General features: G+C 42.1%; 1 protein-coding gene and 1 non-coding gene across 2 annotated transcripts; both read right to left on the reverse strand.

Annotated features, from left to right (window-relative positions):
* Positions 1-23,096: 23,096 nt before the first annotated feature.
* LOC126474961 (uncharacterized) lies at positions 23,097-465,923 on the reverse strand. Its single transcript, XM_050102486.1, has 7 exons — positions 465,564-465,923; positions 307,380-307,491; positions 282,877-283,034; positions 177,456-177,675; positions 104,732-104,897; positions 32,545-32,681; positions 23,097-23,343 (listed from the first exon to the last, which is right to left on the reverse strand). The coding sequence occupies exons 2-7, from the start codon at positions 307,450-307,452 to the stop codon at positions 23,243-23,245; spliced, it is 855 nt and encodes a 284-aa protein (XP_049958443.1). The 5' UTR covers positions 307,453-307,491; positions 465,564-465,923; the 3' UTR covers positions 23,097-23,242.
* Positions 465,924-490,385: 24,462 nt separating this feature from the next.
* Positions 490,386-490,460, reverse strand: Trnas-cga (transfer RNA serine (anticodon CGA)). Its single transcript has one exon. It is a non-coding gene; the product is annotated as a tRNA-Ser (tRNA).
* Positions 490,461-576,716: the final 86,256 nt, after the last annotated feature.

Genomic DNA, 576,716 nt, shown 5'->3' on the forward strand with positions numbered 1-576,716 from the left:
TTCGCCTAACACAGCTCTAAGTGACGTGAAGTGTTATACCACAAACACCTTAACTGAACATTACCATACCTGTGCCCAATATTTCCATGGCTGTGGCACATGTTTATTGAAACTCCATTATTTAAATTAGCATATTTTCAGTTTATTTATTTATTTATGCATATGGCTAGGGCCCCCCATCGTGCAGACCATTCGCCGGATGCCGGTCTTTCAAATTGACGCCACTTCGGCGACCTGCAGTCGATGAGAATGATAGGATGATGATGAGGACAGCACAACACCTAGTCCCTGGGTGGAGAAAATTCCTCAGCCCAGCCGAAAATCAAACCCGGTCCCAGAGGATTGACAATCCGTCACGTTGACCATTCAGCTACCGGGGGCGGACATATTTTCACTACTTTCAGCTTAAAAACAATATCAATCTTATAGATGCAGAATGGTATGAGAGTATGGTGTTGAGTACGCCAGCTACCCCTGCAGGGACACATCTTGTTGTGTACATAGTTCCGCGTAGTCAGCGTGTACATAACTTTCCCACTAGAGCGCCCCCCGCTAAACACAACAGCGCAGGCGCAGAGCTCGTCCGCCTCCTCACTACGAGATGGTGCCGCCTTAGAGACGGACCAAATTCTGCTTCCGCCGATCCGCGTATTAATATGTAAGGCAGCCAATGAGATTGCTGCTAATGTAGAACCTTTTCTCCTCGGGGATCACACTCGCGCAGTGATACCTGAATGCGCGAGGTATTATGACGAATGTACAGACCTCCGATTAGTCAGTCTGCATTTGTCTGCACCAATCTGTACCAGTCTACATTAGTCTGTACCAGTCTATAGTCAAGTTTCAATCTGCGCCTAATAAGATTATCATATTCCTGTACATAACCAAGAAGATAAATGTATAGACACTTTGTCAAGTATCAGAGATATGTGAGAATAAGATTAACGTACCAAGACCAACGGAACTTCAGATTGTCAATTGTAAACAGCATCCAGAAACAAGTTACGTAATGTCAATGCTTTTTATTATTTTAATAAATGTGTGTGAAAATTAATCAAGTTCTGTTTAAAGTTGGTCACCGTCAATCTGCTACTCTAAGCGTGCAAGTGGCATTTCTATCGTCTGACCTAACGGCAGAAGAGAAACACGCCACGATAAGACCACGAGACATATTGCTGACACTCGCCTGCTTTGTTAGAGCGACAAGTCAAATAATCTGATGGTGTGTGTACCGAAGGTCTTACAGTAGCACACCACACATCTCTTCCAGCTTCACTGTGTTTGGGGTTGCCTGTCACACGCCTGCAACACAGCGATCAGCCCCAGTCCGACGAATACTAGGCAGCTACTTTTGCCACACCTCCCACAGTCCTCAGTCCGAGACTACGATGACATTATACGGTGGGTGGGGAAAGCCAACTGCAGACGATCTCACTACCTTCGAAGGATTGGGGGGGGGGGGGGGGGCAGTCGCGTGACTCCGCTGTATTCATCAGCGCGGTGTTGTAACTCGCGACCGAGGGCTGCACAGGCAGTATCATCACGAGTGTAATTCCCGAATTGTACCACGCAGTCGCAACCAGAAGTTCTTCAGTTATTTTGGATCAATCCTACAACACACTGTAGTTCTGTCAGACTCGTTATTGTAACCAACACAGCCATATACTGTGTTGTTACTGGGAGATTTTAATACTGGGAGTACTATTTAAATTGTGCACAGAATTCGTATAAAGAGATTTGTGAATTATGATTAACAAGGCTTCACGGACCCGGGTTAATTTATCCTGTGGTGGTTTCACAATTCTATAATGGCTCAGTCGTTCAGAGTGGCGTACCCCATCAGCACTCAGTGCACGTCGCAGCACATGTTAACGATGTATCGCTCACACCTACACGGGGAAAACAGTGATCAGAGTTTACAAAGTTTATTCACCAAGGAAAGAAATTCTGCTTCGAGTATAATAAGAAAATCGCAATTACAGTGTCTCACAAGTATGAAGACTTGAGAGTATTGAGCCGTGCTGAGGCTTGCGTTGGTGCTGTTTGTAGGTTTCTGTCCTCTCTTGGAGGCCAGACGGTATCGTTTAGTAAGCATGGTTGCGGTTGTTTGTCTTCTTCTCGTGTTGACTGGCGCCACTCGGTTTCGCAAGCGTGTCCTGTCCGCTAGTGGGAGCAGCGGCGGTTATCGGGTTGTAGTAACTGTTGCCCTATCTTTGGAGCGACGTCGTTGTTTTTGCGGGTCGGGTGAGTGTGCGAGTTCGGTTGGGGACTCAGGAAGAGCCAGGCCTGCGCAGTGCAGGAACACGCTGGGACCGCTGACGGTACTCATGAACTGCCGGATAGAAGGGCTGTGGTCACGAGGGTGCACGACCCCGTCGTAAACCGGATCCAGCAAGCTTTAAGACGAGTGCATTTCAATCCAAGTAGAGAAACCTCCACCATTGTGACATCTCGCGATTCTCCAGTGACTTGGGTTCGTGTTGCTGCTCGTAGTGTCGCCGAGGCGAAGAGCAGCGAGTGGAGTGCTTGGGGAAGGCGGATCTAATTAGCTTTCCTCGACTTCTTATCACTATTGACTGTGTTCAATTCGTTACAATTTGTTCAACCAGCGGTAATTTTTCTTGCCTGGTGGCCGCTAACGCCTCAGTTACCTGTCATGGGGTAAGTGTTTGTAACAGAAGTGCAGAAGTGTACGTTTCCTAGCCTTGCCGCTGCTGTCCGGTAAGGCGTGTAGTTTTGACAGCTTTCTTGATTGCAGGCAGGTTGGTGATTCTTCTACTCTGATGGTAGTGGGCACTCTGAGCATGATATTTGGGGAACGTAGTGCAGACTGCCGGTTCCGGCTTTGGCGTATTGTTCCGTTGTTGCATTTGGTTCATCGGACGTCAAGCAGCTTCAGCAAGATTATCTAAAGTCATTCGTTAGACTGCCACTAGTCTGAGTTACCATCTTGTGCAGTGAATGCAACTCTTGGCTGTCTATGTCATCCCTCGCGAAAGTGTTTCTTGCTGGACCTTCTGTGGCCTCTTGGTTCTTGTAAGACATGTGTGTTCTAAAAGGAGGTCTGATGGCCAGTAGTTCAGTGCAAAGCTCCTTCAGCCCACGCCTTCTGCGGGTATAATCTGCCTCAGTACCCTTTAAGGAACTTATCTACTGGTCCTTGTGTTTTATTATTGTATTTTTTATTACAGTACACTGTAATGCCGACATTAAAGATAATATATGTCCAGTTAATAGTTATGGTCGCCTTCTGGAATAAATCTAGCAGTGTAGTGTTCATTCGATGTTAAGGGTTGTGTTACAAAGTTTACCATCATCTTATTTCACCCGTTTGGTGATTAGTAGCTTTTTTTAAAATTAACCTTTGCTATTGCATTTGCTGTTTCACATCTGGTTTCTAAATTTTTTTTATATTATTGCCGTTCCTGGCGTGTAAAGCCTTAAAATTCTAATTTGGTATATCTACTTACGTAGTAAGCCTTTAAAACCTTATTACTGCCATTCGTGGCGTCTGATGCCTTCTGCTGTATTTGTGGCCACTTTCCTTTAATATTTCAATACCTGTAATTTCTAAGTTGCAGCGAGTTTTAAACAATTCTTAATTTATTGCCCTTCCTGGCGTGTAAGGCCTTCTGCCCAGATCACAGTAGCTTTCTTTTAAAACATTATCTGCTCTATCTGTATGTAATGATGATTTGCTAAATTGTAACTCACTGAAAACACTATTCTTTACACAGTTGTATATTCCTTCATTAAGAACGTGTGGTATTTTTTTATTTTTTGTTGAGCCTGGTTTAAAATAAATTGTGTGTAACTCTAAAAGGTAAGCGACAGTAACTGATTACGGCCCCATCCACAATCGCAACAGAATCCTGCCTTCCCTTAACTACCAGGTTTCAAGAATGGTGATTCCAGAGTCCGACAAAGTAACACAATCAGGATATTCATAGACAAATAAACTTGTACGGAAAATATTCTTAGTCCGATGAAACTGTCCTGAATAATGTCAGCAAAGGAACAGAAACGTTTATCCTGGACACAGTTTGATTGTACCAAGGGAAACAACGACGAATGCTGAATACAGTGGCACCGTTCCCTACAATGGTCTTTGAGTGTGCGTCCTAAGACGCTGGGGAATCTAGCATCCTCATGGAGGGCAGGAAATGCTCTCGAAGGCGTAAGATCTGACCCGTGCAGCTGTGGCGCCGACCTCTATAGCGGCCAGCGGCGCGACACTATTTTCTGGTCACGTGTGTGGCGGACGTGAGAAGATTTCCTGTCTGTCGACGCTCTGAGGTAGGCCGACGGTGGACGGCGCCGCGGCTACGATGGCACCTGAGTGAGCACCTGATTAACGAAGAACGTAAGCTTTCGGATCCTGACCCAGGCGGCTTCCTAACCTCGGTGAGGGGCAACATAGGACGCCAACTCTAGGATAGATCGTGGACTATTTCCAGCCATGTGTTGTGTGGGAGAAATTAGGACTGTGTTCACCATGATCTCTTGGGGCGCAGTTAAGGCCGCCTGGTGGCCGCCGATGAGAGTCTGCGGTCGCAGGAAGACCGGCAAAGCTGACACCTGGTAGGTAGGGGGTCCGCTTTATAGGTCTTTTCAATGGGTGGCCGGCCTCGCAGGCGCTTGGCCTAGACACATTAGGGTTTAACCCTTTCACTGCTCCAGACGTAAATATACGCTAACCGTTTCAGTGCTCCAGACGTATATATACTATTTGCTATAAAAAATACTTACAGCGGTTCCCTGCAACAGTCGTATAGTTACGTATAACGCCGACAATCGGGCCAGTGAGTAGGTGGTAATTGTTGCGCAAGTATGGAGTTTAATTGTTGGAATACTAGGAGATACCTGAACGACTATTGAATGCTGAATTCTCTTTTTGCCGAGTTCATTCGTATCGCTATATTACCTAGTTTGTGTGCGACCGCTTCCGCGTTACCGAATAAAATGACGCGACGTTACCGTCCGTTTACAGACGATGAGCTGCTGAGTATTCTAAACCAAAGTGACGACGAGGACATCATCAGGCCCAATCCAGCTGACTATGGGTGGACAGATAATGACGACGACGAGCTGGCAGATGAATCTGTCACCACAAATGTAAAAAAATATTTGTGAACCAACAAACCTTGAACCAGTAACTACAGATCCAGATTTTGGTGTTACCGTCGATTCTTTCTCAGATTCCGAAGAAGAGCCTGAGCGTATTCCTGAAAAATCTCCTAAGAGACACAAAACAGTTGATTTTAGATGGAAAGACTCTGATTTGGACCCTAAAGTGTATAATTTCGATAACAGTGGTTCCGGTTGACAAATCGTCAATTTAGATGATTTATGTACTGTATACGACGGCTTCCAAGTTTTTTTTAGCCAAGAAATTGTGAGCTACATAGCTGAGCAATGTAATTTATATTATGAACACCTTTGCAATGATGCTAGTGAAAAATCAAGACTGTGACGTTGGAAAAACACAAACAGTGACGAAGTTTACTGTTTCCTTGCTGCAAAATTTCTGATGGCTCAAGTGAGAAAAAATGGAATAAACAGTTGTTGGACCAATGATCAGTTACTATCTGCTCCAATGTTTGCGCAAATCATGCTGAGAGATAGATATCTTCTGTTGCTTACAGCGTTACATTTTGCTGATAACAGTAAGGACCCTGGAGATGACAAAATCTGGAAATTACGTAGAATTGTGGATCACTTAAGAAAAGTATTTCCAGGTGCTTTCTATCGTTTTAAAAATTTGTGCATGGACGAAAGTTGCGTTCTCTTCAAAGGTCGTGTCTTCTTCAAGCAGTACATTCCTTCCAAATACCATAGATTTGGTGTAACTTTTTGTGTTATGTGATTGTCAAACTGGTTATATTCTTGACTTTATTATTTATGTGGGTGCAGCAACAAACGTAAAAAAAGAAACTGACTTTGGTGTAAATTTTGGAATACCTGGAAGTATTGTTATCACTTTACTTGAACGTTACCTTGGTAAAGGTCACACATTATATGTCGACAATTGGTACACTAGCCCAACGTTATTTTCTTATTTGCATGACAGAGTGACTAATGCCTGTGGAACTGTGAGAACAAACCGCAAAGGCATGCCTGCTTTATCAAAAAAACTTAGAGAAGGCGAGATCGAGTTTATGTCAACAGATAAACTTCTTGCTCTGAAGTGGCAGGACAAGCAGGAAGTGAGGATGCTTTCAACTCTTCATACAAGCGAAATTACAGCGACTGACAAATTTGACAGAACCACGAATGGACCAAAAACAAAACCGGCTTGCATCGTAAGCTACACTGAAAATATGGGGGCCTCGAAAGGAGCGACATGATCCTAAGTTCAGTAGAATGTGTACGAAAAACTGTAAAATGGTATTTAAAAGTATTTTTTCAGTTGGTGGATCTGTCTCTGCTCAATGCGCATGCAGTATACAAAGCTCAAACGGGACGAAATATTTCAGTATCTGATTTTCAGCAGAAACTTATCAAGGGGATCCTAGAGATTCACCACCAACCGCAAACAGAGGGACGTCGTGGAAGGATATCGGCTGATGCTGACAAACCCTTACGCCTAACCGAGCGCCACTTTATCTCGCTAATCCCAGGAACTTCAAAGAAGAAGGCTGGATAGAGAAGGTGTATTGTATGTGCAAAACATGATAAACGAAATGACACAAGATACATTAGTGTAAAATGTAATGTGCCGTTATGTTTGAATTTTTGTTTCGAGAGATATCACACTTTGAAGTATTACTAATGTAATATGTTTCGTATGTTTTTCTCGTAGTAAAGTACATTTTTTGAAGAAAATAAGACTTTCTGGACAAAGATTTAAAAAAAGGAAACGATTTACACCGACAATACTAGATTTTGCGTCTCATTTTTACCTTAGTAATAACGGTAGTCTGCTACAGTTGTATATATACGCACCGGGTGAAAATAACGCGCACAGGGCGGGAGCCGCTGAGGGTAAATGCGCAGTGAAAGCGTTAACATACTTCTGACATACTGGCTAGCATTCAGTCTATGTTCAACAATCACTGAATGCAGTATGAAATTTTCCCTCTGCAGCGGAGTGTGCGCTGACCTGAAACTCCCTGGGAGATTAAAACTATGTGCGGGACCGAGATTCGAAATCGGGAACTTTGCCTTTCGTGGGCAAGTGTTCTACTGCCTGAGATATCCACGCACTACTCACGATCCGTCCTCACAGCTTTGCTTCCGCCAGTACCTCATCACCTACCTTCTAAACTTTAGAGAAGCTCTCCCGTTAAACTTGCCGTACTAGCACTTCCGTAAGAAAAGATATTGCGGAGACGTGGCTTAGCCACATCCTGATGTTCCCAGAATGAAATTTTCATTCTGCAAGGGAGTGTGCCCTGATACGAAGCTTCCTGCAGATTAAAACTGCCTGCAGGACCGACACTCGGACTTCAGTATCGAGTTCGAATCTCGGTGCGGCATACAATTTTAAAACGCCAGGAAATTTCAACTGCACAGACTCTGCTAGCACGCCTTCCGTCATACCCAAATACTCAACCTATCGACACGTTTACTAATGTAGTGACACCCATTATCCTGATTACTCGCGGAATTTCGCCATTCTGGCGGATGCACACCACACTCCAACTCTTACAGGAATTGTTGAAACGCCACGAATAATGATGGTAACGGACAAGGGACACTACATCAGTAGTATGTTGACAGGTTGAGAATTTGTGTCAAGCTGAAGGTGTGCTTGGGTATTTCGGTCAGTTGCGATGGCCACTGCATCCAGGTGCCTTGATGGTCAGAGCAGCCGGCACGGTAGCTCAGCGTGTTTGGTCAGAGGGCTGCTCGCTCTCTGTGATGAAAAACTGAGTATAGGTGTCAACGATCACCTTGAACGGATGTCTTGTGACGTCTGCCCAGACCAAACGCAAAGAACAATACGGAACAAAAATGAAAAAAAAGAGCATCAGCCTAGTATGTGGGAGACCCGGGTTCGAATCTCGATCTTACACAAATTTTCAACTTTTCCCATTGATTTAAATCATGCCCACTTCTAGTCAGTGTCTGTAATTCATTTGTGTCTTAATTCATAGTGCCTGCTAGATCTAAATTGCGTCTGTTGCTTCAGACATATCCGAAAGGATAGACGCAACGTATATATTGGTAATATGTTGTGTTTTTGATATTTCCATGTTTTTTGTCCACACACTGTACATCTGTGTACCGCTCACTGAATGAGAATACAGTACACATAAAAAGTCTATATCACACAAGCGTAAGTTAAAACAGGTATTACACAGTAATTGTAAACTTGGTGTTTTTGACAAAACGGAACCTTGGTTTTGAAAAGTCCTTTAGTTTACCAAACCCATACCAGGCGGTTTCTGTTCAATTCTTGTTTGCAACTATCATAATTTTAAAAGATGCAACTGTTAACTTTAATTATTATCTCTTCCTTTAATTGGTTATAGCTTAATTGTATCTCATTGATTTACAGGCCAACTTCCAAACTTTCTCTGTAAAGTCCTTTGATTACTATTTGAAGTTTGTCTCCACTAGAGGAAAGTCGTACATGTTAGCACGAAGAGGAAGGTATTTCTTTCTTATTCTGTTAACACATGTTACTTCTTCGCTGTTCTACTTTAAGAACCTGAAAAATTTCCCTCAAGAAAGCTGAGTATAATTTGGTGTTATGGAGTCAACTATCGTGACTCCTCCTTAATTTCAAAATTTCTCACTAACACAGAAACTCTAATTATTGGTCTGATGTAATTACATTTTCCTAGAGACATACTGAGCCTGAACTTTTCTTCTATAAGAATAGAAGCTGAAGTAATGAACTAAAATTTGTGCCACTGCGAGACCTGGGTTTAAGTCCTAGCCTTCATTACTTCTATCGTTATAGAAGAATTAACATTGTCATCCACATTGTTCACTCTACTTACATAGGTTAAATCTATATTTTGGTTCGCATGGCCTGGTTGTAAAGAACTGTTGAAGCTGAGTCAACGGACTTCTCAGGATCCCATTATTCCTAGACGAAATTGTTACTCTTTACACTGTCCTACAATTTCCTTCATCACTTGCAAATAGTCCATTATGCTACATGCTTGAACCGTGAATTTGCTTTCAAATTTGCTCTTCTAAAGAGAGTGTGTTCCCTTTCATGATGACGATATAACGCTTATTCTAATGCACATATTCGGAATTTGTGTGAACATTTTATACGTTATGGATAGGCAGCTAGTAGGTTTATAATTATTCATGTCTTGATTGTCTCCTTTCCTGTAAAGTAGAATAATTACACTGTTGTCCAAGTTTTGAAGAATTATTTCCCTTTTAGACATTCTTTTAAAGTTTTGAAAGTTACTTTAGTATTTCCCCTTTACTTTACTTTATTATTCCCTTGAGACAAGCGCAATGTTGTCAGTACAGCCCCACAATTCCGTATGTGGTCTGCTATGGAGAACGGATAATTTGAAAGGAGTATCGGCGACCATTTTAATGGGAAACTTATGCTCCTTTCTTTATAACAGATCTTCCTTTGAGTTATGTTGAAAAGATAAAGTCTAATTTAACTAAGTAACTACAAGGCAGCAATTTAATTTGTGAACAAACGCAACCAGTCACTGTTTACTCATTTCTTACGTACGAGAAGAAATTTTCCGTAACTGTTTGTTCACAACTAAATGCAACTCATTTCGTTAACATAAATCCAAATTGTCGCATTTCGCTGGTTAGTGCTCCAAATTATTAAGTGAAACGTGTTTAGATCACTTTTTTTTCAGTATCCGGTACGCTACATTATTACTGTTTCGTGCCATATGCCGTACGCAGGCGAATCCTGATACCTGACTGTAGAGTTTTCGCCAGCATCTGAGCTATTTCACGGCATCACAAAATGAAACGTTTTGAGCCACATGTCCATCTGTGCTATCAAAAATGGCAGCTACTGTTAAACAAGATATGTTAAGTCAGTTATGCCTATTGAAAATATAAGTGCTATGACTGAAAGTCGCTAATATAAAACATCTAAACATATCGACGTAACTGTGAAAGGTGTTATTGGTTCCTTTCACGAGTTTATTCGTTCAATTAAGCGCTGCACAATTCTTCAACATTTTATTTTCACGTTCACTGGAATTTGTAGACAGTAAAATTACCAAATACTGTATGTAAGCCCCAGTGAATGTACAATGTTCCTCGCAGGCCACAATACGCTTCAACTTACCGGACTCTTACCACCGCAATGGCGTTCAACTGTGTCTTCAAAGTATCCCGCTCCTGCAACGCCCTGGTGAGTGAGTGTTCTTTTTAGAAAGGTATTTGGTTCTCAGGCAGTCTGTGATGACAGTGTGTAGCTACTTATTACCACTAGGTGATGATTGGCACGTCGGTAACATGCGGTGGCAGCACTTGGGAGTCAGCAGGTATTCCTGGACTGCTGCCTGTAGACGAATAGCGATGCGTGCCTTGCGGCTGAGGCCACAGCTCAACTTGATAGGACTCTCGCTGGTGCTCGTCCACAAGCAAAGTCTTGAGCAAGCTACCAAGCTACCAACCAAACAGCGAAGAGTATTCCTGAAGGCTAAATCTAAGTGCCACATTTAAGTCGCCCACACAAAGCGTTCTGTAAAGATTTCTATAAAAAACGAAATGATGGTATTCCGTTATTACCCGGTAGATTTGTTCTGGGGTTGTTCGGCCGCCTAATGCAATTGTTCTTATTTGACGCCACTTAAGAGACTTGCACGTAGATGATGTTGAAATGATAATGAGGACACCACCCAGTTTCCGAGTGGAGAAAATCTTCGACCCGGCTGGGAATGGAACGCAGAGTTTTGTATAGGAATGTCCACACATTTGATTAACCAGATCAGTTTCTTGATACCACCGATCAAGTTATTTCGCAGCTACTTTTTTAGCTGTTGCACGAGACCTTCTTTTTCCACCTACCCGCCCTCCCACCCAGACACACACGAGCGCACGCGCGTGCACACGCACACACACACACACACACACACACACACACACACACACACACACACACACACACAAATCAATAAAGATTCCTTCGAACATTTTGAAGTCGTTATCATTAGATACTCAATTTTTCTAGGATTAGTAGCTCCATGTCCCATTAATGTTGGCCATTTGACAGCTCTGCTTGACTGGCCATTACAAAGTATATTTCTGGGTCCTGAAACAATAACTATATGGGTTCACATTTCCCTGGTAAGAGAATAGTATCTGGAGGCCGTACACGGGCATGTTTCCCTGTCTTGGCAATAGTCTCTAGCCCCTCTGTTCACTGGAGAACAACCTGTTCACCAACAATGACCAAAGTCCTAGAATGTCGGACAGATCTCTTGATGGGAAAGTGGTTAATATGGAACTAAATACAGCAAAACAAACAAATATGTTATTAATCTAAATGTATAAAACTGTCAGTGCAAATCGCATTAATTTTGTTATTAACGTTAGTCACCGGTTCTGGATCTATATCAACCGCCATCACACCTTTTACGGATCCATATGACATGCCAGTGGCAGTAGTGATGAGCTGTCAACAGTCGTCTGCTTCGCTGACTCCACTCAGGAATGAGCACAGTGGCTCTCTACACTGGCTCCTCAAGTGGATCTGAATTCGTCTTGTGTTTCTCCTGGCGTATACAGCTTTCAAATAACTCCCGGGAATTCAGCCAGGTAACACTTTCAGCGACCGGGGAGGAAATGTATCAGTGTTTACGTAAAATGGATAAACTACGTAGCTGTCGAGTTAGACTGCAATGTGCTTTGTCGTTTTTATTGAGTTGTCATGAAGAAAATCGTGTCCCAATATTTGCCAAGGTTATGCACCATATTAATTCTCCTGCCGCCAATCGCATCAAGCAACCTGCTGGCTTGGCTCTTGTTCGTGAAAGGATTCGTTTTACTCGTCGACGTTTGGATTCTGTTTCCAAAGAATTGTTCCGTTTTCATTTAATGGTTGCATCGGAATTGTCTGATTTCACTCGGGATTGCTTGGACTGTGCCTCATGGACTTAAGCTAACTGGAAATACAATGCCTTTACTGGCCGCCATTTGGAAAAGTTTGAACGTTTTCATCGCGCGGAGTCGGATGTTATATCTCGACGTTCTGAGATAAATCTCAGAGAGAAATCTTTTGACGATGCAACCTTATCCGTGCTCGGGAAGGGTTTAAATATTGCACCCACCACGAAGAGTTTTCCGGTAGTTGATTTTATTAGTTCAATTGAACAGGCAGTTTGCAAACTACCCCCTGACGCTGCAGAGGAGGTTGAGAGGGAGGAATTCCGTGTGTTGACTAGGGCTCATCCACCCAAGAGTGCCAGCCGCGGTGGCCGAGCGGTTCTGGGCATTCCCGTCCGGAACCGCGCGACTGCTGCGGTCGCACGTTCGAATCCGGCCTCGGGCATGGATGTGTGTGATATCCTTAGTTAGATTAATGTAGTTCTAAGTTCTAGGGGACTGATGACCTCGGATGTTAACTCCCATAGTGCCCAGATCCCTATGAACCATTTGAACCACCCAAGAGTAATGTAACAGCAGCAGAGAGGGCTGCTTTAAGCTCTCTCAATGTTGATCCTGATATTGTTATTTTACCTGCGGACAAGGCCAATGCCACCGTTGTTTTAAATAAACAGGATTATGTACAAAAGAGGCAACGTTTACTATCTGATTCAGCGTATCGCAGAATCGATGCTGACCCCACAAAAAGTCTTGAGAGAAAGACCATCAGCCTCCTGAAGAAAAGTGGTTTGTCGCAGGACACTATCGTGAGTCTTAACACCTATAGTGCTGTTCCCCCTAGATTATATGGCCTTCCGAAGGTTCACAAGGAAGGGGTTCCTTTCCGTCCTACAGTGAGTAATATCGGTGCTCCGACATATCGAGTAGCCCAGCATCTTGCTTCTCTGTTGAGTCCACAAGTAGGTCGGTGTGAACGTCATATCAGGAACTCAGCTGATTTTTTACGTCGTTTGGAGGGACTGCTGTTGAATGACTCTGATATTTTAGTGAGTTTCGATGTGGTCTCTCTCTCTCCACTCGTGTTCCCCTGTCTGAGTCGTTGCGGTTAATTGAGGCTATGTTTGGTGCAGAGTTAACTAATTTCTTTCGGCATGTGTTGACATCCACTTACTTTTTATTCAATGACCACTATAACGAGCTGACGATGGAGTTGCAATGGGTAATCCGTTGTCTCCTGTGATCGCAAATTTGTATATGGAAGACTTTGAGGAACGTGCATTTCAGTCGGCGCCTTTGAAATCCACCTGTTTCATTAGATATGTCGACGATATCTTTGTTGTTTGGCCTCATGGAAGGGAGAATTTGAATACCTTTCTAGAACATCTGAACTCGATCCACCTGAACATTCGTTTTACGATAGAGGTAGAAGGCGATGGTTGCCTTCCCTTTGTTGACATGTTGGTTAGGGGGAAGGTTCAAATGGTTCAAATGGCTCTGAGCACTATGGGACTCTACATCTGAGGTCATCAGTCCCCTAGAACTTAGAACTACTTAAACCTAACTAACCTAAGGACATCACACACATCCATGCCCGAGGCAGGATTCGAACCTGCGACCGTAGCAGTCATACGGTTCCGGACTGAAGTGCCTAGAACCGCATGGACACCGCGGCCGGCTAGGGGGAAGGATGATGGATCATTGGGACATGCAGTCTACAGGAAATGTACTCACACCGACTTGTATTTACAGGCTATTGGTTGTTAGCATCCGGCTCAGCGTGAAGGGATACTTTGTGCCTTGGTACAAAGGGCACATGTCGTTTCCGACGCTGAGACTTTGCCAGCTGAGCTGTCTCATCTTGAAGTTACGTTTCGTCAAAATGGTTATAGTGATAGACAGATTGAACGTGCGTTGCGCTATCGACCAACTGTATATCGGGTGATTGATGATAATTCTGAGTCGACACTTAAGTCTACTTCGGGAGGACAACGGTTCAATCCCGCGTCCGGCCACCCTGACAATGACAATGGTAGTAATAAAAAATCAGTAATCAAAGATGTTTACTGCAGCACAGGCAATTGTTAAGGATTAACAAAATAACCAAGAAAGACAGAGTGTTTAATTGTCGCACTGCATTGGTCTTCTTACAAATTTGTTACTGAAATCTGTTCTGGTTGTTCGCAGAGAGAAAAGAAAGAACCCTGTAGCCATACATATCGCTAGTACAACGAGATACTAGCTATCAACTATCCTTGCTTTACATCACGAGACGAACATGGAGTCAGCGGCTGATATTTGAATTACATTTCTGTTTTCTCTCTCTGTCTCTCTCTCTCTCTCTCTTTATTTTTCTTTTCATTTTCTGAGGAAGGCATCGAGAAGCGCGATTAATAATCAAGTAGGCATATAATCTATTTACAGTTCTTTTCATCGGGATACATAATGCAAAAATACACATTTTATGTTTATTATTGCGTAATTCCAATTATTGATAGTCTATTCGTGAGCTTGCTCGCATTCAATGGGGTGAAACCTGTCACAGAAGCAAGCAAAACACAAATATTTCTTGCATCATGCGCAGTGCACAAACGAAAGAGAAGACGGCAATGGCATGCAAGTGATGCAGGCAATAATACCCAACTATTTCTATCGACTTAACACCATAACGACAGACAAATTGGCGTCTCAGTGTATTTTGATTATAATTCGTTAGCCTTCTTGGGACCTCGTTGTAATACCTCGTGGGAGCAGGCATAATGTATTGCTTTTGAACACCGAGCAATAACACACAAAGATAGTAGATGGAAGGATACAAAGAAACAATCAGACTCATGGGTGTGGATCCAGTTCATCATTAGAAGACGAAGCAAGAGGGAAACATTATGAAAGCAATGCATACGCTGATTAGTATACATTATTTGTATAGATCTGAAGATGGAAAAGCGCAGATCTGCACAGTGCCCACATCTGCACTTTAGTTTCTGTCCACACCCATGAGTCTGATTGTTTCTTTGTATCCTCCTATCTACTAATATTAGTCTTGAGAGCAACGTTAGCTACAGCATTCGAAGTAGGAACAGTATAGTTCAATGATTTCGTTCCTTTTCCCAAGACTGCAATCTTCTCTAGGTCTCCTCCAAAGGTAAGTATGTGGGTCCGAATCCTGATCCAGTACAAAAATATTCATAATTTCATTTCAAGCCCTGTCACGTGCATACCAAGCTGCTAGTGAAAACTAACGTGCATTTTTAATGTCTGTTAATGTGTTGCCAACAATCGCAATAGGTGTCGTTATTTCTGGTCAAACATGCCCACATCTTACTGTTGGTGAGTAAGCAAATGTTACTTAAGCTATGTTCGTAGATGATAAAGAAGGACGGTAGGAGTGCGGTTCGATTGTCGCTCCGGCACAAAAATTTTTGTACCCTTATTTTACATTCAAACATCTAGCAGCTGGTAAGAAAAACCGATACGTAACATTTGCTTTTATTTAGTTAACAATCAGATTGCGTGTTGGGTTCGTATCTCCGTCACAGAACTTCACATCATGTGCTTCATCTTTAAATGCTTGAACACTTTGTTACCTCTGAATGGAGGTATATCACACATCTTTCGTGGTTAGTTAACATGGACGAAAGGGTCTTTATAAGAGTCCCGGTTTATTACAAAAACTGTCGCCTTTTATTTTCAAGTTTAGATTTGGTTACTGATATTGGCGAAAATTTCTGTAAGTCATGCCTCTTCATGACTAGTCAGCAATATGATATGATTAGATTATATTAGATTAATACTTGTTCCACAGATCATGAATACGACATTTCGTAATTATGTGGAACGTGTCATTTTAATGAAACATATCTTTACATACCATGATTCAGTTTTTTTGCAACAATTTTTTACTCTCTCTATCTCATTCTTTATTATTTTGATCTCTCTCTCTCTCTCTCTCTCTCTCTCTCTCTCTCTCTCTCACACACACACACACACACACACACACACAAACACACACATTCTTTTTTATTTTCATTTGTTTGTTGTGCGAGGCACGAAAACGTCCGTCAATGAGTTTCTTAGTTTTGAGTGCACTTACGAAAGAAATATAAAAACAACTATGAGAGTTACTGATTTATGAAGCTTAGTTTGCAGTCAGTTCTGAGTATTAGTAACTACGCTCCAGTCCCTAAACCCAGTTACAGCAATGTGAATCAGACAGATTAAGTATTCCACGCCATAGCAGCCGCGACTTTGAGACGTCAGCTATGGTCACTTCCCAGCCCACTGTAGGATCACATCGGTTCGTCTTCTTCCTGCTGATAATGTAACTGAGATTTGGCAACAAGGCAAGGTATGTTTGGCAACTCTGTGATCGACGAGTTACTTCATGATGTGCACGGAATTAAGCCTCACATTTCACTTGAGTTTTCCTGTCATTTCCATTGAATAATCTGAATTATTATCGCTTGAGCTGTAACAAAAGATAGTAAATTTACGGTTTTCAGCCCAGGAAAGTCTTTGCACGTGAAAATCGCATCTAATCTCTTCCTTTAAATAGCGGTTTACGAGTTCTAGCCGCTATTGGCCTCGTAAGAGGAAACCTAGACGTATACCTCTTCCCTGGCTCTGTGGAAACGTGCTAACTTCTGAAAAAGCGTTTGTTATGGTTTGCGGTTCCAGTGTTGCTGACTGTATCGTTTTTATCCCTTCTGTGAAAGAGCTACAAGCAGTCGGATCATACATCGATAAGGAAATTGCAAGAAAATACTTTCGGATCATAGTGAAATGGTGAAAAACTTACAATGCTGCACAACAGGTAACGTCTCTTTCCGCTGCTGACAAACAAATTTTGGGTTTCTAGGAATACATAACTTTATTTATGAAATGCCACATTTGCACACCACTTGAGTATGACATAGCATACCACTCAAACACAGACTCAAACGAAATCTAAATGATTAGTATTTTACTATTTCATGCCGATAGAGGCACGCTTGTGTACAGATACTCAGTTTTATTGAAACAGGCTTTCGTCGTAAGGTTATCGTGGGTAGTTTTATTTCATTTCTTATAATGCAGTGCACAATTTTCGTAAGGTTCTTTTAATGTTGTTAAAACATTAGTTAACATGGGAGAGAAATTAATCATCAACGATATTTGCGAATTCTCTGATGTCATCTATAACAGTCTGACAATGCACATGCAATTTATTGATTACAAGCATGTAGAGAATTTGTTCTGAGGTAAATCTGTCAAACAAGGTTTGATGAAGAATAAAATGCAACTGCCACACCACAGATAATGTAGAAAATACTTTTATGACGTATTTTGGCATGATGCGCTTTCCCCATACATAATACAAAAGTTTAGAGATGCATCTGCAGCCTGGCCATCTATTAAACCTGAAAAGAACAAAATGTCGCAGAAGTTAGCTATTTTTCCACATGCAACTATTTTGGGTTCAGAAGTGAAGGGCATTATGTTCAAAGTTCCATTAGCTCGATAACTTCAGCAGACAGAGTATTGCGTTTTAAAAAATGTAGCAGTGAATGTAGCCGAACTCGCGATGTCTTACCAACAGTGCACAACGCTTACCATTACGCTGCTAGCTGACACATAGGTGCAACATCTCCAGAAGTCAACAACAAATCCTCCAGAACTTCCGCACTGCGCAGTGCTGTGAAATAATGCATTTGGTCGGATCTAGACTTCTGAGAGACAGACAGTTATAGCCATTCTTTCGCACAGCACGATGTTCTCAATAAGCAGATAGCGCAATAGAGTAGCTTAAGTCGAAAGAAACACTTCCTATTTAAATTTCTGCATCCTACACTGTTGGCAGTTCTGTGTAGGTGTCAGTTACGTGGTTTTATTTTGGTGATTACAAAACAGAGCCGAATGTATGCACTGGGTAGCTGAGGCGGATAGTTAATGGCGGTTCGGTCAACCTAGTAACTGAATGTACTGAACATGCTGCAAATCACTACAGGGAACCTGTGTGTCAGAATTCTCATCCAGTGTGGCGCAACGTTATTATGAATGAGTGATAGAGAAGAGAATTTGGTGGTCTCTTGGACTGATGCTAGGTTCATATAATTATGGTGTGGGTTCGATTTCAATTTCTGCTGATGATTTTTGATAAGGAGAGACAGATTCTGTTCTCTTCTGGCTACGCCAAGTGAAGAAGGTATAATAGCATTGTGGTTTGACATTATTCTTTAAACATGATATTCCTTCTCTACCAAGTAGACGTTAGGTTGAACCACAATAAAGTCAGGAGTCGCGCCACGTAGAAACTCTATCAGCAGTATACTAGTTATTTATTTCTAGTCCGAAACAAACGCTATGTAGCGTCACAGGACACTTATTCCATCTTTTCTTTGAGCTTCTGTATGTCTATAAAATTGGTTCTGAGCTGGGAATGCAACTCAGACCGCCCTTAACGCGGAATTTGATCCCTTCGTGACAATACAGCTCGACTGCAATTTGTTGTTTGTTCAAAAATGCAGATTCCTCAATATCTCCATATATTGCACGTGAATGGGTTCGAATCCTGGCCCGGCACTAAAGCTTTCATTATTTATTATCAAGCTCTAGCATGAGAACACCTATCTGCTGGTGGATAATAATTTTGATTTTTAATGAATTTTCATTCGTTGTCAACACTAACGATATCTGACGTTTTTGAGTCTCAGTGAGACACAGAACTGTTTGCGAGATCACTGTAAGTTCAAGGATGTTATTCCGAGCAGCTGGTGGAGAAAAATTCGGTATCTGACGTCTCATTGTATGCAGTCAACAACGATATGTGTGGGATTCGATTCCCAGTCAGCACTGAACTCTTCCTCATATTATTTCTAGTTCAAACATGCTCACATGTCGCTGCTGGTGTAACAAACCCATTTTTAACGTTCGTTTTCTCTAGAATATAACAGCGATAGGTGCCAGGTTGGAGTCCTGGGAAAGAAAAAATTAATGTTTCGTCTCGTCATTTCAGTTAAAGCATCTAGCTACTGCCGAGAAAATCCGAAATGTCACAGTTGATTGTGCTTCGATGACAATCCAATTAGGTTCTGGGTTCGAATCGCTGTCCAACACAAAGCTTTACCTCATGGCATTCCAAGTATGTTACTTGTGAAGAAGCAATATTTAACATCTCTCGTAGTTTGTTAACAAGGACAATAGTTGCTGGGTAGGAATTCGCGTCCGTTAAAGATGCTTAAGTTATGTAATTTAAAGTTGATATTTGATAACTGATAGTGTCTAAAATCGAGGTATATCACTCTCTGTATGCCTAGTCAGGAATGACTGTTAGTTTCCGTCAGTCACGAAGTCTTTGCTTAGTCTGCATGACTTGGGTCTGAATCCATATGCAGAACGAGAGTGTTCGTCGTGTCATTTGAAGTTCATACATATTCTCAACTAGCTGCTCGTGAATAACTTAAATTTTTAATGTCATTTTGTGTTAAATAATAAGTACGGTATGTTACTTTGAAGAGGAAATCATGAATACGACGAACTTGGTATGTGAATTACGTATCTGGCGTAATAGTGAGAATGGTAACATTTCAGGTATGTCATTTATTGTAATAAATGTGAGCTTACAAACCTTAAGGACCGTCTTATCTGTGATAAGATGTTCCCTGATACTTGTAGTACCTTGGTATTACTTTACATCTTGAGTTATCGCGATACAGAGCAGTGTTTTCTAGTGGTGACTTGTTGGAACCATTTTTAATAGTCAAACGACTGTACCGAGGAGCGATTAGAGGACGTGCTAGACAGCTGCGCTATGTGGGTTGCATTCGAATCAGGCGAAATGCAATTCAGGTCGTTCGGATACTTTTGAGTACGACTGTACGTCGCCTGTCCGTTGCAATTTGCCTTGAAAATGGCGGAGTATTCTCCCTCCGAAATATCAGCAGTCGCTGTGTTACCTGGCTGAATTCCCGGAAGTTATTTGAATTGGTCTGTTGATATCGGAATTCAGGTTAGGCACAATAAAACTGGCCTTGAATTTAATTACACTAAGACAGACGTGGGAATAATCCATGTTAATGAATGTCACAGAAGTTGCTGGAGACTGCCACCGTTGACATCAACGTGGCGCTGTACTCAATTTATCAAACCATCAGACACGCATAACAGCTTCGTCTGAGGGACAACAGCAACAGCGTTTTCAAGTTCTTCTCTAACTCTGTTAGACTTTGATGACTTTTTGAGTACAATTGACGCTTCAATTTGCTCCACAGGTAAAATAACATGAATTTATGGAATCTTGACAGATTTGCTTCTATGTATCCTTTTGTTCGTCTGATTACTGCAAACGATAATTGGGTAGTGGTGTTTAATATAGAAACTTTTCCGAGTAAAATCCGTATATTTTTCCTTTCAAATTCTCGATTCCTCCAATATTCTTGCTATATCTACGGTGCTTACTTCATGTTGACTTTATACTTGCTGTTAGTTTACCCGACTATAACACATCATCTATAATTTTCTTTCCGCTTTCAAAACGTTTGACTCAGTGTAAGTATATTTTATGTTCACAGTATTCATTTCAAATGTTTCGTACGCTTATATGCCGTATTTAGCTTTGTTTTGAAAAGTCTTACACAACAAATAATTTTACTTCACTGAACTGCCTGTTGACAACGCGAGGGATGGCAGGTAGCCGCGAAAACTGCCATTTGCGATTAATTCGTTGTGCTTGTCTGTCCATGCCTAACACATGCACGCTGGTTTAGGATTTAGACAAATTAAGTATAGTTCTGGTTATTGGCTCTTGTAATATCTCACGATTAATCAACGATATCTACAAAAACTGTATGAATGTAATAAACTTCAAAACTGACGAAGACAAATTGATGTTAAGCGTTGTGTAAGGCAAGGTGGCAGACGATTTCCTCTCCTAATCCACATGTACGTTGAAGGAGTAATGGAGGAAGTAAAATAAAATCTCGGAACAAGAATAATGCAAGGGGTGCAGATAGTATTGCTACAGCTAGTAGAGCATGTAGTCCTTCTGCTTCATGTGAGAAAAGCTAAGAAGAGATGCTAAAAGGAATCTGCGTCATACGTAGTGTAGAACATAGCTTAAAGTTAGATTTATATATAAAAAGACGAAAACGTGTAATATTAGTAGAGAGAAGAATGGCAACTAAATTGGGAACAGCATAGTACTGTAAGAAGTGAAAGGGTCACCCTACCTATGAAGGAAGATTACTCTGGAAGACGATGCAGAGATGGTATTAGAAATTGATTGGCGAAGAGAAAAAAGCTTTCTTCAATAAAAAAAGTCTACCAGTAAGAAAATATTTCTTAAAAAAAAATCAAGTCTGCCTCGCAGTATTGTAGTATTGTATGGGAGCAAAAGACAGGTCTTCCGAAACCGTGATAAGATGAAATCGAAACCGTCGATGAATCATGCCAATCTTGTGCACAGATGAAACAGGAAGACGTACTAAAAAGAATACTTGAGGGAAGAAGTATGTGGAAGGCACTTACCATAAATAATTAACATTGCTCTAGAAGCAACTGTCGACGGAGGATGCACTAGCTGCAGAAGTCGTTTAGAATCTGCAAAAGAGATCACTGTGGGAGCTGGATATAGTAACTAGGGTTACTACATGATAGGAAAAGAGCGAATCCAGAAACAAAGTAACGAATATTGTATTTCTGACGGTGTAAACAAGCTTCAGCTGTAGTTTGTTGCATACAAATTGTATGTGAATGTCGAGAGTATCAGCGAAGTACACTTACGTCACATACACTTGCAGTTGTTAGGAAAATACCGTAGTCCAAACGCTTTGATGTTGGAAATGAAACCAAGCGCATCACAGGTTCAGTATTAAAAAAGAATAAACAATCAATACCGTTTATCATTCTGCTTGGAAACATTCATTTTACGACTCTGTAGAAGTAGATATCAAGTGTGTTACTTCCTTCCCCTTTATTTGTGTACCTACAGCAGCTATATGGACGATTTCGAGTCTACAATCATTAGATAACAATTTCATTAGAATATTTATTCAGGCACACATGTATAACGTTATAATGTTTTTCCATGTACAAAACTACTGGATGGAAACATTCCGAAATCTGTGAGAAGGTGCTAGCCTAGAAAACAGTGAGCACAAAAGTAAGAAAAAGAAAATGCTCACCCGAACATGTCTGGAAACCACGGATGTGGTGAAATGGTTAGCGGCCTGATACCGCTCTAGCAAGGAGAGGAGTACATAGTTCATTTGGTCAGCCAGATATGTCTTTCGCGTGTACCTCAAATGTGTTACTTGGACTGAGATCCTTCCTTTGTGTTTAATCTTTAATTACTTCGTCGCCGAAGGGCGGCAAACTGATGCAGTATTTCTCCACCTTTTTGATTTAGATATCCTATGCTTCAGTACTAGCAGAACACTGTTTTTGCTTTAACTTAATTAATTTATTTAATTTATTAGCTTATTGACTGGAGTAAACAGAATAGGAAAGTGTGCAGCAGACTTACGTTTCGATGACACGCTTTTTTCGAAGCGAGACTTCTGAATCATTGTGGACGAAGTCAGCACTTAGATCTATTAGCCTACACAAACTTTAACTTGAGGCGGTATTGCAGAATGGAAGTTAGGAAGGACAGTAACTCTTTTTATTTCATTGATATTTAGAATAGATGAATAGAGACCAGATGAACTGGAAATTATTTCTTGAAGCAAGAATCAGCATGGCAGCGACAAACTGAAATTTAGAGGTAATTTATGAATATAATACAAAATATCACGTTTATTAATAAACATTATACATCGTAGATCATATTTCAAGACCCAATTATTGAAATGAACACTTTTTAGCCACCGTACTGCCTTCAGCTGAATAACGTGTACTCTTCTTCATGAATTAACATAGCAACCATGTAGCAGATGTACCAAAGGATTTGACGTTTTCCTTCCACTGCAGTAAACACCGTTCATTCCCCAGAATGCTGTAGCCAAGCAGACCATTCCCGACTTTCTTCACTGATGACTTATGATCCCAGTGACAGCAGCACGTTTCAGATTTGGAATCGAATCTGAACGACAGATGCACTGTGTACTCTGGTCCAATAGCAGCCACCTTCCCTGCAACCCACGCCTATAAACAACTGAGCGCCGTCCACAGTATCCCATGACACAATCGAGGCCGGCAGCAGTAGTTGCGTGGCGCGGTATTTATCGAGAACGCCGCCTTCTTCGGCCGCGACTGGAGCGGCCGGTCCTTAGCTGCAGATGCCCAGGACCAAAGCCAGCAGTAGCAGCAGACCACCACCAGTGGAGACTCGCTGGCTGTGACCCAGGTGAAGCTCCGCCGGCCGCTCTCCTGTGGAGAAGGAGACTAGATAAAGCCAACGGTAGCAGCTGTGGAAGCCAGGGCTGTGACATTGGAGGACAGTACAGCTGCAAGTTGTAACTACAGTGCTTTTGCTCAGTAAATTTTCAGACAGGATTTCGGTGGCTGACAACGTCTTCTGGAAAGAAACAGTCTACAACTACAGTGTTCAAATAACGCAAGGGAATGCAACCGGGTCACGTCGTCGACGACCGTCAATATTTTGACAGGTGACCAACAGCGCATTTAGTGAGTGATGATAATACCGAACTGGCACTAAGGTCTTCGACCTTTCTCCTTTACGCAGGGAGCATTACAACAACACTGGTCGTATTTTGCGCAAATATGATTTGAAATGTGTTTTCAAATCTCCATCTAAGATTAGGATCGTTTTAGGTTCTTGATTTGGCTAAGGAGGATGTCTAGTACCTACCGCATTCCTTGCAGTTGTGGCAAATCACATATTGGTAAGACTATCAGAACCATGGAAGACTGTTGTACTGAGCATAAGCGTCGTATTTACTTACAATAGCCGAGCAAATCGGCTGCTGGGGGACATTGTCTCGGCACCGGTAATCCTATGGAATATAACAACAAGAAATTCTGACACGCATTCCAGCTATTGCGATAGTGCTGTTAAGGAAGCAGCTACAATTATAGTATCAAGTAACCTTGGAAAGAAAGGAGGAGGTATTTCCTCACATTTTGCATGGAATTCTGCTCTGTACCTTGTTAATAAACAATGGAACAGAGTTAAAGCTACATCACCAGTTGTTCAGTAATTTTTGCGATCGATAACTTGCGGCGCGGTTGTTTTTTGTTTGTGGTGACCCTAGCGTCTACAGCGTGTGTGTGTGTGTGTGTGTGTGTGTGTGTGTGTGTGTGTGTGTGTGCTTTTTATATTACCGGAATTGCTGTACAGCCCTTACATGCTGCAGTTTTGCCTTGAAAATGATAGGGTGGTCACTTATCGATATATCACCGATTGTCGATGACGTTACTCGGCTGCCTTCCCGTAAGATACTCAAATATCGTATACACTTGGAGAAACTCAGGTCTCACAACTACAACGTTTCTATTTTCTTTAATTATTTCGTTCTCGCTGTGACGTTGCCCCAGTACGTAGCTATCAATCGTGCCATAAGACAAAACGTCACGCTTGGGCCCGACATCACCATTGGTCATAGCCACATTTCAAATCTAGCGTGTAAACACCACATGATTCTTTTGAAGTATGTGGAGTTTATACAGGGTGTCATTTTGTAAAATCGTGGCACTCCGCATAATCCCTTATGGAGTACAGTGTTTCTACCTTGCCAGAAAAAGAAACAATGAAGAACTCAGGAAGCAGAAATGAAGTATCTACGCTAGAACTGAGGCTAGATAATATTTTAAACAAAAAAAGAATTTAAAGCAGCCGGTTGACAGAGGAAAAACAGGTACCAGATGTTTTTTAGACCCGTTTGTTCTATCCCTTACTGCGCATTTCGGGCTCTGCCCATCTTCAGATGACCTGACTAGCTCTTCACACAGGCGAAGTGCTGAGTGCTATTAACAAGGGATTTCAAACTGATTCCGTATTTCTGGAATTCCGGATGCTTTTGAAACTGTACCACACAAGCGGATTGTAGTGAAATTGCGTGTTTAAAGAATATCGTCTCAGTTACGTGACTGTATTCCTGATTTACTGTCAGCAAGGTGATAGTTCGTAGTAACTGACGGAAAGTCATCGAGTAAAACAGAAATGATTTCTGGCGTTCCCCAAGGTAGTGTTAGAGGCCCTGTTCCTTATCTGTATAAAGGATATGGGAGACAATCTGAGCAGGTGTCTTAGGTTGTTTTCAGATGACGCTGTCGTTTATCGACTAATAAAGTCATCAGAAGATCAAAACAAATTGTGACACGATTAGAAAAGATATCTCTATGGTGCGAATCGGCAATTGATCCTAAATAATGAAAAGTGTGAGGTGATCCACGTGAGTGCTAAAAGGAATCCACTAAACTTCTGTTGCACGATAAATCAGTCAAATCTAAAGGCTGTAAATTCAACTAAATACCTAGAAATCACAATTACGAACAACTTCAATTGGAAGGAACACATAGGAAATGTTGTGGGGAAGGCTAACCAAAGACTACGTTTCATTGGCAGGACTCTTAGAAAATGTGACAGATTTGTAAGGAGACATCCTACACTACGATTGTCCTTCCTCTTTTAGAATACTGCTCCGCGGTGTGGTATCCGTCCCAGATAGGTTCGACGGAGTACATCGAAAATGTTCAAAGAAAGGCAGCACATTTTGTATTATCGTGAAACAAAGGGGAGAGAGTTACTGAAATGATACAGGACTTGTGGTGGATATCATTAAAACAAAGGCGTTTTTCGCTGCGGCGGAATCTTCTCACGAAATTGCAATCACCAACTTTCTCCTCCGAATACGAAAATATTTTGTTGACACCGACCTACATAGGAAAAAACGATCACCATGATAAAATAAGGGAAATCAAAGCTCGTACGGAAAGATACAGGTGTTCGTTCCTTCCGCGTGCTATACGAGATTGGAATAATAGAGAATTGTGTTGTTTCGACGAACCATCTGCCTGCCACTTAAATGTGGTTTGCAGAATATCCATTTAGATGTAGGTGTAGATGTAGACAAAAATGCAGTAGCAATTATAAAGTTACACGACGTACATAAAAGACAGCTATCAAAAATGAGCATTGTAGTTGCAACATATCTGCACAATAAACATTTTTGAGGGACCAATAGACACCATTTTAAATAAGTGTTAAATATAACTTTGACAAGTAACTCTAAAATCGTCAGGAGAACTATGGCGCTAAACAAAATTGCAAAAGACAAAAAAGCAAATGATAAAGAAATTAATACAAATATTCATAGAGTTTGCTGAAACTGCAATCAGGAACTTGGGGAAAAATATTTACAAAAGTAGAAAGAGACGCAACTGAAAATAAAGTAGCGGCGAAACATATTTTACTGTCATTCACTGGACATATTTCAGAAAAAATAACAGAGGCCTTTAAAATATTTAGGATTCAGGACGCTTTTCGAAAAAAATAACTAACTAGGGAAGTTATTACTTTAAAGTACAGATATGACACATGATAAATCTTGTAACGTAGGTGTCTGTAAAACGAAATTTGGATTTTTCGATAAATTCTGCATTGGCCAAACTGGAAGAGCAAGATAAGATTTAGAGAACACAGCTATGCGATTAGCAAGAGTGCGTTGTGTTGTTGTTTGAAAGACCAAAGCCACCAGCTCACCACAACAGAGAATTGCGTTTCCTTACTACACTCTGAAACATGTCAGTATTTTAGATATTTTCAAGGAACTTGAAATCTACCATCAGTCGGCTAGCTCTAAATCCTATAATTAATGAGCACACCTCTAGATGTCGGAAGTGTTTTTTTGGTGTGTTTGACGGACTGCTTATGAATAAAAGAGAAGTAGGTAAATAAGTTTCGATATTGAACTTCTACTGTTCCAAGTCTCCATGTACTCCTCCTCACTTACATATTTCACTCTCTTGTTCTTGTGGGTTTGTTAGAAATTATAATTACAAAGAAATACTCGTCCTATCATTTTCTATCAATAAAATTATGTGTAGTTTTTCCTGTTACCCACTGTATAAGAACAAATTAAGCTGTGTGTGTAAAAAATAATAAAGTCCTTCTAGATATAATTTTTTTCCTAACAGGTTGGAAAAAGAAACTCTTAAAATTCATAAATAAATGTATTTTCATATAACATTTTAACATGAAATTTGTTGAGGACAAATATTTAACTGGTGATAACGCTGTAATTATCTCGTAAAGCCGGCCGGGGTGGCCGAGCGGTTCTGGGCGCTACAGTCTGGAACTGCTTGACCACTACGATAGCAGGATCGGATCCTGCCTCGGGCATGGATGTGTGTAATGTCCTTAGGTTGGTTAGGTTTAAGTAGTTCTAAGTTCTAGGGGACTGATGATCTCAGACGTTAAGTCCCACAGTGCTCAGAGCCATTTGAACCATCTAGTAAAGCAGCCTCACTATAGTCACGCCATCTTTTGATACATTGTTTTCATAGCTGGAGCAAGAAGCCGTTTCTATCACTCCACTGTAAGTTTTGTCCATTTTAGATCTTCGTATGTAGTTACTGCCGAAATTTTTTTTTAACTACATAGTTTTCCAGACGATTTTTTACTTACTTGTCAAAGTTATATTTAACGCTTATTTAAAATGGTATGGGTTCAGAATGAATGGTATGTGTTCGTCTATCAAAAATGATTCTTCTGCAGATATGTTGCAGCTTCATTGATTATTTAGGTCACCAGTGTTTTATGTACATCATGTAACTTTGTACTTGTCTCTGTGTTTTTATCAGGTCATTTGAAAATGGGCAGAGATCGAAAAGCGTAATGAGGTATGAAATGAACTCATCTAGAAACATCTAGTACCCATTTCGCCGCAGTCATCTAGCTTTCATAAATTACTTGTAGTTTTATGATCATGAAGGTCGCATACCTCTTACAAGATTTCCAGTCACAATTGTGATGAATGAGAGCTAATCGCATCGCAAGTGGCTTACATTCTAAAGAGTTTAATACGAAGAACTGAAACACATTAGATAAAATGGTTTAATAACATTAAAGAATGGTCTACAACAGATACCTAAAAATAATGTTCAGCTACAAAGGAAATGGGAAAAGTAGCAGAAAAGATAGTTCACAAGTAAGAGGTGTAACAAGCTGCGCGTAAGTAGGAAGGTAGACCAATTATTGAATCATTACACGATTGCAGAGCAATATGGAAGTAGTCCATTGAATATCTAGGATTATGATCAGACAGTGATTTTAACCGCAGATAGGGCTGACACGAAACTGAGGAACATTGGACGTATCCTCATGAAGTGTAGTCGACCAACCAATGTGCTGTTTTACTAACGTCTTGTTCGACCTATCCTTCAATACTGCTCAACAGTACTGTAGGTTTGATGGAGGAAATAGAGACGATACGAAGAAGACCGAATCTCGATCTGTGCATTGTAGGTTTTATGGAGGAAATAGAGAAGATACGAAGAAGCGAGTATGCTCAGCCAGTGTTTGTGGCAGGCGCAATAAGAAACGCATCCAGCTTCACTATGTGCTTTACTGTTAAAATTTCGGTAGTTTAGGCCTATATTCTTAGAAGAAATAATGAGTAAATTGCTTCCCCTTACGTGTACCTCGTGAAAAAACCGTGAAGGTAAAATTAGAGAGAGATCACACAGACGCTTATCAGCAATCGTTCTTAATGTGGACAATTCTCAACTGAAACAGGAAAGGGCTGGTGACGAGGGGGGGGGGGGGGGGGGGGAGGAGGAGGAGGAAATGGCAGTGATATTCACAAAGTGCCCTTCGTCAAACACTGTAAAGAAAAACTCTTGGAGATTGGTCCCTCTTTGCAGGTAAATAGAGAGCTATTTGGTTTTGGAAATACCTATTTCGCTTCTTTTTACTTAGGAAAGGCATATAAAAGTAGAAAAATGAGAACTATAACGTGAATTGATAGATTTGAATGTAAATTTCGATGAAAAAGTTGTTTCGAAGGTCTCGTAGCTGGGAATCATGAAAAAACCAGTTCCGAATGGTAATGTCAATGAAAGTTGTCAAAACACAGAAGAAAACTATAGTACCGAAATAAGAAATTAGTAGCCCATTGTAAGAGGACGAAGACAGCTGGTGTACATCTGCCATTGCAAATGGAGGCTACAGGTCTTCCTTGGAAGCCCACAGATGCCTTTGGGACTGACTAGATTTTGTTCCAAGTGAACGAATTTCAGAATTGGAGATCAATGCGTTTCAAAAATGCTCTGAAGTTAAAGAAAACCGTCGGTATTCTGTTCTTTATTCTAAAGTTGTTCCATCCATCAAAGTTCTGCGCACCTGAGACATTCGACTACTGATAGGCTGCGCATAAAATATAACACAAGGCAGGCTCTACTTCATAGACAAATGTTCTGATGCGAAGAATAAACTAAGCCACATCTCTGCAGCAGCTTGAAAAGTGAAGTGTATTACTCCATGAGGTTGTGTGCACGTCAGATGATATATTTGCCTTTAGTTTGCACAGTTTTTCACGAGCAATATTCATCAGTATTTTATATGATTTGAAGTTTCGGTTACTCTAGTTACTCTTTTTATACCTTTATGCTTAGCAATTCCAGTATATTGAATAAAATGTTTTACAAATTACAGTTTGTCCATACAAAAAACTAATAGTGTGCTCACATCGAGCACTATATTCTCCACTGCTATTTACGTTTTTGCGTCTTAGCATCAGCCAAAGATCTGGTAAACAGTAGTGAACCTGTGAAATTTGTTTGATACATATGAGCCTGTGTAACAAGCATGAACAAGGGGAAAATGCAAGCATTGTCGACATAATTTGAAAATAAAGTATATGATAACTTTGCAAACGGTAGAGCACTCGTCTTTTTGTTTCCCCAAGTACTTTTAATTTATAAATTGTATGAACATTAAAAAGTTACTATTTTACAATAATTAATCAAACAATTAAGTTTGCTCAACCATGTCTACTCATTTTTTATTATGAAGAGTATTTAAAAAATTATTAGAAAATTTCGCTTTTTCATGAGGGTTTTGGGTAGATAATTTGTGGCTTTTCAAATGCATTTGTTTTATGACATCCATGAATTATATACAGCCTGTAACTTGATTCATATCTGACGTTCCAAAGATAGACTTTACATTTCTATACATGAGACAGAATTGTTATTATGAAAATCATGAAGGACTGCATACATACATACGAGTACATACTAAGGTGATAACTTGTAGCCTTGCAGGTTGATTTTTATAGTAGCATGATAAAGAGACTGATTTAGCACCTACCAGTGCCTGTTCGAAAAAGACTATTGTAATTTATGTATGATGTTCAGAATTATCAATGTATAATGATGCTTCAGTATTGAAATTAATTTACTTCACACTGATTGTGTATTTTACTTGCAATCAGAAGGAACAAAGGTGATTATTAATGAAGTTTTTATAAGTACCATAGACAGTAAAAAATGCTGATGAGAACAGAAAGCAGTTACATTAAAATTTGACTAACTAAAATCAAGATGGAATGTCTTTATTAAAGTAATGAAGAATCATACATGCTAAGTTCTTGTTTTCAGGGCCACATTTGAGATCTATGGGATACTAAGCTGGAAGTGTAGTACAGACCACATCAAGGGAGATTTGGTGATAAATAACAACCAAAATAAGATTTTAGAAGAATTTTCGAATGATTTATGCAGCATCTAAGGTTTCTTATCAACTAATACAGTAGCAATGCATTTTCTATAACGCGTATTACCAAGGGTGGGGGAGGGGGGGAGTACTTTCATCAACCAAAAAAGTAAAGAAAACCTTTTTCGTTAATCGTTGTTAAATATTGTTAAGGGTATTGATATGTAGGTTGGCTCGACAACCCGAAAATATCATTTAGCACATTCTTAAACACATTGTTCATAACTTGTACTACCAAGGATGGGATACTTTATGACGACCACAAAAAATTAAACAACATGCAAGTTTCTTTAACTGTCGTTAACTTTTATTCACACCATACTTTTTAAAGACATACTGATGCTTAAGGAGGTTTCTGAGCCTGAAAATATGAATATGACATCTGAATATGACATATGAATATGACACTGTCTTTCGGAGTTAGTTATAGAATTTCAAACTTAAGTACTTTGCATCTTATGTGTTGATGTCAGTCATGAGCATGGAAGATTTACACTGAAGAGCCAAAGAAATTGTTAGGCCTGCCTAATATCGTGCAGGGCCACTGTGAGCATGCAGAAGTGCCACAACACGATGTGGCATGCACTCGACTAATGTCTGAAGTAGTGTTGGAGGAAACTGATACCATGAATCCTGCAAGGCTGTCTATAAATCTGTAAGAGTACGAGGGGACAGAGATCCCTTCTGAAAAGCACGTTGCAAGGCATCCCAGATATGGTCAATAATGTTCATTCTGGGATGTTTGGTGGCCTGTGGAAGCGTTTAAACTCGGAGCCACTGTATAGCAGTTCTGGGCATAAAGGGTGTCGCATTGTCCTGCCTTGAATTGCCCAAGTCCATCAGAATGCAGAATTGACACGAATGGTTGCAGGTGATCAGGCAGGGTGATTACGTGTCATCTGTTAGGCATATCTAGACTTATCAAGGGCCCCATATCCCTCCAGCTGCACACTCACCACATTATTAGAGTCTCCTGCTCACATGCAGGGTCCATGGAGTCATGAGGTTGTCTCCATACCATTATACGTCGATCTGCTCGATACAATTTGGAACGAGACTCGTCCAACCGGGCAACATGTTTACAATAATTAACAGTCCAATGTCAGTGTTGATGGGCCCAGGCCAAGCGTAAATCTTTGTATCCTGCTGTCATCCAGGGTACATGAGTGGGCCTTCGCATCTGAAAGCTCATATTGATGATGTTTCATTGAATGTTTCACACGCTGACACTTCTTGATAGCTCAGCATTGAAATCTGCAGCAATTTGTGGAAGGGTAAGTTTGGGTTAAGTTTTACTGAAAAAACTAAAATAGTTACGGGATGTGGTAGAAGAAATCATTAAAAGGAATAAACATATTTCCAGAATTTTAAAATGTGAAGTACCTGCTTAGATTACTCTATTTTCAAATTGTGGGCACAAAGCATTTCTATTGTTAAATTTTATTAAACACCGTTATACAGTCTATACTGTAGGGAATTTGTGAGATAAAAAAATCAAAATAATTTAAATCATTGAGGTATTCACCATTATTTATTGATATCACTGTAAACAACAAGATTCTTTTAAATAAAAAAGGAGAAGCTGAGGTTGTTGTCCATGCAACAGTCATTATTTCATATACGAAAATGAGATATTGTAACTGTTAGCATACATACTCATTAGTCAAATGAAAGTTAAAAACATGAATGTATCAATCAAGCAAATTTTACCTATATTAAATTCTAATACGTACATGCAAAATGATAGTCTTCTTGGTCCCAACTGTCGTCAAATTAAATTTGTTCCCTGTCATCCTTACTTTCCAACACGACTTCTCTAAAAAGTGCTAGAGTTATAAAGCTTCAACTACCGAAAATTTTTCTAATACAGAAGTCACTGTGGACGTACTCACCGTCGAGCACATGCACGGTGACAGTGGCGAACTCTGACGGCGAGACGGCACACGTGTAGTTCCCAGCGTCTCCGCTACTGACTCGCGCCACCAGCAGAGAGCTGTGGGCGCCCGCTGGCGTCAGGTCTGTCCGCACGCTGCACGGAAACACACACAACTAATGCACCATCTACACATGAGATCCAGAGCAGTGCCATCAACGAAAAAGAATGTTAAGTGAAAGATATGCAATTAAACATTTCGCTTATGAAAGTTAAAAAGATGCGTCTCATACACTACTGGCCATTAAAATTGCTACACCAAGAAGAAATGCAGATGATAAACGGGTACTCATTGGACAAACATGATATACTACAACTGACATGCGATTACATTTTCACGCAATGTGGGTGTATAGACCCCGAGAAATCAGTACCCAGAACAACCACCTCTGGCCGTAATAACGGCCTTCATACGCCTGGGCATTGAGTCAAACAGAGCTTGGATGGCGTGTACAGGTACAGCTGCCCATGCACCTTCAACACGATACCACAGTTCATCAAGAGTAGTGACTGGCGTATTGTGACGAGCCCGTTGCTCGGTCACCGTTGACCAGAAGTTTTCAATTGGTGAGAGATCTGGAGAATGTGCTGGCCAGGACAGCAGTCGAACATTTTCTGTATCCAGAAAGGCCCGTACAGGACCTGCAACATGCGGTCGTACATTATTCGGCGGAAATGTAGGGTTTTGCAGGGATTGAATGAAGGGTAGAGCCACGGATCGTAACACATATGAAATGTCACGTCCACTGTTCAAAGTGCCGGCAATGCGAACAAGAGGTGAACGAGACGTGTAACCAATGGCACTCCTTACTATCATGCCGGGTGACACGCCAGTATGGCGATGACGAATACACACTTCCAATGTGCGTTCACCGCAATGTCGCCAAACACGGATGTGACCATCCTGATGCTGTAAACAGAACCTGGATTCATCCGAAAATATGACGTTTTGCCATTCGTGCGCCCAGGTGCGTCGTTGAGTACACCGTCGGAGGCGCTCCTGCCTGTGATGCAGCGTCAAGGGTAACCGCAGCCATGGTTTCGAAGCTGATAGTCCACGCTGCTGCAAACGTCGTCGAACTGTTCGTGCAGTTGGTTGTCTTGCAAACGACCCATCTGTTGGCTCAGGGATCGAGACGTGGCTGCGCAATCCGTTACAGCCATGGGGATAAGATACCTGTCATCTCGACTGCTGGTGATACGAGGCCGTTGGAATCCAGCACGGCATTCCGTATTACCCTCCTGAATCCACCGATTCCATATTCTGCTAACAGTCATTGGATCTCGACCAACGCGAGCAGCAATATCGCTATACGATAAACTGCAATCGCGATAGGCTACAATCCGACCTTAATCGAACTCGGAAACGTGATGGTACGCATTTCTCCTCCTTACACGAGGCATCACAACAACGTTTCACCAGGCAACGCCGGTTAACTGCTGTTTGTGTATGAGAAATCGGTTGGAAACTTTGCTCATGTCAACACTTTGTAGTTGTCGCCACCGGCGCCAACCTTGTGTGAATGATCTGAAATGCTAATCATTTGCAAATCACAGCACCTTCTTGCTGTCGGTTAAATTTCGCGTCTGTAGCACGTGATCTTCGTGGTGTAGCAATTTTAATGGCCAGTAGTGTAATTCATTTTATGAACCCGTAGAGTCAGATTCGTGGCTTCTGTGATCAAATCACACTGAGGTGACAAAAGACATGGGATTGTGATATGCACGTCCACAAATGGCAGTAGCATCGCAGACACAAGTTATAAAAGGATAGTCCATTGGCGGAGCTGTCATTTGCACTCTGTTGATTCATTTGAAAGGGTTCCCGGTATTGTTAGGGTCACAGGAATTAACAGACATTGAACGCGGAATGATAGTTGGAGCCAGACGCATGGGATAATCCATACAGAAATTGTTATGGACAATATTTCGCCATCCACAGAGGCAACCGTTTGTTGAATGTGCCACATTTCAGGCCTTACCTGTCACCACAGACCACACAGTGCCCCCACGGCCGTCAGTTAATGATCGAGAGCAGCGACGTTTGCGCAGAGCCGTCAGTGTTAATAGACAAGCAACACTGAGTGAAATAACAGCAGAAATCAATGTGGGCGTACGGCGGCCGTATCTGTCAGGACAATGCTGTGAAATTTGGCGTTATTGGGCTGTGGCGACACACGTCTGACGCTAGTGTCTTTGCTAACAGGACGACATTGCCTGCAGCACCTCTCCTGGGCTCTTGACTATGGACCCTAAATGACTGGAAAACTGTTGCCTGCTCAGATGAGTCCCGATTTCAGAGGTGATGGGAGCGTTGAGTGCAGCGCAGATCCGACGAAGTCACGGACCCAAGTTGTCAACAAGGTACTGAACAAGATGATGGGGGCTCCATGATGGTATGGGTTGTGCTTATGTGGTGTGAATTGAGTCCTCTGGTCCATCTGAACCGATCATTGGTTAGGAATGGTTATGTTCATTTACTTGGAGACCATTTGCAGCCCTTCATGGACTTCATGTTTCCAAACAACGATGGGTTTTCGTGGAAGACAACGCATCATCTCAGAACATTCTGGACAATTCGAGTGAACGATTTGGCCACCCCGACGGCCCAACATAAATCTCATCGAACGTTTTTGGGAAATAATCAAGAGGTCAGTTCGTGCACGAAAACCCGCACCGGTAGTACTTTCGCAATCATGGACGGCTACGTAGGCAGCAGGGCTGAGTACTTCTGCAGGGTACTTCCAACGACTTGTTAGGTCCATGCCACGTCGAGTTACTGCACTACGCCAGGCAAAAGGAGGTCTGACCTACTATAGGAGGTATTCCATGACTTTTGTCTCCTGAGTGTACACGTCTAAAGAGAGCGAAATTTGGCACTAAGAGTGTCAGTTGTCACGTGTTTGGTTATTCAACCAGTCATATTGCCCGTAACGTTTTGACAACATTTTCCATAACGTATGAAGCGGGGGTGAAATTATGAATCTTGAGTGCTTACAAAATGGCTCTGAGCACTATGGGACTTAACTGCTGAGGTCATCAGTCCCCTACAACTTAGAACTACTTAAACCTAACTAACCTAAGGACATCACACACATCCATGCCCGAGGCAGGATTCGAACCTGCGACCGTAGCGGTCGCGCGGTTCCAGACTGTAGTACCTAGGACCGCTCGGCCACTGGGGCCTGCTTGAGTGCTTACAGGATGGCAGTATCAACTATAGCAGTTTAAGGACCTGAGATGTGCTTGACACGTGGTACAGTAAGTTCAGTTACTTTCGGTATGAAACAGAGTAAAAAACTAGCATTTTAAAGTGATGACATTATGTGAACAATTTATCAACGAATGCTACGCGTACTCTCCATACGTGAGCTGCGGCATGTGAAAATGGGATGGCGTGCTAGGAGTTCATTAGCAATCACTAAGCAGCAAAAAATGTAGCCAGTGGGCTCCAGGGCAGTGCGGTAACGTCATGTTGGATGCAGTGAATGAGTTTACATTTTGCTACCGTTATTTTTCTGCTGTATAACAAGAAGTCAGTTCTTCTACGGATACGACGAAATTTTTAAATTACAGACGAGTTACAGTATCAGAAAACAAACCGACATAAACATGGTCTGCTTAATTTGTGATTCTTTGATGGTTATTTCATTCTAGAAATCTAAGAGGGCATAAAATATAGAGAATTAAGTGACATCTATGCAGCGAATTTTCATAACGAAATAAGCGACGAAACAATAGATATGTTTCCGTAACACAGTGAGCTTCTTTTGGGTCTCTCGATAGTCAGTGACGTTTATATCGACAGTAAGACTGACTACTCCACATGTTTGGCACGTCCAGCTATTATCCACTATAGAAGACATTTTTCGTTACTTTTGGTTGAATAGTAGTTATTCTCATAGTTTGGAGGGGTGTGTGTGTGAAGGAAATGGATCAAAATGTGACATCTAAGTTCCCTATCAAATTCAAATTGTTATAGTATGACTTCATGACAGACTAGAAAATTAGCTAAATAAATGTAACTATAAAGAGAAGTAATTTATATTTCAATAAAACTCTAGTTCGTATCGAAAATTTAACTGTAAACACTTCCTTCTTACACGGGAATTACGTGCACAATGGGTTATATTTTTTTTCTTTCTTTTGCTTAAAAGATCTAATATACGTTTTTCACCGATGAGTTTTCTATTGTCCATCTCACTGAAGTGACTCACACGGTTCTCCCTTGATGTTGGTGTTGGGTGGTTCTAATTAATGTGCAGTGACTCACAGAGGTCCAATGTGGACTTTAATTACCGTATGACAGCGAAACTTGGTAGATATTCTATAGCGTTAAAGCGGAACTGATTAACGACTGAGAAAATATAGTTCAAATTGTGGCCGAAAGGTGCAAATATGACGCTGCACAACATTTCGTCGACGTCTCCGGTCCTCATATTAAACAAAGTGCGCAAGCGGCGGTTAATAATAACATCGACGTCATGCCTTTCTCTCTTGTTTGACCTTTCCTACCAGCGACCCGTTTCTAGTCCATTACATATGGCAACATTTCTATACGTCTTTCTTGCATTCGTCGTGTCAGATTTGCACGTGATGGCTAAAATTGGAACTAATTTTCTCCAGTGTAAATAGTTTCCATGAACGCGTAGAATATATACCTAGCTTCGCTGCCACACGATAATTACAGCTCAGACTGGACGTTTATGAGTAACTGCACTTTAATTGTACTCACCCGATATTCCAGCGACCATGACACCCCAAGTATTGAGCATGCATGAAATATTATATCAGTTCTGAGTAAAACTTCTCAAAATTTACTACAGAAGGAAATATATATAGTATTTAACATTCTTCTCAACGACATCAACGTTAAAGATATTTCGCTAGTATTCTTGCAAAGCCCTAAATAGATAACCTACATTTTCAATAAGTTCTAAATCCATTCGATAGTCGATGAGTTCGGTGAGCGAGTGTCAATCATCAAAGACGATTGGTTACTCTCGTCGCACTAGATGGCAGATTCTGCTGGTGGACGCCAGTCGACTCTCCAATTACTGCTCAGACTGAACGTGTATCATAACTGCACTTTAATTACACCCATCCTATATTCTAGCGACCATGACACCTCCTGTACTCAGCATCATCCTCGTGCGGATCTTAACAGAGGTGTCTTAAATCTACGAACAGAGTGGAGTTTTCAACACTTGCATGCTTTGCTTTCTGCTTTATTATCGGTGACGTTGTACTTTACTCGCGGTTGACTTGGGTAACTCATCGTTGGGCTAGGCAGCCCCCTAAATACACGAAGGCAGTAGAATATCAAGCAAAGCTTTAGTTCTGCATATGTGACCGTACATCAAAGTAATGTGGTAAACGACAGCACTGTGCAGGCAACCGGCAGACTCTGCTGTAACGCATAGAGATACAGTAATAGCGTTTTTGCATCATTCTGATGCCTCGAATAAATATCTTCAATTTAGATCCGCGTGTGAATTCAAAATTAGCTTCAAGTGTCGCTAGAAATAATGATGCTTTACAGATCATAAACTACAGAATAAATCCAAAATTGGATTCAACGAAGGCGGATATGACCACATTGAGGAATGAAGGCTAATCAAGTTACTGTTAATAAAAGTGTACACGAAAAGATAGAACAGTACAAACAGATTTTTTGTTTCGATCTAAATAAAGTAATGAATAATGTAATCAGCAGCCTAAAGGCTGACACTGGTGTAGTGCAGAAAGTCTGACTAGAAAGTTGCGAGGTTTTTGAAAAGCAGGTGGAAAGAAAAGTAGGTAGGGTGTCCAAAATTTGTCGACAAACATATCGGAGTGAAATACAAAATATGAGAGCTTCACGCTGTAAGTAGAGAATTTACTATTCGGTACACGCAGATTTATGGTGAAACAGCTCGGCAATCCGAGGCGAGAGAATTTGATCCTGATATTAATGTACAACTGGGATCTGTGGGGATTAATGTTATAACGCTAAACAGTAAAGTAAACAGAAAACAGCAAGTGGCAGGGACAGTAATATTGCCAATACTACAGTAGAGCCCAAGAAATCTGCATTCATTAGATGCAGGCAGTTTCAGCGTTTTAATGCTGGTGTCATGTACATCCTGAGGAATGGTGAAATGATGATGAACATGTATTGCGTAGAGGGTGCGATGAAAGGGCAAAATTTTCTACGTCAAAACTGACTTGCCAAGAGAGGAACTGCGATGATTAGCAGAAGTAATGATGAAATGCGAAACTATGATTGCATTGATCTTTTATCCAGAATCTGTGAGTCAAACAGGACAGTTGGGAGGGGTTCGGAGGGGTTCGGAGGTTTGATAGGTGGAGAAGAGAACCAGGGCAAGAATTTATATAGGATTTCTCGAGAAAATTGTTTCCTAAATGATCCTATTTGAGAAATAAATTGGAACCGCGAGCCCGAGGTTGTAGTGATGGGATTAGAGAGCAAGTTGCCCGTCTACCGACGTAAGAGGCTTACTTCAGCGCCTCGTGACAGTCTGACAAGTTCATTCAGTACTTGGAGTCTGTGGAAAGATTTTCTAGGGAAGAGGAAGTGCAGAACACTCGCGTGACAACGTAAACGTGAGGCAGCTGCGTGTTCACGATGAGACAGAATCAAGCAGGCGAAGCCGTGATCCTCATTTTAGAACTCTGCCGATCGAAACAGATCGTGTGGTTAGGCGGAATGTGAATAGATTTGCCAACACGGAAAGTATAGCATCGATTGAAGTGCGTAGGGAGGTTGCACTACTTTCGTTAGTACATCGTGCGGCAGCCATGCGTAAACGATTTTGAAGTAAATTACGAAATGAACAATGTATGTACTAGTGAATGCACACTTACAGAGAGAGGCAGGAGGTTTGACTTTCACATATTATCGATATGTTTATTTGTTGTTCTTTGCTACTTTGGGACGTATTTTGCATGGGTAAAGTACAGGGTGATTCAAAAAGAATACCACAACTTTAAAAATGTGTGTTTAATGAAAGAAACATAATATAACCTTCTGTTATACATCATTACAAAGAGTATTTAAAAAGGTTTTTTTTCACTCGAAAACAAGTTCAGAGATGTTCAATAAGGCCCCCTCCAGACACTCGAGCAATATCAACCCGATACTCCAACTCGTTCCACACTCTCTGTAGCATATCAGGCGTAACAGTTTGGATAGCTGCTGTTATTTCTCGTTTCAAATCATCAATGGTGGCTGGGAGAGGTGGCCGAAACACCATATCCTTAAGATACCCCCATAAGAAAAAATCGCAGGGGGTAAGGTCAGGGCTTCTTGGAGGCCAGTGATGAAGTGCTCTGTCACGGGCTGCCTGGCGGCCGATCCATCGCCTCGGGTAGTTGACGTTCAGGTAGTTACAGACAGATAAGCGCCAATGTGGTGGCGCTCCATCCTGCTGAGATATGAATTGTTGTGCTTCTTGTTCGAGCTGAGGGAACAGCCAATTCCTGGGCTGCGAACAAATGCTTGCTGGATGCGTGCTACATTTTCATCACTCGTTCTCGGCCGTCCAGAACTTTTCCCTTTGCACAAACACCCATTCTCCGTAAACTGTTTATACCAACGTTTAATACACCACCTATCAGGAGGTTTAACACCATACTTCGTTCGAAATGCACGCTGAACAACTGTCGTCGATTCACTTCTGCCGTACTCAATAACACAAAAAGCTTTCTGTTGAGTGGTCGTCATCTTAGCATCAACTGACGCTGACGCCTAGTCAACAGCGCCTCAAGCGAACAAATTTACAACAAAATGAAACTTTATAGCTCCCTTAATTCGCCGACAGATAGTGCTTAGCTCTGCCTTTTGTCGTTGCAGAGTTTTAAATTCCTAAAGTTGTGGTATTCTTTTTGAATCACCCTGTATACTGATTCACACCACATCAAATGTCTAATTGTAATTGCAGGTACGTGATTATTTTTCCTCATGTTTGTTACCAGAAGGTCGTGATTCATTCTATCCACTAGTGAGCCGTTGTGATGCTTTTATTCTTGGTGATGGCAAGGAGAAATACATTTGAGTTTTTTTCTGATTTTGGAATACTTATTTTGGTTGATTCATTTATGTAGAAATCGTAAATCAACGGTTTCTTCGCTCGGTTGCACACTAAAGGCAAACATATAATAATGTCTCCTGTTAAGTAGGAGTGTTCTATACAAGTGGTTGGAGGTACGTGTTGTGATGTGGTACGTTTATTTTAGTCTTGTTGGAGCCATCAGTGACGTGTAGTACAATATGCTGATTATAAGTGGGTACTTGTGATAGTGACAGAGGTTGGTAGGAAATAGCTTTTTATCCAGAGTGAATATGGAACCAAAAGAAGGTTGCCACTGAGGTAGTGTGCGTGCACTTTAGTCCGTACGGGCGAAGAGGCTCTAGAGATCACTTGTTCTGAATTTGAGAAAGGAGCACCGAAGAGCGCACGATATCGCTTGTGAGGGATAACACAGAAAACGATGCTTTTATATTACACTACTGGCCATTAAAATTGCTACACCAAGAAGAAATGCAGAGGATAAACGGGTATTCATTAGACAAATATATTACACGAGAACTGACATGTGATTACATTTTCACGCGGTTTGGGTGCATAGATCATGAGAAATCAGTACGCAGAACAACCCCTTCTGGCCGTAATACCGGCCTTGATACGCCTGGGCATTGAGTCAAACAGAGCTTGGATGGCGTGTACAGGTACAGCTGCCCATGCACCTTCAACACGATACCACAATTCATCAAGAGTAGTGACTGGCGTATTGTGACGAGACAGTTGCTCGTCCACCATTGACCAGACGTTTTCAATTGGTGAGAGATCTGGAGAATGTGCTGGCCAGGGCAGCAGTCGAACATTTTCTGTATCCAGAAAGGCCCGTACAGGACCAGTGACATGCTGTCGTGCATTATCCTGCTGAAATGTAGGGTTTCGCAGGGATCCACTGAAGGGTAGAGCCACGTGTCGTAACACATCTGAAATGTAGGCCTAACGTCCACTATTCAAAGCGCCGTCAATGCGAACAAGAGGTGACCGAGACGTGTAACCAATGGCACCCCATACCATCACGCCGGGTGATACGCCAGTATGGCGATGACGAATACACACTTCGAATGTGCGTTCACCGCGATGTCGCCAAACACGGATGCGACCATCATGATGCTGTAAAGGGAACCTGGATTCATCCGAAAAACTGACGTTTTGCCATACGTGCACCTAGGTTCGTCGTTGAGTACACCATCGCAGGTGCTCCTGTCTGTGATGCAGCGTCAGGAGTAACCGCAGCCATGGTCTCCGAGCTGATAGTCCATTCTGCTGTAAACGTCGTCGAACTGTTCGCGCAGATGGTTGTTGTCTTGCAAACGTCCCCATCTGTTGACTCAGGGATCTAGACGTGGCTGCACGATCCGTTACAGCTATTCGGATAAGATACCTGTCATCTCGAGTGCTAGTAATACGTGGCCGTTGGGATCCAGCACGGCGTTCCGTATTACCCTCCTGAACCCAGCGATTCCATATTGTGCTAACAGTCATTGGATCTCGACCAACGTGAGCAGCAATGTCGCGATACGATAAACAGAAATCGCGATAGGCTACAATCCGACCTTTATCAGAGTCGGAAACATGATGGTACGCATTCCTCTTCCTTAGACGAGGCATCACAACAACGTTTCACCAGGCAAGTCCGGTCAACTGCTGTTTGTGTATGAGAAATCGGTCGGAATCTTTCCTCATGTCAGCACGTTGTAGGTGTCGCCACCGGAGCCAACCTTGTGTGAATGCTCTGAAAAGCTAATCATTTGCATATAACAGCATCTTCATCCTGTTGGTTAAATTTCGCGTCTGTAGCACGTCATCTTCGTGGTGTAGCAATTTTAATGGCCAGTAGTGTACATGTACGTAACAGTGCACACTGAGATGACAAAAATAATGTTATAGTGGAATGCTCATATACAGATGCCGATTTTATCGCGTATAAAGGTACGCACTTAACGGCAGTGCTGTCATTTGTACACGTATAAAGATTCCGACGAGATTATGGCCACACGACAAGAATTAACAAACTCTTATGGCGGAATGCTAGTTGGAGCTAGACGCATGGGGACATTTCATTTCGCAAGTCGTTAGGGAACTTAGTATGTCGAAATCCACAGTGCCAAGAATGAGCCGAGAACACCAAATTTTACGCATTACTTCTGAGTGCGGACAATGCGGCGGCCGATGGAATTCACTATAGGGAAACGCCGCTGCTCTCTGTCGTTGTCAATGTCAACAGACACGCAACACTACAGTACGTGAAAAACAACGCGGAAATCAATGTGGGATGTACGTTCTTTGTACGTCCCACTGTGCGGTGAAATGTGGCGTTAATGAGCTACAGCAGCAGACAACCTTCGCGAGTACCTTTGCTAACAGCACAACACGGCTTACAGCGCCTCTCCTAGGCTCGTAACCATATCGGTTGACCCTAGACTACTGGAAAACCATGGCCTATTCAGTTGGCAAGAGATGACTTTAGTGCTAGGGTACGGTGCAGACTCCATGAAGCCATGGGCCCAAGTTGTCAAAAAGGCTGTGCAAGCTGGTGGTGGCGCCGTAATGGTGTGGGCTGTGTTTACATGGAATGGACTGGGTCTCTCGTCCAGCCGAACCGATCGTTGACTGTAAATGAGTAGGCTATGTCTGGTTGCTTGGAGACCATTTGCAGCCATTCGTGGACTTCGTGTTCCCAAACAACGATGTTATGTAACGGGCCACAATTGTTCGAGATTGGTTATAAGAACATTCTGGACAATTCGAGCAAACGCTTTGGCCACTGGGAGCAATCTGGACATTTGGGGCGAATGATTAGGCCATCCATATCGCCCGACATGAATCCTATCGGACAATCATGGGACTTAATCGAGATGTCAGTTAGTGCACAACATCCTACAGCGGTAACACTCGCAACTGTGGACGGCTGTAGAGGCAGCAGGGCTCAATATTTCTTCAGGGGACTTCCAAAGTGTTGTTGCGTCCGTGGCACGTCGAGTTGCTGCGCTACGCCAGCAATACGAGGTCCGACACGATATTGGGAAGTATCCCATGACTTACTATCTCAGTCTATGGTAAGGAGTTTATCATTTGAATATGCATGAAGTTGTGCCACATAATTACAATTAAATTATTTTGTGTACTTAAAGTCAAAATTGCTGAAGTACGTAAGACGCATGTACCTGTTTCGTGGGCGTAATCCGTACATAAAATGTATTTTAATGTAACTTCAATCGAATCTTAATTCGCTGATTTTGTAAGAGTATTTTTGTGAAAATTTCTAATTTCATGGTCCATTATTAGAGGAAGAGCTTGTCCTCTTTATTATTTCCGACATTGTCAGGTTGGAGATAAGTGACCCATTAACGTTACAAGTATCCGCCCGCGGTAGCTGAGTGGTCAGCGTGGCAGAATGTCAATCCTAAAGACCCGGTTTCGATTCTCGGCTGGGTCCGAGATTTTCTCCACTGAGAGACTTGGTGTTGTGTTGTCCCAATCATCATTTCATCCCCATCGACGCGCAAGTCGCCGAAGTGGTGTCAAACCGAAAGACTTGCACCAGGCGAACGGTCTACCCGACGGGAGATCCTAGTCACACGACATTTACAACTTTAAAAGTTAGAAATTTTTAAAAATAATCCTTTATGAGTTAGGATCGCAAAAATTATTTCCAGTCATGATAATTAGTTTTGCTATAATACCTAGCCTTCTCCACACATGACATTTTATAAAAAATTACACATGAAGGAGAGTAGTGTGATGCAGACTGTCGATATGACTATTCTAACTCAGTACACATAAAATAACATAAAAATTGCTGTGTATGATCACCAGCACGGCAGGAGACTGATTGTCATCGATAAATTACGTACTTGAGCTTAACACCGTTCATAACCCAACCTTTTTGTACATGTACAACTCGGTGAACATTTATGTGAGTAGCACCTACAAATATAACATCCGGATTGGAAATACGACTCAATGTGTCATTATAACATTGCACGGTTGAAACCACATAATTCTTATTCAAATCTGTGAGACCGTCGTACTCATTGTGCAATGATATTGTATCAGCTAGTGTTCACATATGAAAAGTGCTTATCACAAATTGGCGAACTAATTTCCCTCTTTAACGTGACACTATTAAACAACAGAGTAATATGCCCATGTCTGGTCAGGCAGAACACTAATGATGTTACGCGGTGGGGCTTACAGGAAAACGACTCGCAACCAGGTGGAATTGTAGTTTCAGTATATTAACTGAAGCACAAAGATAACTGTACTAACTATTGTATGACGTATACAGGGTATACTAATAATAACTGTAATTAAGTAAGTATATAAGTCGCATACAAAAGCAAACCGGATAATGGTGACTGATATTCACATTTAAAAGTGAAAAAGCCACTAGATTTAAGAAAATTTTTTGAAAATTAACCAGTATGAGAAATTACTGATCAGGAAAGGTATCCTACTTTAAACTGAATAGGTTTGACTTTTCGCGCTGTTATATAGACATCAGATTACTATTCATGAGACAAATCCATATTTTGTTCATACTTCTGGCATTAATTCTTAAATATATACAATTAAAATGTGATGGTGTTCTATAACAAATTCTTTGTTGTACCTAGGTTGAGCTTGTTTCTTGATCTTGTCGACTTTCTTTGTTGTACCTAGGTTGAGCTTGTTTCTTGATCTCGTCGACTATCTCTTCGTTCATTTACTTTTGAGTTAGGATGCACGCCATGTTATTGCTATCTTCACTTGAATAGGCCGTTTTCCTATCAGATATCTTTATATATATATATATATATATATATATATATATATATGTATGTATATGCTTGCTATATACTAATATATGATATGTTATGACTTCTGTAGATTATGCTAGGACATGCCGTACTTGCATTGTAATATCTACTGGTTTCTGTGCTGTGTTGACTTATAACGATTAATCGGTTGCTATTACGAATGCTAGGACATAATCCATCCATATGCTTCCGAATCGCATATGTCATCTTACATTCTGAGGTAAAACATGTGGGTCTCCAGTACGTTCCTCACTAATGTAATAATTTTTATCTCCTTGGGTACTCCAGCGTTTCACGTTGGTTACACCTGACTGCTTGGTATCACCAATAAGAAAATTTTCTTATTAATGCTCTGAATTACATTGTATAAAAAATTAAGTGTCACCTAGCGGCACTTTATCACTTCGTAATATGAATGAAAGTTACCATTACGCTGTTTGTTTTAATCTGGAATTCGTCTACATGTATGGTTACAATTATTATTATTATTATTATTACATTCGGTATGCATCATATATTATTTGGTATAATTATCTTCTGCTTCAATTAATTTATTGTGACTGCAGTGTCATCAGATGGCGTGTCGTTTTCCTGTAAGCCCCATCACGCAGCATGTAGTAACTGGTCTGCCTGCTCTGATACTGGCGTATTACTCTGTTGTTCACTGGTTCTACGTGAAAGAGGCAGATTAGTTCGCTGCTTTGTGATAAGCACTCTTCAAATGGTTCAAATGGCTCTGAGAACTATGGGACTTAACATCTATGGTCATCAGTCCCCTAGAACTTAGAACTACTTAAACCTAACTAACCTAAGGACAGCACACAACACCCAGCCATCACGAGGCAGAGAAAATCCATGACCCTGCCGGGAATCGAACCCGGGAACCTGGGCGTGGGAAGCGAGAACGCTACCGCACGACCACGAGATGCGGGCAAGCACTCTTCACATGTAGTTATTAGTGATACCATGTTACTGTTCATGTGTTCAACGAACTCGCACATTCATCCTCGCAGTTATATAATGGCACACTACTCATATTTCCTAGTCGGACTGTTTATGTTTAAGGTGGTACTTACATGAGCAGTACGTGTAAGAGGAGATTTGGCTACGAATGCTGTTAAGTACAAGCACAGTCACTGCCCAGGTGATTAGAGACAGCAATGTTGGTCGTCATTGGTACACACTGTTTGTGTTGCGCTGCTCTGCCTCATATGTAATGTTGTGTGAAATTTTATAGCTGAAGATGGTTAGCTGTTTTACTTGTAACTACGTATCATAATTATACAGGGTGTTCGAAAATTCTCGTTACAAACTTCTAGAGCCTGCCGTAGTGGCCGAGAGGTTCTAGGTGCTTCAGTCTGGAACCGCGCTTCTGCTACGGTCGCAGGCTCGAATCCCGCCTCGGGCATGGATGAGTGTGATGTCCTTAAGTTAGTTGGGTTTAAGTAGTTTCAAGTCTAGGGAGCTGATGACCTCAGATGTTAAGTCCCATAGAGCTCGGAGCCATTTTAGAACAAACTTCTAGAACTTGTAGAGGGAAGTGAGTACATAATATTTTGAATGGAAACCCATATCCGGAAATGTGCCGATTCAGTGCTACCGCCTTTCGTATACATGTCTGCTATGTAGGTTTGCAACAGGGGTGGTGCTTAAGTCGGAATGACTGATGTCATAACTCTCTCACCCGGGTCGAGCATTATGCACGTGTCTGTCAGTGTAACATGTTGTATGGAGTATTGGAGGTGTTATGGGTGTAGTTGTTGGTCATCCACAATATACCAGACGGTGTTGGGATCAACATCCACTGCACGCACAGTTGCTCGTGTACTCGTTGAAGGGATCTCTTCATGGTGATGCAGTCCGGCCTCTTCCAGTTCAGATGTTCAGGGTCTCAGTGGAGCACGACAGTCGCACCTACCGACGCTAAAGCAACCCTTTTTCGAAACCGTTGCAAAATTGCGGCGGAAATGCAGGCAGACATTGTGGATAACGATCTTGATTAAGACGGCGAGCAGCTCTTCCATTATCGTAAGCTTATCGATACAAAAGAGTCATACTGGTGTTTTCTACAAACGTATACTCAATCATGTTGCTTTAACACTCAGATACATGAATGAGTTTCGAACCAGGTCAGAGAGAAAGAACGACATCAAATGATACCCTCCCCCATTTCCGCTATGACCATGCTTTTGCACACCTACGTAACAAACATGTTTTCAAACGGCTGTAGCACGGGAACGGTACATTTCTGGATATGGGATCCTCTTAAAAATATTATGTACTCACTCCCCTCTACAAGCTCTAGAAGTTTGTAACGGGAATTTCCGAACACCCTGTATGCTATGTTTGTAGTCTTGACTTATAAATGATTATTTATAAGTACCTATAACTTTTATTATCATTATTTATAAGACTATAGGGCCTCGTGGCGAAAATATTGAATAAAATGTTCTCCAATTTCCAGCCATACCAAGTGGTTACAATGCCACCAACTTTAGACCAGGCATTCCTTAACCATTGACAAGTAGAATGACTGCTAATGGACCGCTCGTACGCCCTTATATAATCCAGCTGTCGGCTTTGGCATTCCTGGTGCTCATGGTATAGCCAGATAGCCGGTCGGAGTGGCCGAGCAATTCTTGGCGCTGCAGTCCGGAACCGCGCGACCGCTACGGTCGTCGGTTCTAATCCTGCCCCGGGTATGGATGTGTGTGATGTCCTTAGATTAGTTAGGTTTAAGTAGTTCTAAGTTCTATGGGACTGATGAACTCAGAAGTTAAGTCCCATAGTGCTCAGAGACATTTGAACCATATAGCCAGATACTGGCATAGTGCTCAGAGACATTTGAACCATATAGCCAGATACTGGCATACATCGACTCCGTATTCGTTGCACCCGCTTCAACCGCACGATCGTCGGATCTCACGCTTTGCTGATCTGCGGGTCACAGTCTCTTGTAAAAGGAGTTATCGGTGAATTTTATTTCGACGGCTTCTTTGATTTCACAGATCAAAAGCCATTAGTGCAAGCGGCGACAGAGTTTCCATCAAATTTGTTCCGGTGACCGTTTTCAGTGCATCCTCAGCTAAAGCCAAATATTCGGGGTAGCATAGGCGACGAAACCTCTCATCCTCCTTTCTGTGTTGTTATACAGGGAGCACTATTTGTCCGCCTTAAGATGTTGTACAGCGTGCAACTGTCCACACTTGCAAGGTATCTTGTAGACTTCGGTGTTCTGAGACATGCTGCAACTTTAGCTGGTCTCACAAACTGCCGGATTTTTGTCGTAGGCATGAAGGTTGATTACATTCTGTGAAAATGTTTATCAATGGTTCTGTCAACAGTTGCAATATTTATTAGGTAGCAATATTTGTTAGGAAATCAGTTTCGAACCTTACAGGTTCATTTTCAAGACTGGTCTATTTAGGCTGCACCGACAATGCCTGATCTTAATAAAAAGCGTTGAGTGGCTACACATGCTCTATTTTGACTTGGTAACAGGCATTTATAGATCACGTGTTGCCATTCAACGTTTTTTATTGAGATCAGGCGCTATCAGTGCAATCTCAGTAGGCCAGGCTTGAAAATGAACGTGTAAGCTTAGAAGCTTAGAACTAATCGCCTAATAAATACTGCAACAGTTGACACAATCATTACTAAACGCTTCAAGGAATTTAAATAAAATTCCTGTTCCCTGTCAATGAAATGTTGAAACTGACGAATTGTGACATTTCGGCAGGGCTGATCTTCCCGAGACGGAGCAAGAGAACTACAAAAAGGCAAGTTTTTCTACTCCTCGTCGGTGGACTTATTGTGGTTTTTAAGGTCGCCTCATTTATTTGGTGAACGCTGTTGCCGTTGTTCCTGAAGACCTAGCGTAGGTAGCTTAGCTCAAGGGGCAGATTATCGACGTCTGATATCGTTCTCGCATCATGTACCACTGTTTGTATCAATGTTGATAATGGTTGATGGTTGCGAATACGGGTCGGTGTTCGTTGATTTCCTGTGGACGCTGTATCGAAAGTACCCACTTCTTTAGTGAACTGGATGTTACTGTCAATGGTGTTGAGATGTTCTATGAATTCGTATAGTTTTTCACGCCCGTGGGGCCAAATGACAAACGGGTCGTCAGCACATCGAAAGAAACACCTACGGTTTAGTGAGACCATGTACATAATGTTATTCATATTTTAATTTGTTTTACTGATAAAGTTATCTTGCCCAGCACAGCAAAAATTTGAATGTTAGACGCAGTAGATTTGGCAATGTATTTTGATTTCAAGCGAGCACCTGAACAGTTTGCAGGGATAACAGAATTATAAAATGGTGGGTAACATGGAAACGTATTTCCTGTATATGAAGCTTCCATGTGGTAGCGGCAAACCCAGATAAGGACACACCGCAAGTGATTTCCATACACCATGATTTTGAGGTACTATGGCAATGGACATTGTTGAGACAAAAGAAATTGTACTCTACTTTATTCCTAATGCCGTCAGTGACGTGTGAAAGACGATCATCTCATCGGTTTATCACTTCCTCTGACAGATAATGCGATGGAAATCATTTTGTAATTTCTTATTTTCTTATGTTTGATGTGGATGTACCACTTGAAAGTAAAAGGTAGCATGGATAGCACTAATTAATTATTTTTATAATGCCTAATAATTTTTTTAGGTTTTTTTTACTACTTTATAGTCATTTGTAACGAGAAACGACTGCAATGATATTACGAACAATATGTTTCGTAAAGTTTCCATTCGTCCTTAAGTTTCGAATTTCAAATCTCATACATTTATTTTCGCTTGTTATATAAAAAGTGTAGTGGACTTTGGTTTTCATGTTTGATAGAAACTACTTTTGTTTTCTTTGAGATATCAGCAAAGAGGCAGTGTCTTGTTGAAACACCTAGAACAAATTTGATTTTATAAATGTATATATTTTCTCGTATGACAAATGGTTCAGATAGCTCTGAGCACAATGCGACTTAACTCTTGAGGTCATCAGTCGCCTAGAACTTAGAACTAATTAAACCTAACTAACCTAAGGACATCACACACATCCATGCCCGAGGCAGGATTCGAACCTGCCACCGTAGCGGTCGCTCGGCTTCAGACTGTAGCACCTAGAACCGTATGACAAATGCTTATACTTCTAATTTTGATATCGTATATTTTATATAAGCGAGAAGAGACGACCCAGAACAATGTAAATTTATACATTCATCTCATGATTAAAAAAGATTTTCTTAACTCATGTTCCTCCTTTCAGGTGTAACTTAATTTTTCTAAAGAGATTTTAGCTGTGAGCTGGTATTGCTCTGAGAACAAGCACTTCGAAACTGAGATTGAGATTTTGTATGTGCATACAAAGTTTGAAATAATCTCGGCTTTCTCTAGACTCAGTTTGAAGATTAGCTTTGCTTACTTTTGCATGCCCATATGATGGCAAATTTAAAGAACGTTTCAGTTAGTTGTTTTCCTTCTTTCAGCATGTAAAGTGTTTGCTTAATGGGTGGCATTCTGTTCAACCTGCAGTCAAGTGGACTGAATACAATGGAAGGCAAGGTTGCGAGGTGTGGTGGCCGTATGTTCAGAGTGATCTGTCACCGTAGCTAAGCAGCGACCTAGTACACATATCCTAAAATATTTTCTGGTTACCGAAACTGCATTCAGTTTGATCACGATGCTATACTGAGGACGTATAAATAATCCCGGAGCCGCAATTTATTGTGAACAGTAATCCGGCAGATATTAATTTTTCATCGAAATTTGATTTAAATCTAGAACGGCTCTGGATTAAAGCTAGGAACACCGAATTTGGTATTAGTGTCCAGACAGACGTTATGTTCATGATGTTAGTGCGATTTTGTGATCGGAGTAGTAATGTTTGACTTATTACTCTGTTTGCGTTTTTGATCGAATCACTATACATTATTTAGTGCTAATTTTAGGCAGGGTCATATTTATTAATGCAGTATAAGCGGTGGAGGTTGAGGCAAGGATTCAGTTGACAGTAAAGCTACACCGAACCCAAGTGTTACGTTTATCTGATCCGCATAAACTTGTAAGGTTACAGTGCGGTGCGAACTGAGGCGGTGAAACTTAACTTTCACGTGGACTTTGATTCTGAACAGTTACATCGAGTCTGAGTTTTATATAATTTTGATTAGACGTATTCAAGTGTGGTACTCTGAACATTGCATTCCGTATATAAAAACCGTGTGGCAGCACAAATGGATTACTAGCGTTTGTGAGCGTTGCTGTCGTAAGGCGAGCATACATTTTATGAACTTTTACTATTTTTCGTTTTTCAGCTGATGGAATTTTTTCATTTCGATAAAGTATGATGGTTGGCTGTGCTGAATAAGAACATGAATTTTGCAAATGATTATGCCTTGTTGAACCACTGTATCGAAGACTGTGTTTACCATTGTAACCCTTGCTCATTATCTACATCCAAAATAAATTTTGGTACAAGTGTGGATACTGTGGTGAGACACAGCGTTTTGCTGTTTCCTCCCACGCACTTAGGCAGTGTAAATCCCAACGAGAAGTTGAAAATGAACTGTGAAACTAATAACGAGTCCATATTCTCTCGTAATTCTGTATTCTATTCATATCACTGATACAGCGTTCCAATAACTCATGATTATTAGATTATCATCGTCATTCACGTACTGAATTACACATTCAGTGTTCTCATACACTTTATCTCTTCATTATTTGCTTGGGCGTCAGTATGTACATCTGAACCAATGTTATAGGCGTCGTTTTGTTGTTTACAACATAAATGGCAGATCAGTACTGTCAAAGAGGGCATTATTCGCCAAAAAAATCCACTGATCTGAAAAATCAGCCTTAATTTGAAGATTTTTTTCTGATAACGTACGTTTGGAACACAGTATGAAATGAATCTCTCGTAAACCCTCGTCGCCAGTTTTGTAAAAGCTTCGTCGCTACTGCTGTTGAGGCCGAGTTGCCACTGTAGTTGCGGTAGGCCCAGCTTCTGGGTTCGGTTCAAAAATGGCTCTAAGCACTATGGGACTTAACATCTGAAGTCATCAGTACCCTAGACTTAGAACTACTTAAACCTAACATATTTTTAAAAACTGACAAGAAGAAAGGACAGTCTGATAGGATATGTATTAAGACATCAGGAGATAACGTTCTTGTTACAAGACGCAGCTAGAAAAGGTAAAAGCTTAGGAGCAGCCATAGATTGGAGTACATCCAACAAATGATTGAGAACTTGTGTGTGAGCACTTCTTTAAGGTCAAGAGGTTGTCACGGGAAAGGAAATTGTGACGGGATGTACCTAACCTTTCAGAAGATTGATGACAGATCCCTCCCCCCTCCACCCCCTCCCCGCCTCCCCCCCCCCCTCACCCCACCCCACCGAGGACCTATAAAAAATGATATATCCCTTGGACGATAGTTTTATTTCTAGTACACTATCTTTCCAGTCTGCCTTTCCTGAAACTAAATATTCACGTTCCTAGAAAAGAATCGCATCGTTTGTATATATCGAGCTACTTTATACAGGATGTTCCACGAGGAATGTCCAGTATTCAGGGCTATGACAGGAAGAATCATTCGAAGCAAAGAAGTCTAGTAAACATGGTAAACATGGATTCTTAAAGAACTATGAACACTTTTTCACCTTCGCTACTGTGAAACACATCTCTTTCCATGAACACGTGCTACTAGCTCTTAAGCTATGCATTTTAGAGCCGGTGTTCAAGAAATAACTTTTTTCCTGTTTTGATCCGTACTTTTTTTTTGGTCATCAGTCTACTGACTGGTTTGATGCGGCCCGCTACGAATTCCTTTCCTGTGCTAACCTCTTCATCTCAGAGTAGCACTTGCAACCTATGTTCTCAATTATTTGCTTGACGTATTCCAATCTCTGTCTTCCTCTACAGTTTTTGCCCTCTACAGCTCCCTGTAGTACCATGGAAGTCATTCCCTCATGCCTTAGCAGATGTCCTATCATCCTGTCCCTTTTCCTTATCAGTGTTTTCCACATATTCCTTTCCTCTCCGATTCTGCGTAGAACCTCCTCATTCCTTACCTTATCAGTCCACCTAATTTTCAACATTCGTCTATAGCACCACATCACAAATGCTTCGAATCTCTTCTGTTCCGGATTTCCCACAGTCCATGTTTCACTACCATACAATGCTGTACTCCAGACGTACATCCTCAGAAATTTCTTCCTCAAATTAAGGCCGGTATTTGATATTAGTAGACTTCTCTTGGCCAGAAATGCCTTTTTTGCCATAGCGAGTCTGCTTTTGATGTCCTCCTTGCTCCATCCGTCATTGGTTATTTTACTGCCTAGGTAGCAGAATTCCTTAACTTCATTGACTTCGTGACCATCAATCCTGATGTTAAGTTTCTCGCTGTTCTCATTCCAACTACTTCTCATTACCTTCGTCTTTCTCCGATTTACTCTCAAACCGTACTGTGTACTCATTAGACTGTTCATTACGTTCAGCAGATCATTTAATTCTTCTTCACTTTCACTCAGGATAGCAATGTCATCAGCGAATCGTATCATTGATATCCTTTCACCTTGTATTTTAATTCCAGTCCTGAACCTTTCTTTTATTTCCATCATTGCTTCCTCGATGTACAGATTGAAGAGTAAGGGCGAAAGGCTACAGCCTTGTCTTACACCCTTCTTAATACGAGCACTTCGTTCTTGATCGTCCACTCTTATTATTCCCTCTTGGTTGTTGTACATACTATATATGACCTGTCTCTCCCTATAGCTTACCCCAACTTTTTTCAGAATCTCGAACAGCTTGCACCATTTTATATTGTCGAACGCTTTTTCCAGGTCGACAAATCCTATGAAAGTGTCTTGATTTTTCTTTAGCCTTGCTTCCATTATTAGCCGTAACGTCAGAATTGCCTCTCTCGTCCCTTTACTTTTCCTAAAGCCAAACTGATCGTCACCTAGCGCATTCTCAATTTTCTTTTCCATTCTTCTGTATATTATTCTTGTAAGCAGCTTCGATGCATGAGCTGATTGTGCGATAATTCTCGCACTTGTCAGCTCTTGCCGTCTTCGGAATTGTGTGGATGATGCTTTTCCGAAAGTCAGATGGTATATCGCCAGACTCATATATTCTACACACCAACGTGGTCGTTTTGTTGCCACTTCCCCCAATGATTTTAGAAATTCTGATGGAATGTTATCTATCCCTTCTGCCTTATTTGACCGTAAGTCCTCCAAAGCTCTTTTAAATTCCGATTCTAATACTGGATCCCCTATCTCTTCTAAATCGACTCCTGTTTCTTCTTCTACCACATCAGACAAATCTTCACCCTCATAGAGGCTTTCAATGTATTCTTTCTACCTATCTGCTCTCTCCTCAGCATTTAACAGTGGAATTCCCGTTGCACTCTTAATGTTACCACCGTTGCTTTTAATGTCACCAAAGGTTGTTTTGACTTTCCTGTATGCTGAGTCTGTCCTTCCGACAATCATATCTTTTTCGATGTCTTCACATTTTTCCTGCAGCCATTTCGTCTTAGCTTCCCTGCACTTCCTATTTATTTCATTCCTCAGCGACTTGTATTTTTGTATTCCTGATTTTCTTGGAACGTGTTTGTACTTCCTCCTTTCATCAATCAACTGAAGTATTTCTTCTGTTACCCATGGTTTCTTCGCAGCTACCTTCTTTGTACCTATGATTTCCTTCCCAACTTCTGTGATGGCCCTTTTTAGAGATGTCCATTCCTCTTCAACTGTACTGCCTACTGCACTATTCCTTATTGCTGTATCTATAGCGTTAGAGAACTTCAAACGTATCTCGTCATTCCTTAGTACTTCCGTATCTCACTTCTTTGCGTATTGATACTTCCTAACTAATGTCTTGAACTTCAGCCTACTCTTCATCACTACTATATTGTGATCTGAGTCTATATCTGCTCCTGGGTGCGCCTTACAATCCAGTATCTGATTTCGGAATCTGTCTGACCATGATGTAATCTAATTGAAATCTTCCCGTATCACCCGGCCTTTTTCATGTATACCTCCTCCTCTTGTGATTCTTGAACATGGTATTCACTATTACTAGCTGAAACTTGTTACAGAACTCAATTAGTCTTTCTCCTCTTTCATTCCTTGTCCCAAGCCCATATTCTCCTGTAACCTTTTCTTCTACTTCTTCCCCTACAACTGCATTCCAGTCGCCCATGACTATTAGATTTTCGTCCCGCTTTACATACTGCGTTACCCTTTCAATATCCTCATACACTTTCTCTATCTGTTCATCTTCAGCTTACGACGTCGGCATGTATACCTGAACTATCGTTGTCGGTGTTGGTCTGCTGTCGATTCTGATTAGAACAACCCGGTCACTGAACTGTTCACAGTAACACACCCTCTGCCCTACCTTCCTATTCATAGCGAATCCTACACCTGTTATACCATTTTATGCTGCTGTTGATATTACCCGATACTCATCTGACCAGAAATCTTTGTCTTCCTTCCACTTCACTTCACTGACTCGCAGTGGAAGAGATCTGTTTCACAGTATCGAAGATGAAGTGCTCATAGCTCTTAGTTTATGCACTTTAGAGTCCATTTTTACTAGAATTCTTTTGCTTCGAATCAGCGTTCCTGTCATATCTCTATATGTTGACCATTCTTCCTGAGACTCCCTGTATTTTTGTGCCGAACAAAAGCTACATAATATTAGAAGAAAAATTTCATACATGTTCCATTTCGTTTGATTCGACAGGTTATTAACTGAAATTGCTTGAATGTCTCGATAATGCCGGCAACTAACAACTTTACATTTAGCCTTAGGTAATTTTGAGGTACTTGGATGTATTTGCTAGTTTTTTGTTATAAAAGATCTTAGATGACAAATATTGCCAATTTAGTGGAATGTGTTGAAGAACTTTAGCCAAGAATTATTAATTCTCCACTAAAAATAAGAAAGTGAAGTTGGTTGAGCCAGTGAAATGTTTTGGACGAGTTTTTTATTGCAATAATATATACCGTCAAAGGAAACGTGCTCATTGCTCTCATCCGTCAGCAACGTGGATAACATGAATAGTCTCCACGCTGTATCTTCTAGTGGACAGTCAAACGCTGATTTGGGGCAGGGAATGGTCACTCCGTCTAGTACGTTACGCTCTGTTTCACTGGGGACATGACAAAACGGAAAGAAATGTTCCACGTAGTTGCAAAAAATGCGCAAATCGTCGACGTTTTCCGGGAAAGTTGTCGAACAGTTTGAAACCACTGTAGACCTGCATCGCTACCATCAATTCGCTGCAGAATATGTAACACGTCTTATGCTAGCGTATTAGGACTTTCATCAATACCCACAATGTGAGAATCAATATGATTTCCTCACACGCTGTTCGTATACGAGACTGAGAGGGTCGTAGAGAGCAGCGACCAAGTTTATCGCCGTATTTAATAAGGCGTTTAATAAGGCGTTTGGTGCTGTTGTTCACTGTCGCCTAAAGGACGAAATGCGATCGTGCGGAATATTAGACTAGCGTTCTGATTGGATTTAATATTTCCTAGCAAACAGAAGACACCGCTTCGTTTTTAGCGGAGGGAAATCATTAGACGTAAAAATAACTTCGGACGTTATATCAAGGGAGCATTATTGGGCAGTTAATGTTGTCAAAAGATGTAAATAAACTAGTGGATGAGACTGCTCGGGGATAATGGTACTGTAAACGTCCTAAGTCCTTATGTAATGTAGCATATATATACAAGTTTAATTCTTTTCTAGTTCAGCCGCGCGGAAGGGCCGCGCGGTTAGAGGCGCCATGTCACGGATTGCGCGTTCCCTCCCGTCGGAGGTTCGAGTCCTCCCTCGGTCATGGATGTGTTTGTTGTTCTTAGCATACGTTAGTTTAAGTAATACGTAAATCTAGGGACCGATGACCTCAGCGGTTTGGTGCCTTAGGAATCCACACGCAGTTGAACATTTTTTCTAGTTCAGGGAATATACTACACATACTGTGCCATATACTTTACACCATGCATACTCCCAGTAGGTGACAGCATCTGCTTGAAGAAAGTTGTTTGTCATACTGTCAGCATTTCTTAGAGAAATGAAGTTAATTTCTGCTTGTTTTAAGTAATTCTAGACTTGACTGTTTTTAGGATATGGTGTAAAATGCTAATATACCCTACTGTATTGAACGATTATTTCATCACAACAATACAGTGATGTAATTCTTTCGATATAGCACTGGGTCAACTTTTGGCAATGACGTGCTTCTCGTATTCCGTTGGCAGATTTTAGTTCTCTGACGTTATGTTTTCTGAACATTGCTTTTACACTCATGCTCATAAATTAAGGATAAGTGCAGAATGTGGTGCCACACAACAAAGCACTACACAAATCTGGCGCTAATAGCATAGGCACATAGGGAACACACACGACACGTATCTGTAAGTCCACGGTATTGGTGATAAGTTGAGAAAACCGCCCCCGCAACACATGTGCTACAAAACGCCAATGTTTCGTGCGCATGTACCCCGACATCAATATGGGATATGATCACCATACACACGTACACAGGCCGCACAACGGGTTGGCATACTCTGGTTCAGGTGGTCGAGCAGATGCTGGTGTATAGCCTCCCATTCTTGCACCAGTGCCTGTCGGAGCTCCTGAAGTGTCCTAGGGGTTTGCAGACGTGCAGCGATACGTCGACCGAGAGCATCCCAGACATGCTCTATGTAGGTCTGGAGAACAGGCAGGCCACTCCATTCGTCTGATATCTTCTGTTTCAAGGTACTCCTCCACGATGGCAGCCTGGTGGGGCAGTTCGTTATCATCCATCAGGAGGAAGGTGGGGCCCATTGTACCCCTGAAAATGGACATACTGGTGCAACATGACGTCCAGATACACCTGACCCGTTACAGTTCCTCTGTCAAAGACATGCAGGGGTGTACGTGCACCAGTCATAATCCCACACCACATCAACAAACCACGACCTCCACAAAGGTCCCTTTCAAAGGTGTTGGTATCAGGTTCCTTGTTCACGCTAGATGAAAACCCGGCGAGAATCACTGCCCAGACTATAGCTGGACTCGTCTGTGAACATAAACTGGGACCACTGTTCGAGAGACCATGTACTGTGTTCTTGACACCAGGCTTTACGCGCTCTCCTGTGACCAGAGGTCAGTGGAATGCACCCTGCAGGTCTCCGGACGAATAAACCGTGTCTGTTCAGTCGTCTGTAGACTGTGTATCTGGAGATAACTGTTCCAGTGGCTGCTGTAACGTCCCGAGCAAGGCTACCTGCAGTACTCCGTGGCGGTCTGCGGGCACTGATGCTGAGATATCGGCCTTCTTGTGGTGTTGTACACTGTGGACGTCCCGTACTGTAGCGGCTCGACATGTTTCCTGTCCGCTGTAATCGTTGCTATAATCACACTTTGGCCACACGGAGGGCTCCTTGCTACGACCTGCTGTGTTAGACCAGCCTCCAGTCGCCCTAGTATTCTACCCCAAATAACGTCATCAATATGTGTTCTTTGAGCCATTTTCAACACATAGTCACCATTAGCACGTCTGAAAACGTCTGCATACGTACTCGCTGCACTGTACTCTGACATGAACCAACACACCTTTGCGTATGTGGACTGCTACCAGCGCCACCGTGCGACGACTGCAGGTCAAATGCACCGCATGGTCATACCCCGAGGTGATTTAAGCACGCAGACCGCCCACCAGAGCGTTGTTTCACCATGTATCAGCATTATTCCAAGTTGACGAGCATGAGTGTACTTCATTAATTTTCTAACAAAACAAGTTTTCGCTTTGAACAAGTCCTAAAAAGCAGGTGAAGCACACCAAATTTGTAAATTGGTCTTATTTTGTCCAATAACAGTGCATTATTCACTAATATATACTTCCTATTCACAAACTCTAACATCAGGTCTGGTGAGGATATACAGAAGTAGAAGCACTGGGAAATTGTTGCGAACTTGTGGGAGACCTGCAGAGGATCAGGACTCGGTGCAGTGATTGGAGGTTTGCCCTCTACATAAACATCAACATTCCGTCTCTCATAGCTGAAAGCTGGTGACCCATCGAACAATCCTCTTAACAGTCTGCTTTCGTTTTTCCCAGTCTTCTGCATCTCGGAGTAGCTGGCCCCAATTCTGATGTGTCTTCCCTTTTGTTCGGTCTATCCATTGTCTCGGTAGTCTTTCCTGCAAAATATTCCCTTCGTATTTGCCTTGGATGATCATCTGTTCTTAGTTTTTCGGCGAATTATGTGATCAAAGAACTGCAGGGTTCGCTGGAAACAAACAATGGACAACCTCTTCTCCAACCTGAGTTCTTGAAGGATTGATTTAGTCGTCCGTTTGTTCATTCATGGTATCCTCAGCAACCTTTTATATGTCCACATCTCAAAGAATCAATTCTTTTGATGTCACCTTCAGCTATTGTCCATGTGTCAGCGGCATAAAGAAAAAGTAAGTACACCATAGATTTCAGCACTCTCAATTATTATGTGTGGCTAGGGCTTGGTCTATACAAATCGCTGTTTCTTTTGATGCAGCATCCCTACCCAGAACAATCCTACGTCGTATTTCCTGTGAAGAGCCACCATCTTTCTGAACCACTGAGCCCAGCTAGACGAGGTGATTGACTTAATCATAGTCTCACAGTACATCAGTAGCTGGTAATGATTGACCTTTGCCAATTATCATGATCTTGGTCTTTTTCTTTTCAATTGGCAATCGAAATTCCTCACTTTCTCTCTGTTTCCAGAAGTTACTTCATTTCCACTTGTGATTCTGCGCACAGTGTCGCGTTATCAGTAAATCTCAAATTACTGATTCTTCGCTCGCTGATTCGGATTTTTCTCATAACATATTCACCATCGATGTTAAATTGAACCGGCGATAGAATTTATTCTTGTTAACTTCTGTCATGATTTAAAGGGGCTTCAAATAGTTCATCTACTCTGATTATTACCGTATTGTTAGAGCAGATATTTTTGATAGGGGTAAAAAAATCACCAGTAACGCCCATTTCTGTTAGTACGCTCCACAGTACTTTCCATCGAATATAATCGAAAGTCTTGCTATAGTCGAAGAAAATGGCTCAAATGGCTCTGAGCACTATGGGACTCAACTGCTGTGGTCATCATTCCCCTAGAACTTAGAACTAATTAAACCTAACTAACCTTACGACATCACACACAACCATGCCCGAGGCAGGATTCGAACCTGCGACCGTAGCAGCAGCGCGGCTCCGGACTGGAGCGCCTAGAACCGCACGACCACCGCGGCCGGCTATAGTCGAAGAAACAAAGAACTAATTGAGTATTGTATTTTTCAGTTAGCTGTCTGACATTGAGAACCCCCTCTAGTGTTCCTTTATTATGCACAATCCCAGCATGCTTTAGCGGCATTTCTTTATCTAAGTAGGTTCTTGGGCGTTCATGGATAACACTGAGAAGCATCTTTCTGGCATGAAATCAATTGAATGGTTGTGTAGTTCTCACAACGATACCCGTTTTATTTCTTATGAAGAGGAATAATATTCCAACATGGACCAGTTTCTATCCATGTCCCATTATTCCATGTGTTGTTATATATTTCATGCATGATTTTCGAGCCAAAATCTCCAGATGCTTTGATCATCTGAGCAGTAATAAGGTCAGGTCCCAGTGATTCGTTATTTTTCAATTGAGATACAGCTTTTCGGGTTTCTTCTTTTAAAATATTAGGTTCGTTCTCTGCCGTAATGTTTGCACTACGAGGTTTTCCAGTTTTGTCTTTGTCAAACTTGTTTCAGTATGTTCTCTACCTATCAATAGCTAGTTCCATGTTGGTTAGAGGTGTGCCATCTTCTTCTTCTATCATTCATGTCCTTGGTTTGAACGATCTCGTTAGTTTCTTTATTTCATTGAACATGCATCTGGTCTCATTGTAATCCCGGAGTTTCCCAATTCTGTCACATGTTTCGTTGATGTAATTATTTTTGTCTCTTCGGCAGTGGTACTATTGAGTTCCCTGTAATCCTCTAATCTTCACTACCTATCTGTCCCCAATAATTCGTTTGGTTTCATATTTTTTATTTATGAGACATCCACAGCTGTTCTGCAACATGTTCATGGTAAAAAAATCCGTCACAGCTGTAAAGAATTTTATTGACCGATGTCTTGCACGACAGCAGTCGCTATACCCACCACGGTTTCGGTGTCTTAGCCCCATTATCAGGTGTACCTGGAATCTAGCAGTAGTAGAACGTCATGTCCATCCCCTGACAACTGATAGGCAAACATCTGCCTTAGGTGGACCGTCAAATAACAGTCACAATTTGGGACCTTATTTATCGATCCAACTACGGTGGATGTTTAGCTATTAGTTGTTAGGGTGTGGATATGACTTCCTCCTACTGCTGGATTTCAGTTACACGTGATGATGGGGCTAAGACCGGGAAACCGTGGTAGTGTGTAGCCACTTGTGTCGTGCGAGACTTCTGTCAGTAAAGTATTTTACAACTGTGCCGGATTTCTTTACCATGAACAGGTTGTATATTTTAGTTAGTAAGCCAGTTATTTTTATTCTTCACTTTTTGCTATACTTAATTACTTACACTGCTGTTGTAACTATTGTCTCCCTCAACAAATTATATTTATCTGCAGATTATGTACTAACCGACTGATCGTTCGAAAGTGTTTCTTGGACTCGATTCCTAAAAATTTCAATTTCAGCTTTTGCTCTAATCTTCTTGCTTTTAGGGGTGTCTCTTCAATTTAGTCAGTTTCATTCTCAGTTTAAGACATAAATGCTGAGGATCAGAACCGCAATCGTCACCAGAAAGAGTCTTAAAGCTTTTAACCGACGATCTCTATCTGATACCAAACAAAGAACAGTCTGTCTTATTACGATATGTTCTATTTCGTGAGACCCAGGTGCAAAGTCTTGGTGGATTACGTTGGAATCAGGAGCTGGTTATAACAAACATGTTTTCCTGACAGTACTGAATCAGTCGATCTCAATGATCACTTCTTTCGCCTAAACCGTGATAGCTTCATTCCCTTCCGACCTTAGCATTAAAATCTCCTTGCACTAGTCACTTCCTTTACGGGTGTCGACTCTTGTCAGTTGGAATTTACTCATAAAATTCTTCTTTCATCGTTAGTTGTTGAATATTGTACATATGCCTTTATTAAATTTAGCTTGCAAGGTCTAGTGCTGAACAAGACTAATATTATTCGATTACTGACACGCTAGTATTCAATACTGCGGCATTCCATCCCTTGTGCACTAACAAGGTATCGCCATTGATCGAGTTATCTGATCTAGCAGACAATTATATTGTAATTCCATTAGCTGTTTTGAAGTTCCCTGTGCCTTTCCAGCGAGTCTCTACTAATTCTAATATCCCGATTTTAGTTCGCTGGTATTCCCTTTCCACACTCCGTAATTTTTCAATTTGGCATAATCCTTGTACATTCCAAGTCGAATTCTTGTATATATTCCTTTGGATGTTGGCAGTTTTGCTTGCGGCCGTTGTCTGCCCCGCTCCCCCCCCCCCCCCCCCCCCCCCCCCGCACTCCCCCGGGACTGGTTTGGGGGACTGTTCATATCTTAGCGCTGTTTGTGTCAGCAAATGCGTATGGCTTATCTTGGGACCAAAGATAGGTCATAGTTCATCCTGGACAAGGAGGTAGGACGAACGAAGAGCTCGCGTCGGCAGGATCACTAAATTTATGAAATAGTACTGTCAGTTATTGGGACTGTGGAGGGGTTCCTACCCGCTACTCACAATGTGAGCGTAAAAATGACTAAGCACTATGAAACTTAACATCTGAGGTCATCAGTCCCCTAGACGTAGAACTACTTAAACCTAACTAACCTAAGGACATCACACATATCCATGCCCGAGGCAGAAATCGAACCTGCGACCGTAGTAGCAGCGGTGTTCCGGACTGAAGCGCCTAGAACCGCTCGGTCACAGCGGCCGGAAAACTGAGTTTAAACAGGCTGAAATACCTCTGACTACTTGGTTGCATGTTTATCGAACATTCACTGGAAACTATCAAATCCATTAAATATTCAAGAGTGTATGCACCGACCTTAGTAAAATGAAAAGATCACATAAAATTAATCAAATGAAAGCCAGAGGCCAGACATATTAACTGCACGAATCCTCAGGAAATGTCACGCCATTCACGAAGGTAGTAGATTACAATTGTTCCTCAATCCGGGGTCCTTACGAGGTGTGACTAACAGTCGAAATGGAGAAGATTCGAAGAAGATCTACGTTTTTAGTAACGGGTTGCTGGGTCACAGAGATTCCTATCTAAGTGCAGTGGCATATGCAATAACAGAGATGTCGTGCATTTGAATGTGATTTAATGCTAAAATTCCGGGGACCTACGATGCCGGAAAACTCAGATTACCCATTGCTTCCTTCTATCTATATATTTTCAGAAATACTTGTTCTTCTTCGATTCAAGGAGTAGACTTATAGCCCGTTCCGTCTACACGAAAGCCATATTTTCCTTGGTCATCCTGTATCTCCTTTTCCTTTAGGTCTATAGTCCATTGAATGTGTGACTATTTTTTCTGCCACCATTCTTTCAATATGCTTCTTCCGTTTAGTTGCCCCGGACTTTCAACCACGATAAGTATAATTCTTACCATATTTCAGAATTGTTTGATCTCTGAGTATATCCTTTTAATTCCCTGAAAAGTTTCATTTCAGCTGACTACATCCTTCTTTCGTCGTGATCAGAGGTGTTCCAGTTACTTTGTACAAGTTTGTATTTATGTCTTTGCGTATCATTTGAAACTTAACTTACTGGAGATGTAATTGCCATATTCATAACTTATATGACAACGTACTAACACAAAGTGGGACATGTGAACTATAAATTTCCATTTAGCATTATTTTAGAAGATATTGTGTACTCCTTTAAAAAACATAAATTGGGTTTTATTTATTTTCTGATATTCTTAAATTATAGAGTTTGCTTATCAAGTACAAGCGATGTAGAGCAAATTGTAAATAATTATCTGTCGTAAATAAAAATTTGTTTTCCATATTTAACTTTCAATTTTACATCTGGGTTAACTTCTTGTTTCCATTGTCCAACAGTGTCGCCAGTAAATATATTAAATAAAGTGGATGGGAGAATGCACCCTTGCCATACTCCTCTGTTAACTGCTGTTGATTCTGTCGTCTCTTTGCCTCTATTAATTAAAGTTTCGTTATTTAAATACAGACGTTTTATCACTTGTATTAAATGTTAAGGACAACTTCGTTTGTACATTATACTCAACAGCACATACCTATTCACTCTGTGGCAGAAATACTGTGGAGGTGTAATTTGGAGAAGTATGAGCGCTGGTTGATGGTTATTAACAGTCGTTTCATTTCCGCACTATTCGCTACTGAAACAGGAAGGGGACGCAAGTTACAGAGGTGCACAAAGGCAGCACACAGATATAGATGTGGGGCGCCTTGCAACCGCCACACCCCTTTTTCTTTTTGCCAGTATGGCCGCCCACCACCTGCCGCGCTCGAAGCCTGCCCCCCCGGGGGCAGAAGCGTTCAGGAGTTCGGACATAACAGCGCTGTCAGGGCAGGGAAGATGAATGGTCCTTCATTGTGCGGGATGTATGTAAGAAGGGCCGCCGCTGCCGCGTGCAAAATACCGCGTTCGTAGCAAGCACACAAGAGCGCCTGCCACTAAGTTTTACATGAATCATGACACTGATTTCCGTTTCCACGATAGAATACAGCTTTGTTAGATTTGACTATAGATAATGAGCGACAAATATGATCCAAGTCTCGGAAGTCTAAGCGAAGTAGTTATACATGTAGTTTTCGTGAGTTATTTTCTTCCCCTCCTGATTCGAATGTAAAGCGTAAAAAGAACCTGAATTGTTCTTAGATACAGCCTGAACGTAAGCCAGAGGCGAAAACCAGATAGTATAAAAACAAAGCAGGCTCGTTGTAGGCGTGATGTTGTAACGTAGTAAACACTTGATACACCACGGCACAATTGTAGATGTTTCTTTTTTTCCAACTGTTTTTCTTGCGCAGCACCACCAGCCGGGCTTATCTAACTGAACTGGTTAAGGGTGATGTTTACTTATTCGCATTGAAGTTGCGTCTTGTGGGGCTTGGAGTCGCTTTCAGACCTCTGGCGTTGGTGTTAGCTTTCCTGGGGAGGAGGCCACTAAGTGGTTCCTTTGACTAAGGTCCTACTGACAATGTATGAGAGCTTAGTCGTATTCCGTATCTGAAATCTTCAAGCAGGGAAGCGGTACCGGGTATCGATCTCAGTTACGGTGTGTAGCCTGTGACTCTGAGGGGGTGTCCCTTCTGGTATATACTCCTCGCTGAATCTTTGAGGAAGTCCGTCAGGAACGATATTCCGGTTGCTTCATGAAGAGTAATAATCCATGTTAGCAGATGCACCCGTAAACTCCAACGAAGGACCTTGTTTTGAATCCTTTTGGAGCGTCTTCTTTCTTGTGACGCTGAACATTTCCCTTGTGGTGCACCTGTACATGCCTGACAGGCATGCAACTGAGCGATAAAGACCCAACTTAGTGTCAGAGCTGTGGCCCATGCTACTGAAGAACGGGTACAAGGCCATCGCTACATACTCAGCGTACCGACGGAACAAGAGTTTGTAGTCCAATTTAACCCCAAAATTTTTTGTGAACAGCGATCAAGGTATTCTGATGCTCTTGACGGTAACGTTATTGCGAATGATCGATTTCTTCTTTGTAAAATACATCGCCCTCTTTTTTTTTTGTATTTATTACAGTTTTGCTTAGCCTGGAACACTTGATCTTTTTATCGACTTGGCTGTGGAGACGGCTAATTAGCTCCTCTGTACTGCGCACTTGAGTGAACAGAGCCGTATCATCTGCTTATTGAGCTAATGGGTATTGTGGCTCCAAGAGTAAATCGTTTAAGTAGGTGTTAAAATAATATGAGCGACAGAATTGAGTCTTGTGGCGTGCAAGACGAGGGGGACTGTGTGCTGGAGCACTGGTCGTGTTGTGCGGCCGCAGAAATCTTGTTTTGGAGAAAGTCAGCGATGAGATGAACGTAGATATCCGTAACTGTGGTTTGCGTTACCAGTTTGTAGACCAGGTTTTGCCGCCAAACCTTATTAAATGGCCGAGCGAGGTGGCGCAGTGGTTAGCACACTGGCCTCGCATTCGGGAGGACAACGATTTAATCCCGCGTCCGGCCATCCTGATTTAGGTTTTCCGTGATTTCCCTCAATCACTACCGAGCGAGGTGGCGCAGTGGTTTGCACACTGGACTCGCATTCGGGAGGACGACGGTTCAATCCCGTCTCCGGCCATCCTGATTTAGGTTTTCCGTGATTTCCCTAAATCGTTTCAGGCGAATGCACGGCCGATTTCCTTCCCAATCCTTCCCTAACCCGAGCTTGCGCTCCGTCTCTAATGACCTCGTTGTCGACGGGACTTTAAACACTGACCACCACCACCTCAATCACTCCAGGCAAATGCCGGGACGGTTCCTTTGAAAGGGCACGGCCGACTTCCTTCCCCGTCCTTCCCTAATCCTATGAGGCCGATGACATCGCTGTTTGGTCTCTTCCCACAAACAACCCAACCCAACCCTTATTGAAGGCATTCTGTAGACGGATAAGGACAGCCGATGTGGACATAACGCAATTGAATCCCTGGTGATTTGCTCGGCCAGGCAAATTACTTGCATTTCTGCGAACAGGTGTGAATTAAAGCTGAATTTTTGATGTCACATAGTCTTACTAGTGGTGATATTCATTGCAGGAGAAGTATGTTCAGCACCGAGGACATCGTGTTAAGAAGGCTGATTCGACAGTTATTCCTTGGTATTGTCGAGTCGTTGCTGTGTTTTTGTATGGCAGCTAACATCGCCTCTTTCCATTGCGACGAAAAGTGCCGGCAAGAAGGCAACGGTTTAGGAACCGCATCAGCAAAACCAAGGGCAGGCGTGGAAGATATCAAAGGTGGATACTCGTGATGCCGTCCAAGCTACGGGCAGACTTTTTTTTTACATCGAAGAACGTTCCGGACCGCCACTGGAGTGATAAGTCGTGGTTGAGGGAGAGGTGGTGTATTCTAGAAAGCATCGATCGCTTTGGGGATACACCGTCCCCTCTGCAATGCGTGGCGTAAGGGTTCAATGCGACGACTCGAGTTTGGGCCTCTCAAATTTATCGACCATTTGGTGCTGTAAGTGAGGTCCATTGCCGTTCTGAGAGAGCGTCCTTGGCTTGTTGCATCACAGAACGTTCACTAGAGCCCAGTCCGATTTGGTTTGAAGCCGAAAGAGGTGCATTCTGTCTTTCCACTTATCATTTTTCCACTCGACAAGGAGACGTTGTAGTTCCCGTTGGAGGCGGCGCATGCCGATGCTATCTGTGGCTATGCCGGCCCTACCTTTTGTCGACAGCAACCAGCATCTCTACATCGCCTGTGCATTCGACGCCATCGATAGGCGAAGACCCTAAAGAGTGATTCGAGGCTCACAGTGAGGTCAACAGCCACCACAATTTTTCATCCCTTGCGTGTTGCGCGTGTGGCACATAAGAAGTTATGCTTGTACACGTCTTTGTGTCCTTGGTGGTTGGGTGGAGTTAAACACGTTAACCCGGATTACTACTATTGCAGACTTTCTCTGGTGTTGATGTCTGATCAAGAAAACTATAATTTTGTGTGATACTAACACATACCTTGTGTTGAGCGTTTCGGGCTCATTCGATATGTTTGTGTTTCGGCCGATCAACTGTTAGGGTATAAATATAAACATTCGCTTATGTCGCTGTGTTGGCGATGAATTAAATTCGGACCAAATCACTATTGTCGGGTTGTCATTTGTAATCTTTTTTCCTGCTAGTATTAGTAACCGCGCAGGAGTTGAGAATCTGAACTGTAACCGAGTATTTGTAACGACCTTTCTGTTATGGTATTAGTAGCCATAAGCAATAGGCTTAGGAAAAATGTATAAAGTTGAATTGTCATAATACGTTGAATTGTTCTAAGGAAAGCTGGTAGGTACCAAATAGTATGGTACAGGAGCTGAACTGTGACTGTGTAACACGTATTATAATATTTTTCAATTGATGCGTAAAGTTGTTAAATTCTAGTGACTCTTGTTTTCTAAGAGGGAAAACGTGTGACTAATGCCTCATTCGTATTCCGGATATGCATTGAGGTTATGTATTTTGATTCTTAATTTTAAATTATTGCAACTTTTCGGATTTGATGTTCTAAGAATAAAAACAATGTGATTGCATTGTAACATTAAATACAGTAATTTATTTCCTGAATACTTGCTTGCTTTTTCGATGGATACCGGCAACGGTTTTCTCTTAATAATTCCCCATCGAAGACATCTGAGGCAAAACGCTCATGACGTGAGCGCTATTACGATATTATACTGTTCTAATTTCTTCAAACAGACCATTTTAAACAGATTTACAACACAAGTTTTGGACACTTTTGTTCACTGTCATGTCTATTTTGGAATACAGATTACGGGAGTGGAAACATTTTGCCGGCCGGGATCGCCGAGCGGTTCTAGGCGCTACAGTCTGGAACCGCGGGACCGCTACGGTCGCAGGTTCGAATCCTACCTCGGGCATTGATGTGTGTGATATCCTTAGGTTAGTTAGGTTTAAGTAGTCTTACGTTCTAGGGGACCTCAGAAGTTAAGTCCCATAGTGCTCAGAGCCATTTGAACCATTTTTTTGAAAACATTGTATAAAATTTATGAAAGCATACCTCAGTGGTGATCTGCTGCTCACTGGACACGCCAACCGGATAAAATCCCAATGAAAACAAACAGAAAACACAAGTGTTTCAAATAAGTATCTTTGTTACTGAAAGTGGAACAAAGCAAACAGGAAACAAGAAATTTGCATGTGTCCCTCGAGAGGAGCGAGTCATGACCGAAAATCTCGTCGCCTGGGAATGAAAGGGCCTTACAAGTGATTAAAATTAGGAGGGAAAAAAAAAGAATTGTGAATGGGAGTATGGTGGCTCGTGAAGTGATTCTACCTCCTCCATACTAGTAAATAAAGCAATTCGTGAGGGCTGTGCATCCAACATTTGGATAACTTGCACATCTAACTCACAAATTCTCTCTTCTTCAAGGTAAAAAGATAAAACAAGTTATGTTTCTGGACCCGAAAATCAAGGAAAAAATCTTCTGAAGCGCACTTAACTTGGAAACAAAAGATAACATAGGTATACTTTATGAAGATAAGGGAATTTCCTTGGAAGAAGAAAGAACTAACAGGTACAGAGCTATGGTGAATAAGTTGAGTGAATCCTATAAATGAGTGGAATGCAATTTAGAAAGGTACATCTGGAATACTGTACGGAGAATGATGTATTCTAAGCATATATTTTTAACTTGAAAAATTTGTCTATGGGGAGCTGACTCTTCTTGTATTATTATTATTATTATTATTATTCAAGTGCGCTTCGAACAATAAAGGCGCTAGGTACAAAAGAAAAAAAGTAACATTGATTATCTTTTGTTCGTTCATTTTTCTTCTATTGTCAATAAACGTATATTTATAAAGAGTGCTACAAAAGTGTATGCCACTTGGTTCACTCGATTCGTTAGTAACATCACAAACTCCTTTTAATACCAAGTTCATGCTCTAACTAAACAAGTTGCGTCGTTAAGGTATCTAGGTTGCTATGCAAATAAGTTACACAATGACAAAAGATGTTAATAAGTTAGTTGCTGTAGATCTCCATTAGATACGAATATTGGAATGAACAGATGTTATTTTTCTCGTCGCAGTCTGTTATATAATCATGTGAAAACACTAATGTAATTGAAAACTCTCTACAAATTACTAATTCAAAATAATCCTTAAGGGTATTATTACTATTTCTTGGCTACTCATACTTTATCTGGGATAGTTACAATGTCAAAAATAAATGTAACCTACTGTCCATTTCCAAGGGAAGATAATGCTATGTTCGTCACTTATGTCCATCTGGTGAGTATGTGTACTAAAACTGCTTGTTTGGCCGTATATTAGGTGTAAAATTAGATATCACACACTAAAATCCACGTTATAATACACATTGTACAAACATGTGTATCACGATCGTTTCTACGTCTTATAGTGCTATTGTGCTAAGTACGCCTGTTCGTTTCTGCAGAAAAAAAATCTGTTTGGAATGCCAATGAAGATAATGTATGGTGCTATACGGTGATTATCTTCACTAAGAGACTCTCGTACAACACAAAAATGTGAGGAATGAGATGCATAGCTATGCGGTTAGGGAGTAAGGCTCCGCTCATTTAGCTGTCTACATTCTGTTCCTCATTATCACGCACTTAAAAAGCACAAAATCTGCATTAACGAAAACAACACAAAGCTTTGGGACATTAATTTATCGTCTACCTTTAACATTAGCAACACTAACTGTCTGTTTTGCCTTTTCATACTACCACTTGTTCACCGAGATGCTCTTTTTCTATATTAATGACACTAACGTCACACCAGCTGCCGTCCTGTACACAGGCTTTCTCTGTAAGCAGGCATACTCCTCCAGATGACGGCACTGAACGACGAGCCGTTCACTGCATTCTAGAGAACAACATTGTTAAAAGTTATCTATGCAAACTGCTAACATATATCGCATTGCTGCTAAATTCATAAAAGATCCATGAGCCCACTGAAGAAACCGTTATTGGTTTCTCCAGTTTGTGCGTTAAAGGCAACGGTCAATCGCTGGTTGCAGTGCAAGAAAAGTTAATACCCGAGCAAGGTACCACTAAAATGTCTGGCTGAATTTAAAGAGTAGTTATAAGTGTCTAGATAAAAGACAGCACCCTTTGTTTTTTACCTATACGAATGTGTGTTATGAAACTTCCACTGTGTGGCAGCTTAAACCAGCTATCGCCAAGTGTACCTTAACTATTACTTTGGATCAGTAATGCCAATAAGAGAGCCACATGAATTTTGTACTGTTGTAGAAAAACAATATTCTGGATTCTTTAGAGTAATATTTTATTTGGATGCAGAGATAGACTTTTCGTCCGTGATCAGAGATCAATCTTTCCTCTATAAGAAACATTGCCCTACGTAGTGCAAGTAGTACACATAAGAGGATGTGAAATGTCTTTGACAGACAAAAAAATGGCTCTGAGCACTATGGGACTTAACTTCTGAGATCATCAGTCCCCTAGAACTTAGAACTACTTAAACCTAACTAACCTAGAGACATCACACACATCCCAGCCCGAGGCAGGATTCGAACCTGAGACCGTAGCGGTCGCGCAGCTCCAGACTGTAGCGCCTAGAACTGCTCGGCCACTCCGGCCGGCCTTTGACAAACAGAGCAGACCCTTTGTTCATCGAAGTGTTTATGAAGCTGACATATACTGTTTGATATTTTCTTATTCATACTTCTGTATTACGGAAGTACGCAGTGTAAGTGATATTCTGCATTGTAGATATTTCAAAAACACATGATTTTTAGTAAGCTTTCTTTACGTGTAGGCAAATGTGATGTCGGTGGATAATTGTGCTATAGATATTGGTATTAGCAACTGATCATGGGAAGCAAAGGAGATACAGAGTATTAACTTTCTAGTGAGTTTTGGTACCATAAATATTATCGGTAAAAATCGCAGCTTTCCTCGAAATTTCGTTTCTGTAGTACCAGTAGTAGCCTACATACGTCAAGTAGCCCCAAGGTGAAAAGTAGTGCTATGGAACAGATTATTTAGATGTGAAGGGAACGAGAATTCACAGTCGTATTTCTGGCACCAAGTGTGCGTTAACCACAAACGTACACCAGTAATGTCAGCATCTTTACTTATTTTGATAAATAATACGAACGGTTTACAGGTGGAAATAATATTCTGATACTTCAGTGAGCACAATTTGTGCATATTAAAATCTAAGTTACACCACCAGTATCAATATCTTTACACATTTTCGTAAATAATACTGGCAATTTAGATGTGGAAATAACAAGAGTCCACAGTAATGTTTTAGGTATCAGGTACATCTTAACCCGTTAATTACACCGGTAGCGTCCATATCTATACGTATTGAGATAAATAATACAGACAGTTTAGACACGGAAATACACTCCTGGAAATGGAAAAAAGAACACATTGACACCGGTGTGTCAGACCCACCATACTTGCTCCGGACACTGCGAGAGGGCTGTACAAGCAATGATCACACGCACGGCACAGCGGACACACCAGGAACCACGGTGTTGGCCGTCGAATGGCGCTAGCTGCGCAGCATTTGTGCACCGCCGCCGTCAGTGTCAGCCAGTTTGGCGTGGCATACGGAGCTCCATCGCAGTCTTTAACACTGGTAGCATGCCGCGACAGCGTGGACGTGAACCGTATGTGCAGTTGACGGACTTTGAGCGAGGGCGTATAGTGGGCATGCGGGAGGCCGGGTGGACGTACCGCCGAATTGCTCAACACGTGGGGCGTGAGGTCTCCACAGTACATCGATGTTGTCGCCAGTGGTCGGCGGAAGGTGCACGTGCCCGTCGACCTGGGACCAGACCGCAGCGACGCACGGATGCACGCCAAGACCGTAGGATCCTACGCAGTGCCGTAGGGGACCGCACCGCCACTTCCCAGCAAATTAGGGACACTGTTGCTCCTGGGGTATCGGCGAGGACCCTTCGCAACCGTCTCCATGAAGCTGGGCTACGGTCCCGCACACCGTTAGGCCGTCTTCCGCTCACGCCCCAACATCGTTCAGCCCGCCTCCAGTGGTGTCGCGACAGGCGTGAATGGAGGGACGAATGGAGACGTGTCGTCTTCAGCGATGAGAGTCGCTTCTGCCTTGGTGCCAATGATGGTCGTATGCGTGTTTGGCGCCGTGCAGGTGAGCGCCACAATCAGGACTGCATACGACCGAGGCACACAGGTCCAACACCCGGCATCATGGTGTGGGGAGCGATCTCCTACACTGGCCGTAAACCACTGGTGATCGTCGAGGGGACACTGAATAGTGCACGGTACATCCAAACCGTCATCGAACCCATCGTTCTACCATTCCTAGACCGGCAAGGGAACTTGCTGTTCCAACAGGACAATGCACGTCCGCATGTATCCCGTGCCACCCAACGTGCTCTAGAAGGTGTAAGTCAACTACCCTGGCCAGCAAGATCTCCGGATCTGTCCCCCATTGAGCATGTTTGGGACTGGATGAAGCGTCGTCTCACGCGGTCTGCACGTCCAGCACGAACGCTGGTCCAACTGAGGCGCCAGGTGGAAATGGCATGGCAAGCCGTTCCACAGGACTACATCCAGCATCTCTACGATCGTCTCCATGGGAGAATAGCAGCCTGCATTGCTGCGAAAGGTGGATATACACTGTATTAGTGCCGACATTGTGCATGCTCTGTTGCCTGTGTCTATGTGCCTGTGGTTCTGTCAGTGTGATCATGTGATGTATCTGACCCCAGGAATGTGTCAATAAAGTTTCCCCTTCCTGGGACAATGAATTCACGGTGTTCTTATTTCAATTTCCAGGAGTGTACATTCGCATCTTTCATTTAAGGGGCCACTGTGATTTGTAGTAAATGAGGTATAAACATCACACTTTAACGGCTGATATATGGGGTACATGAAACATCATGGTTAGTTTGGGGTTTCAGATTGGTTGGCTGTTTCGTTTTAATGGCTGGTAAAATGCTGAATTGTGATTGGGGGAGCAATATAAATGTGTACTTTGGTTTAGAAGCTTTCTGACTGGCTTATTTCCAAGAAATGGATTTCACTTAAGAGAGGGAGGGGTTGGAACGAGGGATAGCTTAGGAGAGGGAGCGGGAAATTTATAGGGAAGGACCGGCAGGTGAAAAGGCGAAGGGTGTGATGCCGAACATTTGCCCCTGCCCCTACTTGTACGCAAGCCGACACTACAAGACCAGAAGTATCACTGCATTCCTTCTGCGATGTACACGATAAGTGATATTTCTATTAGAACGCTGCTATATTGAACTTATTTTTGAGTCATCAATCTTCTGACGGGTTTGATGTGGCCGGCCACGAATACCTCTTCTGTGCGAATCACTTCATCTCAGAGTATATCCTATAACCGACGTCCTCAATTATTTGCCACATGTATCCCAAATTTTGTCTTCCTGAACACTTTTTACTCACTACAGCTCACTTTAATACTGAGGAAGTTATTCCCTAATGTGTTAAAAGATCGACTATCATCGTGTACCCTTTTCTTGTCGCTGTTTTCCATACATTCCTTTCCTCTCCAATTCTCCAGAGAACCTACTCATTCCATACCTTATCACTCTACCTAATTTTCAATTTTCTTCTGTGACACCACATCTGAGATACTTCTGTTCTCTTCTGTTACGGTTTTCCCAACAGTCCATGTCTCACTGCCATACAATGCTGTGTCCAAGCGGACATTCTGAGAAAATTTCTACTGAAAATAAGGTCCGTGTTTTGATAGAAGTAGACTTCTCTTAGCCATTAATGACATTTTTGCCATTGTTAGACTGCTTTCTACGTACTTCTTGCTCCAACCGTCATGTGTTATTTGTACCTAAATAGCAAAATTCCTTATCTTCATCTACTTCGTGATCGCCAGTTATGATGATAATGTTTTCGTTGTTTTCATTTCTACTACTTCTCATTACTTTCATCTTTCCAGGATTTACTCTCAGTATATGTTCTGTACCCAACAGACTGTTCTTTTCATTCATAAGGTCCCGTAATTATTCTTCAGTTTAACTGAGGATAGCAATGTCAACAGTGAATCTTGACACTGATATTCTTCCACCTTTAATTTTAATCCCACATCTGAAACTTTCTTTTATTTCCGTTATTGTTTCTTCTACGTACAGACTGAACTGCAGCGTGAAAGACTATGTTATTGATTTACACCCTTTTTAATCCGTGAACTTCGTTGTTTGTCCTACATTCTTATTGTTTTCTCTTGGTTCATGTACATATTATATATTACCCGCCATTGCGTATAGCTAATTCAAATATATCTCAGGATTTCAAACATTTTGCACCAATTTATATTGTCGAACGCTTTTTCCTGGTCGACAAACCCTGTGAACGTATCTTGATTTTTCTTCAGGTTTGCTTGCATTATCAACCGCAACGTTGCAACTGCATCTCTGTTGCCTTTACTTTTCTAAAGCCAGACCAATCCCCATCTAACAGATACCCATTTTTCTTTTCCATTTTTCTGTATGTTATTCTTGTGAGCAACTTGGTACATGAGCTGTTAAGTTGACTGCGCGATACTTCTCGCCCTTGTCGTCTCTTGCAATGTTGGGAATAGTGTCGAAGACGTTTTCTCCGAAATCCTGGTGCTATATTGCCAGTCGCTTAAATTCTACACAAACGTGAATAATTGTTTCGTTGCCACTTCCCCCAGTGATTTTAGAAATTCCGATCGAGTGTTATCTATCTCTTCTGCTTTATGTGATTTGAAGTCTTTCAAAGCCCTTGTAATTCTGATTCTAATACTGCAATCCCTAACTCCTCCTATCGTCCTCTTTCTTCTTCTGTCTATCTTCAGATATGTCGTCTCAGTCATACAGGCCCTCAATTTACTCAACCTATGCGCTCTCTCCTCTGCATGTGACACTGTAATTCCTATTGCATTCTTAATGTTACCGAATTTGCTTTTAATTTCACCGAAGATTTTTTGACTTATGTGTGTTCTGTGTCTGTCCTTTCGCACTTCTTCGATTTCTTCACATATTTCAAGTAACTATTTCGCCTTAGCTTTCCTGCACTTTCTATTTATTTCATTCCTAAGTGGCTTGTATTTCTGTATTTTTGAATTTCCCTGAACACTTTTGTATTTTCTTTTATGTCGGTTAGCTGAAGAAATTCTTCTGTTACCCATGGTTTATTCGCAATTACCTTCCTTACTCCTACGATTTTCTCTCCAGCTTCTGTGATTGCCCTTTTTAGAGATGCCGATTCCTTTTTAACTGAACTGCCTGGTACGCTATTCATTATCCCATTGTCTGTAACCTCAGAGAACTTCAAGCGTATCTCTTTATTTCTTAGTGCTTCCATATCCGACTCCTTTGCGCACTGATTCTTCCTGACTAATCTCTAACTTCGGCCTAGTCTTTATCATTGCCAAGTTGTGATCTGAGTCTATTAAACACTACGTATTTGTTTCTATGTCACTAAGAACAAAACTGGCAGTACCATTGTTCCATTGCGTCCCAATAAATTTGCAGTTACGTTAGAACATAGCTGCGTTAAACAATACAAATTACTGTTTATTCTATATATAATTCGAAATGCAACTAAACTGGCAGCACCATTGGTTCCATTACGTCCCATTACATTTGCAGTGAGTGATAACTTATTTCTTTTGTTTTACGCATTTGTTTATTGAAACTGATCCGACATATGGAATTTTTGCGTCAGTATTTAACTTATGTGCAAATATTAGTGACGCCATGCACCCCTCTGCTCTAATATACCCCACAACTAACCACTACCAGCCACCTATTTCCACGTGTGTGCATCTATGTTGGCATGTTTCTTTCACTAGGCTTCAGAGAGTTGCCTTGGAATGGATTTGGATGTTACGGAGTCTAAAACCGCTTGAAGTCATCTCACTTTCACTACTACGATATACAATTAGTGTCGATGTATTTTTCGAGCTGAATTTTTTGAAATTGATTGATTTCATTTGGCATGTTCATGAATATTCTGGAAAATTCAGCGATGTTCTAGTGTGTTCCCGAATACTTCAGAAAGCTAAAAGAAAACTCATTAACTGAATTAAAAGTTTGATCATTGACGAGTCCCGCTTCGGACTGAGACGCGGCGATCAGCCAAGAAATATATGGAGACTCCCTCGACAACGGTCGGATACCAACCTGACTATCGCCTTATCATATAGTGCGACTACCACGAGTGATGGTCTGGAGTGATATCTCTTTTCATTCGCAGTACCCTTACAGCTCTGAGGTACGTTAATGGTGTTCTTCGTCCTGTTTGGTTGTCCTTGATGGCAAGCCATCCTGGGCTTACATTTCAGGAAGATAACGCCCGCCCGCACACTGCTAGTATTTCTACTGATTGTCTTCGTGTTTGTCAGACCCTATCCTGGCCAGCAAGGATACCGGATCTCTCTCTAATTGAGAAATTTTGGAAGATTCAGGGTGGGGCCGTCCAACCATCTCGGGAGTTTGACGATCTAAGGCGCCAAATGAACACAATTTTTCTCGATATCTCGCAGAAGAACATCCAGCAACTTTATGAGTTAATGACAAGGCGAATAACTGCTTGAACAAGCGGAAGAGGTGGACCCACGCGTTGTTGACTTGCTCAATTTGTGAAGCTCGTTGTGTTAAGTATATCATTCGATTTTTCTGAAATTGTAATTATTTGCTTGTCCGTACATGTACATCACAACTACCGATTTCCGTCGCATTCGAATAATTCCTACACGTTGCGTCTTTCTTTTATCTTAGAACATATTTTAGAACGATCTTGAGTATTCTTGAATTATTTCCAATCTAATCATAGCATGTAAGCTTTCACGGCCGGCGTCTTCATTAATTAAAACTTCCGGGCTACATTGCCGTGGTCCATATATAAAACTTCTTCTCCTTCCTGTCGTTTCGTTGCCGGCTGCGGGCAACATCTTCTGAGCTGAGTCGGCGACTGGCTGTTAGGCGCTGGTGGTCCCACTTATATAGAGCGCTTGAACAGCGAACAGCTTTCAAGAGAAATGGGTAGACTGACAAGGAAATAGATCGAGCACTCCACCCTAGAAGAAAAGTGTCCGAAAATACATGACAACAGCAACCGTCGGCTGGAAAAGTTTTTCTTCCATTTATTCATAACATCACGGACCATGTTGGTAAAGTTTTGGCCAAGTTTCAAGTGGAGACAATCTTTCGACCTACCAAGAAAATTAGTGAAACCTTAAGATCGGTGAAAGACACACGACACCCCTTAGCTACCCCAGGTGTGCATAAAATTCCGTGTAGCTGTGGCATGGTTTACGATGGAACAACTAAAAGGAGTGTTAATTCTAGCCTAACGGAACACAAAAGGAACTGTAGATTGGGACAGATTGAGAAATCAGCTGTAGCGGAACACGTTTTCAAAGACGGTGATCACGAAATAAAATTTAGTGAGACAAACGTGATAGCCAGGACCTCACATTATTACACTCGCATGTATAGAGAAGCTATAGAGATCTACAAGCACGGAAATAATTTTAATAGAAAAGAAGAAGGATTATAACTAGACAAGAAATGGCGTTCGACTTTGTACCAACGAAGTGACAATCGATTACCTATAATCGAGAGAGATGGCACTAGACAGAGATAGTTTTAATGTCGAAAGCACGTGACGAGTGGTGGCGCCATCTAAGCTCTCGATATAAGAGGGACCACCAGCGCCTAGCAACCAGTCGCCGACTCACCTCAGAAGATGTTGCCCGCAGCCGGCAACGAAACGTCAGGAAGGAGAAGAAGTTTTATATATGGACCACGGCAATTTAGCCCGGAAGTTTTAATTAATAGTATTTCCAATCTCCCAAAACTAGGATTACTCAATGCTGTGTTCCATAAGTTCCGGCCTCAGAGACTTATACGGGTGTCTGACAAAATTATGTTAGTTACAGCTGCAGTCCGGAACCGCGGGACTGCTACGGTCGCAGGTTCGAATCGTGCCTCGGGCATGGGTGTGTGTGATGTCCTTAGGTTATTTAGGTTTAAGTAGTTCTAAGTTCTAGGGGACTTATGACCTAAGATGTTGAGTCCCATGGTGCTCAGAGCCATTTGAACCATTTTTTTTTGTTAGTTACAAGCGGAAAAAATGAATGCCCCTGGATGTACAAGGCATCACGAAGAAGCAAAATCAAATGTTTCGATCAATAAAACTAGATAAAGAGAACGTATGCTCGATTACGTTAGTAAAAAAGAAAAGCTCATAGAGAGTATATAAGGGAGAATTTTGAAACTGATATTTAAGATGTAAGAGATATTCACTGTTCGATGCCTAAACCCAAGGGAAAGCATGAACAGGCAAGGCAGCAAGAATATACGTGAAATAACTTGGTTAGAACGAAAATATTATCGACCAAGATAAGCGTTTCTGAAGAAGAGAAATTTGTTAACATCGAGTATAGATTTGTCAGGAAGTCTTTTCTAAAAGTATTTGTATGGAGTTTAACCATGTATGGGTGTGAAACATGGACGATTAATAGTTTAGACAAGAAGAGAATAAAAGCTTTCGAAATGTGGTGCTACAGAAAATGCTGAAGATTAGATGGGTAGATCACGTAACTAATGAGAAGGTATTGAATAGAATCGGGAGAAGGGAAAGTTGTGACACAACGTGACTAGAAGAAGGGATCGGTTAGTCGGACACGTTCTGCGGCATCAAGGGGTCATCAGTTTAGTGATGGACGGAAGAGTGGAGGGTGAAAATCGTAGAGGGAGACGAAGAGATGAATACACTAAGCAGATTCAGAAGGCTGTAGGTTGCAGTAGTTATTCGGAGATGAAGAAGCTTGCACAGGATAGAGTAGCATGGAGAGCTGCATCAAACCAGTCTCTGGACTGAAGACCAGAACAACAACAACAATAACAAAGAAATTCATATTAAAAAGGAAAATTTGGTATAGTTACGTCTCTTTATTAAAGGCAGATGTGCGACAAAAGTTTTATATCCGTGCACACACATAAAAGTGTGATTTAGCAAATATCTTTCCATGCATTGCAGAAGTGGAATGAATTCAGAAAATTTACACATACACATTAAAGAGAAAGAATTCATGTAAAATCGTAACTAATAATGATATGGAAGGCTTACAAGGAAACGTTATGGCATAGGACGTTCCAAGGAACAGTGCTGCTAGTATACATGATAACCATATACTGATTTGATATTAGTGAAAGGCTGATGACGAAGGAAAATAATCATTTGTGATAGGGTAGGGAGTGTGTTCTATATCAAAATTGGAAAAGCAGTGGCTGCTTCAATGGTGACACCGTTAGCTGTCCTCGGAAGCCGAAAATGTCAATCATTTCTTTAAGATCATTACGGGAACTATTTCAAGGTCGGGTTCCTGCTGTTTAACGAAGGCGGTCTGGGTGAATGAGTAGGTAGAGCTGCCACTAACACAGTGGATTCACATTCGGGAGAACTCCAGTACGAATCCTTGGTTTCCTTAAACCGCTTTAAGCAATGTGAGGAAGGTTCCTCAGGAAAAAGCGCAGCCGATACCCTTTCCCGCTCTGTCCAAAATACAAAATTATGTCGCGTTTTTAATCACATAATCGTTGAACATACATTGAAACCTAATCGTCCTCCATATCATCCTCATCAGAAAAGAACGGAAAAGTACAAGTACACTACTGGCCATTAAAATTGCTGGACCAAGAAGAAATGCAGATGATAAATGGGTATTCATTGGACAATTATATTATGCTAGAACCGACATTTTCACGCAGTGTGTGTGCATAGATCCTGAGAAATCAGTACCCAGAACAACCACCTCTGGCCGTAATAACGGCCTTCATACGCCTGGACATTGAGTAAAACAGAGCTTGGATGGCGTACACAGGTACAGCTGCCCATGCAGCTTCAACACGATACCACAGTTCATCAAGAGTAGTGACTGGCGTATTGTGACGAGCCTGTTACTCGGCCACCATTGTCCAGACGTTTTCAATTGGTGAGAGATCTGGAGAATGTGCTGCCCAGGGCAGCAATCGAACATTTTTTGTATCCAGAAAGGCCCGTACAGGACCTGCAACATGCGGTCGTGCATTATCCTCCTGAAATGTAGGGTTTCGCAGGGATCGAATGAAGGGTAGAGCCACGGGTCGTAACACATCTGAAATGTAACATCCACTGTTTAAAGTGCCGTCAATGCGAACAAGAGGTGATCGAGACGTGTAACCAATGGCACCCCATACCACCACGCCAGGTGATACACAAGTAAGGCGATGACGAATACACGCTTCGAATGTGCGTTCACCGCTATGTCACCAAACACGGATGTGACCATCATGATGCTGTAAACAGAACCTGGATTCATCCGAGAAAATGACGTTTTGCCATTCATGCACCCAGGTTCGTCGTTGAGTTCACCATCGCAGGCGCTCCTGTCTGCGATGCAGCGTCAAGGGTAACCGCAGCCATGGTCTCCAAGCTGATAGTCCGTGCTGCTGCAAACGTCGTCAAGCTGTTCGTGCAGATGGTTGTTGTTTTGCGAACGTCCCCATCTGTTGACTCAGGCATCGAGACGTGGCTGCACGATCCGTTACAGCCATTCGGATAAGATGCCTGTCATCTCGACTGCTAGTGATACGAGGCCGTTGGGATGCAACACGGCGTTCCGTATTACCCTCCGGAACCCACCGATTCCATATTCTGCTAACAGTCATTGGATCTCGACCAACGCAAGCAGCAATGTCGCGATACGATAAACCACAATCGCGAAAGGCTGCAATCCGATGTAAGTCGGAAATGTGATGGTACGTATTTGGCCTCCTTACACGAGGCATCACAACAACGTTTCACCAGGGAACGCCGGTCAAGTGCTGTTTGTGTATGAGAAATCGTTTGGAAACTTTGCTCATGTCAGCACGTTGTAGTTGTCGCCACCGGCGCCAACCTTGTGTGAATGCTCTGAAATGCTAATCATTTGCATATCACAGCATCTTCTTCCTGTCGGTTAAATTTCGCGTCTGTAGCACGTCATCTTCGTGGTGTAGCGGTTTTAATAGCCAGTAGTGTACAATCAAATCTAATCGTCCTCATCAAAAAAGAATGGAAAAGTACATTGTAGTAACAGTAAGCGGTGATGGCTCAGGATATAGAGTACTACTGTCCAATTGGGAGTGTTCGGAAGCTGTCTCCAAGATCCAGCTTCAGACTCGTAAGAGCCTGCGCGTGTCCTCACCAGACGCAGGCTGTGATTCCTCCTGCCGATGGCCTACGTTCGCTCCACCGTGCGCAGCTCTCTGTCTGCCCCACTGTGGGAGCTGCCGCCGTATTGTCGGTTAATGCCGTTAGCAGCGCCTACCGCCGCTCGCTCCGAAACAAATTGCTCGGCCCTTTTGTTGCCAGAGAACGACAATCTTCCCCGCCATTAGCGCTGAATACAACCAGGACGCACTCGCATTTCCCGTCGGTAAATTGCGTTTTGTCGCTTCGCTACAACCCCTCTGCGGGTATGAAACTCTCTAAGTGAGCTTCTCACAGCCGCTCTTAAATCGCGTGGGTTGATATACAAGTTTTTCGTGAGAACTGTGAGCCGTGACGTATTGCTGGCGCGCCAGCATATTTGCAAGTACCTCGCCTTCGCGCTCTTACCTTTGCTTGTGACGCGTACTGACAAGGCCACGACGTTTGGAACGCGGATTTTCTTCAAACTTTGTACACTCGTAGTACTCCATTAGACAACAAAATGTGGAAGCAGTAGCAAGGACTTCTCAAGCATTATTGAGAAAATCGCAAGATAATTTCGGTCGTCATATACAGGCTGTTACAAAAAGATACGGCCAAACTTTCAGGAAACATTCCTCACACACAAATAAAGGAAAGATGTTATATGGACATGTGTCCGGGAACGCTTAATTTCCATGTTAGAGCTCATTTTAGTTTCGTCGGTATGTACTGTACTTCCTCGATCCACCGCCAGTTGGCAAAATTGAAGGAAGGTAATGTTGACTTCGGTGCTTGTGTTGACATGCGACTCATTGCCCTACTGTACTAGCGTCAAGCACATCAGTACGTAGCATCGACAGGTTAGTTTTCATCACGAACGTGGTTTTGCAGTCAGTCCAATGTTTACAAATGCGGAGTTGCCAGATGCCCATTTGATGTATGGACTAGCACGGGGCAGTAGCCGTGGCGAGGTACGTTTGTATCGAGACAGATTTTCAGAACGAAGGTGTCCCGACAAGAAGACGTTCGAAGCAATTGATCAGCGTCTTAGGGAGCACGGAACATTCCAGCCTATGACTCGCGGCTGGGGAAGACCTAGAACGACGAGGACATCTGCAATGGACGAGGCAATTCTTCGTGCAGTTGACGATAACCCTAATGTCAGCGTCAGAGAAGTTGCTGCTGTACAAGGTAACGTTGACCACGTCACTGTATGGAGAGTGCTACGGGAGAACCAGTTGTTTCCGTACCATATACAGCGTGTGCAGGCACTATCAGCGGCTGATTGGCCTCCACGGGTACACTTCTGCGAATGGTTCATCCAACAATGTGTCAATCCTCATTTCAGTGCAAATGTTCTCTTTACGGATGAGGCTTCATTCCAACGTGATCGAATTGTAAATTTTCACAATCAACATGTGTGGGCTGACGAGAATCTGCACGAAATTGTGCAATCACGTCATCAACACAGATTTTCTGTGAACGTTTGGGCAGGCGTCGTTGGTGATGGCTTGATTGGGCCCCATGTTCTTCCATCTACGCTCAATGGAGCACGTTATCATGATTTCACACGCGATACTCTACCTGTGCTGCTAGAACATGTGCCTTTACAAGTACGACACAACTTGTGGTTCACACGCGATGGAGCTCCTGACCATTTCAGTCGAAGTGTTCGTACGCTTCTTAACAACAGCTTCGGTGACCGATAGATTGGTAGAGGCGGACCAATTCCATGGCATCCACGCTCTCCTGACCTCAACCCTCTTGACTTTCATTTATGGGGGCATTTGAAAGCTCTTGTCTACGCAACCCCGGTACCAAATGTAGAGACTCTTCGTGCTCGTATTGTGGACGGCTGTGATACAATACGCCCTTCTCCAGGGCTGCATCAGCGCATCAAGGATTCCATGCGATGGAGGGTGGATGCATGTATCCTCGCTAACGGAGGACATTTTGAACATTTCCTGTAACAAAGTGTTTGAAGTCACGCTGGTACGTTCTGTTGCTGTGTGTTTCCCTTCCATGAATAATGTGATTTGAAAAGAAGTAATAAAATGAGCTCTAACATGGAAAGTGAGCGTTTCCGGACACGTGTCCACGTAACATACACTCCTGGAAATGGAAAAAAGAACACATTGACACCGGTGTGTCAGACCCACCATACTTGCTCCGGACACTGCGAGAGGGCTGTACAAGCAATGATCACACGCACGGCACAGCGGACACACCAGGAACCGCGGTGTTGGCCGTCGAATGGCGCTAGCTGCGCAGCATTTGTGCACCGCCGCCGTCAGTGTCAGCCAGTTTGCCGTGGCATACGGAGCTCCATCGCAGTCTTTAACACTGGTAGCATGCCGCGACAGCGTGGACGTGAACCGTATGTGCAGTTGACGGACTTTGAGCGAGGGCGTATAGTGGGCATGCGGGAGGCCGGGTGGACGTACCGCCGAATTGCTCAACACGTGGGGCGTGAGGTCTCCACAGTACATCGATGTTGTCGCCAGTGGTCGGCGGAAGGTGCACGTGCCCGTCGACCTGGGACCAGACCGCAGCGACGCACGGATGCACGCCAAGACCGTAGGATCCTACGCAGTGCCGTAGGGGACCGCACCGCCACTTCCCAGCAAATTAGGGACACTGTTGCTCCTGGGGTATCGGCGAGGACCCTTCGCAACCGTCTCCATGAAGCTGGGCTACGGTCCCGCACACCGTTAGGCCGTCTTCCGCTCACGCCCCAACATCGTTCAGCCCGCCTCCAGTGGTGTCGCGACAGGCGTGAATGGAGGGACGAATGGAGACGTGTCGTCTTCAGCGATGAGAGTCGCTTCTGCCTTGGTGCCAATGATGGTCGTATGCGTGTTTGGCGCCGTGCAGGTGAGCGCCACAATCAGGACTGCATACGACCGAGGCACACAGGTCCAACACCCGGCATCATGGTGTGGGGAGCGATCTCCTACACTGGCCGTAAACCACTGGTGATCGTCGAGGGGACACTGAATAGTGCACGGTACATCCAAACCGTCATCGAACCCATCGTTCTACCATTCCTAGACCGGCAAGGGAACTTGCTGTTCCAACAGGACATTGCACGTCCGCATGTATCCCGTGCCACCCAACGTGCTCTAGAAGGTGTAAGTCAACTACCCTGGCCAGCAAGATCTCCGGATCTGTCCCCCATTGAGCATGTTTGGGACTGGATGACGCGTCGTCTCACGCGGTCTGCACGTCCAGCACGAACGCTGGTCCAACTGAGGCGCCAGGTGGAAATGGCATGGCAAGCCGTTCCACAGGACTACATCCAGCATCTCTACGATCGTCTCCATGGGAGAATAGCAGCCTGCATTGCTGCGAAAGGTGGATATACACTGTACTAGTGCCGACATTGTGCATGCTCTGTTGCCTGTGTCTATGTGCCTGTGGTTCTGTCAGTGTGATCATGTGATGTATCTGACCCCAGGAATGTGTCAATAAAGTTTCCCCTTCCTGGGACAATGAATTCACGGTGTTCTTATTTCAATTTCCAGGAGTGTATTTTCTTTCTTTGTGTGTGAGGAATGTATCCTGAAAGTTTGTCCGTATCTTTTTGTAACACCCTGTATATACTTGTGCGTGGCCGTTTTTACCAGGAAGCGGCGGCAACCGAGTGGGTAGCGTTCAAGCCCCGTAATCGCTCGATTGCTGGATCGTGTTCCGTTCGTCAGTTTTTTTTAATTTTTAACATAGTCATTTTATTTGCTATTTATATTACAATTAATATAATGGGAAAAATACGTGTAATGGAATGAACTTTTATTAAATTCACAATGCTATTTGGCAGTTTACAAATTTTTATTATCACAAATAATATAATATTCATAACTATCGACTAGTAAACGACCAAACGCATAAAGTGATACTGAAAATGTATGCTTGTCGTTGATTTGAGAAATCCCTTATACCTGGAAGGAGCCCGAAACTACTTGTTACGTCCAAGTTTTGACCGGCACATACGGCTTTCAAAAGATGTACAAATAATCGTCGCTTTCGACATTACGAGTACAATGGCAAGATGGTATTTTTCGTAAAAACATGGAAAACATAATGTTAAACGGCACCAGCTGCATTGAATAAATGCTGTTTCCGCATACGCAAGGTCTTTTGAGGTTTTCCGTGGAAAAACAAACCTCGTTAACATTTTCAAAAACCTCTCTTTTAGCCGATAATTTGGAATCAAACCATTTATATCGCAGCATTTCCTCAAATATCGGTGCCGATAATTGATCGTATAGTATCGAGTGTATTTTAATAGCGTCTTCACGAGAAGCAATTTCTCGTTCTTTTTCAATTAAATGAGAACAATTTTGAAGACACGGACAAGCATACATTTTCAGTATCACTCTATGCGTTTGGTCCTTTACTAGTCGACAGTTATAAATATTATATTATTTGTGATAATAAAAATTTGTAGACTGTCAAATACCATTGTAAATTTAATAAATGTTCATCCGGTTACACGTATTTTTCCCATTATATCAATTGGAATATAAATAGTAAAGAAAATGACTGTGTTACAATAAAAAAAAAACACTGGCGAACGGGATTCGATACAACGATCCAGCGATTACGAGGCTTGAACGCTACCCACTTTTTTTTCAATTCTTTGTTAATCTCATTTTGTTCTATTTTATTCGTTGTATATTTCCGGGGCGGGCGTCTCATGACACCCGTTCAGGTTGTTCGTTGAACCGTTCACTCAGTTTTTTTATTTATTTTTATTACAGAGGGTAGCCAACCCTCTGACAGAACACGCTGAGCTACTGTGCCGGCGTCCACTCTGCTGCCACCGCTTCATGGCAAAAACAGCCACACGCAGGAATATATTTGACGTCCGAAATTATCTTGCCATTTTTCTCAGTAACTCTTGAGAAGAACGCGCTACTGCTTACACATTTTGTTGTCCACATGGAGTAATACGAGAGTACGAAGTTTGAAGTAAATCCGCGTTCCAAACGTCGTGGCCTCACCTTGTGGGTCTTGGCTGCCTGAAGTTGCCGGAGGAATTAACTGGAGGCTCTCGCCAAGGACGTGGGGAGTTGGCGTTCGATGTTACCTGAGGCCGGAGTGCGCTTGTAGTGGAGCGGGAACCGACCACGTGTATGGGGCAGCTTGGTGAAGAGCCTGTGAGGCGGCTTGTTGCTGCCTTGGGTCGCGTGCTGATAGTTCCGGACACGGCTGTGTACGGTCGTTGGCTGCCTTATTGCCGCCTGCTGTACCCGACGCAAGCCATATCGTACGTCCAACGAAAAGTTAAGTGAGATTGTACTTAGGGCATGTGTGTGTGAAGGTGTTGAGGGCTGCTACCTCACTTCTGGTAACTGTAAGCGCATGGGTGTTGCCATGGAAGTAAAGGTTTGCCTATGAAGAGTATATTTAAGATAGGTGTTAAATATTATATAATGCAGGAGCGTGCCTCTTCCAGCTCGTGGGAAATGTTTATTTGATGTAATACGTAGTGAGCTGCAAGGCCGTAGTTTGTTTATCAAGTATACTGCACCCGAGTGTTTGGTAGCCTTCGCGCTGTGAGCCCCAGTAAAGCTTATAGCGAAATTTTCACACTTGTGCTCGTTACGGTTATCACTGAACAGTGGGGTAGAAGAGTTCACGTAACTTGATTGTGACTAAGTTTGGAGTGCCCGCTGGCCTTGCCAGTAATTGTAGTTTTTTTTAATATCTTAATAGCTGGCAATTTCCTTAAGGTTATTAACAAGATTTGCGCTGTTGGTTGTACCTTGCCTGTGTAGTTCATTCGTAGTGGGCAAAGGCAGTGTGCCGTTTTATTAGTGAATAATTTAACCTGTTATTTAATATCTTTTGGTGGTTGTTTACATTTGCCCTGCGGACCTGTTCTGTGCGCTTGTTAAATGTTACAGCTGGCTGGCTGGTGTTTTGGAGTAAGCACTACCTTTCCACCTACGGTTACCGGAGCTGTGAAATCCTGGGTAGCGGGCGGTGGTTTAGGGTCGAAGCTCGAGAAGTGGGTCTTGTACGAACTGCCGCCTTCCGCCTTTCGCCTTGGCTTCTCCAAGTTCTGCCTTCAAGCGACCTGGCGTCACTCCTCGCTTGTTAATTATGACGCTAATTATATTTACTTGGGTATTTATTAAACCTTGTCTCAAGAGCAACATACTACTGTGAAAGCCTGCTGTGCTACTCTTACTAAGGCTTTGCGCTGACTAATTGTTTTACTGGGCCTTGGAGCCGAAGTTTGAAACCTTAGTTAACCTTACTGATATTGATTGACTCTTAAGTGTGAAGCAAGTGCCTTTGTTAGATTAGATTAGATTAGATTAGATTAGTTTTTCGTTCCATAGATCCGTGCTGAGGAGATCCTCGTGGATGTGGAACATGTCAAATTTTTTTTAAGCTGACATAACAATACTAATAGTATGAATATATACAATACATCATTTGTTTCTATTAAAAAATTCGTCAATGGAGTAGAAGGAGTTGGCCGCTAGTAAGTCTTTCAGGCTCCTTTTAAACTGATCTTTATTTGTAACTAAATTTTTTATGTTTACTGGCAAATTATTGAAGATGAGTGTTTCTGAGCAGTGGACCCCTTTTTGAACTAAAGTAAGCGCTTTTAAGTCCTTGTGCAGATCATTTTTGTTCCTGGTATTGTATGTATGAACTGAGCTGTTTGTTGGAAAAAGAGATATATTATTTAGGACAAATTTCATTAATGAGTAAATATACTGAGAGGCAGTAGTTAGTATACCCAGTTCTTTGAAGTGGTTTCTACAGGACGTCCGTGAATTTACTCCACAAATAATACGTATTACACGCTTTTGGACTCTGAAAACTTTTGTTTCACTTGAAGAGTTACCCCAAAATATTGTACCATATGACATTATGGAATGAAAGTAGGCAAAGTATGCAAGATTTTTCATTTTTATGTCGCCTATGTCTGCTAACACTCGAATTGCAAATACAGGTTTCTGCAGGACGTCCGTGAATTTACTCAACAAATAATACGTATTACACGCTTTTGGACTCTGAAAACTTTTATTTCACTTGAAGAGTTACCTCAAAATATTGTACCATATGACATTGTGGAATGAAAGTAGGCAAAGTATGCAAGCTTTTTCATTTTTATGTCGCCTATGTCTGCTAACACTCGAATTGCAAATACAGATTTGTTAAGGCGTTTCTGCAGTTCTGTGGTGTGCTCTTCCCAACTGAATTTATTATCAAGTTGTAATCCCAGCAATTTAAGACTGTCAACCTCTTCTATCTGTTCTTCTTCGTATTTTATGCATATGCTGGGTGGAAACCTCTTACAGGTTCTGAATTGCATATAGTGAGTCATTTCGAAGTTTAATGTCAGTGAGTTGGCTTTAAACCATTTTTTAATATCCATGAAAATATCATTAGCAGATCTTTCTAGAACTACACTTGACATACTATTTATTGAAATACTTGTGTCATCTGCAAACAAAACGAACTCTACTTCTGGCAGTGTAACTGATGAGAGATCATTAATTTACACAAGAAAAAGCGATGGCCCTAAGATGGATCCTTGTGGGACACCACATGTAATTTCTTCCCATTCTGATGATGACACCCTTTGTTTCCTGTTAGTGAGATATGACTTGAACCATTTTGCAGCACTGCCCATGACACCATAGAATTCTAATTTACTTAAAAGGATGTTGTGGTTCACACAATCAAATGCCTTTGACAAATCACAGAAAATACCTGCTGCTTGTAATTTGTTATTTAATGAATTAAGTACATTTTCACTGTTGGTGTAAATAGCCTTCTCGATATCAGAACCCTTCAGAAATCCAAACTGTGTTCTTGATAATATGTTATTTATGGTCAGATGGTTGACCAGCTGCCTGTACATTACTTTTTCTAAAATTTTTGAAAATGCTGGCAAAAGTGAAATCAGTCTGTAGTTTGATGGTATCTCTTTATCCCCTTTCTTGAATAGAGGCTTAACATCTGCATATTGTAGCCAGTCAGGAAATGTCCCAGTTACAATTGACTGGTTACACAAGTAACTTAGAATTGTACTAAACTCACAAGAACATGCCTTTATTAACTTTGTTGATATTTCATTGTACCCACTAGAATGCTTTGTTTTTAAAGATTTTATTATGGAAGTTATTTCTTTTGGTGAAGTGAGTGATATATTCATGTACTTGAAGCTATTTGTGAAGGCTAGTTTCAGATATTCAAGGGCATTATTTACTGATCCTGAAAGTCCCATTCTATCAGTAACGAATATACTTGTTAAATAGATTTGCCACACTATGCCCATCAGTTACTAATGTGTCATCTACCCTTAGTGCTATTTGCTCCTGTTCCTTTCTGGTTCTACCAGTCTGCTCTTTCACTATATCTCATATTGTTTTTATTTTGTTCCCTGACATTGCTATCTTCTTCTCGTAGTGCATTTGTTTAGACGTCTGAATTACTTTTTTAATGTTTTACAGTATTCCTTGTATTTAGCTAAATCATCAGCATTGGAGCTATTCTTGGTCGACAGATACATTTTCCTTTTTGTCTTACAGGAAATCTTTATTCCTTGTGTAATCCATGGTTTTATTATAGACTTCTGTTTAATTTGAGTAACTTTTAGAGGAAAACAGTTTTCAAACATGGTACTGTCATTGTTCATGAATGTGTTATATTTTTCATTCATGTCATGAGCACTATAAACATCTTTCCAGTTCATATCTTTGAGCAGTTTTCTAAAACACTCAATTTTTGGTTGATTGACTACTCTCCTGTACTCAGATTTAGGAGTCTTGATAATCTGCTTAGAATTTACATCTAAAACAAGGAGCTGCATGTCGTGATCTGATAGTCCATTTATAACAGGTTTTATGATATGATATTGTTCCTTTGATTTGTCTATAAAAATGTTATCAATGGCTGTCCTTGAGGATTTAGTGATCCTAGTTGGAAAGTTTACAGTGTGAGTTAGATTGAAAGACAACATTACTAACTGCAGTGAATGTTTACTGGAAGATTGCATTAGAAAATCTGTATTAAAGTCACCAGCAATCAAAACTTCTTTGTTTCTTCCTGTTAAATAACCCAAAAGAGCTTCTAGATGATCTAAGAATAGATTATAATTTCCTGCAGGTGCTCGGTAAATAGTTATAATTATGTAGGATCTGTTATGGAACTCTACTTCTGTTGCACATGTTGTATTAACTTCATCATGCTATTTATTGGGTGCATCTCTCGCAGGTTGTTATTTAGGTAAATGTTTTTGAGAACATCAGTTCTCAGTGTCCGAAGACTAGTAAGAAATATTGTTTGTCTTAATTTAAGCCATCAGGCGCATAATTGTCAGTGGTTTTAAAATTTTCTTATATGTGAAATAGACTTTGTTTCATAAGAAGACATTAGTAACAGATTCACTAAATTTTTGTGAGTTAATGTTCTTATTACCTAAAGTAATCAGGATTAAGATATTATTGTTTTAAAGGCATTTGTTGATACAATTGTTAAATAAAACGAGTGATAACAAAAGGGGTCCAGTCCTTGCTATTGTTTCCCAATTCCATAGTAGAAGAACGTTTCAAACTGATCTATACATAAATTTTGGGGTAGTGAATGTGCATATACATAGAGATAAATGCCAATGGTCTTCATCATTTACAGATGAGTACATTTAGGTGATGCAGATTTGTCTGTCAGGCTGAAGCAAATAATGAATATCTAACCGTCCTCCAATACTTATCGAAGAGGGGGAAAGATTCTAAAATTCCTTTCTTGCTATAGCTGATACTATGACTTTGAGAATAAGTTATGACCGATAGGAAGTACACAAATCTCATTGTATCTCAAAGATTTGACTGTTACCAACTCAATATATTTTTGAAAACAATCTTCATACCTAAAAGTAATCATATTTTTATTAGCATCAGAAAAGCACGTGTTTTGAATATAATTAAATCAAAAGATTTAAAATAAGCTCGAAAATATTCACAAAACGAACTTGCATTCATGTATCAATAGGTTGGTACTGAAAATTTAAAATTTAAAATAGAAAAAAAAGCTGATCCATTGAAGAAGTCCCATTCGATTTCTGCAGAAACAACGAACAAAAAATTAGCTCTTTTGATTCTCCCCTATGTGGAGAAACAGAAAGTAAACTTATCAAAGAAACGCGTGTCCTGCTATGTACCTTCCTTTCTTGCTTACAAAATTTGTATCTGCTAGCGTCAAAGGATTTACTTCACTATTTTCATGACTGCTTTATTTATATTTTTATTAAATAAAGCTATATTTATTAGGGTTGTTTGGGTGTAGTGTAACCCTGGTCCAACACTCGACAAGATGAAATGAGAAACTACCTAAAACAACCCTTGCATCGTCCGGTAGGAGAACCTAGGACTCAACCAATAGAATCCTCGTCTCCTCAATCTCATACGTAGTTCTGCAGTCATATCGAAAGGACTGCACTTTTGCTAACACGTTGCTTGTACGTAACACTGTATTAGAAATATTGCTGACTGTATTTCTGCGATGTTCTCAATAGGTGCGATTCCGTCAAGACAAATAACCTACCTGGAAACCACAGCCGCGACGAGGATACATTACAATATATCGTGAATATCCTAATAACCAAACGAATCAAACTAAGTAGTGCTTGCTCATGCCATTTTTTGCTCGTTTCACTTGGCACTGCTAAATATGGGGTTTAGAACTATCACGGACAGCCACAATCAGGATAATAATTCTGTAAAGAATGATGTGTCTTACATTCCAGGAGGGGCAAGTGACCCCCCCCCCCCTCCCTGTTACCTCCCGGCCCCTTCTGCTCCCCACTCTACCCTCACCCACCCTCCCTTGAGGAAGACTATGCATGAGCCCTACGTTTTGTTACAAATAACGGAAGTATCTGGAAAAGAGGCCACGAGCGAAAAACGTATTTAATCACGATTGATACCATGAGCTTCTGTAGTGGTGGGCAAACCTTAAGGAGGAAATTAACTTTCTCATGTGTCGCTTCCAAATAACGTAACTCTACGAAACTTGGACCATACATAGAAAGAACTGCTAGTATAGTGCGGAAGATAACTGAAAGGAATGCTCAATAAGACAAACAGAAATGACACTTTTATTCAAAGAAAAATATTTAAATCACCGCAGTTCGTGATGGTCTCCTGGACATTACACGACGTTGAAGACGATTCTTAACAGGGTGCGTGTTCACCATCAACGGGAGTTTATTTAGTTTAGTTATGTCATCTTCCGTAGATCATTTTCCCGATTATTCTATCGATATGATGTGGAACAAGTCACATTACAAGATATATATACACACCTGGTAATATTAATATTACCGAAATTTTTACTTCTACACATGCAGTTCTGAAATAGAAACTCGTCCATAGAATGGAATGAGTCGACCAAAAGAAATGATTTTAAGCTAGATTTAAAACTTGAGCTGCTACATGCCAGACATTTTATGTTGTTGGGCAAATGATCAAACATTTTTGTTGCTGAATGGTGTACTCCTTTTTGAGCAACTGACAGCTTCCATAACGGATAGGAAAGGTCATTTTTCTCTCTAGTGTTGTACTAATGAACATCACTGTTCTTCTCAAATTGAGATGGATTATTTGCAACAAATTTCATTAGCGAATATATGTATTCTGATGGTGGCGTTAAAATACCTAACTTCTTGAAAAGCTGCCTTCATGACGTCCTTGGATGAACACCACAAATTATTCTCACTGCTCTCTTTTGTGCAAACAATACTTTCTGTCTAAGTGGAGAGTTACCCCAGGAAACTATTCCATACGACAGTATTGAGTGAAAATATGCAAAGTACGTCAGGAGGCTGATGTGCTTATTACAAAGACTAGCGATTATTCGAGGAGCGAAAGCAGCTGAATTTAATTGTTTGAAAAGCACAGTAATAGGCTTCTTCCAGTTCAAGTTGACACCAATGTGAACACCCTAAAATATGGAGAAATCTACCCTGTTAACTGAGCCCCGTTCATGTGCTACATCAATTCTCGGTATGAATCTATTCGGTGTACAGAACTGGATATAGTGATTTTTTTCAAAATTAAGGAAGCGTCCGTTTTCTGAAAACCACTTAATGATTCTTTGAAAGACATCCTTAACAATGTCTTCAGCTGCTTTTTCTGGAATGGTATTTACACTCCTGGAAATTGAAATAAGAACACCGTGAATTCATTGTCCCAGGAAGGGGAAACTTTATTGACACATTCCTGGGGTCAGATACATCACATGATCACACTGACAGAACCACAGGCACATAGACACAGGCAACAGAGCATGCACAATGTCGGCACTAGTACAGTGTATATCCACCTTTCGCAGCAATGCAGGCTGCTATTCTCCCATGGAGACGATCGTAGAGATGCTGGATGTAGTCCTGTGGAACGGCTTGCCATGCCATTTCCACATGGCGCCTCAGTTGGACCAGCGTTCGTGCTGGACGTGCAGACCGCGTGAGACGACGCTTCATCCAGTTCCAAACATGCTCAATGGGGGACAGATCCGGAGATCTTGCTGGACAGGGTAGTTGACTTACACCTTCTAGAGCACGTTGGGTGGCACGGGATACATGCGGTCGTGCATTGTCCTGTTGGAACAGCAAGTTCCCTTGCCGGTCTAGGAATGGTAGAACGATGGGTTCGATGACGGTTTGGATGTACCGTGCACTATTCAGTGTCCCCTCGACGATCACCAGTGGTGTACGGCCAGTGTAGGAGATCGCTCCCCACATCATGATGCCGGGTGTTGGCCCTGTGTGCCTCGGTCGTATGCAGTCCTGATTGTGGCGCTCACCTGCACGGCGCCAAACACGCATACGACCATCATTGGCACCAAGGCAGAAGCGACTCTCATCGCTGAAGACGACACGTCTCCATTGATCCCTCCATTCACGCCTGTCGCGACACCACTGGAGGCGGGGTGCACGATGTTGGGGCGTGAGCGGAAGACGGCCTAACGGTGTGCGGGACCGCAGCCCAGCTTCATGGAGATGGTTGCGAATGGTCCTCGCCGATACCCCAGGAGCAACAGTGTCCCTAATTTGCTGGGAAGTGGCGGTGCGGTCCCCTACGGCACTGCGTAGGATCCTACGGTCTTGGCGTGCATCCGTGCGTCGCTGCGGTCCGGTCCCAGGTCGACGGGCACGTGCACCTTCCGCCGACCACTGGCGACAACATCGATGTACTGTGGAGACCTCACGCCCCACGTGTTGAGCAATTCGGCGGTACGTCCACCCGGCCTCCCGCATGCCCACTATACGCCCTCGCTGAAAGTCCGTCAACTGCACATACGGTTCACGTCCACGCTGTCGCGGCATGCTACCAGTGTTAAAGACTGCGATGGAGCTCCGTATGCCACGGCAAACTGGCTGACACTGACGGCAGCGGTGCACAAATGCTGCGCAGCTAGCGCCATTCGACGGCCAACACCGCGGTTCCTGGTGTGTCCGCTGTGCCGTGCGTGTGATCATTGCTTGTACAGCCCTCTCGCATTGTCCGGAGCAAGTATGGTGGGTCTGACACACCGGTGTCAATGTGTTCTTTTTTCCATTTCCAGGAGTGTATTATAACACTCGTGTCATCTGCAAAATGTACTAGTTCCGCTTGCTGAATGTTAAGTGAGGGGTCATTCACATGAATATGAAACAGCAGAGGACCTAAAATTGATCACTGTGGGACTCCCTTTGTGATAACTCTCAATTCACTAGAATTTATCACCCTCCCAGCATTATTTGTGCTATTCGGCGCAACATTTTGCTTTCTGTTCATTAAGTATGATTCAACCCAGCCTTCAGTTCCATAAAACCTGAGTGATTACTTTGCAAGGTGCTCCGACGCTAGCCACTTAAGTTGGTTGTGGGAGAGAGTCCTACTCTTCACCACCGTGGTTGACAGCTGCTGGATGATAGCTGGTGCACGCGGAGGTGCTGAAGTACGTTTTCTCGACGCGTCCCACACCCTTGCGATTCGACTAAAATCGGGGAAAGGGAAGGTCAGTATGTTCGACAAATATTCTCTCAGTGCAAGCGCTCTTCCGTCAGTGCAGATCTATGCGGTCGCGTATTGTTATCCATAGAAAATGGTTCATACTGTTTTACCCCATTTCTGTGTCATTGCCAACGAATGCATCGATTTTGGATCATTTTAGAGTTCTGAACTTTTAAGGACGTAGTGGCATTTGGGCTCGTCAACTGTGAGCTATATTACGAATCATCTATGTATTTTAAAGTTTTAGGGTTGGCAACATTCTGCACTTACCATTGCAGGCTACGACCAGTGTTGATTCAAGGAAAGTGATCTGCTCTCACAAGAGACAATTTATCAATTTGTCAGCGCCGAGTGCACCATTGAAAAGATTCACATAGGGAAGGAATTCAGTGTCACAATAATACTGACCAGTGAGTGTACTGTGTTCAGTGCTACGCCTGCCAGCACCGTAACGCCTGGACAACCAAGCGATCATGTTCGACGTACTCCCACATGGCGAGAGGTAGAAATACGTAAGGCACCCACGATCATTGTCGGACAGAGTCGTTTCGTTGGTCCAGGTCTTGCGATATGGAAAAGCATGATGTTACGTGGGCGTACTGACTTCCAAGTCTTTGAACACAATAGGCCTACACTCACGGGCACTGTACTCCAACCAATCGCATCTTTTCAGTGTTGCATTCGGCGCTGACTTCATTTTGGGGGATGACAATGTGCCCTTAGAACGAGAGGACATTTAGTGAATGAACTGGCCTGCCCGTTCTCCTTCTTAAATCCCAACGAGCACGTACCAGATGAGTTTGGGTAGATGTATTGTAGCAGCACGTCCTCATGCACCAGACTATTTAGCAACTGTCAACGGAGGAATGGTCACAAGAACTATTTTTACATCTTTAACAAAATGATTCAACAGCTTAAAATATGCCGAAATGTCTTATTTATCCATGGCATAGGCAGCAAACAAATGCATTAGCTTTCCAGTTTTTGTTAGATTTTTAGGTTTATATGAGTTTCTATGATTTACATCTCTCGCTATGTTTGCTTGAACTGTCTGTAGCCAGTCCCGTATCCTGCTTAAGTACTGTCGACTTGGCCTGAAAGCAAACGGATATATGTCTCAGGCGTCAAAGACATCAACTACGTTCAACCATTCATCTCCTATGCTTTTATAGCAATTCATTGCAAGAAATATTTTGCGAAGTGATTCTCCCTATCGTCTCCCACACTAGGAGGATTCCTCCATTAACGTCCTGAGAAAAAATACCTATGCTCTGATCCTCCTGTCTGGTTGGTCGAATTATTTATCAGCAACTTTCATATCTGTTCCCCAACACCCTCATTACACTGGCTTAAAGAACCCCCCCCCCACTCCCCCCCCCCCCCCCCCCCCACACACACACAAACAAGCTTCAACAACATTCCTCACTGAATGTATGGAAGCATTATTTGTAAATACACTTAGTTTCTCTGTGTTTTGGTTTTGTGTAATTGGTAGCTCTCTTCGAGTGCTGCGTTTACTTTGCAAATATCTGCAGCTGTGCACCGAGCCAACAACATACATTGTGTGCACATTTGGCCCATATGGTAAAAAAAAGTATATTGCAACATTTCCTCCTACCTATCCTTCATGATCCATCTCAGTAAATCGAAATGTCGTGTGACTAGGGCCTCCCGTCAGGTTGACCGTTCGCCGGGTGCAAGTCTTTTGATTTGACGCCACTTCGGCGACTTGCTCGTCGATGGGGATAAAATGATGATGATTAGGACAACACCCAGCCCCTGAGCGGAGAAAATCTCCGACCCAGCCCATTCTGTCGCACTGACCACACAGCTAATGGGGGCGGACATCCATCTCAGTACAAATGCACTAATCCTCAAATCCTGCCAAGTCACGAGAATTTGGGAAGGGCTACATTCGAGGAGTCCAGCTCCACACTTGAACGATTGCTATGTCTGACCGCAGTGTGGAGGATCTGTTTTCAGTTCCTGGGATGATCAACGTTTTGACCTATGTGGAGTGACTACCATTCATCTCTTTATGCTTTGGTTGGTGAAGGCGGATCAAAGCTGCACTGTTATAATTGCTGGAGTCTCATCCGAAATGTTCTTCTGCAGTTCTTGAAGACGGTGCCACTGAGAGATCAGGTGACCTGGGTGGCCGGCCAGGGCGACAGCCGGACTGCAGGCCATGTCGAGCATTCGTCCACGTGATCGACGTTATTTGCATGGCTCTTGCCTCAGGCGTCGGGTTTATTTGGTAGGACTCTGAAGAATTCTCTGATGATCTGCAACCACGTTTCAGATTGTCTTTGACTTATTCGAAACAGATCCTGTCTGACGCTATTTCCGGACTAAGTGTTGCACGGCCCTCTTTGCTGGCACTTTGACGCTATTAAACTTTTTAGGGAACGGCTGACCTTATCGTTTCCGCGACTTTGGTGTCACGTACCTTTTCACAACGAACACCTGCTGCTCCACTGTGTGTACCATCATCCCCTTTGCAATGCTCCACTCACACTGATACAGGTCGCTTTACGCCCTGAACCGGTGCGAATCACGTTGCTGGCGCACACGTGGTGTGCGCGTCATGGGTTGTGGTTCTATGCATGCATTCACGTTCAATAGCATCTGCTCATTCAAGCCACTTTTATTTGCCCCTCCCTATATAAAAAAATGGTATAACAGCCTATAAATTCGCCGCTGAGGAAAGTTATCGAGTGGAACTGGAGTAACAATTTCACATTCAGTTACTAACATTACGTTCCACATTGTCTCCAACTGAGCAGATGGTTCACTTCCAGTTATTTCATTTCTCATGAGATTTTCATCTAATGTTTTCCTCATTCCATCAATAGCACTGTCTCAATGAAACTGAAATCTACAGGTCAACACTACGTACGAACATTAGTGATTAAATGTGTTATAAATAAGATCTCACTGAAAAAAAACAACGTAAGGACAATTCAGATGCTGTTACTGTGGCGAACATTTTTCGTCTCATGAAATTAACATGTATTTATTCAAGGGTACTATAGACTGATAAGTATATGTGATTTCAATACAGTGTTCATTCACGATTTATTTTATTCCTTCTAAATGATAATACTAAAATTAGACATTAATATTTAAATGTACCTGGTAACTTGTCAATGTATTTTGTTCAATATTAACTTTAATTATCTTATGTAAATGAAGTTCTATGCCCTACAGGCAGTATGTTAAAGAAAGATCTAGTGTATGTAATGAGGATGGGTGAAGTATTTTGAAACTATAACATAAGGAGGAGAGGGAGAAAAAGATGCTGTAATGAGAATAAATTAAAGTGAAGCTGTTTTGGATAAACTGCATACATATTAAAGAATGTTATCAGACATAGAGTAATGGCGTCTTGACGGAACACGCTCGCGATCCTGTAGTCGAACATCATGCACGTAAGTATTCAGAAATCGTGAGACCGGTCAAGAAAACTAGCATGCCTACTAACAGAAGAAGAAAAAGACGTAATTTTCGGGTAAAGAGTTGAAGAGGAGAAGAGAAGGGAAGAAATCAATAGCTGTTGTATGGCAGATAAGAAGCACACAGTGTTAACTGGATTGAAATTTGTCTGTCAGGAGAAGTGTACAGGTATGAACTGTGTTTACGAAGCGTTAAGTTACGAGAAGCGCTGTTGAATGAGGTGGAAGATGAATTTGGACTATATAGCCCAGAAGGAATGTTACATAAAAAGTAACTGTGTGTGAGAATCTGTAAATGACATATGCATTTTCATCTGTAACAAACTGTTCAGCTCTATGTAGATTTAACTGTGAAAGGATAACACATGTGCTAGTGGAAGTTTAAATAAAAGTAAACTTTACCCGTCAAACATTTCTATTGGCCAGTGTATTTTTGTCATAAACAGTTTGTGTTTAATCTGTATGCAGCATCTGAATTCCATCTAGAAGTTGTTCCCTCGAGAAATTACAACATTTCTGTTCGCTAAATTGGTTTATGGAACTGTGCGTTATACAATAGACTTTTCAGTTAATCTATTAAATACCTTATTTTACGGTTTGTAAGATGGTAAGGACTATGAAACGCGCCTTAATCTTTAAGCATTTTTAAATTAATATTTCTACGTTTTTCACTATTAGAGTTCAAAGCAACACTAAAAATCTTCTTAGTTTCTAAAAACGAACTGACCTTTAAAATCCCTGAAAGTTGTACTTAGCTGGCTGGTGTGGCCGTGCGGCTCTAGGCGCTTCAGTCTGGAACCGCGCGACCACTACGGTCGCAGGTTCGAATCCTGCCTCGGGCATGGATATGTGTGATGTCCTTAGGTTAGTTAGATTTAAGTAGTACTAAGTTCTAGGGGACTAATGACCGCAGATGTTAAGTCCCATAGAGCTCAGAGCCAAAGTCGTACTTTCTTCTTCTTCTTCTTCTTCTTCTTCCTCTTCGTCGTCGCAGTCATTGTTGTCCGCTTCGTATAAAAGATGTCTTCGCTGCCACAGAGAGCGTTACTTACGCCACACTTCTTGAAAGATTTAGCAATAATAACCTTGACCATGATTGTTTCATCCATTTACACACTTGTTTGAGTGTGTCCCGTTAAAGCTCCCTTCAGCGTTAATTCATGATGGCTTTCATCCATCATCCATTTGTTCCATTCCCCTCTTACACATACTTTAAATGGTTTATTTATAGAGACATCAAGAGACTGCAATTGTAAAGTAACTTCTTCTGAAATAACAACAAGCTCAGTGTTTCCCTTTCTCAGTTCCCGTTTCACAGAATTTTGTAAATGACTACTAAGCTAATATAGCACAAGAAGAGAACTAGTCTTCAACAAAGCACCTTTAATTCTCTTCCACACTCTCTTCATCCATAATTTCATACAGGACTCGTCCATCCACGCCTTGTCATGTACGTGAACAAGAACACCTGGCGGTATTTCAGAAGGTTTTGACATTGTTTCGCACTTGAAAATGATCACTGGATTAAGTTCAGCACCGTCAGCACAGCATGAAAGGACAACAACGTAGTGCATAATGAGATTTTCACTCTGCAGTGGAGTGTGCGCTGATGTGAAACTTCCTGGCAGATTAAAACTGTGTGCCCGACCGAGACTCGAGCTCGGGACCTACGCCTTTCGCGGGCAAGTGCTCTACCATCTGAGCTACCGAAGCACGACTCACGCCGGGTACTGACAGCTTTACTTCTACCAGTACCTCGTCTACAACCTTCCAAACTTTACAGAAGCTCTCCTGCGAAACTTGCAGAACTAGCACTCCTGAAAGAAAGGATATTGCGGAGACATGGCTTAGCCACAGCCTGGGGGATACTTCGGTAGCTCAGATGGTAGAGCACTTGCCCGCGAAAGGCATAGGTCCCGAGCTCGAGTCTCGGTCGGGCACACAGTTTTAATCTGCCAGGAAGTTTCATATCAGCGCACACTCCGCTGCAGAGTGAAAATCTCATTCTGGAAACGTCCCCCAGGCCGTGGCTAAGCCATGTCTCCGCAATATCCTTTCTTTCCGGAATGCTAGTTCTGCAAGTTTCGCAGGAGAATTTCTGTAAAGTTTGGAAGGTTGGAGACGAGGTACTGGCAGAAGTAAAGCTTTGAGTACCGGGCGTGAGTCGTGCTTCGGTAGCTCAGATGGTAGAGCACTTTCCCGCGAAAGGCATAGGTCCCGAGCTCGAGTCTCGGTCGGGCACACAGTTTTAATCTGCCAGGAAGTTTCATATCAGCGCACACTCCGCTGCAGAGTGAAAATCTCATTCTGGAAACATCCCCCAGGCTGTGGCTAAGCCATGTCTCCGCAATATCCTTTCTTTCAGGAGTGCTAGTTCTGCAAGTTTCGCAGAAGAGCTTCTGTGAAGTTTGGAAGGTTGGAGACGAGGTACTGGCAGAAGTAAAGCTGTGAGTACCGGGCGTGAGTCGTGCTTCGGTAGCTCAGATGGTAGAGCACTTGCCCGCGAAAGGCATAGGTCCCGAGTTCGAGTCTCAGTCGAGCACACAGTTTTAATCTGCCAGGAAGTTTCATATCAGCGCACACTCCGCAGCAGAGTGAAAATCTCATTCTGGAATAAAGTTTTAACTAGTAGCCTGCTACGGAAACCTTGGAAAGTAAATTCAAGTCATCTACAAACAACACAACTAACACTGTCTATACAGCAGCAGTAATCTTTCTCGTAGGTATTTGAGATATGGCTTCTGTATATGTACACTCAGGTACACGTTCGTCGCATGTGAAGTTTTAGGCGATCTATCACTGTTTTCACATTGTGCCTAGAGGTACAGGGATTAACGTAATGATGCGAATGTTTCATAGTTCTAATGAAAAATGAAAGAGATACACTGCCAAGTAATTGAGAATAATTTCATCAATTGCATAGCTAATTATTATGAGCACATGGTAATCGATTCCGTCATATACGAGGGGCGTTTGAAAAGTCCGTGCAAAAATAAAAACTTTTTTCGTGTTAGGGGTAAACCTTTTTTATTTGCGACATAGACTGCTTTTAGACTTTTACACTTCGTCCAACGCTGTTCTAGTTTGTTGATCCATTCCGAATAATAGAAATTGTCCAAGTTTGCAAAATAGCTGTTAGTTGCTGCTATCACATCCTCGTTTGAATAAAATATTTGTCCCGCCAGCAATTTCTTCAAATTGGGGAACAAATAGTAGTCCGAGGGAGCCAGGTGTGGACAATAGGGGGGATGTGAAACGAGATGGGATCCTATTTCCATTAATTTAGCGACCACAACTGCTGAGGTGTGTGCTGGTGCATTGTCTTGATGGAAAAGGACTATTTTGCGGTCCTATCGCCGGCTTTTTTCTTGCACCTCGGTTTTCAAACGGTCCAGTAACGATGAATAATATGTACCTGTAATAGTTTTACACTTTTCTAGATAGTCGATGAGGATTATCCCTTCCGAATCCCAAAAGACAGTCGCCATAGCCTTTCCGACAAAAGGAATGGTCTTCGCCTTGTTTGGTGCAGATTCTCCCTTGGTAACCCCTTGTTTGATTGTCCTTTGCTCTCAGGAGTATAGTAATGTATCCATGTTTCATCCACAGTGACGAAACGTCGCCTAAAGTCCTGCGGATTCTTCCTGAACGGTTGCAAACCATCCTTGCAACACTTCACACGATTTCGTTTTTGGTCAAGCGTGAGCAATCGTGGAACCCACCCTGCGGATAGCTTTCTCATGTCCAAATGTTTATGCAAAATATTATGTACCCGTTCATTCGAGATGCCCATAGCACTAGCAATCTCAGGTACCCTAACTCTTCTGTCATCCATCACCATATCATGGATTTTATCTAAGATTTCTGGAGTCATAACCTCTACAGGGCGTCCAGAACGTTCAGCAGCACTTGTGCCCATATGGCCACTCCGAAAACCACCTATAAACGGTTCTAATCGAAGGTGCAGAGTCACCGTAATGTTTATCAAGCTTCTCTTTAGGCTCCTGAGGCGTTTTGCCTTTCATAAAGTAATGTTTGATCACCTCACGAAATTCCTTTTCGTCCATTTTTTGACAACCACTCGACTTCCTTGATTCACACGAATGCCAAACACAAAGAAATTGACCAATATGGCTGAAACTTCGTGTGCGTTCTTTCCATAGATGCTACTAACTAAACATGTGCTCGACATGAGCCGTTGGTGCCACCTCTCAGAAATTGCACGGACTTTTCCAACGCCCCTCGTACTGCGAAGAGATAGTGAGGACTTGAGAGTAGTTTCTGTTTATTTGATAAAAAGGTAGAAGGTGCAAGAACGTTCAGTCAAGTCATTAGAGAATAATTAGCGGCGTTTTAGCAAATCCATTGATTATACTCTGCATACCGTGTGTCCAGCACAGTTACGATACACCTTGTCCCGAGGCCCACGAAAAAAACAGTCTGCGGCGCGAACGTCACAACACGTGACACTGCAGGTCTTACTAGTGCAGGCAGCCGTCTCCGGCGGGGATCGAGTGACTATTTTAGACGAGTTTAATAATTCCCAACTGCTTGTTTAAACGCATGCAAGTTCTCAATAGCACACGACAAAATTAAAACCTTTAGTGGGTACATTTTCAGCTAAATATTGATTTTCCAAGGGCCTTGCACGGAGCCGAGCGTTCGCCTAGGAGCCGACTAGTGTGACGTCACATGTTCGTTGCAGGACCCGTATTTCTCTTTGGCACCGCCTTCTCCAAATATTCGCGAAATTAACAAAAAGAACTGCCAACACGAATCTTTACGTTGTTGGCACAGTTTAGACACAGACGTAGGACAAGAGTATCACTATGACGCCGTGCACAACACTCACCTGATGCCTCCCCTCGAGGTTCCGTAGTTTAGAGTGACGTCACCGTGCCTCCAGGTAACAGCCTGTCTGCGGCGCGCTACGCACGACAGCTGGATGGTGCTGTTGGGCTCGTAGTACTTGTCGCTCAGCGGTCGGCCGCGCTCGTCCACGATCTCCACCTCGGGTGCTGCCAACAGCAGTACAGAAACACGTTTAGCACGCTTCAGATTCTTCCGAGTTCACTTTGTTGTAAATGTTTACCTCCACCTTCCAGGTTCACCTTGCAAGACAACGTTTAGCTCCGTTATACGTCATATCGAATCTAGCAACTAAAATGTACAATCACGAAATAATAAATTCCGATTACACTCAAATGATTATTGCCAAATCACTCGGAATTTGACATTTTCGCCCGCATCTCGTGGTCGTGCGGTAGCGTTCTCGCTTCCCACGCCAGGGTTCCCGGGCTCGATTCCCGGCGGGGTCAGGGATTTTCTCTGCCTCGTGATGGCTGGGTGTTGTGTGATGTCCTTAGGTTAGTTAGGTTTAAGTAGTTCTTAGTTCTAGGGGACTGATGACCTAAGATGTTAAGTCCCATAGTGCTCAGAGCCATTTGAACCATTTTTTTTGGCATTTTCACATCCGTATAACTGAATATATAGTTCTCCTTTTTATAAAAGTCTTAATACCTTTACAACGGAATAAAGGGAGTGTTGGCAGTAGCTGTAATGATGCCCTTCAGGCTAACATTATTTGATATATGGAAATTAATTCTCAGAGTTTTAAGGGACAAGGAAATGTGAAAGAAATGGAATGAAATGAGCGAATGACATCGTTGGCCGGTAGGCCCCTAGTCGGGGAAGTTCGGCCGCCATTGCAAGTCTTATTTTATTCAACGCCACATTGGGCGACTTGCATGCCGGTGATGAGGATGAAACGATGATGAGGACAACAACCAGTCCCCGAGCGGAAAAAATCTCCAACCCGACCGCGAATCGAACCCGGGCCCGCTTGCATGTGAGGCGAACACGTTACCACATTTTTTTTTTTTTTAGTAATCTCATTTTGCTAGTTTTTATTCGTTGTATCTGCTCGGAGCGGACGTCGCTAGCCACCCGTTTCAGTTCGTCGTTGATCCATTAATTCAGTTTTTTTTATTACAGAGGGCAGCTAACCCTCTGACCGAACACGCTGAGTTACCGTGCCGGCACCACCCAGCTAAGCAGGCAGACTGAGAAATGGAAGAAAAATGAAATGTGAAACTGCCTCCTAAGACATTGTTGATTGTGTTGTGAAGTGAAAATGCCTCTTCCGCTTATGACAGAGGGTGTAACGCGTAATCTGTGATGCGAGGGTAACTAACATACAAAACCTACGTAAGAGGTATGGGAAAAAATGTAATGGTGGGACGGTTGCGTGATTCGACAATGAGCTGAGGTGCTTCCCTGGAGCCCTTGTGCATCGACTTCGAAGGAAGTAGGACTGGTAGATGTCACAACAGAGCTTTGGATTAGCGCTGCTAACCTGTTACAGTAGTCTTCCTATAAAATACACAGTATATGAAAATGAGTGTGGGTGGGTAAAGCTTTTTATAAGCAAGACAGCGGCTCAGGTGTGTGGGAGTAATGAAGGTACACCGTGGTTTGGCTTCTTGTGTCTTGAGAAGATTTATATTTTTGAGGGACATCAAAAGCATTAGATTGTAACGGCCTTGCCGCAGTGGATACGCCGGTTCCCGTCAGATCACCGAAGTTAAGAGCTGTCGGACGTGGCCGGCATGCGCTGTTGCCATTTTTCGGGGTACACTCAGCCTCGTGATGCCAATTGAGGAGCTATTCGACTAAATAGTAGCGGCTCCAGTCAAAGAAAAGCATAGTAACGACCGGGAGAGCGGTGTGCTGACCACACGCCTCTCCTGTCTGCATCCTTATCTGAGGATAACACGGCTGTCGGATGGTCCCCATGGGCCACTTGTGGTCTGAAGACGGAGTGCTGAGTGCAAGCATTTTGATAAGACCGTAGTATGAGGCAGTTAAAGTATGCTATACGTTTTTTTAGGAGATGTAAATATTGAAATATTAGGCAGTGGATGCTATGGCTACTGTCTGAACTGTGATAGGATTTTTATGTTTTGCTACTGGTATCAAAATTAAAGTCCTAAGTTAGTGGTAACCATAGGACGGTATGAAAGAGCGAGCGAAGATTGAGGAAGAATACAGGAGAAGATGAGTGGAAGAACATTGCGTGCAGTATGGTGATACCAGTTTTAATTAACGAAAAATTTTCGAGTGGTAAATCTAGTTGAAAATTGACAGATATTTGTCTGGGATCAGGTACGCCATCCGCTTAAAAAACGAACATCAAGACAGCTGAGTGAATGATTTGTGATGATCGTTGTGCTGGAGCTGATGTTATTGGGTATGAGCTGAACGTTATCCACGGTTCAGAATCTGAAATCCTACATGAATATTTAAACTATCGCAAAGTTTAAGCTCGTTAAGCAGCAAATCAAGCAAAACACATACACCAAGTGGAACGTTTAGAAATACCGAAAATGCATTTGAAGTTTTTTGAAACGGAAGGAGAAGACTGTCTCAGTTACGTAACCACCGATAAGACGTGGGTCCATCACTACGGGTCTGTCACTAGGAAATGACAAGAGTATGCTGTGAAACAATACATCTTCGCTCACAGTAAAAAATTCCAAACAACGCTTTTACAAGAAAGTTATTATTAATAGTGTTTTGGGTTGCGAAATGTCCACATCTGTTTCATCACGCTTCCAATGATCAAACATTGCACAATGACATCTACAGTGGAGTGCTAAGAGATGCCAGGAGTAATACCTTTATTTGCATCAACACAAATGTTTCCCTTTTTAAGTCAATATTAAGGCAACTATATTTAATACATAGTAAAGTATTAAAACGACGGTCCCTGTACAACTAAACTAGTAGTATGTGTTAGGAGAGTTTATACTGCAGTTGATGGTATATGTAAACATTTTATAGATTAAGCTTTCCATGTTTATCGTGTGTCTATTAATAATCGATATACTTGCCCTAAAAACTAATGTCGTAGGTCCGATGAGGGATACATTACAGCAAATTGTTTCCAAACGGGCTTGTGCGTCTGTACGCACAGTAGATTAGGGCTGAAACTGGTTTGGTGTTCATCAATTTTCTGTTCATGTTGTGGCCGTGATCTTTGGAGGAGATAAACTGAGAAACAATGAATGCACTGGGTGAATATACACTGCCTGACTGAAAAAGTTCTGCACTCAGAACGGGAGGAAGAAACGAAATGATATGGTATTGACGTTATTTCAGTAATTAAAAAATCTAGATAATGTACAAAGAACTTGGCTGTGTGAGGCCACACATCAGTATGACGTTGCAACCCCTTTGGTGTGGCTGCATGCGCTAATTCGGTTGGGCAGGGTGTCATTAGGCAAATGGAACCTGAAACAAGCTGGCCTACAACTTTGAATAACTACTTTTTGACATTCCAGATTGACGTCTGAACTGGTCCAATACATGTTCTATAGCGGGACTCATACATGTTCTATGGATCTTGATACCATAGGGAGTACCTCAACATCATGAATACATCATACGTTTGTTTGCATGATCATCTTCCGCAGCAGCTGTTAAAATCAGTTACTATTCCTTATCCATCTTGAGCTTACTGCAGTTTAATTAAAGAGAATTACACCAGATGCGTTTCGCTTTTATTTGTAAAGCATCTTCCGTGGTTATTCTTCTAATTGGATACATGCATTTGTTCATTTTGGTTGTTTTAGGCTGAAACCAGCGTTTTGTGTATAAAGCTGGTGTGCAAGTTATTTACGGTATTTCTTGACATATTCTACTTATACCATATTTGCTAGCAGAGGTTTGCGTCGAAGGACTTCGCTTCATATATGCACTTGGAAGTTTTTGCCATTCTGCACTATTTATTGCGCTGGATTCACTTCAGTTTTACAAACTGTTTTTCACTCTTTACATCAACAGTTTTTATGTCTGTTCGTTTGTTTCGTTCACATTGTTTTTGTGAGTGTTGCCAACCTTTGAAACTACTTTTGTGTGTGTGTGTGTGTGTGTGTGTGTGTGTGTGTGTGTGTGTGTGTAAATGGGTGACATTGTCTTGTACGTTAGGTAGAGATGTAATGAGAGGAGGGGGTTGAGGTTGTTTGCAATTATTTTTTTTTTTGGGGGGGGGGGGTTATTGCCTGGATGGTGATTTCTGTGGTGATGTTAACGGCAGCCTACGCCTGAGACGGGGATTCTTTAATCTGGCTGCCGATTGTCGTAGAATGTTGCAGGAAGTCCATTACGTCAGCTTGGATGGCAGGAGCAGATGTGAAGGTGTCACGATGTGCTTGCTACACAATACAGCTGCCATCACTTGTTTTGATAAGGCATAGTCGACCGAAACCTTGAGGATGAGTACACCTGCCCTCTTTAATCACATGGGGCGAATGCATCATAAATTTGCATATTGTACGATTCGACCAACCGATTAAATGGAGAGACACAATGAGGCCCCTTTCAAACTTTAGATACTGACAACGCTGTTTCTCACGAGTACGTGACCACTCCGTGTTCTTGATAGTTGTCAGTAGACGTCTGATTCTGCTCGCGTCCATTACATTAATATAGCCTACCAAGAGTGGTAATAACACTAAATATGAACAACACTAACGAACTCTGGTGGCCAATCTGTCACAGAGAACAGATCTCTAATCACTTACATACTCTCCCTGTACTACCTTACATTGACTTCCGATCATGCATTTCGGGTGCGTCACTTTTTCTCTCAGACGGTATAATTTTTTAAGATTAAACTTTGCAATAAAAAGAGACTAGTTTACAAGAAAGATATGATAGCGATGTTAAGTTTGCCGAAGTTCGTAATGTGAATGGCACGACAAACCAAGCAATCTAACATACGATATAATTTGATGACTCTTATCTTACCAGATCCGAGTTCTCTTCCGGTAGAACATTATTGACTGATTTCACGTTATTATTTTTAGTTCATCTGCAAATCCTTTTAAACTTCTCAGTTACAATATCATCTCACATTTGTCTCGTATTCTAGTATTTACTAACTTACTGCCGTTTTACGATCAGCTGATAGGAAGGAACGAGAAGTCTTGTTTTAATTTTTTAAAATTTAGTGCAGATCACTGTTTTCTCAACATGCTCTACCACTCTTGGCAGTCGTAGGATGTTTTACCTTATGAACAGCTATTACTTCAGGTACCTTTCGCGCTGCCACACAGGGCAGTCACCTCTCCTTGAAACAGTAGTGTGGTGCCTGTGCTACGTGTCACGCCCAGCTATCGATCGGAGGGCCGCTATAGCCGCCGTGGAATGCCGCACAAAAGCTACGCATTCTTCCCTACGGATTACCAAAGCCTCCAAGTCCTGCAAGAATCCTTTGTCTCACGCTCTGCCAAGGGCTTCTGGAACTGCAGGCTGGCTCTTGGGTGTCCGCTGTAGTATAAAAACGTATTCGCGAATGTAGAAAATTCATTGTACCATTGGTCTCTCATAAACGTCGTTTGGCTAGCGTACTTTTTTTATCAATATACCTCGTGCGTAAGGAGTTACTACTGCTAATACTACATCAAGTTATAGTTTCACTGGTGGATTACTATTTCTGCTAATGTAGAGCACATACACTTTCTGGACATTAATATGCGAAGTGTTCATCCTTGGCGGCTAGAAGTCTGTTGTTCGACTATTGCATGTATTAAACCGGAGGCCTAGAAACGACAGAGAGGCTTCGTCCCGCCATAGACCTCAGTGCTTCTCAGCCCCAAAACAGGCCACCCAGTACCCCCCGCCCCGGGAAACGTCTCATACCAGGCGAGTTTAACCCTAAATGTGGTAGATTAATGTTGGTGTACACGTAAGTGGAAATGGTATTCGTGCAGCAGTCGCTGACACAGTGTAACTGAGCCGGAATAAGGCGAACCAGCCCGCATTCGCCGAGGTAGATGGAAAACCGTCTTAAAAACCATCCACAGGCTGCCTGGTATACCGGACCTCGACAGTAATCCGCCAGGAGGATTCGTGCAGGGAACCGGCACGCCTTCCCACTCGGGAAACTGCTGATGCATAGTAGTTGTGCTAACTGGACTGCTAGTACAATTTCGGAACTCAGGAGTGATGTCTTCTGCTGATTTCGTGCGATTTATTGCGAGTTTCTGCTTCACAGCCATATTACCAACAGTCGACTTGGGCAGCTTTAGAAGGGTTGAAATGTCCCTGGTGGACAGTGACTAGTGACCGAAATGTTATGAAGTTACTGCTTCTCTCCTGACATCACCACACACCCTATTTTCTTTTATACTAAGGGGTTCGCGTCCTGTGACATTTGCAGATGAATTCCGCATTACATAAGGGTGTCTGCATACTTTTGAACACGTGGTATAAGATTGCTTTCAATTAGGCTTCAACATAGTGCACAAGAGCTAGCAGATATCATCATTCGATGTACTAATTCATCAGGAAACAAAGGACGATATTGCCTTACCGTTGTCCCGAAATGAACCCCTTACAGGTCTTACTGAATTACTACAGCTCGCCATTTGCAAAATGTTCGTTCACTGACAGAAACGAAAGTGCTACTCGATGAACCAGCAGTATGATGTTTATTAAACTTTGTGGACATGCTCATCATACAACGGTTTTTAGGTGATTAAATTTTCATTCTAGTCACAATTGATGTCCATTAGCAACAGAAGTATGATTTGTGATTTCGACATGACATTAAAAAGCTCTTCCAGTTGTTGTGGCATGGTTGGAAACAGACTGCCAATGCCATCTTTGCGTTTTTCTTCTCGTACTTGGAACACATATTGTGTTCGTTCACGAATATTGCCAGCTGCTATCAAAGCAATTAGGGGAAAGGCCAGGCCAGTCACTATAGTGTTAGGTCTTGTGTTATCCTTCCAGAAAATGCCATTTGGTACCCTGATCATGACTTTGACAACAAGGTTAACGATTCTTCTCATATGCTGGCGAGCGTTCAGCCATCAAATGAGTCCTGTTGTCATGTCCAATGTTCCAATAAGTAATAGAACAAAGTTCATTTCATTGCAGTCTTCGCTTTTGCCAAATTCATTCAAGATGGCAGCTATTCTTAGGTGGTCCCCCGCCCCACCTCCTTTCTATGGAGGGGGAGGTAGATGTGGCGACATCACATTGTTGACATCACTACCTGAACCCCTCCCTCCTCCCTCAATTCCCCTCCCCTCGAAAACTTCCCCCCCCCCACCCCCACTTAGGAATTGGCGAAAAAAATAAACAATCTGCGCTGAGCAGTTGGAGAGGAAGGCCGTAAAGTATTATCTCTATTTATTTTATTTATTTATTTTTTATGAGAAATGTGTTCAATTGATGGAATGTTTGTGTTGGACAGAGAGAAGTTTAATAAGTGTATTACCTGGAAGCATACGGTTGAGGACTGCGCCCATATCCCCCTATATTGGGAATGGAAGGATGTGATAACTGACGAGTGGAGGGGAAATAGTTTCAGCAAGTAATGATGGTGCAATTGGATCGAGTGAAAATGCATTTTACACCCCAGAGAGACTACTGCCTGTGCTGGGATTGTTCGTGTTTTTTGAAATGGCCAGTCAGTACACAGTGCAGAAAGCAACTGTGTCGTATTCCACTACCCAGTACCGCTGACTGAATGAGCCAGATGTGCTTGCTTTGGTGTACGGGGCTTGACTGTGCTAGTTCACAGAGGACACATGAAACAGATTTTGTTCCACCTGGAGCCAATAGTAATGTGACATTCCCCCCTTCCCCTCCCCCACTTGTGAACTGCTGGGAGAAGCTCAGTACGCATTGAGGCGTTGGTGAGGAAGGTGTATGTGTGTGTGTGTGTGTGTGTGTGTGTGTGTGTATGTATGTGTGTGTGTGTGTGTGTGTGTGTGTGTGTGTGTGTGTGTGTGCGCGTGCACAATGTGTGCAATTGATGAGATACGGGCATCAAGCAGAGAGGAGTTTAATAACCATATTACATGTAAACTTCAAGTCAAATTTGTCACCATAAATTGACACTTAATAATAGAGGAGCGTAAAAATAATATTTTTCGCCAAATGCCTTCTCTGAAATGGCTAGTCAACTTGCCTCTTCCACTGCACAAGAGGCGATTGCCACCAATCCAGCGGGTATGTAATAACATTCAGATTTGCTACATTTCTGCAGTGGGCAGGACACCAACATTTGTAATATACTGGACTAATAATGAGTCTCAATGCAGCCAAATGGTCAGGTCTGCAGCGGTCTGTCCTCTTCCACAGCCCCAGACCGATTGGCCTAGTTGACAATGCCGCTACCAGAGCGTGCTCGAGATTGTGACATGAATGGTGAAAAGCTGGTGGGAACAAATGGCAATGCCGCATACGTTCACTTGATCATGACGTCAGGGGAATACAAGACATATGCCGTCTCAGTCGAAGCACCATGAGGTGTCAACAGCAACCGAGGTCATCAGACTGATCGAACCATGTGGCACTGAAGTACAGTGGAACCTCGCTAATCCGTCCGCTACGGGACCGGAAGCATAATCGGAACCCAAAAGATGTCTGAGTGTCAGAGGAACACTTTGATTGACCGATAAAATCGGAATATAGTGCAATACAACTTTAATTTTCAACTGTGAATACTATCTCAAATATTGTTCCATGTAACAAAAGTAATAAAACGAAACGAAAACGTTCATATCTTAAAAACCTTACATCAAAATGTGATGTACAGTAGTGCCTGTACTGTAAAGTACCTATGTATCGTGCGGTAATATATTGTTACTATGGGTGAAAATTTAGCATATGTATATACTTTACCACAGGATTGCATTGAAACGAAGCTGGTTTACATTTAACTCTTTAAAACTCGACAAATAATGACGTAGGAAATGTTCTGTTCTTAAGCAAGACGAAAAAAGTCTGTAATGTTATTTTGCTTAGCAGACGACAACCTTGATATCGACCCGAGGCTTCGCCATTTCCTAATCCGCACGACGTCTTTTGGGGTAAATATAGAGCTTTGATCAATGTATTGAAGGGAAATATCAAATGCATTTGTACCATCTGTATGTGATACTCGAGCCGCAGAGTCCTTGTCTTCGTTGTGGGCATCATTTTTCTCGTCCTAATCGGTTGTTCAAGTTGCAGCGTCAGTGAGTTGGTCGTCGGTTAGTTCTGCTTCCGTTATGAACTCAATACTAGCTGTACTGATCCTGTTACATACGTCACTTGTTTCAACGTCCGGTTGTAAAGACAGCGTCACATGTTTACGTTTCGTTGGTACAATAATTTAGTTTTTTACACGCTTTAGAATGTAAGAGAAACACTGTCACTAATTTATGAAACAAGTGCGTTCACAATAACACCCATTGATTCAGTCAGAAACAAACAATTTCGTACTAAAACTAATCAAACTCTCGCACATGGCAATGATCAACTGCCTACCGACCCACATCGCTGACGATGAGTCATGGACAAGTCCAGATCTAACTGTAGCAAAGGCCCATGTGCGTAAACAAAAACACCGAAAGTAGGCTGGTGAAACTTGGCGGAACGTCGGACCATCCGAGATCGGAATAGCGAGGTTCTACTGTACACCAGTGTTGCGGGGAACTATGAGTGAGAGGTCAGACTGGATAAAACTACGCAGTTATGGGTGACTGCGACCTACTAACATTTAGGCAAACTAAGATATTTTATTTATGAAATATTAATTACTAATCTACTTTCGCCGTAAAAGAATGCTAGGGGGAGACTAGGTATTTGAATCTTTGCTGCTACTGTGCCACTGTGGACTGAACTGTTTATGTACGGAAACAATTGACAATTATTACTCTGCTGACAACATATGAGTAGCTCTGATGTTACACGAAGTATATTAAATGTTTCTGTTGCACGACGACCAAGTCAGTAGGCGTTAGGATGTAACCGAGAGCTGTTCTCTGTGTTGCCATTGCTTTCTTGTTTCAGTATTTTTTTTGAAGCCATATGTATCAAATTGTGTCACTGTGAATTATTTTACAGTGTTTGTCAATCAATGCAGCGTAATGATATTCGGGAATTTATTTAAAGTAGATTGTTGTTGTTGTTGTGGTCTTCAGTCCTGAGACTGGTTTGATGCAGCTCTCCATGCTACTCTATCCTGTGCAAGTTCCTTCACCTCCCAGTACCTACTGCAACCTACATCCTTCTGAATCTGCTTAGCGTATTCATCTCTTGGTCTCCCTCTACGATTTTTACCCTCCACGCTGCCTTCCAATACTAAAATCGTGATCCCTTGATGCCTCAGAATATGTCCTATCAACCGATCCCTTCTTCTAGTCAAGTTGTGCCACAAACTTCTCTTCTCCCCAATCCTATTCAATACTTCCTCATTAGTTATGTGATCTACCCATCTAATCTTCAGCATTCTTCTGTAGCACCACATTTCGAAATCTTCTATTCTCTTCTTGTCCATACTATTTATCGTCCATGTTTCACTTCCATACATGGCTACACTCCATACAAATATTTTCAGAAACGATTTCCTGACACTTAAATCAATACTCGATGTTAATAAATTTCTCTTCCTTAGAAATGCTTTCCTTGCCATTGCCAGTCTACATTTTATATCCTCTCTACTTCGACCATCATCAGTTATTTTGCTCCCAAATAGCAAAACTCCCTTACTACTTTAAGTGTCTCATTTCTTAATCTAATTCTCTCAGCATCGCCTAACTTAATTCGACTATATTCCATTATCCTCGTTTTGCTTTTGTTGATGTTCATCTTATATCCTCCTGTCCATTCCGTTCAACTGCTCTTCCAAGTCCTTTGGTGTGTCTGACAGAATTACAATGTCATCGGCAAACCTCAAAGTTTTTATTTCTTTTCCATAGATTTTAATACCTACTCCGAATTTTTCTTTTGTTTCTTTCACTGCTTGCTCAATATAGAGATTGAATAACATCGGGGACAGGCTACAACCGTGTCTCACTCCCTTTCCCAACCACTGCTGCCCTTTGATGCCCCTGACTCTTATAACTGCCATCTGGTATCTGTACAAATTGTAAATAGCTTTTCCCTCCCTGTATTTTACCCCTGCCACCTTCAGAATTTGAATGAGAATATTCCAGTCAACATTGTCAAAAACTGTCTCTAAGTCTATAAATGCTAGAAACGTAGGTTTGCCTTTCCTTAATCTAGCTTCTAAGATAAGTCGTAGGGTCAGTATTGCCTCACGTGTTCCGATATTTCTACGGAATCCAAACTGATGTTCCCTGGGGTCGGCTTCTACTAGTTTTTCCATTCGTCTGTAAAGAATTCGCGTTAGTATTTTGCAGCCGTGACTTATTCAACTGATAGTTCGGTAATTTTCACAACTGTCAACACCTGCTTTCTTTGGAATTGGAATTATTATATTCTTCTTAAAATCTGAGGGTATTTCGCCTGTTCATACATCTTGCTCACCAGATGGTAGAGTTTTGTCAGGACTGGCTCTCCCAAGGCTGTCAGTAGCTCTAATGGAATGTTGTCTACTCCCGGGGCTTTGTCTCCACTCAGGTCTTTCAGTGCTCTGTCAAACTCTTCACGCAGTATCATATCTCCCATTTCATCCTCATCTACATCCTCTTCCATCTCCAAATTATTGTCCTCAAGCACATCGCCCTTGTATAGACCCTCTATGTACTCCTTCCACCTTTCTGCTTTCCCTTCTTTGCTTAGAACTGGGTTTCCATCTGAGCTCTTGATATTCATACAAGTGGTTCTCTTTTCTCCAAAGGTCTCTTTAATTTTCCTGTAGGCAGTACCTATCTTACCCCTAGTGAGATAAGCCTCTACATCCTTACATTTGTCCTCTAGCCATCCCTGCTTAGCCATTTTGCACTTCCTGTCGATCTCATTTTTGAGACGTTTGTATTCCTTTTTGCCTGCTTCATTTACTGGATTTTCATATTTTCTCGTTTCATCAATTAAATTCAATATTTCTTCTGTTACCCAAGGATTTCGATTAGCCCTTGTCTTTTTACCTACTTGATCCTCTGCTGCCTTCACTACTTCATCCCTCAAAGCTACACATTCTTCTTCTACTGTATTTCTTTCCCCCATTCCTGTCAATTGTTCCCTTATGCTCTCCCTGAAACTCTCTACAACCTCTGGTTCTTTCAGTTTATGCAGGTCCCATTTCCTTAAATTCCCACTTTTTTTTAGATTAAGTACCTGAAATTTAATCCACAGCCACATTCTTCTCTGCATCTGTGAATGAATCCAGCACGTTACCATGAGTGGTGTTGCACTTTGCGGCACATTTTGAAAATTGTATGTTGGAGTATGTAGCAGTTGATACGTAAGTAAGGCATTGCTTCTTTACAGATACTATTCTTTAATCAACCTCTATAGCTCTTCAATCTGCTATGCTCAAACGTAGTTTGTGCCTGTTAGACTTCCGTAAAGTGGTTCCCCTGCAATTTTTCCACTGTAGCGGAAATGGGTGCATCAATTTCTCACTGCCATCTGACAAATGAGACTGTCATTTCACTTCCAGAGAGCATTCGGTTAGAGTCTGACAGCTAGCGGTAGACTTTGCATTGCTTTACAATATCTACGCTCTGCTTCTTTTTTTTAAATTTTTGTGAATAATTTTGTAATTTATCATAAAATTACAGTCACGGAAGCACCAGGTTCTGTGATTTAAATTTTTGGTAAGTAAACGTATTTATTCTTTAGCTTATTTCAAAACATTTGTCACCAATACGAAATTTTTGCGTCTACGTTCTGATGGATGGCAGCCATTTGGTTTTGAAAACCCCTGTTGTGGTAATATTGGTTTGAAATTAGTAGGCCAAAACCGTTTAGTACCCGATTTTACCTCACACCATATTTTCGGTACAAAAAGATCTGCTTTGCTTATTACTGTCACAGGATTGCCGTGGATTGCGAAACTTTATTTCTGTCTTGCAGAATATGGTGGTTACTCGACGGAAACAGGAAAGGAGACTGTGCTTCAACTTTTTTTCATTTGTTGAAAATGAAAAATCATTGTTTCATTTTTTCCATTCGCATCTGCAACAAATAACTTCCATACTTCGAGGTAAACTGTTTTGTAGAAGAATCTACGAGCTGCGATTACGGCTGACAACTCTCACAAGCCATGCGCTTCGTAGCTGGGAGCCAGTATTCGAATGGCGCGAATGTACCACGTATATTTTACATTGTTTTTAATACTGGCGCGCTGGTAATTATGTGTAACAGATGAAAACGTGTTTTCCCCAAGACATGAGCTGTTGGATGCTCATGTAGTCCATACGAATTGTTTTTCTCACTACGTAACTTAGGATTAAAACTTTTAAATTATTATCATTATTATTATTATTACTTTCTTATGACATTCACTGTAATTTCAGCTTTAAAATGCCCTGCATTTAAAAGCGAAAGAGTACAAAACAAATATGGCGAACACAAGACATGGTTCTGGCGATCAGCGATGTATTAGATGGGTCTAAGGGTTATTAAAAAAAAAAAAAAAAAAAAAAAAAAAAAAAAAAAAAAAAAAAAAAAAAAAAAAAAAGTATTTTACAATCGAGCAGAAAAATGACCTGAAAGAATACGTGCTGATAATGTTTGGTCTCACCTTGAGTTATTTATAGGGACTGGCCTTTGAGAGAGCAGAGGAAAACGGGATTAATCACCCATTCAATATAGAAAAGTAAAGGACAGAGAAGGACTGGCTATATGATTGGTAAATAGGCGTAAGTAAATCTCCATCTGCAGACCTCAGCCAACTTCACTGGCTCATGCAAAGGAATTCAACCAAACACCCGTTCAAACTTTTTATAATCTAAAGATTAGCACAAATTACTGTTACCAGTCGCATTTTTTATGATCTGCTTCAAACTCTAACGAGAAACAGAAAGTTCCTCCAAAAGCCATTTATGATGTTAATGAAATGGGAACTTCAACTGTCCTCCATGCGCTCTCAAGAGTACTGATCTTGTAGAGGAGCAACAAGTCGGTTCACTTTTATTAACAGAAAGAGACACATTGATCACTGTTGAAATCTACATGAAAGCTGTAGGTAATTTTTATGCCACTTATGTTTATTTCTCCTCACAAAATGTCGAACATGGTGGATAAACAAGGAAAGCTTGATTCACTGATTCGATAAATTTGCTGAATCCTCTAATCCAACGTCATAAAAAGCAGTTCTATGGTTCTCGATGTCCATGATTCTCATACCAAAAGCATTGAGCTGATTCGTCGAGAAAGAAAAACGTCATTCTCTTGTGTTTCCCTCCATACTCTATGCCAAGATTGCAACCACTGGACGCTACTGTCATGTCTCCTCTCTCTCTTACTAAGAGCATGGGCTAGAAAATGAATGATCGGCCACCCTGGGACAAAGGTAACTATTTATCAAGTGACAAAACTCTTTGGGAGCTCATTTGGTAGAGCAGGTGGGATGGAAACGGCCATCAAAGATTTTAAAAGAACCGAAATTTTTTCATTCTACCAATATGCTATCGCAGACCATTTACACGCGACTGCCTAAACAACAAAACGCCTAGGTCTAAACATCCACAAGTGTCTGCAGCAACGGTATCATACCAGATCCCACCCTCAACGACAGAGACAGACGGGTCTGGTGATTAACTTTCAACATTCTGAGAACTCTCAACACCACCAACAGGCCCATGTATTCCTTCAGCAGATGGCGGCCTCAGAATTAACTTCGTCACTGTTTTTAGAATATTTCCAGTGGTACTGCAACCATACCCATGCGAAGAGGAAAGTAAAAAGAAAGAGAGGTGAAACAGTGACTCTTACAGCAACAACTTAAAAAGAAATTGAATAAGAAGAAACTCTCGAGATGTAGGAAATAGCATGAAAAATCCTTGAGCCATCAACTGTTTCTAAAATTAAAAGAGAGGAAAATAACCAGAAGAAAAAGTAACAGGAGGCGAGTTCTCCGTCTGAATGAAGGAGATTTCACTATATATCTTGAACGTATTGCCTGAGAAAGTCGGATACAGTGCAGCGAGTGCATCCAAAGGGTACACGAAGATTGCGATGTGTCTGAGTGTAAAGGACAGTTTGAACGCGAATTTTGAGTAATATCACTGCAAACATAAAAATGATAGACTGGAGGAAATTAGATTGTAAAGCAGAGTGTTGGCTCTGAGCACTATGGGACTCAACTGCTGAGGTCATTAGTCCCCTAGAACTTAGAACTAGTTAAACCTAACTAACCTAAGGACATCACAAACATCCATGCCCGAGGCAGGATTCGAACCTGCGACCGTAGCGGTCTTGCGGTTCCAGACTGCAGCGCCTTTAACCGCACGGCCACTTCGGCCGGCAAAGCAGAGTGTCTCACTTTTGATAATTTGTTTTATATACTAGCGTAGCACCCGTTGCTTCGCTATTGTTTAATTGAATTTTTACGTTGTTAACAACTTTTAACGCTGGTTAAGTTAAAAGAAGCATGGTCGTTTTCGAATGTACTTCTGAACAAAATGCGATTCTAGTAGCAGGAGTCCACTGTTTTTGTTCATCAATTCTTTTCTTTCTTGTGGAAGCACTTCCATAGAAACTTGCGTCTCGTAACTTACATTCCTTCATATCTAACCGAGAAGTGAAATATAAAATATATAAATAAATATTTTCTTAAAAATTTTAATTCTCTATTTCACCCCCTTAAGGGTTCCATTTCCGAAAGCAGCGAAACTTTTTTTGTTTCTAACAGAGAAGCCAAATACAATTTTTTATATATTTTGCTCCGAAACTGTTTTTTTTTTTTTTTTTTCATCTCACCGAGAAGCCAAATACCAGTCTTCATAGTTATAGCTTCAAATATACTTTGGAGTTCTTTAACAATGGTTTAGTCAAGGAAAAAATCTTTCACTCGCTGTTTCACCCTCAGAGGGCTTAAATTTCCAACCATTCTGAAACATGTATTTATTTACTTCTGACAAACCAAATACCAGTCTTCGTAGACCTACCTTCAAAAGTGCCTTAATAGCGACACATTTTCAAAAACTATTTCACCCCACATTTCACCCCGTTAAATGAATTCCTTCTTGTATATGAAGTCTTCACCGGTTGTCAGCCGAGTAGCATCGTCGTCTCGTAGCAACGTTTCGATGGAATGCGTCTCCATCATCTTCGCCTGAAGATGATGGAGACGCATTTCATCGAAACGTTGCTACTCGGATGACAACCCGTGAAGACTTCATATATGAAATTCGCCGAGAAAACCTGCACTCGCATATTCTTTCTTTTGTCTCAATTCCAAAAATTTCCTCCTGGAACGACGCCTACAGTATAAGATCAACACCCTCTCACCCTCTGCACATTTCAAGTTTCTATTCTTAGTGGTTTGGGCTGGACGATGATGATTCAGTGAGTGAGTGAGTCAGTCGGTCGGGACATTGTCCTTTACATACGGATACAGCACTTTACTTTAACATACTCATTCAAGAAATAATTAATAAACTGACAAGAGAAACTGAAAATTGTTGATTTTTTTTTCAACTATCCGATTTTGCCCAACCACTTTTCAGAATGAAAATTTTGCCGTACTCTACAGTTTGTTCTTTTGAGCGTATACGTTAATTTACGGAAATGGATTACATTTTGGTTGCCAACATATGTCTAAAGAGAATAGTTGCTAAACTGATAGTTTTATAATGCCCAGACTTTCGAAAATTTTAAAAAAGCTACTTTAGCCAGTTTTGCCTGATCTCCCCTCACTGTTGCCATGTACGTCAAGTTTATTACATTTGCTTATGTTAATGTATCTTGCATCAACATGTCTCGTGTAATATTAAAGACTTCTTGTGGAATAATGGAGAACTGATTACGCTCAAATTCTGCTTCACTTTCTTCAAGTTGATTTCATATTCAAGGCAAGTTAACGTCAGTGTTGTTTCCCGGGTTGAAAAGTACCTTAGCAGTTAACGATGTAGCGATACAGTAGTTGTGCGTTATCATAGAGACCTCTACCGCTGCACCATGTGTGATATTGTATATAGTAAACCTAATGAGCTGCATACTGTTTCGTTTGTTTTTACTTGTTACATATACGTCGCTGATGTCTGGCGAATGCTGACACCTATAATTTGTGCAGCAGGGGTTTAGCATGTCGCCCGATACAGTACGCAGTTCATTGACGGTAGTCTGCCGCAACAAGACGTCACAAGCTGTACCACACATGCTGTGGCGATTATGACCTTACAACGAAATAACTGAACGAAACGTCCCCCTAGAAAAAATATGAATTACTGTGCTGGTAAACTTCTGCGCTATTTGATACAAAGACAGCTGAGTAAAACTGAACGTTCTCACACAGTTCTCTCTTTGCTTATTCTGATCATCACTAAACTGGCACACAATATTTTTTTTAGCGCAACGAAATCTGACTTTCAATAGTTCCTACAAAAGGATGGCCCTAGTCAGGGCCTATACCTTCCATGAATCACTTACCTCACAAAAATCTGCGTTACTCAAACTACTCCAATACAGCGAGTGCCAATACTGCCAGCTAAATAAAAGATTCTAACTACTGAAGGCATTAACTACTGATGGGCATAGCAAATGAAAGATTTTGGTAGAGAACAAACAATGTATTTACCTTAATAATGTTCAAATGTCATATATACACTCCTGGAAATGGAAAAAAGAACACATTGACACCGGTGTGTCAGACCCACCATACTTGCTCCGGACACTGCGAGAGGGCTGTACAAGCAATGACCACACGCACGGCACAGCGGACACACCAGGAACCGCGGTGTTGGCCGTCGAATGGCGCTAGCTGCGCAGCATTTGTGCACCGCCGCCGTCAGTGTCAGCCAGTTTGCCGTGTCATACGGAGCTCTATCGCAGTCTTTAACACTGGTAGCATGCCGCGACAGCGTGGACGTGAACCGTATGTGCAGTTGACGGACTTTGAGCGAGGGCGTATAGTGGGCATGCGGGAGGCCGGGTGGACGTAACGCCGAATTGCTCAACACGTGGGGCGTGAGGTCTCCACAGTACATCGATGTTGTCGCCAGTGGTCGGCGGAAGGTGCACGTGCCCGTCGACCTGGGACCGGACCGCAGCGACGCACGGATGCACGCCAAGACCGTAGGAACCTACGCAGTGCCGTAGGGGACCGCACCGCCACTTCCCAGCAAATTAGGGACACTGTTGCTCCTGGGGTATCGGCGAGGACCATTCGCAACCGTCTCCATGAAGCTGGGCCACTGTCCCGCACACCGTTAGGCCGTCTTCCGCTCACGCCCCAATATCGTGCAGCCCGCCTCCAGTGGTGTCGCGACAGGCGTGAATGGAGGGACGAATGGAGACGTGTCGTCTTCAGCGATGAGAGTCGCTTCTGCCTTGGTGCCAATGATGGTCGTATGCGTGTTTGGCGCCGTGCAGGTGAGCGCCACAATCAGGACTGCATACGACCGAGGCACACAGGGCCAACACCCGGCATCATGGTGTGGGGAGCGATCTCCTACACTGGCCGTACACCACTGGTGATCGTCGAGGGGACACTGAATAGTGCACGGTACATCCAAACCGTCATCGAACCCATCGTTCTACCATTCCTAGACCGGCAAGGGAACTTGCTGTTCCAACAGGACAATGCGCGTCCGCATGTATCCCGTGCCACCCAACGTGCTCTAGAAGGTGTAAGTCAACTACCCTGGCCAGCAAGATCTCCGGATCTGTCCCCCATTGAGCATGTTTGGGACTGGATGAAGCGTCGTCTCACGCGGTCTGCACGTCCAGCACGAACGCTGGTCCAACTGAGGCGCCAGGTGGAAATGGTATGGCAAGCCGTTCCACAGGACTACATCCAGCATCTCTACGATCGTCTCCATGGGAGAATAGCAGCCTGCATTGCTGCGAAAGGTGGATATACACTGTACTAGTGCCGACATTGTGCATGCTCTGTTGCCTGTGTCTATGTGCCTGTGGTTCTGTCAGTGTGATCATGTGATGTATCTGACCCCAGGAATGTGTCAATAAAGTTTCTCCTTCCTGGGACAATGAATTCACGGTGTTCTTATTTCAATTTCCAGGAGTGTATATTACAAGCTATTCCACATATCCTGTTGCGATTATGACCTTATAACGAAATAACTGAACGAATAATGTATGATATGAATGTAGTTGTGTTATGTAAATCCATAGTCATTGACAAATCAAGTTCATTTTCACGGAATGAGCTAAGATCTTTAATCACGGGTCCTACCACTGTACATCGTAGGTTGAACCCAGGGTCAACGTTTTATGAGGAAACAACTAACACTTACTGAATGATACAGAGTAGCTTAGACGCCCAAGAAGAATGTTGTTTTATGCCTATTATTAAAATTTAATAGGCTGGTTAGATTCATCAGAAAAAGTTATTTAATTCTGAAAAGTGCTAGTAGTCAGAATTATAGTTTCGTTTTTCTAATGCGTCTCCTACATGTATTTATAAAAGAATATGTTGAAGTTTCACGGACCGTTTACCTAATACGAAGGTATATTAATGTTACAAAACATCATTTCCAATTGTAAATGCTAACGCAGAAACCAACTGTTCCCGAGTTCCGTTGAGTGTGTGGTTAAGGAACATTGATGGTTGTCTAGGCAATAGAAAACAATCACTAACTGAATTTTATGACAATTTCTAGATAATTTTCCATTCTTTACCTGACTCTTCCTCCAGTGAGACGAATCTGCAGATACTCAGAAAACCAACGACTTACAGCTAAATTCTGTCAAGTATCAGATAAAGTTGTGGTCATAAAGGGACAGTACACGGTCGCAACATGATAAGCTATATTCCCTATCGTTGTTTCATATTCGTAAAACGGCCCGTGTCACTTTTATTTCATTTAATTTATTGGAAATTTAAAGAACTGTTGCCTAATATTTTTTCAAGTCTTCGAATTACACATTCCGCAAAAAAAAAAAAAGTAAAATAAAAAGTCATGGACTCCAGTTACTAATTGACCCGGTTATGTATGCATCATTGTATTTGGTTCCCTATGCTTGGAGTGCATAAGGGCATTAATGACACCTCGAGACTGCTCGAATAAATAAAACAACGTGCGAAAACAGTTTTAGAAACAGGTCGTACATTTTACAGATAACTACAGTGATCACGAGACAATGACGCTTGTTGGTACTTTTTGTCTTCCACAGCCTCAACGCCGCTCATTAAAGAGTAGCTAACGAGCGGCCACTAATGAGTGAGATAAAGAAAGTCTTCACAAAGTATCGAGACTCAAGTTAACAATTAGATATCGTTTCCCGAGTAACTTTTTTTAAAGATTTCGTTTGACTGCGTCACTGTAACAGCCTCCAGTTAATTTTGTCCTCCTTTCCAGCAGAGTAATTTTCCTTGTCTTCAAGCTGCCAGAATTTCATTTCCTTCTTCTTTAAGTAAAAACGTCTCTCTCTTTTTCGCAAAGGGAAAAAGTCCATCAGCTCTTTAACTAAGAATTGGTCTCCTCTAATACACTGGAATACACAGATTTCATCTATCTTCATCAAAATGTTATTATATCTTTTCCTTGTAGAGCAGTATATTTTAAACCTTACATTGTATTACAACATGTGACAACTTTCTCTTCTAAGTTTAATAACAGAGGTTAAATCCTTCATATCTGGAATTATCTTCAGCGGACACTATCTACAATATGTTTAGGAAAGCTGTAGTCGTGTAATTCATTAACTGATGTATTGTTTTCACATTGCGTGTTTAGCTTTACGCAAAAGAGTATTAGAAATTATATTTAGTTGCAAAATTTACATGACTAATTTCATAGTTTATCTTATGATCGTAACAGAAACGGGTTTCGCTACTGAATGTGTTACACGAAGCCCTTTCAGGAAGCCTGATACGTATTCTATTCATATTAGAATCCTAACACTGACGACTGAACAGGTAGTTCGTCATTATCAAGAGGGGTTTCTACAGGATAATCAACTATACATCAAACTCCTATTTTTAGGCAAAAATAAGGCAAGCATATGTTCACCAGATGCACTCTGGTAACAATTAAAGATTACTTCAAAGGGTATGACACTGTACAAAGGCTGGACCTGCATAATGCGCTAAGAGAATGTGTTGCTCAAACCAAGTTAGGGCGGGTGGTACGAACGAAACAGTAGAGATATCAGTGTAGGTGAAATACCACGGACCTCCATGAAGTTAGTAATCACTTACGTTCACAAAGGGGACTGCTGTCTCTCTAATACTCATATACATGGCAAAACTTTCCTAGATTTTTTTATGTTTTTGTCTTCATAGGTTCTATTACGTCCACACAGATTTGGTACAAGGTTAGGTTATCGCTCTCATACTGCTGAACTGTCCGAGATAAACATTTCACTAAAGGACACCAACAAGAAATGTGCAGAAATGTGCCACTCTGTATGGATGAACTCATTTTCAGGTATACGTGATGACACTGCAGTCCTGGCAGAGACTAAAGCTGAGATGGGGAAGACGGAGAAGGAATTCGGAGAAGATGGTGTGATGGTTCAAAAGGAGAAGTGCAGTGTGTGCCATTACGAGCTGGAGACTGGAGTTAATCTACGGCAGAAAACTTTTAATAAATATAACGGGGTGTGAAATGTCGGAAAATTGAACGTAGTAAGAAATTTAGAAAATCTGGAAGGGAATAAGTTAATGCTCACTCTGAGTATAGTAGGGTCAGTGCAGTGAACTGGATTTCTAATCAGACGAATATGGGGTAATATTAATAGCAGCATAAAACGGTAGAACGAGAGTATGGTTCGTTATGCATAGGAAGTTACGACAGAGAGTGAGTTACTATGAACAGCACAGTGATAAGGTTGTTCTCATCAGAATCGACAGCAAACCAACAACGATAAGATCAGCTATACATCCCAAAGTCAGAAGCACAAGATGAAAAAACACAGAAAGTATATCAGGATGTGGAAGGAGTAATTCAGTACATCAAGGGAGATCAATGTCTAATAGTCATGGGGAATTGGAACGTGGTTGTATCCGAAGAAGCAGAAGGAAGGGTTACGAGACAATATGGACATGAGAGAGGAGAAGGTGCGATTAAGAAATAAATTTCAGCTGGTAATAGTGAATGTTCGTGAATCACAAGACGTGGAGTTACACTTGGAAAAGGCTGAGAGATACGGGAAGATTACAGTTACACTACATCATGCTCAGGCAGAGATTCCGAAATCGGGTAATGGATTGTAAGGCGGACCCAGGACCAACTACAGAGTCAGATCGCAATTTGGTAATGTTGAAAAGTAGGCTGAAGCTTAAGATAACAGTCATGAAGGACCAATGTGCAAAGAAGTGGGATACGGAAATAATAACGAATGGAAAGAGATGAAGGAATTTCTCTGTTGGCAGATACTACGAAAATGAATAGCTCAGTTCACGATTCTGCTGTGGAACGGATATCTCTAAAAGTCATGGAAGTTGAAAAGGGAAACAAAGATACAAGGAAGGTTGCTGCGAGGAAACCTTAGGTAACAGAAGAAATGTCTCAGCTGATCAACGAAAGAGGGAGGTACAAAATTGTTCAGGGAAATTCTGAAATACAGAGGTACAAGTCACTGAGGAATGCAGGGAGACTAAGGTGAAATGGCTGTATATGAATAGGAAGAAATCGATAAAGAAATCATTGTCGGAAAGGGGGAGTCAGTGTATAGTGAACTCAAGACAGCCTTCGATGAAATTAATAGCAAGGGTGGTAACATTAAGAGTGTAATGGGAATTCCACTGTTAGATACAGAGCAGATAGCGGATAGGCGGAAAAAGTACATTGAAGGTGTCTATGAGGGGACTTGTCTGATAAGGTGACAGAAGAAGAAAAGAAGAGACAAAAATCGATAGGGAAGAGGTATGGTATCCAGTAATAGTCACAATGTAATAGAGCTTTGGACGACCTAAGATCAAATAAGGCAGGAGGGATTCATAACGATTCATGAGAATTTCTAAAATCATTGGGGGAAGTGGCAACAAAACGATTGTTAATGTTGGAATGTAGAATGTATGACACTGGCGATATACCAACAGATTACCGGAAAGACATCTTCCACACAATTCCAAGGATAGCAAGAGTCGACTAGTGCGAGAATTATCGCACAATCAGCTTAAATTTCATGCATCCATGTTGCTAACAAGAATAATATACATAAGAATAAAAAAGGAAATTGACGACATGTTACATGACGATGAGTTTGGTTTTGGGAATGTCAAGGCACCAGAGCAGCAGTTGTGACTTTTCAGTTGATAATGGAAGCAAGACCATATAAAAATCGAGACAGTATCATAGGATTTGTTGACCTGGAAAAAGCTTTAGACAATGTCAAATGGCGCTATCTGTTCGACAGCCTGAAAAAATATGGGTAAGGCACAGGCAGAGAAGTGCAACTGATAGTATACACAAGGACCAAGAGGAAATAATAAGAAAGGAAGACAAAGAACAAAGTTAAAAAGAACTTAAGACGGGTATGTAATCTTTGGTCCCCGCTGTAGAATCTGGAAGAAGGAATGACGAAAACAAAAGAAAGGTCCAAGAGTGGGAATAAAATACAACGTCGGAATGATATCAATGTTAAGATTCACTGATGACATTGCTATCTGGATTTAAAGCGAAGAAGAATTACATCATCTGTTGAATCGAATGGACCGTCTAACAAATTCAGAATATGGATTGACAGTAAACAGAAGAAAGACTAAAGTAATGAGAATCGGCGAGGAACTCAACACGAGAGTTGGTCATTACGAAGTGGGAGAAATTAACTAATTATGCCACATAGGCAGCAAAAAACCCATAATGGACGGAACAAGAATCTAAAATACAGACTAGCACCGACAAAAAGGGCTTTTCTGGCCAAGACACTGTGGGAAAACCAAAACAGAAGAGAATCGAAGCATTTGAAATGTGGTGCTACAGACGAATTTTGAAAATTACGTGCACTGATAAGGCAAGACATGAAGAGGTTTTACGGTTTTCCGCAGATCGGCGAGGAGAGGAATGTATGGAAAACACTAGAAGTGACAGAATGGTAAGACATCTGTCAAGATATCACAGAATAATGTCCATGGTGCTAGTCGCTAAAAACTGCAGAGAAAGACAAAGGTTGAAATAGATCCAGCAATAGTTCATGTTAGGCCGCATTAAACCAGTCAGAAGACTGATGAAAAGTATCCATACCGATCGTGCGACGATGTCTGGAGCACCATGGATCTTGATCATGGCGATCACAGGTGAGATCTCCTTAGCCATGGCAGCAGGGAAACGCTTGCGAACAGTTATGGACTAAAAACACTACACTGGACACAGGCGTGCACGTTGCCACTTGAGTTAAGCGCTGGTTCTGTGTAAGCAAGTATCTGTGTGTGTGTTTTCGACGTTCCAATGCAAGAGTAATAACAGATTGCATTCACCATTGCCGTATAGTTCCAACACCTTGAGCTAAGTACGAGATGCCGTAGAGTACACAGCAGCCGCTCTGCTCTGCGCCCGCCGACTTGTTGGGATGGCACCCTGGGCCACGGGGTGTACAAGAAGAAAACGCACACCGACCTGTATTTGCATGCGGATAGCTGCCACCCCCCTGTGCAGAGGAATGGGGTGCTAAAAACACTGGTGCACAGGGCGCGCATCATCTTTGACACAGAGAGTCTGTTCCAAGAGCTGGAACACCTCAAGACTTTATTCCGGAATAATGGGTTCTCGGAATGGCAGATCAGAAGCGTTCTCCGCCCCACCTCTACACTACAGCGTGTGAACACGGAAGAGGTCACGGCGAAAGAGTTAGCCACTGCCTATATATCGTACACTGGCGCACCATCGGGGAAAATAGGACGAATACTGAGGAAACACCGGGTAGGAAATGTCTTTTGCCCACCATATAGGTCCGCAGCTCGTGGTCGTGCGGTAGCGTTCTCGCTTCCCATGCCCGGGTTCCCGGGTTCGATTCCCAGCGGGGTCAGGGATTTTCTCTGCCTCGTGATCACTGGGTGTTGTGTGATGTCCTTAGGTTAGTTAGGTTTAAGTAGTTCTAAGTTCTAGGGGACTGATGACCGCAGATGTTAAGTCCCATAGTGCTCAGAACTATTTGAACCAACCCACCATATAAAACATAAGCAATATTGGGAAGTATCAAAGACGATCTCGGTTTGTGGAAGGCCGGCATATACCAGATTCCGTGTCAATGGGAAGACTTATATTGGATAGACAGTGCGCACCCCCGAAGATCGTTGCCGAGAACATCAGAGGCACAATCGACTTGGGTACCCCAACAAGTCGGCGATCGCTGAGCACTGTTTGTCCGAAAATCATTACATGGACTACCAACATACCAGAGTCTTGGCACAGACATCTAAATACTGGAACAGCATCGAAATTCGTACCAGGGACGGACTCATCAAGGAAGGTGCGGCTACAACCTCAGCAGGGCACGGGAACCAGCATTGAGTCTAATTAAAAAGACGCTCAGCAAAGGAAACGAACGGGCGACTAGGGCGGACGGAGCAATTACATCGACACCACCACAGACGCCGACGCCAGCGTCTCAGCGACCGCTGATGCGCGGGCGCGGACCGCAGAGAGAACGCCTCGCGAGGGGAGGGGATTTCAGACGGCCGCCCGCCATCAGGAGCTCAGTTCGTCAGCGCACCTGACGATGGCGACGTGTCTGATAGCCGAAATATTGTGTCCGTTGGACACTATGGACACCTGTGGACCGTCCGAGCAAGAAATACGCCGGGAGAAACTGAAGAATCAAAAAATAACAAGTGACAGACGTAGCAATAAGGATTTAACACGGAGAATAGCACAGGCAAAGGGTACATTTCTGGTCAAATATCAGCCTCAGTTTGACGAAGGAATTCATGAGATTATACTTTTAGAGCACTGTATTGTATGGTAGCGAATTATAGGCTATGGGAAAACTGAAAAAAAGGGAGATGGGTTCTATAGGAGGATAATGAAAGTTAGATGGCCTGATCAGAATGAGAGAGATTCTGCCCAGTATTTTCTAGCAGAGGAAAATGTGGAAAACATTCGGAAGAGGGGTCAGGATGATGGAACTTGTATTATGTTAATTACATAATTTCCAAGTTGCTTGAAGGGGCCATAGAAGGTAAAACTGCAGAGGAGGGGTGACACTGAAATACGTACAACAAATAATTGAGGAATATACCGACTTAATAATTGAGGACGTTGCTTGCAATTAATACTTGCGATGAGGAGGTTCTCACAGGACTACAATTCGCTTCTGGTCGTGTCAAACCAGTCACAAGACAACGACACCAACTCAGAAAAGGTCTATATAAATGAAAATATAGTTCTTCAACCCAGAGCAACTGTGGACAGTTGAGGAAAGAATGTCTGGCTTTTAAAAGATTTAATGCGTCAATCAAACATTGTCCAAATAATGAAGCCGAGAATACTTCGGTGGGGCATAACATGTGTCTCACGTTCCTGGAAGCAGTTGAGTCACAACAGTGGAGTGTGAGTGGGCTAAAACCGTGTGGTCTTCGCTAGGACGTGGTGCGAGAGAGAGAGAGAGAGAGAGAGAGAGAGAGAGAGAGAGAGACCGTCAGAAGACGAGTTAAGTCCGTATAGATCGTGCTAAAATCTTATGAAGGGTTCAACAACAACAAAAACAGTAGCAGAATCACGTCGAAATACGTGTCCCGAAACAAAAAGAACTTTTATGTGCTAGAGCTTCTGTTTACGTGAAATTCTGTAGAAAGAGGGACGTGAATACGTGTTAGTCGTATTTTAGTTCTGTTCTGTAGATGTGCTGATGATTAGTTTGCTAGCGGTAATGTGAATGTCAGAGATGTAGTTTGGTAGGGGTGTAATACTCTGGTGAATAAGTACATGTAATTTTTTGGTTTTTTACTGTTGTGGTTACGTGGACGATTTGCTATTGAGTCAACCGTGTTTGGCCGCTGTTTATTCTGGGGATGACCACATAGGTTTTTGAGTGTGAATTTATTGTTGTAGGCAGTATGTCCAGAATAATGAAGGGAAGAGATCAAAGTATTTAAATATGATATTCTTCCAGGTTTTACTAATTTCACGAAGAGTATGAATAAGCATTAATGACCTGCAACTTCTCACTAGTATCAGAAAGACTTACATAACTTGCTGAGTGAAATGAACGGGATACTGAGCAGAGAGTACTGGTTAAGAGTACACCAAAGAAAGACGAGAGGTTTGGGTAGCATCATAAGTGAGATTAGTGAAAAACTTAATGAAAATTGAGGACCACCTATTAGATGAAGTGAAGGAATTTTGCTGCCGTGGAAGCTAAATAACACATTCACGGTAGAAGCAAAGAGGGCATAAGAGGAGGATTAGCACAGCCAGAGAAAGTTTAGCGTTGGAATCACTCATATACCTTAATTTAAGAAATAATTTTATGAGAAAGTACGTCTGTAGTACACAGTTGTATAGAGGTTAATTAAGGAATATCGGGAAACAAAAAAATGAGTCGTCTGAGAGCCAGTGATATAGTGATTGGAAATGAGGACGTGTTGTCCTTAATCAGAGAGGAAAAGATGCTATGGAAAAAAAAGCTACCTAGAAGAAGGGACGGCTTGACAGGACATCGTAGAATAATTTCAAGGGTTCTAGAGTGAGCTACTGAGAATAATTGCGGGGGAAAATGGAGCCTTGGATATTTATAACAACTAACTGAGGATGTTGGGCACAAGCGCTAGTGTGAGCTGAAGGGATTCGAACAGGAGAGGGAAGCTTGGCAGTCCACATCAAATCAGTTGCAAGAGTGGGAGAAAAAGTTCCTTGGTTAACGCAGTTGTTTGGCTGCATTACAAATTCCGGCATAATAGTTTTCTACACATAGCTTAATGCCACATTAGTATGAAATAGAAAACAGGAGTGTTGAAACACCCAAGTGTGTGTGGAAACTAGTTTAATTTTAAGATAAAATAACGACCAAGTGATCGACTTTACTTTGTTAGATGAATGAACAAAGAGAAGACCTATGGGGAACTGCATATCACGAACGCTCGAAAATATATTTTTAGACGATACTGAAATCAAGTTTTTCGAGAGGAGCGATGACTTGTCTCAGAACGACATATACTGTCGCCATTATGTAGATGGTACACTATTCTTGTTCGTTGATGCACTCAACGAAGCTAATAGATGTTACTGACGATGTAATAAGTGCGCGGCCCCTCCCGCCGGAGGTTAGAGTCCTTCCTCGGGCATGGGTGTATGTCTTGTTCTTAGTATAAGTTAATTTAAGTAGTGTGCAAGACTAGGGATCGATGACCTCAGCAGTTTGGTCCCTTAGGAATTCACACACATTTGAACATTTAATTAGCTACACTATGGAACATGAAGGTAACTGGCATATTAATTTTTTGGTGCTACAGGTTTGAGGGGAAGAAGATACCCTACTTTGCAACATATTCCAGCTCAGTACACCTGTCTGCGTAATTCACAGCAGCTCTTGCACTACACGATCCCACAAAGACACAAATTTCCGCTCAGAGATTGACAGTCTAATCAAATACCCTTTTAACAAAACGAATATTAATGCTCAATTACGTACACTGTAAAAGACAGCAACTAACAATTGCTACGGCCCAAAACTAGTTATGAAGTTATAAACAAGAAAACGGAAATAACAATTTGAGAATAAAAATCTGATCACATTACAAAAGAGCGAACAAGTACAAAAGGATATGTTGATAACCTTACCATAGTGGGGCTGCATTTCAGATAAAGTAAGTCATTTGTTTGGAAAAATGTAGAATGGAAATTGGCTTCAGAACAGAGACTAATGTAAGATCACGTATTATACACAACATAGATGAGAGCCATCATCATCATCATCATCATCATCATCATTTAAGACTGATTATGCCTTTCAGCGTTCAGTCTGGAGAATAGCCCCCCTTATAAAATTCCTCCATGATCCTCTATTCAGTGTGGTGCCTCTTCTGATGTTAAACCCATTACCTCAAAATCATTCTTAACCGAATCCAGGTACCTTCTCCTTGGTCTGCCCCGACTCCTCCTACCCTCTACTGCTGAATCCATGAGTCTCTTGGGTAACCTTGCTTCTCCCATGCGTGTAACATGACCCCACCATCTAAGCCTGTTCACCCTGACTGCTACGTCTATAGAGTTCATTCCCAGTTTTTCTTTGATTTCCTCATTGTGGACACCCTCCTGCCATTGTTCCCATCTACTAGTACCTGCAATCATCCTAGCTACTTTCATATCCGTAACCTCAACCTTATTGATAAGATAACCTGAATCCACCCAGCTTTCGCTCCCATACAACAAAGTTGGTCGAAAGATTGAACGGTGCACAGATAACTTAGTCTTGGTACTGACTTCCTTCTTGCAGAAGAGAGTAGATCGTAGCTGAGCGCTCACTGTATTAGCCTTGCTACACCTCGCTTCCAGTTCTTTCACTATGTTGCCATCCTGTGAGAATATGCATCCTAAGTACTTGAAACCGTCCACCTGTTCTAACTTTGTTCCTCCTATTTGGCACTCAATCCGTTTATATTTCTTTCCCACTGACATTACTTTCGTTTTGGAGATGCTAATCTTCATACCACAGTCCTTACATTTCTGATCTAGCTCTGAAATATTACTCTGCAAACTTTCAAGCGAATCTGCCATCACAACTAAGTCATCCGCATATGCAAGACTGCTTATTTTGTGTTCACATATCTTAATCTCACCCAGCCAGTCTATTGTTTTCAACGTATGATCCATAAATAATACGAACAACAGTGGAGACAGGTTGCAGCCTTGTCTTACCCCTGAAACTACTCTGAACCATGAACTCAGTTTACCGTCAACTCTAACTGCTGCTTGACTATCCATGTAAAGACCTTTAATTGCTTGCAAAAGTTTGCCTCCTATTCCATAATCTCGTAGAACAGACAATAACTTCCTCCTAGGAACCCGGTCATATGCCTTTTCTAGATCTATAAAGCATAGATACAATTCCCTGTTCCACTCATAACACTTCTCCATTATTTGTCGTAAGCTAAAGATCTGGTCCTGACAACCTCTAAGAGGCCTAAATCCACACTGATTTTCATACTATTGCTCCTCAACTAATACTCGCACTTTCCTTTCAACAATACCTGAGAAGATTTTACCCACAACGCTGATTAAAGAGATACCTCTGTAGTTGTTACAATCTTTTCTGTTTCCATGTTTAAAGATTGGTGTGATTACTGCTTTTGTCCAGTCTGATGGAACCTGTCCCGACTCCCAGGCCATTTCAATTATCCTGTGTAGCCATTTAAGATCTGACATTCCACTGTACTTGATGAGTTCCGGCTTAATTTCATCCACCCCAGCTGCTTTATTGCACTGCAATCTATTGACCCTTTTCTCCACTTCCTCAAACGTGATCCTATTTCCATCATCATTCCTATCCCATTCTACCTCGAAATCTGAAACATTACTGATCGTATTTTCACCTACATTGAGTAACTCTTCAAAATATTCCCTCCATCTGCCCAAGGCATCCACAGGATTCACCAGCAGTTTTCCTGACCTGTCCAAAATACTTGTCATTTCTTTCTTACCTCCCCTTCGAAGACTGCTAATTACACTCCAGAATGGTTTTCCAGCAGCTTGACCCAATGTCTCCAACCTGTTTCCAAAGTCTTCCCAAGATTTCTTCTTGGATGCTGCAATTATCTGTTTGGCTTTGTTTCTTTCTTCAACGTAACTTTCTCTGTCTACCTGAGTTCTAGTATGTAGCCATTTTTATACGCCTTCTTTTTCCTTTTACAGGCTGCCTTGACTGTGTCATTCCACCAAGCTGTTTGCTTCCTCCTACTTTTACACACTACTGTTCCAAGACATTCTTTAGCCACTTCTAGTACTGTGTCCCTGTACCTTGTCCATTCCTTTTCCAATGACTGTAATTGACTACATTCAACTAACTGGTACCTTTCTGAGATCGCTGTTATGTACTTGTGCCTGATTTCCTTATCCTGAAGTTCCTCCACTCTTATCCTCCTACATATGGACCTGACCTCCTGCACTTTCGGCCTCGCAATCCCAATTTCACTGCAGATTAAATAATGATCAGTGTCATCAAAGAATCCCCTGAATACACGTGTGTCCCTCACAGCCTTCCTGAATTCCTGATCTGTTATTATATAGTCAATGACAGATCTGGTTCCCCTGCTTTCCCAAGTATACCGGTGAATGTTCTTATGTTTAAAAAAGGAGTTTGTGATTACTAAGCCCATACTGGCACAGAAATCCAAGAGTTGCTGCCCATTCCTGTTGGCCTCCATATCCTCTCCAAAGCATATAAAATGTTTGGAGTATATAAAATAACGTATATCAAATGTGATAAATTGAATGTTGCGTGAAGTGGGAGAAACAAGATTTAGAGAACATATTAATGCTAGTGCAGCCGAACTCCTCAGTACTCGTTTAAGAGAGTACAAGCGTTCTGCTGATATCAATTCACTCAACTGATATTAATTCGCTATTCTTCACAATGCAGAAAAGGTACAAAACATTCTAATTCAAATTGCTATATACACTCATATGACGGAACATCCCAACAACATGCTTAATAAATAAACAGAATAACGGAATAATATGTATACGCAAAACTCTAACGGTGTTTTAACCTATTATGTTTGTTTTGAGGTCTCTCTGTTTCCTGGATGAAAAAACATCTAATTTGACATGAAATGTTGGATTATGTTTGGATCTAAGTCGGAATTAACAAAGTCGTGATATTTCCTGAGTTAAGGCCAACTTCGTCATGATTAACACCACGTTTTATCTAATTTGTACGTATTTTTACAATTATATACTTTTTGTTTATTATTGTCTTATGTTCTAAGTATCGAAACATGATATTTTATATTTTTAAATGGATGTAGTAGATAAATATAGACATGACTCAAAAACAAGAAATATCATGTAATACTCTCTCCTTGGTCTATCTTTCAGTTCCAAATTTATATTATATTACATTTATGTCAAATTTGATCAAGAAATGTGACTACCTAAGAACTGAGGGATGTAACGTACATGGCAGTCTCTGTACTGTGAGGAAGAACAGATTTCGTAATGTAACATATTAACATAGAGACGGCTGTAATTGCATCTATGTGTCCGTACAACTATTTGATTTCTAGATGAGCTTCAAGTTGACCATCATAAAGAATTTATAACTGACACAAATGTTAGTGCTATAGAGATACATAATGTAAGTATGCATACGTGTCTCAGTTATGAATTCAACTGTTATTTTACAGAAATCAATAAACATAGAATTGTTTGTTATCGTCTTTATCAGATGCCACGGACGATGGGCTATACAACCGAATACCAGTTTGAAGAATAAACGTTTAGAGTGCAGCTCTTGGTGTTTAGAAGATGCCCTTTAACAAATATATACAAACTGCAGAACAAGTATTTAAGATTTTTGCAAAAAGACACTAAACCCTCATAGTTTCGTTTTGAATTTATTTTCCAACGAAGAAGAAAAGGTAAAAAAGGTACAGTCCGTCGATTACCACTTTCGATAAAGTTTTCCGTTATGTTTGGTTCGCCTTTGGTGTAGGGCAAATGGATTAGTCGCCCACTCAAAAAAAAAAAAAAAAAAGTGTTGCTCAAGAAAAGCACCAAGCTCTACAATAGGAGAATTCTCGATGAAATGTAATGAATGGTATTAAAGAAAATACAGTCACTGAGACGTGGAACTCAGGGAAGGGCAGATTTGGGTGTGGACAGGGCCTTACTCAGTTATCGTTGGTTGCTCAGCTTTTTTTTTTTTTTTTTTTTTTAAAGTCGCGTACACATTATTTGGAACCAACTGCATATAAGTTTGACAATAAGGAACAATTATCAAATTTGTTTGTTAAGATACTATCTAATTAAAGACCTGGGAAAGTCACTTAACTTCATAAACGTCAAGAGTTGTATTGACTTAACCGGATGGCAACTCAAACTAGTGACAGTTTAAACGCTGACCAACATTCTTGCAACATCTACCGAACATCTGATAACCAACACAACGATGGAATAAACCAGGCAAGGCAGAACCAGCGGACAGCACTGCGTCTTCTCAATCTGGTGTCTAGAACATCCAGAAGCAGGAGGACCCACTACGACCAAAGTAGTCCAAAAGAAACAAATCTCCAAACCACAAGCAAGGAGGCTGTCGAGCTACACGCCTTACCGGACAGCAGCGAAAAGGCAAGGAAAGGTACACTGCCGCGAAAGTACGCTAACCTCCAGGGCAGGTGACTGGGGCGTTAGCGGCCACTAGGCAGAAAAATACCTATGGTTGACCTTCATCAATAAACACAAGGAATTCAATGATTAGTAATAAAAGGTGGAGGATGGCTGATTAATTTTGACAACTCCAAACACTCCACTCGCTGCTCTTCATCTCAGCAACCCTGTGAACAGTAATGCGCGAACAAACGGTGTGATCTCAAAATAGTGAAGGTTTCACTACAGAGTTAATGTTCATTCATCTCAAAAGTCCTGGGTCCGCTGGAGAACGAGGCTGTGGCCCTCGCAACCACAGCCCCTCGATCTGGCAGTGCCTGTGTGCCGCCAGTGGTCCCGGTATCTATTTTCACTGTCGGACCTCACTGCTGCTCTGTCCCAACCGAACTGGCCGACCCGCTCGGACCCGGAAAACACTTGACGTCCCTCGAAAGATAGTACCACCGTACTAGATATCGATAACCGCTGCTGCTGCCACTCGCAGACAAACAGTGCTAGCAACTGTAGTGGCGCCAATAAACCCAAGAAAAAGGAGGCGCCACTATACTTATTACACGACGCCAACATATCAACGCGAGTCGCAAAACGGCTCAGACACATGAAAAACAACAAGCTTTGCACAGTTCATTAATACCTGCACGACAAGAGGTAACTCTAAAACTGTCTGGCTATTATGCAGTTATCCTAAACTCGACACTTTTATCGAGCAGTGATTTTTGCGCAGTTTTACACTGCGACGACATGACAGCACCATCCTCCTCTTATGTGAGGCTACAGTTTTGAAGCTCATTTTTCACGCGGCCTGTCAGCGAGTGTGCCGGAGCGGAAACGAATGTTGTCGGCAAGTGGCCGCTCGGAGGCGCCCTGGAGCCGCTCCCTCTGTTGCTCTGTGCGGCTGCCTCCTCCTAGACCTCTGCGAGGCGGGCGTTGATTGATCACTCGCGCCGCTGACTGGTCTCTTCCTCGCGCACGCACAGCGCTTTGTGAGATGAAAACAACTGATTGATTTACTGCGAACTCAGCTTTCGTCTGAAGATCTGATCTTCTGTTGATCACATTGTGTCCGTGGATGCGTAAATAAACGTATAAATCCCTAGCATATTTTCCGATATATTCTCGAAGAATCAGAACCCTCAAGATACAAAATACTACAGTTCAAGGCTTTATACTTGCCTGCAATTTTTATTATGGAAATTGCAGTCTTGTTTAACAACTAAAAATGCACAAGAGGACGACGATTCTCTTTGAAATGTTTTCAATGTAATTTAGATATTTCGAAATGTTCCTGTTTATGTTTGTCTGTCAGCTGACGTGGTACCGAACGAAAGCAAACTTTGCGACAGCTCAGAAATTCGTAAATATTCAGCTGAGATAGTCACAGGCTGAAAGTTCCTGGCAGATTAAAACTGTGTGCTGGATCGAGACTCGAAATCGGGACCTTTGCCTTTTGCGGGCAAGTGTTCTACCATCTGAGCTACTCAAGCACGACTCACGCCCCGTCCTCACAGCTTTACTTCAGCCAATATCTCGTCTCCTACCTTACAAACTTTACAGAAGCTCTCCTGCGAACCTTACAGAACCAGCACTCCTGAAAGAAAGGATATTGTGGAGACGTGGCTTAGCGACAGCCTTGGGAATGTTTCCAGAATAAGATTTTCACTCTGCAGCGGAGTATGCGCTGATATGAAACTTCGTGGCAGATTAAAACTGTGTGTCGGACCGAGATTCGAACTCAGGACCTTTGCCTTTCGCCGGCAAGTGCTCTACCAGGAGACGAGATACTGGCAGAAGTAAAGCTGTGAAGAGGGGGCGTGAGTTGTGCTTGGATAGCTCAGATGGTAAAGCTCTAGCCCACGAAAGGCAAAGGTCCCGAGTTCGAGTATCCGTCCGGCACACAGTTTTAATCTACCAGGAAGTTTCAAATCAGCGCACACTCCGCTGCAGAGTGAAAATCTCATTCTATCACAGGTTCTTTCGAAAAGAATATACATGTTACAACGTATTCAGTTGTCAAAACTATCGATCGCTGCGACACGCCTCGATTATTGAAGAAACGTATACATTGTGTAATTTATATTCATTATCGCTAGATGTCGTTTATCTTCTGTTTGCTTGGTTACTGTCACATGTTGCTAAATGGCCAGTACCGAGTTACAACAGCCTACAAAAACAAACTGGTGTATTTTGAGACGTCGATTGGTTACGAAGGCATGCAAGTTACAGCTGTTACAAGCTCTACATCATGACAAACGCAAATGTGTGACATTTTATGATGAGCTTCAGCAAGCTGTTGACAGTGATAACACTTTCGCACGAAGCATCATGTTCAGTGACGAAGCGTCATTCCATTTTAATGGGAAAGAAAACATAGGCAATATTCGAATTTGGGGCTTACAGAACACACTGCCCATTCATCTTTGATGGAGGCGCTGGTAACGGACAGCAGTGTCTTGCTATGTTACATGCCTCGTTCCTTCCGAGACCGGAAGAGGACAACATTTTTCAATAAGACCGAACACCCCCACACTGAAGTCGCCAAGCGCGTGAATATCTGAATGAAACTCTACCCAGCCCCTAGATTAGTCGTCAAACAGGCGACGACGGCACGTCTCAGTTGTTCTCCACGGTCGCCAGGTTTGACACCTTCTGTTTTCTTCCTGTGGGGTTTCATTAAAGACAACGTTTATGCACCATGGAACATAGATGGGTTGAAGAACCCAAACCGTATTGCCACAACATCAGTGACGATGGACATGCTCACCTGAATTTGGGAGGAATTCGAGTATCGCTGCTGGAGGACACACTGGACGTCTGTAATCTACACTTGAGATATTCGTATGTATGTGTCCCAAGTTTCATAGTTCGTGTCTTACAGTTTAATAAATACATGTGTTCGAAATACATGAAATGCCTGGGCTAGCAGGACAGAGCGGATTAAGTCGTGGAAAGTGGCCAAAATAAGTTGCTGCCGGTTGCACTCAACATACAAACTTTATTCTTCAACACATAGTATTACAACAAGGATGCAAAACACTCAGAACTTTAATCGACCTCCTTGAGTAACTACAGATCGGCTGAAGGCCACACTCAAAATCCAAGACACAAAGCCTAAGCAAGAAATTGAAATACAAGTTTCTTCTGGAGGTTTCACCCAAGAATATTTTCTAAATCTTCAATCTAAACGGTCTGAAGGCCTTAGCAATTTAATTTTAATGGAACTTGGCTGGAGGCCGCATATTAAGCAATAAGAAGAGTTTCAATCAAAAAGCGAAGGCCGTATTTTAAAACATTTCATATAAAATTCGGCTGACGGCCCTCATACAAAAGAAAAACAATCTCATGCCTTAAGGGAAAGACAAGAACACTAATTTAAGAAATACTGATACTCGGCTAAAGGCCACACGTCAACCTAATAACTAAAACCCAAACAGGGAAATTACTATGCAACACACAAGGGACGGCGCTCAGAAGTTTCCAAGGGTCTGCCTGGGATTGTAACACAAACGCCCGTTTAGGTGAGACAGGCAGCCTGTTCAACGACTTCTTAATCTGAAAGCAACCCAACCGACAGACAGTCGACCGACCAATCAACAAAGTCAGTTCCGCTCCACGCAACCAGCAAAACGACCATAAGATTTCAATACAACGACACACAAAATATTGGCCCCATCGCTGTGCAACTTCAATAACAGGGAATAAACTAAATTAAGTTAAACTCCACAAGAAGACGACTGGACTATGGCCAACTTGAACACACACACACGTCGTTGCTCGCGTGAATGTCCCAAAAGCGACAACCATCATCAAACGAAGAAATGTAAACAGTTGAGGCTCGGTAGTAGGTTAAGTGAAGACTCAACTTTCATGTCCAAGATCGGTGGGTGACGAACTTTGTAGCACTCGCAAGCAGCACCTCACACTCCAACCGCATGTGCACACCGCCAACGGTCCTGGCCAGAGTACGCGCGAAGGAGACTTCCTTGCTGCTCCACGCCAACCGACCGACTGCCCAGGCCCTGAAACGGTGAAAGGACCAAATATACGTCGGCCGATGAGACGACCAACCGGACGAGCAAGCAATCTCCCTCCGTCGGACAGTCTATGTGTGTCGCCAGCGGTCGGCGAGCACTGGCTGTCCTCGCCTCACCGGCGCTCCGTCCCCGACTTCACTGCTGCTGCGTCCCGACTGCACTGCTGGTCCGTCTCTAACTGACTGCCAGACACACGGCGACCCGGAAATACTATCGGTCGCTCCAGAGATGGTACAACAGTGCACTTATCGATACGCGCTGCTGCTGCCGCTCACGGGCAAGTAAGGCAGGAAGTTAGTGACGCCAGTAAAGGGAATAAGAAATGGCTCTGAGCACTATGCGACTTAACTTCTGAGGTCATCAGTCACCTAACTAGCCTGAGGACATCACACACATCCATGCCCGAGGCAGGATTCGAACCTGCGACCGTAGCGGTCGCTCGGTTTCAGACTGTAGCGCCTAGAACCGCACGGCCACTCCGGCCGGCGGGAATAAGAAAACGAGGCCGCAGAGCAATAATAGAAGGTGACAAACAATAAATGGCATGAACACGAGCCGTGAACGGCTCACTACGTACATTCCTTTTGAAACACCCGTTATATGGTAAACTCGAGTTCTTGTTCTTCTCAGGTGAAAATGTCATGTTTTGGCGCAACTGTTATCACGAGCAATCACAAATCCTTCGCTCGACTGCCTCAATATACCTAACATTTTTGAAGTTGATAGGCTACCCGCTCTTTGTTGCGACGGTATTTCCATTCGCTTTACTTGAACACAAACAATAGTTACAAGTTCTGTAGAAGTGAGGAGTTGAGTGCGCTACGAAATCTTCTTGCTTGGTGTGGCTACACAATGGATGAACGCTATGGAAAGCTGGGAGACCTTGCGTGAAGCCCAACACCGACGTAATGCTACGAGGAATACATCCACAGACAAACACCAAACGCAGTCTTATTCCGATATAGCAGTATAAGTCGTCCGTTAACAGAATGTTATACGCATATCTGCATGATAAGCATGCAGAGACGAATACTGAACCGACCTGAGGACGCCGCCTACTCGCCATCACCAACTTACTTCTCATTTATGGTATATGCAGGGCTTGATCAGAAATAAAAATGACGGAGGCGTAAGCCTCAGGCAGCCAAGCGTTCAAGGACAAATAAATAATTTACGTCATTAATACTGCAGAGAAATTGAAAAAGTGCTAACTACATTTCATTTATTAACATTTTAATAAAAGGTATGAAAAGAAAATGGCAAAGGAAAATTCGGGATTGTAAATAAATTTCCAAGAAAAGATTGTACTCACATCGTCCACAAGAACTCTGCAAGTAACTTTCTAAGAAGTAATTGGAACTAGAGCTAAAAGGACTTCGTATTCCATCAGTTTGATTTTGATTTTCAAGGAGCCCTTGGCAACTAATGCAACCGTACGATTCCTATCTTTATCGTCAGGAAAAGAATGTGTTCAAGAAGCTTTAAACCTGCTTTAGCTTGTAGAGAGAGAAAAAGAAATCACACCTTGAGAAGACTATACCAAAATACATTCCATTGCACATCACCAATTATCCTCATCAATATTTTTTCATGTGCTGCGTTTCACTTGGTTTGCTCAAACTGTGGGTTTTGAGAGAAGCTTTAATGAATGTAAGCAAAGTTTGTTTTATAAAAGACATCATATTTACGCCAGTGACTCTAACACTTCCTTTATTTCACGATTGCAATTTCGGTCTTATGCCATTGTCAAGTGAAGATGTTATGGCTATTAGGCCATGTCAAACTAAAACGAGCTGACACATTTATATGTCAGCTCATTTATGAGTCAGCTCATTTTAGGTTGACGTCGCCTAATAGCTATAACATCTTCACTTGATGATGCCCTAAGGCCGTAATTGCAATTGTGAAATAAAGAAATCGTTATAGTAACTGGCGTAAATATGCTTTATAAAGTTCTGCATGACTGTGAATCCCAAATTTAAAAAGTTAAAGTTTGTTTTCCTACAGAAACGTTAAAACAACTATTTAATTGTAGAAATGTGGCGTTTATAACTTCTGCAAGATAACGTGAAAATTACTGCTTCCCTTGTTGTTACGATGATTATAACCCCAAAGCATGTAAATCATCAACTGTAAAACAATAAAGTGTGTAATTTTAAATACAAGGTTTGAAGCACGCTTTGCAATATCTTCCCGGAAAGTTACTTGGAATCCCACATGCTCCTTTGCCTTTTCTTTTCGTGATTTTTTATAAAAATTCGGATTGTTTGCAGTGTAAGTAACGTAAAATCTGAATATTAATAAAGTTTCCACATACAGGCATTTTAACAATATATGTTTTATTTAGAATTTATAACAGAATTACGGTTCAAACGTTACGAAGTTACGAGGTTATAAAGTTGTAAATTACGCAGCATTTACGAGGCCTGTTCAGAAAGTAAGCTCTGATTGATTGCCAAATTGAAACCACAGTGAACATCAGAAATGTTTTACTTGTAACAATTAGCTACACCTTTCAGCTACTTCTCTACGTAGTCGCCGTTCTGACTTAGACTTTTGTCATAGCGTTGTACCAACTTTTCAATAGCTTCATCATAGAAGGCAGCCGCCAGTGCTTTCCGCCAATTCTCCACGCTGGCCTACACCTCGTTGTCTGTGTCAAAATGTTGTCTTCAAAGACAGCGGTTCATGTGACCAGAGATGAAACTCAGGGGGAGACAATTGCGGACTGTATTGTGGGTAATCTAACATTTCCATTTGAAAACGATGCAGGAGCATCTTCATTGCCCCTGCAGAATGCGGCTGAGAATTGTTGTGAAGACGAAACAGCACGACAGTTATGTAATGTTAGCTGCATAGCTTCAGGCGAAATTTCTCACCAGGCCCTCGTACTTGGCGGCAGACACTATTTTCTAGACATCTTTACGCACTCACTGCGAGCTCAGAAATGAGAAGAGCGACGTGATGCTAACTGGGGTTATACTAGAGACACTACCCAACACATCTGTGCAAAGCTTTATCGGATTTTCATAGTCGTTTCCATTTCGCGACCGATCGGAGCTTACTTTCTGAACGCCCCTCGTACCACCTCTTCTATATATATTTATTACTTACTTTTATTTTCATAGCCATTTTTGCTTATATTGTAAATCACTCAGAACGTGACAGGCAAGCAATAACTTTTAGTTTGCATTTGAACTAAATATATTCATACATACTATATGAAATGAAAATGATTTTGTCTGCGTTATACTACGAATATGATAGATTTATTGCTTTCACTTTGAGCAATATGGTTAGCTATTTGATCAGCCTGTATTATGCAATTAGAGAACAAGGTAAACATAAAATTAGCAAAAATTCACGTAATTAGCAAAGAAAACAACCACGAAAATGGAAAACAAAACAGAGGAATAAAGAGATATGGTGCAATTTGACGTACATTTTTAAAAGTCAGCAGGGAACAATAATGATTTGCTGTTCCTTACACGGAAACAAGAAACTGCGTGATATGAAATTTGCAGACAAAATGTAAATAAAACACAATAAGATGCAAAAGTAATGAAGATTCAGTTCCACGACCCTCTGATTGTGATTTTGTACGCTTTCCATCGCACCAACCGCTACCTGGAACTGCGCTAACATATATGGCTCATGCCTAGCCCAAAACGTGCCGCAGAAGGAGCCGCCGCTTGCGCTGAGAAGTCAGTTCCGGCGAGATCATGTACCAGCGCTCTCACCTGAAGATGGCGGCCAGTTGGACCGCGGAAATTTTGTGTCAAGATGACGTGATGATCCTGCTGCACACCCGAGAAGAATATTATCAATTATTACGCCGCAAAAGCCTTCGTAATGTAAATTCATTTCAATCCAATATGGCGGACGTGGGGAAAAGTGCAGCACAAAGTGTCTAACATGTATGTCACGCCAGTACTCAGTTTTCCCTGACGTCATAAGGCAAGTGGGTTATAGCCCAGTTCTCCTAAGATTCAAAGATTGTACCCATCTTTATGACGTCACAGTTCACTGACGCATATTGCTTGTTTAAACTATTTTCCAAAGCCAGGCTCGCCAATGTTTAAATCTATGTACTGCAAATGTGTAGCAGTATGGGATTTGCATCGTTATCGAAACAAAAGCGGAATGCACGGCAGAGAGCCACTAGCGCTGCCACCCTGACATCACATGCTCTGTCTGTTGCTCACGCTAAGTCTGCAGCTGGAGGATCGCACACCTCATCTCGGAAAGCCATGTCAATGTTGGCTCCTGAGAGTTCTTAATTCAGGGTTACTGAGTGACATCGAACACATGCTGTCAACTCGACTACATGACGAAGTGCCGACCGTGATCGGCAGTCTCCCACATCACCACCACAGAGGAGACTTTGCTAAGCTTAAAACTGCAGGGAAACTTCAAATGCAAGTTGTTAGTTCTAATTTACACCACAAGTACGTCGTCTGAGGTGGCAATGCAGTTATAACACACACGAGATCAGTCAAAATGGAAAATTCAAAATCCAAGATGGAGGATCTAGCTGATCTGTCCTAAGTACTGAATCCAAAATGGCGGAGTTGATGACAGACTCTGTGACATCAGAGTTCAAGATGGTGACGCAAAATGCCGGACCTGAAGATAGTGGTGCACCTTCTCAGATGGTAGATTCCAAGAAGGCATTCCAAAATGGCGGACTTGTGTGTAAGTATAGAATCCTGTCCAATATGTAGAAGGATGGTAAATTCAAAACTTATTCGTTTTCACCACTAATATGGCGTTATCTGCTTATAGTAAGCAGCGTGGATGTGTCCAGGTCTGTCTGCTAGTAGTGTTAAATTGCCTCTGCCACCACAGAAACCATTTAAGATTGTAACACCTGCTGTGACAGAAGGTTGATTATATATACTCTGTAAGTACCCAGTAACATATGAGATGGCAGTTGCTATAATGCGTCACCGTATCACATGTGTCGAACAGACTGGAATAAAAGTATGTACAAGTGAACAATGACTGTGGGATGGAAGCTGTGCTCTCCAGATTCCTTCCTAAGAATCTACCTGGGGAGGATAGTACGAGGACAGGACATTACCTCGATGGGACAGTCTGGCTTGATGGTACCTGAATGGGATATTATGGTGTGATGGCAACCAGATGGGTTAGTATAACAGAGTTCCCAGATGGGACAGTGTAGTGTAGAACCCGGTTGGGTTGTACAGCATGATGCAATAGCCAGATTATGTGATATGGAGTGGGATGGGACTTGAGGAGGACAGCCATTCTCCTACAAACATCTTGTATGGTTCACCTGTACATACTTCAATTCCAATCTGTTGGATACTCGTACATGTAATTCCAGTTAAGTATGCATGTAATTTGCCTTATTATGTTGTATAAATCACATATTGGATGTTTATACGTAGAACCTGCTATGTAACTTGATTTCTTATGCTGTTCTACTGTATCTGACAATGGATAATCTACTTGAGGAAGTTGTTGCACCGAGGGAGAAGTAGAAGAAAACTTGTGTATGCCTACAAATCAAATTAACAACAATAATAAAAATTCAAACAGAAGAATGGCTTACTAGAGAAATTCATGCTGAAACCTTCAGCTGTCACTTATTTCGCACAATTCGCTACTAGTCACTGACCGAAACTAGCAGCAAATTGAGCAAAATAAATGACAGCTAAATGTTTCACCTTGAATTTTAACAGAGATAATTTTTTTTCCTTTCATCATTTTGTGGATGGTTGTCAGCGAGAAAAATTTTCGTAAGGATTTGAAATTACGTATAAAGTTTGTTTCAAGTCAGTAAGTGCTTTGATTCGTTCGCACGTCGCGGGAAACAGTGTTTTTCATCCCCACCGCCACCTCCCATTTGATACGATAATGTTGCTTACCCCCACAGTGATGATTTCAGACAGTAAGTCGTATGTGTACCAGGTTTAGGTGAAATCGGTCCAGTGGTAATCCTAACAAAATGTCAGCTCCTGACTTCATCTGCATGCGCAACAACAAAAGAATGGTGCATACAGCAATTTTAATTAGAACAAATATCATGTAATTTGTAGACAGGTACCTGATGGTGACAGGATACTACTGTAACGCATCGTCTCATCCTAAATGACTAAATTAAAACGTCACTTAATCAGAAAAAGAAGTATTTATAAAATTCATTAGACAGTCCCAAATTAAGTTTCATACAACGCCGATGAATGTAAGTTAAGCGTGATGAATTTGTTGCATTCGTCTGCAGCATTACCATATACACCCTAATCAAGTGAAACTTGGATACACGCAGTGCGTCATTTCCTTTTCACTGAATGTGAACGTTCACTGCGACAAGGCGGTGGCCGCATTGCGTATCTGCTTGTTTGGTTGCCTGCCAAACATTTTGCGCGGAATTGCGCTCCGTTTGCTGGCATCCAACCAGTACACAATACAAAACGAGTCTCCCCTAACTATATTTTGTTGCTCCAGTCCCGAAAGAAAGCATCGATGCTTCATCAGTACCCTAGAATTCGTATAGACAAAAACGCATTTATTCTCTGCAGGAAATAACGGGTACCAAACATACACGAATGAGGAGCCTAAATGTTGCAACCGCTTGCTTAATAAAGTGCTGGCTCACCTGTGGAACGCAATGAAATAGCGATTCTGTGTGGCATTGACTCGACAAGTCCTTGGTGGGTATTCGGCACCAGCTGTCTACATAGAGGTAATACAGTTCCAGTAAACCATAGGCCGATGATTTTGTGGGCACGCAGCGGTGTCCATTAGCGAGCCACAAGCGTTCCAGCGGGTTCAGGTCTGGAAAAATGCCTATTTGTGGGCAAGACATCAACGTGAGATCACTATCTCTCATCTCAAACCACTGTAGAACTCTTGTGCCCTTGTGACGTGAGGTATGAAGGGATGCTAGTGGTCCGCAATAATATTTACGTAGTCTACGGCTTTCGGAACCCTCTGATTACTACGACAGGTCCCATCGATGTCCAAACCAAGCAGGGTAGCGCAATGGTTACCACACTGAATTCACGACCGGAAGGACGATGGTTCAGACCCGTGTCCGACCATCCTGATTTAGGATTTCGGTGATGCTGGAGTGCTTCCTTCGACAGCGTACGTCCGCTTTCCTTCTCCATCCCTCCCCAATCCGAGCTGGTGCTCTGTCTCTAATGATCTCGTTGTCGACGGGACGTTATACCCTAACCACCTCCTCCTCGAAATCCAGCCCCCTAGCATAACACTGCCTTCCATGGCCTGCATCAGTGGCGTGGTGCATAGTTCGAGCAGCCTTTAGCCTAGATGACGGTGTGTCCGAAGGAGACCTTCGACCTGTTAACTAGAACCGTGATTCAACCGACCAGGTAACATATTTCCATCGATACACGATCCAATCACGATTATCACGTGCAACGTCCTTGGAACACCATGGAAACACGTTAGCGTCGTCTGCTGCAGAGCCGCATGTCAACAATGTGCGCTGAACTGTGTGCTCCGAAACGCTTGCGCATGCACCACCATTGTGCTCTATCACCAGGTCTGCCAAGCATCGCCGTCTGTCGTGACTCACGTAGTGGGAAAGCCACCGGCCACCACGTTCTGTGGAGAGGCGAGGGTGCACAACAGCTCGTCGTTCACTCGTGATTTCATCCTACATCAACAGCTTTTCACAGAGGATCACGGCAGTGATGTCCAGACAGCCGACTTCCTTCTCCGTTTCTCATGTACCGTTCTCCAGGCACCAAGGCTAAACAAAATGTCTTTTAGAATGAGATTTTCACTCTGCAGCGGATTGTGCGCTGATATGAAACTTCTTGGCAGGTTAAAACTGTGTGCCGCACAGAGACTCGAACTCGGGACCTCTTCCTTTCGCGGGCAAGTGCTCTACCATCTAAGCTACCCAAGCACGACTCATGCCCCGCCCTCACAGCATTACTTCTGCCAGTACTTTGCCTCCTACCTTCCAAACTTTACAGAAGCTCTCCTGCGAACCTTGCAGAACTAGCACTCCTGAAAGAAAGGGTATTGCGGAGACATGGCTTTGCCACAGCCTGGGGGATGTTTCCAGAATGAGATTTTCACTCGGCAGCGGAGTGTGCGCTGATATGAAACTTCCTGGCAGATTTTAAACTTTGTGCCGGACCGAGATTCGAACTCGGGACCTTTGCCTTTCGCGGGCAAGTGCTATACCACTCGATAGAGCAATTGCCCGCGAAATGTAAAGGTCTCGAGTTCGAGTCTCGGTCCGGCACACAGTTTTAATCTGCCAGGAAGTTTTAACATGACTTTTGTCAAAGTAGCTGATTCAGTTGACTTGGCATTAACGGCCTGTATCGTCACTGATCACTGCTTAGCTTATGTAGGCTGCAGCCCTAGGCACGTCACATACCGAGAACGGTGCCTGGAGGCATTCAGTCGTGCCGTGGGCACTGGTAATACTGTTTGGGCTTATCTGTGAATAAATTTGAGTTTGGGCCTATAGGTTAAAATTATAAAATTGAAAAAAAAACTAAAACTAGGAAAATTAATTACCAACGAGAAAATACTTGAGTTGATTGTTAAGATGGGTACAAGAATGGGAAAATGATTTTTAAAAAGAAAAATTCAGTCTCATCGTAGTCTTCTGGGGTATGCATCTAGTCCAAAGAGAGTGCTAGTCTTTTATAGCTATTATGAATGGGATTTCCTTCCAGTTTAAGTTAATGCTCCGGTGTAACAGAAATGTTTGTTTAATACTAAGGAAATATCTCCTGTTGAAACGCTTTTCTTGAAATTAAAGAAATGTGTGTATGTTCGGAAGAATACCATTCTGAGACTTCCAGTGAGATCGGGACTGTATATCGGACCACAGTTCGAACGACAATACTTTGCTACTAACTGCATTATACAAATTTGCTCGTACAATGAACCTGTGAAGCATGCTCGTATGTAGTGTTAGCTATGTTGGTCTGCGGAAGACAATGTTCCGAATTCGCATCTCAGAAAGGGATACAGCTTTAATCTTTTAGGAAGATTCACAACGGCATGAACGCTGCAGCGTAAAATATGCATTTTGGGAACTACTGGGTAGAGTGGGTCGTATAAATCCGTGTGGAGAGAAATTCATTCTTCCAGAGTTTCGGAGAGTGAGTGCGATGTTACTTCTCGTCTGGTGGTGTGGGAGGCATCAGTGTGATTTGAGGTAACGGCTGGTAGTGAGTGAAGGAACTTCGACGGCACGGCAGTACGTTTCAGACTTCCTGCGTCTTAGTGTGTAACCTCTTACGCAACAGTAGGGTGACGCCATTTTCCAAGAATAAAGTGCTCGTCCAAACAAGACACGTGCCTCTGTGAACAGTCTGCTTCATGCTGAGACACTCCCACTCCCGGCAAGATGCTCAGATCTGTCCACGACAGAATATGTGTGTCTAACTACCTCGTATGTCAACTCTAGCTTAGTGACAATATCCAGGATGTTAAAAGCCAGTCACAACAATGGTGGGTGAGAGTGTCTCAGGAGAAAATACAACGGCTTGGTGACACCCTTTACAACCGAAACAGAGCGACCATGCTCGTCAAAAGGAGTGCAACATCGTTTTTATAAATGGCCTCATACCGCCAAGTTATTTACAAATGTGTGAAATCACTGAAATAACAACACATATCTGCACAACCCATGAAGTTTCATTTCTTTCCTTCCTCCCCTTTTGGGGGTTTCACTTTTTTCTGTTAGGCAATGTACTTTACAAATACGAGGGGCATTCAATAATTGATGCAATACATTCCTTTTCTGCAAGCAAGTTGCTTTTATTCACCATTCCAATACAACATATTATTGCCTACTCCTTTGGCTACAAAACCCTATTTTTCAGCATAATCTACATTCAATGTGACGGTCTTACGCCATGTTACTGAGAGGGTCTGTTACAATGGAGCCAAGGTAGCCCCTGAGTGCCAGCAACCCATATAACACCACAGAGGACCAGGTTATCTATACCCAAAAGCACCATGGTAAACACCGGCTATTTACACACAAGATAATGGAATCAGACATTCGAGCACTACTTCCTGTAAGGGGAGCTCGAGCCACAGCCTGCAGGATGTATCACTACGCCGAAATCTGAATGGCTGGAGACAGCTATTTAGGTGCTAGAACCACTCCCGATGTGCAGCCCACGCCAGATGCCTACCTCGTGTACTGCAACCGTCTAAGATTACGTCTTCGTCTCGGAATTGGACTTTTACTTGTGTGTGAGTGTGTTACCACGGACCTTTGTGGAAAATAAGAAGTGAACTTTTGTTTGCCTCAATTAGGAGACTTTTTTCATTTCTGTTACCTTTCGTTTGTATGTTCAGTCATCAACCTTGTGGACGTACATCAATAAAAGTTGTGTAGTGAAAGATTTCGAATTGTCAGTCACAACAGGGTCTGTATGGTCATATGGTACCACTGCACTAGTCGACGACGAAGCTAACGTCTTCCTGCATCAACAATCTCCCTATCATCCACATACTGCTTCCCGTGAAGTGCACCCTTCATTGGGCCAAACAGATGGAAGTCGGAAGGTCGGAGGAGAGGTGGTGTGACGCCATTCCATTTGCTGCCGTTCTGTTCGAAGTGATGAAATCGTGTTTCAACGCCTGTGACGACATTGACAAAAACTTGTTTCGATCATCCTCGTAAGGTGCAAGCAAATCTGCGTATACGGCCCTTCGTTGCTCTTGACGGTCCTCTGTTAGGCGGCGAGGAACGCAGCGGCCACAAACCTCTGAGTACCCCATCTGGTGGACGAGTATGTCAGCACTAGCAACACAGACGTCCAACTGGAAAAGCGAATGAGAGCGTCTATGCGTTCCAATATTGCAGTGTGCGGCCGGCCGGTATGCAGGAATTTGGACAGGTTCCAGCGACCTCGTTGTAATGATGACAGACGCTTCGCCCACCGACTCACCGTGCTTTTGTTCATTGTATTCTTCGTCCGCCCCCGGTAACTGAGTGGTCAGCGCGACAGAATGTCAGTCCTAAGGGACCGGGATCGATCCCCAGCTGGGTCGGAGATTTTCTTCGCTCAGGGACTGGGTGTTGTGTTGTCCTAATCATCATCATTTGATCCCCAGTGACGCGCAAGTCGCCGAGATGGCGTGAAATCGAAAGACTTGCACCTGGCGAACGGTGTACCCGAAGGGAGGTCCTAGTCACACGACACTTTTCTTATTGCATTCTTACAGCTCTCTGCTTTGGACGCCTCCATTGCAGACGTCATTTTGAAGGCTACGTATAGCGCCTCACCAATAGGAACCTCATGAAACTATGGCGGCTGAAACGCGAATATCCCACGACAGAAAGTACCGCGTATTTTGAAGCAAAACTGGCCGTTAATAGTAAAGTGCTGCATGACTTATTGAATATAGTTGTAGAATTTTGGAACACGTATTATGTTCGAGTATAATGACTTTTCTGGAGACTAGAAATCTACTCTGTAGGGATCAGCATGGGCTTAGAGAAAGACGATCGTGTGAAACCTAGCTCGCGCTTTTCTTCCACGAGGGTCAGAGGGCCATAGACACGGGTTCCCATGTAGATGCCGTGTTTCTTGACTTCCGCAAGGAGTTTGATACAGTTCCCCACAATCGTTTAATGAACAAAGCAAAACCATATGGACTATAAGACCAATTGTGTGATGGTATTAAAGAGTTCCTAGATAGCAGAACGCAGCATGTCATTCTTAATGGAGAGAAGTCTTCCGAAGTAGGAGTGATTTCAGGTGCGCCGCAGGGGTGTGTCGTAGGACCGTTGCTATTCACAATATATACATAGATATGACTTTGTGGTTAACATCAGAAGTTCACTGAGGCTTTTTGCGGATAATGCTGTAGTATATCTAGAGGTTGTAACAATGGAAAATTGTACTGAAATGCAGGAGGATCTGAAACGAATTGACGCATGGTGCAGGGAATGTCAATTGAATCTCAGTGTAGACAAGTGTAATGTACTGCGAATACACAGGAAGAAAGATCCTTTATCATTTAGCTACACTATAGCGCGTCAGCTACTGGAAGCAGTTAATTCCATAAATTATCTGGTAGTAGACAACAGGAGTGATTTAAAATCGCTAGATGATCATTTAGTAATCGCGAAAGCGTTACGGAGTTGATAGATAAACTCCAGTGGAAGGCTCTGCAATGGAGACACTCAGTAGCTCGATGAGACTTTTGTTGAGGTTTCGAGACCATACCTTCACCGAGGAGTCTAGCAGTATATTGCTCCCTCCTGGGTATATCTGGCGAAGAGACCATGAGGATTAAATGAGAGAGATTAGAGCGCACACAGAGGCATACCGACAATCTTTCTTTCCACGAACAATACGATACTGGAATAGAAAGAAGAACCGATAGTTACTCAAGGTACTCTCCGCCACACACCGTCAGGTGGCTTGCGGAGTATGGATGTAGATGTAGAACGCCCCCCGTAAATCCTCTCTTTCATGTTATTCATTTTGATAACTGCTTATCATCAATATACTCGTAGTTAACAAAATAACTGAATATTTATCGTCAGAAAATGGTAAGAAATTTACAGTTTTCCACAGTCAATACGAAAATTAAAACCTTTTCACACACTATTATCAGGTGGCATTGGTTGTTAATTTTATGCCACACTGTCGCATATACTGTTATGTTTCAAAGTAAAATTGTGTGTTAACGGCTCGAACTTAAGTCATTACAAATTCAAATCTTTGTACTGCAGCATCATTCTGCGACACCAGCGCCGCTATGAAAAAACCACGGGTGGGGCGGGTGGTGGGAAGTTAATGAGGGTTCAGGGGCAGATTCAGTGTTACCACGGAGGCAGGCGGGGCCAATGTGAGAGAATGGGGCGATCCCGCATCGGAAAGTAATCCGGGTCACACGTAGGGCGGCCACGGGCTTCTCCTGCCTTATTGATTCCGGCGTGAGTACCGGCGATAGCGCACAGTGAGATGTGTCCATCCGCAGCGACGCCAGGAGTGAAGTGCGCGGCGCGGCGCGGCGCGCTGCAGGCTTAGATCTGCCAGGGGGGCTCAGAGCCTAATGGAATCCGCCCTGGCTGGCTGCCCGAGAGGTTCGCAATTTCATTTCCTCCAGCGAAGCGCAGCGAAGACATCACTAAATGCAGATTTATTTATTTTACTGCAGAACTGCCTCTAATCAGACTGTAATTCCGAATCAGCTCGGAGAGCAGTGAACGCAAAAACTATACTTGCGTCCTCGGCGTAATCGTATTTAACAAGCACTCGCCAAATATTACATCTTCTTAATCATACCACGTTACCGAGTGTTTGTCACTGAGTGTTTGTCACTGACGAAATTCGAGGATTAAGTCGTTCTAGCTTGGTTTCGTTGTTCCTGAGGCAAGCGTGAGAACATATGTATGCTTTTCCGCTAGTCCACAGGGATGTTATATTAGCGTATTTGTTAAAAAATTATTGACAAAATGACCTGGCCGAATGCGATTCGTATAGTTCCAACCAAACCTTTTCTAAACAATGAGTCAACTATTTAGCACATTAACTCATTTGCAATCAGACTTTTGAATCTGTTTTATACACGGCAGCCCTATTCTTCAAAGAATCAGGGGTGGCCCCCACTCCTCCCAAAGACTGTGTAAAGAATGTATATTTTGTGTATAAAACATCTAACTTCTGGTTTTAACAAAAGGTAATTTTCCACATATCTCAATTTTTGTGACGTCGTATCTCCTGAATTCTGTACCATAAAAATGATATAATTTTGCAGCTACTTTCAATTGTATATGTGAATACTGTCTGGAAAATGTGTTGCATGCAGAGTTACTACTAAGGAAGTAATAATTTAGAACGTCAAGCCTGACACTCAACTGTTACTACATGGATAATGTAAAATTAGTAAGCAATAAACGTTTTTCCTTTCATTATTTTGAATGTGTGTGTGTGTGTGTGTGTGTGTGTGTGTGTGTGTGGGAGGAAGGGGAGGGTAATTTTATAAGCGAGAAAGTTTCTAAAAACTTCAAAATTTAAAGTTTGTTGGAAGTCGCTGGATACTGGGATAAATAAAGCTAGACTACGTTGTGACCCGGAAATTACGCTTCCTCAAGACTTAGACACAGCTTCTAACTTCAATTCTTAGCTTATTGTGTTCAGCCTCCAACATGAGATTACATTTTTTAATGATTACACTTTCAAAGCGTTTAAAATTTTTAAATTCGGTCAGTAATCACACGAAATACAGAAAATCGATTTTTTTAACCCTGGAAGCCGTTGTATACAACAACCTGAAACTCAGACTACATGACACGATAACCATTTTAGACATTCAGTATTATAAATTTTGAGTGCATACATAGCTTTAGGTAGGTATCGTCTGTTCACGAGGTCCACATTTTCTTCAATTTTTGATGGATCTTCCACCCTTTTGGGTTGGAATGAAGCAGATAATTCCAAGTAACGGTTTCCTTCTATTCAGTTGACATGATTTTCTATCATTGACTCTTATCTATATTTTCTTCTTTGGCATCAATTACATTGTAAATGGTAGTAAAACACTAAGTACGCACTTCGCCACAGTAGGTACACAGATCTGTCATGATTTATTGTCAGTCAAGGGAAAACTGTTTGCCTTGTATTATGTCACCGCTGTCTTCGATGCAAATACTGCTTTGACACGACTATTCTGTGCCACCACCAACATCCATTTACAACCCCTTGGAGAACTGTCGGAGAAAGTTTTCCACTGCTTGTATCTCTGCGAGTATTGTTGGCCCGAGATTCAAGACAAGCAAGAAATAGTAATAATAATAATAATAATAATAATAATAATAACAATAAAGCCTCTGGAAACTTTTAAAAAATTCTGTGGAATACGATATGAGAAACATGGAGATCCATGTGATACATTTTTGCAAAAAAAAGGTAGAACAAGTTCTCGTTAGAGTGAAGAAAAAGTCACCCAAATTAGAAAACACCCTTCAAGGTTCGTGCCAAGGATTTGACTACTGAGGACTCTTACGGAGCTAATTACTTACCGATTTATATTTCAGTAGTCCTATTTTCAAATGTAAATGAGTAAAGTTATACCTGGAGCTTTTCTTGTAAAATGCTAAGTGATGTTTCAGAACTGTCTATACACTCTGACCGGAGTAGGTCACTCAACTGTTGAAATCATAGCTTGGTTTCAGCTGTTAAAGAGAAAAATTACAGCTTCAGTTCTGTTTCACGTACAGCATGAGACTAAGCTTTATTCCACCCGACACGCAAGAAATACTTGCGGGCTGCAATGAATAGTACATCTTTTCTGAAAGCAGGTAGTTTTTATGCCGTATTATTCCCTACTCTTTTGGCTATAAAACGCTAGTTTTCAACAAAATCTTTATTCAGTACAACGGCCTTACACCACTTACTGGGAGAGCCGGTATGCTCGAATGGTACCACTTAACTGGTTTACGTCGTAGCCAAAGTCTTGCTGCATCACTAACCTCCCAATCAGCTTTGCAACGCCCATGCAACTCCGCACAGATGGACCTTCGTTGCTGTTTATAGCTTTTGTTAGGCTGCGAGGAATCCAGCTGGTGGACGATGTGTCAGCGCTACCAAAAGAGGTATCCAGTTGACCAGTGAGGTGTCTGATCCGTCGATCACCTCGAATGAGAAGTCATAGATGTGTGCGGCCAGCCTGCACGCAGGAGATCGGACAGGTCTGCACGATCTTGTTTCGATTATGACAGAAGCCTTGCCCACCAACTCTCCGTGCCTTTGTTCACTGTTAGGTCTCTGCAGTCACTCTGCAAGCGCCTGTGAATATCTGCGATGCTCTGGTTTTCCGCCAAAAGAAAATGACAGCTCTCTCATTAGAACGCACTTCTCTTGCAGAAGCCATTTTGAAGGCTACGTATAGCACCGCTACCCATGAAATTGTAAGCGCCGAAACGGGAATATTCCACAATGTCCCACAGCATATTCCTCACTCTCCAGATGAAACTGGCCGGGAAAAGAGAAGTGTTACATTACTAAGTTGTGTGTTGTTTTCGAATCATGCCATGCGCCATGACGTCACAGACTTGAAGCCGACGTCCGCTATTTTAACTGTCCCATACATTGGCGTCGGATGAAAGTGTTTTCTTCAAAAATAGCAGCTTTCTTTATGGGTCTACTGATCATTTTACTGTGATATGAAGTGTCTTTGAATCACATTCATATCAAGCTATATTTTCATTCATAAACACGAGTTTTCTTTGCGCTCTACATTTACTATAATGGTTTTATTTTTATCATTTGACGTTACAAATCCTACCATTCCTGCCTGAAATTCTCTCTGTATGGACGCTTTGAGAAGGAAAGATTGGAAACCAATCACACACTCACCGTTTGCGAGAAAACACAGACCGAATATCAGTTCTATTAGTCCGTATTGAGGAAAATGCCGAATTACGAAAGCAACTTTTTCGTATCATATATGTCTCTTCTCACTCATTCGACACGTGTAACAAAAAGAAAGTTACATTAATGAATCGAGTTTTTTCATATTACTGGATCAGATCTGTGTCTACTGCCTGAGAAACGTCTGAAAACCGCTTCCTGACTATGTGTTATTCACAACAGCACTGTAACATTTTCTGTTTAAAACAACTCTGTTGCGAGTACGTGAAATTATGAACAAGAAGCAATCGTAAACAGTAGTCTGCTAATATTCTGAAGTGTCCAGCATGGCGGTACCTTTTTCTAAGTAATGTGCACTGTAGACCTATAGCGCCAAATCCCCTTATTATAAGCCCATGATAAACGATCTGTATGTATCTATGGTCTAAGAAGGGAGGGAGATGGTGCTATAGACTTAACGCTGGACGATATTTTGAAGTCAGAGTGGGCCTGGTCTGCTGCCATCTTAAATAGCCCAAAACATTATCGGACAGCTGTTTACGATTCCTTCTTTCTCATTATTTCCGTCTTGTGCACGCAACGACCGTTTTACATGACAAAAATTACACTGCTTCCATGAATATTATGCTGTTAGAAAGGTAATTTCTACCGTTTTTTCTGTTTTTCAATGCTTGTTTTCTCTATCAATGCGACACATTTGGCCTCGTTAATGTAACTTGTTTTTGTTGACACATTTCGAATAACCAAGAGGAGAAGGAAGTGATATGAAAAGCATACTTTCTTAATCCACTTCATTCCTCCTTTATTGTATTTGTATCTACAGCAAATGAAGCTGGAACCCCGAAACCAATGCTTGTTTTCATACTGGTAATACTTCTTGTTCGTTACATTTTCAGCTGTCACCTCTTATGCACAACATTCTTAATTTTCACGTTTCCAAAAAGCTGACATACGTGTATTTTACTATTCCATAATGTGTGCAATGAGGAAAGAAGCAAAGCAGGCTATCATATTTTGTGCATGTCAATAAAGTGAGCGATTACTGAAATGTGGAAATAACAGAACGGTGTAGAGAGATACATCCCCATCAAGAACGTAGCTAAAAGACTGAAGATCCAGACCTCGCCTGTCACCTAAATGAAAACGCACACGACTTATTTGCCGTGTAGAGAAATTGAAAGATATTTTGATTTCCAGTCATACGACTAAAATGGATAGGTGCTGTCGATAACCGAGAAGGCCATGGATAGATCTGGATTATCGATAGCACTATCAGCTATCCCCCAAACGTATTTTACCCAAAAAGTACCACGTCTCCTACCTTACAAACTTCACAGAAGCTGCGAGGAAGGAGTCGTGCTTGGGTACTTCTGTCGGTAGACTACTTTCCCGCGAAAGCCAAAGGTCCTGAATTCGAGTCTCGGTCCGGAACATAGTTTTAATCTGCCAGGAAGTTTCATATCAGTTCACAATCTGCTGCAGAGTTAAAATTTCATTCTGGATACTTCAGCCAATACCAACTGCTGCCCAGTATTGTTGGCTTGTTAATCAGTTCGTTTCTTATTTGCAGTTGAATGTAATGTAGGTTTTGCCGTTTACTGATATTGATCTGTGTGCTCCTGTGGTAGTTTATATTAACTGGTAAAATTATAACGAGAAAGAAGAGGGAAAGACAGCGTTTTATTGGCAGAATACTTCGAAAATGTAACAGATCTACTAAAGAGACTCCCTATACTACGCTGGTCATACTCTTTGGGAGTACTACAGCGCCGTATGGGATCCTTATCAGACATGATTAACGGAGTACATCGAGAAAGTTCAAAGAAGAGCAGCACGTTTTGTACTATCGCGGAATAGGGGAGACAGTGTCACGGGTATGATACAGGAATTGGGATAGTCACCATCAAAACAAAGGCGTTTTTCGTTGCAGCGGAATCTTCACACGAAATTTCAATCACTAACTCTGTCTAGACTGCAACGAGGAGACGAGGTACTCGCGGAATTAAAGCTGTGAGGACGGGGCGTGAGTCGTGCTTGGGTAGCTCCGTTGGTAGAGCACTTGCCCGCGAAAAGCAAAGGTCCCGAGATCCAATCTCGGTCCGGCACACAGTTTTAATCTGCCAGGAAGTTTCACTAACTCTGTCCTCCGGAAGCGAAAATATTTCGTTGAACGACCTACTTAGGGAGAAACGATCATCATAAAAAAATAAGGGAAATCAGAGTTCGCACGGAAAGATACAGGTGTTAGTTTCCTTCGCGTGCTGTTCGAGATTGGAATAACAGAGAATTATTGGGAAGGCGGTTCCATGAATCCTCTGCCAGGCATTTAAGTGTGATTTGCAAAGTATCCATGTTTCGTCCACTATCGTTATGATAAGGTATAAACAGGTACGCGCGATTGTAGTAGTCTCATTACTTATCTATAGCAATTTAATGTTAGTACTGGAATCGTTAACTGGAGACTGGTAGAACTTGGGGCTTGCAATATTTCAGTGTTTCACAAGGCAACGGAGCGGTAAACATAACTACAAATAACATTAAATTAAAATCAGTGGTTAAAATTACACTTGAATTTGTCTGTGTTGCCCAAAAATCGAGTTGGTCAAGAAAAATACCGCCCAAACAGTGACCGTTGGATTTATTTAAAAACAAAAATTGCTCGTAGTTCTATCAATGGTGGGCCATAAGGGAAAATAACGCGCAATAAGGTCATCCAGGCGGTATTCAATTATGAAAACCAATTCCGATACTGGACGACTTGGAGGGATTTGTGGAGAGCATAATGGGTATGTGATGATATCACATTCTATAATTCGTTCTTTTCTGAAAGATTTTTTTCAGCGCCCTTCTTGAATTCTTCCAAGCCGACTCACTCTGCGTCGCCGCCCTCGCCGCCCTCTTTCAGCCATAATCTATTTACTCCCTTGTATCACTATAGTAACTGAAGCGGTCTCAGATGTTCTGTAATTATCTCCAAACTGTAATCTTTCAATTTGTAGAAACAATTATAAAAAAATAATTTTTTGGTTAATTTTCTAACAGTGCTTATCTTGGGTTGGGAATACTTCTTTCTTGGGTAGACTGTATTTAATTCTAATGTTGGTTTGCGTAAGATCACGAGAATATACGTAGTTCAACGATATTTACGTTGGAAGGGAGCTAGCGATCCCATTTTGTTCTGTCTGTCTGTGGATAAAGTCACTAGCGAAACCGCTATACACTATGTATTCAAGTCTTACTGCAAGAACAATGTTCTACTGTGAAATGTCTCACTCGTAATATCGTCGGAACAGTGAGTCCAAACGTCATATTTCTAACCTGTTTGTAAGTAAATGTCATATAGGACATAACGTATGTTGTACATCACAGAGGAATTCGCTAGGATATTATCATGGATAAACGCAAACTCATTTGTGACGTCGCATATCCTATGCAACAAAGTCTAGTTGAATTCAATCCGTGACTCAGTGTTAAGATCCCAAAACATTAGCTCACAGCTTCTGTGTAACTCGATTTGTTTTATAAATCAATTTGGCTGTTATACTTTTGAGTGTTAAGATAATAATTTCAAAAGATCTTCATCACTTAAGGAAATTGAAGAATTTTCATGCAGTGGAACACACTTAAAGTGAGACTGAATTGAAGAACTTTGAATGCTTTGATATGCTGAACGTATTGTGACGTGGTTTCAGAGAAGTTATTTAACCCACCTTTAAGATTCTTCTGCTCTGTGATACTTGAACTTGTTTTATTAGCAAAGAGGCAATGCATTAAACACTAAGGTGACAAAAGTCATAGGACAGCGATATGACATATCCAGATAGCGGTAGTATCACGTACACAAGGTACAGGAGGAAAGTTCGTCGGCGAATCTGTCATTTATACTTATATACCGCTGAGAATATATGCAATACATACTTAAGAAAAGTTTTTTGGCTTAATTATATGGCTTCCTGAACGCAAATTATGTACATAAAATTAAACAAGGCATAAATTTGTTTTCAGAATAAATTAAAATGTGAACCTATTAAATGTCCCTAACAAATCTAGACCTCCTCCCCCCCCCCCCCCCCCCCCTCCTTTTGACGAAGTCCTGGCTACGTCATTGGCTCCCTGTGGAGTGGAGTTCTTGTTATATTATATTGTCACTGCATTAGTTCCGCTGTATTTTACACAGCTTCTTATTTTTAGATCTTACCTATCATGTTTCATTCAATGTAGGACCAATAACAGCAAATTACTGGTTAAAAGAACGATACAACTTTTTTAAACATGTTCCAAAATTGTGTTGTATTATAAATGTGATTAAGGGAATGGTCCAACCGCTTTGACTCAGGAAACGGATATTTTGCTCCAACATACCAATATATATGTAAGTCATTATTGTTAGTAATGTTGGCCTGACCTATGTACGAGGGTCACTCCAAAAGAAATGCACACTATTTTTTTAATCCATCTATTATTCTACATGTTTGAAAGTTTTACAGTGTGTAGATACATCCTTTAGGAACAATATTATCATTTCTCCACATAATTTCCATCCGTCTCAAGTGCCTTACGCCATCTTGGAACCAGCGCCTGTATACCCGCATGGTAAAATTCTGGACGAAACTGTTAGAGCCACTGCCTGTGAACAAGGGTGTCATTATCTTCAAACCTTGTTCCACGAAGAGTGTCACATTGAGCGATATCAGGACAGCAAGCCGGGTGTTTCAGTGTAGTCCATCCGGGTTTTGTGATCGCTTCCATGGTTTTTTGACTGACATGTGGCCGTGCATTTTCGTGCAACAGCAAAACATCCTGCTTTTGTCGATGTGGTCGAACACGACTCAGTCGAGCTTGAAGTTTCTTCAGTGTCATCGCATATGCATCGGAATTCATGGTGGTTCCACTTGGCATGATGTCACACAAGCAAGAGTCATTCGGAATCGAAAAGCATCGTAGCCACAAATTGTCCAGCAGAAGCTGTGCTTTTGGATATTTTTTCCTTGGGTGAATTTGCATGGTGCTACTCCATTGACTGACTCTTCGTCTCTGGTGAAAAATGATGGAGCCATGTTTCATCACCTGTCACAATTCTTCCAAGAAATTCATTTTCACCATTGTCGTACTGTTCCAAAAGTTCGCTGCATACCGTTTTCCTTGTTTCTTTCTGAGCTACTGTCAACAACCTGGGAATCCACCTGGCACAAACCTTTTTGACGCCAAAACTTCCAGTATTCTGCAAACACTTCATTCCCCTATCCCAACGTAGTGTGACAATTCGTTCACTGTGATGCGTCTGTCAGCAGTCACCAATTCGCTAACCATCTGCACATTGTCTGGAGTGTGTGCAGTACGAGGCTTGCCGCTGCGAGGACAACCCTCAATATTGCCATGCCCGCTTTCATCACGTAACCTGCTTGCCCACCGACTAACTGTACTGCGATCGACAGCAGCATCTCCATACACATTTTTCAACCTCTTGTGGATGTTTCCCGCTGTCTCGTTTTCACAGCACAGGAATTCTATGATAGCACGTTGATTCTGACGAACGTCAAGTGTAGCAGCCATCTCGAAGACATGCTGTGACGGCGCCACTCACGGGAACAGTTTGAACTGAGTTTTAACACAACCAGGAAGGATGTATCTACACGCTGTAAAACTTTCACACATGCAGAATGAAAACTGTATTTTTACAGAAATAGTGTGCTTTTCTTTTGGAGTGACCCTCGTAACATATAGGCCTACCTTTCCAACAGTAGCCTATTTGCTACATTTTTCGGAATATTTCTTGTCAGTAACTCTGTCAGTTTTTCTGGAATAGCCAGATACACCAAAAGTGGAATGTACGTCTAGTTTGATCATCTGCTTCATTTTGCTTTTGAATTTCATTTTGATGTTTTCAGTGTTTATAAGACTTTGTGATAGACTTGTAATTAGTTAATTTCATGTTCCATGTATAATCTGCACGACATATCATAATGATGCGGCAAGGCGTTTTATATTAACATCAATTTTTTGTAAATATGCCTCCATGCCGATAATTCATTGGTTTCTTCGTTTTTTAATTAAAGTTTTTAGTAATTTGTAACCATTATGATTTACACATAACAATAGTACATTACCTTTCGCGGAATAAGAGTTGCCAAAAAGAAAAGTTTTCAGTTTAGTTTCAAATTTTATTTAGCTGTCTGTCACGTGTTTTAAATCACTGGATAACTGATCAAAACTTTCGGCTCAGCATTGTGAACCCCTGTTCGTGCTACAGACAGCCTTAAAGTGGCGTAATGAATATTCTTTTTCTGCCGTTATTGTAATTTTGTACATTGTTTTTGTTGAAGTGCAGTGGATTATTTGCAACAAACTTCATGAGGGAATAGCTATACTGTGAAGCGGATAGGTTGCTATTCACACGTCGAACAGCAGGCAGCCATGACGGAAAGGTGTTCACATAAGTTTTCGGTGAAAGCCTTCTTCAGAAAGAAAGCAAAGCACACAAATTTCCATACAATCATATACACAAAACTAACTCTCTCTCTCTCTCTCTCTTTCACACACACACACGCACACACACACACACACACACACACACACGCACGATTGCTGTCTCCTGCTGTTCTAGCCAGAACAGCTTGGAAGGCAATGTAAAACACAGGAAAGAAAGAAAGTAAACAGTGGAACAATAATTCATGTATAAAAAAGGATATATTGCTTAAACGGCTCCACTTACGAATGAAATGTGATTCCTTTAAACTTAGTTTAAGATCTGATTGATTAGTGCACCCTTAACCGATGCTGTCTGTCATTTTTGGTGAAACAACTCCATGTAATGCACCAAATACTATTTGGCATACGCTAACAGAAGTCGATAGATATCCCCAACGGTCAGAACTGGGCGCGGACACCTCTGAATGACATCACGGCGAAATATCACCACTGTGAACCATAGAGGCATAAATGCAGTGAACCTAATGTTTTGTGCTGTGTAAGGTGGCTGACGTCAGCTTCAAACTTGTGACCTAATGACAATTCCTTTATAATATCTCGGTAACAAGTGCCGTTACCACGCACTGCCGAGTGTGTAACACATACCTCTATTAAAGTTCTTGGCATTCAGTCACCCTGATGACTGTGTTTCACATTTTTTTAGCGTTGGCCACAGTCTATCTTTACTCAAATTCTTGTGCTTATGAATACGGCTGTGTACGGTAGCATTGTGCCGGCCGCGGTGGCCGAGCGGTTCTAGGCGCATCAGTCCGGAACCGCGCGACTGCTACGGTCGCAGTTTCGAATCCTGCCTCGGGCATGGATGTGAGTGATGTTCTTAGGTTAGTTAGGTTTAAGTAGTTCTAAGTTCTAGAGGACTGATGACCTCCGCTGTTAAGTCCCATAGTGCTCAGAGGCATTTGAACTATTTGTACGGTAGCATAAGATTTTTTTCTAGGTTATTGTACTGGATTTATCACTGATGTTCCGTTCAGAACTGGGAAAGAATTGAAACAGACTGTCCCGCACACCTCCTGCGACACAGTCTGCAATATCGCAAACACCTTTTACTGGTGACAATACGTCTTTGAGTAGCTCACAATATTTGACGAATTATTCTTTCTCAAGCCCCCTACTGGCTACACACATCTGATACACATAAGGCACTTCGAGGGAGAAACGACCTGGGTGGACGAAAAATCTACCTCACCAAAAGACAAAAAATAAATAAATACCGTTAGAAAAAATCGAAATTGCCATGACTAAATCTGGTTGGACGACCTGAATGTATGATCAGTTTCATCTCTATCATCCTATCTTCATTGTCGGTGGATGTTTCCGGAACTAAAGTTTTAGCAAGTTTTGTGCTCATACTCTTGACTTGATAAGCTAAGCGCATAGCGCTTCAGTAGACATTATCGATGAAACCCGTAGGTGAACAATATTTGTTGAGATTGATCATGATTAAGGCGTACAAACGTTTTTGTCTGATCAAAATACATAACAAATGGAAATTTGTATCGCTCGTTCAAGGTCACATATATTGTGAATACTCTCGTGAGAAATATCACACATCGGAAATTTAAATTGGCCTCAGTTTTACGAAGTATACCGGCCATGACAATATGGTATGGGCCTCCTCTCCTCCCTCCTTTTATCACGCCCTACAGGTCACTCCACTGGCCTCTTGAATCCGCTTACCCTGCCCCCACCCGCATTCTCTACAACTTACAAAATTCTGCTCCCTCCTCTTCCATCTTGAAGACCTCCGAATATTCTGCGTTATTCGTAAACCCGACACTACTCAGCTCCTGCTCACTGCTCCTGGTACTCTGCCGCGCCTCTAACACCACAGTCCTCAAACGCTACACCTCCACTCCACATTCTCTCCCAAAGTAACTTTAATAGCCTTCACTTAAAATCTGAAGGAGCCCACACCGCCTTCTCCGATTAGGTCTCCTTTCCTCTCCTCTCCTCTCCATCAACATCCTAAGGCTCGGTCTGGAACAGCACCCCTCTTCTCTCTTCCGAATTCCTCCCCGAACATCCGCCCACGCAGACACCCTCTTTCGCACTACCCCAACTGCTACGTTCCCATGATGCCTCTCTTCCTGGCAGTCTAGGCCCACTCATCACTTCACTCACCTATATCTGTATCTAAATCAGTCAGCCCACCGGCTTTTTTACTTTTTTAACTCATTCATCTGTATGCTTGTGTCTTTTATCTTCGTGAAACATTAATTTGCCATTTCATTTGTGTCTGTCTTTTAATTACTCAAGAAATCCTCCTTTTTATATTTTAAATTATGCAACTGACTGTCTTTTTATTGTGTCGAACATTCATTCCTTTTGTGTACCGCAGTATCCAGTTTTATGTTTTCAAATTTTTACTTTCATAATGCAGAAGTGCGACGATCGGTCTCCACTGACAGCTGACCTCCCTTCCATATGGGGCGAGGGGAATCAAATAAGAATAATGGGAAAAAAAATCTATGTACGGGACTCAGCCAGCTGGAGTGAGAACCGGAAGATCGAAATAGCTGCAGAACATCCATCACTAAGTGATAATAAACCCTGAACGTCTTATCATTTCTCACCTGCCGTTATTGGCAAACCATTAAAATTCAGGTAATTTTCATGACTTCAGAATCTCTACAGGATCGGATGTTTCTTCAATATTCCAAAGGCTTGAGAATGATGTTGCTAAAACAGTCATCTACCTTATGATTATTCACGACATCATCAAGAATTCAGAAGGAGTCAGTATCAATGGTAATGAAGTATTTTACACCGTACTCAAATATTAATGGGAGGATGTGGATATATCACGCACAAATGGTGGAACAGGAATACCTCTCCGCGCCGTCTGAGAAGGACAGCAAAAGAAAGGATCCCGTGGAACTGTGAATCATTCAAAGACTGCCTTCGCTTCTTTTTCGAAAGTAACTGCAAACTACTCACCAAAAGTAGGAATTACAGTTTCGCTTGGCCAACGAACTTAATTTGAAAATGTTTAGGTAGCAGACCCCTTTTTAATAAATGTGGGCTCCAAATCTCTAGAGTCAAAACTACACAGGCGGTAGAAGTTCTTGAATATTTTGTGACAATGGACCAATGGACGAACAGTGTTAATTCTGTAAGTATGTGGTCTTCAATGAACAATACGTGCGAGGCACGTATATGTAAGCTGCTCTGCGGAGATGTTAGCGGCACTAATACGAAGAAAAACCTGATAATCGTCTGTCATGCACACACGACTGATATTTTTTTTCCTGTGGGGATACATGAAAACGGTGATACATGAAACCCCAGCAGAAACCGAAAATGAACTGACTGTACAAGGTTAACACACGTAACGAGGGCAGTGAGACTGCCAGTCAACACTTTGAACAGGTGTGTAGCGTAACTTGCGTTTGTCCATAAAATTTGGTGTTACATAAGAATGTTGGACGGGCTCAGGTGGCACAGGTATCTGACGTTCTTAAGCGATAGTCATAATCCTCGTGATGAAGAGCGCAAAAGGTTACTAGCGCAGATGGCACAAGTAATGAATAGTCTCTGAATCTAAACGAGGAAAGAAGGAAGCTGTGGCCAAATTTAAACAAGTGATAGGTTTATTGGCCACCTTTCAAGTCTCTCGCAGTTCTGGATTAAATGTCAGTGAACTGTTTCTTACGAGGTGTTTTCAAAACTACTTAACAAAAACAAATGGCCCTGAGCAATATGGGACTTAACATCTGAAGTCATCAGTCCACTAGAACTTAGAACTACTTAAACCTAACTAACCTAAGGGCATCACACACATCCATGCCCGAGGCAGGATTCGAACCTGCGGCCGTAGCGGTCGCGCGGTTCCAGACTGTAGCGCCTACCGAGCAAGGTGGCGCAGTAGTTAGCACACTGGACTCGCATTCGGGAGGACGACTGTTCAATTCCGTGTCCGGCCATCCTGATTTAGGTTTTCCGTGATTTCCCTAAATCGCTCCAGGCAAATGCTGGGATAGTTCCTTTGAAAGGGCACGGCCGACTTCCTTTCCCATCCTTCCCTGATCCGATGAGACCGATGACCTCGCTGTTTGGTCTCTTCCCCCAAACAACCTAACCAACCTAACCTGTAGCGCCTAAAACCGCTCGGCCACTTCGGCCGGCCAAGCACTTAACAGATTTCCAACTTCATATGCTGGGTGTTCCCCAATTCATGTTATAAACTTCTACATGTTGTAGAAGGGGACTTAGTACAATAAGTTTTACATAGGAAGCCGTAACCGGAAACGTGATCCAACGACGCCATAGAGAGTCAAATTTATAGGCGTCAGCACCTGTAGAAGTCTAGTAAACATGGGCTCTAAAATACATTCCTGACGGGCTATGTGCACTGGTTCATCTTCGTTAATGTGAAACACATCTCTATTGAACAAGTGGACATAGAGCTTAAGGTATGCATTTTAGACTCTTTCCTTGCTTTGGTCCATACTACCAGCTTTGAAAGTTGCCTACCCTACAATATTAGCAACGACCATACCGGTACACGTATTCCACTGTCAGAGGTATCAGACTGGTTTTCGCATATAACTTTCGACTCGTTCGTTTCCGGTGGAAGGACCCTTACCTGAAACTGATAAACTTACCCGCCTCCATCATTGTTGATTGTTTGTAACATCATCACGCTATCATACATTTACATGCACTGGCGCCTCTAACCTTGACGGCCTGTTCGTCGTTGGAAGACGTTTCCGGACGTGAGTTCCTATGTACACTCCTGGAAATGGAAAAAAGAACACATTGACACCGGTGTGTCAGACCCACCATACTTGCTCCGGACACTGCGAGAGGGCTGTACAAGCAATGATCACACGCACGGCACAGCGGACACACCAGGAACCGCGGTGTTGGCCGTCGAATGGCGCTAGCTGCGCAGCATTTGTGCACCGCCGCCGTCAGTGGCAGCCAGTTTGCCGTGGCATACGGAGCTCCATCGCAGTCTTTAACACTGGTAGCATGCCGCGACAGCGTGGACGTGAACCGTATGTGCAGTTGACTGACTTTGAGCGAGGGCGTATAGTGGGCATGCGGGAGGCCGGGTGGACGTACCGCCGAATTGCTCAACACGTGGGGCGTGAGGTCTCCACAGTACATCGATGTTGTCGCCAGTGGTCGGCGGAAGGTGCACGTGCCCGTCGACCTGGGACCGGACCGCAGCGACGCACGGATGCACGCCAAGACCGTAGGATCCTACGCAGTGCCGTAGGGGACCGCACCGCCACTTCCCAGCAAATTAGGGACACTGTTGCTCCTGGGGTATCGGCGAGGACCATACGCAACCGTCTCCATGAAGCTGGGCTACGGTCCCGCACACCGTTAGGCCATCTTCCGCTCACGCCCCAACATCGTGCAGCCCGCCTCCAGTGGTGTCGCGACAGGCGTGAATGGAGGGACGAATGGAGACGTGTCGTCTTCAGCGATGAGAGTCGCTTCTGCCTTGGTGCCAATGATGGTCGTATGCGTGTTTGGCGCCGTGCAGGTGAGCGCCACAATCAGGACTGCATACGACCGAGGCACACAGGGCCAACACCCGGCATCATGTAGTGGGGAGCGATCTCCTACACTGGCCGTACACCACTGGTGATCGTCGAGAAAACATTGAATAGTGCACGGTACATCCAAACCGTCATCGAACCCATCGTTCTGCCATTCCTAGACCGGCAAGGGAACTTGCTGTTCCAACAGGACAATGCACGTCCGCATGTATCCCGTGCCACCCAACGTGCTCTAGAAGGTGTAAGTCAACTACCCTGGCCAGCAAGATCTCCGGATCTGTCCCCCATTGAGCATGTTTGGGACTGGATGAAGCGTCGTCTCACGCGGTCTGCACGTCCAGCACGAACGCTGGTCCAACTGAGGCGCCAGGTGGAAATGGCATGGCAAGCCGTTCCACAGGACTACATCCAGCATCTCTACGATCGTCTCCATGGGAGAATAGCAGCCTGCATTGCTGCGAAAGGTGGATATACACTGTACTAGTGCCGACATTGTGCATGCTCTGTTGCCTGTGTCTATGTGCCTGTGGTTCTGTCAGTGTGATCATGTGATGTATCTGACCCCAGGAATGTGTCAATAAAGTTTCCCCTTCCTGGGACAATGAATTCACGGTGTTCTTATTTCAATTTCCAGGAGTGTAGAACTTGATTTACTGCGTTGCCTCTGAAACCTCTATGAGTGCGTAATATGCATTGTGAGACAACCTGTAGATGTATTCATATGACCAACAGATACAGATTTAGTGTCTTTTATTGCAAAGCGCCGCAAATGTTTCGCTTAAGGAGATTAAATGTGACATCCATTGCTTATGTGGGACACATCCCATCTAAAGTCCATTTCTTGAGAATGCTAGCGTAACTTGTTAAAGTGCGGCGTATATTCCTGCTCTGAGCTCTGCTAGAGTATCCGGTAACGGTAATGCAAACATTGTATCCTATATGAAACCGTACAAGGAAAATTCAACAGATGTCATGTTCCAGTGAACGCGGAGCAATGGAAGCGGCCTACCTCGACCAGTCCCTTTACGTGGAAAGCTGCTATGGAGGAAATCACAGACATCGGTTAGTGCGGCGGAGCGTCAACTTGCATGAAGAGTACGCTGCGGTCTTGTCCAGCTTCCTCAATCAGTGAGATTAAAAAGTTTTCAATCATATCTAAGTACACTGTTCCGTTGATTGTTTTCTCGACGAAAAAGAAATGGCTGAAAATGTTACACGTGCTCAGTGCACAAGAGATGATAACTTTTAAGCTGCCATGAACATGTTCCAACTGCGCGGAATTTCACTGTTCCAGAACCTACAGTTCCATTAATTAACTTTACCACGTAAGTGAAAAGTCGACTTAGCACTGGAGATATCACTGAAAATAATGTTTCCAATGAAATCTTCGTTCACATCCAGTCGATATAATATTTGACCACTAAACTCCACTGTTAATTTGTGCAGGACTGATTCAGCATACAGAAAACCGAAAACAGACTTGGATGAAATTAAAAGGAAGGGCTGCTATATTAAGAGCGTAATGGACATACTACTGTTAAATGCAGAAGAGAGAGAGGATAGAGAGCTTATAGGACGCCCAGCTTACAAGAAGCACGTCGCGTCGATTTTACATGACCGTTCACAAAGCTTTGCTTCGCGAGATCGCCAGAAACACACAGTGGTCCCGGCGTTTTTTTATGGTATAAAGAGCATGGGGAATTGGAGTACAGTTGCAGGGGAAGAAGTAGAGGAAAGGGTTAGGGGAGAAAATGGGCTTGCTACTAGGAACGAGAGAGGAGAAGAGACTAATTGAATTATGCAATACATTTCAGATGGTAATGGTGAATACCCTGTTAAAGAATCACAAGAGGAGCAGGTATACTCGGAAAAGGCTCAGAGATAGATTTCATGTGGACTACATCACATTCGGGCAGAGATCACGGAATCAGATATTGGGTTGGCTATCTTTCAGAGACCAGTCAAGAAGAATCAGTGCGCAAATAAGAGGAATACGGAAGTACTATTGAATAAAGAGATACGCTTGAAGTTCTGTGAGGCTATAAATAAATGATAATGAATAGCCCAGTAGGCAGTTCAGTTGAAGAGGAACGGACATCTCAAAAAGGCCAGTCACTGAAGTTGGAGAGAGAAACGTAGCTACAAGGAAGGTAACGATAAAGAAATAATGATAGTAGAAGAAATAATTCAGTTGATCGATGAAAAATGGAAGTACAAAAATGTTCAGGGACATTCCGGGATTCAGACTAGAAATGACTTAATAATGAAAAAAAAAAAAAAAAACAGGAGGTACATGGAAGCTAAGACGAAATGGCAGCCCAAAGAATGTGAAAAAATCTAAAAAGTAATTATTGTCGCAAGGACTGATTCAGCATACAGAAAACCTAAAACAAACTTGGATGAAATTAAAAGGAAGGGCTGCTACATTAAGAGCGTAATGGACATACTACTGTTAAATGCAGAAGAGAGAGCGGATGGATGAAAGGAGTACATTGAGGGTCTCTATGATAGCGAGGACTTATCTGATGACGTGATGGAAGAAGAAACTGGAGTCCATACGGAAGAAAAAAGGGATCCAACAATAGAATAAGAATTCATAAGAGCTCTGGAAGATTTAAAATTAAATAAGCAGGAGGGATAGATAACATTCCATCAAAATTCCTAAAACCATTAAGGTGAAGTAGCAACAAAACGATTATTCGCGTTGATGCGTAGACTATATGAGATTGGCGATATACCATCTGACTTGCGGCAAAACATCGTCCACTCAATGCGAAACATTGCAGGGGCCGACAGGTGCGAGAATGATCGCACAATCACATTAACAACTCATGTATCCACGTTGCTGACGAGAAAAATATACAGAAGAATGGGAACGAAAATTGAGGATCTGTTAGACGACGATCAGTTTGGATTTAGCAAACCAGAGAGACAGTTCTGACGTTGCGGTTAAAAATAAAAGCAAGACATAAGAAAAATAAAGACACGTTTACAGCATCTGTCGACTTGGAAGAAGCGTTCGATAATGTAAAATGGAGCAAAATGTACGAAATACTGGGAAAAATAGGGGCAAGCTAGGGGGAAAGACGGGTGATATACAATATGTACAAGAACCAAGTGGGAAAAATAAGAGTGGAAGACCAACAACGAGTTGCTCGGATTAAAAAGAGTGTAAGACGGGACGTAGTCTTTCGCCAGCGCTGCTCAATGCATACGTCGTAGAAGCAAGACGGAAATAAAGGAAAGGTTTAAGATTGAGATTAAAATTCAAGGTAAAAGGAATTCAATGTTAAGATTCACTGATGAACTTGCTATCTTCAGTGAAAGTGAGGAAGAATTAGAGAATGTGCTGAATGAAATGAACGGTCTATTGAGTACAGAATATGATTTGGGAGTAAATCGAAGAAAGACTAAAGTAATGATGAGTAGGAGAAATGAGTACAGCGAGAAACTTAGAATTGGTGATCACGAAGTAGATGAAGTTAAAGAATTCTTCTATCTAGTCATCGAAATAACCCATGACGGACGGAGCAAGGAACACTTAAAAAGCAGATTAGCACTGGCAATTAGTGCATTTCTGGAAAAGACAGGTTTACTAGTATCAAACATAGCCCTTAATTTGGGAAAGAAATTTCTGAGAATGTACGTTTGGAGTTGTTGTGCACATAGTTCCCCGTAGTCAGCGCGTACACAACTTTCCCAATAGAGCGCGCCCCGCTAAGCACAACAGCACAGGCGCAGCGCTCGTCCGTCTCCGTACTACGAGATGGCGTTGCCGTACAGACGGACCAAATTCTGCTTCCGCCGATCCGCGTATTAATATGTAACGCAGCCAATGAGATTGCTGCTGTAGAACCTTTTCTCCACGCGGATCACACTCGCGCAGTGATACTGACCGCGCGAGGTACTATAACGAGTGTACAGACCTCCGATGACTCAGTCTGCATTTGTCTGCAACGGTCTATAGTCAAGTTTCAGTCTGCGCTTAATAAGATTACCATATTCCTGTACATAGCCATGAAGATCAATGAATAGACACTTTGTTAAGTATCAGAGTTATGTGAGAATAAGATCAACGTACGAAGACCAAAGGAACTTCAGATTGCCAATTGTAAACAGCATCCAGAATCAAGTTACGTAATGTCTACGCTTTTTATTATTTTAATAAATGCGGGTGAAAGTTAATCAAGTTCTGTTTAAAGTTGGTCACCGTCAATCAGCTACTCTAAGCGTGCAAGTGGCATTTCTATCGTCTGACCTAACGGCAGAAGATAAACACGCCACGATAAGACCACGAGACATATTGCTGACACTCGCCTACTTCGTTAGAGCGACAAGTCAAATAATCTGATGGTGTGTGTACCGAAGGTCTTACAGTACGCACACCACAGGAGTACAGCATTATGAGGCGGAGAGACATGGGGGAAAACCGGAAGAAAATCCAAGTATCTGAGATGTGCTGCTAGAGAAGAATGTTGAAAATTATGCGGACTGACAAGGTGAGGAATAAGGTAGTTCTCCGCAGAATCGACGATGAAAGGATTATATGAAAAACACTGACAGGATGATAGGGCATCTGTTAAGACATTAGAGAATAACTTCCTTGGTAAAGACATTATGGAATAACTTCTGTGGTCCTAGAAGGAGCTGTAGAGGGTAAAAACTGTAGTTGAAGACGGAGACTGTAATACATCCAGTAAATAACTGATAATGTTGGTTTTGAAAGTGTTAAGCAGAAGACCGATGACTCAAAAAAAAAAAAAAAAAAAAAAAAAAAAAAAAAAAAAAAAAAAAAAAAAAAAAAAAAAAAAAAAGCCAGTCAACAAAAAACACTCATGCCACTGATAACTGCTAGACCTACTACTCTACGGGAATGTTTACAGCAATAGGTAGGAAAACTGTGTTGCACAGTTGTCGCAGGCCGTGATTCTTCGAATCAAAACACATGTCTAACTTTGCTACCACCCTCGCTAGAACTTACAGTGGGTTCACTCACACTGGCGTACTGCGTGAGGCAAAGCTTGATCCATTTATCTACGTATTTGGGCCAGAGTAGATTTGCAAGTTTTGTGAATAAGTTTGCTTGAATATTCAGAGTTGTAAGGTCCATACAAGAAAACACTCTATATCGACAAGGACCTCAGCCCAGACATTTTAACTGAGCTAAACATTGGCCATTACACGTTATATTGTGTTATTAAAAGACTTCTTCCAGAATTAAATCAAATAGTGAAAATATGTGGCAATTAAACGACATATTTGTAATTTTCTCCATTTTCTCTTGTTTTAATAAGACTACTTATTTTAGAGAAAATATAATAGTCTGAATATAAATATGTTATTTGTGATGAATAAAAACCACTTGTATTTGCGACATGAAGTCATAAAACGTAAGGTCTGGACTAGTGGATTTAGAAAATCTTATCGTTGCAAAACGACATTCGTCTTTTGTCTGACATACTTTTCATTTGTTACTTCTCTCTTCACCTTTCCTCCACCTAGCTGCGATCTGTTTAGATGTATGTAGAAATGTAAGTTTCTTTAACTGAGAGCAACTCGCATTTTTGCTTAACCCTTGTGTCATTTTATTTTATTTTGTACAGTTGAAGCCTTGGTATGTTACTGACAGGTTTAACAGCGAGTCTAGTTCTACGAAAGCAAATAACCGGTTTGCACGATATCTCTTTAACCACCATTACGGCTATCTAACTGAGATCGTTACGAGTCATAGTAATTACTCAGAACTTGTCTGCTGCTTAATTTATGAAGACCGACTTGCTAGTTCGAACAATATTGGCGCACTTGAGAGATTCTAAGCTGATATGGTAAGGAAAATAAGAAGCCAGTTGTTCCCCCAACATACAATATTTACTGCAAAATTAACTTTTCCGTTCATCGTCGGTTTAACTCTCTAGCTATAAGTGTTAAAAATCTGTCTTCACAGTAATTTATTTGCTTGCTCTATCAACCGTAAAATTGTAGGATAGAAAACTATTGTTGGGGACCATGGGTAGATAAACAGAACGTTGAATGCGGCCGCATAACATCGAAGAAATTTTGCAGTAAATTACGTTGGCAGTGACAAAATATAATCTGCAATAGTGTAATGTCAATCAACAGCTCCGCTATTGCACCAGTGATGCAAGTGAAGCAGCAAGACGAAGAAATTGCTGTGATCTACAGAGGCAACCACAAGGAAGGAAACCAGCAGAAGACATCACTGATTTCGATTTCTAGCCATACACTGCCCCCCCTCCTTGCCCCCCAAATGCCACACCAGCATCTACAGTAAAAAACAATGCAGAATGAGTTCTAGATTAATCCAGTTTAACACCGTTTATTTTTAAGTAACATTTCTCTGTATTTATGTATAAACGCCTGTTGATGAACAGAACATGTTCCAAACGCATTGCGCCGGCCGGGGTGGCCGAGAGGTTCTAGGCACTACAGTCTGGAACCGCGCGACTGCTACGGTCGCAGATTCGAATCCTGCCTCGGGCATGGATGTGTGTGATGTCCTTAGGTTAGTTAGGTGTAAGTAGTTCTAAGTTATAGAGGACTGATGAACTCTGCAGTTGAGTGCCATGGTGTTCAGAACCATTTGAACCATTTGATTTGAAACGCATTGCATTATGACAGATTAAGCATAAAATAAAAAGTGACTGGTAGCAGAAACTTGAAATAAATAATTATTTCACACAGTCACGGTGCACAAACATAACAATTATGGCTCAAAAAAATACGCACACAAAGTTGTCACTCCGGGAAGAGTCAGCAGCTCGTTGTGTTGTGCTCTGCGCATCTAAGTTTCGATCACCGGGCACCCGTTCGCTTCCCAGCTCGGTCTAGTATTTTCTCTTTTTGGGTCTGTGTTGTCCTCATCATCATCGACGCGAGTAGCCGAAGTGTTGCCTAATAAAAGGACTCGCACTAGGTGGCCAAACGGCCTCGATGGAGTTTCCCGGCCAAAACTGCCGCGCTATGGAAAGAAAAAAGTGGAAACTGCGAGCAATGAGGCAGGCTTACCTGTGACGAGTAGGCTGTAGCGCAGGGTGCGGGGTGGGTGCGTGGACACCTGGCACTCGTAGTCGCCCTGGTCGGCGGGCCGCGCGTCGCTCACGGTGAGCCTCCAGTTGTCCGGGTACTGGAAGCTGACGGCGTACCGCTCGTCCCCAGAGTACGTCTGCCGGCCCACCGTCAGCAGCTGCAGCTCCTCAGAGCCGGGCCGCCGCCGCACCCATGACACCTGCGTCATTCAAAACAGAAGCACTTCACATAACCATTGCCAGCGCATAGGGGCAAGACTCATGAGCGGAGGTCTGATTTATCAGCATCCCTCTGGTTTAACGTGGCCCGCCGCGAATTCCTCATCTGTGACAACCTCTTCCTCTCAGAATAGCGCTTGCAGCCGAAATCGTCAATTATACGATGGGCGTTCAGTTAGTAATGTAACACTTTTTTTTTTGTCTCAGGCAGTTTCGGTTTAAAAATGCAGAATTTGGGAAATATAGAAATATTCCTGCTTCGGCCCTGTAGTTCCATGAAGATCCTATAGGATGCGGCAGTATGCGTAGCCTTCAAAATGGCGTCTGCAACGGAGGTGCCTTCCAAGCAGCGAGCTGTCATTTAGTTTCTCTTGCTGAAAATCAGAGCATTGCAGATGTTCATAGGCGCTTGCAGAACGTCTACGGAGACCTGGAAGTGAACAAAAGGGCGGGGACTAATTTGGTGAGGCGTCTGTCAACATCGCACACAAGGTCAGACAAACCTGTCCGATCTCCCGCTTGCCACACACAGGTGGAATGTTGGAACGTGCGGACACTCTCAATCGATGGACGGATCGCAATCAAACGCATCGCTGCAGAAGTGGACATGTCTGTTGGTAGTGTTGATGCAGGCATCCATCTATTGGTGTGTCAAAGCTGTGTGCCCGGTGATTTCGTCACTAGTTAACAGAAATTATAAAGAGCAACGAAAGACCATGTGTGCAGAATTTCTTGCACGTTACGATGCTGATCGTGACAATTTTTTGTCCGACAGCGTTTCAGGCGATGAAATAAGGGTTCACCATTTCGAACAGGAAACCAAACGGTAATCCATAGAATGACTCCAAATCCCCTCTCCTCTTCAGCGCAGTAAATGTAAGACATTAAAAATACTTGTTTAGACTTATAGTCCCATCTGGACAATTACTATTACAGATTGAGTTCACATTGAGGCTGCTGTTTACCGTAACAACACAGCTGTCTTCAGTGTACCTTAGGGATATCATGTTATTGGCGAGTAACACCGTCTCTAGTCTCCGACGAGGAAAGGAGGCGGCACGTTTCTTCAGGTGTGCCATTAATTAGACCCGTAGAGTCATGAAGTTGGCCTATTTCAATTGTTAGGTTGTTCCAGATAATCCCAGAAACATTCTGCGACGTTGAAAGCGGGTGATTTTGATGTACGGTATACAAGGGGCGCGCCTAAGTTCGGAAGTTAGCAGGTTTATGCCAGTCTAGGAGGTCAAACAATGAATTGAAATGTACAACAGGAGGAGAAGCGGTTCATGTTAACTTAGGCTGGTGGCCGGTCGTGGAAAGCAGAGGCAGAGGCTCTGCCTTCCGAAAAGACGTCTATTCTGCTCGAGGTCTGGATTACAAGAGAGAGAGAGGCAACTGTGTTCCGCACCGTAGATCACTCTAGCGTCCACACACGTGACCTGTATCCCACGCACGCTATTGGCTAAAACAAATGGCGTGAATTCTCTAGCAGTTTCAGCAGAGGTCTCAGTGTGTCTCTTGTCAGCAGCGCAAACTGGACAGAACTGCCTCGGTTTTGCAAGACAGGCAACTTGTGTCACATAGGTACAACGTAAGATACGCTGGGAGAAAACTTGTAAAGATTTCACTGGGCCTTTTTTAAACAAATTCTCTAAAATATCCCTTGATTGGCTGCCACCATGTACAGCCTACATTGGACTCGTGACCATATCGGTTGGACCCTAGACGACTGGAACGCCGTGGCCTGGTCAGATGGCACCTCATTTCAGGCAGTAAGAATGATGGCGGGGTTCGAGTGTGGCACAGACCTCACGAAGCCATGGACTCAAGTTGTCAAAAAGGCACTGTGCAAGCTGTTGGTGACTGCATAATGGTGTGGTATGTGTTTACATAGCGTGGACTGAACCGATCACTGCCTGCAAACTGCTATGTTTGGCTACTTAAACATCAATTCCAGTCATTCATGGACTTCATGTTCCCGTGGTAATGCGCCTTGCCACTGGGCAAAGATTGATTCAAACAATATTCTGGACAATTTGAGTGACCGAGCGGTTCTAGGCGGTACAGTCTGGAACCGCACGATCGTTATGGTCGCAGGTTGGAACGCTGCCTCGGGCATGGGTGTGTGTGATGTCCTTAGGTTAGTTAGGTTTAAGTAGTTCTAAGTTCTAGGGGACTGATGACCTCAGAAGTTAAGTCCCATAGTGCCAAGAGCCATTTTTTTTGGAAAATTTGAGCAGCCGGCCGCTGTGGTGGGCTCGACATAATCGAGAAGTCAGTTCGTGCACAAAATCCTTTACCGGAAACACTTTCTCAACTATGGACGGCTGTAGAAGCAGCAAGGCTCAATATTTCTGCAGGGGACTTCCAACGACTTGTTGAATCCAGTACACGTCGAGTTTCTGCACTGCGCCAGGAAAACGAAGGGCCGATATGCTATTAGGAAGTATTCCTTGAGTTTTGTCACCTCGGTGGGTAATTTCAAATAGTTTTAGTGAACTTTTCCATTAGACTGCGTTACGTAATTACATCACTTCATTGTTCAGGATGACAACAGAAACAAACGCGAAACCAGTTCAGTTCAATTCACTTTAGTTCGCGTCAACAAAACCAGCAATATAAAAGATGAACCACTATGTATATTTGAGCCTTCTGGGTGGTGATTATGCCCTGTAAGCTGCCTATTTTTCAAGATGACAACAGCCAGTTCATAGTGCTGCACGCATACGCCCCTCGTTTGACGAACACGCAGGCACAGTATCGCATCTCAAATTGCCTGCTAAATTATCCGCTTTCAACGTCGCAGAGTGTTTCTGGGACTATCTGGAACAACCTAACAATTGAAATAGGCCAACTTTATGACTCTACGGGTCTAATTAATGGCACACCAGAAGAAACTTGCGGCCTCTTTTCCTCGTCGGAGACTAGAGACGGTGTTACTCGCCAATAACATGATATCCCTAACATACACTGAAGACAGCTGTGTTGTTACGGTAAACAGCAGCCTCAATGTGAACTCAATCTGTAATATTAATTGTCCAAATGGGACTATAAGTCTAAACAAGTATTTTTAATGTCTTACATTTACTGCGCTGAAGAGGAGAGGGGATATGGAGTCATGCTATGGATTACCGTTTGGTTTCCTGTTCGAAATGGTGAACACTTATTTCATCGCCTGAAACGCTGTCGGACAAAAAATTGTCACGATCAGCATTGTAACGCGCAAGAAATTCCGCACACATGGTCTTTCGTTGCTCTTTATAATTTCTGTTAACTAGTGACGAAATCACCGGGCACACAGCTTTGACACACCAATAGACGTATGCCTGCATCAACACTACCAACGAAACTCATTGAAACGTTGCGACAAGACGACACCGCCACTCGGCTGATAACCCGACAAGAATTCATCAGTGGAATACGTCGAGAAAGACTCACTAGCTTACTTCTCACAGAATGATACTAGCAATGACAACGCTAATGACAACCAGAGATAACATTCCTTGCACTCAGAACCTCTGTGATGTAACACATTGACTGTTGAAAACTTCTGTTTCAAAAATATCCAGTGTAAAAATGTGAAGTATGAGACATCGAATAAAAGTACAGCTAATAACACTTATCACTTTTACTGAATACCAGAAATGAGCTAGGAACCTTAAAATCTTCAATGCGATAAAAATCAGTGAGTACACGTTCTGGTATGAAAAACACCCCCTAATAATTTCAGAACCACCTCACACCTGAACAACACTTTGCACACACAGCGTATCAGATGTCACAAGGGGCCGTCAGTGCTCTCGACGAATCGCATCATTTGGAAACAGATAAATTCGCATCTCGTCTGACCAAGCTACACGCCAAAAATCCTAATTTCCAGTTCCCGCGTTGTTTGGTTTATTGAACAGCAAGGAGGTTTGAACAAAAAGGACGTGGCGTTATTTATGCCGAGCACTGACGTCAGTTAAGGCCTGTCCGCCACTTGGCGGGTCTTAGAAGTCTGTTGCTTCCTTAAAACCTGAAACGTCCCCTTTCAACAACTATACAGGACTGTGCTTAACCTGACACACAATATTTTTAGCGCAACGCAATCTGACTTTCAAAATTCCCTACAAAAGAATGGCCCTGACTAACATTAAACTACACCTTTCACAAACCACTTACCTCACAAAAATCTTCGCTGCTCAAGCTACTGCAATACAGCGAGCGCCACTACTGCCAGCTAAATAAAAGATTCAAACTATGGAAGGCACTAACTACTGATAGGGATAGTTAGCAAATGAAAGATATTAAGAGAGGACCAACAATGTATTTACCTTGATATCATCATATATAAATATAGCAGTTCATGACAAATTTCAAAACTCCGCCATCTCTCTCCCCACATCCACCACTGCTGGCGGCTCACCTCCAACTGCACAACGCTACGCGCTGTTCACAGCCAGCTGCCTAACACTACAATGGCGAGTATTACAACAATGCAAAGCAGCCACAGACTGCACACAGCACAACCAGTGATTTTCATACAGAGGTGGCGTTACCAATAAAAAAAACCTAAACAGCCTACTTACATAGCCCCCATGCTCCCCACAAAAATTTTTACAAATTGGATTGGGCAGTGGCCAATACAGATTTGAAAAAAATTTTTCATAATTACAATAACAAAGAAATCAAATGCACACACTTATTGATACAATGTTGGTCAAAAGCTAAAAATTTCTCACAGTCCATAAAGACAGTCCACATTGTTCATCACAGTAAAATGCAGAGTTTTTCTCAAAGTCTGAGCAGTAAAAGAAAATGCACACGGAAGTAGTGGATTTCCATGCAGTCTTGAAGAAGTAGTGTTGTCCTTCCAACGGAAAGACAGTGCTGACTCTTGACATGCAGACAGGTAATGGGCCACAACATAGCAAACCCACAGCAGAGTCATTCGACGTTTTGAAGAATATTGCTAGGTAGGTCATCACAGAACAGACCCACTGTAGTCCTGGTAGAGATTACGGTATTGGTGGGCCACCAGAGGTGCAGACCCACTGCAGTCCTTGTAGAAATAATGGTATTGGTGGGCCATCAAAGATGTAGACCCACTGTAGTCCTGGTAGAGATGACGGTATTGGTGGGCCATCGAAGGTGCAGACCCACTGTAGTCCTTGTAGAGATGGCCAGCAGCCATCTGTTGCGATCTGTTGCGACTGTGCAGGTGTACAATCACCATCGAAGAGTCTTGCGGAGAATATAGCAAGTCCATAAACCACCACTTGTGCACTCACAAAGTGTTTGGAATTGTCCTTAGAACCAGCAATGCTGTTATCCAGTCCCTTGCTGAATTATTAACACACGTGCAAACACTATCAGTCCCTACTTCTCACGTATTGTCCATGTACTATGACCAACAGAAACGTGTACAGTGAAATGTTACTTAATTTGAAGAACTGGTAACAATTACAATTTGGTAACATAAAAATACAATAACAAAGGTACAAAATACATCATTAAAGAACATAATAATACAGATAACATTTGTAGTACAGGCTTTACAAAAGAATCGAAATAACATATACGTCAGTGTTCCAGGAATTATGACATGAGTACATACATAAAAGATCAGAATAACTTTCGAAACACCAACTTCACACATGAGCATTAACACAAAACAGAATAAATAATGTCTAAACATCTTTACAAAGTAAATAACATATTATTAATGCCAATTATATTCGAGGATAACAGTATTCCTCATCATAGTGAATGTAGCTTAATATTAAAAGAAGAAAAAATTCTATGAAACTACACAGAGACAGGAAGAAAACAAATACACAAGGGTACACAAACACATAGTGGGATAACACCAATAGGAAAGGACAGGGTTCGTTTTCAGTGTAACATTTGGTACTGCAGTCCAACCCAAAACTTCATATATCTTTCCTCTTATTTCATCCTTTGTTTCCACCAAAAAAAATTCTATCTAAGCATGCTTTCTGTATTTATATGTTCACACATTTCTTACCTCAACATTTATTTCCAAGAAAATCCTACCTAAACCTGTTTTCTCAATGCATTTCTTCCAATTCATCGCAACTCATTCTCTTAGAGGCTACCCCCTCTTAAGCTAACTTAAATCTACTGAGCTCAGATGCTAAACTAAGGGACGAGGCAATGCAGCAGCACAAAATAAGTAACACAAACAACAATGACAAAAAAAAATGGAAAATTGCAAAGCAAGCTACAGTAAATCTAAATTACCAAGCAATGCAACATTACAACTAATATGAGCCAATGTGCAGCAACAATAAAAATAAATGAGTAGTAAAATTGGCTTAGCAGAGTAACACAAAGTCAAATTCAGTAACACTACGCCTGGCAAACAGCAGTAACTTATACCTAAACATGACATAGCTCAAGCAGAAAAAATATTACAGTAAAAACAACAATGCAGATAAGGGAAATGTATATTCACATCTTAATATCTATGTAATTAAAGTGGTGCACCACAACAACTGATTGTAAAAAGAAATATTACCATGTACTTGAAAAGAAAATTATGTGTTACTGTTACTAGTTCCTTCTTATTGTTCTTTCCTTTCCAAGTGCTCCTTTTTTAAAGAATGTGGATCATAAAATAATTATTTAATAGATCTGTTGACAGAAAGTGTTCACATTAGCAAATGCATTTCATTTTATAAAAGCAATGCTGCAACACAGCTGGAAACCAGATATCAAATGAAATAAGCAACTATGAAAAGCAAAGCTTAAAAATATCATTCAATAGTCATGTGACATTTCATAAGTTAGTAGAAACTCTCTCAACTCTCGTAGAAAGAAGCTTGTCATAATCAGGTGTGCAGATGTAAAAATATTTCTCGTCATTTCATTAGGTATTTCCGTAAATATCATAAATTACGAGCTCCACAGTATGCTTTCAACAAGGAAATGTCAATAGCAAGGTTAATGGAAGTAATGAGGGTGTCGCATTTGCAATATTTTCTCTAAAGGACTGTCAATGGCGAGGATAAAGGCCTGCCTTTTTTTTTTTTACCTGTGCTTCCGGAAAGGCAAACCTTAATGGCTTGTTCTCCAGGTGTTTGACACAGCTGTGTGCCCACGACGCATTACGTGCAGGTGGTCACTTAACTTTCTTACGGAAATATTTACGACAGCAGTTTCCGCTACAGTGACAGTCTCACATAAAAATATTTCACAGGTCAAGAATTAGCGTTGCAAATCTGTAGAAACAAAATCCTATAAATGTAAGTGTCCAAAAAAATTTTCGCCAGCATTGTGATACAGTCACGCATTTACACACACATTTCATAACTCTTAAAGTACGATTCTCGGTTTCCAACATTCTTTTTCACAAGTCAGCGTCCCTAACCACTATTCATTACCCCTTACCTTATTCGTCGACACTTCTTCAATATTGCATCATAACAGATAAGTATCATAATCAAATAACTCATATAGCATCAGCCTATTAATCATAAACATACCTCAGCAGCATAATACACATCGTCGTCGTAAAAATAACATCATAACACCTCAGTCAAATCTCAAAATCGTCGTAGCTTCCTCCAATAATTAAAAAAATTCTCTGCTCATGTCAAAAGTGTCATCTGCCTCAAACGTACTTTAAAAATCATGAATCCATACCAAATACATCATTCAAAGCTCTCATAGTATCACAATGGTTCCAAAAAAAAAAATATGAACGGTTCACACAGTACAGACAAAATACAATTTCGTAAGTGTGAAGTAATCCAACTCTGTAATTGCGTAAACATATGTCACTGATGTAATAAAAAAGTTTATCTCTCAGTTACATGATCAGATAGCTGTGTAATTTGTGTGTTAGAGAAATATGGTACCGATGTGTAAAGTTGTATAAGCAAATACCATATTAGCTAGGGTTCCTTGTGGTTGCCACACACATGGTACACAAAGTAAGCGTGTACCCCCCTGAGGATAAATGTAATTATACTCCCAGGTGTTACAAATTACAGCAATGGAATGAAATGTATCACGGAAAACTTTCTTTGTAATTAAAAAAATATTTAAAAATAAGTGTTTTAAGTATAAGATTGATCACTCAAATGCGTGTACTGTAGCGCTAAACTGTGCATCTTGTCGCAACATAATCTCTGTGGAAGTGTCGTAGTTATCGTCCTCCGAAAGCTAAGTTCTGCAGAAGTCAATGTACTTACCACATGATGAACAAAAGTGAAATGCTTTGCGTATAGATATCGTAGTTATTATGCTTATTGGCGTGATGAAGAGAGTACTGTACAGTAACGTATTGTTATGCCACGAAAAAGGCTGTCTCATTGTTGCTATACCACAAAAGTTACTACTAAAACATGTTTTTCTTCCTAGAAGAATTCAGAAAACTGTGCAGATATAAAACAGATACACTGCAAAAGCAACATTGTAAATTGTCACTCATTAGTAGCGTCGTGATAACATCGTGTAGCTGTCACATAAACTAACCATTGTGTCCTCTGGTATCTCACAGAAAGTACTTTAAACCCAGAATGTATTTTCAAGTAAACCAAAATGTTGCATTAAAATCTCATTAGCAGTACCAGTATGTGTCCTAAGTATGTAAGCCTGATAGTCGTTACATAATCGTGCAACTAACAAGCAAGAATGTACAACTAACAACACTGTGTCGTCTGTTCATTATAACAATGCATTCGTAATTTCTGTTTAAATAAGTTCTCTTGGTTCTTGACTGGATATTTCACTTCAAACATTGTTACATGTTAATAGATTCTAAATCTGACAAAGCATACTAGAAATGTGAAGTGAAAAGTTTTATGGCAAAGACAAAGTTAAAAAGCAGATTATCTTTCAATAAACGGTTTTACATGTGAAATGTGTTGTAAACCTTTACTCTTCCTAGTACGCAGAGTTTCAACTTCAACGCAATTATCATGTGGTATACGTCGGATTCTGTATGGTCCATTGTAAACTAGAAAGAATTTGTGACTCAAGTGTTTCTTCTTATGTGACAATGAATGAGCTTTAATGAGAACTTTCTGACCAATATACAATTTCTTTGCATTTGCTTTACCGTGTAGTTTTCTCCTTTTGTCTGCTGCAGATTTTATATTTTTAGGAGCCAAATCAATTATGTCTTTGTGTCGAAGTTTATGTGTATTCGGGAAAGGTACAAGCTCTCTGATTCTGTTCGGTGGTTCTTCATTCTTCAGTACAAGAGTAGGTGGTAAAGCAGTGGAATCATGAGGCATTTCATTCAGCACATTTTGAAATAATTGTAGATATCTGTCCCAATGCTGATGCTTTCTGTGACAATAAAGTCTGCAAAGCTTATTGATTTCTTTCATAATCCGTTCAGACGGGTTGCAATGTGGTGAGTACAATGAAATAAAAACAGGTTTGATTTTATGGTTGCGAAGCATGCGTGGCCAAACAGCAGATCTGAATTGCGGTCCGTTATCTGAAATGACTTTAGCAACGTGGCCAACTTCACGTAAGAAATTTTTAACAAAGGCGTTGGATACAGATCGTCCAGTGGCTTTACGTAACGGAGTGAAAGAAACAAATTTTGAAGTAAGTTCAACAGCGACTAGAACGTACGAAAATCCATTGGATGTTCTGACAAGCGGTCCCAAGAGATCAACAGCAGCAAATTCTTTTAATTTAGAAGGAATAATAGGAAACAACGGAGCACGATGTGAGACAGTAGATGGTTTCGCCTTTTGACAAAGTTTACAAATAGACAAGACTCTTCGAATTCTTTTTTCCATATTGTTAAAATAACAAGTCGTTCGAAGAATATGATAACATTTTCGTGGACCAAAATGTGCGTAGCTGAAATGAATGTACCAAATGAGCTTATTAACAAAATCGTCAGGAATGCAAAGTACCCATAGCTTGTCATCAACAGTGCAGCGTTTGAACAGTATGTTGTTTCTAACCAGATAATAATGCCGAATCTGTGTGTGTGTCTTTTCATGCCATTTGCTCTTGATGTCTTTCCAAATCGGATCTTTATCTTGTTCATGAGCAATGTCCTTTAAAGATGTGGTGATGAAGTTTTCAAAGGCGACTTTCTGAATGTAAAGAATACTGAAATTTTTCTCGAGGTTGCCTTCTGTGGTACTTTTCTCAAGCCCAGCCGGTGCGCGAGACAGTGCGTCCGCAACAATGTTCTCCTTGCCGGGAATGTAGACTATTGTGAAGCGGAATTCTTGCAGAAACAATGCCCAACGTTTTAACCTGTCATGATTTAATTTTGAAGACATAAGAAATTGTAATGCACGATGATCACTGTATACTTTTACGCGCTTACCAGAAAGAAAGAAACGGAATTTGTTAAATGCCCAAACGATAGCTAAAGCTTCTAATTCAGTAACGGAATAATTTTTTTCAGATTTTGTTAGCACTCGGCTAGCAAAAGCAATGGTTTTCTGAATGGTAGTGTCATTTTCTATGGCTTCTTGAAATAAATGGGCACCAAGACCGACTTTAGAAGAATCCGTGCTAAGGCAGAAATCTTGTGACAGATCTGGATGAGCTAAGATTGGCGCGTGAAGTAACGCTTCTTTCAAAGAATTGAATTCCATTTGTGCTTGTTCGTCCCAGTTCCAAATAGTATTTTTTCCAGTGAGAGAACAAAGTTTTGGTGTAACAAGAATTTGCATATTCAGAAAACGACGGTAAAAATTTATGAGACCTAGAAAACTGCGGACTTGTCTTTTTGTGGATGGAACTGGAATGGCTCTGATTGCTTCTAACTTTTCAGGATCCGGCTGAATGCCTTCAGAAGAAATAATATGTCCCAAAAACTTCACCTTTGTCCTACCGAATTCAGACTTTTCCAAGTTAACTGTAATTCCAGATTCTGCAAAAATACGTAACAAACTGTTGAGGATGCAATTATGTAGTTCCCATGAAGCTTCTGCTATTAGAATATCGTCCACATATAAGGTGATGTGACGTTTTAAGAACTCAGGTAATATGGAATTTAGCCCGCGAATGAATGCTGCTGAAGAAATGTTCAAACCAAAGGGAAGTTTCCGAAACTGATAACAAACGCCGAAACAAAGGAAAGCTGTGTATTTTCTACATTCTGGATGAAGTTCGATCTGATAAAAGCTGGATCTGAGATCAATGGAAGACAACACTTTTACACCATTAAAATTTTGAAGAAGTTCTTCCAACGTTTGCGGCCTGTCTGTTTCAGGAATAATGATCGTATTGATTTGTCTCGAATCTAAGACAAGCCTGATCGATCCATTTTTCTTCTCAACAACATGTAATGGATTGTTGTATGAGCTTACTGCAGGCTCAATAATGCCCTCGTCAAGCATAGATTGTATTTCTGTTCTAACACGGTCCCTATAATGTGCTGGAATTACATATGGTCTAACACAAAATTTAGTATGCTCACGAACACGAAATTGGTATTGAAATCCCTTGATTGTTCCTGTTTTATGAGTAAAAACTGTGGAATGTTCTTGTAAAATCTCAAAAAGGTCCTGCCTATCAGTGTCATTACAATTCTCAATTGTTTGAATTTTATTCTGAATTAACTCATTAGTATCAAATGCGCCGTCGATATCACCCCTGTCAGTACTTGCAGAGTGATTGTTAGTGTCAAGTTCCGTCGAAAATTCCGAACTGTTGTCTAACAGAAGGTAAAGCCGATTAATTTCCTCGTCATGGTTTGAGAGCCAATCTTCAAATTTCAAAGCTACTGACTTACCTTCTTTTTCTAAACTTATTTCAGCATCGTGAAAGCTTAAGATTGCTTTGTATTCATTTAAAAAGTCTACTCCCAGTATAATTTCCGTCGACAATAATGGAACAATAAGAAAGTTCATAGAGAAGCTGTGGCTTTGACAAAAGAATTCTAAGTTGGTTTGTTGGCGTACATCTACACTTTTTCCAAAGATTGCACCTTGCAATTTAATCTTACGTAACGGAAGTGTGGGGCAATCGTTCGATTTGTTGCATTTGCTAAAGGCTGTTTCACTGATTACTGAAATCGGACTGCCAGAGTCAAGTACTGCCGTAAATTTTACATCATTTACTGTAATGTGAATCACAGGATATGCAATGTTGTTATGTTTTACGTCGTGTTCCTGGAGTAAGATGTCCCTAATGTCTTCCATTTTTACGTAATTACTAGCTACGGCAGCTGCGTCGTCAGTTTCATAAGTATGTTTTGTGGCTGCCAGCGGTGTGAGTCATTGCCTATTGTCTCTTTGTTGGCGCGCGTCGTTATTGGGGTTTGGAGACCTAACTTCTACAAATTCACCGTGACGAGAGGGCCCTGCTCTGTTTGAATCCCGCCAGTTCTGATGCAATTCAGGTCTGTCGTTACGATCACATCGTCTGTCGTCATGTCGGTAGTTCCTGTAGTTTCTTTCTCGTCGGTTAAGTGGTGGAGAATTTCTCCCTGAATCGTAACTGCGCGCTGGACCGTTGCGTCTCAAGTTATTCTGTCTCCCGTAATAATAATTGTTTTGGTTCCCATATAGTCTGTTTCTCTGATTGTCTCTGTGATAGTCATTACCGCGGAGAGGTGATCTTTCCCTGTAATTATTACTACTCTGCCAACGGTTGTCATACGGGTGGTGTCTGTTTTGGTCACGATTTGTGTTGTGGGAATAGCCTTGTCGCGTCCAGTTATTATCGAGGAATTGTGACGGATGTGACCCGTAATTGTTGTGTTCCTGTTTCCGCATTCCGCGATTGTCAGTGTCAATTTCCAATTCTTGTAACAGTCCCTGAAAAGCTTCAATGTCGTCTTTGCAACGTCCTGCCAAAATAATGTGTCGTAAATGTTCAGGCAATTTGATTAAGCAAATGCGGATAAGTTCTGAGGGGCTGTATGGGTTTGAAAGATACTGATTCTTATGCAACATGTCTTCAAAATATTTCATAAGACTGGAAAATTCAGATTGTTCGAAACGTTTCATCATTATGATGCTTTGTTTTACTCGGTCTTGTGTGGCCTGAGACCAATATGCTGAGAGGAAGGCATGGTAAAACTCTCCTTCACTGTGGCAATCGTGAATGACCGACCGCATTCTTACAGCTGGTTCATTCTCTAAGTAGCCACACATAAATTCTAATCTGTGTTCCAATGACCAGTTGGGAGGGAAACAATGAGAGAATTGATGGAGCCACGCTTGTGGATGAATGTCGTTGGCAGAATTCTTAAACGTTTTGAATTTACGTGTAGAAATGAACAGCTTATAGTCAAAATCATCGTGTCGGCGAGTAGCATATCGGTCATTGTTACGTCGTGTCGGCGGTTCCATCTCAAAATTTGGTGTACCTTGCCAATTTCTTTCATAATTACCGAAATGCCCTGTGTTATTATTTTGTGGCTTTTCCGTATTTCTAAGTTCCTCTTCCCGTGTTGGAGCGCGAGTGTCCTCTGAAATATGTAATTCTTGTATTACTTGTGTCAGCTGATCTTGTACTTCCCGGATTTCTCTTTGGTGTTGCGTATTAATTTGATTCAGATTTTGTTTCAGTTTCCTAATTTGTTCGCACTCTTCTGTGTCATTAAAGACTACCGGTTTTGTGTCATTCAGATTATCATCTACCTTCGCAGATAAATTATTTAGCTGATCCGAAAGTTCAACTACTTTCTCTGATAATGAACTAATTTCCTCCATGTGTCTTTCTGAACCAATTTTTAGAGTATCTACTGTGTCCTTTAAGTTTTCCTGAGTTTTTGCAAGTTGCGTAACCGAATCGGTAGATGCAACTGAGTCAAATTTAGCTTGCAAGGTCTCATGATTTTCATGAACAATAATTTGCAGTTCTTTTATGGCTGCTTCGTGATTCTGTAATGCCTTTTCATGCCGCGAAAAAATAGGTTGAAAATGCTCACAAATTTGAGTTTTTACGTCATTACAGACTTTTTGACATTTCGATTCAATGTTATGTAACTCAGTAGTTAAATCTTCACGCGTTTGTTCAAGAGTTTGTTCCAATGAGTCTAACTTTTGAAGCTGTTGCTGTGTTTGTCTCTGATTTTGTTCCAGTGTGTCTAACTGTTGCTGTGTTTGTCTCTGATTTTGTTCCATTGTGCCTAACTTTTTAAGATTTTGTTCCACTGTGTCTAACTTTTTGAGATTTTGCTCCACTGTGTCTAACTTTTGAAGCTTTTGCTGTGTTTGTCCCATTTGTTCTATTAATTGTAATAACAATGCATTGGTGTCTGAAACATGTTCCTCAGTGCTTTTCGGCAGTGAATTTACACCGGAAACATTACATTTTGACAAGCAGAAAATGTGTCTTGACTTATTTGAGAAAACGGTGAGGATCCAAAACCTGAATCTACAGTATTTGCGAGATCGTGTCGTGTCATTTCGGCTTCCTGAGGCGAGCTGTTGCCGACCGATCGATCGATAATGCTTCCCTCTTCACTAATTGTTTCACTGTCCACGCCATTGTTTGACGCCCGCTCCATTTCCCTGTGCACAGTTACCAAATTACTACTTTGAACATTAGTTAATTCATTACTCGGTGGCGCTAACATACTGCTTTCGTCTTCACTGTCATTTCTCAGTTTACTTTGGAGCCTAGTATTACGTTTTTCACACGCCATAATTGTCACAATATTTCACACGATAACACAGAAAAGCACAATTTGAAGAGCAAAATAAAATAACATAGCAATGGAAATAATGTCTACTTAATTGCCAGCGCAGCTGCGAAATACTTGGTGCAAATCTACATGCATGCCACAACTGTTTTACTGTACAACAATGAAAAACTACAACTACAAAGGAAATTCTCTCTATAATTACGCGCTAGCAATAAACAATAGCTACACCAATTACACAAACTACAACAAAAAATCAGAAGATTCCAGTGAGGTATCCTTGGCTAAGGGTCGACATATGAAACGTCCCCTTTCAACAACTATACAGGACTGTGCTTAACCTGACACACAATATTTTTAGCGCAACGCAATCTGACTTTCAAAATTCCCTACAAAAGAATGGCCCTGACTAACATTAAACTATACCTTTCACAAACCACTTACCTCACAAAAATCTTCGCTGCTCAAGCTACTGCAATACAGCGAGCGCCACTACTGCCAGCTAAATAAAAGATTCAAACTATGGAAGGCACTAACTACTGATAGGGATAGTTAGCAAATGAAAGATATTAAGAGAGGACCAACAATGTATTTACCTTGATATCATCATATATAAATATAGCAGTTCATGACAAATTTCAAAACTCCGCCATCTCTCTCCCCACATCCACCACTGCTGGCGGCTCACCTCCAACTGCACAACGCTACGCGCTGTTCACAGCCAGCTGCCTAACACTACAATGGCGAGTATTACAACAATGCAAAGCAGCCACAGACTGCACACAGCACAACCAGTGATTTTCATACAGAGGTGGCGTTACCAATAAAAAAAACCTAAACAGCCTACTTACAAACCTTCTGTTAAACATACCCTATTGGCACTGATGCATTGAACTGACAGTCAGTTTTGAGTAAGTAATTTGAAACAATGTACTTTTGTGGATGAGTACTCACATCAGACAGTTGAAAAAAAAATTTTAAGCCATTTCTCAGTCGTGGAGCGTGGTGTTCATCGTAACAAAACAGCTGATCGTTTCTTCCTGTTTTAAGTGAGATCGAAGAGCAGCTCTGCAACACGAACACTCCGCTAAGACGCAGCAGTATGGCGGCGACAGGATCTACTTTTTCGGCGTAAGACCGTCTTCCTTAATTTTAATCTCCATGTTGAAGACATGCAGTTCTACTGTGGGCAACGGGTTTTTGTGAAGTACCCGAATCCTCATGTCCACTTCATACTGTTTCTCTCGCTCTCTTCTCTTGGAAAACGATGGTGATGGTCTTGCATTCACAACGAGCAGAAACTGGAAAAGGCTGACATTGACGTGGCGGACACTCATCTCGAGCCCCTGTCGGATGCGATCTCTTTAGTACCACTGATAATACGTCGTGTTGCGTGTCTGCGAGTTGTTCACTATTCGTTATAGACATATTGGAAAACGTGCGTCGATACACAAACAAATGTGAGGAGTTTGAAAATAATACGAGAGCTAGAAAATCTGTAGAGGGCAATGCAAAAGCTCATTCTAGATATAGAGGCGATCAGTGAAGTGATGTGGAAGTAAGATAAGGATTTCTGGTCACATCGATCAATATTAGGTAATAGCGACAGCAAATGAGATATCGGGATAATAATTCATTACGAATAACAAATTATGGTAGAGGCTGAGCCACTGTAAGCGATTCAGTGATAGGGTTGTTCTCATTAAATTCGACAGCAAACAGACGCCAACAAAGATCGGAAGAGGAAGAGAGAGAGAGAGAGAGAGAGAGAGAGAGAGAGAGAGAGAGAGAGAGAGAGAGAGAATACTGAACGTTATATGAGTTGGCTCTGAGCACTATGGGACTTAACATCTATGGTCATCAGTCCAGTTATATGAGTATCTGACAGGAGATGAAAATTAATAATCGTGGCAGACTGAAACGTGGTTGCAGTGAACCGAAGAGAGGAAAGAGCTCTGGGAGAAAACGGGCTAGGCATTAGAATGAGAGAGTATAAAGACTTATTGAGTTCTGTATTAAGACGGTAACTACAAATTCTCTCTTCAAGAATCACAAGAGGAGGACGTATACTCGGAGTAGACCCGGAAACACGGGTAGATTCCAGTTTGATTATACCATGGTCTGACTAAGATTCAGGAATCAGATACTGGACTGTAAGCCGTACCCATGAACAGACTCGGATTATAATTTAGTAATGATGAATGGCAGACTGGCGTTTAAGAGGGTTGTATGAAATAATCAGTGTGGAAGGCAGTGGGATACTGAAGTGCTGAAGAATGATGAGGTTGTTGATACTGCTATAAGAACATCACGGTCGACATCTCTAAAAACGACGATCTGCAATGTTGGACTGTCAGAAAAGGTAACTCCAATCCTTGGATAACAGGTCGACGAGATAAGAGACTAAGAAAATGTTCAGTGAAAGACAGGAGTACAGCAATACAAGTCCTTCAGGAACGAAATAAATAAGAAGTGCAGGTCATCTAAGGCGAAATGGCTGCAGCAAAATTGTGAAGAAATCGAAAAAGAAATTATTGTCAGAAGAAATGACTCAGAGTATAGAAAAGCCAAAACAACATTCCGTCGTATTAAAAGCAAGGGTAGTAATATTAAGAGTGTTATGGAAATTTTATTGTTAAACGCAGAGAAATGATCGAACGGGTGTAGAGAGTAGATTGAAGACCTGTATGAGGGGGAGGACGTGTCTGATGACTTGAGAGAAGAAGCAACTGTAGTCGATAAGTTGGGGATCCAGTATTGTTGCTACATCCTTCTGATTCTGCTTAGTGTATTCATCTCTTGGTCTCCCCTAGGATTTTTACCCTCCATGCTGCCCTCCAATGCTAAATTTGTGATCACTTGATGCCTCAGAACATGTCCTACCAACCGGTCTCTTCTTCTAGTCAAGTTGTGCCACAAATTTCTCTTTTCCACAATTCTATTCAATACCTCCTCATTAGTTATGTGATCTACACATCTAATCTTCAGCATTCTTCTGTAGCACCACATTTCGAAAGCTTCTATTCTCTTCTTGTCCTAACTATTTATCGTCCATATTTCACTTTCATACATGGCTACACTCCATACAAATACTTTCAGAAACGACTTCCTGACACTTAAATCTATTCTCGATGTTAACAAATTTCTCTTCTTCAGAAACGCCTTCCTTGCCATTGCCAGTCTATATTTTATATCCTCTCTACTTCGACTATCATCAATTATTTTGCTCTCCAAATAGCAAAACTCATCTATTACTTTAAGTGTCTCATTTCCTAAACTAATTCCCTCACCCGACTTAATGCGACTGCATTCCATTATCCTCGGTTTGCTTTTGTTGATCTTATACCCTCCTTTCAAGACACTGTCCATTCCGTTCAACTGCTCTTCCAGGTACTTTGCTGTCTCTGACAGAATTACAGTGTCATCGGCGAATGTCAATGATTTTATTACTTCTCCATGGATTTTAATTCCAATTCCGAATTTTTCTTTTGTTTCCCTTACTGCTTGCTGAATATACAGATTGAATAACATCAGGGATAGGCTACAACGACGGCTGTGCCACTCCCTTCTCACCCACTGCTTCCCTTACATGCCCGTCGACTCTTATAACTGCCATCTGGTTTCTGTACAAATTGTAAATAGCCTTTCGCTCCCTCTATTTTACCCCTGCCGCGTTCAGAATTTGAAAGAGAATATTCCAGTCAACATTGTCAAAAGCTTTCTCTGTCTACAAAAGCTAGAAACGTAGGTTTGCCTTGCCTTACTCTAAGATAAATCGTAGGGTCAGTATTGCCTCACGTGTTCTTTGTTCCAACATTTCTACGGAATCCAAACGGATCTTCCCCGAGGTCGCCTTCTACCAGTTTTTCCATTCGTCTATAAAGCATTGGCGTTAGTATTTTTCAGCCGTGACTTATTAAACTGATAGTTCGGTAGTTTTCACATGTGTCAACACCTGATTTCTTTAAAATTGGTATTGTTATATTGTTCTTGAAGTATGAGGGTATTTCGCCTGTCTCATACATCTTGCGCACCAGAAGGTAGAGTTTTGTCAGGGCTGACTCTCCCAAAGCTTTCAGTAGTGCTAATGGGGCCTTGTTCCCAATCAGGTCTTTCAGTGTTCTGTCAAATTCTTCACGCAGTATCATATCTCCCATCTCATTTTCATCTACATCCTCTTCCATTTCCATAAAATTGTCCTCAAGTTCGTCGCCCTTGTATAGACCCTCAATGTACACCTTCCACCTTTCTGCTTTCCCTTCTTCCCTTCTTTGCTTAGAACCGGGTTTCCACCTCAGCTCTTGATATTCAAACAAGTGGTTCTCTTTTCTCCAAAGGTTAATTTTCCTGTACGCAGTATCTTACTCCTAGTGAGATATGCCTCTACATCCTTACATGCATTGGTCACAATTTAGAAGAGTACTTGATGACTAGAGATCAAACAAGGCAGAAAAGATTGATAAATTTCCATCGTAATTTCTATACTCGCTGGTGAAATGGCAACCAAACAAGTATTACAGTTGTTGTGTAGAATCTATTGGACTGTCGACGTACTTTCCGAAAAATATCATTCACCCAATATTCAAGAGAGTAGTGGCAGATAAGCGCATAAGCGCGAAAAGTTTTGTGTATTTTTTTTTCATCAGTCTTCTGATGAGTTGGATGCTACCCTACACGAATTCCTCTCCTGTGCTAACCTCTTCATCTCAGAATAGCACTTGTAATCTTCTTCCTCAATTATTTGCTGGATGTATTCCAAATTCTGTTCCTCTACAATTTTTTCCCTTTACAGCTCCCTCTAGTACATGGAAAGTCATTCCCTCATGTCTTAACAAATGTCCTATCACCCTGTCCCTTCTCCTTTTCAATGCTTTCCACATATTCCTATCCTCCCTGATTCCGCGCAGAACCTCCTCATTGCTTACCTTATCAGTTCACCTAATTTTCAACATTCTTCTGTAGTACCACATCTCAAAATGCTTCGATTCTCTTCTATTCTGGTTTTCTCACAGTCCAAGTTTCACTACCAACAATGATGTACTCCAGACGTAAATTCTTAGAAATTTCTTCCTCAAATTAAGACCGATATTTCATATTAGTAGACTTCTCTTGGCCAGGAATGCCCTTTTTGCCATTGCTAGTCTGCTTTTGATGTCCTCCTTGCTCCGTCCGTCATTGGTTATGTTATTGCCTAGATAACAGAATTACTTAACATCATCTACTTCGTGACCATCAATCCTGATGTTAAGTTTCTCGCTGTTTTCATTTCTAACACTGTCATTAGCTTCGTCTTCTTTCTATTTAATCTCAATCGATACTGTATTCTCATTAGACTATTCATTCCGTTCAGCAGATAACGTAATTCTTCTACACTTTCACTCAAGAGGACAATGTCATCAGTGAATCGTATCATTGATATCCTTACACCTTGAATTTTAATTCCACTCCTGAACCTTTTTATTTTATTTCCATCATTGCTTTCTCGATGTATAGTTTGAAAAGTAGGGGCGATGGGCTATATCCTTGTCTTACACCCTTTTTAATACAAGTACTTCGTTCTTGGTCGTCCACTCTTGTTAATCCCTCTTGGCTGTTGTACATTTTGTGTATTACACGTCTCTCCCTATAACTTACCCCTACTTTTTCCAGAATTTCGAACATCTTGCACCATTCTACATTGTCGAACGCTTTTTTCAGGTAGACAAATCCTATGAACGTGATTTTTCATTAGTCTTGCTTCCATAACGAACCGCAACATCAGAATTGCCTCTCTCGTGCCTTTACCTTTCCTAAAGCCAAACTGATCGTCTTCTAGCGCATTATCAATTTTCTTTTCCATTCTTCTGTATATTATTCTTGTAAGCAACTTGGATGCATAAGCTGTTAAGCTGATTGTGTGATTATTCTCTCACTTGACATTTCTTGCCAGCTTCGGAATTTTGTGGATAATGCTTTGCCGACAATCAGATGGTACGTCCACAGACTTATACATTCTACACGCCAACGCGAATAATCCTTTTGTTGCCACTTCCCCCAATGATTTTAGAAATTCTGATGGAATGTTATCTATTCCTTCTGCCTTATTTGGTCTTAAGTCCTCCAAAACTCTTTTACATTCTAATACTGGATCCCCTATCTCTTCTAAATCGAGTCCTGTATCTTCTTTTATCACTTTAAACAAATTTTACCTTTCATATATGCTTTCCGTTTATTCTTTCCACCTATCTGCTCTCTTCTCTGCATTTAACAGTGGAATTTCCGTTGCACTCTTAATGTTATCATCCTTGCTTTTAAAGTCACCGAAGGTGATTTTGACTTTTTGGTACGCTGTGTCTGTCCTTCCGACAATCATTTCTTTTTCGATGTCTTCTCATTTTTCCTGCAGCCATTTCGTCTTAGCTTCCCTGTACTTCCTATTTATTTCATTCCTCTGCGACTTGTATTTCTGTATTCCTGTGTTTCCCGGAATGTTTTTGTACTTCCTCCTTTCATCGATCAATTGAAGTATTTCTTCTGTTACCCATGATTTCTTCGCAGTTACCTTCATTGTACCTATGTTTTCCTTCCCAACTTTTGTTGTGGCCCTTTTTAGAGATGTCCATTCCTCTTCAGCTGTACTGTCTACTCACCTATTCCTTACTGCTATATCTATAGCGTTAGAAAACTTCATCCGTATCTCGTCATTCCTTATTACTTCGGTATCCCACTTATTTGCGTATTGATTGTTCCTGCCTAATGTCTTAAACTTCAGCCTACTCTTCATCACTACTATATTGTGATCTGAGTCTGTATGTGCTCCTGGGTAATGAGCTTAAAATCCATGGATCCCACCTGCTGAAAAGAATATTAAACAGAAGAATGGAAAAGAAAGGATCCCACCTGTTGAAAAGACTATTAAACAGAAGAATGGAAAAGAAAGGTGAGGAACTTATGTGACGTTTAGTTTGCCTTTGGGAAATATAAAGGAACCAGAGATGCGGTTCTGATTTCCGCTCGAGAATGATAGGAAGGATAAATAAAAACCAAGATACGCTCATAGGATCTGTAGATTTAGAAAAACCATGGATAATATGAAATGAGGCAAGGTCAAATTCTCAGATAAATAGGATGAGCTACATGAAAAGACGCGTTGTTTTCAATTCGTACAAGCACCAAGAGAGAGCATGTAACACTATAGCTCTAATACTGTACTGATTTATTTTGCTTTTTATTTTATTTAATGTTACATCGTTGAGCTTCTGTAAATTTATTTGATTGAATAGATAACACAAAATTGTATACTCCTTTCTTTGTAAAAAACTTTGATGGCATGAATTTATTCTATGCAATGTAGTGTATCTGTCATTTAAATTCTTTGTCCCATTCGGAGGAAGAAAAAACTTACTGTATATATTTGGAATTTGTTTAAATAATGTTTATAGAAATGTCAATATGTGCAAAGGTTCTGTTTTATTTAAAATGTTTGGCTGTTGTTGTGTAATTGCTAACCGTCACTTCTTAGTTACGTTATATGTAAAAGGTGTGGTAGTTCCCCTCGGGAACTGAACTGTGTAGCGCGCGCAAGTTGTGGTTGGCCTAGGTAGAAGAGGTGGAGCAAGAGTCAGTCGGGGACGAGCTACCAAACTGTGCACTGCCCATGTAAATGTTGTATATTATGCTGGTTCCGAGAGAGGCTTTTCCTGTCGCTTACCAATGCCTCGGATGGATGGATAAATAGCTGGAACTATTCTGGAAATGGTGTCTATCATCTCCACCAATAAGGGACAGAGTCGAGCAATTCTGCCTGCAAATCCACCTACCAACATGCAGTTGCCACCAAATTACGCAATCACTGTAACGCAATACTATAATAATGTACAGTGAAGGATCAGCTTATTGGATGTTTTAGTGTGCACAAATATAAGATAATTTATAACTGAATTTATGTACCTACCTTGATTTTTTCCCTATCACAACACCTCTCAGGTTCCTCTCCATTCGAACTATGATTACCGAGTGTCCTAGTTTGTGGAAAAAATGAAAGCCTCAAGGCCAAATAGTTGTTTGCTAAGTGTTTGACTCTCTTGTGTATTGGAAGTGCATAGTAATAGCATAACAGGATCCACAGTTTGTCTATTGTGCTAATGCTAGGTAACAAGTAACGGGAAGACCACTATTTATGAAAACAATAATTTCTTTATTCAAAAGACAGTGAGAAGTAACCTGTTAGTGAATTCCAATTAACTTTCATTTTAAATAGTAAAGTATTTAACTGAGAGAGACTTAACCTGTGACCAGCTCATAATTTTTCAGTGAACTACATTTATAATTCTATGTCAACTAGGAAAGTGTTTGAAAGATAATACTTAACCTATGTCCAATTTACGATTCTGTTGTGAATATTAATAGTAATGTTATAAAACTTATTCGGTTTGAGTAAGCCCTGAAAGTAATAGTGTGTTTCGTCATCTGTTATATTTATGCAAATAGTTTGTTCTGCTCTGTCAGCTCAAATCTCACCGTGAACATATGCAGGTGTCAGAGTTCATTGCACTCGCGTTTAGCAAAATATAGGTTGTGTTTGTCCGTTGAAGTTACTCATACCTATTTTATTAAACAAGAATGTTAATCATTCTCTTGCCTAATTAGGCTGGCGACCGTTTTCTTTATTCTTTAAAGAGTGTAGAGAGGCAAAAATATTGTTTGTTACTGTTCGAATATTTACGTAATTCTGACTTTTATTTCTGATAAGTCACCTCCGTTAGGTACAACACGGTCAACATAACAAAATTCCTCTCAGAGGGTAACACTGCTCTGTTACTTTATACCATAATTACTCTAACGAAATCGTTCTATTTTACAAACTGCCTCCAACTTTGAGGTTATGGTATAGAAGTAGCGGACGGTAGTGCTATACTTGGCTTTTCCGTGACAGGACTACTTTTACTGTTGGGGTATAGTACGTAATAAACAAAATTTGGTTTACACAAGCTACGTAAATACAATTGCAGTGTTATAAACAATATGATTAAAGATCAATGGATAAGTGCTCTAATTAAGAATGGTGTAACACAAAAATGCAGTCGTTAGCACCTACCGCTAAATCTATACATTGAAGAAGCAATGGCGGAAATAAAACGAAGGTGGTGGTGGTTAGTGTTTAACGTCCCGTCGACAACGAGGTCATTAGAGACGGAGCGCAAGCTCGGGTTAGGGGAGGATGGGGAAGGAAATCGGCCGTGCCCTTTCAAAGGAACCATCCCGGCATTTGCCTGAAGCGATTTAGGGAAATCACGGAAAACCTAAATCAGGATGGCTGGAGACGGGATTGAACCGTCGTCCTCCCGAATGCAATAAAATGAAGGTTCAAGAGTGGGATTAAAATTCAGAATGAAAGGATATTAGTGATAAGATTCGTTGATGACATTGCTATTTTCGATGAAAATGAACAATAATTAAAGGATATGTTGGATGGGAGAAACAGTCCATTGAGTGCAGAATATTGATTGAGAGTAAATCAGAAAAAGACAAAAGCAATGAGAAACAGAAGAAATGAGGAAAGCCAGGAACTTAACATCCAAAAAGTAGGTCATAAGATAGATTAAGGTTAGGAATTCTGCTACCCTTGGAGTAAAATAGCGCATGATAGACTAAGCAAGAAGGACAGAGTAGCACTGGTAAAAGGGGCATTCCTAGTCAAGAGGAGCCAGTAACGTCTAACATATGATAAAGAAATTCTGAGACTGTGCGTCTGGAGCACAGTATTGTATGGTAGTGGATCATGGACAGTGGGAAAACCGGAACAAAATAGAATCAAAGCGTTTGAGTTGTAGTGCTAAAGGAGAATGTTGAAAATTAGGCGGTCTGATAAGGTAAGGAATGAGCTGATTTCCGCAGAATCATCGAGGAAAGGAACATATGGAAAACTCTGACAAGAAGAAGGAACAGGTCAAACGGACATGTGCTAAGGCATCAGGGATTAACTTCCATCGTGCCAGGAGAGATGTACAGGGTAGAAACTTAGAGAACGTTGGAGATCGGAGTACATCCAGCAAGTTACTGAGAACCTAGGGTGCAATTGATAACCTGAAATAAAGAGTTCTGCGTAGGAGAGAAATTCGTGGCGGGCCACTTGGAAGTAATCAGATAACTTCCCTTTCCGTTTGGCAAATTATTTTTCAATCGAATGCATGTCAGTCTTACTTATTTGCTACATGCCTTTTGCTATTTTGCTGCGTTACAGAGTTTTAGTTCCAAAAAGGCTACTTTTTGGACTCAGCCATAAAAACTACGCACGTCATATAAACTACACTCTATCAGTTAGTTACGTTGTAGGTAGGTACGTATTACAAAGTGATTATACTAACGTATTTTTATATTAAGAAACACAGTTTTGGAATAGTCTTCAATTTCATTTTACAAGACTGTGTTTTGTTTTGTTTCACCACTTCCACTTTCACGAAACTAGCATGATCTGTCCCTTCCTCCAGCTCAGTATTATCTTGAATTACCAACGAATTATTCACAGGATTACGTAACTATCTCTTGTAGGTGAAAACCAGGATCTGTTTATTTATGTTGAAGTCACTTTCATGTAATATCCTCACTGGCAATCAGTGAACAGAGAAAATGAAAAATTATTAATACGCGGTGTGCGCTGTTTCGGATGAATGGGGTATAATGACCCACTACAGCTGCTTTTGCAACGTACATTGTTTTTCTAAAACCACTACACGGTACTTTCTTTGCATTATTAAAATTTGGCGGAGGTGCTTACATTCGTATACGCCGTTTTAGCAAACTTCAAAGCAGACGCTATACAGCAAAGCACAGTAACCACGAAAAGCAGGCAACATGAGAGTGACGCCTCTCATGGAAGCACAAAGAAACGGGAAACAGAGGGTATTCCGTGAGCTGTTCCCATCTGTGGTGCTCATATCTCTACAGCACACTGCCGGTCGTAGACAGAGCAAACCGGCCTCTGGAACTGACGCTCAGGCAAGCACGAAACTGCTACTGCCAACAACAAAGAAAGATTAGGGCACTGCAGTCTGCTGGGATTCCTTACAGTTCCTGCAAACTCTGAGGCATCTTAAAAAAACGACGCCTGAGATTTCTATAGACTGCACTTTCCTTCGCCTTTGTGCTGTCATGAAATACGTTAAAAAAATTCGTAGTCTCTCATAGGCATGCCTCCAACTTCATAAGCACGCTTCATTAATAATTGCCGCATTACAAAAACTTCCCTAAGGTAATCTTTGTACGAAAAGATAAACCACTCACCACATGACTGAGGTAACCTCTTGGAAGCAGGTTTGCCAATTCATAGCAATGCGTAATGCTTCTTCCACCACATATTTATATATTTTTCATCAGTCTCTTGTTTGCTAGGAGCAGCCACTCCTTGTGCCTATGGCACATACACTTGTCCTCCCTCATTATTAGTTGTACATGTTTTAGTCTCTGTCTTCTCCTACATTTTCTTTTCCTTTATGGCTTCCTGTAGCACGACTAAAGTTGTTGCTTGATATCTCAACAAACGTCTTACCAACCTGTTTCTTCTTTAGTTAATGTTTTACACATAATCTTTCCTTTTTATCTTATCAGTCCATTTAATGTTCATCATCCTGTAACACCAAATCTCAAACTCATCGATATTCCTGATTTTCGATTTTCCCACAATCATAATAGTCACTTCCATACAAGGATACTCTCTAGACGCACGTTCTAAGAAATTTCATTCATGTTTTTCTAAAGGAGAATTTTTACAAGGAATGCAATATTTGACTGCGTTACACTGGTTTTAGGATTCTGGTCCTCAGGGATAAAAGAGGAACCCTTATAGAATCTCGGGAGAGTGACGGTTCAATCCCGCGTCCGGCCATCCTGAGTTAGGTTTTCCGTGATTTCCCTAAATCGCTCCAGGCAAATGCCGGGATGGTTCCTTTGAAAGGGCATGGCCAACTTCCTTCCCCGTGCTTCCCTAATCCGATGAGACCGATGACCTCACTGTTTGGTCTCTTCCCCCAAAACAACCTAATCCCCCCCCCCCCCCCCCTTATAGGATCGCATTTTTGTCTGTCTGTCAGACTGTTAAGAACCATTTTTCTCGGGTACGGATAACGTAGCAAGTTCAAATTTGTGTCACGTTTTAAGTTCTATGATCCCATGGCATTGCAAAAATTTTAAACTTGTAAGTCAATTCAAGCAAAAGAAATCTATGTCACGTATCTTGATACTCGCAAATTCAATGAAACTTTATAGGGTACTTTATTTTGATCTAGACTCATGAAATATGGTAGCAGTAAGGTTTTACAAGTAAAGGAAAAAGATTCGAAAATTCTTAATTTTTAATTATATAACACGAAAAAATATTTTTCATTCGTCTGTTTGTTTGTTGGTCTTTTAAGACTTTTTCTCTTGGAAAATGTTAAGATCATATGTCAGTGCAATCAAAAGATGTGGCGATTTGTGTCACATATTTTGGTATTCGAAAGCAACCCACAAAGATCTAAAATCATGAAATTTGATAACACGCTAGATTTCACAATACAAGTAAATGAAAAATATCCGAAAATTGTTAATTTGTAATTACACTGGCCAAAAAAGTTAATACATCTTTTTAGAGGCTTCCATTCACGTAAGATTTATTGTTGCAACCGTGTACATGGAGTACATGAAATAATTACATCAAATGATCAATAGCACTAGTGGTTCTGATGTACCAGTTATCGACCGACGCTGAACGACCGACACTAGCACGTGGCATAGCCTCCTCTGGAAGCAATATAGGCGCTAATTATGGTACCATGCCGCAAACACTAGCCTGGGATACCTTATGCCACTCCTGCTCGACCTGTTCACGTAGTCCTGTAAGATCTGTTGGCTAGCGAGTCGCATGAATAATTTCTGGTCCCATAAAAATCCCAGACGTGCTTGATCCGAGACCGGAGATTGTGCTGACCACACAGTTGGTGTACGTCTCGCAAAACACGTTGAATTTCACGTGCAGTGTGTGGGCAAACGTTATCCTGTTGGAACAATACATTACCTTACTGCAGCACGAATGGCAAAAGAAGAGGTTGAACATCATTCTGCAGATACCGAGGGCTGGTTAGTGATTCTGCAGATACCGAGGGCTCGTTAGTGTCCCCTCCAGAAACACAAAAGATGAAATTGAGGTGTACCTTGTCGCATCCCAGACTATAAGGCATGGGGTGTGGTTTGGACGAATTGCAATTGCGTGAGGGCAGAATGCGCTTTCCTTGCCGAAAACCACAGCGAGCCATTCCATCATCCAAGAAATTCTCTCATGGCACAAATCGAACTGTGCACGTCGATGGTGGCGTGAGTGGAAGACAGGCTACAGGTGTGCGTGCCCGTAGTACCACTGGTAATAATCACTCCTCAACAGAGCGTGATGACACATCTGGGCTCGTAAGACCTCTTATCTATGGTAGCTGTACGATCTGCCACTGCTGCGCTTACAATACGACTATCCTGGCAGGCTTCGGTGTTGCGTGGATGTCCGGAATATCTACGGATTTGAGAATGTTCACATGACCTCTGTTCCCAGCATCGTTGCACAACTGACGCAGCACGTCCAAGTTATGCAGCAATTCACTGAAAGGACCATCCTGCCACCCCATAGGCCACAATTTGCCCATTTCAAATTCCCCCATTTGGCTATAGAAAGAACTAGTACGTCACTGTGGCATGATTGCCTGATTGCTTCATATGTTTGCAACATACTGAGCCTTCTCGCTGCGAGTATTCCCTATTAAAGGGTAGACTCAGATTGTGCTCTGGTAGCTATGCCACTACATTATCTGTTAGCGGGCGACGTTGAAACTATTATCAGTACATCTACTATCAGCCACGTGTCATTTGTCATCATTTCATCAAAATCGAAGTCATCTTTCCAGGTGTTCTACTTTTTTCCGGTTGTACGTATAACAGAAAACAAGTTTTATGTCATATTTATCCGCCTGTTTGTTTGTCTGTCTGTTAAGGCCCATTTTTCTCTTGAACAGACTGAAGCACCAAATTCAAATTTGCGTCACATACTAAGATCTGTAGTCCCTTGACGGTGTAGAAATTTTAAGCCTGTAGGTCAATGCAGTGTAAAGATACTGCCATTTGTATCACACGTTATGATACTCGAAAACCCGCTCATGAAATTCTGTAGGGTACATCTCGTTGACCTAGAATCAGGAAACTTGCAAGGACGAGCAGTTTCACACTCAAAGTGAAGGAAAAATACCCGAAATAATTAATTTGTAATTATGTCGCATGAAAAGAGTATTTTCAATCATTTTTAGGGTTGCAGGTGTCAATCTGTAAAAAATAGAACCCTTATGCGACCGCTTTATTTTCCGTGTCTCTGTTTGTCTATCCTTTTTTTCAGGAATAGATAGCTAGATGTGGTAAGTTTAAACTTATGTCCCATGTTACGGTCTGTGGTCTGTGTTAAGCTTCGAAAGTCACTTAGATCAAAAGATATGGACAGCTATGTTACACATTTTGATAGTCACAAATTCACTCATCAGAACCTGTAATGTGCTTCCAGTTGACTTAGAATCATGAAATTTGGCGTGAAGCAAGGTTTCAAAGTACAGGGAAAGGAAAAAATCCTAAAATTGTTAATTTATAATTACATCAAACACACAAAAAATTCTGTCATATTTTATGCGTCCTTCTGACCGTCTTTCAAGACCGGTTTATCTCTGGAACTGGTTGGCGAATAAAGTTGGAATTTATGTCACATAGTAAAATCTATGCTCACTGCAGTGTAAAAAATTTAAGATTCCAGGTTAATACAATCAAAAGATTCGTTCGTTAGTGTCACATATTTTGATACTCGCAAACTCACAAATAATCACATATAGGGAACTTCCCATTGACCTAGAATCATAAAATACCACATGAAGGAATACTTCACAGAACAAGTAACGTGAAAAATCTGAAAATTGTTAAATTGTAATTAAATCACATAAGAAATATCTTTTGCCATTTGAACATACATTTCATTCATTATCCATCAAAAGTAAATAGACGAAAATTACTGCACACAAAAATAAAATGTAAGTTGCAGTCGTGTTTTAGCAAGTGAATAAAAATGTTTTATCAAATCTACTCTCTCTGCATACAGAAGAAGAAGCCCCTGCTCGCTTCTTTTTGTATGCCCGTACAAGTCTGAGGAAATGTAGAGATTCTGGTATGATCTTAGAACTGCCAGGAACAATATCTCACCAGTGTCGAAATTGATAACAGGAAAAATCCACTGAGATTCCCGATTCCCAGAATGGATGAGAAAAACATAGTTTGTACAATTTGTATGGAACCCTCAGTGAGCGAGTCACACTTACCCAATTTTCTTATTTATGTCCTCTTTGCTTCGTTCATCATGTATAATTTGCCTTTGATTTATCACGATTTCTGCACTCTCTCAGGAGTGGAATTAAAATTCAAGGTGAAGGGATATCAGTGATACTATTCGCTGATGACGCTGCTATCCTGACTGCAAGTGAAGAAGAAATATATGTTCTGCTGAGTGTAATGAACAGTCTAATGAGTACAGAATATGGATTGAGAGTAAATCGAATAAAGACAAAAATAATGAAAAGTAGCAGAAATGAGATCAACGATAAACTTATCATGAGGATTGAAGGTCACGAAGTAGATGAAATTAACGGATTCTGCTACCTTGGCACCTAAACAACCAATGACGGACGGAACAAGGTGTACATCAAAAGAGAACTAGCACTGGAAAAAAGAGCATTTCTGCCCAAGAGAAATCTGATACTATCAAATGTAGACATTAATTTGAGGAAGAAATTTCTGTGAATGTATATTTGGATCACAGCATTGTATGGTGGTAGAACATGGGCTGTGGGAAAACCGGAACAGAAGAGAATCGAAGAATTAGAGATGTGATGCTACAGGCGAATGTTGAAAATTACGTGGACTGATAAGGTAAGCAATGAGGGGGTTCTGCGCAGAATCGGAGAGGAATATGTGGAAAACACTGATAAGGAGGAGGGACAGAGTGATACGACATTTGTTAAGACATGAGAGAATGACTTTCACGGTAGCAGAGGGAGCTGTAGAGGGCAAAAATTGTAGAGGAACACAGAGATTGGAAAACATGCAGCAAATAACTGCAATTGCTACCCTGAGATGAAGAGGTTGGCACAGAAAGGAATTCGTGGTGGGCCAGTCAGAAGACTGATCAGAATTGCGTTCATTCCATTCAGTGCGTCTTGTTACCCTTTGTCTCTTTCACAGAGGTTAGCAGTATCATCAACGGATCCTGTTATTGATATCCTTTCAGATTAAAGATTAAATCCCATTTCTGAATCCTTCCCTCATTTTCTACGTTGCAACAGACTTGTTGAAAAGCAGAGAGGAAGAATTGAAAAACTGCCTTTCTATGTGTATCCTTTATAATCCGACTCATTTTCTCTTTATTTTCCTGTCTAATTGTTCCCTCTAGGTTTGTGTACATTGTTTATTTATGTTATTGCCTCGGGCATGGGTGTGTGTGATGTCCTTAGGTTAGTTAGGTTTAAGTAGTTCTAAGTTCTAGGGGACTGATGACCTCAGATGTTAAGTCTCATAGTTCTCAGAGCCACTTGAACCATTTATGTTATTCGTCTTTCCTGATACAACATATTTAAAAATTTAAAGGCATTTCATCAGTTTACTTCGTGAAAAATTTATTCCATGCTGAAAAATCCTGTAGAATGATTAACTTAAAAACTTGTACTGTCAACTTAAAATCCATTCATAGCCTTCGAGAAACACTGACTAATTCTCAAGGCACTATAATGAAGCTGGAGCTGGTTTAGTGATTGTTTCTTTGCACTAAACAATTCCGAATATCCAGAATGAGATTTTCACTCTGCAGCGGAGTGTGCGCTGATATGAAACTTCCTGGAAGATTAAAACTGTGTGCCCGACCGAGACTCGAACTCGGGACCTTTGCCTTTCGCGGGCAAGTGCTCTACCATCTGAGCTACCGAAGCACGACTCACGCCCGGTACTCACAGCTTTACTTCTGCCAGTACCTCGTCTCCTACCTTCCAAACTTTACAGAAGCTCTCCTGCGAAACTTGCAGAACTAGCACTCCTGAAAGAAAGGATATTGCGGAGACATGGCTTAGCCACAGCCTGGGGGAAGTTTCCAGAATGAGATTTTCACTCTGTAGCGGAGTGTGCGCTGATATGAAACTTCCTGGCAGATTAAAACTGTGTGCCCGACCGAGACTCGAACTCGGGACCTTTGCCTTTCGCGGGCAAGTGCTCTACCATCTGAGCTACCGAAGTACGACTCACTACTCCCGCAGGAGAGCTTCTGTAAAGTTTGGAAGGTAGGAGACGAGGTACTGGCAGAAGTAAAGCTGTGAGTACCGGGCGTGAGTCGTGCTTCGGTAGCTCAGATGGTAGAGCACTTGCCCGCGAAAGGCAAAGGTCCCGAGTTCGAGTCTCGGTCGGGCACACAGTTTTAATCTGCCAGGAAGTTTCAATTCCGAATATGTTGTCCACATTAGCAACCAACACTTGTTGTAGTGAAACACTGTGAAATCTCCAGTTTCACTCAATGGTACGTACAAAAAAAAAAAAAAAAAAAAAACCTGAGTAGCTGACGATTTCTTACCATATTAGTTTTGAATATTGTGTCGATACAAGTCTCCGTTGTGCTGTCAAATATAAGTTACAGACTCAATGGTCACATTTTGCTGTGCGTTCAGCTCTGTGTAGTTGACAATTGAAACCACTTCACTTATGACGTATAATGTGTACCAACAGGGCATGGGGCCTACAATTGAAAAGAAGGTCATCATGATCTCTCCAGTGTGAAAAAAATTGAGTAAATGAGCCATTAGGATCTCCAGGTGACTATGAAAGGGAAGGTTACCAGGAGACAAAGAGTGAATAACTAATGAATGTGTGTCATTCTGAGAATCGAAGTGCGAAATTTTGGAAGTCTGAGTTAGGCAAGAAAGCCAGAAGACCCGAAAGAAAATGCAAAATTTCAGTCAGAATGTAGTGTGGTTAAGTGAAGAGAAATGGAAATAACATAGGGGATAATGTCAGCAGCAGCATTCGTAATGAATACGAAGATAGGACAGAGCATGAGTTAGTGTATAAAGCTATCGGAGGGACATTCTATCAGTGATGTCCCTCCGATAGCTCAGTGGTCAACATGACGGATTGCCGTCCTACGGGCCCGAGTTCGATTTCCGGCTGGGTCGGGGATTTTCTCCGCCCAGGGACTGGGTGTTGTGTTCTCTTCATCATCATTTCATCCCCATTCGGCGTGCAGGTGGCCCAATGTCATAAGACCTGCACCAAGGCGGCCGGACCTACCCCGTAAGGGGCCCCTCAGCCAATGACGCGAAACGCTCGTTTCCATTTCAGTGATAAAATTATTCTCATCAGAATTGCAAGCAAGCCAGCACGAATGACAATAGTTCAAACAGATATGCCGCTGTCGTAGGCAGACTATGAAGAGATACAGAAAGTATTTCAATATGTTGCACGTGTAGTTCAGTACGTGAAAGGAGATGAAAATCTATAAATGTGACTGGAATGCTATACTACGAAAAGGAATAAGATGGTAGAATCCGATTATTGAAAGGAAAAATCAGTTGTTTCTTTTTATGCATGACAAATCTATCGAGCAGCATTGCACAGAGCTGCGCCAGAAAAATTTCTTATAGGAGCAGATATATACGCGTTATCCAGCGACCTTATTGGGGTAAGAATTTTCAATTTATTCAGAATGATCTTTCAGGGCCATGACGCAGCGCTGCTGACGTCCAAAATTCACCAGTTTAAATTAACAGTCAATTATTGAAAGGTTATAAGTGAGTCGTAATTTTATTGAGAGATTAGTCGCATTTTATTATTGATATGTTACGCAATTTATCTGTTAGTACGTTACACTAAATGTCAATGCTATACATATTTTCACTGTTGGGTAGTTACGCTAAATGAGAATATTATTTATATTATTTTTTGCTGTTGGGAGGTTACGGAATAAATCTATTGGAAGCTTACACTAAATGTGAATGATATAAATAATTATTGTTTTTACTGTTGGGAGGTTACGGAATTTATTTTGTGGGGAGGTTACACTTGTCGACAACCGGCCAGGATCGTATTTTCTTTGTGAATTTCTGAGTAGTAGTCAGATATATATCTGCTCTTATTTACCTAATATTAAATGTAGTTTACATCTGTCGCAACGCATTTACTAACTTGTCACTCTTTCTTTCACAGATCATCGGCAATTTATTGCTCTTTATTGTTATTGCATTTGTTCCATTTTTGCTTTGTCCTTGTTTTATTTTGTGCTTAACTTTGATTTGTGAAAATGCCGCGAAGAACTGCTAACAGTACATCGCGATGTGCAATGAGTGGAAAAGCCGACTCGAATAATTTGACCGATAATACTAGCGACACTCAGTGTAATAGCGATAATCCTCTAATTACTGATTAACAGTGCGTGCCGATCACTAGTAATGATTTTGATTTTAATGATGAACAAACAAATTCAATTATGTCCACAGTAAATGTAACAATTGATGACGCGGCACGTTCCGTTACAATGAACGCTGTCCAGTTTGACACGCCTGATTTGCAAAATTTACGTAGCGAACAGATAATTGTTTCTAACGAAGGTGACCAATATACACAAAACACGTCAGATTTATTTGATTCCGATGTAGTGGCCAACAGTGCACATCCGATTAGCGAACCTTTTCGTGAATCAGACAATGACCAAACGGTTATTCAAAACGCGTCACATGCAGATACATCATCACACATCATAGAAAACAGAGTCGCTACTTTTGGCTTGGATCAATTTATGGCAGTGTTGCTACAACTTGATGAAAAACTCAGACAGTCGAATGAAAAACAAAACAACAATTACAAACAACTTAATGAAAAACTAGACAACAATTCCAAACAGTCGAATGATAAACAAGACAACAATTTCAAACAACTTAGTGAACAGATTTCAGCCGTTGCCGTGCAATGTCATGATACTGAAGAACAATTATGTGAGGAAATTAAGGCTTGTGCTAGGAACAGTAGTGAAGAAATTATATCTGTGGCACAAGAATTAAGTAATACACATGCAGCCACAACTAAATTACTTAGAGATGAAATTAGTGCAGTCGCTAAACAATGTTCTGAAAACGCAACACAGTTACGCGACGAGTTTAAATTAATGTCATCAGAACTTTCACGCACACTGGATGCGAAAGTAGATACGAAATTTGAACAACAAAACAGCCAAATTGACGAACGTTTTAATCATCATGCAATTCAGTGTTCAACTGTTTGATAGTATTAATTTCGTCTGATACTGATGCAATGTTGGTGTCTACGTATGTTTTTGCTTTCGTAAATAACTTACGCTTGTCTTCCTGTCTCGGTGCTGTAACTGTTTCCATGAATTGCTTCTTTACTTTGTTCTGTTCCTGTATGAATTTACGGTAACGCGTTTCACTGTTTTGTAGGTGGTGATTAAAACGTTCGTCAATTTGGCTGTTTTCTTGTTCGTCAAACGTGCCGCAGAGCGCCGGAGAAGACAGCAAAAACAGGTTTGTACACGCCGTGACTTTCACATAGGGCAGAAGATATTGGTACGTACACATTATTTATCCAACAGAAGAAAGAATAGATGCAGTAAATTTGAGCTTCTATACGCAAGTCCATACAGAATTCGCAGCATTCCTGACCCCAATGTAGTACATGTTGAAACTTTGAGAACCAGAAAAAGCAAAGGCAATCACCATGTCTCCAATATTAAACCCTTTATTGAATGAACATAATTTCTGATTTATCACATTGTAATGCCTTTTCCAGTTATTGATATGAACACTTACTGATGATTATCATATTTTTTCCTGGCAAGTTCCCGGCAAGGTAAGGTTAGCAGGTCGCTTTTCTTGTCGTTATATATCAGACCGTGCACATTTTCGATTTTTTGGGTATGTATGATTGTTTTCCTATCGAAAGTAGAATTTTTGTCTCTATGCACTATGAAATGTTTTAGATGTAACAAACACCAGTTGACATTGACATTTTGCCTTATGACATCTCAACATCTTGACTATTCTACATTTTTTGCTACTACATTATGATACTGTGTGTACATTTTATGCACTTGAAAACTGTCTATGTTTTTGACCTAATACGTTTTCTGTCATACTATGCTGTATGCTTAATTATATCACTAGAAACAAGTTTTCTTTTAATGAGCATGTGATTTAAATGCAAAATACTAATCCTTATTTATCATTTTCAGAAAGCAATAACGTGTACCAGAAATAAATTAAACAAACCACAGTGGTTTGCTCTGAAATGGAAATTTCACCATCGGATTGAACGAAAGAAAATGCAATACCGTGTCATGAAGAGTAAATGGATGAGAATTAACAAGCATTAACAGGAATATACTACGCAGATCGTATGATAGCAGTCTTGACTAATTATTTTTCTTTCAGAATACGAGGCGATTATTGCAGGCTGTCAGACAGAACTACACATGTTAATTTTAGTGATGAAATATGCTAGAGGTAAGGAACTCTATACTGTGAACAGTTGTATGAAGTAAATGGTAATATGAATAATGAATAATGAAGTGTCTATTTCTTTGCAGATGATGATAATGATGAAGTTATGGTAATATGAATAATGAAGTTTTTCTTTGCAGACGATGATAATGATGAAGTTTATATATTTTCCATTAGTTAAGAGATGCTGTGTAGTTATTTAAGTATTTGTTGCAGTTCCTTTTGGCAGTATGTCTTATGTCGCATACTATAATTACTGAATGTCTTGGGAAAGGCAGCTAGAGTACATACATATTAAGTACACGTTTCATTAGCTGTTAATTTGAAGTTTGCTACTTTTCAGCATAATATATCTTTTTTCTTTCAGGTCAATAATCCATTTTGTATCTTTTCGAGGAGAAGCTTTTCATGATTTTAATATGCTATAAGCACTTAGTTATGAAACCTATTCTAATACTTGCATTTTTTTTTACCCAGTTACGTGTGTCATTCATGAATGTGATCACATATACTCTACTTGTTTGATAACCTTGGTACAGGTGACTCATGACGAATGACGTTATTAATCCTTATTTCCAGCAATAAATCAAAAGCAAATATTTTCATGCTCCAGCAATTAATTATCGATCGCAACGCAATGCATTGCTAGAAAAAAAAATATTTTATTACCAGTCCCAGCTATTACCAGTATACAACCAAATAATGCTACCAGCTTAAGATATATTTCTAGTCCTAAATGTAATGCAAATTTCTCTGATGTATTTTATCCATTATATCTATGTATTATTGGACTACAGACCTTGAGTAATAGATACAATGTACTACATTTTAAATATGTCTTATGCCACTTGCATGATATCATATATAAAGACTAACAGCTTGATGCTACACACAATAACTCTTGTTTTGAATGATGACTTCTGAGTAATACTGAATGATGTTTTGTAATAATGCATAAATGCTATACCAATGATTACTGTTATAAGATGACTTATGCATAAATGCAATGTCAATGATTACTGTAGTGAGATGACATGATGCGAATAATTACCGTAATGATATGTCTTATGATGCCAATGATTACTGTAACGAGTGGAGGGCGATTGCTTCATCTCTTTAGAAAAATGTCAAAAGTCTGCAACAAGTTCTTTTATTTCCTTAAGTGCAAAATAAAACTTGCCACCAGCCCATATTTAATTAACGAATAATATCACTGTCCCCAGGTCACAGTTCAGACAACCCAAGACACACAAGGGCATCCAGGAATACACTTAAGTCCAACCCGAATTATTACGTGATTTACAGTCATTATTCTGATACAATATACGAGTTTCACTTTCTGAATTTCATATTACGATAAATGAAAAGTAGTTAACGTTTTTTAGTTATGAAAATCTAAATAAATTGTTCTGCCATTTTGTGAACTTCAGTAATGATTCCAAATGATACTAAAACACAAACTGTTATGAATCCAAACTGACTTTAATCTTACAAGTGTCGGTTTGGGGTGTTTTAGGTAATTTTCCCAACTCCGAAAGTATGACAGCTAGGAAGCTGAGATTTTTACACACTCTTCTTTTTAATAACAAAGGGCAGTATATTGACTTTTAACTAAATTGAATAATATTTAATATAGTTTATTTAGATTCTTAGGGGCTTGAATATTCTGTCGCTCGAATTGACACAAGCCCACGGCTAGGCTAGCGACAGGTGCGAATGAGTCTCGCTAAGGCTGTTTCTATCACCGCCAACGGCTCCAATGCTACGAACCGTACTGCAAAGTAGTCCAGTAGATGCTATTGCGTATTGACTCGCGACATCACAGAATGTAGCCACTGTTCATGGTTGCTGAAATTGGTGGTCATGGGAAGGTACGGTCGAAAAAGAGCGGGCTCTGGACGGCAACGTGGCATCAACGAGAGAGAAGACCATCGCTTTCGATGTATGGCTCCGGCACATCGTAATGCATCTGCAGCTGCAAATTGGAGAAGCAGTTGTCACCGCAATGGCACAACGAACTGTTTGAAATCGTTTACTTCAAGGCCAGCTCTAAGCCAGACGTCCTGTAGTGTGCATTCCACTGACTCCAACGCCATTTGCGACTTCAGTGGTGTCAAGCGAGAAAAAATATGGATCTAAGCACTATGGGACTTAACATATGAGGTCATCAGTCCCACGGACTTAGAACTACTTGAACCTAAGTAACCTAAGGACATCACACACATCCATGCCCGAGACAGGAATCGAACCTGCGACTATAGCAGCAACGTAGTTCCGGATTGAAGTATCTAGAACCGCTTGAGGGTCTGCATGGTAGACACACTGGACCTACACCTGGAGTTATGGTAATGAATGCGATATCGTATGACAGCAGGAGCATTCTTGTAGCTATCCCATCCACCCTTGACTGCAAATCTCTGCGTCAGTCTGGTGATCCGATCAGTTACGCTTGCCATCCATCAACAGCACTCTAAGGGGTGTTTGTCAACAGGATAACGCTCGTCCAAATTCCGATGTTGTAACCCAACATGCTCCATAGAGTGTCGACATGTTGCCCTGACCTGCTCAGTCACCATGTCTGTCCGTCTGTACATATGGAACATCATCGAATGACAACTCCAGCGTCATCCGGAAACAGCATTAACCATCTCTGTACTAACCAATCAAGTACAACAGGCATGGAGCTCCATCCCACAGACTGACCTCCGGCATCTGTACAGAACAATGAATGCACGTTTGCATGCTTGCGTACAACTTTCTGGCGGTTACGTCGGTTCTTACTGCACCAGAACGTCACATTTGCAACTGCTTATATCGCGCTTATGTTGACCTGTGATAATGCAATTCTACGCACTTAAATACGTTACCATGACAAATGTATTCCCGAAATTTCATTAATCTACTGTAATTTTCCGTCAAAAAAATGTTCAAATGTGTGTGAATTCCTAAGAGACCAAACTGCTGAGGTCATCGGCCCCTACACTTACATACTACGTAAACTAACTTATACTAAGAACAACACACACAGCCATGCCCGAGGGAGGACTCGAACCTCCGACGGGAGAGGCCGCGCAATCCGTGACATGGCGCCTTTAATCGCGCGGCCATTCCGCGCTACTTTTTCCCTGCGTTTACATACAAAGCTGTTTGTTTATTTTGATTTTCGCCGGACTAATATCGGGCTACCAGCCCTTCTTCAATGTCCTACAGATGATACACTATAAATCAATGCGTAATGCTATACGCCTTATCTCGTTGAGAAGTAATAAAAAAAAAAAAAGAATGAGTGCTAAACGTCGATGAGATATTTAATTACTGACTAGCTGTAGAATATTAGACAAGCACAGAGGAAACAGGAACGGGTGAAGCCAAAGGCATAGTTTCAGCTAGTTTTGTATTTTTATCTCGTAGTTAACAATCTTAAATTATACCTCTGCCTAAATAACACACGTATTTGTTCCACGGTAATCGAGAGTCATAAACCACCCCGACGCGAAACACAGAGATTAAAAACAACATAGCGGGTAGTGCCGGGAGAATTTTGTGATGAAGCACCTGTCATTTATTTCAGTTTATCGTTGACACTGAGGAACGAGGCCACATTAGTGTTCCGTTAGGAGGAGGTAGTATCACGCTCGTCCATAATAACCAACTATGTAGAATGTACAGCGGTACAGATAGAGGACTAAAAGCAAATCTCCACAGACTGGTCCCCGATGGGTCATTCAGTAGCAACCAGCCAGATAGGCTAGTGGTGTTCTGCAGTAAACGGTACAATATAAGCCTAGATTATTACCATGTGCTGTTCAGAGCTAATTTTAGCGTCTGCTGTAAAAATGGAAATGATAGATCACATACATGGTTGGTATTAAGTCAAGAAACATGACAAACGTAATTGTATGGACTAGACGAGTATTTTAAAACAAAGAATTGTCTAAGAGAAAGAGGCAAATGCCATTAGGACTTGCCCTCTGCGGATTTCATACCATCTTAACTACGTATATATGTACCGTAATAATAACAATTTCATGTGGCTTGTTGGCCTGGTGCAAGTACTTATATTGGAAGTTACAACGGCGACATGGGTGTCAGAAACCTTCCCCAGGTATACGGTCGCGAAAGGAGACTGTAATCTTACACTCCCACACATCACCAGTAAATTTTCAGTGTCTTCAATAGTTTAAAAAGCTTCAAGAGGCGTAAGATGTAGGCCTACAAGAATTTTTTTTACTTATATTCATTTTCACGTTGTTGGCTGCAGTACTTCTAGGGGTAGATTCTTGAGGCTGCAATTTTGACTTTGTGGGTTATAGTTGACATAACAACTGATGAAGTACTTCGCGTTTCTATGACTTTTTTTATTTTATCCCACTGACTTCCCAACCTCCATTTTCATAAAACCAAAAATTACATTATTAGTGTCAAAATTAAAAACTCGTCCGTTTCCATCATAGGCATGTCTGCTACACCTAACGCATTCTTTGGTACCAACACATACCAAAGAGTTTACAAATCAAAACAGTTTACAAACTAACTTAGGAGTTACTATCCGGAACGATCTGAAGTGGAATGATCACATAAAACAAATAGTGGGAAAAGCAGGCGCCAGGTTGAGATTCATAGGAAGAATTCTAAGAAAAGTAGCTTACAAAACGCTTGTTCGCCCGATTCTTGAGTATTGCTCATCAGTATGGGACCCTTACCAGGTTGGATTAATAGAAGAGATAGACATGATCCAGCGAAAAGCAGCGCGATTCGTCATGGGGACATTTAGTCAGCGCGAGAGCGTTACGGAGATGCTGAACAAGCTCCAGTGGCGGACACTTCAAGAAAGGCGTTACGCAATACGGAGAGGTTTATTATCGAAATTACGAGAGAGCACATTCCGGGAAGAGATGGGCAACATATTACTACCGCCCACATATATCTCGCGTAATGATCACAACGAAAAGATCCGAGAAATTAGAGCAAATACGGAGACTTACAAGCAGTCGTTCTTCCCACGCACAATTCGTGAATGGAACAGGGAAGGGGGGATCAGATAGTGGTACAATAAGTGCCCTCCGCCACACACCGTAAGGTGGCTCGCGGAGTATAGATGTAGATGTAGATGTAGATCATGGCAATAGAAGAATCGTTAACAAGTTATATCATTATTTTGTAAATGAATCCAGAAATAAATTTAATAATTAGCATTAGATTGTGCAGTTAATAACATGAATTTTAAGTAGGTCAGATATTTCGTAATTTCCAATATTTCGAACAGAAGAATTATTTCAGCTATACAAACAGAGCTAGTCAATATCAATTTTAACAAATTTATTTATTTTTATACAGTTTAGCCTGAAATACAACACATCTTATACAAAATCATTTGATGTTCTTATAGTTAAACAGCTGAGATAATGTTCACCCATACAAGATTAGAAAATATTCCTGGTATAGGCTATTTCTATTAAAGAAAAGTATTGTTAGAGAAGGTTGTCCTATTACAAGACCTACAATTAGACGTGGTATCAAAATCGTGCGTTGTCTCTGGTGACTCCCCACGTCGTTGGGAGGAGGAGGCAAGGGAAAACTGAGGGCGAAACATCCCTTGTCCGACCGCCATTCGATCGGACAGCCTACCGGTTTCCAGACATGCGCTTTACCGTTAAACCACAAGCTCCGCCATATACGATTCGTAGATAGTAAAACTACATGTTTTGACGAGTGAGTTTGCAAGTATCAAAATAGGTGACACATATGGTCGTATCATTTGAATGTACTGACTTAGAAGCTTTGAAAAATAAAGAAATAAATAAAATAAGATAAAAAAATTGCAATGCAGTAACCAACTAACAGTTTTTGAATTCGTGATTCTAGGTCAAGAGGAAGTACCCTATAGGTTGCCTGCCCGGCTAGCCCCACGGTCTAACGCGCTGCTTCCCGAGCGGGAAGGTGTGCCGGTGCCCGGCACGTATCCGCCCGGCGGATCAGTGTCGAGGTCCGGTGTGCTGGCTAGCCTGTGGATGGTTTTAAAGGCGGTTTTCCGTCTGCCTCGGCGAATACGGGTTGGTTCGCTATTCCGCCTCGGTTACACTATGTCGGCTATTGCAGCGCAAACGCTGTCTCCACGTACGCGTACACCATAATTACTGTACCACACAGACATAGGGGCTACACTCGTCTGATATGAGACGTTCCCGGGGCGGGGGTCCACCGGGGGATGAACCGCACAATAACCTAGGGTTCGGTGTGGGATGGCGGTGGGGTAAGTGGACTGCTGTAGCCTGTTGTGGGGTTGCGAACTACTGAGGGCTATGACGGGGACGAAGCCTCTCCGTCGTTTCTAGGTTCCCGGCTTAATACACAATACACACACCCAATTGGTTTTGATGAGTGAGCTTGGTAGCATCGAAATAGGTAAGTGACGTAGATGGACATATCCTTTGATTGCGCTGACTTAACAGCGTAAATTACTTACACTGTAAAAGTGCAGTAGACCTTAGTACTTGACATAAATTTAAACTTGATATTTATACCCGTTCCTGCGAAAATTTGTCTTAACAGACGGACGCAGAGACAGAATGACAACAAAAAGGAAAAAAGTGAGATATACTTACCATTTGGCGATTTTTGAATTTTTTCGTTACTTTGATTGTGAAACTTGGCTTCTTGTCGAATTTCATGTTTCTAAGTCAAGGAGAAGTTTCGATGAGTGAATTTGCTGATGTCTAAAGAGTACGTGACATATAGGGTCATATCTTTTGATTACATTGACTTATAATTTAAATATTTTTACATTGTAAGGGACTGTACAAGTCAGTAGCTGACAACTTGATATCAATACCTGTTCTTGAGAGATAGGGGTCTTGGCAGACGGACAGACAGACAGACGGACAAAAAAATGGCAAAAAATGTATTTTTAAGTGATATAATTAGAAATTAACTATGATTCTAGGTCACCGGAAAATTGGCTATAGGTTTCATGAGTGAGTAAAGCTAGTAGACAAGGGGTGTTGGGTTCCATGTTCCAAGGTACTTAACTCTTATGATGTTAGAACCTTTTACACTAATTACTATGATTTTGAAAAGTTCTTTAAAATTTGTTCGTATTAAAGGGTATTTTAGGACCTGTAACAGATATATGATTCACTGACACGCCAGGTTAGCCGAGAGCGCTAATGCGCTGCTTCGTGGACTCAGGTAGGCGCGCCGACCCCAGATTGAATCCGCCCAGCGGCTTAACGACGGAGGCCGGGGTGCAGGCCAGCCTGGATGTGGTTTTTAGGCGGTTTTCCACATCCCACTAGGTGAATACTGGGCCTCAGTTACACAGCTCGCAGACATCTGAACACATTTGCACTGTTCCATGGATTACAATAGACACAGACAGTTGGCGTACACTAATTCCGTACCAGGGGGTACGGGGTGGCGGCAGGAAGGGCATCCAGCCACGCCTTAAATTAACCTTGCCACATCTGTTTAACCATGATGACCCTGGGTCATCGCGGGAACAAGGCACAAGCAAAAGAAAGAAACAAAGAACAGATATATGATTCACTGTTACGTGGATGTCCCCTTAGGACGTGGTTCTTAGTGGTACAAAAACAATTGTGAGGCGTCAAATCGAAAGACTTGCACCAGGCGAGCGGTCTACCCGACGGGGGGCCCTAGCCACACGACATTGTTACTATTATCTGATAATAAAAAGATTAAATACAGCGAAAGCGGCCTCTTAATCCCCAAGTTAATTTGGTGAATGAGTTTGCGAGTATCGAAATATGTGATTTAAATGGCCGTAGCTTTTGATTACATTGATTTAGAAGTTTATGTTTTTCACCTTGCCAAGAAGCTGTAGATATTAGTACGTGACATAAATTTAGGATTGATACCTACACCCGTTCTTGAGAAATAAAGGGGGCTTAACAGTCGGTCAGATGGACAGACGACAGGCAGACAATATAAAGATTCCGTTTTTACTGACTGAGTTATGGAAGCCCAAAATTGAAGAAATCTGGAAAGAAACCGAAAATGGATGGTGCCAATATGGATGGGAATGGTTAGGAGCAAATATTTTTAACCGTCTCAGATCTAAATCATGAGGATATATTGATGAGAAATATGAGTAAAACACTGACATAACGATAGAAGTACTTACAAATGGGGAACTGTATACGTATTTTTTTTTTCTTGAAATCTAAGAGACTTGCTTCCAAGAGACGGAATGAAGTTTAGAATTTTGAGTTCAGTCGATATTGAGGTCACTAATAAAATCATGCTACCTCAGCCTCACAGGAATGAGAAAGAGTGATTGTGTTCAGTGTATAATTCTGTTACTTACCTGTTTGATGCAATGTGCTACCATTTTCTCTCCGGTACCAATCTCTTCACTTTAGAACACGACTTAAATCACTTACATATTTGTCGATTTACTGTTAGCCTTAGATGTACTATATACATTTGCATAGTAGCTCGTGATTCAATCAACATATTGTTTTTCATTTGTTACCTATAATTGATGACATAGATGTGCTTCAGTATAGCAATAGTTATAATGTTAAATGATAATACACTACTGGCCATTAAAATTGCTACACCAAGAAGAAATGCAGATGATAAACGGGTTTCATTGGACAAATCTATTATACTAGAACTGACAAGTAATTACATTTTCACGCAATTTTGGTGCATAGATCTTGTGAAATCAGTACCCAGCACAACCACCTCTGGCCGTAATAAAGGCCTTGATACGCCTGGGCATTGAGTCAAACAGAGCTTGGATGGCGTGTACAGGTACAGCTGCCAATGCAGCTTCAACACGATACCACAGTTCATCAAGAGTAGTGACTGGTGTATTGTGACGAGCCAGTTGCTCGGCCACCATTGACCAGACGATTTCAATTGGTGAGAGATCTGGAGAATGTGCTAGCCAGAGCAGCACTCGAACATTTTCTGTATCCAGAAAGGCCCGTACAGGACCTGCAACATGCGATCGTGCATTATCCTGCTGAAATTTAGGGTTGCGCAGGGATAGAGTGAAGGATAGAGGCCGGCCGAATTGGCCGAGCGGTTCTGGGCGCTACAGTCTGGAACCACTCGACCGCTACGGTAGGAGGTTCAAGTCCTGAATCGGGCATGGATGTATGTGATGTCCTTAAGTTAGTTAGGTTTAAGTACTTTTAAGTTCTAGGGGACTGATGACCACAGCAGTTAAGTCCCATAGTGCTCAGAGCCATTTGAACCATTTGATTCCATATTCTGCTAACAGTCATTTGATCTCGACCAACGCGAGGAGCAATGTCGCGATACAATAAACCGCAATCGCGATAGGCTACAATCCGATCTTTATCAAAGTCGGAAACGTGATGGACGCATTTCTACTCCTTACACGAGGCATCACAACGTTTCACCAAGCAACGCCAGTCAACTGCTGTTTTTGTATGAGAAATCGGTTGAATACTTTCCTCATGTCAACACGTTGTAGGTGTCGCCACCGGCGCCAACCTTGTGTGAATGCTCTGAAAAACTAATCATCTGCATATCACAGCATCTTCTTCCTGTCGTTTAAATTTCGCGTCTGTAGCACGTCATCTTCGTGGTGTAGCAATTTTAATGGCCAGTAGTGTAAGTTGTAATATAGAATAATGATATTAAATGATAATAAAAATAACAATAATGATTAATTATACTTAACAATAGGATTGGTGCCGGCCAGCGTGGTCGTGCGGTTCTAGGAGCTACAGTCTGGAACCGAGCGACCGCTACGGTTAAGGAATTCTGATACATAGACAGCAAAACAATCCACAACGGTTGGTGCAAGGAGGATATAAAAGCAGACTAGCACTGGCAAAAAGGGCATTCCTGGCCAAGACAGGTCTACTATTATCCATTACTATTTGAGGAAGAAATTTTTGAGAATGTACGTTTGGAAAAGAGCACTGTATGGTACTGAAACAAAGATTGTGCCAAAACTGGAAAAGAAGAGAATTAAAGCATATGACATGTGATGCTACTGAAGAGCGTTGGAAATGAAGTGGACCGACAAGCTAAGGAATGAGGAGGTTCTCCAGAGAATATATATGGAAAACACAAACAGAAGAAGGGATAACAATTGTATTGTGTTAAAGGGATCTGTGGAGAGTTGAAACTGTAGAGGAAAACTGGAATACATCCAGCAAATAATTGAGCACGTAGGCTGTAAATGCTGCTCTGAGATGGAGAGATTGGAACAGGAGAGGAATACGTGGCAGGCTGCATCGAACCCGTCAGAAGACTGATGGAAAAAAATAAAGTAATAAAAAAATCCATACGGACTGTGCGATGCCGTCAGGAGCACAGCGCACTCTCAGCGTGGCGATCACACTAGAGGTCCCCCTAGACACTACAGCAGAGAAAGGTGTGTCAACAAACAGTACTAAAGTAGACGCACGCTGAATAGGGTAGCTCGTTAATTCGCCGCTTCCAAGATGGAGTGAGGCGCGGCGACCCGGATTCGATCTGCGTGGGGGCTTAAGGACGACGACCGGTGTGCCGGCCTGCCAGGGTGTGGTTTTTACGTGATTTCCCACATCCGACTACAAGAATACCGGCCCACCTCTCATCTCACACGGTTTGCAAACCATTAGGAACCGTTCACACAGTTTCACAGGGGATAACATTAGACGCAATCATTTGGGGTAAAGTATTACGTGCCGGGAGAGGGGATTGGGAAGGGGGAGGGGTTAGGATGGCGGCAGCAAGGGCATCCGACCACTCCCTGTCGCTAACATGGCCGAATCCAATAATTTATTTGTCAACCACATAAAAATACCGCATAAACTCCAGGAGGAAGAAGAAAGAACAGCTAAAAAGTAAAACATGTTCTGTACTTGACGAAAAATTGTCGGAGATGTACACTAAGGTGACAAAACTCATCGTGTAGCGATACACACGTACACAGATGGCGCTGTTAACTCTTACACAAGACATAAAAGGGCAGTGCATTGGCAGAGATATTATTTTTACTGTGGTGATTTGTGTGGAAGGTATTTTGACGTGATTATGGCCGCACGACGTGAATTTTGACAGACTTTGGACGCCGAACGGTACATGCTAGACGCATGGGATAATCCATATGGAAAATCGTTAGGGAAATCGATATCCAGATACCTACAGCGTCAAGATTGTGCCGATGATACAAAATTCCAGACATTATCTCTCGCCGCAGACAACGCAGTGGCCGACGGTCTTCACTTAACACCCTAGAGCAGAGGCGTTTGCATATAGTTGTCCGCCTCGCGGAGTAGCTCTGAGGTTTAGGGCGCCATGTAACGGATTGCGAGGCCCCACCTGTCGGAGGTTCGAGTCCTCCGTCGGGAACGGGTGTGTGTGTTGTTCTTAGCATAAGCTAGTTTAAGTAGTGTGTAAGTCTAGGGACCGATGACCTCAGCAGTTTGGTCCCTTAGGAATTCACACACATTTGATCATTTTTTTGTAGAGTTGTCAGTGCTAACAGGAAAGTAACAGTGTGGTACATACGACGAACTTATCTGGCAGTGAGCGAAATTTTGCGTTCATGGGAAATGGGAGCAGGCGGCCGACGCGAGTGCCGTTTCTAACAATGCGACATCGCCAGCAGCCCTCTACTAGGCTCGTGACCGTATCTGTTGGACCCTAGACGACTGGAAAACCGTGGCCTGGTAAGATGAGTCCCAATTCCAGTTGATAAGAGTTGATGGTAGGACTCGAATGTGGCGCAGACCCCACGAGGACTCGGACCCACGTCGTCAACAAGCTACTGTCGAAGCTGGTGGTGCCTCCATACTGGTGTGCGCTGTATTTACATGGAATGGACTGGATCCTGGTTATGTTCGGCTACCTGGAGACCATTTTCAGCATTCATGGACTTCACGTTCCGAAACAACGATGGAATTTTAGTGGATGATAAGACAATATGTCACTGGGAGAGAAGTGTTCGCGATTGGTTTGAAGAACAGTCTGGACATTCGAGCGATTGTTTTGGCCTCCCAGATCGATCGACATGAATAACGTCGAACATTTATGGTACGTAATCTGGAGGTCAGGTCGTTAATAATATCGTGCACCGCAATACTTTTGCAATTATGGACGGCTGTAGAGGCAGCATGGCTGATATTACTGCAAGAGATTTCCAGCGATTTGTTGAGTACATGCCAATTAGAACTGCTGCCCCATGCCGGACAAAAGGAGTTCCGTCGCGATACTTGGTGTTATCCTACGACTTTTTTATCTCATTGTATATGTGAAGGCAAAAAATGAGGTATATGAAAGTTTTAAACAAAAATTGGGTACAGGACACGTCAACTTAAATACTAACAGCAATTGTAAACATGATTAAATGAGAGTGGTAGGGGCAGAGAGGCGTAGCTAATTTTAGTATCAACACCTCGATGCCGAAACTGACAAATGTGACGGAGACAACAAATGCCTGAAATGAATACTGACTGAGAACGTAGTGTCGAGCATGTTGTTGGAAATGATTGTGAGGTTAACAGTCTTGAATGTGTTTCAGTCCTTTGTTCTTCTGATCAGTGTTAAAATGCATGTTCAAGATGAGCGCCGTTAGCGTGAACGTAGTGCCTTTCTCGACATACCATGGCGTCAAAGGTTTGAAGAAAAATGTGTGACGTTTTCTGTAGGCGTGTGGGTGCTATAACAATTCTTGAAACTAATTTGTCCTCGGAATCCAAAGGGTTTTCACGTAGCCCTCGCATTATTGCACATGGCTTCGACTCGCATTCGGGAGGACGACGGTTCAATCCCGCGTCCGGCCATCCTGATTTAGGTTTTCCGTGATTTCCCTAAATCGCTCCAGGCAAATGCCGGGATGGCTCCTTTCAAAGGGCACGGCCGACTTCCTTCCTTAATCCGATGAGACCGATGACCTCACTGTCTGGTCTCCTTCCCCAACACAACCAACCAACCAACCAACCACATGGCTTCACAAGTAAATGGAGCCTCATAAGTAAGCAGAACATGAAATAGGTCTTCGTTAGTGATGGCTCTCGATCTTCAAAATGGGGTAGCAAATATGAGGTAACCAAGGAGATGGAGACGTGGGTTCTACAATGCCGAGACTGCTTGGTAGCTACAACAGGAAAACACAATTAATTGACAGGAGTACAAAATAATAAAGTATTTATTACTTGACTTTGTTGTAATCCATGACCTGTTGGTTGATAACTATAGAAGACGCGACTACGCTAAGCGTCTGTAGAATGACATAATTTACAAGTCAGAAATCTTGCAGCGACGAATTAATCTCATGTAATCTTGAATGTCGAATCTGGTGAATTTGAAGACTAATTTGGACCTGGGTTACAAAGATTTGATAGCAGCAACGACTGAGCTGCAGAAGACGAGTGACTAACACCGGTGTTGGCTGACCACTGAGCGTGGCTACGAACTGAAGACTGGCACAACTGCGCTACACTCCTGCTACACATGAAGTGGCCTAGCGGTGCATCGCGGCGAGCATAAGTACTGCCACTGGCTGTGTACTCTTTGGCTAGCACAGCCGTTCTTCTCTTCCGTTTATCAAGAGAATTGCATCCGGTGGATCGATCTCTCAGGCGGCGGTGGGGTCGTATGACTGACGACATCACAGCTTATTGAAGAAAAGAGTGAACAAACTCAATCCGAGATAGATAATCATCTGTTCACACGGCCTATACACTGATACCGAAAAGAAAGAAGCAACTAATCATGGCAGTCATTCAATATTATGATGAACACTAAACTAAGCTGCAATTGTAGGTGTACTTGCCTTGGGGCCACTATCAAAGCGTAACATAGCGTCTTCCTTAATGGGAGGTGCATGCAGCGTCTATGCTCTGCTCCCAGTTGGCCTGCATACCTTTAATGTGACGGTAATTCCCAGACGAATGTGGTGCAAATGGCTCTGAGCACTATGGGACTTAACTTCTGTGGTCATCAGTCCCCTGGAACTTAGAACTACTTAAACCTAACTAACCTAAGGACATCACACACATCCATGCCCGAGGCAGGATTCGAACCTGCGACCGTAGCAGTTCCGCGGTTCCGGACTGCGCGCCTAGAACCACTAGACCACCGCGGCAGGCCAGACGAATGTGGACTGCAGTAAATATCTGATAATGAGGAATCTTCACGCACTGTAACGATCGCAGCACATTCACTGAACCACCGCCTTCAGCTGCTCCGCAAGCAAAGTGCGTGTCTCGCAGTTCCCTTCGTGTATGGAGGCCAAATAATGTACTGGGACTGTCAAGTAGGCACAAGACCGTTACATGCCGTTTAATTGTTCAGTGCGAACGTCACAACGTCAGCAAAACACTACGTACCTTAAAACAATTGAGGTGTAAAGTAGGTCGAGGAAGGTCCGTTTTATCTCCTTCGACACGAGAGCACTAATGCATGCTTTGTGTTCGCTCAATAGGCGTTTTTCGACGTATGATTGCTTAACGAATTATACTCGTATATTTTTTTGCCGGCTCCACCGTAATATCTGCCAGTTTAGGCACAATTCATCAACATTATGTACACACAGGCTCAAAAGTATCCGAACGACCTGAATTGCATTTCACCTGATTCGAATGCAACCCACATAGCGCAGGTGTCTAGCAGGTCCTCTAATCGCCCCTCGGTACCGTCGTTTCACTATTGAAAATGGTTCCAACAAGTCACCACTAGAAAACACTGCTGTGCATCGCAATAACTCAAAATGTAAAGTAATACCAAGGTACTACAAATATCAGGGAACACTTTATCATAGATAACAAGGTTTCTTCAGGCTTGTAAGCTCACATTTATTACAATAAATGACATACATGAAATATTACCACTCTCATTATTACGTCGGATAGGTAATTCACGTAGTAAGTTTGTCGTATTCATTATTTCCTCTTCAAAATAACATACCGTACTTATTATTTAACACAAAATGACATTAAAAATTTAATTTATTCACGAGCAGCTAGTTGAGAATATGTATGAACTTCAAATGACACGACCAACCGTCTAGTTCTGCATATGGATTCAAACCCAGGTCATGCAGACCACGCAAGGACTTCGTGACTGACGGAAACTAACAGTCATTCCTGACTAGGCATACAGAGAGTGATATACCTCGATTTTAGACAGTATCAGTTAGCAAATATCAACTTTAAATTACATAGCGTAAACATTGTTAACGGACGCGAATTCCTACCCAGCATCTATTGTCCTTGTTAACGAACTACGAGAGATGTTAAAAGTTGCTTTTTCACAAGTAACTTACTTGAAATGCCGTGAGGTAAAGCTTTGTGTTGGATAGGGATTCGAACCCAGAACCTAATTGGATTATCATCGAAGCACAATCAACTGTGACGTATCGGATTTTCTCGGCAGTAGCTAAGTGTTTTAACTGAAATGGGGAGACGAAACATTAATTTTTTCTTTCCCAGGACTCCAACCTGGCACCTATCGCTGTTACATTCTAGAGAAAACGAACGTTAAAAATGGGTTGGTTACACCAGCAGCGACGTGTGAGCATGTTTGAACTAGAAATAATATGACAAAGAGTTCAGTGCTGACTGGGGATCGAGCCCCACACATATCGTTATTGAATGCACACAAAGAGACGTCAGCTACCGAATTTTTCTCCACCAGCAGCTCGGAATAACATCCTTGAATTTCAGTACTTTAAACATAGCTGCGCTACAGCAACGGTTCCACGTAAATCAGACTAAGAGCAGCCGACCAGTTGCAAAGGATAAAGTAATCTTTACCTAGGTTTCAATAGATATAAATCTATCTTCTTCAGAAGACGGCAGTATTATAACAACATGAAGTGATATGTCCTTATCGTTTAGGCAAACATCTGCATAGTTACATTAATCATATAAAATATAGCCCTGTTTTCAGGGCTATATTTTATATGATTAATGTAACTATGCAGATGTTTGCCTAAACGATAAGGACATATCACTTCATGTTGTTATAATACTGCCGTCTTCTGAAGAAGATAGATTTATATCTATTGAAACCTAGGTAAAGATTACTTTATCCTTTGCAACTGGTCGGCTGCTCTTAGTCTGATCCTTGAATTTACAATGATTTCGCAAACAGTTCTGTATCTCACTGGGACTCAAAAACGTCAGATACCGTTAGTGTTGACAAAGAATGAAAATACATTAAAAATCAAAATTATTACCCACCAGCAGATAGGTGTTCTCATGCTAGAGCTTCATAACACATAATGAAAGCTTTAGTGCCAGGCAAGGATTCGAACCCTTTCACACGCAATATGTGGAGATATTGAGGAATCTGCAGTTTTGAACAAACAACAAATTGCAGTCGAGCTGTATTGTCACGAAGGGATAAAATTCCTCGTTAAGGGCGGTATAAGTTGCATTCCCAGATCAGAACCAATTTTATCGACTTACAGAAGCTCAAATAAAAGACGGAATAAGTGTCCTGTGACCCTACATAGCGTTTGTTTCGTCACTAGAAATAAATAACTAGTATAAGAAAGGTTACTGTTGATAGAGTTTCTACGTGTCGCAACTGCTGACTTTATTGTGGTTCAACCTAAAGTCTACTTGGTAGAGAAGGAATATCATGTTTAACATGAATGTCAGACCACAATGCCATTATACCTTCTTCACTTCGCGTAGCCAGAAGAGAACAGAATCTGTCTCTCCTTATCAAAAATTATCAGCAGAAGCTGGAATCGAACCGAAACCATAAGTATATGAACCTAGCATCAATCCAAGAGACCACCAAATTATATTCCCTCTCGCTCATTTTTCTATTATAACGATGTTGCGCCACATTGGATGAGTATTCTGACACACAGACTCCCTGTAGTGGTTTCCAGCAAATTCTGTACAGTCATTTACTTGGTTGACCGAATCGCCATGAACTAGCTGCCTCGGCTACCCAGTGCATACATTCGACTCTATTTTGTAATCACCGAAATAAAATCAAGTAACTGACACCTACACAGAACTGCCAACAGTGTAGGATGCAGAAATTTAAACAGGAAGTGTTCCTTTCGACTTGAGCTACTCATTGCGCAATCTGTTTGTTAAAAACGTCGTGCAGTGCAAAAGAAAAGCTGTAACTGTCTGTCTCTCAGAAGTCTAGATCCGGCCATATGCATTATCTCACAGCACTGTGGAATGCGCAAATTCTGGAGGAATTGTTGTTGAGTTCTGTAGATGCTATAGCTATGTGTCAGCCAGTAGCGTAACGGTAAGCGTATTTCATTGTTGATAAGACGTCGTGAGTTTGGGTACATTTTCTGCTACATTTTTTAAATCGCCATACTGCTTTCTGCTGAATTATCGATGTAATGGAACTTTGAACATAATTCCCTTCACTTCTCAACCCAAAATAGTCGAATGTGGAAAAAGGGCTAACTTCTGCGACATTTTGTTCTTTTCGGGTTTAATAGATGGCCAGGCTGCAGATGCATCACGAAAATTTTGTATTATGTATGGGGAGAGCGCATCGTGCCAAAATACGAGAGAAAAGTATTTTCTTCATTAGCTGTCGTGTGGCAGTGGCATTTTATTCTTCATAAAACCTTGTTTGACAGCTTTAGCTCAGAACAAGTTTTCTACATGCATGTAATCAATAAACTGCATGTGCATTGTTAGACTGTTATAGGTAACATCAGAGAATTCGCATATATCGTTGATGATTAATTTCTCTCTCATGGTAACTAATGTTTTAACAACACTGAAAGAAACGGTACGAAAATTGTGCACTGTATAATAAGAAATGAAGTAAAACTACCCACGATAACCTTACGACGAAAGTCTGTTTCAATAGAACTGAGTATCCGTACACAAGCGTGCCTCTATCGGCACGAATTAGTAAAATACTAATCACTTAGATTTCGATTGGGTCTGTGTTTGATTGGTATGCTGTGTCATACTCAAGTGGTATGCAAATGTGGCATTTCATAAATAAAGTTATGTATTCCTAGAAACAAAAAATTTGTTTGTCAGCAGCGGAAAGAGGCGTTACCTGTTGTGCAGCATTGTAAGTTTTTCACCATTGTACTATGAGCCTAAAGTATTTTCTTGCGATTTCCTTATCGATGTGTGCTCTGACTACTTGTAGCTCTTTCACAGAAGGGATAAAAACGTTACAGTCAGCAAGACTGGAACCGCAAACCATAACAGACGCTTTCTCTGATGTTAGCACGTTTCCACCAGTAGTGGCTAGAACTCGTAAACCGCTACTTAAAAGACGAGACTAGATGCGATTTTCTCGTGGAACGACTTTCCTGGGCAGAAAACCGTAAATTTACAATCTTTTGTTACAGCTCAAGCGTTAATAATAACTCAGATCATTCAATGGAAATGACAGGAAAAATCAAGTGAACTTTGAGGCTTAATTCCGTGCACACCAGGGAGGAACTCGTCGATCACAGAGTTGCCAAATATACCTTGCCTTGTTGCCAAATCGTAGTTACATTACCAGCAGGAAGAAGACGAACCGATGTGATCCTACAGTGGGCTGGGAAGTGACCATAGATGACGTCTCAAAGACGTGGCTGCTACGGCCTGGAATGCGTAATCCGTCCGATTCACATTTCTGTAACTGGGTTTACGGACTGTAGCGTAGTTACTAATAATACTCAGAACTGACTGCAAACTAAGCTTCATAAATAAGTAACTCTCATAGTTGTTTTTATATACCTTTCGTAAGTGTACTCAAAACTGAGAAAATCATTGACGAACGTTATTGTGCCTCGCCGATAGTCGAGCACAACAAACAAATAAAAATAAAAAAGACTGTGTGCGTGTGTGTGTGTGTGTGTGTGTGTGTGTGTGTGTGTGAGTGTGTGTGTGTGTGTGTGTGTGTGTGTGTGTGTGCGTGTGTGTGTATGTGTGTGTGTGTGTGTGTGTGTGTGAGAGAGAGAGAGAGAGAGAGAGAGAGAGAGAGAGAGAGAGAGAAAATAGAGAGAGAGTGAGGGAGAGATAAAACTAAAAAAGAATGAGAGAGAGAGAGAGAGAGAGTAAAAAATTGTCGCAAAGAAACTGATTTATGGTATGTAAAGAAATCTGTCATTAAAATGACACGTTCTACATCATTACGATATGTCGTGTTCATGATCTATAGAACAAGTATTAATCTAATCTAATCATATTGCAGATTAGTCATGAAGAGGCATGAATTACAGAAATTTTCGCCAATATCAGTAACCAAATCTAAACTTGAAAAAGAAAAGACGACAGTTTTCTAATAAAGCGGGACTCCTGTAAAGACCCTTTCGTCCCTGTTAACTAACCACGAAAGATGTGTGATATACCTCCATTCAGAAAGAACAAAAGTGTTCATGCATTAAAAGATGAACCGCATGATGTGAAGTTCTGTGACGGAGATACGAGCCCAGCACGCAATCGGATTGTTAACTATGTAAAATCAAATGATACGTATCGGTTTTTCTTACCAACTGCTAGATGTTTGAATCTAAAATAAGTATGCAAATTATTGTGCCTGAGCGACAATCGAACCACACACCTACCGTCCTTCTTCGTCATCCACGAACATAGCTTAAGTAACACTTGCTTACTCACCAACAGTAAGATGTGTGCGTGTTTGACCAGAAATAACGACACCTATTGCGATTGTTGGCAACACATGAACAGACATTAAAAATGCACGTTAAGTTTCATTAGCAGACTGGTATGCACCTGACAGGGCTTGAAATGAAATTATGAATATTTTTGTACTGGATCCGGATTCGGACCCACATACTTACCTTTGGAGGAGACCTAGAGAAGATTGCAGTGTTGGGAATGGGAACGAAATGATTGAACTATACTGTTCCGAGAGATTCAGATCTTCGAAAGATGAGATATGAATTCGAATCACAGTCCAGCACAAAATTTTTCAACGTCTCTAATTCAATCAAGTACAAGAAAAATAAGAGCCCTGTTCCTTTAAATGGCTATCGTTTCATCAAATAAAATAAAATTTTCTAATGTAAGTAAGTTTACTGGAGACAGAATTTCTGTGTATCATGACTTCCGCCTATGTCATTTCCCAACGTAAACCGGCTCTGCCCAATTGGTAATGAAGCAACCTGATGTTTAATGCGGATTCTGGATTATAACGTCTTTCTCTTGAGGTTGCCTGAGGTAAAGTAAATCTGTTTGTGCCTCTTAAAAGTAAATGCCTGAACCCACGCATTGCACCTGTGATAGTTCGTTCCACCAGACTATTGTGGCGAAATTTCCCAGCCCCAGGAGTGTGCGCTAAAGAATGATGTGCTTAGCTTACAAAATTAGTCACGGTGGAAAAAATGCGAGTCTTTTAAATGGTTAAGTAGAAACAATCTTCTGACGTGGGGATTATGCTATGCTCACGTCAGCACGATGTAAAGACTCTTCTAGGCATCATAGCCTCGATGTAAAGCCATTTTCAAATATTCACTAATACAGCAAATTTCTTAGTTCGAGAAAATCCACTGTGAAGTGTGAAGTTACAAGATAACTCGATTATCACCGTCATTCTTACTATCATTTTCTTCATACCGTTGCTGGAACACATGTGCTTGAAGATCATTTAATGCCTTTTGGTCATTATAGAAGTAGTTGCCCAAGAAGAAGTTCTTTCCATGTCCACGGAGTCCTATTCATGTTAATATCAAACATCAGCAATTACTCGCAGATTACATTAAAACTAAAGTAATTGATAAAGACGTTACTTGATAAAAAATAACGCGCTGCCTTTCTTAATTTACTTGCGCCTAGAAATGGCTGTCGAATACTGCCAAACCAAAAGCCAAGGGATCTTACTGCCTTCCGTTATACGTCGCAGTCAGTTCTTCCACAAGATTTGGTCGACGTGACCTGTTTCAAGTTGTGTATGGCAGAGAATGTTTTAGAAAATCAATTGTTTTCCTTTGCAATAAACAGATTTTCATTGTAAGCTATCCAAGTTCAAAATTTTCGCATTATTAGTTCAGATTTAATATTCACTTCTATAATGTAGGAAAGTATTTCACAGTTGCAAAACCCACATCCGACTCATTGACCTTATACTTAGTCGCTGACCATAAATTCTAGCTCAGAGTGACACCAGTTCAAGTAACCTAATGTAGCGAAGACTGTTTGCCACTGCTCTTTTTCACCGGAAAATATGCAATTCACTCATTGGGCTCCAATAGTACACTGTAGCAGTAATTTCTGTGTGTATGGAATGCATGCGGATTGTTGAATTTAGTGATGCTCTCTCTACCACTTCTGTATACAACTTGCCTGACCTGAACGGCCCTTTACCATTACAGGCCCTGGCCAGTGCAACATCATTCTGACAACAGTAATGTGCTTATACTGACAGCCTCACTGTTCGTTTTAACTGATTTTGTAATCATCTAAATAGAACAACATGACCTTCCAGTGGGAGATATTTCGTCCCCCTTTTCGTTGTGTGAAATTTGTCAGTAAGCTTTTTGCCTTCCAACCAACGAAATGCGGCAGAGTACAGCCAGCATACGATTTACATAACACTATTTAGTGCCGTTAAGACGATTTCTTTAAACATTGTCGTAGCTGAAGGAGTTTAGTTTCTTCTTAAATCGTGAATTACCTATCTGACGTAATAATGAGAGTGGTAACATTTCATGTATGTCATTTATTGTAATAAATGTGAGCTTATAAGCCTGAAGAACCGTGCTATCTGTGATAAAATGTTCCCTGATATTTGTTGTACCTTGGTATTACTTTACATCTTTTGTTATTGCGATGCACAGCAGTGTTTTCTAGTGGTGACTTGTTGGAACCATTTTCAATAGTCAAACGACTGTACCGAGGGGCGATTAGAGGACCTGCTAGACAGCTGCGATATGTGGGTTGCATTCGAATCAGGCGAAATGCAATTCAGGTCGTTCGGATACTTTTGAGCACGACTGTACATACTGTGAACAGTGACGTCCCTGTAACACTCCAAAAACACGCTTCGCCCTATTAAGAACATGTTGAGTGCCACCACCTATGATGAATGGAGTGATACTGTTTTTCCACTGTTCCGTAAGCTCGTATTTTGTTCGCTAAACAGCTGTGGTGAGCTATATCGAAGACCTTACGCAAGAGACGCAACATACGCGCTGGTACAATTCACGACCGCCGTATGGACTCATGGACAAACAACTGCACGTAACTCTCAGAAGTTCTCAATTTAATGAATCTGTGGTGAAATATTAATTCATTCATTTTTGCAATGAATTGCGGTAAAGCGCTGCTGGAAGAAGAGCACTTCGTCGCACATAAAGTGCGTTATAGTGTTCATGAGTGAAGGAACAAAGACGGTAGAAAATCATGCCCCAAGTAATAAGACCAAATGATATGCGTAATAGGTAGAAAAATAGAGTGCAGTAACACTTTTTGTTAAGACACGAGTTCCACTAAATGGCCCTGGTTGATATGATAGTCTTGAAGCCTTGGTCGGTGGTGAGCACTAGAGGAATGGACGCAGTCCTTGGGACTGTACGTGGAGTGAGGGTAAGGTATTCGAGGAAGGACGTAGTCCATGAAATCAGCAGTGAAATACACCTCGTTGGCTCTGCGATGTGAACTTCTATTGATGATCTGCAAGGCACAGCCAACACTAATTCCGGGGTGTGAATTGGCTGCAGAGTGACTGGGCGGCAAACTAAGATACTCGCCATGTTGTAGCATACCGGCGGATGCATGTGACATCTGAAGTGAAGTAGGACCATGTTGGCAGCGCCGTTTACAGTTATGCTTATGCCTCTGGCCGAGAGGCTTGTGCCACATCTTAGTGTGGAAGTTCGATTGAAAACAACCCAGAGAGTGTTTGTTGATGCGGACTGTTTTCGTCTCATCTCCAGATAAGTGTCGTTAGCGGGCCGGAAATGTGACAAACCAAAGTACACGACTGTACTAGTGATGGTCTTGTGACATAGCGGTAGCAGGGGAGACAACATGTGAATGTATATTCGTGCTAGTATATCACTAGACATAGCTGTAATTACTATATCAAGTTCTTTACTATTTTTCTGTTAGAACACTGATAAAATACAGTTCACCACAGAAACACTTAAGACAGGGGTTCCCAATAAAATTTTCTCGAGGACCCCCTCGTAGAGCATGATTGGTACCTCGTCATATCACACAGTACCTAAAAAAGCCAAATTAAGAGTCTTTTATACCTTTTCTATTTTTGGTCCTTAGTGTGCTAGTGTCAGTTGGCTCTAGGAAGACGCCAGACGCAGAAGTTAGCGTTCGCTAAAGCTCTGCTCACGCAGGAAGCGGCAAAAACAAAAATCTGTTATCACACTAAATATATTTAATATGTTTTTTATTCTAATAGCATCTTGCGGACCCCTCTGGCATAGCTCGCGGACCCCTCTGGGTCCGCGGACCACCTGTTGCGAACCACTGACTTAAAATATTTACTTCAGTTTTTAAAGCTGTTTACTTTGCACAGGTAAAGCAATAATGTAAATAACATCATCAGACTGGCCGGCCGGAGTGGCTTAGCGATTCTTCAGTCTGGAACCACGTGACCGCTACGGTCGCAGGTTCGAATCCTGCATCCGGCATTGATACGTGTGATGTCCTTAGGTTAGTTAGGTTTAAGTAGTTCTAAGTTCTAGGGGACTGATGACCTCAGATATTAAGTCCCACAGTGCTCAGAGCCATTTGAACCATTTTCATCAGACTGAATATTTGTCAGCCCTTTAAAAGTGCACACTGGTCGCTTTAGAGTGGTGTATACTGAAGTGACAAGTCTTGGGATACCAATACGCACATATTCAGATGGCGGTAGTATCACGTACGTGAAATATTGCATTGCCAGAATTGTCATTTGTAGTCTGGTGTTTCATGGGAATAGGTTTCCGACGTGATTATGGCCACACGAAGGGAACGAACAGACTCTGAACGCGGAATGGTAGTTGGAGCTAGGAGCATGGGACCTTCCATTTCGAAATTCGTTAGGGAATTCAATATTCCGAGATCCACAGTGTCAAGAATGTGCCGAGGATACAAAATTACAGGCATTATTTCTCACCACGGACAACGCAGTGAGCGACGGCCATCACTTAATAACCGACAGCAGGGGCGTCTGGGAAGAATTGTCAGTGCTAACAGACAAATAACACTGCATGGAATAACCTCAGAAATAAATATAGGACGTACGATAAACGCATTTGGTAGTGCTGCGAAATTTGGCGTTAATGGGCTGTGCAGCAAACGGCGAACCGGGCGTCTTTGATAAAAGCACGGCATAGACTGCAGCTCCTCTCCTGGGCTCGTGAACATATCTGTTGGACCGTAGATGAGTGGAAAACCGTGGGCCGGTCAGATGAGTACCGATTTCACTTGATAAGACCTGATGGCAGATTTCGAACGTGGCGCGGACCCTACGAAACCATGGACCTAAATTGCCAACAAGACACTGCGGAAACTCCGTAATAGTGTGTGCAGTGTTTACAGAGAACACACTGGGTCCTCTTATCCAACTGAACAGATCATTGACTGGAAATGATCATGTTCGTCCATTCTTGGACTTCGTGTTCTCATACAACCACGGAATAATGTGGATGACTGTGTGCCATGTTACTGGTCTACAGTCGTTCGCGGTTTGAAGAATATTGTGGACAGTTTGAACGAACGATTTGGCCACACATATCGCTCGGCATGAATCCCGTCGAATACTTATGAGACATGCGCCGGAATGAGGGAAGGAAGACTGAGTTTAACGTCTCGTCGATATAGAATTCAAGGCAACGGCCTTGCAGCTGCGAATACACCGGTTCCCGTGAGATCACCGAGGTTAAGCGCTCTTGGACGTGGCGGCCACTTGGATTGGTGACCATCCAAGCCTCCATGCGCTGTTTCCTTTTTTTCGGGGTGCGCTCAGCCTCGTGATGCCAACTGAGGAGCTACTATACCGAATAGTTGCGTCTCCGGTTAAAGAAAACCATCATAACGACCGGGAGAGCAGAGTGCTGACCTCACGCTCCTGCTATTCACATCCTCACCTAAGGATGACACGGCGGTCACATGGTTCCGATGGGCCACTTGTGGCCTGAAGACGGAGTGCGACATAGAGTTCATTAGAGACGGAGAAAAAGCTCGGATTGTGTGAAGAATAGGGAAGGAAATTGGATATGCCCTTTTCAAAGGAACGCTCCCAGTATTCCTGCATCGGTAGCACTTTCTCAGTTATGGACTTCTATAGAGACAGCAAGGCTCAGTATTTCTGCAAGGGACTTCCGACGACGTATTGAGTCCATGCCACATCGTGATGTGGTACTATGGGCAAAAGGAGGGCTCACACCGTATTAGGAGGTGTCCCATGACTTTGGTGTAAGTATACAGGGGTATAGTGTAGAAATGGAAGAAGACGTTAATGTGACTCTCCACCATTGCCACGTGTTCTGATACATGTTATCTCCTGGGCTAATCGACAAGTGATTTTATTAATTTCCCCATGTCACTATTCAGAACAACAGTCTTATTTCTTCCAATATCGTAATTCCTTACATAGCAGCTTGCATGAAATCAGTAACGTGCCGCCTTTGGAGCAATTTGAGGCGATTCCTTCCTTCTTTTCCTCCACACCGGGAACAAGGGAAATTCACTGGCCTTCTTCAGACACGACTAGTATTTCGATTGGTGCGGGAGAGATCGCACGAAGAAGCTTCTAGAAGGTACTGGAAAATCATGTCCTCAAGGCTCTGAGACCGTTAGCATCCCGCGTTGTTGATTGGCTTAGCTTCCCGGGCAGTGTACTGGACGGAAGAGATTGGCTGAGACCGCCCCCAATACAAGATTTTTGCCCTGAACTCAGCGGCCAGTGAGGGATGTTAAGTTCAGAGGTAAGACTGCAGTGCCAAGCTTCGGTGAATACAGATTTTTGTGCTAAAACGTAGTTATAAGTGGAAACTTTGGATGAAGCTTACGTCAGCTCGAGTGTTGTGAAGAAGAAGACAGCCTTTTCTCTTCCGTCCCTGACGTTACCTGTTATCGGGGGTCTGGCTTTGTTCTGAACCCTCCTTGAGAGCATAAGTTATTGGTAATGTGTTAGTCTTCCAAATAATCGCAGCAAAGCAGACCATTAGCGCTCATGTGGACAGGTGTGTCACGAAGTCTTCGCTGCAAGTTTTGACATTTGTACTCCAAACAAAGTATACCAGTTTATACACAGTTCAAATTCCTATCTAAAATACATCTTCACAACTGAAATGACTGCTGAGATAAGCTTAAATTTGAAATCTCTCTTTTTTGTAATATCTAAGCAAACATTCAGTCTTTTGTAGAGACTTTTCTGACAGACTAGCACATGTGCTGCAGGAATGGCTTTCTGTGTATTATACTCTGTTGGGAAAACATTACCTATGGTGCGACAATATTTCTTTGTGTAATCACCAGCTTCCTTTGCTCATCCAACCCGTATCACCGAGTAAGCTCTACAAATATGAACTTGTTGGTGTACTTTTTCGAATCCGTTGGAAGCAGAGACTCTCTTGTGTTGTCTATTGGACTGTGCCATCTTTGATAAGCTTCTACAGAGAGGACTAGCAAAGTAACACTTGCGAGTCAAACCTTTCCCTTTGGGTTCTTCCCGAAATACTGTCAATGAGGACCACTCTCTTTTTGCTAAAAAGATTGGATTCGTGACAGTATTGGTGGCTACTGGCGTTGGATGGCCTTCTTGGACGACTGACCAAGTTTAATTCTTTGCGAGTCACACCGCCACCGCCTCTTCAATCTCCGAATGCCTCTATTAAAATACAGCGTGTTCCTATGGCAACAGCCTCTGGCCGGCGCCACGCGATCTTTGTTCTTGGTCCAGACGCTGATGTAAGCATGACGTTCTTCGTTTCATGTTTTGGTACATCTTTGAGTTTCGGTAAGCGAGGATAGATTCTCGTTTCAGTTAGGAAACTGCCTACTGTTTCAATAATCTCTCTGGAAAGTTTTTCGTTTTTAATCTTGCAGTTATGTTTGTTAAATTCTCATGGGTGGTGTTTGAGTTAGATTTCTCTCTTTGTTTATACCGAAGTGGACACGTGCTGCCAGCGCTGTTGGTACTTCGCTTGATGAACAATTCGAATATCTTTAAATACGGTGATTTTATAAATTTGCAAGCAAAAAGATGTTGCTATAAACTTGTATCCTTGGTACAAGCAGGTTAATGATTTAGAGTATTGAACAGAACCACATTAAAGTTGGCATTTCTTCGGTCAGAGTTATTGCCTTCAGTGATTGGCTCCTAATCTCGAAATGAGTAGCATGTATCTATCGCGAGATTTGAATTTTGTTCCTTTGGTAATGGAGTTGTTCGACAACAAGATGTGCACAAAGCACGTGCGTAGGACTTATTAACGAGTGTGGTAAACGATTTCATGCAGAATGAACCCCAGTTTATACAATGATTTTCAAATGTCACAGAAATTACGGAATTTATTATATTTGGTGTGAAAACTTTGGCTTTCATTGAAGCTCCTTTTTAGCATCACATCTGGCTGCCGTGTGATTCAAGGAGGTTCTATTCTTATGTGTAAGTATGTTGTGTTTGTCTATTTTAATATTAATGCAGGATTATTCTACATTTTGCTTAGATTCCCAATATTCATGTCGTTACCTATGAGGTCATCCACATCGGTGCTTTATTGTAACTTCATTTAATCTTGACTTCTACAAGTGAGCAAAATCCTTTATGTCCCATTCCATAGCTGAGCCACTTCCTGGAAATCGCGCAGGCAACTAAAAAACTCTCGAGCTCCAGAAGACAGGTAATGACACACCTGTTAAAACAACGATAACGATTACCATTGTCCCTATACGCACTCTTTGCCCTCTTACATCCTTCCACCCAACCAAATCTTCCTCTTTTCCCAATATTCGTAACTGGCACATTCTTAAATTTCCTTAGTTCAGTATTCGCGATATCTGAAAACATCTATCTTGTAGACCAATAAATTCTTTCTGTATCTAACATTTCATTATTGTTATTATTGTCATTATTACTGTCATTATTATTAGAATTACCACTATTAGCGGCTGGAGCTGCAGTAGTACAAATACTGCCAGCAGTAACTTTATTAGTCGTAATCTGTATTATTTACTCACACTGCCACTACAGACAGTTATATCATTTCAATACTACTTCTCATGTTAAAATTGCTATTTCTTAGGAAACTCTGACTTGAAAAAAGGACTGTATGTGTGGCACGCTGATCCGATTTAAGGAAATGCCTGATGACAGTAATCAGATCAGGCTACGTAAATAAAATAAAATAAATAAATAAATTTTGTCGTTAACCTAAGGATTCTTAATAAGAGTGGCCTCTCCAATGTCATTTGACTGGGGCCTATGGTTAGACCGTTCGACGGGTACAATTCTTTCGATTTGACGCCGCTTCGGCGACTTGCGGGTGGAAGGGGATGAAATGATGATGATTAAAACAACAAAACACCCAGTCCTTGAGGAGAGAAAATCTCCGACCCAGCCGCGAATCGAACTCAGATCCTTAGGATTGATATTCTGTAGCGCTGACCACTCAGCTACCGTGATCGGACGCCTCTCCAACATTTCCCCTAGCCAAGTACTCGCATATCCTCTAAATGTCCCTCAACGCTTAAGATGTTGTGTCTACGCAATATTCATCGAACAAATGAGTAACTCCCTAACACTAACAATAGTTTCATTTCCCTGCATCAGTGGTTGCCTTCTATGTATATGTCTGTTTAATTATTGAATGGCCTTCGTGTTATTTATAACTGGAGTTATTTACTAAGCGAACTGTAAGTATAAAACTCATGAAAAGTAATAGCTAATGGCAGTTTAATGAAATGGTACTTGAAGGTCCTTTCGTAATTACATTCGGAGACGCAGCACCTCCGGAAACAATGTGTCTGGGGCTGGGAGCCAGTATTCGCAGACCGTAATGGCGACTCCCTATTGCTGTCCATTCATCACAGCCGTCTCCTCGCCTTCCTATAATTACAGTGGCAATGTGTTGGCTGACCGGAGGTTCGTCGTTAAACTCGGTGATGGGAGGGAAGGGTATTGAACTCTACGGTTCTGGCAAGCGATATAAGGCAGTAATACACAGGGTTGATTTCTAACCTTTCTACCTGTCACTGTCATGTGCTTGAATATTTCTCATAGTATCGATCTTACCTCTGTTGCCTTGTAGAGTGTTAACTTTTTTTACTAGCTTTTGCGAAGCGATGAAGCACAAAATGGGAGTCTATATGGAATGCACAGAAGTTCTAATATTAGAATCAGAGTTTAACAGAGCAGTGGAAGACTTTCAATCAATTAAGGTGGAGGCGTAGAGAGCATTCCCGTGAAATTTGTGATGTCACCAGGGGAAGAGGCAGCCAGATGATTGTTCAAGATTGTGAGTAGAAACTGTGAATCTGGGAACGTACTGGGTGGTTATAATTAACGTGCTGTTTCTCACGTTGGCCAAGTGTTGGTTGTAGTTATCGTACGGCAGCGAAACTTGGCAGATAAGCTAACGCACTGATGCGGAACCGTTTTACTGTGGAAAAAAATTCGTCAAATTTCGGCTACCAGGTGCAAATCTGGCACTGAACACTGTTTGTATGAAGGTATGACATTTACACTGTTATTTGACAAACCATTAAACGAGTGAACAATATGGCTACCGTGAAGAGGGGCAGTGCGCTGTTAATGAAACTGTTTTATCTGAAAGCCAGCAGTTACAATGCTGCATTGAGAGAGCATCGTCGAATGAAAAGTCTGAGAACAGGATCAATGTCATTAAATACACTCCTGGAAATGGAAAAAAGAACACATTGACACCGGTGTGTCACACCCACCATACTTGCTCCGGACACTGCGAGAGGGCTGTACAAGCAATGATCACACGCACGGCACAGCGGACACACCAGGAACCGCGGTGTTGGCCGTCGAATGGCGCTAGCTGCGCAGCATTTGTGCACCGCCGCCGTCAGTGTCAGCCAGTTTGCCGTGGCATACGGAGCTCCATCGCTGTCTTTAACACTGGTAGCATGCCGCGACAGCGTGGACGTGAACCGTATGTGCGGTTGACGGACTTTGAGCGAGGGCGTATAGTGGGCATGCGGGAGGCCGGGTGGACGTACCGCCGAATTGCTCAACACGTGGGGCGTGAGGTCTCCACAGTACATCGATGTTGTCGCCAGTGGTCGGCGGAAGGTGCACGTGCCCGTCGACCTGGGACCGGACCGCAGCGACGCACAGATGCACGCCAAGACCGTAGGATCCTACGCAGTGCCGTAGGGGACCGCACCGCCACTTCCCAGCAAATTAGGGACACTGTTGCTCCGGGGGTATCGGCGAGGACCATTCGCAACCGTCTCCATGAAGCTGGGCTACGGTCCCGCACACCATTAGGCCGTCTTCCGCTGACGCCCCAACATCGTGCAGCCCGCCTCCAGTGGTGTCGCGACAGGCGTGAATGGAGGGACGAATGGAGACGTGTCGTCTTCAGCGATGAGAGTCGCTTCTGCCTTGGTGCCAATGATGGTCGTATGCGTGTTTGGCGCCGTGCAGGTGAGCGCCACAATCAGGACTGCATACGACCGAGGCACACAGGGCCAACACCCGGCATCATGGTGTGGGGAGCGATCTCCTACACTGGCCGTACACCACTGGTGATCGTCGAGGGGACACTGAATAGTGCACGGTACATGCAAACCGTCATCGAACCCATCGTTCTACCATTCCTAGACCGGCAAGGGAACTTGCTGTTCCCACAGGACAATGCACGTCCGCGTTTATCCCGTGCCACCCAACGTGCTCTAGAAGGTGTACGTCAACTACCCTGGCCAGCAAGATCTCCGGATCTGTCCCCCATTGAGCATGTTTGGGACTGGATGAAGCGTCGTCTGACGCGGTCTGCACGTCCAGCACGAACGCTGGTCCAACTGAGGCGCCAGGTGGAAATGGCATGGCAAGCCGTTCCACAGGACTACATCCAGCATCTCTACGATCGTCTCCATGGGAGAATAGCAGCCTGCATTGCTGCGAAAGGTGGATATACACTGTACTAGTGCCGACATTGTGTATGCTCTGTTGCCTATGTCTATGTGCCTGTGGTTCTGTCAGTGTGATCATGTGATGTATCTGACCCCAGGTATGTGTCAATAAAGTTTCCCCTTCCTGGGACAATGAATACACGGTGTTCTTATTTCAATTTCCAGGAGTGTATTTTTGAAAAGGATAGTGAGATTCTAAACTACGGGTGAGCTTGGTATGGCACGTGGAAGAGAAAGGCATCCTATCCCGGTGGGAGTTACTGAAGAGGTTGCTGCTGTTGCTGTAGCTGCCTATGCAGCAAGTGCCCCAGCTAGTGTCAGTGCTAGTGCTGCGCGACGAGAATTGTTCGTCCCTTGCTCAACGGTACTGAAAGTTTTGCTGTCTATATTTGCTGTCTGTATTACACTGGTACCCGCACAAGATCGAGAAGATGCAGCAGTTAAAACTTCGTACTCCGCGGCAACGACCGGAATTTGCTCTTCGGTTTCTGACATGCGATCTAAAAAATGTCTCAAAATTGTGCTGCAAGTGAGCTTCAACTTCATGTATTTTCTATCAAATCGTCCCTACACACAATAAAACGTATACAAATGGGTTTAAATCCTCTCTAATGGATATACGGAAGAATTACAGCCCTTTGTGTAGAATGAATGGCTTTTACTGGGCGTGTACCACAAATCATGTTCGTTAAAGTTTCACCCCTACTTTGTTTCAACGATTTAATTCATCCGTTTCGTTGACCCTTCAACATACAAGTAAAACAAACGTAGCGAATAGCTGTAAATTTTTCTTGTTCTTACATATACTGTATTTTTGTAGATGTTGTGGAATACACAGTCATCTATGCCCTGAATTTTGGTCGTACTGAAGATTTCACTCCATCTTATGTCACCGAAACCTTTCCCTATATTCGTAAGTACAATAAAAACACTCATCAGTCAGCATCTTCCTTGTTTCTACTGCTAAGCGAAAGCTTAAAATTATTCCTTAGATTCTTGTTTGCCATCCCTTCAACTTTTGTTTCTATTCTTCATCTCATTATATGTATGTAATAAGGGTATTGATATGAAACAGTTGGCCTTATAACGATGGCGATATTTCAACTATGTAACCATACTGAACTCTTTGGGACGTAAAGGTAAGTTCAGGACATCATGTTGGCTGAAAGAGAGGTTTATCAACATTCTATTACAGATGTCGTCCACTTACTTTAGTTACTATAATTCATTGATTCCTTATTACTTTTGTAACCTGATATTTCTCAGATCTCTTTCAAATAATTAAGTCATTTTTCATAACTTGTCTTATCTACTAATCATATCTTCCTTTCTGTAAAGTTTGGAGACAATTCTTCTACCTTGTTTTTCTGATCTATTTATTACGTGTAGTCACTCTTAAGTCAAAAGAACCATCACTTATTCTCCTCCTAGGTTAATACCCCTAAATTCCTCATTGCTCTAACTACATTTGGCCTTACTTTTAAATAGAAACAGTTTCCCTTACGGCCATGTCAGCATCTTTATCCACCACGATTTATTTTAGTTTCACATATTTTGTTCTTTTCTTATCTATCAGAAAAACTGTGCTATCGTCTCATGTAAACCTTTCAAGATTAATATTTCTTTAATCAATTACAAGGAGTGCTTATTTATTCTTGTATAGCCTTTACTACTTCTACATTTTCTGTACGAGTAATGTTCTGCAAAGTCTAAGTCTTTTTGTCTGCTAATTCTACTCGTCTGTTATTGAACTGTTACCAATGCGCTCAGAGATATTTCCCTTCCACTTATCGCTGGCTAATTTGTCAGACTTTTGAAAAATTAGAACTTTCATTGCTCTTCTTAGTTTTACTTCATGATTTACCAATACTGCCACAGGATGGAAATTCATAATATCTTATGGATACGAATTGTGGTCCTATAGTAGTTCTAGGATATTTATCGAAGCGTGATGTAGTGTAGATGACAAGGATTTCAGCACCTTTTAATACAACAATTCATTCTTAATCTTGCATTCTTATTTGACCATTTTGATCCTTATATATATTATATTTAACGAACATTTATCTATTGCTTACATTTGCTTGCCAAAGAATTAGAACATCCTTGTTATGAACTGCAATTGCGTCAGAAATTAATATCACATTAATTAATTTATGTTTATTATTGACGCCTGGTTTAGACAGTTGAAACATCATCTAATCTGTAACATAATAGTAGACTTTCATTTATCCAAAAATATTGGTTATAAATCATGTTCCATTACGAGTTTATCACTAATTTCTTGATATCGTTATGGTGGAAAATATACAGTGCTTTATAGACACGTCTATCAAAAGTAAAAGCATACTCAGATAAAAAGAACCTTGTGCAGATAGAAATGTTCACACACATGGCTCTCCATTGAGGCTTGTTAGTGCTTACAATGCATGATATGTAGTAACAATGCATTTTCGTACAGATGTTTAAGTTTACATGACATGTTGCATAGACCAAGATACATCTCAGTCGAAGTATACAGTGCAACTGGATTACAGTGAGGCATATGTGAGGCACGCAGATAGTTGTAGAGACTAGATGGTTTTACATAGGTATCTTAAAACAATAAAGTTATTTTCTTTCAAAATTTAAAATTACAGATTTTAGATGAATAGTCCCTAAACTTTATAACATTTGAAAAACTGTATTTTTCTATATGGGAATTATTTCTACATTTTCTCAATATACTTCAGAATTTCTTATAACAACATGCTTTAGAGGTAGGCTTTTGGTAATTATTCCGTCACGGTATATCTCAATTTCATTGTAATGAGTCTTGAAAGAAGGGTGGAAGAGACGGCTGGTTGGGAGGGAGAGGGTGGGAGGACTTATATGTGACATGATTACAGAAAAATAGAAATTTATGTGTATGGATTCAGCAAGGAGGGGATGGGGAGGTGGGGAGAAATAGCAAAAACCTACCTGTAAAGCATGTTGTAATAAGAACTTTTGAAGTGTACTGAGGAAACATAATAATATTTCCCTATAAGGAAACAGTACAGTATTTCAAACGTTTTATAATTCACAAAAAATTGTAATGCTAAAAGTTGAAAGAGAATAATTTATGTTCTGGTTTTAATGCACCTACAAAAGAGCCATCTAGTGGCTGCAACTATCTACTCGCATTATCTTTGCCTCGTTGTCAAGCAGTTGCACCATATACTTCGACTGAGATGTATCCCTGAAGTATACACCATGTTATGTAAAAGTAAACTTTTTATAAACTTGCATTTTTACTCTGTATTGTGTATTGTAAAACCTAACAAGCCTCAGTGGAGAGATGTGTGTGAACACGCCCATTTACTGAAATAGATTTCTATCTGTATACGGTTTTTCCTTTGACAAACGTATCAAGAATGAAACTGATATAGAAACACGATATATAAATAAAATTTTTGTAGTTATGAAAATGTAAAATATCCATTTCCTTAATCTTGATATCAAACAAGAAAATTAATCACATACCAAGAATGTAGATGTTTCTATGTAAATACATTACGTTGCACATAAGAAGATGGCAGTTTCAACTATCTAAACCGGTTGTTAATAACAAATATTAATCAATGCGATCTTGGCTACAAAAAGTTTTTTCAAATTAAATACACATTGAAGAGCCAAAGAAACTGGCACACCTGCTTAATATGCCTAATATCGTGTAGTGCCACCGCGAGCATGCAGAAGTGCCCCTAAACGACACCGAGCGAGGTGGCGCAATGGTTAGCACACTGCACTCGCATTCGGCAGGACGACGGTTCAATTCCGTCTCCAGCCATCCTGATTTAGGTTTTCCGTGATTTCCCTAAATCGTTTCAGGCAAATGCCGGGATGGTTCCTTTGAAAGGGCACGGCCAATTTCCTTCCCAATCCTTCCCTAACCCGAGCTTGCGCTCCGTCTCTAATGACCTCGTTGTCGACGGGACGTTAAACACTAACCACCACCACCACCCTAAACGACGTGGCATGGACTCAATCAATGTCTGAAGTAGTGCTGTAGGTAGTTGAGATCATGAAACCTGCATGGCTGTCGATAAATCGGTAGGAGTACGAGGAGCTGGAGATCTCTTCTGAAAAGCATGTTGCAAGGCATCCGAAATACGCTGAATAATTTTCATGTCTGGGGAGTTTGGTGGCCAACGGAAGTGTTTAAGCTCGGAAGAGTGTTACAGGAGCTACTCTGTAGCAATTCCGGACGTGTGGGGTGTCGTATTGTCCTGCTGGAATTGCCCATGTCCGTCGGAATGCACAATCGACATGAATGGATGGAGGTGATCGGACAAGATGCTTACGTACGTGTCACCTGTCAATGTCGTACCTAGACGTGTCAGGGGTCCCATATCACTTCGTCTCGTCACGCTCCACACCATTACAGAACCTCCACCCCCTTGAACAGGCCCGTAGTGACGTGAAGGTTCCATGGATTGTCTCCATCCGCTAGATACAATTTGAAACGAGACTCGTTCGACCAGGCGACATGTTTATAATCATCAGCAGTCCAATGTCAGTGTTGACTGGTCCAGGCAACGTGTAAAGCTTTGTGTCGTTCATTCATCACGAGTACACGAGTGGGGCTTCGGTTCCGAAAGCCCATATCGATGATATTTCGTTGAATGGTTTGCACGCTGACACTTGTTGATGGCCCAGCATTGAAATCTGCAGCAACCTGCGGAAGGGTTGCACTTCCGTCACTTCGAACAATTCTCCTGAGTCTTCGTTGGTCCCGTTCTTGCAGTATCTTTTTCCGGCCGCGACTATGTCAGAGATTTGATGTTTTAACGGGTTCCTGATATTCACGTTACACTGCTGAAATGGTCGTCCGGGAAAATCACCACTTCGTCGTTACCTTGGAGATGCTGTGTCCCATCGCTCCTGTGCCGACCATCGCACTACGTTATAACTCACTTAAATCTTGATAACGTGCCATTGTAGCAGCAATAGCCGATCTAACAACTGCAACAAACACTTTTCGTATATAGGCGTTGCTGACCGCAGCGCCTTATTCTGACTGGCATTTATATACGCATGCCTATATGAGTTTCTTTGGCGCTTCAGTCTAGATTGTTCCTTCCATTTTCTCAATATGAGAAACTCCAATCTTTATTATTGAATGCACAAACAAACTTACATCATATCTGGCAAATCGTCGTACAAAGCTGGACACACAACTTCCCAAAACGTATGCAAACTAAAGTCAAGAAATACTTTCCAAGACGTCGTAAGTAATGTAATGATGACAGCGATCTAAGAGTATTCGTTGACAAGGAAATCCTTGCTGGCTCTTCCAAAGCAGTCGGCCACTGATTGGCTGGCGGAATTTGACCGAGAACATACTGAGCTACACGCACGCCACCAGTGTCAGGGCAGCTGGCTGTTCTTCTCGGGTCTCTCTGCATCCTTTGGTGGGCTACAAGCGTAGCATCCTTGGTGGGCGTCACTTTTGATTTCGTGTGGGGTGCGATGTTGAGCTCGGTGGCCCTGTTCTCCATAATGGCGTCTCTGTCGGATGCAGCAGTCTTGCATCATTTTACAATGTCGAACGATTTTTATTGGTAGATAAAACCTACAAACATGTAAATTTCCTTAAGTGTTTCTCCCATTATCAAGCGCAACTTCAGAAAAGTCTCCCTGGATTCTTTAAACTGATCATCATCTAACAGATATTAAATTTTCTTTCCGTTCATCCACATACTATTCTTGTTGCAACTTCGATGCGTGAACTTTTAAGGTAATTGTGCGGTAGTTGTCGCACTTATCTGTCCTTGGTATCTTCGGAATTGTGTGGATGACATTTTTCCAAAACTCAAATGGCATGGCTCCACATTGTTATATTCAAAAAATGTACGTGACTAGTCGTGTCTATGTCACTTCCCAAAATGATTTTAGAATTCCTTCCCAAAGGAATATTTTCAGTTTCTTCTGCCCTATTTTAATCACAATCTTCCAGATCTCTGTTAAAATCTCACTCTAATACTGGATCTCCTATGTTTTGCACATCGACTGCTATTTTTTCTGCATCATGTCATCACACAATGCTTTTGCTTCGTGGAAACCTTCAATGTAAACTTTTAACCTACCCACATTCTCTTCTGTTTAACAACGCTATTCCTCTTGCACTGTTATTGTTCTCATCTTTGCTTTTAATTTCTACATAGGTTGTCCTGACTTTTCCATAGACTGAATAAGTCCTTTCGACAACCATTCCTTTATCGATGTCTTCCCATTTTCGTGCAGCTTTCTCGCCATGGCTTCCCTGTACTTCGTATTTATTTCATTTTTAAGCTACGTATATTGCTGTATTGTATTTTCCTGATTTTGTAGTTAATTCTTCCGTCGAAATGCTGAAGTATTTAATTTGTTATCCAAAGTCTCTTTGCACTTACCTGCCTTGTACATCCTAAATCGTCATGCAAATCCAGTCATTGTACCGTGCAAGCAGACTAGAAGCACTGTGGGATGTGTTAAATGGTCTTTGTTTCTAATAAATTGATGTTTTAAATTTCTATCCCTACTTACTTCTCAGTTGTCCTTATGCGTTATTTCAAGAAAGAGATGACTTCCGGTTTAATTTATTTTGCATCATCTTTTCCTTAAACTTACTGACGTAGAGTAAAAACACATGTAAGGTTTTTGTGATCGTATCGCGACCTCCCACTTTTATACTGCTTTAGTATAACTGCTACGCACGTTTTCTTGATTGTCTCTAAATAAGGTATTTGCTGCCTGACCGAGTATTTACTTACATGCCACAACTGTCGAACAGGTACAGAACATGGACCAAGAGTAAGTCGAAGAAAGACGAAAGTAATGAGAAGTAGCAGAAATAAGAACGGCGAGAAACTTAACATCAGAACTGTGATCACGTAGCAGATGATCTAAAGGAATTCTGTTAACTAGTCAGCAAAATAATCAACGACGGACTGAGCAAGGAGGACATAAAAAGCAGCCTAGCACTGCCAGAAAGGGCATTCCTAGCCAAGAGAAGTCCACTAGTATCAAACATTTACCTTAATTTTAGGAAGAAATTTCTGAGAATGTGCGTTTGGAGTGTAGCATTGTCTGGAAGTGAAACATTGACTATGGGTAAACAGGAACAGAAGGAATCGAAGCGTTGGAATGTAGTTCTATTAAGGAATACCGAACATTAAGTGGACTGATAAAGTAAGAAATGAAGATGTTATCTGCAGAATCGGAGAGAAAACGAATATATTTAAGACACTGACAAGAATAAAGGATGGGATTATAGGACATCTGTTACGACATCAGGGAATAAATTCCATAGTACTAGAGCAAGCTGTAGAGGGTAAGAAGACTAGAGGAAGTGCAGTCATACTATGAAATGAAAAGGCTGATGCACGGGAGGGGACTGGGGAAGAAATCGAGGTGGGACACACAAAATTAGTCATAAGACCTATGAAATATATGTGTCAGTCTACAGCGCACCATCAAAATATACCGAAACATTATGGCTACTGACCATCGATAGACCAAATACCGTCCTGTTAAGTTGCAGACATTTGGTGTGGAAAGGGGAATCTATAAAGCGGATCAGAGACGAATAGGGATTCAATCTATGTATGGGCCACAAATGGGGAAGTACACTGACATAAGCGTCTGTGGCAAAGGGGAAACTGCTGTGGCCAGCACCTGGAAATAGTCATCTTCGAAACTACGAAGCTAATCAGCTGTAGCACCTACTGAAACTGCTCGAAGGACGATGAAACAACGTGTAGCACACAATGTGATCGACCCCCAAGCCTCATCCAAAAACGTGAAGGAACGAGGCATTGCCCGCTGTTTAGGACAAGGATCTAATTCAAAATGGTCGAAAATTCGATTTTTACTGAATTTTTTGAAAGGTTGGAACGAAAAGGTTTTTTAATCCGTGCGTGAAAAAAGTTTTTACAGCTGTGGAACGCTCTCAGCTGGAGACGTCCAGCTCAGGTAGAAAACTTTGCCGTAACGCAAGTTCACAAAATGATTTATACTGAAGCATGTATGCAAACATATACGCCGAAAAAGCCGACGAAAATCTTCTGCAGACATCCGAACGCAGCATATGCAGCTCAGCCAGAGCGGCTTTCCTCGCCAAGAAGAAAGAGGGAATTGTTTTCCAGAAACAGTTTGAGTTAGAGGAATGGTTGGTATGCGATCCTGGAGTTACAGACTAAACGTAGATAACTAAAACATTTTTTTGTCAAATTTTGGTCAAAATTGGTCAAAACATAATTTTTGGTCTGCCATATTGCATTAGCCATTTTCGATTTCGAAAATCTGGTTTCATATGTGTGCTCAGCGATGTAGAAAATACATAATAACATGCAAGTTTTATGCAAATTGAACTAATAATGCAAATTTATTAGTGAAATTTGATGTGCTATCTCTGTTTACACTAGTTCCCCTGGAAGAGTCCATTAGTTTGATTAGTGAAAAACTGTATGAAGGGTTGGTAAAGCTTTGTCGTCATGTGGTGACACCCGCGTATTTTTTATTTAAAGGCGACATTTCTGAACAGAATGACGGAGTGGTTATGGGTGGTCCTTTATTGCTCATAGTCGCCAGTTAATGTATGGAGGACTTCGAGGATATGGCACTGATGACTTCGGCTTTGCAACCAACGTGCTGTTGGAGATATGTAGATGATACCTTATTCGTCTGGCTACAAGGACACGATGCTCTTAGCAGATTTTTGGACCACTTCAACTTTCTTCATCCCAACATTAAATTTACCATGGAGGCTAAAAGTGATAGGATGCTTCCATTTTCGGACATTATGGTTTACAAAAACCAGACGGTGCTTTGGGACATAGTGTTTACCGAAAGCCGACACATACTGGTCGGTGTCATCCACCACACCAACGCAGTGGCGTCCTTAGTACTTTGGCAAGCAGAGAATATGCGATTTCCGACGCGGACTGCTTAACCCAAGAACTTGCACATTTGGTGGCTGTTTTTAAGGAAAATGGATACTCTAACAAGCAGATTCGCCGGGTTATGGAGTTTGGAGCATCACCGGAGGCGCATGAAGAGGAACATAGGTCTGTGGCCTTTATTCCTTATGCTGGCGGCATATCGTTCAATGTTGGAGCACATTTAAGGAATTTTAATATTAAGAGTTTGCTCCGTACAGCTTTCAACATTAGGGCACTACTCGGCTCTGTGAAAAATGATTCGGAACTTAGGGAACCCGAGGTATGCAAAATTCCGTGTCAATGTAGGAAGGCTAGTATCGATTCGCACAGTTCATGACAGGTGTGTGGAACATTGCCGTCAAAAGAGGCTACAACAGACGGAGAAATCGGCAGTAGCTCAACATTGCTTAAAGGAGGGAACCGGTAGGAAATTTGACGAGGCTGTGACACTTGTAAACACTTTCGGTTTTTGGAACAATTAAAATTAGGTTAGTCGATAATTTAATTAATGTAGACAATGGGTTTCCTCGCATCAGAACGTGGAATCCTATACTGTCTCGCATCAAAACAGTTCGTTGCCGCCGTTGTTCTACTAAGGGCGGCGCCACCTGCACCGTCTTGGAGGGCAGCAACCGTGATGGGCGGCGCATACCCCGAGTACGGTACGGTGGCCTATATAGGACATCGATTTGCAGCCTGGCGTCAGTTCTCAGCAGGACTCATCAGCAGAAGTAGCATTCTCCTGAAGATGGCGAACAGTTGGATTGCCGAAATATTGAATCGAGTTTATCTTAGGATCCAGCAGCAAAACCGAAGAAACTTTCAAGTCACAATAAAAGATTTCTCGAGAAATGATTTTTCAAAACCACCCGCAGCATTAAATAAAAACAATTGAAGCTATTAACTTCTACGTTTGGCCCCCGAAAATAAAACACATTTCTTCGGAGTTTATAATATCTGAAATTTGTTAATATTAACTATTTTTTAAAAACCATAAAGAGTGAAACAAACACCCAAAAATCGAATTCAGAGTTCTAGTTAGCAACATAACGTTAAATTTAACGTTATTTAATAGTGGTTACGTATAAGCTTCCTAAATTTAACATAGTGTCGACTCATGTTGTCCATTTTTGATTTCAGACAACTCCTGATGGGCTAAACTACACGCAGTCTTCTTACTTCAAACTCTCAGGCCTTTGATCAAACCATAATTATAGGTGCCATTCGGTTTTCTGTTCGTTTTGTACTGAAAATCTAAAATAAAGTTCAAAGTATGATCATTCATAATCATCAAACAGATCCTTTGTATGTTTTTTCATTGTCTCAAAAAATAGTCCAAACTTTGACTACTTGTTGCTCATTTAAATGAGAAAATGGCCTTAAAGCAAGATAGACGGTGATGTCTTGCAGGGACAAATATTTTGAAGCTGATCTTTCAACCCAATTTGCTGAACACGAAATAGCAGCAGGCCACGCCTACGTCTGTCCATGTTCACCTACCGAAATGGTCAATTACGATTGTAGTGCACGTACGATTATCGTGGATCAATGCTCAAGTGTCTCATAGTATGATGAATCACGTTTCTTGCTGAACCAGGTCGAGGGCCCTGTACAGATAAACCGTCATTCAGGCAAACGGCTGAACGAAACATGCACCACACCACGGTCGCAGGTAGACGGAGACAGAATTTTGCTATGGTGACGTGACCTCGGTTTCCATGAGACCTGTAGCGGTAATCGTGACTCATGAAGGCTGTGTACTAGGTGGATCATTATTGCTGACTGTGGTGTCACCGCCAGACACCACACTTGCTAGGTGGTAGCTTAAATCGGCCGCGGTCCATTTAGTACATGTCGGACCCGCGTGTCGCCACTGTGATCGCAGACCTAGCGCCACCACCAAGGCAGGTCTCGTGATACGATAGTGGACTCGCCCCAGTTGTACGAGAACCTAGCTACCGCCCAGTTGTACGAGAACCTAGCTACCGCCCAGTTGTACGAGAACCTAGCTACCGACCAGATGTACGAAGCCTTTCTCTCTCATTAGCCGAGAGACAGAATAGCCATCAGCTAAGTTAAGGGCTACGAACTAGCAAGGCGCCATTTGTATCAGTGCCTATAGCTTACGAGTATTCAAGAGAGATGTATTCCAAGGACTAATAAAAAGATAAGTAATAAGCATCTACATACTTTTCTTCTTATTCATTTATAAGTTCTCATGTTCCAGACTTCACGCCCGTCTACTGTAGCCGTGCGTGCCCTATCGGCTACAGCGTTAGTCTAGAGTTCATTTTCAGCCATCTCAACTTCACGGTGTCGGCCCAGCTACCGACACAACATTTATTGGCGACGAGCAAAAGAGTTTGTATTAATTCGTTTGCAACATTGGCGACGATTTAAAGTGTTCTGATTGCTTACATTTAATTGTGTCATGGCTTCGCCACATTCTCCAGATGTACTGTCCGAATTTTATCGCTTGCAGAATCAGCAGACGCAGGCGTTACTGGATGCCCTTGGACAGCTCGTCCAGGGTCAACGTACCATTCAAACCGATGCGGCCGCCGCCGCTTCTTCGCTACCGCTGCCACTAAACGCTGTTGCACCTCCCTTTCGACCATACGTGGCAGCCGATGAGACCTGGCACGAGTGGTCTCGCCAGTTCAACTTCCACCTCGCTGCCTACAGAATTCAAGGTAATGAGCGGCAGCCGTTTTTGCTTTCTTGTGTCGGTGTGTCCACATACCGTGTGATAGTGAAATTGTTTCCCCGACGAGACGTAGCAACTCTGTCCTACGAGGAAAATTTGTCTGCATTAGATGCCTATTTCAAAGAAACAGTTAATGTGGTTGCAAAACGGTATACGTTCTTTCGTACAAAACGTACGGCCGGTCAAACTAATAGGGAGTGGGTAGCAACATTGCAAGGACTTACGAGGGACTGTGCTTTTGAATGTGACTGTGGTCTTTCTTATTCCGATACAATGGTGCGTGATGCAATTGCACAGAACGTTTCTGATGTTCGCATACGGGAGCAAATTTTGAAACTAGTTAATCCCTCCCTTCAACAAGTGATAGACATATTGGATAGACAGGACACACTTGACTGTGCTCAGGAATCTTTTGAAACTTCGCCAGCCGTGTGTAACATTAACCGGCCCGCTGGACGCGCTGCGCGGCCCGGTAACCGGGCCTTGCGCACGTCGACACAGCGACCGCCGCGTGCTAAGCCAGGTGTGCCGCGCCAGCACACAAATGCAGTGAAATCATGCCCGCGGTGTGCTACTAGACATTCGCGTGAACATTGCCCGTCACGCCAAGCTATTTGCTTTTTCTGCAATAAGAAAGGACATGTTCAAAGTGTTTGCCAGAAAAAGCTCAGATCAGACAATCACAATCATTCCAGGCCCTTTGCTTCGCGCCGGAATCGAACCAAGGACACTCAGGCTCGTGGACCTTCGCCTCTGGACATTCATGTCGTTAATTCCGCTTCGTCCAGTGACACTTTCTCTAACAGTGACTGTGATCGTCCCACAAAAACTGTGCGTCGACGTCGCCGGAAATCACGTCAATTAGCAAGTGATTCTGTACCAGTGTCTACTCAAATTGCACAACACAGTCGCTCTTGTCGTCAGCAGAACAATAAACTTTTTGTGGACTTAGACTTTGAAGGCAAAGTGATACCATTCCAGCTCGATACCGGAGCTGCAGTTTCATTGCTCAATCATGACACGTACAAACAACTGGGCAAACCTCCGTTGCGTTCCGCAAATGTTAAGCTAACTACATATTCCGGACAGAAAATTCCTGTGTTAGGACAGTGCAGCCTTCTTGCAACATACAAGGGACAAACAAAACTTGTGTCATTTTACGTTCTTCGTTCTTCTTCTGCTGTGAACTTGTTTGGTCTCGATTCATTTCAGTTGTTTAACATGTCTATTGTAAATCAGGTGCTATCAGTGAATCAGACTGTGCCTACAGACAGTGTTTCTCGGCTGTGTGACGAATTTGCAGACATTTTTGCACCGGGCTTAGGTTGCGCTAAAAACTATGAAGCACATTTGGAACTGGAAGGAAACGCGCAACCGAAATTTTTCAGAGCGCGCAGTGTTCCCCACGCATTGCGTCAGGAGGTCGCAAGAACATTGCACAATGTAGAATCACAAGGTGTGAGTGAATGTGCGCAATGCCTCTTCTCTTTCAGCTCCGCTTCATCGCGTACGCCGTACAGGTGTTCCGTTCGTGTGGACGACGGAATGCGAACGCGCCTTTCGCCAGTTGCAATCGGCGTTGCTTTCTAATACTTGCCTCACGCCTTTCGATCCCCGGAAACCCCTTTTGTTGATGGTAGATGCCTCGGATTTCGGGATCGGTGCTGTGCTTGCGCACAAAGTTGGCTCGCATGATCGCCCTATTGCCTTTGCGCCCAAATTGCTCTCGCCTGCGCAAAGAAATTATTCACAGATAGAGAAAGAAGCTTTGGCTCTCGTGTTTGGTGTTACTAAGTTCCATGATTTCTTGTATGGTCGTCACTTTACCATCATCACAGACCACAAACCTTTGACATCGCTTTTTCATCCGACCAAGCCTGTACCTCCACGTACAGCGCAGAAATTCATTCGCTGGTCTATTTTCCTCTCGCAGTACCGCTACGATATCTTGTATCGGTCCACTGCTAAGCACGGAAACGCCGATGCGTTGTCCCGTTTGCCTGTTGCTGAGGATAAAGCATTCGATTCTTCCGAACTTGCTTGCATGTTCATTGATTCGGAAACCGATGAAGTGGTCGAATCGTTTCCGATTGATTTTCGTCGTGTCGCTACAGCCACAGCTGCTGACCCTGTCCTTGCTACTGTTTTACGTTTTGTTGCTACGCAATGGCCTTTGTCAAAGTCTCGGATCGAGGATCCGTTGGTTCGCCGATTTTTTGCTCACAAGGAGAGACATTTTGTTCGACGTGGTGTTTGTTGTTGCGTTCTGATAATGATCAGTCCAGAGTCGTGGTCCCACGTTCGTTACAATCCTCTGTTTTACGGCTTCTTCACCAAGGACATTGGGGTATAGTGCGAACGAAACAACTTGCTCGTCAGCACTGTACTTGGTTCGGGATCGATGCTGCGATTACGAATATGTGTTCTTCGTGCCCGGCGTGTGCCGAACAACAGTCCGCACCGCCGCGGAAAGTCTTTGCGTGGCCACAAGCCACTTCCCCTTGGCAACGCTTGCACATTGATTTTGCTGGTCCATTCTGGAATGCTCGATGGTTGGTTCTGGTCGATGCCTTCAGTAATTTTCCTTTTGTTGTCCGGATGTCTTCCACGACGTCCTCCGCCACCATCCAAGCGTTGTCTGCTATCTTTTGCATTGAAGGTCTTCCGCAGACTATTGTTTCCGACAATGGCCCACAATTCATGTCCGCAGAATTTCAGTCATTCTGCCAGGCCAATGGTATTCAACATCTGACATCCGCGCCGTTTTCGCCTCAGTCCAACGGTGCCGCTGAACGATTGGTCCGGACTTTCAAGTCACAGATGTTGAAATTGAAAGAGTCGCATTCTCGGGAGGACGCATTGTTGCTCTTTTTGTCTTCGTATCGCTCTCAGCCCCGAGATGGTCGCTCGCCGGCTGAGTTGCTCCACGGTCGTCCTCATCGCACCTTGATGTCTTTGCTGCATCCGCCGCATCCGGTTCCTGTGCAGCGGCAGACTCCTGCTTTTGCTCCAGGCGACGTTGTATTTTATCGCAACTATCGAGGTTCACGGCGTTGGCTCGCAGGGCGCATTCTTCGCTGCCTCGGCCGCGCGATGTATTTGGTTTTGGGGGCCTCTGGTGAGGTGCGTCGGCATCTCAATCAGCTGCGCCTCTGTCGTCGCTCGGGTTCTGCCGCTCCCCGTCTGCTTTCAGCGACGGTGCCGTCCGGTCAGCGCCCTGGGGACCCATCTACTGGCTCGCCTCATCCCCAGGTGTTACCGACGGTGCCTTCCATTTTGCCCCATGGCGACGCGCCGCCGCCGCCGCAGCAGCAGCAGGCGCCGCCGCTTATTCTCCCGCCGGCGCCGCCCGCATTCGACGCTTCGTTGCAGCCGCCAAGCGCCTCCCAGGGTCACGCGCCGCCGATCGCTTCCCGTGACCAGCTGTCCTCCGCCATGGAACTCCCGCCCGCTCCGGACCACATGACGTCATCGCGCGTCGGCTACCCCGACGCAATGGAAATTGATCCTTCGGTCACTCCTGTCTCTTTACGGGCGCATACACCGCATGTTGACGTGCACCCTGGACTAGTTTTTCCGGCGTTTCCTAGCTCCCCTCGGACCGAATGGCCGGGTGCGGGTGGCACAGCCTCGCCTGTTGTTAGGCTCCCCACCTCATCGCATACGTCAACATGTGGTCCTCCCCACGGCGGGCGGAAGCCTTATCTCACGACCGTTCGCCGATTTGCGGGGGAGGAATGTGGTGTCACCGCCAGACACCACACTTGCTAGGTGGTAGCTTAAATCGGCCGCGGTCCATTTAGTACATGTCGGACCCGCGTGTCGCCACTGTGATCGCAGACCTAGCGCCACCACCAAGGCAGGTCTCGTGATACGAGAGTGGACTCGCCCCAGTTGTACGAGAACCTAGCTACCGCCCAGTTGTACGAGAACCTAGCTACCGCCCAGTTGTACGAGAACCTAGCTACCGACCAGATGTACGAAGCCTTTCTCTCTCATTAGCCGAGAGACAGAATAGCCATCAGCTAAGTTAAGGGCTACGAACTAGCAAGGCGCCATTTGTATCAGTGCCTATAGCTTACGAGTATTCAAGAGAGATGTATTCCAAGGACTAATAAAAAGATAAGTAATAAGCATCTACATACTTTTCTTCTTATTCATTTATAAGTTCTCATGTTCCAGACTTCACGCCCGTCTACTGTAGCCGTGCGTGCCCTATCGGCTACAGCGTTAGTCTAGAGTTCATTTTCAGCCATCTCAACTTCACGGTGTCGGCCCAGCTACCGACACAACACTGACCACTTGAATCCCTTTGATGTCTTCCTCGACGGAAACGGCATTTTCCAGCAGGACAACTGTCCATGTTATAAGGCTAGGACCGTGCTACCGTGGTTTGAGAAGCATGATACCGAAATCACGTTGACGTCTTTGCCACTAAATTCGTTTGATCTGTACCCGACGGAATACATCTCGAATGCTATCGCACGCCAGCTCTGCGCTCGCAAACGACCTACCCATAATACATGGAAAATTTGTGACCAGCACCTAGTCATCTAAGGCCATACGTGCCACCAGAAATCTGTCAAGAACCTGTTGAGCACATTCCACACAAAACTGGACTTGTCGAACTCATGTCGCGGAGAATCAGTCCTACACTGCGTTCCCTCAAACTCTTAAGCACATGGCTTTTTGTTTCGGCTCTTCAGTGATTGTTCCATCCTACTGAAAATCCTTATCCACAAGATCTGTGACATATCATATTTGTTAATGTGAGTTAGTTTTCACGATCTCAGGATCTTCTGCACATTGTGAGGGAAAGCGCCGTGCATGTTAAGACCGCTCCGTTACGGGGCGTTTCAACCCCTTAACTTATAGAAAGCAATAGCCTTGTGTGAAACTATTTCTATGTAAACAATATACTTCGTAAAATACTGCTGTCATTTGATATAAACTAACAAAAAATACTTTATTAACAATAAGCCTAAACATGTTAATTTTACCAAGTTTACACTGAAACTGGTAATATTTGTATAAAAACCTGTGTAAAGTAAATTTAAATAATTTCGTCGCCAGCTATGTAAATGCTTAGGTTCTTTAATTACAACTATAGTATCTTTGTTATTCTATGTCGAGATTGGCAGAAAAGATGTTGCACTAGTCAGTCTTTCGGAGTCTGTGGAAGTAAACAGATACATCTGGACTGTGTTGATGGTAACAGACGTGTTTGGACTGTTGTGAGAGAGAGACATGGTTGTGCAACCGTAAAAAGCTATACAGCGTGTTACAAAAAGGTACGGCCAAACTTTCAGGAAACATTCCTCACACACAAAGAAAGAAAATATGTTATGTGGACATGTGTCTGGAAACGCTTACTTTCCATGTTAGAGCTCATTTTATTACTTCTCTTCAAATCACATTAATCATGGAATGGAAACACATAGCAACGGAACGTACCAGCGTGATTTCAAACACTTTGTTACAGGAAATGTTCAAAATGTCCTCCGTTAGCCAGGATACATGCATCCACCCTCCGTCGCATCGAATCCCTGATGCGCTGATGCAGCCCTGGAGAATGGCGTATTGTATCACAGTCGTCCACAACACGAGCACGAAGAGTCTCTACATTTGGTACCGGGGTTGCGTAGACAAGAGCTTTCAAATGCCCCCATAAACGAAAGTCAAGAGGGTTGAGGTCAGGAGAGCGTGGAAGCCATGTAATTAGTCCACCTCTACCAATCCATCGGTCACCGAATCTGTTGTTGAGAAGCGTACGAACACTTCGACTGAAATGTGCAGGAGCTCCATCGTGCATGAACCACATGTTGTGTCGTACTTGTAAAGGCACATGTTCTAGCAGCACAGGTAGAGTATCCCGTATGAAATCTGGATAACGTGCTCCATTGAGCGTAGGTGGATGAAACTAAAATGAGCTCTAACATGGAAATTAAGCGTTTCCGGACACATGTCCACATAACATATTTTCTTTCTTTGTGTGTGAGGAATGTTTCCTGAAAGTTCGGCCGTACCTTTTTGTAGCACCCTGTACTTCTGTTAAAGTTATATATCAAACAGTATATGTGTGTGTGTGTGTGTGTGTGTGTGTGTGTGTGTGTGTGTGTGTGTGTGTATGTGTGTACGTGCTTGCGTGTAACGTGTGCAAAGTAAGAGATGTGTCCAGTGTGTGTTTGTCTAGTATAAGCAGTGACCGGAGAAGCAATATGGAGAAATAATGTACCTTTACTTTCCTTAGATTATTGATTATATTGTTCATTAATACGAAATGACTAAACAGCATTGTACGTAACAAATAAGTATTTGTAAGCTAAACGTGCCTGTATGTATGAAATGACGTTGTTTTGATTTTTATCTCTCCATCACGCTATTTCTCCAAATGTCAGTACATAAATAAATGTACATGAATGAACACTAAATAACTGAACGTCTCGGGTGTTAAGAACTGTACCTATAGAAAGACTGATTGTTGTTAGGCATTTCTCTAGAATACGACAATCAGTCCTCCAGTAACGTGGGCACAAGTTCTCCACCCGGCTCCTGAAAATACTGTTGGGAAGTTGAAGAAAAATTTTCTACGATATTGCAGTATTCATTCTGTTTCTTCTCCAAATTGAAACGGCTTTTGACCACAAACGTAAAACTTTCTACATTGTGATAGGTAGTACGTAAGATACAAAACAACGCCCTTCCGAAGAGTTACTGCAACCTGGAGCTGTATTTGTCGTGTTAGGGGCGTGCGTTCCATTCTATAGACGAGAGGACGTTTGTCTTGGTCACAGACTTTTTTACGCGGGCGCAGAAGCGGCAAACTATAGGTCACAAATGCCGGTCCCACTTTTCCAGTGCAGGAGAAAAGGGGAAATCGCCGGGGGAAGGTCAGAGTAAGCGAGCGGCAGTTTGTATGCGGGACACGCCGCTGTTTCACTGGCTGAACTGAGGTCCAACTTAATTGCAGCGCCAGCGAATTCTGTTAGAGTAACTCTGTAACGGAAGGAATAAACAACCCTTTTCCCTTTCTCTATAACGGAAACTTGTTTTGTTGATTTGTTTTGCTCTCTTAACGACGGAATACACTTTTGGAGTGACTGTATATACAGCCGCAGGGGAATGAGCTTCTGTGGTTGACATTCCGCTCTTGCAGATGCCTTCTGCACCAGACGCGTCCACAGTGCAGTTATTCTCAGATAGAATTATAGTTCATACTGTCTCAAGGAACTATTTGATACATACTGGAACCGCTCGTAATGTATCCCAAGTGTATGAACAAAGATTATTTTGCAAAACTGAATCATAGTACTTTTTCCTGTGTTCCTTTTAACACATTTTGTGCGGCTGGCTCACAGGAGCTAAGTCATGTTTCATCACAGCCAAAAGCTGCTGATTAATAATTCATTATTAATTACCGATTTCGATCATTTGCTCACTTTCAGATATCACAATGTACGTCTGTGTGGCAAAGTTCTTAATGTAGCATAAATACTAAAATAAGAAACGTTTATCCGATGCTGCCGTCAGAGTAAAGTGCATTATACAATCGACACTAAAAGGCATCAGTACTACAGTGATCAAATACCTAATCACTGAATATTATTATTGAATGTTGAAAAGTAAAAGGCATTTAAAATATGAAGATTGGTGAACTACATCAGTGTATTTCACAGATCACTGGATAAAGTATTTTACTGCTTACAGTAGTGAGGCAGGGTATTTTAATTTTAACTAATGACATAATAAGAATTTTTCCATTTCTGGCTGTTGTAAATAAGTTATTGCAATGCCTATGTTGTTAAAAAGAACTACGTAATGTTCTTCTGCACATAAATCAGCGTTCCAGGCCGAATCTGTCACAAAGTTTCACTGTCGTCATTCCCTTATAAAGCTAATAGTTGTTCGTATTCGCAGCTGCGAATGCATTTTACGGTTTTAATAACATTGTGATACTTGAAGATGATAAGATGACTTTGTCATTTCGAAATACGACTTTCTGCAAATTCATTTGACATGAAATATTTTGTCACATTTCTATATTTGGCATTAAATTCAAATATTTAGCGGTTACGGATCTCTACACAAACACAATTATTTACATTCTCAGTTTTCCTGTTTTGTTCATTCTTCTCGTGTCGCGTATACTCAGGTAACCGCATTTGTCTCGTTTGTGAATAGATGTTGTCACCGTTGGGGGCCATTTGCTAGAAAACCCCATGTCGCAAAACACATCAAAATACACATGGAAACGTTGAAATGAGGAGTCCTATTCCGGCCGCCTATTCTCCCTACGTTGCTCTATCGATCAGTGGCATACAGTCTTGCTGACCAGCACTTCCGATCATATGAAAAAGTGCAAAATTGAATCGATTCATGGGTAACCACAAAATACGCCCAGTTCTTCCGCCACAGGATTCGTATGCTACCCGAGAGATGGGAGAAAGTAATGGCCAGCGATAGGATTTTTTTTACTTTTTTGACAATAAAGCTCCGAACTTTGAGGAAAAACGGTGGAAGCAGAGTTGTAGACCTAGTATTTTTACAAAAGTATTTTTACGTTTCACACTTGGTCATTTGGCTAAAACGTCAACTGGTAGTAGTTTATATAACAGTGTTTTTACCATTTTAGCTACGTCTCTCGTCTGTTTATTGTTTGTCACTCGCTCTTGTATGACTATTTCCTTGATTTCTTTGTAATTAATCATGTCTGCAGTCAAATGTATGTAAAGAGTCTAAATAAAAATAAAATTTCTTCTGAGTGCTTATGCAGAGCCACTGGCCACCGCGCAATCTGGTGGGTGGAACTGTTAATTTTAATGTGTGTCGATGGTTTTCCTGTTTACTTGGAACTAGCACCTTACAATTGTAATTTTGTGCTTAACATGAAGACTGTCTTCAAATTATTTCATTAACTTTGTTACGTTTAACTTTGTTACGTTTAACTTTGTTACGTGGTATGTATCACTTTTACTATCTACACTGTAGTGTGTGACGTGTTTCGTATTGCGTCTTGACCTGGATTGCCATATTCTTATTACTGTTTTATAAAATATTTTTTGACAGACCATCCTATGATGGGCTATGCCCGAAACGGGCAATGAAGTTCAAGTAGTCTGTTGACTGATATTAGCGACCTACCACCACTGGTTATAATTTTCATATATCTGTACTATTGCTTAAACGTGAGGACTTCGTGGTGAACTGCGCTGAAGTATGGTTGGCAAATTGACCTCACGACTGCCACAGCGCGAATAGAAAATCCATAATTACTGTCACAAATTGCAAGAGTTTCACCATAGCAGGTGACTGATTTTCAAATTAGTCAGGAATATCTCCAGTGACAATTCGTTGATCTGGATTTTGTAATACAGCGTCTACCGTTCCTGAAGTCCCATATTCAACAATTAGTTCACAGAATCGCAATCATCCCAAATGATTTGATGACAAATACACCACATTCACCGATATCTGTGAAGTGTAACAGTGTTGACACTTCTATATTGCATCGATCTAGTTGAAGGGTAAAGGATGTGTGTAACACTGGTTCTCACGCCAGGCTTGCTGGTTCCATAGTGGGAGCATCACCCAATCTAGCCATATTGTGATTGCAATTAGTTGACTTATTTTTCTTTTACAGCATACAACGGTGATTCAGTGGCCACGTCCAGTTAGCGCGGGGGGTTGGCAGGGTGCAGGGCGTCGAACCCACGGTCCTCAGCGGCAAGAATGTGTTGTATCGTCACTAGTGGCCGGCAGAGCTCTGCGTGACTGGAGGGCATGCTCGGCCAACCGCTGAGGAACGTCAGCTGTTGTGTTGCGGAGTAGAACGATCGTACGGCAAGAGTTGGTTTCTGGTAAGAGAAACAACTAAAATGTGGAAAGAAAACCCCGAAGACTGGCGAAGTTTTACACAGGTTCGAAATGCAGCGCGAAATACAACGCAGGATGCTTTCAATAGTTCCCAGAATAAACTCTGTCTCGAAATCCGGCAGAGAAACCAAAGATATTCTGGCCATATAGAAAGTACGCGAGTGGAAAGACGCGATCATCAGCTTCAAGCAGAATTACTAAACCCGGTTTTCCGAAACTCCTTTACCTAAGAAGATGAAGTAAATACTCCAGAATTCGAATCTAGAGCAACTGCCAATATGAAGTAGATATCGATTGTGTAGCGAAACAGCTTAAATCACTTAATAAAAGTAAGGCCTCTGGTACAGATTGTATACCAGTCAATTTCCTTAATAACGAACATCAAAACCGATACAGGGATTAGTGAACACAGGGTTGTCGTAGCGAGATTGAATATTATAATCCCCAAATCCTCCAAAAATAAGCAAAAACTATACCTATTCAAAAAATCAGATAAAAATTCCTGAGAGACAATCTCCACTCATTCCAAATTAATAATATAAATGTAGACCAGATGTAGCTTGAATTCAAAGAAATAGTATCGTCAGCAATCGAGAGATTTATACCAAATAAATTAACAAACAACGGAGCTGATCCTCCTTGGTACACAAATGGGTTAGAACACTGTTGCAGAAACACCGAAACAAACATGAAAAATTTAAACATACGTATCGGCAGCAGCTGAGAGACTTACACCAAATAAATTAACAAACAACGGAGCTTATCCTCCTTGGTACACAAAACGGGTTAGAACACTTGCAGAAACAACGAAACAAACATGCCAAATTTAAACAGTTGCAAAATCCACAAGATTGAAGATCTTTTACAGAAGCTCGAAATTTAGAGCGGAGTTCAATGCGAGATGCTTATAACAGTTTCCACAACGAAATTTTGTCTCGAAACCTGGCAGAAAATCCAAAGAGATTCTGGTCTTATGTGAAGTATGTCAGCGGCAAGAAACAATCAATGCTTTCTCTGAGCGACAGCAATGGAGATACTATCGAAGACAGTGCTGCCAAGGCAAGGTTACTAAACACAGCCTTCTGAAATGCCTTCACAAAAAAAGACGAAGTAAATATTCCAGAATTCGAGTCGAGAACAGCTGCCAAAATGAGCAACGTAGAAGTAAATATCCTCGGAGTTGTGAAGGAACTTAAATAACGTAACAAAAGCAAGTCTTCTGGCCCAGACTGTATACCAATTATGTTCCTTTCGGGGCATGCTGATGAATTATCTCCATACTTAAAAATCATATACAACCGTTCGCTCGACGAAAGATCCGTACCCAAAGACTGGAAAGTTCCACATGTTACACAAATATTCAAGAAAAGTAGTAGGAGTAGTCCACTTAATTACGGGCCCATATCGTAGACGTCGATATGCAGCAAGATTTTGGAACATATATTGTGTTCAAACATTATGAATTATCTCGAAGAAAACTGTCTTTTGACACACAGTCAACATGGGTTTAGAAAACACCCCTCCTGTGAAAAACAACTACCTCTTTATTCATATGAAGTGTTGAGTGCTATTGACAAGGCATTTCAGATCGATTCCATATTTCTGGATTACGAGATTGGAACAATAGAGAATTGTGAAAGTGGTTCGATGAACTGTCTGCCAGGCACTTAAATGTGATTTGCAGAGTATCCATGTAGATGTAGATTTAGATGTAAACTGATGCAATAGCTCCATAGTTAGCAATCATATGCAACCGCACGCTCGACCATGGATCGTACGAAAAGACAATAAAGCGGCACATGTCACAAAGATACGCAAGAAACGAAACAGTAGTAATCCGCTGAAATACAGACTCATTTCACCAAAGTCCATTTGCAATATTATTTTGGAACATATACTGTGTTGGAACATTATGAACTACCTCAAAGAAAACCATTTATTGGCAAATAAGGAACATGGGTTCAGAAAATATCGTTCTTGTGAAACACCACTAGCTCTTTTTTTCTCACGAAGTAATGAGTACTATCGACAAGTGACGTCAAACTGATTCCATATTTCTAGATTACCAGAAGGGTTCCTCACAAGTAACTTTTAATCAAACAGCTTGCCTATGGAGTATCGCTTCAGTAGTGCAACTGGGTTCCTGAGTTCCTGTGAGAAAGGTCCCAGTTGGTAGTAAGTGACAGGAAATCATCGAGTGAAACAGATGGAATATCTGGTGTTCCCCAAGAAATAGATAGACGCCCTCTGCCGTTCCTGATGTGCATAAAAGAAGTAGGAGACAATCTGAGCAGCCCTCTTAGATTGATTTCAAATGATACTGTCATTTTCCGTCTTGTAAAGTGATCACATGATCAAAAACAATCGCAAAACTATTTAGACATGTTATCTGTAGGGTGTGAAAAGTCTCAGTTCATTCAAAATAGTGAAAACGTGAAGTCATCCTCATTATTACTAAAATATATCCTCAGAATTTTGGTTACACGATAAATCACACGGATCTAACGGCTTTAAATTCACGTAAATACTTAGGAATTACGATTATGAATAACTTTAACTGGAACGAGCACAAAGATGATGATGTGGGGAAAGCAAACCGAAGACAGTGATTTATTGGCAGAACACTTAGAAATCACAGCGGGTCTACTAAAATGACAGCTTACACCATGTTTGTCCTCCCTCTTCTGGAGTACTGCGGTGCAGTGTGGGATCTACACCAGATGGGACTGGCGGAGGACATCGGAAAAGTTCATTGAAGAGCAGCTCGTTTTGTACTACCGCGAAATAGCCGAGCGAGCGCAGCGGACATGGTACGTGAACTGGGGTGGCAGTCAGTGAAACAAAGGCGGTTTTGGTTGCGGGAAGATCTTTTCGTGAAATTTCAATCTCCAATTTTCTCCCTCGATTGCGAAAATATTGTGTTGGTGCCCACCTACGTATGGAGGAATGGTCATCATAACAAAATAAGGGAAACCAGAGCTCTCACAGAAAGATTTACGTTCTTGTTTTTTCCGCGGGCTCTTCGTGAGAGGAAGGCAGAGAAATAACTTGGAGGTGATTCCATGAATCCTCAGCTACACACTTTATTGTTAATTGCAGAGGAATCACGTAGATGTAGATGTAGATGGGAAGCGAGCCTTCACCGAGCGACGGTATTAGGTGTGTGTGTGTGTGTGTGTGTGTGTGTGTGTGTGTTTGTGTGTGTTAGTGGCTATGTGGGCCATAGTTCGACTCAAGGTCCATTGGAGCTGCTGTTGAGTAGTGCGACGAGAGGTTCCATAGAATGACTTTGATGATTGCTCCAGTCGACAATGGTAGAAGGACGATCATTTACCACGCCCTGCGGAGGTAGCCCACTGCACAGTGGTCGCTGACTCAGTACCCTGGGCGGCAGTATTGTACGGGTCCAGGGTGCGACGTGTTGAATTGCCGTTAACGCAGGCGTCACGTAATCCTCCTGTCGTAAAACTGCAGGTGCGTCCCTGATTCCTGTAACGCCGCTGGTTGGGGTCCCTGATGGCGAAATGCTTCGACGACAGCTTGCTGCAGCCATCATTGTTACGCCAGTGGTGATTTTCACCGGCCAGCACGGTTACATCAGAAATAAAGTATTCAGCTCTTCACTTACACTACAGAACCCAGCTTGAGATATGTACGACGGGCACTTCACATGTAAGGTTGGATTTCTCTTATTTTACCACCGGCGTGTTTCACAAGATGTATGTGAGACAAAATGATAAGCACGATTACATATACGACACTGCAGTGCCTGTGTTATTCTGGTCAGAAGCATTTGAAAACTATGAAAGTGACAGTAATGATGTGAATGAAATAATTAACATTTCCTTGCTCTAATATTTTGAAACATAACGAATCATGATAAGTTTGCAAGGAAAGAGGACTGGAATTGAAAACACCTTCACACAATGGTCTGGCATGTAAAAGTTATTGAAGTGTAACAAATGTGCTACAGAAGTTTCGTTTTCTGACAGTATTCCTCGTAACAGTGGAAAGAAGATGTACGATATAAACGTTAGGCTAGGGTATGGCTTGCGTTTCATTGGTAAGGGCAGGGCTGCAGGGACAATGTTATGTGGAATTATGAACTTTCCAAAACCACCAACCAACTTTAGATTTTATAATGAATTGGAGGCATCTTCTGCTGAAGATATTGCTCAAGCAACAATGAAGAAAGCAGTTGAAGCAGCTGTGACAGATAATGGGAATTATAGAGATAACTGTTGCTTTAGATGGATCATGGCAACGTAGAGGTCATAAATCTGTAAATGGAGTTGTCACAGTTACCAGTGGAGGCAGTTGCAAAGTAATTGATGTTGCTATTCTCCAAAAACATTGTAGATATAAGGGTAATACCAAGGACGAACATAGTGAAAGTTGTGAAGCAAATTTTCACTGCACGATTGGAGCGATGGAAGTAGAGGGAGTGAAAGAAATTTTTTCCAGATCACAGGAGTGGTATAATGTACGATACAATAATTATCTAGGAGATGGTGATTCTAAGGGATATAAAGCTGTAGAGGAACTCAAACTTTATGGCAATGAAACTCACATTAAAAAACAGGTGTGCATCGGGCATGTGCAGAAGCCCATGGGGGCTCGCTTGCGCAAACTAAAGCAGATATTAGGATCCCAGAAGCTTAGTGATGGTAAGACCCTTGGAGGAACAGGAAGATTGACAGATGAAGCAATTGATAGATTTCAGAATTATTATGGGTGTGCAATTAGGCAAAATACAAGAAGCACTGAGCACATGAGTAGAGCTGTATGGGCACTATTTTTTCATACTGCATCAACGAATGAGCATTGTGACCCACAGGTGATGACTCATGGTGTAAGTAGCAATCAGGAAAGAAATATTCAGAGATTTATCACAGCCAAGTTTATTGGAGAAGTGTTTACATGGGAAAACACAAAATCCAAATGAAAGTGTAAATAATTTAATTTGGATTAGGTTTCCAAAAAGAGTGTTTGTGCAGATAAAAACATTCCATTTTGGAGTGGATGATGCAGTGGCAAAATACAATGAAGGAATCATTATCAAAGGTGATGTGCTGAAACGTTTAGGTTTCCACCCAGGACACAACACCATTTCCACAATGTACCTAATTGATGAAGAAAGACTAGGAGATCCAGGAAGAAGAGACAAAAGCCTACAACATGCAGCAAAAGGGAATAAAAGACCAATGAAAAGGAAACTAACACTGGAAAAAGAAGAGGATGCTGATTATCCATCATATGGGGCCGGAATCTATTAAAAAACTTTGGAAGCCATTTCCTGTAACTTTAAAATTTTCATCTTGGAGCAACATTTTCTCAAAAACTGCTAACACTATATTACTGAAATTTATACACAATATTGTTTACTTCTTTTCCTTCATTCTTATAACAAATTGAAAAAAATATTCTATAATTCAAGAGTTATAGAAGAAAAAGAGCAAAATTTTAGAGAAAAAAGCATCTATTTAAAAAAAATTGTAAAACAAAAACTAATAAATGTTTCTTAACATGGAATTATAAATTTGTAGAGAAATATTCACTGGCCATGTAGTCCAAATTTCACGGCAATATGCTTAATGGTTCTAGAAAAAAGTGTTCCTTGTATTTGCTAAAATTAACATGGAAGAGATGGATCGTTCCGGCTCCGCTTAATGCCCTTGCCTCAGTTACGTGGGATTGGCGAGCGGAACCGCAACACTCTCGCGTTTACTAATTAAACGCGAGATGTGTCGCTCTTGTTTGGTTGTCCGCTCTCTGTTGTATTACAAGGATATGAGACTGACTAGCAATACACAGAAATCGGCACATATATGATTTTATACTCTATTTATTTCGTTTGCCAAATACATTCCCTCGATAGTTTATCAATAAGTCTTATATAATTTTTATGATCAACTGAGAGTTGACGGAAAATGGAGCTTTGTGGCTCCAGAATAGGTTGAAATTGAGGAGGAAATCGGTATAGAACTAAAATATAGAAAAACTTCCAAAATGAGGTTTTATAGCCCAGGTCGCAGCTGTTACATATTCTGATTGCTAGCTTGAGCAGAGTTATATTTTCATCTTCATATCATCGGATAGTATAAAGTCCCTATGTATGGCACACTTTCACCTGGGCATCGAAAAACTGGTGATGTACTCAGAGAGAAAACACTCCTATGCAACACTAACTACACTAAAATGAAAGCCATGTATCGGCAAGGCACAGAGGTGTCAGCTGCCAGATGATTGTATGCTAATAACCTCCTCCGTAGGGTAGTGGGTGTGCTCCATCGGATGTATTTGACACGTCTATGACTCCTGATACAGTTATGGCATTTATTTTAGTGTACTTATTGTTGGATGCGAGCGTCTTTTCCAACAATTACTTTCATGTGGTGGTTTGAATTTAAATCGCTTCGGCCGAGCGCTGCTTCCAGTGATTGGAACACCCTTTATCACTGAAGAGCAATTCTTCTTCCGGCCTATTAATGCCCTACACGCTAGATTGTTTATAATGAAGGTAAATTGCCAGTCCTTGTACTGAGGGTCGATGAGCTGCATGTCCTTGTACGTTGCGACTTTCCGATAGACAGTCTCATACGCAACTGACCTTATGGTGCTTCTGACGATATCATCAAGTTTATCCCAACAGCTCTATACCACTATATCGTCGTACATCTTGTCGATGCGAGCGGTGATGCCATTATAGTTGATTTCCTACACCGTCATGACTTATATCAGTATGTGAAGCGCTAATTTCCTCAGTGAAACAATTTTGTAAGAGATAATTCAGTATTTCGACCTTCTGCGAATCGTCCTACGTTTCGGTAAAAATGTATTCAGTGAGATGCTTAAGAGGTAATGTGATGAATTTGTCGACCTTACTTAACCCAACTATCGTCAGATCGGTAGTTCTTTCCAGTTACGCACCTTACTCCCACAACACAGTCGTGCAGCTTAAGTTTGTCAATTTTACTTTAATATGTAGTGACGTTCTCTTCGCTGGTTTTGCGCTTCTGGTAGTTCTTTCATCGTCATGGTTCCGATCTCACCAGTGGACATGTGACTGTTGAGAAGGCGTACGATACAGTACCTCAGAAGAACATGTTTGAAGTCCTGATATGGTGTGGGCTTGAAAAGATATGTTGTAGAATTATAAGCAGCCTGTATGTGTCTTAGAGCTTTTTAGTATACGGTAAAAGTATAGTCATGTGTATCCAATGTGAAATTTGCTGGGCGTTAGTTATTGTGGAAGAAACTTGTTAAAATCGTGAGTTGATGTTTCACTGGGGTAACTGCAGCGGGAAAGCCAGTAGGGTATCCGATGAAACTCTCCTATGGAGTTGTGGAATGTGTTATGGGCAAAAAGGAATCGTGAGATAGGAAGGAAAGTTTACGCCCTTCACTCAAAACAAGAGATGATGTACTTTGAATTAGGTAGGTTGCATGGGGAAAGAGACAGTAGCAGCAGGAAAAAGCGGACAAGTAATAAGTAAAAGGAGAGAACCTCAGAAAACACATCTCAGATTCCGGTTAGCAAGTATTTTAAATTGATATCTGAAGTAGGAGAAGAGCTACAACCAGTTTTTGAGAAAAGTAGGGTGTAGAAGACTTGTAGAACCGACTTTAAGGCTAGGTCACCTCCAGAGTGAACTAGAAAGAAAAATGTGTTGCCCCTACGCAGTAATCACGGGAGGAATCTAGGACAAATGCTACAGGAAAAGCTAACCTTAGAATACCAGGTCACAAGAATCGTAAACTGTAGTGCCTCGCTTAGCCAGGCGACAGAGAACTTCGAAATCTTGTTCAGAGATTTTAGTGAAGAGGATCAGGTGCTTATAACAGGAGGAGAAGGAAACAGTCTGGCGAGCAACTGATCAATCAGTGTTAAAGGTGATCTGGAGAAAGTAGGTGCAGCAGCACACATTTACGTAGGGTTTTTGGAGGTTTTGCAACGACATGGCCGGCCCTGGGTTACCACGACTGTTAACTGTGTAAACATGGAGGTGAGTGGGTTGATATAGAAAGAAACAAAGTCTCATGTTGTTCTGTATCTGTTGCTGCGATACAAAAATCCTGACATGGACCTGAATATGAGGGGAAAAGGCAGATTATCGAAGCATGTTACAGAAAGTGTCAGGTAGAATACAAGTCAGTTTACAGAAAGACAACCTTGACAGAAATTATGGCAAAATGGTTCAAATGGCTCTGAGCACTATGGGACTTAACATCTGAGGTAATCAGTCCCCTAGAACTCAGAACTACTTAAACCTAACTAACCTAAGGCCATCACACACATCCATGCCCGAGGCAGGACTCGAACCTGCGATCGTAACGGCCGCGCGGTTCGAGACTAATTATGACAGAACAGGACCATGATATACATAGTAGTTTCCAGAAGAGTAAGAATAATTTGTTTCACCAGAACATTATTGGGCTAAGAACAATATAATTGAGGTTCTTGTACGTCTAGAATATGTGAAAAATTATGATGTTCTATGCTTCTCTGAACACCATATATCCACATAGATAGAAACAATAAATATGAGGTATTATAAACTAGCATAATTTTCGTAAACAGCGAACATGGATAAAGACATAGCTGAAGTATATATAAAGTTAGATTCAAAGTATATATATATATATATATATATATATATATATATATATATATATATATATATATATATAAGCAGTATTTTGCACATCCGAATCTAGAAGTGTGTGTTTGTCAGTTGTTACTGGAGAATATTCCTTTTGTAACTGTAACAGTCTACAGATTCCATCCTGGAAGCTTTCAGCTGTTTGCGGCGAATCTAGATTCACTATTGAGCCCTACAGTTTGACGTTTGAATCGAATTTCAGTAGTTAAGATTCCAGCCCATTCGCAGCAAGATAGTGGGGCCCCGATAGATAACATATTGATAAACAATACTCTGGAATTAATGTGATGCACAGCTAAGGACAATAAACAATACAGCATCTTACAGCTCTGATGTGGATTCATTCAAAGTAGTGAGGTTTGTTAATGAGAACGGGATACAGTGCTTTAAGGATAAGTTAAAGCAGATGGAATGGGATGCAGTTTACATAGAAACAGATACTAATGACAAATTCAATTAATTCCATAGTGAATTTGTGAATTTATCCGTATAATCAACTACAAAAAGCAAGTAAGCCATGAATAATTAAGCGAATTACAGTGCAATATGACGTTACATGCACACTACAAAAAATACTCTAGTGTTTTATGGAAAGTCATTAAGATGTTCAGAATTGTAATGTCCTGAAAAAAATAAATAATGCATATAACAAGATTAAAACAATATGGGATATTGTCAAATGGGAGATAGCATAGGCAGTCAGTAAGAGAGATGCTTTAATTCGCAAGTTGTGAGACCTTCTAACAATCACTCTCTTAATGTAACAGCAAAAATACGATTAAGTGGTTCACTTGAAGATTCAAGTTAATATATTAAAAACGTCTTTCAACAGAATTTTAAGCAGTTTGGTTGAGCACCAACATTTTCCGCTGAAAGTAACAGAAATACAAAAATTAAAAAGAAGCTCATATGGCGCTCATAGAATTTCAAGCAGAATTTTGGAAAGTTTATCCAACAAAATAATTAATGCCCTAAGTTATATATGTAATGCATCATTGTCACAGGAAATTTTTCCAGAAAAATTAAAATATATAATTGTTAACCAAATTTCCAAGAAAAATAATAAGAAGGAATTAAATAATTATCGTCTGAATTCCTTACAGGCCTCCTATTCCTAAACATACAAATAAATTTACATACTAAAGGGTAGTCTCATATTTAAATAGACAATTTAGTTAGTCTGTATTTTTTTTAATTTATTTAGCATATCACAGTTTGGATTCAAGAAGGGTTGCTCGACGTCTTATGCTATTTATGCGGTCACTTACCAAATACTGCAAGCCCTAAAAGATCATGATACAGCTCATGTTATACACCTAGAAATATTTAAGCTATATGGAATTGATGGCTTTATACACAATAGATTTAAACAATACGTAACAAACGAATACAAAAAGTTGTCCTCAATGATTCAAACAATGTAGGAAAGTTAGAATATTTTAGTGACTAGGAAGATATCGCAAAACGAGTTTCACAGGAATGAAGTTTTGGTTCTTTTCCGACTCCTTATTTGAGTAAATGACCTTTCGCTTAACGCTAAACAAGCGGCATTCGCAGTTTGAGCAGTCGAGACTAGCATGATAATAAATCAATTAGACAGAAAACAACGTAAGAGATTTTTATTGATGATTTTCGAAGTATTATTAAATGGCTCTCTGACAACAGACTCTCTATGATCTTGAGAAAACACACTACATCCAGTTCTGTGCAGCAAACAGAGTCGTATCAGTAGCTGATGCAGCACATGAAACTGAGTGAGTCAATGGTGTAGAATGCTCTAAATTTTTGGCTGTACATATTGATGAAAACTTGAAATGGAAGAAGCCTCTCAAACAATGATGTTCCACTATTTTCGTTATTTGTGTAATTGCTAGCCGGAGAAACAAACGAATCAACCTCATGGTACATTTAGTTAACTTTCACTCAGTAATGTCTTATGAAATAATTTGCTGGGGTAACTCATCACTTAGAAGGAAAATATTGATTGGACCAAAACGAGCAGTAAGGATAACATGTGGTGTTCAGCTGCAATGGTCATGGTACGTGTCCAAGAAATTAGGTATTTTAGCTGTACCAACACAATACATGTATTCAGTAGCAAAATTCATCTTAAATAAACTATCACAAGTTGAAAAGAATAGTGTTGTCCACACCTAAAACCCTAGGGGAAAGCTGTCAGTGGCTCACAAAGGAGTTCAATATGCAGCAACAAGAAACTTAGATCTTTTCCCCAAGGGCATAAATGTATAACAATTGGCTAAGCAAGTTTTAGGTGTAACCTAAAATCGTTATCGAGGATAACTCCTTCTATTTCACAGACGAATTTCGATGTATGCGTAGTCTGTAAACTGACTCGTTCCACATAATTTACGTAAAAGAATGATCTGTGGATGGCGTAACTAATTAAGAAACCTGATATCAGAAAAACAAACAAAAATTAATCACACGCACTGGTATTATCCTTTTATGAAGGAATTTAGCGCATCTGAGTGGTAAATATGAATAGGCAACACAACATAACCTAGTGAACACATGGTAGAACACTGACGGACACACGATGTATGAAACCAGACTATTTAGTGACAAAAACCACACCTTAATGAAAAAGTCACACGAGTTCTAGACAGTCATTGAAACTGCGAACACTTGTGAAACACTAAGCAAACAAAGAACATCGAACCCATCACGCCGGCCGGAGTGGCCGAGCGGTTCTAGGCGCTACAGTCTGGAACCGCGAGACCGTTACGGTCGCAGGATTGAATCCCGCCTCGAGCATGGATGTGTGTGATGTCCTTAGGTTAGTTAGGTTTAAGTAGTTCTAAGTTCTAGCGGACTGATGACCTCAGAAGTTCAGTCCCATAGTGTTCAGAGCCATTTGAATCATTTGAACCCATCACAGTATCACACGACAACGTGGCTGAAACAAAGACCCAATTATAAAGAAGTTTGCTAAAAATCGGGAATTTTAGAATCTCAAAATCGCGTTGAGCGAAAATAGGCACCTCTAATTTTTCTAATGAACTGCGAATGAAACAACTTAGTAAAATATCTAACTAATCTTGCTTCCTTTGTCTTACCGTCCCACATGATAATTAGACGATCTCTGGACAAAGTACTATTAATGTAAAAATAAGGAACACTCGCTCACATACGTACTTATGATCAAAACAAACAACGTACCTTTTCTCGTAACGTTATAAGACTGAAAACTCACTGTCAAACAAAAATGTGCCAAAACCATTTAGATACTTGTACACACATAGCGGAGTGTCTATGAGATACACGACCTGACGTACCAAGAGCCCGGTGATTTGACTAAGTAGTGTGTAAGCTTAGAGACCGATGACCTTAGCAGTTTGGCCCCATAGGACATACCATAAATTTCCAATTTTCCTGGGATTTGGGAAACAGAGGTATCCGGTTCGTCTTGGATTAAGATATCGTCATTGGATTTATTGTACAGGTTACTATAAACATTCTCAATACATTCTAGTATTTCTTTCTTATCTGTCATTCGGCCTTGGCCTGTGTTTAACGCTATAAACTGATTCTCTCCAGTCGTCACCTTCCGCTTGGTTATTTTTAAACTAGGTTTAATTTTAAGACTAGCTTTTAGCGTATCTTCTTCATGATTCTTGATGGTATTAATTAATATTAATAAGTGAGACTAATTCAAACACCAAACACACTGAACATAGTTGAAGGAAGACCAAAACAATTAAATAATGTCCTAATAACGTTTCCGATTTTCTTCATGGAAGGATGACAGTTCCTCTCTCTCCTTAATGATTCGAAGAAATCCAAACCAAACACGTAACGTGACTGATCATGGCGCCAACGTAGGGTTCTTTCACCCTGCAACACTACGAAAAGCACTCGGTCTGTAGTCAGTCATCCAAGTAGCAACATTCCCATGTGTAGAGCACAGAGGGTACCTACCACTGCCTACCCGAATGTGGTGCGTAAGAAATCCACATGCGAGATCATCTTAATTTATTTCCAACTCTCGGATCCTGATGAGAACAACGTGATACGTTCCAGGATTCGAGATGCGGGTTTGAATCGTGCTTCTGTTCCACGAGCAAGAGTAACTGCATTCGCTATTTTTGTCAATCGTACGAAGGAACACAGGGTGGTCTCTGAATGCAGACGGTAGATATTGTTTGTGAGAACATGAGCTACAATTTGCAACGATATGTATGTAGTGCTCTCAGTAAGTGTTACCCTCCTTCATATCTCATACGATGACTCCTAGCGATCATACGCAGCGCATACCACCCTTCCCTCGGTACCTACCAGCTATTTTCCAGAGAAGCTTCGTAACTCACCTAACGTTGGAGTACTCGAGGACCAGCACACTCTCCCTCTGTACTTGTCCTTCCAGGAAGATCGGCCCCAGTCACAACAGACGAGGCGTCCAGTGCAGGTTACGATTTACTCTCAGTAATAAGCACCGAGGTAGCTGGTGCAGAGTTAAAACACGCTTGTCGTATTATAGACGACGGCGATTCAAGTCTCCGTCTGAATACGTAGGTGTAGGTTTACTACGATTCTCCGAAATCATATGTCGCAAATGCCTTGATGGTTACTTCTTAAGGAACTCGACTATTTTCCTTCCCTATTCTTCCAAATTATGAGCTTTTGCTCCATCTCTGATGATCATGTCCTCACCAGGCGGTTATGCCCTGGTCTTCCTTCAACTATGTGCAGTGTCTCCCATCTCTTCTTGACCGTTCACTCATCACCAACTTATGACTGTCGCCAAATGTTCCGTAACGCTTGCAAAGTACACTGTCCAACCTCAGGTAAGGATAAACTGGTGTCGGCTTGTGTGGCCGAGCGGTTCTAGGCGCTTCAGTCTGGAACCGCGCGACCGCTACGGATGCAGGTTCGAATCCTGCCTCGGGCAGGGATGTGTGTGATGTCCTCAGGTCAGTTAGGTTTAAGTAGTTCTAAGTTCTAGGGGACCATGACCTCAGATGTTAAGTCCCATAGTGCTCAGAGCCATTTGAACCATTTTTGATAAACTGGTCAGGACATGTTTGAGCCGTGCGTGGCTCGTGTTCCCGCCATCTTGTATTTTACATCTTGTTTTTAACATACTTCCATCTCACTATGTTAATTTAAATTACTACTGTTACTAAGTTGCTGCCTTGCCTGACCGTGAGCGGCGTTAGCAGCGCGTATCGATATATCCCCTCTCATAGTATCTTCGCTCGAGTGCTATTGTCACTTGTAAGGAATTGGTCGCAGTTGGGATCGCCTATTCGGGTAGAGAGTTCTGATTGGCAGTTCGTGTTGGTTGCAGTTCGGATAGCGAGTTCGGGCTGACAGTCAGTTGGAACGCGTCTGAAGCGCAGTCCGGACCTGTCAGTGGTAGTTGCAATGCGGCACTAGTGTAGTCAGGCTGGAGCAGCAGTGAAGTCTGCGTCGACATGGCTCGCCCGACCATTGCCGTCACGCATCACTTGAGCTGGGCCACGGTGGATCGTCAGTCGGTCGTCCTACCGGACGATGCGTCTTGGCTCGCCGGTCGTTCATGAGTCGGCTGTGTGTGTGTGTGTGTGTGTGTGTGTGTGTGTGTGTGTGTGTGTGTGTGCATCGATTCCCGATTTGTCTTCATGCGTGCTTAGTTACTGTTGTGTATCTTTCAGGTCGTCGTGCAATGTTTGTGGCTGTCCCTTGGTTGGGGTTCGACGGATCAAGTAGGCTATAGTCTGGCTCACCACTTGTCTCACCTAAGTGAACGAGGGCAGATCGACCTCCCTGGAGGCCTTCTGAGTGCCACCGGTGTTTAGTTGTCTGTTGTCAGCTATTTTAAATTTTAGGCTTATGGTTATTTATTTGTTTTCTTAAAATTTTGCAAAATTAATATTTAAATTTATCTTTCAAGCTTAGACACTGCAGTCTTCTGCCTTTAAGGATTATCGTAATCTATATTTTGAAATTTTGAAGTTTGATTGTGGCCCTCAGCCATTGGTATTGCACCTTGCATAAGTTGCTTCTTTAAATTATTTTACTGCTATCTTAATTGAATGAAGTTTTGAAATTTAATTGTGGGCCTCAGCCATTTGCGTTGCACCTTGCATATATTGCCTTTTCTGTTTTAAATTATTTCATTGCTTTCAAACTGAATTTTTCATTTTTTAAGATTTGTTGTTGGCCTTCTGCCTTTAAAGGTGTATGGTAATTTATTCTGGAAATTAATTGTGGCCCTCAGCCATTTGTATTACACTTTCCGTATGTTGTTTCTCGAAATATTTTATTGCTATCTTAATTAGATTTTTATTTTGTTAAGATTTCTTGTTGGAGGTCTTCAGCCGTGAAAGAGTTGCTAAATTACAATAAATCACAATTAGAAGCAGAAACTGACTTCAACCCTTGGCCCTTTCCATAATCCTATTACCCGTATTGCCCAGCGGGTTTAGCGGGCAGTACGTTAAAAACAAGGTGTAAAATTCATGATGGCGGGAACACGAGCCACGCACGGCTTAATGCGATTCGGTGGTCATAATGTAGTAAGATTCCTCAGGTGATGTCGAAGTCTTAAGGGCAGCCATTGACATCGCTGTAGTTGGCCCACTCTTGAATGGACAACAACCTCAGAGCGTCTGGATGTTCCCAGATTGCTTCCATTCCCTAGTATACAGGTACGCAACGACTACAGTCTGTACCCTAAATCTGTATAATAGAAAGAAAGGAGGTAGTGAAATGTAAATGTGGTATGTAATAGCTGGGATACGCCACGGGATTTGCTTCAGTGATATTTCGGAAAGGGCGTTCTCCGTGCACGTTGACCCTTTTCTTGCGGATATGAGAGAATTGTGACGCATGACTATTTGTACCGTGTTGGTTGATTTAATGTATGTATGTAGAGTGCAGTGTTTTGATTATGTTACATGATTATGATGACGATAATGGGAGAGAATGAGACACAGTGGTGGCACATTTCCTACTTCTCTCAAAATGCACTAACGGGGCCGCCGATTTTAACGTCTCTAACCGACGATCGGATAACCATCAACAGTGTCACATGTCCTCATCTCGTGAGACACTGCCGATAATACAGGACTTGGCGCAGAGAATGACGTTTATGCACTTCACGCCACCATTTCTCCTCGACTTCACTGCCAAATACAGGCAGTAAAAATTTCATCCATTCGATTTGAACCGGGCTGCTTCAGAGTTCAGCCCACTGCAAAGGCGTGCGGTAACGACCCCCCCCCCCCCCCACACACACACACTGTTTTTCTTCCTTTTTTCCGTCAGATTTGGTCTGGACGGACGCCACATGACACCCTTTCAAGTTCATCGTTGAATATTTCACTCAGTTGTTTTTCTTTTTTCTTCTTTTCTTTAATTACAGAATGCAGCCCTCTCTCTGAACAACCACGCTGAGATACCGTGCTGGCGATATCTCGGTTACGGAGGAGTTCTTAAACAGGTACTAAATGAAGACTACAGTGTGGCAACTGTAATAAGTGAACAAAGTTCACGTCTGTGGCACTGCAGGTGGCGGTAAAGTACGCTTCTAGAAGTACCACTACAAATAACGAAACGAACAACAACTTGAAAAACATCTCTATTGTATTTCAGATAAAGATAACATTAACTGAACTTTTTCAGAAGAGCAAATACGCAAGTTCCGGAACGAGCAATGAATGGAGCACAACCCATGCAGACTAGAGTGTCAGTACTGAACGATACTTGTATCTCAGAGAAACAATATGATCAAGTGAAGAAAATGCATTGCGCAGAAGACTGACGCCGCCAGGTGTTATCTAGACTACCAACAGCATTACAGACAATGTACAGGACTGACCGTTTTGTCGTGTAGCAGCTGCACGCGGCAGTCGAGGGTGGCCGTCTGCCCGATCCGTACGCTGACGTTGCCCGCCTCCGAGCTCTCCACGTGGGGCCCCCAGTCGTGTTGGTGGTGGTGGTGGTGGTGGTGCAGCTGCTGGGGCCACGTCGTGGGGTCTGCACACACAGCACACAGGTTCTACGGATCACATTTGTGTCTACACTGCTGGTGAATAAGATGGCAGGACTTGGAAGGAGAGAATACATAAGTAAATTTGTAGATAATTTAGGGATATTATACACAGCTGTTACCTCTGGCAGCGACAATGCCTCCAATCCAGTGAACATCGTGACTAACAATAAGTAAGCTTGGATGACAGAAGTGGATGTGGCATTCCCTTCTGCTTCAGCTCATTGCCACAGGTGATCAATAGTACCGATGCCGATTGAGGGACGTATGAGTACCTCGACAACGGTTGATCAGTTGTTTACAATGCATGAGAGATCAGCAGAACGTGCTTCCCCGGCTAACAATTGTACAATGTCCATATCAAGATACATCAGATCATTCCTGCCACAGTTACTGGACGTAACATATAAGAATCTTAATGGCTCCTGCCCTAATTATTAGTTGTGTGATTCAACAATGTTCGTATTGCGTACACAACGGTTCTCCTCACCATGACTCCAGCTACTGGACTTGTATGACGATTATGAATGCCGTCTGGCAACGTGTGTTCTAATTGAAATTTGTGTACTCGATATGTCCACACAGATGCTCGACGCACAACTGAGACTCATCTGAAAAGGCCTCGTGTTGCGTCCAGTGTAGTCATGGTGACACAACGGCACGCACGCCTCCCTTTGATTCCACCACAAAGGTAGCCGCAAACAAGACCGCTGTGGTGACAGTTCATGGCGCTTCAGGTGTCGCTGGACTGGCCGTGTGGATCAGCAGTAAATTATTTGGGGGAGGGGGTAGGGATGGGGAGGAAATCAATAGACAGGGTATAGATTACAAGGGGTCTACATGTGAGACTCCCTTCAAAATAATTGAAAAAATGTGGACCTATATTTCCTCACTGTTCTCAATGGAAACAATACATCAGCTTCTTGCATACTGTTAGTGACAATGAAAATCATTGAATCGGCTTTTACCACGAAATGGTGAAAAATTTCGAAACGGCAATAGCACTAATTTCTTTCCGTATATGGAATCTTCATTTATGCAAAATTTCGACTCATTCGGTTGAGTGAAGCAGTAACAGATGAAGAAATCTATATTTTTCAATAATTTATTAGTCTGATCATTAAAACCAGTCATAAAGTGAAAATATACTCCTGGAAATTGAAATAAGAACACCGTGAATTCATTGTCGGAGGAAGGGGAAACTTTATTGACATATTCCTGGGGTCAGATACATCACATGATCACACTGACAGAACCACAGGCACATAGACACAGGCAACAGAGCATGCACAATGTCGGCACTAGTACAGTGTATATCCACCTTTCGCAGCAATGCAGGCTGCTATTCTCCCTCGGAGACGATCGTAGAGATGCTGGATGTAGTCCTGTGGAACGGCTTGCCATGCCATTTCCACCTAGCGCCTCAGTTGGACCAGCGTTCGTGCTGGACGTGCAGACCGCGTGAGACGACGCTTCATCCAGTCCCAAACATGCTCAATGGGGGACAGATCCGGAGATCTTGCTGGCCAGGGTAGTTGACTTACACCTTCTAGAGCACGTTGGGTGGCACGGGATACATGCGGACGTGCATTGTCCTGTTGGAACAACAAGTTCCCTTGCCGGTCTAGGAATGGTAGAACGATGGGTTCGATGACGGTTTGGATGTACCGTGCACTATTCAGTGTCCCCTCGACGATCACCAGTGGTGTACGGCCAGTGTAGGAGATCGCTCCCCACACCATGATGCCGGGTGTTGGCCCTGTGTACCTCGGTCGTATGCAGTCCTGATTGTGGCGCTCACCTGCACGGCGCCAAACACGCGTACGACCATCATTGGCACCAAGGCAGAAGCGACCCTCATCGCTGAAGACGACACGTCTCCATTCGTCCCTCCATTCACGCCTGTCGCGACACCACTGGAGGCGGGCTGCACAATGTTGGGGTGTGAGCGAAAGACGGCCTAACGGTGTGCGGGACCGTAGCCCAGCTTCATGGAGACGGTTGCGAATGGTCCTCGCCGATACCCCAGGAGCAACAGTGTCCCTAATTTGCTGGGAAGTGGCGGTGCGGTCCCCTACGGCACTGCGTAGGATCCTACGGTCTTGGCGTGCATCCATGCGTCCCTGCGGTCCGGTCCCAGGTCGACGGGCACGTGCACCTTCCGCCGACCACTGGCGACAACATCGATGTACTGTGGAGACCTCACGCCCCACGTGTTGAGCAATTCGGCTGTACGTCCACCCGGCCTCCCGCATGCCCACTATACGCCCTCGCTCAAAGTCCGTCAACTGCACATACGGTTCACGTCCACGCTGTCGCGGCATGCTACCAGTGTTAAAGACTGCGATGGAGCTCCGTATGCCACGGCAAACTGGCTGATACTGACGGCGGCGGTGCACAAATGCTGCGCAGCTAGCGCCATTCGACGGCCAACACCGCGGTACCTGGTGTGTCCGCTGTGCCGTGCGTGTGATCATTGCTTGTACAGCCCTCTCGCAGTGTCCGGAGCAAGTATGGTGGGTCTGACACACCGGTGTCAATGTGTTCTTTTTTCCATTTCCAGGAGTGTAATCTTGCAGAAAACAAGATGTCTTTCGTAGTTTACGATACTGATCTACGCATTTAAAACGCGAAGAACTTGGAAAAATTATTGGTTTACAAGAAAGCCCTTCCAAAACTTGTACTGCATAGTTTCCTTTTCCTGGTAACGCAGGAGAAGCTGTGACGGATAAATTGCTTGTTTATTATTGACTTTCTTGTGGGGAAGGATCAAGGGAAAATAATATGTATGGAATATAATCGGCTATATGCTCTATGTTGATCTGTTTAAAAAGCTACTGATGAACTCGTAGGACCACGCTTAGTAGCCGCGTGGTGTTAGGCGTCTTGTCACGGTCCTCGATGCCACCCTACCGTCGGAGGTTCAAGTCCTCCCTCGGGCATGGGTGAGTGTGTTGTCTTTAGCGTAAGTTAGTTTAAGTTGTGCGTAAGCTTAGGGACCGATGGCCTCAACAGTTTGGTCCCATAAGACCTTACCACGTATTTCCAATTGATCAACTCGTATAAACTAGGTATTCTACTACACTTTTGTTGTAAAACTAAGTAAACTGGAATACACTTTGTAATAAATATTTACTTACCATTCCTTTACTTTGTTAACTCTCTTCATAGCAACTCCTCTTAACATATGCACTGACTATAAATATGATTACAATACCAACCGAACTGTAAGATATCGTCGCGTGGTGTTCGATTGTTAGCCGTTTGTCCCCTTGACATCCCTTTACAAACTTGCAACAAAACCAAGCAGATTCCTGGTTATCTAACCTACTCCTTTATCACTCATAGTCGTACCAACATAATTCATTAAATCTTGAAATACAGTCTTGTTAGCAAGTAACATAAGTTTATTAATGCTTACTGCACAACAGCTTTTACTATGCGTACTTGGTTAAGTTTGAATGTAATCGTTCGCCGGCCGGAGTGGCCGTGCGGTTCTAGGCGCTACAGTCTGGAGCCGAGCGACCGCTACGGTCGCGGGTTCGAATCCTGCCTCGGGCATGGATGTGTGTGATGTCCTTAGGTTAGTTAGGTTTAATTAGTTCTAAGTTTTAGGCCACTGATGGCCTCAGATGTTAAGTCCCATAGTGTTCAGAGCCATTTGAACCATTTTTTTGTAATCGTTCAACTGTGTCACTTTGTGTCGTCTAAGAATATAAAAATTGAAATTGCTTTTCAAAAAATATTGTATGGGGGGGGGGGGGGGGGGACGGGAAGAGGTCACATCCCTCTCACCACCCGGCAGTGACACCCATGGTTAACTATTTGCTTCAAAGAAAATTCGTTATATGATCCGACACAGCCGATCGAACTATTTATCTCTGGTACTAGTTGTATAGAGCCGGTAACATCCTGCATTAAGTACACTATGGCCATCCCGAACCCATCGACAAAATATCTGTATGACATTCTTCGTGTACTCTTACGATTTTGTCTAAGTAATTTAAGTAAGAAGCCAGCTTCCTACTTTCTGAAATGCACTTAAGCCATAAGCACTAATTTTATGATACACTAGATTCATTCTGTGCACCCATTGGTCTAGTGGCGTCTTTGTCTAGTAATAGAAACGTCCTCGACTGAGTTCGATCAGAGCCACAGTTTACATTCGGAATAAAAATTAACTGCAATATAGCCTATGACTTCAGTCATAAGAAGTTACCCTTGTTCTTCCAATGGCAGTCTCAAAGAGGACGGGAGTAGCATCAGAAATTCAGGTCACTCTCTTGCCTTTCGTGTAGGAAACTACCCCTAAAAGGCGAATGATTCAGCAATGACCAGTAGCATGAGAAAGGCAATTGAAACCACTGAATGAAAGACACATATTTTGTGTCTATAGAACGTGTGGACTGCAATTGCAACGATCTCTCCACTGGCAAAATATTCCCGTCTAGTCCCCCACTTGGAACTCCGTTGGGGGCTGCCAAGGGAGGGGGGACCATGAGAAAAAGATTAAATAACCGACGAAAGGATAACTTTCTACGAATCGGAGTGTATAATGTCTCATGTTCGAAAGTCGTGGGGGAAATGGTAAGGCTCGATCTAGATGTAGTGCGCGTTAGTGAAGTGAAATGGGATGAAAGTAATTTCTGGTCAGACGATTACAGGGCAACATCAACAGCAGCAGAAAATGGTATAACGGGAGTAGGATTCTGTATTAACTGTAAGGCAGGGAAGGTTGTCATCATAAGAATAGACAGGACAGAATTGTCAGTGCATGTGCTTCGGTAGCTGTAACTGCCGAAGTGATCAGGAATACCACTCAATCCATGATAAGAAGATTGGAGCACTGCATTGATACCAGTGGTCATCACTTCTAACACCTTCTGTAAATGGACGTTCATGCCACCTTTTTGACATTCGTTGACCTTCAAAGACCTTACTGTTACACATCATTGGATTGGTCTCGATAACCGCTATCAGAAAATAAGTACTAAACAGTAGCATCGCATAAAAAAAAAGAGTTGACCTTTATATCTCTGACGCGACCCAACCTAGCAAGAAAAAATCAAGATGTTGTGGCCCCGTCGTCCCATGCAACATTTGTCTCACAAACTTTTCAGCTACTATCGTACCTTTGAAATTTGGCAATAGTTAGTGATTCACTCTGTATATTTCCCGTCTTTCCCTGTAGCTTACTCCTATTTTCTCATGATTTCGAACATCTTGCACCATTTTACAATGCCGAACGCTTTTTTCAGGTCGACAAATCGAATGAACGTGTCTTGCTTTTCCTCCAGTCTTGATTCCATTATCAGGTGCAAAAGTCCGATATCCTTTATCATCCATCACTTTATATTGAGAACAAGCTGTCTCACGAATCTTATCATCATAATGGAATATTTGTTCACTAGCTGTATTTATGTGAGCAGTCATGGTCCATATGCATGTACAGTGTGTCTGTGCAGCACGGGAATGTGTTGCAAATGAAGCACTCCGGAAATATTGTAATGTATTCTTCAGTCTATAGAATTACAAATTCGTGGCTTGTAGAGGGTCCATAGGCTTAGTTCACCTATGAAGAAGACTGAATACTATTTCTTTGGTATATTTGGCAATACTGTGTCCATTAAAAACAGTTTGTTGCAATATTTCTAGACATTTTGTGACATTATGTGTAATCCCACACTGCCACACAGTGGAACAAATGAGTGTAAAGGGCATTGCACCAGCTTTTGGATTCAGTTCTGGCTGACAGAACCAAAGACCTCGTTCTGAACAGGCGTTAGGGTCAAATGTAGAGGCATATCGAGGAACTGTTGTACAGCTGCTGACATTCATAAGCTACGTGTACGTCAGGTGAACCAGAACTCCTCCGACAAGGGTTCTAAGAACGTTCAGTGGTATGTTCCGAATATTTTTGTATAAGGTACCTGTGTTCTCATGTATCTCGCCACAGAGTAATAACGTAACTTTGATTTATTCTGTTTGTTACACCAGTTCCCTTTGTGTCTGCCAAAACAGTGAATTTGAGTGCTTCAAATCAATGTTCCACTCGTCTAGCCTATATATTTCGTATCACAATAGTGGCGCGATACCTCGAGAACTTACGAGCGTTCATACTTGTTATCATTCTTTTGTTCTTTATTTATTATTTGTGTTTTAATGTTATTTGCAGTTATGAAGGCAATTTCCATAATGTTTTTCGAAATGTCGATTTTACCAGGCGTCCGAACTACCTATCTCATGAGGTTGAAATTTACTCTCTTGTTACTTTCTGTTCTTTGTCGCAATTCGGTTGCCTATACGATCCTCTACTTTCGCTCATTTCCACGTTAGTTAAATTTTTTGTTAGAATCCGAGTAGTCCGGTGGCAGCACGTCATCTGTACATCTTCTTCATAACGAAAAGTTAACTTCGTGGATATTCGACGCGTTAACACTTGAACAAATCATGGGTTTTAGGAGTCGGCAGAAGAAGTCCTACATGCAACAGCTCACGGTATTGCGACCCCTGTCAAGTGCGCTCATATCTCGTGTTTCCTCCATCATTAGCACAGTTGTGGTACACGTTATATTTACCAGATGCTAACATTTTCGTGGTCGTAGGTTACAGCACCAAAGGGACATAATGGAAGTGGATGGTACGAAAAAAGAAAACTAGTACAACTGATGTTTTCAACCTTCATTGTTTTCTAACATCTACGTTGAGGAAACAATAATACAGCAGAAACACAGCAGAAGAGAAGTAAAAGTGAAAGTAGAACGGGTAGCATTCGGAAAAGTAGAACAGCTGCCATTCATAACGACTGAAAGGTCTGGACAGGAGACAGAGAATATGGTTTAAGCAAAAATAAGGAGAGATTAGATCAATGAAAAGAAGTACAACAGAGAATATCGACATACTTAACATCAGAATTGAGAATAAGGCTGTAGTGAATGAGCGAGTTTTGATTCCAGCTCGATTTTCGGAGGACGTTGATGGCACCAATCAGCCTGTTTACAATTTGGCGCCACTCATACTTGGCGCATTACTATTATTCGGACACTGAATGTTGGGTCTTCTGTTGATCCCCACATTTGGGTCTCATATGACGTGATTTATATTCCTATCTCAAGAAGTGACTTTAAGCTACGAAACCGGCTGTGGTTTCAAATAAAGGACCTTACAGATAGCAGTTTGCGGTTTTCATTCCGCACAATATCCGCTCCCGCTAGCTGAGTGACCAGCGCGACGGAATGTCAATCCTAAGGGCCCGGGTTCGATTCGCGACTGGGTCGGAGATTTTCTTCGCTGAGGGACTGGGTGTTGTGTTGTCCTAATAATCATTATCTCATCCCCATCGATGCGTAAGTCGCCGAAGTCTCGTCAAATCGAAAGACGGGCACCGGCGAACGGTCTACCCGACGTGAGGCCCTAGTGACCCGACAGTATTTTCCGCACAATGAAAGAAATCTATCGATGAAAATTGGTCATGAGAGAAAACGAAATATGGGAAGTAGATGGCACAGGCGTAGAAACCTATCGCTCAACGTTATACAGACGAGAAAGAAGCTGCTGTAAGTATATGTCTAGAATACAGCACGCTAAGTTAATGAAATGTGCACCATCTGCAACTGGAGCACTGAGAAGCTGGAAGCTGGTGATACTTGGTGCTATCTAAAAGCGTTAAAAATTAAAAGTAATAAAGTACGAATGAAGGAGTATTAACTGAAGGTGGAGAAACAGGTATACGGAAACTTCTTATTAGTCGAAGGGACACGTTAGTGAGACACCTGCTATGGAACGGAAGAAGAGATTGGAGCTGGGAGCACCAGCAGGGGAAACACAATCCTTGGGCCTTACAAAATTATAGGATATAGAACACATAGCAAAGAGTGTCGTAGTTTCGTAGAGATGGGAAGACTAATACAAGATTAGAAACGGTGGAAGGCGGCATCACACCAGAAAAGAAGCAGAAGAATTAAGAAATTGTATAAAAAACTGATCCACAGAGCGATGGTAAAGAAATTAGTTCACCATCTTAAAAGTAATATTATTTCAAGTAATCACCGTTTTAAATTTGCCAAATGTTACACTTCGTGCTACTATACATGTATTTTTTTGCTGTGTTGAGAGGTAGTTTACCCCTACAGCACACGTAGCACTAACTACGGACGTCGCGCTGTCTGGGGCCCCGATCTCACGAGACGGACTGTCAAGTCAGCGTGTGATACGACAGGTAGCTGTAAGTTCCGCTTGCCGATAATTTTAACGACAATAAAAGAAAACCTGCAATAAGCCGGTGAATAAACTTTTCCTTGGTGCTATTACACTTATAATTAGTGTAAGTGAACATGACGATTCTCTCTAGCCGTTAGGAGAAAAAAGCTATATGTCATGAGTAACTTGTGACGTACATATAATCAGACCATATTTTGTACATAAGTCATTCTGTATGTATTTTTCTTAGGAAGGTGACTAAATTTACTGGTGGATGCATGAGTAATTATTTTATTTTGAAATCTTTTTTGGGTCCTTTTGTTGTATGAACTATAAGAGATTCGGAAACACTTAAGAAACCCACCAGTGCCCGATGAGTGTGGGCAACCGCCAGAAAACCACACAAAGGCTGACCAACAAAATGGTTCAAAAGGCTCTGAGCACTATGGGACTTAACAGCTGAGGTCTTCAGTTTCCTAGGCTTAGAACTACTTAAACCTGACTAACGTAAGGACATCACACACATCCATGCCCGAGGCATGATTCGAACCTGCGACAGTAGCAGCAATTCGGTTCCGGACTGAAGCGCTTAGAACCGCTCGGCCACAATGGCAGGGCAAATAAACGATATCGGTGAGACCTGGGGTCGAATCGAGGTGGGACTCGCTTTAGGAGCAGTCTTCACACACGTTACTGCATGGTCAACTTGCTGCTTAAGAACCTCCTTATCTGGAAGTAGGTGACAGTCGACTGTGTGCATCACTATGTCTGATATTTTCTTCGTTACGTGAATGAAGCCAGCAAAATTAGACAGTGGCAGGAGAGAGGTATTATGTGTATTATGTCGGTTAGATAATTCTTCAGATCTTAACGTGCATAGTATACGTTAGTGCTTAAGCGAAGTAAAATTTAATGGCATATTAACTTCACGTATTTTATGGAAGTAAAATAATACGATATACGTATTGCTGAACAGGGACCGAGGGTGAAATGAAAGCAGTCATGATTTTAATGAGGCACACGCCTACCTGAATCAATGTTCCAAAGCAAGTGGAATCATATACAGTGCTTGCTGAGCATCCTTCGAGGGCGTGGCTGGAAGGCACACATGTCGCGCTTCAGAGCTTCATCCTGCGCCATAATCCTTCCCTTCAGCACTGGGGACGCTCGTAACCACATTACGCCAACGTTTCAAGCACCGTATTTATAGGTACTCTTCTGCGCCGTGTGGGACATGCTGGCATAAAGCACAACTATTTACTGTATCATTCTGGGTAGCGTAAAACGTTATAGCTTTCTTCGTCATTTTATTACGAGCACTACGTAATCACAATAGCTAGAGGTGTGTAACGATGATAATGATGTTGGCTACGACTGTTACCATATCATCAACACCGTATTATAGGTAAGTAGATAGCGATCTAGCTTGTCCAATACATCAAAAATACACATTTGTTCTATATTGTTTTGTTTCTTTGATATTTGGAAAAGAAGCACATACATTTTAATAAACGCTAGCCATAGAGCAGCAGTGCGTCCCCCTTATAGCTTGTACATTTTTAGCTACAAAGGATTTTTTTCTTTATTGTTATTTCACTCCCCAAAGTGGAGCGGGCTAGCAGCGGCACAAAACGCCCTTTTCGGCCAAGAGAGTTACAGAAAAAAACATAGTCAAATGAGAAAAGAACACATAATGGTATAAAGTGATGAATAAACAAGAACAAAACATCAGTATGAATGGTAGATTTAAAACACAACATAGACGAGAGCCACACACACACATGCCGAGAATGAACACTGTGAGTCGACACGAAAACAAAAAAACACCACAGTGGGAACACAAATGCATGACGCTGGCGACACTAATGGTGCTGGTGGAACGTAGCACTGCACACGGCACACCTACGGAGGAATAGGCAAACTACTTAACTGACGTAGCCAGTAGTACGACTAGCGCGAAACAGGAATACGTCCTTCTTACGTAATTTATTATTTGTACTAACATATTGATCAATTAACTATGTAAACTATTTTGTAACATACCGGAAGTAAAATAATTTTTGGGTATCTCGACGATAATAGAGGAAAATACAGATAATATTTTTCATCATGTCTAATGCAGACAACCCTATATAATTAGGAACTGACCGCTAGATGTCACTAAATTCGGACCTGCCGGTATAAAAGCAGGCGGAAGTAGTGTGTTGTCAGTAGAGGAGCAGTAACAGCAGAGCGCTTCGGTCAGGAGAACTCAGCGTTAGATTTCACCTGAGAAAAGCTGCCCATCTCGCGTTGTTCGTGACGTGATTGTAAAATTTTAACACGAAGAAACAATCACACCAAAACCAAGGAGAGGAAGATCTCATTTGCTGGAAGACAGGGACTGTTGAGCAGTGCGGAGGGCGGATGTAAAATATTGTTTGAAATCAGCCAACGGCATCACACATGAGCTCCAGAGTGCTGCCAGCAGTTACGTTAACACGGTGAGTGAGTTAAAAAGAATGGAGCCCAATGGTCGAGCAACCTCTGTAATGAGTGCTAATCGATACTTGAGGTGGTGTATAGAGGGACACCAGTATACCATGGATGATTAGGAACGACTGATGTAGTCTGTACAGTGTCGAAATAGACTGAAGTGTCTAACGTAAGAACGTTACCTGCTATCAAGCGTAATGCAAACACTGAAGTACAGAGAAGGTGGTGTTACGATATGGGTGTGTTTAGTGGTTAGCATGTGGTCCTCTCACTGAGCTTAAGAAAAGACTAAATGTGGAAGGAAATAGAATAACAGATCGAAGACAATGATTGTACCAGAATGACAATATACATTGTCTTAAATAATATCTGTGAGGCAATGAGTGGAGGGCAAAAAAATTCCTGAAATGGACTGGCCTACCCAGAGTTCCGACCTAAACACAATGGAACACCTGTGGGATGAATTGAACGTCGACTTCGCTCCAGACCCCTGCGACCCACGCCACTAGGTTCCATTGTTTTCTGCTCTTGGCGAAGAATCAGCTGGCATTCGTATACAGACATTAAAATATCTCATTGAAAGTTACCTGAGCAGAGTCCAAGCCGCTCTAAAAGCGAACAGCAGACACACCCTATAAAAATGTCCATTAACAGATTTTCGGAAACATTTGATCAGATAATGTAAGTGTGTAACGTTCAGAATGGTTCGTCATTGTCGCCATCGGTCGCATCGTTTGAGTTTGGTCAGTGACGCAGGTACATAGTACCAGGTGATCAAAAAGTCAGTATAAATTTGAAAACTTAATAAACGACGGAATAATGTAGATAGAGAGGTAAAAATTGACACACATGCTTGAAATGACATGGTGTTTTATTAGAACAAAAAAAAAAAAGAATTGCTAGACGCGTGAAAGATCTCTTGCGCGCGTCGTTTCGTGATCATCGTGTGCTCAACCGCCACTTTCGTCATGCTTGGCCTCCCAGGTCCCCAGACCTCAGTCCGTGCGATTATTGGATTTGGGGTTACCTAAAGTCGCAAATGTATAGTGATCGACCGACATCTCTAGGGATGCTGAAAGACAACATCCGACGCCAATGCCTCACCATAACTCCGGACATGCTTTACAGTGCTGTTCACAACATTATTCCTCGACTACAGCTATTGTTGAGGAATGATGGTGGACATATTGGGAATTTCCTGTAAAGAACATTATCTTTGCTTTGTCTTACTTTGTTATGCTAATTATTTCTATTCCTATCACATGAAGCGCCATCTGTCGGACATTATTTGAACGTTTGTATTTTTCGGTTCTAATAAAACCCCACGTCATTCCAAACATGTGTGTCAATTTGTACCTCTCTATCTACATTATTCCGTGATTTATTCAGTTTTCAAATTTATACTGACTTTTTGATCACCTGGTATATGTCAAACAAGTCGTCTACATTGCTCGAGACACATTGACTATGAATTAAATAAAAGTTTTTTCCGATCCCCTCTTTTCTGACAACGCCCAATCTGGACAGGAGTCAGCAAACTAAGTTAACACGTTCTAGAGAAATGAGTAACCCCTCTGGTGAACTCTGCAAATAGCGTCCAATCAGACCTACATTGTAGCAACACGGAAACCTGGTAAGCAGCAAAACTGTGATTTGACCTGAAGGCCTGTCACCCTTGAAACATGTTAGTGCAAGAGAATGGTTCGCCTAATCAAACAAACTAGAATGCTGAAAATGTGTGTGAATTCCTGATGTAACAAAAGGCTGAGGTCATTGGTCCCTAAACTTACACATTACATAAACTAACTGAAATTGACTTATGCTAAGAACAACACCCACACCCATGTCCGAGGGAGGACTCGAACCTCCGGTGGGAGAGGCCGCGCAATCCGTGACATGGCACCTCAAACCGCGCGGCCACTCCGCGCAGCTAGAATGCTGAGAATCGTTGCATCCTCTCACTTGGGAAAGACAAAGGGGATAAACGAAACACTTGCTCAATTATAAATGAGGTAAATCTCATCATTACTGAGAAAATCCATCCATTACCAGCTTTCACGAACATACGACTGTTTCTCTGTACCTCTGGGTTTCTAGAAGTATTCCCGGCACATAGAATATTGCATGTTGAGGTATACTTCCGGAACAAAGTCATTTATCTTCCGATATTTTGGATGATAACCGTATAGCTGTGACAGTTGAAATCCTTCAATAAAAAGTACTTGTGATGTTATAAAAACTTTCAAGTACCATATCGTGCCCTAGATTCAACCAAAGTAGGTTTCGCTACAGCTTGTATTCATACAATACTGTCCTACCTCCCTGCTGCAGCTCCGAAGAAGACCCATAACGTAATTTCTTCGATTTCCCTCGAAGACAGCAAAGGACAACAAAATTTTTGCAGGAAGTGGTTTGTCAAATTACCTCGATTGATAGTAAATAACTTAATACTTAAAAAAAGGACAAGTCATAACAGAGCTCGGAAGGTCCAACGGTACCAACCGACTGCCATGTCATCTTTAATCGACAGGTGTTACTGGATGCGGATATGGAGGCTGTTGCGTTTCCGTGACCGGTGCCGCTACTTCTCAGTCAAGTAGCCCCTCAATCGGCTTCACAAGAGCTGAGAGTACCTGCTTGCCAAAAGCGGTCGGCAGCCCCAGACTGTCACCTATCTAGGTGGTGCTACCCAAGCCCAGCAGGGCTTGACTTCGGTGATCTGACATTCGGTGTTACCAATGAGGCAAGTCCTTTTACATCTTATCTTCTACAAATGATACAATTCAGTAGCGACGTCTGTACGTACAGCTTCGTCACACAAAATTTCGGCGGAATTAATTATGCTGTGATAAATGTGTCTCATAATAAAAACACCAGACTAAGAAGCTGGAAGTAGTATTTGTTTATATATATTTGTGCCACCTCACCTTATTCTATGGTAGGCTATATTTTTTGCTTACAAACTACGTGTATACTTGGATAACATACATGGTGGCTGTATGTATGCGCATCAAGGCCAATACATTAACGAAGTATTATAATTTCGCTATTCAGTGTCAGGGGTAGAATGTGACCTATTCTATAATTTTACTCAAAATATTCGAGATCTTGTTGACGAAAGTAGGCATTACCGTGACGAAAGGTATGACGGTATAGTTTTCGCCAAACGAGAAAAAGTGGAAGTTTTGGAAAATAACTTCGATACTTTTATTTTTCTTTCTGTGTATTTGAAGTGTAACTATCTGATAAACAACAAATAGCTCTAAATGTGTACCCAAATGAACAAAAATCGTTTTTAAAACGACCGTCTGTTTAGTGATTCGTATATATTTTGAACCGTATCATTTTAAGTATAAAGTGGAAATAATATAGTAAGTCGCTGACAAGTGTTACGAATGTACTGCTAAAAGTTGTCACTTTTAAGAACAGTCTGCATTTGTAGTATTGTACCGCGAGCCATGTAGTCATGTACATATTGTCTGTGACGATTACCTTTGACGACTTGCGTCATTCTTCTTTAAATCCATGATAACGTATCTGTAGTTTTACAGGGCGGTTCAAACACCATCTCCCGTATGACAAATAGGGTGAACCAGAACTACACCGATAATTCCTTGGAGATGATAGTGTGCATTAAAAGAAAAATGTGAGCTCAAAAATGCATACCTTACAAGCTATGAACATTTGTTCATCTTCGCTAGTGTGAGCAACATCTCATCTGCTGAACAAACGGTCACAGCTCTTAAGATATGCACGTCAGAACCCCTGTTTACTAAACATTATTTTCATATTATGATCTGCGCTACCACCACTCAAAACGCGGAAAACAAAGAGACTACAGTAGAAGAGGTTTCTTTCACAGTATCTTCTGGAAGTTAGTCGGGGGAGTTCTGGTTTTACCTATGTGTGCTGTAGGATAAGACTTCGACCCACCCTATAGAGATAGCCAACTTAATAACGAAGCTGGTGGATGTAATATAAGTACTAAAGAGCAAAAAACTTAATAACGCAACAAATAACGTTAAGTATTGCTAAGGGTATTAAAATATTCATTGAGTTCATAGTTTATTTTAATTTCTTATCCTACGATTCCATATGTTAAATGCATTATTCATTATTATTTTTATCACTGTACTGCGTGATAAAAGGAAAAATGTTATTGTATTAGTAAGGAGATGTGATTCCAAGTTGGTGTATGGCTATCCCGTACTATTTTGTATGGCATATTTCCCTAAATTTGCAGTGTATTAATTATTCCGTTTCCTTTACAAACTTGTTGATATTATTACTTGCATTTGACTTTCTCATTAATGACTAAGTATGACGCGTTCAGTTTGTAAATATTATTGTTACAGACTGGAACACGTTGTCTGATAAAGTTATGGAGCAGCAGTGAAGAAACTTCTCGCCGATTCACGCTACGGTGCGTGTACTTATGTAACTTTGTCGTTAAGCCCTTCTTCATGGTACAGCCTGCGTTTACCGACATTGTTGACAAAATGAGATTCGTTAGCCAATGCAATCAGTGGAAGACGACGAGCCCCAGTTGGCTTTTTTCTTTCAGAGAGCGCTACTAAATGAATGAGCTCCAGGAACTTGATGAAATTTCGTCGGCGCTCATTATCTGCGAATGGTGGCAATTTCCATTGTTTCGTGTAGAAGACAAGGAAATGAATGACTCTCAGCTCGCCTCTAATACAGCGAGTCCGTCGCAACAGTAGGGTCGACGCAATTAACAGGAGCCATCTGCGAGTAGCGAGGCTGAAACCAGTTTTTATATGACACTGGAACGTCTGATTGCCCTTCGTACAGCGCCTGTACAGCACCGTTGCCGAACGTTTGGCGGCCACTATGTTTTTACCAGGCTGCGCACTGGATGTTCAATTAGGGAGCGTTAGTAGCGAAAGCGCAGTCATCTAGCAAGAGAGGGACTTGGTAAAAGGTGCCCCAAGTAATATTTATAATATATGGTGAGACATCAGATTAAAGCATATAGTGTTCCTACAGTTTTATATAAATTTGAGAGTAAATGAGCCTGCCACCAAGGTAAGTATATATCTCTTACAGTGGCTGAATTAGTGACAGATTAGTCAATGATTCAATATTTTCAAATAGAAGAGAATCGACCAAAATTTCAGAGAGACATGAGCGGTTCTAGCTTTTCCTTTTTTGATATTCTTCATCCAAGTTAGAAACCACGTTTATTTAATCAGTTATTTTGAGGCATCAGCCTTCTCATCGCATTGCTATGGCTAGCCACAAATTAAATTCCTTTCTTCTGCGAAACTCTCCATCTCAAAGTAGCATATACACCGTACGTTCTCCGTCATTTGTTGTATATATTCCTATCTCAGCCTTCCCATAGAGCTGTTACCCCCTTAGCTCCTTTCAAGGTCATGGAAGTTATTTCTTATTTGAACAGAGGATGTATTTTTCCGTTCCTTCTTCTTGTCAGCGTTTTCAGTATCTTCTTTTCTCCACTCTGCGGAGGATCTCCTCATTCCCTGTCTTGTCAAACAAACTTTTTTTCAGTATCCTTCTGCAATACCACATCTCACTAGGTTAGATTCTCTTCTTGTCTTGATTTCCTAGAGTCCACGATTCACTACTACATCAACGCACATTCTCAAAAATTATTTCCTCAAATGAAGGCCTATATTTGATGCTAGTACACTTGTTTTGTCCAAGAACGCCCTCCTTGCCTGCACTAGTCTACTTTTTATGTCCTCCTTACTTCAGCAATGATATATTTTGCTTCTAGGGATATGAATAATGTCTACTTTGTCGCCACCATTTTTTATCTTAAGTTTATCGTTACTCTCATTTCTCCTATTCCTCATTATTCTTCGGTACTCTAAATCTGTATTAGACTGCTGACTCCATTCCAATGGTCCTCTAATTCTTCCTCAGTCTCACTGATATATTTTGCTTTCGTCGTACATTTGTTATCCTTTTACCCTGAATTTTAATCCCACTCTTGAACCTTCCTTTTATTTCCCTCATTGCTTCTTCGATGTATACGTTGCAAAACAAGGGCAAAAGATTGCATCCCTGACTTACACCCCAGAAATAATCTTTCATTCTTATTGTTCCCTGTTGTTACTTCAACATATTTATTATTATTCGTCTTTCCGTACAGTCTATATCCACTTCTCTGAGAATTTCGATCTTGCACCGTTTGAAAGTGTCCAACACTTGTTCTATGTCGACAGATCCTGTGAAAGTGTCTTGATTTTTCTTAAAGTTTGCTTTCATTATCAAGAGCAGAGCTGCCTCTCTGGTTCTTCTGCCTATCCTACAGCCAAACTCATCATCATTTAACTGACTGGCAATTTTCTGTCCATTGTTCTGCATACTATTCTTGTCAACAACTTGGATGCATCGGCTGTTAAGCTTTGTGGTAGTTCTCGCACTTATTTGCACTTGCTATCCTGAGGATTCTATGGGCGATACTTTTCCGGGAAGTCTGATGACACGTTTTAAGCACAGCAGATTCTATACACCAACTTGAACAATCTTTGTTTGCCACATCCTCCAATTATTTCAGAAACTACTATGGAATGTTATACATCATTTTTCATTTGTTTGATCATAAGTCTTCCGAAGTTCGGTTAAGTTCCCACTGTAAAACTGGATCCTTTATGTCATCCCTATAGATCATTATCTTCTTCTGTGACGTCATCCAACAAGTCGTTCCAGTCGTAGAAGCCTTGAGTGTACTCTGGCGCTTTCTTCCGCCATTCGCTTGAAGTATTTCATCTGTCAGTAAAGGTTTCGCCACTTTTGTGTTTTTCCTTGTTTCAAATGATCATCCCTCTTCAACCGAAGTGCCTACTGTGGATAGTCTACAGCCTTAGGAAACTTCAAATCCATCTCTTCATTCCTGACTACTTCAGTACCCCACTTCTTTCCACAAGGATTTTATGGACCATAGCTTTAAGCTTTAGGCTACTCTTCTTCATTACTAAATTGTTATCCGAGTCAAGACCTGCTCTTGGGTACGCCTTAAAAACCAAAATATAATTCCACAAGCTGCGAGATTGTCGTGAGAGAACAGTGACCCGTGTATGTAATAAGTTTTCTTTAATTTACGTCTATGGTCACAAACTTTTTGTTAACAGATTACCGGTTTCGGTCTTTAATGACAATCATCGGACCTGTTTCATAAAAACAGTAATTTGGTCTTTGTTTTTATGAAACAGATCTGATGACGGTCATTAAAGACCGAAACCGGTAATCTATTAACAAAATGTTTGTGACCATAGACGTAAATTAAAGGAAACTTATCAAAATCTAATTTCCTGCTGGAATCTTCCGATGACTCTGCGTCTCCTCCAAGTATATCTCCTGCGTTTGTGATTTTTGACCATGACATTCTCTATTCTGAAATCAGTTGGAGCAAACAATTTTTTTTCTCCTTTCACATACCTACTCCTAACAAGCCAACCGTCTCCAATAACTCTTTCATTGATTCCTTTCCCAACCACTGCGTTCTTTTTCCTCATGATCATTAGATTGTCATGTCAATTTAAGTACTGAATTATCGATTAAATATATCCACATACTTTATCTTTTTATCTTTTGCTTGCAAGCTGACATGTATGCCTAAACTACTGTGGTTGGTGCGTGTTTGTTGTCGGTTCTGAGGAGAACAACCGTATCATTGAGCTGTTAGCAGTAACCTACTCTCTATTCTTACTGATTATGACTCCCTCCACTTACACCTTCGTCTGCTGTTTTTGATATTATCCTACAGTCATCTGACTTGAAACACTTGTTTTCCATTTCACTTCACTGGGTGAAGTCTGCTCCCTCACTAAATCACTTAAAGAAAATTCTGCGAGCAGTATATGTAAACAGAATGTTTTAAATGCCGGACGCTTACAACAAATAAAAATTTTGTGGCAAAAGAAAGTCATGTTCAGTTACAGAATAAAGGTTTTCAAAATACGATTAGAGCAGAAATCTGGATATTCAAATCTTGCTTTTGAGTGAAAATGGAAACCAAGCCATAATGACACAGTATCTTACAAGTTTGGTCATTTGTACAATGCTGTGCACAATCTGGCTATGGATTTTTCCATTATAATACTAAAATAACCTGTCATATTGCTATAGTGTATATAGTAAGAAGATATGGAAGTAACTGGATTACAACTAACAATATATATTATCTTTCTACAGAGAAAAGAATAAAGACTGTAAGTTTTAAGTTGGAATTGTAAACGTATCAAGTTGGGCACATATAATTTCTTTTCTTCATCTTTTATTTCTTTTCTTCCTCTCATTCAGAGATATTGAGAAGTATTTTGAAGGTGCATGTTTTTTACTTGAAGATAATCATAACTGTTGTCATATATTTCAATAGATCGTCAAATTTCACACAATACCCCGATCTATGACTTGCCATCTACTCATATTCTAATCATTCTTCCTGTTCTTGGGCACATCTTATACGCCTACGACAATGGATTTCTAGAAAAGCATTCAGGGTATATTTATAACTCAACGGTAAAAATGGAAGATTAGAGTCTGACGTCGTGCCGACGGCGAGGTCATTGGAGACAGTATCTGAATCGTGTCTATGCATATGACGTGTATCTCAGTTATACATCAAGGATTTCTTATTTAGAGTAGTAGCATTTTCACTGACCATGCATAAGCAGATGTCTTCACTCGAAGATTCTAAGAAAAAACAGAAACCTTCGATAAAACTGTCACTTGCCATAACGTTTGTCGACAATTGCAGTTTTAAGTCACCAGCGTCTTAACTGGCTTGATGCTTTCCCCCAATTCATATTTGTGTGGTAATGTCATGAAACGTACTGTGTTGAACAATCTAGTCTCGGTTTGCCCCTGATAATTATCTCCTCTACTGCTTCTTGCAGAACCTTGGTTTTCCTTGACGTAGCAGCAGATTTTCCTCTGACATGTCCAAACTTTAGGTGTTATGCCTACCCTTCTGTCCTTACCTATTCTGTTTAGTGCTTCATTACTTGGTAGATTTTTTGTCCTCTTAATTTTTAAATTTCTTTGTTAGCACCACGTTTCAAATTATTCTAGTTTCTTCACCATCGAATATCCCAGAGTCATTATTTCACTTCCATTTCTCTTTTATTTGGATCTTCACTCTTCTGACTGGCTTGATGTGGCCCTCCACGAATCCCTCTCCTGTGCCAACCTCATCATCTCAGAGTAGCACCTCCAACCTACGCCCTCAATTATTCGCTGGAGTATTCCAGTCTCTGTCTTCCTCTACAGTTTTTCCCTTCTACAGCTCGCTCCAGTCCCATGGAAGACATTCCCTCATGTCTTAACAGATGTTGTATCAGCCTGTCCCTATTCCTTGTCAGTGTTTCCCACAGATTCCTCTCCTCTCCTATTCTGCGCAGAACCTTTTCATTCCTTACTTTTTCTGTTCACCCAATTTTCAACATTCGTCTGCAGCAATACATCTCAAATGCTTCGATTCTCTTCTATTCTGGTTTTCCCACAGTCCATGTTTCACGACTATACAATGCTGTATTGCAGACGTACATTTTCCGAAATTTCTTCCTGAAATTAAAGGCTATGTTTGAGACTAGCAGATTTCTCTAGGCCAGGAATGCCCTTTTGCCAGTGCTAGTCTGCTTTTTATGTCCCCCTTGTTCCATCCGTCATTGGTTAGTTTGCTTCGTTACCATCAATACTGATTATAAGTTTTTCGCTGTTCTCATTTGTGCTACTTCTCATTACCTTCGTCTTTCTTCGATTTACTTTCAATCTATATTCTGTACTCATTAGATGGTTCACTCGGCTCAGCCGATCCTCTAATACTTCTTCACTTTCACTCAGGATGGCAGTGTCATCAGTGAATCGTATCATTGATATCCTTACACCTCGAATTTTAATGCCAGTCACGAACCTTTCTTTTGTTGTCATCATTGCTTCTTCGATGTGCAGATTGAACAGTAGGGCGAAAGACTACATCCCTGCATTACACCTTTTTCAATCCTAGCACTTCGTTCTTGATCGTCCACTCTTATTATTCCCTTTCGACTCTTGTACATAATGTATATTACCCGTACCTCCTTACAGCTTACATCCTTTTTTTCTCAGAACTACGAGCATATTGCACTACTTTACATTGTCGAACGCCTCTTTTAGCTTGTTCTACGTACTTGTCTTGCTTCTATTACCAACCTCAACTTCGGAAATGCCTCTCTGGTGCCTTTAACTTATCTAAAGCTGAACTGACGCCGTGATCTAGCACATCCTCAAGTCTTCGGAAATGTGTGGATAGTATTTTTCCGAAAGTCAGATGGTATGTCGTCAGACTCCTACATTCTACACCCCAACTGTGAATACTCGTTTTGTTACCGCTTCCCCCAAATGATTTTGAAAGTTCTTTTGGAATGTTATCCATCCCCTCTGCCTTATTAGACCGTAAGTCCCCCAAATATCCCTTAAATTTTGATTCTAATACTGGATCCGCTACCTCTTCTAAATCGACTCCTTTTTCTTCTATCACGTCACACAAATTGTCCCCCTCATAGAGGCTTTCAGTGTACTCTTTCCACCTATCCGCTCTCTCATCTGCATTAACAGTAATATTCCTGTTGGACTCTTAATGTTACCACCCATGCTTTTAGTTTCACCCCAAGGCTGTTTTGACTTTCCTGTATGCTGAGTTACTACTTCCGCCAATCATTTCTTTTTCGATTTCTTCACATTCTTCATGCAGGCATTTCGTCTTAGCCCCCCTACACATCCTGTTTATTTCATTCCTCGACAGGTTGTATTTCTGTATTTCTGAGTTTCCCTGAACATGTTCGCACTTTCTCCTTTCATCGGTCAACTAAAGTATTTCTTCTGTTACCCAGGGTTTCTTTGCAGTTATCTTGTTTGTACCTATGTTTTTCTTTCTTACGTCTGTGGCTGCCCTTTTTGGATATGTTCATTCTTCTTCAACTCTACTGCCTATTGAGCTGTTCCATATGGCTGTATCTCTTGCCTTAGAGAAATTGAAGCGTATCTCGTCATGCCTTAGTACTTCTGTGTCGCATGCCGCGGTGGTCTCGCGGTTCTAGGCGCGCAATCCGGAACCGTGCGACTGCTATGGTCGCAGGTTCGAATCCTGCCTCGGGCATGGATGTGTGTGATGTCCTTATGTTAGTTAGGTTTAAGTAGTTCTAAGTTCTAGGGGACTGATGACCACAACTGTTAAGTCCCATAGTGCTCAGAGCCATTTTTGAACTTCTGTGTCCCATTTCTCTGCCTATTGTTTCTTCTTGACTAACCTATTAAACTTCATCCTACTGTTTATAAATACTACATTGTGATCTGAGTCTATATCTGCTGCTGGGTATTCCTTGCAATCGAGTATCTATAATTTCGGAATCTCTGTCTGACCAGGATGTAATCTAACTGAAATCATCCCGTATCACCGGGCCTTTTCCAAATATAACTCCTCCTTTTGTGATTCTTGAACACAGTATACGCTATTACTAGCTGAAATTTATTACAGAACTCAATTAGTCTTTCTCCTTTCTCGTTCCTTGTCCCAAGCCCCCCTTCTACTGTAACCTATTCTTCATCTCCTTCCGCTACAACTGCATTCCAGTCTCCTATGACTATTAAATTTTCATCTCCCTTTACAAACTGTATTACCCTTTCCGTATCCTCATATACTTTCTCCATCTCTTCGTCTTCAGCTTGCTTCGTTAGCATGTATTCCTGAACTATAGTTGTCGGTCTGCTATAGATTCTCATAAGAACAACCATTTCACGGAACTGCTCACAGTAACACACTCTTTGCCCTACCTTCCTATTCATAACGAATCCTAATCTCATTACACCATTTTCTGCTGTTGTTGATATTACCCTTTACTCATATGACCAGAAATCCTTCTTTTCTTTCCATTTCACTTCTCGGACCCGTACTGTATCTGAGCCTTTGCATTTCCCGTTTCAAATTTAGTTCTGAGATTCCACACCCCGATTCATAGAACGTTCTCCTTTCTTCGATTAGTCAATCTTTTTCTCATGGTCACCTCTCCCTTGGCACTCCCCTCCCGGAGATCCGAATGGGGGACTATTTCGGAATCTTTTGCCAATGGGGAGATTATCATGACTCTTTTTCAATTAGGGACCACATGTCCTGTGGAAACACGTTACGTGTATTTAATGCAGTGGTTTCCATTATCTTTTGCATCCTCATGCTGATTCTTCCGCCTTTATGGGCTGTTTACCACCCTTAGGACAAGAGAGTGGCCTGAATCTCTGTCCGCATCTCCGCCCTCTTTGCAAAGGCCGTTGGCAGAATGAGGGTGACTTATTATTCCAGAAGTCTTCGGCCGCCAATGCTGATTGTGAACCAAAATTTAAACAGTGTCGGGTTTCAAACACGATTCGAGGAAGTTTGTGATTAATAACCAAACACGCTATCCCCTTTTTTACGGTTTGTTCCTTACTGTTCATTGTGTTTGGTCGTAGCGGACATCACATGACATTGTTTGAAGTTAGTTGTTGATCTCTTCACTCAGTTTTTTTATTACTGAGACCAGCCCGCTCTCTGACCGAACACGCTGAGCTACCGTGCCGGCTACCTCTAGACCATGGGGGCTGATCTGACATCCATCCAAGAAACAAAGAAAGACACCGACGGAAATCTTAGTTAAACATTAGTAGCGGACGTCTGAAGTTGTTCACACCACTTAATTATTTAGGAATAACCAGTAGCCCACCATCTCACCCCCACTTCATTAGAGAATCGAACTCCATCTGTATCTGAGATTTTAGCCCCTCTTCTGTATTTGTATTTTCCGGCATTGTTTTATTTTGACTTGATAGTCACTTCATTTTTTTTTTACCTGATTTTAATCTGTTGTTGTTGTGGTCTTCAGTCCTGAGACTGGTTTGATGCAGCTCTCCATGCTACTCTATCCTGTGCAAGCTTCTTCATCTCCCAGTACTTACTGCAACCTACATCCTTCTAAATCTGCTTAGTGTATTCATCTCTTGGTCTTCCTCTACGATTTTTACTCTCCACGCTGCCCTCTAATACTAAATTGGTGATCCCTTGATGCCTCAGAACATGTCCTACCAACCGATCCCTTCTTGATTTTAATCTATATACTCATCATCATTTGTAGATTCCATTTTTATTTCACACATATTTCCGTCACTTTTCTCTTTTCTGTACACAATTCAGGAACCACATGATACTGACTCCATATATTAGCATCTTTGGACTCCATACCTCATACTGTTTGTATGTGTGTATCTATTCCGCCTTTTGTGATCCAGTTACCAGACCTACTACATAAAATTTAAACTTCAGTGTTTACATAATTATTTCACCAGCTCCATAATGTATGTGGTAAATGAAACTGCTATTAAATTTACGACACCTCATGCAATTGCCCTTTGACACCGAGTCATAACTTTATATTATTGAGTTGGTTTACAACATCCCACGTAATTATGTTTAAAATTTTCACTTCCAGTCTTTATCCGTCTCATAATTACGTGTATTATATTTTACGAATGACTGTTTTCGGAAAATGCGGAATGGTCTCATTTAATAATTTCTAATGAGTTATTAGCTACCACTTATAGGATGTTAGGGAGAGGGTACCCGATGTCCTAAAATACGAGTATTTTGATGGGCGCGTTACCTGTGGTGGTGAAGTTGCAGAGGACAATGTTGATGGCCATGGCGAGCAGGGGCGCTGCAGCTGCAGGTCTCATGGCGGCAAGCGCATCGCGAGGCTGCTGCGGTTGACCGCCCTGAAACACAAGACACGTGCACACATTCACATACCGCCACTGTATCTCGCTCCTGACAACAGCAACGCTCATATCAACTAAGGCCGACTCTTATCTCAACATGTGCCCATAAAAACTGCTTCGTAGATAACTCACTACAAGATCTACTAGTTGTCGATCGACTGAGGCTTGCAACACATAAAATCATTGTGATACATGGCCAAAGAAGCATTCTGCTCGGGATATCGAGAGCCTCATTGACATTGCCATCCGTCAAAGAGCAGCAACGTACGAGTTGAAAAAAAGGCAGACGCGATAAGGTACTTGAAATTATAAGAGAGGACATCATAGAAATGCGCCAACTAAATCATTGGCGAAATGATATATGTCAGAGAGAATGGGCGTAGCGTCCACAGCTATTTCGCAAACATCAAGGAAACATATAGATCCCACACGGGCCATGGTCCATGTCCTCAAGTGCCATGGTCCACAACCACACCTCCATCGATTTGATCTCAGCCGAACACACGTGCACCTGTGGAGAGCTAGGTAGTGACAGACTCGCACACATACTTCGAACTGAGGATGACAACACAGGACAAATTCTACAACAAGCGTACGATTGCAGCATACTGAATAAAATAACCAATAATGTATGACACACGTTTCACGAATTATACAAACAAGAACAAACACACAGGCAAATAAGAGCAAGCACACAAACGAACATCATACTTCGAATGACAGAGACACAGGCACAAGTGTAGAAATAGATGCTGAAACAGATGCAAACAGTGAGATTAACCTACAAACCTAGATGTAAGATAAGACCAAATTAAGAAACACAGAAAAGGATTAACTGTCATTTTAATACATCTAGAAACGTCTTGAGTAATATGTGTAATTTAAGTGATATACTTTTTATTAAGCTTAGGAAAATGATGCAATTGGTTATTTAACTTAAATGAGGTTTTACATTACAGACATTAGAAACACCATGCGCACAACATGTAGAGATAAGGAAATCAGAGGTGCAGAAATAATGTACCGATTATGACTTTGTGTAAAGCACAAATGACCTGTAACAAATGTAATGTAAGAGCAATACAACACACTCCTGTACACATCAATTTATGAAATTTAATTTAATCGTACGGCTAGGCCCCTCCGCCGGGCAGGCCGTTCGCCGGGTGCGGGTCTTTCAAATTGACGCCACTTCGGCGACCTGCAGTCGATGAGGATGATAGGATGATGATGAGGACAGCACAAAATACAGTCCTTGGGCGGAGAAAATTCCCCCACCCAGCCGGGACTCGAACCTGGGCCCAGAGGATTGACAAGCCGTTACGCTGACCATTCTTTTTTTTTTTTTTTCTCCGATCTCATTTTGTTCGTAATTGTTCGTTGGATATGTTCAGGGCGGACATCCCATGACACCTGTTAATGTTCATCGTTGATCCGTTAGCTGTTTTCTATTACAGAGGGCAGCTAACCGTCTGACCGAACACGCTGAGCATCCGGCATCCATTCAGCTACCGGAGGCGCACAATTTTACCAGATGAATGTTACAGATATTTAGTAAGAAAAATGAGCATCCGGCATCCATTCAGCTACCGGAGGCGCACAATTTTACCAGATGAATGTTACAGATATTTAGTAAGAATATGACAGGTTCGATGATCTGCCGAGCTGTCACACCCAGGATAGCTAGGTGGTGGGATCCCTAATACAAATCTATGTACTTTCCTATTATTTTTTATTTCTCTTTCTTAAATGCAAAATTCTTGTTATTTTAGAAAGTTTTTCCTAATGCTTAATATGTCATAAAGTATAGTATGTCACAACCTCTTTCCATCTTCCTCAATTTCCATCTTCATCTCACAAAAAGAAAATTACAAGATTTTCATTTCGTAATTGCTTTTAAATCCGCATGTATTTAAAGTTGCAATACTATTAATTCTTATTACTAATAAGAAATATCAAAGTTTACTATTGGATCATACCGAATAAAATAACCGATAATGTATCACGTACGTTACACGAATTTAACAAACAAGGACAAACACATGCACAAATAAGAACAAGCACACAAACGCGGTAACATCACACTTGGAATGACAAAGACAGAGACGCAGATGTAGAATTAGACTCAGATGCAGAAAAATTTCACATTATGTACGTGTACAATTTCATATTGTGAAAATACGCCTTGTATTAGTAATTCGATGGCTAGTCATTTGTAAATGGCAGCAGCAAATAAACGAATTAGATACCAGGCGCGAAACTGCTGAAACCCTATTTCTTCACCTGGTACTTCGGCCATATAGCTGTAGGCCGTCTTTCGACTGAGTTGACTGAAGGCTCACGTCGGCCTTTTAAACCCATGGACCGCTCCATTTAACTTGTGTCCACACAGACACTAGGGCCAGAGACGTCCTTCTGGGAAAGAGCTTTGTGTAAACTGAGTCTGTGGTGAACATGTCGAACCACGCTGGGATATCTATGTGTCAATAGTTGTTGCACTGTAGTGACATCTTTGGCTATTTATTAAAGAAAGGCCCGAATTCCATGCTTTTTTCAGGCTGAAACCGCTTTCTCTTTCGATTAAATTCTTTGGCTAAGGAAATTGTATGGTTTACTTCGCCACCCAGTCTCGAAAAGATGAGATCGAGGTTAGAATTTCGACATTATCATAGCTTGGAGTGACTGGTAACGATGTAGGGTTTGATCTCAGCGGATCTTTTGGGGGTGTAAGAGCCGGGTGTGACTTCGGTGTTTTGTGTATATTTCTTGGATCTTACGCGTAGTAAGTTCGATCAACACGAGAGCGTTACGGACGTGCTTTGTGAACTGAAACGGCAATCCCTGGAGGGAAGAAGAAGCCCTTTTCGCGAAGCACTACAGAGAAAATTTTCATAACAGACATTTGCAGCTGAATGCAGAACTATTCCATTGTCGCCAACGTACGTTTCGCGTAAGAACCGCCAAGCCCAGATAAGATACTCTTGCATATTAACAGTCATTTCTCTGTTGCTACATTTTCGGGTAGAACAGTAAAGAAAATGACTAGCAGTACCAGAAAGTACTCTCCGACATACATGATGTATGTATGTTTATGTAGATGAAATTATATTAGTTTTAAGAACACATGTAAAATAGGAGGAAGTAGCCGAGACGTCCTACATCCATGGTTCAGGGTAGCTACTGCTTATATTTTGAATAAAATCTTCTGCAATGGCGAACAAAAATTTCCGTTGTGTAGGGGCGATCAACAGTTTTCTGTTTGCGGGCGTTACTGCAGCGTATATGCCACGAAGCGCGACTCCGATACGGGTATATACACTACTGGCCATTACAATTGCTACACCAAGAAGAAATTCAGATGATAAACGGGTATTCATTGGACAAATATATAAATATATTATACTAGAACTGACATGTGATTACATTTTCACGCAATTTGGGTGCACATATCCTGAGAAATCAGTACCCAGAATAACCACCTCTGGCCGTAATAACGACCTTGATACGCCTGGGCATCGAGCTAAACAAAGCTTGGATGGCGTGTACAGGTGCAGCTGCCCATGCAGCTTCAACACGATACCACAGTTTATCAAGAGTAGTGGCTGGCGTATTGTGACGAGCCAGTTGCTCGGCCACCAGTGACCAGAAGTTTTCAATTGGTGAGAGATCTGGATAGTGTCCTGGCCAGGGCAGCAGTCGAACATTTTCTGTATCCAGAAAGGCCCGTACAGGACCTGCAACATGCGGTCGTGCATTATCCTGCTGAAATGTAGGGTTTCGCAGGGATCGAATGAAGGGTAGAACCACGGGTCGTAACACATCTGAAATGTAACGTCCACTATTCAAAATGCCGTCAATGCGAACAAGAGGTGACCGAGACGTGTAAGCAATGGCACCCCATACCATCACGCCAGGTGATACGCCAGTATGGCGATGACGAATACACGCTTCCAATGTGCGTTCACCAAGATGTCGCCAAACACGGATGCGACCATCATGATGCTGTAAACAAGATCTGGATTCATTCGAAAAAATGACGTTTTTCCATTCGTGCACCCAGGTTCGTCGTTGAGTACACCATAAAGGCCCTCCTGTCTGTGATGCAGCGTCGAGGGTAATCGCAGCCATGGTCTCCGAGCTGATAGTCCATGCTGCTGCAAACGTCGTCGAACTGTTCGTGCAGATGGTTGTTGTTTGCAAACGTCCCCATCTGTTGACTCAGGGATCGAAACGTGGCTGCACGATCCGTTACAGCCATGCGCATAAGATGCCTGTCATCTCGACTGCTAGTGATACGGGGTCGTTGGGATCCAGCACAGCGTTCCGTATTACCCTCCTGAACTCACCGATCCCATATTCTGCTAACAGTCATTGGATCTCGACCAACGCGAGCATCAATGTCGCGATACGACAAACCGAAATCGCGATAGGCTACAATCCGACCTTTATCAAAGTCGGAAACGTGATGGTACGCATTTCTCCTCCTTACACGATGCATCACAACAACGTTTCACCGGACAACGCCGTTCAACTGCTGTTTGTGTATGAGAAATCGGTTGGAAACTTTCCTCATGTCAGCACATTGTAGGTGTCGCCACCGGCATCAACCTTGTGTGATTGCTCTGAAAAGCTGATCATTTGCATATCACAGCATCTTCTTCGTGTCGGTTAAATTTCACGTCTGTAGCACGTCATCTTCGTGGTGTAGCAATTTTAATGGCCAGTAGTCTAAGCAATGACGTGTAGGCAAGGGATTAGTGCAGCATTCGTGTCTTTCGGGAGTGCCCGTGGTAAATGCCGAAGCTTGAAAGGAGGTGTTGTTACAAGCGAATGCGTCCAAACCAGACCAACGTGCTCTTATTGTTTTCTGGACTGCCAAAGGACAAACAGCGGTAGACATCCATCGTATAACCACGAAAGTGAATCCTCCAGTGTACCTATTGAAAACACGCGCTTTGGAATATTGCGCCAAGTTCCGTGCCGCTGCTTCACGATACCACACGTCCCCATATCGCAAAACTTGTAACGCAGAATTAACATCAACTCAACTGGTAGACATTCCAGCACCCACCTCTGAAACTGATCTCTTCTCATGTGGTTACCGCGACTTCGGTCCCTTAAATAAGGCCCTGAAAGGACGACGATTCCTCTCATACAATTATGTGCAGCAGACATTTACGGATTTCTTCACCAAACGGGTACCTACAGCCCAGTGCGTCGGTGGGATATTTACCTCAATAGCGATTTTACTGACTTTAATAGCGATTCTGGAGAGAAGGACCTTCGAGCAGAAACTTTTTGATCGACACTTATAAGAAGTCATTCTCGATCTACCAACAGCCATGTCCAAGAGGGCGTAGGAACGGACAGAGTTTCAGAGCAATCTCTAGTTCTTGGTGCTGGGAACTACCCCTAAAAGTTGGCATAATCAGCATTGATCAATCACATGAAGATTCAGAGCCCCATGAGACTACTGCACAAAAAACACATAACGTGCGCCCACAGGAGACGTATCCTGCAATTCAAACATTGTCATGATGATCGGTACACAGGGAAAAGATTCCGCATTAATCTCCCATTTGGATCTCCGGCAGGGGATTTCCAAGGGGACGGATATCACGAGAAAAAGTCTGATTAGTCAACGAATCGATAATGTCATCCGAATCGGAGCCTGAAATGTCAAGATTGTGTATGTTAGAGGAGCTAGAAAATTTGGAAAAGAAATGCGAAGGCTTAATATATAATGGGAATCAGTGAGGTGAAATACAAAGAAAGATTTCTAGTCGAAGGAATATAGGTTAATATCTGCAGCAGAAGAAAATGGTATCATGCAAGTAGGAAGGTATCGCACAGAATGAGGTACTGTGAACAGTTCGGTGATAGGATTGCTGTTATCAGAAACCAGCAACAATTGTTGAGGTATACATGCTGAGGCCACAAGCAGAATATGAGGATATTTACAGCGTAATTCAGTATGTAAAGGGAGACAATAATCTAATAATCATGGCTGGTGGAAAGTAATAGTAGCGGATAACATGGGATTGGTAGAAGGAATGACAGATGAAAAAGACTGCTTGAGTTGTACAATATATTGCTGGCTGCCATAGCGAATACGTTGGTCAAATAACACAAGCAGATGAGATACAGTGAGAAATGTTCTTGAGATACCGTAAGATTCCAACTTGATCAGATTACAAAATCAGACGTTCTGTTGTCAGGCGTGACCAAGACCAGATATAAAAAATTAGTTGTGATGAGAAGCGAAATAAAGTTCGAGCGTTTCGTCTGGAATATCGGCGTGGTATGAACTAACGAGGTGCATTTGGAGGTCTCTAATGCTGTACATAATGCGATAGAGATTATCACAATAGGCATTCATAGGAGTGGACATCTTCAAAAAAGGGCAGTTACAGACGTTGGGCAGACAAACATTCGTACAAGGAAGGTAACAGAAGAAATATTTCTACTGAACGAAGAAAGTAGTATTAACAAAAATATTAAGGAAATACTGCAGTATACGTCACCTAGGACTGAAATAATAGGAAGTAAGGCAAACCAAGACGAAATGGCTGCATCAAAAAAGTGACGAAATTAAAAATAAACAGTCGGGATACGAGATCCAGTGTAACAGAAAAGTCAAGAGAATCTTCTGTGAAATTAAAAACAAAGAGATTAGCATTAAGAGTGCAGAGGGAATTCTTCTATTAATCATATAGGTGATAGCAAGGTAGCAAGGGCAGATACGTGGGAATAAGCTTAACGCTTCATGCATGCGAGTTGCTGAAAACATTAACGAAGATAAGAACTAAAAAGAACAGTGAGGATCTGTTGGACAACCTTCACTTTGGTTCTCGGAGTGTTAAAGGCACTAGACAGGCAGTTTTAACGCTGCCCTTTCCAATGGAAGCAAGACGTAAGAAAAATCAAGACTCGTTCTTACCATTTGTCGACCTAGCAAAAACGTTCGACAATGTATAACGGTGCATATTCTTAGTTCAGTTTGTATATAGACGATGGCAGAAATAAAATAGAAGTTCAGGAAGAGGATTAAACCTAACGGTGAAATGATATCAAAAGATTCACGGATGACATTGCTATCCTCAGTCAAACTGAAGAAGAATTTACAGTGCCATGGGAGAGTTCCTACTGCTTGTCTTCTGTGCTTGTCAAACAATCAGCAAGGTCGCCTTTTTCTCTGTTCGACTGAGAGCGTTTGGAGTATTATGGGCAGGGCGCTCCAACCAGTTCGGGATTTTGACGTTACACGCGTCAGTTGGACAGAACTTGGCAGTACATTCCTCAGGAGGACAGCGTACGACTCTGTCAATCGGCGGAAAGCGGAATAATGCTTGAATAAGCGACAGACAAAGCATTATTGACTTGCTCAATTTATGAAGGTTTTTCTCTTGAATAAATCATCCAATTTTTCTGAAATTGTAGTTATTTATTTTTCTGTACATGTAAATCACATCTGCCAATTTGATTCCCATTCGGATGATTCTTTCGTTGGGCAACGTTTGTATATACACTTGGTCTTAGAGTGCGTAACCATCAAATAAGTGGGCACACACGATGTAAGTGCTAATTTGAGATGATGGGAGGACTGCGTGGCCGTCCGTATCACTAATCAAAAGCCTGACGAATGAGAAGATAGATATCTTACAAAAATTTCACCAGCAGTTATTTCTTCAAAGAAGGAAAAGGTGAAATGTCTCTCAAGCTTCCTTGGGACTGGTCGCATTGTTTGCTTCATCGACGTCAGATAAAGGGGTAGGTATGTAGAAAACTATCTTATCAGAAAATGGGATACGTTAGTGTCGCATGTCCTACGGCGATAGGAATAGTCAACTTGGCACTGGCAGAATCAATGGAGAGGGAAAATAGAAGGCTTGCTCCTAAACTAGAGTACGGAAAATAATTTATAGAACATGTATGATGTTGCTACACTGAGAAGAAAACATTTTCACTACGTTGAAGATGGAAGTTAGCCGAAATAATAATGTTTGGAAGTAACCGGAACTGTGACGACCAGTTAAACTCCGACAACAGTCACGAGTCACAGTCACGAGTTCAAATTGCTGAGCCAGCTTGAAAACATGCTTTCAGACATTCGTTATCGCGAAAGCAGTTCTGCAATAATGTAATATCTTGGTATAAGCAAAAGAATTGGATCGAGTTCATTAATATAAATTTGTACATTGTTAATAAGCTCTCAAACGCCTTTCTCTTAGTCATTAGTCAGAACTGTTGGACTGTGGACGCATACAGTAAGCATTTATCGTCATCTGCTTCACTGAAACAGCTGAAAGGAAATAAGAGACTATCAGGCACACAGAAAGATGAAGGGAAAAGCGGAATCTTTCGAAGTGGAACCAGTTTTATTTGACTGATTTCAAGAAGCATTATAAAAGCCAAAACAGCGCACCGGACACGTTTGAAGTAAACTTTGAGCCCCCAGAGAGCTCCGCCACCTTTGGTATTCTTTACCTTTCATTGTGTTCGTTTCGCCAGAGCTGTGGAGCTACTTTTCACTTCAAAGGGTGTTCTGCTTCATTAATAGGACTGTTCCAGTGTTGCTCGTTGTATATATGTTTGCTTCTTTTTATCGTATTATACGTCTGCGAGCGAATCGTCTCTGTAGAGAAAATATGGCGGAGCGAGTCCTTTGTAGCTGTGCGGAATGTTGTAAAGCAGTGTTTTCTGTCCTCGCAGAAAATAAATTAATCCTTAGTAATTAGGCACTGCCACATTCCGGAACGTCTTTTGACAAGGAATTCTTGAGAAAAATACCTTTCATTGCTCACTAAAATTGTCGAGGGCAAGAAATTGGAACGACAACTCCAGAACCATTCAAATAAATTATTGTTTTCCTTCCTACTCATTCTTTCGATTTGTCAACAACTCATTTTGATTTATTATAAATGAACGTCTTTATTTCTGCATACTTTTAGAATCTTACATAACTGAAAGGTAGCAATCTGATTCATCCTCAGACTTTCCTTTCTTTTAATGATGCTCGTAGAACAGGTTCAAATGGCTCTGAGCACTATGGGACTTAACTTCCAAGGTCATCTGTCCCCTAGAACATAGAACTACTTGAACCTAACTAATCTAACGACATCACACGCATCCATTCCCTTGGCAGGATTCGAACCTGCGACCGTAGCTGTCGGGCGGTTCCAGATTGTAGCGCCTAGAACCGCTCGGCCATCCGGCTCGTAGAACTGAACACAACCTTTGAGGAATGTGAAGAAGGTTGCAACAATTACGTTTACAAGGCACTCAGAGGAGATAAAAGTGATGATTTAGGATCAGTTAGAGAAAAAGATGATAATATCTGGGACCTAGGGCGTAGAAGTTTCGGAACAGCTACAGCAAAATAAGTGTTTTACAGTTTATTTTCTGTGGTCCGTTAAATAAACAGTTAAGGAAAATGTTAATGAAATGTTCTGTATGAAATGTTTCCGTGTATGGTATCTAAACATGAAAACTGCGGCAGAGTATGGAGGAAATGTTTGTTAGTGCTTTTTGGGATGTAGATTGGGAAAAGAATGGAAGATGTGACTCGGACAGATAAAATAAGGAATAACGTTGTGTTACAAAGGGTGATAGAAATCATAGGGGAAACAAATTACAGGAGGCAATGGATGCATAATAGAAGATGCGCAAGAAAAAATTATCGCAGGTACCAGGAGATTCCTGTTGACTGACGATACCAAGGTAAACCCATCGCACACAGCCACGAAGTGGACACTGGAAAACTGGATGGAACGGAGAATGCCGATCTGGCAGTGATAGACCTTTCTAATGGGAAGAGCACATCATCACCATCACCATCATTATCATCACAAGAAGTGGTTGTGGCACATTAGGTAAGCCGTCCACTACCCTCTTGTTCACTTGATTCTTTCGCGTAATTTCCTCTCTTTGCTAGTTCTTTGAAGGATTTCCTATTTACAGCTTTACTCCATACAGTTTATAATGATCTGTTTGCAGAACCATATCTCAAATGAGTCAAGGGATTTTCATTTTTAAGAAATTTTTTCGTTGTACTTTTCACTCTTGCGTCATACAAAAGTTATCACAACAGATTTTAGGAACTTTCGTTGAAATCTGTTAGAACATCAAATTCGTGACTCGAGATTCGAAAATACGGTAAAGACATATTCTTTTACTACATGATTATTTAGACCTCCTAAACCATAACATCTATTATTAGGAAATTTTATTTTTATGTGGCAGAAGTTATTGCACCTCCAAAATTCCTACTATTAAGTGATGCTTTATTCTGCAACTAGGACTGTCATCATCTACCTCTGTTGAATTTACTTGTTAATATCCGACTTATTTTGTTCTCGTACGAAACAATAAATTCACATATTAGAAGTATAGCAATAATAAAAAGTAAAAAATTCGTCTTAATTTCCTCTTAAGATTTTTTAATTTGAAAACAGTGTCATCGCTGAGAAACTTAAGACCTCAGTGCTGGTACTGCCAAAATTAAGACACAGCATCAAAACAGTTTAGCGAATAGTGACCTAAGCGCAATACGATTTCGAATGATATGTGATCACTATTATTACATGTACAGTTCTCGCTTGATTGGATAAACGGAGAAAAGGGGAGAGGCAAAAGAAATGTTAATGCATTCCTTTACAATAGTTGGAGATCAAAGCTCGTATAATCAGATTACATCAGAAACAACTGTATAGATTGTCATATTATAACTAAGGTATGGTTAATCATCTATCAAAAGGGAGCCATTCCACTTGCAGGGCAAATCTTACTATCTAGTGTTTGTGGTCTCCACTGGAGTCGGCTTTACCGACCGTCGGGACCCAAAATACTCGAAGTCCAAGTCCAGCTGTGGTAAACGGAGTCTCTCATATGTGGGCTTCTTTTTTTTTTTTTTAAAACCTGATGCTAAAGTCCCTCTTCTTACGAAACTAAAAATAAATTGAACAAATGAACAGGGCCACTTCATTTTTTAATTTTCGCTTTGGCTCTGCCTAAGAAAACGAATATGTCCGTTTGCTAGGCAGTGGCATAGCAATAACAATTTTACGCAAATTTGACGATGGTTTGTTTGGAGTTCATCTCCTCTCAGTATTAATTTTTGTGCCTGGGACGGAGAAAAACGGAAATCCTGACCTCTCCTCCTAGGAAACAAGAGTGAAAATTACCAGATCAGGCTAGAAAGAGCACGATGTTAATGAGTGAGAGAGATAGTGCATGTTTGCGCCATCCACAGCCTTGACACTACTTGCTGGAGGAATTTGATTTTTCTTATATAAATCCTTTTGTCGGAACTACAAGGAGAGTCCCTCCTTCTATATTATGAGTCGAAACGACTCCGAACGCCTGTCTACGGAAAACAGCGATATGCTTAACTGCAGTCTGGCGTCTCGCCACAGAGTCAGCAGTCAATCTGCTAAATGATTTCTCTGTCCTCTTTGGTTTATACCTCCTGTATAGGATGTCTACTGTCGAGGAGGATGTTCTACAGACTGCCGCAGCCAGCTAGACTGTAGAAACTGATGCATGTTTTTCACTCATCGTCTGACTCAAGTCAAGTTACCTCGGTTCCATATAGACAGAAAGGACAATAATGGCCAGCAGTTCGGGAATATCGCCAGATGACACGTTACAAGAAGATTAGTACAGAAACTGGGATATAAATTAAGTATTCATAAAAGGTTTAGTAACAGATCTCCTTTTATTTCACCGAGAAATTTGAATATTTATTGTGTACCATGTTTTTGCTTAGGAGCATTCTGGTTACAACAGCATATAATAATAATCTTTAGCCGGCCGCTGTGGACGAGCTGTTCTAGGCGCTTCAGTCCGGAACCGCGCTGTTGCTACGGTCGCAGCTTTGAATCCTGCCTCGGGCATGGACGGGTGTGATGTCCTTAGGTCAGTTAGGTTTAAGTAGGGGCTGATGACCTCAGATGTTAAGTCCCATAGTACTTAGAGCCATTCGAACCATTAATCGCGTTTTACTTTAGTTTCGAAAGATTTGTTTCACTGTTTTGAAGTGGTAAGAGATCGAGATATGGGATAATATTAAACACAGAGAATATTTATTAACACTATTCTTATTTCATACTGTGATTGAAAACAATTTTTATAGTTCTGTGAGTACTTTCAGAGCCAGTGAAATGGATGCGAAGCGTTAATGTTGTGTCACATCCTAAGAAATACAATTTATTACACTAAACGCTAATGAAATATGTTTATGAATTGAGTTTAGCTACAGCAGATAAAATTTTTGCATGTAGCTGCATTTCAAAGGACGAAAAGTTTTGCTGTTTTCCGATACTTCGATGTTTTTAATCAAGACAGTAAGAAAGAGAAAAGTTCAGAATATGATGCAGTAATCTACATTGCTGAAAAATACTAGTACACCTTGAAAGACTACGTCGATTTTTACCCGGTGACGGCATATGTAGTGATAATGGTTTCAACGTCGTCCATCAACAGATAGCGTAGTGGCATAGCGATAAGAGCGCCATCTACATCTACCCTTTAATATAGAATGCTCACAGTCAGAAGACTCTGTGGTGCAAGCGTATGAAGCAAGCAGGCAGCCGTGCTACAGAGACGTGCTCTCTACAGCCAACTGAGCGAGTTTGAAAGGGGTCAAGCTGTGGCCTTCCAAATGGTGGGATGGTCCTTTCGACGTGCTGCATCAGTTGTGACTTCGTGATGGTGGGATGGTCTTTTCGGTGAAATGCTCACAAGTTTGACGTGCTGCATGAGTTGCGAGACGATGGTGGTATCAGTGGTCACGAGAACATTCTTTCGCCTGTAGACGATGTTCTGAACTTGCACGCAGTACAGACGCCCGCCAGAATTGTCTTATTGTAAGGGAAGCAGTCAGATCGTACACCTGCCACAGCAGAGATGAGATGAGTTGTGAGTCCAGACGTGTAAACACGAATTGCTGCGAACCTGTCCTTAGCAGTGGGACTATGGTCATGCACACCTCTAACCAGTCGTTCATTCCCGCCTCAGCATCGACGCGCACGGCTCAACTGGTGCCGTCAGAGGATATCTTGGTAAACGGGACAGCGCGCCATGACCTTCAGCGGTGAAAGCACGCAAGTGATGGTCATATGCGCATGCGACGTAGACCTGTGTCGAAGAATACATTCGTGCAAGACACACTGGCGCCATCCCAGATGCGACAAGCTGCACCTCTCGTTCAACTCTGGTGATTCTGGAGGGGCCTCTTACCAGCACTCGGTGCATGCAGAACGTTGTTAGACGAGTTATTTTGTCCTTCATGCAACAGGGGATGTGTTGTTGTAAGAGGCTAATGTTCGCCCTCATATTGCCCGTGTAAATCAATGTGTTCTGAAAACGTGCAGGAACTTCCGTGGATATCACGATCTCCGCACTTGTGTCTGATCGACAACGTGTGGCATGTGACGGGATGAGAAGTGACTCATGCGACTCGTCAACCAACAAACACAACTACGTGAACAGGTTCAGCAGACGTGCATAACATAGCCCACGACAATTTTCGCCATCCACACTATTGAACTGATGCAAAAGTAGCGCCAGCGTTGCCGCCCATGGAGGCTGCACCACAGGTGTTTTAACATGGGTCGATACCTGGTAGCTGATCTGTAAATGTAATAATTTCATGTTTTCCATAACGTTAGCCGATTGGAAACCTGTAAACGGGTGTGCTATTTCTTTCTGGCAATATATACCTCACCAATTTTCCGAGTGAATATGCAGAGTCCTTCTTACAATAGGAGCTCAAAATAGCGTTACTCTGCACCAGTATAAGAGTAGCACCTTCTAAGTAGGCTGTTTAGGTTTTTATGTTGGTTACGCCAACCTAACTAAGGACATCACACACATCCATGCCCGTGGCAGGATTCGAATCTGCGACCGTAGTGGTCGCGCGGTTCCAGACTGTAGCGCCTAGAATCGCTCGGCCACCTCGGCCGGCTGTTAGGTCTTCAAATATTGCTAAAATGTTGCTAAAATATCACGCTAGAATCGACAAGATGAGCCATAACAACTTAGACGAAATCTACGTGGGAATCCATTCAAGATAAGTGCCAAAGTTAATGACTTTTTTACAGTGACCTCATTATTTCCATTCTGACGATACCATCCACAGTCAATAACTTTGTTGTTGCCCGATAAAGCGAACACATGCTGCGTGAGCAACATTATTAATCTGATTTCTAACCTACTTTGCAAGTGGTGGTATTGTTAGAAGGTGATGTGTTGTTCTAACAGGCTAGTGATCGCCCTCACACTGCCCTTGGTCGGCCGGAGTGGCCGAGCGTTTCTAGGAAAGATCGTAAAAGAAATATGTCAGAAGAGTATAAGATAACAAAACTCAAACGAAAAAGAAAAGCCGGCCAGTGTGGCCGAGCGGTTTTAGGCACTTCAGTCTGGAACCACGAGACCACTACGGTCGCAGGTTCGAATCCTGCCTCGGGCATGGATGTGTGTGATGTCCTTAGGTTAGTTATGTTTAAGTAGTTCTAAGTTGTAGGGGACTGACGACCTCAGATGTTAAGTCCCACAGTGCTCAGAGCCATTTGAACCATTTGAACACTGCCCACGTAAATCAACGTGTTCTGCGAAACGTGCAGGAACTTCCCTCGATTGCACTAACTCCGGTCTTGTGTCTAATCGAGAACGTGTGGGATGTGATGGGATGAGAAGTAACTCGGAGACTCGTCAACCAACAAACCTTACAGAACTATGTGAACAGGTTGAGCAGGCGTGGCATAACATAGTCCAGGACAGTTTTCGCCATCCACACGAATGAATTGTTGCCAGAGTAGCGCCTGCATTGCCGCCTATGGAGGCTGCACACTGGGTATTTTAACATGGATCAATACCTCGTAGCTGATCTGTAAATGTAATAATTGCGTGTTTTCCATAAGCATTGCAATAATGAAACGTTAACCGATTGGAAACGTGTAAAAGGGTGTGCTATTTCCTTCTGGCAATATATACCTCACCGATTTTCCGAGTGAGCTTGCAGACTCCTTGTTACAACACGAGCTCAAAATGGAGTTCCTCTGCAGCAATATCAGGCTAGAACCTTGTAAGTAGGCTGTTTAGGCTTTTATGTTGGTAACGCCAGGTAGCGCTCTGTATGAAAATCGCTGTGTGCAGTCTGTGGCTATGTAAGTAGGCTGTTTAGATTTTTATGTTGGTAACGCAACGTAGCCCTCTGTATGAAAACCACTGACTGTGCTGTGTGCAGTCTGTGGCTGGTAGGAATTGTTGCACTATTCGCTATGGTAGTGTTGGGCTGTTGGACGTGAAAAGCGCGTAGCGTTGGGCAGTTGGAGATGAGCCGCCAGCATTGGAGGATGTGGAGAGAGATATGCCCGAGTTTTGAGAGGTTACTATAAGCGGACGATCTGGACGTGTATACGCCAGAAAAAGGAAATTTTTAAAGACGGAAATCATGAATTGGTAGATACATATACGATGACTTTTGAACACTATTAAGGTAAATACATTGTTTGTTCTCTACCAAAATCTTTCATTTGCTAACTATGCCTATCCTTAGTTAGTGCCTTCAGTAGTTAGAATCTTTTATTTAGCTGGCAGTATTGGCGCTCGCTGTATTTCAGTAGTTCGAGTAACGAAGATTTTTGTGCGATAAGTGATTCATGAAAGGTATAGGTTATTGTTAGGGCCATTCTTTTGTAGGCATTTTTGAAATTCAGATTGCGTTGCGCTAAAAATACTGTGTGTCAGTTTAGTGACTGTTTTAGTCCGTTCAGTTTTGCTCAGCTGTTTGAAAATCAAATAACGTAGAAGTTCACCATCACAGTCATTCATAACTTTCCTAAGGGGACGCTACAACCTGATCGCTTGTTGACTAACAGTCGAACAGCACTTGCCGAAATTATGAAATAAAAAACCGCCTTCCGTCATTTACATATTCTAGTACAGACCTCTACGGATTATTTGCGTACATCTTGTCTTTTAAAATCCCCAAGGACGGACCCACTGATCTAAAGGTAACGAGATGACCAGTGAAGTATCTTATGAAAAGAAAACCAACAGTTCTTTACTTGCTAGTTCTCTGAGTAAAGGCAGCAGCATATCGTTACCATAACTATCAGAAGGTGTGGTGCACCAATTAGAGACGACGCCCGTGGTCGGTTGTGTACTACTGAGGGCTACGGCAGGACGAAGCCTTTCCGTCGTTTCTAGGTCCCCCGGTTCAATAAACACTGACTCTGATAAATGCAGCCATGCTTCATTAGAAAATAGAGCATTTCAAGAACAGCCTCTCCATAACGCACAGACTGTAATGGTCTGTTGCACCAGTGACATCGAGAAAACAGTATGTGGAGTGATTAGTCGATGCACCACAGTTACTTTGTAAGCTTTCGGCACGAGTTTCCACCACAGGTGTGAGTGGAGACGCTGGTTCCCGCCACTATGAAGTGCTACCTGGCTCAATGATTTCATCGGATTCCTCTCCAGGGCAGATCTCAGGCTATCTAGTTTGTTCCCGTCTAAAACATTTAGTTTCTTACAATTTTCACCGTCAAATGGTCAAGTCCTTTACTAATCCACATAGCATCGAATTCTTGCGGACATTTAAAATGGGAAATTTTAGTTTGAAGGCAAGCCGATTTTGTACATAGGTCTCTGTTGTTGCATAGTCGAAAGGATTACTAAAGAGATGGAAAAAAAATTCACGACCTGTTCAATGCCCCAAAAAATTTTATTTCTCAAACCTTTATACCAATTATTTCGGTTCCAAGATTTCATGCATTTACAATTACACCATGACAATGATCCATGGCACGTGTAGACGTCTCAGAATTTGTACACATATTATGCAAACGTCGTCTGCCATCAGGAGATACGGTGATTTTTTAATTACTGAAAATAACTGGAAAACTTTCACCCATTCTGATTCAGTTATTCTGCTGATAGCAGTATGGGATGGAGTACTGGGCTGTATAATGGGATTGTTTGCTCGATTTCCAATTGACGTTCGATCGAAAATCCATAGCAGAGAGTAGCACAGCAACGAGCCAATCTCAGCGATTCTGGTGGGAATCCGATTACAGTTCTGTGTCGTGCCTCTGCTGCGCACGGATTAACCGGCCACGAACTGCAGGCACGCTCGGTGGACGTACCGGAAACGTGCGTTCAGCCAGAGAGATGATGCTGTGATGGAAACCACATGCTCTGCGGGCAATAGCCTCGTTCCGTGAGGGCCGTTCACGTGTTTCTGCTCATCCTTTCTTATCGCTAAAGTATAGTCATCCTTTTGTGATCCAGTTACAAATACGGTGATCCTTTCGTGATTCAGTTACCACGCCTACTACATGACATTCAAACATCGTTATTTCACCAGCTCTATAACATCTTGTATGTAGATAAACTCACAAGACCTCTTGCTAAAGTATAGTGACCCTTTTGTGATCCAGTTACAAATAAAGTGATCCTTTCGTGATCCAGTTACCACGCCTACTACATGAAATTCAAACATCGTTATTTCACCAGCTCTATAACATCTTGTATGTAGATAAACTCACAAGACCTCTTGCTAAAGTATAGTGATCCTTTTGTGATCCACTTAGAAATACAGTGATCCTTTCGTGATCCAGTTACCACGCCTACTACATGAAATTCAAACATAGTTATTTCACCAGCTCTATAACATCTTGTATGCAGATAAACTCACAAGACCTCTTGCTAAAGTATAGTGATCCTTTTGTGATCCACTTAGAAATACAGTGATCCTTTCGTGATTCAGTTACCACGCCTACTACATGAAATTCAAACATCGTTATTTCACCAGCTCTATAACATCTTGTATGTAGATAAACTCACAAGACCTCTTGCTAAAGTATAGTGATCCTTTTGTGATCCACTTAGAAATACAGTTATCCTTTCGTGATCCAGTTACCACGCCTACTACATGAAATTCAAACATAGGTATTTCACCAGCTCTATAACGTCTTGTATGTAGATAAACTCACAAGACCTCTTGCTAAAGTATAGTGGTCTTTTTGTGATCCACTTAGAAATACAGTGATCCTTTCGTGATCCAATTACCACGCCTACTACATGAAATTTGAACATCATTATTTCACCAGCTCTATAACGTCTCGTATGTAGATAAACTCACAAGACCTCGTGCAACTGCTCTTACACAGCGTGTTACAGCTTTACATTACTAGGTGGGTTATAAGTCCGACAGTGCTTGAAAATAGCCAAATGTCGAAACTGATATCGCAGCAAATAATTTTTTAACAGTCAAAAGCGGAATGATTTCATTTAAAAATTTCACGAAGTCTGTGGACACAGTTATCATCAAACTAAACACGAGGTGTAATTGGAAAATTTTAAGAATGGGCGTGTAATAGTACAATTGTAGTACTTACATGCTACTGTGAAGCGTCTCCTTCAAAATAATCCCCTCTGACTGAACACACCGACTCCAACGGTGTTTCCAATTTTGGAAACATTCCTGGAATTTTTTTACTGAAGTGTGTTAAGGACGCTCTCCATATCTGCCTGGATGTCTTCAATCGCATCAAATCGCTTCCCTTTCAGTGAAAATTTTAGTTTAGGACACAGGTAGAAGTCCGCAGGGGCCAAATCATGGGAATATGGCGTTTGTGGAAGCACAGGAATTTTGGATTTGGTCAAAAATTCAACGACCTAGAAGGCACGATGAGCCGGAGCATTGTCATGGTGTAGCAGCCAACTCCTGTCTTTCCACAATGCACCCCTTTTCTTCCACATTTTTTCGCGAAAGCGCTCAAGGAAACATTTGTAGTATTCCTGCTTAACTGTCTGTCCTCCAGGAGTTAATTCATAATACAATACCAGCAGAATCGTAAAAGTCACCAACATTGTCTTCACCTTCAACCGAATTTACCGTGCCTTTTTTCGGTCATAATGAACCTTGAGTCTTCCACTGCGAAGACGCACTTTGGTTTCAGGATCATATCCATATACCCCCGATTGGTCACCTATAATTGCCCTTTTAACAAAACTGGGTCATTTTTAGTCATGTTAATTATTTCTTGGCACACTTCAAGTAGGTAATGTCTGTGGTCACTTGACGACACTTTTGGAATGAACTTTGCGGACACTCGACGCATGTTCAGATCTTCAGTTGAAATTGACTGAACTGCGTAGAAACTTAAATTAAGTTCATCACCAATCTCCCTAATTGCAAGTCTACCATCAGAGCGCACTAAGTCACGAACTTTGACGACATTTTCATTCTTTTTGAGGTGGAAGGACGGCCGGACCGTGGTTCACCTTCAAATGATCCACGGTCATTTTTAAATCTGTTGAGCCAGACAAAAACATTTTACTGGTTCATACAATTATCTCCAAAAGCTGTTCTTAATACTTCGCAAGTCTCAGAAGCTGATTTCCGGATTTTAAAACAAAATTTCACACAAACTCGTTGCTTCGTTTTTACATCCATTTTCACGCAGACAGAATCCGGCAACAAGTCCTAACACACCAGTGCTCAACCAGCTGCCACAACGAACTGAATAAAGGAAACGCATTTTCTGTCAGTGGGCATTCAAGGATAAGGCAATGACTGACTCTCCAGCCTCCATGTACCTTCCCGCCAACCAGTAAGCAGTAGCGGATCCATTCTTAAAACTTTCCAATCACACCTCGTATAACGTCATGTGGAGCAGGCTTCATCAGTTGAATATGTCCGTACGTCATCCGTTCACGGATCAGTCTGAACGTGTTTTGAGGAACACTTAAGCCACAGAGAACATTCAAAAGAACTTATCCGTTGGTCTCTGTTTACTCGTTTATTTAATCTGAGCAGATTACGACCCTTAGCTCATTTCTTATTTTCAATCAGAGTGACACAAAAATCTGTTTGCATCACAGCTTCATTAGAAACTACAATAAAAACTGTAGTGGTGTTCCCAAGAATTAGAAGTATACTGTTTTAGAGATGTGACTTGTCAGTTGTTAAACACATTAGTGAGTTATGTACAGGTATTGATGCAATGGCTGATAATTAATTTCACGACCATAAGAAGACAAATACATTTGTAACACACTCGCAATGCAAAATGGTTGTACACGATTATGAAAAGACATGATAAGTCGATACTTGGACAGAAATGGAGCTTCTAGCCAAGCCTGCAGGTTGCCCTAACGCCTCCACACAGTGCTACGTGTAGTTGTGAATGCATTACCTAACTGAATTCGAACATGGGCAAACATTTGGTGCTCGTTCTGAGTGTACTTTCGTAACCAGTGTAACCGAAGTGTTTGCCACCGTATCGAAGATTGAGACGAACTCTCTTTGAAGAGGATTGTGACGTAAAATAAGACGACAACTTCAAAAGTCACAGTGGGATTTAATGTCGCACTCGCGGGTCCTGTCAGTTCTGAAACAACAGGAAGGGTGCTAAATAAGGGGACGAGCTGGAATCACAAAACCAATCATTAGTGATGCAATCGGCCATAACAGGAAACATGGTGTCGAAGTCGTATAACCTGGACTGTGGGTACTGGAAAATTGGAAATTTGTGGTAAGTTCTTATGGGACGAAACTGCTGAGGTCATCGGTCATTAGTTTTACATACTACTTAATCTAACTTAAACTAACTTATGCTAGTGACAACACACACATCCACGCCCGAGGGAGGACTCGAACCTCCGATGGGGGAGTCGCGCGGGCCGTGTCAATGCGCCAAAGACCATACGGCGGGGTAATGGAAGAAAGTTATTTGGTCAGGTGAATCTTGCTGCCCACTGTTTCCAACTTCCGTCCGTTTATTTCCCGTGAGTGAAATGGTGGTGGCTTGGGCAGCCATATTGTGGTATTACTTTGGCCCCATGGTTATTACGGTCACGTTACTGCCAGGGATTATGTGACCTTTAAAAACAGACACAAACAGACTCGACTGCAAAAACATTTATTTTGGTGGTAACCCTTTTCGGCCACTTTTTGAACATCCTCAGACCCACATGCCATGATGGAGGTGGTAGTAGTGAATGGAGGGGCGTTGAAACTCCATGAACCTCAGCAGCTGACGTTCGTGGGGTTACAACACTACCTCCATTCACTGCCACCACTTACTCTCGTGGTATGAGGGTCTGAGGATAGTCAAAAACTGACTGAAACCAATTACCATTTAAAATAAATGTTTGTGCGGTCGAGACTGTTTGTGTCTATTTATAAGTTAATTTAAACAAACCGCTTTTCTCCACGAGAAATGTTCTCAGAAATTACTGATTATGTGACCATTTTGGCTGATGCGGCCCTTGTCGTTGTACAACGCTTATTCCCCAATGGCGATGCTGTTTTCCAAGAAAACTAATCACATAGTTCAGGACTTTTTTTTAGCACGAGGATGAACTGTCGCATCCCCCCTGGCCATCACAGTCACCAGGTCTCAATATTATTGAGCCTTAATAGTCTACTTTGGTCAGAAGGTTACGTGATCGCTACTCACCTCCATCATCATTACCTGAATTTGTCACTGTTTTGCCGGAAGGATGTTAAAAGATTCCCTTGAAAGAGATACTGGACCTGCATTTATCTATTCTAAGACGAGTGGGAGCTGTTTTGAATACCAACAATTTTTCTACACCGTATTAGGCTCGCAAATGTGTTGTGTTTTTGGTGTTTCCAAATTTGTGTCCATCCCTAGTAAAATGTAACGTAAGGCTATGACTTATGGCACTGCTCCATTGCGTGTCTTATTGTGAACATGTACATGTGATGATGGGACTAGAACCAATGAAATCGACCATTGTATAATAAAATGAAGACCACTTAATTGCCGTCTAAGGGAATTCATTTCTCTCTAATACGAATGAAGCACTGTAACTGATAAGATCGCAACGGCCATGACGCTGTTCGTGGATGACGCCTTGGTGTATAGACAAGTCGCAATGCTAGAAAATTGTACTGGAATTAAAAGAGGCGACTATTTGTGCAGAAATTTGTCGGTTGACTGTTAGCACACACAAATAAAATGTGTTACACACAAATGGGCGGATTTTAGGCTGTTGGTGAAGAATCACTGGAGAGAAAGGAATCAGTTGAATATCTGGGATCATGCGGGCGGAGTGATTTAAAGTAGAATGACTACAGAAATGTAATCGCAGATGAGGCAGATAGTAGACTGAATTTCAATGAAAAATTCCTCAGTTCAGTCGAACGATAAAGGAAAAGAGTGACGACTCTTTTGTTTAATCGACTGTCGAGTATTGCTTGGCCCTTTACGGGAAGCACTGTTAAAGGAAATAGCGGAGATACAATGAAAAGTAATAATTACGTTTGGTGAGCCTGAAAGCGTCGCGGCGCTTTTTTTTCAGCAGGTCTTACGGACAGACTAGTGAGGCTACGACACGATTATTGTCTAAGCTTTACGATCTGCTGAACATGTTTGTGTTTGGAACTCTTGTCGATGTCTTTTTAACGTTTGATAATGTCTCTAGCATTAAGGAACGAAATGTTAGAAATACGAATAAGCACTGGACTACGGGCTAATTCACGTGACACTAAATTAGCCGAGAGCGTAAAGAAGACGTTCGTTCAGCTTCAATGGAAGAGTAACGAGATGCATCACGCGTGCGTTCCGTGTAGAGGAAGTCAACATATAATATTTACTTCCTTCTAAACGTATCTCGCAAAAGACTATGAAGGGTAAAAATGAGAGTTTGGAACATATACGGTGGCTTACACAAGAGTCATTCCTCGAGCTCACCGTTCGAGAAAGGAAAGTGATAGTATGGTAACGTTGCTTGTTGAGTTACATGTTGATACAGATGCAAAAGCTCTCGGCTTATGAAGTAAAAATTCGATGCCCAGTACAAAGGGTGAACCAGAACTCCACCGAAAAAATTTCGGAGAATTTTCAAGGATATTTTCCGAATAAGGGGCGATGGTTAGAGAGTAACAATATACTTACGATTCATGCATTATTGTTACCATAACTGTCTTTGTTTCTGTGAAAATACTGTCACAGCAGTGCAATGGCTGCAATACACAATCACCAAAGCGTACTAACACGAAAGCATCCGGTTATTCGTGAGGGACTATGTAAAGATGCAAAATTATTGTGATGTGGCTGCCATAGTCGCGGGAACAGCTGAGCATAGGCTCTTAGTCGCTTTCCCAGTGAATTCAGTGAACTCATAGTCGAGATACGCATCGACCGATTGTTCTTGAGTAAACCAATCCGTAGTTTTCTGTATCACTGTTGACGTACAACTAACAGTGCCGGAAAAACAAACGTGAGACAGGACCGAGAAGTACCGAATGCGAGCTTGAAGACCAACAGAAACCGGCCATTGTGGCCGAGCGGTTCTAGGCGCTTCAGTCTGGAACCGTGCGACCGCTACGGTCGCATGTTAGAACCCTGCCTCGGGCATGGATGTCTGTGATGTCCTTAGGTTAGATAGGTTTAAGTAGTTCTAGGGAACTAATGACCTCAGAAGTTAAGTTCCATAGTGCTCAGAGTCAGCTGAACCATTTTGAAGACCAACGTAATGTTGGCGTTACTGTTGTCAACGGAAAATAGCGCGTGTGCGTGCAGCAAGTTAGTTTCCAATCAAGGCTCACAGCGCACACCGTCCACATTTGCACAGTTTTGTAAAAATGTTAAATGCAGTGTCGAGACAAGGGGTGCCAAGTGAAACTAAATGTAATTACTCTGCGACGAGCCACAGGAGACTGTGGGTCACTGATAACAAAATGTGCAAGTAGTAAGCTGCACTATTCTGTCAGTTCCGAGAAAACCGCGAGAGAAGTTTTACGCGTCCATTATATAACGGATTTATCTGTGCGCACGTAGCTGATGAGTGAATGGACGAACTTGTACAAGCGTCACGGGACGTCCGTTCCTAGCAAATACAGCGACCAGTAACGGACAAAATGAGATAAATAAGTTATTATAAAAAAAGTTATTAGCGTTCGAGCTTCATAAGACGAACGTGTTAGAGGCGACAGTTAGACTCGCACTGGAACCTTCCTTTTTGTAGTACAAGTGTAAATTCAGTGATATTCATAAAATTTGGACATACACTATACGTTCTTGTTACATTAACAACGTTTCACCACTACGCAGGTTAACAGCCAAATGGGGCCTGCCCCTGTGTTTGCAGTTCGAAGCGTCGATGGGCAAAGTAGTTCCGGGTACCTTACCAGATTTCTTGTATAAGATATTTCGCAAAACACGACAGGCACGCATTTTCAGGAAAACTCTATCAGTTTCTTCATTTACTTGTCGATAGTTATACGAGTTCCATAATTACATTTAATTAAGAACAGTAAGAAGTCAAATAACACGTAGTTCGCTAAAACTTCATGCAAATACAAATGGATTTTTAATTATATTACCTCTCAAAGGTCATATAAAATAAATGATAGGACCAGTGATGAAAAAAAAAATACAGATTAGAAGTTAAGTCTGAGAGGCAGTTGAACCGTCGCTTCATATATGTTCGTCTAACGAAGCTCGAACGCTAACCACTTTCTTTTCTTTTTACCTCACTTTGTTCGTTGAATTTCTTTGGAGCGGAGATCCCATGACACCCGTCGAAGTTAATTGTTGATCCATTCACTCAGCTTTTTTATTACATGGGGCAGATAGCGTCTGACCGAACACGCTGAGCTACCGTGGTGGAGGAACTTGACCACTACCAACTCCTACTAGCCACTTTCTACGCACAGATACTTTCATAATAGACGTGTAAACCTTCTCTTGCGATTTTCTCGGAATTGCAATAGTAATGCACCTTACTGTTTGCACTTTATGTTGTTGTAATGGCCTACTAAAGATGTACAAAGTTTGAAGTAAACCTGTGATCCCAACGTCGTGGCCTCCCCTTGCGAGACACCACACAAGAAGAGATAGGGACTGCTGGTACTGTAAGTATCGTGGGCGACCGTATGCAGCAGGAACATCGTTGCGTGCAAATCAATCACGCTGCCCACGAGAATCACCCCACTGGAGCTGCAGTGCCACAGGAAGAGAGGGGTGTTTAACTAAACGTACGCGAGCAGAAGTTGTCAGTCGAAAGCTGTGAGTCAGTCCCAGTCTTGCTAGGTAGTTCCTCGTTTCTTCAAGTCGTCACGTGCGATAGAAACGGCGGCCAGGGTTGGCAGACAGTTGTTAGTCTTCAATAGGAGTAGAACAGTGAATTGAATTATCGTTTACGGACAGAGACCGCCTGTCTAAAGAGTTTAAGTAAGTACTGTTAGTATGCAGCTGTTTTCCGAATAGTACATCGAGACAGTAGATAACTTTTCTTCCAATTTTATTCAGAGAACATTAGTTTGTATTCATGGAACTGTAGACAACGGCCGGCCGGGGTGGCCAAGCGGTTCTAGGCGCTACAGTCTGGAACCGCGCGAACGCTACGGTCGCAGGTTCGAATCCTGCCTCGGGCATGGATGTGTGTGATGTCATTAGGTTAGTTAGGTTTAAGTAGTTCTAAGTTCTAGGGGACTGATGACTTTAGAAGTTAAGTCCCATAGTGTTCAGAGCCATTTGAACCATTTTTGTGGACAACGCAGGACAGGTTTTAACCTCCATTCTACAGTTGCTGCACCCAGCCTTACGGAAGTTGAGTACTATGTTTTACTGTTCACTATTCTCCGTTACATTCATTGGGTGTGTGTGCTGCCCTAGAACCGATTCCTCTGTCCTACCAGCACACCTTTGTTAGTCTTTTTCAGCGCCAGCGAGATTTTCGTCGAAGAGGATTCTCCCAGACCAGAACTGTTATGGCTTACTCCGTATAATGAAGGAGACCGAAATCTGTAAACGCATACGTGTAAAATGATTACACACGGTATTACAAAGTATTTTAATTTTTATATGTTATTACATAAAAATGTTTACCAACATTATAAGTTTTATGTGTATCTCACACTTTGATTCTAACTGCTTGTTGAAGAGAATACAGATACCTGGCGTGAATCTTTATTGACGTAAAGACTTGTAGAAGCATAATGGTGACAGACAACTGTTCTAACGGATTTCCCCATCAAAGGCCTCTTCCTAATATTTTTGCAGGTGGATTCATTACCAAGAGCATTTTACTGGGTTATAGAAAGCAGAGCAACGTAAGAGCGTTGTGATTGTTTTCTAGTGCTGTTGAAGGTCCAAAATTGATTGCACAATATTCTTTCTTTCAGCTTATGAGCCAAGTCTATCGTTGCACGAGACTAAATCGTGCAGGAGCGGCGCACACGAGAGAATCATTTACGCAAACTATTACTACCTGATGACTTTTTTCAGGACTATGATTTCCGGATCGTAAGATGGATTTTTAACGCACCTGAATGTTAAGGGCTTAACAGAGTAGCAGATGTAATGTCGATTTCCAACAAATTAGCCAATAATCATACGTAAGTTAAGCCAATAAACATACGGAAGTTACTCGTACAATATATCCCCTTTTGTGTTGGAGAATAAATGAAAATTGGCTAGAAAAATACTGACTTGCACATTTCCATGAAGGCGGTTTCAAATAAATGTGCAGTAAAAAAAATTTCCTATGATTTGAGTTTTAAATGTATGTTACGTAATCTTATTTTTATGACACTTCCTAGGTTCCCCAGGAACATGTTACTACCGGTCTATGGAATGAACGGAGTATCTTATCTAATCTGATCGAATGCCACGTAACAACGTCACAAAAGTTAACTACTTGCTGGCTTGAAGTTTCGGGGCCTGAAAACGAAGTTATGCCATTATTTCTCAACAGGCCGCGCGCTGATGAGCAGGAAGTGGCGCCAGATGGCGGCCCGCGAGTCAATCACTCATTCGCATCCGCGTCGCCTCCGCGTTGCCAGTGACGTCAGCACTTCGGCCCATTAATCACCACCTTAATAACCTCGGCCGCTCCTGACAAGAGGCTAGACGACAACGTCACATCGACCAAGGAGTATTGATGAGGAGCCCTCTGTCTCTACCTACGCATCACTCTCAAACTTGCTTCCTCTCAACATTTTCTTATCCGATACGCGAAATGGTATTCGCAATTACGAATACGGACAACCATCAGCTGTATAATCTAATGACGACAATGAAAATCTGACTGCCTTCGTTTGTGTTCTCTGTCGACCTTGCTTATGTGTCATGTGCCGTCCACCGAACGCCTCCATCGCATTCTTATGTATACCAACTGTTATTTAACATTCATGTCTATCTGTTTTTATGTCTCCCTGTACGGTTTCTGTTATTCTATAGGCCGAACAGCGGCATCTGTAAGCCACTGCCGGACCCCCTTTGTATCAAAGGGATTTACAATAAAGAAAAAGAAAAAAACAGTGAAAATTTGTGCTGGGCCGGGACTGGAAACCAAACTGCCCGCCTATGGCGAGAGGTCGCCTTACCATTAGGGTATCCGAGCTCGAAACACGGCTGTACTCAGACTTCTTTAAGTCGTCGGGCATGTGTCTACAACCTGTACTACACCCATTATACAACCTCTGACAAATAAGTTAGGTAAATAGTCGTGTAACATTCACGTAGATGAACTATGGACTACGGTTACCTTACTATTCTTCGAAATAGTCTCTTCCCATAACTATGCGCCGCTGAGTCTGCGATACGTGCCTTGGAAACTTTGCACGAAGTCTTCCTTTGGGATGGTGTTCAAAAGCCGCGTAACGTTTTGTTGGGTGTCAAGAATATCATCAAATTTCTTTCTTTTCAAAGCGAGTTTGAGTCGTAGGAATAAGAAGAAGTCTGGAGGATCGAGATCTGGCGAGTATGGCGGATGTTCAAGTTGCACCACCCCTTTTTTGCCGGAAACTGTTTGACGATACTGGCTGTGTATGGGCGAGCGTTGTGGTGAGCAAAAGACCAGGAACCTTGTTGTGCGTATTGGGGTCGTACTCTCCGTAGACGTTGAATAAAACTGGTCAAAATTTCAACGTATCGTGCAGTGTTCAACGTCGTTCCCTCAGGTAGAAACTCCTTGTGGATAATATCTTGCCGGCCGGAGTGGCCGAGTGGTTCTAGGCGATACAGTCTGGAACCGCGCGACCGCTACGGTCGCAGGTTCGAATCCTGCCTCGGGCATGGATGTGTGTGATGTCCTTAGGTTAGTTAGGTTTAAGTAGTTCTAAGTTCTAGGGGACTGATGACCTCAGAAGTTAAGTCCCATAGTGCTCAGAGCCATTTGAACCATTTAGTTAAGTCCCATGTGCTTAGAGCCATTTTTGTTAACACCTTGACTATCGAAGAAGGTGATGAGCATCGTTTTGATGCATGATTTTTCGGCTCTGACCGTTTTCCGATGAGGTGGTGTCGGAGAACGCCATTCATTACTTTACCACTTTGTTTCAGGGTAGTACCGGAGACACGAGGTTTCATCCTCAGCGACAATAGGGTTCAAGAAATTGGGAGTCGCATCCACCGTTTCGACGAAATCCAGTCTCTAAACGTGCCTGCTTCTGATCGTCAGTCAAGTGATGTGGCACAAGACGACAACACGTTTTCCTCTTCCCTAGCTCCTGGGTAAGGATTTATCGCACAGATTCACGGTTCATCTGCAGTTCACCCTGCTATCATGCGCACAGTTAATCGACGTTCGTTCGCGATTAATGTCCTCACTTTCTCAAAGTTTTCGTTACTGACGCCGGTCGCCGGTCGTCCACTACGGGGATTGTCAGAAACACTTTCCCGACCTCCTCGATCCGGGTGAACCACTCGTATACACATTTCACGGACTGCCTGATCCCCATAAACACATACTAGCATTCATTGCATGCGTTTCTTTCGGTGTCTTTCCAAGCTTTTTTTTTTTTTTTTGGTCGTCAGTCTATTGACTGGTTTGATGCGGCCCGCCACGAATTCGTTTCCTGTGCTAACCTCTTCATCTCAGAGTAGCACTTGCAACCTACGTCCTCAATTACTCGCTTGACGTATTCCAATCTCTGTCTTCCTCTACAGTTTTTGCCCTCTACAGCTCCCTCTAGTACCATGGAAGTCATTCCCTCATGTCTCAGCAGATGTCCTATCATCCTGTCCCTTCTCCTTATTGGTGTTTTCCACATATTCCCTTCCTCTCCGATTCTGCGTAGAACCTCCTCATTCCTTACCTTATCAGTCCACCTAATTTTCAACATTCGTCTATAGCACCACATCTCAAATGCTTCGATTCTCTTCTGTTCCGGTTTTCCCACAGTCCATGTTTCACTACCATACAATGCTGTACTCCAGACGTACATCCTCAGAAATTTCTTCCTCAAATTAAGGCCGGTATTTGATATTAGTAGACTTCTCTTGGCCAGAAATGCCTTTTTTGCCATGACGAGTCTGCTTTTGATGTCCTCCTTGCTCCGTCCGTCATTGGTTATTTTACTGCCTAGGTAGCAGAATTCCTTAACTTCATTGACTTCGTGACCATCAATCCTGATGTTAAATTTCTCGCTGTTCTCATTTCTACTATTTCTCATCGTCTTTCTCCGATTTACTCTCAAACCATACTGTGTACTCATTAGACTGTTCATTCCGTTCAGCAGATCATTTGATTCTTCTTCACTTTCACTGAGGATAGCAATGTCATCAGCGAATAGTATCATTGATATCCTTTCACCTTGTATTTTAATTCCACTCCTGAACCTTTCTTTTATTTCCATCATTGCTTCCTTGATGTACAGATGAAGAGTAGGGACGAAAGGCTACAGCCTTGTCTTACACCCTTCTTAATACGAGCACTTCGTTCTTGATCGTCTACTCTTATTATTCCCTCTTGGTTGTTGTACATATTGTATATGACCCGTGTCTCCCTATACCTGACCGCTATTTTTTTCGGAATCTCGAACAGCTTGCACCATTTTATGTTGTCGAACGCTTTTTCCAGGTCGACAAATCCTATGAAAGTGTCTTGATTTTTCTTTAGCCTTGCTTCCATTACTGGCCGTAACGTCAGAATTGCCTCTCTCGTCCCTTTACTTTTCCTAAAGCCAAACTGATCGTCACCTAGCGCATTCTCAATTTTCTTTTCCAGTCTTCTGTATATTATTCCTGTAAGCAGCTTCGATGCATGAGCTGTTAAGCTGATTGTGCAATAATTCTCGCACTTGTCAGCTCTTGCCGTCTTCGGAATTGTGTGGATGATGCTTTTCCGAAACTCAGATGGTATATCGCCAGACTCACATATTCTACACACCAACGTGAGTAGTCGTTTTGTTGCCACTTCCCCCAATGATTTTAGAAATTCTGATGGAATGTTATCTATCCCTTCTGCCTTATTTGACCGTAAGTCCTCCAAAGCTCTTTTAAATTCCAATTCTAATACTGGATCCCCTATCTCTTCTAAATCGACTCTTCTTCTATCACATCAGACAAATCTTCACCCTTGTAGAGGCTTTCAACATATTCTTTCCACCTATCTGCTCTCTCTCTCCTCTGCATTTAACAGTGGAATTCTCGTTGCACTCTTAATGTTACCACCGATGCTTTTAATGTCACCAAAGGTTGTTTTGACTTTCCTGTATGCTGAGTCTGTCCTTCCGACATATCTTTTTCGATGTCTTCACATTTTTCCTGCAGCCATTTCGTCTTAGCTTCCCCGCACTTCCTATTTATTTCATTCCTCAGCGACTTGTATATCTGTATTCCTGATTTTCCCGGAACTTGTTTGTACTTCCTCCTTTCATCAATCAACTGCAGTATTTCTTCTGTTACCCATGGTTTCTTCGCAGCTACCTTCTTTGGACCTATGTTTTCCTTCCCAACTTCTGTGATGCCCCTTTTTAGAGATGTGCATTCCTCTTCAACTGTACTGCCTACTGCGCTATTCCTTATTGCTGTATCTATAGCGTTAGAGAACTTCAAACGTATCTCGTCATTCCTTAGTACATGCGTATCCCACTTCTTTGCGTATTGATTATTCCTGACTAATGTCTTGAACTTCAGCCTACTCTTCATCACTACTATATTGTGATCTGAGTCTATATCTGCTCCTGGGTACGCCTTACAATCCAGTATCTGATTTCGGAATCTCTATCTGACCATGATGTAATCTAATTGAAGTCTTCCCGTATCTCCCGGCGTTTTCCAAGTATACCTCCTCCTCTTGTGATTCTTGAACAGGGCATTCACTATTACTAGCTGAAACTTGTTACAGAACTCAATTAGTCTTTCTCCTCTTTCATTCCTTGTCCCAAGCCCATATTCTCATGTAACCTTTTCTTCTACTCCTTCCCCTACAACTGCATTCCAGTCGCCCATGACTATTAGATTTTCGTCCCCATTTACATACTGCATTAGCCTTTCAATATCCGCATACACTTTCTCTATCTGTTCATCTTCAGCTTGCGACGTCGGCATGTATACCTGAACTATCGTTGTCGGTGTTGGTCTGCTGTCGATTGTGATTAGAACAACCCGGTCACTGAACTGTTCACAGTAACACACCCTCTGCCCTACCTTTCCAAGCTTAAAACAAAACTTTAAATTAATCCTTTGTTTGTTCATCGTCCTGATCTCAGTTCAGAATCGACACATTAAACAAGCACTTCGTCCATCAGGTGTAACATGGAACACACACGATGCTCAACTGCCGGCCGCGGTGGTCTAGCGGTTCTGGCGCTGCAGTCCGGAACCGCGGGACTGCTACGGTCGCAGGTTCGAATCCTGCCTCGGGAATGGGTGTGTGTGATGTCCTTAGGTTAGTTAGGTTTAAGTATTTCTAAGTTCTAGGGGACTTATGACCTAAGATGTTGAGTCCCATAGTGCTCAGAGCCATTTGAACGATGCTCAACTGAACTACGGTGGAGACAGGTTGTCAACACCGGCCGTTAAACAGGTGCAGCATTGAGAGTCGCCAGTGTTACCCAATCGACCGTTCTGACTTCATACGCCGAACTTTATTGTCAGAGGTTGTATGTATTTTGGGGCAGGGGAAAAATTTTAATACAAATACACTTGCCCGGTGTTGGAGGATTGCAATGCCTGTATTGATCGGACATGCATTTAGGAACGTTGTATCGTACTTCTGGACAACACAGGCAACTAAGTATCCTGTTTATTTTCTGGAACTTGGCAATTGACTTTCAAGTAAAATATCTCCCCTGTACGGGAAAACATGTAACGAATGTACGAATACACGTTATAGACGTGTGGTTGACGACTTACAGAAGTTTGTCTCTATACGTCTATCTTTATACAGGTTGTTGCGTACTTAGGCTATTCAGTACAGAATGTCGGTTCAAAACACTCTTCAGTCGTCTGAATTTCCAGTTGTTATTTTATTCAGCAACCAGTTTCGGCCATATATTACGCCATCTTCAGAACCCTGACTGCTGTGTCAGAAGATTCCCATCTCCGGTCCAGTCAAAATGACGAGTGAAGAGATCGCTGTGTCAAGTAGAAATCTGTGAATAACAGTGGTAGAAAGCTGGCCTCTATTTTGACTGGACCAGAAGTGGGAACCTTATTACACGCTGGTCAAAGAGCCTGAAGATGGCGTAATAGATCGCCAAAACTGGTTCCTGAACAAGATAAAAACTGGAAATAAACACTGCCGACAGATGTTTTGAGTCGACAGTCTATAGAAGTTTGAGTCTGGCCGTCATCGTACTCAGATAGCCCAATGCAGTATTAGCTGCCCTCTGTCCGCCCCCGGGTAGCTTAGTGGTCAGAGTGACAGAATGCCAATCCAAAGGGCCCGGGTTCGATTCCCGTATGGGTCGGAGATTTTCTCTTCTCAGTGACTGGGTGTTGTGTTGTCCTAATCATCATCATTTCATCCCCATCGACGCGCTAGTCAACGAAGTGGCGTCATATCGAAAGACTTGCACCCGGCGAACGGTCTACCCGACGGCCCAAGCCACACGACATTTATTTAGCTGCCCTCTGAAAAAAAAGAAAAACACTGAGTGAACGGATCAACGGTGAGCCTGAACGGATGTGAAGAGACGTCCACCCCGAACAAATGCAACGAACATTAACGAACAAAATGAGATCAGTTTAAAAAAATGGTAAGGCGACCGCCCGCGATAAGCGTGGATTCCGGGTTCGAATCCCGGTCCGGCACAAATTTTCATTGTCATTCTATTATACAGCTCAATGTAAATGTCGTGTGACTAGGGCCTCCCGTCTGGTAGACCGTTCGCCGGGTGCAAGTCTTTCGGTTTCACGCCTCTTCGGGAACTTGCGCGTCGATGGGGATGAAATGATGATGATTAGGACAACACAACACACAGTCCCCGAGCGGAGAAAATCTCCGACCCAGCCGGGAATCGAATACGGACCCTTAGGTTTGACATTCTGTCTTGCTGACACTCAGCTACTGGGGGCGGACACTTATACAGCTGATGGTTGGCCATATTCGGAAGTGCATGCATGTCCGGTGGAAAGTGGTATTGTACTTCTGAACTGCACAGGCACTGAAATGACGTATTTTCTACCACAGTGAACAATATGCAATGACAGCTTGGAGTATAGCGTTGTGCGATTTAAGTATTACCAAAAATACAGAATTTTCTTGCTAGCCTCCTTAGTGCTGGTTTTCGCAATGTCTATAAATTGTCTTCAGAGCACTGTTACAAACTGGCTATGCCACGGAATATGACAAAACTAAAGACTCCAACTAATCTTCTTCCTGGAATTACGCTCACTGTCATCGGTTCAGTGTCTTTCTGTATTCTGACTGGACACGTTGCCCCATAGGGACCTGCTGTTATCCGCGAGGTACAAGTCCACCTAGAAAGAAATCGTTTATTTAAAGTTATCTCAGTGCCACATGCAAAACAAACGGTTGGGAAATACGTTGCTTACAAAAAATTATAGACGTAACTTTAAGAGAGTAAAACTACGGCATACAAGCTAAGGTTGTAGCTTTAAATAGTAACTTGTCGGTGCTTGACAGTTTGGTGGTATGGGTGAACACAACTGGTCCATCAGGACGGAGGGATAATGGGTTTTCAAAAAATGGTTCAAATGGCTCTGAGCACTATGGGACTTAACATCTGAGGTCGTCAGTCCCCTACATTTAGAACTGCTTAAACCTAACTAACCTAAGAACATCACACACATCCATGCCCGACGCAGGATTCGAACCTGCGACCGCGCGGTTCCAGACTGAAGCTTCTAGAACCGCTCGGCCACAGCGGTCGGCGATAATGGGTTTTATTGGATGTTAGAAGGAAATGAGGTCCATGTGTTAAGAGTTTTTTTCTGACAATCTTTAGAAATGAATTTGGGATGGATTGTTGCATATGAGGCACAGAATAAGCAAGACTAAGGAAAGACGCCACCAACAGAAACGCCAAATGCAGCTCCACCAGTCCACCAAATCGGCCGCGACAGATGGCTATTAGATACCGTCCATGTCATGGAATATGATAATACGTAGGTACTTAGACTATCATTTTCTTCATGACACTGAGTGATTGAAGAATTCAAACGACCAGACCATGATCAATAAAAAGTGAAATCTGACTCAGTCCCCTACCCTCCCAAAGCCAAATATGGTGGCCACAAGAGGGGAACTGGAATACAGACCTGTTTTCTTGTTATTTTCTTAATACACCAAAATTATGATTGATTTGTGGCGAACGCCAAGAGTTCCTCTCACGTGCCAACTGCTCATCTCAGAGAAGGACTTACACCGTGCATCCACAATTATTTCTTGAGTGTCCATGAACCATGGACCTTGCCGTTGGTGGGGAGGCTTGCGTGCCTCATCGATACAGATGGCCGTACCGTAGGTGCAACCACAACGGAGGGGTATCTGTTGAGAGGCCAGACAAACATGTGGTTCCTGAAGAGGGGCAGCAGCCTTTTCAGTCGTTGCAGGGGCAACAGTCTGTATGATTGACTGATCTGGCCTTCTAACATTAACCAAAACGGCCTTGCTGTGCTGGTACTGCGAACGGCTGAAAGCAAGGGGAAACTACAGCCGTAATTTCTCCCGAGGACATGCAGCTTTACTGTATGATTAAATGATGATGGCGTCCTCTTGGGTAAAATATTCCGGAGGTAAAATAGTCCCCCATTCGGATCTCCGGGCGGGGACTACTCAAGAGGACGTCGTTATCAGGAGAAAGAAAACTGGCATTCTACGGATCGGAGCGAGGAATGTCAGATCCCTTAATCGGGCTGGTAGGTTAGAAAATTTAAAAAGGGAAATGGATAGGTTAAAGTTAGATATAGTGGGAATTAGTGAAGTTCGGTGGCAGGAGGAACAAGACTTTTGGTCAGGTGATTACAGGGTTATAAATACAAAATCAAATAGGGGTAATGCAGGAGTAGGTTTAATAATGAATAAAAAAATAGGAGTGCGGGTTAGCTACTACAAACAGCATAGTGAACGCATTATTGTGGCCAAGATAGACACAAAGCCCATGCCTACTACAGTAGTACAAGTTTATATGCCAACTAGCTCTGCAGATGATGAAGAAATTGATGAAATGTATGACGAGATAAAAGAAATTATTCAGGTAGTGAAGGGAGACGAAAATTTAATAGTCATGGGTGACTGGAATTCGTCAGTAGGAAAAGGGAGAGAAGGAAACGTAGTAGGTGAATATGGATTGGGAGGAAGAAATGAAAGAGGAAGCCGCCTTGTAGAATTTTGCACAGAGCATAACTTAATCATAGCTAACACTTGGTTCAAGAATCATGAAAGAAGGTTGTATACCTGGAAGAATCCTGGAGATACTAAAAGGTATCAGATAGATTACATAATGGTAAGACAGAGATTTAGGAACCAGGTTTTAAATTGTAAGACATTTCCAGGGGCAGATGTGGATTCTGACCACAATCTATTGGTTATGAACTGCAGATTGAAACTGAAGAAACTGCAAAAAGGCAGGAATTTAAGGAGATGGGACCTGGATAAACTGAAAGAACCAGAGGTTGTACAGAGTTTCAGGGAGAGCATAAGGGAACAATTGACAGGAATGGGGGAAAGAAATACAGTAGAAGAAGAATGGGTAGCTCTGAGGGATGAAGTAGAGAAGGCAGCAGAGGATCAAGTAGGTAAAAAGACGAGGGCTAATAGAAATCCTTGGGTAACAGAAGAAATATTGAATTTAATTGATGAAAGGTGAAAATATAATAATGCAGTAAATGAAGCAGGCAAAAAGGAATACAGACGTCTCAAAAATGAGATCGACAGGAACTGCAAAATGGCTAAGCAGGGATGGCTAGAGGACAAATGTAAGGATGTAGAGGCTTGTCTCACTAGGGGTAAGATAGATACTGCCTACAGGAAAATTAAAGAGTCCTTTGGAGAGAAGAGAACCACTTGTATGAATATCAAGAGCTCAGATGGCAACCCAGTTTTCAGCAAAGAAGGGAAGGCAGAGAGGTGGAAGGAGTATATAGAGGGTTTATACAAGGGCGATGTACTTGAGGACAATATTATGGAAATGGAAGAGGATGTAGATGAAGATGAAATGGGAGATAAGATACTGCGTGAAGAGTTTGACAGAGCACTGAAAGACCTGAGTTGAAACAAGGCCCCGGGAGTAGACAGCATTCCATTAGAACTACTGATGGCCTTGGGAGAGCCAGTCATGACAAAACTCTACCATCTGGTGAGCAAGATGTATGAGACAGGCGAAATACCCACAGACTTCAAGAAGAATATAATAATTCCAATCCCAAAGAAAGCAGGTGTTGACAGATGTGAAAATGACCGAACTATCAGTTTAATAAGTCACAGCTGCAAAATACTAACGTGAATTCTTCACAGACGAATGGAAAAACTGGTAGAAGCGGACCTCGGGGAAGATCAGTTTGGATTCCGTAGAAATGTTGGAACACGTGAGGCAATACTAACCTTACGACTTATCTTAGAAGAAAGATTAAGTAAAGGCAAACCTACGTTTCTAGCATTTGTAGACCTAGTGAAAGCTTTTGACAACGTTAACTGGAATACTCTCTTTCAAATTCTGAAGGTGGCAGGCGAGAAACCAGATGGCAGTTATAAGAGTCGAGGGGCATGAAAGGGAAGCAGTGGTTGGGAAAGGAGTGAGACAGGGTTGTAGCCTCTCCCCGAAGTTATTCGATCTGTATATTGAGCAAGCAGTAAAGGAAACAAAAGAAAAATTCGGAGTAGGTATTAAAATTCATGGAGAAGAAGAACTTTGAGGTTTGCCGATGACATTGTAATTCTGTCAGAGACAGCAAAGGACTTGGAAGAGCAGTTGAACGGAATGGACAGTGTCTTGAAAGGAGGATATAAGATGAACATCAACAAAAGCAAAACGAGGATAATGGAATGTAGTCAAATTAAATCGGGTGATGCTGAGGGTATTAGATTAGGAAATGAGACACTTAAAGTAGTAAAGGAGTTTTGCTATTTAGGGAGTAAAATAACTGATGATGGTCGAAGTAGAGAGGATATAAAATGTAGACTGGCAATGGCAAGGAAATCGTTTCTGAAGAAGAGAAATTTGTTAACATCGAGTATAGATTTAAGTGTCAGGAAGTCGTTTCTGAAAGTATTTGTATGGAGTGTAGCCATGTATGGAAGTGAAACATGGACGATAACCAGTTTGGACAAGAAGAGAATAGAAGCTTTCAAAATGTGGTGCTACAGAAGAATGCTGAAGATAAGGTGGGTTGATCACGTAACTAACGAGGAGGTATTGAATAGGATTGGGGAGAATCGAAGTTTGTGGCACAACTTGACTAGAAGAAGGGATCGGTTGGTAGGACATGTTTTGAGGCATCAAGGGATCACAAATTTAGCATTGGAGGGCAGCGTGGAGGGTAAAAATCGTAGAGATAGACCAAGAGATGAATACACTAAGCAGATGCAGAAGGATGTAGGTTGCAGTAGGTACTGGGAGATGAAGAAGCTTGCACAGGATAGAGTAGCATGGAGAGCTGCATCAAACCAGTCTCAGGACTGAAGACCACAACAACAACAACATTTTTTACTCTCTACATTTCCTTCTAGTGTAATGAAAGTTATTCACTATGTCATAACACATCTCTTACCATCCCGTGCCTTCATCTTGTCGTTGGAATCCACTGTTTCTTTCCTAGCTGATTCTGCAGCGAACCATCTCATTCGTATATTATCAGTCCACGTACTTTTCATCATCCTTCAACAGCACATTTCAAACGCTTCGATTCTCTTCTTCTCCGTTATCACACAGTCCATGATTCACTCCCATAAAACGCTCGGCACTGAACGTACGTTACAAAAAATTTCTACTTCAAATTAAACCTAATGTATGATAAGAGTAGGCTTCTTTTGGCTAAGGGTGCCCTCCTTCCACGTGCTAATCTGCTTTTTACTTCCTCGTTACTTCGTCTGTTACGTGTTATTTTATTTACAAATCGGCCTAATTAGCCTATTTAGAGGTTTATTATTATGATGTCAAGTTTGTCGTTAATCTCCCATTTCATTGCTTTCCTCTTTTTTCGGTTTACTCTAAATCCGTATACTGCATTCTTTCTCACTCTGACATATGATGCCATGTCATCAGCGATCCTTGTCATTTATATCCTTCACCCTGAATTTTATTCCCACTCTTGAACTTTCTTTTATTTCCGTCATTATTTCTCCGATGTATAGATTGGGCAGTAGCGACGAAATACTTCATCGCTGTCTTTCACCGCTATTAATCCAAGCACTTCATTCACGGTCTTCTACTTTTTTTATCCCCTCTTGGTTCTTGTACATACTGTATATTATCCATCTTCCCATTTTTGGTTACTCCTATTTTTCTCAGAATTTCTAACATTCTGCACCGTTTTGCGCTGTTGACAGCTTTTTTTATGTGTGAACATATCTTGATTTTTTTAAAGTCTTGCTTCCATCATCAACGTTTGAATAGCGTCTGACCGTCATCTAACAGATCGTCCACCATCCTTTCTAGTCTTCTGTACATTATTCTAAGTAGCTTAGGTACATGAGCCTTAAGCTAATTGTGCGATAGTTTTCGCATTTATCAGTTCTTGCTGCCTTCATAATTACATGGTTGATATTTTCCCGAAAGTCTCACGAAAGTCTCCAGTATCATAGATTCTGCACACTAACTTGAACAGATGTTTCATTGCTGCTTGCCCTAGTGACTTTAGAAATTATAAAGGAATTTTGTCTGTCCCTTCCGCCTTTATCCAAATCTTATTAAATTCTCTCTAACGCTGGATCTCCTACGCCTTCCATAAAGAATTCCATTTCTTCTTCTACAACGTCATCAGAGGAGTCCTTCGTCTCGTGTTTTCTCATATGCTTTCAGCAATGTCATTTCCATTGTATTCTTTATGTTGACTCCTTAAGTTTTAATGACACTGAAAGTAATTTTGACTTTTCTATATTGTGAATCAGTCATTCGTGCGACCATGGCTTTTTCAATTTTCCTGAAGCCATTTTGGCTTGACTTTCCTGAACGTAGATATTTCATTCCAAAGTGACTTATATTGCTGTATCAGTGCCTTTTCTTGAAAATGTTTGTACTTTCTTCTTGCATCGATCAACATACAAATTTCCTCTGTTAGTTACGCTTTTCTCGCAGTTAATTCCTTTGTACCTATGTTTGTCTGTTCGTCTTCTGGGACTGTATCTCATCATTCCTCCGCACTTCTTTCACCTTAGTTCTCCTGGACGATATTCTTAAGCTCCAGTATACAATTCATCATTACCAACTTAAAATTCGAGTCACTATCTATTCCCAGGTACGCCCTGCAATTCAGTTTCAGATTTCGGAAACTATGTTTGTACATGATGTAATTCGGTTGTACTGTTTTCATTACTTCAGGCCTTTTCCAAGTATAGCTAATGATCCTTGAACAGCGAATTTGACATTAGAAGCCAAAATTTATTGCAGAATTCAATGTCCCTTGTCTGACATTCCTAATATCGAATCCCATACTCTGCCGTTTATTCCATCCGATCATACCACTTTCCAATCCCCCATGATTGTTAGATTATCATTTCGCTTTACATACTGAATTAGCCGTTCAGTATCCTCACATACTTTCTGTTTCTTCAACTTTTGGTTATGACCTCTGCATGTATGCTTAAATCGTTGTTGTCGGCGTTCGTTTTCCGTCGAGTCATACCAGAACAAAACTATCACCGAACTCTTTTCAGTAACTCAGTATCTGCCCTGTCTTCTTATGCATAACGAGTATACTCCTATTATACGATTTTCTGTTACTGTTGATTTGGTTACAGCGCTGTAACAAGTGTGTTTGAGACAGTTCGAACATCTCTTTCACTGTAGCCATCTTACAATACATTAAGCAAGGGTTTAACGACAAACCGTAGAGTGACCCAGGCAAATTGTGCGATTCGTTAATTCCTTTTACAAACGATTTTAACTGGACTGAAATTAATGCTCAGATAATGGCACCATTTCTATGTGTACCGTTCGAAATACGTGCAAAAAAGACGTTTTCCTGAGAGGTTTTTGAAACGCTACACTTCTATACATTCAACCTGTAAGAATCGGTTGAAATTTTGTACTAAGTGAAAGAATAAAGTGAAAATAATTGTATTGTTTCCCTTTATCTACTGTCGAGATATGTTGGTTTAAAGTCGAGGTAAATGTAGCACGTAAAAATTATTCTTACATGAACTGAATGCGCGGGAACGGTTGAAGAGTTTCAGGTAAACAAAAAGTGCAACCTTACAATAAAACTGAAAAATTGCATTCAAAAAATCTAGCTTCATTCGGATTTTAGTGCGAAACATACAGTTTTTGTGACTTTTCTCTTTACCCACACTTCTGATATGTTTCAAACTAGTGCGAATAGGTTCATAGGGTTTTAAGAAGGTAGACAAATAATCTAATTAGCAGTCGTCTTGTTGTTTTGTGAAAGCTTTATCCGTTGCCACGGTATGAGCACCATTGTTTGAAAGAAAATAAAGAAACCTACGTCAGATCAGGTGCCGCCCGAGTCTACAAACCTGTTCGTCCGTTTGCAGGCTGTGGCGGTCCAATGTCAAAATGAAGATACAATAGAAGTTGAAAACCAGAATTAAAAATGCTCTTACCCTAGTTCAAAAAAGGTGAATATGCCTTGCTCAGATCTAGGGATATGAAAGAAGACAATTAGTTTTTCGACTTATCTGACAAACTGAAATACATTTAAATCAAAAAATCTTCACATATTCGCGTTTTTTACAGTTAACCTTACTTCCCCAGTGCAGTGAGGACTAGTAGCTAGAGTATGTTGGCATATCTGCATCTTGGAATTTGTGGGCTGAAGTCCCCAATCTTGCGCCCAAAATCCAGATTATTTGCCAGTCATGTAAACAATATACAATATCATATGGCTGAAGATCTCGTATGTAACAGCTAAAAAAGTTTTCCTGAAGGGGGATAAAATTTCTGGCAGTGGATTTTTTTCTTTCGGGATGACATCATGTATGATATTACTTTACTTGATACTATGCATTATATTTACATGACATGAGTATTAATACGAACGAGTAAAAAAGCGCGATTGTTTTCATTTAAAAGTCCTTGAAGCTGGCAGAAATGTCTTCTTTTACTTTCGCCAGGACATAATCACCTCTTTTTTTAATTTATTTTTTCCTATTATATGGGCATATTTCATTCCGATTACCCTATATTCGCCTAACCAGAAATCCTTACCGTCACTGACCTTATATCTAGATTGACGCTTTCCATTCCATTTTAAAATCTTTATAGCTTTGATAGCGACGTGCAATTTTCTGACATTCCACTCTCTGACTGATGGAATGTTAACTTTTCGTTGGTTATTCCATCTACATTTGTTGTTATCTCCGTTTTGGTAGTCTGTTACCGGTTACCCGAAAGAGCGTAACATCTCATTCTTTTGCCAATAGGGAGATAGTCCCGACACCTTCCCTATTATAGGCCACATGTGCTGGGGGTGTCCACTATGTGTGTTTTCTGTTGCCTTTTGCGTCCTTGTGCCGTTGATGACAGCCACCCTTCCACCTTTTAGAGAGAGTTTGCCATTCGAAGGGTAACAGGTTGCCCTTTAGGTCTGTCCACCCTGTTTCATAAGGCTGGTGGCAGAAAAATGGTGACTCAGGTATTACTAACCATTTATATTCAAAAACTAGCTGGGTACCCGGCTTCGCACAGGGAGTTGATATAAGATTGTGTAGTTGGAATAAAAAGATAAACTGGAAAGTATAAGAGGTTAAATATTTATGCCAGTCAAACAAACTTCTTGTTCACTTACTTTTGTGTGGGAAACGTGTGAAATTTCAGTTGGACACGGGTGGCTCTGTCACACTGCTAAATGGTCGCACATATGAACTGTTAGGCTCCCCTCGCCTGTCTAAAACTAGCACTCAACTGACAGCTTATAATAGATGAGACATTCCCCTTCTCGGAATATGTACTTCGCCAACCATGTCTCGCTCGCATATGCAAACAGTGACTTTTGGAGTGCTACGATCATGCGATTGTGAGAATATATTTGCTCTTGATTCATTTGATTTGTTTGGCTTTAATATTCAGCACAATGTGTTATCAATGTCTGCATTCCATGCAGAAGACAGTTGCTGAAAGAATAGCCAAAACTCTTTTCCGAAGGTTGAGGCAACGCTAACAGTTTTGTGGCACATATTACTCTGAAAGACAATGCTCAGCCGAAATTTTGCCAGGCCAGAAATGTTCCCCTTACATTACGGGTCAAAGTCGCTAATGAACTTAAAGAACTGCAAGATAGCGGAGCTATTGCGCCCACACAAGCTAGTCAATAGGCAAGTTGTTTTACTTCCAAAATCTTTAGGTCGCATTCGCCTCTGTGTTGATTTTAAGTCTACGGTGAACCCACAAACTTTGGTTGATACTTGCACATTGCCACGCCCAGAGCATCTCATGGACAAATTAGGCGTTGGACGATACTTTTCAAAAATTGATTTGGGTGACACGTATCTGCAAATACCACTCAACGAAGAATCTCAATAAGTGTGTGTCGTAAATACTCACTTCGGTTTGTTTAAAGTCTTGCTTTTGTCTTTTGGCAGTGCTTTTGTACCCGCCATTTCCCAATAGTATTTATAACGGCTGACTGCACATGTGCCAAACTGTTCAAACTATTAGGACGATATTGTACTATTAGATCGTACACCTGAAGAACATATTGCAAATTTACTTGCTTTGTTTCGTATGTTATCTGATGTAGGACTGAAGTGTAGATTGGACAAGTGTGATTTTTTTTTTAACATGAGTTGCAGTATCTTGGTCATGTCATAAACAGTCAAGGTGTACATCCTCTGTAGTCGCATTTGTTAGCCGTACGAGATTTGCCAGTTCCTCCAATGTAGCAGAATTGAAGTCAATCTTAGCGAAAATGAACTATTATATACGGTCCATAACGAATGCTGCGCAAATCGTTGTTCCATTGCATGGCTTGCGTCGAAAGAATATTCCCTTTGTTTGGACAGGTGAGTGCCAAGTAGCTTTCCAAAAACTTAAAGATGCATTGTTCAGTGATCGATGCTTAGTTTACTTTGATCCTGACAAATAAGTTGTCTTGAAAGTTGACGCTTCCTCTTACGAAGTCGGTGCAGTTCTTGCGCACAGAATTGTTGATGAAGAGAGGCCTATCGCTTTCGCATCAGAAGTGTTGTTCAAAGCTCAGTGTAACTATTCACAAATTGAAAAAGAGTCTTTGGCTATTGTGTATGGAGTCACCAAATTCCACTACTCTTTGTATGACAGAAAATTCTACTTAGTAACGGATAACAAGCCTTTGCAGTCCTTGTTCCATCCGACGAAACCGGTTAGTTTCCGAACTGCCCAAAAGTTGCAAGGATGGGGTTTGCTGTTGTCTCAATGCCAGTACGAGATGGTGTATCGTCAGACAGCTCAAAATGGGAATGCAGACGCACTCTCACGTCTTTCGATTGGCCCTGATACAGACTTTGACGCTTCTGTTGCATCTTCTTGTCACATCTATGCTTAGGATTCTGAATTGCTTCAATCTTTTCCGCTGAACTATAGGAAAACTACACAGGTCCAGGAAGCTGATTCAGATTGAATATTTTGCTAACATACATTCACACATCTTGGCCTCAATCATTGAATAGCGTAAAGAAATCTGTAGAACGCCGATACTTTGCCCGTCGGCATGGCCTCACAGTACAGAAAGGTGTGATTATTTTCCAAAATGACAATGGACAGTCACGTGTGTTGATCCCTAAAGCTTTGCAAAATGAAGTGTTGCAGGTAGTTCACCAAGGACACTAGGGTATTGTTTGTACGTAACAGTTAGCACATCGACATTGTACTTGGCAGGGTATGGACTCCCGAATAGAACAGATGGCGTTGCGGTGTCACGCATGTGCGGAAAATCAGTCCACTCTGCCACAAAAATTCTCTGCTTGGCCTAAGTCGAAATCACCATGGCAACGTGTACACATGAACTTTGAAGGATCTTTTTGGAACACACGTTGGTTGATTGTGGTTGACTCATATAACAAGCTCCCTTTCGCTGTGCCAACGAATTCGACAACTTCACGTAGCACAATTCAGTAGTTGTACTCCATTTTTTGCTTCGAAGATTTACCTGAAGCAGTAGTGTCAGACAACAGACCGCAATTCATGTCAAATGAATCTGAAACATTCTGTGATCGCAATGACATACAGCATTTAACTAGAGCACCGTTCCATTCACATTCAAAAACAGCGAACCGGAACGTTTTGTCAGAACCTTCAAGCAGCAGATGGTCAAACTTTGCTGCGCACACACCAGTGATCAAGCATTTGAGCTGTTTCTCGCCTGCTATCGTTGGCACCCATGAGATGTACCATCGCCGGCAGAACTGCTTCACGGCCGCCGGCATCGCACGCTGCTCCACCTGTTCCACCCTCCTCAGCATCCGGTACAGGAGGAACGCCGCAAGTATTGCTTCGCGCTGCATGATATTTTTTTACAGGGTTTACAGGCGCAACAGACGGTGGACCGAGGCGAGATCATCCTTCGACTTGGCGCTTGCATGTATCTAACTGCCGAAGTGACCGTGCGGTTAAAGGCGCTGCAGTCTGGAACCGCAAGACCGCTACGGTCGCAGGTTCGAATCCTGCCTCGGGCATGGATGTTTGTGATGTCCTTAGGTTAGTTAGGTTTAACTAGTTCTAGGTTCTAGGGGACTAATGACCTCAGCAGTTGAGTCCCATAATGCTCAAAGCCATTTGAACCATTTTTGTATCTAACTTCAGGTCCAGATGGCTTGCAACGCCGTCATCAAATTCAACTCCACCTCTGTCATGTGCACGATGAGCTTTCAGTGTCTCTTCCCCAGATTCATGGATCCCGAGGACAGCGTGGCCACAGAAGCCGCCAGAGGACGTCATCATGACATCGCGGGACGACCCCGTGGAGACGAAACCCTCGCCTCCTCCGCCTCCTTTTATCCTACCGATGGAGCTGGACCCACCCACAGCGCAGCAATCGCCGTCGTCATTCGATTCATGGCATCAGGAGGTGCACGCGTACTCTTCTGGTCGTTTTACAGGGGATGTTTCCGCCAGGCCGGATGGCGGGGGACGACCGGAAACCTGTCGTCCCCACCAACCGTAGCTTCCGGTCCAGCGATGCACCCACACTCCTGCCTCCCCCGCCGTTGTCGCACTCCCTACACGACGACGGTCCGTGGTCTGGGTGGGGGAGGGGGTGTGGGGGTGTGTGGGGGAGGGGGTGGAGGAATGTTCCGGCGTAAGGGCAAACGCCGGCGCGAAGATCAAGAACGCAAGAGCAGAAAGAGCTGTGGGATGACGTCAGAAAATAGTATGCTGACTAGGACACCACGACTGGAGCGGCATCTACACGAAGGAAATAAAAGTGGCGCGCCGCCTAGCCGCGGCCGCACTAGAAAACGGACACTAGACGAGACGCACTAGTAGACCCGGACTAGAGTGAAGACTAGAAGAGCCGTGACTTGTGACCCACATCAACTTGTGTGATTAATTATCATAGACATTGTATATAACGGAGGATATTGATTATTTGCATGTCGCCAATTACTTGCAACAACTCGTAAATACAGAGTTAAGTATTATCGATTCAATTACTGTAATAAACTATAATAATATGATTTGCTTGTATGTTGTCTCGCTATCCGGGAAAATAGTTTCCTAGGCACCCAATACGACACGAGCGGGCAGGATTCGACATTCCAGTCAAAAGTTCAACTTCGGTGGTGTTATAGCTGTTTGACGATCATCCTTGCTCCATTACATAGTTTTAGTGAGATTTCTGAGTAGTATGATCGGAGATCTAATTTTAAGTCGAAGACAGAGTAACGGCATTCCTGGTACTTGCACAGAATTTAGAAATGTTGTAGGGAAGTTCACACTCTCTTCAACGTTTACCATCGTGGCGAACGGTTTGTATAAAAAAACTGCGCAGGCTTTCCCGGCCATAAAAGTTTTCTCGGTGTGGTGCCGCGTCATAATGTATAAAACTACTGCTCGAGAGAAACTAACGTTTCGACCACGTTACCACACCCAGAAAACTTTTATGTAGGTTTGCATAATCTCACTTGACTGGGAATTTTCTTTTAAATATTACATTCGATATCGTCGACGATATTATTTTTAAATTTCAAAATTGCCAGTCCGGATTGGTATAGTTGTGAACAATGTCTGTATGAATTTGGTCAATGAGTTCCTTTTGAGCAACGGCTGCTTTGCAGAAGTCATTGTTGAAATTCCTGAGGCCGATCGTTGGTCAGTAGGGGTTGGGTTGTGTGGGGGAAAAGAGCAAACAGCGAGGTCATCGGTCTCATCGGAATAGGGAAGGACGGGGAAGGAAGTCGGTCGTCCCCTTTTAAAGAACCATCCCGGCGTTTGCACGGAACGATTTAGGGAAACCACGGAAAACCTAAATCAGGATGGCCGGACGCGGGTTTAAACGGTCGTCCTCTCGAGTGCGAGCCGAGTGTTCAAACCACTGCCCCACCTCGCTTGATCTGGTCACTAGGATATGTGCCTTCGCCTATTTGTGAAAGTTGTTGAGTAAAATCTACTGTTATTTCGTCTTTCGGTAGTTCTAATCTCATGTTCTTTATTAGTCGCAGCATTTGTAAGTGTGGCCAGAGACGTGATTTTTTAAACACGCATTGATCTCGTCTGCTGATGGTGACTTATGTATAACTGGAAGTGTTTGTTGAAAATCTCCTGAGAGTATGAGTAGAGAGCTCTTCCCATCACTTAAGAGTTTCCTCGCAAGTCTTGCAATGTTATGTCCATGGCTTCAAGTGATTTTTTATGTTCCATTGTGCATTCGTCGCACAAGATAATTTTAGCTTTCCTTAGTAGACCATTCGTCCCATAAGATAATTTCAGCTTGCTTTAGTAGTCGACCCGTTCCAGATGCTCTCGAGATTTTACATTCAGGGAATTGTTCTTCGGATGCATTCAACTGTAGATGTAGGACGGAATAGGCAGTTCGTCCTCCTTCCATACGTGTGACTGCAATGCCGGATGATGCCGGTGCAAGTGCGATGTGTTGTTTAGCACGTATTTCCGCTAGCAATAGATTTATTAGAAACGTTTTTCCAGTACAGCCTGGAGCGCCAAAGTAAATAATTCCACCAGGGTTGTTGTCGATCCGACCCGTTATAACGTTGTAAATTTCCTGTCGATTGTAGTTGAGGATCGGTTTGTTGTGAGAAATGTATTAAAGCAGTTCGTTGATGTTGTAGCTTTTTTTCCTTTGTCATTTCAAAGTTTAGCAAACTGACAGCGTCTTTTCGTGGTGCCAAGTTGTATTAAGATGTAGTTGTTTATTGCTAAACTTTTATCTTTTAGCCGACTGAATGTTTCATTGAAGATGTTGTTGAATTCAGTGGTCAGTTCAGGATGAACTTGCTGGATTTAGTTCAGCATGTCATCACCCATACTCTCATTGAAGGAGTCTCATAGCTGTTTTAAATTCGATGGGTTGCATGTTGTTAGAATTATGGCGAATACGTCTGAGGGTGTGAGTGAGGCTTCATGGGGTGTTAATTCCCAGTGATTGTCATTTTCCAGTAGTCCTAAGAGCTGGAATACTTCTCTGTACCTCTGGCAATATTCATCGACAACAGTCTTGAGATCTGTGAAACTTGTTGTCCCTGTATTCCGTGTAGTAACATCCAGAAAAGATACTGTGCCAGAAACGATACGTTTGGCACAGTTGGTAAAAAACTGTTAATGTTGTGAACTGAGGTAGTTCGCTTGAGTTTTTCTACTGGTGTCTTTTGTAAAGTAAACATACTGTCAGTTCTCCAAATGTACTACTAGATCTTGCGCAGTTGATTTGCGTTCGTGTACGGCAAACCGAAAAGTCGCCATGTTGCTTCGTTACTATTGATATATCTTCCTATTTTGTACATGAGGAATCTCGACGTTTCTATTCCGTTGTTCACTGTTCTTGGATATTTGACATACTGCCATGTCACTGCCTTTCTCCGCATAGTTACAGATATATTCGATCGATTTCACTTAATTGCAGTATTCTACTTTTATGTGTGGTTGGAACATTTTGAAAGTAGAGTGTGCTGTGGTAGTACACACAAATTATCTTTTTCAAGTTTGGGGCTACCTCGTATTCATATTGCTGCTGCGAAGCCACCGGTTTGGGGTGATCGTCTTCTGTATTTGGGGTAGCCGTCAAATCCAGTTTGTGTGTACAACTATGATTTTGGGTAATTTTTTGTACGTTTTCCATCATTCATACGCGGCGAATTCGGGTGTAATGGCCCACGTGGTCCGTGAATCGTGGTTTTCTCTTCTATATCATACAGTTCCGGATCTTCGTATGGATTGGGATATTCAGCTTGAATGATTTGATCGAAATCGATTGGATGAATTCTGTCGTGTAGCCACATGATATTGTGTGAGTGAGGAATTTCTTGTTTTTGCTATTCGATTGTGTACATACAGCATCTAGCAGTTTCAAAGATGTGACGTTTTGTGATGCATTCAAAAAATCTCATTCGTTTTTGTCGGAAAACTCGACTATTATGTCGTATCGATGCATGTGGGCTTGTCAGTATCTTAGTTGATCTTTGATTTCTGGCCAGGACATGTTACATGTGAATGTTATGAAGAGGTCAGGTCGTCCATATTTTCTTATGCAGGTCAGGGCATCTTGAGTGTATTCGTATATGTGTCTCGTACTTCCTACGTATGGTGAAGGTAAGATCACCATTGTCCCAGTGTCATCAGTGTTTTCGTCATTTATAACTGCGTCTCGAAGATGTACGTATTCTTCCGTGCGTAGTGTATTCTATTTCAGTTTTACGTAAAGCATCCGTTCCGCTTCTGTTTTTGTACTCATATCTACGAGGAACTGTTGGAACAGACGACTATTATTAAGAATGTGATTATATGTTTCATTGTCTTTTATCATAAGCGGTAACCACAGAACTCCTTGAACCTGGCTTTTTTGTTTGTTCCTATACCTGTTTCAGGTTGGATTTGTTTCACGTTACCATGATATCAGTCCTCTCTGTGCAGGTATATTGATGGATATTGGAGGGCATCATGTGAACGGTGTGTCTGTGCAATGCGTCTTCTTCCGTTTCGTTTTGTAACTGTTCTTTTGTTTTCGCTTCTTTGCTTCAGAACTGGCAAGATCTTATCGTCTTTTAAGCTCGGGGGTTGTCTAAAATATAAATCACTCAACTTGTTACTAGCAAATAAACCAACAACATTTTGCACACTATTCACACTTTCTTTTCGGTTTGTATTCAGTCACTATATCTGAAACGTCCCCTTAGAAAAATTATAAATGATTGTGCTTAAACTGACACACAATATTTTTAGCGCAACGCAATCTGACTTTCAATAATCCCTACAAAAGGATGGCCCTGACTAACAATAACCTATACCTTTCAGGAATCACTTACCTCACAAAAATCTTAGTTACTCGAACTACTGCAATACAGCGAGCGCCAATACTGCCAGCTAAATAAAAGGTTCTAACTACTGAAGGCACTACTGATAGGCATAGTTAGCAAATGAAAGATTTTGATAGAGAACAAACAATATATTTACCTTAATAGTGTTCAAAAGTCATAATATACACACCTGGAAATGGAAAAAAGAACACATTGACACCGGTGTGTCAGACCCACCATACTTGCTCCGGACACTGCGAGAGGGCTGTACAAGCAATGATCACACGCACGGCACAGCGGACACACCAGGAACCGCGGTGTTGGCCGTCGAATGGCGCTAGCTGCGCAGCATTTGTGCACCGCCGCCGTCAGTGTCAGCCAGTTTGCCGTGGCATACGGAGCTCCATCGCAGTCTTTAACACTGGTAGCATGCCGCGACAGCGTGGACGTGAACCGTATGTGCAGTTGACGGACTTTGAGCGAGGGCGTATAGTGGGCATGCGGGAGGCCGGGTGGACGTACCGCCGAATTGCTCAACACATGGGGCGTGAGGTCTCCACAGTACATCGATGTTGTCGCCAGTGGTCGGCGGAAGGTGCACGTGCCCGTCGACCTGGGACCGGACCGCAGCGACGCACGGATGCACGCCAAGACCGTAGGATCCTACGCAGTGCCGTAGGGGACCGCACCGCCACTTCCCAGCAAATTAGGGACACTGTTGCTCCTGGGGTATCGGCGAGGACCATTCGCAACCGTCTCCATGAAGCTGGGCTACGGTCCCGCACACCGTTAGGCCGTCTTCCGCTCACGCCCCAACATCGTGCAGCCCGCCTCCAGTGGTGTCGCGACAGGCGTGAATGGAGGGACGAATGGAGACGTGTCGTCTTCAGCGATGAGAGTCGCTTATGCCTTGGTGCCAATGATGGTCGTATGCGTGTTTGGCGCCGTGCAGGTGAGCGCCACAATCAGGACTGCATACGACCGAGGCACACAGGGCCAACACCCGGCATCATGGTGTGGGGAGCGATCTCCTACACTGGCCGTACACCACTGGTGATCGTCGAGGGGACACTGAATAGTGCACGGTACATCCAAACCGTCATCGAACCCATCGTTCTACCATTCCTAGACCGGCAAGGGAACTTACTGTTCCAACAGGACAATGCACGTCCGCATGTATCCCGTGCCACCCAACGTGCTCTAGAAGGTGTAAGTCAACTACCCTGGCCAGCAAGATCTCCGGATCTGTCCCCCATTGAGCACGTTTGGGACTGGATGAAGCGTCGTCTCACGCGGTCTGCACGTCCAGCACGAACGCTGGTCCAACTGAGGCGCCAGGTGGAAATGGCATGGCAAGCCGTTCCACAGGACTACATCCAGCATCTCTACGATCGTCTCCATGGGAGAATAGCAGCCTGCATTGCTGCGAAAGGTGGATATACACTGTACTAGCGCCGACATTGTGCATGCTCTGTTGCCTGTGTCTATGTGCCTGTGGTTCTGTCAGTGTGATCATGTGATGTATCTGACCCCAGGAATGTGTCAATAAAGTTTCCCCTTCCTGGGACAATGAATTCACGGTGTCCTTATTTCAATTTACAGGAGTGTATATAGCAGTTCATGACATCCATTCTTACAAATGTACTGTTTCTGATGGACACACGTCCAGATCATCCGCTCTCAAAACTCCGCCATTTCTCTCCCCACATCCACCACTGCTGACGGCTCACCTCCAACTGCGCAACGCTACCAACTGCCCAGCACACAATAGCCAACAACAATGCAAACCAACCACAGACGGCACACAGCACAGCCAGTGATTTTCATACACAGCGCTACGTGGCGGTGGCGTTACCAATATAAGAACCTAAACAGCCTACTTACATATCACTTTCACTATTCACTCTTCACTGTTTATTTTTATTCCCTCACTGCGCTGCCTTTTCGGTTCCTCCCTGATAAGAAACAGTGGACCATTCCGGAACGTTCTAGAAATGTGTAGACAGCGAAGCTTTCCAGTCCTTATATTTTTAGAAGCACGCCCTTCAGGTTAAAACGGGAACGTCGTTCATGGATGGGGGATGGAAGGTTGTCATAGCATATAACTACTACGTTGATCATAATGGGACTCGTTTCTGAATTTTAGCGGCTCTCATATTGTGCTCTTACTTTTATAATATAAATTGATTATCACATGTCAAGCAATTAACGGTACCAAAATATTTCTCACGTTCATGGAAGTGCATATTGCTCCAGTTTTAAGACAGATTATTTCCAGTGTAAGAAGTGTTGGATTATATTATTAACTTAATTAGCTGCTGCCCACAAATGCTGCTTTTCACTGGGTTAGCGCACGGACGCCATGGATGTCATATACTCAGTCAGCGACCTTCATCGAGAAACGATGTACTCAACAGATGTCTAGTAAAAGTCTGCCTGCCAATGTTCTGTTTGTGTCAATAGCTAGAATGAAGGAAAGGAACTACGTGATTATCAGTAATGTAACTAGTGTATAATACTTACAGTTTTTAGTATGTGTTGAAAAGATGCTAATGGTTTCAGAGTGAGGTTTTAAATGAATTCTAAGTGAATTTCAGCATCATTCAAACCACATAAAATTGTCAGAATAAAAGTAATTTCATTGCACTTAGTAAATATTACTGGAGTGACGAAGCGAACCACATTACTTTACTTGATACGTACATTATGACGCAGATACGTACATTATAGATTTTAATATATCTAATTTTATGTTAATAAGGTACTCAGGATCGATGAGACGATAAATCCATCATCACATGAAACAGGTTTCCATAGTTCGCACGTATAGGGTGAATATAATTAACGTCCTCGTTACAAAACGCTGTAAAAAGAGGCACTGCTCAGGATGACGTCAAATTCGAGCGGAATGTTATGGAAGGGGGAACAGATATGGAACTCTGAAAGTCAGCACAAGTTGGAGAGAGTGTTTGAACTTAGTTTATTAGCCCTGTTTAAACTCCATCACAAGTCCAGTAACAAGTGCTCCCATAAACCGCTTGTACTTCACGACAGATATGCAGTCTGTCTCTACACTGATGTAAGAAATTAGGCCTCTAAACCGCGCCCAAACACCTGAAAGTTTAAAACGACCTTGTACCTTCTTGTGCCTATCGCTCGCTCTGGCATCTGTCTTCGAAACAACGGCTCTTTCTTCTTCACCGCTGCGGAATATGTTTTTCCTAGAGCTGAATCAAATTTGCATATTAATCTTGCACAACAGTTCCCGTATTACGAGAAATTTGAATTCTTTTGGTTGCTTAGCAGTGTATAATCGTCGGCTCTATCTGACATTTCGGCAAGCAGATTTTCTGCCGTCTTCAGAGGCCTGCTAAGGAATGATCAGGAGATTATTAAGTGATCCGATATTCAGACTTATTTTGCATCGAAACAGTAAACGTTAAGTGCCATACCAAAACTTTACCTGCTACGTTTCCTCTATAACCATGATGCCTATTATAGGAATCGCTTTTGCGCCAGCAATCTCCTCTGAGCCCATTATTTACAGCTTTTTAGAAACCTGACTGCATTATTGGACCACCTGTTTCATAGACGTCAACTTCCTCCTTCTCTTCTATCTAACATAGCGTTAGTTGCTGCCCATCATATGGACTTTCATTGTACTTCTGTCACTTGATAACCAATTTTTTCTCATTAATAGCGATTTTGCATCTCCAGTTAATATGTCTACACTTTTAAAGTTTACTTCTCTAAAGTTACTTTTGATCTTATTGGACGCCAAATGAATTTTCCCTACGATCTTATCTTCCTCAAAATCTCTACATGTTTCTTTCGTCCATTAGGATTTATCATGGCTGCATTTCTAGTTAATTTCGTTCCTAAGCATCCTATACTGCTGCGATCCCACCTCATACTCAACTTCCTTACATATTCCTCTCCCAGCTTTGACGTAGAGTATCCAAGCCTTCTTTCCCTCCTCTTTTGTGATGTCTACGACAACATGTCTCAAATATGCATATCAAGATGAATAAACATAAATCCGTAAGAAAGGAAACCATGGCCAAGCTCCCACCTAACTCTTCACATATCGGTGTATTCTGCAGCTTCGTTCCTGACCAAGAAACAGTTACCCTCTCATTCTATGGAAGTTCCTGACCAGAATAAGGGAGAATGTAAGGATCATGAGCTGATGCACCCAGGATATGGTAACTTAGTGATTTTAAGAAACTGTGGAGCAATGGTAATGAATGAAAAAGACTAGAGTATGCAATAATTAACGATAGTGCTGGATGTTATAGTTATTTGGACATTAAGAAGAAAACTAGCGTAGCTTAGGAAACTACTAGCTAAGAGATTGATGAGTTAGGAAAAAAAGGAAGAGAACACATTAAATTTTCCACATGTGAGAATATTCTCAGCATGAGATCTGGAATAGTTTTATATCACGGAAGCAATATACATACACCAGATAACGAAAACAAAAACGGTTATGTGCACCACAACTTGCGGAAGACGAAAATCGAGTTACGGAAATAATTTTTGCTATTGAATTTAAACATTACCTGTGAATCAATTCTCGTAGCCCGATAACGTACAGCTTTGGTTGAGTCAGTTTTTTCACACGAATGGTGTTGTTTAAAGCAAATGTTCTGATGTCGTCAGCATATTGAAGTGAGGGAAATATTACCTTTATGAGTAATTTCTACTGCTTCAGCCACGTTTTTAACAATATTTATCGGTATGACACGTTTAGGCCGCATAATCCCTTCATCAGATGTATTCAAGTTACATGCAGGGACATTACATTAGTCTGAAGTGAGATGAGGTTCATTTGGTGAGTGTGTCAGTAAGATTATGTAACGGCATGTAACCGTCAACGGAATAATACATTTACTTTCCGCGTCGCTCCTGTGAGTTGTATGTTTAACCCATTTCTTTGAAGTATGTATTTATATTTTTGCTGGAAATCTGATGTAACTCGCATACAGACCACAGTAGCAAACACGTCATCACTTAACAATTTCACATTTAGATGGATACATCGTTCCAGAAACCCTTAGCTGGTGAGATAAACTGATTTCAATTGCTGCTATAATGAGAACAAAGAAGATGAAACCTTTTCTTTATAAGCATATTAACTGCATGGTATATATTAAATAGTTTGATTATTTCTTGCTTGTACTGTATTATGAAACTATTTTTTGCATTAATAAAATAAGCATCCCACACTAGACAAACTTTTGAGCATATTTGTATTGTTACTTTCTAGTTTACCACTTAGCAAGCTATTACCACGTACTGTCCACGAATGAAAATCTAAAGTTCGTCCTTTTAAGATCCATTCGGTGCGCCTTGACCACTGTATGTAGTATATGGAGCTCATCTGCGATATCATGGAGCATCTGGCCAGCATCCTTTATGCGGGGGCTACTGCTGATTGAGTACAATTGTTTCCGTGGTAGAAGTTTATGTGTTCATTGTATCATTCTTGCAAATCAGTCCCTATACAATTTTCTTAAACGCCTGATTGTATGTGTTTATCTGTGTGTGTGTTTATGTTAGGTCACAGTGTTACAGTGTTTATTGCGGTTTGCTGTGTTTTTTGAAAACAATGTTAATTTCGTGCGGTGGGAAAATATTTTCTATTCTATAGGAGAGTTGGCCTGTGAATAGTATAGAAACTGTTGTAGACACTTAATCATGCTAATTCCGACGTACTTCACATATTTATCCACTGGTGTATTACTGGCTCCGTTAACTAACATTCTGCATGCAGCATGTTTGTTGCACTGTGGCAAGACGCATCTGATAGCAATAGGAAAATGCTGTGGAATCGCATGATTCTAACAAATTTTAGTTAAGAGAGACTGAAGCAGTGTGGTTTATTTCATAAATTTTAAACACAGTCGCAGATCTCATACAGTTCCACATAACATGATAAATTTCAGTTAATATTACTATTTAAAGATATAAATATTGTTGAAACGGATGCATGTATGTGTATATGCATGTAGGTATGTTCCATATTTGCTCCGAAAATACTTGACCGATTTCAACGTAATTTGGTACACATATTCCTTACTGTCATGCAACAATTGCTGTCGTGTAAGATCCACTTGCCTATGATAGTTCAGGAGATACGACGTCATAAACACTGAGATGCGTGAAAAATTGCCATATGATGCATGGCGTTTAAATGTATTACTTTCTTGCTTCTAACTCTTTTCGCAATATATTTCTCAGACTGTATCTAAATATACTGGTGAATGCTCCTACAAAAATAAATAATTCTAGGGGACATGGATCGAGAATATATGACTTCATAAACACTGAGATGCGGGAGAAATGCCGTATTATGCATGAAGTTTTAATACGTTTATTCGTCAGTACTAAGAGACTCCTAAAGTCGTATGAACTTAAGGAAATTCCTGACAAAAGGCAGCACATTTGACACGTTTCAAATGTAAAGTGTAGACACACGAAACAGTTCTGCCAACGGTAGAGAAAATGTGTGCTATAAACACAGTTAATTTTTTATTTTCGTTTCCAATTGAAAATTGGCAATATGGATACCTGAGCAATACCGGGTTTTTCAGCTAGTATTTTTATAAAGGGCGACATTACTTTCTTACGGATGCAAGTTAACTAGTACAAAGCACGGAGGGAAACCTCTCAAGAAGAAGTGTTTAAAAATGTTATCCACGTCAGACAACGCACTCACACCCCAATTTAAGCTCATTGTGTTACGTGTGCTCCCTTGTGGGACGTTTTACTTCGTCCTTATGAAGATATGAAATAGCCGGAGATGTTTCGAACGAATAAATGTACTGAGGTATCGGCCGCTATCTGATCGGCCGCACTTTCAAATATGCACGTCACCACTTACGCCTCCGTGTTTCCTACAGCCGCCACCGCGGCACGAGAGCGCTGCTACGAACGATTACGCCGCTGACTATGAGATGCATGCATCCCCCTCTCCGGAGCTCCGTGGTGGATGTACTTAAGTTCGAACATTCATGCACCGAAACTATTTTTGTGCCTTTGCCAGCCGAATAACACCTACAGACTTTCGTAGTGACAAAAGCTCGTGATCTACTGAACAGTCATTGTATTGAAGGTTGATTGATTTTTCGATCTGCGGTATCTGTGTATGTTTCGACATTAAAACCAACTGTGAGCAACTGACGTTGCAATTACGGCTACAAAGTTGTGAATTATTTTTACTATTTGATATTAGATGTAGAATAAAGTACTACCTGGGTTGTTGACGAACAGCATCAGTTCCTCGCTCATGTAGCTACTAAAGAACTACACAGCGTGCGTAGAAGTTGTTACATGTATACAGGGTGTAACAAAAAGGTACGGCCAAACTTTCAGGAAACATTTCTCACACCCAAAGAAAGAAAATATGTTATGTTGACATGTGTCCGGAAACGCTTACTTTCCATGTTTGACCTCATTTTATTACTTCTCTTCAAATCGCATTAATCATGAAATGGAAACACACAGCAACAGAACGTACCAGCGTGACTTCAAACACTTTGTTACAGGAAATGTTCGAAATGTCCTCCGTTAGCGAGGATACATGCATCCACCCTCCGTCGCATGGAATCCCTGATGCGCTGATGCAGCCCTGGAGAATGGCGTATTGTGTCACAGCCGTCCACAATACGAGCACGAAGAGTCTCTACATTTGGTACGGGGGTTGCGTAGACAAGAGCTTTCAAATGCCCCCAAAAATGAAAAAGATTGTTGAGGTCAGGAGAGCGTGGAGGCCATGGAATTGGTCCGCCTCTACCAATCCATCGGTCACCGAATCTGTTGTTGACAATCGTGCGAACACTTCAGCTGAAATGTGCAGGAGCTCCATCGTGCATGAACCACATATTGTGTCGTACTTGTAAAGACACGTGTTCTAGCAGCACAGGTAGAGTATCCCGTATGAAATCATGATAACGTGCTCCATTGAGAGTAGGTGGAAGAAGATGGAGCCTAATCAAGACATCACCAACAATGCCTGCCCAAACGTTCACAGAAAATCTGTGTTGATGACGTGATTGCACAATTGTGTGCGGATTCTCGTCAGCCCACACATGTTGATTGTGAAAATTTACAATTTGATCACGTTGGAATGAAGCCTCATCCGTAAAGAGAACATTTGCACTGAAATGAGGATTGACACATTGTTGGATGAACCATTTGCAGAAGTGTACCCGTGGAGGCCAATCAGCTGCTGATAGTGCCTGCACACGCTGTACATGGTACGGAAACAACTGGTTCTCTCGTAGCACTCTCCATACAGTTACGTGGTCAACGTTACCTTGTACAGCAGCAACTTCTCTGACGCTGACATTAGGGTTATCGTCAACTGCACGAAGAATTGCCTCGTCCATTGCAGGTGTCCTCGTCGTTCTAGGTCTTCCCCAGTGTCGAGTCATAGGCTGGAATGTTCCGTGCTCCCTAAGACGCCGATCAATTGCTTCGAACTTCTTCCTGTCGGGACACCTCGTTCTGGAAATCTGTCTCGATACAAACGTACCGCGCCACGGCTATTGCCTCCTGCTAATCTATACATCAAATGGGCATCTTCCAACTCCGCATTTGTAAACATTGCACTGACTGCAAAACCACGTTCGTGATGAACACTAACCTGTTGATGCTACGTACTGATGTGCTTGATGCTAGCACTGTAGAGCAATAAATCGCATGTCAACACAAGCACCGAAGTCAACATTACCTTCCTTCAATTGGGCCAACTGGTGAAACCAAAATGAGCTCTAACATGGAAATTAAGCGTTTCCGGACACATGTCCACATAACATCTTTTCTTCATTTGTGTGTGAGGAATGTTTCCTGAAAGTTTGGCCGTACCTTTTTGTAACACCCTGTATATCTATTACTGTACAAAAAATCTGTTTTCATCGGCCATTGATACTGTAGAAGAACCGATAAAAGTATTGGGTATAGTGGTCTACAAAATGTCCATTTAACACAGAATATCGTTTACAGCCAACCACTACGACTTTGTTGATTCAATTAACATATTAGAATTTATACAATTCCATCCATCTAATAAAGTTATAATCGTGCACTTAATCAATTAAATAATGGAAACGTACAATATCCTGGCCAGTCCAATACGCCACACAAGATTACTTTGTCCACATTAACTAATATATTAAACAGAAAACACAAAGAACCCAGACATCTCACATAATGTGGAGTGCCTACAGGGAGCCACATTTGATTGTGAGAGTTAAGAGGCAGCAAAACCAGGGATCCCAGAAGCGATGTTGAAGTCTCTTTAATCCCAGCGCTTTGTAGCATACGTAAATTGATTATAGATTTGAGTCCATGATCACTTCTTTTAGATTTGTTTTATGGCGGAAAAATATAAACACAAATAAATGTGCAATGTAAACTACATAACGTAACATTATGCCACACTGTACTGCCACACGTTCAGTGGCATTGAATATAGGCTAGATAAATATAGCTCAACGTCAATATGTTAAAATGTGTATGGAACAAAAATAGTTACGCCGAAACGACGAATGCTGAATACGCGCAGCATTTCCATAAGTACAAACCCTAACATGACATCAAGCACGTTGAGAGTTCATTCGCTAACGACTGATGGGACTGTTTGTCAGTCACATACTAGAACACCAGTGCAGCTGATGACAATCACGTGTGGTCGTTTTAAGTGATAAGTGAAGAGAGGGACTGCTTGTTCACGTCACTAGGTACAGTCACGTTCCTGTTCAAAATAGAGCTAGATAGTTTTTACTGTGCAAGAATGGAAAGCTGTTCTTAAGAGTTTCAGGTATGCTTTTGTGTTAATTCCATTCGATTTAATAACAATGAAAATATATAAGTAGTGACATAGAAGGTGACGGGTCACCGTTGAAAAATATTAAACTTGACTAAAATGATAGTTTGCCAGTTGTGGCGTGAAAGGCATATTCCGACCGAAGTATCTACCCCAAAGAAGAAGCGAAGTGCACACAATAAATATCCCACTGATGAGATGGGTAAATGTTTAATTAGAAGAAAATTCAGTAACATTCTGGACAACAAAGGTATACCAATTTTGCGAATACTTAACAACTAGTGTGCAGCAGAACAGGACTTCTATGGTAGCACGGAAACCTTTACAGAAATTTTTCTTCCCATGGTTGCAAGGGAAGTGAACTTGAAGGCAATATTACGGGAAGAGAAAAGGAAATAAATGAAGATGAGATGGTAGATATAATGTGCAGAAAGTTGATAAAACACTGAAAGGTCTGAGTCGAAACAGATTCTCGAGTAGATGAAATTTCCTCTGAATTATGGAGATCATTAACAAAGGCAGACAAGACAGTGCTATTCTACCTGGTAAGAAGATGTACGAGAAACGTGAAATATCTTCAGACTTAAGGTAGAATGTAATAATTCCAGTTCTAAAGAAGGTATGTACTGACAGGTGTGGATACTACCGAACCATCAGTTTAACAAGTAATGGTTGAAAAATACTGACATTAATTATTTATAGGATAATGGAAAACCTGGTGGTAGCCAACGTCAAGGAAAATCAGTTAGGGCACTGGAGGCAATAGTAACCCTACGACGTATCTTAGAAGAAAGATTCAAGAAAGGCAAATCGAAGTTCGCACAATTTGTGAAAATTTTTGACAAAATTGACCGGAACAATGTCTTCCAAACTCTGAGGCCATCAGTCTTCTGACTGGTTTGATGCAGTCCGCCATGAATTCCTCTCCTATGCCAACCTCCTCATCTCAGAGTAACACTAGAAACCTACGACCTCAACTATTTGCTGGATTGACAGTTCCGAAGACTGCAAGAGCTGAAGAGTGTGAGAATTATCGCACAATCAGCTTAACAGCTCATGCATCCAAATTGCTTAGAGAATAATGGAAAAGAAAATTGAGGAATGTTAGATGAGGATCAGTTTGACTTTAGGAAAGGTAAAGGCACCAGACAGCCAATTCTAACGTTGCGGATGATAGTGGAAGCAAGACTAAAGAAAAACCAAGACACGTTCATAGGACTTGTCGACCTGGAAAGAGCGTTCGACAACGTCAAATGGTGGAAGATGTTTGAAATTCTGATAAAAATAGGGGTAAGCTATAGGGAGAGACGGGTAGCCTACAACATGTAAAAGAACCAAGAGGGAATAATAAGAGAGGACGACCAAGATCGAAATGCCCTGATTAAAAAAATGTAAGACAGAGATATAGTCCTTCGCACCTACTGTTAAAACATCGAAGGAGTAACGATGCAAGTAAAGGTTCAGGAGTGGAACTAAAATTCATGGTAAAAGAGGATATCATATGATTCGCTGATGACATTGCTATCCTGAGTGAAAGTGAAGAAGAATTTTATGATCTCCTGAATGGAGTAACAGTCTAATGAGTACAGAGTATGGACTGAGAGTAAATCGAAGAAAAAAATGGTTCAAATGGCTCTGAGCATTGTGGGACTTAACATCTGAGGTCATCAGTCCCCTAGAACTTAGAACTACTTAAACCTAACTAACCTAAGGGCATCACACACATCCATGCCCGAGGCAGGATTCGAACCTGCGACCGCAGCGAAATCGAAGAAAGACGAAGGTAATAAGAAGGAGTATAAATGAGAACAGCGAGAAACTTAATATCGTAATCGATGGTTACGAAGTAGATGAAGTTAAGGACTTCTGCTACCTAGGCCGTAAAATAACCAATGACGGACGGAGCAAGGAGGACAACAAAAGCAGACTAGCAATGGGGAAAAGGGCATTCCTGGCCAAGAAAAATCTACTAATATCAAATAGCGGCCTTAATTTGAGGAAGAAATTTCTGACAATGTATGTCTGGAGTACATCATTGTATGGTAGTGAAAACTGGACTGTGTCAAAACCCGAAGGGAAGAGAATAGAAGCGTTTGAGATGGGGTGCTTAAGGTGAATGTTGAAAATTTGGTGGACTGATAGGCAAGGAATGAGGAGTTTCTACGCAGAATCAGAGAGGAAAGGAATATGTTGAAAACACTGACAAGGAGAAGGGACAGGATGATAGGACATCTGTTAAGACATAAGGGAACGACTTCCACGGTATTAGAGCGAGCAGTAGAGGGCAAAAACTGTAGAGAAAGTCAGGGATACATCCAGCTACTAATTGAGGACGTACGTTGCAAGAACTACTGGGAGAGGAAGAGGTTGCCACAGGACAGAAATTCGTGGCGGGCCGCATCAAACCAATCAGAAGGCCGATTACTGGACAAAAAAAAAAAAAAAAAAAAAAAATCTGAGGTCATTCCCATCCCCACTTGTGTCACGGAGTAAAAGTTCTATCTCAATGGAATAAAAATGTAGGACCTAAAAAGCAACATGAGAACCGGACATTGAAAGTCACGAAATTCATAAAACGTGTACGATGCAGTACAGACATGAAGAAACACATATTGCGTTGAATTACTTATATAGAGTCCATAAAAGCCATTTCACCGCGCTGCCCAACTGCGAACAATAACAGGATAGCTGTGCAATAGTAAGCCTCCTTTATACTTAACAGTAATCACTGCACGGGTTGGTAAGTAACATTCTCCACGAATTCGACAAAAGCAAACACTTCCATATCACTGGTTTCCGATCATTCACTGTGCAGCTGCGTGGCTCTTTACGCATCTCAGTAGCTCAGTAGTCACTTAGCACTGTCTACAGAAATATGTGACTTACCAAGAGTTTCTCGGCCATTCTACAACATCCTTTTTAACTGCCAGTGCACAGTCATTGTGCTAAGTGGACAGCTAGAAGCGCTACAAAACGCAAGAGCGATTCCTTCTGATTTCATGCGATTTTTACGCCCTCCGCGAAAGTCGAGAGTACCGGCCCTCTACTACAGTGCTTCTCAGACTATTTCCTCTGAGCCCATCTTCGCGAGAAATGGTCCCCGAAAACTATATTATTAATACAAATAATCATTTCTTTACTTTCTCTTTGCCTTATTCTTTTTTTTACTTAATTTAGAGTAGTTTTACAGAGCAAAAATCAAAAGTACGTGAGTGGTTACAATATACACTGCTGGCCATTAAAATTGTTACACCACGAAGATGACGTGCTACAGACGCGAAATTTAACCGACAGGAAGAAGATGCTGTGATATGCAAATGATTAGCCTTTCAGAGCATTCACACAAGGTTGGCGCCGGTGGCGACACCTACGACGTGCTAACATGAGGAAAGTTTCCAACCGATTTCTCATACACAAACAACAGTTGTCCGGCGTTTCCAGGTGAAACGTTGTTGTGATGCCTCGTGTAAGGAGGAGAAATGCGTACCATCACGTTTCCGACATTGATAAAAGTCGGATTGTAGCCTATCGCGATTGCGGTTTATCGTATCGCGACATTGCTGCTCGCGTTGGTCGAGATCTAATGACTGTTAGCAGACTATGGAATCGGTGGGTTCAGGAGGGTAATACGGAACGCCGTGCTGGATCCCAACGGCCTCGTATCACTAGCAGTCGAGATGACAGGCATCTTATCCCCATGGCTGTAACGGGTCGTGCAGCCACGTCTCGATCGCCGAGTCAGCAGATGGGCACGTTTGCAAGACAACAACCATCTGCACGAACAGTTCGACGACGTTTGCAGCAGCATGGACTATCAGCTCGGAGACAATGGCTGCGGTTCCCATTGACGCTTCATCACAGACAGGAGCGCCTGCGATGGTGTACTCTACGACGAACCTGGGTGCACGAATGGCAAAACGTCATTTTTGCGGATGAATCCAGATTCTGTTTACAGCATCCTGATGGTCGCATCCATGTTTGGCGACATCTTGGTGAACGCACATTGGAAGCGTGTATTCGTCATCACCATACTGTCGGCCCCTGGTAGCTGAGTGGTCAGCGCGACAGACTGTCAATCCAAAGGGACCGGGTTCGATTCCCGGCTGGGTCGGAGATTTTCTCCGCTCAGGGACTGGGTGTTGTGTTGTCCTAATCATCATCATTTCATCCCCATCTACGCGCAAGTCGCCGAAGTGGCGTCAAATCGAAAGACTTGCACCCAGCGAACGGTCTACCCGACGGGAGGCCCTCGTCACACGACATTTCATTTCATTTCATCACCATACTGGCGTATCACCCGGCTTGATGGTACGGGGTGCAATTGGTTACACGTCTCGGTCACCTCTTGTTCGCATTGACGGCACTTTGAACAGTGGACGTTACATTTCAGATGTGTTACGACCCGTGGCTCCACCCTTCATTCGATCCCTGCAAAACCCTACATTTCAGCATGATAATGCACGACCGCATGTTGCAGGTCCTGTAAGGGCCTTTCTGCATACAGAAAATGTTTGACTGCTGCCCTGGCCAGCACATTCTCCAAATCTCTTACCAATTGAAAACGTCTGGTAAACCGTGGCCGAGCAACTGCCTCGTCACAATACGTCAGTCACTACTCTTGATGAACTGTGGTATCGTGTTGAAGCTGCATGGGCAGCTGTACATGTACACGCCATCCAAGCTCTGTTTGACTCAATGCCCAGGTGTATCAACGCCGTTATTACGGCCAGAGGTGGTGGTTCTGGGTACTGATTTCTCAGGATGTATGCACCCAAATTGCGTGAAAATGCGATCACATGTCGGTTCTAGTATAATATATTTCTCCAATGAATACCCGTTTATCATCTGCATTTCTTCTTGGTGTAGCAATTTTAATGGCTAGTAGTGTATGTAATATAGGGAAGGAAGATTTATTTTTATTGCACTTTCATTTATTTACAATCTACTAAATGAACAATTTACAATTCAGCAGACAAGGAATACAAGAGCAGTAATAATTTAAATTACAGACATCAGTGTGATGGATGAGGATGGTTTGAGAAGAAAGCTTTTCAAAAGGTGGCGTAGTAACAGAAATACCTCTCGAAGTTCCTTGCTTACATTTAGCTTTGAACGGTATTTCGACATATAGCTACCAAAGATGAAAAGCCAGTCTCGCACATGAATGTTGTTACAAAAGAAATCAGGATCTTCACTGCATTTTGGCACAGTGGAGGGAATAGGTATCTGAAAACTCCAGTTATGACGCTTCCTTATATTTACTTTTCACTTAATAATTACAAGTGAGATCATCTAGTTTTTCTTGTTCTTTTATGTTTCAATGTAATGGTCCAGGTGCATTTGGATTTTTAATGCTATTAAACTTACCAAAATCAATGCTGAAATGTTTTTCTAAGTGAACTTTTAGTGTTTCAAGATAATGAAGAAGGCAGGCATTTGTTACCGTGGGAAGTATCGTATTATCGGTGACCTCTGTGACACTAGAGTAGGGAACATATCTATCATGCCACTTTCCATTCGGTTTTGCCACAGCTCCAATTCATTTAGGAAGGTCTTAATGTTTTCATTCCAAGATAGTACAGTTGCCTGATTGGGTTGAACTTCGGTGTTAAGATATTTAGTGTTTCAAAAACGTCAGTGAGATAAGCCATTTTTAGTAGAGTCTCTGCTGCTGAAGCAGATTGCCAGCGAGTGACTTTTCTCCGGTTAGAAACAGAATGCCTCATTTCTCAGTTCAAATATTATTTTAAAAACTTTGTTCCTTGAAAGCCATCGGTCATTATCAAAAAAAGAGCAGCTGAGTTTGTTCATTGCTCATCTCCTCACATAGCACTTTAAAAAACTTTGAATATTTAGATCTTGCCTTAATAATATGAACTGTTTCCATAACTGTTTGCAGCATTTCATGAAGGAGTGTACAAAATTCTTGCGAGAAGAGCCTCCATATGTATCATCCAGCGAGTCTACGCATCAGGAGTTGCAGCTTTAATTTTAGTTTGCAGTCCACCATGAATTTCAGACACAGAGCGTGCTCCATATGTGCACACTCTAGTGCACCTATTCCCTGATATTCTGTTTTGATTAAAAAAAAGTACTGGTCATGTCAAAAAAGGTTTCATTTGTAGTTTTCACCGTCGGCTCAGGGGAAAGCAAATTAGACCCAGAAGAAGGCAGCTGCAACCGTGGCCGAAACGTTGGTTTTTCTCCAGCAGCAGTAGTTTTATACATTATGACGCTGTGCCATACTCAGAAAACCTTTATGTCCAATGTCAAGTTCGTCAACTAATCTAAAATAAGCACTCAAATGAGCATCTTTATGAATACGTGTCGCTTTCGTCCACTGTTCGAGTACATCCCCAGAAATATCTAAAAGTATTCTGTGGACTGTGTGATTAGAAATGGGAATACTTTTCAGTAGCTGAATAAATGAGTCACCAAATATTGTTGGTGCTGTATCAGTCAAGGCTGGTGAAATCAGAGTTTCTGCAACCGCGTGTGTCTTTTTGCATTTAGCAACCCTATGCGAAATCTAGTAAGACGCTAAAAGAGCCTTAGAAGTCACGTTCATCGTTTTAGCAAAGTTCTTCTGGGTATACATTAAAACATTCAGTTTTCTGGAGAACATTTTTTTAGTTTTCCTTTAATTCAGGATATTTGGTTTCGAGATGTCGCTTAACTATGTTAGGCTTCATTCTGTCAGCAACTAAAATGGTTAGACAAATTAAACACTGCCGACGTTCTTCGCCAATGATTGTAATTTTCGTGAAGCCCAGCAATAAAAGTTCTCATCATACCTTCTTGTTTTCACCTGTGGAGTACCTCCCTCTCCCACGCTAACTGATGTACTGCTGGTGTCTTCATGTCTGTTACTAACCAGGAACCGCTTCATACTGAAGACAAGTTTTCCTCGCGAAGTCTGAAACCCTGTAAGGAGGCGTCCAGAGACACCAACCAAAGTCTGCACTGTTCTCGGCAAGGATGCAGTCGCAGCGCAGTCAAGAACGGACGATTCCTCCGGAAGCCAACGTCGCCCATCTGGTCGAAACATTACAGGGAAATATGAGTGTGGTTTCAGTATTGACGACCGCGTCTGGCGTAACACTGACGCCGCGCAAAATTCAATCCAGATCAGAGACGTTTTATTTATTCGAAAGAAAAGATAAAAGTAACTGTTTGTTGCTAAGAATATTTTTTTATATACTGCGTCCCCTTTAAAGGCACTTACTCTTCCCCTAGAGGTCGCGACCCACGGTTTGAGAACTACTGCTTTAGTACATGAGGTCTGCCTGAGCCTGGTTTGATTGTCATTGTTCTTTCACGTTTTCCCTACAATCACTTCACCAACAACCGACGTGGGCAGCTTTAAAAGGGTTGGGGTGTGTCTGGTAGGGTTTCTTACGCTGGTGACATACAATGCCTAACTAGCATTTGAAGTCAGCGAGCTCTCCTGAGCGACACATTTTGCTGTTACTGCGTTTCTACTTTTGAACATCGTCTCCTTTGATGTTACCATGTCGGCCTTTCGTGGGATCTAGTGATCAATACGACGTCGGGATGTCCGCCTGCTTAGCCGGATGGTAACGTGCTTGCCTCCCATGCGGCAGACCCGGATGCGATTCACGGCAGGGTTTGGAAATTTTCTCCGCTCGTGGACTGGGTGTTGTGTTGTCTTCATTATCATTTCATCCTGAACACCGGCATGCCCAGTGTGGCGTCGACTGAGTTAAGACTCACAGTCGGCGGCCAGACTTCCCCGGATAGGCCCTCACGGCCAGCAACGCTATACGATTATTTTTTTTTTTTTTTTTTTACGTGGGGATGTCTGGATACAGCAGTCAGATAGCTTACAGACATGTAGCGTATAAGAGCGCGCCAATTGTCAGAATACTATTTCTACCAGCCATCATTGTTTCGCGGTTGTAGACAGGATGTACTGCCAACCTGGCCAGGTTTTTGGTTTGATTTGTCAGATAATGGCTCCACGAAGAGTTGTGGAAAATTTACATGTGCAGCCAGAAGCGGTATTACGAAGACAGTTTACGATTAACCCGGTTTTAAACGCCAGCAAACATGCACTGAAGTGGCAAAGAAACTGATATAGGCAAGCGTATTAAAATACAAAGATGTGTAAACAGGCAGTATATGGCGCTGCAGTCGGCAACGCCTATATAAGAGAACAAGTTCAAATGGCTCTGAGCACTATGGGACTTAACATCTGTGGTCATCAGTCCCCTAGAACTTAGAACTACTTAAACCTAACTAACCTAAGGACATCACACACTTCCATGCCCGAGGCAGGATTCGAACCTGCGACCGTAGCAGTCCCGCGGTTCCGGACTGAGCGCCTAGAACCGCTAGACCACCGCGGCCGGCAGAGAACAAGTGTCTGGCACAGTTGTTAGATTGGTTACTGTTGTTACAATGCCAGATTATCAAGATTTAAGTGAGTTTGAGCGATGGGACACAGCATCTCCGAGGTAGCGATGAATTGGGGATTTTCCCGTACGACCATTTCACGAGTGTACTGTGAATATCAGGAATCCGGTAAAACATCAGATCTCCGACATCGTTGCGGCCGGAAAATATCCTCCAAGAACGGGACCAACGACGACTGAAGAGAATCTTTCAACGAGACAGCAGTACAACTCCTCCGCAAATTGCTGCGTATTTCAGTGCTTGGCCTTCAACAACCGTCAGCATGCGAACCATTCAACGAAACATCATCGATATGGGATTTCGGAGCCGAAGGCCCAGTCGTGTACCCTTGATGACTGCACGACACAGAGCTTGAAACGTCTCTGTGGAGTCGTTTCATAAGACGCTCGTCTCACTGGATTCTGTGCATCCGATTCTGTCCACCGCCTGATTGCAGTTTAATTTATTAACACTTCCAGAAAGACTGAGCAATCAAACTAAGGCTTATTACATGACATGATGTTTGATTTTTTTGTGTTCCGTGACCTGCATTTATTACGTGTTCCCCTTCACCCTATCCTATGTGTGCGTGAATGTGACTGAATGAGTCTTTTTACGAGTGGTTTCGGGCTTCTTTTGTGGGGGACGCTGAGTTGGTTGTCGTCTGCTAGGAGCGGATAATGTTTGCTTCTCGTCTGGAGGTGGTAGCTTCCGTTGCACCGGTAGTTAGGCGAAGCTCGGTTGGGAAAGGACACACTGCAGCTAGCGGTTGGTGAGTACAGTTTGTAGCTCCTAGAGAACGTTTCTGCTGATAGGAAGTAGGTCTAATTAGAATTTCCCTACGTTAAATTCATGGCTTATTTAAGTACTTCAGCTTAACTGAAGCGTGTGTAGTTATGTATTTTCGGAATGTGGCATAATTATTTTGTTCAAAATCGGCTATGATTGTGGTTGTAATTAAAAGTGTGAAAGTTGCTTTCTTCCTTTCGGACAGTCGTGGGTATGTAGATGGGATGATTGAATTATTATGTTCCACTTCCCTTTTGTGTGTTTTTTTAATTGCGCGATTCTACAATTTTTTTGCGAATTACCTAGTTAAGCATTTTTATTCAAATACCAGTCATGTGTATTCATAGGATGTGGATCAAATTCAGTAATGAAATAAATGTGCTACGTAAAAGATATACTGTGCGTCTTTTATCTTTCTCATTGATGCCAGTTTTCAACTTAATTTTCTATTCCTAGATTTTTTTTATATGCGACATACAATCCTGTTCATCTTGTTAGTTTCTTTAAAAAATGTATTATTATAATTAAATTCTTAATTTAATTTAACTGATAATATCGAGTTCGGTCTCTTCTTAATTGTTACGAAGGGCTTGGGCTGGTGGCGACCCTGTAATTTTTAAATTTATGATTATCTTTGCGCACAAGGGTTACATCCCCATTATTCTTGTTACATAACGTATGTCGAGCCTTGACCAGGATCCGTTTACAGTTCTACATATATATTTTACAAGCTTTACACCTCGCCTGAGCCCGTCAACACCGACATTAGACTGTTGATGACTGGAAACATGTTGCCTTGTCGGACGAGTTTGGTTTAAAATTGTATCTAGCGGATGGATATGTGCGGGTATGGAGACTACTTCATGAAGCCATGGACCCTGCATGTCAGCAGGGGTCTGTAATGGCGCTGAGCGTTTGCAGTTGAAATGATATGGGACTCCTCATACGTCTAGATACGACTCCGACACATACGCAAGCATCCTGTCTGATCATCTGCGTCCATTCATGTACATCGTGCATTCCGACGGACTTGAACAATTACAGCAGGGCATTGCGACACCCCACGCGTTCAGAATTGAGTAGCTCCAGGAATACTCTTCCGTCTTAAACACTTCCGCTGGTCTGCAACGTTCTGTTCAGGTCTCCACCCCTCGGACACTTACGGATTTATGGACAGCCATGCAGAATTCATGGTATCAATTCCCTCCAGTTCTACTTCAGACATTAGTAAAGTTCATGCCATGCCGTGTTGCGGCACTTTTGCGTGCTCTCGGGGGTCATACATGATATTAGGGAGGTGTATCAGTTTCTTCGGACTTTCAGAGTAGATAAATAGTGCGTCATACGAGGTGCATTTTAATTTTCACTTTCTGGTTAACGGTCTGCTGTCCCCAACATCCCCCCCCCCCCTTCCCCTTTACACCTGTGATCCGCTTAGTCGCAGTAGTTGCTTACGGAACGTAGCCACCACAGCATGAGCGTGGGGAATGGTAACATCGATCCGGCACAGTCGCAGACGTACCCTGCGAGCGGCTGTGCTCGCGACGGCAGCAGGAAGGACCATTTATCTCGGCGATTACAAGCCGTTTCCCGGTGCGCGTTCTCCCTGAGAGCAGCCATTTGTCGTCTGGCTCTGCGTGACAGCGGGCGCCGCCCCAGCGCCAACACGGTGTGCCCTGGGTGGGCGGGAAGTGCGGGGAGCGAGGGAGCCGTAGCCGCTGTCTTCGCCCAGAGCGCGGGATGAAGCCCTGGGGGGCCACCGGCAGCACGCGCCCCGCCCCGCCCCGTGATGTTACAGCGCGCCGGCGTAAAAGCACAGGGCTGTAGCGCCCGTTAATTGTCTCCCCGTGGCGGAACTCCGTGACCTCGCCCTCGAAGGTCAAAACGGCAAGGGCGCGCGTGACTTTGCTCCCTGCCTTAAGCAGGGAGGGCAGCTCTAGCCGCCACTGTCCTCATTTTTCAAGGAAATACGAGGTCGCAACTCTTGAGTAGCCAAGGCCTGACAACTCTCAGCTAGATGGCACCCAGCCACTTGCAGTAGCATCTCTGCTTCGAGGACAAGACGTCATAGTTCGTCACGATTCACTTAGGTATGTATGGTTCGAGCCTGTAATTTCTTTATCCGACAGTCTTTAGGAGAAACATAACATGTCAAAAAAAAAAAAAAAAAAAAAGGTTCAAATGGCTCTGAGCACTATGGGACTCAACTGCTGTGGTCATAAGTCCCCTAGAACTTAGAACTACTTAAACCTAACTAACCTAAGGACAGCACACAACACCCAGCCATCACGAGGCAGAGAAAATCCCTGACCCCTCCGGGAATCGAACCCGGGAACCCGGGCGTGGGGAGCGAGAACGCTACCGCACGACCACGAGATGCGGGCATAACATGTCAGTCACAGTGAATGTCGATAGGTAATAAACGCTATTGACAAGTTTGTCCGATATTGCGTGCATCATACAGAGTGGTCCATTGATCGTGACCGGGCCAAACATCTCACGAAATAAGCGTCAGACGAAACAAACTACAAAGAACGAAACTTCTCTAGCTTGACGGGGGAAACCAGATGGCGCTATGGTTGGCCCGCTAGATGGCGCTGCCATAGGTCAAACGGATATCAACTGCGTTTTTTTAAATAGGACCCCACATTTTTTATTACATATTCGTGTAGTTCGTAAAGAAATATGAATGTTTTAGTTGAACCACTTTTTTCGCTTTGTGATAGACGGCGCTGTAATAGTCACTAACATTTGGCTCACAATTTTAGACGAACACTTGGTAACAGGTAGGTTTTTTAAATTAAAATACAGAACGTAGGTACGTTTGAACATTTTATTTCGGTTGTTCCAATGTGATACATGTATATTTGTGAATTTATCATTTCTCAGAACGCATGCTGTTACAGTAAATACCACATTAATGCAATAAATGCTCAAAATGATGTCCGTGAACCTCAATGCATTTGGCAATACCTGTAACGACATTCCTCTCAACAGCGAGTAGTTCGCCTTCCGTAATGTTCGCACATGCATTGACAATGCGCTGACGCATGTTGTCAGGCGTTGTCGGTGGATCACGATGGCAAATATCCTTCAACTTTCCCCACAGAAAGAAATCCGGGGACTTCAGATCCGGTGAACGTGCGGGCCATGGTATGGTGCTTCGACGATCAATCCACCTGTCATTAAATATGCTATTCAGTACCGCTTCAACCACACGCGAGCTATGTGCCGGATATCCATCATGTTGGAAGTACATCGCCATTCTGTCATGCAGTGATACATCTTGTGGTAACATCGGTAGAACATTACGTAGGAAACCAGAATACACTGCACCATTTAGATTGCCATCGATAAAATGGCAGCCAATTATCCTTCCTCCCATAATGCCGCACCATACATTAACCCGCCAAGGACGCTGATGTTCCTCTTGTCGCAGCCATCGTGAATTTTCCGTTGCCCAATATTGCATATTATGCCGGTTTACGTTTCGCCGTTTGTGAACGACGCCTCGTCGCTAAATAGAACGCGTGCAAAAAATCTGTCATCGTCCCGTAATTTCTCTTGTGCCCAGTGACAGAACTGTACACGACGTTCAGACTCGTCGCCATGCAATTCCTGGTGCATAGAAATATGGTACGGGTGCAATCGACGTTGATGTAGCATTCTCAACACTGACGTTTTTGAGATTCCGCTCTGGCGGAATGCTACGTGAGACCACGCACTTATACGTTTGTGAGTATTGCAGCGCCATCTATCACAAAGCGAAAAAAGTAGTCCAACTAAAACATTCATATTTCTTTACGTACTACAGGAATATGCAATGGGGGTTTCTATTTTCAAAAATTCAGTTGATATCCGTTTGACCTATGGCAGCGCCATCTAGCGGGCTAACCATAGTGCCATCTGGTTTCCCCCTTAAGTTAGACGAGTTTTGTTGTTTGTAGTTTTTTCGCTTGATGCTTATTTCGTGAGATATTTGGCCCGGTCACTATCAATGGACCACCCTGCATAAGTAGGAGGACTTTGGAACCACATTGGCATGTGCCAACAGTGCTCAGGCGAGCAGCAGAATCGCATAGGCGGGCAGAGAGACTATACCCGAAGGAATTCTCAGAAGGAATCTCGGAAATGGCACGGTCAATGCCATTCAGTTTGCTGGTTTCTTTTTTTGCAGTGGCTTGACTGGGTGCCGGATGCACAATAGGCAACAAATACGATCTGCTATGGCATACGAGAATCGAAGCATTTGAGATGTGGTGCTGCAGAAGAGTGTTGTAAATTAGGTTGACTGGTAAGGTAAGGGATGAGGAGGTTCTTCGGAGAATCGGCGAGGAAAGGAATACATGGCAAACACTGACAAGAAGAAGGGTCAGAATGCTATGATATATGTGAAGACTTCAAGGATAACTTCCACTGTATTAGAGGGAGCTAGCTGTAGAGGAAGACAGAGACTGGAATACACCCAGTAAATAATTGAGGACGTAGGTTGAAGTGCTACTCTGAGATGAAGAGGTTGGCACAGGAGAGGTATTCGTGGCGGGCCACATTAAACCTCTCAGAGGACTGATGGTTTACAAAAATGACGTAAGTCCTCCGGCAGCGACCGTTTTACTACTCACAAGCGGAGAGAAAAGTAACGCTGTTTTTAGCAATGTCGAAGCAGGGATTATTGTGCACAATACGTAGAAACATGAGTTTCTCTGGAACACGGTGGGGACTACAGACAACATTCAGAAAATGGAGTGAGAACCTGCAGCTTGTGGCACCTTTGAAAGTATGGGACACCACCGAACGCTATCTCACGAAAACTAAATGTTTATTAAGTATAGCTAGTAGGATTTCCTAACGTAAAGAGTCTAGAAATTAGATAGAGAAACTCGACTGTGCTGCCCAGGACCCGTTTCTTTTGCCATAGAGATAGGAAGGGAGCAGGATGCCTTTTCTCAACACTAAATGGTAGGACACACCTTACTGGTTAACCACCTAATAAAAATCTCGAGGGAGGGAACCAGCATCTTCTAAGGAATATTTTTACCAATCGACACTCGGAATTCCCATGACCCAGCCAACCCAACAGAGTAAAGAACACATAACCCAGAGATACGAGTTTTTATTTCAGTAAGCATTCGGTACAGAATTATGTCATCCAAACTCGACCCCTGGGAGTCTTCTCCACCTCCTCGGCTCCGACAGGGTCAATCTCTGAGCAAGCAAGATAATGCACTTAGAAAGATTTTGGGCTGACTTAGCCGCTGGCGAGGGTCGTTAGTGTCGCCAATGAGTAATTCTGCAGCCACATCTGCCCCACCTACAGTGTGATGCGGTGAGATCGAGCTGCGAATGCGAGATGATGCGTAGGAACGTTAAGACATTTTTATAAAATTTCTGTACTCTCGAGCTTCAATCTGAAGTCTTGTTTTCAGATTCTAGTGATCACTTAGCTTCAAATTATGGTCACACATGCAATGCATCCACTTCTGAAGCGAGGTGGCGCATTGGTTAACACACTGGAGTCGCATTAGGGAGGATGACGGTTCAATGCCGCGTCCAGTTATCCTGATTTAGGTTTTCCATGATTTCCCAAAAACGTTTCAGGCAAATGGTTCCTTTGAAAGGACACGGCCGACTTCTCAAATCCGATGAGAGCGATGACCTCGCTGTTTGGTCTCTTCCTCTGAATCAACCCAACTCTTCTACTGACATCACACAATCGTGGTACAACTTTGCGATTGTGATTGTTTTATTGTATACGTGATTACTAGAATATTACTTCAGTGTCTTTTGTCAGATATGTGAAGGTTGAACTTTATTATTATTGCTTGTCAGATGAATTAAGAGTCGTTTTATTAATAAACCGAGTTAATGGTGTTTTGTGTTTCATTTAGGAATCATTAATTTCCTAACTCATTGTTTTGGGGAGTGTCTATTTATTCATGCAAGGAAACAAGGAGGACGAGCCTGACTTCTAGGAAGGCAAGATGCAGATTTTGTTTACTTTACTTGTCCGTAAGGCGGCTATGTTGTAAGTATTTACATTGCCCCTTGAGAGAACATGCTATTAATCAACAACAGACCGATTCATCACTCAATGCTTTTCAGAGACGTACAGTACAATATGATGAAGCAATACGGGTACAGTTTCGCAGAACTCACTGACATTCAGCTTGTGTATGGAGAAGAACGTTGCAATGCTCTCGCTGCTGAAAGGCTTCACAGAGAACGATTTCGAAACAAGCTTCATCCGTCATGACGAGTGTTTCTTTCTCTTGATCGAGGAATGCGGGAGACTGGTTCATTAGAGAGAAGAAACGAGGGTCCTGGCAACTTGAAGACCACTCACACAGCCGCTTTTGAAGAGGGGGTGCTGGAACGAGTTGCAGTGGACCCCACTACAAGTACTCGTCGTACCGCACGTGAAATGTGCGCTGCACGTACTACTGTGTGACGAGAATTCACGAACGACTGCCCCCATATCACTGACAACGAGTCCATGTGCTGCCTGTGACTGACTTTGCACCAAGGGTCGCATAGCGTCTGCGGTTGCTCCAACAATGGATCGATCGATCAGATTTCCTCCAATCTTTCTGTTTACTGACGAGGCTTCATTTGGTCGAGATGTTATTTCAAATAGCAGGAATAGCCCGTGTAGGATCAGAAAAATCCTCACGTTGTAGCAGAGTCACACCATCCAGTACGTTTTGCAGTGAATATCTGGGCCGGTATCGTAGGCGACAATCTCATTGGGCCATATCTTCTACCTGGCCGCCTGAATGGCCACCTGCACTTGATGATTGTGCACAGAGTTCTATCTGAATTGTTGGAGAACGTACCCTTGGGTATTCGTGAGAGGATGTAAATACAACACGACAGTGCACCGCCTCACTTCAGTTCTGGTCGCCTGGTCGCTGGATTCCAGGCGAGGTCCTATTCCGTGGCCTGCCAGGTCATCTTTCCTGAACCCCCTTGATGATTTCCTATGGTGATATACAACGTCTCATACACGACACACCAGTGGATACGGAGATGGAATTAGTTGTGGTCAATGAATAAGAAATAAGTTGAGGTGAGCGCACATTTAAACACTGCCACATATATTTCTTAAACTGGCTACTGGTAATCCCTAACGAGTCATGCAGAAGTACTTTAGTAAATAAAGAAACCATGTCAAAGCTAACGAAAGGAGCCGAAGGTTGTCTTCTGAATCCGGATATGGTGGTCACACTTGCCTTGAGGGATCCTAATAGCAGGAAGTAAGAAGTCTGGCCAGATAATGGCACAATATGTTGCTCACTTCTGGACGAAAAGGAGACCCATTCTCATGTATCTTCGTCGGGCCGTGCAGTGTGGGAGAATCTGCAGCCTCTTGACGTAGGCTCTTAATGACCTTAGAAGGAATAGAACTCTTCCTGAAAGGGTCTAATGTTTTTCTCTGATCTTGCCAGTCAATCCTCTCTTAGCTTGCGATAAGCAGAATCATCTAGGCTCCATCTTGCTGTTGTATTCATCTTCTGATAGGACTGTGTCTTTCCCCTTGTCAGTAGCTAAAATGACGAGGTCTTTTTCCGCTCTCAAGTCTTCCAGAAACTTCCTTTCTCCTGAGCTTATAAACTTGTTTGGTGGGGCTCGTGTCGGAGGCTGCCCCTCCTAATTTCTTCCGCAACGTCACTGGGGAACTTCAAAGTTCCCTGTTTTATGGCATCTATGACAGCGCGGTTTGGAGCTGTCCGTGGTGATGGTGCATAGTTCAAACCTTTCTCGCCACTGGAACGACTGCGTAATCCAGGATTTTCTCCGTGAGATTAAACACGGTGGGTCGAGGTGGTGCATTCCCTTTTTGCAGCTGGGCCTTGATACTAATATACTTTGACATTTGGCTAACCTTGGCTTGTTTTGACGCAGGTGGCGCTATCTAAACTTTATTGGGGGACTTATACAATACGATCCGGCAGCAAATCCGAGTCATGCAGAAGTGCTTTAGTAAATAAAGAAATCATGTCAAAGCTAACGAAAAGAGCCGAAGGTTTACTTGAAAAAAGAGACAGCATTGGTCGTATATTTTTTACTATTGCAAAATCGATTTTCTGTCACTGAGTGACCATCTTCAGTGCTATATTGTATAACTTAAATTGGGATGCACTGTTGTCACTAAGCTTACGGCAATCACATAGACTCTATGTGATTGCGGTAAGCTTAATGACAACAGTGCATCCGAATTTAAGTTATACAATATATTGTATAACTTAAATTGGGATGCACTGTTGTCACTAAGCTTACGGCAATCACATAGACTCTATGTGATTGCGGTAAGCTTAGTGACAACAGTGCATCCGAATTTAAGTTATACAACATAGCACTGAAGATGGTCACTCAATGACAGAAAATCGATTTTGCAATAGTAAAAAATATACGACCAATGCTGTCTCTTTTTTCAAGTATACCTGTTACCTGGTCGTAGTGCACAAGACAACATGGAGGAGCCGAAGGTTGTCTTCTGAATCCGGATATGGTGGTCACACTTGCCTTGTTTCGCATGAAACAGAAAATTTCTGCCAGAAACAACATGGAGCGGAAACTGACAAGTACCACATGGGGAGCTCACCCATGCATCGTGAGAACTATCACGCTAGCACTGTGTTACTGTGATGCTAAATATGCATGTCTGGCGTGGTACAAGTCCAACCAGTTGTGGCGCTTAATGAGACTTGAATGAGACTTGTTGCATTATTTCACGTTATTTATGCTGTAGATAAATTCCACTGACCTGCTGGCATAGCCCCTCCTTTAACTAGACACGAGATAGCTGCTATGTGCGAGAAAAGAAATGCTATGACTATGGAAGCTCAACGTTTATTCAGCCATCAGCCAGTACATCCTTGGCTGAAATCAAGAAAGCGCTTCTTGGCGACCAGTGAAGCTGTTACAGGAATACCGTAGCAAGCAAGAATCTCAAAGTGGTCCTGGAAATGTCAACGTTTGGAGAAATGAACACCTAATAAATTTTCAGCTCTTAGGATCGCTGGAATCATTTTTTCATACAGATGACCAATTTCGGCAGTTGTTTGTTGCCATCTTCGGATCTGCAAACTATAGGGCTGAAAATGCTAGAATATAGAATTTTCGGTCCTGTCGCCTGCAAATCTGAAAATGTCAACAGAGAATTATCAAAACCGGTCTTCTGTACGAAAAAAATAATAATTTTAGCGATATAGTGACAGCTGAAAATTTATGCAGTGTTTATAACAGTACAGATCTCCCTCAGGATGACAATTTCAGAAGTGCATAACTTGGAGAAATGGCTGCTTCCTAAGGAAGAGCTCTCCACAGACTATTCAGAGAAGTGGACAACATGGAATGCTCTGAACAGACTACGCTCTAGTATCACAGGATGCAATACCAACATGTCGGTTTCTTGGTAACGTGATGCAGTACAGACTAACACCCACCCGCTACTGTGTTCTTCATCTCTAGCCACATTCACCGTGAGAGACCTGATGAGGGCGGCGCCAAATGCTCTCGATGCAGCCAATGTCTGACGTCAACAGTCGATTTCTTTTTGTTCATTATATACTATATACTTCTGACACAATGATAAATAAATATGCATAAACGACAAACATAGATACCAGAAATTTCCACAGGATTTCTAAATTAGGGGTGGAGGAAGGGAGAAGGGTGGAAATCTGGGAACATTGCATGCCACCATCAGTGACACGTTGCTGGATGGGGGAAATCTGACAACAATGCAGGATGTCCCATAACCGTCTGTGCCACATCGTGTAGTGCAGTACGTTAACAATTGGACAGACAATTTTAATAGTAACCATAGTTTTTTTTAATTTTTGGATGATGCTGTTAACTATAAGGAAATAATAACTGAATAAATTTACACATATACTCAGTTTGATTGTGGAACACAAAGCATGCATAGGTAGCCAACATCTAACTTTAATTGTTTGGAAATGTAAAATTTGAGTGCTCCACAAAATAGAAAACAATGCGTCCTAGGACAATAACATGAGTGAGTTATCACTATCTTATCAGTGTAACAGTTTTCAGGTATATGTGGTTTAACTATCTGAAAACTTCGTCATAGATAAACATGTGACAGTCCAGTTCATTGGTTAGATGGTGTGTTAATGAAGTGCATTCAGATATGGTAACCTATCCTAGCATAAAGCTCCAGTGTATGGGACCCATGCCGAATAGGACCAACACAGGATTTTGAACATATACAAAGCAGGGCAACATGAGAAAGATTCGAGGCTGAATATACTTTTCAACACAAAGCCAAAGTTAGTAAATGTGAGGGTTTCGCCACCAATGATATTTCATCAGTTTTTGAAGAGATAATAAGGGGAGTAAACGACTAACTTACGTGAGAGTGGTTTGTCAGGGACAGAAACAGGAACTGAGCTACTATACGCACATAAAAAGTGAGCTAAAGTACTGATGCATGCAGCATGTGTAAATGCTGCGACTAATCTCATACGTGAAGAAGAGATTCTTAAGAAGGTGGACCAGTTTTTGCATCTTTGAAAAAGAACTGACAAAAAAGTAAGATGCAAGACAGATGATGGACAAGGCTTTCGCCAGGCCAATAGGTTTTCTAAAAAACGAATTTAAAAAAGGAAGTTTCTAAACAAAGAAAATATAAAGGTAGAGGCCATAATGTGATTTACGAAAAACGTCACCTGTTTTAGCAGTAACTTACAACTCTATGTGGTTGGGAGTCGTGGACAATAGAAAAGGCAGAAATGAAACGATTAAAAGCACTTTATTTGTAATGTTACAGGAAGCTGATGACCGTCAGATGAGTCGATCAACTGAGGAATGCAGATGTTTTGCGCTGGATGAATGAGACAAAGCGTCCGCATTGTCGGAAATTGTAAGTCTTACTCCCATGGTCTGCTTGACCGAGTGCCAACAAACTGAGATTCCTGTAGTTACTGGTCTGTGGAGTACGATGATTACAATGTCGCCTTTAAACGAATTTAATTCCCGTATTTTAAATACAGGAAAATGCAAGTACTACAGATGAAGAATGATGCTTGTACATTATGTTTATTTGGCGTTGTATGATGAAATTAGAAATTTATAGCCGGCCGAAGTGGCCGTGCGGTTAAAGGCGCTGCAGTCTGGAACCGTAAAACCGCTACGGTCGCAGGTTCGGATCCTGCCTCGGGCATGGATGTTTGTGATGTCCTTAGGTTAGTTAGGTTTAAGTAGTTCTAAGTTTTAGGGGACTGATGACCTCAGAAGTTAAGTCCCATAATGCTCAGAGCCATTTGAACTATATTGCGTGGCATGGAGGCAGAGCCAACTACGATACAGAGTGGCACTCTGTGGTGTCTCGCGATGACTTTCGCTTCTCTTTATGGCGGTCAGGTCGACGCCCAGATCTCCGTAGACGACCAGTTGAAGAGTCACAGGAAATTGCAATTTTTGAGACTGATACACCTTCAACTGGCATTATGGTGTGTGGATACTGGATACGATAATTGATTGGTAACTGTCCAAGGGAACCTTGATTCTCGTCAGTTTGTGGTAAGAACGCTAAGACATGTTGTCATATCCTTATATCAATTATTTAAGAGACAATTTGAGCAGCATTCTTACATTGTTTGCAGATGATGCTTTCATTTACTGTCTTGTAAAATCATCAGATCATCAAACCAACTGCAAAATGATTTAGAGAAGATATATGCATGTTGCCAGAAGTTGCATTTGACTCCAAGTAATGAAAAGTGTGAAGACACCCACATGAGTACTAAAAGGCAAGTCTCTGTTCCACTATACATCTCATTAATATAAAGTCTATGAATTCAGCAAAATACTTAGGGATTACAGTTGCTTCTAACTTATACTGGAACGGTCCCATGGATAATATTGTGGAGCAAGTGAACTAAAGACTGCGATTTATTAGCAGAACATATGGAAAGTGCAACAAGTCTGCTAAAGAGACTGCCTGCTCCATGCTTGTACCTCCTGTTCTAGAGTATTGTTGTGCATTGCGGGTTGCTTACCAGAGAGGACAGATGGAGCACATCGGAAAAGTGCGAAGAAGTGGTGCTCGTTTGTAGTATCGCCAAATACGGGAGAGAGTGTCACGGTGTGATAAGCGAGTTGGTGTGTTAACCATTAAAACAAAAGCGTTTCTCGCTTTTCGTGAAATTTTAATCACCAACTTTCTCCTCCGAATGCGGAAATATGGTGTTACCGCCCACTTACATATCGTCGTAATAAAATAAGTTTTGAGTTGTTCGAGAGTGGAACGGTAGAGATGATCCCCCTGCCAGGCAGTTAAGTGTGAATAACAAAGTAGTCGTTTTGATGTAAATGTAGATACGAGGAGGGCCAGATGTTGCTGCTTCCCTCCAGCAGAATTCCCAGCGGGACTTCTTGGAATTTGGCACGGTTTCCGACGGCGCTGAGCATACTGCGGCAACGGCTGTGTCGGAAACACGGAGGCAACGCAAAGACATTCCCTCGTTTATTTATGCACCTGGGTCGGTGCAGACGACAGGAAAATTAGCAAACGCACATCGAAAGCCGAAACTTGTTGGACGTGGCGCAGGCGCACACTCGCCGCCTCGCTTGCTTCAGATACAAGAGTTCTTATCGTTTCGTTGTACGCTATGCAAGCTATGCAAATTTCATTCCATTTCTGTGCTCATGTCTTCCAAAAATCGCACTCGCTTGTGCCTTCAGATACAATCTATTTCTTTTAGATCCCTTTGTAGAAATTGTAGGAGCCACATAACAAAAACTCCTGGAGTAATTTTGCAACTAGTACTCAGAACACCGATCGGCTCCACACTCCCGTAAAACAGAAATCTAATTTATCTCACATTATGTCTAGTAGGTAGAGGTTGAAGTGAAGGAAGTAAAAATCTAGCAATCATGCGACGAATGAAAAGAGGACAAGAAGTTTGTAAGTATTCGGTATTCCACCTCTCTATATGTATTGTCTCGCTTTGTCTGCACTCAGTATGTGCTTGCTCTTGCATTGCAGGCACGCTCAGTGTCTTCTATTTGCAATCTGCTTATCGCTTATTAACAGCTACTTAGAGGCACCATATACTTAAGTTATTAGGTCAATGTTATTTACAACTATTGTAGATGAGCCATGCGCGGCTCGTGTTCGTGCTGTTATTGTTTGACATCTTGTCTTGGCGGTACTGCCATCTCGTTTCTTAATCGATTTACTGGCGTCACTAAGTTGCTGGCTTGCCTGCCCATGAGTGGCAGCAGCAGCGCTTATCGATAAGAGCATTCTCGTACTATCTTTGCAGCGCCCATTAGTATTTCCAGGTCGTCGTGTGTCGTGAGTTCAATCGCGATGGAGCAGCAGTGAAGTCGGGACAGCCAGGACTCGTGCGACTGTTGCCGACATACATGACTTGTGTGGAGACGACATTCGTTGGTCGTTCGGTCGGTCGTCTCATTGGACGACGTGTATTTGGTCGATGACCTCTTCTGGGTTCTCCGTGTGTGTCGACTTGTGATTCGTCCTTGTTGTTCCAGTCATTGGTTTTAGTATTGTTCGAGTTGTTTGTGGAAGTGTTTCCATGGAACCGTGTGTAGCTTGTGTGGATTTAGACTGAGCAGCTATTTTAACGGTGTCTGCGTGCTCATGCAATCGGTCGGTTGGGACAGAGCAGCAAGAAAGTCTCCGCGGTGCGCGGTCAGGTGGTGTTACGAAAATAGTGTGAAAGGCTTTTATATGACAGTTGATCACTTACAATTTCATAATCTTGCTGCCTCACTCGCATCACTGGCGTAATGGCGGAACTGTTGATTGACATTACACTGTTGCACATGTGCAATAGTGTAACACATAACTGCAATAGTGTAACACATAACTGATGCAAATATATCTGCATCGTATACAGGCTGTGATAAACATAGTCAACCACAAAGAAGAAAACCAGCAGAAGACATCACTGCTTTCGATTTCTAGCCACACACTGCCCCCCTACTTCCACCCAAATGCCACACCAGCAGCTACAGTAAAAAACAATGGACAAAGTGTTCTAGATTAATCTAGTTTAAGACTGTTTATTTTAAGTAACATTTCTTTATATATGTATGTATGTATGTTTGTATAAACGTCTGAAGATGAAGGAAACATGTGCGAAACGCGTTGCATTATGTTAGATTAACCATAAAATAAAAAGTGACTGGTAGCAGAAACTTGAAATATATAATAACTTGTTACATGCCATCGTCCAGTGCCCTGTGCTGTAGGAGGATCTACAAAATGGATCTGAGCAGCAGGACTTAACATATGACGTTTTCAGTCCCCAAGAACTTAGAACTACTTAAACCTAACTAGCCTAAGGACATAACACACATCCGTGCCCGAGGCACGATTCGAACCTCCGACCGTAGCGGTCGCGCGGTTCCTGACTGAAGCGCCTAGAACCGCCCGGCCACACTGGCCGGCGGAGGATCTACACCAAAACTAGTACTAAAATCACATGAACAGTTATTAGCGACATGCACTGCGCAAAACGTAGAACACAAAAGTCTTTCTGTTATCCAGAGACCATTTTTACTGGAACTGAAGTGGGTTCAGACTGCTCCTACCCAGCGGGAACCACGTAAGGCTCGAGAGTTTGCTCTGTAGAGGACAAGGGGTTATTTTTAGGAAACATGGTGCGAAATTGTGATTTAGTGTGTTTCACTGCGTGATGCGCCATCCTCACAACAGATGACGGACGTAGGCTGGCCTGTGCGTTATGCAGGTGACACAGTTTTGCAACGAGCGTCGGTGTGTGTGTACGTGCGCGGCAGCCATCAACAGCCAGAATGCAGCATTAGCAGAATTACGCAGGCGCGAGCCGCGTGTGGCGCGGTTGCGTTAGCCAACTCATCGAGAACATTCTAATAAACACGGCGCCACATAACCGGCGCAATCAGCAGTGGTCTGCACTATTTAAGGGAATCAGAGGTGGGCGCCGGCATCGGTGCGACCGACTGGGCGTTCAGTCGCTGTTACGTCATCGTCATCGGTGACGCTGTCCCTGAGGAGTGGCTGGCGGAAGGCGTTGCCCACTGCTGCACCGGCGACTCCTGGCGTCGTCACGAGCTGCAGCGCCCACAGTAGGCGAGCTGGGCCCGGCCTCATGCTGCTAACCTCCTACCGCCTGCGCAGCCACTGACCGAGCACTGGGTCGTGTTCCCAGGGCTGCGCGCATCTGCACGTCTCCACCACAACACGAGCAGTGGGGCTGAGCTACCGGAAAATGTATTGGAAGAACCAACAATAAAGAGGAAGACTGCTAAAAACAGCCACCTTCTTCTACCCAGCCATACCCTACAACCCTGACCACATCACCAGCTGTGGTCATCCTAATACAGCTCTTTCCAACACTGTGTTGTTCATGCACATACCTCAATTAACATAATAGTTAGGATTATTTTGATCAGATAATACTTTTTGATAAACCCCGTATTTTAAAACTCATAAATCTACAAATGTCCCAAAAGCTGTTTACAACAACTAACTGGGTAATGTTAAAACTGAAGCATCAAATAAGGCAGAGCCACACTGAAGCAAATATTAATCATCGTCTACAGTCCGCTTTTTTGTCTGGTGGCATTGTACACAGTGAAGCACCCTGAAGTGGATGAGAGAATGAAATGAAACTTCATGGATTGAGAGGGTCCTTGAGATTAATTTACTGATCATAGTCAAGTCAATAAATAACTTGGCAGTACAAGGCTACTTCTCAGAATGATGGTGCACCATCTCTCACCTAGAAGAATGCACTGCTTCCATTGAAAAGGGTACCACAAAGCTGCTATTGCCTCTTCTGAAGCAAGGTGATCCCCAGCTGTTGTAACTGGTCCTTGATATCCTAGATACTGCCTGTTACACAGACTTGACGTGAGAGCACGTGCTGTTGGGAACGGATCTGCGAATCTTACTGGTCGTGGAAGTACCTCAGCATCAGGGACACAGTCCATAGAGTCATGTGGAATGTGTGGACATGCATTGTCCTGTTGAAAAATTGGACACCTGTGTTGTCAGGTCAGAAGTAACACGTGAGGAAGCAGAATATCTGGGACCTCATACTACACACTCGCCGGCAATGGTCACCGAAGATAGCAAAGGAGTTCATCGCTGAATGGAGTGTGACACCTTTCATCAGCACTCCATGCTTTCCAGTTCCAGCCATTTACTTTAAAGGTAATCTATACGTAGGATGTTATTTCCCTAGTCTGGCCATTGGTAGTCTTAGATGAATGGAGCGGGATTACACAGGATGTTGCAGGGATGTTCCTTAAGTACTCTCAGATGGCTGTCGCAGATGTGAAGGGGTTATAACGTTCTTGGCACACAATGAGGCGATAGTGTCTTGTGGTTATCCGACTTAGTCAAATGAATATGCCTGCTCTTACGTTTCCATGCTGGCCAAAATCGTGCCTTTGTCACTGCTAAATGGACTGAGATGTGGATATTGGTCAATTCTACCAGATATCCAGATGAAGATCCACAATGATACACCTTTCGAACACCGTCAGGTGCTGAATACGTTGTCTCACACTAGTCGGAGAGACTGGGGACAAAAGTAACAGGGTATGACAGTAACTTCTCTCCCCTACCTTCGCATGTAGCTCCGAAAATCACGTGACTGAAACAATGTATTCCCTTCATGTTTCCCAACTGTCTACCAATTGTTGGCCAGTATTGGATATTCTCTGTTGAGTGTGGCGCAGTAAAATGTGTTTTAAGTGTCTCACGTAAGTTTTCTCAATTTTCTTAGTTTGGCCGGCCGGGGTGGCCGAACAGTTATAGGCGCTTCAGTATGGAACCGCGTGACCGCTACGGTCTCAGGATCGAATCCTGCCTCGGGCATGGATGTGTGTGATGTCCTTAGGTTAGTTAGGTTTAAGTAGTTCTAAGTTCTAGGGGACTGATGACCTCAGAAGTCCCATAGTGCTCAGAGCCATTTGAACCATTTGAACCAATTTTCTTAGTTTTGTGATAACAGTGGCACTACTGTGTAATAATTTAACTATGTGAAACTTTCAGCTTTATTCCACCATTATCAACTTTTTCATTACTTGTATAGATTGTGTCTAAAATATAAATTAAAGAGCGTGGTCGGAGACAAAAGAGACATTACTGCTGGTGACAGAAGTAACAGTGTTTCTTTCGTCCCCGTTACTGAAAAAGTATCATTAGCTGCAGGTGCCCTGTTTTTTTTTTTTTTTTTTTTAACGAACAGTAAATTAGGTATGGTACTGTTAACTGTAGCAGTGTCTTGCTGAACAAACTCATTATTATTGAACAGACTCGTTATTTACTTAGTTATTTCCTTACAAGGAATTATGCCACGAACGTGGTTTAGGACGAAGACAAGAGGACTAACTCCTACTACTGTATATCAAGCTGTGGCAGATGATGTTGCCAATTATAAGTATTGGAGCAGCAGCAAAGAAACACAATGTATGTCATGTGACATTGCATCGGTACGTTAAAAAGAAAGAGAAAGGTATGAATGATAGCAGCACACCAATGCCTCGTGTTGGATCCAAAAGTGTAACACGAGTGTTCTCTGATGAACAAGGATATCCGTAAATTAGCTGACAAACTGGCAACAACAAACAATATACCAATTCCATCAACTTCGGTGGACAATCAAACTGCTGGTCCAGACTGGTTCAAAAAAATGGCTATGAGCACTATTGGACTTAAAATCTTAGGTCATGAGTCCCCTAGAACTTAGAACTACTTAAACCTAACTAACCTAAGGACATCACACACATTCATGCCCGAGGCAGGATTCGAACCTGCGACTGTAGCAGTCCCGCGGTTCCGGACTGTAGCGCCTAGAACCGCACGGCCACCGCGGCCGGCTCCAAACTGGTTTTCAGCATTCATGAAGAGGAGTCCCCAGTCATCTATTCGGACGCCTCAACCCACAAATCTTGCTCGAGAAACGAGCTTCAATCCAACAAATGAGAATGCCTTTTTCAACAGCCTGGCTAGCGTTGCGGAGAGGTATAATTTAGAGCCCACGGACAGGTGGAATATGGACGAGACAGGTGCACCACTGTTCAGAAACCAAACAGGATTGTTGCTAAACGGGGAATAAACCAGGTAGGAGCTATCACGTCGGCTGAAAGAGGCACTCTTGTCACTGTTGCTATTGCCATCAACGCTCAGGGAAACAATACACCACCACTCATTGTATTCCCTCGCTTGCGGTATCATGACAATTTTATTCGAGACGGTCCTATTGATGGCATTGGAGCAGGGAATGTGAGTGGCTGGATGCAAGAGGAAGAATTTTTGTTATTCTTGCACCATTTTGTAAAATTTGTTAAACCAACTCCTGAGCATAAATGTTTACTGCTTCTCGACAATCACGAATGTCATATATCCATCAGAAGTCTGAAGAGCAAGGCGATTGTTATGCTGTCATTCCCACCGCACTGTACACACTCGATGCAGCCGCTAGACCGTTCAGTTTGTGGTCCATTTAAAAAGGTGATGAAAGCTTTCTCCGACAACTGGTTCAAGAATCATCCGGGGAAGACTACATCAGTTTATGACATCCTTTCAATTGTAAGGTAAGCACTTACTACCAAAAACATTGCAGCAGGGTTTCACTGCACAGGCAGAGTACAATTTAGTAGGAATGCGTTCAGTGAAATCGATTTTGCACAACCTTCTGTCACTCATCGCCCAGCTCAAGCTTCCAATTATGTAAAGCAAACTACGTCCTTAGGAGTATCATTAGAGATTTCTAGTGACCCATCTGAAGCTTGGAGGACATCTAATCCTGATCCAGTAGCAATATGCGAGAAAACGCTTTCAGATGTCACAGCCTGTGATGTAGGACCTAGTGATTTACAGTCATGTTCTTCAGTTCGCGCAGTCTTTTCACCCGAAGGTGTTCGTCCGTTATCAAAAGCAGGTCCAAGGCAAGAAACAATAAAAGGAAGAAAAAGGAGAAAGTCTGCAATTTTAACCGACACTCCAGACAATCTGGCTATAGAAGAAGAGCTGAAGGCCCGTCCCCAGGCGAAAAAAGCGGGAAAAAGGCTAAATTTAAAAAGCAGCCGACCAAGAGTGCGAAAGCAGAAAAAAACCCAAATGAATCATCATCGGAAGTCAATGACAGCTACTGCCTTGTATGCGTCGAGCCTTTCCGCCACATTCGTCCCAAAGAGAAGTGAATTCAGTGTTGGGAACGTAAGGGTTGGCCTCATGTTGCCTGTACCATAGGGGGGAATATTTACGTGTGCCACAATTTTGATTCTGAATACCACTAAGACATGCATTACTTTTCTCTTTTATTGACTCATTGAACATTTACTCATAAAGCCTGAATTCGTTCAGTGCTATTAATTGCTATTTCAATTAATATAATAATTGCAAACGAGTGAGGATTGAATTTTATTAATGTTTAATTAATGTTTTGTAATAGTAATGTACTTTAAGTTACTCTAAGAGTCCTTTAGGTAGTAAAATGTGGCTTAACTTATTATTTTACTTTTGTAACCTACCGGTGTTTCTATCGTCCTCGGTAATGAGGACGAAAGTAACAGGTACACTGATGCCTTAAAATTAGTTTCACGGATACCAAATATATGTAATTTTGTGGAAACTAATTTCACTTGTGTTAGGAAAGCTTCAGAGAACACACACATTAGTTCCTTTTGCTTGCCGGCCGCGGTGGTCTCGTGGTTCTAGGCGCTCAGTCCGGAACCGCGCGACTGCTACGGTCGCAGGTTCGAATCCTGCCTCGGGCATGGATGTGTGGGATGTCCTTAGGTTAGTTAGGTTTAAGTAGTTCTAAGTTCTAGGGGATTGATGACTTAAGATGTTAAGTCCCATAGTGCTCAGAGCCGTTCCTTTTGTTTCAAAAGCTTATAGGGAGGTAATAACAAATGCAATATGCAAAAGCTACTTTTGCCCCCGGTCTCCCCTGCGCAATATCTCCGTGTCCTGCCCTTCAGAGTTATCACTCAACACATAAAGATGCTCATACACTTTTTACATACATTTATTTCATTGTGAATAACTGTACCGTAAGAGGTCACGTAGCCACGGCTGTTCCAAATCCACGCCACCGGCTGGCCGGTGATGGCCGAGCAATCCTTAATAATTGGCAACCAATGCTCTACAATAGCAATAAAGTCATGAGATGCTCAATTAACTCATTTATTAGAACATGTTACGCGTTTCGGGACTACACCCACCTTCAGACATCACAAACTTCAACTCCTTCCTAACCAACTAGGCGTACAGCCTTGACAACTCAAAGAAAGTGTCAAATAACGTATGACTGCGACATAAGTAGTCTTGAAGCAGAGCGTATACTTTCGGTTGTCAAGGCTGTACGCCTGGTTGGTTAGGAAGGAGTTGAAGTTTGTGATGTCTGAAAATGGGTGTAATCCCGAAATGCGTAACATGTTCTAACTAAAGAGTCAATTGAACATCTCATGACTCCGGTCGGCCGGGGTGGCCGAGCGGTTTAAGGCGCTACAGTCTGGAACCGCGCGACCGCTACGGTCGAATGGTTCGAATCCTGCCTCGGGCATGGATGTGTGTGATGTCCTTAGTTAGGTTTAAGTAAAGTTCTACGGGACTGATGACCTCAGAAGTTAAGGCCCATTGTGCTCAGAACCATTTGAACCATTTTGCCATCTCATGACTTTATTGCCATTGTACAGCACTGATTGCCAATTATTAAAATAAAAATGATCGAAGGCCTCAGGCGGGATTTTATGTCCTGTATATCGAGCAATCCTTGGTGGCGCTGTGGTGTGAGAGCTGCGACATAGCCGCCACCTCGAGGACGGGTGGAGAGGAGCAGAGATGGTGTTGGAGAGCTAGCGGACGGCGAGCAGCAGACGGACTCCAACTGAGGAAATGGCCGTTGGATTTGACTGCTGCACGCTGTGACTGCTGTGGTGGGACAGCTGCAACGAGGAGGAACGAGCTGGTCGAATATTTACTATACTGCGCGGCTGGGCGCAGTCTACTTCAGGGCTAGCTGGCTGGTCTTTTCCGCCAACAGGACCTGGAGGCTGCAAATTTGCCTGAGTGAAAGTGTCGTAAGACACAGCTGTTCTCTCCCGGTTGGGCGTCTACTGATGTTGTAGTAAATCAGTTGCCGGCTATTGTATTTACTGAGTGTAATTCAGCCTAAACAGGATTCGCTGTTTGAGTTTTTTCCGCGTGTCTGACCTGTCCTGATGCGATATCCGCCTTGTCATTAGACGGTTTTCTTTGTCAATTTGCAGTTTGATGGCATCAGAGCTTTCACTCATGCTTTCTGTAACGAACCCCCTCTTTACTGAACTGCCAGCCTTACCGGAATTTCGTGAAATGTTTTCTAGCACAGTGGAAAGGCACATTTCTCCTTGGGTGCAAATTGATGTGTTCCTGTGTATTTCCCTTTAAGGTAACGCGCATTTTAAAATACACTCCTGGAAATGGAAAAAAGAACACATTGACACCGGTGTGTCAGACCCACCATACTTGCTCCGGACACTGCGAGAGGGCTGTACAAGCAATGATCACACGCACGGCACAGCGGACACACCAGGAACCGCGGTGTTGGCCGTCGAATGGCGCTAGCTGCGCAGCATTTGTGCACCGCCGCCGTCAGTGTCAGCCAGTTTGCCGTGGCATACGGAGCTCCATCGCAGTCTTTAACACTGGTAGCATGCCGCGACGGCGTGGACGTGAACCGTATGTGCAGTTGACGGACTTTGAGCGAGGGCGTATAGTGGGCATGCGGGAGTCCGGGTGAACGTACCGCCGAATTGCACAACACGTGGGGCGTGAGGTCTCCACAGTACATTGATGTTGTCGCCAGTGGTCGGCGGAAGGTGCACGTGCCCGTCGACCTGGGATCGGACCGCAGCGACGCACGGATGCACGCCAAGACCGTAGGATCCTACGCAGTGCCGTAGGGGACCGCACCGCCACTTCCCAGCAAATTAGGGACACTGTTGCTCCTGGGGTATCGGCGAGGACCATTCGCAACCGTCTCCATGAAGCTGGGCTACGGTCCTGCACACCGTTAGGCCGTCTTCCGCTCACGCCCCAACATCGTGCAGGCCGCCTCCAGTGGTGTCGCGACAGGCGTGAATGGAGGGACGAATGGAGTCGTGTCGTCTTCAGCGATGAGAGTCGCTTCTGCCTTGGTGCCAATGATGGTCGTATGCGTGTTTGGCACCGTGCAGGTGAGCGCCACAATCAGGACTGCATACGACCGAGGCACACAGGGCCAACACCCGGCATCATGGTGTGGGGAGCGATCTCCTACACTGGCCGTACACCACTGGTGATCGTCGAGGGGACACTGAATAGTGCACGGTACATCCAAACCGTCATCGAACCCATCGTTCTACCATTCCTAGACCGGCAAGGGAACTTGCTGTTCCAACAGGACAATGGACGTCCGCATGTATCCCGTGCCACCCAACGTGCTCTAGACGGTGTAAGTCAACTACCCTGGCCAGCAAGATCTCCGGATCTGTCCCCCATTGAGCATGTTTGGGACTGGATGAAGCGTCGTCTCACGCGGTCTGCACGTCCAGCACGAACGCTGGTCCAACTGAGGCGCCAGGTGGAAATGGCATGGCAAGCCGTTCCACAGGACTACATCCAGCATCTCTACGATCGTCTCCATGGGAGAATAGCAGCCTGCATTGCTGCGAAAGGTGGATATACACTGTACTAGTGCCGACATTGTGCATGCTCTGTTGCCTGTGTCTATGTGCCTGTGGTTCTGTCAGTGTGATCATGTGATGTATCTGACCCCAGGAATGTGTCAATAAAGTTTCCCCTTCCTGGGACAATGAATTCACGGTGTTCTTATTTCAATTTCCCGGAGTGTATTAAGTTGAATGTGCCCCTTGCTCACGACTTTTTTCGTGTCCGACGTAAATTACGGACACACTTGTTACAAAGTTATTACGGAATATTTAACCGCTTCGTGTATGGCTAAGCTTGTGCTACTTCGTTAACGCACTTTTGTAAATATCTTGCACTTACATATTCAAAAGGCAATGGCCTTGCCGCAGTTGATACACCGGTTACAGTGAGATAACCTAAGTTAAGCGCTGTTGGGCTGTTGCCATTTTTCGGGATGCACTCAGCCTCGGGATGCCAATTGAGGAGCTACTCGACCGAATAGTAGCGGCTTCGGTCAAGAATACCATCATAAGGGCCGGGAGAGCGGTGTGCTGACCCCATGCCCCTGCTATCTGCATCCTCCTCTGAGGATGACACGGCGGTCGGATGGTCTCGGTAGGCCACTCGTGGCCTCAAGACTGAGTGCTTTTTATACATATTAAATTGTGGCTCTAGTATTATCTTTCCGAAATTATTTTGTCACACTTTAAGTGAATTACTGACTTATTTGTTACTAGGGATTTAATTTTAATCGTTGTTAATAGTGAAGCATCATTGCTTCTTCATGTATCATCTACTGTAAAGGTTTTAAACTATTTCTCCGGTATCTCGTTGTTTTCGTAGATTCTTCCATTAATCTGCTATAGAGTGACTTGTTATTGAATGTTGAATTACTTCTCTTTCTGGCATGTGCAGCTGACTTAATGTTTACTTAAATTTAGTGTATATACGGCTAAAGAAATGTTGAAGGATTTGTTAAATGAAATAAAAATTATTGCAGCAGGAGACAAAAAGGACTCACAGCTCTAACCAGTCCTACCACTCCCTCTAGCGAGACAATAACATTAAGCTACCTGAAGATAATTGGAATTCGAGATATGTTGTAAATAATTATTTATTAGTAGCTATTGGCTGTTAAATTAGACGTTCTCCAAATACTTATGCGTTGTGATGCCATAAAAATATATACTAGTTTTTAAAATACTGCTGAGCCTTTGATCGGCTGATATTAGATACCGGGTATGTTAGAAGCAATGTAACGAAAGAAAAAGTGACAGACGCTGTATAACGTCTGACGGATAATGCCTTGTAAAGAGAGCATAATCTTGAACTGGAACAAAGTGAGGTAGGAAAACCACCGTTTTCAACCATCCTCAGATTTACGGGAAGCAGAAGAAACTGAAATGTGAAAGGCTGAACGACGAGTTAAGCTGGCGTCTTCGCTAATGTGAGTGTAGTGTGGGGCCATCCGCCACGCTGCTCTGATTCAGGACGCACGGAGGAGTTTGTTGCTGGCTTAACGCGATCTGCTTTCTGTAGACGTGAGGACACGCAGCGTGGCCTTTTGTGCCAGCCGCGGCGGGTGCCCGGTGACCTTTGGCCCGGTTAACAGGTCTCAGCGGCTATGTAGGCAGGGAGGAGTTCAGCTGAGTGCCGGGACAGAGCGTGCCATTTGCCGTAGGCGGGGGTAGCGATGGTCGTAATTGGCGCAAGGGGGGTGGAGGGGTGGTGGGGGAAGGGAAGAGGTGCGTTGTACCAGCCTCGTGACACTTTTCCGCCACTGCTACTAATCCTTTTTTCAACAGATTTACGGAGCAAGGAGGAGACGAATTTCATGACATTATGCACTTTAAGACCAAGGAAGACACTTCTTTCACCTTGGCGACCTTCAGTGTACTTGGCGGGTCCAAATGAGGTTGGTGAATGGATCCAACTTAAAGTTACAATCTTCATCTTCTGCTTCTTCACTTCACGTATTAAGCAAATTGCCTGGTACTGTACTCCATCCCTTGTTTGATCTTCATACATTTCTTTTTTCAGTATATTTGCAATTGAGAGCCTTTGTCGGGAGTCTTTTTCAACCCATACAGTTCACACGTTCCTTCCATTTTCTTTTACTTTTTCGTTAAGGTGATATATTCCTATACTCTTCTTGCATCCTCATTTCTTTTACGACCTTTCCTTCTACATAATTACACTCTCTTTAGAAACCTCGTTTGTTGAGCCTGTATTCTAATTTTTTCTTTCTCGTTGACGCCATGCTTAACTTTCATAAATAAGTGTTGGTACTGCCGTCATCTTGCGACCGCTCCATATATGAAAGCAAATTTATTTAATGTTTGATCCACGTTATGATTATATCCGTAAGTGATTGATCATCCTAGATATTTAAAATGTTTAACTTGCTTGAAAATTTTATTATTCAGGACTATTTTAGATCTTAGTGGTTGTATGCCACGAAATGTCATCACTTTAGTTTTATCAACAGGCACTGTTAGATTATAATGTGAGACTAACTGCTGCAAATTATAGACCCTCATTTAATGGTCATCTTCCTTCTCTGCAACCACAGTTCGATCGTTTGCATATAAAAGTAAATTTATTGTAGTGTCACGATCGAACCATACTCCTTTTTTATTTAAGTTTTTCCATATTGCCATATAACGATTTCACACATGTAATGCGATATTATGAACTGTGAGATGTAATAAAAGATTGAAAAATTGATCCTAAAAAGACGTAAACTACAAAAACGTTATCTAAGTTGTAAGCTATATGAATAATTATGCCATGGCCTTAAGCGCTATGATCAAACAACTGGTCAATCACAAACTTCTACGACATTTTTATGAAGAATATTTAACTATGAATACGGACCTAAGGTCAACACTGGAAACCAGTAACAACATGGCCTTTAGTGTCAACTCCCACAAAAATGGCCTGTGGCTCATTCAATCAACACATTTATCGTTTCATTAGAGACAGAAGTGATTCTTGTATGTAATAGGCAGGTAACTTCGTTAATGATATTATATGCTGGAAGTCGTCATTCTGTTTTGTGTTGTGAAATAATATTAACCCTGGCAGGATAGTTAGTATAAGAATTACTGTTTTAACATTACTGAATTGCTGGTCGTAATACCCTGCCAGGCTAAGCCGATTGAAACGTTTCGCCCTAGAAATGGTATAACATTAATTTTGAGAACAGTAGTGTAATTGGAGTCTTCATTATATTAATCACCATTGCAGTGCACATGTGAATATAATTTGAATAATTTGCAACCCTATATGAATTTATTGAATACCGAACAAGAAAGGAAACTTCACTGAAAGGACTTTCTACTGTCCTACTACGTGTGGCTGAAAATTACAGGTGATAAAATTACACATCTGAAGAGCTGCTAATGCAAGGCATGCAGAGAGGAAAACGTAGTTACATATGATCATTTAGATAGCACCATTGTAGGCTTGTGAAGGTATGGGATAAGTGTCAAGTGACGCGAACAGGAATAAATTCCGCTGAAAATCAGTCACACCGGGATAGTGTCTCTTTTAGTTTCCCTGAAGTTATCTGGTAACATTTTATGAAGAAGTCTAACATATAAAGTGAAGTCGCAAATTTGAAATGCACGCAACCCATCAAGGACATCTCAATGTCAGTTAGCAATGGAGGTATTAATTGGTAGCAATGTAAATTATTCAAGAAACAATAGTGAAACGGCCAAGAAATAACTTTATGCATTTCTGTACAAACGAGCTTCAGGTCCACAGAAAAATCACAATTACTGAATAACATTTTCAGAAACTCTAAGATAGTGTTCGATAGTAAGAAAACAGAATATCTGAGTGACTTGATTTCAATGGAGGGGGGGGGGGGGGCACATGAGCATTACAAAGGAATGGATTATGATATCTTGGTGGACATTCTCGTCCACTTGGGTATAAAGCTTAAATCCATTTGTAATGAGATCTAAAGCTTTCAATAGCGTGAATGAAATTACCATGCATGGAAGAAACATCGGAATTAGACTGGTGTTAATGCAAAAAGTTATACTAGCAATTCTATTATAATAGCACAGTCTCAACAATTAAAGCAGAATGCTGCGTCCGCTGAGCTCCTAAATTCAGCCACGAATGCTAAATAAAGATCCCGCCCATTCATATTTTCGCCGGTGGCGTCGTGAATGGCTGTTATGTCGTGAAACGTCAATGTCGTCCCACCAAATGTCGGTTCAAAGCATACCAAGTGGCATGTGGAGCGAGGACTGGGTGTCAAAGGGCAGACTAACCTTTCGAATACTTATTAAAACTAACATTGATTACACTCTTCTAAATTTTTACGTCCATGCAGGCGAATTAACGACGTGAAATTAAAATAATTCACAAGAACCATATATTTAAATTACAATGAATCCCCTTAAAATTTCCAAATTCGTAAGACACTAGGGTAAGACAAATCCTTTTCTTGTTAATCGTAGGTTGGTCATTTAAGAAAGTGAATATAAAAAACATCTGGGCCAGAGATGAGGTATTAAACTGTTCACGTTGAAACGAAGGACACATAGAACATTTATGATACAATCAAATGCAATGACAACGGTTTGAAACAAGAATGCGAGGCTTAAGAAATGTAACGTAGCTTCCTATGACCAGACATCCGTCAACACAATAAAAAAATGGTTCAAATGCCTCTGAGCACTATGGGACTGAGGTCATCAGTCCCCTAGAACTTAGAACTACTTAAACCTAACTAACCTAAGGACATCACACACATCCATGCCCGAGGCAGGATTCGAACCTGCGACCGTAGCGGTCGCACGGTTCCAGACTGAAGCGCCTAGAACCTCTCGGCCACTCCGGCGTCAACACAATCAATGTGCCCCAGTATGCTGCAGGCCCGGTACTGCAAACAGCCGTCACCCCTCAGTCGGTGGCAACCGATATCACATCGTTTCAAACGCCAACATTACTGGACCTCCAATGCACATCCATACTCCTCACAGGTCAAACACTTTCACTTGCATAATCTGAACATAACCATAAACCGTTCTTGAAAAACAAGACTATTATAACTCATAGCCACCGCATATCGAATTCCATTTAGTATCGACACCAGTAGGTAAAATTGTACTCACATGTGTATAATATCGGAAGTACCGCAAGATTTTTGGTTAATTTCAATCGTTACCATTGCATACGAGAAGGTGTGGTGATCTTTCTCATTTCAACAGTGAACGAAAATTATGTTTTGGTGAAGGATATGGGAAAGCGGGAGGACGTAATGTCCATATTTCTAAGAACGTTCTAATTCAAAATCCGATAAAATATTAGGTATGAATATCAGTACCTAGAATTTAGTAATACTCTATAATATTTGGAGTATCTTTTGGGTTGACTGCTTTAAGATGTTGCCACTGAATAAGGAATATTGCAGTGGCCTTTCCCAAAGTGTTGGCTTATGAAAGTTATAACTGTTGTTATGAATTCATGGTTGGAGGCAGGACATTATCTCCTTGTGCATGCCGTATTCTTCTTGTGAAAACCGGTTTATTTGTAAAATCGCTAGGTTAAGACAGTTGATGAAGTAGTAATTTCGGCAATAAATGATGCCATCTTCAGATGCATAAAAAGAAAATACGTCGAGGTTAAGCCTTACAGTCATAGGAAAATAAAAAGTTGTACGGCATATTCAGCACCTCAATGACAGAAATTACGTACCAATGAGACCGGGCAGTGGTTGTTACATCACATAAAGGTCAAACCACTCTGTCACATTAGGACTATACAAAATGCTGTAAAATAATAACTCTCATAAAATTCTTCTCATATGAACAGATACAATACATAGTCAGAATGAAATCCATACTAATATTAAGAATGCGAAAGAAACTCTGTCTCTTTCACGACTAAACTTCTAAGCCGATTTTGATATTAAATTTGGTGTGGGAATAGCTTGAACACCGAGGAAGGACATAGGCTATAGTACAACATATTTACTGGTATGAAGGAAATAACACGAAATATGGAAGATAATTACTGTTTCAAATCATAGTTATCTATGACTTTTCAACCTTATCATCTTTGTGACAATGGTTTTATTGTTTGATGTGTTCTGTGTAATACGATTCAACGTGATGAATACAATGATTACACAATGCTCTACGTCTTTAACTCACACTTCTGTACGAATACCGGTCACAAACCCGTCATATTTTAGCCAATGAGCATCATGCATATCATAACTTTTTGATTCCGTTCAAATTTGAGTGTGCAACTCATCGTCACGCGGTTAGCTTACTCCTTCACGATGGGTGCCTGCTTTAAGTTCTCGCCCTGCACGTTTTATTTTTTTTCTTTCTTTCTGCTCGCGCCATGTTGTGTTTGTCGTTCTCATCATAATTTTATCACCATCTACTTGCAAACCGTGGTAGTGGCGTCAAATAACAAAGACGTGTCCAAGTTCCCGGACATCCCAACTGGGATCTCCCGCCCAAAGCCATAAGCACCTTTCATTTCATTTTCTACGCTAGCGCAGCCATGGGTACCAGCTTGAATACAATGCTTATACAATTCTCAACGTGTTTCAACTATGCCAATCTATACTTCCATACTAATATTATAAATGCGAAAGTAACTCTGCCTGTTACGTTTTCGCAACTGAGCGGCTGAACCGACATCCATGAAATTTGGCTTGAGATAGCTTGAACCCTGCTGCACGGTACTTGTAAGATAATTTGCTTTAGGGGAAAGCTACACAGTCGGCATTTACAGAATTATGAAATGGGATTAGACCTTATTGGTCAGTTTTGTGCTTACGTATTGCAGATTGGATTGGATTGGATTGTTTGGGGGAAGAGACCAAACAGCGAGGTCATCGGTCTCATCGGATTAGGGAAGGACGGGGAAGGAAGTTGGCCGTGCCCTTTCAAAGGAACCATCCCAGCATTTGCCTGGAGCGATTTAGGGAAATCACGGAAAACCTAAATCAGGATGGCCGGACTCGGGATTGAACCGTCGTCCTCCCGAATGCGAGTCCAGTGTGCTAACCACTGCGCCACCTCGCTCGGTACATATTGCAGAAACTAGTAATCTAGGAACCGTTTAACACAGCGATCTTGAGAAATAAATTCGTTTTAACAAGAAGGCTACAGTACATATTTATAGATTGCCTCCCGCAATGAATGGTCATGTCAGGTAATCACCTCCTTATGCGTTATTACGTTCCCGTTCGATGTTGTTGTTGTTGTGGTCTTCAGTCCTGAGACTGGTTTGATGCAGCTCTCCATGCTACCCTATCCTGTGCAAGCTTCTTCATCTCCCAGTACTTACTGCAACCCACATCCTTCTGAATCTGCTTAGTGTATTTATTTCTTGGTCTCCATCTACGAGTTTTACCGTCCACGCTGCCCTCCAATGCTAAATTTGTGATTCCTTGATGCCTCAGAACATGTCCTACTAACCGGTCCCTTCTTTTTGTCAAGTTGTGCCACATACTCCTCTTCTCCCCAATTCTAATCAATACTTCATCATTAGTTATGTGATCTACCCATCTAATCTTCAGCATTCTTCTGTAGCACCACATTTCGAAAGCTTCTATTCTCTTCTTGTACAAACTATTTATCGTCCATATTACACTTCCATACATGGCTACACTCCATACAAATACTTCCAGAAACGACTTCCAGACACTCAAATCTATACTCGATGATAACAAGTTTCTCTTCTTCAGAAACGCTTTCCTTCCCATTGCCAGTCTACATTTTATATCTTCTCTACTTCGACCATCATCAGTTATTTTGCTCCCCAAATAGCAAAACTCCTTTACTACTTTAAGTGTCTCATTTCCTAATCTAATTCCCTCAGCACCACCCGACTTAATTCGACTACATTCCATTATCCTCGTTTTGCTTTTGTTGATGTTCATCATATATCCCCCTTTCAAGACACTGTCCATTCCGTTCAACTGCTCTTCCAAGTCCTTTGCTGTCTCTGATAGAATTACAATGTCATCGGCGAACCTCAAAGTTTTTATTTCTTCTCCATGGATTTTAATACCTACTCCGAATTTTTCTTTTGTTTCCTTTACTGCTTGCTCAATATACAGATTGAATAACATCGGGGAGAGGCTACAACCCTGTCTCACTCCCTTCCCAACCACTGCTTCCCTTTCATGTCCATCGACTCTTGTAACTGCCATCTGGTTTCTGTACAAATTGTAAATAGCCTTTCGCTCCCTGTTTTATACACCTGCCACCTTTAGAATTTGAAAGAGAATATTCCAGTCAACATTGTCAAAAGCTTTCTCTAAGTCTACAAATTGCCTTTCCTTAATCTTTCTTCTAAGATAAGTCGTAAGGTCAGTATTGCCTCACGTGTTCCAATATTTCTACGGAATCCAAACTGATCTTCCCCGAGGTCGGCTTCTACCCGTTTTTCCATTCGTCTGTAAAGAATTCGCGTTAGTATTTTGCAGCTGTGACTTATTAAACTGATAGTTTGGTAATTTTCACATCTGTCAATACCTGCTTTCTTTAGGATTGGAATTATTATATTCTTCTTAAAGTCTGAGGGTATTTCGCCTGTCTCATACATCTTGCTCACTAGATGGTAGACTTTTGTCAGGACTGGCTCTCCCAAGGCCGTCAGTAGTTCTAATGGAATGTTGTCTACTCCGGGGGCCTTGTTTTGACTCAGATCTTTCAGTGCTCTGTCAAACTCTTCACGCAGTATCGTATCTCCCATTTCATCTTCATCTACATCCTCTTCCATTTCCATAATATTGCCGTCAAGTACATCACCCTTGTATACACCCTCTATATACACCTTCCACCTTTCTGCTTTCCCTTCTTTGCTTAGAACTGGGTTTCCATCAGAGCTCTTGATATTCATACAAGTGGTTCACTTTTCTCCAAAGGTCTCTTTAATTTTCCTGTAGGCAGTATCTATCTTACCCCTAGTGAGATAAGCCTCTACATCCTTACATTTGTCCTCTAGCCATCCCTGCTTAGCCATTTTGCACCCCCTGTCGATCTCATTTTTGCGACGTCTGTATTCCTTTTTGCCTCCTTCATTTACTGCATTTTTATATTTTCTCCTTTCATCAATTAAATTCAATAGTTCCTGTGTTACCCAAGGAGTTTCACTAGCCCTCGTCTTCTTACCTACTTGATCGTCTGCTGCCTTCACTACTTCATCCCTCAGAGCTACCCATTCTTCTTCTACTGTACTTCTTTCCCCCATTCCTGTCAATTGTTCCCTTATGCTCTCCCTGAAACTCTGTACAACCTCTGGTTCTTTCAGTTTATGCAGGTCCAATCTCCTTAAATTCTCACCTTTCCATTTCGGTATTCGCTGTAATATTTTCTATCTGCAGCAGCACCAAAAACTATTCTGATACATCGATATCATCGGAAGTATTGCAAGCTTATGGTTGCTTTCTTAATAAATTTAAAGCTTTATCTAAAACACAAAATGACTGATTTAGAATAGAAAGCAAAAGTATGAAATTACGCATCGTTCATTTTAAGAAGCTAATTTAGAATAAAACGGGAAATTATAAAATTATACCTTGTTCGTATTAAGAAACGTGATTATTGAAACACATAAATGTAATAACCATAGAATAGCATTGCATTCCAAACAAAAATGTAAGCCTTGTCACAAATTTTTGCGTACTATTACTTGTCGTTATTGCGAAGTATTACTGCTAGCTTTTCTTCGAGACGAAACACTCGTATACACCTAGTTGTCTTTAAGACAAAAACTCAAAATAAGAATGAAAGTGAACGCATTCGACTTACACCATGTCTGTACGAACGACGTTGAAGATGAAATCAATTAGAAACGTAGGCAGTATAGGAGAGATACTCATCAGATACTTCGAAGAAAAATGAATTTATAATGGTCAGTTCAGTACACTTTTGTGCCCATAGCTTAGTAGAATTATCTAATGCTGGAACTCGTCTGAGATGTCATCTTTTGTGTGTCCGCTACTGAAGAATTTGTTTCCCTACAGTTGCTGCGCATAAAATGGGGGATACCAGTTTGACAGTCGTCTGATAAACTAGAAACGGAAAAATTCTATTAAGTTAATGACGCTTTCCTTTGCCTACATTATGATCACATTCGTCTGAACTTTGTTCAGATTTGATATCTTCGTGATACACAGTGCATGTAATTGTTATTATTGCACTGTCAATTCCCGTATGTCTAGATACCGCATACATTTTGATTCTCATGAAGGCACATATGCTCTCTTACTGTTTCCTCCATACTCAGTGGACACTTCCGATACTCTGATATTGGTAAGGGGGCCATGAAATTATCAAATACTTGTTATAACAGCGACACAAGTATCACAAACAAAACTATTATTGGATATAGTAGTAATACCCGAATGGCAAAGGCAGTTTGGTAGCGACTGTTTAAGATAGTGGTAATATCACATTTTGTTACGGATATAACTGTGTCAGATACCGTGGTGTGTACTAACCAACGACGGTACTCTTTGCATAAGAAAAGCGAACTTTATCATTGCATTATCTCTGATTTTTATTTCCTCTATTGTTGAATGTAATGTTAATGGCTTTGATTTTGTTCTTGTTCCGATACAGACTTAGGGAACTTGTAATTGTGAATATTACGTATTCGATAGTACGAGTTGTATTCAAGGAAGAAATATACGAGTGCTCATCTCTGATAAGTAATTAGGTAAGAATCGAACGTAAATATTATATAAAGTTTTAGCTACACTCCGTCGACGTGGACTTGGAGTGACGCTGTGGAGGTTGGCAAACGTGCCTGCAAATAAACACGGCGACTTTCAAGAGACTGAAGAGCACGGAACAAAAATTGTGCCAAAGCTCTTTACGTACAAATTATCACATGACAAAACACACACAAGACGAGTTTAGTTTCGATGGACATTTCAATACATCATGTTAAAACCAAGAATACATGCTAATCTTGTCCATAAAACCATGGAAGAGTACAGACGCGAAAGGCATCGTTTGAGGACAGGCATTGGTGTTGTGACGTTTGAGGAGCAAACAGAAGCACAGGAAAACGTAGCATACATCATGGTGTGAGTATAGCTTTAAAAATTGAGGAAGAGCCGCGAAGAATGATTGCGACCTTTCACAGATGGTATAACGAAATGATCATGTGGCACTGATGGCCGGGAGTCCCCACCTGGGAAAGTTGCAGGTCTTTTCAGTTGACACCACATTCGGGGACTTGCGAGTCGATAGTGATGAGATCATGATAAGGACAATAGAACACCCAGCTCTCTAGGGTAGAGGATCTCTGACGCGGCCGGTTATCGAACCCGGGCCTGCTGCATGGAAATAAGACGAGCTGACCACTCCGCCAAACCAACTATCAAGTGATTGAAGTATCTGATTTTCGGCACGTTGTTGTGGTCTTTTTCCTTGTCCGTCAGCTGGTTGGTTGGTTGATACGGGAGAAGAAGACCAAACTGCGAGGTCATCGGCCCCATCGGGTTAGGGAAAGATGGGGAAGGAAGTCGGTCGTGCCCTTTCAAAAGAAACATTCCGGCATTTGCCTGAAGCGATTTAGGGAAATCACGGAAAAAATAAATCAGAATGGCCCGACGCGGGTTTGAACCGAATGCGGTTCCAGTGTGCTAACCACTACGCCCCTCACTGACGTATGCATAAATGTTACAAATTATTGTTGTTTGTCATGATGTTACTAAGAAATTCTTATTAAGGCTACGTTTCACCGAGCGAGGTGGCGCAGTGGTTAGCACACTGTACTCGCATTCGGTTCAATCCCGCGTCCGGCCATCCTGATTTAGGTTTTCCGTGACTTCCCAAAATCGCTTCAGGCAAATGCCGGGATGGTTCCTTAGAAAGGGCACGGCCTATTTCCTTCCCCATCCTTCCCTAATCCGAGCTTGTGCTCCGTCTCTAATGACCTCGTTGTCGACGGGACGTTAAACAGTAATCTCCTCCTCCTCCACTACGTTTCAGGTAGACAATATCACGAAATTACGGTTGTGCGTCAAATCCCTCCAATGTTAATGTTTCGGCTATGAGCTGAGGGATTCTCCCGTACTCAAACGAACTGGATTGTATTTTCACAATTGCCGCGTTAGTTCCGTATGACACACTAATGCATTCTATATCTCTTAATTCAACCAGTGCGCTCTGCTGCTATATAAAATTCCTAATGATGTATAGGAAAGCTATATAAGTCCCTTATTTACCTTTACAGGTTTTCACAATTACTTATTTACTTAGCTAAAAGTGATTAAATGATCATTGAGCTCTCCGCAGCTAGCTTTTACCAAATAGTTTTTGGGATGGTTTTACTAGGCCTTCTACCTGTTGGTTGGTTAGATTGTCTCCCAAAACTTCCCGCTATATGGTTTCTTGTACAGAGAGTGGGAGGCTATTTGAGTGAGAGCGCCTTGCCGTTGGAGAGATTGTGTGGCGGATCCCATTATTGATTGAATTGAGTGTCTTTTTAATACAGTAAATCCGCTCCTATGTGTAGGGTTTAATATTATTTCCTATTTCTTTGCTTGGACTTTAAAATTTTAAGAGTTTGTCACTAATCGATTTTATGTATTCACTTTCTATTTCAATCTGTTCACTGCACTGAACTTTGGCATAACGCCATTTACAAGGTTTAATAATTGATATTATAGTTCCAAGAACATATTAGCTTGATTAGGTGGAAATATTGTAACTGCATTACGTCAAAATTTTGTAACTTATATGTGAAGGTTTGAACTTGTATGTGAAATAGATCTGTCATTTTACAGTGGTTATCTAAAGTCTTTGAAACACATTAGCTTTTTGACCTCTTTTCCTGAGCTGTAGTCAGTGTGTAAAATTTGTGGTTGTAGCTTGGTTTCATGTGGATCACCATCAGATTGTCAGACCGTTATTCCTTGTTCCATGACGTCATCAAAAATTGTAACATGAAGTACAGAGCATGTGCTACTCGATCTGCGAAAGTTAAAACAAATTCTTTTCTGTTTCAATCTGAAGCTTGAATTTGGTTCAAATGGCTCTGAGCACTATGGGACTTAACTGCTGTGGTCATCAGTCCCCTAGAACTTAGAACTACTTAAACCTAACTAACCTAAGGACATCACACACATCCATGCCCGAGGCAGGATTCGAACCTGCGACCGTAGAAGCTTGAATTTCCGAGTAATAAATTATTTGAGCAAAATGTGTAATGCAATCTCGGCCCAGCACATTACAGCTTCATACCTGCTTCTATCACTTCCATAATTCCGCACTGGGCATGAAAATTTATTCATACTGTATTTATGTATCTGTCCGACGAAGAAACTCTCTAGAATATTCAATATTAAGTTACAGAAATATCGTCAACATCTGCCTGTTCTACCCTTCACCTGTATCACCAGCACATGTCCTATTAACTTTCTTTTATAATCTTTATACATCACTGAAATTTATTTTTATATCTCAAAATGTGTTTTTCTTTACACCTTTCAGTAACTCGAACCATTCCTTACAGTTTTCAGTAATTCTCATCAATGGAACACAAATGAGGCCAGCACGCTGCAAAATGCATTTTCCTTTATGTCGTTGTTGCATAAATACGGTAATTCCTCGTATACTTCTCGAATCACCCATAACTTTAAACTTCAATCCAACGAGAGTAGAAGCAGACTCAGTCCACCTACTGTCTGTACATCGCTGTTACATTACTACAAACTGACAGTTTTCTAGTTGTATTGGACATCTTCAGATCATTTTTCATATTTAGTCTTAATGTTACTATATTTCATTGTCACAGTGTGTGACTGGTTAAGACTGTATTCTCTGTAATTACGAAACATTATTTCATTATGATGGACATTGGTCGATACCGGAAAAACGGAAAGTAAGTCTACTTTATGCAATTAAGAATCGAGGATAACTCCCTGTGTCAAGTATGCCCAGTTTTGCCCAACGAATAAACCACATTTTCGGCAGAACTGTAGCAGCAGTTCGTTCTTTAACAGAACTGGAAACGTAATATTGGGAGCAGAATGCGATAGACTACCCTTCACGGACTTCTATTTCTGTTACCTAGCGATTTGGTGCAGTGCTTGAAGTCCTAGTTTGACATTGTGGAGGTCAAGGGTTCGATTCCTCTAAGGGACTCTGCCGGTTATTTACCGCTCTTCTTTTCCCATTCGAGCTTGTGCTTTGTCTTGATAAGCAATAATTTCTAATCTTTCCTCCATTTCCGTCGTTTCCTTTCAATAAATTGTATCAGAGAAAGAATATAATTGTCGCTGTTATTGTAGTAACTACACACAATATGAAATTAATCAATAAAGCTTTTAGCTCTTGTGCTAGGCCTTTATCTTTTTTCTGTCATTATTGTTCTTACTAATACGTCAATCACATTACTTTGTTTACATGTCTTCCGCATATTAGCATTGTTAACTGAAAGGTGTGTATTTAAAATTTTTTGTTGTGGAATAAATCAAGGAACGTAAAGAGTATTAAACACGAGTAAGTGTGCATGATACAGCTCTAGCGCAACAATTTTGAAGTTGACTAAGTTCGACTTTGGTTATTGACTACGTATGGCACAAATGCTAGAGGATGTGGTCGATGATTTTCCGTCTTGTCACTGACTTGGGTTGATTACAAATAGAGGCGGTAGCACTGTTGTCTTTCTCGACCTAACTGGGACAGATAGATGTTTATGTCTTAATATTTTAATCTAGTTCTAATAATTATAATTCCTCATATGTATAAAGATGCGTGCCAATGGAGATCAGTCAGTATCGGTATCAGAGAATCCAGTGACACGAGAGCAATTTGTAAAGATGAATATTCTTGTGACTCCAGGGTTTATTCTATTTAAAACTAGTTTTGTTTGTTTGCAACAAATTAATTTGGATTAGGCCTATACAAAGAGCAAATAAATAAGATTCAGTAAAAGAAATTTACACAAATCATAGCAATCAATGATTACAAACCGAATATTTCTTTTAACTGTGAGCGGCAAATGTTTAAATGGTTCAAATGGCTCTGAGCACTATGGGACTTAACATCTGTGGTCATCAGTCCCCTAGAACTTAGAACTACTTAAACCTAACTAACCTAAGGACATCACACACATCCATGCCCGAGGCAGGATTCGAACCTGCGACCGTAGCAGTCGCGCGGTTCCGGATGCGCGCCTAGAACCGCTAGACCACCGCGGCCGGCGAATATTAATCACGCTAATAAGAATGACGAGGAACCGCCTTCTCACTCTGTTAGGTGACCGTTTCTGGGGTCACTGACCGCATAAGCAGAATTTTAAAGAAAAATGGTATCCAGACATCTTCCTTTAATCAAAACAAAAAAAAATTTCCGACGAAGAATGGATGTACCTGATTGCCTCCACAATGCAAGTGTCTATCAAGTGTCATGTGACAGTGGGAAAGTGTATATAGGCGAAACGGAAAGAACTGTTACAGGACGCATTAAGGAACACGAACGGCACACACGGCTAAAACAAAGTGCAAAATCGACAGTAGCGGAAAATCATGAGAATTGTGGCTTCGACATCGATTTTAATAACGTACGTGTGCTGACTAAAGAAACCAACATTTACAGAAGAAAGGTTCGAGAAGCGGTTGAAATTCCAAGAAAGCTTGTAATTTCAGTAGACAGGCTACCAGCACCCCTGGCTCTCCGCCATCAAGGAAGTAAATATGCGGCCGTGGTGCGCGAGCAGTGCAAACAACGCGCTGTGTCACCTTGACGGACAATAATACTACGAGTAAACATTCCCCCTCTCCTGCTCTGTCCGTTTCATCCGTTTCACACATAGAAAATGATGATGGACAACCAATGGCAGCAGAAGGAAGTTCAATCAATAACCCTTCTCCAGTGTGTGGAACAGAGTCACCGAAGAATGAAATGAAATAATCGTATAACATTGTTGGCTGGGAGGCTCCATGCGGTGGAGTTCGGCCGCCGTATTGCAAGTCCTTTTTAGTTGACACGACTTCGGCGACTTGCGGGGCAACGGTGATGAAAATGATGATGAAAGATACACAACACCCAGTCCCCTGCAGGGAATCGAACCCGGGCCCCTTGTGTGGTAGGTGGAAATGCTATCGCTAAGGTACGGAGGCGTACAGAGTCTCTCTATCCAGTGACGATTGGCCAACAATAGTGTCCATAAGAAACTTCCTGGCAGATTAAAACTGCGAGTAGGACCGAGACTCGAACACGGGACCACTTCCTTTCGCGGTCAAGTGCTCTACCATCCAAGCTACCCAAGCACTACTCACGCCCCGTCCTCACAGCTTTACTTCCGCCAGTACCTCGTCTCCTACTTTCCAACCTTCACAGAAGCTCTCCTGCGAACCTTACAGAACTAGCACTCCTGGAAGAAAGGATATTGCGGAAACATGACTTAGCCACAGCCGGGGGATGTTTCCTGGAGTGCTAGTTCTGCAACGTTCGCAGGAGAGCTTCTGTGAAGTGTGGATAGTAGGAGACGAGGTACTGACGGAAGTAGAGCTGTGAGGAGAGGCCGTGTGTCGTGCTTGGGTTGCTCAGATGGTAGAGCACTTGCCCGCGAAAGGCAAAGGTCCTGAGTTCGAATCTCTGTCTGGCACACAGTTTTATGTTGCCAGGAAGTTTCATATCAGCGTACACTCCGCTGGAGGGTGAAATGTCATCCTGGAAGTATCCATAACAGTTCAACCAGCAACGGCCCTTCCTCTGCATCAGTGCGGGAATATTAGCCCATGATGATGGCCCACTAATGGTAGCGAGGAGAATTTTAACCAATACTGCCACTTTAAAAATAAAATAGCATTCTAAGTTTCGTACCTCATATAGCTTATTATATGCGGCGTGGATTACAACGTATTAGATATTCTGTGTCGGATTGAGAACAAAAGACGTTAAATGGCATCTGACGTTCTATTGTTAATATGTGTATACTATACGACCAGCGATAAGGCTATTCGGTACACGTGGATTGTTCCGAGACTTAATAGGCACGTAGGAATTGCAATCAACGGGGTTCGCATATATCGTGCCGGATTATACCATTCAGCCGAGCGTATAATATTGCGAGGAAGGAACCACTTATTAATACTTCCACCTTATAAGCTTCATATATTCCTGCTGGCAGAGAATTTCGTCGCCAGTACAATGAACAATTGAAATGGTGATTTTACTGAATATATTGGAATTGGAGAAGTAATCCATGTTAATGCCAAGCAATTTATTCATATTTTTTTGCTGACGTCCCAGGATTCCGCTTCCTGCAAAACTGCACTCGGAACTACGGTGTTGTACATTCTCCTCTTCGTTGCTGTTCTCACATTTTTTGCCCTTTATTAATCCTATTAGAAATTTACTTATGCTTAGTTTATTCAATAAGACCCCGAAATATGAAACTTCCTGGCAGATTAAAACTGTGTGCCCGACCGAGACTCGAACTCGGGACCTTTGCCTTTCGCGGGCAAGTGCTCTACCAACTGAGGTACCGAAGCACGACTCTAGCGCGGTACTCACAGCTTTACTTCTGCCAGTACCTCGTCTCCTACCTTCCAAACTTTACAGAAGCTCTCCTGCGAACCTTGCAGAACTAGCACTCCTGAAAGAAAGGATATTGCGGAGACATGGCTTAGCCACAGCCTGGGGGATGTTTCCAGAATGAGATTTTCACTCTGCAGCGGAGTGTGCGCTGATATGAAACTTCCTGGCAGATTAAAACTGTGTGCCCGACCGAGTCTCGAACTCGGGACCTTTACCTTTCGCGGGCAAGTGCTCTACCAACTGAGCTACCGAAGCTGAGCTACCGAAGCTGCCAGGAAGTTTCAAATCAGCGCACACTCCGCTGCAGTGTGAAAATCTCATTCTGGAAACATCCCCCAGGCTGTGGCTAAGCCATGTCTCCGCAATATCCTTTCTTTCAGGAGTGCTAGTTCTGCAAGGTTCGCAGGAGAGCTTCTGTAAAGTTTGGAAGGTAGGAGACGAGGTACTGGCAGAAGTAAAGCTGTGAGTACCGGGTGAGAGTCGTGCTTCGGTAGCTCAGTTGGTAGAGCACTTGCCCGCGAAAGGCAAAGGTCCCGAGTTCGAGTCTCGGTCGGGCACACAGTTTTAATCTGCCAGGAAGCTTCATATCAGCGCACACTCCGCTGCAGAGTGGAAATCTCATTCTGGAGACCCCGAAATATTTTGCCTTTTCCAGATCCACAATACTACCTCCAAATTATTTACTTTTCCCGTTCCAACAACCAAGTACTCATATTTCTTCATCTTCTTCTTCAGGTGGCTTGTAGTACTCTTATTTTCCTATTTGAGCTTTTTTGCCATATAGCGCAGATCACCTTCTAATACAATCTGGTCACCTGCAAAATAGGGCTATATGTTTTGCTGTCCTCTACTGACACTCACGTAACCTCGCATTTGCTATGCTTAGTCTGCGGGATTGTTCCTAGGGACAGGTTCAAGAGGGTTGGTGACACCACACATCATTACCGTAGATCATTATTCACATCGAATTATACTGTCTAATTATTCCGAATCTTTACTCTCGATGTGACAGTTTTGTACACATCCATAACGGATGTTAGTAATCTTTTATCCCACTCTGTTCCAACTTTTTCAACATTTTGTTGGTGTTTAAATTCGTTTCCAGATCAAACAATGCAATATGCATTTTCAGTCCAACGTATGTGCTTTCTCTATCTGTTGTTCTTGCATCTTGTGACTTGCGTCTTTTCCTACGAGACCTTTGTGTGTGAAATCTTATGGGACTTAACTGCTAAGGTCATCAGTCCCTAAGCTTACACACTACTTAACCTAAATTATCCTAAGGACAAACACATACACCCATGCCCGAGGGAGGACTCGAACCTCCGCGGAGACCAGCTACACAGTCCATGACTGCAGCGCCCTAGAGCGCTCGGCTAATCACGGGCGGCTACGAGACCTTTAAGTGCCTTCGAGTACAGTCTTCCAAGGAAGGGGTCACTGCCAATACCCCATAATTATTTAGCTCGTTGCGTGTATTAAACGAAAATTTCCATACCTAAGACAAAGCACCTTTTGTAAAAGATAGCATAGTCGCCTTTGAATGTAGATTTTGCAATTAAAGTCTACCATGTTTTCCCTCCAAAATTTTAAGTGACTCAATCCCAGCTGCGAAAATTTGCAGTGCATATCCGCTCTAAGATAAAATGCTGAAATTAATACCGCCACTTCTTCCTTCAATGTCCTGATGGCCGTATATAGTATTCTGGCGTATAGTGCCCTGAAAGACATAGTTATTAGAGTTTTTATAGCGGTCGCTGACGTAGATAAGCTAGGAGCTGCGATGCAGGTGTAAATAGTTAGCAGTAGATGATCGGAAACAATGTTGTAAACATGATCGAACATCAGATCACCCTTCACTCAACAAGCACAGTCATTTCCTACACCTTAAGCTTGTAACGCATGCGACTGAAACACAAAAATACGAAAAGTAATGATAATTACACGTAAAACTCGCCTGGATAGCAACGAGCTTCAGCACTCTGGTTTCGGGATGCATCATAAGTCAGGCTCACCGCGTGCCGAGACCAGCACATGAGCGCTACCACGAAGTCAAACAACGAAGAAAGAGTTCCCAATTAATTAAATTCAGATTTATTTTCGTGTGGAATATTGATCTCGTAGTTACTGTTAACAATCTGGTGTACTCTTTTTTTATATTATCTTTTGTCGATGTATGTGTAAGTTTACATGCGAACAAACTAAAATCACAGAGTACATCATAGCCAGACCCCTTACATACACCGGAGCAGTATCCCGGAATGTGATGTAGTAACCATTATCAAGAAGGAAAACAATTTACCCAAAATTGTGACAAACGTTAGAATCCATCGATGTGATTGGCACCTTCTTCAAAGAGGCGCCTTCATGCACGAAACGTTCCCCTTTGTGCCGACTGGCGTTTAGACAAAATGGAAAACCTCATAGGAACGAAGGCACTATCTGCTTCTGTGTCCCAGCAGGTAGAAATTAACCGCTGCCGTTCTCAACAATTGGCATGAGACCTACTTTTCAAAATCTGAAGCTAAGTACCGCCCACTCCTGGGTCATAAAGCTTCGACACGCAGCCATCTCAGCACCATTCTTCTTTATTCGGACATCAGAGGCTGCACATTCGGAAGACAGCATTGCATTCGGAAAACGGTTATTGCATTCGGTTCCAAGCACTTGCAGCTTACAGCTTGTTACTGCTCTGCCGGTCACTCATTACGTTGGACTGAGACGCGTACTGCTGACAGCGATAAAACGTCCCTCTTCTAATGTGGCGCGAGCAGTTCTTTGTAGGAGAAACATTGTAGCAGTTGGCTGTATGCTGCGAGCTACCTTCGAAATCGCTATGAAGTAAAAAGACATCGCAACCTTATCCCCGCCCGTCGTCCACAACATTTTTTGTCACTTCTACAGTCGACCGATGTTTCATGCCTGCAATCATCTGTGGTCACTGCCTGAGCTGTCATATTTACAAAGGAAGCTAACAGAGTAACTGAATGTTCTCCACCACTCTGTAACCAATACTCGTTTAGTAATTTACTAACGATGCTTGTTTTTCTTTAAGTGTAAATTTGTTGCCAATGGATGCATGTGGTGAATTCTTAATTGCATCCATACTTTTATCAAGGTTGTTCTCGGCGAAGTTGAAGATCTTTGTTTAAATATACAAGTATTACAATAATAACCTTTTTAATTGAACAAAACCACGTCCATCATCTCAGTTTCTTAATATGTATTTAGAGCCACCTGCACGTACTGATGAATTAGACTGTTTTTCGTAGTTTAGAAAGGAACAGAAATTTAGTTAATTTTCCCAAAGATTTGGCACGAGGTTCAACCACTCACCTTCCTCACCAGCGTTGTGATTCTGTCAAGCCAAACTACAAACTCACACGCTCTTTACATCATAAGAAGTAAGTACCAACAAAAAGATAACTTTACAAAACTACCGTAGAGCACCTATACTGATCACAAAACTTAAATATAAACGATCTTAAGTCCTAGAATTATTGATGCAGGTGTATTTCCCCCTCTCTTGTCCTTTGTGAGCCTCAACGAATTTAGCGTAAGACGTTGCGCAAGATTTATCTGATTACAAAACTAAATTCAATGAACACAGTGTCTCTTATCACCAACAAGAAACGACAACGTGGTGAAAGTAATTGATCTTCATGTATGATACTTACAACAGCATAGCTCTCTGTCTATCGGCAACAAGAATTCAACTAGGTCTAGAAAAACACAACCGCTGCCTGAAGCATTAGCGCCAACGATTTCCATTGTGATTCACACTTCCGAGAAGATATTATACTTAAACGATAATATATTTGTCACACAGATACATAGATCAGTGAGCGGGAATCCCATTAACTATCAGTAGATGCATGAAGATGCACGAGCAGTGAAAAATGTGCTGCACGTGCACTAGAACCTTTTCAACAATGACACCTAAATGATGATGGAAATCCCTAGGATGTTTTTTAGAGCCCTACACGCATTTAACGAAGTTTAAAGGGAAACAGAATCGCATATTAAGTGGGAGGAGGTAAGTAGTGGTTTCAACCTGTCACAAAATAATGTAATATTTGTGAAAATGGCACAAGATGATAATACCTGTCAGGTAAGTTAGACGAATGTTGGTCACTATGGGTACTTTATATATATATATATATATATATATATATATATATATATGTGTGCATATGTTGTTCGGTCTCCTTTGTTCTTCAGATATACGTAAGTGTACAGGAGGCCATAAGAATATATACTGGTGCACATCACTGTGTGTAGGCGCAGAATATAACTGATATAAAGTGATATCGTATGATATTTTTGCAGTCTAGAGAGTTGAACATGGTAACACTGTCAGAAACATATCGTCTACTATGAAGTACGTGAAAGTAAAGAAATTCCATGGTATGGGGTTTTTCAACAAATATTTCATCACAACTAGCAATGGAACTTACAAGAACACTTCCCCCTGACATAATTGTTGCGTATGTATTGATTTCTCGGATAATGTTACACCTGGGTGCGTGAAAGGTAGTTATCTCTCGGTTATTTTGATATTAGTTGATATATGCACATTTGATACTATTTTTTACTCATTTCGCGTGGCTGTGAGATCAATGTGTATATCTATCTTGCACATGAGAAATCCGGTGCTGTAACACGACGCTACGTGTCGTGTCCTACGCACTTGTCTTATATAGGGTGCCTAGGAAGCTGTTTTCTCGTATAGTTGGACAACATTTCAAGCAAATATTATTAGTGGAGGTTATTACAGTAAATTAAACTGACAATACGACTTTAAACATAGCTGTGTGCAGCAACCGTGAAAATATTTTATTTTATTTTATTTATTTATTTACTTGTTTATTTATTTATTTTTTTGTAGTAAAGACAGCCCACTGGTTGCAACGGATTTTATAATCGAATTGACCATGGTTTCGACTCCTAAACTAAGGGAGTCTTCATCAGAATTTATACGTAAAAAGTTGAGCATTACAGCTCTCGTCATACAATTTTAACACCAAAAAGGGCACGTCACATAATAAAACACCCTACGTAAAAATTTTACAGTAATTTCTAGTTCTGATGCCACCTGTTTCAGTATACACAAGCGGCACTTAGCGGCAATCTTTAATGTTTAACTAGAAATGAGAGTAAAACTTTTATGTTGGATGTTTTATTACGTGACGTGGTCATTTTGGTGTTAAAATGGTATGACGAGAGCTGTAATGCTCAACTTTTTACGCATGTAATATAAATTCTGATGAAGACTCCCTTAGTTTAGGAGTCGAAACCATGGTCAATTCGAATATAAAATCCATTGCAACCAGTGGGCTGTCTTTACCACAAAAAAAAAAGAAAAAAACTGACAAAACTTTGCGTATTTACAAAGATAGGTCGCAAGCAAATGGCGATATGGATATCAACAATGTCCTTCGATAGATACAATTCCCATGCAAGCAAATAATACAGTACACAAGTGACTGCTATATCGTTTATATCACGGCTTGTCTTCTAGTGCGGCCGAGACACAGGGGACGCTCCTTTCGTCGTGCTGTTCTAGTCAGTGTACTCCTGGTTGACGTCCTCTCACAGCCCTTTCTGCTGTAACTTCCCAGACCGACGTGCCGGCACTTGATTCTACGCCGGAACAATATGCCTAGGCAGGCACATCACTTAGTGTTATATGTTAAAACAAATAAATTCAAATTTTCTTATGTACCCGTTTTATTTTTGTTTGTACGATAACACGATTTTCAAATGTTTTCAGCGCGCAAAGCTGTTTTGTGTTGTATGTATTAATAAATTTAGTATGTGTGCCGTTCCTTATATTTCTGCGTGAGTTATGATTAAACTTGGCCTTCACATAGTTATTCTGGCTTGTCAAGTAGTACGCTATGGCCTGGGTAAAGCCTTTTAGCATGTAGTTTTATAAAATAATCCGGTGAGCGTTCCAGTCACTTTATGTGCAGCCAAATCCAATTTAGAATCGACTGAAATATTGAGGCAGCCTGTATTCCCCGAATTTTGGCAATAGATTATGACGTCCTCGGCCGTTAATCATTCACTGAGGCTGCTGTGCAAAATTCGCTTTATGGAGCCGTGCTGTCAGACAATCCCAGTCTATCAGCATGTGAATCACTCACACATTTCTCTAACGGTAAGAGTCCACAGCGTCAATAGATGATAACATATCAGTTAAACCAACAAAAGTAGAAAGTATTACATGTTTGGCAACCAACATGTGAGAGTTTACCATTTTATTGGCACCCAGCGTTCAGTCCTATTGTACTTAATTATAAATTTCTGATATTTGCTATATGCCTTAATTTTAATTTTTTAGTGTTGCTACATAATGTTTAACATACACTGCTGGATATTAAGATATCAACACAAAGAAGGATAGAAAGTAATTAAGTTTTACCTGTTGTGTTTATACAGCGTACTAAGAAGAATAGGTGAATAAATTTGTGGGTGACATGGAGGTCTGCGAATTTTATTGCACGTAGCTGCTACCTCTGGGCCGGCCGGAGTGGCCGTGCGGTTCTAGGCGCTACAGTCTGGAGCCGAGCGACCGCTACGGTCGCAGGTTCGAATCCTGCTTCGGGCATGGATGTGTGTGATGTCCTTAGGTTAGTTAGGTTTAATTAGTTCTAAGTTCTAGGTGACTGATGACCTCAGAAGTTAAGTCGCATAGTGCTCAGAGCCATTTGAACCATTTTGCTACCTCTGGCAGCAACTGTGACTCTAACGTGGCTAGCAATCAAGTGGTAACGGCCTTGTTATCTTAGAGACACAGTTGCTTCCAGAGAGCAGATCGAGTCTCCTCAAAGTTATTAATCCACCATTTTATCGCGTATTTCAACGGAACGGCATCATGACGTCCGAAAACATAAAAACGTTGAAACTCCCTCTGCGCCACTATCAAACTATCGTTGTTTTCATAAAACATTTTTTATGGTTAACGCACGTTGTTGCCCGTTCCACTGATCCATGATTACTGAAATAGCAGACTGTTTACTGGCAAACTGTCACGAACCTGCAGTCCTGCCATCAGCCCATGGCTGCGACTACTCATTTCAAACATTCCCGTTATTCTGTGTCACATCAATTGTGGTGCTAAGGAAGAGGTATGCCAATCTCTCGGTGACGTGTGACGTCATCTTTAGTGGGTGAGAGGTTGGGGAACCTGTTGGCTATGGTAACAGTTCAACGCCCTCTGTTTGGAGGTCTTTCCTTATCTTATTGGAAGACCCTATTTTGTCAGAAACTAATACCTTAATACACTGGCTGCGTTCAAAATACACACTGATTCTTGCAGCCACTTTTAATAATGCTATTTATTTGCGTAAATAGCACGGTTAGCACTTTAGAATCGACGGGTTCAGTACCAAACGTCTGTTCACGTTAAGATACAGATTGTTTGTTGTTTGCCTTGTATTTCACTTTTCACTTCCCCTTGCGGTCAAAATTCTTTGGTATGAAATTAGTACACAATTTTCAGGCTCTAGCTAACGCTGAGGTGGTGAGCTCAGATCGTATACACGATCCCATCAGTGGCCAACTTATATGACTTGTAGACACAACATCGCTGTTACAATTTCCCACGGAAGCCAGTTCATACACCTTGGCCACTGATGAGATCGTGTATATGATGTGACTTCATCCCCTCAGCGTCAGCTACAACCTGAAGATGGTGTACTGATTCGCCAAAACCTGTTGCCATATATTAAAATAACATCAAAACGACGGTTGCAGGTGTTTTACTTTAGTACGTGAGTCAACAGCCGAAGTCCGACGGACCATCGATCACAAGAATGGACATATAAAAAGTTTTAGTTTTGCGTCATTGCGTTTCAATGCTGCTGCTTGAGTTTAGGCGCTAGTGAGGATTTTATGAAGCCCTTTTTAAAAATATGTGTACTTAAATTCAGTAAAGCACCACAGTCACGGACACACACACACACACACACACACACACACACACACACACACACACACACACACACACACATACAGCTTACGTCGAAAATCCCGAGTCATTACGTTTCAATGCTGCTGCTTGAGTTTAGGCGCTAGTGAGGACTATATGAAGTCCTTTTCTAAAATTATATGTACTTAAATTCAGTAAAGCACTACACACACACACACACACACACACACACAAACACACAAACAAATTTTGCCACATGGATGGACATGTATAAAGAACTTTTTATTCGTCTGTGTCAAAGGATGCAGCAGCATTGGTCACCATGCAAATCGTGGTTTTCCACACGAGGTCGCACAGTATGTATCGATACTTATCTTGCTAAAAACAAACTATTTCCTGAAATGGATGTACTTTCTTGCACGTTTAGAGGAACAATTAGTGTGTCTTCATTGGTGATAATAGGGTAGGCCTTCTTAGACCTTGCATGGCGATGAGTATGGTCCCTCTGAACATACCGAATCCATGTTTTCATTGCAGTAGTGGGATTAAAACCATCGATAGCGAAGCAAGATTGCGGAAAGATAAAATGAGGGTCGATAGCCCATGATCCTTCCACTGTAGAATTATTACAGATACTGGTAGGAGTTTTTTCTTACAACAGGCACAGTATGTTCTTCTCGAAATGAATCAACATTCAAATGTGATTTCTAAATACGCAGCCCCCTGTATAAACTTTACTTTTATATAGAATGTACGTACTGTTATTCCTACCTAACTGAAATGCTATTCGCTTGAGTATCCAACCATGTAGTACACTTCACGGCAATTTGACGTTTGTTGCACGCAGCCTTCATTTGAGCGAAGTGGTCCTACTTTCCGAGGATTTTAAAAATCCGCCACCTATGGCTCGCGGAGCTCTCTACCGAAGTGACGAAATCCGTCAGCTGTTTTCTCGGCGTGATGCTTGCAGCGACCAGAGACGTAGTCTGCCGTCTGGTGACGTGCAGTAGTGCGGAAGTAGTGCGCGCTAAGGTCCTCCTCTAGCAACTTCAATCGCTGAGAAGTGAAGTCACGTATTTAGAAGGAAGGTGGCAAAAGACCAATGATATTTACAGCATTCGTGGCCCACATACTGTCTTCCATACAAGCACATTATTGGCCGCTGATGGCAACAGGGAGCGGGATGGTTGTACACACAGGAGGCATCCTGTCGTGCATGAAACTATGGAGCGTAACTGAGCTGCTTAGTCGACGAGTAACTCTTAACAGTTGTACAGTGCTAATGTTGTTGATAAAAAGCAGAGCAGTGGCAACGATAAAAAAGCAAACATTGTATCATATTTACAACAGTTGCTGAAGTTGATATTTCGTCGGAAAGAAATCCAAGGAATTTCGCAGAGAGAGGAAAAAGGGACAAGACACAAGGGAATCACAGACAATGGCTGTGAGTGGGCATTGATTTAAATGAATGGTGAAAGTTGAAAAGTTGTCCCGCACTGATGTTCGAACCTGGGCCTCATGATTACTAAGCATATGTGCTGGCCACTTAGCCATTGGGACACAGTAGTCATCACAACTGCATGGACTAACCAAGCACGCCTCCCGTCAGATCTAAATTCTCAAATTATCCACATACTACGAACGTAGTGATCTTGCCCATTATCTTCATTACTTCCTGCATTTTACCGTTTCGCTTAAGAGTTCGAACCTTCCGTGCAGCTGCACTGAAGAGATCGTTGGCCACCCCTGCCTTAATTAGGATCTCCTCAGTGAAGATGCTCACCGGGTCTATACTCTTATGGAAATCAGCGAAATGTCACGAGTAATGAGGACAGCGGGCAAGGAGCACTACGTTCTTCATGTGTGAGAATTTGGCTCAGTGGTCAGACTATCTATCTAGTAATTAGGGGACCCACGGTCGAATCCCGGACTGGCAAGCATTTTCAACTTTCCCCATTGATTCAAATCAATGTCCACTCGAAGCAAATGTCTGTAGTCCCTTTGTGGTTTAGCTCCTAGTGGATGTTAGATCAAAATGGCGCCTTTTCTTTCGGGCGTATCCGAAAGAACAGACATCACACATATACAAGGTGTTACAAAAAGGTACGGCCAAACTTTCAGGAAACATTCCTCACACACAAATAAAGAAAAGATGTTATGTGGACATGTGTCCGGAAACGCTTAATTTCCATGTTAGAGCTCATTTTAGTTTCGTCAGTATGTACTGTACTTCCGCGATTCACCGCCATGATTTCATACGGGATACTCTACCTGTGCTGCTAGAACATGTGCCTTTTCAAGTACGCCACAACATGTGGTCCATGCACGATGGAGCTCCTGCACATTTCAGTCGAAGTGTTCGTACGCTTCTCAACAACAGATTCGGTGGCCGATGGATTGGTAGAACCGGACCAATTCCATGGCCTCCACGCTCTCCTGACCTCAACCCCCTTGACTTTCATTTACGGGGGCATCTGAAAGCTCTTGTCTACGCAACCCCGGTACCAAATGTAGAGACTCTTCGTGCTCGTATTGTGGACGGCTGTGATACAATACGCCATTCTCCAGGGCTGCATCGGCACATCAGGTATTCCATGCGACGGAGGGTGGATGCATGATTCCTCGCTAACGGAGGACATTTTGAACATTTCCTGTAACGAAATGTTCGAAGTCACACTGGTACGTTCTGTTGCTGTGTGTTTCCATTCCATGATTAATGTGATTTGAAGAGAAGTAATAAAATGAGCTCTAACATGGAAAGTAAGCGTTTCCGGACACATGTCCACATAACATACTTTCTTTCTTTGTGTGTGAGGAATGTTTCCTGAAAGTTTGGCCATACATTTTTGTAACACCCTGTATAAAGTAGTGGCATATGAAATATTAGCGTTCCTGCAAGTTGAGTCAGTGGATGTGTCTTTTTTATTTTTATTTTTTTTGTTTACACGTCGAGTTCCCTAGGATCAAATTGAGGAGCAAATCTCCAAGGTCATGGAACGTGTCAGTACATGAAATTGCAACATAAAAGTAATAACAGATAAAAATAAAATATTAATGAACCCGAAAAAAGTCAGTCCATAACGCAAACGCAATCAACAATACAACAAGAATAAGTTCAAATTTTCAAGGAACTCCTCGACAGAATAGGAGGAGTGACTCATGAGGAAACTCTTCAGTTTCGATTTGAAAGCACTTGGATCACTGCTAAGATTTTTGAATTCTAGTGGTAGCTTGTTGAAAATAGATGCAGCAGTATACTGCATACCTTTCTGCACAAGAGTTAAGGAAATCCGATCCAAATGCAGTTTTGATTTCTGCCGAGTATTAACTGAGTGAAAGCTCTTATTCTTGGGAATAAGCTAATATTGTTAACCAGAAATGACTGCAAGAAACGCCAATTTCTGAGCCAAAACTATCGTTTTAGAATGGGAAGAGGTAACCAAAAATATAATACCATGCGACATAAGCAAATGAAAACAAGCGAAGTAGACTATTTCTCGTGTCGAACGGTCACTCACTTCAGATACCGTTCGAATAGTAAAAATGGCATCACAAAGCCTTTGAACAAGACCCTGAAAAGGGCTTTCCACTACAGCTTACTATCTATCTGAACACCTAGAAATTTGAACTGTTCAGTTTCACTAATCATATTCCCAGTCTGTGAAATTAAAACATCAGGTTTTGTTGAATTGTGTGTTAGAAACTGTAAAAGCTGAGTGTTACTGTGATTTAGCGTTAATTTATTTTCTACAAGCCATGAAATTAAATCATGAAATGCACTATTTGAAACCGAGCCAATGTTGCACACAACATCCTTTACTACAAAGCTAGTGTTATCAGCAAAAAGAAATATTTTGGAGTTACCCGTAATATTAGACGGCATATCATTTATATAAATAAGGAACAGGAGTGACCCCAACACTGACCCCTGGGGCACACCAGACTTGACTGTACCCCATTCAGACCACACATCACAGCCGTTATCGATATTGTGAATAATGACCTTTTGCTGCCTGTTGCTAATGTAAGAGGTGCATCAGTTGTGAGCTACTCCCTGAATTCCATAATAATCCAACTTCTGGAGCAATATTTTGTGATAAACACAATCAAACGCCTTATTTAAATAAAAAAAATATGCCTAGCGTTCAAAACCTTTTGTTTAACCCATCCACCACCTCACAGAGAAAAGACAATGCAGCATTTTCAGTTGTTAAAGGACTTTTAAATCCGAACTGCACATTTATAGCAAATCGTGTGATATAAAATAATCAATTATCCTTACACACACAGCCTTTTCAATAACTTTAGCAAACACTAATGGCATAGAAATAGGTCTAAAATTGTCTACATTAACCGTTTCTCCCTTTTTATAAGGCGGGTTTACTACTCATTACTTTAATCATTCAGGATACAGACCATTCCTCAAGGAAAAATCACAAATATGGCTAAATACAGGGTTAACATGTGCAGCACAGTACTTTAATATTCTGCTAGGTACTCCATCATATCCATGAGAGTTCTTAGTCTTCAGTGATTTAGTTATCGACTCAACCTCCCCCTGTATCACAGAAGAGTATTTTATACACCAATCCAGGAAAGACGTTTGCCAAGAGAGTTATATGATTCACTGTAAAGCTAAATTTTTATTAAATTCACCAGCAATGCTCAGAAAATGATTGTTAAATACTGTAAACATACCTGATTATCAGTAACACAAATATTTTTACTACGAACTGACTTTATATCATTGACTGTGTGCTGTTGACCAGACGCTCCATTCACAACTGACCATATAGTTTTAATTTTATACTATGAATTAGCTATTTGTATACCACACACTCTTTGCCTACCTAATAACATTTTTAAGCACCTTACAATACCGTTTGTAACAGGCTATTGTAGAGTGATTGTGACTACTTCTAACATTTTGGTATAATTCCCACTTTGTTCTACATGATATCCTTATCCCACTAGTCAGCCACCCAGGCTTCCTTTTACTCCTAGTACCCTGTTTAGAACGTTCTAATGGAAAGCAACTCTCAAAGAGCGTGAGAAATGTGTTAAGCAAACCATTATATTTGTCATCTATGTTATGGACACTATAAACATCCTGGCTCTCTTGTTCCTTGACGCAGTTTAAAATACTCTCTATTGCTGTTGGGTTAACTTTCTTACATAGTTTGTAAGTATATGTGACATTTGTTTGAGTAAAAAAGCGTTTTAGTGTTAAAAATTGAGCATCATGGTCTGGAAGGCCGTTCACCCTTTCCCTAACAGATTGCCCATCTAGTAATGAAGAATGAATAAAAATATTGTCAATGGCTGTGCTACTGTTCCCCTGCACCCTAGTTGGAAAAAACAGTCTTCATCAGATCATATTAATTTAGGAGATCTACCAACATCCTTTTTCTTGCACTGTCCTATAAAAAATTTATGTTGAAGTCACCACATATAACTAATTTCTGGTACTTCCTATAAAGTGAATCAAGAACCCTCTCTAGCTTGAGCATAAATGCTCCGAAGTCAGAGTTAGGAAACTTATAAATAACAACAATTAGAAGCTTATTTTCACTAAATTCAACTGCCCCTGCACAACATTCAAATATCTGTTCAGTGCAGTGCCGTGATACGTCTATGGACTCAAATGGAGTACTGTATTTTACGTACATGGCCACTCCCCCACCCCACAAGGAACTCCTTGAAAAACAGCTAATCTGTATTTTGGTAAAGGAAGCGTCTAAATTGTCAAATTATTTAAATGCTGCTCCGATATACTAATAATTTCAGAGTCAACATCTATAAGTAGTTCACTAACTTTATCTCTATACTTCTTATATTTTGATGAAATATGCTAATTCCTTCACTACTAGGAAACGTGAAGTCCTCTGAAGGTGAGCCTTTACTGAGAGACTTCCTTTAAGCGGGTATACCTATCAGCTGACTTGTATCTAAAAAAGGAGCAGCTGTAACTACTACAGGAATTTTTCCATAAGTGAACCCACCACTCTGTCACCTATAAGCTTTGCCAGTCTCCCCTTCCCATATCTATTGAGGTGCAGGCCATGCTTAGTGAAACCCGATGTACTGATAGACCCAACTGGCACCACTACAATGAGACCCATGTCCTCTACCATCAGTACCCTCTCCAGCCCCATGTTAACGCGACTAACAGCCGCATTAAGGTGAGGTCGATCATGACGCTGAAACAGTTGCACGAAATGCACATTAGTGCCAAACGTTTGAGTAACTGTCTTTACCAGGTCACCACCTACATCATATTCCCTGTCCCTATCAAGACTATTCCCTGCTCCACCCACAATTACTACAAGATCGTCGGTCGTAAAATTTCTTCATAACTCCCCTATGCTGTCCACCTGAGCCAACCTTAATACTGGTGACCTGGTACTCACTCCCCAACACTTCTTGCAACTGCTGGCCCACACCTCTACCATGCATACTACCTAGTAGCGGAACCTTCTTCCTTCTGTTAGACTTTCCAACTGACCTAGGTCTGCTCACTGTGGTGTCGTATATGCCTTACTGCGAGGGCAATGTTCACGAGAAGAACACTGACGACTATACATACTTAGCAAGCGGAAGCGATACTAAAACAGCTGTCGACCCATGTCGTTCATTATCCTTGTCGTACAGGGATCCACAATCTCGACTGCAGTGATACGTAGTAAAGAACAATCGTCGTCCAAGGAGCGAGTACTAGACATAATTACGTAAATGGAGGATCACCCATAGCGTTTTATACGGATATTCAAAGGGGGGTGGGAGTGGGAAGTGCACTTGTTACAAAAACTAGTGTTTGAGCGTTTCAGTCATGCTCGATACAATTTACAGGACGTGCATGTTTGTGATCTACTACGTTATGCACATCGAATCGCGCGCGACATAGATTTCAATGCTTTCAAGGCAAGTAGTGGATGGTTGTGTAGCTTCAAACAGTGCTGCAGAATTGGAAAACGTAAGGTACCGAAATTTCAAACAAAGCGTCAATTTGACAAAGCACAGCAAAATGCGGAATCGGCCAGACAATTTGTAGATGAGATAATCAAACTTATCCCATCGTTCAGTAAGGAATTTATGTTCAACTCCGACCATCTGGGATTTGAAGAGGAACTGGAACCCTGGAAATTGGAGATACCAAGAGAGTTGTACCAAGATCAACTAGTGTCAGTGCTTTAACGCATTCCTATACGATTATGCCAATTGTTAACCTAGATGGTAAATTAGCCGGAAAGTTATTTATTGCGCTGCAAAAGTTGGATGTACTCTGCCCATATACTTCTTTCTCGTGTGCGTAAACTTGCAAGGGCAGTAGGGAATATTTACATCACAGCAAGTAAGAGTGGGAAAACGGGAGTAACAGAACTACAACTATGATACGAGCGCTGCTTTTGGCCAATAGCTGGTTCAAATAACTTACTTTTGTTTGATTCCTAGTCTGTGTACAAAAATGGTTCTAGTTTGGAGAAGACTTTCCCTCCGGAAAAGTGTGATAGATGGCGGTTCTTACCACCTGGAACAAATGGACAAAATCGGTGCAGGTGGTTTTTCCTCGCACGCAAACTGGGTGGAGGATCATACACTAATAGTTTATCTCCAGGGTGTTTTGTACTAACTGTTCTATTTTGAGATCGTTCACGTTGTGGAATTCGACGGAAATCTATGATTGCATGGCACAATTGTGAGTTTAACGATGGGGGAAATGAATTTTGCATGTCATTTGGGAGGAAATGAGCTGCAAGTATCGCTTGTATACTGAGCACGTATTTCAGCTGTTTACTTGTGTTGATTGTAAGGAACAACATACGCGCGTTCGTTATCGAGACTGTACGTCTTGCTCAGTGGTCATCAGGAGCCCCTGAGAGCACAATATTAAAGGAACAGCTGTTCTAATTCTTTTAATGATAAACTAGCGTAGGGTGCTCATTACTAGTGAGGTTACCGCCATATGCTGGTAAGCTAGTGTAAATCTTGATCACCCTATTGACTATCAAGTCATATAAGGATTAAGTCTCCGCTCTAATCTGAAAACCTAAATTGTGCTGCGGTTAGAATCGTGTTGTCACCCGATATCATAAGATAAATGGCCACGGCCATTGTAGTAAGTGACATTGTTAGTAAAGTCAACGAATATTAAGTGAGCACTCTGGCTTTTAAAAAAGAACCTTGGGTGTATCTCAGTGACTGGCAGCAAGTAAAGTGTATCTACTAACGTGTAACAACCTTTATTAGTAACTGGGTACGTGGTAATATTCGTGTTACGTGTGTAACTGTTCTGTTGTGGTCCTTGTTTATTAATCGTAAAAGCATTATTGCCTTCAAATTTAATATTGACATAGGTCAGAATGTTTTCAGATTTTATTGAATGATCATAGAGAATTTCTACGCTACTGGCCATTAAAATTGCTACACCAAGAAGAAATGCAGATCATGAACGGGCATTGATTGGACAAATATATTCTACTAGAACTGACATGTGATTACATTTCCACGCAATTTGGGTGCATAGATCCTGAGAAATCAGTACCCAGAACAACCACCTCTGGCCATAATAACGACCTTGAGACGTCTGGGCATTGAGTCAAACAGAGCTTGGATGGCGTGTACAGGTACAGGTGCCCATGTAGCTTCAACACGATACCACAGTTCATCAAGAGTAGTGACTGGCGTATTGTGACGAGCCAGTTGCTCGGCCACCATTGACTAGACGTTTTCAATTGGTGAGAGATCTGGAGAGTCTGCTGGCCAGGGCAGCAGCCGAACATTTTCTGTATCCAGAAAGGCCCGTACAGGACCTGCAACATGCGGTCGTTCATTATACTGCTGAAATGTAGGGTTTCGTAGGGATCGAATGAAAGGTAGAGCCACGGGTCGTAACACATCTGAAATGTAACGTCCACTGTTCAAAGTGCTGTCAATGCGAACAAGACGTGACCGAGACGTGTAACCAATGGCACCTCATACCATCACGCCAGGTGATACGCCAGTTTGGCGATGACGAATACACGCTTCCAATGTGAGTTTGCCTAAAACGGATGCGACCATCATGATGCTGTAAACAGAACGTGGATTCATCCGAAAAAATGACGTTTTGCCATTCATGCACCCAGGTTCGTCGTTGAGTACACCATCGCAGGCTCTCCTGGCTGTGACACAGCGTAAAGTGTAACCGCAGCCATGGTCTCCGAGCTGATAGTCCATGCGGCTGAAAACGTCGTCGAATTGTTCGTGGAGATGGTTGTTGTCTTGCAAACGTCTCCATCTGTTGACTCGGGGATCGAGACGTGGCTTCACGATCCGTTACAGCCATGGGGACAAGAGGTCTCTCATCCCGACTGCTAGTGAAACGAGGTCGTTCGGATCCAGCACGGCGTTCCGTATTACCCTCTTGAACCCCCCGATTCCATATTCCGCTAACAGTCATTGGATCACGACCAACGCGAGCAGCAGTGTCGCGATACTATAAACCGCAATCGCAATAGTCTACAATCCGACCTTTATCAAAGTCGGAAACGTGATGGTATGCATTTCTCCTCCTTACACGAGGCATCACAACAACGTTTCACCAGGCAACGCCGGTCAACTGCTGTTTGTGTATGAGAAATCGGTTGTAAACTTTCCTCATATCTACACGTTATAGGTGTCGCCACCAGCGCCAGCCTTGTGTGAATGGTCTGAAAAGCTAATCATTTGCATATCACAACATCTTCTTCCTGTCGGTTAAACGTCGCGTCTGTAGCACGTCATCTTCGTGGTGTAGCAATTTTAATGGCCAGTAGTGTATTTTCTATTCGTTTTACGTCCTCAGCGTTGCTTCCGTGCTCGGCCAAAACAAACTCCGGTGTCGCACGGCCTACCACCGACCATGGTACGACTAGTACTGCCGCTCCGACGACTGACAGGGTCACTGCCCTCTCTCTCAGTATCCAGCGTAACTTCCACCGCGTCTTGCTGCTGCGCTGACACTCTTTCGAATAGTTCCCAGTGCGCATAAATAGGCGATCGCGACTCATTCCACAGCGGCAAAACGCGGGCACGAGAAAGAGCCGACACCCTAATCGTTCCAGAGGTAAGTTCCAGCTCATATCCATTATGTTAAAGTTCTTGATTAGAATATCATCACATATATGTCGAATCTTGTCATCTATTTCTACACGCCCTACTGTTTGCAGAGGTCCACGTCCACAAATTACTCCCCACGTCCATGTAAATATTTCTTGCTGGTACCGGAAATTTTTTGAAGAAGTGTTTCTGCTTCTGCGTCAATCTACCATTTAATATTTCCCTAGCTTTCACGTTTTATGCATATAATGTTTTTTTATATAGTAGAATGTTTGATTCAATTACTCTATCATCCATAATTTATAACTTTAAACATTCCACTATTCTGTTTTATACTATTATTAATCATTTTTGACTTGCTCTTGTGTTTGATCTACATTGTGGGCTAATAATGCTGTTTAAATCAACAGGGCTTCATCTTCTGCCTTACCTTTGATCGTAATAGCAGTGTCATCCGCGAGTCCGGGTACTGGTGTACATCTTCTCTCGATAATTCTTTTCATCTCTTGCCCTCTAAGCACAGAATTTTTACGTTGTTACTAATATTTACCACTGCTTTACTGTCTCCTTGGTATAAACAGGTTTTATTTATATTAATTTCTCACTTTCCGCTTCTGTTGTTGATTTTATCTCTATGTATGTACTTTCTCCTTTTGTTTAAAGATTGCATTCGTCTTATTCCTCTCTACACTGTGGATCTGTTTCTCGAAATGCTGAGATGCTCTATAGATATAATAAAATACGTATTTGGGAAAAATCTTTAGCACTTGTATATATGTGAAGAGCTAAAAGGTGTGAAATATTTTATCCTAACTAGTCCGCTTTGATTTTGTTTACTGTTGTGTTTCTACTAAGGGTATTTGTAAAGTAATGTCCGATCGGTTGCTAAATGGCTAACCATACAGACAATCCAAAATTTTGTAATTGCATCAATTTCCCCCATCTTCCAGCTACTTCTCTACAGGCCGATCCGACGTAGACACCCGTCGTAGTACTGTACCAAAGTTCCAGTACCCTCATCCTAGAAAGTAGCCAACTATGCTTTCCGTCACTTCTCTACGAAGATCTGCAGTTCGTTGTCTGTGCCAAAATAATTTCATAGCCGGCGGTTCATGTGAGCGCAGGTGAACATCAGAGGGAGCCAAATCCTTATGGTGGGAGATCAAACACTTACCACCGAAAATTAAGCTGGGGCGTCAAAATGGCTCTGAGCACTATGGGACTCAACTGCTGAGGTCATCAGTCCCCTAGAACTTAGAACTACTTGAACCTAACTAACCTAAGGACATCACACACATCCATGCTCGAGGCAGGACTCGAACCTGATACCGTAGCGGTCCCGCGGTTTCAGACTGAAGCGCCTAGAACCACTCGGCCACTCGGGCCGGCTGCTGGGGCGTCCTCATTTCTTCTGCAGTGAGTGGCCAAAAACTGTCACAGAGAAGGATATGCCTGAGAGCTAGGTTACGTGGCTTTGCATGAAATCAGCCGAAACCTCTTAGCGGATACCGGTACTTGACAGAGACGTCTCGGCATCTTTATGAGCTCACTGCATACTCGGAACTGAAAAGACGTGGCGCGATTGTCAGGAATACTAGAGACACTCCCAACCCATCGGTGCAAAGCTTCATCGGGTTTTCACGGTGTTTTATATCTCACGATTCAATAGGGGTGGAGGACTACATTCCTGTCTTACACCCTTTTTAATCCTAGCACTTCCTTCTTGGTCTTCCAATATTATTATTCACTCTTGGTTCTTGCAAATGTCGTATATTCCCCCTCTCTTCCTATAGTTTACCACAAATTTCCTCAGAATTTCGTACATTATCCACCATTTGACATTGTCGGACGCTTTTTCCAAGTCAACAAATCCTATGAACATGTCCTGATTTTTCCTTAGTCTTGCTTTGATTATTGACCGCAACGTCAGAATTGCCTCTTTGGTGCCTTTACCTTTCCTAAAGCCTGACTGGTATTCATCTAAGACAATCTCAGTTTTTTCCATTCTTCTGTAAATTATTTTTCTTAGCAACTTGAGAGAATGAGCTGTTAAGCTGACTGTGAGACAATTTTGGCACCTGTCAGCTCTTGAAGTCTTTGGAATTGCGTGGATGATGTTTTTCCGAAGGTGAGATGGTATATCGCCAGACTCATACATACCAGACATCAACGTCAATAGTTGCTTTGTGCCACTGCCCCCCACCCCCACCCACCCCCACCCAATTATTTTAGAAATGTTAATGGAAAATTATATATCCCTCCTGTCTTTTTTGATCTTAAGTCGTCCAAAGCTCTTTTAAATTCTGATTTGAATACTGGATCCTCTGTCCCTTCAAATCACCTCTTGTTTCTTCTTCTATGGTATCAAACAAATATTCCATGTTAAAGAGGCCTTCAGTGTACTGTTTCCACCTATCGACTCTCTCCTCTGCATTTAACAGTGGAATTCCGGCTGCACTCTTAATGTTGCCAACCTTGCTTTTAATTTCACCGAAGCTTATTTTGACTTTCTCATATGCTGAGTAATTTCTTCCGACAATCAATTCTTTTTCAGTTTCTCAATATTTGCAATGCAGTCATTTCATCTTAGTTCCCTGCGCTTCCTATTTATTTCATTTCTCAGCGAACTGTATTTCTGTATTCATGAATTTCCCTGAAAATGTTTCTACTGCCTCCTTTCGTTGATAAACTGAAGTATTTCTTCGTTACCCATGGTTTCTTCGCAGTTACTTCTACCTATGTTTTTCTTTCCAACTTCTGTGATTGTCGTATTCAGGTTGTCCATTCCTCTTCAAGTTCCTGCTGATCGATTTCTTATTGCTCTATATCTATAAAGAACTTCCTTAGCACCTCCGTATCCTACTTCTTTGCGTATTGCTTCTCCCCCACTTATCTCTTAAGCTTCGGCCTACTCTTCAGCACTGCTACATTGTGATATGAGACTGTTTTTGCTCCTGAGTACGCCTTACAATCCAGTATCTGATTCCGGAATCTCTGTTTGACCATGGTCTAATCTGACTGAAATATTCCCGTATCTACCGGCCTTTTCCAAGTACACCTCTTTCTCTTGTGATTCTTGAACAGAGTATTCGCTGTTACTAGCTTAAATTTTGTTGTAAAACTCAGTCTTTCTCCTCTCTCATTCCGAGTACCAAGCTCATATGCTCACGTAATCACTTCTTTTACCCCACATTCCAGTCCGCAATAACTTCTAGATTTTCATTTCCCTTGATGTACTGCATTGCCTATTCCTCATCCTCATGTGTTTTCTCTATCTCCTCATGTTCAGTTGTCAACGTCGGCATTTATACGTGAAATATCATTTAAGGTGTTGATTTGTTGTCGATTCTGATGACGACAGCCCTATTACTGAACTGTTCACGGTAATATACTCCCCTTATACCATATTCTGTTGATATTACGCTATGCGTATTCATCTGACCAGAAATCTTTATCTTATTTCATTTTCATTTCATTGACCCCTATTGGCTATACCTAGATAAGCCTTAACATTTCCCTTTTCAGATTTCCTAGATTCCCTACCACATTCAAGCTTGTGACATTCCACACTCCGACTACTGGAATATTATCCTTTCGTTGATTATTTAATCTCTTTCTTATGGTCACCTCTCCCTTAGCAGTCCCCTCCCGGAGATCGGAATGGCGGACTATTCCGGAATCTTTTGCCAATGGAGAGGCCATTACGACATTGTTTCAATCACAGGCCACACATCTTATGTATACACAAGATGTGTGTTTCATTCAGGGGTTTCCATTGTCTTCTGCCTCTTCCTGCCGTTGATCATCGCTGATTTTCCACCTTTAAGGGCAGTTTACCACCCCAGGGGCAAGTTAGTACCCTGAACCTCTGTCCGTTCCTCCGCCAGCAAAATACGTATGACCACTTCTGCCGGAAGTTTGATAATTATTCAAAACTTAAGTGGTGGCGGTGTTTCGATTATGGAAAGGAGTACGTTTTGATGACTACTCAAAGATACTACACCTAGACCATGGGCTCAGCGCATTCAAAAACATAATCGCAACAATGAAAATGTTGGCTGTTTGTGGTGTGTATATTACGAGGACAGTTCAATAAGTAATGCAACACATTTTTTTTCTCGGCCAATTTTGTTTGAAAAAACCGGAAATTTCTTGTGGAATATTTTCAAACATTCCCGCTTCGTCTCGTATAGTTTCATTGACTTCCGACAGGTGGCAGCGCTGTACGGAGCTGTTAAAATGGCGTCTGTAACGGATGTGCGTTGCAAACAACGGGCAGTGATCGAGTTTCTTTTGGCGGAAAACCAGGGCATCTCAGATATTCATAGGCGCTTGCAGAATGTCTACGGTGATCTGGCAGTGTACAAAAACACGGTGAGTCGTTGAGTAAAGCGTGTGTCATCATCGCCGCAAGGTCAAGCAAGACTGTCTGATCTCCCGCGTGCGGGCCGGCCGTGCACAGCTGTGACTCCTGCAATGGCGGAGCGTGCGAACACACTCGTTCGAGATGATCGACGGATCACCATCAAACAACTCAGTGCTCAACTTGACATCTCTGTTGGTAGTGCTGTCACAATTGTTCACCAGTTGGGATATTCAAAGGTTTGTTCCCGCTGGGTCCCTCGTTGTCTAACCGAACACCATAAAGAGCAAAGGAGAACCATCTGTGCGGAATTGCTTGCTCGTCATGTGGCTGAGGGTGACAATTTCTTGTCAAAGATTGTTACAGGCGATGATACATGGGTTCATCACTTCGAACCTGAAACAAAACGGCAATCAATGGAGTGGCGCCACACCCAGTCACCTACCAAGAAAAAGTTTAAAGCCATACCCTCAGCCGGTAAAGACATGGTTAAGTCTTCTGAGACGCTGAATGGGTTATTCTGTTCGATGTCCTTCCCATGGTCAAACGATCAACTCTGAAGTGTATTGTGCTACTCTTCAGAAATTGAAGAAACGACTTCAGCGTGTTCGTAGGCACAAAAATCTGAACGAACCTCTCCTTCTTCATGACAACGCAAGACCTCACACAAGTCTTCGCACCCGAGAGGAGCTCACAAAACTTCAGTGGACTGTTCTTCCTCATGCACCCTACAGCCCCGATCTCGCACCGTCGGATTTCCATATGTTTGGACCAATGAAGGACGCAATCCGTGGGAGGCACTACGCGGATGATGAAGAAGTTATTGATGCAGTACGACGTTGGCTCCGACATCGACCAGTGGAATGGTACCATGCAGGCATACAGGCCCTCATTTCAAGGTGGCGTAAGGCCGTAGCATTGAATGGAGATTACGTTGAAAAATAGTGTTGTGTAGCTAAAAGATTGCGGAATAACCTGGTGTATTTCAATGCTGAATAAAACAACCCCTGTTTCAGAAAAAAAAAGTGTTGCATTACTTATTGAACTGCCCTCGTATTTGCAAAGTGATTTGTTCTATTCATTCACGGTAAGTACTGTTGTCTAAAACAGTGCCCACTTCACTCTTCCCCCTGAAGACCACATTCAGTACTGTATGGTTCTTGCCTGCTTTAGTCTTCACCCCGAAGATTGTACTCATTATTCCAGAATGAAATTTTCACTCTGCAGCGGAGTGTGCGCTGATATGAAACTTTCTGGCAGACTAAAACTGTGTGCCAAACTGAGACTCGAACTTGGGACCTTTTCCATTCGTGGGTAAGTGCTCTACCACCTGAGCTACCCTAGCACGACTTATGACCCATCCTCACAACTTTAATTCCGGCTGTACCTCGTCTCCCACCTTCCAAACTCCATAGAAGCTCTCCTGCGAACCTTGCAGAACTAGCACTCCTGGAAGAAGAGATGTTGCGAAGATATGGCTTTGCCACAGCCTGAGGCATGTTTCCAGAATGAAATTTTCACTCTGCAGCGAAGTGTGTGCTGATATGAAACTTGCTGGTTCTCTGTTGGATTTGTTTATCAAACAGTCTTAGCTGTGCATTAAAGAGTAATACTGAGCAGTGTGGATACGTTTTGCTGTTAAAGGGCTGGTCAGTGTGGATCTCATATCTGAGTACACCGTGTCTTATGCAAAAGCTCTGCTGCTACGACAACCACATCACAGTTCTTTTGCATAAGTAAATAGGCATTTAAATTTATTTATGGCCCCTCTTCGTGACTGTATGTTACAGGCCTTCCCACAGTTTTCAAGGTATTTCTGCAGGTCTACAGATAGACAGAGTACAAATTTCGTTAAGAAATAAACGGTATGCAGTTACTCTGTAACGTGCCACAAGAGCTCATAGGTTCTGTTATACCAAAATATTCTTAAAGAACTTGTGATCTTTTATTGGTGGTGGTTGGGTTCACCCTGTACAAGCTCTCGTAAACATTGTATAAACATTTCCCCGACCACAATTTTTTTTATTCTTGTGGGTAGAGCACAGTATGTTACGAACATGTACTGCTCTAACGGATACGCATTATAGAAAAAAATCAGCCTCGCCTTGACATCAGCGTGTTCCTCATATTTATATTTACAGACGAACATGAATGAAACTGTTCTACCTATTTTTCTATATTACTTGAGTAAGCTTATTACTCTCAGCCAGTATTTCCCTTGTTTAATGTATACATATCATCATTTGCCTATGAGCCTATGAACCACTTCCCTCCCCCCCCCCTTCCCCCCAGCCAACTATCTCCTCACCCTTCATCATTATCTAACGAAATTTAAAGAGTGTTTTAAATTTCCTTATGTGTTTAAAATTGTTAAAAAATTGTATGGCATTAGTCTATTAAGGGGGGTAGGACGCCAAACGGGCCGACTTGGAGCAGGAGAGGCACCACAGGACATTTTATTTTCTACTGTCTATACTTTTACAAATAAATTCATAAAACTTTGTCAGCATGACCAGAAAGGATTCAGGATTCACACTCATAGCAGTGGAAGTGCAAAAACACAACAAAATAAATTTTTTAGATATGAAATTTAATCATTTTTTCATTACTGTTGGCTGCATTTGTTGCTATAGGTACATTTTTCTTCACAAGTAAGAGAGATTCCTTGATGAATTTTGCACAGCATACAAACCATACTTACAGCTGTATGAAACTCTAGAATTATCCAAATCTATTATAAACTGTGGTAAAAATTGAGATAATTAACTATAAAATTTGATTGTTTTCTAAACATAAAGTTTAAAACGTAAAAGCTCATTTATTTTTCATAAATTAAATAGATTCTAGAGTTTCAGACACCTGTAAGTATGGTTTGTATGCTCTGCAAAATTCATCGAACAGTCTCTCTCTTACTTATGAAGAAAAGTGTACCTATAGCAACAAATGCAGACAATAGTAAGTGAAAAAAATGATGAAATTTCACATGCAAAAAAAATTATTTTGTTATATTTCTGAACTTCCACTGCTACGAGTGTGAATCCTGAATCCTTCCTGGTCATGCTGACAAAGTTTTATGAATTTACTTGTAAAAGTATAGAAAGTGGAAATTAAAATGTCCTGTGGTGCCTCTCCTGCTCCAAGTCGGCCTGTTTAACGTCCTATCCCCCTTAAAGGTAATTGTAAAATTTGCATAAAAAGATATTCTTTTGTGAATATACCGGTACACATAAATATAGAGGACACCATTCCAAGAACAAAACTTTGACTTCTATTTATTGTTGCCTTCAGTATTGCTGAGAACGTTACAGAAATCGCTGTTTATGCCGAAGATGCGATTTTATCTTTTTTTATCACTAAGTGTATTGTTATTTGCAAAATTTGTAGTTTCTACAACAGTTCTTTGCTTCCTGTTTTAAGCTACAGACATTCTCATAATGACAACTGCCTGGTCATTCTCGGTTAGAACATAGTGAAACACTCACGTCACTGTGTACAAACAGCTAAATTGTGTAAGAGAGAGTCATTAAAAGTTACACAGTGCGCCGTGGTTACAGAAACGGAAAATATTTGGAAACCAACAACACAATGCTGTCCTCGTAAACTGTAATATAAACGTGCGCCTCGTTTAGTCGTTTGCATAACTGCCTGCGTTGTGGCCATCTGTCCACTGTGCGTGACACGCTGATATACTGGCGTCTGCAGCATTGTGTGGAACAAGCAGGTAGGCGCAGCCGCGTGATGCCGCACAGTAGTGACACCTGTCCGGCTGACAGAGCCGCTCCTGGCAGTGTTGCCACCTGCAAGCAGGCTGCGCACGTTTCCGGCTAGATGGCTGCACGCAACGCTGCCATTCCGCAACCGTGTGCGCTGCTATTCTGTGTGGACTCTGCTCACCCGCCGTAAGTTAAATTAACGCCTCGGACGTCCATTGTCAGTGGCGCGCTCGCAGCTGTACTCTGTGGCGCCGTCGTAGCGCGGAACTCGGATGGGAATCCGCGAGGCCTGTGGGTATTTCGCAGTGCCACACTACGTAAACAACTGCACTCAATTAAGAACGCCTATGGCGAGTTTAAATTACGAGTCCCTGGTTGGACCAGTTCGCATATTAAGTCGTTTCGTAGAGAGGTCCATTTCAGTTGTAGATAGTTCACTACTGTCTTATGCTGGTGTATCATAAACACGTCATTTCTTTGATGAGTTAAATTATAATCAAAGCTTAACGGATTATAAAATGATGTTTAATACAGAAAGAATTTTGAAAATGATTGATCTGAATTCACAAGATTAAAGCTACATGATCGAACGTGGAACTGTAAGATAAATTTTAACTAATTCCAGGGTCTGCGAAGCTTTTATTTTGGGAAGAATTCTCCAATTTTACAGTGACATATCATTTACAAGCATGCGCATACAATCTGGGATACTACTTACAATTATGTTTTGGATCAAAATTTTCATTCACCTTTCACAAATGTTCAATAAGCTCTCCTCAATACGCCTCATATCTAGGCGACAAATCGATACCATACTCGCGTATTTATGAAGTAACTCCTATTATTTTGAGCCTGCTCGAAGTGTAAATGGTTGCGAAAAAGTACCTATCCCATGAAGTTTCGGGATAGCTCGCAGATGAAGTCGAGTTCTTGCCAAGATATTTCGGCTGACGACCATCCAGACATATTCAGGTGAGTGTTTTGCACTGAAGTTCGCTAGTACACATCTCTAAATTTATACCAATAATTGGCGGTGCAACATCAGCGACTTCTGTCGCGTTTCGCGCTTTCTTCGAATATTACTGCAGCTATGACACACGGATGCTTTTGTAATGGAAATAGAACACGTTCGCTCTCTGTCGGAATACGGGCTTGCGGAGTTAAAATTCAGACTGCAAATTAATAAAATTTATTTTCTATAGGCGTGTCACTAGTCATATAATGTTTCCTTTCTGTAGATATTAAAGAGATCACCGGGTCCCACATTTCACGTACTTGAAGGCCGCCATTACGATTAATAATATCTTCCGTCTATCGTATTTCAACGCTTTGCTGATAACCAAATCACATAAGGATCTTGTCGAGGCTAAGGTTCCCGTCGCAGAATGTCGTGTGGAAATACAATGCTCGCCTATGGCTGACTTTCTGGGCTGCGAAAGGCGAGTGTGGCGATTATATTCAATGCACCTGTCACGTACTGTGCATGTTGCCTGACTGATGTAGTCTTTGCACAATGGCAAAGTATTCTATAGATTCCAGCCCTCCGCAATCGCAGACCTTCCTTTGCGCAACCGAGAGAAGCACAAGTCTTTATAGGTGACAGAAAGACTACACTGACTAATGTTTCCTTATGATTTTGCTTTTCGATGAAATATTGCCGACGTGTGGGAAGAACGCCCTGAAATTAAACTACTCCTTAGCCTCTTGCTCTTCTGGAGGGTCACGTTTTTTCTTCCTTAAAGCTGTGCTAATCTGATGTGAAGTATGTCCATTCTCTTTGAACACAGACTCTAGATATTCCAGCTCCTTGGCTGCCTCTATCAGACACAACGTGCATCAGGTGTATAGTTCGTGACGGGTAGTGGTAGTTCTCTACAGAAAGGAAACAATTAAATTAAGGAAACAATCAATTTTATTAATTTGAGGTATGAATATTAACTCTGGAAGTCCGCATTTAGATAGAGAGCGCGCATGTAGTGTCTACTTTACATAAGCACCTGCACTCTATAGATGGAGCAACATCCGAAGAGGGCTCGAAACTCGACAGAGATCACTCATGCAGCAGCTACCGTTAGGCATGCGTCTCCGCGTCAATTTTTAGTATAAATTTCGCGATATGAACTTGCAGTCTTAAGTGCAAAACACTCAACTGATTTAGCTGAATGGTTGTCAGACGAAATCTCTCGGAAAGTAGTCGATGTTTTCCGGCAGCAATCACGAAACTACATGGAGTAGTCTTTACGTCGGGAAAATTTCAGGAATCACATACTTGATCTGTTAGCAACAAATAATCCTGAACAAATGGAGAGCATCATGACGGATACAGTGAGTCGTTGTAGCGAGACTAACCTGCGCATCACCCAAATCCACTAAACGTAAATGCAGGATATACGTGTTTAAAATAGCAGATAAAGATTGCTTGAGACCTTTCTAAGAGACAGTAACACTTCTTCCAATCAAACTATATACGTATAGACTAGATGTTGCTTCAATTCCAGAAAATAATATCTGCGGCAGTTGAGAATTTTATACGAATAAATTAGTAAAGGCTGTACAACAACAAAACAGATCATAACTCTTCTGCAGAAATAACAAAAAGTGTGCCAAATTTAAGAGGGCAAAAAATCTTCAAGATTTCCCACGTTTTTCTGATGCTCGAAACATGTGAGATACACTATGTGATCAAAAGTATCCGGACACCTGGCTGAAAATGACTTAAAAGTTCGTGGTGCCCTCCATCGGTAACACTGGAATTCAGTATGGAGTTGGCCCTAGCCTTGACAGCTTCCACTCTCGCACGCATACGCTCAATCATGTGCTGGAAGGTTTCTTGGGGAATGGCAGCCCATTCTTCATGGAGTGCTGCAATGAGGAGAGGTATCGATGTCGGTCGGTGAGGCGTGGCACGAAATCGGCGTTCCAAAACATCCCAATGGCGTCCTTTAGGATTCATGTCACGTCAGTGTGCAGGCCAGTCCGTTACAGGGATGTTATTGTCGTGTAACCATTCCGCCACAGGCCGTACGTTGTGAACAGGTGCTCAATCGTGGTGAATGATGCAATCGCCATTCCCGAATTTGCTCTTCAACAATGGGAAGCAAGAAGGTGCTTAAAATATCAGTGTAGACCTGTGCTGTGATAGTGACACGCGAAAGAACAAATGGTGCAAGCCTCCTCCATGAAAAACACGATCACATCATAACACCACCGCTCCCGAATTTTACTGTTGGCACTACAAACGCTGGTCCGGCCGCGGTGGTCTCGCGGTTCTAGGCGCTCAGTCCGGAGCTGTGCGACTGCTACGGTCGCAGGTTCGAATCCTGCCTCGGGCTTGGATGTGTGTGATGTCCTTAGGTTAGTTAGGTTTAAGTAGTTCTAAGTTCTAGGGGACTGATGACCACTGATGTTAAGTCCCGTAGTGCTCAGAGCCATTTTTGAACTACAAACGCTGGCAGATGACGTTCACTGGGCATTCGCCAAACCCACACCCCGCCATCGGATCTCCACATTATGTACCGTGACTCGTCTCTCCACACAACGTCATCCACTGTTCAATCGTCCAATGTTTACACTCCTTCCACCAAGCGAGACGTCGTTTTGCATTTACCGGTGTGATGTGTGGCTTATGATCAGCCGCTCGAGAATGAATTCCAAATTTTCTCACCTACCGCCTAACTGTCATAATACTTGCAGTGGATCCTGACGCAGTTTGGAATACCTGTGTGATGGTCTGGTTAGATGTCTGCCTATTACATATTACGACACTCTTTAATTGTCGGCAGTCTCTGTCAGTCAACAGACGAGGTCGGCCTGTACGCTTTTGTGCTGTACGTGTCCCTTCACGTTTCCGCTTCACTGTCACATCGGAAACAGTGGAACTAGGGATGTTTAGGAGTGTGGAAATTTCGCGTACAGACGTATGACGTAAGTGACACCCAATCATCTGACCATGTTCGAAGTCCATGCGTTCCGCGGAGCGCCCCATTCTGCTCTCTCATGATGTCTAACGACTACTGAGGTCGCTGATACCTGGCGGTAGGTGACAGCACAATGCACCTAATATGAAAACCGTATGTTTTTGTGGGTGTCCGGATACTTTTGATCGCATAGTGAACTTTTAATAACTTCCATAACGAAACTCTGTCTCGAAATCTGATAGGAAATCCTAAGACGATCTAGTCGTACGTAAAGTACACCAGCAGCAAAACACAGTCAGTACCTTTACTGCATGATATTAACACCAATATCAACGATGACATGTGAATAACTTTTGAGTAGATACGCTAGGTGCAGCGAAGCAGCTTAAATCACTTAATAAAGGGAAGTCTTTCCATTCATAGACCAAATAGGTTTCTTTTAGATACAATAGCCCCACACTTGGCAAATGCTTGCTCGGCGAAAGATTCGTACGAAAACACTAGAAAGTTGTACAGGTCAAACCAATACTAAAGAACGCAAATAGAAGCAATCCGATGAGTTTCTGGATCACATCACTGAGGTCAGTTCACAGCAGGACTGTGGAATAGGTCTTGTGTTCGGAATTACCTTGAAGAAAATACCCTATTGCCAAATATCCAGCAAGTATTCAGAATATATCGGTCTTGTGAATACAGTTAGCTCTTCATTCGCACGAAATAAAGAGTGATATCGACACACGATCAAAAATTGATTCCATATTACTACATTTACAGAAGGTATTACGGAAGGGACCATTCCTCACAAGAGACTTCTAATCAAACTGCGTGCATATGGTTTATCGCTTCAGTAGTGCGATTCGTGATTTTCTGTCAGGAAGGTCACAGTACGCAGTAATCGACGGAAAATCGTAGAGTAAAACAGAAGTGATATCCGACGTTGCCCGAGGAATTGCTATAGGCCCTCTCCTGTCCTAATCTACATAAATGAACTAGAAGACAATCTGAATAGCCGTGTTAGATCGCTTGCAGACGATGCTGTCATTTACCGTATAGTAAAGTCTTTAGAATACCAAAACCAATTGCAAAATGTTTGAGGCAAAGAATATGTAGGACTATGGTCGGAAACATGGTAACGGTCTCTGAATACGGAAAAGTGAAGTTATCCACATGAGTGTGAAAGGAAATTCCTTAAATTGCGGATAGACTATAAGTCACATAAGTTTAAAGGCTGTTGGTTTCATTAAATAACTAGGAATTACAATTACGAACACATTAAATTGAAATTGTCACATAGATAATGTTTCAGGGAAGGTAAAACAGAGACTCCTTTTTATTGGCAGAACTTTAACATATGCAACAGGCGTACTAAAGAGACTACCTACACTACGCTGTTCCGTCCTCTGCTATGGTACTAATGTACTATGTGGAATCCTTACCAGTCAGAACTGGTGGAAGACACTGAAAAGCTCCGAAGAAGATAACCTCTTTCTACATTATCGTGGAACAGGGAGGAGAACGTCAGAGATATAATAAGCAGTCTGGCTGACATTCGTATAAATTTTCGTTACGGCGAGATCTTTTCACGAAATTTCAGTCACCAACTTTCTCCTCTAAATGTGAAAACAAGTTTTTGTCGCCAAACTACAAAGGGAGAAGAGATCATCGCAGTAAAATAACTTGCAACTCATGTATAAAGATCTAAATATTCATTTTTCCCCACAGAATGGTAGAAGAATAGATTGAAGGTTGTTCTAAGATCCCTCTACATTCCACTTAAGTGTGAGTTGCAGAGAAATCATGTAGATGTAGATATAAACGGCGATACAGGTCGCCCCAAATTCTTGGAAAGGAGGCACACGGGAGTCTTTCTAAAAAAACCTGCACCAAATAACATGACTATAGGAACTTGAAAGCCATCGTTACAATGTGAGATCAGTGCGCCCTCTACGCCGATCCAGATGACGCAACCCATGTTTAAGAACTGTTGAGCATCCATGTTTTTTATTTGCATATACATGTAGGACGAGGAATCTACTACGGATCTTATATGTATGTACACACCTGAATAATTGGGACAGTAATTCTGTTACGTGCTTAGTGCCAGTGCAGTTCCGTATGTGGCTGCTGTGTTCCTTTCACTCATACGTTGTCGTGACCCTCTTTTCCACTTGAACAGAAATCTAAAAGGGAAAGGAAATTGTTATCTTCCATCTTCACACTCAGAATGAAATCAGAAAATCAGAAATCAGAAAATAGCTGTCATAATGGGCTTGTACCAACTTAGTCCAGTATGGTTCGATACACAAACGTCGCCGCACAGCACGTCTAACATTCATGTGAGGAATGGTTTCATCGCGGCTGGTACCAGGAGTAGACTTTTGTACACTATGTACGAAGGTACACTGAGTAGCATTTTGTGGTTTTGAGTAATGTATACTATTTTGGTTTGTGGTATTCAGGTCAACGCTCTCGTGTTCGAAGACGACCTGGTCAAAGTTCTCAGAGACCAGCGACTGTAGAGATCTTTTATCTCTAGATCCTGGGATAATAGTGTGGCGATTATCATAAATTGTCACAGCACAGGTTTTATGAATAGAAAAGAAATACAGCACTGATTATTTAATTATAGAAGAAAGTCTGCATGCTCGGAACTATTAGCAATGATGATAAACCTTGTTGGCATACGCTTAATGAGCAATGAAAAAATGGCATTTTCCAACAGGATAATGCAAGACCCCACACTGCAGTTCACACCACTAACATCTTGATGATTGTAAGGATCCTTGACTGGCCTATCTTGTCTTTTAATTTGTCTCCCATAGATCATATTTGGCATGTGACAGGAGAATGAATAGTTTCACACTGGCAATGTTCATAAACTAATACAGCATGTGTTTTATGCATGGAGAGAAAACATTCAAGATGGTACTCGAAGGCTGTTTGCTTCCATCGAACAATGAATAGCACAGGTTATGACTATTAGGGACAGCACTTCGAAATGGAATTACAGTTTCATCAGTTAATACCAGTTATGTATCAATTTTTCTACCAAGTTTGGTAAACATTCGATTTGTGATTCATGGTGTAACATTCCCCACTTCTGCCGACGTATCGTCGCTGTTATATGAACTGTAACTATGATGGATACAGACAAAATATAGTACGTATAGTGAAATTTGATGAACACTCTCTAAATAGCTTGGATATTAAACTTTAAAAATACGCGATAAAGCTGTATAACAAGATCGTCTTCTTAATACTGTTAGACGAATATGAATCAGTGGTGATGAATAAGAAGTAACAATGCGTGTCCTGAGTATGGAAATGAGACATCCGAGAAATTTCAATGGAAATGCAAGTATGGTATCAGCAATGTTGGTATCAGAAAGGAAATAAACACTTGCAGAGTAAAACAAAAGAAGAAAATAAAAGAATGTGTATTGAACATTTACAGAATGTAGATCATAAAAGATTAATAGCAAAAATAAAGAAGTGCAAGCTACACTCAAGAGTAGATTCTGGAAGAAAAAGATGAAAATGAAAAGGAATATTATGGCGCTTAATACTAAAACGTGGAAATGTGTCAGTATCATGGGTGCATTACATTAATTTATAAGTAATTTAGCTTTTTGTGAGGAAACATTTGATTTTTAAGACAGCTGCTCAAACTTAATGACGTGTGATCAACAGAAGATGTGAGTTCTGCACAAATAATAGAAAAGAGCAAATCCACAGTTACGAAACATATCATTTAGCATTTACTGCACCATACGCGCTATGTGTGAATTTTACCCAGTCTGTAAACGATCCGTTTCAATCAGTGCGCGGATTGAGTTACATTGAGAGATGTCAGTATCTTATAACAACTTTCGGTACAGAAATTGTTTCCACTTATCTGAATCCTTCGTATTTTTCTAGCTATTTTTCCGCGTATGTGCAGTTTTATGTTTCATCCGGGGCATCTCAAGAAATACTATCAAGCCTGCAGCAAAGCAGTGTTTGATCGCTCCGTAAACTTGAGACAGCACCACATCCGACGCAATGACTATATAGCACTGACATTCACTTAAAATTCCTAAAATGGAGGATATGCATTTGATATCTCAGTGGTAACTAGAACGAATTGTTACATTCTGCGAACGTCAATTATTTGGTGGAATTTTGCAGTTTGATAATAACTCATCCAGATTTGCACTTACATTTCTGAAAAACAGGTCGTGCTTTCTACTTTTACTCCTGACTTTTATCGTACTATGCCTCGACGTTGCCTGAAATTCATAAATCAAATGTCGGATGAGTTTGAATCTTACACTACAAGAAGGTATCCAAATACAATATTATCGCACAAGTAAGCGTTAAGGACGTGTCGCAATTAACTTCAGAATATGATTAGTTCCACTTTCTGCTAGAAACCAACTACGCAAGACAACTTAGCGTCTTCCTTCTTTTCGATTTAGGTCATAAAGTGTGCAGTTTCTTCTATTAGGTTGTGGTAGTTACATCCTTGAGACCCACACGACATCAACTTTAATAACAGCTATGATACGGTTTTAGAGTCATTAACTTATCTAACAATTTAATAAGGGATTGTCGACCTTTTACCATATCAGACAGTCGAGATTATATATGGTTCCCACCATATCATGTGTAATTCATCTTGAAGTTTATGTTTTCACTTGAAATAATGGAACTGGACGCAAAGTTTACGCTGCTCTCGCCTGTCTAAGGATTCTGAGAAGAATATGCATTCCTGACGAATCGCAAAGAGACGAATCTATCGGGAAACATATATCTTGTAATGAATACCTATTTTGCCGTGACAGAGCTAAGAATTTATCAAACGAGACAACAATTATGGGTCCATAAAACGAAGCATAAATGGCAATTTACGTTTAAGCACTTACTCAAGGTACACTATGGGAGACGAAGAAAGATATCAACGATTCTACAGCTCAACAGTCAGTTATTTCAGGACATTTATCCCCCTCTGTTAAACCAACTTTGCAGTAAAATAATTATAGGCTGCCGCCACATAAATGACGTCTATAGTAGAGTAGCATTGGGACGACCTACTGAAATTTGTTGATCTATGAGCGATGTTGGTACATAACAGTATTTTGGAATATAAAGTTAGTATAACTCATGAAACAATATTGGTATCTACCGGTAGGTGAACTTCTTTACACATGTGTGACGTGTACTGGAGTTAGGGACAGTGTGTCTTCCCCTGCTATTTATCATTAAATGTAAACTATTGAAATGACAATCTTATTTTTTTGCTTCTTATCGTTCTCGGTTTGCTTTTGTTTCTTATTTTGGTTACAATATACACTTCAGGAATAAATAAGTGTTGTAGACGGCTGGCACATTGAGGTAAGAAGTGTTTCACCTAGTGAAAGGCTATAAGGATCAAAATTCACGTCCATGCGAATGCACTTGAATTAGTGTTATCGTTTACTCTTCCACGGCAGCGTAAGCATCAACGAAACTACCACTACTTTGAGGAAGGCATACGATTCACTGCCCCATCCTCATAGCCGCAGGACGCAATGCTGTCAGCACCACACGAGAGAAGCAGCTCCTCCATGATTCGTCACTGATAGCCAATAAACTTAAATTATTAATTTCGCTGACCCATCTAACAGCCGCAGGACACAATGCAGACAGGACGACATGATGGAATCACCTTCCCCCTGATTAATCACTGATGATCAATAAATTTAAATCTTCAGTTCCAGCAGTATATGATCTCACTTTGTGTACTCTTAGCATTACATTCTACTTACGTTCGCTTTAACAGACAGTAGGGGTAGAACTGAAGAGACGAAGTTACATTTCTCAAATAGTATAAATTATCCTAATTAAGTCTAACTGAAGTAGTTGCCATAAGATTGATTTCTTAGATTAAAAACAGTGTCGTCTACAATCCAAATGAATTATCTTTGTACTGGCCTTTAAATGCCACGTATAGCCAGATGATGTCATATGAGATTGGTTCCTATTGAGATCGTCACCTTAGGCTTTTATAATAGCTACAACAATCGATGGGGCAATGAAAACAAACTGGGTTTAATAAAAGATGAAACAAAGACTTAACATGATGAGAGTATTCATTGGCTTAGAGCATAGAAGTACGGTTTTAAAATTGAAATACGATGGAGCAATGCATAGAGTGAAAGGAGACTGTCAGCTCAAGTTTTAAAAATGAATGATCACGGAGAATGTTTTAAATAATGTTAATAATTCAACTACTCAGATAAGAAAGTTAAGGACGAAAGCGGGTCACTAAGAAGATAAGACACAGAGAGATCACTAGTCTGCGAAAATCTGGAGCTGTGGAATGCTAACAGACGACAATGCAACTGTTTACAGGTGTTGACCATGTAGTATATACACACTATTTTATTGGTTGTACGGTAAACATCGCCTGTAAATTGTGGGAGTGAAACTACTTATTATTATAGGATAAATATATACGTATGATGAATTTAAATGACGTGCATTTCTGAAGTTAAACTTACACACTTAGAAACCATCTCCCTCCTGTTATGTCACTTGTTACAGTTATTAATTGAATATTCAGAGGAGCAGTTTGTGGTTATAAAAAATTTATTCATTGATTTGTGTCATCAGTTCATCTTGTTACTCACAGGACATTGTATAACACAGTATACTGAGAAACCGTGAGGTGAGAAGTGATCCAAACATTTAGAAGCTCTCTTACTGACACTGGAAATAAAGGTTCCATTTTTCATTACCAACTTCAGGAGTATTTCCGTAGCAACATCGTTTCTGCTGGGCTCTGTTCCCTCTAAAATTTGTCTAGAACTTCCATTTAATGGAAAAAGTGAAAAATTTCCGCATTTTATCTTTATCTGTCGCGAAGAATCTGTCGTACGATTTACCCAAGTGTCCCGACAAGACGGCAGTCTACAAAATCTTGTTAATGAATAACAGTCATCATAACAAAAATAATAAAGTAAGGAACACAGGTAAGTGTCATGAGACCATCTACATCCAACGATATCCTTTACAATGATGTGAACTTGAGTTACCTCTTCTCCATTCATGTGACAGGAACATAAAAACCAAAGAATTCTCAACATTTAATTCTAGTCAACACAATATAAATATGTATTATTTAGGTTTTAATTGGCATAATAATATACATATTTAATATCAGATAAGACACACTTTCATTGCCCTCTCATTGGTTATAGTTGATATAACTTTCTGCTTTTTTCAATCGCTTGTAAATGTTTCCTAATGCATGGCTGCAAGGGATAAATTTTTTATAACATTTTAAATCTTGTCGTGTATGCACAGTGTCTACGTTAGTTGTGCGTCTACACATTTAATCAAAATAATCGCTGTCTACAACGCTGACGAATTATTTCGTCAGCGAGCATCAAGACTCTATCAACGTACTATAAGTCGCTCAACCGAGCCATATGAATCAATCATTGGCGAACACATTCTCCTTCATAGAAGGACACGAAGTATCTGCAAACTGAGGTACAAACGGGTGACACATACTTGACTTTTCTTTCTATTCATAACTGCAGCAACTTTAATAGGTCTTATGTCTGTGACGTCGGGAAACAAAATAGTATAGAGTAGTGAAGCCTCCGCTTTATTATTTTAAAGACGAATTCTACCGATATGTCGATTTGAGAATTTACTGCATCACATTCGGATGAATTCTTATGTCGTATTCATAGACCTGTATTCTATTAAATATTCTGTTGCTGCCTCTTTAGCAAGGCTATTCTACAATTAGAATCGGTGAAGATACTCAGTTACCCTGTTATTACGTGAAATTGGGTAAAACTGTGGAACTTTTCATCTTTAAGGTACCGTCAGTTCTATTACCTCAGTGGTGACACACCAAGTGTATGGCACTGGTTCCGCTAATTTGATTGAAATTTCGTGGCAGAGAGAATAGGAATGTGATTGAAATTTCGTGGCATAGCGAATAGGAATGGTACATAGTAACTAGGCAGTCGCTTTATGTAAGTGCAGATTCCTTTTTCATGTATCGAACATGTACATTCACGATGCAAATGAACCCAAGATTTCGCACCCAATGCCGGTGAATAGTAATAGAGATCAATTACGTTCATTACACACCTAGATTATCTACAAACTGCTTTGCCATCACCTGAGTAATTTTCCCAACTCCTCGAAAGATATGGTCATAATGACTGATGTATCACAAAACTTAAGAATGAAGTTGGTGAATGCTGTTAATGCTGTCTGTTCCCTTACGCTGTATATCATTATTAGCTGAGTACCCTGTGTCGCTTGGGTATGTACTTATTCCAATCTTCTATTAGTCTCTCTCCTCTTTGCCTTATGCCTGCCCATCTCCTGCCTTTCTTTCTCTCTGTCCACCACCTCCACCCATTTGTCTGTCCATATCCTCCTGCCCTCAATCTGCTCTGTGCCATCTCTCTGTCCATCTACTGCCTCATGTAATTCCATCAGTTCATCATTCTCTGTCCATCTACTGCTTCCCCGTCTGTCCGTCTCTTTCTGTCCAACTCCTCTTCCTCCTTCTCCCCTTCCAACTCAACTCCTTTCTCTTCCCATTTCCCATTTCCTTCGTTCTTCTTTATCGCAGTCTCCTCCTCCCCACTCCACCCTCTGTACCTCTCATACTCTATATCTTCTATGTTCTACACTCCTTACTCTCTGTCCATCTCTCCTCTTCTTTTTCTATTTCCTTTTCTCCCTCTATATCAGTATCCTCCCTCTCTCTCTGCCCACCTCTTCCAACCACTTCTCTCTGTCCATCTCCTCCTACCCTTACGCTCTTCACATTAACACCCCCTCCATATCCCCCTCCATAATAGGAGGTTGCTGCTTATTATTCCCACAGTGTTTCTTACCAGACGGTATGTAATACTTGTACCAAGTTCAGCTGAAGTCAAACCAGAGTTAGGAAGAATTTTTACCCACAACATTGCTCATCTATGCAATTGTCACAAACGTTTAACATATTTCCCTCATATTTGTAAACGTATTTCATTTCTATCTCTAGAGTCTGGCGTCCTACCGTCTCGTTTTGACGCAGATCAATTTTTATGACTTCATATCTTCTCACTATGTGTCGTACAGTAATATAATGTTGCACGTACATTCAGTGGTATAAGTAAATACTGTCTGAAAAATAAGTTCCGAATTGAGCTAGTAATACAGAAGTATTAAATTAGTGTGTCATGCACGATGTGTTAGTGTTTACGAAGTCATATGTCCTGACTTACGTGTCGTAGAATCATATTTTTGCAAGTACATTCAATTTTATATGTATATTCTGTCTTCGAATAGAGTTAGCAGTAAGGAAGTAATAAATTAAAACGGCATATCTGATTTTAAGGCCACGGCCTTGCCGCAGTGGCTACACCAGTTCCTGTCAGATCACCGACGTTAAGCGCTGTTGGGCGTGGCCGGCACTTGGATGGGTCACCATTCGAGCCGTCATGCGCTGTTGCTATTTTTCGCGGTGCACTCAGTCTCGTGATGCCAACTGAAGAGCTACTCGACCGCACAGTAGCGGCTCCAGTCAAAGAAAACCATCATAACGATTGGGTGAGCGATGTGCTGACCACACGCCCCTCCTATCCGCATCCTCAGCTGAGAATGACACGGCGGTCGGATGGTCCCGATGGCCACTTGTGGCCTGAAGACGGAGCGCTCATATCTGATTTTTCTGCACAAGCAGCAAAAAATGTAGTAAATGATAAACTATTTGCAGTCTCGTAAGGGTTTTAAATAATGTGTTAAGTTTGTTGCACGTCATTAAGTGCTCTCACGCTCAAGTCCTGGGTGAATATAGTCTGGCTATTTGAGCTTCGTAGGTTACAACACTTCTGCGGCGCCCCCTCAACTATCTTGAGATGCAGGCGGTTCTTACGCCCACAGTTGTTCTTCCCAGACAATAAGTGATATGGGTATCAAGTTTGGTTGAAATCGATCCATTGGTTTAGGAGATGTGAATCTACATATATACATCCACTTTTCCGATATATGAATGTACTGATATATAGCCTGATCTATAAGCAGGAGGATATTGCAGTAACTTTCACCTCATCCACGCCAAGTCTTCGTGCGAAGTATAACCAAAAACCTGAAGGATATTACTGTAATAAATTTGAAGATACATTCCCACTGGACTTTCGACCCTGCAATGTTTTGCTGTGTCAAGCGTCTCCTAAGCGATATGGTAGCTATAGCACACATACTTCCCAGCTTTGTCGAATAAGAACACATTCCCAGGAAATAAAAGAAAATATGCACCTTTTTCTCACTTTTAGGTTACCCATTCTTAATTTAAGGGCTGCCTTTGTGTTGTAAACAAGAAGTACGTGGGACTTAGTTGTTCATTATACGTGAATAATGAGACAACAATATTTCACTCCTTCATTACTATCACTAATAGTTCTCTTCTGCTCTCATTTATAAATGGAATAATGTTTCTTTTGGTGCTGTTGACAAATATCATTATTTTTGGTAGTAATATTATGGGAACAATTTGCAGTTGAAGGTGCATCATCAGTTCTGAGGACCAGAAGAAACCAAATGACACGTATAGGTACCGTACACGGTACACAACTGAGTGTTTCATAAGCTGGACTATGTCAGCCATGACACATGCAGATATCCCAAACCCCTTGACGAACATCAATGAAGCCTACTTGTTTTACTTAATGGCATTTATTTGGGAAAGTCATTAATTTGCCTCGAATTGTAATTTAACGTCGTTTCTATAACTACGTTAATTGCATCTTACCATTATGCATATGTTAGTATTACTTTTCATCGTGACGTCAATTAACAGACTGCAGGTTTCTAATCGCCACATAATGGAACCAGACGTAAACTCAACCCCTATGGAGAGAAGAACTGCAAATGACCCACGAGTCTGGGATTCGCTGAAGACTCAAATGTATTGTCACATGAGTTGAGTACCGAAAATGGTCTCATGGAGAGCAACATGCATAAGAATAAAGTCTACAGGAAAAATAGTACTCATCAACCAGCATATGACTTCACACAAGTGAATTAGATAAAAGTACTGCGTTTCTAATAGTAGGCTGTTCTGATACCCAAGCGGAGACTATTCAGAAAGCTCAAAATTAATGTTTCTTTGTTATGAATTATAAAGTAGAAACAATTTAAAACGATAACAATACTGACCTCAGTTTTAATGAGGCTCTAAAGAACGAGTGCCTCGTACAACATTGCCTTCTGTAGTACGTGATAACATGCAAACTTATTAGTAGGTAGTACAGGAAACGCAGAAAAGGTTACGAGCATAGAAGCTACAACGTATTATTTCAAATTTTCGTGTTTTGTAATATCCCGTTTAGTGTTTTGTTCACGTCAGCCCTAGTCAGCATCGAAATGAGAGTGGGTGAAGCTTAGTCTTTATTGTTTGTATAAATGTTTACATATTTTACTACTTTGAGTGGCATAAGCAACGTTACAGGAGCCGAAAAGGGTGTGGGATGACGTCATTGGAGGCGCAAAGAACAATGACATTGCGGAGCGTGACACCTGACTGTGAGCTCCAGCAAATAACGTTTCTTTCTATGAAGAAATAATATAACTGGCTATTAAGCGAAGTGTAACAAGTAAGCCGCAGTGTCTTATATTACTGTGAAGGGGAACGAAAACGTTTTTCACTTGTTTCGTCCTGTAAGGAGCAGCTGGAACTATTACTGGGCTCTGGCTTTCTTGCTCTTCTTAACTTCTCAAAACTTCCTTCGAAAACATCTTTTGACCTTGTCTTCTTACTTGTGTTAATGGATTGAGGTTTGCAATTCATTCCTGTTGGTTTCTTCGGTGTGTAATTTGCGATCGGCAGGTTCCGTTGATGATATGGAAAACGTTTTTCGTCAAGAGAGAGTAATCCATTAGTGGTATATGACAGTAGAATTTCATACGCCTTTTCAGTGTAAATAAGGTGGACCGTTTTTGATTTGGACGCGCACTACAGGAGACGTTTAAAAGCCTGGATGCGCATAAGCTCAAAAACGTTTTTGCGTGCAGCTGGAAGAAATGAAAGGAAACGAGGAAATATAACTTGTGAATTCAGCCAATAGGGGACTAACAGTTTATTACTGGGCATGCTGTACGGATATTTCAGACGTTTATTAATCACAACAGTTAATTTGAGGAGGTGAAAACAATGGAAGATGTAGATAATGGTGCAATAGTCGTCTGAGGAAATATTTGGGTTTCTTTCTCAGCAACGTAAAGTACACAAACGAATAACAACTTACTTTAATTGTGCACAGGAAACACGTCCACGCCTTGCCTCAGCTTTGTGAAAAAGCTAAAACGTTTCATAGAGGGAAATAATTAAGTCATAGTAACAAATGGAGCTTCTGCTGACAAAACAGTAGAAGTAAATAGACTGCAATTAATATAGTCGATAAATTTTTCAGGTGATGGGTAAAAGAGGACCACTTAAGTTACACTCGAGTGGTTAGTAATGTAGCTTTCCTCAGTGGCGGCCAATGGATTAACAGAATTGCATAAAATCTGTACAGTGCAGCAGACTACATAAAATGTTTACTACACGCTATTTTCAAGGATTGGATAATGATTCTTAGTACTGTGATGTCATTTGTCTTGGGCTGCAGGCACCTATAATCTGAATCGCTGTAAAAGGATGAACAGGCTGCGTCATTCGTCGTAAATTATTTTCGACACTTCCTTTGACTTTCATTAAGAGCAAACTGCCACAGAACTGGTCAGTATTACGCACAGCAAGTATTTAAAACAATATTAGTAGTTACCACTGTCAAGTAGATTGAGGGGTCTATACGTCGGAGAATGCTCTGAATCGTCACACGAATCTCTATTTAACGGTCTGGAGGTTTTTATCGAGGCTTAAGTAGGAAAGTAGGTTTTAGTTAAACAATTCAATAGGGAACTTCTTAATTTCATTTTCTGCACGTGTTACGTGACTGACTACTGGAATACTATCTGAGTTCCAAATATGTGACTTATTCATAATATATTCAGTAACTGACGTACGTACACACACACACACACACACACACACACACACACACACACACACACATACTGATACTAACATGTCAATGATGAAAGGTCAACGTGATCGAGCAAAAAAAATCTTTTATCATTATATACGTTGGTGTTAATCCTTTCTAAGGTACTAGAACAGTTAGACAATATCTAAAAGAAACGAAATGCTCCCCTCAATGCCCACACGAGCCTGCTGCTCATAACTCATTAATTCCTGTTACGTGAAATTTGTGCATAATTCTGTTTAACCGTTTCTGCAGTAATTTGCTGACTTCATTGCAATCAATAATACGTACAGGAAATAAAAGAACCCTTGGTCCATGATCTATGATTTTAAAACTAACTGGTTATCGCACGGAAGGTGATCTAAATTATGGATAAGAAATTTTGCTGCTACAGTAAAGTAGCAAACTTTCCAAGAGGACAAAATATATTCAGATCTTTGTAGTGTGTTCTTCAAAGATGAAAATTTTCATTTCTTTGTAGATATGAAAATTATAAATGCGTAAGAGGAAGTGGAGTACCAGAGTATTTATAGTCCAGCACATAAATTCGCTTCACATTACTAATGCAAATAAATTAAAGCCATAATTGACTGCATGTGTTGAAGTTACCACTATATTTTATGTTTGAATGAAAGTAAGTTTACATATCATTACATACGAAAATAATCGGTGTAAAAGTTGAACGCAATAGGTATATACTGTAAAAAATATTAACACAGGCTGACTTTGTACTTAGAGAAGTACACCCAAAAAGAGAATGATCTTTCTCTTAGGTATTCTGTGGCCTACTCGCCTTTCTTTCTAATTACCCAGTCCCATAATTTATTTTTTGTGTTTACTCAACACTATGTGATATGTCTTATAACATTTAACACAGCTTTGTCAGTGCCATTTCTTCCTCAAGCAACATTCATGAAACATATGTAGAATAGATTTTGCTGCATATTCCATTCTTAATTTTAATCCTTATATTTTCTGGCCTTTTTATATTTCGCTTTAGACCTATTTATCCTAGCTCAATATGGTTTTTATTAATTGTTTATTTAAAATTTATGTCACAGTTGAATGTAGTTTGTACAGGGGACAAGATTCGAATATAGCCATTCATTTTCAAAACAGATCTGCACAAAAACTGCTTATCATAGCAAAATTCCACTCAAATACTGTGTAACGTCCAAACAACACACAGTCATACAATAGTTATGGAATTAACTTACTACACACATTATACATTTAACACTTGAAACTCAAGAAGTATAAGCAACACGTAAATGTGAGAAAAATTTTAAATAACGAATTATCAAAACACAGTTTTTCGACCTTAATCAACAAAATGGTTCAGCTACATTAACAGTTTTTATTGTTTCTGCCGCTTTAGTCGACCTATGCACGTTATGCGAGCCGTGTGTTGTTACAGTTTCTTTTCCATATTGGGTTTTATTGAATGTTTTAATAGTTTCTTTTGTAGACTGCATGTTTGTTGCAGTTTTATATATACAGCTGTAACAGTGTACAGAGTAAATATATACCAAGGCTTCGTCAAATTCTTAGTCGGTCGCACTTTACGAGCTCATATTCATTACTGTTTGGAGCCACAGTCTACAGCTACTGAGTCCAAATGCAGCATGGGTTAACAGATGATATATAGGACAATAACGCTGATATCTCAGTAACAGCTGTCTTTCCGTTTCATGTCATTGTAAACTATTTGTCTACCAACGATTGCCAAGTGAAATATAAGGGAGGATGTGTGCTCACGCTTTTGTTATTTTGTTCTACTTTATTTATTATCCTGCTGCAGATTTATTTTGGTTCGTTTGTTAATTACACTTATGTTCAGAAGAAAAAACACCTTGAACGACTAGATATAGACCCTCATATCTACAGTACATGTACATTAGTACTTTCTGCAGAAATTATTGGCGTTTCAGTCATCTTGGTTCAGCAAATGTCCTGTTGCTGGTGGCACAGAGTTCGCCGTGGGCCCTTTTAACTTGTTCCATGCATGATGGCATCGACACGGGCCGGCCGTTGTGTCCGAGCGGTTCTAGGCGCTTCAGTCCGGAACCGCGCTGCTGCTACGGTCGCAGGTTCGAATCCTGCCTCGGGCATGGATGTGTTTGATGTCCTTAGGTTAGTTAGGTTTAAGTAGTTCTAAGTCTGGGGGACTGATGACCACAGATGTTAAGTCCCATAGTGCTTAGAGCCATTTTTTAGCATCGACGCTTGTAAGGTGTAAATGGCGTCCTGTGAAATAGCCATCATTGCTACTTTCATCTGGTTCCAAAGTTCATCTATGGTGATTGGCGTCGGGTCACATCGCTGCACCCATCGTTTCACCATATCTTACACATTTTCGATTGGCGACAAGTCTAGTGATCCGGCGTGCCAGAGCAAAAAGCTGACATCCTGTGACACCAAAAAGGCACGTTTCCTTGCAGAAACATGTCATCAAGCGTTGTCTTCCTGGAATTTGCCGTCTGAGGTGGTGTACAGAAAGGGTATGGCTACTGGTCGCAGGATGTTATTCACGCAGGTCACACTGGTGATAGTGCCCTGGACGAGCCCTAACTGTGATTTGTGGTTGTACCCAATAACACCCCACACCGTAAGGCCTTGAGTTGCTGCTATATGTCTTCTGTGAATGCAGTCACTGTGATGCCACTCACCCTGTATGTGGCGAACCAATCCGCGGCCATCAATTTCAAACAAACCAGAACATAGACTTGTCCGAAAAGACTGTCTGATGCCATTGCTGTCTCAAGTGACGCTATTCCATTCACCATTGCCGTCTAGCATATTTCTGCACATTCTTGAAAGGTAGGCAGAGAAATGGACGGCGTGCACGAAACCTAGTGTGCAATGTGTTACACTGTTCCACAGTTGCGCAAGAACCGAGGAGGACACAGATCTGTCCTGCAATGACATTCATATGTGGTGTCGACCTTCTCGGAGGATGGTCTGACCCATCTCATCGTGCTCTACGGCCTTCCGCGAACCATTCTGCACACACCCTTTGCACTGCCGAAATACTTCTTCCCATAGCAGCAGTTTCCAAAACTGATGCATCACATTCTCTGATATCAATAACTCCCCTTCATTCTGACTCACTGATTTGACGATACGGTTCGCGAATAGATCTGTGAGGCATGTTGCACGTCTGCTCAAGTAATATCGATCCATTATCTTCAGTTTGTAGCGAGAACGAAAGCCGCAGGCACATTTTACCAGTAGGTGGTCCAGTGCAGCGATATCGATGTTGAACCTGAACCCACGGGCCGACATGTTTAAAATGCTAATCATTTCTTCAGAGCATGTCCTGTGAATATGAACGTCCTAACTCTAGTCGTTCAAGGAGTTCTGTTTTTTTCTGAACACGAATGTACATTGTATAATCGATCTCCACAAGCATTTAAAATATATTTGCTTTTAATAAAATGACCCTTTACCTCATATTTTATGGTACAATATCTAAGGGCAATGGTCTGCACACCTGTATTTATCTGTATTATCTCGTGCTGGAAAGGCTTTGTACATTCCTTTAAAAAAAGTGGTTTTAATAAAGTCAGGTGAACTAATGTGCAGCAACGACATCCAGCATGCCAATAAACGCTGTACGACAGTGTAATATTTTCCTCACATTGTCACTATTTATGTTATTATGTGATACTCAAATTCTGTAACTTTGGGACGAATCGTCCGTAGATAATGACTGTCACTGTGCCATCTATATCTACACTGATGTGATATGACTAGTATACTGTATGCACCAAGGTTTGGGAACGTTTCAGTTTTGCTTTCAGTGCTATCTGTTCCTGCATTTTGTAAATTGGATATATCTGGACGCCAAGCTATCTCTTTTACACACACACACACACACACACACACACACACACACACACACACACACACGCACACACACACACACACACACACACACACAGACCACAAAGTATTTATAAATCAAGTTATTAATTAGAATCAATAATGACCACAATCGGATCTCTGTATACATAGGGCCGATTATTAATAGCAATTAATAACTTGACTTATAAATACTTTGTGGTCTGTGACCGGAATACAAGAAAACAAATATTTCCCTGGGTGGATGAAGAATTTTTACAGTGCCTCTCTGTATGTCGTAACCTGTGAGAGAAAGTGAAACGCGTCCTAACATTTTTTTAAAAACAAAATACAGTAAAATAAATTCGTTCATTTGAAGATTACTTACTATCCCATGTAAAGTTATTAATAACAATTAATAACTTGATTTAAAAATACTTTGTGGTCCGTGACCGGAATACAAGAAAATAAATATTTCCCTGGGTGGATGAAGAATTTTTACTGTGCCTATCTGTATGTCGTAACCTGTCAGAGAAAGTGAAACGAGTCCTAACAATTTTTTAAAACAAAATACAGTAATTTTATGCATTATGAAATAAATTCGTTCATTTGAAGATTACTTACTATTACATGTCAACGAGCCACGTGAGACCAAATGAAAGAGTAATTCAACTGTCTCGATTTTTGGAGTTCCTTATTTTCTACTTGACGGGTATCAGATGTGGGACTGACGAAATGCTCGAGTTTAAAATTGGAAACCACTTAGCAGGCGAAGTAAGGAATGAATTCTGCTACCTGGGAAGCAAAATAACGAGAGATGGATGAAGCAAGAAAGACACAAAACGCAGACTAGTACAGGCGAACAGTGCATTCATGGGCAAAACAAATCCTCTAGCATCAAAAAGAAGTGTTAATTTGAGGAAGAAAATTCTGGAAAAGTACTTTTGAAGCATAACATTTTACGGTAGTAAATCATGGACTGCTGGAACTAAGAAAAGAAGAGAATGAAAGTGTTAGAGATGTGGTGCCGTAGAAAAATGATGAATACTAGGTGGATTAATAAGATTAGCAATGAGGCATCTGTCCATCGAATCAGTGTGGAGAAGAACATGTGGAAACCACTGACACAAGCAAGGGAAACGATGATAAGACGTGTGTCAAGAAGGAATAACTTTCATAGTACTAAGGGGAGCTGTAAGAGGTAATAAACTGCAGTGGAGACAGAGACTGGAATGCATCCGACAATTAATTGAGAGATAGGGTGTAATGGTGGAATTCGTGACGGGTCACCTCAAACCAGCCAGAATAATGTTGACTGAAAAGAAAGACCCACTCATGACAGATGACATAGATCAATGAAATATGACAATATCGTTTCTATTTACACTATCTACATTAAGACTCAATTTGGTTATTTCCCTCAATATGCTCGACCTGGATTGCGAGTTCTTGATCTAGGTAATGAGCGAAGGGAGTGAAGACTCCATTATTTCCGTCAAAAATATATATATTCATTTACTAATAATTGAAGTTCATTTCACGTTCCTGTCGGAAATAAATGATAGAGCGATTATTAGTACCCCTTGCGACCTAGCTAACCGGCATGTAACCTACTGTAAATAGAGTAGACCACTGAGTAGATCATCTTCGTGAACAATCGAAATAAGGGTATTTGTGTTTGAATGGCAATTCGTTTGATGATTTAAGCATGTATGTATGTCTTTTTACAGCAGAAAAATAACTTTCCACAGTCATGCTATGTAAATGTATATAATCGTAGAAGAGATAGCAATATAGTTTAGAGTATGTGGTACATATTAACGATACAGATGACTGTAATTAGCAAAGTATCATATCGGTTTTTTTTTCAGAAAAAGTAAATATATGTTAGCAAATAATTCGAACTGGGTGTAATTTTTTTATAGATTCATAATTCCCAAGAAACTTCAGGGCTAGTAAATCTACGCTACGAATTAGGAAAGACACTAGAACGATCGATTTGTTTAGCAAGCTGTTCTGTTTTTGCAGCGCGGGAAATAACGACCGATGACAAAATACAGATTCTACATTGTCAGACTACTTTAATTTACCTTATACACTGCTCAGGTTGCATCTCTTCCTGCAGAAAATATTCAACCATAAATACAGTTCGTTCTTGCTGTCACACATTGGCGTTACATTTTTTGGGAATCAACAATATGTAAGTCCCCTGTAATAAGAAGGGGTGTGGCTGAACGTGTCCGTGTAAGCAGTTTACTTATTTCACGGCAGTATTGAAATAAAAGGCGCTAGGAAAGTTGTACGCACTGAAAAATGTAACACGAAACTTTAACCTGATCATCGTTCATGATCAACAAGCGTGCTGAGAGGAGTCAAACTGGAAGACTAGTTGACGCGAGAGTCGGCAGTCGCAGGTAGTAGCGGACGTGTTACGCGGGGCTGCCTACCAAGCCATCCGGCAGGGGCGCCGGAGCCAGACTGAGGCGCGCACCGCACCAGCAGATAACGGCAGAGCGCCCGCCGTGCCACGCGAGAAGTCGCCCTGCGCAAGCGCAGTCCGGGCCGACCTTTGTCCCTGTATCGGCGTCATACAGACAATACGCACTATATGGTCAGCCTCTGTTTGTTCGTTACATCACGCCGTCTTCAGGGTTTTGTACATATGGAGCTCTAATAGGGATAAGTGACAACAATAGAGAGATGTATGAACGAATTAACATATTCTGATTACTTTTAAGAATGTAAATCCACATCCACATACATATACCGTAAGCTGCCCTATGTGCACGGTGGAGATTACCTGATACTACTAGTAGTTATCTTGTTTTCTGTTCCACTCGCAAATAGAGCAAAGAGAAAGTTGTTGTCTATGTGCCTCCATATGAGCCCAATTTCTCTTATCTCATCTTCACAGTCATTTCGCGAAATGTAGGCTGTTTGCCGCAGCTCGTAAACGTTTGAAAAATATCAAGCAGCCGTCTTGAGCTGCTCATAAAAATTTTCATATACTCAAAGTGTTTCACTCGACTATCATCATGGCTATAAAAGCAATCACTGTATCTTGTTGCGCGAAATATAAAATAATTAACGCCAGAAGATAAAATCATATATTAGACATTGTTGCCGTATCGTACTTAATATTGCCAATCTATAAAAATTGTGCTAGATAGTACATTCATTCGTGTTATAACTGTAATTGACGTTTGCAGATTTAACAAGAATGAGTGCACAACCTAGCACAGTTAGTATTCATCAACAGCTTAAGGCGGTAACACATTTTTCAGTTTCCTCAGTTTTTTGAAAAGAATGTCGTCTTCCCCCCAAGAATTCTCATTTCCGTTCATGATGTATCTCCGTTGATCGAACCAACCGGTAACAAACCTAGAGCTCACGGAATTGCTTCTGTATATTCCTTCAAACCGACCATGTGGGGATCCCGAACACTCCAGCAGCGCTCAAGAATGTATCGCAATAACGTTCTATATGCGATTTCTCTTAAAACTGAACCAAATTTTCCAAAAGTCCTCCCATTGGATCGGAATCATTCATCACAGCAACTAAAAGTTTTGTGTAAGTGCACTTGTGTACTCCTACAGTCAATCAACGATGACACCTTACCATACGCAACATCATCGTCAGCAAACAGCCACAGGTTCCTGCTGACCTTATACGTCGTATCATTTATGTATAAAGAGAATACGAACGATCGTATAACACTTTCCTGGGGCACTCCTGACAAAAGCCTTGGCTCTCATGGATGCTCACCACCCAGGACAACGAAATGGGCTTGATTAGAGGAGAACGTTTTGAACCACTCACATATTTCAGAACCTATTCCGTATGCTCGGGCCTTCGTTAATAGTGTGCTGGGGAGCACCGTTTCAAACACTCTCCACAAATCTAGAAATATGAGCTCTGTCTGTTGTACTTCATCCATAGTTCGCAGCATATCTTGCGAGAAAAGGGCAAGCTTTCAGACTATCGGTACTGTCTAAATCCTTGTTGTTTTGTGGACAGAAGCTTTTCTGAATCAAAGAAATTTATTATTTTCGAACTGGGAATATGTTCAAGAATTCTGCAGCAACACGAAGTGACGATATTGGTCTGATATTTTGTGGGTCCGTTCTTTTATCCTTCTTACAAGAGGAGTTGCCTGAGCTCTGCTCTATTCACATGGGATTCGCAGATGGCGAGAAATTTGAGTTAAATGCAAGCTAAGTCAGGAGCCATTACCAGACAGTTCTGTCTGAACCTAGCTACTTATTTGTTTTCAAATCTTTCAGTATCATCTTTACGCCAAGATCACTATTATTATGTTCTGCATAGGGGAGTCTGCTCGATGATTAGTCGACAATTGATTATACGATCTTTTTGCGTGATTTCTTTAAAGCAAAATTTAAAATTTCTCGATTCCCTTCGCTGTCTTCTACTGCCACACTAGAGTGGTCAACAAGTGTCCAGATAGAAGCCTTCGATCCAATTAGCGATTTTAAGTACGACCAGAATTTTCTCGAGTTCTCGGCAAGATCTTTTGCTGAGGTACGACTGTGGAACTTCGGAACTTTGTTCTTCATCCTCAGAAAAGAATTCATATAATTTAAATTTATATTGGATATTAGCAAGTTTCTGTTTTTCATAAATGCTTTTATTGCAATCGCTTGTCTGCAGCTTGTATCCTCTGTACCTGAGCCCTCCTCGGTTTCTTTGCTACACAAATATTAAAACTAGTCAGAAACGTTTGCTGACTCCAATTCTAACATAATTTTCGCAGCACCGCTTGTTTTAATTTGGCTACATTCAACTAACTGTAGCGTATCTTCATTTCATAAAAAAGGAAAGGAATGAGAATAATCTGTATTAGCCGAAGCGCGGTAGCAAAGGTTAGTGCAATCCTTTGTTGTAGTCATTTACGTTCCCATGCGCCGCACACTGCAATATATTAGCCTGAAAATATCAACTTAGTGGATTGCAAACAACTTCTCTATTGAGATGTACGCTACTCTGTAGACTTCTACGACAGAGCATGTATTATTTGTACAATTAATAACTGACATAGTTAGACGGCGCTCTTCTGACGCAAAATGTATCTTCTTTTGTAACAGAATTGATGATGTTCAGCTCCAACTAACTTCGTTGTCTACTGGAAGTGGGCTGATCATTCATGTTTCGTCTTATGTTATTTTATAGTAAGCAGTGCTTTACTTGCATACTTGCATCCCCTTAAAAACACCCGTGTTACAGATGATTCTCAAAGATACTCGTAGCAGGTCACGTAAATTCTAACCGAGTTATCTTTTTACAGAGTAAGCTTTTAGTAAAGATTACAGTAATAACAAGGTAGACTGATCACTGTTGCAGTTTTGATAGTTTCCATACTACAGATGAGTAGCTAAGGGAGATTATAGACGAGTAGTCGGAGACCATAGGTAATACTGAGCGAAGTATGTAACTGTGAAATTTACAGAATTTACCCCAGCTGTTTGTATTGCTTGTAATGTTCTATATTTAGTGTAAACCGGCACAGAGTCGGTATAATTTATTTCGTTCTTCTGGGAGATCAAGTGACTGCCGCCTGTAAAAGAGGCGAAATGGTTATCAATGTTTAAAAATTGTGTTTGAATATATTACGACATTACATGCAGGTTGAGCATATCTCTTCTACTATGATTGCTCCTCCTTTAACTCAAATTCACTTCTGAGTTCTCTGCCTAAATACTGAGTACACCGTTGTAAGGAAGATAAGTTTAAATTTGTGGTGTCATCTATTGTCAGTGGCCGATACGTATTTGCATGTATGCCGAAACATAAGTGTTCTCAGTGGTACATCGCAGAAACCATATAATGCTTCTAACTGCTGGAGCGCATTCACTGAATGGTCGATGGTGTCTATACAATAAAACATGGTGCTCGCTGCGATACTAACGCCCCCTATTTCTTTGTGTTGAGTTTGAGTGTCCCATACAGGTTATATTGCTGTAGTACACATTTAGAATCTCCTCCTTAAGGTCCTGTAGGTTCGTTGGCCTGTGAAGGATAGCAGCAGAATTGACCTTTTCCAGAACGATGTATGACACCTAAATTGGAATGGAACAGAGATCTCTCAGTGATTTCCCTATCTCTGAACATTTTGCAACTATTTAAACTCATTGGTACATGCTATAGATGTATGGGGGCGATACATTACACGAGAGTAAGGTGAGATGGTGGATACAGTGTTTCAGTAGTGATGAGAAGGATGTATACGATAAGCCATACCCGTTGAGTCCTACTATCTGACATCCCTCATAATAAACGTATTTTACTGATTTACCTGTGTCAGTCGCGTCGATTAGTATCAAGGAATTGCGTGCACAGCTAAATTTCAGATCTGGTGCTGTAGACGATGTGTTCCACAACATTATTCATCCAAAAGTGTGAGCGAGATGGGTCTAGTATATGATTACACGAGAAACTTGTCGGCCCTGCTCGACGACATCGATGCTTATTTATGCCGTCAATACCAAAAATGAGACGTGGTATCACACTATGAGCCGGAACCCGAAAGACAGTCATTATCTGGCCAACATTTCTCAGACTCAGACGCTGTCGTCAATGCTCTGAGACGACGGATATACTCAGCTGATTCAGGGTTCTATAGAGCGTAGTACGTATGCCTTTAGTTCATCATTGACAAAAATGCGTAACGAATAGTTGTGATTATGTGGAAAATGAAAGTAGGAAGCTGAAAAGCCGGCCGCGATGGCCGAGCGGCTCTAGGTGGGAACCGCGCCACTGCTAAGGTCGCAGGTTCGAATCCTACCTCGGGCATGCATGTGTGTGATGTCCTTAGGTTAACTAGGTTTTAGTAGTTCTAAGTTCTAGGGGACTGATGACCTCAGCAGTTAAGTCCCACAGTGCTCAGAGCCATTTGAACCACTTTTGAAGTTGAAAAATTGTTCAGCTTAATTTCATTATTGTGTTTTTCATATATGTCGTAGATTCTATGGAAATAAAATGGAAGGCATTATTGTCGGAATGTCCCTATTTTGTATTTCGAAGCACAGTGCTTAAAAATAAAATATTTTCTTTTAAAAGAAGGAGCTTAGATACAACTGCAGTCATATGAAGGACACACTGATATATTACCACATCCACATGAGTCCACATGCCATACTGAAAAACTCATAGCAATCATACTGGCTAGAAAGAAGAGTACTGTCGTAGGAAACCATCAGGACGAAATGTCAAAATCATAAACATCTTCAGGCATCTCTATTTCCAATTTAATTTTATTTTTGGGAATGACAAAGGGATGCTGTCGAAACGGTACGGCAGTACAGACATGTCGCGCTAGGCACTTGCACGAATTACGTGGTCACTAGTGCGAACAGGTAGCTTCAACGTCAGAGAGAGGACGAGGACGAAGATTGCAACTGAGATCTTGCAGGGTGAGTCTCGTAAGATGTATTAAACCTTTTATTTCCTGAAAGATCCGAGATAGCGAAACAAAGTTTACCGCAATAGATAGTATGCTGAGGGGCACGTAATGTTTTGTAGGGACAAAGCTCCGAACTCTTGTATCAACTGATATACTGAAACAAGTATGGTTTCTTTTCAGTGGAACCGTATACTTTTCGGAACTGCATTTAGTAGCTCTTGGAAAAACAATTACAGTGCTACAGAGCTTGTTAATATTGCAGTTTAAACTTTTCGCAAAAGAATCCGGGATGTATTCTAAAGTGAAAGGCAATGCGGGCAGAACCGGCTTTTGCGTTGTAAATATGCCCTTGACAGAACACGTTATCGTATCAAGCCATTCCACTGTTTACTTGGCTCCACTGCAGAACTTGCAGGAACTATTTCATCTATCGCCACGTCATTTCTGCTTCAATATTCCCTGCATGCAGATTTGTACACCTACGACGAGAAGTTACACATGCTGCTTTTATGCGACCAATGTCAAAGGAATGCTTTCGAAACGGTATGGCAGTAAAAGGATGTCTATCCTGATGGACGCTGTCTGTCGTACTAGACACTTGCACGAATTACTAGGTAATTAGTGGGAACAGGCAGCTCAAGGTCACACAGAGGACAAGGACGAAGACTGCAAATGACTGAGCATATTAAGAAGCTGTCCTGACTACGACGCTAGCCAATCTTCAGGTGAGCTATGGAAGGCTGACGAAGACTTTTTCGGTTCCGCCAAAATTCGAGTTGACAGATGGACCACACTTCCCAGCCACAGCGCCCTCAGTATACGCCGCAGAATCTCCATAGCATTCAACGGCATATCATCCAATATATGTTGATCTATCTCTCAAATGCGGATTCCAGCAGTGCCTTATAGTCGACTGTAAACAATTTAGGCATTTTTTTTTTGAGTCATCAGTCTTCAGACTGCCTTGCTGGGGCCGCCGCGTATTCTTCTCCTGTGCCAACCTCTTCATCTCTGAGTAGAAATTGCAACTTATGTCTTCAGTTATTTGCTAGATGTGTTCCACTAGCTGTCTTCCCTTACAGTCTTCGCCCTCTACAGCTCCCTCTAGTCCCATAAAAGTCATCCGCTGATGTCTTAACAGACGTCCTATCATCCTGACCCCCCCTTCTTGTCCTTCTTGTCAGTGTTTTCCACATATTCCTTTCCTTTCCAATTCTGCGCAGAACCTCCTCATTCCATATCTTATCAGTCCACCTAATTTTCAACATTCGTCTGTAGCACCGCATCTATAACGCTGCGATTCTCTTCTGCTCCGGTTTTCCCACAGTTCATGTTTCACTACCATACGGTGCTGTGCTCCAAACATACATTTTCAGAAATTTCTTCCTCAAATTTATGTTTGATACTAGTCGACATCTCTTGGTTAGGAATTCCCTTTTTGCCTGTGCTAGTCTGCTTTCGACATCCTCCTTGCTCCTTCCATCATTGGTTATTTTACTGCCTAGGAAGCAGAATTCTTAACTTCATTTACTCCGTTACCATCAATCCTGATGTCAAGTTTCTCTTTGTTCTCATTTCAGCTACTTCTCATCACTTTCGTCGATTTATTCTCAGTCCTTATTATGTACTCGTTAGACTATCCATTCCATACAGCCATTCAGCAGATCCAGTAATTCTTCATCACTTTCACAAGATAGCAATGTCATCAATGAATCGCATCGTTGACACCCTTTCACGTAGAATTTTAATGCCAGTCCTGAACCTTTCTTTTTTTTCCATCATTTCTTCCTCGACATACAGATTGAAAAACCTGTTTAAACCGAGAACTTCGTTCATTGAAGTCCACTGTTATTATTTTCTCTTGGCCCTTGTACGGATTGTACATTATCCGTCTCTCCCTACAGTTTCCCACTATTTTTCTCATAATTCTGAACATCTTGCACCATTTCACATTGTCCAACGCTTTTTCCAGGTCGACAGACCCTATGAGCTTGTATTGATTTTTCTATAGTCTTGCTTCCATTATCAACCGCAACGTCAGAATTGTCTCTCTGATGCCTTAATCTTCCCTAAAACCAAAGTGATCGTCGTCTAACACATCATCAATTTTCTTTTCCATTCTTCTGTATATTATTCTTGTCAGCAACCTGGATGCATGAGCTGTTAAACAGATTTTGCGATAATTCTTGCACCTGTCAGCTCTTGCCGTCTTTGAAATCGTGCGGAAGATATTTTCCAAATATCAGATGCTATGTCGGCAAACTCAATCATTCTATACACCAAAGCGAATAGTTGTTTTGTTGCACTTCTGTCATTGGTTTTAGAAATTCTGACGGTATGTTGACTATCTCTCCACCAAAGCTCTTTTAAATTCTGATTCGATTACTGGTTTCCCCATCTCTTCTTACTCGACTCCTGTTTCTTCTTCTATCACATCAGACACATATTGCCCTTCATAGAAGCCTTCAATGTACTCTTTACACCTAACCTCTCTCTCCTTTGCATATAACACTGGAATTCCCACTGTACTCTTAATTATGCCACCCTTGCTTTTAATTCGCTTCGACTTTCCTATATGTTGAGTCAATTCCTCCGACAATCAGTTTTTCTTCGCTTTCTTCATATTTTTCATGCAACCATTTCGTCTTAGCTTCTCTGCAATTCCTATTTATTTCAATCCTCAGCGACTTATATTTATGAATTCCTGCTTTCCCGGAACGATTCTGTACTACACCGAAAATCGCTTCGACTTTCCTATATGCTGAGTCAATTCCTCCGACAATTATTTATTTTTTGATTTCTTCATATTTTTCACGCAGCCATTTCGTCTTAGCTTCTCTGCACTTCCTATTTATTTCATTCCTCAGCTACTTGTATTTATGGATTCCTGAGTTTCCCGAAACGTTGCTGTACTTCCCCCTTCCATCGATCAGCTAAAGTATTTCTTCTGTTACCCATCGTTCTTCGCAGTTTCCTTCTTTGTGCCAATGTTTCTCTTTCTAATTTCTGTGATTGCCCAACACAGGCATGATTATTCCTCTTCAACTGTACTGCCTACTGAGCCATTCCTTCTGTGTATACCCTTCAAGCATATCTCTTCATTCCTTACCACTTCTGTATCCCACTTCTTTGAACATTGACTCTTTCTGACTAATCACTTAAATTTCAGCCTGCTCTTCATCACTACTACATTTCTATCTGACACTATATCTGCCCCTGGGTACGCCTTACAATCCATTATATCTTTTCAGAATCTCCGTCTGACCACGATGTAATGTAACCGAAATCTTTCGGTATCACCCGGCCTTTTACAAGAGTACCTGCTCCTCTTATCATTCTTGAACAGAGTATTCGCTATTACTAGCTGAAATTTATTACAGAATTCAATCATTCTTCTCTCTCTTTCGTTGTTCCAAATTCACATTCTCCTGTAAACATTTCTTCTGCTCCTTCCCCTACACTGCATTCAAGTTCCCCATGACTATTAGATTTTCAACTCCCTTTACATAGTGTATTACCTTTTGAACGTCTTCCTGTACTTTCTGTATCTCTTTTCAGTTTGCGATGTCACCATGTATACCTGAACTATCGTTGTCGTTGTTGGTTTGCTGTCGATTCTGACAAGAACAAGCCTATCACTGAACTGTTCACAGTAACATACTTCCTGCCCTACCTTCCTATTCATAACGAATCCTATTCCCGTTATACCATTTGCTGCTGCAGCTGATTTACCCTATACTCATCCGACCAGAAATCCTTGTCTCCTTTTCGTTTCCATTCACTGACCCCTACTATATTTAGATTGAGCACTTGCATTTCCCTTTTCAGATTTTCTAGCTTCTCTAACACATTCAAGCTTCTGACATTCCACGTCCCGAGTCGCAGAATGTTATCCTTTCAATTGTTATACAACCTTTTCCTCATGGTAACCTCCCCTCCCGGAGATCCGAAAGGGGTACTACTTCAGAAATTATTGCCAATGGAGAGATCATCATGACAATTTTTCAATCACAGGCCACAAGTCCTGTGGATACAAATTACGTGTCTTTAAAGGAGTGGTTTCCATTGTCTTCTGAATCCTCATGCCGCTGATCGTTGCTGAGTCTTCCACCTTTAGGGGCAGTTTCTCACCTGTAGGACAAGAGATTGTCCTGAAAGTCTGTTCATTCCTACGCCCTCTTTGACAAGGCCGTTACCGAATGAGGGAAAATGTTAGCTAAGTTTTGCCGTCTATAAAAGAAAACATTAAATTTCGCTTCTCTTTATATTTACGTCAGCACAAAAAATCAACTTACCTGTCAATGTGTTGTCAGTTATGAGCACTTACTTTCAATCTATAAAAAGCATTTCCGTACCATCAGGGACAGTAAATATTTATAGATATTTAATTTGAATAACGTTATTAGCGTATACTGCGAAAATTCTTAGAAATAGCAGCAGATTGTCTACTCATCCATGTGTGCTTCCGCAGGCCGATGTGGCCGAGCGGTTCTAGGCGCTTCAGTCTGGAACCGCACGACCGCTACTGTCGTAGGTTTGAATCGTGCCTCGGGTATGGGTGTGTGTGACGTCCTTAGGTTTGTTATGCTTAAGTAGTTCTACGGGACTGATGACCTCAGAAATTAAGTCCCATAGTGCTCAGAGCCATTTGAACCATGTGTGGTTTCGCCTATCTCTGAAAGTTTTGGTTATAAGTCTAAGGTGTGATATGAGGATCACTTATTTTTATCGTTTTTCGAGGATGCTTTTCGTGGTAAATACGTTGGTGCCAAAAATCGTAATTTTAATGCTATACATCGAAAGGTCGGTTGAAAGCAAACAATTTTTATCGATGTAATATGGAGACCAAAGTTAATGAGATAAATGATAGTGATCATGGGATAGTAAATAAAATCAATATGGGAAAGATCAGTTGAGCCCCCAGGAAAAGACTGGAGATAAATAGCGACTCAGGCAATAGGAGACGAAGAACTGAACTCTTTCAGACAAATAGTCCCTCTCGTAGCCTCTTGTCACGAACAAACAATTTTTGGCGCTGACCATAATTGTGTGCCCTCATCTAAGATCAGACGTCACATTTTAGTAACTGCACGTGAATCGAGAACATACTTAAAGACTTAAACCCGAAAAAGTTCTCCTCATACAGTTCGGCAGTCACATGGTGGTTGAAATGTGTGAAACCAGCGATAAGAAAACAGACAATAAAATTCTTCACGAGAGAAAAGTATTTGGCAAGACCAGACAGTTATTTTTTATTTTCAGTGCTTAAGAGACAATGCAATCTTGACATGCCAGTAATTAACAAGTACTTTAAAATCAAATGAATTCTAGCCAAGGTCTTCACATTAAAACGACAACACTTCGAAGGCAGAAAAATCAGAACCCGGCTTCGAAATGCAGTTCCAGAAGAACAAACTTCACAATATCATGCGATACACGAAAGTAAGATTAAGAAGATGCTGATGGTTTGGTTTGTGGGACGCGTAACAGCGGAATCATAAGCGCCCGTACTTAGTCTTAGTTTTTTACACACTCCAATTTTTACATAGTCGAATTTAAGCACTGTCACGAATGATGATGATGGTGATGAAATGGTGAGGACAACACGAACACTCAGTCCCCGGGCAGAGAAAAAGCACAAACCCTGCCGGGAATCGAACCCATGGCCCCGTGCTCCAGGGGCAGCAACGCTAACCACTAGACCACGAGCTGCGGACAAAGCAAGAGTAAGAATAGAAAATTAATAAACGGGATGAGAGTATCGAGGGAAGGTCATTGACAAAGCAGCACGATATAAGACAAGAAATGCATAAACACTTTAAATAGTTATTTGATAATAAAAACCTTACATAACGCAGCAAAATGAACTCGTATCTGAACTGACTAGAAGACTCGATCCGCGAGAAGCCAACACCCTCTTAACGCAGATATTGGAAGAAGTAGTGGACAGTATAAAAAGAAAGCCTGAAATATGAGCCGCTAGCATCGAACGGTATCCTGGCAGCGCCATACAAAACATTTAGAAGACAAATGACATAGAGGCTAATGTGCGTCTGGTATGAATTAATGAACATTGAAAATGACATCCCAAATTACTTCCAGGAAAGAACAATAATTTTAAATCCGAAACATCCGGCAATAGCAAAGTTAATGACTATGAAATATTTGCAAGAGTTATAAATGAAAGACTGGCATCAGTAATGAGCACCATTACAGAACTGTATCACTTGTAAACTATAGACTGCAGCAATCAGTCGTCCTTTTTAATTTTTTTAATTATGCAGATCTAGATTTCGGCTAGAAGCAAGCCATTCTCTATGCTAAGAATACAAGAAGTACATAGTCAGATGAAATCATAAAAAGTTACAAGTAGTAGCTTAACTCATACTGTTTGTGTATTACATACCACTATTATTTTCGCTCAAAGCATGTAAGTCCCTGTTGGTCGTACTTCACCCACCGTTCATTGAATATTACTGTTTGCGGAAGGCAGGCTGTATGGAGAACACTTCGGTTGCTTATATGGCGCCATCTACATGAACTACGTACATAAAATTCAAGAGAAGTAAACCACTTCAAATTTACATGAGAATTACATAAAATGAAACATAAGTCAAATTCTTTACATTGTAGTCCGACTTATTTCATATTTGCCCGCAAGTAATACAATTTCCATGTTCACTCCTTGTGAGTCCATTATTATTATTACAACGTCTAAATTACGTCAGCTGGGTAAAACTTTTTAAATTTTTTAAAAATTTGTAAGAGACAAGAAGACACGTCGTGTATACACCTGTTAGTTGTTTGGCTTAAATATTTCTCAAATATTTTTGCTTTATGTTATAGCTCCCTTTATTGAAACATAATAAGTATATTATCATTCTGATAATAAGTATATTGTTCATCATATTTATTAAATAGTTCATAGATGACGCCAAATGCCAGTCAGATGCATGGTTGGTGCCGTTTGACTATTCCTCTATAGATATAGAGGGTACTAACCTCATTATCCCTTGAAATCGACATACTCTGAGTGAAAACAATAGTGGTATGTAATATACAAACCATATGATTTAAGTCATTACTTATAACTTTTTATGACATCATCTGACTATGTACTTCTTGTATTCTTAGCATTGAGAATGGCTAGCTTCTATCCGAAATCTAGATCTGCATAGTAAAAAAAAAAATAAAAATAAAAAAATAGGAAGGACTACTGATTGCTGCAATCTTAATTTACAAGTCAATGTAACAGTCGCTGAGTGCAACCGCTTTGCGAATGGAAGGTAACCTGCTGAAGAACTATATCAGTCGAGCGCGAGGACAGACAGAACCATCCATCAAACAGTATGTGACTACAGGGATATCATATCGGCCGCAATAAATTGTAAAATAAAATTCGTGCTGATATCGCTGCATTTCGAAAAATCTTTCAGAACAGTAAACCACTCTACCACTTCCGCACTATTCGAGCTATGAACTTCCCACGAACTCTAACTGACGTAATCCAGAAAATCCTCAAAAACGCCGCATTGTCGTAAATTTTCAACTCATTGGTCCAACCAAAATCAGTAGATCAGTAAGGCTAGGACGACCGATGTCCGTGACACACTTGACAATTGCATCGAACCTCTCCATTTTAGCCTAATTAATAATCTGGTGAGGAAGATGTATGAGACAGGCGAAATACCCTCAGACTTCAAGAAGAATATATCAATTCCAATCACAAAGAAAGCAGGTGTTGACAGATGTGATAATAACAGAACTATCAGTTTAATATGTCACAGCTGCAAAATACTAACGAGAATTCTTTAAAACTGATAGAAGCCAACCTTGGGGAAGATCAGTTTGGATTCCGTAGAAATGTTGGAACACGTGAGGCAATACTGACCCTACGACTTATCTTAGAAGAAAGATTAAGGAAAGGCAAACCTACGTTCCTAGTATTTGTAGACTTGGAGAAAGCTTTTGACAATGTTTATAGGAATACTCTCTTTCAAATTCTGAAGGTGGCAGGGGTAAAATACAGAGAGCGAAAGCTATTTACAATTTGTACAGAAACCAGATGGCAGTTATAAGAGTCGAGGGGTATGAAAGGGAAACAGTGGTTGAGAAGGGAGCGAGACAGGGTTGTAGCCTCTCCCCGATGTTATTCAATCTGTATATTGGGCAAGCAATAAAGGAAACAAAAAAAAAAATTCGGAGTAGGTATTAAAATCCATGGAGAAGAAATAAAAAACTTTGAGGTTCGCCGATGACATTGTAATTCTGTCAGAGACAGGAAAGGACTTGGAAGAGCAGCTGAACGGAATGGACAGAGTCTTGAAAGGAGGGTATAAGATGAACATCAACAAAAGTAAAACGAGGATAATGGAATGTAGTCGAATTAGGTCGGGTGATGCTGAGGGAATTAGATTAGGAAATGAGACACTTAAAGCAGTAAAGGAGTTTTGCTATTTGGGGAGCAAAATAACTGACGATGGTCGAAGTAGAGAGGATATAAAATGTAAACTGGCAATGGCAAGGAAAGCGTTTCTGAAGAAGGAAAAATTTTTAACATCGAGTATAGATTTAAATGTCAGGAAGTCGTTTCTGAAAGTATTCGTATGGAGTGTAGCCATGTATGGAAGTGAAACGTGGACGATAAATAGTTTAGACAAGAAGAGAATAGAAGCTTTCGAAATGTGGTGCTACAGAAGAATGCTGAAGATTAGATGGGTAGATCACATAATTAATGAGGGGGTATTGAATAGAATTGGGGAGAAGAGGAGCATGTGGCACAACTTGACTAGAAGAAGGGATCAGTTGGTAGGACATGTTCTGAGACATCGAGGGATCACCAATTTAGTTTTGGAGGGCAGCGTGGAGGATAAAAATCGTAGAAGGAGACCAAGAGATGAATACACTAAGCAGATTCAGAAGGGTGTATGTTGAAGTAGGTACTGGGAGATGAAGAAGCTTGCAGAGGATAGAGTAGCATGGAGAGCTGCTTCAAACCAGTCTCAGGACTGAACTACAACAACAATAATCGCCAAGGATTATTAACAGGTATTCAGCGGACAGACCGCAAGGCGTGTGCCGATGAGTGGGGTTTCTGGCAACGGATGACAGCGATCTAGAAGAAGCATTACAAATGATAAACAAGTATGAAACAGCATCAAACGCGAAACTTAACAAAAATAAGTCTAGGATAATCAACATTACTCGTGGATTAGAAGCTCTCACACAACACCAAATTAAGGAGAGAAGCAATATGAAGTGGAACGGGATAGAATTCAGGTGTAATATACTGCACAAATTTATATAAATCACAGAATAATACTCACTAATATACGAGCGAGTATACGTAAATACAACGTAAGAATTCATGACGAAATATAGACACCAGGTTTGGTGAACGTCTACGTAACATGCAATAAATTACGTGGCGTAGGTCCTGACTGCCACTTCCGCAAGATGTGTCCAAAAGAATTTCCTCCACCAACGGTTAGTTACTTAGTCGTGGACACATATTTAAAATTAAGTTTGAAACACTGACTTTGTAAACAGACAATGGCAGTTTAAGTCTTATAGATGTGTACAATAAAAGAAGCACTGTACATTTTTTTATCGTACAAACATTGGAACAAGTCACTCAGTGACATGGCGGCATCACTATTAAGTGAAATAATGCCGGCCATCCTTCACCCCTCAGTAGATGTCCAACATAAACCCGAATGAATTATACCACCTGGAACTCTTCCTCATAAAAAGTGGTTGAGGGTCATTCCATATAAAATCGCATAATTTCAGAAAATTTTCCTGCTCGACCATCAGGAATTTCGATCAAATTTGGTATGAACTTTCGCACACGTCCCCAATGGACTTTTGGTAAAGTTAAGCGTTCGTCGAAGCAGTATTGACCGAGATATAGTCATTTGTTTGACTCCACGTGCGACTTGGCGCATATCGAAAGTGCTTTTCTGGTAAATTTGGGCTGTTACATTGCGGAAAATAATTCGTTGAAAGAAATGAAATTTGGCCACTTTGTACAACAAAGAATAATAACGAGAAGAATTTTACAAGAAACCTATAAGCTAGAATCTTTTGGGCAAAATCGTCATAAATGTCAGCTGTTGAAAGAATGTCAATGTTTGCCTCATATCATCTCAGAGACTGAAGGTATGACGAACGTGAAACTTTGTATGTAGTAAGTAACCTAATAACTCAGGATTCACAAATGCAATGTATGATTTATGTCAACTCTATAAAACAGCGTAAATTTAGTGCAAGGTTGAAGATTTTGTGAAAGGGTAAAAAATGCGGTATAATTTTACCCGATTTTGAAAAATCTGTGTTCTATAAAACTTCCAAAACTGGGCTCGTAAAAAATTCTAAGGTGATTAACTGGCAGGAAAATTCTATCTTATTGTCCAAAGTCGGCTAATAATGCTACATAATTTGAATCAAAGTTGGGCACGAAAGTCGTGGCATGAAAAAAATGTAGAGTTTGGATTTTTATATCTCGTATAGTAAATGCTTACAGAGCGTGTAATTAATACGCAATAGCTTTGTAGCACAAGGATGTGGAATACAACATTTTATTCACCTACTTTTTTCCAATAATCTACAAATTCGTCGCAAAGGTGTCGACTTCTGTGAAAAGGAGAAAACAAAGCATATTTGACACGCCTAGTGACATCTGATCACAGGACAGAACGTAAGGGGCTGTCTTTTTAAGTTGTAAGTCGTGCTGCCAAAAAGGCGTGTGAAGACGTTCAAGTCGCTATTTACCATGGTCAAGGGGCGATAGTCTCTGACGTGTGGACCCTCCTAGGGCTTATGAATGGGGACAATGAGGCTCACTATAAAGCCATCAAAAGACCTCCGTAGTGTGTGTGAATAGGGACATTGGGGGCCTCTAGTAAAGCATCAGAGACCCTCACCGTATGGGACACCAGTTCTCCACAGATAACAGTCCACGTGGGCGCTAGGAGGTGTCAGAAGGCACAATCAGATTAGAGGGGGATGTTGTCAGGCGTAGGTGATTTGTCAGCAGCTCCCACTTGGATAACATCGACGACTTTGCCTTCTGTTACCGCTGCCTCTAAAGCCAATGCCGTGTCCCCCATTATCATACCAAATGTAAGTTGGGAAACTTTTTCCATGACAGCCAGTGAATGGGATGGTTAGTGTACAACCTAATAGGAGTGAATAGCGCGTCCAGTGCCACACTGGATGTCGTGTTGCCCGCCTTCATCGTCAGTGATGCAACGAATTAGATACTGGGGCCGTCGTTTTGGACAATTAACAGAAGGAAATATTTCTACTAAATATTTTGTATACCTCAAAACATACTTTATACAGAATGCTCTATAAACCTATATCACAATAATTATTACATTACTATATTTATAAAACCAAATCTTATAATTATTGTTGGTAAATCACGTTACATTTCCAAGAAATGGCTCCTGCATAAAGTACAAGTCTGCCCTGTGTTATGTGAACATTTCTTGTAAGTTTTACGCACAATACCAGAAGATCTTATAAGTATTTTAACAAAGTTCCAAACATTTAATACTTTATAAAATAAATATTAAAACATAATGAACACATAACTCACGTTACAACATACGGTAACTCACGTTACATTGTCACAGGTCACAGTCAAACTTGAAAAACCACGGTAATTTACAACACTTGGAGGGTTCACTTTTCTGACAATCTTGTCTTTAGTGTAGTATATCTCATCTTTAATTTCAGGCCACTTCTAAAACTTCCCCTCTTTCATTATAACATCAACTTTAAACTCGCCATTTTGTATTTTAGTAACATTACCAGGAAAATATGAATTGTCAAATTTTGCCACCACGCAGTCAACTACTTGTATATTTTGTGATTTTTTTCTTTTCTGTTAGTGTTTTCCTCTGCAGCTGATAAAGTGGTGTCCTACAACTTCATAATTATAGAGTTCCAAGTGATGAATTTTAGAAATGTTCAAGAACGGCTTGCAGTTCTCTATTAACGCCGAGAGATGTAGTTTTTGCTTCTTTGGCTCAAGTCGTCTTCATCCATAAGAACTGTTGTCAGATTAGAAGAAGAATTCAACAACACTTTTACAAAATCTGTTGCATTGTTTACAACAGATTTCCTGATTTTCGCACGAGAACAAACTTGGCGTCGACAGCCTCACCAATTCCATGCACCGGTCCTTTCCAATGAGAAGTTGCAAAGTACTTCCATGTAATTGTTTTGGCATGACTCTTACTTAGAACTTTTATAGCCCCTGCAATATATCTGTTTTTAAACCGGGAAGCAGGACCATCTGACCAGATCGTAACTTACCTAATGTGTTTTGGTAGTTCTTCAAGAAGTCTACCAACATAGGGAATGACAGTGTTTTTTGTGTGATCCAGATTACCAGCTACCAACGCGTAGGGGTGAGAAATACCTGAATGCCATATCATGGCAGTGAAAATACTAATTTGATTCTGCTGCCAATGTGCAATTTGATTTTCATCTTGACTTACACATGTAAAATTTTCAGAAAAATCGATTTGCATCGTGGCAGTTAGCATCGTAGGTGGCAGTGATTCCTTATCACTCTGATAGTTCTTTGATTGTTCTCTCTTAAAGTAGCAGTGGCCTAAGAATTTAGATCCCATGGTAAGAATGTGATCAATAAGATTCTGTAATGTACCTTCTTCCTCTACTTTCAAAATTCTGCCAACACTCTTCTGCCACACATGCCACTTCACGCCGTACTCATGTACACCAATAAATCAAGAAGTTTAGCTGCCAATAAATCTTTACATTTCCTGCACTTTCCCAACCAACAATCGGCTGTAGGCTCTGCACATACAAAAAATTCTGGCCAGTTACTGGTGCACTTAGGTATTTGAGATACTATGCTATGAAGAGAGTTAATAGCACAGATGAGATTCTCTTGATATCTGCAGAGACACTCGTTGTGTGGAAGTTTATGGCAAACATGACATGTTTGGATCTTAATTCTGCGAATTTACTTTTACCACTCACTTTGCCATTTTCTTCACAAAACAATGCATGGGTTTCTTTCAAAGGAAACATCAAGTGTCGTACTTGCAAATTACTCTTACGTTTCTCATCTTTTACAGTCACAACGTCTTTGCGTCCAGGGGCTTGTCGGCTAATGTCAGTCCTTTCATAGAATTTGCTCACTGCAGTAATTATTTCATCACTTATTTTTTGTTTAGAGATTCTTGCTAGTTCGAAAGGTTCAACAAATGTATGACACAACCTTCTAATGACACATTTTTGTTTTGTGGGTGATGCTGGAAGTACACGTTTCTCTTTCGATATGGCTTTTTCCAATGAAGACCTATTTTTATATGGTGGAGAGGCAGAACTACTTAGTGTAGCTGAAGATGCTTCCTTTAGCCGCTTCCTGTACTTGACAACTCTTTCTCTAACATTCCGTTTCCTGTCGAAGCACTCCTTTCTTGGGGTCAACAGAAGCGTCCGATCTTACCCGTCGGCTTTGACCCGTGACGTAAGCGTGTTGTGGTGTGTGACGTCATTACGGCGCGGAGTTTGATTTGCGATTGTGGCGTGTTTGTAGATGTCTTGTTTTTGTTTGTCGTGCTCTCTGGTGGTGTGTTCATGGTTTTCGTTTGTTTCGTTTGTTTCGTGTGGTGGGGTCAGTTTTCTGTTGCTCAGGTGTTGGATTTGAAGCGGAATTTCTATTAGTGAGTTAATGGTTAATTTAATGCTCATTGCTGTATCCGATCTCACGCGTCGGCTTTGACCCGTGACGTAAGGGACCTACACATTGATCTGTAGCGTAGCCCTGAATACGAGGTTAGGTTGGGAGTTTTTTTTTGGAATGCGGCCGCGGCAGCGGCCGCCTATGATTCGAAAATATTGATTTGACACTAATGAACATGTATACGTAATATGAAGCAATTTGATGAACATATTGATCTGTAGCGTAGCCCACTTGAGGTTAGGTTGGGAGTTTTTTTTTTGGAATGCGGCCGCGGCAGCGGCCGCCTATGATTCGAAAATATTGATTTGACACTAATGAACATGTATACGTAATATGAAGCAATTTGATGAACATATTGATCTGTAGCGTAGCCCACTTGAAGTTAGGTTGGGAGTTTTTTTTTGGAATGCGGCCGCGGCAGCGGCCGCCTATGATTCGAAAATATTGATTTGACACTAATGAAGCCTGTGGGGGGGATGGGGGGGCACTGCAGACTCCCCCCCACCGCATAACGACACCTGATGATCAAATTTTGAAAAAAAATGAAAAATTTTTTCCGTACCTGCTAAACTGCATAAGTGCCGATGTATGTAGGTGTAAGGGAAGCTTTCGTTTCTTAGTTTTCTATTGGGGGATGTGATCGGTAGGTTCTGTTGAGCTATATAGGTTAAGGGAAGTGTACGATTATGGATAGGAATGTGTTTTTTGGTATTTGGTCAGTTTTGTGATGTTGATTTATTTCGTTGTTTTGCGTGGTTTTGAATGGCGGTCGGTGGCTACATTTCTGTATATTTAGTTTCTCCGCACCCAAAAACCCCTAATTTCCCACGCTTGTCCCGTTACAGTCATTAGGCTTTTTGTGAAACTTGTGTATTTCAGTGTTTACAATACGTATGCGATGTTTTTATATCCGCCATATTGGAATTGTTTATAGTCGTTTCCGCGGTATTTGTGACGTCATGGGTCAAAGCCGACGGGTAAGATCGGACGCTTCTGTATTTCCCTTTCTTGTTCTCTTTTACTCACACATTTTTCCTGTTTCTGCTTCCTTTTCCTCAATTTTTTCATAGTTTTCTTGTGTTTGATTTTAAACTCTTCATATCTGCCTTCACCTTTCAATTTCTGCCTTCTTCTTCTTCTTCTTCTCATCTTTTCAGCTGCAATTAAAGGCATTCTGCAAAATTGCAAATTGTTGTAAAGTAGAAATAGCTATTCCCTATGGAATTTTATGTGGCATATGGAGATAAATATACATTAAATGTGTTGAAATATATTGTTAGCTGTGTTTTATGTAATTCAGAAACAATGTGACAGCTCAAAATTATGATTAATCCTACAAAAATTATGGTAACTCATGTTACATAAATAAAGGTAACTCAAGTAACATGAAATAAATATCCTGTGCCAGGAGAAGGCTTCCAGAAGGAAATTTTTTTGAGACACCCAATTATCAGGTACACTTGTGTGAAGGACAGCATGGCATATAAGTTTCTACACTTTAATGTATTTTGTGAAAATCATAAAAAATTGGCATTTGGTAACTCATGTTACACTTTTGGGTTAGGTTATATAAATGTTTTTGTATTTATCATGCGAAAATTGTTTGCTTCTAAATATAGACCAAAAAGAATAAGAAGTTATGCACTTTAAAGTGATATACAAACCATAAAGAATTAATACAAATTTCATGATTTTTTCTTTCGTTGAAATTGACCAAATCTTCTGCATGAACAAACTCAACAATACAGTCTTCAAAACAATGGCTGCCACACGTAAACAATAGGTTTTGGAGGGAAAAATAAATCTTGCCAACAAAATTAAATGCCCAAACTGCATATGTAACACGGGAAAATATTCCCACAGAATAATTAATTTTTTGATAAGGATTCCTCGTTTACATTAAATGACCCAGAGGTTCCAAAGCCATATGTTCATCAGTGTTGAGTCATACCATCGTCTCTTCAAGATACTGGCACGTAATGGCGGTGATCTGTGCTTTGGTGCGGTTGGCTGTCATTAAGGCGGAAAAGGCGCTGCCGAGCTGCCCCTCAACATATGGGAATAAAAGTTCGTCTCCTGTAAGCTGCCGAGTCTCTGCGACACGTCATCATAGACCGGCGGAGAAAAGGTTTTACACTGGACTGCCACCGCGACAACGTAAATGGGCAGGAGCTACGATGTCGGTGACATGAATACCAAGTCCCTTGATAAGCTCACGACAGTCGGGAGGCGACAGTAGGGTCACATTCAACTTCCAGACACCCCTTCCATGTGACACGCTCTGTCAGTAGTCGGTTGTGGCTGCACAGACATACGTCACATGGTCAGAATAAACGACAGGCCAAATGTCAGCCAGTCAGATTCCTCCCACCAGCGAGTGCAAGATATAAAATCTATCAAGGCGACTGGAAGAATTTGCGGTTTTGTGCGTGAAGCAGAAGTGGTCATGAACGTATTCCCACGTATCCTCAAACTGGAGATGGTTGGCGATCGTGGCAAGCTCTGCGCAAGGCAAATCTGACGTCAGTTCCTCTCTGCGGGGATGGTGGGATTAAAATAACCACCCTGCACCAATGCTTCTTGCCCCCTCACCCCTCGAAAACAACTAACACCGCCTCCGCAAAGAAGACCCAGCGCTTCCTTTGCCTCCCCAACCCTGAAGGAGCGTAGATGTAAACAATAGAGACACCGAACAGTGTGAGAGCCATGTCCTTCGCATCTGTAAGATTTTGGACATCGTTGACAGGTAACCCTTCGCTGATGGGGATCACGACACCGCTACCAGTATCTGATGCATGGGAGACGAAAGGGGATTACCCAGAGAGGTTAAGAAAACCACTGATATGCTCTTCTTGTAGGACGGTCATGTCTAAGTCCACCACACGAAGTGTCTGTTGGAGCATCACCAGTTTATATGGCCACAGGTAACATTGACACTGACCGTGGCAAGGCGATATATCTGTTCTGGTGCTCCTATTAGTGTCACCCAGCCGGTGCATAACGCACAAGACTGTCGAAGCTGTGGCGCTCAATCTGATGAGGTAGCAGGAGACACAACCTTCGGATCAAGGACACTCACTGTATTCACAGGCTGTTCTGATTCCCCCTCTACATCGTCTACCCAAGAAACAGAAGAAGTACCAGTGTGTTGTACAGAGGTAGTATCAGGATGCCGCTGCATGTCGGCGACCTCCAGATATGTCAACAGAGAAATCATGCGGTGAAAGAATGAGATCGGTGCGACTGCATCTCCTGCGCTTACTTAGTGACTTCTGCTTCTGAATGTGTTGCTCCGTATCGGAGTGAGATCTGCCGTCTTCCGACGCCGCCCCAACCGGAAGGAAAGCAGAGTCGATGACCATCGCCATGGGTTCTGACATGCGTCCGAGGGCGTCGTTTCCACTGGAGGTGACAAAGAGGAAATGTGAAGACTCACCACCCCGTTAGTTTCTGGCATCGATGGCACATCGGAAGGCAGCTGCGCGGTGCATCTGACACCTTCGAAGCAGCGGTTTAGGTGAGAGGGAGTGCCGTAGGTGTGAGGGATGATGCGACGTCTGCTACCAGCGTCTGGATCAGGCGTCTGCTGAGATAATCCGACCGGATGTGGTTCTCCTGGCCACAGCTCGCATTAGTTTGCGACTGACCGTCGTACATTATGATCACCCACACGCTGCCAAACATTAAATAAGAAGCTACATGCTTCATCAATTCGTGTTTGATCAGACGTGATAGACCCCAAAGGTCTAACATTTTCCTGCTATGCAGTTATAAGGTCGAAAGGCAGATACAACCACGTCTTGTGGCACCTAAAAAATAAGAAAACACTCAGAATGCGGAGACCGAAACGTGAGTGATCAACCATAACAGCTCTGACGTGGCCATCAGGTTGACTGAATTTCAACCCTTGTGTGAAAGTTTTACAGTGTGTAGACACATCCTTCCCACTTGTTTTCAAACTTAATTCAACCTGTTCCCTGAGTGGCGCCGTCTTCAAGATGGCTGCTACACTTGACGTTCGTCAGAAGCAAAGTGCCGTCATAGAATTCCTGTGCTGTGGAATCGAGACAGTGGGAAACATCTACAAGAGTTTGAAAAAGGTGTATGGAGATGCTGCTGTCGATCGTAGTGCAGTTACTCGGTGTACAAGCAGGTTACGTGATGAAAGCGGGCACGGCCTTGTACTGCACACACTCCAGACAATGTGCAGAGAGTTAACGAATTGGTGACTACTGACAGACGCATCACAGTGAACGAATTGTCACGCTACTTTGGGAGAGGGGAACGAAATGTTTGCGTTGGCGTTAAAAATGGTTTGTGCCAGGTGGGTTCCCAGGATGTTGACAGTGGCTCACAAAGAAGCAAGAAAAACGGTTAGCAGCGAACTTTTGGAACAGTACGAGAATGGTGGAGATGAATTTTTGGAAGAACTGTGACAGGTGATGGAACATGGCTCCATCATTTTTCACCAGAGACGAAGAGGCAATCAATGGAGTGGCATCATGCAAATTCACCTAAGAAAAAAAATTCATAACCACACCTTCTGCTGGAAAAGTTATGGTTACGGTGTTCTTCGATTCCGAAGGACTCTTGCTTGTGGACAACACCAGTGGAAACTTCTTTAGTCCGCACTTTTATGTATACGAAGCTGTTCGTGATGGAGAAACGAATTCCTACAACATCTTGAAAAGCGATATCATCACTGTTCCACTTCGTCCGTTCGAGGTCGTTCATGTTCTGCTTGAAAGGTAATCTTCACAGTCGAACGGCGGCAAGATAATGCCATTGCAGGTCAGAACTTAAAGGAACATAGCAACTTAGCACCGTGTTAATGTGTAACAGAACACGCCCATGAAGCACTGCTCAGAGCGCCGAGCACGTCCTCATAGTGTCACGGCTTATGAGCCGAAGACCGCTCGACCGCCATTCTTGTTCGCGGGTACGCAAGCTACAGCATGAAAACAGCAAAACGTTGATATTTCAAACAGTATTAACTTTGCACCACATTTTATATTAATAAAAAATATTTCTTTCTCGACAATCTTTCGATGTCTGGAATTGAAAATACGATTATCCGTCATCAACTTTGACCCTGTGTTTTTCCAAGAACTACAGAGTGTCTAGCAAATATCCGAGACACGTATTTGAATTGTAAATGAAATCCCAAGCTTCTTGACAGAGCGTAGGGGAACGACGCGGGAGACCCGCACCGCCGTACTAGGCAAGGTCCTAATGGAGGTGGTTTGCCATTGACTTCCTCCGACCGTAATGGGGATGAATGATGATGATGATGACGACACAGAAACACCCAGTCATCTCGGAGCAGGTGACAATCTCTGAGCCTGCGGAAATCGAACCCGGGACCCCGCGCTCGGGAAGCGAGAACGTTTCGGCGAGACCACGAGCGGCGGACAGACATGTGTTTCCAGAATGCGCTGATACGAAACTTCCTGGCAGATTAAAACTATGTGCCGGACGGAGACTCGAACTCGGGACGTTTGCCTTTCGCGGGCAAGTGCTTTACCAACTGAGCTACCCAAGCACGATTGACGCCCCGTCCTCACAGCTTTACTTCCGCCAGTACCTCGCCTCCTACCTTCCGAACTTTACAGAAGTTCTCTTGCGAACCTTGCAGAACTAGCACTCCTGAAAGAAATGATATTGCGGAGACATGCCTAGCCACAGCTTGGGGGATGTTTCCAGAATGAGATTTCACTCAGCAGCGGAGTGTGCGCTGATATGAAACTTCCTGGCAGATTAAAACTATGTGCCGGACCGAGACTCGAACTCGGGACCTTTGCCTTTCGCGGGCAAGTGCTCTACCAACTGAGCTACCCAGGCACGACTCACGCGCCGTCCTCACAGCTTTACTTCCGCCAGTACCTCGCCTCCTACCGTCCGAACTTTACAGAAGCTCTCCTGCGAACCTTGCAGAACTAGCACTCCTGAAAGAAAGAATAATGCGGAGACATGGCTAGCCACAGCCTGGGGGATGTTTGCAGAATGAGAGTTCGAGTCTCGGTCCGGCACACAGTTTTAATCTGCCAGGAAGTTTCAGACATTTGTTTGTTTATTTTGAATATAGATGCCTTTGAAAATCTTGATCAAAATCGGTTACCTACATGTCACAATCTTCCCTTCTTAGACAGGCTCTTCGAGCGCCTAAGGCACATCCTTTCTCCATCAAATAGTGGCCAAGAGTGAGGCCCTGTCCAATGGCTGTAGCATCACACTTAGCTGAATTCGGTTTGAATCAAGGGCGGCTACTGTATAGGTTTTTAGATTTGCATTACCCCTAGGAATACAAGTGAAGAATTAGCACGTCATTTATCTCTTCTGGAATTCCCGGGCCGTAAGCGCCGAACTTAACCGAGTAAGACTGAACGATATGGGTTGCACTCCGCTTGCAAACGCGGACCTGTGTATCGCAAGTGGTGTACGGGGTGCGAAGGCGGTGTTTGGCAACACTGTACTCCTGTGCGGACCTGAGGTGTAGGGGACTGATGACGTCAGATGTTAAGTCCCATTCTGCTTACGACCATCTGCGGTGTAGAAGCACACAACTCGAGCCATCCGGTACTGGAGTAGGAAGTTGGGAAGAAGCTGAAAATCTTGATCAAAATCGGTTACCTACATGTCACAATCTTCCCTTGTTAGACAGGCTCTTCGAGCGCCTAAGGCACATCCTTTCTCCATCAAATAGTGGCCAAGAGTGAGGCCCTGTCCAATGGCTGTAGCATCACACTTAGCTGAATTCGGTTTGAATCAAGGGCGGCTACTGTATAGGTTTTTAGATTTGCATTACCCCTAGGAATACAAGTGAAGAATTAGCACGTCATTTATCTCTTCTGGAATTCCCGGGCCGTAAGCGCCGAACTTAACCGAGTAAGACTGAACGATATGGGTTGCACTCCGCTTGCAAACGCGGACCTGTGTATCGCAAGTGGTGTACGGGGTGCGAAGGCGGTGTTTGGCAACACTGTACTCCTGTGCGGACCTGAGGTGTAGGGGACTGATGACGTCAGATGTTAAGTCCCATTCTGCTTACGACCATCTGCGGTGTAGAAGCACACAACTCGAGCCATCCGGTACTGGAGTAGGAAGTTGGGAAGAAGCTGAGCAGCATAGGCCCCCAAGAAGCGGACGATACAGCACCACTCAGCGTCGCGAGGATGATTGGACGCACGAACGCCAGCAGCTAAATGGCGTCCAAACACTGGTTGCTCTTATCACGGCGTGACTGATGGAGCGGTTTGCTGCCGCAGTGCCGCAGCCAGTTACGCTACGGTGACTGCACTTAACGCAGACAAACAGCAACCATCGGTGGCAACACCAGCAGCTCCTATCAAGGTGTTTGGAGATTTACCTCGGTCGCAAGGAGAATCCTGGAGCTGTCCTCTTTAATTCCCTCCAAATAAATTCCAAATTAGAGATATGAAATAAAGTCCGTCCCACTTTTACCGCAACAAACAAATAAATAGTGGCAAAAAAGGACAACGTAGCTATATAGTACCTTAGACCAATAGAGCGGACGCTCTTGACGGCACGCCTGCCTCCCTGCTCCTGAAGACAACCGCAGCTGTCAGATCCTCGAACAAAACGGAATTATCGCGCCTCCTTACCAGTCCATGAGTAGCTGCAAGAAAAGTGACTATTTCCTGTGCGCTTCGTTCGTTATTTTAGTGTGTGCTATAGAGAATTTTGAGGAAACAAGTGACTAAGTGAAATAGTTAATCCGTTAATTCCCTAATTTTCTGAACCCACCACATTACGAAAGTTTGAAGAAATATTAGAAATCAAGGCTCTAGGTAGGCCGAATGCTACTATAAACTTTCACAGACAGTTAAAAACCAACAGGAAGTTTAGCTCCGAACTACATAGCAAGAGTGCCTATGTGGCTGTGATTAAGAAATCGGTTTACTTCGTGTTCCATGTTTATTATTTGGAGTATAGGTTCCATGGAATAAATACGGAGTCTGTGATATTCAACACCTCCACGACAAAATGAATATGAATTTCTTCGGTCAATGTGAATTACCTTTTTTCTTTTTTCTTAAATCTGGCAAGTCTAGAAAATGTACATACAGGTACGCAAATAGACTGTCGGTACGAAAGGTCCGTGACATTATAAAACCAAAAAGTTATCGGTATGGTAATAGGTGTATCTTTAATGTAGTTATTAACTGTATTCCTTCCTATGGAGTATTGAAATTGCTCTCACATGACGCAATGCGATTGAGTCATCTTCCAATCCTGGCAGTTTTCAACCAGTGATGTAACCTGCTTTTCTCTGACAGTTATAGTGTAAAGATTCATCATTAATGGAAGTGTAGTTGAAAAATCTCGGGATGTCTACCAGAAAAACACAATGCCCAGTATTTGACAACGAACATCACAAAAAGATAAATCACCATTTGGAGAATTGTTTACAGATACTAGTAGCACCGACATAAGACGGTGCAGCAATCATGAGTTATTCATCACGCAGGGTACACGACCTTGTTAAGGAAAAGATATACAGTGCTTCATACATTCACTGCTAAGCTCACCAGTTGAATATGATTATACTTAAAGCTGCTTCGATTATTAAAAATGGGCGCATATTTTTCACCAAAGTTCAGGGACTTTGCAGCGGCTTTTTATCATTTCCACAAAGAACATCAATTCTCGACGAAATAGTACGAAAATGGCTTCCTCGATCAGTGCATGCTCTTTGGAATTTCCAGTCAAGGAGTGTTTTAGAATATATGCAAGTTTTTATCTAGTGAATCAATAATACGACTAACGATGAAAAACTGTGTAATGAAAGTTACATCGTACAAGCCTGCGGCCTTGTAACGATTTTAAGGATAAAAGGTTCATTTTCTAGCTCTCGTTATTTTCCAGAAGTTATGATCCATGTGGATATTTTGTATACACCTACACAAAAGGGATATTGACCAAATGTACGCAGAAAATCGGCTGACAGCTTTTGACCATGAAATTACATACATAAGAGGAGGTATGATTGGCAAGCCAACAGATTTGTGCGAGTATCGTGAAAGAGGGAGATCTTTAGATGAAGGAGTGAAGTGTAATATACTGCGGGAGGCAAAAGAAGTATGTGAAGTTTTAATTTACGGGGCGATGAAAGGTTCAGGTTTACTGGACAGTTGCTGCCACTCTTTTTCAACCAGGGAAATTCACCACTTACTTTTCCTGTTTTCCAGAAACTTCTGTCAGAGCTTCTTTCGAATGATGGTCTTTTCTGGAAACTAAGGAACTTCGAACGCGACTATTTAAGGAACAGAGGAGTATAAAACTATGTGTGGAGCTTTAAACTTGCTGGATTCCATGACAGATAACAATCTTTGTAATATTTTGAGCAAATGTGTAAAAGTCTTGAAAGCGAAAATTACAATGACCACGTCCGAAGCAGAAAGTAGTTTTTCATCACTGCCAGGCATCAAAGCTTTCTTCCGGAAGATTATGGATAAGAAGGACTATCACCACTCGCAACTCTCTCTGTATAACGAGACCTCGTTTTAGGAATTCCTGACTTGAATCAAAGAGTGACTGAGAAAAAAAATTGCAAATGTGAAGGGAAGAAAAATGGAATTCCTGAGCAGGCGATCACTACCACATCAGACACGATAAATACGAACGATTTATGTTACCATAAATCCTGCTGAAAACTGTTAATAAGGCAGGTCTACTACTTTTGTGTACATAGAGTAGCGATATATCTTAATTTCTTTTATTCTGAAAAGTAATATCTTGTTCTGTATAGCCGTTTGGGTATTATTATCAGTAGTTGTTGTAGTGACATGAGCGAGCGGTCTGTTTATATCATGGATTACAGAAACATGAGCAGTGCACTGATTTTCTCTCCTCTGTTAATTGTTTTCTTGGTGAGCAAAGTGCACCACCATCATTTCCATCATTTATGGTCATGAGCCGCCACTGGGTTCAACTAAATGGCGTGCGCCAGATTCTCCACCGTAAGTCAGGTCACACCTTGTAGCAAATGTTGACTTACTACGTAATAGTCGTAAAATACACCTTTGTATATAATAGTCATTCTTCTATTTTTGAAATTCCTGTGTATATCAGATCGCTCGTTGCACTAACAATTCGTAATTAATATTTGCTACTAGCTGACGAACCTGGCACTGTCTGGGTATTCATTTTGCAAATTTTATATTAGAAGCAAAAACAAGAAATGAACGACGTCTATAGTGAAATATCAAAAAAATTTATTTCCATGAACTCGTGAAAACCCCTTTGAAATAATATTCATAATTATAATGAAACAGTCGTACAAAGAAGTATGCATACCCTGCAAATGTGCAAGTACAGTATCCAAATTAAGAAACACAGCATGGAAAATACAAATTTTCTTTAGCGTTCATTTAACAGAGAACTTGGTTATAAAATATATCTCCAGTACGATGGGCGCGGCTGCTTCGCGTTTCTACAAGGCGTTTTTTTTGACGTCTCTATGGTAATCCCCCACACTCCTTAGCGTTTCGCAGTTGAAAACTGTCGAAAGCGCTGCCAGGTGTTACGGGTTTCTTTAAGTTGACTCGACTGTAGGACTGTCTTAGTAGTAAAGAATAAATGTATTAAAACTTCATGAATAATGCACCATTTTTTCATGCATCTCAGTGTTTATGACGTCATAGCTCTTGAAATATGTGCCGTGCAGCGATATATTTGTGAAGGAACATTCAGTGGCATACGTGGAGACTGTCTGCAAAATATATTGAGAATAAAATTAGTAACAAGGAAGTAATAAGTTTAAACGTCGTGCATGATGCGGCAATTTTGCAAGCATCACATTATTAAATGTCATATCTCGTGAATTACGTGCGGTATCATGAAATAACTTTGTAGGTGCATTTAGCAACATACGTGGATGCCGTCTGTGGTATCTTGATACAACTTTGTACGTGCATTTAACGCGGATACCAACTGCGAAATTTATTACGAATGAGTTAGTAGCACAGAAGTAATAAATTGGCACATAATTCGTGTCGCGCAGGTTTTTCACACATATCATTAGATTAGATTCACTTTCATTCCAATTGATCCGTAGTGAGGAGGTCCTCCAGGATGTAGAACATGTCAGAAAAACTATAATACATGACAAATATTTGCAACTGAAACAAATAAGTTAAGGTATCTTCCACAGATCCCAAGTGGAATGATCGTCATTTTTATTAATTAACACTAGATGAAGGAATCATTTTACAAACACTAATGCACTGAATTTAAAATAAAAGAAAGTTAATTTTTACTTATAAGGTAATAAACATGTAATAGAACTACTGCAATACTTATTTACAATGTGCACATTACTGCACTAAAATGGTGCAAAACTTAGATTGTACCACACACACACCCACACCCACACACACACACACACACACGCACACTTATTTACAAAGAACACATTACTGCACGAAAATGGTGCAGAAGTTATACAAATCAGTTGATTCTACTGAGAAATTCATCAATGGAGTAAAAGGAGCTCACCACCAATAAGTCCTTTAGGCTTCTCTTAAACTGAATTTCATTGGTTCTTAAGCTTTCTATAGCTGCTGGCAAGTTATTGAAAATGTGTGTTCCTGAATAATGCGCACCTTTTTGTACACGAGTAAGTGACTTTAAATCCTTGTGAAAATTATTCTTATTTCTGGTACTGATTCCATGAATTGTGTTGTTGGTTTGAAAAATTGATATAGTTTTAATGACAAATTTCATTAAAGAATAAATATATTGGTAAGCAGTAGTTAGTATCCCTAGTTCCCTTAACAGGCTTGTGCAGGATGTTCTTGAGTTCACACCACATGTAAATCTTACTGCACGTTTCTGTGCCCGGAAAACTTTAGCTTGGCTTGATGAATTATCCAAAAAAGTCATCCCAAATTATATTATGGAGTGAAAGTAGGCAAAGTATGCCAGCTTTTTCGTTTTTATATCCCCTATGTCTGACACAATTGGCATTGCAAATAGAAATTTGTTAAGACGCTTCAGCAGTTCTGTGGTGTGCTCCTCCCAGTTGACTTTATTATCAAGCTGTAATTCCAAGAATCTAACACTGTCCACTTCTTCCATCTGCTTATCATCGTATGTTAGGCATATATTCGTGGGACACCCCTTACAAGTTCTGAACTGAATGTAGTGTGTTTTTTCAAAGTTTAGTGACAAATAATTGGCTAGGAACCAGTGATTAATGTCCACAAATATTTTATTAGCCAATCTTGTAAGAGTATACTTGATTTGCTATTTATTGCAATGTTTGTGTCATCGACAAACAAAACGATCTTGGCATCTGGCAATGTTACTTCATTGTTTCATTGTTCACGGGGCCACATCTCTTGAACTGCAGTAGTTTGGGGGTTGTTACCCCAACAGCGATTGCCTCCTGACAGTATGGAATATGTGTACCAGATTTGGCTGAAATCATTCCAGTGCTTTAGGAGGAGATCTGGAACACACACACACACACACACACACACACACACACACACACACGCATGTACATTCATAAATTTTTATAATATGTATGGATTTCGAGCCAGAGTCCTTTCCCATTGTTTCCTTGCTCCTTCAAAATCTCCCTCCTCTCGTCTATGGGGGAGAAGTGCGATGCCCATTCTGTAAAAACTCTTTCCAGGAAAAACAACTCATCCTTGCTGGACTTTGCTTGGCTGAGGGTACAGTTTTCACTGGCCATCACGACTTAGTTCGCTCAAACTAGAGCTGCTGAGACAGCAGTTTACTTGCAAAACGCCGCCATCTAGTTGCCTTACACAAAGACGCAACGCAGTAGAGTTGCTATTCTAACGTATATATTGTAAGTAACTGTCTACACAGTAAAACTGAGTCTTCGGCTGTCAATAGAGCTGGCTACACGACAGTCACTTCTAGACAATTTGACCACTAACAACTTTTACACCGAATTATTCGTCACACACGTGTGAAGAAAATAACTGAAACAGACATGGCCTGCAAGATTATAACACTATCAACTTGGCTTGCAGATATGCGCAATGTTGTTACTCACCCACTACAAATCAGTGTGATTGTTCTGTATTTTAATCCTACAATAACTCATACTGCCATATTTGCCAATCAATACTGGGAGGAATATGATCTTGAGTTTCAGTAACTCCAGTAATTACAAGCTGTTTTATAATGTGGAATTAAAAGAGCCAGTGAACATATTTGAGTGGGGGACATAATAGTATATGTAATGAAAACTGAATGGAGCTGGGTGGGATATGTAATTAAGTTAATGAAATTAGTTATTAGAATTGAAGAAATTAAAAAGTAAGATTGGTGCATGACATTAGGGAATATGTAGAACAAGCATGGATGTGTATGCCTGGACAACATAGTGTATGAAAAAGGATGGAGGTGTCAGTATCGTGTATGTCTGTGGCTGATGATGTTCAATCAGAGTCAGAAGCAAAGAATTAGAAGGAAAAATGATCCTCTTTGCTCTTAACTAAAACTTAATTTAGGTCAAAACGGTGTGATCAATGCTGCTACCAAAATCTTTGATCATTTATGCAATAGTAATGGTATTAAATGAGGCCGGCCGTGCGGTTCTAGGCGCTACAGTCTGGAACCACGTGGCCGCTACAGTCGCAGATTCGAATCCTGCCTCGGGCATGGATGTGTGCGATGTCCTTAGGTTAGTTAGGTTTAAGTAGTTCTAAGTTCTAGGGGACTGATAACCTTAGAAGTTAAGTCCCATAGTGCTCAGAGCCGTTATTAAATAAGTGTCAGACAATAAAGCTAAATATATTTCTTCTACGATACAGAATAATGTTTAAAAATAGCAGCTGTTTTAATATAGTACAAACATGTTACAGAATCTTTTATCACATCAAAAGTTGTTTCCTGTACTGCGGAGTAATCTGTGTATGATCAGCACGAAGTGATCTTTAAATACTAATTACGTTCCGAATACCTTAACTGTCTCATTAAACAGCATTACTATATATCGTGTTAGGTAACTTAAAAAATATGTAAGGGAACTAACTTACCGATTTACGCAAACCACAATACAAATGCACTAACAGATATCCCTGTGTGTCTGTGTGTTTGGTTCCTTTTAACACGCAACGTAACAGAATGTTTGAGGAACGTCATTCTGTTGCGAAAATAAATAAATGTTGCTTACGTGATATAGACATTACAGCCTGTGGAACTTCGTAATTTGTGCTTGAAAGAAACCCCATTATTAGGTGCAATTCTACTTTCTAGGCTGTGAGTAATGCAAGTGATATCAGAAAGATCGTACCATACCCTCAATCCATTAAGCTAACCTGAGAAAGGCAAATAGAGAAACAAATATACACTCCTGGAAATGGAAAAAAGAGCAAATTGACACCGGTGTGTCAGACCCACCATACTTGCTCCGGACACTGCGAGAGGGCTGTACAAGCAATGATCACAGGCACGGCACAGCGGACACACCAGGAACCGCGGTGTTGGCCGTCGAATGGCGCTAGCTGCGCAGCATTTGTGCACCGCCGCCGTCAGTGTCAGCCAGTTTGCCGTTGTCGCCAGTGGTCGGCGGAAGGTGCACGTGCCCGTCGACCTGGGACCGGACCGCAGCGACGCACGGATGCACGCCAAGACCGTAGGATCCTACGCAGAGCCGTAGGGGACCGCACCGCCATTTCCCAGCAAATTAGGGACACTGTTGCTCCTGGGGTATCGGCGAGGACCATTCGCAACCGTCTCCATGAAGCTGGGCTACGGTCCCGCACACTGTTAGGCCGTCTTCCGCTCACGCCCCAACATCGTGCAGCCCGCCTCCAGTGGTGTCGCGACAGGCGTGAATGGAGGGACGAATGGAGACGTGTCGTCTTCAGCGATGAGAGTCGCTTCTGCCTTGGTGCCAATGATGGTCGTATGCGTGTTTGGCGCCGTGCAGGTGAGCGCCACAATCAGGACTGCATACGACCGTGGCACACAGGGCCAACACCCGGCATCATGGTGTGGGGAGCGATCTCCTACACTGGCCGTACACCACTGGTGATCGTCGAGGGGACACTGAATAGTGCACGGTACATCCAAACCGTCATCGAACCCATCGTTCTACCATTCCTTCACCGGCAAGGGAACTTGCTGTTCCAACAGGACAATGCACGTCCGCATGTATCCCGTGCCACCCAACGTGCTCTAGAAGGTGTAAGTCAACTACCCTGGCCAGCAAGATCTCCGGATCTGTCCCCCATTGAGCATGTTTGGGACTGGATGAAGCGTCGTCTCACGCGGTCTGCACGTCCAGCACGAACGCTGGTCCAACTGAGGCGGCAGGTGGAAATGGCATGGCAAGCCGTTCCACAGGACTACATCCAGCATCTCTACGATTGTCTCCATGGGAGAATAACAGCCTGCATTGCTGCGAAAGGTGGATATACACTGTACTAGTGCCGACATTGTGCATGCTCTGTTGCCTGTGTCTATGTGCCTGTGGTTCTGTCAGTGTGATCATGTGATGTATCTGACCCCAGGAATGTGTCAATAAAGTTTCCCCTTCCTGGGACAATGAATTCACGGTGTTCTTATTTCAATTTCCAGGAGTGTATTACAGAGGGATACTGAAAAACATGCAATAAAAATTATTGCCTTCCGTTGTTAACTAAGAAACATAGGAAAATACAAGAGGCTATGATAGAAGTATCGTTTCATAATGAAATTAAAGGGTCTGAATTATTGCAGGAAAACTAATGAAAATTGGGATTTGAGTGTAAGCTGGTACAAATATAAAGAAATATCAGCAATTAGTTTCAAAGCTGGACTGACAGTGTTCATAACATGCTGCGTACTGAAAAAAAAGAGCAATAATGCGATATGACTCATTAACGTCACATTCTGTATAAGAGACGTACGTTATACGTAACACTAACAGGAAAAATCAGTCTAAAGTTGCTGAAGCTACGGTTTCATTTTTATTCCATCGTACGTAGTAGGTGTTTATTTTACTCCCTTATCCGGCGAATGTTCTGTTTCAAACAGTGCGCGGGTCGAGTTTCATTTAGAGCCGGCGGTATTTCACAACACACTTCGGCGCAGAAATTGTTTCCACTTCTGTGCACCCTCGTATTTCACAGGTTACTTTTCCGCTTACCTGCAGTTTTATATTTCACTGGGTTCAATGCGAAAAATATTATCGGGGAGTCCAGCGTGCAGCAAAGCGATGTTTGAACGCTCCATAAAATTGAGACGACAACACATCCGACGCAGATATCTGTATTACACTGAGATTTAGTAAAATTTTCTAAAACGGAATGCAGTGCCATCGCTCTCGTAGACATAACTGGTATGAACAACCATGTTTTTCAAAAGTCGATCAATTACCTAACGAAGCATAGCAAAGCGATATAAGGGACTATCCTACGACTACAATGCCAACGAGTCATTTTTAGAATCAATCAATTCATACAAATTCCTGGGTATAGCACACTGCTTCGAGAATCTTAAGAATGAGAATGAGGTTTTTACTCTGCAGCGGAGTGTTCGCTGATACGGAACTTCCTGGCAGATTAAAACTGTGTGCCGAGCCGAGACTCGAACTCGGGACGTTTGCCTTTCGCAGGCAAGTGCGGGAGAGCTCCTGTAAAGTTTGGAAGGCAGGAGACGAGGTACTGGCAGAAGTAAAGCTGTGAGGACGGGGCCTGAGTCGTGCTTGGGTAGCTCAGTTGGTAGAGCGCTTGCCCGCGAAAGACAAAGGTCCCGAATTCGAGTCCCGGTCCTGCACACAGTTTTAATCTGCCAGGAAGTTTCTTAAGAATGAGAGATTGAAAGTAATGTAACATATTAACTACTCGCTGCAAATGAATGAACGTGAGAGAGCATGATGCGAGAGGTATCCCAGTCGTGCACAGATAATCATTGCTCTTTAAAGAGGGGAACACTTCTTTAAATCACAGATTAATAAAGGAATATCTTTTTCACTTGTTGCCCTTGTCACGTTACCCAGCAACAGTTTAATATTTATTACAATCCCTATCTCACATCGATTTACTAGTTGAAGGAAGAATAAAGAAAACGCATGTAACTAGAGTGTACAGTTACTCGCTTCGAATTAATACTTTAAAGACATTTAAAGAAGTGGATATAACTAGAGTGTTACACTATGAGTGCAATATTTCTGTCTGACGAAACAAGAAATCAATAAATCGTTCTACAAAGTTCCCAGCGCAGACTATAACAAGACAACTGCACCGAATAAAAAGTGCTCCACATGGCGCTACGTATTTAGTGATCTGTGTTCTTGCAAACCCTCTGTTTTCTCTCCGTGTGTACAGCGAGAAACAAAATTGGAGGGACATAGAGCGGCGTGTGTACCACACAAATAGCGCAATTTTACGTGTCGGCCTACTGCTGTATTTAAGCGTTTTGTTGTCCGCGTTATGTGGTGCGCGCATTGTTCGGGCCAGCGGTGGACATGCGCAGTTTTGCCGTGGCCGTCGCTAAACGAGCCCAATTGTGTGCGGCGTAACGGGATTTGGGTGTCCGGCTCAGTCCTTTCGGACTCCACGCGGACGCCGGACAGACAATACCGCTCTTCCAAACAAAAGAGCGACGCCCGGTTGCGCGGAAATTTCCAGACGCTTCACCTGTAATCAACACCGTTCAGCACATCTGTGGCGCACGATGCAGCGACATCCGCTTGGCCCTGTGGAGCGAAACTCTTCTTGTTACCGCAGCGCACTACTGTAAGTTTTCTTCTACAGGATTTGTAGTACGAACTATGATAAACTATGATAAACAAGCCGAATAAAAAAAAAATTTCCCCAGATGGAGCGTCGTCGGTGGTAATATGGGTTCTTGCAGATGGTGTAGAAAGAAGTGGGTCACACTACCTCTTTGTATTTACAAATGTGTCGCGAGTATGAAAGGAATTCGTGCATCCTACTGCCTCTATTTTTAGCCGTACGTTAGAGGCTGAACTAAACTGATGTTCTAGGAAAGTACGATCTAAAGAAGTTTGTGAACTGGTTGTGGGCTGAGATCAGCACCAAATAAATTATCATAGCAATGTATGAAATTATATGATACGGAAGTTTTTAAACATTTCTAAATAATTTTATAATTATTTAGACTTTACCACATTTCTTTGTGCTTATATATACATACACTTGGTAACACACAATCTCTGAATGCAGCTGTCCAGTCTTTTATGACTTTCTATTACAGAAGTCATGATAAGAGAGAGGGATTAGTGTTTTTTAAATCAAGCGCCGATAGTTGGGTGGCACCAACGAAACACATAAATGGACATCTATAACTGTTCTACATATAGTACTTCTAAGACAAATATATATTACGGAACAGAAAAATGTATATTTCGGAATAGATTCCTGCTTTTAATTTTTATATACCATACGAACCACTATGGTTTCTACAATGTGAGGGTATGCAATAGGGTAATAACTTTCTGGAGCACCAAAAACTCACTATAAGAGCGATGCCGCTAATTTCACCGATGAACGAGTTGTAAGCTTCCTCATACCATCGCCCTCCTGCTCCTGCTGTATTTCAGTGATTATTAGTGATCGAAAATTTAATCAAAGGCAATCGTAAATTATTAATTGATTGTGAAGAACTCGCAAATACGTAAAATATTAATAACTGTCACTGTCTGCTTATTACCAATCCTTCGTCCCTGTTCCTGTTTTTATACAGTCAGCCGGCCAGTGTGGCCACCCTGTTAAAGGCGCTTCAGTCTGGAACCGCGCGACCGCTACGGTCGCAGGTTCGAATCCTGCCTCGGGCGTGGATGTGTGTGATGTCCTTAGGTTAGTTAGGTTTAAGTAGTTCTAAGTTCTAGGAGACTGATGACCTCAGATGTTAAGTTCCATAGTGCTCAGAGCCATTTGAACCATTTTTTTATACAGTCAGTTACACATGCTCATAGCATAAAATAGATATCAGGATGTACATGATTCATATTCAGTAATACTGTAGTTAAACAACGAGTTCAACCGTAACGACCTTGAGTTTACGCATAAACTCGTCAGCACTTTGGAATAAGAGAGAGTCGGTGTTTGACTCTAGTGACTGTAGAACTGCAGGAAGGAATGTGCGCTAGAGAGTACCATTTGCAGTTTCCGACGTGTTTTGTTGCTGAGAAACTTGACGTAATGTTTTCTGCGACATTTATAAATATTTTGAGCTTTATAGACTTAAGTACTTTGTAATATATTTCAGAATGTTTTGTTGATTCGTTAATTAAATTATTTTATGATTAGTAAGACTGTGTATACTTTCAAAGTTAGTAACATAACCTGTGGATTGCTAAGCTATACTTCGTTATTCGTGCATTATCTGTCACATTGAACGGTAAGAAACTCTTGTCGTGGAACGTGTGATGTTGGCTATTAAACTGGGTTTCCTTACTGTGATAACAATTTTGCCTGTATTGAACTTGTGTGGTTATGAAAAGCTTTTACTTCAGTACTCCTGAAAAGTAATATTTTTCCTAATGTAAAAATCGTATTCCCAGCTGCAACATGGTCACGTACCTAGCTACAAATTTACCACATCTCGGTGTTCTGAGAGAGGGAGATCAGTAGAGGAGAAGGCGCTACCTATGCATTGTTAATCAGTTACTCGAGTCTGGTTGTAAGACATGACGCACATTTGTTGTGAAAGGTCACATTCATCACTAAGACTTAAATTCTTTTGTTACCTTTTACTGAAAAATTTAAAATTATTACCGAATATGATACAAGAAATTATTGAAAACAATAAATATCTTTTTCAAAATTTTAAAATGGAAATTACCAAACTAGACTACACTGTTTCCAAAAGGTGGGCACAAAGTACCCCCAGCCCCTTGGCATTTCGAGGATTAATGTGAATGATGGTAACGAATGAGCATTAAATTTTGGGATACGCCATAAATGCTTTTGAGTGGTGCATTTAGTGTCTGTTCTTTATGTTCTGGTTCTGGTTTCACATTAATTACGAACTACACAGATTACAAACTACACAGCTCTCAAAACGATACTATTGCCGCCAGAACATATATGAAAATTTTGTGAACATTAATAACAACAATACTAAATATTAATTAAAATATCTTAATATTAAGTGCGTACGTGATTTCTGATAGGAAATACAAGATACTGAGACATGGTTAAAAAATAAGTCAGACCTATCAGACGTCGTTTGCCTGCAAATTTGATTTTCACAAATATATATTTTTCCCAAAACTTTCCGTATTTTGGCTTTTTGCTTCTCGGTGTCTTAATTATATAATTCACATCTCTTCCCGTGTTTAATTATAGGTGGCCTCATGTTGAGGACTTAGGTTGGAAAAACTCTCTATTCGGAGCAGTCTAAACTCAAGAAAGATGTTGTTTGTTATTTTTATCAAATGGATTCTTTTAGGCGTCAATGGACATGTTATTTATACGAACAGTAAATGGTAACATTAACGTGTATTTGTTTCTGACGAGTTCACGCTTTGTGTAAATTATCTTCTGTTTCCACACATTGAAATATAATCAAATTACCTTTCAGATAATAATGAGACAAAGCTGGTCGTGGGATAACCTACAATATAAACAGCACGCCTACAGTTGGTGCAGTGCTGTTTAAAATAAATCCCAATTTGTCGTACCTCGCAACAGAGCACATTAACTTGCTCTGTAATATTCTGAACAGGCACTGCAATACTAGTCAGTATTACGGCTGGTAAATTCGATATCAACGCAATGAAAGGCACAGTTGCAATAACTACTGTGAAGTATGTATTAATTCATGATTGTCGAATAAAAGGAAACGTATCGTAATCGGTTCGGAAAATTTCATTAGTAGAAGCTATCCCCGTCACGCAAAATTATCTTCGTTCGTTAAAGGATGTAAAATTCCTTTTATGACTGCATTAGTTTTTATTATGCAACTGAAATTTCTTCTTTGGACCAGAGTAAAGCATACGCAAATACTAGGCGACAACCGCTGCACAGATCTAAGTTGCGAGCAATGGTAAACTTTGTGCGTTGCTCTCCAGTTTACATGGCACCAATTATTTACGAAAGCTCGACGATGTTGTAACGCCGAAACTTTAATTGTATAGTAAAACTTCTAGATCCATAAGCGGTATATAACGCCCTTTAAACACTACATATGCAGGCTGTGGACCTATGATAAACAATGTGCACGTAAATAGCCGATAACCCAAGACTCAAATTTTCGACTTTCTTGGCACTCTAATTTTTCATAATTTGTCATAAATTTATGTCTTATTAATTTTTAAATCTCTAAGATAGTAATCTGTATGCACTGCTTACGTTTCTTTTCTTAAAACGTATATTTAAGATTACTTTTATTCTGTAGATCGCATGTGTGGTCAATAGAAAACTGTCGTATCTACGAAATTTCTTGTAGAGGACGTAGCACTAATTTTGTTGAAAAATTACAACAATCGCACATATCGGTAATCTTGTCTGTCAAGTTACAGAGAATTGATCGGCTGTCAGCAACTTATTTACATCCTATCCATTTTTCTGATGTTGAAGTCTAACGCTCTAAACAAAACACATTAAACATAATTTCACAAGCTGCGACATGGTCGCGAATAAAACAGTGACCCGAATATAGAATGAATTTCCTTTACTTTACCTCTATGGCTGCAGTACATTAGGACATGTTTTTATATAACAGGTCCGAAGATGGTCATTATAGACTGAAACAGATAGTCTGAGGACAAAAAATTTGTGACCATAGACGTAAAGTAAAGAAAGTTTCATTAAACATAACATAGAGAATAATTCATATCGGAACTTCTTTACACTTGCATAACATTTACATTCTTTTGTAGCTGCACATTAGCTTTCCAGTTTCCCAACGTAAGATGTGAAGTCAATTCTTGTAACTAATGTTTTTCATTTAGGCTCTCTGTACGGTGTTTCCAGTATTTGGCTTCAGTTCACATGTTAGATGCCGCAAAAAGAATGTAGTGTCTGAACCGCTTGGACCACATCTTCGGATGGTGGTGTTGGGTTGACTGGAGGGCTCCACTTGTCTTTCGTGTCTTAATAATGATGCAGAAAATTGGGTCGTGTTTTCCTTTTTTAATGTGGTAACTAATTATTTAACTATACCCGTCACTTCCACTAAATAATTCTCTCAACAAGTAAGCTCGATCATGAAGCAGTTGGAGAAGGAACGATTGTTGTTTAGCGTCCAGTCAACGTCGAGATCGTTGGAGACTGCGAAGCAATCGGACGGGCAATGAGAGATTACGAGCAGTTAATTCTCGTCGTGAGTGTATAACGATAAGAACCACGAAAAAAAGAAGAAAGAAGGATTAAATTAGTTGCTCATAGAAGATCTGTATAGTGATTCTGTGTGGACATAGTGCCTGTTGTTGCTTTACAGTTAATAAGGGTATTAAAAATGATTCTGCACAACTGCAGAAAGTGTCTATTTTTAACACTCACACACTTTTGTTATTAGCGATATCGAATATCATTAGTGTCGTGGAAAGAAAAATATTTAATAGCTGGTTTGCGTTCTACGTTTGGAAACAGTTCGTTACAAAAGAAACTTAGATATGATTTTATCTACCGTACATTATGCTCACTTTACATCGGGAGAATTGGCAGGAAGTCTTTACTTAATGGCGTAGAAATATGTTCAAACTAATCAACATATGCAGACTATTGAGTATGAGTATCAGTACGTGGGCTTCCCCGGCCATCATATTTACGTGTATGTTTCGCAGGCCAGGTACGGCCCCTGCCTCTCCTTGGAGGTTATTTGTAAAATAGAGGGGAGATACTGTGCACAGTGTAACACCCCAAGAAAATCGAAAACCCAAATAAGAATGTCCTGATAATTTAAAGTAGGGAACAGTGCTATCCTGACAGATACGACAACCTTGACAATAATACAACACCTTAAAGTTGATGATCACCAATTTCAATAATTACTGAGCATATCATGATATAAAGGCAAAAAGAAAGGCTATTTTTAATTAGCTGTCAAACATCTCAGTAATAACTGCAAATAAGTACGACGAAAATTATGTCCAAAGTAATATGTCGGTCAGAGATAACATTTATTGTGAAAGAGAGTTGTATACGCGGCGAGAAGGAAATTCAATGCGTCTACAATGCTCGATCATGGAAATGTTTGTCGCTTGCTAGCTTGCTTGTTATCAAGTCGTGAGAGAGCACCGTTTGTTATAGTACTACAAACGGAACGCTACGAGATTGTTTCTATTAAAAAAGAAGTACTATTGCGTGATAGAGATGCACGGACTTTGTTCTCAGTTATTCTGACTGGAGAACTTGAACTGAAGTGATATTCTGATAGTGTACGACGAGTTAATGAACTTTAATTATTGGAGATATTATTGTTGGACTCAACCTTCATCAAAGTGAGCAGTTACAACGAAGAATGTACATAGTGTCAAAGACTGCAATACATGATTAGCCTTGAGTAGGAAACATTAATACGACCACACGAAGATAATACAAATACGCCGATTGTAAAAGTTGTCGTAATTGTCAAGATCACCGAACTGAAAAGAATCGTAATTGATCTGATTCATCGGTGTGCGTGTGGTGTGATGATTATAAACTAACTGCTAAGAAGGAACCATAAAAATTGTTCGTCAGTAATGGAAATCTCACGTGTTAGCTCCATCGTTAATTGAAGTGTGTGATAGTTGATGATCAAAATTAATTAACTGTGAACATTTTAATTGAAAGAGTGACTTGATGAACATTGTGCATTGAAAGGAGTGTTTTGCCGAAATAATATTACGGTGCACGAAAGCAGGCTAGCATTATAGATTATCTCTGGATTTGCGTCATGCCGTAGTGAACAATTCTGCCTAGCAACGTAACATCTACTACTGATTCTGAACCGCAAATGAACTTTTCCTCGCTTCAGTGGTGTGAAACGACGCCGGTGATAAATGATTCACATAATACTGCAATAACTATTCCATTCCACCGACCGAGCAGTAGCAGCTGCGGCTCAACATTAACAGCGACAGAAAAAGGGGAAGGGAGACATCACAACAGTTACGCCACCAGCTGTCGCCAAAGCCTCCGAGGATAAAAAAAAAAAAAAAAAAAAAAAAGGAAAAGGCTCTGAGCACTATGGGAGCTAACATCTCAGGTCATCAGTCCCCTAGAACTTAGAACTACTTAAACCTAACTAACCTAAGGACATCACACACATCCATGCTCGAGGAAGGATTCGAACCTGCGACCATAGTAATCGCGCGGTTCCAGACTGAAGCGCCTAGAACCGCTCGGCCACCAGCGGCCAGCTCCGGGGGCAACTGTTTTGCTACTACGTGGCTTGTTTAAGTCGCAGCACACAGCGCTGCAGTCGCGGCACTAATTCAAGTCCGCACGGTCACATGCTCACGTGATACCATATATGTATCCTGTCGCAGGCGTGTACTGACGTCGGCGCTCCGCCCACGGAAGAGCCAGTTACGTCCCACGCTCCGTGTAAACGACAGCTGCCTCGAGCCGTCCTAAGCCACGTCCCACTCTGCGCTTCCGGCAGCCGCTCACAGGGCGCCGTTTCACTGTACTTGTTGTGACTGCCCACGCGCTCAACGCCTCGTGGGACTGCATGGTTACCAGTACGAACTTTCAGCCTCATAGGACCGTATCGCCACAGCACGTGCTGTTCATCAGGAAACTACCCACGAGTTACCAGCCTCGTGGGACTGTGTCGTTGTTAATCTTCCCTGCTCTTCAATACGTTGCTGCTCTCGAGTTTTGTAGACATTATTCTCAGAGGTTGTGTTTAGCTTAGCGCTTTTTATAAACAGTTGTTATTCCAAATCGTATATTTCGCTATAGCGAATCTCGCTCCTCTAGAAGAGTACAGAATCTAGACCATCTTAAACAGGAATATCAAGTGCAAAGCTCAACAGAAAAAGACATGAGCATTGTAAGAGTAAAACAAAAAGTGGCACTTCCTCACTTTACAGGAAAAGTACCACATAAGCAAACAGCTGCTCGCGTCCGGGGCTCAGGGCTGGATTGTGGGTCCGCAGATTCGATTCCTACCTGCGTCTATTTTCTTCGCTCGGGGCTGTGTGTGTGTGTGTGTGTGTGTGTGTGTGTGCGTGTGTGTGTGCGTGTGTGTGTGTGTTGTGTTGTCGTAATCATTTTTCCTCGTCTTCATAAGGTGCTTAAGTTGCCGAAACGGTGTCTATAGAAAGACTTGCGCATGGAAACCGAACAACCCCAGATGCTGCCTCCCGGCCAATAATGCTAAACAATCCTTTCACACTACATAACCAAAACATTGGCAGACGATAAGCAGCTTCTTAATTGAGCCGTGGCACCATTGAGTTAGTAGACCTGTCTGGCGCCACTGGCTCAGGTGTAGTATCGACTATTCATCTTACGTCCCCATTGCCAATATCTGTGCAGAAGAGTTGGTGTGTCCTTAGAAGTCTTTTTTTGTGATGCGGTACACTACAGCATACTACAGTATCACAAGCCTTCTGCGGTCTAACTGTGTTGGTGAGCCAGTAAAAATAAACCATAGGGCAGTGACATTGTGTCACTATAACACACTTTGGACGTCCCATACCACCCTGCAACGGTGACAGTATTCGTCTGTGCGGCGTAAAATCTTAGTCTGACATGGGCAGATAAGATTGGAAAGTCGTGGACGTTGAATGGAGGACTAGTCCTGCCAAAGGAGCCAGCCGTGGTGGGCTTGCCAAGCACAGCGCTAGTCCTGTTCGAAAGCCGATTTCTCGAGGATGGTCAGTGGAACCGGATGGCGGTGCCAGCGACGTTGAAGTGTAGTCCCAACGTGGCGTAGCACATGGACAGTGTCCCGTAGTGCTACCACTTTCTCATAGAGACGCCGCGCGTTGTTGCGTATGGTATCCTTGAGAGGGACGATATCTGATTCCTCATGGAGAGTCACAATCCGCGTGAGTGGCGCGACGTGCAGGTTCCACCTGAGAACCTTGTTCTGCAGGCGCTCCAACGTCTGCATCCTGGTGACACTAATCGTGGAGCCATATGTGAGGGCAGGCAAGATAACGGCCCGGTAGATACGGAGCTTGATAGGCAGGTTGGTATCCCTACTGCAGAAGAGGGGCACATGGCCATGGTCAGCTTTTGCCCCTTGTTGACGAAATACTCTGCATGACAATGGAACAGTAGCTTGTGATCCATCCGGATCCCGAGATAGGTGGCCGTCGGGGACAAGGGCACCTGCATGCCTGCAGTCGAAGTATTGCGGCGGAGCACTAGGCGCCGTTTCGTGAAGTAGACCGCCGTAGTTTTGGCGGCATTGAGAGTGATTTCGTTTGTCCGGCACCAGGTGTTGGTGATGACCACCTGTTGTTGGAGGCGGGCGATGGCGGCTTCAGTGATACGTCCAGCGGTATAGAGTGCTGTGTCATCAGGGTATTGTGCCAGGTGGCACTCGGGGATGACCGACATATCATTGACGTAGATGTTAAAAAGAATGGGAGATAGCATGGATCCCTGTGGTGTGCCAGCTGTCAATGGGCGAATGCCAGAACGCATTCCCCGGTGACCTTAGAAGGTCTTTTCTTGTCGCTATATATACGGGGTTCGCTGGCCCGAGAAGGAGGCACGAAGTTTGCTGATTGTCGGTAGCGTCGCGACAAGAGGTGCTCACTAGGTCCGAGCGGCCGAAGATGCCGGAGTACTTTACCGGGGTCAGCGTCGACTACAACCAGCAGTCCGACATCCCGTCGGATGGTTGGCAACATTCGTGTCGGACGACCGCTGGTGGCCTGGCTGCCCTGTTCTGTCTGGCTTTCGTCGGCACCACTCAGTAACTACTGCGACGCACGTTGGATCCATGGAAGTGGTTGCTGATAAAGGGAAGTAACATTCTGTAATCCTCATGGTGATTTGTTTTCATTGTCTACGTGCCCACATTACTATTCTCTGGTTTGTACCCGATCCTCAAAGTTTTACTCGGTGGGCTCTTTGGTCGTAAATATAGGCAGTAGTGTTGTACTGAGACACTAGATGTCGTTTGAAAATTTGTCCCGCTATTATATTGCCTTTCCTTTCTGGTTTGTACCCGATCATTAATGGTCTAACTAGTCAACTCTTGATCGTAAATACAGCTGGAACGCTTGTACTGCCGCACAGGTCTCCGTTAAACAAAACAGGGACCTTGTTACATTTGGCTCTTCACTGGTTCAATTCTTTGTGTGTAATTGCATTTCTCATTCATTAATTATAATCTGAGCAACCCGTTGTACTAAGCTGTTCGTTTCTGTGTTAGAAAGACCGGGTGTATGTTATCAGGATGTTGTGGTTCCGCCGAGTGAGTTCTCTTGTAATAAGTGATGCTTTAAGACGTTCCTTCAGAGTGGTCTTAATAACTGACAATCAATTTAACTTTGAAAATAATAACAGCTAACTGTCACCAGGCCCTCAGTCAAAATAAAATGGTCAGAAGGGACGGGTTGGGATCCAGTCGCACCTTGGTTTCCCATTGAAATTAAGAGGTTGGTGGCTCTGAAGTAAGCTTTATCATCGCCATATTGTTAGCTAATCTCTTTAACCTTTAAGCACAGGTGCGCATCTTAACCCCAAAATTCTCGACATACAGCTGACCAGTTAAGTCATCTGTTTTGAGTAATTGAATCACTCTTGTCGTCAGTGGGTCTTATATAGTTTTCATGTGTTGCAGAAGGGCATTTAATAAGATAGACTGTGTCCAGCGCGGTAGTGAGCACCGCTGTTTCAGCCGATAACTAGCAGGCTGCAGGTCCGTCCGTCTCGTAATCACTGTCATATTGTTTGCTGTTTTGCAATACAGTACTTCAGACTTCTTTTGCAAAGACTAATAGCGTATTCACGTTAAGGTTTAAGGTGAAAGAATTTTGCAAATTTGTTCATTTTGTTAAATAAAATTTTGTGGTTAAATGCTTCGATTATCTGCAAAATACAGTTTATATACTGTTAAATAAAAAGGCTGTGTGAAAAGAATTCCAGCAAGTATGACGTTTCATGAATGACCAGGTAAATACTGAAATTCAAGCATTATCCCTCTCTCTCTCTCTCTCTCTGCGTGTGTGTGTGTGTGTGTGTGTGTGTGTGTGTGTGTGTGTGTGTGTGTGTGTGTGTGTGTGTGTGCTATCCTCTTTCCCTTTTGTCTACCTCATTACGAAAGCTGTCTCCCTTTCCCTAGTTTGGATTCATTGTTGACTACTTCACTACCTTCACTCATCTTTGTCCTCTCGCCTCCACCCCCAATTCCCTCCCTCCCCTGTCCCTCCCCCAGCAACCTACTCTCCATTTTTCCTTTTATATCTTCAGCTCCAGCACTACACTCTCTTTCACTAATAAGTTATATAAATACGTTAGCGTAATTAAATCGATTTAACACACAAATGACAGACAACATTGATGAGAACATTCTTACAAGGGAAACACCCCATCGCATCCCTCCTCAGATTTAGTGATGAAACGGCCCAATGGATAGCCTGTCAAAAACTGAATACAGATCAAGCATGAAAACAGAAAGACGGTGTACTGAAATGTGAAAAAAGAAGTAAAATGGTGACAGTGCGGTGCAAGCTCAAGATGTACATCGTCGAGCAGATGAGGAAAGCCATGGCGTTGTGGTTATGTGGTCATGTTGTTGGACTGTGACAGGGGAGATCGGTATTCAAACCTCCCTTTTACCCCACTTTTCTTTTAATGATGTGTGTTCACTGTACTGAAATTTGTGTCTGTGTGATGGTGCAACGTCCGTTCGCAACAGCTAGGTGTAAAGTTCAAATGGCTCTGAACACTATGGGCCTTAACACCTGAGGTCATCAGTCCCCTAGAACTTATAACTCCTTAAAGTTAACTAACCTAATGACATCACACACATCCATGCCCGAGGCAGGATTCGAACCTGCGATCGTAGCAGTCGCGCGGCTCTGGACTGAAGCGCCTTGAACCGATCGGCCACCACGACCGGCTGAGGTGTAAGGAAGGGACCTCCAGACAAAAGTACCTCCCATTTGTTCTACAGAAGTGATTCACGTTATGACTCTCGCGTACCGTACTGGAAGTTTTGATTCTTGAATTCGTTTGTTATAACATAGTTCACACCCGTTTATTGGTTATTTTCATTTCTGTAAGAGGTTTATGCAGCATCTCACCTGCTCTCACTATTCATCACGTTTGCTTACGACGGTAATACATTCTTACTACATGACGTATATTCTACAACCATGTACACTATGCTAAATGCCAAGATTACGGAAGAACAGGTACGTCAACGACCGGATGGGAAGTTCATAATTTTGTGAGAAACAAAATGTGGTGCATGAGGGAGATTTGGACTCGTATCTCCCGCTTTGCAGTCGAACACTTTGCAAATACAACCACGACGACGTGACTCTCCCAATGCACTGTATTGTGAACTTGGACGTTGCCTCTTTCTATTTTACTGACTTTTTCACAGTCCAATACACACCTTCTTCCTGTTTCCATGCTTGGTCTGTGATCAAGTTTTCACGGGTTATTTAATGGGCCCTTTTGCCATTAAATCTGACTGGGTTGTCATGGGGTATTTACCTCTTTAGATCAAGTGAAAAGCCGGCAGCTGTGGCCGAGCGGTTCTAGGCGCTTCAGTCTGGAACCACGCGACGCTACGGTCGCAGGTTCGAATTCTGCCTCGGGCATGGTTGTGTGTGACGTCCTTAGGTTGGTTAGGTTTAAGTAGTTCTAAGTTCTAGGGGATTGATGAACTCAGATGTTAAGTCCCATAGTGCTGAGAGCCATTTGAACTATCAAGTGAAAAACCAAACTAGCGTTAAGCTCACATCACTCATACACATCATAGAGAGACTCCTTTATTCACAAGTTTGCAATCAAATAGTAGTGGTGTTTTGTTATGTCTTATTTCACTTCGAGAAATGTGTGTTACTGCAAACCATTGTACGTTCAGACAGAAAACTGCAGTGCAACATGATATACAACTGCTGTAAAGGTAAGTTTCCCAAAACAGTTACATGTGACTATTACTTTCAGCTTTAGCAGTGAACGTTACTGTCAACATATACAGTCTCCAGTTTAGTAACTGCTTAATTGGTCTAACAACAAACCACTGTGTTTATTTTCGTTGTATGTCTCATGGAGCCACTCTGTGAAATCGTCAAGCTGTTGTTAGTCAAGGCGGTGGGTGACAACACGCCCATCTCTTCCTCCCCCTTACCAATCCCTTCTTAAGCATTCTATCTGTGTTTGCTCACACGGGCACTTAATGCTGGCGGCTAGAGTCATTTGATGGTATTTCTTTCGATCAGACTTTTTCGCACTTGCAGGCATTGGTCGGGATCCTTATTTACCTTACTGCTAAAGAACGACGAATGAAGAATGTAGATTAATCGTAAATTAAAAAAAAAACACATTTTGATGAGGTACTTTGTAGGCAAATATTAAGGTTGCTCAATGCACAAAACTCGAGTGGACAACACTGAAACACCCGCCTTACAATCCTGACGTGGTTCCATGTGACTATCATCTCTTCCGGAAACTGAAAGACTCTCTTCGTGGAACAAGGTTTGAAGATGTTGACTCCGTTGTGCACGCTGCCAAACAGTGACTCCAGCAGGTTGGTCCAGAATAACACCGTGCGTGTGTACAGGCGCTGGTTTCAAGATGGCGTAAGGCAGTTGAGAGGGATGGAAATTATATGGAGAAATGAAAATATTGTTCCTAAAGGATGTATTTACACATTGTAAAACTTTGAAACATGTAGAATAAAAGATGGATTTAAAAACAAGATAGTGTGCATTTCTTTTGGAGTGACCCTCGTATGAACATTGAGTAGAATTTCTTCTGTGCCTAGCTTCGTGGTCTATTAAAACCTCACGCGATCAACATCCAAAACCAAAAACTTCACTAAGGCGATCTCTGCCCTCGAGAGTCGAAAATATCTTTCACGTCTTATCCAAAGTTTTCTTATAACAAACGAAATTCAGAACTCGAGTTTCTTCTTAAATTCGGCCATTTTCTTAACACAGTTGATGAGGAGCAGGAAGATGGAAGGATTAGAGGGCCGACAACGCCGAAGTTATCATCGACGGAGCACAAGATCTGATCTGTCAATGGTATGGAAAGAAAACGGCCGCGTCCTTTTACAGAGGATAAAGTACGTCCTGGATTCAGAGGAAACATAGGAAACCTAAATCATGTTTGACTGGACGGGGATTTGAAGCGCCGACCTCCCCCGTAGAGCACAGTGCCTTAACAATACGCAAACCCACTTCGTTTAGTGATATTTTCATATTTTAGTCTCCGTTACAAAAACTAGGACGAGCTGTTTGATTATATGGCTTGCTGTACTCTGCTCATTTTAATCAAAAGCCATGCAAGCTTGGAGTGGTGTACACATACATAAAATTTTTTTTCAGCTCTTCCCCCCTCCCAGTTTCAATTAAGATTTTCAGGAGGCGTTCCCTGGTGTAAGATATTGCCGAAAATGAATGGGAAGCCCCTCCCGTTTGTTTCCAGTGGAATCCACACTACAATCGTTCATGGTATTAAGCTGAAGTTCACCATTTAATGACGTGAGAAAGTGAAATGACATACGTATGAGTGAAAGTCCCTCGGAATATTGAGTTATAAAACGATTTTTCCCCTCCCAATAGCGTTACGTAAGCTTTCGTATTTGCACTGAGTCTCTTGATCTGATCAAATATTTCCGTGACTGAGTGTAAACCTCTGCACAACACCTCCATCGCAATATGACTGAAGAACAATGCTCAGTAACCGCTCAAGTGAACGTTTGGAAGACCTCATCTTAGTGGAGTAATAACATTTGCTAAGGAATTTTGCAATAAATCTCAACCATAATTTTGCCTTTATCACAAGTAAGCGGTTGCTAAATGTGCTTTCACGGGTTCAATGCTGTTTCCCTCTTATCCTGACTCCGTTACGGTATCTTATGGACGACGTAAATAGCTACTTCCCTATCTGACTTCCCGTTATGTCCAATTTTTTAATCAGCAGATAAGAGCGCTGTTGCTTCCGGTCCTTTGATAAATTTGCTCCAGTTTTCTTTTTTGAATTTCTGTGTAGAGGGGAATCTAGCACCTTCTATCGAAAAGTTTTTTCTGTTAAGAATTTCATGTTCTTCATTCTTCACATCACATCTGGCGTCTTCAAACAATTTGTGCCGGCGAGATTTCCTCCGATTGACAGGTTCAAGAAAAATTATACTGCATATCCTGTTTTCATTCATCCGAATCAGATTAGTTGTACTGTTATCTTGTATAGATCAACATTGGCCCTACTCTTGTATTCTATAATCCCTATCATTTTTTAAAGATTTTCCCCTCTTTATGTCCCAACTTTTCTACTTTTCTCGTCTTAGATTGAGGCATTCGGCTGTGCTTAATCTTCCTGAATTTATTAGTATAATGTCGTAACTCCGCTTGGGACGGAAAATGTCAATTGCACACATGTTTAGTCCAAGGAAGATCCCTTTTCAGTCATCCTTGCCCTGCCCATCATAGCAGTTCTTCTATATTACCACACCAAGAAAGTTAAATTAATAGTGGTTTGTGTTCATGAAGAATCTTTTATATCTCTTATTTATTCTGTATCTGAGCAAAATATTTTGAGAACTGTTTTCTCTGCAATTACCTTCTAAATTTTGATTCTTAGTGTTCTCACTGCTGTCGTCTCTACAAGATAAACCATTCAATTTAAATGCCTCTTTCGTTCTGGGTTTCCGAAATTTAATTCTAGACACTGCGTAAATTTTAATAAAAGCCAGCACCTAAGGCAGCCGAAGGCTTTAGAATAAGTAGTCAACAATGTGCTGCCAACGGCCTTGTTGGAAACTGCTGCGGTCCGAACTGCCGTTCGAGCACCCACCCTGCCCCGGGAAGGCTGAAGAATCACCACTGAACAACCACATGAAGATGGTCAAGGTAATGGTTATCCCTCAGTTATAGAGACGTAATTGAGTATCTACAGGACATGTGGTCTGTAACACAAGAAAGTGTAATGATGACCACTCCATTAGCACTGGTAGATCCACTCGGATCTACGGAAAACGACTGCCAAGGCGCAGGTCACCATGAGAAAAAGACTGAATAAGCGACAAAGCAACAACATACTTCGTGTCAGACTGAGGTATGTAAGTAGCCCGAATATAATAGGGAAGCACGAAAATCTGAAAATGGAAATGTAAAGACTCGACATAAATACTGTGGGTGTCACTTATGTTTAGACGCATACAGGATATGTTATTAATTTCAATCGACTTGATCGCAACGAAATTTACGAATATAAAAATTTTAATAAATTATACATTTCGTTGTGTCCCTTCTTCTGACGACGCCAAGTCTCACGGCTACTGTGCAATACTAAGAGCTGCACGAATAGGTATAATGGGAGAAGGATTCTTCATGAGCAGAAAGGTAGGTCAGAGAACCAGAGAACTTTTCAGAGATAATAGCTAGACTGAAGAGGCGATGGGTCGGATACGCTCCTCGACAGCAAGTGGTCCCCTAGAATTGTTCACTGGATATCATGGAAGAAGAAAAGCGAGGAAAAAAGAGATAGCTTGATGAAGTGAAGCTGGTAGCTAGGACATGATGGTACCAGGTCGCCCAAAAAGAAAGACAGTGGAAACATTTGGAGAAAGCCTATATCCAGCAGTTGATTGAGACAGCATGAAGTAGAAGATGAGAAAGATTTAGGAGACTCAGTAACAGCATTAATCAGATTCGACGACAACCATTATGAACACCACAGTTGGCAGCCCAGTTGAAGAGGAATGAACATCTCTCGAAAAAGTAATCGAACAAATCTGGCAGACAAACACAAGAACAAGGGAGGTAAGTACGAAGAAACATTGCGAAGTAGAAGAAGTCCTTCAACAGATCTACGAAAACATGAAATGCAAAAATGATCAGGAACAGACGGGAATACAGCATTGCGAAGCACTTAAAAAAAAAACAAAAAGAAAACAAAAAAAAGGAAGTACAGGGAAGCCAAGAAGGTATGGCTACTGGAAAAATGCGAAGAAATTGAAACTGAAATGGTGGTTGGAAAGACTGAATCACAATGTAGAAAAATTACGACACCTTTCAGATACCTTCAGAAAATAAAAATAAACTTTAAAACGCAAGAGACATTCCGCCGTTTAAACGCAGATGATGTAGCGGATATGTGCAGGAATACACTGTAGATGTCTGAAAGGGGGGAACTGTTTGAACTGTTTGCTGAAGAGGTAGAAGAAGAAATGGTAGTCGATTTGGAGCATGTGGGGAAACGCTTTCACAGTCATAATTTGACAGAAATTTGGACGATATTCATTCAGATATGGCGGAAGGCGTTGTTAACAGATGTCTGGCATTTCTAAAATCAATTTGATGTGTGGAATCCACGACACTGGATGTATATCAGAATTCCGCAAAAATATGCTCAACACGATTCCGAAGACACCAAGGGCAGATAAGTATGAAAGTAGTTCATGCAGCGAAGTTGCTGACACGAATAAAATACAGAAAAAATGAAAGGAAAACTACTGACCTCTGACGTGTTCAGTTTAGTTTTAGGAAAGGTAAAGGCACTAGAGGCATATATGTGCTTGCGCATGGTAATGGAAGCAAGGCTTTAGAGAATCAAGACACTAACGTAAGATTTGTTTACCTGTAGAATGCGTTTGACTACGTGAAATGATGGGAGAAGTTTTAAGTTGTCAACTAACTACCTGCAAACATAGTGAAAGGCAGATAATATTCAAATACACACGGTCCTGCCACATTAAACTGACTACCTGTCAAAAGCCTGAGTAATTAACTCTTGGAGAACGGAGGACTGCTACGAGATGTGCAGGAAGAGTTAATGAGGTTCTGAAAGGTAGAGACAGGGATGTTGAGCCATTGGGACTGTAGTACCGCAGCTGCGCTTGGTTTGTCGATTGAGGATCCACGGCGCGTAGAACCCGACCGAGAAGAGCTCACAAATTCTCGATTAGGGAGTACTACAAGCTGATCTTGGCGCTCTTTGAAGCACACACGTACACGGCGGTGTGTGTGACACGTTGTATTGTCCTGCTGGTAGATCCCATTTTGGTGAGGAAAAACAAACTGTATTTAGGGGGGGGGGGGGGGGTGAGATGGTCCCCAAGAATAGATGCATACTTGTGCTGATCCACTGTGTCTTCCAGAAAGACGAGATCAGACGGGAGATGCCACGAAAACATTTCACAGACCATAATGCTCCCACCTGCGGCCTGGATCATACCGACGATGCACCTAATGTATGGCCGATGGAGCAAGAAACGTGATTCATGTGCGGAGGTCACCTGTCGCCTCTCAGTGGACGTTCAGTTGCGGTCCTGGCGTGCAAATTCCAGCCTTCGTCCCCGGCGAACAGCAGTGAATATAGGTGTACAGGGTGGAAAGTATTTAAACCGACAAACTCTGGGAGTTGTATGGGACATCAGAACAAATATTTTTCCCTAATGTCATTTTTTCTATGAGCATTATTTAAACCGGTGGAGGCCATATTACGCTCTTCAGTTGTTGAGGCCGTATTACTATCGTCAGTTGTAGGCAACTGCTGTCCACCAGTATAGTAAGGCATTGTCTCTGTTTACTAAAGGAGCGATACACCTGGAGTGAGTACACTTATATGGTTGGTGCGTACTACGTAGCTCACCACAACGGACGAGCTGCACTGCGGGCTTATCAACAACAATATCCTAATCGCCGTATCCCGCATCATACGACCTTTGCTGCTGTGTACCAACGTCTGCGTGAGACCGGGTCATTTAGCAGATTACCTGGACAGCTGTCTTGGAGCATGTGGAGCGGGATCCTTCAATCAGCACTTGGGCAATTGCACGTAACGTGGGGACGAATGAGAAGAATGTAAGAACAGTCCTTCGAGAGCAATTGTTACGACCATTTCACTTACAGCGTGCCCACAACCTGGAACCAGTTGATTATCTACCCAGAGCACAATTTTCGCAGTGATACCTGGAACAGTGTGAAACGCATCTTACATTTCCAACCTTTGTGTTGTTTACCGATGAAGCAACTTTCGGGCGTGATGGAGTCTTCAACATGTACAATTCGCATGTTTGGAGTGAGGATAACCCACATGCCACAGTTACTAGCGCTCATCAAGTGCGGTTCTGCGTTAATGTGTGGGTCGGTGTTGTTGGGGACTGTTTAATTGGGCCGTGTCTGCTACCTAGGCCATTAAATGGCAGGTACTATTACAATTTTCTCGCCAGAGCATTGCCAGAATTTCTGGAAGACGCCCCACTCCCTACAAGACAACGCATGTGGTTTCAACATGACGGGGCGCCGGCACATCTCAGTCGTCGTGTGCGTCGATTCCTGGACCGACGGTTCCCAGAAACCTGAATTGGCAGGGGTGGTCCTGTACCATGGCCTGCTCGATCCCCAGATATGTCCCCTCTGGACTTTTTTGTGTGGGAAGAGGTGCGCAACCTTGTTTATGCAACTTCTGTTGCATCAGAAGAGGATCTGGTTGCCCGGATAGTAGCAGCAGCAGGAACAATTCAGGATACTCCTGGGGTTTTTGCCCGTGTAAGAGAGAACATGATCCGACGGTGTAACCTTTGTTTACGTATAAATCGAGGCATTTTTGAAAATCTACTGTAATTGAAATTGGGTTGTGTTAATGTGTTGGCTCTTGGTCATAAAAAATGGAAAATTGTGTGTTCGTTTAATTTTTTTTCCCGCCAGAGAAATCTTCCTCTACCGGTTTAAATACTCCTCATAGAAAAAAATAACATTAGGGAAAAATATTTGTTTTGATGTTCCCTACAACCTCCCACAGTTCGTCGGTTTAAATACTTTTCACCCTGTATAAGCCGGATGCCTCTTGCAGAGACCCATACGCAGCAACAATCGCTAAACAGTTGTTTACGAGACTGTGTTTGTAGCATCTTGGCTCAGCTTGGCTCAGCTTGCTCAACAGTTGCTCGTATGCTCGGCTGTCCATATCTCCACACCCATCGTTTACCGCCATCATCTATGGCCCGTGGTGCATCACAGCTGTCTTGTCGCATGTTTTCGATAGTGTCCTTTTGCCATGCACGGTATACTTTAACCACGGCGGCACACGAACAGTCTACAATCGTGGCCTATTCGAAAATGCTTTCACTCCTATCCCGAAAGTCAGAGACATACCTTTTTCGACATCAGATAAATGGTTCAATTTCCGCATTATGATAAAGACAGCACTGTTTTCCGCGTCAAAAAATGACTCTGAGCACTATGCGACTTAACTTCTGAGGTCATCAGTCGCCTAGAACGTAGAACTAATTAAACCTAACTAACCTAAGGACATCACACACATCCATGCCCGAGGCAGGATTCGAACCTGCGACCGGAGCTGTCGCTCTGCTCCAGACTGTAGCGCCTAGAAACGCACGGCCACGCCGGCCAGCTTTTCCGCGTCCCCACAACAAGCTTCATATATGTTCCACTATTTGTGCTACCACCTGCCGTCTGTTGCTAGTTGTTGCACGTTGCCGTCGATCATAGTAGGCGTTGATGGTCACGTTGATCTCTTTGGACCATGTGTAACAACCAAGACAGAACAAGAACTGGAAGAAAAAGTGCTAGTTGAAGAAGGGACGCAGTCATTTTCCCTAGGTGGATCGTGTATAAGAACCAAGACAGAACAATAAAACAGGAAGACAAAGGACGACGTCCTCGAGTGATACAGTCATTCCCCCAACATGTTGCATTTGTACACCGAAGAAGCAATTACAATAATGAAAGGTTCACAAGTGGGACTAAAATTCTGGTCGAAACAATATCTGTGATAATATCGGCTGATAACATTGCAGTCCTCGGTGGAAGCGAAGAAGAATTATAGGACTGAATAGAATGAACAGTGCACTGGGCACAGAATATGGATTTAGTGCACGCCAAAGATATACGAAGGTGATAAGAAGTTGCAGAAATGAGGCTGTTGAGAAATTAACTACTAGAGCTGGGGACTGCGAGCACAAGTAGTGAAGAAATTCTGCTACCTTGGAAGCAAAATAGTGTATCTTGGACCAAACAAGGAGGAGAGTAGCACAACCAAACAGGACATTTCTGTCTACACGTATCAGATATTCACCTTCATTTGAATCCAAAATTTCTGAGAATTTGTGGAGCACAGAATTGTATGGAAGTTAATCGTGGAATGTGGGAGAAACAGAAGGGAATCGAAGCGTTTGAGATATTTTACTGTAGAAAGATGTTGAAAATTTGGTGATAAGACTGAAAGAGGAAGTCCTCCCCAGAAAAATACTGGCAAGTAGAAGGGGGAAGAGGGGGGACCTGCGTTAAAATACTGGAGAAAAAATTGCGATGATAAGGTAGAGGTTGACACAGGAGAGGAAGTCGCGGCAGGCCATATCAAAAGACTAAAGATCCCCCCCCCACACACACACATACGCAACACAAAAAAAGTTAGCGCAGTTGCTGCTGATAATTTATGTAACACTTTTGAGTTCTTCTTCCTATTCTCGTATATCCTTTTGAATGACTTAATGCAACAAACCAGGGGACAGACCATCTAACACTCGCTCACAATTCGAAAGCTTCATATTCCTAAAAGTTTTGGTCTTGTGTTTATTATTGTTTGGAATTTATAGTTGTTATTTTATCTTCAAAACTCCTCCAATATTTGTAACAGACGTAATTTTAAGGAGGCGATGATTTACAGATTTTAAGAAATGTTGAAAATTCAGGATTTCACTCTGATTTATTACTACAAAATTCATTATGCAGTCGGTTTAAGTGGTTAACATACAATATTCTGGTGTGTAAGAATCCAAGGTATACCAGACGATGGTATGTTAACGACTGAAACTTGTAGCATACTAAATTCTAGGGTAGTACAGCCATTTGCATTCATAAATTTCCACACATATATCAGAGTTGTTCTGTCAACACAGTCGTATGCCTTTTTGAAATCCAAAATCACTGTTACACAGGACATGTATCGTACTGTTCTGTCTTGGATCTGCTCCCCTCGTAACTTTATCTCTGACATCCACCTTCATACTTCTCGATGTTCTCGTCTACATGCGCTTTTGGAAGGAGCTTGTATATAAGTGCTAACTGTGGTACTGTTTTCTTGTTGTTGTCATCAGTCTCAACTCCTTTATTATGCAAAGTATAAAAGAAATGTGCACTACCAAAATTCTGGAATTTTTTCTGGTAGACATAAACTCTGCCTTATTTGTTTAAGGTCTGTAGTAATTTTTATCACAGAGTTTCCATAATACTGCAAAAAAACCCTTTCACCTGCAGCTACGTTTGTCTTCTTGTCTTGAATGATTTCTACAAGATCCTTCTTATCTCGTGACTTTAACTGTGAGAACTTCAGAGATTGGGGTGACACGTTCCTCTTTTCATTCGTCACGTTTAATAATTTTTCGAAATATTTAGCTAATAATTCACAGTTTCCTTTGTTAGATAGTGCTTACCCTTAGTTCATTCAGTGGCTGGTACAGGCGGGCAACATTCAGAAGCACACAAATATTCGAAGGAATATAGTTGCAGCTGCGGAGCTTTTGCGCTGTTAATGGAAAATTTATGAAAGCTTTCGATGAACCTCGTAATACGAGGAGGGTAAAAGCACAAAAGCTGTTGGTACTGTCCACGAACAAAGCAAATTAATCAAGCATCATAAAGGAACCGAATTTTGATGAGATGCTAACGAGACTCGTCAATCCTAATTAATTGTTAATGAGTTAGTGATGTAATGAACATTTCGAGGACATTACGAATATTATAGCTAACCATTCTGTACCGTTATTCGGTGTCTGCTGTAGTTATTATGCGAGTTTCATTTTAATGATCCTCGAGTAACATTTTCATTACAAAATAACGCACTGATAGAATTCTGTTGTCTGCATAAATTACTGTCGCAAATTATTTACTTGTACGTCATATTGGAAGCATGGAAAGCGAGATATTAGGCAAATTTTTATTAATTAATTCTAAATTGTGGTAGGCTTACACGTGATGAAGCATACCACATACTTCGTTTAACACTGAAGTCAAAACAGAAATATTATCATATAAACGCCTCGTGGATTTTCAGACTGTACTGTATGAGATACAAACTGCACTGGAAGAACTGCCATTATTACCTGCTTTTGGAACAAAATGTTTATATTACGTACACTCTAAGACAAAAAAAGAACGCGACGCACTGCGAAGGGAGAGAAATCTTTAGATGTGATCTACAGGTACAGACAAACAAATGATTACAGTTGTAGAAAAATTGGATTTATTCGAGAGAAGGAGCGTCACAAACGGAACCCGTCAGTAAAGCATTGCTCCATTTCTGGCCTTTACGCAACCTGTTATTCGGTTTGGCATTCATTGACCGAGTTTTGGGATGTGATCCTGATAGATATCGTGCCAGATTCTGTCCAGTTGGTGCGTTAGATAGAGAAAATCGCGAAGTGTGAGACGGAACAGCTCGTTCCAGCTCTTTATAATTAGTTTTTTCGTTGCATTATATGGAATATGATACTTTAACCATTTTTTTTAATTTAAGAAATGTTATAACTCTAGTGAAGAAATTGACTACCTGTTTATTTAATTCATAATTACATAAATGCACTTTCTTTCCTTAATCCCTCTACGGTGCCTAAGGTAAATTAACTTTGGGGTTTGTGTTTAGAGTTCGTCTGCTGGTAGTGTCAAGGCAGAGATGTGGTCACTCTGTAGGTCGGTTAGTGCCAACATAAACTTGGAGTAAAGGCAGCGATGATGCACCTGTTTGCCAGGGGTAGTTCGGGGTTGGTAACAGGTCCCCCTCCCCTCCATGTAAGAGAACGGCCGGTGAGAGCCACCATGATAGACTCACTCTGGGGGTGGCTTTAGCGCTGAGCGGTCGGAATCGAGGGCGATCTCCGTCTTTGCCGCAAATTTTACTGTGGGATGAGGTATTGTGTGTTATGCTGTTATCAATCCACTCTTTTTCAGGATGGAATTAGTTAGCGTGTCGTTGCGGCCATTCATTTTTTAGAAAATTTGCCTGTACAATTAAAGTTTTCAGTTAGGGTTTCTTTTCCAGACGCGAGCATGGGGGCTCACGTTATCCATCTATAGTGCTGCAATCATTTGGTGCTTTCAGCGCACGAGAGCAGCAATAGCACAAAAAGTCTATAGTTCCACTCTTAGCAGCAGCGTTTTGCAGTTTTTTAGCAACCTGGGGCCTCACCCCGCCTAGTTAGCTTAACAGGTGGCCGTAACTGTTGATGAATAATTTAGACGACGATTCCGTTTGAAATCTACTAGAAGATGCGTGTCTTTCGTGAGTTACTTAAGGTTCTAATCGTGTGACGTAATTTTTTAGGCCATTTTATATATTTTGTACACAGATCTTTCGATTCATGATAACCCCCACTTGCGAGCAGCACGTCCTAACTACTTTGGTAAATAATAGATTGTGCTTGTGAATTATTGTATAGAATGGAAAAAGAAGAACGAACAGAGGGGTGAGTACAAAGAAATTTGCCGTTGGTATCGATCACCCACGTGGTGTCAAATTTCACCGTCAGCGAGTTACCAGTTCGTTCTTGAGAATTAGTTAAGGTGAGAATGCTTGCATGTGCCGTTAATTGTTAATTTGCGTGTCCCAAATTTCACAGGATGTCTTATTTTGGCATAATTTTGTGTGTGTGTGTGTGTGTGTGTGTGTGTATGTGTGTGTGTGTGTGTGTGTGTGTGTGTGTGTGTGTGTGTAAGGGAGATGTTTGTGTCTGCCTTGGTCCACCGTTTTCTCGCCAAGAATCTTTGTTATAATTTTGGTTATTCTGTCCAAGTAGCAACATGGGGTGCGAATTTCGACAACTGTCCAAGCAGACGGAGTCAGCAACATAGATCTCTCCTCTTTCCCAGTGCATAATTACAAACGAGATGCCTGATAGTTTAAGCACCTTCAGTGCGAGAGGGTATTGAATGGGTCCCTGCTAATATGGGCACCTTCAGTGGTAGACAAAATAGAATTTATTCGACTTCGCTTCGTTAACTGCAATTATAACGTTTGTGAAGTTCCTGAGTATATAGATAATAAATGTGTCATGTAAATTTGATTTCATGGATTCAGTGATCATAACACCCCCATCCTGTGTAGAGATCAATGGTAGTACTAAATTAGAGTCATGATAATCCGGCGCGAAGGAAAATTAACAAGGGCAGAGAATATAGATTATGTTAGTGCGTGGTGTTTAGTAACTTGCCCGCTTGGTTGCTTGAGCATTCCCTCGCGTTATCCGTTGCGAAATTTTAACATCAAATCATTCAACTACTGACTTCGGGCCGACCCCCTTAAATGAATTCTTCCGAACATTGAACCCAGCGGGTAAGCAACGTGTAAATTAGGTGCCTTGGCACACACACATCCGGCAAGCTCTAACATAGATTGAATGAAGGAGAGGAAGGGAGATATAACAACGGAAAATGATAGTAACCTTTCAAGTGGCTGAAGGGCCCTGCCAATAATATTTCGACCTACTCATTTGTTGGCCATGCTAGAGATGGAAAGCATGGAGGCAGCCAGTAGAAATTTTCAGTGTGCGGGCGGGCGTTATCTTACATATATGTAAGCCCAAGGGGGCTTGCCATGAAGGGCAACAAAAAGGGGTGCAGAATATCATCAACGTATCGCTGTGTGTAAGGTTGTCTCGTATCACAACCACACGGCTCCTGCTATGGCACCCAAGGCAAATAATTCTGGCTTTCGTGCCGTATGGCGGGCGACAGTCAAGTTGGTAACCCATCACTATCCGGGTCGCCTCCAGATACGTCTGTTGGCTGGAATCTCATTGACTGATGTGGAATTGTCTTCAGTGATGAGTCCCGCTTCGAACTGTGCCGTAACGACCAACGAAGACATAGCTGGGGACGCCCCAAACAACGCTGAGATATCGAACTGTCACCCGCTGCACGGCCTGACAACTAGGAGCGATGGTTTTGGGTACCATTTCTTTCAGTAGTAGAATCGCTTGGTCATCATCCGCGGAATCCTTACAGGTAAGCGGTACGCCGAAGATATTTTACGCCCCGTTTTGTTGCCCTTCATGGCAAGTCAACCCAGGCTTACATTTCTGAAAGATAATGCCCCACCCGCTTACTTGTCTTCGTGCTTGCCAGACCATAGCTTGGCCAGCAAGGTCGCCGGATTTCTTTCCAATTGAGAACGTTTGGAGCATTATGTGCAAGGTCACTTTGGAATTTTGACGGTCTAACAAGCCAGTTGGACAGACTTTGGCACGATATTCTTCAGGAGGACACATAACAACTCAGTCAGTCACTGTCAAACTGCATAAGGTCTAGATGTGGACCAACACGTTATTGACTTGTTGCATTTGAAGATCTCTCTCTTGGAAAAATATAGCTATTTTGTGAAATTGTAATCATTTGTTTCTCCGTAGATAGAAGTAGCAGTTACCGATTTCACTCAGATCTGGATAATTCATTCGTGATGGATGGTTTTCTCTCAGAGTGTGGCTGCTACCAATCAAACTTTCCTGTGTTCAGCTATATATCGGTGCTGACTTCTAGCGTTATTAGCTTGTATTTGAATAATCTCAAGTAACATAGACGTAATAAATTTACAATTTTGTGCATTTTTCTCCAGATAGAGTTGCTTTTCGAGGATGTTGGGTTGGAAGTAAGGGGCCTTGAGTTCTCCAGAAAGTGAGTTTCAGTGATGTTTGCTGTTGTTATTATCTTGTCGTGGAGCTTAGCAAGAAATCTCTCGCTGACTGCTGGGCAACACCAGTGGGATCCATGCATATAGTTTTGAATCAGTTGCTACAGTATCGCAGTGTATCAGCAGAGGAACAGTGAATAAGATTCTGCTTGATTTACTGCAAATCACAAAAATTTTTGCCCAGCTCATCCTTCTTTTGTCAACGCATATGCAAAATGGCATCGCATGACTTCTTCTTATTGTCATCCTAAAAACTGCTGAGTTCGCTCGTGCTTCATCCATTCCCGATGCTATTCTCTTATTGCTGACGTACTCTCTGCCAGCTTTAATGTCATCCGTCAACCGCTGTATCGTTCAGTCCCTAGATCAGATAACTAACAGCTTTGTAGCTCTCAGCGGTTCTGTGTTTGGCCCTCTGGCGATTGATAGCATGGCCTCCTTTCTCCTCCAACACAACTTCTCGAGAGGTTACCATCTTTTCCATAAGTTCGTTTATCTGAGTGTAGCTCTTTAAGAACATTTTTTTATGTAGTTAAGGAGACACCATTTGACGTCAGTAGTGTACTCTCTTGGATAAATAATGCTCTGTCCTGGGTTCCTCTGGCTTCAACTTTAACTGTAGTGAGGAACTGAGTGACGAATACAACGCGGCTATCCCGTAGACCTGTAGGCTATGCAAAAAAAAGGCAAGAAGATTGCTGAACGGGAAACAAAAATTTGTTCCCGTGAGGCTGAATTACTACACCAGAAAGTAGAACTAGGAAGGGCGACGAGGGAACTGGGTAAAGGTAACAAGTAATGGGCGAAAGGGAAACAGTTCTGCTTCTCTATACTTGAGTTTCCGGTATCGAATGAATTTGGATTAATACGTGAAGTACGAGGGGGAGAGCCTCATCCAGTTGTGGGTCACAGTAGGGTGCAGCAGACTTCTAGCAAAGAAACTGAGAGAGGGAGAAAAAGAGCATCACTGCTACGTAGTAGCCATGGCAGATGTGTTGGCCACAGAATGCCAGGTTACAATCATCGTGAATCCAAGTGCTAACCTTAACAAGGTGACAAAGAACACAGGGAATTTGTGCAAAGAATTTGGCAAAGAGGATCAGATTTTTGTAGTAGGTGGAGACAGATATAACAGCATCAGGGGTGTCCTGGATGAAACAGGAGTAACAACTGCGCTCACAAATATCGGTTTTGTGGAGGTCCTGCGGTACTATGACCAGTCCTGTTTTACCACTGTAGTGAGCCACGTGAAAATTGAGTTGGACAGACTGCTGAAGAATGAGACGGAATCTCATATGAGTGCAGTGCCTGCTGCCACACTTGAGAGTTGGGGATTTACTAGACACGGCCTACAGAGTAATAGGAGAGGGATAGGTAGGTTTGCTTAGCTTCTTGCAGAAAAAGGACAGACGGGTACCGTGGTACTGTTGTCAAAAAGGTACTTTCTTTTTAGATTAGAATCAGGTTTCTGGCACCCTGTTTTGAACGATGTAAAAATAACAGAAGAGTTCCACAAAATGCTTACGAATGATCAGAAAAGTAAGCTGCGCTTATTTCATCAAAATATTAAAGAAATGGGTTATGAGGTGGAATATCTTACCTGTTTGGAAAATGTAGATAACTTGGAAGAGATAGACATCTTGAGGCTAGCTGAGTACCACGTAATAGGAAGATTAGATAAGTTACAAATGGAAGATTACACTCTAGAAGCTTACTCATGCAGACCTAACGCAGGGAAAAACAAGTTCAAAATCACTGTGAGAAGTAGTTTTTACTGTGATCAGCACACAGAAGTGAGTGCTGGTGAATTAATACCTGAAAAATAGTTCACTTTCAATTGCAACCGAATTTAGATCTCCACTGGGAAGTTTTGAAATGTTTATGAGTAATCTGCAGTCCTTACCGTGCTACCTGTTAGAGAGCAGCAAGCAGTTAATAGCCTGTGGAGCCTTTAGATTTTCTAAGAGATTCTCTTAGGAAAAATTATCTGGAAGACCTATTTGGATCCTACGATTTGATCTCAGTAATTAACTTTCCAGCATGAGCAGATAAAGACAGTAGGGCTATAATTGATAATGTTTTATTTGGTGAGGCTCAAAGCAAGATAATAACTGTTAACCCAGTAACAAATACTCTCTCTCATGCACAGTTAGCTAGGATAGATGGTACATCGTCTTACAGTATGGATCTGCTCAGTGCTAATCAGTTACAATATTTAATGACTCCAGGTAAAATGTCTTAATAATAATTAACAAGAAATGACCTACTGTGAAACTTACCATGAACCAAATCCTAACATCAAATTTAATCTATTCCTTGAACAATTCATATAATTACTTGAAAATAGTTTTCCACAGAAGGTAGTCAGAATGGACAATAAACAGCCAAGTAACAAACCATGGCTGACAAGAGGAATATGGAACGAAATGGGAACTATATTTACTAGCAAGAACAAGTACATCCTGCAGTAGCAACACGCTAAAAAGCTACTCAGAATGACTTAGAAAAGTTATTAAAAATCAAGGTAGATACACATAATGACAGAAATTAGTATTTATGACAACAGACTTAAGCCATTATGGAACGTCGTGATACGAGAGACAGGAAAACCAGTTACAGAACAGAATAACATCACTATGGAAACGGAATGAGCGGCTATAAATGGTGAGTCACAGGTAGCAAATATCTTTAATAATTTTTTTCAAATATAGTAGAAACCATAGGGACAAACTGTGCAAGAGAAAAATCACAGCAGTATTTTGAATAAGTGATCCTCATACAATTCAATCACATGAATATATCACCAACTTCTCCTTGTGAAATTAGGAAAACTACTTATTATCTCAGAAAAAAACATCTCACCTGGTTTTGATGGTGTTTCCAGTAGCGTACTGAAGATTTCTCATATAATAGGCCCTGTCTTATATAAACTGTGTAATGCCTCACTAAATCAACCTACTTTTTCCAGAGAGATTGAAACATGTCATTTCAAAATACACCGTAAGATACATATTGTGCTGATGTATGCTGGCGACAGCACATTATGCGTCATAGAGTTTAAGAGAGTATCGATAGAGGCCAACGACAGGACTCGCTGGAAACGCGCCGCAACGCCCTCTCAGCTGCAGACAGGAGGGACTGTTAGTTCAGTTCGTTCCAGTTTATCCAGTTAGTTCAGGTAGTTCGAGTCTGTACGCAGTGGAGTTCTTGCGTGTCACCGAGACAGAGCTGCAGACTTCGCCTCTAGCACAGAAACAGGCAGCACGGAGCAACATTATAGTGAACATAGCGGACTACTTCTTCAACAGCATTGAGGCTATGTGGACTATACAGAAGAGAGCTTGTGCCTCAGCACATGGAAACTTAAGTAGCTCTTTACTTATTAATAAAGAACCCAGTTATTAACTGCGCGCAGTTTATGTTATACACTACTGGCCATTAAAATTGCCACACCAAGAAGAAATACAGATGATAAATGGGTATTCATTGGACAAATATATTATATTAGAACTGACATGTGATTACATTTTCACGCAATTTGGGTGCATAGATCCTGAGAAATCAGTACTCAAAACAACCACCTCTGGCCGTAACGATGGCCTTGATGCGCCTGGGCACTGAATGAAACAGAGCGTGGATGGCGTGTACAGGTACAGCTGCCCATGCAGCTTGAAAACGATACCACAGTTCATCAACAGTATTGTGACGAGGCAGTTGCTCTGCCACCAATGCCATAACTTTTCAATTGGTGAGAGATCTGGATAATGTGCTGGCCAGGGCAGCAGTCGAACATTTTCTGTATCCAGAAAGGCCCGCACAGGACCTGCAATATGCGATCGTGCAATATCCTGCTGAAATGTAGGGTTTCGCAGGGATCGAATGAAGGGTAGAGCCACGGGTCGTAACACATCTGAAATCTAACGTCCACTTTTCAAACTGCCGTCAATACGAACAAGAGATGACCGAGACGTGTAACCAATGGCACCCCATACCAGCACGCCGGGTGATACTCCAGTACGGCGATGACGAATAGACGCTTCCAATGTGTGTTCACCGCGATGTCACCAAACACGGATGCGACCATCATGATGCTGTAAACAGAACCTGGATTCAACCGAAAAAATGACGTTTTGCCATTCGTGCACCCAGGTTCGTCGTTGAGTACACCATCGCAGGCGCTCCTGTCTGTGATGCAGCATGAAGGGTAACCGCAGCCATGGTCTCCGAGCTGATAGTCCATGCTGCTGCAAACGTCGTTGAACTGTTCGTGCAGATGGTTGTTGTCTTGCAAACGTCCCCATCTGTTGACTCAGGGATCGAGACGTGGCTGCACGATCCGTTACAGCCATGAGGATAAGATGCCTGTCATCTCGACTGCTAGTGATACGAGGCCGTTGGGATCCAGCACGGCGTTTCGTATTACCCTCCTGAACGCACCGATTCCATATTCTGCTAACAGTCATTGGATCTCGACCAACGCGAGCAGCAATGTCGCGATACGATAAACCGCAACCGCGATAGGCTACAATCCGACCTTTACCAAAGTCGGATCCGTGATGGTACGTATTTCTCCTCCTTACACGAGGCATCACAACAACATTTCACCAGGCAACGCCGGTCAACTGCTGTTTTTGTATGAGAAATGGGTTGGAAACTTTCCTCATGTCAGCACTTGTAGGTGTCGCCAGCGGCGCCAAACTTTTGTGAATGCTCTGAAAAGCTAATCATTTGCATATCACAGCATCTTCTTCCTTTCGGTTAAATTTTGCGTCTGTAGCACGTCAGCACGTAGCACGTAGCATTTTAATGGACAGTAGTGTAGAACGACGATACCGGCCAACAACCAATATCCTCTCCTTGCTCGCCATGGTACGTCTAGGGAGGCAATGAGATGACCTAAAAGAGGATAAAGAGAATACAAGAGTGGCGACGCGAATCATTTAGTGAAGAAGAATTTGCTTGCTTCTCTTGTCTTTCAGATTGCCGGAGTTTCTAATTGCACATTTGTTGTTGCGTTCTTGCATGTAATCCAGGCGGGGAGCCGCAGAACTAATCAAATTTCTCCTTTAACATGCTTTGCTTGTTTTTTCATATAACGTATTTGTGTACATCATGGTTACCCCGCCCCCTGATAGAAGCTTTTCAGTTTCAGAACCAACAAATTACTGTCTTGCTGACGACGGTACAACAACTTCAGACTACCCAAGCAACGGCGGCCGCACATCGGACCGACCAACACGTCCAACAAGCTACGCAGTCCAGCATACCTACACCATGTGATCAGAAGTATCCCGACACCGCCAAAAACAGACATTTTTCATATTTGTGCATGGTACTTCATATCTGCGACCTCAGTAGTCATTAGGCATCGTGAGAGAGCAGAATGGGGCTCTCCGCGGAACTCACGGACTTCGAACGAGGTCAGGTGATTGGGTGTCACTAGTGTCATACGTCTGTAGACGAGATTTCCACACTCGTAAACATCTTTAAGTCCACTGTTTTCGATGTGATAGTGAAGTGGAAACGTGAAGGGACATGTGCAACACAAAAGTGTTCAGGCCAGCCTCATCTGTTGACTGACAGAGACCGCTGACAGTTGAAGAGGGTAGTAAAATGTAATAGGCAAACATCTATCCAGACCATCACACAGGAATTCCAAACTGCATCACGATCCATTGGAAGTACTATGACAGTTCGGCGGGAGGTCGAGCAGCTGCTCATAAGCCACACATCACGCCGTTAAATACCAAACGACGCCTCGCTCGGTGTAAGGAGCGTAAACATTGGACGATTGGCTCTGAGCACTATGGGACTCAACTGCTGTGGTCATCAGTCCCCTAGAACTTAGAACTACTTAAACCTAACTAACCTAAGGACATCACACACATCCATGCCCGAGGCAGGATTCGAACCTGCGACCGTAGCAGTCGCACGGTTCCGGACTGCGCGCCTAGAACCGCGAGACCACCGCGGCCGGCATTGGACGATTGAACATTGGAAAAACGTTGTATGGAGTAACGTATCACGGTACACAATGTGGCGATCCGATGGCACTGTGTGGGTATGACGAATGCCAGCGTGTGTAGTACCAACAGTAAAATAAGGAGACGGTGGTGTTATGGTGTGATCGTGTTTTTCATGGAGGGGGCTGGCACCACTTGTTGTTTTGTGTGGCACTATCAGAGCACAGGCCTACATTGATATTTCAAGCACCTTCTTGCTTCCCACTGTTGAAGAGCGATTCGGGGATGGCGATTGCATCTTTCAACACGATCGAGCACCTGTTCACAATACACGGCGTGTGGCGGAGTGGTTACACGACAATAACATCCCTGTAATGTACTGGCCGGCACAGAGTCTTGATCTGAAACCTATAGAACACCTATGGGATGTTTTTCAACGCAGACTTCGTGACAGGTCTCACCGACCGGACCGACATCGATGCCGCTCCTCAGTGTAGCGCTACGTGAAGAAAGGACTGCCATTCCCCAAGAAACCTTCCAGCGCCTGGTTGAACGTATGCTTGCGAAAGTGGAAGCTGTGGTCATGGCTAAGGGTGGGCCAACACCATGTTGAATTCCAGCATCACCGATGGAGGGCGTCACGAACTTCAAGTCATTTTCAGCCAGGTGTCCGGATACTTTTGATCACATAGTTCCATTCAATCAATTTAACTACACGGAAGAAGACCACGAATTCCTAACACAGTTCTAAGCTCATTGTGTGGTTCATCGTGTTGTAGGTACTGTGAAGCTGCAGTACTTTCTTTCGATTGCGGGGTCCCCAGTGTTCAGATTAATATACGACTTTTCCCCGACGAACTCAATTATGACGAAGTAATCGCTGCATTAACGAAGTACTGTGTCCAGCCATTTCAAGGAGCTGCTGCCGGATATCAGTTTTTCCGTTTTTAGAAAAAGCAAGAACAGTCGTTGCGTCAGTGGTATACAGAATTAACGGGCATGACTAGGAAGTGTAAATTTCAGTGCAGTTGTGGCAACGTTTACAGTATCCTCACGATTCGAGATACTGTAACATTCAATGTCTCCGATGGTAGAATTCCGGAACGGATCCTAAAGTACTCTGATACATCCCTTCCTCAAGTGTTCCAAATCTTAGAGCAATATGATTCGAGTGCCATAGCGGCCGATAAGTCTGACCAGGCCCTGATTTGGCGGGTGGAGTCGCCCTTTGGTGCGACCGCCCAAGCAGCCGCAACAGCGAGCGCGTACAGACACGTAAACATGTAAACAGACCTGTGAACTTCGTCAAGTCTTGCCCTAGATGTTTTGCTCGACATAACAGACAAGACTGCCCATCACGTAACGCAACGTGTTACACGTGTGGGAAAAAAAGCCCATATCCAAGCAGTTTATTAGCAACAGCATAAAAACGCCAATTTTTCCCGCTACCAGAAAAAGCAGTCTCCTGCAAATGCAGTGAGCGCTGTGTTTTCCAAACCTACAGCAGCTTCTGACAAATGTAAGATTAAGAACATGCCTTCTTCTCGCCCTAGTGCTGTGAAACGACATTCTAACGGAATGTTTGTCTCCTTACACATTGCTGGCCATCGTGTGAACTTCCAGGAAGACACAGGTGCATTAGTCACATTGCCTAATCGCCCCACGCACGAACAGTTAGGCTCACCATGCCTTTCTAAATCCAGCAAACACCGCACGGGTTACAGTGGACTGGAAATTGCAGTTATTGGACTAGTTTGACCGCCATATACAAATCTCACACCAGGACAGTGAGTTTTGCGGTGTTGACATCAAGGAGCAGTGAGAACATTTTCATTTTAGATGCCTTTGATTTGTTTGGCCTTTACATTCACGCCAGCGTACTGTCCATGTCGGCTTATGATCCGAAAGCCATCGTAGCTAGCTTGCTTAAAAAATTTCCTGAACTATTTTCCGAAGGAATGATGAATAGCACTCAAGGGTCGGTCGAACAAGCAGCCTGTAAGCCGCTTCCTTCGTGGCTGAGTTACATCTCCTAAAGATTCTTCCCATGAACACTGTTAACGGCGTAAAGTGAGCGCCAGCATGCCAGTCGGGAACGACAGAGAAGAGACGGCTGTGAGAAGAGGTCAGCCAATAGCAGACTGACCGAATCTCCCTCCAGGACGACAGCGCGACAACAGCGGCCCCTAGGTGAACACGACTTCGATAGCAGCTTCAACGTTAGCCACTTCGTTAGCCGACGCATCGTAACCTCTATCATTAACAATCTCTAAGTACCACAGTTCTATAAGCAGTCACTGCAGTTCAGTTGTCACACTGTTGTCTAGCGGGCGCTGTGACCAAAAGCGTAACTTGTGTCTGTCTATTCGGAAGTAGACTGATTATTTTGTATGTCGCCCTTTGCTTGCGACATAGCAGTATAAGTGCACTTGTGGATGATCATGTATACAGGACTACAAAAATTCTCAGATCAAAGTTAAGTATTTGTGTCTTGTTGTAATAAAACTCATTAATACGAGTTGTTTGACTGTTTGTCTAGCGAACCGAGTATACAGGATCCCTAGACACAACAAATATGAGTCTCATATCTGTTTTTCCTATGCTTAGTTCGGGTAGTCATTCAAGTAAAGGTCGTTCTGGACACTTACTCCTAGATATTTTACGGTATATACTCTTTCCAGTATTTGTCATCAATAATGTAGTTGTACAACAGTGGATTTCTTTTCCTCTGTGTGTGTGTGTGTGTGTGTGTGTGTGTGTATGTGTGTGTGTTACATTTATTTACGCTCAGGGTCAACTGCCAGAAGCTGTATCATTCATCAGCCTTCTGTAGGCTATTTTGCAAATGGATACTGTCTTCTGGCGTTGCTATTTTCTCATAGACAACCACATCATCTGCGAATAGTCTTAAAGAGCCTCCCACGATTTGTATTAGAAAATTTATAAACATTGTAAACGGTAACACTGTAAACAGGCACAGACCGAGCTTAGATTCGAAAGATCTCTGTTTCTGGAAACCATGTTAATATTTATAGGGGAAATTTTCCATCTTCGTTAAAGCCATAACACGTGACTGCCAAACAAGTTCCATAATTTTACGGTAGATTGACGTCAACGATATAGGCCTATAATTTAGTGCATATGTCCTACTTCCCTTCTTGAAAAACGTTTTTTTTTCGAGTCGCTAGGATCCCTTCGCTGCCGTAACGATCTACGATAAACAACTGCTACAAGGGGAGCAAATTCTTTACAGGTGCCTCATCTGGTTCTTATACCTTTCCACCACTAAGCGATTGCGTTTGCTTTCATATTCGTCATTCGTGCGATGATCGAAAGGAGGGGCCATATTACGATTTTCTGCAGGAAAACAATTTTAGAAGATCGAATTCAGTATTTCAGTCATCATTCTATCTTCATTTTCGGCGTCTGTATGGTCACTCACTGGGTGAGTAAATAATTTCGAGCCGTTTACTGATTTTACATAAGACCAAAGTCAATTAAGGTGTTTAGTCGGGTTGGCTGACAAACTTTTGCTTTCAGGATCACTAGACTGTTCTCACATTGACCTCCTTACGCTCATTTTTGCTTCATTCAGCTTCTGATTGTCTTCTAGGTTTTGGCTTCTCTTGAATCTGTGATACTCTCAACGCTGATATTACCACGGTCGGTCTTTACCATCCCTTAAAACCTTGCTCGGAATATTCTTGCCTAAGGCGTTTTTAATGATGCCTTTGAATTTTTTTCCATTTTTGCTCCTCTCTACTTTTGCTCAGCACTGAAGATTTGTTGTTGACTACTCAGGTACTCTGCAGTTCGTATCCTGTCACGTTTGCTAAGCAAAAATAGTTTCCTGCCTTTCTTAAAATTCCTTGTAACACTCGTAGTCATACTCTCTACCACGGCCTTAAGATCGCTGATAACTTCCTCTACATTAAGGAAAGCCGTACGTTCAGGTCTGATTACAACCGTAAGCTCTAAGATATTTCCTTCTCGAGTTGGTTATCTAATCATCTGCTGTAAGTAAATTTCCCACGAGACATTCAGAATGATGTCACACGAATCCCTGTATTTGGCGCCAGTTTTGATAGCATTACTCGCGCAATCTATAACAGGCAAATTGATGTCCTCTCTATTACAAGGTGTGATCAGGAAAGTTACTAACAACATTCTGCAAGTTCTCTCCGAAGCTCTCTACCACTGCAGTTGCTAACCAAGCATTTCATAAAATCATCCGATTACTTTTTTGACCGATCGTTGATGCTTAGCTTCACCCAGATTAATTCGCGCTCGGAATCCGTCGTAACCTCAATAGATATTGCCAATGTTTTTACTGGAACAAATTTGCCGCCACCAATGGCAACTTACCTATCCTTGGATAAATATTCCAACCTGAACTTACTACTTCTTAGTGGTTGCTCTTCACTTCCGGTTTCAACTCTCTTTATGTTCCTAAAACTATCTCTGCATTATAAGTTTCAATAACAGGCACTAAATCTGAGAATTTTCCTTGCATGCTCGTGCAGTTTACTACCATGTTAATTTTTTTTCTATATCTGATCGGGGAGGAGGAGCATCCTCTGTTTACATTGGGGCTGATGTACCCCCAGATTTTCGCAGACAGATCATCTCCGATCCCAAGGGAGGGTTGGAAGTTCGTCTAACCTAAACGTGCGCGCCACACGTTCTCCGATATACTTGGAGCCACTTCCTGCGGGTGGTGCAGACCTAACCTATTAAGAGGGTTCTCCATCCGAAAGAGGAGGTCGAGAAATTCGCAGCCGAGACCGTCGCAGAATCGTCTGAGTCTTTGGCTTAGACCTTGGTCTCTGTTCCAAACTGGAGGACCGCAATCGACCATGAGTACGATGCTAGAGATAGTTTAGCCTGCAACTCGCGTGCAGTGGCAGGCGTTATTCGTTCCGACATGTATAACTATTTCTAGCAGATTGCACACAGTGAGTTCGATAGCCGCCGGCAAGGCCTCTACGCCTCGGACGAGTCCCCCGGTAAACGTAACTGCCTGCTATTTGCCTATAGTACTATTACGCGCCTAATATTGGCTCTCCCAATGACAACAACACCCGGCTTGTGCACTACCTGGACTGGGTAGGAAAATACGATGCTGCCCTGACAAGAGAAGCACCCTACGCTTGCTCAGAAGTATTATCAACAGTGACTAGCACCTTGTACCTGTTGCTAAGGCTTAAGGAGCTAGCTGAGCGGTTCATTCCTTCTTTCGCCTTCTGCCCAGTGATACGCCAACCCACCGCTGTCCGCCGCTCACAGTCTAGTGAAGACGGACCAGTCAGAAGTGGTGTATCTCAATACGTAGAGACAGCCACGTCACCAGGGAATCGCAACAGCACACATCCCGTCCCTTCTGACAATTTTATTTTGAGTAAAGCCCTGGTGACAGTTGTCTGTTAACATTTTCAAAATTAAACTGTATGCTATTAATGCCGCTCTGAAGCAACGTCTTGAAACATCACTTGTGAAGACTTACTGCCGCGCGGGATTAGCTGAGCGGTCTAAGGGCGCTGCAGTCATGGACTGTGCGGCTGATCGCGGCGGAGGTTCGAGTCCTCCCTCGGGCGTGGGTCCTGTGTTTGCCCTTAGGATAATTTAGGTTAAGTAGTGTGTAAGCTTAGGGACTGATGACCTTAGCAGTTAAGTTCCATAAGATTTCATACACATTTGAATTTTTTTTTTCTTTTGAACACTTATTACACGAGATCTCACTCGACGGAACCACAAGATCCAGCTAAGATACACCAATAACGACGGAATCGAGCAGCTTATACAACCGGTTGATCAGATTATAAATAATGGCTGTGAAATGCAATTGCAATCAAAGTATTGAACCGGTTAACATCTAAATCTAACCACAAGGTCCCTCCTTTGGTTAACGGCTACCTTTTCCTTAGTAAAATTGTTCCGGCTGTATTTAGGACCAAGAGCTGATGAATTAGAACATTAGGGTTTGGATACAAAGCAGAAAATAATAAGGAGGGCCGATAGATAATGAAACAAATCACCACGAGGATTATAGAATGTTACTCCCCTTTATCAGCAAGCAGTTCCATCGCTTCACGGTGCGACGCAGCGGCTACTGAGTGGTGCCGATGACAGCTAGGTAGAAGAAGGCAGCCAGGCCACGAGCGGGTGTCCGACACGAATGTTGCCAACCAACCCACGGGATGTGGGCCTGCTGCTTGCAGTCGACGCTGACCCCGGTAAAGTACTCCGGTATGTTCGCTCCGAGCAGGCCCTCCTTGAGCAGCTCGTGGCTTCGGCCGCTCGGACCTCGTGACCACCTCTTCTCACGACGCTACTGCCAATCCCCAAAACTTCGTGCCTCTCTCTCGGAGGGCACTGATGTACTCAGAAGTTAAGTCCCTTAGTGGTCAGAGCCATTTGAGCCTCTCTCTCTCGGGCCAGCGAACCCCGTATATATATATATATATATATATATATATATATATATATATATATATATATATATATATATATTGACAAGAAAATACCTTCTAAGGACACAACCCACAGATACCAACTCTTCCTCATGGATATTGGCAATGCGGCCGCAAGAAGGATAGTCGATACTACACCAGAGCTAATGGCGCCAGACAGAACAGTCTACTAACTCAATGGCGCCACGGCTCACTGAGTGCCATAATACAAAGCAAATTCGCACAACAGAAACGATCTAAAATACGCTAACTCTTACAACAAAAATATACAGTTCTACCAGAAACAGCTAACTTTTACAGAGAAGTAAGTTAGCTACTCCTGTTGATGCTCTGTTAGTTCTGCAGAGGCTGGAGCTATTACGACTGTGGACCTAGAATGTGACACAGAAATACTGAGAGGAGAGATATGCAAGGAAGTGTTCAACAAAATAGGGAACAGCTATGTGGGACACAATAAAAACCTTAGAAAACAATTCCCAAATCCAGTATACAGTGAATAGCTATAGCGGAGGTCGAGAAATAACTATTGAGAAAAAAAAATTCGATACATTGTGATGTTTCCGATATAATTAGCTTTGAATTAGGCAATTATGCCGTTGCCAGCGCAAGTTCAAGTGGCTTGCGGAGACGGTGTTGCAAACTTGTTCAACGTTTGCATGCCGAAAGAGAGCGATGTAAAAAATAGATAAAAAACGGTGAACGCGAACCAAAGGCTGAGCAGTCTCGTGTGCTACCACCTACGTTATGAGAAGAACTGACACTATTTGTATCTGGCCGGTCGCTTGGATTGGGGCTTGTAACAGCCTGATTGGCTAACTTCAAAGATAATTAAATCGGAAACGGAGAACCCTAGAGATTTTTTTCTTAACAGTTATTTGTCAGCACACCAACCCTGCAACATACTTGCAAGCTTCTCAGACTCTTTCTGGCCACCCTGTATACCGTGCACAGACCTAATAATTAACGGGATGTAGGAGACCAGAGAATTGGGAAGACAGGACGAGGAAGGAGGTGCTGCCAAGAGCTGTGGAGAACAGAAGTTCCTAAGACACCAAAAGACAAGAAATAAAAATAGGCTATGACGCGTTCTGAACGTCAGTTCTTATTCCAGAAAGGTACCCAAGGAATGGTAACGGAAGGAGTGGAAGAAGAGTATCCTAACCAACGCTCAGTGTCAGAGAGAAAAATCAAGAACTATATGGAATTAACGAGAAAAGTACGGAGACATACATGGTTAAGCAACTTGTCTGGACCTGTCGTAAGGCACAATTATTGATGCTGATGACATTGAAATCAGTTCAGCTTTCATTCACAGAGTTTGATTTTAATTTAGTTTCCTTTTCTTGTAAGGAATTCCATGTAGTTCTCGTTTTCCTACCTGACACTGACCTATATTCGGAATATTCTTCTTCCCTTTGCACTTATCGCCCCTTCGTTCCCTTTCTGGGGTAAGCAGTAGCGTTTCCTTATGTGGTCTAGCCTACATGTTCATGTAACTAGGATACGTTGCTACGATTGAGTGATAATTGTGACGAAAAGGCTTTTCCAGATTCGGATTACGGACTTCTATAATCATGTTACATGACAGGTTGTAATGACAAGGTCACAATAATACTTCAGCACATATGAATGTATTTCTACTATTCAGCATGCTCTTTTCGGCAGAGACAGTAAAGCACTAGAAGATACTGTCGGATGTCAACGTAAATAAATATATTTACCCACCATCGGTTGGTATATGAATGATCAAAGTTGCAATTCTCTGTGACAGGAAGTCCATCGGACTGCATTAGCGTTCTTCGTGTTTAGTGTTGTTACCTGTCCTGGTACGTCCAAATGGCTATAAGCACTATGGGACTCAACATCTGAGGTCATCAGTCCCCGAGACTTAGAACTACTTGAACCTAACTAACCTAAGGGCATCAAGCACATCCATGCCCGAGGCAGGCTTCGAACCTGCGACCGTAGCAGCCGCGTGGTTCCGGACTGAAGCGCCTAGAACCGCTCGAACTCTGCGGTCGGCCCGTGCTGGTAGGGAAAGTAAGGGGAGTGAATAGCGTCAGATGATGAATGATCACCGTAAAGCACGCGCGGATAACGTACTCATGTGAGCCAGCTTTATCAGTACCTTAGGCTGAGAAAAGCCTCACTGTGGATCTCCATTTGGTCGACGCGTGGAATCGTACAAGGACATCTGGATGTGACAGATGCCTGTGTCGCATGTTCATCTCGCAGGTTCTAGTCGAGCAGAGGTAACCACCATAAGGGAGGACCGCTTAATTGGACACCATGCTAGCTCCTTCATATCAGCGCCTGCCATCCGAGAACACGTAATGAACTCTGTGCTATATTCTGTGCCATCCGACACCATTAGTCGCCGATTAGTAGCAACAGAACTAGGAAATTACCGTTGCATGTGCAAACTGCAGTCAACACCACTGCACAAACGACTAAGTGTGATGTGGTACCATGACCAGGAATTACGACTGCCTACGAAAGGCCTCACATTAGGTGATCATTGTTGGCGAGTAAGATGTCGGCCTTGGTATTCGTCCCATTCTTCCTAAGATTTGTAGAGGCCCAGCGATATGGGAAGCAATGTCTTCAGGTCACGGCGGTGCTAACTAATATATCCGCCGTCTGCGGATAGGAAAATCTCAGAGTGTGATTTATAGCGTTTTTATTTAAACTAAAGACTTTCTTCAAAATGTAAAAAACAATATTCGTGAGATAGGACTGATCCTCCAGGCCTACCAAAAACTAAATCAGAGATTCTTCCGAACATAAACTGTCTGTAGTAACCATACGACTTCACCAAACCAAGCCCCGGGCGTCTCGTGAAGAGCGGCGCGGAGTCCACGTTGCCGTCACCTGAGTCCGAGGACGAGTAGAGGACCTGCGAGGATGGCTGCGGTACGCTGGCGGCCGTGGACGATGACGCGGCGGCTACGATGACACCAGTGGGCTCGCTCGGCGTGAACTGTCTTCCCAGGTTTTTTTTCTTTATTGTTATTTTAAACCTGTACAACAGGCAGGCTGTCAGCAGCAGTCTACGCCGCTCTTCAGCCAGAGGATACACAAAGAGAAGAAACACTGAGAAGACACAGAAGTTACAGAACGGTGGGCAATAAAACAGTAGACACATAAAGACAAACACGGAGCCGTTCACACTCGACGATAATCCACACTGCAAACTGTTGATACGACGCACAAACACTGAAGAAGATGATGGCACTGGTGATCGATGGAGTGTGACGGTGAAACACTGAACACTAAACATGATGGCACACACGAAACACTGATGGCGGTGATCTCCGGCGCGCGAATGTCCACTTAGCGTGTGCGAGTCTGGGGACCTGCCAAGAGGGGAACAGGGGTGAGGTGGGGGAGAGGGGAGGAAAAAGGATGCCAATGACTGAGGAGACGGGGGCAGGAGGAGAGGGACAGGGGAGGGGTGGCCCGGGGGAGGAGGTGGGAGAAAGGGAGGAGGGAGGGAAAAGGGAGAGAAGGGAGGGAGGGTGCCCAGAGGAGCAGGCACAGGAGAAGGGCGGGAGGATCAAAGTTGGTAGGAGGGGTAGATGGAGGGGAGAAGGGCATCATCAGGGATGGGGAGCTGGTGGAAGCCACCTTGGGAGAGGGAGAGGATAGGGAGGGTGGAGAGATGGAGACCGGGTGGGACGAGCGAGTACAGGCGCGGCAGCGGGCGGGGGTGGGAGAGGATCGGGGAGACGAGCGGGTGAGGAGGATCGAGTTTGCAGGAGGTGTACAGGATCCGTATCCTTTCAAGGAAAAGGAGGAGTTGGGGGAAGGGGATGAGATCGTACAGGATCCGCGGGGGAGGGGAGACGGATGCGATAGGCGAGGCGGAGAGCACGACGTTCAAGGATTTGGAGGGATTTATAAAAGGTAGGGGGGGCGGAGATCCAAGCCGGATGGGCATAACAAAGGATAGGGCGGATGAGAGATTTATAGGTGTGGAGGATAGTGGAGGGGTCCAGACCCCACATACGGCCGGAGAGGAGCTTGAGGAGACTGAGTCGGGAGCATGCCTTGGCTTGGATTGTCCGGAGGTGGGGAGTCCAGAAGAGGCGGCGGTCGAGGGTGACACCAAGGTACTTAAGTGTGGGAGTGAGGGCGATAGGACGGCCATAGATGGTGATATAGAAACGAAGGAGGCGGAAGGAAGGGGTGGTTTTGCCTACAATGATCGCCTGGGTTTTGGAGGGATTGACCTTGAGCAACCACTGGTTGCACCAAGTGGTGAACCGGTCAAGATGGGATTGGAGAAGGTGTTGGGAGCGCTGTAGCGTGGGGGCAAGGGCAAGGAAGGCGGTGTCATCGGCAAACTGGAGAAGGTGGACGGGGGCTGACGGCGGCGGCATGTCCGCCGTGTACAAAGGGTACAGAAGGGGGGAGAGGACGGAGCCTTGGGGCACACCGGCTGAGGGGAAAAAGGTGTAGGAATCTGTGTTATGGATGGTGACATAGGAAGGACGGCGGGAGAGAAAGGAGCCGATCAGACGGACGTAGTTAATGGGATGGGCGAAGGTTTGGAGCTTGAAGAGGAGACCGGAATGCCATACACGGTCATAAGTACGTTCGAGGTCCAGGGAGAGGAGAATTGCGGAGCGACGAGAATTAAGCTGTTCAGAAAGGAGATGAGTGAGGTGAAGGAGAAGGTCGTCGGAAGAGAAGGACGGCCGATAGCCACATTGGGTAACAGGAAGAAGGCGGTGCTGATGGAGATGCTGGTGGATGCGTCGGGTGAGGATGGATTCCAGGACCTTGCTGAAGACCGAGGTAAGGCTGATGGGACAGTAGGAGGAGACGGCGGACGGCGGTTTGCCAGGTTTAAGGAACATGAGGATACGGGAGGTTTTCCACAGGTCGGGGTAGTAACCGGTGGACAGGACTACATTGTAGAGCCTGGCCAGGGTGGAGAGGAAAGAGACAGGAGCTTCACGAAGTTGACAGTAGGTGACACGATCGTGACCAGGAGCGGTGTTGCGTTTTGTGCGGAGTGTATCAATGAGATCCTGTGTAGTGATTGGGGCATTGAGTTCTGTGTGTGCAATGTTGTCCAAGTACTGGAAACCAGGAGCGAGGGGAGGGACAGAGGTGTCAGTTCGATCGCGGATATCCGGGAAGATGGAGTAATCGAACTGGAGATCATCGGGGATGGAAAATACATTGGAGAGGTAGGAGGCAAAGTGATTGGCCTTACTAAGGGTGTCAGGGAAAGGGTGATCATCATGGAGAAGAGGATAGTAGGGGGAGGGTTTAGTTCCGGTAAGGCGGCGGAAGGCCGACCAGAACTTGGACGAGTTGATTGGTAGGGTAGCATTTAAACGGGTGCATGTCTGTCGCCAGTCCCGGCGTTTCTTAGCCGCGAGCAAATTACGAATGTGTCGCTGGAGTTGCCGGTGGCGTCGTAGTGTGTCCGGGTCACGTGTGTGGAGGAAGGCACAGTAGAGACGACGGGATTCACGGAGGAGGAGGACGGCCTGTGGGGGTAAGGTAGGACGGTGGGGGTGGACGGCGACAGTAGGGACGTGGGCCTCCACGGCCTCAGACAAGGTCTGCTGGAGAAAGGAGGCGGCATGGGTGACATCGTCAGGGTGGTGGTAGGTGAAGGGGTGGCTATCGACCTGGGTGGAAACGGTATCCCGGTAGGCATTTCAGTTGGCACGGGAATAGTCATGGACATACTTAGGGGGGAGGGTCATTACGAGGGTCGGGGCGGGGGTGACGACCGTCTGAAACAGTGAGGAGGACAGGGAGATGGTCGCTACCAATAGGCTCCAGGACATCCACCGTTATGCGGCCAAGGAGGTTGGGGGAGGAGAGGATAACATCAGGAGTGGAGTTGGATTCAGGACGGGTGTGCTGGGGGATGGGGATGAGGGCGCCTTGAAGGGAGGAGAGGAACCGATGCCACCGGCGTAACTGGGCAGCGGAACGACTATGGATGTTGAGGTCGGCGGCGATCACGTAAGAGGAGAAGGTACGGTCGATGTGGGAGAGGAAGGAATAGGGGCGTTGGGGCGGACATAGATGGTGGCGCAGGTAATGGTAAGGCTGGGGAAGAAGAGACTAAGGATCAGGTGTTCGGTGGGGTCGGGAAGGAGAGGTTGGAGCCGAATGGGGATCTAGCGGTGGTGACCAATGGCAACTCTGCCACGCGCAATTGGGAGGGGATTATCGGAGCGGTGGAGGAGATAGGGTGAGGTGTGGATGGAGTGGTGGGGTTGGAGGAAGGTTTCATTGAGGAGGAAGGCATCCACGCGGTGGGTGGCAAGGGTGTGCAGGAAGACGTTCTTGTTGGCGGGAAGGGAGCGGATATTGTTGAAAAGGATACGTTGCTGTCGCGCCATGACAGGGATTTAGACGAGGGTGTCAAGACGGGAGAAGGTGAAATGGGCCTGGTTGTTGGAGTAGGTGGCGTACATTTTGAGTTGGAAAATGGAACGGGCGGCGAGGGAGATCTGTTGGAGTGTGTGGGGGCGCTGAAAGGGATGAACATTCTGAAGGACGATGGTGAGGAACCTGATGATGTCCTCAGCGGTGGGGGTGGGGGGGGGGACGAAGGGAATTGCCAGGAGAGGTGGGGGCGTCCAGAGGATGGACAGGGACGCAGAGTTCAGGAGTGGTCGGAGGGGGTCGAGCTTTAGCCTTCCCAGGCTCCTGCGCCAGCCTAAATACTGCTTGGTGCATGGATATGGCTGGCTCTATTTGCAGTCACGTGTCGAGCGGAAGGAAAGAGGTCCGCGGCTGTAGCGACCTCTTTCGGCGCCGTGGACGCCTCCTGGTGGTCTCTGGGAAGCGTCTCTGTTTCCGGGACGACCGGCCAGGCTGACCCCTACTCGGTCCGGGGCCCGCTGTACCGATCTGCTTCGCGGGAAGCGAGAGTTGCAGGCGCTTAGTCTGACACAGTACTAACCGAATGATTTCTGTCAATAGACAATGTGTAGGACCAGCTGAAACATCAGTTCTGTCTCCTTGTAAGTATCAAGGTTCTCAAGGATAAGTTACAACAGTTGTAGGCCAGCTTGTCCCTTGAGAGAATACAACACTCTTACGATAACTTCCAGTGCATGCGTCCTGGTCAGAGTGTGTGCAACTTCTATTGATACGGGGAGAATACTGCCAATTTCAAGTTCTTTGCAAATTTGACTCGACTCTAAACACTGAAAGAACGTCGCACACCTTCTTAAACCGTGAAAATAAGTTTAGTTTCCACATCCCCTTCACGTTATTCCATTTCTAATGCCAAGCAGTGCATTTCCCTGTCTTAAAATTCTTCAAGGAATATATTTAATGTCTGTTTCGATTGTGTTACTATGATCATTGATGAGCTCTATGTGTACATACCCAAAACTGTTTTAATCATCAGCTGTACTGTTTGTCTCGTATGGTGGTCGCTCCGTGGTATTTACAGCGCATACCTTTAAACTGAAATAAATAATCCGAGATCTGTTCATGATCTCCACCATAAAGCTGAAGAATTAATTTTATGGTACGAAATTAAGTACAGCGACTCAAATTGTGTACTGTGGTGGCCGTCGCTGTGATCCCATGCAAATGACGCACCTCGCCCTAGTCTTAGTACTTGAACCCATTTACACCCATCACTTCATATCAACAGAATCGCCGGCACACCTTCGCATTAGCTATAGTTCCCAGGTATAATCATAATGAATTCTTACAATAATGAGAAGGTACCGTGAGTTGTTATATGCCTCCTACGACTTTTACCTCTTACAGATCTGAAGACAGCTATGCACAGTCTTAATTGTAATGAAAATGCCGAGTTGCCATCATTTAGAGTTTATTCACTAGTTCTCTCATCTGTAGCATTCTACTGCTGATCCTGTCACGTACATTTATCAGCTGTTCCCCAAACTAATTAAATTGTGTAATTATTGGAATACAGTTTGTAAATAACAACTTGTTGGTAGACCCTCTACATCTACATCTATGCTCCACAAACTATCTTCCGGTGTGTGGCGCAGAGTACTTTCTGTAGCACCGTCATTCACCCCCCCCCCCCGCCCCCCACACACACACACACTTTTCTGCTCCAGTCGTGAATGGTTCGCAAGAAGAATAATTGCCAGTAAGCCTTCTTGTGGGCGCGAATACAATTTTATCTTCATGATCCTTTCGCAATATATACGACGGAGGAAGCAATATATTTGTTGACTCTTCGAGGAACGTATGCTGTCGGAACTGTGAAATTAAACTATAAAGCAAGGCAGAAGGCTCTCTTGAAGCGTCTGCCACTAGCGTTGGTTGATCATCTCCGAACGCAATCATATTTATGAAATGAACCTATAACCAAACGTACTGCTCTTCTTTATATCATCAATCGTAAATGGTATGGATCCCAGACTGACGGGCAAACCTCAGGTATTGGTGGAATGAGCGTTGTGTAAGCAGCTTCCTTCGTTGACGGACTATGTTTCGTTGAGGATTCTTCCAGCGAATCTGACTGACCTCTGCCTTTTCTGTGGTTAGTCTCAAGTTGTCATTTCACATTAAAGTACTCCGTACACATGCTCCAACGTTTTATTTATTTATTTATTTTTTTTTTTTTTGGAAGCAACTTATTCAAGTGACTGTTTCGCAAATCATGTAAACGCACAGTAATTGATCTTAAAAAAATGACTCTCAACTGCTGTGGTCATAAGTCCCCTAGAACTTAGAACTACTTAAACCTAACTAACCTAAGGACATCACACACATCCATGCCCGAGGCAGGATTCGAACCTGCGACCGTAGCGGTCGTGCGGTTCCAGACTGTAGCGCCTTTAACCGCTCGGCCACTCCGGCCGGCCGTAATTGATTTTACTGTCTATGTATTCATAATACATTACGTATCTTTATGTTGAGTGTGAATTGCCACTTCCTGCAACAACCTCGATCCTCTGCAGACCTTGATGCAAATCACTGAAATTTTCTAGCGTTGTGACTACTCTATATACAACCGCATCATAGTGATTACGGGGTAATACTTCTACGCATCAATTTCTCAGTAGCTGACGTCAATATAAAACTTCGCCTAGACACAGCACGCCTCTTCTTCTTCATTTACCCGACCCTATCCCGTATCTTCACGGTTTGCATGTTAATCTGATTGTGGTACTGCCAGTTGCCTGACGGACTACCTGCCACCGCCCCTTCCCTCCGGGATGGATTTTTTGTATTCCTTCTGACTGCGTTCAGTGTTACGTGTGTGAAAATGTGAGAACGTTTTTCGAAATGTTTGAGAATCTTGTAACTGAGATGGGACGTGGGAAGCATTCCGGTAATAACCTAGTTGGTTGTGGGAAACTGTCTTAAAAATAACATCTAGGTTAGCCCGCCCTTTGCCTATCGTTTTTCTGCCAGGCGGATACGATCTGGACCCGGCGACCAACCGAATCCCGAAAACAGCGTGCGAACACTTACGAGTATCTGGTTGGTCTGTTTGAGCATTTTGTGAAATATTTATGTATTGCAATTTGTCCATTGTCAATGCACTATAAATTTGTTATAAGTTAATAACAGTTTGCCTAATGTGTAAACTTACAGTCGGCCGGGGTGGCCGAGCGGTTCTAGGCGCTACAGTCTGGATCCGCGCTACCGCTACGGTCACAGGTTCAAATCCAGCCTCGAGCATGCATGTGTGTGATGTCCTTAGGTTAGTTAGGTTTAAATATTTATAAGTTCTCGGGGACTGAGGACCTTAGAAGTTAAGTCCCATAGTGCTTAGAGCCATTTTTAAACTTGCAGGCTTCTAAATTCGATAATTACGAGGACGTGCTGACAAATAATGTACATGAATTTTTTATGTGAAACTCTTCAGCTCTTTAAATAAACAAAATGTAATTCACATTCTACGTCTTTATTCTTATACACACTGATAAGCAAAAACAGTACGACCACTGCCCACCACGACATTCGATGGCGCCTGGTGGCGTTACGGGCACGTGGCGAGGTGAAAAAACTATGTAAGCGGAGCAGACACTGACGGGGGATCATCCTAGCGAAGATATGGGCTGCCGATAGGGAAATCCTATGAGATAAGCGACTCTGGCAAAGAGTGGATTGTAATTACACAGAGCCTGTGAACGAGTATCTCGAAAACGGTGAAGCTGATTGAATGTCCAAGTGCTACTGTCGTGAACATCTACGGAAAGAGGTAGAAGGACAGTGAAACTACCAGTAGGCACTAAGGGGTCAGACGTCCCCGACTCTTCACAGAACTTGGGGTTCGCAGGCTTGTCTGTTCTGTAAATTAGGATATATGGTGATCTGTGGCATCTCTACCGAAGGAACACAATTCTGGTGTTTCCGAGCACACCATTCATCGTACGTTGTTGAACATGGAGCTCCGCAGCAGACCACCCTTACTTGTTCACATTTTGACCCAACGACATCCTTAATTACCATTCCAGTGGCAACTCTGCCGAAAGAAAACAATGCTGGTGTTTCCGAGCATACCACTCATCGCACATTGCTGAACATGGAGCTCCGCTGCAGACCACCCTTACTTGTTCACATGTTGACCCAACGACATCCTTAATTACCATTTCAGTGGGCACGGGACCATCGGGATTCCGCCGTAGATCAATGGAAACGTGTCAGCTCTTCGAGTTAATCACATTTCTTCCACGCTAGATCGATGGTCGTCTTCACAAATACCGTCATCGAGGTTAACGGAGGCTCGAAACGTGCAGCGCATCACGGACGCAGCTTGGTGGGAGCAGCATTATCCTACGGGCGACGCTCTCCTGCGCTTGCATGGGACCAGTCGTAGTAATCGATGACACGATCACAGCTACGAACCACGTGCAGCCCATCACGCTTGATGTATTCCCCAGCGGCGGTGTCATCTTCCAGCAGTATAATTGTCCGTGTCTCACGGCCAGAACGGTGCTGCAGTGGTTCGAGGAGCATTATTGTGAACTCACATTGATGTGTCGGCAACCAAATTCGCCTGATGTACGGAACCCATCTGGGCCGCTATCGGCCGCCATCACTATGTACAAAATCAGCGGCCCGTTATTTACATGACTTGTGCATAGACATCTAATAACACATACCTTCAAAAATGTACCAAACGTACCAACAGACCACCGGATCCATGATATGCAGAATCAGTGATGTATTCGTTCCAAAGTTGGACAAACAAGCTATTAACCAGGGGCATAATCGAGAGGTCAGGTCGTACATAAAATCCTGCACCGGGAACACTTTTGCAACTTAGATGGCTATAGAGGCGGCATGGATCAATATTTCTGCTGGCGACTTCCAAGAACTTGTTGAATACATACCATGCCCGGTCCGACAAGATATTAGGAGGAATCACATGATTTTGTCACCTCAGTGTCGTATTCTGCGCAGCTTGCTGCCCCAAGAAGATTGTGGTTTACGGATTGGACATTTAACTCAGTGAGAAGGAAGCGTTCTCATCAGGGAATGTGCCCATTCTTCTCCAGAGTGTAGGCGGCAGAGATACAACCCACACCCACCTTTCTCCTCAGTATCAGAAGGGGATTTAAGTCAGACATCGTTTTCGTGTGACTGGTACAGCAATCAGCGAGTAACCTGTGCAAGAGACTGAGAGAATTGAAACACAAGTTTTACATTAATATTACTACTTTCTTCGCTTCAAAATTGTTATTGGAATACTCAAACGTTCGGTATACTTTATACCATTTCTATTTTTGTTGCACACCGCTTTCATAGGTTGGACAGCAGTGCACTTCCAACGCAAATTAGAAGAATATGCTCATCTGCGTATACACTGACGGAAAAAAACTCATCACCAAACGGTATTTTGTAAAGAGTAATGAAATTTCGGGAATGCACTTTTCTAGGTAACATATTTAAGTGATTAACATTGCAAGACCACACGTAAATGTAAGGGCGAGATAAGCCAAATCAAATGTGAAATGCTGGTACATTAATAACTGGTGTAAATGCCAGAATATTGAATGCAAGCGTACAGACGTGCACGCATTGTGATATGCACGTGCCGAATTTCAGTTTTAGGTAGATGTTCCATGCGTGTTGCACTTGATGCGTCAATACAGGGACGGCTAATGGTGTTTGTGGGTGACGCTGGAGTCTTCATGCTCGATTGGAAACCGATTTGGTGATCGAGAAGGCCAGGGAAACTTGCCGATAGACTGTATGGCAACGTGTCGATAGACTGTAGAGCATATTGGGATACGACAGCGGCATGTGGGCGAGAGTTATGTTGTTTTGGAAACACCCTTGGTATGCTGTTCTCGAATGATAGCACAACGGGTACAATCACCGACTGACATGCAATTTTGCAGTCAGAGTGCGTGGGATAACAACGAGAGACATTCTGCTCCCAGATGAAATCGCATCACTAACAATAACTCCAGGTGTGTAGGTTCAGAGCGTCTAGCAGAGAGGTAGGTCGGTTGCGGGCTCACAACTAACCTCCTTCTAACCAACACACGGCTATCACCGGCAACTAGGCATAACCAGATTACATCAGAATACACAATATACCTCCGCCCTGCCTTCCAGTGAGTTATCACTTGACACCATTGAAGTCTCAAAGGCGGTGGTTTGGGTTCAGTGGAATGTACGCTTCAGGGCGTCTGGCTTGGAGCCGTCCTTGAAATAATCAAGTTGTAACAGTTCGTTGTCACTGCGGTCCCAACTACTTCTCAAATTGCTGCTGCAGATTAAGTACGGTGCTCGGGAACCAAACGCCGGACACAACAGTCTTCCTTCTCGTTGGTGCCAGGGGGTTGTCTGGAGCCCGTCTTCCTGTGACCATACGTACCCTTGACCACCGCTGCCAGCAATCATGTACAGTGGCTATACTCGTGCCAAGTTCTGCTGTAGAATCACTGAAGGAACCTCCGACTTCTCGTAAACCTATTACACAGCCTTGTTGAAACTCAGTGAGGGATTTTCCCTTGGTATCTTCGGTGCTTTAAAGGCATTCTTGACTATCGTAATTTCATCCCGTACAATCTGAAAGGTAACTAATGCTCACAACCGGTTCGAAGTTTATTTAATGCAAACCTGGCTTTCCTCCTCATAGTGGCGCTACAACTGTCACTCCTACGCGACTGGCGCGCAATCTGAATGGACTTTATATTTCAGATGTAGAAACACTCCTACCATCTTTCGTTTATGTCGCACAACTCCTTCTTGTGTTCCGGTTTTTTCCTGTCAGTCTATTTGCAACCCTGTGCCGCTAGAGGTCCCTGAATTGTAGCGTGTAGCATGGCGGTGTGTCACGTAACTGTGTCGGTGTGTGAGAAACAGCGTGTTGTAATCAAATTTCGAATTTGGAGGGCTCGTCCACTCATGTAACGTACTCTCCTTCAGTATGAAAATGTCAGAACACACACTTATGCTGCGTCATCTGCAACAATCCATTGCCTTGCGATTACTGTCATCGATCATCCTCCGTACTGTCCGATCTGGCCCCATTTGATTCTCACTCTTTTCCAAAAGTTAAAGACAACCTTGCAGGACTTCACTTTGATAGTGATGAAGAGGTGAAAACATAGATGATGGGTCAAATGGCTCTAAGCACTATGAGACTTACCATCTGAGGTCATCAGTCCCCTAGACTTAAACTTAACTAACCTAAGGATATCACACACATCCATACCCAAGGCAGGATTTGAACCTGCGACCAAAGCAGCAGCGTGGTTACGGACTGAAGAACATAGATGAGGTTGTGGCTCGGTCGACAAAGTAAAACATTCTACAGTGACGGTAACAACAAGCAGGTCTCTCGTTGGCAGAAATGTGTTTGTCGCCAGAGTTACTATGTTTAGAAATAAATATACATGCATGCAGTACAGAGATGTAGAACATTAATGACGTTTATTTCGTTTAAAAAAGTTTAGTAGTTCTCACATAAACAATTTGGAGGCTTCCTTTTCAGCACGTCTTCATGTAAACAAGCAAAACGGGAAATTTCTATTATTTTTACTTCTACCCGTTCTATAATTTTTACGAACGACCCTAGTTGAATATCAATATTTTTCTGCATGTGTGGAAGAGTCTGTATGCACGTACGTTTCTGAGGTCCCTGCAGCTGCGCAGACTTCCCAGGTGCGCAAATCGTACGGTGTTCCACGGTGTGAGTCGGTCTGTGTCTGTGACTGGCCAGCCGTATCAGAATTCCCGCACCGCCTGCGCTGCCGCTGCTGCCTCCGCCGTCGCCGCCGCCATCGCTGTAGTCTCACAGAGGGATCAGATTAACAGCCGCGGATGAGCTGTACAGCAGAGACCTCTAGCGGCGGCTGCCCGAGATCCGAGTCCCATATGCCCTACTAGGCATTCCCTTTGTTCTGTACTAATGTCAGCTACACACTCTAACCTATGATAATTGTAGTACAGAAATGTTGAGGCTATCGCCGTACTAGTTGACGTACTGTCTGCTGGTTTCTGTCTGATGATTTTCGAACGAAGTTTTTCTAACGGTTTTGTTGATCTTTCGCCAGTACGAGTCCGTGGCATTGTCAAAGATTCACCCTCATTTGCTGATGGCAGATTGGAGTCGAGTCTGTGAACGGAGATACCTACTGGGCCAACGTCTGAGGGCTTCTCCCTGGTAATTGCTGCTGCTAAAGGACCATATGACAAAAAACTGCCATGCAACTCTCTGGAATCTGCTTCGTTTCTAGAACCCATATGTTGCTCATGAAAACAGCCAACTGAGAGTAAAACATTGTTGGTCATTAGCCATTCGATTCGCATATAACTGAATAATGGAAAACTTTTAGTTACCGGTTGGGTTCTTGTCACTTTCTTCGACTTTTTGAAAACACAATTTGATGCTCTACAACTTTTCACCTGTAAAATTTTGCCTTAAATTGTTCTCAGACGCTTCACGTTTTACAGCGACGAAAAATGTGTTTTTCAAATAGTGTGAATTATTACCATTTTCTGACGTACCTTGTCGACAGGAAAATTTTACGAGATAGCGACGTTTTGACACTCAACCGAGGCAGAACTTAACACTCTATAATTTTGGTAACCTTGGCTTCTTTCATTAAACGCTTAGTGTCTGAGGCATTTGATTTTCTTTTCTTCACGGCTGAAACTTCAGGGAAAACTCAGATTATTCACATCAGAGGCCTGCTTGTTCTGCATTTTCCAGTATACCGTTAATATTTGGCATGCACAACTCTAATTTACTAGTGCCACGGAACTTGATACTCTGTGACGTGGCACGTCGGAAGAATAAGTGTCGGGTACGGCCTTTCTACCTTCCTGTCGTGACGGACAGAAGCGGCTGTATATTGCTCAAACTTGGCGTAAGGACAAATTACAAACCGACTAAGAAGATAAAACAGTGTCTGAGTCAGGCTTAGGACACGGGGGTTCCAATCGTAGTATCGCTAATGCATCGAGTGTGGAAAAGTCTATGATGGCATAACTAGGCGATCCAAACAATATAAACGGTATTGCTGGTTGCGCAAGTGAAGATTTCAACCAAGGTGGAGCACGCGCTTTGTAAGACCGACTACGTAATAAAATTCGTCGACACGAGGCTTCTCTCTGTGGAGAAGCGCTACTACGGCCGCTTATTCAGGGAAGCCAAAAATATACACGTACATGACAATGGATTCAACAAGAAAGATGGAAGCCATTTTGTGTACGGATGTTAGATTCCCGTACTGCTGCGACCGACTGCTCCACGTAGCGAGGGGAGAACCATAGCAGGAATGACCAGGGAAAAGCTTAGACGTTAGCACGACGGGTACATACACTATGTGATCAAAAATATCCGGACACCTGACTGAAAATGACTTACAAGTTCGTGGCGCTCTCCATCGGCAAAGCTGATATCCAATAAGGTGTTGGCCCACCCTTAGCCTTGATGACAGCTTCCACTCTCGCAGGCAGGAGTGCCCCATTCTGCTCTCTCACGATGGATGTCTAATGACCAGTGTCAAACATCATATTGAAAATCACTCGTGAAACGTAATTACACGTATGGATAAAGATCAGAATAACCTGAAGATCATTTAGCTGTCCGCTCCTTCTAGGAGTTACAACATTAGTACTATCTGCTTCGTACTTTGGTCCATCAGAAGCTTCAGTCACTGTACCGATAATCAAATTGCTCAGAGATGATTTTTAACCTAAATGACGACGCCTTTTAGGATGTGCATGACTCGATTTTGTATCTTTTAGCTGTACTCGTAACTACACTTTGTTCTTCAATGTTATCTTGAAAAATGCCAACCGCAGTAGCTCAGGTTGTAAAGCCACAAACCACTATGGCAGAACCATCTCTGGTACCCTTTCTACTCTCGTGACAACGTGGTTGCCCTTTGGATGAAATGGTACATACATATAAGGGAAGTGAGCGTTATTGATGGAAGTAATACGGCTGCTATGTAACTTGGAAAAACAGAAACATACAGTCCCCCAAAACATTTTATTTCTTACCACTTCCACTACCATGTATACATGAGGATTCATCAGTATGTTCATTGCTGCCCTCCGAATGATCCGATCTCTCACCTGTGCATAGTATTCCATCACAATCACAATCACTTGAAATACGTCTACATACTCTTCTTAAAATTCAACTTCAGTATCATTTCAACGCTAACATCTGCTCATCGGTGAAACACTGAAAACGAGTGTTGTTGCACTACTTCACAGCGCCTGTATGTCGTATTTATATGAATTTTTATTCCCACAAACACGCTGCACTTATAGTTTTGGATCTGCTTTGCAGCAGCAGACCCACTACAGGCTGCCAACAATGTGCAGCAGTCGGCACTCCTTTACTTACTGAACAGAACAAAAATGTTGCGTTGATAATTCTAATTATATCTTTTTTTTGTCGAAAACTATTCAACCGGTGGCGTCGACATTTAATTGAAAATGATCAAAGTTAAGAAATATTATAAGCCATGAACTCTTGCCCATCTCCTAAAACAGTTACAGGAGAGAAAGGGATTAAAATTTTGCTATGGGGACAGAACTGTCCCGTCGGCGGTTAAAATTTTAAGCAAAAGGAAAGGAGATATTCTTACTAGCCTGTGAGTTTCCATCGATTTGAGCCAACACCCAGTTGTAAAAAGGATCTTTTATAAGCGTATGCGATATATAGCTAACTGTACAGCAGAGACTTTACTAATGACAGTTTACAGTATTGCACTGAAATATTTGCAAGTAACTTGCCTCTAGTACAATCCGCAGACTGTTCTTGCGAACAGGGAACAAGGTCACCAGATATGAGTATTGAACCATTTCAGTTCTTTTTACAATCACTAATGTGTTTGTCTAATGAATAAATGATATAGGGGACATCACTCCTATGTCTAGAAAAATCTAGCTTCATTTCAACAATGTCTTATACTATGAACGTGATCAGGCCTCTCCTGTATAGTCTTGCATGTGATGTGCTTTGTTTGAGAACTAAAAGCAAAACAGTCTTCGTTTTATCTGTACTTTAAGAGTGTCCTTTTCGTCCTTAATCGACTTGATCGTCACATACATATCCAGCGCATTATCAACCGCATGTTGGTCCACTTCCAGCACATTCATATTAAATGTTGCTAATCGGTTTTATAAGAAGGATGCTAACAACTTGCTTATCTGTTTTGTTGACCACGAAATAACTCCTTCTCAAATATCTCATTTTTCTCTCTAATTGGTGCGGCTTGAATGACACCGTGAATTGTGATCACTAATTCCTGCCGGACACTGTCAATATGGTCAGTTCTGTAACTGTAAGGTCCAAATTATATTTCTGGTTCATAGGGGCGTCGAACAACACTGGTGTGCAAAACATAGCGATGAAATTAACTTAAGCGTGATATGTCACTGCCTAGTAACAGAGTTCGATAAAACTTGGACCATATGTAGGAAGTACTACTACAGCACGAAGCTATGTAGATAATGGAAATAATTACGCTATCAGACCAGAAAAAACATATTTATTGAAAGACCTCGATTTATAATGGTGGCAATGGCAAGTTCATGTGGGACGAAACCGCTGAGGTCTTCGGTCCCTAGGCTTACACACTGCTTAATCTAACTTAAATTAACTGACGCTAAGGACAACACACAACCATGCCCGAAGGAGCTGCGGAAACCGTGGCTACCCCGTGCGTCCTTTATGTGGTCCCCTGGACGTTACAAAAGGTTGTACATAGTTCTTAAAAGGGTGTGTGTTTGCACGGAAAGTAGAGCATGCTCTGCAACATGATCACGTGCTGGTCACACCCTTGCTAAGGGGTTTTTGTGGTAAAGGGTCCCATTCCTCTACTAGTGCAGTTGACAACTGCAGGATGTTGGTTGGTGCACGTGGACGAGTTGCAATACTACCACCCCACGCGTCCCACACGTGTTAGGCCAGTCGATTCGCTGAATATCTTTTCGTTCCCAGAGCTCCTGCACCTGCGCCGTTTGACGGGATCATACATTCTCAATTATAAAAACGAAGTGAGGGCTGAATTCACCTCTGAAAAGTCGCACATGAGAAACGAGTACAACGTAATAACAACGTTACTTGGTGAGCGTACCCTGTTCAAAGATTTGGAAGTCAGTATTCCATTCAGCATTATACCTGCCCTCTCCATGACACCTAGACCACCAAAATGATGATGTTCAACCAAAGTCCTACGCGCATTACCACTCACCGAATAGAGGTAATTCCCGAATCACTAGTCAGAGCGATTCTGCTCTCGTCCGAGAAGTGCACGCTACCCAACTCCTCGTTGGTCCAGTTGTTATCTCCTGGAAGCACCGCAGATAGTGCCGCCAACGTGCAGTTGTCAAAGAAACACAATGTTCTGGTCGGTGTGCAAAGGGACCAACGCCTGACAGTCATTGTGCCACTGTGGAGCATGAGGTTCATTGCCTTGCAGTCCTGTTGAATGTGGTTACGATTGCACCCGCTGTTAGACTTGGACTCCTTTTTGCCAGTTGCACAATGTAGCGGGAGTCTGCTGCTGTAACTGCCCGAGGTCGACCATCTTCTCCCCTCAGGACAGCTGTGCCTGCCATTAGAAATACACCAATTTCGCTGAGAGCACTACCAAGCTCCTGGGCTCTACTCGTCCTTCCATTATCGCGATGATTCCTAATCCAAATGTCCCTGAGCTATGTTGTAATGAAGATCACCACCGTAGAGCACCGTAACTGCTAGCTCATTAACACACAACGTCTTTTCCTATACAGTGTGGGTTCTTCTAGAGTGAAGGTAAAGACCAGCACAAGGGCAGTTTTGTGGAAGGGGAAACTTAGGGTAACACAAAAGCAACACAATTCAAATTTAAAAGTTTGTAGCAGGAAATTTATTTAACAATTGGCAAGCTTAATTTCATGAAGGAACCTTTGGTAATTTGCATGTATTTACGATAGTGAAATCTTAAGAAGGAAAAAAAAAGAATTTTTTTTCTTTCTGATGTCATTCAGCTTCAATAATCTCAAATAGATTTTAAAAAAATGTTCTCCAAAAAAACGTGTGAAAATAATGATCACCATAAAGAGAGTAAAATCTTCTTAAACAATCTGTACCATACATAGCTTTAACAAATCCAAGAAAAGATTCAGAGCAACGGTATTTCAAATAAGATGAAGAGTTTTGCTTTACGTATCTAGCAATTATTAAGGCAATCAACGTCTTGACTACTAGAAATTTATGAATTCGTTTCAAAATTTAAGGCTAACAGATATTGACCTAAAGAAAATAACATTAACTTTATGACACCAGTAATATAAACACAAAAGGCATCGTTAGTCGGCTGGTGCCGGCGGAGGTTCGAGTCCTCCCTCGGGCATGGGTGTGTGTTTTGGCCTTAGGATTATCTGGGTTAAGTAGTGTGTAAGCTTAGGGAGTGATGACCTTAGCAGTTAAGTCCCATAAGATTTCACACATATTTGAACATTTTGAACATCGTTAGCAACTTCATTTCAGAAACAATGATTTGTCAAGACACACATCTGGCTAAAATCGTAAAACCAACATTCAACAACTGCACAGCAAAATTTTCAGAAATATATATGTGATTAAATGAATATCGTGCTCTCGCACAGAACGTAAGAAAATACTGCTAGCGTCACCCTTGCCAAGTGGCAAGCAATTTAAGATGGGCACGTGAACAGAATCTTTTAAATATACTAACTTTAAGACAGCTGTTATGAATATACATTAGTTCATAATAAAACAAGACCAAGGCGGCAACCCTTTCTCCTTTGTCACAGCAGTATTACAAAAACTGTCACTGCATTGGGCAGATTCCTTCCTCTACAACTGATCGGCCCAGATCGTATGGACTGCCGTAAACAACTTGAATTCCTTGCCCAACAACATGGATGGAAAGGTGACCAATTAGAGGATCCGTGGAGTAGTGCACTAAAACAGACTAAGATTATAGCATTACTAAGGAGAAATCCCCCCATGAACCATGGACCTTACCGTTGGTGGGGAGGCTTGCGTGCCTCAGCGATACAGATGGCCGTACCGTAGGTGCAACCACAACGGAGGGGTATCTGTTGAGAGGCCAGACAAACGTGTGGTTCCTAAAGAGGGGCAGCAGCATTTTCAGTAGTTGCAGGGTCAACAGTCTGGATGATTGACTGATGTGGCCTTGTAACACTAACCAAATCGGCCTTGCTGTGCTGGTACTGCGAACGGCTGAAAGCAAGGGGAAACTACAGCCGTAATTTTTCCCCGGGGCATGCAGCTTTACTGTATGGTTAAATGATGATGGCGTCCTCTTGGGTAAAATATTCCAGAGGTAAAATAGTCCCCCATTCGGATCTCCGGGCGGGGACTACTCAAGAGAAAGCCGTTATCAGGAGAAAGAAAACTGGCGTTCTATGGATCGGAGCGTGGAATTCAAATCCCTTAATCGGGCAGGTAGGTTAGAAAATTTAAAAAGGGAAATGGATAGGTTAAAGTTAGATGTAGTGAGAATTAGTGAAGTTCGGTGGCAGGAGGAACAAGACTTTTGGTCAGGTGAATACAGGGTTACAAATACAAAATCAAATAGGGGTAATGCAGGAGTCGGTTTAATAATGAATAAAAAAAATAGGAGTACGGGTAAACTACTACAAACAGCATAGTGAAGGCATTATTGTGGCCAAGATAGACACGAAGCCCATGCCTACTACAGTAGTCCAAGTTCAGATGCCAACTAGCTCTGCAGATGATGAAGAAATTGATGAAATGTATGATGAGATAAAAGAAATTATTCAGGTAGTGAAGGAAGACGAAAATTTAATTGTCATGGGTGACTGGAATTCGAGAGTAGGAAAAGGGAGAGAAGGAAACATAGTAGGTGAATATGGATTGGGGGTAAGAAACGAAAGAGGAAGCCGCCTGGTAGAATTATGCACAGAGCATAACTTAATCATAGCTAACACTTGGTTCAAGAATCATGTAAGAAGGCTGTATACATGGAAGAATCCTGGGTTCCCGGATTCGATTCCCGGTGGGGTTAGGGATTCTCTCTGCCTCGTGATGACTGGGTGTTGTGTGATGTCCTTAGATTAGCTAGGTTTAAGTAGTTCTAAGTTGTAGGGGACTGGTGACCATAGCTGTTAAGTCCCATAGTGCTCAGAGCCATTTATCTTCTACGCATCCCTCCTAATTCTAAGTTTGCAAATTTGTTCCTAATATCAGGCTCTTTAATGAGACAGTCGCAAGCGGGTTATAAGAGTTGAAATGATGTTCCTCTGATTACAGTAGGGCTATAACTCACATAGATTTATAGTTGCTCATTTGCTATTGCGTTTTGGAACGCGTACAGATTTTAACTGACGCCTTCACTAAATGTTTTTGATATTTGATGTATTATTCTGGAACATTCGTTAATTTACTGGATTTATTTTGAGACAGAAGCACCTGAGCGATATGAAACTAATTTGAAATCTCAAATCAGTGTTTGTAGCTCATTTTCTTCGATAGTTCTAAATAATTTCGTTAATTTGAGACCTTTTACCTATTTATTTCTCTTTTCTGGTTGACGTGTTATGTCCTTTATGCCCTGCAACCTTACGACTCCCAGCTCGACGCAGGCTAGCTTTTGCCACTCGACGGGCGAATAATTTCCTCTGACTACTGTTAAATGATCCAAGTACTTAAGTGCAACCGTTGCAGAAAAATCCTACAGAAGGTACAGCCATTGTTGCTCTTACACACAGAAACGTTCGCAATCACAACAGATTTCGTTAACGCTAACCAACAAATTTGTTATTATTGTTTTTAGTATACCCCCTCCCACATAAACTTCTCTTTAATTCTACGTACAGCTTGTAAGCTACTGTTATCCCGCTTAGTATAGAATGCGGAACGTTTGCTAGACTCAACTAGAGACCTCCACTTGGCCTGGAAACAGGGATACCACCAGTCCTGGGTACGATAGTGCATGTGGTAAGCTCCGCATGCATCCATTAGGCGAAGATAGCCGTCTTCCAAATCTCTTTTAGCCGACTGTAGGATATGAAGACTACAGTAGAACGCAAGTAGCATGTGTCATTGGCACCGGTCTGCGCTAAAGATCTAGAGAGCACACACAGTTACATTACTTAAATAACAAAAGATAGAGAAAGAAAAAATCCATTTAGGGCATTAAAAGGTATTAACTCTATCAAATAACTCTTCCACAAGATACAAACAGAAGCAAGAGACTTCACTGCTGGATAAATTACTGCTCACATTACTACTGGTTCCTGCACAGCCACCAGGCGAATTATCTTTGTCTTTATTCAATACCTTCTTTTGTATGCCACTGAACCACACTCCTCCCCTCTGAATCAAACAACAAAACGTTCTCACCAGAACTCTGGCACCTGTCAGGTGCAGACCAAGTCCAGTTAGCTCAAGATGCTTCGGCGAAAGCTATCTGCAATTCCAAGTTGGTTTGCATGGCCACCTCTGCATTAAGCACAGAAATCCTTTTTTTGTAAATAAAACCTCCTTTTCTTGCTGTATCATTATTTATTTTCCCCAGACACGTTTCGACTTTTCGTTGCTATAAGGGCTCTTCAGTGGGATACAAAACGATACAGTTTTATTATGCTTAGATTATCAGACGGTTCACTTCGAGTTTTTTTATATAATTAGGTAGTAGCTTACAGTTTGCTGTGGTCTACTTTTCGTCTCATCTGGGCTGGACGTGACACTACCAATTTTATTTCCGACACACAGGCACAGTTTTGCATTCCGAGATGTTTCACACTGTTCACCATCTTTCTCCTTCTTTTTTGCGGTGTATTGTTATTCTTTTACCGCTAGATATACCTATCTGCTCGAACACAGTGCTTTTAAGAACGTAAATAACCCTGTTGAATGACTAATTTTGCATGCCAAACAATTGATTGTTTACGCTAATAGCTACAACAGTAGAATAACACTCCCAAAGGGGATTAGCATAATAATAATACCGCCCAGTATAATAATAATAATAATAATAACACCGAAAACCTTTCCACCCAATCTTACATGGCTCCTTCCACAGAATATTGAAACTAAAAGTCCAATCAGGTGTAACCAAAGCTTTCAACCACTGTCTACCAGTAATTTCGTTCATATTCAACACTCTACAACTCAAATCATCACCTCCCGCCTCACCCGCACACACACAATACAAATAAAAAAATCATATACGCACACTAATGCTCACTCTCTGTCTCTGTCTCTCTCCTCTGTCTCTCTCACACAATACATATATATATATATATATATATATATATATATATATATATATAGAGAGAGAGAGAGAGAGAGAGACAGAGAGAGAGAGAGAGAGATCGTGAAGAGAATTTGGTTTTGAACATATACCTCGTTAGGTGGGCAACGTGTAGGTAATCAAACCAAAGAGGAGGAATTACACAATGAAGCTACGATATTTACGTTGTCAGAGACAACGTTTTCGAACAAATAGCTATATCTAGTGGTAAAAGAATAAAAAGACACCACAACACAGGAGGAGAAAAATGGTGAACAGTGTGAAAAAATTCTTAATACAAAATTCCGCTTATGTGACGGAAATTAAAGAGGTAGGGCGACTACCAGACCAGATGAGAGTAAATGCAGATCACTTATACAAAAACGCGAAGTGAGCTGTATGATAACCCATAAATGACAAAACTGTAGCGTTATAGATCCCACTAAAGATGCCTTAAAGCAAGAAATAGGCGAAACGCTCTGGGAAAAATAGATTAAGTTTCAGCAATAAAAGACGGTTTTATTTACAAGACAAGTATATCTAGATTTCTTCCACCTTGAAAACCTTATGGAAACTGATACACGTCCAGTCTTAGAAAAATGAGAAAAATATAAAAGCATTGTGTACACAAGTATTAAACACGGGTTGTGGTATGGAACATGAACACAAGTCTATAAAATGTAATTCCTAAAGACAAAAATATGTATAATGCGCCATATGATGTTTAAAATTATCGAAACACTAAATAAATAATGCTGATAGCTACAAACAAGCGTTATGATTCAGATCATTAAAAGGAACAAGCACATCTGTGTCGCTGATGACACAGATCGAGATTTTATTGCTGCTCTAGTCTTAATAAAAAGGAGCAAAGCGAGGCGAATCGAACGAAAGAGGAGCAAATCTGGCTGATGCTTCATATGTGTGAGATCAGAGATTGAATGCAGCATAGCGTCGGTTACTGATTGGGTGGATTACATCTCATGGGGTGCAGGGAAAGCCCAGATTTGTAGTGACTAAATGAGATACTCAGTAATATAGACTCCTATTTCTCAAGAAAAAATTTGTCGCTCAACTCCCGCACTTACCACGCAGCACTTAGGCTTGGCAACCGATACACGTGCAATGTACGTGAATAAACAATGTTTCTTTTTTCGCATTATTCGTCTAACTCTTGGTCTATCCAAACGTCAATCTCTTTTCATAGGTATTGCTGTGACGAGGAAGAATGAAACAAATGAAAGGCATCCAACAGTATATGGCCGTCTCGTAGCAACAGACTGCTATTAGACGCTGAGCGATAAGCTTTACCAAGCATGGCTATGTGTAAAGTGTGGCAGTTTGTGGCGATAGGGTTTCTTGTAGCAGTTGCTGTGGGCGTAGTCAGTGTTAATAACTGTGTAAGAGATACGGCGCGTCCTTCCAGGACATCCAAGGTAGGCACAGAATCGGAAATGTCTGTGAGCGCGCCTGGAAACAGCGGGATACTTGAGAACGAGCCGTCTGCTCTGGATACATTCGAGGAGCTTAAGCAGTGGTTAAAGGTATTATGTGAATCTCTAACGGACAATAGTTACAGTTATTTCCCGTTTCGATAATATTTAATGTAGTAACTGTTATTTATTGAGCATTACATTACATTCCAAGCAATGATTTCATTTCGTGTCTTGTTAGAGCGATAAACGTCTGGTAGAGGTGGTATCGGAAGTAGATATCTAATGTGTTGTTCAGTATTCTGTAGATGAATTAGCTACGAAGCCATTGTTTATGCTGTTAATTAACGTCACATACAACTGTATTGTGCTGGCCATTTTACAGGAAATATCGGCAAGAGGCAGCGGCATACTTCAGGATGTGTTAGATACTTTCCAGAAGAATGGACTCGTATTTCTCGATACGCTCAATGAGCTCGTGAAGCAGAAGATGAAGGTAATACAATAAACTGTATTCTACATAAGTTTTGTGACTGTTAGCGGTTGTAGTAGTATTTCATGTGTCAATTGTTATTAAATAATTTTTAAGTTTTATTCCAACCAATGAATTTCTTTAGTGCTGCGTAGTAGTATCAAGGTTCTGTAGTAGTGAGACCGCTATGTATTATCAATTGTCCAGTTCACTGTAGATAAACTAGTGCAATCCCATTTATACCCTGTTAAATCACATCATAAACAACGCTATTAAATTTTACAGGAAGCGTCGGCGAAGGAGTCTGGGAAAGTCAGAATTATTCAGGACGACATGGAGACGACCCAGGAGGAGAACCTCATCTTTCTGGATGTCTTCAAAGAGTTTATGAAAGAGAAGATAAAGGTATGTTGAGAAATTCTGTCCTGCATCAATTATAGTAATACTTTAGGTTATGGTAATATTTAATATAATAATTATTGTTTGTTACGCTTCGTATTGTGTTTGAAACAATTATTTTAGCTGGTCTCTCGTAATAGCTATAATCGTTCTTCAGAAAAGGAATCAGTCTGCTTTAGACGGGTTTCAGTATAACTCTGGAAATTTTAGAGGCCTTGTACATGGTCTAACCACTCTTCTTCTTTGAAAACTTATTCTCTGACCAGTGGATCGTGATTATGAAAGAAACCTTTTATTATTCTTCTCATGTCTGCATCATTTATCAACTACATCCACATCATGCCACGCAGACCACATAATGGTATGTGGCGGAGGGTACTTCTGCTACGACTGACTGATCCTCGGTTCCTGCTGCACTCGTGGATGGCTAGCGGAAAGAATGACTGTCGCCAAGCCCCTATATTAGCTCTAATTTCTCGAATTTTATTTTAGTGGTCACTTAGTGATATGTATGTAGGTGGAATTAATATGTAGTTTTACACTTGTTGCAAAGAAATCTCTTGAAATTTGAATAGGAAACCTCAGTTTGATGCACAGCGCCTCTCCTGTAGCGCCTGCCGCGTGTTTGCTTATTTTCTCAGCAATGCTCTCGCGCCAACTAGGCGACCCTGTGACGGTATGCGCCGCTCTTCTTTGGGTCTTCTCTGACATTTCTATCAATCCTACCTGCGTCTCGTTATAGGATAGTAAAGTAATTCTAACTTATGTCGTTTGTTATCGTGATCATACTTGTTTCTTTGAAAATACCTACACAACATGATGAAGGCTGTAATGTTCAAACGCAAAAATGTACCACACAACACAGAGTAATGCAAGAAACGTAGTACGTAGGAATGACCTTTTTCTATGTGGTTCACACTGAAGATATTTTTTTCTGTTGGTGTCCACAGGGTCTTGTGAAAATGCGGGACGTGGGTCCCGATGAGTACTTGTACCTCAGGAATACCATCATCCCAGCGATGCGAGAAGCTGTGCTGTCAGTCCGTCGAACAATGAAGGCCTATGATCGTGAAGTCGCTGCAAGATACATGCGGGAGAGCATTGAAGAGACTATTAAGTGGGTCAAGGAAAATCGTGACTTAATGGTGCAGCACCTGATCTGGTACTTAGTGCTGGTGTGGGCCGTTGCACATCATTTCCTACTGGTGATGTGCGTGCATCGATGGTTCTTAAACGAGTGAGAATGAATACCATCCGCAACAAAAAATGTTACTTCAGTTTCTTTATGTTCTTTCAAGTTTAAAGTTGAGTTCTGTTTCAGTTTGTGTTATGTTCTGTATTCAAGTTCAATGTTTTTTCACGTTTCGTTTGCTTTGTTGTTTTTCATGTTCATTAATAATGATACTTTATCAACTTAACGGTCTGTGCATTATTTATTCATATTTTTGAACATTATTTGTATGTGTTAAATCCATAAACTGAAGGCTTGACTGAATCAGAGTTCCAACTATGAAAATTCAGAGATATTTCGGGGATAACTCCAGATCATGCTTGTGTAATAGACGCACGATCGCCGGCGGTTCGTTACAGAGTAGTGATGTAATTTCGTTTTATACGATTTTTAATCGCGATGTCTCTTGTTTCTGTGGAAATGCGGTCAGAGCAGTAATGGAGCCTGCAGTTTGCAATAACAAAAATGAATACCACCCAACGCTCAACACAGAGTAATGTAACAGCCCAAAGACGAAATATTAATCTGCTGTTGTTATCGTCACAGCTGGAACAGCTGTGCATAACGCAGTTATACTTTTTCTCCGCTGCGTTTATGAACCCATACACGAGGTGCATATCGGCCAGTTCTTCATTACGAGTAAACCTGTCAATATAGAACGGTGTATCACTGTTAACGTACAACTAACAGTGCTGAGAAAAAAAAAACCGCAGACCAAAGCGAACAATACTGAACACAAGCTTGAAGCGGAAGACTAAAATATGTACTACTGCCGTCGACGACGGGACCCGTCAGCGGATGGAAACAAGACACACACAGAAACAAAGGGAACTGGGGCAAAAAGAAAACAATAAAATGGAATACCTCTGTCACTAGCTGCCGGAGTCTTTGTTATCCTAATACCAAAATATTCGTTAGGGATCACTAAACAACTTCTGAAAGTGTAGCCTTAGAATTCTGGTCCACCCCGTATGTTGAATGTCCGTTGACAAATTTAATACCTTTTATATTTTTGCACCTATGTTATCATGTTAATGTTATTGTACGTTTTCGTTAATATTAAGAAATGACAAATCCTTCAAATTGGAATACTGAACACTTTGCGACCAACAAAACTCCATTAAATATACAATGTTTCCTGTTTTACTACATAAAAATAGTAACATCTAGGAAGACTTGAAAAGGACTGACAGATGTTTTAGTAACAGTATCAGAAAGTCAAATCAGGAACTTAAACACATCTTAAATAATAAATATTTTTGTGATGAAAAAATTACAACTGGGAGATACTCGTTGTTTCTATTCATTGTCATAGGTTTCGTTTTCCTTTTTTTCCCAGTTGGTAAACGTGTTTCTACATCTACATTAAAGAAATTAGATACTGGAGTGGTCTCGAACGCAGGACCTCAACCTCGCTAACATTGTGTTTTCCCGGTCTGGCTTCAATAAATTTAATGTTCCTCTTCGGAACCGTGAAATTGGAAAGAAATATGGTTTAGGGTCACAACGGGAATTATTAAGTATTTATAATTTTAAAGAATCCAGAAATGGATTCAAAAGCACGATTTTAAAGCTACGACGCCAGTCTTGCACCAGCTTTTCTCTTCACGTATAATCTGGCTTCGTTTTTTTGTTCCCTCGACATTTCCTTAACAGTACATATTCGTCCATACCTTCTTTTCTCGTGAAGACAACGACGAATGATCGACCTGCTCACACTTAGATGGAGGACGTTCCTAATCTCTGTACTGGACCTGAAAGGATCTTAACACTATAGTGGAGTATATTATAGCCCTGGTCCACCGTGGTAGCCTGTGGACACTCAGGGCGACGAACGCGATGGACGAGGCTTTTCCTCTTCACTCAGAAATTCATTGTAAATTTTCTGTATTCTAGGAGAAGGGAACAGACAGTTATACAGTATTCATCTTCATAAGGCACAAGAACGCGATCTTCATCGAATTCCTTGAATCGTCATACTTCATAAGTACGAATCTACTGACGAGGCAGGAGGACACGAAGCATGATGCAAGGTGGAGAGCGTTTCTTTCGCCTCAGATGTCAAATTCATTCCATTTTTATGCTTTGAAAAAATATTTAAGAAATTAGTTACTTTGTGAGTATTGTTTAGAGTATCGTGTAAACAACACATGTAGTTCTAGTAATGGCACCGTTTTCATACATTAAACGTAAATTTAGATTCAAGTTGTGATACAGGTCATCTTTCTGCCTGTCATAGTTTATTCATCTATGTTGCCCCCCCCCCCCCCCCCTTCACCCTGGTACATCGAACAGTTGTTCATACACGTGGCAAGATAGTAAAGTTGGTAGTTGGGTGAGTTTGTACTCTCTTGTTATTGGGTTCGAGTCCTGGCGTTTCTACTAAATTTAACTTCGCTGGAGGTCGCATATTAAGCAATAAGAGGAGTTTCAATCAAAAGGCAGAAGGCCTTATCCTAAAACATTTCATGCAAAGTGGGCTGTAGATTCCATTCAAAAGCATAACAGTCTTATGCCTTAAGGGCAAGGGAAGAAGATTAATTTAAGAAAGGCACCTCACCAACAAATAATTAAACGGCTTAAGCCCTAGAAAGAAGAGATTCAATTTTAAAGGGCAGAAGGCCGTATCTTAAAATATTTCATACAAAATAAAGAATAACAATCTTGTGCCTTAAGGGCAAGACAAGCACATCAATTTAGGAGGCATTAATACTCGGCTGAAGGCCACATATCAACAAAATATGTTTAATGGATTAAGGTCTAGAAAGTGTTTCAATATAAAAGGCAGAAGGTCTTACCTTAAAACCTCTCCAGTAAAATTCGGCTGAAGACCCCAAATAAAAATATAATAATGTCATGGCTTAAGTGCAAGACAAGAACATTAATTTAAGAGATAGTGACACTCGGATGAAAGCCACACATCAACCAAATAACTAAAATCCAAACTGGGCAATTACTACGTAACACACAAGAAATGGCGCTCCGACGTTTCCAAGGGTCGGACTTGGATTGTAATACTAACGAAGGTTCAGATGAGACAGGCAGCCTGTCCAAGGACTTCTTAATCTGGAACAACCCAACTGATACCCAGCCGACCGACCAATCAACCAAATCATTTCCACTCCACGCAACCAGTGAAACGACCACAAGATTTCAATACACGACACACAGAATATTGGCGCCTACAACGACCAACAAGACCTCAGCTGTCGAACTACACGCCGCACTGGACAGCAGCAACACAAGGAAAATACACTGCCTAAAGCTACGTCAACGACCAGGGCAGGTAACCGGAATGTCAACGGCCACCAGGCGTAAGATACCGCTGGTGAACTTCCATAACAAGGAACATATTAAGTTACATTTCACAGGAAGACTGGAATCTTAGCCGATCTAAATACACACTCATTGTTGCTCGCGGGAATGTCCTAAAAGCGACAACCAGGATCAAACGAAGAAATGTAAACAGTTGAGGCTCGATAGTAAGTTAAATGAGGACTCAACTTTCACGTTCAAGATCGGTGGGCGTCGAGCTTCGTAGCACTCGTAAGCATCACCTCACACTCCAAACGCGCGTGCACGACGCCAGCGGCTCCAGCCCGACTCCGCGCTTGCTTGCTGCTCCACGCCAACCAGCTGACGGGACTGCTGGTCCGTCCGCGACTGCACTGCTGGTGCGTCTCCCACTCACTCACTACCGGCCACACGTCGACCCGGAAATACTATCGGTCGCTCCAGAGATGGTACGACAGTGCGTTTATACATACGCACTACTGCTGCCACTCACGGGCAAGTAAGGCAGGAAGTTAGTCACGCCAGTAAATGGAAAAAGAAACGAGGCGGCACTACTATAACAGAAGACGACAAACATTTAATGGGATGAATATGAGCCGTGCATGGCTCAGCGTCATTTAAAATTAAAAATGTGCAGAGTACAGAGGATTTACTCGTGATACGATGTTAATTTTGAATTTTCTATGGATCTCTTACCGCGATTAATCGAGTTGCTTTTACCTGTTTAGTTCCACATCCTTTGCATAACCAACCATTGATATCAGGAACAACGTTTCACAGGTGTAGGAAAACCTTTTAAAGAGTAATCTCATATAACTTCAGAAAGTCACATCCTATCTCAAAACCACATGTTCATAAAAATTATTAATTTCGCCTCAACACTGCTGAAATTACTTATGTGACTGAGTTAGTTAACTCAGTCTAATGAGTGGTTGTAGTGATCTAGAAATACCACTTACAGTAATACAATTGAGTTTCGAGCGTTCAGCAGAAGCAGTGAAGCAGTGGTAAGTTTATATGGGACCAGACTCCTGATGTCATCAGTCTCTAGGTTTACACACTACTTAGTCTAACTTAAAGTAACTTACGCTAAGGACAACACACACACCCATGCCCGAGGGAGGACTAGAACATCCGACGGGAAGAGCGGCGCGAACCGTGGCAAGGGGCGGCTGAATCATGTCTAATGACGCGTTTCGTAGTACTTGCGAGATTGTGCTGTTGATGTACTTCTGGACTGCTTATCTTAGAGAACAGTATTCTCTAGTGATCTCTTGTGTTATCCATTTTGTATAATCAAATGAATGTACTGCGTAAAAATTAGAGGACCTGCAAGACAGCTACGTTGCGTGGCCTGAATGCACATCATGCAAAAATTCCCTCGGTCAAGCTCAGACAGACGGCGCAGCTTGACATTCTACACAATGACACCACGCTCACAGACATTTCATGCCGCGTGTGTGTCTCTGACTAACAATCATTATTCGCCTGGTGACGCTGCTATCGCATGGACGGGTTTATATCGATAGTAGTTTGGTGTTTTGGCTGACCAGTGAACTTAAATGTGTTCTTTAGTTAGTCTTTCCTTGCAACAAAATTTGGTTTGCGTGTGTGTACGGACGTGCGCGTTTGAGTATCTGACTGCACGTACGTGATTTCGGAGAGGGAGATGTGGGTGGAGGGAGGGAGGGAGACAGAGAGAGAGAGAGAGAGAGAGAGAGAGAGAGAGAGAGGACTAGTGGCTGAGGTGCAAATAGCACAGAGGAAGTGGATCACGGACGGACTCGGGTCTGTTTACAGAGTAAACCCAATACCATCTCTCTCCGTTCTCTAGAGATCTTGGTACTGACGTTACGCTAAAACTCATAGTAATCTACTAATGTAATGCAGCGCCTATACAAGAACACAGAATAGTACAGCTTCTGGTTCAGTACTTCGCAATGATATGCACGAACTTTTCAGCAGGTTTATGGTGACAAGAAGGTGGCTCCAATAAATGAAAATGCTACGTTGACTGGCCGCAGGTACATGTTCTTCTTTTTACTATTACTCGTACCGCTGATTTCTTATATATCTTGCCTCAGAATTTTTTATGTGAAAGCTCTTCAAGCTACTTAAATACGAAGAGCGTTATTAACTTACTACATCTACTTTCTTAAAGTCTCCATATTTATTTGGCAGCGTAGTCAACCTGGCTGTTAACACATTCCTCGCAATGAGAGACCGGTTTATTGATACACTCCGTGTAGTCTTCGTTTGGTTTTGTTGACGGAGGGACAATCTGGTCTCTGCTTACACGCTTCATCGAAGTGAAGTCCCCGAAGGTGTCTTCAAGTTTTGGAGACAGATGAAAATCGCATGGGGCAAAAGAGTCACTGTATGAAGGCTGATCGATGGTAGTGAACCCAAGGCGTCGGAGTGTTGTTAGTATCGCACCGCTCGTCTGTGCTGTAACATTGTCATGCTGAAGGAGAAAAGGCTCCATTCGTGGATGAACTCTTCGAATTGTAAGCTCAATTACATCACGCTGTTTTTTATACACCGACGTAGTTAAGTTCCGCACCATCATGTTACAAGCTAAAATTTGAGCCCTGTAGCGGTAGAAAGCTGCAAACGTGTAGACAAGAAGACTAAAGACATAGAACTTTAACAACGTTTGTTTTATTTAAAAAGTTAACACAAAAAATAATTCCTTTGCAGGACACCCTCGTATTCATTGGGGCCACAGGACAAGACGAAAGTTTGTCGGGATAATAAAGAAATACAACGTTCGAGCGATCAGCAGTGAATCCATTAGCCGAAAACCTCTTACAGTGAGAGCCGTACATTAAATGAAAAGATAAACAGCACCATCGGCCTCTGAATAACGAACACTCAACTTCAGGAATGCCAGCCAGTATTCAGAAAATACTGTAGAATAACGACTGCTGCCGTATTTTTGAAGGAATCACTGAAAGTAGATGATACAAACAATACACAAATGCAAAGCGATTTATGTTTCCACCAAGAATTCTACTTCTGACATCTATTTCTGCTTGTATAATTCACAGCAGTTAATACTTCTGTGACTGATTTATAGGTGTTGCTTTCGTATTTTAAATCGTACTAGCACTGCATAATGTCTGCAACAACCCGGGATTAATGAAGTGATACAGTACGAGAATACTAGGAGCATAACTGCCTTTCCTATACAAGCTGTATTTCACTGACAGGCCAACCGTTCTCTCACAATACAAGCATTAGTTATCCTCTGACGACTTCTTGACAGATTAGTACAGTGTAAACTGATCTTAAAATATTCATCCTGCGTATGTGTTGTACACCTTATCACGGTGAGTATTCCATATGCCTATGAATCTCGACTGTTCATAAGAAAGAACAAATTGATTCACTCGTACAAGAATGAAGAGCCCTCAGTTTCGATTATTTGATAAATCTATAATCCTGAAAGGCGTGAAAAGTACTTTTGCTTTGTAAGACAAAGGCTTTGGCGAAATATCTGTATCAGACACCAGAAAGAATTTCGAAAGTCTGTGTCATCGTCCTTCAACACACCACGTAAATGGGTAGCTAGGTACGAAAGACGCTCACGTAGGCACTAGTACCCCAAGTTATTCAGTAATATTGAAACTGTTCTTGATTTTTCAGTTGAAATTTCATTCTCTCTGGTTGTGAAAGATTGCATGGAAACCTTCTATGAATATCATCCGTCGACCTCAGTGCGTACACAGTTTCCTTAGCTTTGTTGAGACGAGACTAAATATTTTAATACTCTCTCTTTGATCGATTTTCTGCTGTGCCGCAGCAAACGGCGGGACTGGAAACTGGCTGAGAGTTGTGTTGGTGAAAATCCCCAACAAGTTTGGCATACAATCGTTAATAAAACTCCACAAATCCCGACTCATGCGAAAGAAGATTATAAAGAATTATCCAGCGCTAAATTTACAGATACCAGTTCACCACCTAGCACATTGAAACATATAATAATATTCTGCCCTTTAAAGTATATTCAGCATCATAATTATAGTTGATAAAACGATAAAACATCAACAAAAGAGAAAATGCAAAAGGATAACAAGAAAAACCACAAGAATATAAACATAGTTCCATAAGCAATAATCAAACATGTTGCCCACCAAACGCCGAATCCATTATACTACACAACCTTAACAAGAGAAGAGAGCATAATAAACAAATCGCATAAAAAAAAATAGCCGCTGCTGACCGAAGCCCACAAACAGTGAGCGAGAAATTCATTCTATTCAAGCAGTTACAGACATCAAACTTTCACAAAAAACAATAAATAACAAAATACAAATTCTGGAAATTTAACAAATTAGGACCTACAATTGTCTCACCGTTCTTATAATGTGTGCTCTTACCCAATTTAAAATGGCCCAAGTAACATACAGTCATCGGCACAACACAGGTTTTCACTGAAAGGAACTGCCACAACCTTCTGTAACTCTTGCAGCCGAAGAATTGTAATCTAGGGGCGCCGACACGGTAGCTCAGCTTGTTCGGTCAGTGATGGGCTGGCCCTCTGTAATAAAAAAACTGAGTACAGGAATCTACCATCAACTTGAACGGATGTCCTATGACGTCCGCCCAGTCCAAACGCAACGAACATTAACGAACAAAATAAAAAATTTAAAAAAGGGGTAGCGACTTTCATTAATAATCAAGACGTTCTCGGACCTGTGTTCGAATCCCGACACAGCTTAAATTTTGGCTAAACACCATCTGCAGTGGTGACAGTAGACTTCCGGCAGAAGAAGTTACCTTCATTCTGCCAACGGCTTTGTCAATGAGGGTTGAGTTGCGGACAGGTGGAAAACTGCCCTGTCAGGAGTAAGAGTCAGCAATGAACAATGGCAAGAGGATGCAGAAGGTAACATAAACAACTGCACTAAAGACACATTGTGTGTATGTACATGACATGTGGCCTATAGCTGAAAAAGTGCCATGATCATCTCTCCATTGGCAAAAGATGCAGACTTCGCCCCATTGAGATCTGTGAGAGGAGATTGCCAAGAGGGAGGTGACCATGAAAACAGGATTGAATATCTAACGAAAGATTAACTTTCTACGAATCGAGGGGTGGTATGTCAGAAGTTTAAACGTGATTGGGAAGCAAGGAATTCCGCAAAGGGAAATGTTGAGGCTCAGACTAGATATAGTGTGTGTCAGTGAAGTGAAATGGGGAGTGGTGGGGATTTCTGGTCAGATGAGTATAAGTTAATACCAACAGCAGCAGAATATGTTACAACGGGTGAAGGAGTGGTTATGAATAAGAAGGCAGGACAGAGAATGGATTGCTGTGAACAGTTCAGTGATGGGGTTGTTGTCATCAGAATCGACAGCAAACCAACGCCGACAACGGTAGTTTATGTACATATC

The sequence above is a fragment of the Schistocerca serialis genome, chromosome 4 (genome assembly GCF_023864345.2).
Source record: "Schistocerca serialis cubense isolate TAMUIC-IGC-003099 chromosome 4, iqSchSeri2.2, whole genome shotgun sequence".
NCBI classification, from domain to species: Eukaryota; Metazoa; Arthropoda; class Insecta; order Orthoptera; family Acrididae; genus Schistocerca; species Schistocerca serialis.

What these genes read in the sequence shown, in the direction of transcription:
- LOC126474961 (XM_050102486.1), bottom strand. Translation starts at nt 307,452, where the DNA reads ATGAGACCTGCAGCTGCAGCGCCCCTGCTCGCCATGGCCATCAACATT. An exon ending in CTGCAACTTCACCACCACAG is followed by an intron (nt 283,035 to 307,379) that starts GTAACGCGCCCA and finishes CTGTGTGTGCAG; the next exon opens with ACCCCACGACGTGGCCCCAG. An exon ending in CTACAGCCTACTCGTCACAG is followed by an intron (nt 104,898 to 177,455) that starts GTAAGCCTGCCT and finishes TGCTGTTGGCAG; the next exon opens with CACCCGAGGTGGAGATCGTG.